We start from the raw sequence: 490,104 nt of genomic DNA on the forward strand, positions 1-490,104 counted from the left end.
CAGTTTCTTTCTGCCAATTAAATTAAAAGCTAAATTTTTGTGCAGGTTTTACTTGCTGGCTACAGTGAGGCACTTATTAGCAGGTTTTGAAAGCTGGTTGAATCCTGTGGCTAAAAATACTCTAATCACAGCTGCAGCTACTTAAAATCAATTCATTGCTATTTCCTAGCTAGCTCCCATGGGTGCCTTCCTCTAGGCTTTATCTTGTTTTTAAGCTGATTCTGTATCTGACTGGCACCAGCCAAGAAAATGATTTTTCAGTTGGAGCCCTCTGCCAGCTGGATGGCTCCAGTCTGCTCCCATCTGCCTGTCCAGTCACTCACAAGGGCTCAAAATACCGCTTAGTTGTAGAACTGAGGAAATGATGTTTCTTCCCATCTTCCACAAGAATTAGGTTCCAAATAGGCACCTGAAACACTGTGGAGAGGGGCTTCTGGGGGGCCGAGTGGGCTAGTGCCACCATGCAGCAGAGTGCTTAGCCCAGTGTGGAAGAGGCAAGCCCTGATCCCCAGCTGTCACAGTATGTGAGCCGAGGACAAGCTCTTCCCAGCCAGCCCCTAGCAAGTGACTGCACACAGCTGGGGTACACCCCTTCCCTCCTTTAACACACCTTTTGCATGCCTAACTCCATCTCGGTGTCCGCTTCTCCAAGGACTCAGACTAGCAGCTGACCAGCCTAGAGGACGTGTCCTAGACTCTAGTCACTTTCTTACACACACATCATCTGCCTGCTCCGTCTATACCAACGCAGCTTAACCCAACTGGGGAAGGAAAAAACCTTGAGTTGTACTAACTGGTTTCATGTATAATCCCTTAACTTTTTTTAAACTTTATTTTAAACTAATTTTTAACTTACAGAAAAGTTGGAAAAATAAGCTTCCATATATCCCTCACCTAGCTGTCCCTAATATTAACATTTACATAACCATAGTACCACTGTCGGAACCAAGACATTAACACTGGTACAGTACTGTTAACTACATAACTTACTTGAATTGCACCGTTTTTTCCACTAATGTCTGTGTGTGTTCTAGGATCCAATCCAGGACCCCACATTGCATTTAGTGCTATTTCTCTATAACAGTCCCTCAGTCTTAATTCTTGTCTTTGAAAAGACACTTTTGGAGAATACTGGTAAGTTATTTTGAATAGTATCCCTGGATGAGGATTTGTCTGATGTTTTCTCATGACTGGAATGAGTTTTTGCATTTTGGCAAGAATACCACAGAAATGATGTGTCACTGCATCCTGAAGCTCATGATGTCAGTATGTCTTATAGGTGATGTGGACCTTGATCACTTGGTCAAGTGGTTTGCACTGGGTTTCTCCACTGTAAAGGTACTATCTTTCCCTTTGTAATTGATAAGTATCTTGGAGAGATACTTTGAGACTATACAGGGTTTTCCTCAAACTTTCACCCATTAATTTTAGCATCTTGTTTGCAACAATTGTTACTATGGTATTTGCTTACTTTCTTCTACATTTATTAATTGGACTTCTGTAAGGAAGAGCTGTCCCTTCTCCCCACTTGTTTATTTGATTATATCATTATAGACTCATGGATGTTCATTTTCTTCTATGGGTTATAATCTAGTACTATCATTATTTTGTTCTAGATATTGTAGCTTTGGCCTCTGAGAGCTCACTTCTTCGGGTAGACTCCTGTGTTCTTTGGAAAAGCCCCTCCCCACTTTTTTTAGCATTTCCTTATTTCTGGCAAGATGTTCCACACTCATATTTTCCTGTCCCAGTATTGAATCAACCACGTCTCCAAGGATTCCTAGATTCATTTGTTGGAGAATGACGTTTAAAAATCAAAATCTGGGCACTATGTGTGCTCACTGCTACTAGAGTGTCACTGCTTTTAGGCCCTCTCAGTAAACAACTAGGAGATAAACGGAGGTACTCACTCACATAGACACATCCATATTCCGTAGCTAGCCATCCCAACATACGTATGTGGAAAACCATGAGTCTATATAATACTTCAGTTCAACATCACAGGGTTCGTTTCCACCTTTCCTTATTTGTAACTTCTTTCTCCTAAGGTAAGAACCTGGCTCTCATCATCTGCAATCCTTTTACTTATTTGTTCAGTTCTAGTCTACACATAAAGTAGTTTCAGAATTGCCACTCCATACCTGTGTGAGAAAAACATTTATTGACCATATTAGAACATTTATGTAGTTCTTTTCTGCCTTTGGCTTTATGCTTTCCAGTGAAGATAGTGTTTTCCACAGTTGCTTGTAGTTCCCAACCCCCTTCAGTGTGGTTATGTTTTTCATTGTAATATAGTTGGGGCCACCTGTTAGGGTTTTTATTCCATTTCAGTTACCACCCCCATACTAGTTGGCTTTAATTTATTTGGGGGGCGATATGTGAATGGTCTCTGAAGCTTTACTAGGTTTCTAAGAGAGCTATGCAAAAAGATACTCAAAGAAAAGTCACTCTCTTCTCACCCCTGGTACCCTATTCCCATCCCCTACTTCTCCCACCAGCCGCCTACACATAGCAAATCTCTTTTTATGGTGTAATCCTGCCTATATTTCTTTTGTACAAATTAGCATCTTTGCTTTTTTCACTTAACGGTATATTTGGTATAAACAAGACATGAACAACACGCTCCTGAACAACCAAAGGGTCAAAGAAGAAATCAAAAGGGAAATCAAGAAATATCTTGAAACAAATGAAAATGAAAACACACCACCTATGGGATGCTGCAAAAGCAGTTCTTAGAGGAAAGTTTATAGTGGTAAGTGCATATATAAAGAAAAAAGAAAGATTTCAAAAAATAACCTAACTTTACACCTCAAAGAACTAGAAAAAGAAGAACAAACTAAGCCCAAGGTTATCAGAAGGAAGAAAATAACAGGTTAGAGGGGAAATGAAAGAGAGAGAGACCAGAAAAACAATCGAAAAGATCCACAAAACTAAAAGCTGGGGTTTTTTTGTTTTTTTTTTTTTTGTTTTTTTTGGTGAGGATGATTGGCCCTGAGCTAACATCTGTTGCCAATCTTCCTCTTTTTGCTGAGGAAGATTGTCTCTGAGCTAACCTCTGTGCCAATCCTCCTCTATTTTGTATGTTGGATGCCACCATAGCATGGCTTGATAAGCGGTGTGTAGGTCCACACCTGAGATCTGAACCTGCAAACCCTGGGCCACCCAAGAACTTAACCACTACACCACCAGGCCGGCCCCTAAAAGCTGTATTTTTAAAAAGATAAACAAAATTTAGCTAGACTAATTAAGAAAAAGAGAAAAAATCAGAAATGAAAGAGGAGACATTACAACTGATATCACAGAAATAATATACAGGATCATAAGACACTACTATGAACAGTTAGCAACAAATTGGATAGCCTAGATTAAATTAATAAATTTCCAGAAACATACAACCTACCAAACCTGAATCATGAAGAAATAGAAAATCTGACCAAAGTAATAATGAGTAAGGAGATTTAATCAGTAACGAAAAACCTCTCAACGAAGAAAAGCCTGGGACCAGCTGGTTTGACTGGTGAACTCGACCAAACATTTAAAGAAGAATTAACATCAGTCCTTCTCAAACTATTCCAAAAAGTGGAAGAGGGGGGAACACTCCAAAACTCATCTTACAAGGCCAGCATTACCCTGGCACCAAAGCCAGACAAGGAGAATACAGGAAAATTACAGGTCAATATCTCTGATGAATATATATGCAAAAATTCTGAACAAAATTTAGCAAACCAAACTCAACAGCACATTCAAAGGATCATACACCTTGATCAAGTGGGACTTATTCCTAGGATACAAGGATGGCTCAACATATGCAAATCAATCAATGTGATCCATCATGTTAATGGAATGAAAGATAAAAATCATATGATCTTCTAAATAGATGCAGAAAAAGCATTTGACAAAATCCAACATCCTTTCATGATAAAAATGCTCAACAAATTGGGTATAGAAGGAACATACCTTAACACAATAAAAGCCATAAATGACAAACCCACAGCTAACATATTCAACAGTTAAAGTTTGAACGCTTTTCCTCTAAGATCAAGAACAAGACAAGGGTGTCCACTCTCACTGCCTTTAGTCAACATATTTCTGGAAGTCCTACTCAGTGCAATCAGACGAGAAAAAGAAATAGGAGAGTTCTGGGAAAAATGGCAACATAGAAGATCCCAGCTTCCCCATCTCCCCACAAAGATCAATGATTAGACAGCTATCCACAAACAAACACACCTCCAGAATCCACTTAGGAAGTTTTAGCAATGCCGTGGAACAACAACAACAAAAAAAAGGATAATGGCACAAGAAGAAAGACAACTTCATTTTGCCTGTATCATCCCATCCCCCAAGCCAGCACTGCTCAGCGCCAAGCAGGAACTTCCCAACTACTAAGAGTTCCTCTTGCCGGGAAAGGAAGAGCAGGAGAGCTACTCAGCAGACAAGCTCAGCAGCTTCTGCCACTGATGAAGCCACAGGCCAGCTGCACAGATTTTGCCAGCCACCCAACAGGTATTATGTTCACTAATGCCAGCTATACTTCAGTTCCTCCCCGCATCCTCTCCACCCCCTAGCCCCTCCTAGAGCCTGGACCCACACGGGTAGCCATCCATGGTCTCTGCAGCTGTGAAAGTGTAAGACATCAGATACCTGAGTCCCTCTCCACCCGCCCCAGAGCCCAGGAGCTACACTTACAAGCCAGCTGAGGCTTCTACAGCTACCTGAATGCAAGACGGCAGCCTTGGTGCCCTCAGTTGACTCCCACCACTGGCTCTGCACTCAGGACTAGCCCTTCCAACTGTGCACCTGCATGCCACCAGCCTGATGCCCATCGTTGGCCTCCACTGCAACACATATGCATGGAATGGAGAGTGTGCAGCGACAGGTGAATGCACTGACAGCCAGGGCCCCCTGCAGCTGCTTTTGGGCATGGACCAGGCCTTACCTTCTGTCGCTGGCTAGTAACACCACACCCACCTATAGATAGCCCCTCCAGCTTTTCTCTGGCATGCCAACAGCCCAGCCTCCATCATCAGCCTTCACTACAGTGTGCACACCCAGTGGAGAGTGTGTGTGGCCACAGGAGAGCACGCTGACATCCAGGGACCCAGCAGCTACTTGCAGGCCTGGATAAGGCCCTGCTTTCTGTCACTGGCCAGCACCACCACACTCACCTATAACTAGTCCCTCCAGCTGTGCACCTACATGCTCCTAGCCCAACCCCCACCACTGGCCTTCACTGCAGTGTGCACCCCCATGGAGGGAGAGTACAGCCACAGAAGAGTACACCAATATCCAGGGCCCCAGCAGCTGCTTGTGGGTCCAGAGCAGGCCCTGCCTTCTGTTACTGGCTAGCACCACCATGCCCACCTGTAGCTAGTTCCTCCAGCTGAGGACCTGCATGCCTCCCAGGCTGACCCCCATCACTGGCCTCCACTGCATTATGCATACCTGGAAGCAGAGTGTAAAGCCATGGAAGAGCACCCTGACACCCAGGTCCTCTGCAGATGCCAGTGAGCCCATACTGGACCCCGGCCCTTGCTACCTACCCTGACCCCCATCACTATGAATGTGTCTGCAAGTGACCTCTGCCACTACATAGGCACCTGCAGCTGGCCCTTGCAGCTGAGTGTGTACACACCATGGTACACACCAGCCACCCACCACTGCTGCGTGTCCTCATCTCTAGCTACCAGTTCTAGAGGCACAGCTTAGGAGCCCAATAGCCCTTGCAGTCCCTGCAGGTCCCCTGCAGTGCTCACCGAGGAATACACAGTGTCAACACTGTGGACCACAGTGGCTTGAACCAAAGAGACACCACACCTCTATGGGACCCGGTGCTGCCATACACCCCTGTACTTGGTGCCCTGCACCACTAGACCTGGGGTCACAACATGATCCAGTGTACCCTTATCTGCAGGTGAAAGGGTTCCCTTACAAAATCAGTCCATAAAGTCTAAAAGAGGTGACTACTTCAAATGTGCAGACACCTATCCAAGGCTACAGGGATCACAAAGAATCAGGGAAACATGTCTCTATCAAAGGAATATAGCAAACCTTCAGTGACTGGACCCAAAGAAATGGAGATCCAGGAAGTGCCCAACAAAAAATTCAAAATAATTGTTCTACAGATGCTCAAAGAGCTACAAGAGAACAGAAATAAGCTATTTAACAGTATGAGGAAAACAATACAGGAACAAGATGAGAAGCTCAACAAAGAAATAGAACACATAAAAAACAAACAAACAGAAATTTTGGAGCTGAAAAACACAATGACTGAACTGAAGAATGCAATAGAGAGCTTCTGAAGAAAGAATCAGTGAGCTAGAAGACAGATTGATTGAAATTATACAATTGGAAGACAAAAGGAAAAAATAATGAAAAGGAACAAAGAAAGCCTCTGGGAGTTATGGGACACAATCAAAAGAAATAATGGAGGTATTATTGGAGTCCCAGAAGGAGAAGAGAAGGGGAAAGAATAGAAAGCTTAAAGAAAGAATGGCTGAAAATTTCCCAAACATGGAAAGAGAATTGAACATCCAAGTTCATGATGCTAATAGGTCACCACAAAATTTCAATCCAAAACATTCTTCTCCAAGACACATAAATAATAAAATTGTCTAAATCCAAAGACAGACAATTTTAAAAGCAGCAAGAGAAAAAAATTCTTTCGTACGGGGAACTCCCATAAGGCTATAAGATGTTTTATGCTCATGGGAATCCCAAAGCAAAATCTACAATAGATACACAAAAGGAAAAGAGAAGAGAATCAATGTATACCACTACAGAAAATCAATTTACAAAGGAAGGCAACAAGAAAGGAAGAAAAGAGAAATGGAACTATAAACAACCAGAAAACTATAAGATGGCATTAATAAGTCCTTATCTATCAAAAACTACTCTAAATGTTAATGGACTGAATTCTCCAATCAAAAGGGATAGGCTGGCTGAATGGATAAAAACCGAAGACCCAAATATATGCCACAAGAGACTCACCTCAGCTCTAAGGGCACACACAGATTCAAAGTGAAAGGATGCAAAAGATATTCCATGCAAGTGTAAACCAAAAAGGCATGGGTGGCTATACTAATATCAGACAAAATTGACTTTAAGCCAAAACAGTAACAAGAGACTAAGATGGTCATTACATAATGATAAGGGGGTCAATTCTTCAAGAAGCTATAACAATCATAAATATATATGCACCCAACATTGGGGCACCTAAATATAATAAACAAATACCAACAGATCTGAAGGGAGGAAAAACAAAAATATAATAATAGAAGAGGACTTCAACACTCCACCTTCAACAATGGATAGATCATCCAAACAGAAAATCAACAAGGAAGTGTTGGGCTTGAACTATACTCTAGACCAAATGGACCTAACAGACATACACAAACATTCCATCCAACAGCAGCAGAATACACATTCATCTCAAGTGCACACGGAACATTCTCCAGGATATATCACCTGATAGGTCACAAAAAAGGTCTTAGCATACCAAGTATCTTTTCTAACCATAATGGCATGAAACCATAAATCAATAACAGTAGGAAAGTTGGAAAACCACAAATATATGGAGTCTAAACAACATGCTCCTGAACAACCAATGGCTTAAAGAAGAAGTCAAAAGGGAAATCGAGCAATATCTTGAAACAAATGAAAATGAGAGCACAACATATCAAAACCTATGGACTGCTGCAAAAGCAGTTCTGAGAAGGACATTTATAGTGATAAATGCCTACATCAAGAAACAAGAAAGAGCTCAAATAACCTCACTTTACACCTCAAGGCACTAGAAATAGAAGAACGAAATAAGCCCAAATTTAGTAAAGGAAAGGAAATAAAAAGATCAGAGCAGAAACAAATGAAATAGAGACCAGAAAAACAGTAGAAAAGATCAATGAAACTAAGAGCTGATTCTTTTGAAAAGATAAACAAGATCGACAAACCTTTAGCTAGAATGACTAAGAAAAACAGAGAGAGGACCCAAATAAAATCAGAAATGAAAGAGGAGACATTACAACTGATACCACAGAAATACAAAGCATCATGAAAGACTACTATGAATAATTATACGCCAACAAACTGTATAACCTACAAAACAGTGGATAAATTCCTAGAAACACACAACCTATCAAGACTGAATCATGAAGAAGTAGAAAATCTGAGCAGACCAATATTGAGTAAGGAGATCAACCAGTAATCAAAAACCTTCCAACGTAGAAAAACCCAGGACCAGATGGTTTCACTGGTGAATTCTACCAAACATTTAAAGAAGAATTAACAACAATCCTTCTCAAACTGCTTAAAAAGACTGAAGAAGGAACACTCCCAAAATCATTTTGGGAGGCCAGCATTTCCCTGATATCAAAGCCAGATAAAGATACTACAAGAAAATTACAAATATCCCTGATGAATATAGATGAATAGAGCCATCCATCACAATATTACTGAATCCTACTCACCGTTCAGGTGTCAACTAAGGAAATGCCACCTCTTCTAGAAGACCTTTCTTGTTTTATCAACCCCATGTCATCTTATCCATTTCGCTCTCATGGAGACCAGCATGATCTACCATATCACCACTCTTATATAGGTTTTCTTTCCCACTAGATTATAAGTACCTTGAGGGCAGGGGCCATGACTTGTTAGCACACAGTCTCTTGGCATATAATTGGTGTTATGAAAGGTTTGTGAATGAATGAATGCATGGTAGTCCATGTTCCTTATTCAGGGTAGTGAATGGAATTTAAAATAACAGTGTTTTCTGAGCATCTGGGAAAGTCTCCCCTGGGGTGTCTCCCCTCATAGCACTGCTGTAGCCATCCCTCAGGGCCCCTTGCACAGTTTTGAGCAGAGATGGGAGACAGCACAGGTCATAGTTTGGAACTGCACACTGCCACCATGCTGGTCCTTCCCAGGGCCGTGGAGCCCAATCGGCTGTGCAGAAGGGCAGGGAGGCTGGCCCCACCTCTCTTCAGCAGCTCCACTGTACCCAGTTGCCTCCTGGAGAACAGGCAAAAATGGATGGTATCTGTGTTCTCCCACCCCAGTGCCCCTCTTCAGCCTGGTGAAGCCAGGTGTCGCTCCTCTCTGGAAATAAGCTTGGAGGAACCCTGTCCCAAGGCGTTAAGTACTGGCAAGGAAATTGCTACCGGAGCTACTTTACTGACACAAATGAGGTTTATTTCTCTCAAGGAGCCTGGCTTGCTGGCTCAGGGGCACCACTAAGAAAATAGGCAGGTAAGTGCTGATTCTACAGTTCTCCTTAGGGTTCAGGCAGTGGACCTGACTTTTCTTATCACTGCACAGCCAGTGCCCCATGTGGACCAGTAGAAATTTCCTTAATTCTTCTCCCTCTGCTGCCCTCTCCTGAAACCCTGCCTTGGGAAGCCACAAGCTCAGTGCAGTCATGCCTGAGCAGCCACCATGTTCTGTGAGCCTGGGTCATGCCATCGGTGCCCTTTCCCAGGCCCGCAGTGGACAGTCATAGAGGTAGCAGAGAAGCAAGGCCACAAGCAAAGGGATTAAGAGCACGGGCTCCTGAGCCAGCCAGTCAGGGCTGGACTCCCAGCACTCCCATTTACCAGCTGTGTGGTCTTCGACAGCTTAGTTTTTCCATCTGTAAAACAGGAACAGTAAGTGCCAACCTCACAAGGATATTATGAGGAAGAAATGATTTATTGTGTAAAGCTCTTAGAGCATTATGTGGCTTCTAATGAATGCCATGGATTAGACAATGACTGCTTTTACTCTTAGGGCTGCATCCCAGTCTTTTCTCAAAGAGAAATCTTCGCATCTCTTTGGGCCCTTCCTGTAGCTGAGCTCAGCCTCCTGCCTCTGCCAGCCCAAGTGGCTCTTCTCTCAATTCAATGACTTTAGTCATGTCTCCTCTCTCTTGTCCTCGCCACACTCCATCCACTGCAGCCCAGGTCCTGCACGGAGCCTTGACTATTTCCCAGGTAACATGTTCCAGGCCACACCTTCCTCATCTCTGAAGGCCACCCCAGCCAGCACCTGGCACAGAGCAAGTGCTCTGTTTATGTCACTTGAATAAATAGATAAATTAGTCCATTGGGAGGTCATTCGACTGCCTTCTCTGACACTCTCTAGGGTATCAGTTATAGGAGAGCGGTGGACCTGCCAACACAGGGACAGATACAGATACCCTGATGCTCCTGCTAGGGAGAACACACATTTTTAAACTCTATCATCTTACATACAAATGGTTGTAACTCTTGAAGCCAAATATTTCTACAATCAAGGAGCTCCTGGCTTGTGTCAGGAGGAAGTTTCCAGGAAATGGTGGAAAACAGTCCAGAGGGAAGTGATGGTTTCTCACTGCTCTTCATTAAAAAACTGATGTCAAAGCAAAGATTGTACCTGGAGAAAAAAACCCCAGGGACCAGACTGGCATTGCCCCTGAATGGTAGCTACAAGCAAGGAGCAAACCTGTCTGAGAAAAGCTTCATTTTGACAGAGCTTCATGTGGACTGCTACAGCATTTCAACACCAGCCAACTGACTGGGAAACCAAAAGGCCAACACATCACCTTATACAGAAATCTGCCCTGTTGTCTGCTCCCTTCAAAACCACTGCCAATGCTGACTGTTCTCTGGACCAGATGATGCCCAGGCCTCCAAATCCCCTCAGACCAGGCTTGCACAAGGAGCCTGTGCCTGAAGTCTGGATGAAGCCCCTCTGTGCCGAGCAATGTTTTAGACAATAACTCTGAGATTTCTCTTCCTTTTTTCTATTTCCTGAGGTAATAATGGACAATGTGATCTGATGGCTTTCCCCTCATTTTGTGTCTTCTTATTTCCTGGATATATAGCTTTTGTCTATTAAAAACTGAAAGTCAGTCTTTCTCCTAAAGGCTTCAGAGTGCAATTGAAAGTGAATAAGCACTATTTGGTAGGATCTTTCAGGATTCTGTATGTGGATAAAGCTCAAATAACATCTTGGAAATCCAAAGTACACTCCCCCTCTGGCCCCCAGACAGGTATGCTTTACCACTTTCCCCAGTGGCATCTTCATAGCACTTGTCACATCTGCAATGATCATGTTTGTTTATTGTCTATTGTTTATGGTCTATTGGGAAAGTAAACTCTACCAGGGCAGGGCCACTGTCCTACCCACAGCTGTATCCCCTGCAGGGATGGGCATGTAGTTAGCATAGGGTCTAATGAATGCATGAATGAATGAGTGAATTTAGGAAAATGGAAGACAAGAAAAAAGGTAACAACTGTTGCCAATTGTAAATTTTTTCTCACCAAAAACAATAATCAAATGTAATATTTATGGCTCTCTGATCAAAGGCAGAAAAAACATTGCAAATCTACTTAAACGGATCCCTTTAAAACTATGTTAGTGGAAGCAACCCAAGTGTCCATCAGTGGATGAATGGATAAACAAAATGTGGTGTATACATACAGTGGAATACTACTCCACCTTAAGAAAGAACGGAATTCTGACACATGCTACAATGTGGGTGAATCTTGAAAACAATATGCTAAGTGAAATAAGCCAGAAACAAGACAAATATTGTATGATTCTACTTACATAGAATTGACTACTAGAGTAGTCAAATCCAGAAATACAAGGTCTACCAGGGGCTGGGAGAAGAGGGCAAAGGGAGTTGTTCTTTAATGGATACAGAGTTTCTGTTTGGGAAGATGAAAGTTCTGGAAATGGATGGTGGTAAGTTGTACAACACTGTAAATGTACTTAATAGCACAGAATTGTACGCTTAAAAATGGTTACAATGGTCAATTATATTTTATGCGTATTTTATCACAATAAAACAAAACTATGTTGGACGATCCAAAAATGAACTAGACGATGAAAAATGTTAAGAATAGTGATGTCACCAAGACGGCAACATAAGTCAATCCCGACTTCACTCTCCCTCAAAAGAACTAACAACTATTCATGAATGAGACATCACTCAGAAAATCCTAGAACAGGGGATGATGCTGAAGCACAACAGATACCAAGACAGACCACATTAGAAGGGTAAGAGGAGTGGCTATACACTGACTGCTTTGCCCCTCTCCCAGGCCAGTGCAGCACCACACCAAGAGGTCTCCCCTGAGCTGACTGTTTCTCCAGAGGGAAAGAGAGCCCAGGGTGGACATCCAGCTCCCCTAGCCTTGTGGATTGTTCCTTGGAAGACCCCACTCTGGTCACACCCCACAGGGATTTTAGGAGAATCTGCAGGGCTTGACCACTGGGAATCTGCTTGTTACAGAGAAAGGGGCCTGCAACAACCAGCATTTGGATCTTGGCAGACCAAACTGTTATGTGCAGTGCCCAAATAGTAGTCCTAATCAGCAGCCTTGCTCATCTGCAGAGCCAAGACAGTGGTGCAGGCTGACCAGGGAACTCAGTGGAGTGAAGGTCTGCTTGACTCTGGTCTCACATGAGGAACGTTGTCAGCCCTGGAGCCTGGGCTGCCCCTGCCTAGGCAGGGAGCTGAGTCATAGCCTGGTCCACAGTTGAGTGTAGCTCCCAGCTCTGCCTAACCAGAAAGGCTCAGCAGAACACCTGGAAGCTACACAGCCCAGCAATTCTCGAGCAGAGAGTACAGCAGGCAGAGCCAATCATCCACAGAGCAAAGTCAGTGGCGCTGTTCAGCCAGGGAACTTGTAGAACAAGTCAGCTTGAGTCAAGACCACAAAGAGCATTTTCAGCCTTGGAGGGTTCCCCTGCTCCACCCAGACAGGGGAACTAATTCATAGCCCCATCTACTGCTGAATGTAGCTCTCAGTCCTGGCTGTCCTGTAAGCCTGACCAGAGCACCCAGGAAACTGTGGAGCCCATCCTACAGCCTCACTTGGTTAGGGAACCAAGCTAACATTCCTATCGAACTGTTCTCAGCCAGCAGCAACCCCTGCCCCCCAACCTCAGAGCTCAGGCAGTGGCCTCACCCAAAAATAGGCCCTGATAGCAAGCCCCACCTGCCTTGGACATTACCAGCAAATACCCAAATACATTACCAGCAGAAACCCAAACTGAGCTGCCTGATGAAGAATTATTTCTGCCAAAGTGAACCTGTAAAGTCTTGGAAAGGAGACTACTTATACAAATGTACAGATACCAATGTAAGTAATCAAGGACCACAAAAAAAAATCAGGTAAATATGACACTACTGAAGGAAACTAATAAAGTTCCAAAAACTGACCCTAAAAAAATGGATATCTATGAACTGTCAGAGAAAGAATTCAGCATAGTCCTCTTGAAGAAGTTTACTGAACTACAAGAACACTAGAAAACTAAATGAAATTAGGAAAACAATGCATGAACAAAATAAGAAATTCAAGAAAGAAATATAAATCATAAAATAATACAAATAGAAATCCCATAAGTGAAACATATAATGACTGAACTGAAGAATTCAACAGAGAATTTCAAAAACAGACTTGATCATGCAGAAGAAAGAATCAATGATCTACAAGACAAGACATTTGAAATTACCCAGTCAGAGGAGAAAAAGAAAGAACAAGGAAGAAATTGAAGAAAGCCTATGGGACTTATGGGACATAATCAAAAGAAACAGTATCAGCATTAGGGAATTCCAGAAGGGGAAGAGAAAGAGAAAGGGACAGAAAGTATATTTAAAGCCATAATGGCTGAAAACTTCCTAAACCTGGGGAGAGAAATGGACATGCAGACCCAAGAGGCCTAAAGGATCTCAAATAGGTTGAATCCAAGTAAGGCTACACCAAGACACATTATAATTGAATTGTCAAAAGTCAAAGATAAAGAAAGAATTTTGAAAGCAGCAAGAGAAAAGAGAGAAGCTACATACAAGGGAACCCTCAGAAGACTATTGGTGGATTTCTCCACAGAAACTGTTCAGTCCAGGGATGATATATTCAAAATATTGAAATAAAAAAAAAACTGTCAGCCAAGAATTCTACACCCAGAAAAACTGTCCTTCAGAAATGAAGGCGAGATAAAGACTTTCCAAAACAAACAAAAGCTGAGGGAGTTCATCACCACTAGACCTGTCTTACAAGAAATGCTAAAGGGAATTCTTAGAGTGGAAGTAAAAGGATGTTAATTAACATCATAAAAATAGAAGAGGGCAGCATAAAAACACTAGTAAAGGTAAATATATACTCAAAGTTAGATTCTTTCATATGGTAATAGTGGTGTGGAATTCGCTTATAACTCTAGTTTAAAAGTGAAAAAACAAACATAGTAAAAATAACTATAATGACAGTAATCTGTTATTGGTTACACAATAAAAAAAGATGTAAACTTTAACATCAATAACCTAAAATGTGAGGGGAAGGAGAGGTAAAAGTGTAAAGTTTAGGAATGCTATAGAAGTTAAGTTGTTATCAGTTTAAAATAGGGTGTGACAACTTTAAGATATTTTATGTAAGCCTCATGGTACCCACCAGGGGAAAACCTGTAATAATCACATAAAAGAACATGATAAAGAAGTCAAGCATACTGATACAAAAAGACACCAAAACAGAAAAAAAGACCAGAATAAGAAGCAAGGAACAATGGATCTACAAAACAGCCAGAAAACAATTAATGAAATGGCAATAGTAAGTCTTTACCTATCAATAATTACTTTAATCATAAATGGATTAAATTCTCCAATCAAAAGACACAGAATGGTTGAATGGATCAAAAAAAAAAAAAAATCCAACCATATGCAGCCTATAAGAGACTCACTTTAGCCTTAACAACACACGTGGAATGAGAGTGAAGGGATGGAAAAAGATATTTCAAGTAAATGGTAACCAAAAACAAAATAAAACAAAAGCAAAGGTAGCCATACTTATATCAGACAAAATAGACTTTAAACTAAAAATGGTAAAAAGAGATAAAGATGGTCATTATATAATGATAAAGGAGTCAAGCCATCAAGAAGATATAAAATTGTAAATATTTATGCACCCAACATTGGAGCATCTAAATATACAAAGCAAAAACTAACAGAGCTAAAAGAGGAAATAAATAGCAATACAGTAATAGTTAGGACTTGAATACCCAACTGTCAACCATGACTAGATCATCTACACAGAGAATCAATATGGAAACAGCAGATTTGAATGACACTCATAGGTAAATGAACCTAATGGTCACATACAGAACATTATACCCAACAACAGTGGAATACACATTCTTCTCAAGTGCCCATGGAACATTTTCTAAGATACCATATGTTAGGCCACAAAACAAGTCATAGCAAATTCAAGAAGACTGAAATCATATCATGGTATGAAACTAGAAATCAATAACAGGAATAACACTGGAAAATTCATGAATACATGGAAAATTAAATAACACTCCCCTAAACAATCAATGGATCAAAGAAGAAATTAAAGGGGAAATAAAAAAGTACCTTGAGACAAACTAAAATGGAAACACAACATACCAAAACTTATGGGATGCAGCAAAAGCAGTTCTAAGAGGAAAGTTCATAACAATAAACACCTACATTGAGAAACAAGAAAGATCTCAAATAAACAACCTAAGTCTATGAGGTAAGGAACTAGAAAAATAAACTAAGCCCAAATTTAGCACAAGAAAAGAAATAACAGAGCAGATAAATGAAATAGAGAACAAGAAAACAATTTAAAAAATTAACAAAACTAAGCACTAGTTCTTTGAAAAGATAAACAAAATTGACAAACCTTTAGCTAGACTAATCAAGGAAAAAGGAGAGAAGACCCAAATCAATAAAATTATAAATGAAAAAGGTGACATTACAACTAAAACCACAGATACACAAAAGATCATAAGAGGCTACTATGAACAACTATATGCCAACAAACTGGACAACTCAGAAGAAATGGAAACATTCAAACTACCAACACTGAATCAGGAAGAAACAGAAAATCTGAACAGACCAATTACTGGTAAGGAGATTGAATCAGTAATCAAAAATCTCCCAACAAAGAAAAGTCCACGACTAGATGGTTCCACTGGTGAATTTTACCAAATACTTAAAGAAGAATTAATGCCAATCCTTCTCAAACTGTTCTAAAAAATCAAAAAGGAGGAAACACTCCCAAACTCATTTTACAAGGCTAGCACTACCCTGACATAAAACCCAGAAAAGGACACTTGAAGAACAGAAAACTACAGGCCAATATCCCTGATGCATCCAGATGCAAAAATTCTCAATAAAATACTAGCAAACTGAATTCAGCGGCACTTTAAAAGGATCATTCACCATGATCAAATGGGATTTACTCCAGGGATGAAAGGAGGATTCAACATCTGCAAATCAATCAATGTGATACACCTCATAAACAAAATGAAAGATAAAAATCATACAATCATCTAAATAGATGCAGAAAAACATTTGACAAAATTCAACATCAATTCATGATAAAAACTCTTTTAACAAATTAGGTAGAGAAGGAATGTACCTCAACATAATAAAGGCCAAATATGATAAGCCCACAGCTAATATCATGCTCAATGGTGGAAGTTTGAAAGCTTTTCCTCTAAGACCAAGAACAAGACAAGGGTGCCTACTCTCACCACTCCTATTCAACATAGCTAGAGCAATCAGGCAAGAAAAAGAAGTAAAAAGCATCAGAACTGGTAAAGAAGAACTAAAATTATCTCTATTTGTGGATAACATGATTTTATATATATAAAACTCTAAAGACTTAACCAAAAAAACTGTTAAATATAATTAATGAATTCAGTAAAGTTTCAGAATATGAAATTAACATACATCAGTAGTGTTCCTATACATTAATATGAATTATCTGAAAAAGAAATAAAATAATCCCACTGACAATAGCATCAAAAAAATAGAATACTTAAAAATAAGTTTAACCAAGGAAGTGAAAGATTATCTACACTGAAAACTACAAGATATTGATGAAAGAAATTGAAGATACAAATAAATGGAAAGGTATCCCATGTTCATGGATTGGAAGATTATTATAATATTGTTAAAATTTCCATATTACTCAAAGCCATCTATAGATTCAATGCTATCTCTATCAAGATTCCAATGGCATTTTTCACAGAAGTAGCAAAAACAATCCCACCATTTATATGGAAGCACAAGACTCTGAATAGCCAAAGCAATCCTTAGAAAGAAGTACAAAGTGGGGGGCACCGCACTTCCCGATTTCAAACCATATTATAAAGCTATAGTAATCAAAACAGTATGGTAATGGAATTAAAACAGACACAGACTAATGGCACAGAATCAAGAACCCAGAAATAAACCCATGCATATATCGTCAAGTAATATTTGACAAAGGAGCTGAGAATACTCAATGAGGAAAAGACAGTCTCTTCAATAAATGGTGCTGGGGAAACTGGATATTCATGCGTAAAAGAATAAAAGATCCCTACCTTACACCACTCACAAAAATTACCTCAAAATGAATTAAAAACTTGAATCTAAGACTGGAAACCATAAAACTTCTAGAAGAAAACATTGACATTAGTCTTGGTGATAATTTTGGATATGACACCTAAACCACAAAAACAAAATAAAAAATAAGCAAGAGGGACTACATCAAACTAAAAATCTTCAGCACAGCAAAAGAAACAATCAACAAAATGAAAAGACAAGCTATGGAATGGGAAAAAATATTTGCAAACTATATATCTGATAAGGGATTAACATCCAAAATATATAAAGAACTCATACAACTCAATAGCAAAAAGACAAGTGATCCAATTATGAAATGGCCAAAGGATTTGAACAGACATTTTTCCAAAGAAGTCATACAAATGGGCAACAGGTGCATGAAAACGTGCTCAATGTCACTAATCATTAGGGAAATACAAATCAAAACCACAGTGAGCTATCACCTCACACTTGTTAGAATGGCAATCATCAAAAAGACAAGTGATAACAAATGCTGGTGAGGATGTGGAGAAAAGTGTGCCCTTGTGTACTGTTGGTGGATCGTACAGGCATAGCTCACTATATTGCACTTTGCTTCATGGTGCTTCAGATGTTACATTTTATACAACGTGAAGGTTTGTGGCAACCCTGGTCAAGCAAGTCTATCGGCACCATTTTTCCAACAGCATTTGCTCACTTTGTGTCTCTGTGTCACATTTTGGCAATTCTCACAAAATTTCAAACTTTTGCATTGTTATTATATTTGTTATGGTGTTCTGTGATCAGTGATCTTTGATGTTACTATTTTAATTGATTCCAACCCTCATGGATGACTTTGAGGAGTTCAAGACGTCAGGGGAGGAAGTAACTGCAGATGTGGTGGAAAAAACAAGAAAACTACAATTAGAAGTGGAGCCTGAAGCTGTGACTAAATTGGTGCCATCTCATGGTAAAACTTTAACAACACATGAGGAGTTGCTTGTTATGGATGAGCAAAGAAAGTGGTCTCTTGAGATGGAATCTACTCCTGGTGAAGATTGTTGAAATGGCAGCAAAGGATTTAGAATATCCCATAAACTTAGTGGATAAAGCAGCAGCAGGGTTTAAGAGGATTGACTCCAATTTTGAAAGAAGTTCTACTGTGGATAAAATGCTATCAAACAGCATCACAAGCTACAGAGAAATTGTTCCTGAAAAGTAGACAACTGACGCGGCAAACTCCATTGTCTTATTTTAAGAGATTGCCACCCCAACGTTCAGCAGCCACCACTGTGATCAATCAGCAGCCATCAACATCGAGGCAAGACCCTCCACCAGCAAAAAGATTAAGACTTGCTGAAAGCTCAGATGCTGGTTAGCCTTTTTTAGCAATAAAGTATTTTTTAATTAAAGTATGTACATTGTTTTAGACATGCTATTGTACACTTAATAGACTATAGTACAGTATAAAAATAACTTTTATATGCACTGGGAAACCAAAAAGTTCATGTGATTTGCTTTATTGCGATAGTCACTTTCCTGCAGCAGTCTGGAACCAAACCTGCAATGTCTCCAAGGTATGCCTGTATATTGGTACAACCACTATGGAAAACAGTACGGAGTTCCCCCAAAAAATTAAAAATAGGGGCCGGTCCAGTGGCATAGTGGTTAAGTTCACATGCTCAGCTTTAGCAGCCTCGGGTTCACGGGTTCAGATCCTGGGTGCAGACCTACACACTGCTCATCTACACACTGCAGCAGCCTACATATGAAAGAGGAAGATGGGCACAGATGTTAGCTCAGTGACAATCTTCCTCAAGCAAAAAGAGGATTGGCAATGGATGTTAACTCAGGGCCAATCCTTCTCACAAAAATTAATTAATTAATTAATTTAAAAAATTAAATAATTAAAAAAATTAAAAATAGAACTACCATACGATCCAGCAATTCTACTTCTGAGAATATATCCAAGGGAAATAAAAACACCGTGTTGGAGATACCTGCACCCTCCTGTTCACAACAGCATTCTTTACAATAGCTCACACATGGAAATAACCTAAATGTCCATCAACAGATGAATGGATAAAGAAGTTGTGATATATAAATATACACACACACACACAATGGAATCTTATTCAGCCAAAAAAAAGAAGGAAATTCTATCATTTGGGAAAACATGGATGGACTTTGAGGGCATTATGCTAAGTAAAATAAGTCAGAGAAAGACAAATACTGTATGATCTCACTTGTGGAATCTAACAAAAAGGAAAAACCAAATTCATAGAAAAAGAGATCAAATTTATGGTTACCAGAGGAAAGGAGTGGGGGGAGGGAGAAGTGGAAGAAGGCAGTCAAAAGGTACAAACTTCTAGTTACAAGATTAATAAGTACTAGGGATTGAATGTACAACATAATGACTATGGTTAACGCTGCTGTATGATTTCACTAAAGGTAAGACAGTAAACCTAAGAGTTCTCATCACAAGGAAAAAACTTTTTTTTTTTTTTGTATCTATATGGAATGACGGATGTTAACTAAACTTACTGTGGTAATCATTTTCACAACATATATAAGTCAAATCATTATGCTGTACAATTTAAACTTACACAGTGCTGTATGTCAATTATACCTCAATAAAACTGGGGGAAAAAAGAGAAAAATGTTAAAATCCCCCCTATAAGCCATCACTTCAGGGCCCACGTGATTTTCTTTCAACCCTGGGCAGTCTTCACAATTAACACAGAGGCAGTGTGAAGAACCACCTTCCCAAGGAGGGGCTGTGTCAGGACTGCCTCAGCTGGGCAGTCCTGCTCTGGGTGACCCTGGGGCCCCTGCTTAGTCCCTGTAGCCTGGTCTCCCCAGAATAAAACAGGAGCATCATTTGCCTGACAAGGGAGCTTCTCTAGGCTTCCACAACATTAAGCACTGTAATTCCACCAAAAGGACTGAAGACTATCTAGCAAATCTAATTATTTCTTTATAACATTAACTCCCAAAAGACACTAAAACTGTAGTCAAATATGTAGAAAATGAGCTTCATGGTATGTCTTATGTATCCCTACTAAAACAATTTTAAAGCCTGTCATACAGGCCAATCAGCACGACTACGCTGGTTACCGCTTTCTGCTCACCTTGGGGTAACCTCGTGCACGAGGCCTGGGCAGGCAGGTCACCTCCATCTTCTCCAACATTGTCCCACATCTTTTAATTCTCAATTGCCAACCCCCAAATTAAAAAGGAAGAATCAATTTTCCTTCACAGAAGAAATTACTTTATTCCATTTGAAAAAAGTATACAGATATTCATTCTTTGCCTGGCAAAAGTTATTTTTCCATGGGACTCCGAGCCCCGCCTAGTCAAGTTAATGGTGACAAACATTAGAGAAACCTGTGGCCTTCAGGGGCACAGTAAGCACAAACGTTTGACTGGAAAAGCATTCACATGATCAAAACATTTCCTGGAGCAAAGGTTCACAAGTTCATTTTATCCTGAGGACCATTTTGGTTTTGAAGAAAACATTTAACTTTGAAAATAATTTAAATTTGCAAATTGAACCCAGGGCAAATAGTTTTTCACACAACTAAGAAACTGGAGAAAAAAACTGGAGATTCATCTCAAGTACTCTCCTGCCACACTCCTATCCTTTTATATGATGAGATCTTTTCAATTTATCTCTAGGCCTCACCTATCAAATGCCATAAACCATGCCTAAAACTTAGCGCTTGTAGAGTGTGTTTTCCTCCCTGGAGACAGACTTCACAAGGGCTGAATCACCAGCCAGCTCAGCCTATTTCCACGGCTCCATGGGACCGAGATGGGCTCCCGCCAAAGCAGGCTCCCACTCTCACCCCATCCACCCCTGCTCCACCCACAGGGCCTCAGAGGCCAAACGTGATCCCCTGGAGCCTCTGCACTTAGCACCACTGTTGCCTTGTCACAGGAGGAGACAGGCAAACCTCAAGCAGACAGGCATCAGGCCCCTTTTTATGGCCTTCAAGGCAAAGGTCACCAATGGGCCCTCCACTAAGTGTTTGGTCTTTTAACATTACGAGCTACATTATAGACAAAGTGTCATTTATGGCCACCCGGAAAAATGACGAAGCCCCATTCTTGTGCTGTGGCTCTAGAATTCCTAAGAATGGAGTCAGGGAAGCAGCAGGAAACACACCTGTTCCCCTACACCACTCTTCCGGGCACACACAGGGGCTGCTGCTCTAGGCAATGCTGGACTGGCGAATGTTTGGTCTTAAGACCTTAGAAGCGTCACATGGTGGGACCTTGGTGATAGGCACTCATTCTCTACACCTACTCACCTCCAGACACTGGCCAGCAAGAGCTCCTTCTGAGAAGGCTGACTTGGAGAATGCAGTTAGCGATTGCTATGGGGATGCACCTCAGGTGAAACTGGGCCACGGCCCCCAAAGCTTCTGGCCAGGAAGTGCACCACGCAGCAGCCCGAAACATGCCTGTGTGTCAGACTAAGTAGCTTACAAGTACAAGGAACAGAACTGCTGTTTACTCAATATCATGACAATTTCGATTTAGGGCTTTTTTGATTCTAGATGTGACACTGCCTCAAAAAGGCTCATCGCTGGGGCAAATATAAAATAGAGCTTGTTACAATTATAATCTGCCATGCTCTAAAACAGACTGACATTCCACCACTATTGCACAGCACCTCTGCCAGAGAGAGAGACCATCGGTCAGGGCCAGTCACCGCTCCACAGCAGGTGAGGGACACTGCAAACAGCCAGGCAACCAAAGCTGACCCAGGTGCTCCCACAGTGCAGGCAGACTGGACAAGGGCATTCCTCTCCCTACAAGCACGTCCAACTTGGGGGCCCACACAGTGCTACTGTGAAGACACTCACGGCCAGACCACTAAATGCCTTCAAGAAATGGCAGCCGTCACGTGTAAATGTCTCTCTTGCCACAGCTCTCTGAATGCAGGAGGCCGAGGGCGCTGGTGTTTTGGCTCCTGCAGCTTTGGATTAGGCGAGGCTATTTCACATGGTAGTATCCAGAACACAACAGTGGCTTCTGAAACGTGCCCATATGTCACGGAAAAGGAAATGCAGCACCCTAACACACGGCTAATGTCAGCTGACGCACATCAGGAGCCCAACTGCTAGAGCTGGCCTGATTTTTCAGAAACAACAGTAGCTAGTTTCCTGTCTGGGTGGTTTGAGTGAACTGGCTGTCTGAAGAGGGGATGGTTGGCACTGGAATAACTAATTTGGGGGCTTGCCCTGGAACTGCACCCAGTGCCAGGGAGCCATTGGGGACAACAGTTGTGTTCAAGCTACTAGGGATCTCACCAGTAGCCTGTATTTTAAAATAGACCAAATAAAACACTGGTAAAACAATACCAATTAGAAGCATGATAAAAACAGCATTCCACCACTGAATTCCACAGTCTGCGCCATCTGTAGGCGTCTTCAGAGGAGCTGGAAGCAGCGGCTGACTGGAGGTCTCTGCACAGTAACTTTCACTCAAATAGATTTCTGACTGCACTGCACGCTCAAGATTCTGGTCAATGTCCTTAAAGAAATCCGTCAGTGGGCTGGACGGGGCAGCGGCATCTACAGCTGCTCTGTCTGGGTCTGGCTGCTCCTCAAAGGTCACTCTGGTCTCTGAGGATGGGCTTGGGAGAGGTCTGAGTTCTTTGTGGGTCTCTGTTAGGATCCCATGGATTTTCACTGGAATCTTAATAGATTTCAAAGCATATAAGTCTTGTTCTCTGATGAAGTTGTTGACTTTCTTGATATCTGCAACCTAGGGAAGCCATGAAGACACACATCAGGAAGTATGTAAAGCTCTTAAAATCAATATCCAAAAAGTGGCTCTTAACCTTTCTGGGTGATGGGCCAAGCCCACTCTGCTTAAGAATCTGATGAACCCCGGAAAACTGCACCCACACACAAAATTAGTTTAGGCTGCATAACTTTGTTTTTTTGGCTTTAACTTAGCCTTAATGTATAGTTTAATCATCAAATTTTCCTATAGATTTACAAATTTGGACAATTTAAAATAGGTTTCGGAAAAGACTGTTTCAAGTGCGACTGCAACAAAATGCTTTCAGTTGAAACACATCATGGCACTTTTAAAGCATACTGCTGCCCTCTGGACTCTGAACTTTTGAGGCAACAGTGCCCCCAAATGGCTAACTTCTCTCCTGCATCGGAATCCGATTCAGCAGCTGCAGGAGACATTAGCACTCAGCAAACACCAAGCCTCAGCCAGCTCCACAAACACTCAGAACCCAGTTTACCTGTGACATTTTAAGAAAGAGGTGTGCCCTCATGATTCCACCAAATTTTCTTTCCCAGAAGTACTGTACGGCACAAACATTTTTTAAATAAAAGTGACCTACACTTAATTCACTTTGAGGATTTCACAACACTTCTTATGATAATTACAAATATGTAGGAAATCATGAATCGCGTTGGAAACTATAGACTGAAATCTCCTATTCCAATATTAGGACTTGAGGAGAAAGGAACACTACTGTAAGTTTTATAAAGTTCATAAACTCCTCTCATAACCAAAGCTTAAGATTTAAGAAGTAGAAGAAAATGTAAGTCAAAGATAAGCCCTCCCTCGAGCTCCTGCTTACAAATTTACTGAAAGCATCAGAAATGGACTCTAAGGTTTTAACTCAGAAGTCCACTTAAACTAGAGTGTAAACATAGTCAATAGACCTTAATCAAATAAATCATCTCCATTATTTTGATTATTTAGCAAGCGCTTTTTTCATTTAATTGAATTGGGGTGGGGGACATTTTAAATTTATTATGTTCTGAAACTAAAGCATAAAGTGCTTGAGACCTTTTCGTCTTTGCCCCTAATAAACTAACATCAAATTTATTTACTTAAAACAGGAAAAATGATCACTTATCAGATACATTATATAGTCTTTTTGGATTTCTTAAACGTCACCATTCCAAGAAGCCCACCGCATCTGTTCAGGTCTTTGTAGGGTAGAATTTCATTTTTCAGCCCATTCTCTAGAAACCATACAGTATGCCCACAGAAGCTGATTAAGAGTCAAATACTAACCTCAGTACAATTTAGAGACCACTATGTGTCCCTGGAGACCAGCCTGTTTATTTCCCTGGGAAACACACCACCACCCCACCCAACATGTTTAGCCATTTGGATCTTGTTAAATGACAGACACTTAAAAGAGGAAAAGATTTTTTTATATAAGTAGCTTATACAGCCCTAGAGAAGGCCATAGAAAGTTGTAGCATAGTGTTAGTAAAATGAAATAAATAGTTTCAATCTAGGAGAGACTGCAGCAATTCTATAAATACTTTCCTACTTACTTTGCCATTGTTAATCACTCTGAATGCTAAAAACATAATTAAAGAGAAAAACAGGGTTATATAGACACACAGCACACGAAGGCTAGATCATGCAATTCTAAAAGAGAGAAAGTAAAACTTTACCAATCAAATAAGCTACAACCGCAAGAAAGGGTCAGAAAAAGAAAAGTAGCCAAAAAAGCAAGCATACCAAAGAAATCTGGGATAAGTTCTGCCTGGCATCTCTGGCCTCACTGGGTCTTAAATAAAATGTGCTCAAAAGCAAAAAAAGGTTTCCGAATTTCAGTTTGGAGGGACAGAGAAGAGCAGAAGTGCTCTGCAGAGAGGGAACGGCCCCATCAACTGAGATTCCTAACCCTCCCTCTTCACGACCCCAGCGCTCAGAGCTGAAGGTACTTCCACCCGCCTTCCAGCTCTGGCGAGACAGCGGAGTCCTTTACTGCTACAACAGGCCTTCCCCAACCCCCACGGGGGTCAGGCAGGGGCAGCACGGGGCCGGGCGGCGGGCAGCGCCTTCACCTGCGGGGTTTCTTACTTTGCAGCCATACTGAAGAGCGAGCTTGTTGAGGCTGTCCTCTCGGGCCAGCTCCCTCTGCAGCAGGACCACGTCCCCCGCTCCTGGCTGGTGAGGCTGGTGGGCACCCTTCTTCCGGCACTCCTTGCTCCGGGGCCGCAGAGCCACACGCTGGGACTGTTCCTCAGAGGAATCCCCCGAGTCCCCACTGCCACTCTCAAACACGTAAACGTGGCTGGTCGGAGTCCTACATACAATAGCTGGGCCTTGGAAGGTCTTGGTTAACGCTTCTTTCTGCCTCATTTTCTTAACTGAAAACCAAACCCCAGGGTTAATTCCACACAAGCCAAGGCACAGTCATTCCTCTGCGGCTACACTGCAGATGGGCGTCTTGCTGTTGTTCAAGATTACTCCTTTCCCTAATCATTGCACATAAATACTATCAGTACAAGGAAGAACGTGTTTATGCGAGCTGACATGGAGGGAGTGAGGGAGGCAAATAAAAACAGGTTTTTTCCCAGTTTTTTCTAACATGAATTCTTTTTGCACAGACAACAAAAGAACGCCCCTTCTCCTCTTCCTCCTCATCCATAGATCTGTCTCCCCAGACCCCACGTCTGTAGAGCAGCAACTTCTCTTCTTGATCTCAGAGTAGTAAAGAGGAGGCTGGATCACCGCGGTGACAGGCAAGGACTGCTCCCAGCTTCCTCGCGCTAAGCATCTTAAACTCAGAACTTTTGTACAAAAATTCTTGTTCAATACTTTCAGCATTCCAAAGCACCTTCACTAAAAAGGTCAAGACTAAGGATGCTCGCTTAGAAGAACCATGAGACAAAAACACTGATTTTGAAACAGCCTGAATTATACAATATGAGGGGCAAGCGGGGGGAAAATTCCTGTCAAACTGCGAGACTCACCCGTCTCTGACAGGCCCCCTGCCTTCGTGGACCCTCCCCACCCCGTCTGCTTTTCGTGTTCACTCTCAGACAAGTGCAAACGCCGCAACATGCCCTTCCCCTCGCCGAACTGTTCCCATGAGAGTCCAGAAATGAAACCTCCAACACGGGGAATGACAGCCTCAGAAAGAGCTGGCCCCGGGTCCCTCCGAAGCCACCGGGGAGTGGCCCGGGGCGACCCCGCCCCCCGCCCTCGGAGGCCGCCGCCCCGACCCGCCGCCGCACTCCAGAGCCCCCCGGGCCGGCTCTCCTCCGCGCCCGAGCCCACTGCGGCGTCCCGAGGCTGGGGCCGGGCTGCCCGTCCGAGCTCACGGCCTGCAAGGGCCCGGCGGCTCCCAGGCCTCAGTTTCCCTCAGAGCCCCGTCCGTGAAAGGAAGGGCGTCCCCAAACAGGAGCTGACAATAAAACCGGGGAGCGACCCGCCTCTACGCTTAGACGGGGCGGGGGGAAGGGACAACACTCCACAAAGGCACGACCTCCGACCCCTGACCTCCAACCCAAGCAACCGCGGGCCAACCCTCAACGGTAGCGGTCGCCGCCCCTCCAGGCGCTGGAGGGCAGCCTAGGAGACTCGGAGTGGCGGCTCGCCCCCCAGCCGATAAACGAAGTTAAGCCGCGTGGCCGCAAACAGCCCCCACGGTCCCGAGCTCGCCCCGCGGCCTCCCCCTGCGGGCCCGGGTACCTCCGCGCCCAGGATCCGCCGCGACCCGCCGCCACCGCCCTCGCCGCCGCCGCCGCGCCTGCCTATTGGCTGCGAAAGTCAGCGGGTTTGCGGGGGGCGGGGACGGCAAAGCAGCCAATGAAATCATTGGTGGGCGGGCACCCGGACGAGCCCGGCTCTGCTGAGAGGTCGGCGCACGCCCCGTAGGGAGCACTGCCCGGGGGCGGGGGCGGGGCCGCAGCCGGGAGCGTGGCAGGGGCCTGGGAAGGGAGGGGCGGGGCCTGGGAGGGGAGGGGCGGGGCCTGGGAGGGGAGGGGCGGGGCCTGGGAGGGGAGGGGCGGGGCCTGGGAGGGGAGGGGAGGGGAGGGGTGGGGAGGGGTGGGGAGGGGAGGGGCGGGGCGGGGCGGGGCGGGGCCCAGCTCTCTGACCTGACCCTCGAGCTGGTCGCTCTCCTGCGCTGCTGATACGGCCCGTCCTGTCTCCAGTTTTTACGTCAGTAAAACACTTAGCTATGAGACACTTTAACGTCTCCCTCCCAGCTTTTGCTGAGCCTTAACTTTCTCACCTGTAGCAGAGGCCTTTGGCCCTGTGTGTCAATGGCTGTCACGAGGGGGCGGGTGTCACCACTGAGGCCGCCGGCAGAGGAGGAGCCCCTCCAGCTCGGCCCGGGTGGGCGAGGGGTCTCCACATCCTGAGCCGCCGGGACCGCCGGAGGAGTTTGCTCTGTCCCGAGGATAAAAAAGAAAAGTTCACCAATGTAAAACGTTGAACCACGGGAACACGAACAAAAGAGACGTAATTTATCAAATGTCCGATGGCGGAGGACTCCCTAACCTTGAAAAGTGATGGATGAATTCTCTCACACACTAAAGCACAAACATTTAAAACTTCAACCCAAAAAAGGAAACCAAAATTTACCAAACAGTAATCTGGGGAAAATAAATTCAACAAACACCACAAAAGATTAAGATCCTTAATTGAGGAAGACCTTATCGAATGAGTAAGAAAGACGCTGAGACTCCAGTAGCTAAACGGGTGGAGAACACGAGCAGACAATTCACCACAGAAGACAAATGGTTGACAGGGAAGAAAAATTTCTCGCTAGCAATCATATCAAACAACAAAGCAAAGGATTAAAACAATAAGATCTCTGAAACACCTTTTATGGTTTTCCATGCCACTTAGAAGAGAAGTCAAAAATTTTTTTTATGAGGAAGATTGTCGCTGAGCTAACATCTGTGCCCATCTTCCTCTGTTTTATGTGGGATGCGGGCTCAGCACAGCTTGACAAGTGGTGCTGGGTCCCCGCCCAGGATCCAGGCCTACAAATCTGGCCGGAGCAGAGCACGAACTTAACCACTACACCACGGGGCCAGCCCCTCAAATTTTTTATCTTGGCAAAGTCCAGGATGGTGTGAGGGCTCCAACGCATTGTCTACCATTCTACCCATTTCTTTCAGCCACGATCTGCTTTTTCCTGACCTTTAAACACCTGGATCTCCCACCTCTGGCCCTTCATGGGAATGTCCTTCTCTCAGCTGCTGGCATGATTGAACCTTCTGATCCTCAGGCCTCAGATGAGTCACCTTCTCAGTGGGGTCCTCCCTGTCCACCCTGTGTACATAGGTGCTCCCTCTGTGCTCTGTCCGATCAGGCTGTGTCTTCATCATACTTCCCAGTTAACTTACTTGTTTTGGTGCCAGAATCCTCCTGCCCCTAATGATCATCTCTAAGTCAGCTTTACCCACCACTCCCAGTGCCCAACTCAGCGTGACACTTAGTAGGCGCACTTTAGATAGTGGTTCAATAGAAGAGACACGAAGTGACCTGACCCAGTGTACATGGGAGGGAAGTGGCAGCACCAAAACCCAAATCCTCCTGTGTCTGACTCCAAAGGCTCAGCTGTCAGCCACGGCTGTGCTTCTGGCCCAAAGTCCTGGCCAGGGCCTGGCGGATCTGGCAAGTCTGGCAGTCAGAATTTAAAAGTGTAATTGATGGGGAGAGGAATCAGAACAGAATCTACAAAGCTGAATTAATATAGAGGTTCTCTGATCAGTTATAGTTATTTCTTTCATTCAGCATGTTCAACAAAAAACAAACCCAGACTTAGGAGAGACTTTGCTCAAAAGGACTTTATTCAAGGGGAGAAAGGGGCTGTTGCAACAGGGAGAAGGCTCTGAGTATAAGGCCTGCAAGTGTGTCAGGAGTTAGGCAGGAGGAGTTTTTCTTTTATGGAGAGGAGTAAACAAGGCTAGAAAGAACCAGGTGTGGGGAAGTGGGGTGAAAGGTGGCAGGATTGGATCATAAATCCAAAATGGTTCCACCTCTTCTCAAGAGGGACTGGATGCTGGCTCGGGCCACGGGGCGCCAAAGTTCATTCAGGGGCCTGGAGGAGGGAGAGAGGCTTCTTGGAAGTTTGGTTAACAAGCATTCTGTTCCAATTGATCAGTGGGGACCAGAGGCTCTGCTAATCATTTATGAGGCAAAGAAAGGGAATTTAGAGGGTCTGCATCTGGCCTTGTTATAAGTAAACAAGGCGGGCGTCCATGAGTCTTGTCTAAGTCATTTGGGGAAGGAAAGGTGGTTCTTTGTAATGTCATTTTCTAGAACCCAAAAAGAGTGGGGGCTGGAGGGTAGTCCTTAACCTTCACTGTTTTCCAGGAGCACAGGGCTTGGGTAAAGTTCAACACTGTCAAGCTTACATCTATGGATCTCCTTCCGTGTGTCCAGCCCTGGCGAGTGAAGTGGTGAGTAAAGCTGGTGAGCCCTCATGAGCCTTGCATTTCAGGAGAGAAGATGGGCAAAAACAAAGACATGCACAGAAAGCAACATTACAGATTACAGATCTTTGAAAAATAAAAACCAGGTCATGTCCGTTAACAACGGTTATCCAGACTTCATCAAGGCAAACGGATGGCTGTGTGTCCTTTAGTGTCCTCCCGGAGCTTGGTCAGCAGGCTGCCCAAGAATTATATGATTCTCTAAGACAGCAGTTCTCCAAGTGTGGTCTGGGGACCCTGGAGATTCCTGAGACCCTTTCAGGGGCTGTAACATCAAAACTATTTTCATAGTGATGCCAACAGTATTTGCCTCTAACACTTCCCTCGTTCTTGATGGCCAGTAATTTAGCTAACATATATTGAGTCCTCACTGGGTACCAGGCAACACAGCAGCCCTCTGAGTAGGTATTATTATAATCCCCAATTTACAGATGGAAAAACTGAGTGCGAGAGAAACTTCAGTTGCCTACCCAACATCCATTCTGACTTTTTATTTAGGAACAGAACCCCAATATTTTTTAGGGCAACAATGTACCAAGCTCAGACTACGTTTCCCAGCCTCCCTTGCAATGGAGTGTACTCTTGTGAATAAGTTCCAGACAATGAGATGCGAGAGGAAAAGATTGGGTGGGACTTCTGAAAAAGCTTTTAAAAGGGAGACATCTGGAAAAACTCTGTAAAATATATATGCCCTTTTTACCCTCCCTCCTGCTACCTGGAATGAAGATGTGATGGCTACAGCACATGCAGTCATCTTGGACCATGAGGCAACATTGACCATAGAATCCATGTGCTAAGGATGGCAAAGCAGAAAAATGGAAAGTATGTGAGAAAGAGATAAATGTCTCTGTTGCTCAGGAGCTTGTGAAGATCTCTGTTAGTAACAGCTGAAGCAATTCCTCACTTACATACTTAGGCACAGAGGTTAAGTTACTCATGTAAGATGTCATAGCTGGTAAGTACAAGAGGCAGGATATAACCCCGGACAGTGGCTACAAAGCCCGTGGTTTGTAAGCTTCTGTGCAGGGCTCAGTTTTGCTTTCCCTGCTGCCCCAGCCCAGCCCAGGAGGTCTGCCAACCTGGTCAATAGCTCCCTCAGAAACATACCCAAGTTTGTTTTCTCCCCAGGCCCGTGGCTAGGCTGGCAGAGACGCAGTTCCTCAGGTTCAGGTGAGGCCAGAGGGGAGGTGTCAGAGCAACATGGCTCATCCACTGAAATGTGCCAGAGTCACATCCAAGGACAGTCCCACTGCTCTGCCCTGAGAAAGCTGCGACCAAATGTCCACAAGCAGACGTGCTTCTCAGATGCCCCTCAAAATCCTGCTAAACCTAGGCCATCCTGTCCCTATGTGAGCTTGCTATGGACTGGACTGTGTTCCCTACATTCATATGTCATAGTCTCAATGCCCAATGTGACTGTATTGGAGGTTGGGTCTATAAGGAAGTAACTGAGGTTAAATGAAGTCAGAGGGTGGGGCCCTCATCCAATAGGGTTAGTGTCTTTATAAGAAGACACGCCAGAGAGTTCATTCTCACTCTTTCTCTCTCTCTCCCTGCTCACACCTACAGGAAAGGCCACGTGAGGACGCAGTGCGAAGGTGGCCATCTGCAAGCCAGGAAGAGAGCCCTTACCAGAATCTGAACCCTGACCTGGCACTTTCAGGCTCCAGAACTGTGAGAAGTAAATTTCTGTTGTATAAGCCATCTAGTGTGTGGTATTTTGTTATGACAGCCTGACTGACTAAGACACAGACCTTCTCCCTAGGAGGGCAGAAGACGGAAGGAGCAGATGCTGAATTGCTGGCTTTCACTAGATGTTTCAAAACACCAGTGGATAGAGAGCAGAGAATTGTGTTGGCAAAGTCATTAGAAGTTCTGAAGCTACAACTTCTCATTTTGTAGAGAGGAATTTAAGACCCAGAGACACAGGGTCTTCAATTAGACACAGGGGACCTACTCAAGATTGCATAGCAGGTTAGTGGTAGCTTTGAGCCATGATGGAAGATAAATGGAATCCAAAGCCAGCTCTGCATTTACTGACTTTGCAACCTTGATCAAGTCCTGTAAGCCTTCCGGGCCTTGGTCCCCTCTTCTACTGTGTTGTCCCTTATGCCCTGTATGGCCGTACCTTCCTTCTGCCTGGAACAATTCCAGTTTATGCCTGTTGTCTCAGCACAATTATTATTAATGCTCCTTCCCTTCTCATAGTGTTTGGACACACCCTCTACCTCTGTGGCAGTTTGCATGACACATGCTCCCAACCCACCCCCTGGCAGACATTGCTGGTTCATCACAGAAGCCCAGACAGCTATCAGGCCTCTGCATGGAGTATCCAAGACAGCCATGACCAATCAACCAAGAGCATCAGGGGAGGTGAAAATGACTTGCCATCCCACCTCTGTGGAATCTGGTAGTCTTGATCTGCTTTCTCAGAATGTGGGTTATCTAGCGATGCAGGAAAATCCACTGGTCACTGGGGATCAGCCTCCTATCTACAAAATGGAAAGAACAAAACTGCCCAACTTCTTCCACGTGTTATAAAGTCATTGTTGGAAATGAAGCCGTTGGAAGAAACATGCCTATGAGTGTTAAAGCTCACAGCTCCAAAGATATTGCCAACTTAGGAGTTCATGGGAGAGTGGTAGAAAAAAAGAGTTTAAGAAATATATTGCATTTGGTACAGCAAAAAACATCATTAAAAAGTTAAAGGGCAGGAGGAGGAGAGCCAAGATGGCGCCGTGAGTAGTCCTCTTTGTCTCTCGCCCTTCGAGTCTACAATTATTTGGACACTTATCGCTTGACAAAGGATATCCAGACAGCATCTCAGGACGTCTGAGACACCCACGCGACTATACATCGGAAGGCGGACGGACTTTCCTCCGGGAGGATGTGGAAATAGGTGAAAACTCTCCGACCCCGACGGGCAGCCTAGTACCCGCAAGTGGCTTTCTTCCAACGGACGCCCCCAGAGGATCCACACACATCTAGGGCAGGAGCGAGAACACAACAGAGGAGCGACAGTGGAAACAGGTGACCAGAACCCTACCTAAACCCCCCGCAATTACTCCTAAACGCAGAGGGAAACTTTGGAGTTGCACACCTGAGCCCGCGGGGAGAGTCTCTCCCCGCCATTGGCGGGGAGACCCAGCCTGGTGCTCGGGGCGCCCGGAGGGTCCCAGAGAGAGACACGGAGGGCACGGAGGTCTCCCAGCTGCCATTGCCCGCCCCGTGGGACTAGGGATTGCCGGAGATCTCGGAGAGGAGAGGACCGGGGCTGGGGGAACTTTCAAAGGCCGGTTCTGTGACCCGGAGGGGAAGCGCCGGAGCTCCGCCCGGGCAGCAGACAAAACTCTCTGTGTGCCGTTAGCAGAGGGGCCACACTGAGCATTCACGGCTCCGGGAGTGGCCCGGAGAGAATCCCAGAGGGCGGGGCGACCCCCAGCTACCGTTGCCCACCCCGTGAGGCTAGGGATTGCCGGAGATCTCGGAGAGGACTGGGGCTGGAGAGAGTTCCAGAGACCCAGCTTAGTAGCCTAGGGGGAACCCTACAGGCTCACAGCAGCCTTAGGGAAAGCCTCTGCACAGCACCAGTAGAAGGCACCCAGCCGCCAGCCACAAGGCTGGAAGACCCCAGGGCAAAAGCAGCATAGCTAGGTGTACTAACCACAGACTGTAGAAGATGCCAATAGCTCTCCTGCGACCCATAGAGGACAAGTGAGATTCGGTGGGTGCCGACAGCAACGGAGCGACAAATATAAGTGATCCCACCCCTGGCCGCTGGAAAAGCCCATAACACTGTTGCAGACCCCAAGGAGAGAGCACATCTAGGTGGGCTGCAACAGTAGGCACCTGCAGCCTGAAGCCCCCCTGTGACGGCCCCCACGGCAGAGGAGGGAATCCAAAGGGCCACTGTGGCTACGAAGAGGGGCCCAGGCCCAGTTAGCAACTACGGACAGGGTTCCTGGTTGGTGAAGTATAAACAGCTGCTCCCCCCACCGCAGCAGCTGAAACAAGTGAAAGGAGCAACTAAACTCTATCTCCATGCGGAGGCACAAATCAACAACATCAAGCAATATGAAAAAATACATTAAATCTCCAGAACAGAAAGAAAGTAACAAATACACAGAAAACAATCCCAAAGAAAATGAGATATATAACCTAAATGATGATGACTTCAAAACAGCCATCATTAAGATTCTCAATGAGTTAAGAGAGAATTCTGACCGACAACTCAACGAGTTCAGGAGCTATGTCACAAAAGAGTTTGATACGATAAAGAAGAACCAAACAGAAATATTGGAAATGAAGAACACAATAGAGGAGATTAAGAAACATCTAGATGCTCTGAACAGTAGGGCCGATAATATGGAGGAAAGAATTAGCAATTTGGAAGATGGCAATATAGAATTGTTGCAGGCAGAGGAGGAGAGAGAAGCAAGACTTAAAAGAAATGAAGAAACTCTCCGAGAATTATCAGACACAATTAGGAGATGCAACGTAAGGATTATAGGTATACCAGAGGGAGAAGAGAAGGAGAAAGGGGCAGAAAACCTATTCAAAGAAATAATGGCTGAGAACTTCCCAAATCTGGTGAGGGAGATGGATCTTCAGGTGACAGAAGCCAATAGATCTCCAAACTTTATCAATGCAAGAAGACCAACTCCACGGCATATAGTAGTGAAGCTAGCAAAAGTCAACGACAAGGAGAAAATATTAAGGACAGCCAGGCAAAAGAAACTAACCTACAAAGGAACCCCCATCAGGCTATCAGCAGATTTCTCAGCAGAAACTTTACAGGCTAGAAGAGAGTGGAATGATATATTCAAAAATCTGAAGGACAAAAATCTACAGCCGAGAATTCTCTACCCAGCGAAAATATCCTTCAAATACGATGGAGAAATAAAAACTTTCCCAGATAAACAAAAATTAAGGGAGTTCATTGCCACAAAACCTCCTCTTCAGGAAATCCTCAGGAAAACCCTCATTCCTGAAAAATCCAAAAAAGGAAAGGGGCTACAAAACCAAGAGCAGAGGAGATAAGTAGAAGGACAACAACAGAGAGTAGCAGCTCTACATCAGAACAGATTAAACCATGGGACGAGAAACAAAGGAAACTGAAGAAAACCGGAAAACAAGACACAAAATGGTAGTGGTAGGCCCCCACGTCTCAATAATCACTCTAAATGTAAATGGATTGAACTCCCCAATCAAAAGACACAGAGTGGCAGGATGGATCAAAGAACAAGATCCAACAATATGCTGCCTCCAGGAAACACACCTCAGCCCCAAAGACAAACACAGACTCAGAGTGAAGGGATGGAGAACAATACTCCAAGCTAATAATGAACAAAAGAAAGCAGGTGTCGCTATACTAATATCAGACAAGGTAGATTTCAAAGCAAAACAGATAAAGAAAGATAAAGAGGGACAGTATATAATGATAAAAGGGACTCTCCGCCAAGAAGACATAACACTTATAAATATATACGCACCCAACACAGGAGCACCAAAATTTGTAAAGCAACTCTTAATAGAACTAAAAGAAGACATCAACAACAATACAATAATAGTAGGGGACCTCAACACACCATTAACACCAATGGACAGAACATCCAGACAGAAAATCAACAAGGAAATAATAGAATTAAATGAAAAATTAGACCAGATGGACTTAATAGATATATATAGAACACTTCATCCAAAAACAGCAGGTTACACATTCTTCTCAAGTGCACATGGAACATTCTCAAGGATTGACCATATTTTGGGAACCAAAGCAAACATCAATAAATACAAGAGAGTTGAAATAATATCAAGCATCTTTTCTGATCATAACGCTATTAAACTAGAAATCAACTACAAGAAAAAAGCAGAGAAAGGTGCAAAAATGTGGAGACTAAACAACATGCTTCTCAACAAACAATGGATCATTGAAGAAATTAAAGAAGAAATCAAATATTATCTGGAGACAAATGAAAATGAGAACACGACATACCAAATCATTTGGGATGCAGCAAAAGCAGTCCTAAGAGGGAAACTCATCGCAATACAGGCTCACCTCACTAAACAAGAAAAAGCTCACGTAAGCAGCCTCAAACGACACCTAACAGAACTAGAAAAAGAAGAACAAACAAAGCCCAGAGTCAGTAGAAGGAGGGAAATAATAAAAATAAGAGCAGAAATAAACGATATTGAAACAAAAAAGACAATAGAAAGGATCAATGAAACAAAGAGTTGGTTCTTCGAAAGAATTAACAAAATTGACAAACCCCTAGCCAGACTCACCAAGAAAAGAAGAGAGAAATCGCAAATTAATAAAATCAGGAATGACAGAGGAGAAATCACAACAGATACCAATGAAAAGTTAAAGGGCATATGACAAACTGGGGAAAAATATTTGCCATCTTTGATATGTTAATATCCTTAATATATAAAAGGCATTCAGATCTCAATAAGAAAAAAAGCAAACGCTCCAAAGAAAAATTGCCAAATGATGCCAACAATTCACTAAAGAAAAACATGGAAAAAAGGTGTTAACTGACAGATAGTCAAATCAATAGAAACCCAAATAGCTGCAAGGAGCTGGAAAAAGTCAAACCTACTGGGATTATATGCCACGTGGCACGTGGTGGCACAGGTGGGAAAGAGGCTCTCAGGCTCTGCTGGTGGGAGTGTCAGTTGGGACATTTGTTGCATTATGTAGCAATAACTTTTAAAATGCGCACATTCTTTGATTCTGTTGCCCACGTTTAGGAATTTACCAAGAAAATAATTAGAACATGTAAAAAGATTTGCTACAAAACTGTTCTTAATGGCGAGAAGTGGAAAAAAACCCAAATGTCCAATAGTAGTGAATTAGGTTGAATTCATTTAGCTCATTTATGAAATGGAATAACACATATGCATTTAAAAGAATCTTGTATAAGTATAGTTATTAACATGGAAGGATGTTTAGGAATAAAAAACACTATTTTAAAAATCTCTAGAAAACAACATGAGGGACAGATACCCCACAGCATCACCCCACAGCCATCCAAGCAGAATATTCATAGCGCTTATTCCTGGGTGACTTTCGTTGCCTTATTCATGTGCATCTGCATCTTTAAACTCGTCTCTGCTGCACACGTTTACTCTTGTTATGAGGAGGTGGTGTACCCACCGAACAGTGGTTAAAGTCACAGGTGCTGAAGTCGGACATCCAGCTCTGAATCCAGTGCCAACCCTTAGGACCTCTGGAAGAATCCTGTGACCTCTGCGAGTCTCGGTTTTCTCGTCTATAAAATGGGATCTGAGAGAGATACTGCTGTCCACCAGGTGCCTAGTATACAGTGAGCGCTCCAGGAATGTGGGCTATCCTTATTACCAAGGGGGACACCATAAAGTCATAAGTCAATTTTTCATTAAAAAATGCGTTCCCTGCCCTAACTTAGGTAGCTGGAGGTGGTTTGTGAGCCCCAGATCTGCGCTGAGATGGATGGAGATAAGTTTCGCAGGTGAGTTTTAAGCCCTTTTGTCAGCAGCTATATTTGTGTCAGATTCCATTGTCCCCAGGGCCAGGAGGTGGGGAGGTGCCTGCAAACAGGAGCCTGATGAACCAGGTGAGCTGGCCGGGGCAATATAAACAGGGCCACCGCCCTTCAGACCTGGTGAGTGCCCCCATGGGAAGCCCAGCACCTGGCCAGAGCTCCCAGGTCATGCCAAGCTGACTTCCGCCTGGCCCTTCCCTTCCAGCTTGGAGCCTGGGGCTGCTCTGTCATCTCCACCTGGTGGGGAACTCAGTCTCCAGTTTTGGTTTCCCTGAAAAGCCACACCCAGAGATCTTTGCATATACAGCAGGGTGTTTCAAGGTTTCACAGACACATCTTAACATCTCCATTTTGTCCCTCTCAGGAGCAAAACCTCAATCCTTGGCCCCTGCCTCCTCCTTTCTTTCTCCTTGCTTTCTCCCCTGCCAACCTTTAAACTCAGCGTTGGCTTCCCTGGGCATGCCTGGGAATTATGCCTAGATTCAGAAGGCCTGACTCAGCACCTCCATGGTCCCCATCTCTTCCCCAGTCCCTTGGGATTGTGCAGGGGACAGATCTCATTGATAATTTTAATGTGAATTACATGCAAAATAAAATACCATGTTTGATATTTTAGGTTACAGAAAGTATTATTAAAATCAATTTCACTTTTTCTTTTAGCTATTTTTTAATGTGACTACTGGAAAACTAAGAATTGCATCTGGTTCGCATTATATTCCTATGGGCAGCACTGCTCTAGGATCCCGCTGCCAGCGGTGCCTGAATCCACCGTTCAGAGCCTGCTTTTGTCCACACACCTCTTTGTTCTCCAAAGAGCCCTGATTAACATGCAAATATCCTAACCATTCACATCAGGTCCGGAGCATGACCAGGAGACTGACAGAGGGATGAAGGGAGGCACGAGTGGTGCTAAAGAGACCCCTTTTGCATCCTCAACCCCTGCCTGAAGTTCCCCCATGGGTGGTGGCAGGTGAGGTGGCAAGGCCGGCTGGGACAGGTGGGAAGTCTCTCATCTGAAGACCAGGGGCTACTGGCACCAGAGGAGGGTCCAGGAGGCAGCTGCACACAGTGATATTTCAGAGAGCAGAGTGTGAATGGGCCACCTGAACTGGGGGGCGGGAGCAGCAATTGAAAGCAGCGCCTGGAGCCAGGGTATGGGGGATGAGAGGCCACAGCAGGAAAGGAAGGTGAAGCAGGCGCCCTGGGCTCCTCAGCCAAGCATCCCGCAGAGAAGGCTCCTTACAGTGCCCTGTGGGGCCAGCAGGCTTTGCTGTCTGGAGGACTTTCGGTTGAATTTCTGTGTTATTGCAGGTCAGGGCAGGAACCTGTGAAACTGCAGGTACCTCTCGTAATGCCACTCCACTGGGCTCCCTGGGCTGCGGAAGCTCTGATTACACCCATGAACATGTCCAGGCCCCTCAGCTAGGCTTCTCACCCTAAAACAGACTTCAAACTGATACATCCTATATAGAGAGAGTAGATACTTAATACCAGGTTGTAAACATCTTGTTAACTCAGTGCTTAGAACCCAGAAGGGGCTCAGCTAAATGTTTATTGAATTGATCTGAGTATTACTTGACTAATGAATGAAATAAGAGCATACGGTTGCTCCTGAATCATGATGCAGCCATTGACTGAGGGTCCGCTGTGTTTCTACCCCTGTCAGCGTTATTTCCAGCCTCAAATCCTTTCGGGAACAGTGGATCTCTGTAGCAGTCAAGGTTAAACCAGAAAACCGCTCACATCTGCAGGACCTGCATGCAGGCATTGGGGTCACAGGTGATGGATAAACAAATGGGGACACTGCAACAACCCAGAGATTTGTCACCATGGTGGAGTCACCATCCCCCTAGGCTGGGGGCAGAGGGATCCCAGGCACCACAAGGAGACTGTTCAGTGAGAGTTGGAACCTGGGAAGAGACGAAAATGCCACAGCACTACCTTGTGGGGCAGGCAGGGAAGGGACACACTCAGCACTCTTCCCCACTCACGCTCTCCAAACTCTGTGCCAGCACCTCCCATTCGCGATACCAGCAGGAAGCCAGCTGGCCTGGCAGCTTGGAAACACAGCCCAGGGTCCGCACTGCTGCCATACAAAGCAAAGTGAGGGGGATGAGAAATGACTCGGGCATGCTGGCCCAGGACCAGTACCACCCTCCATTGTCCTGATACCTTTGAAAGGCTGTCATTATTGAGGAATTGAACAGCCTAACTGTTACGAGCTGAATTGTGTCCCGGACCAAATTCATATGTTGAAGTCCCAGTACCTCAGAATGTGATCATATGCGGAGATAAGGTCTGTAAAGAGACGATTAAATTAAAAAGAGGCCATTAGGGTGACCCTAATCCAATCTGACTGGTGTCCTTATAACCAGAGGAGATTAAGACACACAGAGACATCAGAGGTATGCACACAGAAGGAAGACCACGTGAGGATGTAGACAGAAAGCGGCCATCTGCGAGCCAAGGAGAGAGGCCTCAGGAGAAACTAGCCCTGCTGACAACTTGATCTCAGATTTCCAGCCTCCAGTATTGTGAGAAAATGGATTTGTTGTTCAAGCCACCCAGTCTGTGGGAATTGTCATGGCAGCCCGAGCCAACTGAGACTGCCCATGGCTGAGTTGCTGGTAGAGTCAGAATTCAGCACGAATCCATCGCCATGGTGTAGGGAGCCCACTTCGTCTCTGACAGCAGCACAAAAATGCCACCCACATGCCCAAAGGTGTCCCTCCTGCTTCCCCGAGATTCGCCCCTGCTGGCCAGGATGACAGATGTGATGGAGAGAAGGCCGTGCCTCCGTGTTCTTCACACTCTCTCACACATACACATGTTGCTCACACATGTCATGAGATGAGCCCGGAGGTCTCCAAGATGGTCTAACTCCTTCCGATTTACGAGCCTTGCCACAGTTGGCATGCCACCTATTTTCAGGAGAGTCCAGCTGGCTTCATCAGGACCTTTTAGGCATGGTGACAAGGACCTAAATCACCAATTGGTGCTCAGTTCACACTGAGTGTCACGTTGAGTGTCAGTGACAAGGCCTCTGGCGTTTCCCTGCTCAGGCATTCCTGAAGAGCAGCCCTGTAAAAACCATCATTGGGATGTTCCCCCATCACCTGGACTTGGCTCAGGGCCTTGGGTTTACATTTAGCGGCTAGGACTTTCTCTGAAATTGGAAATTATCTGCCCAGTCTATGTGTGATTCCTATAGTGTGATTCCTAAATCATTCCATTCACATTCCCTTTTTTCCCACAGCTTTATTAAGACAAATATCACATACCTTAGGATTCACCATTCACTTTTTTTTTTTCATTCACATTCACTTTTGAGTCAGCTGCATGTTTTGATAATAATAGGGGGAAGGGGGTTACCTATCCTGGCCTCATGGGCCAGGTGAATTAGTGAGAAGAAGAACTAAGGGGAGTGAGCAGTAGAGTCTCTGTAGAACCACAGGGCAACCTGTGGACTCAAATATTGTCTTACAGGAGGACGTCGATAAATGATTCTTGGCTGTCATCCCATTAAGGGAAATGTTTGGAACACTCACTGATGTTTTCTAGGTTTCATTTAGATTTGATGTGTTGAGCAGATGCAGCTTTTATTTGCTTTGTGTATTAAAGGCTCAGTGGTGTTAGGCAGTCAATTATAGGGGTTGGAAAGCCAGAGTTGCCATTTGAATCCAGAGAATTGAAAGGAAACTCCCAATATGTTTGATGCTTTAAGATTTAAAAATGTTAAATAAAGGAATTGCTTCTCAATTTCTTGAGCAATCTTAAGAACAAGTGCCCATGCTCAGTTTTTTATCATGAGGTATTGGTTACTCTCAGCCAAGATCCTTAAAGTGTTGTCCCTGGATTTCCTCTTTGCTGCCACGATCAGCCAAGCATCAGAACCTAAGCCCAAACAGATTATGTCCTAATGCATGCCCTGGAAATGATCCATATTCTGTCAGGGAGAAAACGTTAGGTCCCCAATATCTCAGATTATTAACTCTTATGAAAGCAGAGAGAGTGAGAAACTAGCCTCGGCTGGTTTTGAAAGAAAGAGAATCTATACTGAAAAGGGAAGGAAGGAGGGAGGAACATTCCAAGGGGAAAACCTGAAGATACTGACCTCTGGGATTTCCTAGTGAATGGCCTAGTCAGATCACTCTATAACAGTGGTTCTCAACCAGAGTGACATTGGGTGATGTCTGCAGATACAGACTGGTGTGTGTGTGTGCGCGCGCACATACTACTGGCATCTATGGATGCTGCTAAACATCCTACATTGCATAGGAATGCCCTTCTGCCAAAGAAAGAGTTATCCAGCATAAAATGTCAATAGTGCCAGGCAGAGAAACCTGCCCCACTGTGAAGCTCAATGTCTATAAGCCCACAGTGTGCTTAAGACATCCAGGTGGGCTTGTAGACTTTTACACTTAAACATGAACAGATAGTCATCAGTTAGCAGACATCTGAAGACAGTCTCCAACATAAATGATAGTGATCAGAACACAGAGAGTAAAAGCAACCTTGATGAAACAGATTATACAGGGAGAAGAATATTAAACAAAGAAAGAAAGGAAGGGAGGGAGGGAGAAAGAGAAAGAATGAAAGAGAGAGAGACAGACAGACAGCAGGGAAAAAGGGAAGAAAGAAAAGAAGATACCAGAGCCATGAAATAAGAACAGAATATGATTAAAAGGAGAGAGTCCAAAAACAAACAAGAACTCTTGAAAATTAAAAATATAACAGAAATAATAAATACTAAATAGTTTAGAATACAAAGTTGAGAAAATCTTCCAGAAACTAAAGCAAAAATCAGAGATGGAAGATAGGGGAAAAGTATAAGAAAATTAGGGACCAGTCCAGGTAGTCCAATATCAAAATAATAGGAGTTTCATAAAGAGGGGACAGGGAAAATGGAGGAAAAGAAATCATCAAAAATATATTTCAAGAAAATCTCACAACTAAAGAATATGAGTATTCAGTTTGAAAGGATGATGTAGACCCCCATCCAGGCACCTCAAGGAGAAATTTTCAAATACTGGTGTCTCAAGGAGGCAATGAAAAAACCAGGTCATATTCAAAGAACTAGGAAGAAGAATGACTTCAGACTTCTTGTTACCACAGTGGAAGCAAGAAGACAACTGGGATGATGTCTTCAAAATTCTGAAGAGTATTGGTTTTCAATCTAAAATTTTTAGATCCAGAAAAACTATCAATGAGATGAGAAGAGAGAATAAACTTATTTTTGGATATGTAGGATCCCCCAGAATTTATCTCCTATATACCTTTCTTAGGATGCTACTGAAGGATGTGCTCCTCTAAAACCAGGGAGTAAAACAAAAGTGATGAGAAGGCACCATCACAGAAGACAGGGTGGTGGTGAAGGGTGTGCATGAGGTGTTGGGGGCACCCAGACCAGATTGAAGCAAGTCAGATATGTCTGAATGTATTGAGAGAGATGGATGGAGGGTTTAGGGTTAGATTATTGATAAAAACATAGAAAAATTTTAAAAATCCAACAATTATGTCTCCAGGAAAAACAAAAGCTAACACAGAATCTAAAATTAAGATTGTTCTACTGTATGACTCAGTTGTGAAGAGTGTGCTGATCTAACCCAGTCATAACTCTTCCTGGGGGTGGGTGAGGAGGGTGTCTGTAGTATGGTGGGGCATGCAGGACCCCCACATCACACATCATCCTCAACTGCCATTTGTGGCAGCTGGTGGACATGTATGTCATGGGTTGAACTGTGTCCCCATGAAAAATATACTTTTTGGAGTCTTAACTCCCATTGCCTCAGAATGTAACCTTATTTGGAGGTAGGGTCTTTACAAAGTAGCCAAGTTAAAATGTCATCAGGGTGGGCCCTAATCCAATATGACTGGTGTCCTTGTAAAAAGGGGAAATTTGGACTCAGACAGATGCACACAGAAGGAAGACATGGGGAGAAAACAGCCATCTACAAGCCAAGGAGAGAGGCCTGGAACAGATCCTTCCCTCATGGCCCTCAGAAGGAACCCCACCTGCCGACACCTTGGTCTTGGAATTCCAGCCTCCAGAACTGCGAAAAAATTAATTTGCATTATTTAAGCCAGCCAGTCTGTGGTATTTTTTTACAGCAAGTGCTGCTCCTAGATGGCCTCTAGGGTACAAGAATCTGTATTTTGGGAAGAAGGACATGTTAATGCCTGGCTTCCACACAAGAAGTAGGATTCCAGTGCATGCATGGTGTCCCTGAGAAGAAAATTTGTTTACAGTTGTTGGCAACAATACAAGTGAGACCTCCATCAGATGGGACATAGCCTGGCAGAGCCTCCAATATGGTCCTCCAGTTACCAGTTCGATTTCAATAAGTGAGTCTAGCCCTTGTTTTGGGGGGACTACTGGCCTCAGGTCACTTGTCTTATGTGTCCTATTTGTCCACACCACAAGCTGGGTGGCATTTGTCCATCCCATGGAAGGAGTAAGTGTCTAGAGAAGACTTCCAGAGGGATTAAAAGGGACTTAGCGGGGGATTGTGTCAGGGGGGTCCCCAAGACCACCCTCAGTTTCAATGATTTGCTGAAAGGACTCACAGAACTCAGAAAAGAGGTTGTACTCATAGTTACAATTTTTTACAGCAAAAGGATATAGGTTTGCCCATTTTTTCCATTTGTCTATTTGCCTTTTTTCTTGTCAATACTCTATTAGGTTGAACTATGTGAAATTGCTGATATTTTACTATTTTGACCCATAAGAACAGCAATTTCCTATGTTTCAACCTAGTAGATGTGAACTCTTTGCCTTTGTCTCTCATCAGCATGGCAAACCTTTTTCCAAGTTGCTGTTTGTATATCAAATTTGTTTGTGGTTCCTTTTGCCATTCAAAAATTTGTAATTTTTATTTAGTCAGATGTATCTGTTTTCCTCTCATAGCTTCTGGGTTGCCTGTTTTGGCGGACAAATTTTCATGTAGACATAATCTCGTGGATTTTCTTCTAAGATTTGCATTGTGTTACCTTTTTTTTACATTTACGTATTTCATTGTTCTGGAATTAACTTCTGTATATGGTGTAAAATAGGGTCAAGCTAGACCGTCTTCCATCTGGATGGCCAATGTGCCAGAACCATTTATTAAGTAGCTCATCCTTCTGCTGAGTTGAAATACCATCTTTGGCGAACATTAAAGTCATGTGCACAATGGGGTCTATTTGGGGACTTTTTTTGTAATATGAACTTTTAAACTTTGAGTTACTTGAAACTAATGCGTTTCCTGCCCTCCTTCTCTGCCCCTTCAAAGAGTGGCTGGTGTGACTGGTGACACTCTGGAGAAGGCCAGCTGCAAAGCAAGTGGCTAGCTTCCCAAATCATCCATGCTTTCCTTTGTTTCCTAACCTGATTCAAGTCCTTGGCCGTGTCATAGACAGTTTGCAACAGCCCAACAGCAGTGTGGCTGATGAATGGCCCATTGATGAAAGGGCAATTCACATGTTCAAGTGAATCATGCTCTAGTTTCCTTGCAATGCACCCCAACAGCTGCCTCTGGGCTCCATTACTAAAGGGTAGATGTTGGGCCTTGCCCACCCTCCCCATACCCAGAGTAGTGTCTACACGGCAGCAATGGTAATGAGCACCAGCTTCTTCCACCCTCATGGCAGCCCCTCGAAACAGGTGCTCTTCTTGTGATCTCCATTTTAGAGATGGGGAAACTGAGACTCGGAATTAGCCAGAGGCAGAGCTGTATGTCTCACCCAGAGTCCAGGGTTAACTCACTGCTGTGTTTCCATGTTCCCTGCAGTATGAAGTCAGACAGAGAGCATGGGCGTGTCTACCCTCTGTGGCCCAAGCAGGCTCAGATCCTAGTCTGAGCTTGGGTTAGGCTGTGATGTAGCAAAAGAAGGGGCAAAGGGTAACAGGGCCCTGAAGGAAACCCTGAACTGGCTTCTTGGCTCTGCAACATGGGAGAGAAGTAGGAGAGCAAAACAAAGAAGGTGACCAGCCTGCCCCACGGCCAAGCTCAGTTCGGGCCTGCATCATGTGTGGTGGGAGACAGTGGCCCCAAATGGGCTCTGGAGTATCATACAGCCTCTTTTGTCCTCTGCTGAGAAGCTCATCTGCTGCCACTCTCCCCAGTGAGTCTATGTCCTGCTGGGAGACACTCATCAGCGGGTCTCTCGTGATGTTGCACATCTCGTGAGCAGAGGCACCAATAGCCTTTGATTCTGGACTACTTTTTCGGGAATGTTTGTAGAGTGAGCAGTCTTGGAAGACAAATATAGCATATGTCTCTGTTGAGTAAGGGCAGACTTATGTACTGTCCAGTATAACAAAGATGATATCTCCCTCTGGGGCAAAGCTTGGGCAGGATTTCTTACAGCTTTTTATAAAAGAATGAGGATTCCTAATCTCAGGGATCCTCAGCGTGCACAGAATCCACCTGTGCCTGCCTTGGCATCATCCTCGTTGGATTTGGGGGTGTGGTGGATGAATTGTGTCCCCCCAAAATATATGCTCAAGTCCTGGCCCCTGGTAGCTGTGGACGTGACCTTATTTGGAAACAGGGTCTTTGCAGCTGTGATCAAGTTAAAAAGAGGTCATCCTGGATTAGAGTAGGCCCTAATCTAATGACTTATAAGGAGAGACACAGAGGACACGCAAGGGAAGAAAGCCTTGTGAGGACCGAGGCAGAAACTGGAGTGTTGCAGCTACAAGTCACGGAATGGCAAGGATTGCCAGCAACCACCAGAAGCCAGGACAGAGGCATGGAAAAGATTATTTCTCAGAGACTCCAGAAGGACTCAACCTGCTGACACCTTGATTTCAGACTTGTAGCCTCCAGAACAGTTTTAGAAAATTAATTTCTGTTGTTTTAAGCCACAATTTTGTGGTAATTTGTTGCAGGGCAATTAATACATGGGGCCAGAGGAAATGACACCAACATGATGTTCATGATGCTGCTGTGCTGGGAGTAATAAGGTCCTTTTCCTCTGACCCAAAGTCTCATGTCTTCTGCCAGCGTCTATGTAATTGTGGCAGGCTGACTTGTTAGCTTGCAAGTAGAGTGAAATCTCAGACTGTTTCTAGTTCCCAACAGTTTTTGGTGATGAGAATGGGATGACGACAGAGATGGGGCTCTCTGAAGAGAAAAGATAAGGGTCCCTGTGGGCTGCGTGAGTGAATATGAGGAAACTCTCAGCAGTCTTGTAAACGTTCTCTCCAAGTGATGGGTGAGGGACAAGGCAGCCAGGGCCCCCAGTGTTCTACCTGTTAATAAATGTTTGGAGGCTGAGCATTGAGAGGCAGAATGGAAACGAGCTCTTGAGTGACACTTGGTTGCTGCTGGCTGTCCTCTCCGAGGGAAGGGGAAGGGATATTATCATGAAAATGGGACAGCAAACCCATCAGCCTAGCAGAAAAGCAACGTGGTTGTGGCTGCTGAGTCAAGGAGTCCCCAAAGCTGAAATAAATGGTGTCAGCAAGAGGGACTTTGCTCTGCAGTACAGAGCTTTGGGTGGACCAAAATAGAAGTTCATTTAGTGGATCCTAGGCTGCCATCGGCCACTTGAACCTGAAATTAAATGTAAAACACAGAGCACTCTCTCCCTCCACGCCCCCAGCCCCTCCCGTTCCTTCTACCCAGACCTCAGCCACTTTAAGGAAAAAACTGAGTATTCTGCAAAACTTCAGGGAGTGGAGGGACTTAAACTTTTATGTCTGCTTGGATAAAAATGCCCAGTTCACCATCATACCTGATCCTGTCGGGGAAGGAGTGCCGGTATTCAACCAATGGGGTTTGGAGTTTTCCTCTGTAAGAGAATGCCCTGCCCTGGTGTAGCTCTCCCAACGGCCTTAAATTTAGCTGACTGCTGGGCATGCCATCCCTTGTCAGACAGCTCTGGCCATGATTCAATGGCCGTTCTTAACTTTTGTCTACTGTCAACAGTAGATGATGGCATAGCTCCTGCCCTTCTGTGCAGTAAAGGGTTAACTCAGCAGGGCTGGGCTGCCCAAACTGCACATTCCAAAGGTCTTCAGAACTGGCCCTTGACCAGCTCCTAGGCGATAACATCTGAGCCTTTGAATATCCTGCCTGAAAAAAGTGTCTTTGACTACCTGGGGCCCTGGGCCACACCAGACAGTTAGTGCTAACACTGTGATTCATGGTGGGGGCCTTGGACCATGCGGTATCAGGTTGACCTCTAGGACACAGGAGACAGAATAACTGAGGTTAGTGACACGGACATTCCATGGCTACGTAACTGGCCCCCAGTAAAAACCCTGGACACCATGGTTCAAGTGAACTTCCCTGATTGGCAACACCTTGCACATGTCGTCACATGTCATTGCTGGGAGAATGAAGCACTGTCCATGTGATTCCACTGGATGAGGACAACTAGAAGCTTGCACTTGGTTTCTCTTGGACTCCATCTTATGTGCCTTTTTCTTTTGCTGATTCTAATCTGTATCCTTTTGCTGTAATCAACTGTAACCATGAGTCTAACAAATTTTCTGAGTTCTATGAGTCCTTCTAGCAAATCATCGAAACTGAGGGTGGTCTTAGAGACACCCTGACACAATGCCCCCATGAATCACCTGTTAATCGCTCTAGATCTCTTCTCCAGACACTCAGTCCTCCCGTGGGGTAGACAAATGGCACCCGGCTGGTGGTGCGGACAAAATGGATACAGCAGGCAGTCATCCCTCCAAACACAAGGGCTAGATTTAGTTATTCAAACTGAACTGGGAACTGGAGGTCCACGTTGGAGACTCTGCCAGGCTGTGCCCCGACTGATGAAGGTTTCACTTGGATGGTTGACAACAACTGTAAACAAATTTTCTTTTCAGGGACACAATGTATGCACCGTTCCTACTTCTTGTGTGGAGGCTAGGCGTTAACTTGTCCTACTTCTCAAAATGCAGACACTTGCACCCTAGGGGGGTTCATAAGAGACCTCAAATATTTAAGGAAACACCCCCAGTAGATACTGTAGCCCTCTAATGACTTCAGAGATCTCTCAAAATGAGATGGTCCTTGGCTACCCGGGGGCAGCTTCCTGGAGGGATGAGCGACTCGTTATTTAGGTACAGCCTGCAGGCAGTTTTCCCTACAAGCGGAGTCTTCCAATAGAAAGGGTGGTATAAAATTTGTCCTGACTTTGGCTGGAGTGATCAGTGACGCCACTTCAGCCCTGGACGTGTTCAGTCTCAGCATTCACATGCCCAGCATGGCTCTAAGTGACTTGGGGATCTTCTCATTGAACTTGCACTAAAGTCCTTGAGGATGGACTCCAAGATGACCTCTGAAACCCTTGCGGTCAGATCTACTTTGGAATTCCAAATTTTCTTAATTTTAGATACGATTTTAGAAGCTTTTATTATATAAAACCCCAGCAGGATCTGGAAGAGCATTTTGTCATTAAGCACATTTATATTTTTGCAGCAAAATGTATGAATAGTCCTACCAAGTGGGACTAAATGAGGGATGCGAATGACCTCAGATCAATGTTAGGTGAGTTCTTGCCCCCAATTCATTATAAGTTTTTCATTTCTTCAGACCTTTTTGGATTTTGAAATTGTGGACCTGTATTAATACCCCTGTTTTACAGATGAGGTAACTGAGACACAGAGAGGTGAAGTAACTCGCCTGAGATCACACAGCTAAAGTCCAAGTCAGCACTCAAAGCTGGCGGTCTGGCCCTGAGTCCCAGATCTGTGCTCTTTAGCAACAAGCTACCGTTGTAATGGCCCGATCAGTGACAGGTCTGCTCTCTTGCCAGGAGACGTCCTCTGAGCCCCTTCCATCTGAGAATGAGCCCTCTGGCCCTTGCTGCACATCCCAGGCTCTGCTGCAGGCTCCCATAGCTGGCTGGCTCCTGGGGAGCCCTGTCTTCCCAGGAAGAACCAGCCAGACCTGCAGGCTCAGAGCTCCCAGATGCGTATAAACAGTGCTGCGGCGGCCCCAGGCAGCCCACTCCCAGTCTCTGCTCTGCGAAATGTGCTTCCCAGACTCTGGGGGCCTCCCCTGGGGATACAGGTGGATGGTGCTCCCAGCATCAGCCAGGGTCATTAGCTTTGCTCTGAGGCCATATTACTTACTTATATCAGGCTGCTTGGGCTTTTAAGATTCCCACGTCCACAGCCCTTTTCCTTTCCAGCTCTGCTGGGGACAATGGCAGTGGAAAGGGTGAGCAGACCCTTTAATCAGTGTAGGTCAGGGCCACGCCTGTGCTCCAGCTCCTCTACCGAGAGAGAGTCCTTCCTCCTCGTCGGCCCCACCCTTCTGTACAATGGAGACACAAAGCCCAGGGGTTTCCATCCTCCCCCAGGGACACCTGCGATTGGACCATATCTACTCGCGATTGGGTTGTCCTCTGAGCTCTCTCTATTTTATTCCCCTGACGCCTGAAATCATTTTTTCCTGGAGATCTGGAAGCCAGAATCGGCAAGGGTGTTGCTTAAGCGCAACATGGCAATGATGGGGGGTTGGGAGGAATTTTTTTAAACCCCCTTCCCCCATGCCCCGGCTGGGGTCTACTTCTCCAAGGGGAGCTGTGGGAATTAAGAGGAAAAATCCTGAGGACATTGCTTTAGAAACCTAAGCTGGTGCTGTCAAGTGGAAATTATGGGACAATGTCTCGTGGAGGAGTGTGAGGGACACCCAAGCAGACCATGGGCTCCCAAGCATGTGCCTGCAGTACTGGGCAGGGTCTTCTCCACTGGCCCAATGTTTGTCAAGCTTTTATGACCATGTCCCTCACCATCTTTGCAACCTGGGACTCACGTCCACACCTATGACTGAGAAACCACTGCTCCCTCACCACATGAGATAGCGCCCTTTGTTCTTTTCTCTCCCACCCTTTTCCTTTTTGTGAGATGCTGACTGCAACCCACTCAATCCATTTTATGGCCCAGAACCAAAAGTGTCTGCAATAGCTTAGAAATCACTGCTCTGGGCTGAGAGCTCTTGAGGATGGGCCCCTGGGGCTCACCCTGGGCCTGAAACACAGTAGGCACTCACCAAAGGTCTGAGGACGCTAGTGAGCTGGCAGGAAGGAGGCTGAGGGAGGAATCCACGATGTGTTACCATAACGAGAATTATGAAACTTAAGTTCAGAGCAAAATTTAAAGTTTAACCCGGAGAGTAATTTAACTCTCATAGTTTTTTTTTTTTAAATTTTATTAACTTATGACATGTCAATTTTGTGAGGTGCCTTATGTTCTTTTGAAAGAACTGAGTGTTTATAAATAAGCACACACCCACACCAATAAGCAAGTGGGTACGTTGCCAGTTTGGACACACATTTCTGGATTTGCACTTGGACCTATTTCTCAGTCTGGCAAAGGTCAGGTTCCCAGGCCTCTTGCATAAAAGAGGATACCTACCTGAGGCCCTTAGTGCCATCTAGGTTAGAAAAAGCAGGGCTAATCTCTATTGAATTAGATCCCCCAGGGTTCAAGCTGCCGCCTCGGCTGCCACTCTGACAGTAAAATTCGGGGAACTCCCTCCAGCACAGAAGTGAGTCACTTTGCCCATTGGCAGCCCCTGAATGGCCCCAGTAGGTCCAGGGCTAGTTCACAAAACTGTTCAGGGAACTCTGAAACTGTCCAGACACCCCTCGCCTGGATGCTCCTTTCTCCCACTTCCCTAGATTAGCTCAGATGGGGTCAACCTGACGAAGTTGGCAGCAGGTCAGTGTCATGGGCCCACGAGGCTTGTATTTCAATGGGAGACAGTTGTGGACATGATCCAAAGAGGGAAATTTCAAGACCTAGTGACCAGCTAGCGGCACAACTCAACACCCTGTAAATTACCCCACGGAGGTAGCTATCTTCGCAATGGGTTTTAAGACTCATTTCCAAGGAAAGGTAAAAGAGTTTAGCTGTGTTAATGGAAATGCATGCATCCTAGTATACCAAATAAGCATATTCAGATGACGATATCTAATATTATGGGAAACTTCCATTTCTGAGAGTTGCACTTGGATGCAAACGCTGCTTTTATGGAGGGAAAGCTATTGCTGGCCAGCCCAGGAGCCTAGGGGGTCCCTCCTCGCTCCTTCTGCCTTGGCCCCGTCCAGTAGGGCACCAGGTCTCGTCAGTCCTGCCTGCGATTTCTCCTCTGCCAGGCCCTGCCTGTCTTGCTTCAGCCTCTCACAGGGATCTGCCAGCCCTTCTCAGGTCGTCTCCCATCTCCTGCTTTTGTTTGATCTGGAACGCTCTTTCCCTTTATTCTGCTGGAGGAGTTCTGATTTCCTTCTCAAGACTCAATTTAACTATGACATTCTCTCCCCAAATCCCTGAGCTTTCCAACAAGAGTAAATGCCCCTGCCCTGGGGCCCTGTTAAAGGGAGACCACAGAGCACTGGGCTTGAGGGGCTGACACAGAGAAGCCCATGGCTACGGCTGCTGGAGGAGGTTGTGGCCCTGTGCCTCAAGGGAAGACAACCCAGAACAGGGCACTCAGGTGCGGGCCGGGTGGAGCAGGACCCCAGTGCACCCCGCTGGCCCTGGCAGCTGGCCCTGTATGACCCCCATGCATTACAGACACTTAGAAGGAAGCAAAGCTTTCCACAGAGATGGCTGGACAACCCAGGACACACAGACCGTGGCCAGGGCCTCTGGTCCCACAGCTGTGGGAGGAGGCCTGGCCTGGAAAAGTATGTCCTTACTTGTCCCTTCCTTACCGTGGGAGCTGATGCTGCTGGAGGAACCCACGAACCTCCTTCCAGCTAGGAGGGAGGTAGCCCCATTTCCGAGCTGTTGTTCTTGGCATTCCCAACCCTCCCTTTGTCATCTGCAGAAAGCCCAAGTTAAAGATGTTAGACGTCCTTACCAATGGCACTTGGGATAGGCTGACAGACTCTAGTTAGTGTCTCTGTCCAGAGGACTGTGCTGTCCATCTGTCATAGCTGCAGCCATCACACAAAATCTCTATATTTATGTCAAGCACCATCCTCCGCTTCCCTTTCTACATCCCAGGACCCAGCCTGGTGCCTCAAATGTCAGCACACCAAAAGTTTGTTGACTGACAGACTGAATGAATGAATAAAAAAAAAGTTTCAAAACTTCCTGTTGTCTCCAGAAATTTCCACCAGGAAAAACAAGCTTTAACACATAATCTTCCCCTGTACGTCAGTTTCAGTTTCTATTTCATCATCTCAGTTGAATTTGGCTCTTCCTGGCTCCCCAGATGGCTGGGGTTAAGAGGCCGGCCAGGAGTCTTCATGGAGTCCTCTCTGGATCTGGATCCGTCTATAGGGATTTCTCCCCTGGGCGTTGGCTCCAGCTTCCTCCCTGGGGAGGGCCTCCAATAGCCTTCCTTTCCTTTTGCCCCATGAGGGCGCTTGTTCATTGTTTTTCCCGGAGACCTGAACATATTCCTTAACGAAAACACAAGCATTTTGATTTTACTCCTGGCTTCTGTTTTATTATCTTAGGGTAAAATGCTATTTTCTATTTTTAAGGAAGACCGTTCAATTTTGTTCAGAGGCTTGAATCGTATCCCAGCCCAATGTAGAGAGAACGATTTTATCATATCAGGAGCACAGACAGACACGCCTTTTAGCCTTAGGAAGAAACTAGCATGGCCTCATCACCCTCTGCATCTTGTTGGTAAAGAGAACTCAGTTCTTCAGTTACTCTCTAACTGACGCGTAGGCTCGGATCTGAGTTTCTGGGACATGGAACTTATACACTTCGGGGTGTGGGATCCTCTTGGTGAAAAAGAAACAGAAGAACAGAATTCGATGCGGGGCCTTGGACAGGGTCTGGCAAATGAGGGGCCCTAAAGCTTAGGGTCGTGGTAAGTCCGCCTCTGCCAACACACACTTTTTCTGCATTCCTCTGGACGCCTTCTCTACACCCTGTCATCATTTCACAATGACCAGAAGAGCAGCCAGTATTTACTGAAGTTCTGCTCTGCCCCAGGCCCTTTGCCTGCAATAGTGAGTGTGACGGCCAGGATGTCCAGTGAAGAAGGAAGTACTCTCTCCTTTTTACAGACTCTGTACATAAGCTAGATCCTTAACTTCACCATGGGGAAAAAGGAAGAGTTTATCTTTGCTGGTACTTCACAAAAAGGCCCGGAAGGGCTCTCGGTGGCCTGCCCTGGGCCATGCTGAGCTGCCTTCACCCCATGACTTGACAGTGGGGGTGCCAGCTGAGTGGTTCCCCAGGGAACATCAGGACACTGTCATCAGAAGGGGGTGGCTGCTGGGTAGCAGAAACTTTGACTGTGGTCCCTGAGGGTTCCCGGCCATGATGCGCTCCACGTGTTCTGGGGGCTTAGACCACGAGAGGGTGCAAAGGGGCTCTCTTGGGGCCTGGCTCTGGAGGGCAGGAGTGGGGACCAACACGGTAACTTCCACATAAGTCCATTTTAGGCGGGGTGGGAAGAGCATCAAATTCACCTCGACCACCTGTGTAAACTAGAACCAAGTTCTTAACCTCTCTGAGCCCCAGCTCACCCAGTGGACAAGTAGAGCTAATAACATTTGTTGGCAGGTAAGGGAGGTGAGGGACCACTTTCCCCTGCCTTCCAATGCAGGGAGCTCCAGTAAAGTCACACCTGACTTTTCTTCACTGTCCCCCCGTGCCTCCCCTACCTCCATGCAATGGCTTACATCACCCATGAGTCTGGGAGGAGAAGTTCAGGACCCCTCGCCTTTGTCAGGGGGTGGCCTACGATGCCTCTCGGGACAGTAAACCTTACGTGGCTGGAGATGTCTGTCTCAGTCTGGGGTGTGGTACTAGGACACCCTACGTGCAGATATAAGCCACATTTTGCAGTGATGGTGATATTTTTGTTTTCAGTTGGTTGACTCTCCATCTAGCTCTCAACAGGTTCTGGACTTGGGTAGGCAAGAGGGGAGCTGTTTATTGGGAGGAGGGTCCCCCCTCAACCCCAGCTCCTTGCGGGCTGTTGAAAGGAGAGAGTGTAGCACATAGTAGCTGTTCAGCGATTATTATCCCGCTGCATGTGATTCTCCCCGTGGCGAGTCCTACTGCTAACGGCATAAGCGACCCCTCTTCCCTCCCCAGAATCCCTGGACACTCAGGGATGCCTGTGATTCTGTTGGAATGGCATCTCCTGGCTGGGAAGAAGGGCCTTTGTGCAGGAAGGGGTTCGCATGCCCTTTGTCTGTGAGGGAGTCAGGAGCAGATGCTGGCAATCAGAGCTGAGGACTGGTCCCCAGGAGGCTTCTAGACAGAGGAAGTTGGAAGGTGGGGGGCAGGGATCAGGACGAGCACAGAAGCACCAGGACAGAAGCTCCAAGGATCTGAAGCCCTTCTTGGCCAAGGAGGGAGCCCTGCCTGTCCCCCTACATTGGCCCACAGGAAGCACTTGCAACATGAAGGCCCTGGGCGTGGGGTCTGCAGGGGCAGCCGGGCAGGGGGAGCTGGGGGTGTCCATGGGCCCCTCTGTAGCCTGGCGGGGTGAGCAGAGGGACGCTAAGTGACAGCTGTGTAAGGGAAGGAATGCAGGCCGAGGCAGGTGCAGGCACCTGGCCCCGTGGAGGCGGCCCCATGAGGTGAGTGCAGTGTGACAATCACCCTCGGAGCACCTGGCAAGGCAGCAGAGGGGGTGCACCGTGCTGGACCAGAACACCAAGCGCTTCCATGTGCCGGGGTGGGGCTGGGGCCACTACATGAGTTATTTCACTTTTTTTGTGAGGTCGGCATTATTCTCCCCAGTTTGCAGATGAAGAAACTGAGCCTCAGTGGCTTGTCTCAGCCCAGCCCCTCCATGACTGTGCCTCAGGCCCCACAGACTGAGGCCTTGGAGAAAGTGAGGACAGTCAGGACACTTGCGGAATACGTGGAGACTGTCCCACAGAGCGCTCTGGAAACATCCTAATTCCTTTCCGGAACTGGGCCACTTGATGTTGATCACCAGGCTTTATAGCAGCTTCTCTAACTCTGCTGTGGGCAGGGGTTACAGAACTTATGTTAAAAAAACAGCGCCTGCCCCGGATCCCGGTTCTCCCGGCGGAGGGGCCGGCCGGAGCCCTCCCTCACTGTAATGGTTGAATCATGTTCCCCAACAATTCCTGGGTTGAAGTCCTCACCCCTAGCACCTCGAAATGTGGCCCTATTTGGAAATAGGTCCGTTGCAGCTGAAATCAGTTGAGTCATACTGGAACAGAGGGGGCCCCTAATCCAATGTGACTTGTGTCCTTATAAACCAGGGAAATTTGGACCCAGAGACGGACACGCACAGGAGGAGAACACTGTGTTCACTTGTGATGCTTCCACAAGCGAAGGGATGTGGGAGGTTGCCAGCAAACCACCCGAAGGCAGGCAAGAGGCCGGAACAGTCTCCCTCACGGCCCTCAGACGGAACCAACCCTGCCGACACCGTGGTCTGGAACGTCCAGGCTCCAGAGCTGTGAGAGGATGAGTTGCTGTTGTCTAGCCTCCCAATCTGTGGGACTTTATTCCAGCAGCCCTAGAAAACGAGTAACCATCTCCCCACACACTCGGAGGCCCCAGCAGCACTCCGGCTCCATGCAGAGGGCTTCTCTGCTGCGGACTCTGGGCAGTGCCTGTGCTGCTCGGGGAGCTGCCGACAGGGCCTCACTGGGCTGCCCTTGCCCCGCCCCGTGCGCTCTGGCTGACAGCCTCCCTTTCTCTTTCCCAGCAGACTCGGTCCAGGCTTATTAACCTCTTTACAGGGAGGCTCAGCTTATAAATGCTCTCCCAGCTCTTCGTTTTACCTAAGGATCCCTGTGTCAAGTTAATTATCCTGAGGAAATTTCCAGCCTCTCCCTTTCCAAACAACTGTTCGGCAGCTTCATTGTGCAGCAAGCTCCCCCCAAGAACCCCCCCAACAACGAGGGGGCCTGAGAGGTACCCTCCTCCTTGCTAACAGGAGGAATCTTCCTGAACGCTGTACATTTCAGCCAGATGCTTTAACAAACGCCACTACCGCTGAGAGTCCTGAATTGGCAACACTGAAACCACAAGATCCCCTGGCCTTCAGGTAGATCAGAGGATCCATCCCACAGCATCATCAGAAATGACACGCACAGGCCATCGTCGGCAGCGTCCCTCAACAGGGCCAGTTTAATAAACTGCACATCCATGTGATGCAGATGCAACAACTGAGGAAGCACTTGGGAGCAGGTATGGAGAGATGGTCCGGTGTATGGTTAAGTGAAGAAACAGGGTGCAGAACAGCGGATAAAGTAGGCTACAACTCGTGTAAGAGAGAGGGAGGTTCAAGTACCGATTTGTATTTGCCTGTATCTGCATAAAGAAGTAGTGAAAGGCCACACCAAAAATTAATAAAACAGGTTGTGAAGGTTAGTTTTGTGTATTAAGTTGGCTACGCCACGTTTGGTCAAACACCAGTCTAGACATTGCTGTGAAGGCATTTTTTAGATGATACTGACATTGAAATCAGTAGACTTTGAGTAGAGCAGATTACCCTCCATAGTATGGGTGGGCCTTATCCAATCAGTTGAAGGCCTTGGGAGGAAAGACTTAAGTCTCTGGAGGAAGAGGGAATTCTGCCTCCAGACTGCCCTCAGACTTGAGCTGCCACATTAACTCTTCCTGGGTCTCCAGGCTGCCCTGCAGATTTTGGACCTGCCAACCCCCACCATCACATGAGCCAATTCCTTAAAATCACTCTCTCTCTGTCTCGATCTTTGTTGTGGTTCCTGTTTTCCTGGAGAACCCTGATTAACACAGAGGTTAACTAGGGTAAACTATTGGAGTGAGGGCAGAAAGTAAGAGTGGGATGGAGGAGGCCAGGAACAGAGCAAGATTACTCTGTGTGTTCCTTTTTATACCATTGTTTTGGAAGCACTTGCATGTATCACCTATTAAAAAATTAATTTTAAAAGAACTTAAGAATGATGGGCACATGGGCTTGTTGAGACAATGTGGTTCAGGAACACGTCAGGAGGTGGAGCAGCCTTCCTTGTTTCATGGCAATCTGGGATTTTCTCTAGAGCCAGCAGTGGTGAGACGTGGCAGATTTTGATTCTCTTTATCAGATGAGGCTCCACCCAGGCCTGGCTCAGAGGAAGATGAAGAACTCCAGGTATGTGACCTCAGCTTATTTGAGGGGGTCACACAGGCTCTCTCATTATCCATTTAGAGCAGGCCAGACACAGCCCCAAATATGTGCCTGTCTTGGGCATCTGTGGAGGTGTCAGCCAGTACCCTTCAATTTAAAAATTTCCGAACGATGGGGCGTGGCTGCCTGGTGGCCATCGTGATGCGTTCTGCTGCCAGACCCACCACTGATGGGTCAGCATGTCCTGAGAACCTGCCACGGGCCGGGCACCACACTCAGCCCAGGGACACAGTGGCAACGAGAGAGACTGCTTATCCCTGGGGAGCTCACGGCCTAAGGAAGACAGGAGATATGGTAAGATGGTGAGCTGCTCTGGGAAGACAGAAGACAGAAGACAGGTTGCTGTGACAGTAAGAGGCAGCTCTTTCATGTAAGGGAGTCTTGCCTGCCTGGACAGACAGCACCAGAGGATGAGAAAAAGCCAGTCTGGTGAGGATTCCAAGGAGGAGGGACCCTGTTGGTGGTGGTGAAGGGATGCAGAGGAGATATAGACACAGCTCACCTGTCCTCTTTCTGCTCTCCAGGTCCATCAGAGTGACCGGGAGGAAACCAAATCTCTCAGGGTGAAGCGAGCTGTTCAGTTCCCACGGCTCCCGCCACGCTGGGCATGCGCATCCAGCCGTGTTTGCTACTCAGCTCAGCAGGGGAGCTGTTCTCTGCTCACGGCCCTTTGCAGCTTCTGGAAATTCTCCAAAGCCATAGTTGTGCGCACTTGAGAGGCTGGGCGTGGGCTCTGCAGTCAGAGCTGCCCAGGTTCAAACACCGGCTCTGCCACTTCCTGGCTGTGTCTCCTTGAGTCAGTTGTGGGACTTCTCTGGGTCTATGTTTCCCCACCTGAGAAATGGAGGACCACTGAGAGGACTAAATGTGACTGCACCGTGTGTGTGCTTAGAGGGTCCTCTTTATGTGATAGCTACTATACGCTTTGTTCATGTCATTTACACAGAAAATGAGATGAAACTGGAGAGGGAGCACATGTGAGGGGAGGGCACAGGAGAGGTCGTAGCTGGAATTTTGAGAAGAGATTTCAGTTGGCCCCTCTGAACCTCTGAAATGGAGGATTAGTCCAAGGACAGTCCCCAGGACCAGCATCCCCAGCATCCCCAGGGGGTTAGAAATGCAGAACCTCAGCCCGACTGGGGACACAGAACCAGATTCTGCATCTTAACACCCACAGCTTGGTGCGCACACTAATTACAGCTGAGAAGCACTGCTCTATTGCAAGGGCTGCCACCCTCGCACGCCCTTTGGCCTTGGCTGGCCTGGGCCCTGTGCTCTCCCTCCACTGAGCCAGCGTCCCAGCTCCCCTCGGGTTCCTTCTCAGGAGCACTCCGCTGCTTCTCTTTGGCATCACCTCATGCCCACCCCAATTCATCACCCTTTGTAGACACCTCCCACCCCAAGCGATATGAGTTGGAAAGTGGGGAGAGAAGGAGGGGCCTGGGCTCAAGGGGACCATGATGAGTGTGAGGAGAGCCCATTTCCCCATCTCGTGGTGACAAGGGAATCCCCTGAATGGGCCTATGGACAAGGAGACTTGAGGTTCCTGGAGGGAGGCCCCCTAGGGGGGGTTATGTCCTCAGGGCTGAACCAATGGGGCATGGCATGTGCAGGACAGAAATGGGGGGCCAAGTCTTCAGAGGGAGCAGAAGAGCTCCTCACGAAGGAACTTTGGCAGAGGGATGGAAGCAATGGGGCCACTGGGGTGAGAGTCAAGCTGCGTGACGGGTGCCTGCCTGGAAAGCTGAGTCCTGTTCCATAACTCAGCCAGGCTGGAGGGGCACTTGGGAGGGGTGGTCCTTAGTAATGTAAGGGCTGGAATAACACTGAACTCTGCCCCCAGAAAAGCCCAACTCCACCCAAGGGAGATGCCAGCAGAGGTTGCCAGCCTTGCTGAGAAGCAGCCCCCTGTGAACCCCCTGTCTTCCCATGTCCCCATTCTGGACACCAGAGGGGTGAGCACGCAGGAAAGGGGCGAGGGTAGCTAGGATGCACCTCAGCCTCCTCCCCAGCATCACGTGGCTGGGCCCCAGGCTCTGGCCGGCAGTAGGGAGGGGAGAGGAGTTTTGAATGGAGTTTGAGAGTGGAGATTTAACAAATGAACAGGATTGAATCATAATACCTACAAGGAGTAACCAAAAAAGGCCAAGCAGTTGTAGCTTCCTAGTAACGTCTTAAGGAGCTGCTAGCCAGTGGGAAAGGGGGTTTTGCAGTTGGGGCAGATGCTGGAGGAAGTAAAACCATTTCATGTATGAACTCCAGGGAGTAGGGACTCCTCAACCACATGGTCTTGTTCACCCAGCCTGTGGTGAGTATGAAACGGTGGGTGAAGACTGAGGGCCCTGTAACTGGATCAGTAAGTAGCCCCACCCTCTCGGAGTAGTTTCCCCTCCTCTGGGCCCCTTCCATACACTATTCTTCTTGCTCAGCTCTTCTACCTGTCCACACAGTTCTTTCTTTCAGCCTGGAGAAAGGCTTTATCTTTCTACTGTCACCACTCCCTACCACCCCCTGTATGCGTCAGGGTTTTCCAGAGAAATAGAACACAGACACATACACATACATGTGCATTGTAAGGAATTGGCTTATACGATTATGGAGGCTCACATCCCAAGATCTGCAGTTAGCAAGTGGAGACCCAGGAGAGCTGATGGTGTAGTTCCAGTTCAAAGGCCATCAGACTCGAGACCAAGGAAGAGCCAATGTTTCCAGTCCAAAGGCAGGAAAAACCCCCCTGACGTCCCAGCTTGAAGGCAGTCAGGCAACAGGAATTCCCTCTTACTTGAGGGAGAGTTGGCCTTTTTGTTCTATTCCGATCTTCAACTGATTGGATGGGGCCCACCCACATTGGGGAGGGCAATCTGCCTTACTCAGTCTATTGATTTAAATGTTAATCTCATCCAAAAACATCCTCACAGACACATCCAAAAAGATGTTTGACCAAATGTCTGAGCACCCCATGGCCCAGTCAAGTCGACACATAAAATTAACTCTCACATCCCCCAAACAATCAAGCAAAAGCAAAAACCAAAACAAAAAGTCTTTCCTTAATCATGGCTTCCTGCTGGCCACTTTCCCTCTCTCCTTCTGGGCCCCATCAAACCTCTGGAAAGGTTGTTTGCATTGCTCTTCTGCTTCCACACCTCTCTCAGCTCCTCTGCCCACCCCAGTCCAGCGTCTGCCTCCTGTACTGTGCTTGAGACAGTGGCTGATGGCTCATTGCCAAATCCAGTGCACACTGGCAGCCTCATCTTATTTGACCTCTTTGGGCTCTTGGCCCCTCTGACCACGCCCTGCCTTGGGTACTTCCCTTTGGCCCCTGAGGTGCTGCCCCCCAATCCTGGTGTTCTCACGGTGCTGATTGCTCCTCTCTGGCTGTCCCCATCAACTCTTTTGCTGGCTTCTCTTCTTGTGCTCAAGCTTTAGACACTGCTGTTACCAGAGGTGTTCTAGGTCCTCTTTCACCCTTGGCCTTTTCCCTGGGGTGGGGGTGGAGGGTCACACCCCATCTGCTTACACACCAAAGGCTCTCAAATCTGCGCCATATCCTTGACTTCTTTCCATGTTCCCAACCTTTGTCTCCCACTGCCCGCTGGACATTTCCATCTGGAAACCTCAAAACTCAAAACATCTTGACACACAACCTGCCCCAAACAAACCCCTTGTCTTCCCCTTCCCTCTCCCTTCACATGACTGATGGCCCCACCACCACCACCAGCACTCAGAAAATTCAGTCAACACCACCCTGTCCTTCTCCCTCTCCTCAGGGTCAATGGTGTATCAACCCTCCCAACTGGGCCCCATAAATCCCCATTATACCCATTCCTTCTTCCCCATCCTCACAAACACTGCAAGTTGTCTACTCCTACTTCTTTCCTCCTTTCTCACCTCCTTCCCACACATCTGTTTGGATGACTTTCCTAAAATACAATTCATTTGTACACCTTCCTCATTGGTTCTGCACTGTCTACTGGACAAAATCCAGACTTTTCCTTGGCGTAGACTACGAAGTTCTTTCAAATCCACTTTTCCATCTCCATTTTCCTCATTTTTCCCTATTAAATTCTGGAAGCTATTACATCGACCAGTCCAGCATTTGCTGAAAGCGTCATGCCCTTTCACATACCGACATATCCTTAGCTCATGCCATTTCCCATCCTGGAATGCCTTTTTTTTTTCACCTTTCTCTGCCTTGTTGTAAACTGCCTGGAAATAATAAAGACTAGAGCAGAAAAAGAAAACCTTATAGAGAATAGAAGAATAACAGAGAAAATTAATGAAATCAAAAGTTGGTTCTTTGAAATGATCAAAAAAATTGACCAGCATTTAGCTGGACTGACCAAGGGAAAAAGAGAGAAGGTTCAAATTACTAATATCAAGAATGAAAGAAGTGATATGACTACCATCCTCACAGAAATAAAAAGGATTAGAAGCGAATAGCATGAAAAATTGTATACCAAGAAATTATATAACTAGATTAAATGGGTACATTCCTAGAAAGACACGAACTACTAAAACAGACTGAACAAGAAATAGAAAATTGAAAAGACCTATAACAAATAAAGAGATTGAGTTAGTAATAAAAAAAACTTCCAACAAAAACAAACCCCAAGGCCAGTTGGATTCACTGGGGGATTCTATCAAATGTTTAGAGAATAAACAATGCAAATCTTTTACAGACTCCACCAGAAAACAGAGGAGGGAACCCTTCTCAACTCATTCTATGAGGTCACTGTTACCCTAATACCAAAACCAGACAAAGACATCATAAGAAAAGAAAATTACAAATCAACAACCTTAGGAATATAGATGCAGAAATCCTCAACAAAGTATTAGCAAACTGAATCCAGCAGCTTATGAAAAGAATACAGTGGGATTTGTCCCAGGAATCAACATATAAAATGTTGGGTAAACATATGAAAAATCAATCAATGTGATATGCCATATTAATAGAATAAAAAACAAAAACCCCATAGTCATCTCAATATTCACAGAAAAAGAATTTGGCAAAACCCAAGACCCTTTCATGATAAACACATTCAACAAGCTAGGAATAGAAGAAAACGCTCTCAAACTGTGATAAATGGCATCTATGGAAGCCCCATATCTAGCATCATACTTAATGACGAAAGACTGAAAGCTTACCCCTGAAAATCAGGAACATGACGAGGAGATCTGCTCCTGCCACTTCTATTCAACATTGTAGTGAAGGTTCTAGCTAGGACAACCAGGCAAGAAAATGAAATAAGAGACATTCAGATTGGAAATAAAGAAGTCAAACTATCTCTACTTGCAAATGACGATAAAGAATTCCCTCCAAAATCCATGAAGAAACTATTAGAGCTAATAAACGAGTTAAGTAAGGTTGCATAATGTAAGATCAATATAAAAAAATCAGTTATATTTCTACATCCTAGCAATGAACATTTCAAAAATGAAATTAAGAGACAATTACACTTACAATAGCATCAAAAAGAATAAAATACTTAGAAAGAAATTTAACAAAAGAAGTGCAAGTCTTTCACCCTGAAAACTACAGAATTTAAAAGGACCAAAATAAATGGAAAGACATCTCATGTTCACGGATTTGAAGATTTAACATTTTTAAGATGGCAGTTCTCCCCAAATTGATTTATGGATTCAAGGCAATCCCTCTCAAAATTCCAACTGTATTTTCATTGCAAATATGGAAACCTGATCTTATAATTCATACAGAAATTCAAGGGACCCAGAATAGCAAAAACAATATTGAAAAACAAAGACAAGATTGGAGGCCTCACAATTCCTGATTTCAAAACTTACTACAAAGGTACAGTAATCAAAATGGGCATAAGATTAGACAGATAGATCAATGGAATAGAATTGACAGTCCAGAAAAATCCTCATATTAAAGGTAAATTGATTTTTGACAAGAGTGTTAAGGCTATTCAATGGACAAAAGAATGGTCTTTTCTGCAAATGGTGCTAGGACAACTGGAAATCCACATTTAAAAAAAATGAATTTGTGGGGCCGGCCTGGTGGCACCGCGGTTAAGTGCGCATGTTCTGCTTTGACGGCCCGGGGTTCACTGGTTCGGATCCCGGGTGCGGACAAGGCACGGCTTGGCAAGCCATGCTGTGGTAGGCGTCCCACATATAAAGTAGAGGAAGTTGGTCATGGATGTTAGCTCAGGGCCAGTCTTCCTCAGCAAAAAGAGGAGGATTGGCAGCAGATGTTAGCTCAGGGTTGATCTTCCTCAAATATATATATAAAAAAAGAATATTATATAAATAGAATCAAATAGTAAGTAACCTTTTGAGGTTTTTTTCTTATTTTTTTTTTAAAGATTTTATTTTTTCCTTCTTCTCCCCAAAGCCCCCTGGTACATAGTTGTATATTCTTCATTGTGGGTCCTTCTAATTGTGGCATGTGGGATGCTGCCTCAGCGTGGTTTGATGAGCAGTGCCATGTCCGCATCCAGGATTCGAACCAACAAAACACTGGGCCACCTGCAGCGGAGTGCATGAACTTAACCACTAGGCCACGGGCCAGCCCCCGAGGTTTTTTTCTTACTCAGCATATTTCCCTTGAGATCCATCCAAATTCTTGTAAGCCAGTATCCATATGACTTTTATAATTTATAGTATAGATGTATTTGAGGAGAATTGGCACCTCTAATATTGGGTATGCCAATCCATGATGATGATATATCCCTTAATTGATTTATATCTGTTTTTTTTTGAGGAAGATTAGCCTTGAGCTAACATCTGCCACCAATCCTCCTCTTTTTGCTGAGGAAGACTGGCCCTGAGTTAACATCCATGCTCATCTTCCTCTACTTTATATGTGGGATGCCTACAACAGCATGACTTGACAAGCGGTGCCATGTCTGCACCTGGGATCCAAACTGGTGGACCCCAGGCCACCAAAGCGGAATGTGCAAACTTAACTGCTGTGCCACCAGGCCGGCCCTGATTTATATCTTTAAATTTTTCTCTCAATGTTAATTATCATGTGATTTTTCTTCTTTTTCCTTTAGTGTAGTAAATAATGTATTTTATTCTCACTTTTTCTATGCTTTGAAAGATTTTGTAAAAGATTAGTATTATTTCTTCCTTAAACATTTGGAAGAATTCACTGGCAGGTTGTCTACCTCTGGTTTGTGGGAAGATTTTTAATTAGAATATCTTTTTTAAAGTTTCCACTGATAATGAGTTTCTCAGTGCTGTTTGTCTTTAAACCTCCTTATTTTTCCTTCACTGTTTAAATAATTTCACTGGGTATAGAATTTTAGTTTGGCAGCTATTGTAAGATGCCATTTCTTTGTTTCTTGCCTTCCATTGTTTCTGTTTCAAAGTCAGTTATCGGCCTTAATGTTACTTCTTTGAAGGCAATTTTTTTCTGAATGCTTTCATGTTTTTTTCTCTTTGCCCTTGTTTCTCATGAGTTTATTGTGCCTAGATATGGTGTTGCTTGTTTTTATTCTTTTTGGGAATTATAGTACTGCTTTAATCTGTGGCTTGATATCTTTTATCAGCTTTTCAAATTCTCTGCTTTTATCTTTCCAAATAGTACTTCTGACCCACTCTCTTGTCTCCTTTCCTTCTGGGACTCCAAATTACAAATATTCTAGGCATTTTAAACATATCTTAGATGCCTCTCTCATTTCTTTCTCTGTTTTCCAACCTTTGTCTTCCTGTGCCTCAGTGTGGATACTTTCTTCTGATCCATTTTCCAGTTCACTAATTCTTTGTTTGGTAGAGTTCAAACTCCTGTTAAACCCATTTATTGAGTTTGTAATTTTAGTTATTTTTTTTGTTTTAGAATTTCAATTTTTAATGCTTTTTATACTTTCCATTTTATGCTGAAATCCTGTTGTATTTTAATTACTTGAACCAATTAATTTCAAATCATGGATGCTCCATGGGTCTGTTTCTACTGTTTATTGATTATCTTGAGTCTTACTAATATCTTATCCTCTGTTATTCCTGGCTATTCCTGACTGAATGCTGGACATTGTAGGTAAAAAAACTCAAGAGGTAATCTGAGGCTCGGGATTATTGTATTTACATTGAAGAGGATCGCTTTTTCCATAGGCAGCCAGACTAGAGGCACTAGTGATCCCACGTTATCTTAACCTAATCAGGGATTGGCATGATTTTGAAGCTGGGCTTCAGTTCCTTTGAGGGATGGTGTCTTTTTAGTATTCCATGGTCAAAATGGCCTCAAATTCTGGGCTGACTTTTCTGAGATTCCTTTCTTCCCCACAGCTTCTCACTGGCTTGTTAGCTCTCCAGAGATGTCAAGATTTCCTCCTGCTATCAGGAGAGCAGTTGGGCTGATCCACCTGGTCTACCATTACCAGGCGCAGAACTTATTTTATGGCCATTTGTTTCTTCATACGTTTTGTGAATTTTGATTTCGAAGTCCTGGTCCCTGTAACTATCTCTGAGAATTCTTTAAGGCCTGGGCTTAAATCTGTCCTAGAAAATTTATGTTTGCTTTTGCTGGGTACCAGGAAGCACTGCCAACTTCAAAAAATTAAAATTTCCATTTGAGACTTCAGTTTTCACAGGGAGTATGAATTCTAGTTACACATCCAGTTGAATATATACAGATGGTCACGGATTTCTCAGGGAGAATGTTTTACTCCTTTCTTTCTGTATTCACTCATGGAAGGTACTGACCTTCCAGAGTCCTGGTTTTACATAGAGGACTCTGACCAGAATTCTTCCCCCAACCAACTTGCCTCTCCAACTTTTGTTTCTCGTGACCAGCACAGCTCAGAGCACTGTGGCTCCAGACTCCCGGGAATCAGCAGATGCCTTCAGCACAAAAGTCAGCTCACTTCTACGAAATATTGATTTCATTGTGATTTCTGCCCTCTGATTGTTTTCCTTATGTTTTGCTAGTTCAGCCAAACTTTAAATATGTATAGCTAACATTATTTTATTTGTCATTTTTATATGTAATGATCTGGGAGGGAATTTTGACCAGATACAGCCTGCCATTTTGCTGTGTGAATTTCACTACGTTAACTTCTCATTTAAAGTTAGTAAAATTAAATTAAAAACAAGGCTGATAATACTGATTTCCCTTACTTTTCTCTGCTTTATCCAGTAATTAGCATATGTGGGAGTTGGCACTCAGAGCACAGAATTCGGAGTCAATAGGCCTGGGTCTGCTTCCCCCTCTACCAGCAACAGTGTAATAACTCCTTGAAAGGCACTTGCAGTTTGAACGTTCGTAAAATGAAGACTAAAATCCCCTCAAAGTTAGGGAGCTTTGAAGGATAAATCAGATTACTAAATTGTGAACTCCTCGAGTCAATAAATATTAATGGAATACCTACTATGTGTAAGGCACTTTTCTAAGTGCTAGGGATACAACAGAAATGTGTGTGTGTGTGTGCACGTGTGGTAACAGAGAAAATGAGAAAAAGAAAGTAAAATATCTGATATTTTAGATGGTGATAAGTGCTATGTCAAAAAATAACGCAGCTGAAGTAGAGGGGCTACGATATGTGTACGGGAGAGATGCTCATGCTCCCTGCATCCCAAACGCAGCATATGACCTGGCACAGAGAAGAAGCTGATTCATCCGTTTGACAGATGAATTAATAGCTCACGAGACACCTATTAGCGTGTCTGGCAAATAACAGTAGCTTTCATTTTTAGAATAGATTTAATTGGAATCTCCTCTTTTTGCCCAGTCGATGGCAGGTTCAGGGCTCCTTTGAGGCTCACAAAGCTGTGTTTGGCTCAGGAGCTACCCAGAGAAAAATTGGGATAGAAATCCCTTCTTCCTTCGGTCACCACCCCTGCAACTCAGCTGAAGGGCTCCACGCAGCTTTCCTCCCCAGGGTCGTCCTTGTAGTCTACGGGGCTGACACCTTCCTGCCTGACTTCTTCCCTCTCTCCTAGTCGAGGCAGGAAGCCTTAAGTCCAGGGTGAGCGCCGCCAAGGCGGCCTTGATTGCCCTGGTGCCGGCTCAGGCGCGGGCCCAGGTGTGCGCGGGGGGCAGGAGCGCGGCGACACAGCCTGCCCGCGCGCGCGGAGTGACGGCGCTCAGCCGGCAGGGGGCACTGTGGCGTCGCCGTGGGTCCTGCCTGGGGAAACGCTTCTCCCCGCCTGCATTTGCCCGGGATCGCGCAGCTGGTGAGTGGCAGAGCTTGGACTTAAACTCGCGCCTCTTTGACACCAATGGTCGTATTTTTCGCACTCTCCGTGGCTCAATTTCCTGCCACGCAGGCTGTGGCTTCTCAGAGCTCCCCTTGACCCCAGGTTCTGGCACAGGACTTCCGTGTGACAGACGGAAAAACAGCTGACGAGAGAAGCTCCACGGGGTTTGCCAAGCTTCTATGCTCATTCCGCTGGACCTCAGCTTTAACCTTGGAACTTTGAAGAGATGTGTGGTCGTGAGCGAGCCCCTGACCTTCAGGGCCTCCGATTTCTCGGGTGTCCCCAAGGCCCATGCTGGTGAGAGGCTCACATGGCAGCGCAGCCAGGTGGTCTGTGCTTGAAGGCTCCAGGTTGGAGCTGGAACCATGGAGGGACTTAAGAGCGGCAGCTCCTAACGTCTGGCTCACAGGGTCTGAAGCCCCCTACTGTGGGTCCTGAACGTCAAAGAGGCTGCAGGAGATTCTGGTCTCAACTTAGCCACTCCACCCTGGCAAATCGCCTCACTTGGAATGGAGATTCTTCGTCTTGTCACATTCCTGTCTGTCGTACAGGCTGCTGTGAGCATCAGATGGATGACTTGGGGGAGCGGAGGGGATCCCAAGGCTTCTGCTGATGGCTCATCCAGGGCCAGAGCTCATCTCTCTCCTAGGCCTAAATTGCCAAAGCCACCATTCCTGTCCACCCGCCCTTCCCCAGGTGCTGAGTCTGTGGGAGGCAGTGCAGGGGGATGGCAAAGTTCGGAGATGAGGAGGAGAATTCTGTCCACCAGGGAGGACCCTGGGCTGGAAAAAGACGGGACGGGACAGGATGCCCGCTCAGGAAATGCTGCCTTTCAGGAGACATTCCTCAGGATGATGGCTTTTCCTTGCTACTTCCAGACTATGAGCTATACTGGCCTCTCTCTGAGCCTTGTATCATCCATAGGGATGGGAGGGTAGAGGCGCTCCGTGTGCTGCTGGTCCGCATGTAGCCTGGCACGGCCTTCTGGAGGGCAACTGCGCTCTGCTTAGTAGCATCTGATATTTGTATATCTCAAGCCCTAGAAATTTTGCTCCTGGGCGTTTATCCCAAAGATGCATGCACAAGGGGATGGAGAAGAGGTATCTATCCCAGCATTGTTTTGGGCAGTGAAGAGTTAGAGTCAAGCCAGGTGTCCATCACTGGGGAATGGAAAAGTAACATGACAGGCGACCACGTGCGTTACTGCGCAGCCACAAGCAGGATAGACACCCAGCAGTGTGGTTGTAGCCTTAAACTAGTGCCGAGTGAGAAAAGTAAGAACCAGAGCAAGATCTATAATATAATGCCATTGACATAAACTGAAAATACGTGCACAGAAACTAACTTGTCAGGTTTCTCAAGTTCCCATAGAAACAGAAGGATAAGCACTGAACACATCCTAAGGGTGGTCTGTGCAGGGATGAGAGTGGAGTATGGGGCTAAAGAGGAACAAATATATAAGCATGTTGGGGCAGGACCATGACAGTGTGCCATGAACTGAGGAACCGGGCCACTCTCTGTACCTAAAGTTAAAGGGAGCAGCTGTAATTGTAACTAAACATGTAACTGTCAGCTATAAGGAAGGGATAGGTGCTATTCACAACTAAAGCATGGGCGACAATATGATTGCAGGGCCAGCCCTCCCTGTGCCCCACCCACTGGGGAAGTCTAGGGCTGAATCCGTCTCCAATATGCCACCTGTCATGTCCATCACCATGAGGCCATGGCCAAAAACCAGGGCAGGATGCTCTCTACTTACCGACTCTGAGTTGTGCTCTCAAGGCACTTATAGTCTAGTGGAGAAACGCAAGGCTTATGTTCAGTTCCTCAAATCTGTGTTGACATCCAGTATGTGCTGGGCTCTTGCTAAGAGTTGGGGTAAAGAAATGAATAAAATGCATCCTTGTCATTACAGAGCTTATGGCCTGAGGATAACTTGCAATCCTAAGATGGATAACCTGCAATACAAGAAGTCAGTGGTGTGCCTGGAATATGCCCAGAGTGCTGAGAGTACAGGCTGTAACAGGCCTGGGGTAGACTGAATGTGCCTGAAGTCATCAAAATGACAGTCTCATTCATGATCAACCTGGGGCTCAAAACATGGAATTAATTATGGGCCAAGAAGACCAAATTCCTTTTGTACTTTTCATTTGGATGTGAAGGTATTTGGCAAAGAAGATGTCTAGAAATTTGAGCAGTAGTTGGTTTCTTTTTTCTTTTTCTTTCTTTCCTTTTCCACCCTCCTCCTCCTCTTCGTCCATGGGTGATTTGGGGCAGAGACAATGCTATGTGCTAGCCAATTCCCATTTCACGTTCCTCTCCCTGGGCACACAGGAAGACTTCCCCAGCATTATGTGCAATTAAGTTGGAGCCATAAGACTATATTCTGGCCAATGGGTGTGGGAGAAGTAAGGTATACGACTTCCAGGCCAGCCATAAACCCCCTGAGCCATGATCCATCCTCGCTCTTCCATTTCCACAGCGACCTCAATGGCCACATGTTTAATGTGGCAGTGTCACAAGATGAAAGGAGCTTGGGTGCTTAAGTCACCACTCAGAGAAGAATTGCCCAGGAGAACCAGCTAGTTAACACTGGATGTTATGTAAGTCACTGAGATGTGGCATTTATTTGTTCCCACAGCAAGGTCTATTCTTTTCTGATTAATACACTAAGTGCATTGCTTTCCAAAGTGGCCATTTTAAGGAATTACAGTTCTTTTAAAAAATTAATGTCAATTAATTTTATTTCTTGACAGTTTTATTGAGATATAATTCACATACCATATAATTCACCCATTTAAAGTGTACATTAAAATGATTTTTAGTATATTCACAGAGTTGTACAACCATCACTACAACTAATTTTATAACCTTTTAATCACCCCAAAAAGAAGCTCCATACCCATTACAGTCACTCCCTATTTATGTCCAACCCTCCATCTCACCAGTAGGAAACCACAAATTTCCTTTCTGTCTTTACAGATTTGCCAATGCTGAACATTTCATATAAACGGAATATAAAATGTGGTCTTCTGTGACTTGTTTCTTTCTCTCTTATCATAGTGTTTCAAGGTTCATCCATGTTGTTGTTTTCTGTTGTTAATGTTACAGTCACGTGCCGCATAATGACATTTCGGTCAATGACAGACCGCACATACCATGGTGTTCCCATAAGATTATAGCAGAGTTGAAATATTCCTATCATCTAGTGACGTCGTAGCTGTCATAATTTAGCACAATGCATCACTCACGTGTTTGTGGTGATGCTGGTGTAAACAAACCTACTGTGCTGCCAGTTGTATAAAAGTGTAGCACATACAATTATGTATAGCACATGATACTTGATAATGATAATGTGACTATTACTGATTTATGTATTTACTATACTATACATTTTATTATTATTTTAGAGTATACTCTTCCTACTTTTAAAAAACAAAAGTTTACTATAAAACAGTATGCTATGTTATGCTGGCAGCAGCTTCACATGTCTCACGTTTATTGCATCTCTTGATTGCATCATTTTCTCTTGTGCTTGGTTTAATCTTTTGTTGTTTTGTTCATCACAGTCCCTAGGCAAACAAAATCCACTGCTAATGTTGCCAATAAGAGCCCACATGAAATAATTGACCTGGTAAGGAAATTAAAAGTGATTAGGGACTACGAAGGTGGAAAGTCAGTGACAGGTATGGCTCACCAGTCAGGCACGTCCCATTCCACCACAGCTACTATCTTGAAGAACAAGAGTAAAGTGATGGAAGCTGTTAAAAGATCTGCTTCATTGAAGCCAACAAGACTAACAAAAATTCAAGAAGGGCCTATATCAGACATGGAGAAACTTCTAAAGACCTGAATTGAAGACCAGACACAGAAGCATATCCCTCTGAGCACCATGACGATAAGGGCCAAAGCAAAAAGTCTGTTCACGATGTTGAAAGAAAAGGCTGGACCTGACCACGATGTTGAATTTACTGCCAGCTCTGGGTGGTTTAAACGATTCAAGAATCATTGTTCATTACAAAATGTGAAAGTGAGAGGTGAGTCCGTGAGTGCTGATGTGAAGGTAACTGAAAAATTTTCCGAAACTCAGGTAAGCTGATTGTGGTGGAAAATTACTTTAAATATGGATGAAAATTCCCTATTCTGGAAATGGATGCCTGAAAGGACTTTCCTCCATAAGGAGGCCAAGTCAATGCCAGGTTTCAAGGCTTCTAAGGACAGGATAACAGTCTTGCTTGGGGGCAATGTTGCAGGCTACAAATCGAAACCTTTGTGATCTGGCACAGTGAGAACCCCAGGGCCTTCAAGCATATCAGTAAGCACACACTGCCAGTGTAGGACAGGAGCAATAAGAAGTCATGGATGACCTGGCCCTTCTTCCAAGATGCTCTCCTGAATGACTGTGTCAGTGAAATGGAAAAGTACTGTTTGGAGAATAACATACCTTTCAATATTTTGCTTATTGTTGATAAAGCTCCTAGACATCCTCCTTTTATTGGTGATCTTCATCCCAATACCAAAGCAGTGTTTCTCCCTCCAAATACTGTCTCTTTGATCCAACTGATGGATCAAGGAGTTATAGCAGCTGTTAAGGCCTACTACCTGATGAGGACCTTTGCCCAGGCTATTGCTGCAACTGAGAAGACACTGATGAAATTCTGGAAGGATCACAACATCTATGACTACATCAAGAACATTGCTTGGGCTTGCGGTGATGTCACCAAGGAGCGTATGAATGGCATCTGGAAGAAGACACCCAAGAGATTGGTCTCTGATTTCAAAGGATTTGCCAAGGATGAGGAGGTTGCAAAAACCAAAAGGCTGATGAGATGACAAACAACTTTAACCTAAGTGTGGATGAGCATGACAATGAGGAGCTCCTAGAGGTGGTTCCTGAGGAATTGACCAATGAGGAGTTGTTGGAACTAGAACAGGAACGCATACCTGAAGAAGAGGCAAGAGAAAAGGAAACTGCAGGAGAAGAAAAAGAAGAACCTTGAAGAAAATTCACAGTGAAGGGTTTAGCAGAAGCTTTTGCAGACCTCAACAAGCTCCTTAAGTTTGAAAGCATGGACGCCAACACCAAAAGGTTTTCATTAATAGAGAAGAATTTTCATGGTGCATTATTTTCTTATAAGCAAATCTATGATGAAAAACAGAAACGAACCAAGCAAACTACCACAGACGTATTTCTGAAAAGAGTGACACTTCCTTGAGAAGAGCCTCATCAGGTCCTTCAGGAGGTATTCCAGAAGAAGGCATTGTTATCATAGGAGACGACAGCTCCGTGCGTGTTGTTGCCTGAAGACCTTCCAGTGGGACAAGTGTGGAGGTGGAAGACAGTGACATTGATGGTCCTGACCCTGTGTATGCCTAGGCTAATGTGTGTATTTGTGTCTTAGTTTTTAACAGAAAAGTTTAAAGAGTAAAAAAATCCCCAAAATTTTAAAAATAGAGAAGACCTTATAGAATAAGGATATAACGAAAGAAAAATATCTTTGTACAGGTGTATAATGTGTCTGTGTTTTAAGCTAAGTGTTATTTAAAAAGTGTCAAAAGTTAAAAAAATTAAAAGTTTATAAAGTAAAAAGGTTACAGTAAGCTAATTTATTATTGAAGAAAGAAACATTTTTTTTATAAATTTAGTGTGGCCTAAGCGTAGAGTTGATAAAGTCTATAGTCATGTACAGTAAAGTTCCAGGTCTTCACCTTCGCTCACCACTCACTCACTGACTCACCCAGAGCGACTTCCAGTCCTCCAAGCTCCATTGATGGTAATTGAATGTACCTGTACAGGTGTGCCATTTTTATCTTTTTACTGTATTTTTACTGTACCTTTTCCATGTTTAGATACACAAATACTTACCATTGTGTCACAATTGCCTACAGTATTCAGTACAGTAACATGCTGTACAGGATTGTACCCTAAGAGCAATAGACTATACCACATAGTCTAGGTGCGTAGTAGGCTATACCACCTAGTCTGTGTAAGTACACTCCATGATGGTCGTACAATGACGAAATCGTCTAATGATGCTTTTCTCAGAACATATCCCTGTCGTGAAGCGACACTTGACTGTATTTCTAAATTATAGGCATCAAATGGGTGTGAAGTAGTATGTTATTACGGGTTTTATTTGTATTTCCATAATGACTAATGATGTTTAGCATATTTTTCATGTACTTACTGCCATTTGTAGATCTGCTTTGGAAAAATGTCTATTTAAATCCTTTGCCTGTTTTAAAAATGGAGTCGTCTTTTTATTGTTGAGTTGCAAGAGTTCTTCATATATTCTGAATACCAGACCATAATTGGATATATTCTTTGAAAATATTTTTCTCCCATTTTGTGAGCTGTCTTTTAACTTTCTTGATAGTGTCTTTGAAGCACAAAAATTTTAAATTTTGATAAAGTCCAATATTTTTCATTGGTTGCTTGTGTGTTTGGTGTCAGAGCCAAGAAAGCATTACTTAATCTGGGCCATGAAAATTTACCTATGTTTTCTTTTAAAAGTTTTATCATCTTAGTTCATTTATTTAGATCTTTGATCCATTTTGAAGTATTTTTTTGTATATGGTGTGAGGTAAGGATCCAATCCATTCTTGGCATGGGGATATCCAGTTGTCCCAGCACCATTTGTTGAAAAGAATATTCTTTCCCCATTTGGTGCTCTTGTCACCCTTGCAGAAAATCAGCTAACCATAGATGTGTGGGTTTATTTCTGGACTCTCAATTCTATCCCGTTCATCTATATGCCTCTCCTTTTGTCACTGTCACACTGTCTTGATTATCGTGAAGTAATTTCACAGAAAGTGGGACATGCAAGTCCTCCAACCTTGTTTTTCTTTTCCAAGATTGTTTTGGCTATTCTGGGTCACTTACATTTCCCCATGAATTTTAGGATTATCTTTTCCATTTCTGCAAAAGGAGCTAGTTGGGATTTTTTAGGAGTTAGATTGAATTTGTAGATCAATTAGGGGTGTATTGCCATCTTAACATTATTAACTCTTCCAACCTATGAATAAGGGATTTTTTTGTTTTTATTTTCTCTTTTTTAGTTTCTTTCACCAGTGTTTTGTAGTTTGTAGTGTACAAGTATTACACTTCTTTGTTAAATTTCTTCTTAGTATTTTATTCTTTTTGATGCTATTATAAATGGGATTTTTTTCCTAAATTTCACTTTCAGATTGTTCATTGCTAGTGATCAGAATACAACTGACTTTTATATATTGATCATATTTTCTGCAACTTTGCTGAACTCATTTACTAGCTCTAATCATTTTTTTGTGGATTCTTTAGGATTTTCTATATAAAAGATCGTGTCATTTGCAAATAGAGATAGTTTTACTTCTCATTTCCAATATGGATACGTTTTACTTCATTTCTTTACATAATTGCCCTGATTAGAGCCACTGCTACAATGGTTAAATAAAGTGGCAAGAGCAGACATCCTTGTCTTGGTCCTGACCTTAGCGGGAAAGCATTCAGTCTTTTACCATTAAGTATGATGCTGGCTGTGCATTTTCCATACATGCCCTTTATCAGGTTGATGAAGTTCCCTTTTATTCCTAGTTTGTTGAGTGTTTTTATCATGAAAGGGTATTAGATTTTGTCAAATGCTTATTCTGACTTTATTGAGATGATCATACTTTTTAAATTCTATTACTATTTAATTCTATCAATTATATTAATATCTATTAATATTCTATTAATATTATCCTATTAGTATATGGTATGCTAAATAATGACTCCTCAAAGATGTCCAAGTCCTAATCACCAGAAACTGTGAATATGTTACCTTACATTGTGAGAGGGAATTTGCAGATGTGATTAGATTATGAATCTTGAGATAGGGAGATTTTTCTGGATTATCTGGGTGAAACCAATGTAATCTCAAGGGTCCTTATAGAAGGAAAATAAGAGGATCAGAGTCAGAGAAGGTGGTATGATAATGGAAAGATAGATATTTGAAGATGCTAATTAACCTGTGTTTTTTTTAAGCCACTAATTGTGGTGATTTGTTACAGAAGCAATAGGAACTATACAATTACATTGACTGATTTTTCTATGTTGAATCAGCCTTGCATTCCTGGGGTAAGTCCCACTTGGTCATGGCGTATAATCCTTTCAATATACTGCTGGATTCTCTTTGCTAGTATTTTATGGAGGACTACTACATCTGTATTCATAAGAAATATTGATATTTCATATTCATAAGAAATATTGGTCTGTAGTTTTTCTTTTCTTGTGGTGTTTGGTTTTTCTGTCAAGGTAAGACTGGTCTCGTAGAATGAGTTAGGAAATGTTTCCATCCTTTTCTATTTTTTGAAAGAGTTTGTGAAAGATTGGTGTTAATTCTTCTTAAACATTTTACAGAATTCACCAGTAAAGTCATCTGGTCCTGGCCTTTTCTTTGCTGTAAGTTTTTTGATTACTGGCTCAATCTCTTTACTTGTAGATCTATTTAGCTTTTCTATTTTTTCTTGAATTAGTTTTTTTTTTAAATTGAAGTATGGTTGACATACAATATTATATTAGCTTCAGGCACACAGCATAGTGATTCAACATTTATATACATTAAGAAATGACCACCACAACAAGTCTAGTAAACATCTGTCATCAAAGTTATTACTTGAGTTAGTTTCGGTAATTTGTGTCTTCCTAAAAATTTGTCCATTTCATCTAGGTTATCTAATTTTTTGCTATTCAATGACTCATAATATTTCTTTATAACCCTTTTTATTTCTGGAAGATTGGTAGTAATGTCACCTCTTTCATTCCTGGTTTTAGTAATTTGAGTCTTCTGGTTTTTTCTTGGTCATTCCAGTTAAAAATTTGTCAATTTTGTCAGTCTTTTCAAAGCATTGATTTTCTCTTGTTTTTCTCTTCTTTATTTTGTTTATTTTCACTCATTATTTCCTTCCTTATGTTTGCTTGCAGTTTAGTTTGCTCTTTATTTCTAGTTTCTTAATGTTTAAGGTTAGGTTAATGATTTGAAATTGTTCTTTCTTTCTTTCTTTTTTGGTGAGGAAGATTGGCCCTGGCCTAACATCTGTGCCAATCTTCCTCTATTTTGTATGTAGGACGCTGCCACAGTATGGCTTGATGAGTGATGTGTAGGTCCGTGCCCGGGATCTGAACCTGTGAACCCTAGATCGCTGAAGTGGAGTGTGCAAACTTAACCACTATGCCACCAGGCCAGCCCCAAGAGTTACCATTTTTAACATATTAATTTATAACAATCTAGTTTGGAATAATACTGACTTAATTTTAATGGTATACAAAAACTTTGATCCTATGTAGCTCTATTCCCTCTTCCCTGCTTTATGCTCTTATTGTCACAAGTTTTATACCTCTATACATTGTGCACCCATCAACACAGACTTATAATTATTGTTTTACATGGTTGCCTTTCAAATCATATAGGAGAAGCAAAGAATTCAAACCAAAAAAATCTAGTTATACTGTTGTCTTAGTCAGTTTAGCCTACTGTAACAAAATACTATAGGCTAAGTGGCTTAAACAACATTTATTTCTCACAGTTGTAGTGGCTGGGAAGTCCAAGGTCAAGGTGCTGGGATGGTTGAGTTTCAATGGAGGCCCTCTTTCTGGGTTGCAGATGGCCACCTTCTTGCTGTATCCTCACTCGGTGGAGAGAGATCTCTTGTCTCTTCTTTTCTTTATAAGGGCATTAATCTCATCATGAGGGCCCCACCCTCATGATGTAATCTAACCCTAATTACCTCCAAAGCCCCATCTCCAAATACCATTCCATTGAGGATTAGGGCTTCAAACATATGAATTCTGGAGAGATGCAAACTTTCATTCCATAGCGACTGTCCTTTATATTTACCCATGCAGTTACCTTTACCAGTGTTCTTATTTCTTCACTGGGATTCACATTTCTTTGCCACCTACCTCTTATGCCTTCCTCTTCATTCCTCCTCACTGTCTAATTTATCTTCTGTCCCCAGAGCTTCAGGCATCCTTTCATTTCATCCCGTGGGCCTGTAAGAGTTTCACTTCCTATCTGTGTTACCATTGACCTCTGTTGCCTTCCAAGGTCACGGTTCACAGGCTGCCTTCTCTCCCTGCCCTCATCCAAAGTACAATGTGAAGGCATCTATTTCTCAGGCTATCAGAACATAGTCCACTTGAGGGAAAACTAATTTTCAAAACATATACTTTCCATCTTGTTTCTAGAAGGCTGAGGCAGTAACCTCTATACTGTCTGCACTACTCTGGCCAATTGCACATATTTAGCAACCATTAAATAAAGCAGTTGTCCCCTTGAGCAGATATTGGGCTCCAGTAGGGACGCTATAAAACACAGGGTAGACTCAGTAATGGGTTTCTGGTAGGAGCAGACCACCAGGGCTGGCCATTAACACCACATTATTCAGGACCATTGTTAAAGAACTAATCAATTGTGAATTAGAGCTTGAGCTATGTATAACTTATTTGTAGCATGGTGTCCCCATTAATCATGTTCTGGAGTGCTGAGAAAAGATTGAAGTGAGCTAAAAGTTGAAGGTTTAAGGTTTCTTGAAACAAAGCTCATTTAATGATATTCATGAGTGGATGACGTATTATGGTAACAGTCCTTGGTATTAGTCCAATTCCATCGGTGATCCCAAGGGCTAGATAGCTGCCCAGATGCTGAGCTTTCTGGAAAACAGTGATTAGTATTCAGCATGTGTCTGGGGAGAAACCATATACAGCACATCTTGTATTTTCAAAGCTCTAAGTGGAGACCAAACGAGAAGGAGAGGTTTAAGATTTCCACATAAAATTCAAAAGTTGTATTAGGCTGGAGAGAGGGGCTAGATTTCCTTGCAGTTGGGGACTTACTTCCTCAGAGCCCCATAGGACTGGAAACTGACCTAAACATGAGAGTCACCTTTGGAGGGGAAGACACAAAGCAAGCTTGGAGTTGCAAACTACTAAGGCGCTTTTTAATGCTATTGGTCCAGCTACTATTATTTTCATGAGCAACAATAGCACTGTCTGCCATCTCTTTGGACTTACTGTGTACCAGGCTCTGTCACAGGTGTTTTGTAGAATTAACATATAGTTTAATTTTCAGAGCAGTCTTTCATGGTGGGTTATATTATCCCCATTTTAAGATGAGAAGACCATGTACCTCATGTATCTATGGCATTGAGCACAGAAAAATCCTGGGGTGAGGGGGCTCATAAAGCATCTTGTTGCTGCCTCTTCGCTGTTCCTGTAAATCCACTCTGTGTGGCTGGTTCTTTTCCTGGCCCTAGATGAAAACTTTGGCCCACGAATTTTCTGGTCTCTCCTAGGTAATAAAAACAGTTCTCCGGTCACTCTCTCAAGTCAATTTAAGTGCAAAATATGGTCTCAATTCAGTCATAAAAATATCTAGTTCCATTTAATAATCCAAGTTCTGAACTTATATAAGTTGTGACTACCCCTCTGGCTCGGGCTAGAAACCTGCTTGGGGAAGGGGTCCATGATAAGCTTCTTCGAGCTTTCCCCACGTGGGCACTCCTCTCCTTCCATGGGCTTGGGGAGGGAAGAAAGGAGAGGGGAGCAGGAAGGTTCCTACTTGCCAGGACTGATGTGGCTATTGTGTATAAGTATTCTTTGGGCCTTTCAGGCATTTAAGGCTGGCTTTCCTCCCAGAGCACCTTCATAGGTCGTTTAGAGACACACACCCAGTGCCCATCACCTGCTAGGCCATCTCACCTGTAGGGCTGATGTGGGAGATGTGCTTTCCTCCACTTGTGGCTGATATTCCTTCTTCAGCTCCTGGGAAAGTGGCAGATCACGACTGGACCCTTGTTGTGGTCCCCTCACCTTACAGTCTTCCTGGACAGAACCCAATCCCCTCCACTGGCTCTTTCTCATATGTAGCCCACACATTCTGACCCACACTGGAAATGTAGGCTGATCCTGGTGCAGCTCTCTCTCTTTTGCTCTGCCATCAAAGCAGCTAGGCAGCCTGCTCTGAACTGTGTCCCCCCCCGCTCCTATGTTGAATCCCCAATATGACCGTATGTGGAGATAGGCCAATAAGGAGGTAATTAATGTTAAATGAAGTCATAAGATTGGGGCCCTGGCCCAACAGATTGTGTCCTTATAAGACAAGATACTAGAGTGAGTGGTCTCTCCGACCCCACCCCCACCCCCAGGTGCACTCAGAAGAAAGGCCATGCGAGGACAAAGTGGCCATCTGCAAGCCAGGAAGAGGACTCTCACCAGAAACCAAATCCTGCTGGACCTTGATCTGGGACTTCCAGCCTCCAGAACTCTGCGAAATACATTTCTGTGGTTTAAGCCACTAAATCTGTGCTATTTTGTTATGGCAGCCCCAGCTGACAAAGGCATAGCCCATCTCTCAACTTTTAGATTTCTCAGGTGTGAGCCAGGCACCAGTCTACTATGCGGCTCAAACTTCTGTGTTCATGCCTAAATCATTAAGAGGTGACCATGTAGCCGCTCTTCCTAGGCCTAAGGGGAGTGGGAGGCACCTTTCCCCTCTCCCCAGTGGCAGGGCTGGAGTGAGGCTTACAGCACACCAACAGCTCTCTCCAAAGAAACCTTTTAGCCCTCAGTGCTTTTAGATCCATAAAGTGAGGGGTTTGAGAGATGTGTAACTGGTTTTGCCACTTGGTTTGACAATTTTGGTCAGGCATTGTCTTAGGCACATGACATCTATTCTCTTGGTGTCAAGCCAAAGTTCCATTTTAATGCTATTTAATAAACAGCTGTAAGAGGTTAGACCCATGTCTTGAATCCAGGTATCTTAAGATTTGTGGTCTTTCCATGACTGTATTGCACTGACCCTCTGAAATGGAAGGATTTCAGACTCTTTGCCCATGAGGGCAGGGCTCTGCCTGTCATATTTACCACACATCTCTTGACCTCTAACATGTTTAGCACAGAGACTACACTATTGTCATGTGGCAATGGCCACATGGACGTCAGCCAGTACAGTTTCTGGCACATAACAATGGCTCAATAAATATTTGTTAAAATTGTTGAATGGAAGTGGGAGACCTTCTTTCTAGCCTCAGAATGAGGGATTGGGAGTCACAGAGAGATGATAGGGACTTCTGGAGGGGCCAAGGACGTCTGTTGAGTGAAGGGAGCCTCCATGGCACGGAGCTGGGAAATGTTACCAGCTGAACATTTCCCACTATAGGCCAGGTTCATTTCCATTCGAGTCCAGCTTCCTCCTCTCCAGGCATACATAAGCCATCTCCCCCAACTCAGGGGCTGTAGTCCCTCCTGGCCCCCAAAGGAGACAATCACTGAAGACAGAACCACAGTGCTATAATTAGGCTGCAGTCAGTCAGGGAGTGGGGGTTGGGTGGGAAGGAGCCAGTATTTCAGCTGCCCTGGAGGAGAGGAGCCTCTGCCCCAGGTCTAGACTTCAGAAAGGGCCTCAGCCCATGGTTTGGTAGATTAGCCTTGGCCCTTGGCCAAGGTAGGAGGAAAAAAAACAGAGAAAAGCACAGTTAAGACAGGGGCCGAGGGTCATTACTGTTTTCAGTTTCACCCTTAATGTGCTGGGCGGCATTGGCGAAAATCTTTACTCTCTAAACAAGCCAGGGAGCGGGAATCCGCTGGCTAATGCTTTGCATATGTATGTTGCAAGGAATAATGAGACAGGCTCCATGAAGCATATTTTGTCCTTCAGGGACAAACAGTACAAGCTATTTATTTTAGGAGCATGGATTAACCAGCTCCCCAGCTTAGCCCAGAAACACCCCCGGCTATCCTGGCATGGTCTCTCAGAAGCAACAAAGTCTAATTAGGTGTCCTTTTCTGCCTGGAGCCCAGCTAACCTACTTGGAGCAGAAGGCAAAATGCTGTTGGTCAGGGATTCAAGGTCCTGTGTATCTGACCATAGCCCCTCTGTCCTCGTTCATTCATCCAGAAATCTTTATTGAGCCCGTCATCTGCACCAGCCCAGTGCTGACCCCTAGGGGTGCAAAACTGGAAACATACTGGTCTTTGCATCTCCAGTTTCAAGTCCCATCACTCCCACAATGCTGTTCCCCATGTTCCAGCAATTTCCCGGCCATCTCTGTTCCCTTGCACAGTCTGTCCCTTCTGCCTGGAATGCCCTTTCTCTTTTCTGCCTGCCAAATCCTTGCTTCTCCCTCAAGTACCACCTCTGTGAGGCTTTCATGGACTCCTTTAAGCAGAGCAAATCACTCTCTGTTCTTGTCGCTCTGCATGAGGTAAAGACAGAGAGTGCCTCCCCGCTTCAGTCTTCCTGGTGGTAAACATGGCCACGCCCACTCTGTCTGTACAGTGATGGATGGCCCTGGATTACTCTTAATTACTCAAAGCCAAACAGGACCTCATTTTGAGGTGGTTTCACCCATAAATCTGCCTCAGAGCCTGGACCCCACAGCCGGCATTCTATCCGGCCTCTGGAGGGCAGTTTTTAGCTCGGATAAGGTAATGTGCGTTGTAGTCTTACAGAAGGCTAGTGTCCGGGTTGGGTAGACCAAAGGTCCAAAAGACCCCAGGAAGCTGGCATGATAATGAGATAAGAATAAATATTTTGGTGTTTGATTTATTAGTGTTTTCTCTTTCAAAAAATGAGCCAGGAAGAGTCAGGCTCATTTCCCAACTTGAGAAGAAAGTGCAAGCATGGGTCAGCTGAGGGTGGGCGGGCTGAGCATTGCAGGGCGGGAGTTGGCTGTTGACCACCTGCTTAGACACAACCCATTGACTCATCTGCTCCCCTCCCATGGAACCTGCCTGTCCAGGCAAACAGGCCTCAGAATGTCCACCTGTGGGTCCTGTCGGAATCCTCCCAAGAGTCAGGACCACTTCCCTCCCCACATCCTGTTGTAAAATATAGTGTATTAATAGAATATTTGAGGTAGAGCAAGGTCAACAGATAAGAGACAATTGCCAGTGAAAGGATAGTTACTCAGAGTTCCCAAGAGGATGGGGCATGCATGCCATGCAGGGACACATGGCGAAGCAGCAGGGTGGGTCAGGAGGCAGACAGAGCCGGAGGGGTCAATGTAGGCAAGAGCCTTTATCATGGTTTCCATTTGAAGGAACAGGCAAGGCAAGGTAGGCAGGCTTAGGATTGGCTAGTCTGAATATTTCAGTGGGCTCTGGGGCATAAGGGCTCTCCCTAGTTGCTTTGGTACCTGGCCCTGGGGTGATTAGGGCAGGAGGAGAGTGGCCTGGAATATGAGAGGCTCATAAAGGAGATGGTGGGCTCTGGATTGGTTGGTTTACATGTGAAAAGCATGCTCTCAGACTAGTCTAGGAATTGGCTAGCCCTGGGAGGGGCTCTGTCCAACTACTCAACTCTGTCTTTGTAGTGCACAAGCAGCCATAGATGATACCTAAATAGATGAGTGTGGCTTGTTCCAATAAAACTTTATTTATAACAATAGGCAGTGGGAAGAAATGGGCTGGTGGGCCCCAGTTTGCAGACTCCTGGCTTAGAGAGTTGGAGGTCCACAGGCAGGCAAGGGCAGGGTGCAGGAAGGGAACAGACGGACAAACCTGGAAGGGCAGCATGTTGTCTTGTGAGCGAGCCAGGGGTGGGCTTTGAGCAGGAAAGCAATAAGGGAGCCGCTATTAGATGGTGGTGTTCAAAGGGTCACTTTGGTATTGGTGTGGTGACCAGAGGTGGCAAGGCTAGCTAGGAGGCTATTGCAATGGGCCTGAACCAGAACAGTGTCCACTGGGGGTAGGGAAGAGGGACAGGCTGAAGTGAGTTTAGAAGACAGAAAGTGACAAGATGGGGGATGTCCTGTCTATGGGCTGATTCTCAGGTTTCTGGCTTTTAGAAGAATGGGCTGATGGTGAGGCCACTCAGTGCCATGAGTAGGCCTGGGGCGGGGCTGTGAACATGAGGATTGACGCCTGTCAATTGTGTGAGACTCCGGAGGAGGATGAAGTTGAGCTTCCCATGTATGTTCTATGGGATTCTAATAAGTGAACTAAAGAGAAACGGGTGTGGCGATATTACCCCATTTTCTTTAGGCATCTGCTATCAGTTAATTGTTATTCTTTTGGGGTTATCTGTCTTTTCTTTTTGGTTGCTTTTTAAAAATTTTTTTAACTTTATTATTTTTCGATTTTATTGAGGTCATACTGGTTTATAACATTATGTACATTTCAGGTATGCATCATTATATTTCGGCTTCTGTGGAGACTGCCTCATGTTCACCACCAAAAGTCTAGCTGCCATCTGTCACCCATATGTGCCCCTTCACTCCTTTTGCCCTCCCTGCACCCTCTTTTTCCTCTTCATCCTTGATTTCTGCAGTTTCACTACAATGTGTGAGGTGTGAATTTATTTTTATTTATTCTGTTCACTATTTGCAGTGCCTTGTGATATAAGGACTCATGTTTTTCTTCCATTCGTGGACATCCCCAGCCATTATCTCTTCACACACGGCACTTCTGCCATCTCCTCTCTTCTCATCTCTGGAGCTCCTGTTAGACAAAAGTTGATACCTTTCAAACTATCATCATTCTTTCTTAACTACACTTTCATTTCAAAAAATAATTCCTTTATTTCTCTTTACTGCCTTTTGAGTAAAATTCTTTAATCCTACCTTCTAACTCTTAAGTCCTCTGTTTGATTCCTTTATCTCTAGAGTTTGTTCAGTGTTTTGAGTTTTCATTTTAATGACTGCTTGTCAATTCTGAGTTTTCATGTTGGCTCTTTTTCCTATTTACTTGATATTGTTTCATGATTTCCTGTTCCTTTAAAATGTATATTATTCCTTGATTTAATCTCTTTCAATATCCTAATATAGCCGTGTAAGAGTCCAGCTTATATCTGCAACTGGCCGTGTGCTGATAGACATGCCCATTCACCAGGCTAGGTGGCTTGGTCTGGACAGAGAAAACCACACAGGACCTTTCCATGTGGTTTGACCCGTCAATACACTTGGAAAGCACTGGTGATGTCATTACAAAGTGACATTTGTGATGAATGCAATGTTAACAGGCACAGATTTCATTCGAGGGTGCTTATGAGGGAGGCACTCAAACTTTGAGAACTTGGCTTTGCTGGGTTAGACCCATCCGAAAGACAGCGGATCTGATTTCTCCTTGGGCAGAGGTTTGTTTATCCTGAATGCAGAGCCAACAGCCCTATTAGTTTTGAACTGACTTAAATATTTTTCCACATTTGGGCAGAGCCACTATTTGCCAAGAGAAGGGTACAACAACATATTGTTATGATTCTCTGAGGACAGGGAACTGTGCATCACTCATATTTCCCAGTACCCTACATCTGCCACACTGCTCAATAAAAGTTTATTGACTTACATTGTAAAATGGTTATTTAATATATGAATCATGATAGAAATAAATTTTGTAGACCGTAACTTATACATTCAGATGGGTGTTGCAGCTGCCTTGGGAGCCTCTGTCCTAAGTGAGTGATGTGGCCATTACTCTAGGGGATGCAGGGATCCTGCTGAAATTGCTCTAAGACCATTACATAAGCCACCATAGACGGTCGGAAATTAACCCTGTGGTCACACTTCGCATGCATGCATTGTATATGTGTGTGTATGTCTATTAGGTATATATAGAATAAAAACAAAATATATTATAATGTAAGATATGTGGATCTATTATATACTTATTTGGTAAAAAAATAACATTGGTAAAAACCATTAACACATCAAATCAACCCTGTTGCAACATTTGCAACATTCTTTCTTCCCCTTATTGTATCCCAACTTAATAAAACGGCATTTGGCTTCCACTAAAGTTTCAAAATCTTTCAGTATTTGATAGTCAACAATTATAATCGTATGTTGACTCTGCAATATACTATTTTAATGATGTCTTAATACATAGCAATCCTTGGGCAGAACTTCCAGAATTGCTGTTTTATAACTATCAACTGGCATATTAAAACTAACCTCAGGGGCAAGAAAGCCAATTGCTGGAGATACATCTTTAGCCAAAGGATTGTTGAACATATGATTGGCACACATAGAATTAAGCTAGAAATGGGCACCCAGAGACCTCTAAAACTTCTAAAGAACAGTTAGTTTGCAAGGATCCTGGGTGAATGGTTTGAGAGTGAATTTTTAAAGGGTCTTAGTAATCTAAAGACTCAGTGGAAACTCAGCCCCTAGAGGAGTTCGGCATTCCCTGGGGACCTATGAGTGGGCCCTCCATGGAAGTTTCTACATCCACAATAGGGCCAAAGTCAGAAATGGATAATCATCTGAAACTGGAGAGAGAGGAAAAATGCAGAAAGTGGAAAGGGAGGGAAAGGGAAGGAGAGTTGGATATGGGGAGGGAGGAAGAGAATAAATATTGACACAAGAAGAAGACAGAAAGTGAGACAGCAAGATGGAAAGCATGAAGAGAGAACTTTGGACAGAGAGAGAGAGAAAGAGAGAGAGAGAAAACAGAAGAAATAGGAAGGAGCCTGTTGGAAAGTGCAGGGACGCTCATTTTCCCTGAGTCTCATTTAAGCTGACCTCCACGTTGTGTGCATAATGTCTGTGTGTTGGACTGTACGGAACTATCAGTCACTGGGCCGATCCCCAGGCAGCCCTGGGAGTGTGCGGATCCTTATCATCGCTCTGCTGGAAAGGAGTTTTGCTTTGGCTGGCCTGGGCTCTATCTACCAAGGGATCCTTTGATTCACTGGGTCATTTACATTTTTCCTACAGTGGGATGGATTCCCCTAGACTTGAGTATCTAGTCTTTTCCAAGGGAAATCCCAGTGTTCTCCTAAGAAATTCCAGGAGGAGCGCCTTCTAATTCCTTGGCCATTTTTGAATAACATCTCCTGAAATGTTGAAACTGCTTGGTGTCTAAAACATGATGGTTTTCTGAGGAGGGCTACAAAGCCAAAGGGAGGACAAGTTCATAGTGTGTGTGGGACTAACGAGAATGCTCCCTGGCCAAGAAAATCCCACAGCGAGCACCCATGTTGCCCTGGATCCCAGCCAGGCATGCGGACTTGTCCTGACAACTCCATGAGGCATGTGGTTAGAACTTTTATTCCAGAAACACCAGATCGTGGCACCACATCAAGTTTTACAAAGATCCTCACCAAACCGTGGACATTGTTCTCTGCCTCCTGAGTCCACCACTCTCCTGCTCCAAAGATAAAATGAAAAGAAGAGAGACAGCTTCTAGATCACCATGGCAACCACCTGGAAACACCTGTCTCTGTTGGCAAGGGAGGGTTGACAAGGGGTAGAATTTGAAAAACTGCAAACATCTTGTTTTCATTGACTTACAGCTAGTTGTCCAAATATTTGTATCATTTAAGATATATGCAAAAAAATCACTGAATTTAGAGTGCACTTTTATTATCCAGTATAAACATCTTCTGGCACAAGCCTGAACTTATCTGAAAATAATCTAAACAATATAAGTTGTAACTAGGAAAGGGTAGGCGTATTCACTTAGTACATGCATATGCTGGGCACCAGGGATCTGGCGATACACACGAGGGACATGTTTTCTGCCCTGGTGGAACTGACTTTCCAGATGGGAAAACAGATAATACACGAGTAAAAACGTTAACAAAGTAATGAGAGGTTATGGGCCCATACTGAGGAGGGAAGGAAGATGGCCACCGTGCCTGGGGAGCCACTTTAGATAGGGTGTTCAGGGAACGTCTGTCTGACGAACAACATTTCAGCTGCAACATGAAAGATGTAGGTAATCAGCCATGGGAAGAACCGGGGGTGGTGGGAACAAAACCTGCGAAGGCCCAACAGCGGGGAAGAGAGTGGAGGATCATGGGACAGAAAGGAGACTGTGTGGCTGACGTATGTGTGAGAAGGACAGGGGTGGGAGATGAGGACAGCAGGGGCAGGGTCACATGGGGCCGTGAGACGAGAAAACTCCAGGGTGAGAAGCTGTTGAAGGGTTTTAAGTGGGGGAATGGCGTGATTTATGTTTTTGAAATATTACTCTGACTAGGGTGTGGAGAATGTATAGGAAGGAGCCAGAGAGGAGGGAGGGAGATGGTAGGGAAGCTTTTGCAGGGTCCCGGGGAGAGGTCTGTGAGTTGGCGCACAGTGGTGGCAGAGAGGTAGAAAGAAGCAGACAGATTAGAGACATAATTTGGAGGCAGAAACAATGTTTATTATGGCTGCATTAGACTGGGGATGGAAGGAGAAACTGAGGAAAAAAGGATGACTTTGAGGTTTTGATGTCAACATTAGTGGACAGTAGTGTCATTTACTGAGATGGGGAAGCCTCCAGAAGGAAAGAATGTATAAGAGGGAGGAAATTGGGGATTTAATGTTGCAAAATCTAAGTGTGAGGCATGCAGTGGCTGCCATGGTGTGCTCCCCCCATCCCCCTTCAAGACCAAGGCCCTCATCCCCCCAGCTGCCAGCAGCGTTGGCTGAATCACAGCTGAGTCTGTCCCCCAGGCCTCACCCTCGGCAGAAAGCAGCTGACTCTCAAGATTACACTCCTTCCCTGGGGCAGCTCGCAGCCAATGATATACAAAGGTCTGCCCCTTGCCTCAATCTGGAACGACTTTGAAGGGTTATTCCAGCTCCAAAACTCCGTATGGGATCAGCTGAGCATGTCAAGACTGCATTGAGTTCCATACCTCCCTGTACCCAACCCTGCTTCTCTCACTCTGTCACAGTGTTCCCGAGGGCACCTCCCAGTGAACCTTCTGCCCACAAATCTCCTTATCAGAGACCCAGAACTCACACTAAGGCAGTTGGTGCCAGGAGTGGTTCTAGGAAGCAGACCCTAAAATAGGATTTTAGAGCTGCATCACCTGCCAGCTAGATACAAGGGCCCCATGCCCCTGGCATCTGTACAGGACAAGGGTTGACACTTTCACTGGTAGTGCAATACCTCAGCCATTTGAGAGATATGGGGAAACAGAAATTATAAGGCAAAGAAATTCAGTGGCTGTTGCTGACTGTTGTTGATGCATTGGAGAAAGACAGTAAAAATGCTGAGGATGATTAATTTAATTATTAGTCAATTACCTGCTTCACACAGGATCCAAGTTGACATTGCTAAAGGGGACTCAGTGTGTTATCATGGTCTCCCTTTTAGAGTGAAAGGGGATGGGGTTCAGATAATAAATAGAGTCCCCATAGGTGCGGTTCATAGTGAGCCCTTGACGTCCCACTATGGGACCTCACTATGGCCCACTGGGTCCTTGAGGTCACCCAGTGATCATTTCTCCCTTTCCGGAATGTACACTTGGAATAGGTGAACTTCATCCTTGGCCAATGGGATAAAGAACTACTGTAGCAGAGAAGGCCAAGTGGAAGCCTGTGAAACAGCCTCCCTCTCCCCAGGCAAGACAACAAGTCAACAGCACTACTGTAACCCTGTGAGAATGGCATCTTTTAGTGTCCTGCTTCAAGATCTAAAGAATGCAGGACCGGTTGTCCCCATCACATTCCCATGTAACTCATCAGTTTGCCTGCTACAAAATTTAGATTGGGTCCTGTCACATGACAGTGGACTACCGCAATGTTAACCAAGAGTTAGCCCCCAAAACTGCTGTGCCAGATGTGGTATCTTTGCTAGAGCAGATTAACAAGGTTCAAATGCAAGATATATGACTATCGAGCTGGAGAATGTATCCTTTTCCACCCCTGTAAGAAAGGAAGACCAGAGCAGTTCATATTTATGTGTGACAGTCAATAGTACCCATTTACTTACAGACTTCCCCAGGGCTATGTTAACTCTCCCATTCTCTTATAATAGAACTCAGAAGGGCCTGGCCTGTGCAGACCCTTCACAGACTCCACTCTGATCCACGGTATCCATGGCATCAAGTTAATCAGATCAGGTGAGCAAGAAGAGGCAAGGAAATTGGAGGTCTTCATATGATACCTGTACTCTAGCAGGTGGGAGATAAAGCCCAGGAAGATTCAAGGACATGTCATATCAGTGAAGTTTTTAGGAGTCCAGTGGTCTGGGGTATGTCAGGACATCCTCTCCAAAGGAAAGGACACTTGATTACATCTTGCTCTCCCCTCCATTAAGAATGAATTAGAACGAGCAGCAAACCTCTTTGGGTTCTGGAGACAGCCCAGGGATGATCATTCCAGGCAGTAGGGCTGAGCCTAATGGAATCGGCCACATGTGCCAGGCTGGACTTCAGAACTGCTAAGGACAGTGACTGTGGTGTGCCTCCCCATCCCTCCTTTTTAAACAGGGAGAGTCTCCAGGGGTCTGCTATGCCCGTCACACCGTTTTCTCTCAGGGGTTGGCGGTTTGGAGGAGATAATCTCTCTTTTGAGTTCACTGGTCTGCTGATTGAAATTGCTCAAGTAGCTGTCCCCGCAGAACCACATGGGAGGACACCCGTCTGCACCTGCACCTGACTTAGATGACGCAGTCCTGGACTTTGAGCCTGAACATGATGCTGACATAGGATGACACTTTGGGGGTGGGGTGGGGTGGGAGGGGCATGTGTGTACTTTGCATATGGGGGTGTATGAATCTTCCCCCAAATGGCCACAACATTTCCCATCTCACCTGCTCTTCTAAAGCCTTGCCACTCCCTAAGCAAGAGGTGAACTCTGTCCCCTCCCCTTGAACTGCCTTTGTGACGGCCTCAACTATCAGAGGATGGTAGAAGTGATGCCGTGTAAGTTTTGATTTGTCACATGAGGTGACACAGCTCTCATGAGTGTCCTCATCTTTTTCTTAGAGTGTCTGACACTGAAACTCTGCCATCATCCTTCAGGGTTGCCAAGCAGCCCCTTGGAGAGGCCTCTTGTAGGGGTTCTGGCCGACAGTCCTAGCTGAGGTTCTTACGGCTGGCACAGGCTGCCAAATACGCAAGGGTGTGAGCCTTCTGATAATCCCAGCCTCTACTTGTCCTTCGAGCCACCCCAACTGATGCCACATGAAGCAGAGGTGAGCTGTCCCTATCGAATCTCAGATTTGGGACAACTGTGAAGAGCCATCCCAGTCCCAGAGCTTCCTGTGGGATTGACTACACACATGGAGAGGTCATATATGAATATGGAGGTCAAGAGAGAGGTCAGGGCCCAAGAGGTTAATTTGAAAGATAGCAGAATGTACGTGGTCTTAAAAGTCTTGGGTCTAGGTGACATGACCTAGGGAGGAAGTAGAGAGAGGAAAGGGGATGGAGGGCTGAGCCCTGGGGCACTCTATCACCTAGAGAGCTGGCAGAGAAAGGGGAGCTAGAAAGGAGGAGGAGGAGAAAGGAGAGCTCACTCCAGAAGCTGGAGAAGAAGATGTCCCAAAGGAGCAGGCTGCTGAGAGCTGGAGAACAGGGCAGTAAAATGTCTATGCAATTTGATACCCTGAAGGTCACTGGTTACCCGTCAAGAACAATGTTATTGTGGTATAGGGGGCAAAAGCCAGTGGAGTGGTCTGGAGAGTTGAAAGTCAGGAGGTGGAGGCAGCCTGCAGAGAACCGACGGGGGATTAACCAAACGTGTGAGGGCTGGTCTTCCACGTCATCAGAGGAGGACACAGATAGGGCTAGGTTTGCATCTAGAAGCAGAAAGGTGAGGGCTTTTGCCAAGACCGTTTGTAGAGGGAGAGCACCCATATAAAGGGTTCCAGCCCCAACCCTTCTAGCCTGTGTCTAGAAGATCAATCAACAATCCCACAACGGAAGTCCTGACCTTTCCCTTCTCAGAATTTCTGTGGCTCTCATTCTCTGTTGTCCAGGACTCCAGGCTTGTCTGCCTGGTGGGCCTGGGGGCTCCTGAGCAGGTCTTTGGTTCTTTTGTGTTCTCGGAGGTTCCAGAAAGTGCTTGGTTCCTATTAGAATCCTGCTCGACACTTGCTGATTGAGAGCTTATCAATTTCATCTGACAAACTGGAATTGCTGAGGGCCACCCGGGAATCCAAGCAGCTCATAAAGAAATTACATAACATCAGGGCTTTTACAAGTTAACCCACCAGAGAGATCAGAACTCTCAGAGAAAGGAGAAGGTCCTAACAGGTCCCTGAGGTGGGTGGCTGATTGTCCTTGAGAACTAAGACAAGCTACAGGTTTCCCGGCAACCAGGGCGCTAGGGGCAGTTCATTGTCTATTAAACAAATGAGCTGTATTTCGTGAAATTTCTGGGTGCTGCTCCAATATTAAAAGGAGGCACTCTGTCTAACGGAGTTAGGTGCTATAAGTTCTTGGGTGGGGAGCTCTTTCTCTTTGATGCCAGGAGGAGATGGAACCCTCCCCAGGAGCAGGAATTGTGACATCTCTGCTGCATGTCAGGCCCAGATGGGGTCCAAATGGCCGCAGTGGTCCCAGTTATGACAGTGTGGTGCCCTTGATGTCCCCAGGCTGGGAGGTCGGCAGGGCCAGGACTCTGGCTCACACCTCCAGGAGGAGGGAAGCTGTTTGGACCGTCAGCGGGGTTGGGGTGGGGGCTAAAAGTTGGAGAGCCCAGGTTGTAGGGAGCAGGTGCCCATTCTGGCATAAAAGGGGCCTGAGCTCTGTCTGAGGGGCCCTCTGCAGCAGGGGTCACTGTACCCCCACGGAGCATGCGTGGTTCTGCCAGCAAGGTGGCTGCTGCTTGCTTCAGACACCCAGACTCACAGCACAGCTGTTAGACCGTCATGTCCCCACCCAGGGTTTTGCAACTACACAGGGATGAGGCCCAGTACTGAATGATTTGTTAGCACTCACTTGGGGAGACACAGCCACCCGCCAGAACTGCATTTACCAGAGACCTCTGACACCGTCCACAGCTGTGGTCGGCAGGCTGCAGCTCACGGCAGCCAAGTCCAGGCAAGCTCTGTGACCAGGCAGAAGGAAAGGACACAGCCTCCTTCTGTCAGTCCTCGAGGACTGGTTTTTGTCTTTTACTTCACAGACAGCTTAAAATTGTTATGGAAAAACATTTTATTAAACATATTCAACTCGCTTCCAATGAAATGATTAATTTTTCATTTACAGTAGTGTCCAATGTTTGTCTTCTGTTCTTTTTTTGTCTTTCAAAACCAGCACCAAAAAGTAAAACAAAAATACCATGGGTACAGTACGTAATGTAAGTTTACTAATGGAAAATATATACATTTGACTCTGAAATGAAGAAAAGAGAACAAAGCAATGATGTTATTGCCATTGAGGATCTTTCCCTGTGTTCTGATTATATCAAGCCATGGTCAACTGAGAAGGTTTCATTTGCACCAATGAAAATAGCACCATAAGGTCGTAAGACTCTGTAGTTAGTAATTTGTGCAACCGAAAAGGTACAGTACTTGAGTGACAGTACAGGCTATGGTTAACAACAAAGAAGCGTCACTGTTGTAATCACAGGATTTCAATGTCTTCTGGACAAAGTGGAGCAAGACTGCCATGATGGCTTCACGGAAATCAATCATTGCTTGTGTCATAAACAGAAGGCGGGCTGGTGAGTTTCAGAGTAACAGTGCCAGCATGAGCCAAAAGAGCTCAGAAAAACACGGACTTTGTGGAACCAATGGGTGTGGAATAATAACGGAATCAATTACTTGCATTCTGAGGGTGTGAGGCCCTTGCCAGGGCGTCCAGTTGATAGTCAAGGTGGCCAAGGGGGACATTCAGAGGTACCAGGGAAAGTGCTCACCTGTGGGCACATGCCCGTGCTTGCCCAGCCAGGGTGGGCCCATGGGCCCATGAGGAACAGCAGGCAAGCCTTCCCTGGCTTCCTCAGCTGGCTGTCTCCACTCTGCTCCTCAGCCCCAGAGGCTGACAGCTTTCTGCTGATCTTCAGCGAAGTACAGCCCACTTGGGGTGAGGAGAAAACTGAGCCCTAGCTCCCCAAGAATTTGAGAGTTTTGTGCAAACAGGGCTTTGGGGAGTCTGCTGGCAGCCAAGCCTGAGCCGGGGAGGACAGCATTTTGCACAGGCCCTGGAGCAACCGTTGGGTTACACTGCAAGGTGGGCCACTCCGTCATGGCATTCTCTTGGCTCTTTCCACAGAGCACCTAAGGAAGTTTCTCAACACTTCTCACTGATTCAAGTGGAAACGAGTAAATTCCCTGCCATCCGACCACTTCTCTGCCCCTGGGGTAGTAAAAATCGAAAACCAAGACACAGCCCATAAGACAGGCTTGAGATGGCAGAGAATTTTTTTTCTTTCTGATTTAAGCTGATCCTAAAGTTGTGACATCAAAAACACAGATACATAAACACAGCACCAATAAACAAGGAGCACTCGGAGATGATCCCGTGGAGATTAGCCTAAATGAGATTCCCTCTGAAATAAGGGAGAAGGTGGGTTTCTCATGGTAAAGTCCTTGAACATAAGCACCCATCAAACGCCCACCAAGTTGGTCAGCAAAACAGACCTCCTGGCATCTAGGGTCCCCTCCTCCCAACTCCCGCGGGAGGCAGGGTCCTACTATCTTCCGTGCTCTCAAAGAGGCCACTCTTGTCATCTCCCTGGGCTCCGGAGAGGGCACAGCTCTGTTTTCAGGGTGGAGGGGACTGTAGGAGGGAAAGAGTGTCATTCCTGTCCCAGTAAGAAGACAGGTCAATTATGAGAGCATGACAGTAATGAGTAATGCAGGGTCTGGGCTATGGGAAGGCTTGGTGAGCATGCAGTGATCCTGGCCTAGGCGGCACTCCTCCACTGATCCTGGCACAGCAGGCTGCGTGGCCCCTGGAGGAAATCCACCCTGTGCCAGGGCAAAGCAGCCAGGCCTGAGCTTGAGTCCTCAGAGGTTCTAAAAAGAATCAACTTCAGATAGATGGCCAAGGTCAATGGGAAGCCATCTCCAAGGTGCAAAGCTTTATGCAGTATAGGCTAGAGTAGAGGAGGCCCCCAGAAGGCAGAATGGGAGCCCCACACGCCCCTGACAAAGCTGTCTTGAGCTTACCTTTATGCCAGGAAGCAATCCCGTAGCCCAAATTAGCATGTGTCCCATTTCACAGCACTTTGGACAAAGGCTCTTCTGTTTCCCTATGTGGTGGACAGCAGAGATCTGAAAATTAGATGCCTCCCCAAACCCAAACCCTTCCAGAATATTCTCCCCCACGTGGGTGGTGTGTAGCACTATGTGCCCCTGGTGTCCTTGTTGGCTTACACAGATTCAAACTCTCAGGGACAAGATTTCCAAGGCCAGGCCTGGGATCTAGAGAACACGTTCTCGGAGAGGCAAAGTACCGATTCTCGTGGTTCAAGAGGGGCTCTGGCCACCCGGCCCTCTCTGGAGAAACCAATAGCAGAGGCTCCCTGACATCTGTCCTTCCGTCCAGGGTGTTGCTGGCTTTCAGAATAAAGCCTGTTTTAACATGTCTCATTTTTTGGATATTCCCCCCGTGGTACATCAAGCACTCGGAATTCAAAGGTCAAAAGAAAGCCACGACAGAGGCATTCAATGACGTCTCTCTTTTGACAATTGTCTGTCAGAGGTGTTCCCTTTGAGGTACATGGAACCTTAGAAATTACAAATACTTTGTGACTCATGCCTATCTTTTCCATACTGTAGAAAGCCATCCAGTGGCTGTTAATAATATATTAAGTATAAAAGCACTAACGGCAAATGCCAAGTCCACTCTCAAGTTCTAGCGATTGGATTCTCAGAACAGCCTGTGGGTGAGCGGCGGCGTGCTGTGGGGTCCCGGCCGCAGGACTGGTGTGCTCTCGGGTGGGTGGGCTTTCAACTAGCCATGTCGTCAGGACTCAGACCTCGTGTCAGAGCATTGCGGGACCGCTGGGCCGTGTGTCATGAGCTTGGCGGTGGTGGCAGCGGCTGGCGCATCTTGTTTGCATAGAAGTCCCTGCACGTCTGGCAGCAGCGCTGGTACCACCGCATGTCCTGGCAGAGGTTCTTTTCCCGGATGACCCGGCAATATACTGTCCACTGGTCCCGTGTGCATTTGTAGGTCAGAGCAGCTAAGGGGACAGTGGAGAGAGAAAGCCCAGGGGTTATGGATGGCATGTGGGCATCATGATGCATGCACGGAAATGGCTTGTGATAAGACACATTCTGGGGCTGCCTTTACCCATGTGTACACTGGAGCCTTGCACAGATTGAGGACATTATACACCCTGCCAAGGCCACTCTGGAGGCTGCTTTCTCCTATAGCGGACACACTCATGTCCAACCTGACCACTTGGCAGAGTGTAGTAGTCTGCCTGCCTCCTCAGGGTAAGGGTGCTGCCCAACCTGCTTCTGAGCTAAGTGGCACTTACCATTATTTAATGACGGCAGACATCATCACTGCTGGCATTTATAAAACAGAACGGCATAGGGCAGTGGGCATGAAAGGGTCCACAAAAGCACAAGGTCATGGCACAAGCAAGTGGCCCAAATCTCCTTCAGGGTCTTGGTTGTGGGGACAGCAGATGCTGCCTGAGGGAGGTCTCTGGAGGATACCAAGCAGGCTCGTGCATGCAAAAGCCTGGGGTACACCTCTGCAAGCTCAAAGACCCCCAAGGAAGCAACTTAGAAACCCCTTCATTCTGGTGGCATTCTAGCATTGGGGAAAGGGGCTTTGGGTGGGAAAAGATTCCCTAGGGATTTCTATTTGGAAAAGCAGAAACTCTGATCAAAGGAATTATCCGATGAGTGTTAAACGTTCTTCTTCTTGTGCCACTGCCGGCCTAGACCATGGCCTGGTAAAGGGCCAGGTTTGGAGCGCTCACGGCTAAAGTGCTCACACGAAAGCTCTCTGCCGAAGGAAAGACTCCAGCCTATAAAAACCTCTGCCTTCTTCTCCAGCGTTAGCTTAAGAACGTCCCATGCATACAGCACCAAGCTTTCATCCTTCATTTCCAGAAGGAAGCACCTCCCTTTGCCCCCTTCATGCATGGGAGTCCTAAAACGTTTGAGGAACATTCTCCCCTGCTCCCCATTTGCAGGCAGAGGGCCTAGTGGGACGCTCAAATGTCTGAGACTCTAGTTAGCAAACGTCTTTTTCATGACAAGGAATGGAATCCCATCTCTGAAACCTCTGATCTTCTACAGAACTGACAAATGTCAGCCTCTCCAGACCTCAAATAAGGCCTGAGGAGGGGGCTTTCTGGTGTATAGGACTCCCACTGCCAGTGGGGACTCGCTGGCCGGGGGAGGCAGCATCCCCCAGAAGCTGGGGGCCAGCAGAGGCACTCACCAAGGCGAGGGGAGGTGATGGTGTTCACGTTGATCTTGTCATTGCAGACTTCTTGGTGGCACTGTCTGTAGGCTGCTGGCTTCGAGAGGGCAGGGCACTCGTTGCCATGGCGCCCAGTGACCTTGTGCATGCACTGTACCACACGAGACTGCAGGCCCTTCCCACAGGTCGATGAGCACTGCCAGAGACAGGAACAGCCTGAGCTGGGGGCCTGAGCCGGGCTGGGGACCTGTGGTGATGGCTTCACAACACAGTCAGCCCTTGGCCTGGCCCCTGCATGTCATTCTCAGGTGCTTGAAATAATTGTAGGACAAGAGGGCTGGCTGCCTACCAGCTGCCTGATGGAAGACTGTTTCAAGATATTATGAACGGCATGTTTGTGTGCCCTTGACATTTACCTGGTGAAGCCCTAACCCCCACTGGGATGGTATTCGGAGGTGGGTCCTTTGGGAGGTGATCAGGTTTAAACGAGGTCATGAGCCTGGGGCCTCCATGACAAGATTAGTGTCCTTATAAGAAGAGGAAGAGAGAACAGAGCTCTCCCTTTTCATCACGTGAGGACACAATGAGAAGGCAGCTGTCTACAAGCCAGGAAGTGGTCCTTCACCAAGAACCAATTGGCCAGCACCTTGATCTTGGACTTCTCAGCCTCCGCAGAACTGTGAGAAATAAATGTCTGTTATTGCAGCCTCCCAGTCAGCAGTATTTTGTTACAGCAGCTTGAGCTGACTGAGCCACAAGACAACTGCTGAAATACTCATTTATGCTGGTTGAATTTCACCTCCCACCCCTCTCACCCCCGTTCCAAGCAGAGAGCTGGGCTTTGTGAAATTCGTTGGTACCCAGGAGGGACTGGACCTGATGACCATGGGGCTCTCCCCAGCACTGTGTGTGGCATGAAGCTCCAGGGCCTTTGCCCAGCCCTGGGTGTGGAGAGGAGCCCAGTAACGACTGGCGTTGGATTCCCCACGAGCCTGAGGGTTGGAGATCAGAATTAAGTAACGTTAGAGAAAATGAAGAAGTTCAACCTTTCTTGCATAAGAGAGTCATGGACTAATATTGTGGCTAACAGTTTTAATTTAGACACCAAATCCCTAGTTGCTGGCATCTCTAGCACTTGCAGACCTCGGTTTGCTAAAACCAGGCCAATGTAGTTCAACAGACCATCCCAACCCAATGAGTGGACTTGGCAAGATTTTCCCATGCGATTCTGTTCTCCTGTTTCTCTTCCTGTTCCTCTTCGCACACTTTTAAAAGTGTTTCACAGGGAGCCTGCCAGGTATCCAGCTCCTCCACCCTGATCCTGCGCTCTGAGCATCTTAGCCCTTACTCACTCTCCCGGGAGCCCCTGGAATTGTCTCTCCGTTAAGTTGGTCTCTTCCCAGCCAGAGAGCTAGGTCCACATTTGTACTCTCTCCATCTAGCGTCCCCCAGCACCCACACATCCCGTGATTTACAGGGTTCTGAGAGTACTCTGCAAAACTTTAATAAAGCAAAGGCCACAGGTGCAGTAGCCCAGCTGGAGTTAATACCAGCACCTCGAGGTGGAGAGATGGGAGTGGGGTCTTCCTCTGAACGCCACACATGGCGAGGATGCCAGGTGCCATCTGGATCATATGCCTCCCCATCTCCTCCCCCTTGGGCCTATCACAAAAGAGGTGGGAAAACCACAAGTGGTCCCACTGTGGACTCTGGCACTCCCACCCCAGAATGGGCTCTTTCTCCAGTAGGCAAGCCTGGCCCCAGGGCCTCAGCTTTGTGCCTTGCTCCACATCCCATCTTCTGGAAAAACCCATCAAGAGCTGCTTGCAGCCTTGAGAATTCATTGTGCATTACAAATGCATATTTCTGGGCTCTACTCCAGGCCTCAGGAGTTGGCATGGAAGCACACAGAAGTCTGAGGGGTGCTGAAGTGGAGGGATGAGGTCACATGAGGAGGTTCCCACCAACGGGAGGCCTTGAACATGGGACAGGTGCCACAGCAACGTGATTTCTGCCTGGAGGGCATCTTGAAGGGATTTGGCTGCTGGTTGGGATCTGCTGCATGGAATTACCTGGCGAGCTTTTTAAAATCCTTCTGTCCCAGAGCAGTCAACCAGTGCCTCTGCAGGGGGCACGGGGCACCAGTGTTTTTAAAGCTCTCCAGGTGACTGCATGGGCAGCCGGAGCTGAGAACCTGACTTACCCTGAACGGCTTCCCAGGGTCCTGTGTGGAGTGTGAAGAGCTTTCTTACGATGAAGTGGGTGGGTACTTATGTGCAAATATGTGTAATTAGCAAGAACGACATCTAGCGCCCCGCTGACTGCAGAGTTTACTCACAGGTGACAGTGTGCTTGAATATAAGGGGGGGAAGGCTTTCATGCAAAATTATTCTTGGAAAAGACTGAGTTGCCTTATCTTTAAGGAATAAAAAACTTCTCACAGTTCAGGTCAGGGTAAGGGGTGCCCTCAATTATTTTGTAGCAAGATCACCCAGGGTTTAAAAACAAAGAGGCAGAGAAATTTAACTCTCTTCTCCTGGAGGCAGGACTTCAAAATCACAAACGAGCGAGGATGGTGTGAGAAATGTTTAAAGATCACTTAAAAAGTAACCTGGTAAGTGGTTATCCCAGGAGCCTGGGAGTCCACCCCAACAGCGTGAATGAAGGAAAAGCCCAGACGGCCAGGCAGGGCAAAGTCCTGTGGATGCAGAGCAGTCATTCCAATGCAGAGTCAGGCCAGCGCGGAGCAAAGGTAGGCCACGGCTCAGGAGGATGTCCAATGAGCGGCACAGAAAGAGTCAAAAAAGGTGGCATCTCAGTGAACCCAGACGGCGGAGTCCAGGCGCTCTGGCAAACGGAACAGGTGACTCAGAGAGCGGAGCGAGTGATGATGAAGACAGACATTGCAGATATTAGGTTGCGCCTCACAAAATTGCTTATATTCAACTATTTTTGACCCTCCAGAAGCAGTAGTTTCATCAAGTTCAACTTTAAAATATGCTAGAGAGAGAAAATAGCAACATTTCTAAATTAAAACATCATGGAGGGCTGGCCCTGTGGCCTAATGGTTAAGATCACGTGCTCCACTTCGGTAGCCCAAGGTTTCACTGGTTCAGATCCTGGGCGTGGACAAGGCATGACTCCTCAGGCCATGCTGAGGCCGCGTCCCACATAGCATAACTAGAAGGATCTACAGCTAGAATATACAACTATGTACTGGGGGGCTTTGTGGAGAAGAAGAAGGGGAGGAAAAAAAAAAAAAGATTGGCAACAGTTGTTAGCTCAGGTGCCAATCTTTTAAGAAAAACATAATGGATAACTTTAAATATGAATGAATAACTACATGAATAAGTTACATATTTTAAGTAGGCATCTGACTCGTCCACCTACACCATGAAAGACTTTTATATCTAAATTGGTCATAAAATTAAAAAAAAATCCCTGCTCCTTGGGAAAATGGGCTTACTGCGCACTCAGGGCCTTATTTCCATGACTGTTTGCATTAACGAGGCCCACCGGGGAAGAGACGGACCTGGTGCTGATGTACAGGCAACACCAGTAGCCTTTTCTCTTCAGATCTTGACTTGGACCCTTGGCTCTGGCACCACCTGCTACAGGAGACACGTCCAGCAGGGAGAGTGAGGTATGCTCATAGTCCTTCTTGGAGATGGGGGGCCTCCAGGGTGGGGCAGGCAGTTGTGGGGTTTCTGGGTCCCCCCAAAACTGCACAGGTTAACAGAGAAGGCACCGTGACTATGGCCGTCTTGCTCTCATGGCATCCCTTGACCGCAAGGTACCCAGGCCACGCGGGCGGGGCAGTGAGCCTGGCTGAGTCACTTCCTGGCCAGGAATGCCAGGAAGCATTCCAACGTCTTTTGCAGGTGTTGTTATTACGTATGTGAAGTCAGGGAAAGGGCTCAATCCTGGGGGGGGGGGGGGGGGGGGTCTATTAAAACCAAGTGCAAAATTGACAAGGTCTCTGCTCGGAAGTGATCAATGACCATTGTAAACCTCAGGCATTCGGGGTGACCTTGAGGACTAATCTCCCCTCTGAAAGTTCTTAGTCTTGCTTGACATGCTCTGGGGCCCAGGTGGGTGGGGGGAAAGGACAGCATTCATGACACCCCAAGCCATGTGCAGGAGGCATGTTCGCTTGTCCCGTAGGCTCACTCATGAGGTTCCACAACAGCGTGGACCATTCCCCAACAATCCTAAGAGGCGGATGTTGGCCACTGAGCTTGGGGGCAGTCAGTACCTTACCTAGGGTCACAGAGTCAGTGAGTGGCAGAGGAGGGACAGGATCCCCAGCAGCCCCCTCCCACCTACTGATCCACCTTCCCATATGAATTAGAGGTTGTACTGGAGGGAGCTTCTATGGGGGGCCAGGAATCAAAAAACCAGGTCCTCTCCCAGCTCCACCATTTCTTCCTTATCTTTCCTAGCTTGGGTCACTGGTTTTTAACTCTCCATTCTGGACAAGACCTGCTCCGTGAGATCCTCCATGAGGGTAACTCCAAACTTCTCCCACAGACTCGTGTTTGTTCTCACGACTCTCCGGCACCTCCAAGAGACAGGGCTGGGCCAGGCAAGAGGCTGGGGACTGACCCTCAGCCACCTTGGGGACACTTTGAGACCATGCAGACTCTGGCCCTCAGAGAGATCTGACTCAGTTTAGGTTTTGTTAAATTTTAGCTGGAGCCCTAGGGGCTGCTGTTCTCGCAGCTCTGGGCTATGAATGGCTTGTGCTCACTTGGAAGAACTCTGGAGAACACTGGGGTGTTTGCTTATCCATGTGGGAACTGTGTCTGAGCCAGCCCCACAGAGGCTGCCTCTCAGTGTGTTAGGTGAGAAGACCGAGCGGCATGTAGAGAAACCATCCCATTTGTGTTCAATGCCTGTGTGTGTGGACTGTATAAGAGTTCGGAAGATCAACCATTAAAACCATTTACCGTGCTATCATCTGGTGTGTGGGACTAATTTTTCTCTTTCTATAATAAAATAGAATTACCTACTTAATTAAAGATAAAAGTGGAGAATTCTGCCAATGACCCTTTGGTGTGGCTGCCACCTTCCACGCCTGCTGCATTTTCATTTGAGTTGAGGTGGTGCCTAGCATGCTCCTGGCCTAAAATCCACACATAACTGCACCCTGCTTGACCAGAGTTTCACCAGGGACCCAGCGGTGCAGGCAGGATGGGCCTATCAGCATGCTGCATGCCCCACTTACTAGCTATGTGACCTCAGGTAAGTTACTTAACCTATCTGAGCCTCAGTTTCTTTATTTGTGGCTTGGGGATAATAAAACCTTCCTTGCAGAATGATTTCCATGATTAGAGACAGCTTGGAGCAGGTGCCTAGCAGGGAGTCTGGGAAGGATTGGGCCCTCAATGAGCACTGCTATTATTATTAACAACAGCATGCCAGGGCCAGGAGCAGAGAGAGCTGACCAGGGAGTCCCTGGAGCCTGGGACGGTGCTGAGTCACCTGGCCTACGTGCTTAGCTCTCCCCGGGCCGCCATGCCCCGACGCCAGGCCTCCACAGGCAGGTGTGGACGTCCACCTTGGCCTGGCTCCCGGCAATCATCTGGCAGCTCAGCCAGACAACCTCTGGAGCACAATTAGAGGCTGATTTGGCCCTGAAGACAAACGAAATTCCAGACAGGTCTGAAGGGTGCTTTTGAACGGCATCCCCTGTAACCTGAGCTCCCACATGAAGGACAACAGGGGCACAGACAACCAATTCCATCCCTCCCCTCAGCCTCCGCTTTAAACAAACAGCCAGGAGACCACAGTGAATCCTGATAGCATCGAATTAGCCCCAAGCATCGCTGCGAAGCCATTTCTCAGGCTTTTAAAATCCAAGCAAACAGATCTATACAAAACATAACTGGTCTTGTTTGAAGCACTCTTTCACTGCTGGGTATTTTTTTCAAGTCGCTCATTACATTAAGATTTAATGTGGCTCCTGGAGCCTCGGGAAATGGAGACAAAGTGAGCAGCAATAAATCCACCAGAAAAGCTCCCTGCCAGACGAGCTTAAGTAAGGGCAGCCCCTCATGCCCCCTCCCAGCAAGTGCCTGCAGCTGAGCGTCACTAATAGGGCCTGGTGATCAGCCACCACCCCACGGGCCTTCCCACTTGGAGGGGGAGTCTAAGACACTTGGGGTGGAAGTTTCCTGGAAAAGCAATAACGAAATAAAAATTTTCAGTGCACAGAGAGCAAAACGTTCATGGCAACAAAGGAGAGAGAGAAATATTTGATTTGGGTTTACTCACAGGCTTGTGACGCAAACTGTGAAGTGACTGTGAAAAAGAGAGATCCCTCTAGGTAGACAGTTTCCTGCAAAAGTGGGGAGACCTCTGTTCCTCAGACCCAGGGGACAGCAAGACATGGGGCAAGCATTGCTGGCTTGACTTCTTTGGATTAATAACAATAAAATAATGATAACAGCAGCAGTGCCCAACTTCCGCATGCCCACCATGGCCTGGAGGCTGGGCTCGTGTCTCCTCATTAGTCCTCGTTAATCCTGATGCTAACAGCCAGGGCAGTGCTTGGAACACAGTAGGTGAGCCAAAGGCATGCATGGCGTCTGCAGGGCACAGCCACGCCTTTCAGAGAGGCAGAATGTGAGGCTCAGAGCATCCACGTAACTCTTCCCAAGTGACACAGCCCCGGCCTCTCTGCCTGGCCTGCCCGCCCTGAGGCCCACACTCCTCCATGGCCACACCATCCCCCAGCAGGGAGGAACCAGGTCTCTGTCACCACACAGAGGCCCGACCCTGATGACAGGCTCCACCACGACGAGGACTCCCTTCCCCTGCTTCTCCCAGCTGCAAAATCATGGCTATAAATAACACCAGATCCCAAAGGGATGTTTTGAGAATTAGCTAAAGGAGGTTGTAAAAATCTCAGGAAGAGGAAAACGCTGTAGGAATGTTTAATACACGCATGAGCTCTGGTTCCTCCAGACTGGGGCACAGGCAGGGGCTCCCTCCACAGGCTCTGGGAGCAGGAGACGGGGTTAGTGTGAGACGATGTGAGGATGAACCCTTTGCACACAGGGTGACCGCCCCACGTCCTCACCGAGCCATTCTCTGAGGGGTCAGCCTGCCTGGGGCAGGTCCGGATAGCAAATGAGAGAGCAGGGCAGGGGGAGAAAATACCCTGAGAGCAACTCCATTTTCTCTTTGTGTCTGAAAGGCACTTGGCTGGTGAAATGTCAAAAGCTCTTCAAAAGCATTTTTGACAGATTTCCCCCCAGACTTGGCATGAGCAATGCAAACCTCGGAAGCTGTTGAAACCTGAAATAGCAGGTTTAAACAATAATGAAAATCCCCACTGTCTTTGCTCCAGCCTTGAAATTGGAAAAGCCTTTTTAGACACACACACACACACACACACACACACAGACAGACAGACAGATAGACAGACACACACACACACCCCCCCCCCCCTTCAACTCATACTCTCTTTCAATCTGCTTTTTCCTCCTGCCTTCAGCGTTAGCTTTGGGTTTCCCCCTATCTCTCTGAATTTGCAGCCTGCTGAACTACAGATTCTGGTTGGGACATTATAGCTAGGGAAGCAGAAGGCCGAGCTGACCCCTGATGACCTGCAGGGGCTGGCTATCCCAGGAACTCTTGATTCTGGCTGGCGAGACTGGAGCCTGGAGCACAGAGGAGCCTGCTGGGGCCGCCCTCACTGCCTCTCCTCGGGCAGAAGCTGTTATCAGTTTGGTAACTCAGCTCTCCCATCAGCAACTGTTTCAAAGACCCCCCACCCTCCCAGAGCAGCATGGCCTAGGTGCCCAGCAAATGCTGCAGAAATGTCTCCTGCCCCTGAGCCATGCTGTCACCATGCATGGGTTCCAGGGCAGGGCACGCACGGGCCTGGACCATGTTCAAAGAACTGTTCTTCTAAGACATAAATCTTTTACAGACCCATTTAAGAAATGAGATTTCGCTGAGAGATCAGAGACCTATGGCTGTGATGGTTGATGACAGTGAACTGATAAGTGCACCTACTGGGCATTTCCCATGTGCCAGGCCTGGGGCTAAGTGCTTTATGTGGATGTCATTCTTGCTGCAGTCAGCCCTATGAGGCAGGTACCCTTAGACCCATCTGACAGAGGATGATGCTGGTTCAAGGTGAGACGAGGCCACAGCAGAGCAGGGACATGGACCTGTGTCGTCCTGACCACGGGCCCTGCTCTGAGGTCACTGACATGGCATGTGATGAAACAAAAGTGTTCCTTAGAGATGACGGTTTCTCTGATTCAATGGTCAGGTCCAGTGGTTAGAACCTGGAGTAGGGTGAGGGGAGGCCCGGATGCTCCAGCATCCCCACTCTCTCATCTCTCACTCCACGCAAAGGCAGCTGTTTTGATGAAGAACACGGGGCGAATGGAGGGGCAGCAGGGGAGCAGAGGGGCAAAGGCAGTGGCCTTTCGGCTGTTCAGCTCACGTCCACACAGATGCCTCTCCTGCCAATTTCCAGGGACTCCACGGCTCTACAGCAAACTCATTTCTCTAAACTGAGCAGGTACGGGTCCTGGACTTCTCTTTGTAATCCTCTGACCCAGTCACAGGCTCTCGTCACCCACACGAAGTGCTCCACACAAGGGAGTATCTGCCCCCTCTCCCTCCTGCCCCTGCCCAGAGACTGAGTTTGGATGACCCTCCTTTCACTGGCTGCTCACACTAGCAAGAGTAACATCATCAAATGGAGGATTTGCTTATAACTATCTTCATGCAGAATGCTGGCTGCCTGCATGCTATGTTTCACACATCTCAGAAAAGAGCCCTGCTGTCCCCAGTGCCTCCCATGTTTGCTCTTTGATGCTCAAGTTTCTTTTATTAAGGACTCCACTTTTTATTTCACAAATAAGGGAAGACTTAACATTCAAGATCTCCCACAGAGACAACAGATTTACACTAAAGTGTAAATGATTGATACAAAGCCCTAGGGAAGCAGGTTTTGACAGGTGATGGGGGAGAGTAGGCAGGCTGGAGAGCGAGTGGGTACACGCTTGATTTTATAACAAGCACAGGCCCATGATGGTTAGGACTGAAGGCATCTTATAGTTCAACTTCTTCCTGTTTCAAATTAGAAAACTAAGCCTCTGATGTTATGGTGCACTTGAAAGAAAAGTGGATTGGGAGCCAGAAGGCAGGGACTAGACTCCAAGCCCTGCCATTTTCTAGTTGTGTGAGCTTGGAAAAACAGCCACATCACCACTCTGAGCCTCAGTTTCCTCATCTGTAAAATGGGGATAGGTGGCTGTGAGAATCAAATGAGATAATATGAGTGAAAGTGCTTTGTAAATGCTAAAGCATTGGTGAATGCCAGGGGCCATTGTGACTGTCCCAACAGAAGTAGCATCACCTGCCGCCAGCACCCCCATCTGTGGCTTCCCAAGGCAGGGGCTGCCTGGGTCCTACAGCACTGTGTTCACACCCGACCAGTGGGACTTGGTGTGGCCTACTATGGTTGCTGCCCTGTCCATATCTAGGCTGCGTCATTGCCCACTTTTGTACCCCTAGTGCCCAGCACAGGTCTGGCACAGCACAGGAGCTCAGGAAGCGTTGGTTGAATCACACTGACTTTACCACAAGCCCACAGCAAGCGGGGGCCCCAGCTGGGCAGGCAGGCTGGCCGGCCTTGCAGGGTTGGGGGATCAGTTCCCATCAAAGAAAGTACAGGCTTGGGAAGTGGTGCTGGGTCTGAAAAGCTTTCTATAACTAACTAACCCGTCTCATGACATAAGGTCTGTTCATTGCTAAGGCCACAGAACCTGAGCCCTCATCCCCCTGCCCAGAACACAGGAAGACCTCTAACAGCCGTCTGGGGGATACCCCACTGCAGCAATGTTCGAGTGAGAGGCTCTCCCTGACGCCCTCCTAGGTCTGTGGCTCACAGGTGTTTGCATGCTTATTGCTTCATCTGATCTCCTAAGGCCTCTGGGAGGTGCTGTTGTCTCCACATTACAGAGGGAAAGAGGACAGGGGCTTGGGTGTGGAGGGGCATACCTGGGGGTGACTGACGCCTTGTAAGTCAGACCAGCTCCCTTCTGCGGGATGTCCACTGGCACCAGGGAGTCAAAGACCACTTTGATCTTTTTAGTAAAAGAGAAGGCTATGCTCTTAACACTGAGAGCCAACAGTTTTCTTTAAGAACACCATCTATTAAAATCCCTCCAGAATAATTTGTTTCTAATTAGAAACACCCCATCACTCAGTGGTGATTAATGCCTCTGGGCTTGAAACTAAAGCATCTCAACTTCTGATCAAAAGTCATGCTATTCCAGAAAGAAGTTCAATTTCTTCCTCCCCCATTTTAAATGACCTCTCCCTTCTCCCGGGCTGAATACGTGGACTCAGCATTAGTGGACAAAAACAAGGATTTGCACAAACCTGGGAACAGCTAATATCCTGGGAAGACAGGCAGCTGCAGGTCATGTTTCAAACATAGCAGAGCAGTAATAATGCCCTGGGCAGGGATGGAAATGTGAAGTTTGTCCCTCATATGGACTCTCTTAGGGTTTGGCCATTTGCTAGGGCTGGGGGAGGGAGAGGCAATTCCAAATTCCCCCCAGGCCCGCCCTGCCTCACCAAAACTTGACGCACTATTCTCAGGCACCCTCACCCAGCTACGGGAAGGGACGGGTGCCAGCCCCTTCCCGAGGGGCCACTGGTCCTTCCCGCTTCAGGGAGGGCAGGACAGCACCTGTGGCACGTCTTTGGACTGGCCCATCCATCATCTCCCTGGAGACAGGCTTATCTTTCTCAACAACACCTTGGGGCCAAGTGACGGATTGCTTGGATGGAAGATGTCAAAGCTTCCAGATTCACTGATACTTTGACGGTGTTCAGACTTCTATCCAGTTTCCTTCTGGGCAACTTGCTTGCTGCCTTCAAAGCCTGGCAAGTGGGAGGTCTGGAGACTGCTTATAGGAGATTCATGGTGACGGGTATAAAAGTGCCCTGACCCCAAGTGTGCAAGAAGGGCACCATCTGAAAGCTGGACCGCAAAGACAACACGCAAATTGTAAAGCAAATCCAGTCTGAACAGGCGGAATTGTCAGGGGAAGACCTATCGCATGGAATCCACTTACACTGGTCTGGTGACCCAAGGGAGCGAGGACAGGGACCCCCACAGGAAACTGTATTCTTTCCACCTCTCCAGAGAAGGCACAGGGCAAAGCAATGGGCAGATTTCTGTAATTGTACCGGAGTGTGCATACCAGCCCACCCCAGTGATGGCAGAGGCGGAAGGGAGTGGCGGTGAGGTGGAGTGCTGGGGTGGGGGTGGGGTCTCTCAGTTGAGTCTGTGCAGCCCACCTCCCCCACCAGCACTTGCTCCCAGTATAACCATGCACACACATGGACTTCCAGTTCAGCACCCAGTCGCTCTCTGCTTGGTAGAACAAGCCTGGCCTGGGCCCTGGCTCTGGCCAGAGCTGGTGCCAGCTAGGGAGGGGTAGCTGGCTTCCACCCACGCTGAGTGCTGTCCCCAACAGCTCAGTGCACACCAATCAGATGCCAATGGATGTTAGCCCTGGACAGAGGCCGAGATCTTCACATTCTGTTGATCTTTCTTGTTCTTACCGCCAGGGATAACCCATCAAGCTGACTGTGGCAAAAAGCAGGCACTGTGGCCTCCCAATGCCTTACTTTTCTGAAAGCTGGAAGGTGTATTCACCATGGCCTAGTTAGTGAAAAGAGGAAGACCAGCAGAAGGCCCTGTCTCATCTGGACGGCACGCCCGGTGCGCCGCGTGTATGGTTTATCAGACAGTGTCCTCAGCCCAGGAAGGCCCGTGAACAATGAAGGAGGGAAGGCTCAGGAACCAAGCTGGATCTCGGGCAGCACAGCACTGAGCTTCTCAGGTACTGTTCACATCCAGCCTTTGGTGTTTCGCTGCTCCCAGTACTGGGAAGTTCATAGGAGGTAAGAAAACAAAAATGTCCTCCTGGTCCTCAAAATCAGAGTGGTTAGACTGGAGAAAGCCAGGCCCTGCCATCAACAACCATCTGCACGGCACCCTCAGGATCCGCAGGGCACCCTGTGGCTCAGAGGCACTACCAGGGGCCTCCGGAGCCCTTCTTGGTCTGTGTCCACATGTGTACTGAGCTCTGAATTGGGGTTCAGGAGCTTGGATTCTGCCAGAGGGGTGTGGGCAAGTCCCTTAACCTCTGAGTCTCTACTCCCTCTTTTGTAACACAGGGATAATGTCCCTGGCCGGAGGGGACTGGTGGCACCAGGTGCAGGGTTACACTGCAAAGAGGAAATGACACCAGGTACCCCCCCGGACCCTGTCAGGTGCACGCAGGCCAGGCCCAAACTGTCCACTCCTCACCTCTGCTTCCTGCCCAGGGACACCAGTGACTGCGGGATCGCCCTTCAATAGTCCAGGCGACATTTAGGGTGTGACCACTAGGATCCTGTCAGTTCCTGGACTATAATGACAGCTTTATTCCAACCCACTCCTGCACATCTCGAGTCCAGACAATGTTATTCTGCCTGTCACTGTGTTAGGTAGTTTCCCCCTCCAAGACCTCGGCACTCTGTGACCTCTCAGGTACAAAGGAACCACCAAGTCTTTAGACAATTCTGACACAGAACATTCACAAATGTTTTCTTATTGATCAGAACCTAAAATGTTGAGAGCTCGCCTACATTCCCCTGGGCTTTGGGACACACTGGTAGCCTTTCTTAAGCTGTGTCTGGACCTGCTGGGGTAGAAGACAATATTTCTCGACATGGTTCTATAAAAGGGTGGGCAGCCCAACTGAGAAGAGGAAATTAGATCAGACAGAACAGGTTAATCCCGGGCACTGTGCCTTGCAACACTGTGGACACTGGGTGAGGGACCCCAGGCGGGCGTAGCTATCTAAGTGTTTAGTCACACAGACTGGTACCTTGGAAGCTCTGAGAACTAGCAGGGTCGATGTTAATAATTCCCGTTTCAGAGAGAAGGAGACCGAGGGCCAGAGAGGTTGAGACACATTAAGTGGTGAGTCAGAGGGAGTCAACCGCTTAATGTCTATCACAAGACTCCAGGTTCTAATGGCATATTTCTTCTGCAAGAGCCTTGAAGTGAAATCTCTCCTCCAATGTAAAATTCATCCTGGCAGCCCCCAAATAAGCTTTGTTACATTCACGTGTTTATTTTTTGGAGCAACTGGATTGTTGGCCTGGGTACTATTGCTTTGGTCAGATGTTTTGATCAGGGAGTAAATAGGAAGGAGGTGTTTTTGATCTTGGAAATCAGTGTTATCCAGATGCTGCATTTTAGCACAGCCAGCAAACTGGAACCTGAGAAATTTCGCTTTTATGTACTTCAAGGGTTTGGAGGAATTTGTATTCTGACTGCTGGGGTAGGGTGGGGTTGGAGGGCGGGGGATGGTTGCATTTCTGTAAGGACCAGATTCCGACAAGTTTTGCTTCCCAAAGGACAAACCTCTCCTCCTTCCATAAAGCAGAGGCAGAAACCAAATTTCCTGCCTGGGTCAGGTGGGTAGGTTAAAGTGCCAAGTGGCTGTGAGGAGCCTGGAGAGCTGGAGAACCATGGCCTGGGAAGAGGCGCCAGCCCCCTCGGCCTCAGTCACAGTGGCCATGTGAGGACGCAGGCCATGTTGCCACGTTGCCACGTTGACAGATTTCTGTAGAGAAGCCAAAATCCAAATTTTCAGGTGAAATCTTCCCGTTTCTAAACATTAGCAACTAATTCCAAAATGTCTAAGATATTGTGCGGGCCACACAAAAACTAGTGGCCCTCAGGCCACCAGTCTGCAACCTTTGAAGAGACATTAAGAGAAGCAAACAGGGGTGGTGAGGGGGCGAGTTTTCAGTTGCTATAATAGCATAAGGAACCACAAACACACTCTTGTTAGAAATTTTCATTAGAAAATTAGACAGAAAATGTCATTAGAAATTCTACACTGTTTGGGAAAAGGCTCTCTAGAAGACACTGGATGGTTTTCATGAGTGACAATGGTACTCACCTCAGGCCCCAGTAAACAGGAATCAACCAAAGATATCAGGTGAATGAATAAAACAAAGGTTAAAGGGCAAAGAACTTTTTAACATTCGATTTACATTCGAATGCCTTTTAACCCTCGCTGTCCACAGGGTCTTGAACCCTGGGCTCTGGGAGGTGGCTCTTTCCTTCTTACACTCCAAGGGCCCTGTCCTACCAGCCCCTGCATCTTCCAGATCCCGGCCCAGGGGTCCTGGAAACAAATGCAAGTGCTGTTGGCCCACAACTCCCTCCTTGTCTGCCTCGGCCAAGGCTCCACACGTTTATGAGACTCTTGTGATGGTGGGGTGGCCAAGCCCACCGCAGGATGCTGGGGTACAGCCAGCATGCTGCACGGGACCCCTGCCTTCGGCTCTGCGGTGCAATCATCTCCCTTCCAAAGGCACAGTGAATGCACTCCGCACGGGGTCACCAGCAGGTGCAGAGTTTGGAAAGAAAGTGAATTTGCCTGGTTAGATGGGGACCACCTAGTCGAAATGAAGCCCATGAGAGAGCTGAGTTCCTGCCTCTCGAGCCCCCTGCACTGCCAGGGAAATGTAGGCGTGCTGGACTCACCTTGGACCAATCCCCAGTTTTCCACTCATAGCAGCCTGAGTAGTCTTCGCACACCTCCTCAGCTTTCGGCCTCGTGGATGCATCGCATTTTCCTTGTGAGTTGGTGCATGTCACTGTCCGTTTCTGCGTCCCTTTACCACAGTTGGCAGAACACTGTGAGACACCGTTCAGAGATTTAATCCAGTCCAATTCAGTTCAAGTCCACCAACACCTATCAAGTCCCTACTATGTGCCAAGGATGAGGATGCTGTGTTTCTACCCTCAAAAAGCTCCTGGTCTTCTAGAATCTTATGCACACAGTCCCAGCTAGGACTCCAGCCAAGTAGCCAGTGATCGGGGGATAGTCATAGGCGTCAGGAGTAGGGAGAACTCGGGCTACCCAGTAGGTCAAACCAGGAGAGAGAAATTTAGTGGCCTGTTGCTAGGTCCAAAATACAGCACAGTGGGCAAGTTCACAGGGCAAATGCTGGTGGACCCTCCAGTGGAGCAGGGGCCAGGTGGAGCCAGGTGAGGAAACTGAAGCCAAGAGGTCTGAGGCCCTGGCTCCTCCCAGCCAGCCTCCAGGTCCTCTGCTCTCCTTCGGCCATCCCAGGACAGAGGCACTAGTTTGGGGTGGAAAAGGAGGAGACAGAAAGGAAAGCCACAGGTGACTTTCACATCAGGCAGCTGGCCAGCCCTTGTGGAGAGCTTCAATGATGGTTTTAATGTGGATGCTAAGAATGATAACACAGCAATGTTCCCTGTGGTATTTCACTTCCTGGGAGACATGGAGGCAAGAGACAATGTGGGGAGGGGGCCTGAGTAGGGCCTGAGGAGTGACAAATGACGTGTGAGCCTCAAGAGTTCAAGATTCCCATGCCCTCAGGCAGCAAGATCCACTGGAGGGAGAGACGAGAGACAGAGTGGTGACAGGGCACAAACATGGCGGCCCTGTGGTTGGTGTCTGGAGCCTGCTCCTGGCCTGCTCCCTTCAGTGCTTACCCACCTCAAAACACAAAGCAGAAGAAAGCCCAGGCAGAGGGACCTGTGACCCTGGGAGGACATGACACACAATGTGCACGAATTGGCCAGCAAGCAGAGGTGACATGGCCTGTGAACTGGGGAGCCAGCGGAAGCCCTGTCCCCACTGTGGATGCAAACAGGTAACTCTGCGGAGACGGTGGGCTGACGGCTGGATCCTGCCAAGCTGTACAGATACAACGAGACCCAGGCTGCCCAGGAGATTCCGAGGGAGAATCCTCCCCACGGCTGGTCCCAGAGTTATGGTAGGGGGTGCTCACGAGCCGTAGGAGCACAAAATGGAGCCCCAACAGCTCCAACTTCCGTTTTCATATTTGCTAGATTTATCAAAAGTATGGGAGGCCACAGCAGTGATTTTCCCGAGCTACAGCAGATTCAACTTTTAAAAAGTTCCACTGTATCCACTAAAAGAACATACATAAAGCACAAATGTATTCTTTATATTTGTTATTAACATTTAACCTAAAATGTTATCTAGCTTCATTTCTCCTATTAATTCAATTTAGCTCTCCCTCTGAACGTCCCAGTGGTTTTTTGTTTTTTTTTTTGTGAGGCTAACTGAGACTGCTTTGTCCTAAAAGAAATACACATGCTTCCGGACCAGTTGTAGTATCACCTGGCGGGGTTGGGAGAGCACACATATTTGGTCTTGTGTGTGGGGTTTATAGGGACCTCAGATGCAAGGGGTCAGCCATGGCAGGCTGGATGCACAGGGCCTCCTGTGTAGGATGGGTGGGCCCAGGAGGGCTGCTGCAGGGAGCCCTGGGGTACTGTGTTGCGGGGCCATCCCTCTGCTTGTCTGCGTGGCAATGCTTTCTGACCATTTCATCAACTCCATCCTCACCATTTGCCTTGTGGGCTCCTCCTGGCACCAGAACCCACACCACTGGCTTCTTCTGCAACTAGGAGCCTAGTTGCCACTTCTGCCTGAGTTCCTGCTTGGTCTTACTCTACCCTGTATTCCTTGCTCCTTCCCCTTGACTTTCGCTCAGTGTCCAGCCTGTTTCTTGACCAAACTCTAGCTCAGTCTCTTTCAACCAGCAGCCCATTGGCCGGAAGCCTTTGGCCTTGGCAAAGGGCAGTGCTGCAGGCTGGGGCTGCCTTGGAAGGGAGCTAGGAGGGCAATGTTCAGTTTCTCTCTCAGCTTCTAATCCAGGAGTGCTGACTGGAAGCGAAGAACAGGAGAGAGGCATCCTTCTCGATATTTGTTCCTCATTCTAACAAAGCTGGGAAGAAGCTGGGGAGCAGCTGGGCAGAGCCATCAACACTGCTGGCTGAATAAAGGCAACCCCGTCAATAAAAACTCTCCCATGAGAAATTTAAACCCCTTCTTTCCAGAAGAAGAAATGTTAGAGGGGCTTCAGCACGTGGTGAAGCCAGCTTTAAGAGTATCTCATGGAGGAAAGGTTTGATTCGAAATGTTTTGAAAGAAGCATTTTGCTAGAGCCTGGGCTGAGCCAGAATTAGACTGATCGGTGTGGATACTATTTCAGGATTAGGATCAGGCAAGGACATAGATATAGACATAGAGAGAGATATTTCTTTAAATCTTGCTCCATTTGTCTCACATTTTCCAATATGGTGTTCTTTAATTCCATGATAATAGCTGATAATGTCAGCCTTTGTTAGTTTGGTAAGGAGGCATTTTTTTTTTTTCCATAAGAAAGGGTCTGAATGGAAAATTTATGGTTTCAATCTGATTAAAGCATAAATCTTGTTTAGATCAAGAGCCAGTTGATGATGGCCCTAAGGCTCATGGGGGTGGGGAGGGAAGAGACCAGATACTGGTCCTACCCCTCCACCAAGTATTCTCCTCCCCAAAAAGGGTCCCTTGAACTTGAACTTACAAACTTAAGGACGTATAAAGAAAAAAAAAAATCAAACAAAATTGTAAACTCTCTGCTTTTCCTGAACTATCATAAAGGGTAGGTTAAAGACTCAGGTCTTTAAACGAGTACATGTCAAGACCTGTCTGAAAAGTAAACGCAATTTAGAGCAGCCAAGGGCAGACTTTTCGTTCATTAAAAATGGGCTGAATACTTTCTTATTCAAAATAATTCCAACTGTTTGGCAATAAAAGGGAACTTTAAAAATATTTTCCACACTGAAGAGTGTCTCGGGTTTAGCCTTTCCGACTTCCCTAGACCACGCCTGACGGAGGACCTGAGAGAAGCTGGCCCTTTATTTAGCTATGTTTTTGTTTTAGAGCCAAACAACCAAAATCATTAATGCAAACTCAGTGCAAAGCCTTGAAGGATGATACTAGCAAAGATAAAACGATCTTTCTGGATCAGTCTTCAAAGTTAAAACTGAAGGCTCGATTGACTTCTTTCCAAAATGTTTTATGGCACGAGATTTGTAACTCCGACTCACACACTCAAAGTTGTCCCTCCCAACATCCGCTTGCCTCTTGCAATCTACAAAGACTGCTGGGGAGTTAAACGGAAGCCTCTGAAACCACCCTGCCAATCTCACCACACTGCAGTTCCAACAAGCCCCAAAGAAATGAAAAGGTATATCTATCTATCTATCTACCCCCCTCCCTCCTATCTATCTACCTATCCATCCATCCATCCATCTATATTTATAGTTATGTGTTGCTCAATGACGGGGACGTGTTCTGAGAAATGCATCATTGGGCGATTGTGTCGTTGTGTGAACATCACAGAGTGTACTTACACAAACCTAGATGGTGCAGCCTACTACACACCTGGGCTAAGTGGTACTAATCTCATGGGACCACTGTCGTATACACAGCTCGCTGTTGACTGAAATGTCATTATGTGGCACATGACTGTACATGGGAATTTTCATAGGAAATGGGATCAAACGGTACTGTGGTGTATATTGTCAAAAACACATTATCCATGCTCTTTTAGCCATGTTGTTATCTCGGATGGAATTTAACAATATGTTAGCTAGAACACAGCTTTGAGCTGCTGCAGGGGCTGGCAAGAACTGATACATCGGATGTAAGACAAACACCATGGAGGGAAAGGTACCATTTTGGGGTCCCTGCGGACAAGATCCTGAGGCCTGGTGGTGGTTTCAGCACTGGCAGCAGCCTAGGCACCCACCTGTGACCACTCGGATGCCTCCCAGATGGACAAACAGTCCTGGCCTTCACAGCTCTGCACTGGTGCTGGCCGCGGGCCTGGGCAGTAGAGGGGGCGAGTGGCGACGTGTGTGCCATTCTGCAGCTGATACACGCAGGTCACTTCCCGATGCTGGATGCCCTTCTCACAGGTTGCTGAGCAGGGGCTCCATGGGCCTGCCACCCACCTACTCAGAAGGAGGAAAGACAGTGAGAGAATAATTGGGTGGAGAGGCCAGCTTCCCCGAAGGGTCTTCCAGACAGATCATGGAATCTTGAGCCTGTGGTGGGAGGGAGGGAGACAGACTCAGAGAGCTTTGCAGTTGACTTCCAGAGTATCGACGCAGAGGGAGCCATCTGAGTTGAGTGGTTCAATGGCCTACTCAGTACAGAAACCTTTCTGTACACAATCTCCTACAGCAGATGAGTTATCGTCCCCAACTGGTCACCCTCTTTGTAGTGGCATTACATATCCTACCTGTTGTCTCGTGACACACTTTCTTCAAAGGAGTGTGAGTGGACACGAAACTGGCCATGTCCTAGCAGAAGCTTGGAGTCTGACTATGTGGCTTGGCTGTGGCTCTTTCTGCTTCCTGCTCCCTGCTGTGAGAACAGCGGCTCCCAGTACAGCAGACATTCTGACAGCTGAGCTCTGTTGAATGCCTGACATGACACTGTCGTATGCCTCTGAGATGCTGGGTTTGTCACTGCAGCAAAAGCTGACAGGTACAGCCCTCCACAAAGGACGCCTCAGTCCCAGCTTGAAGACACCAGGACCAGGTACTCCCTGCTTTCCAAACAGTGGAGGCCCTCCTGCGTGGTCACCGTCACTCTTGAGGAGGCAACTTGTGGGCCGTGGGAAGGCTAAGCTGTTGAGGCCGTCAGTTTGAAAGTACTCAACTAAAACTTCGCCCATCTACTAGTAGTTCAATGATCCCAAATCTATCAGGGTCTCTGCTGGCTTCAGGCTGTTGGAAAGAGGCTGGGCAGGTTGGGAATCATGATTTCTCAGGACACAAATGGAGCTCTGAATGTCCTTTTAGAGACACTAAAGGACTCTCTCTTGCCTTGGTCCCTGGAGAAGCCTCAATACTCCTAGCTCCCAGGAGCTCCCCACTGACAAAGCAGCTCAGTCTACAGATGGCCAGCTCTGATAACCACTCGGTTCTGACATTAGTCAGAGGAGTCCTAAGTTCCACCTGAAACCAAATCCAATCAGGCCTTCCCACTGCTTAGACACATCTGAGGCATCTTTCCACCCGCCAAGTCCTTTGAGGGACTCCTCTCCTCCAGGTCCAGCTCACTTGCTCATCCATCCCCCATGCATGGCACATGCACTGAGGGCTCCCACGTGCCAGGCGCTCTTCTAGGTTCTGGTGACGAGGCAGTGAATGAAACAAAGCCCCGCCCTCTGAATCTCACCATTCTAATGGGGACAGACAGTAAACTAATGAACAATAAACAACAGAAATAACATAAAAGAGTATAGATAACATACTAAACACACACACATATACATGTATATATGCATAGAGAATATGACACTTAGCAATAAGTGCTTTAGAGAAAAGTAAAGCAGTGTAGGGCAGACGAGAGAGGAGGCAGGGGTGAGCACTACGTTACACATGGTGACAGGGATGGTCTCACTATGAGCTGATCTGAGCAGAGCCTGGAAGGACGCCGTGACTGTCTGGGGGAAGAGTTCCAGGCAGATGGCACGGCAGGTGCACAGGCCCTGGTGGAGGAGCGTGCTGGCAGGGCCGAGCAGCAGCAAGGAGTACAGAGTGGCTGGGGGAGAGGAAGGGCCATGAGAGGTAGCCAGGTGAGGTTATGCAGGGCCTGGCTGGCCGCTGTGGCTCTTGTTTGAGGGAGATACAGTTCTGGAGGTTTTGGAGAGAGGAGGCCATACTCCTCCTGGGTTTGAGAGGGCCATCCTGGCTCTGTGGCTACCGTCTACAGTGGGTAAGGGTGGCGGCATGGAGACCAGGGAGGAGGCTACTGCACCAGTCCAGGCGGGAGATAACCAGCTGGGGCCGGTGGAGATGGCTGAACTAAATGTGGAGAAGACGCAGCTACCCAGCCCGTCCCTCTGCCCCCACATAGTTTCTCCTCGTCCCTTAGGGCAAGCTCAGGCTACCTCTTCTTGAACTAATTTCCAGTCCCCTCCTCACTCTGTCCTCCGCATCCCCAGGGACTAACTCTTATCGACCCCTTGCTTGTGCTGAGGGGATGGAAGCCACAGTGCCTGCCTTGCGGTGTGAGGACAAGTGACATACTGCCTGAGAATTGCTTAGAGCAGTGCTTGGCACACACAAGCCCATGTAACTTTCAGCCATCGTTGCTATTATTCTTTCTCTCCTTGGTAGGAAATGGCGAACTCCCAGGGGGCAGAGAGCGAGTCTTGCTGCCATTTCAGCACCTGGCAGCTGTTTAAACAACACTACAAGAACCGAACCAAATTCTACCCCTTTCTCCTCTTTCTGGTCTTTGGAGTAACATGACTGCCTTCTCAGTTAAATACTGAAGACAGCTCTTTTGTTCTCCTTTCAAGTTTTCTCTTCTTTTGATCAAAATAATTTGCATGTGGCAGAGTCTCAATCCACTCTAATTCTCTACTCTGTCACCACTGTTCTTACGCTGGATTGCTTCGTGTGGACAAAACGGCCTGGAGGCGGGATGAAAGCAGCAGGAGAGAATGCCATCACTTTCTTTAAATGAAGACTCCGTTTTCATTAGTGTTGCCCAACTCTGTGCTATTGCTATTTTTAAAGCAACCAGCCTCTGTTAGCTCCTATTGCTTTTCCTTTTCTCTCAGGAACTCTCAGTCAGATCTCCTTTGTCCCAAGCTTTCGCAGTTGACTTTGTGAACACAAACGTCAGGCTCTAGTTCAAGACTGTTCAGTGCTGTTGTGCTGACCCCAACAGGGACACTAGGTTTGAATCCCGCTCCTATCTTTTGTCCTTGCTGTGCTTCCCAGGGCCGGGCCTTGGAAGTGGGACCTCTATGTCATGCTCATGGGAATGTCACCTGCCCTGGGAGTGCATGCCATTGGCCTTTGGGGGCCAGAATCTACATTCCTGGGCACACGAGCAGAGCATGTGTTCTAGGGAATGTGGGCATCGACTCTGGTCCACACAAAGGTCACATCCAGGCACCAGGGAGCCAGGGGAAATGATGGGAGAGGTTCAGAAGTCCTTCCTTGGACGTCTCCACGGCCTCCTGCCCCATCACTGACTGCCAATGTCAGATCCGTGGGGATCAGTGTAGAGCTATGAGGGACTGACGACCTTCCAGGTTGTCTTTCCCTTTGCCTCTGGTGTCTCTCGTGCACCTTTTAGGTGCTTTGCAAAAGTATGACAGAATGGAAAACAGCCCATGCATCCCTCCTCCTGTTTCCAGAAGAGTCCTTGACCCCTTATAATTTCCCTCCTCACTGTCGTCCAGTGTCATAGCCTTGAGCATGTGTAGACATGTGTGGAAACTAGCTATGGTCTGCCCTGCTCCCTAAGAGGGGGATTCTCTGCCTCCTGGAGCTGTGTAGAGGGGCGGCCCCTGCTCCCCTCCTCCAAGTGCTATGGTCATTGTCAGATGCACTGACAAACTCCCACTTCCCGGGACCTGCTGGGATTCAAAACAAACTCCATCTGAGGCCAAAGCACCCTCCTAACACCACCATGTGGGACTTTTGGTTCTCATGAATGACGTGATGGAGGTGAGAATGGAGCATGGATGCACCCCACGACTAAAAGTCACACACAGGGCAGCTCATGGTACATCCCAGCCTCACATCCCTCCCTCCCTCCTTCTCCCATTCCTACTTCCCAGCTCTGCACAGGGTTCTGGACATTCAGATGCCAATATAGCACACCACCATGGGAGACAGACAACCGGCCAGACGATCGGCGTATGAGGCTTACAGCCCAGGCAGATGTGAGCAGAAGGCTGGGGGCGCAGAGGGAGGCACCTTACTCCATCTCAGGGTCAGCAAGTCTGGCGGAGGTGACGTCCGAGCTGAGTCTTGAAGCACAAACAGGGTTAACTGGGAATAAACTTGACTGCTATATATTGTTTTACTCAGGGGCTATTTGTCATTCTAATACTTGATAGATTTAAAAACAGTGATGGGATGATATTGGTACATCCATGTACACAGCAGCATCATTCACAACAGCCAAAAGGTGGAGGCAACCCAAGCGTCCATTGGCGGATGAATGGATGAACAGAATGTGGTTTATTCATACAATGGAATATTACTGAGCCTTAAAAAGAAAGGAAATTCTGTCACCTGCTACAATGTGGATGAACCTTGAGGACTTTATGCTGAGTGAAATAGCCAGGCACAAAAAGACAAACACCATACGATGCCACTTACATGAAGCGCTTAGAGTAGTCAAAATGATTGAGACAGAAAGTAGAAAGGCGGTTGCTGGCTTAGAGGGAATGGAGTGTTAGTTTTTAATGGGTCCAGAGTTTCACCTGAGTGGGATGAAAAGAGTTCTGAAGATGTACGGTGATGATGGTTGCACAACAACGTGAATGTATGGAATGCCACTAAACTGTACACTTAAAAGTGGTTAAGGGGGTAAATCTTACATTATGCGTATTTTACCACAATTGTATTTTTTAAAAAAGTGATGGCAATGGGTGGTTAGAAAAGGGTAATAAATAGGTGAAAAAAGGGCAAAGAAGTGAAGTGTCTGTCAAATCCCAGGAAGCCAAAGGTGAGACAGAAGAAGAGGCTGGTCCTCACCTGTGCCGACACCTGGTGGCTGCCCGTGTCCACCAGGAGCGCACACATCCCTGCCTAAAACGAGTGATGAGCAGCTGCAGGAGGGCTGTGACGCCACGTGCACATACACACTGCAGTTGATCACAGCTATTTTCCAGCTAGACTTTTTTGCTCCTGATCTGGACAAATACCTCAGTGAGGTATGGGGAGAAAAAAATGACTTTCTTGAGGGCTGGCCCAGTGGCGTAGTGGTTAAGTTCATGTGCTCCACTTCAGTGGCCTGGGGTTTGGATCCTGGGCATGGACTGATGCACTGCTCATCAAGCCATGCTGTGCTGGTGTCCTACATACAAAATAGAGGAGGATTGGCACAGATGTTAGCTCAGCGACAGTCTTCCTCAAGCAAAAAGAGGAAGATTGGCAATGGATATTAGCTCAGGGCCAATCTTCTTCACCAAAAAAAAAAAAAGGGGGGGGGGAAGACTTTCTTGAAACTATTTGGGAGCTGAAAGAAACCATTTCACCTGAACAACTCCGGCTGCAGGAGGCCCATCTGCAGCAGTGGGACAACATCATGCAGATAACACTGGAGTGAAATCCCCTTAACTCTGAGTCCAGTAATTTGGGAAAGGAACTGCAGTTCCGTAAAACAATTTATGTTACAATTACTGTGTAAGACTGACTTTTTTTCACTTGTATCCCCTAAAAACCTTAACAGTGACATTTATTAGCCAAGTTTGAGTTAGCAGCTCTTCTTAAAAGCAATAAAATTGTAATTCTTAACTCTTCCCTATGTCCGACCACTCTTCTCTGTTCCTCTGGAGTCAGAATGGACTCCATCCCTTTCCTGTCCAGCACAGATCCAGCTCCTCTGCACATACTTCAAGTTCAGCCATTCTAATCAGATACTAAAGACAGCTCAGTTATTACCTGAGACCCTGCATTCTTTTTTTATTGCTGCTATAGAAAATTACCATCAACTTAGCGGCTCAAAACCACACAGCTTTTATTATCTTACATTTCTGGAGGTTGGAAATCTGACATGGGTCTTTCTGGGCTAAAATCAAGGTGTTGGCAGGGCTGGTTCCTTTTGGAGACTCTGGGAAGACTGTTTCCTTGCCTTTTCCAGCTTCTAGACGCTGCCCTGATTCCTTGGCTGGTGGCTCCCTCCTCCACGATCAAAGCCAGCGATGTGAGGCCGGGTCTTTCTCACATCGTCTCACTCGACCTTCTCTTCTGCCTCCCTCTTCCACTGTTAAGGATCCTTGTGATTACACTGGACCCACTCAGATAATCCAGGATAATTTTTCTATTTTGAGGCCAGCTAATTAGCAACCTGTATTAATTTGCTAGTGTTGCCAGAAAAAGTATCACCAACTGGGTGGTTTAAAACAACAGAAATGTATTCTCTTACATGTTTGGAGACTAGAAGTGAAAAATCCAAGTGTTGGCAGGGTTGGTTCCTCCTGAGGGCTCTGAGGAATCTGTTCCACGCCTCTCTCTTAGGTTCTGGTGACAGCGGGCAATCCTTGGCTTGTAGATGTATTACTCCCATCTCTGCCCCTGTCTTCACACGGCGTTTCCCCTGTCTCCGTGTCCTTACCTGGCCATCTTCTCGTAAGAACATAGTCAGATTGGATTAAGGTCCCACCCTACTTTAGGTGACTTCATCTTAACTAATTCCATCTGTAGTGACCCTATTTCCAAATAAGGTCACATTCTGAGACACTGAGGGTTAGGACGTTGACATCTTTTTTTTGGGGGGGGCACAAGTCAACCCATAACACAACCTTAATTCCACCTGCAACCCCAACTTCCCTTTGACCTATAACCTAACATGTTCATGAGTTCCAGGGGTTAGGAGGTAGGCATCTTTGAGGGCCATTATTGTGCCTACCACAGACCCTTTGCATTCACGGTTCTGAGAAATTTAAGCTTTTATTTAAAAGTCAGCTCCTATTCAAATCTTGATTCGGCTGAAATTTAAACCAGGTAAAGACCTTGTGAAATCTGCTGAAATGTGACTTAGTTGTCTCAAAGAAACAATGGCATCTTCAGGACCACATTCTTCTAACATAGTTATTTGATGTTGAATATAAAGTGAATCTCAAATATAGATAACCAAAATGAGAACACTGGTAGGTCATTTATTTTCAACAACTTCAAATTGTAAAAAACTGTGAGAGATGTTGTATTTCAACACAACAAGTGTTCAAGCCACCGAGTGGTCAGTCCACAGAGTTCAGTGTCAACTTTATCCATCCCCAAAATGCACCAAAAGGAAGGGTCTAGCATTGGCTGAGTACCTAACCTGTGCCTATTTCTGTGCTAGTAACGTGCCCTACATTAGCTAAATTAATCAAAGTAAGGAAACAAGATGCCTGTATGTGATTATCTAAGCATCTATTATAGAGACTGGAAAATTCCAGGCATGGCATCAAATAGGCCACATGTAAAACATCACAGTGTAAAAAGGATGGCAAACGGCCCCAGGAAGCTGCAGTGCAGGTTAAAGAGAGGACAGCTACCAGGATGGTGACTTTGTTCAACCTCAGCTTATAAGTCCTGACACGTAGGTGTCAACTTCAGGCCAAGCCCTGAACCAAGCTCAGTGTTCCCACCATCATGAAGCTCAGTCAAGCCTGTGGTCCTTAGGGGAGAGGGAAGTATATGAGCAGACAATTTCTTTCCCATCTGATAAGTGCTGTGGAGGAAATGGAGCTAGAGTTGGGTCCTGAAGGTCAAAGTGCAGTTGGCCAACCAAAGAAGCAGGGCTCAGTGCTCTGACAGAAAGAGCTTGCCCAGGAAATGTCAAGGGGAGACAGAGAGTGTGCAATTGCCAAGTCTGGGATGGCCGGTTCTTGAAGGGTGTGTAACAGTAGGCAGGAGAGAGGTTGCCTTGAGTGACTCTGGTAATAATGTGCCTTGGGGCAAGCGGATGGCTTTCATCAAGGCCACGTGGAGAGATGGGAAACAGGCACTGATAGAACACTATTAAAGGGTGTAGTTGACAGGGCTTGGGCATATGGGGTCCAGGAGAGAAAGGAAGCAAGAGTCAAGCTCAGGATTCTGACAGGCCCCGAGGATGCTGGTGGCGCCTCCAGCGCAAGGGGGAACACGGGAGAGGACCCTCCCTGGGGACAGAAGGGTGGGTACGGCTCTGAGAGGGATAGGTTGAGGTGGCTACTGGGCAGCTGAGTGGTGTTGGGAAGGGTCTGCAGGTGCAGTTCTGGAGTCCAGGGTGTAGTCTAGGCTGGAGACACAGGGTTGGGAGTCATGAGCAAGAGGGCCACGGTAGAAGCAAGGGGAAGAACAACCCACCCAGGAGCTTATCCAAGGGAGAAAGGAGGATGGAGGGGCTGGAGGAGAGTAAGCACCTGGGATTGGAACAAGGAATGGGAGGCTCTGAAGAGACAAAGAAGGGGTGACTAGCCAGGCTCAGAGGGCAGGAGGACTGTGCAAGAGACACAGAGAAAGCATTGGGTTGGATGGGCCTGAAAAGCACTCTCTGGATCTAGCAAGAAGGAGGTGTTGCTGACCTGGGGGAGGACTCAAGGAGAGGGGGTGCTCACCATGTGAGTGCAGAGCTAAATGAGGGTGATGAAGAGAGACTGTGCGATGCCTCTTGACCAAACTTGATTTGATGCCTACAAAGTGGGCTCCACAGACCTTCAATCTTAGGGTGACACCCAAGCTTTGGAAACCAGGCCTGCCCTCGTGACAGAGGTAAGGAAGATGTCTAATCGCTTGGGAGCCTCTGGTCAAGTGAAGAGAATGAGGATGCGAGGGAGACATGGGTGTGAGAAGGGAAATGCTGAGAATGGCCAAGGGGTGGAAGCAGCAGCTCACGGACAGACAGGCAGCTTCCTCTCAGGGACATGTCTGTCGAGAAGAGCCACCCCTAGCCACAGGCAGTGCCTTGTGGAAAAGTCATCCTGGGCCAAAGAGCAAGTGGAGGACCTGCCAGAGGCCTGTGTGACATCTGAGACTCAGGCGGCCTGCAGAGGAGGTGGGCCCAGGCCCGGTAAGCGGGGAGGAGGTGTGAGGGGAACGCTCGGCCTCAGCCTGGGCTTGGCTGCTGTCTCTCCTTGGGATTTGGTGACCCAGCCCGGGCCAGTTGGTTAGTGTACCTTTAAAAAGAGTCTGGCCTGAAGAGTGATCTTGTCCGTTCCTGGCCCAGAGAGACTCAGGCAGTCTGATTTGGAAAGCTAGACAGATCAAACCTCTCATTTCTCATTTATTCTCTGCCAAGAGAAAGTCTGAAAGAACAGGCTCCCACTTATCCCCGGTGGGTTAGCCCTATGACTCTGATGTGGGCATGGTCACCCCTCCTGTTTGTGTTCCATGCCTTTCCCACTGCTATCTTGCTTTCATGCCCCATAACTCTTGGAGAAGGCCAGCTCAAGGCTTCCTGGTCCTACCTTACAGATGGAGAAACCAACTTGAAGAGGCAGCAAGACTGGTCCAAGGCCAACCAGTTATAAGTAGGTGGATACTCTGTGCCCAATCCGGGGGCTTCATTTTTTTATTTACACATCCATTCTTCCAGTTAAGAGTACACTTGACCAACCGAATCATGAGGCCCTGAAAGTTCAAGACGCCCACATCTTGAAGTCAGACATTCTCAAATTCTCAGAAGCCCATGCTCAGGACCCTGGGGTCAGATAGGCTCGGACTCAAGTCCTCACTCCACCGACTCACCAGCTGTGTGACCTTGGGCAAGTGAGCACACAAGCCTCAGTTTCCTCCTCTGTAAAATGTTGGACTAGCTCTAATCTCACAGGCGTGTTGGGGGACTGGCCGAGATGATCTCTGCCACGTGGTCAGCCCAGGCCTGGCACTCTATGGGCCCAATAAGCATCAGTTATTATTATGGCTGAAACTATTATTCTCAGTCAAGGCATTCATTTTGCTCAGAGGAGCTGTTGTTCCCCACAGTCCTCTGCAAAGGGCAGTCTATCTGGACATTCTAAACCAAAACAGAGATGAACAAACTAATCTTAAATTATTTTTTCCCTAATTTTCAATAAATTCACATGATTTGGATGAGAGAAACATGAAAAACAGCATGAGACCTCTGTTTGGGTCCTGAGTCCTACGGTGTGTTATTGACCTTCTCGCGTGCGGACTGGATGATACATTTCCGTGGGTAAAGCTCCGGGAGATGCCTGGTGCAGCAGAGGCTGTGGGGACATGAGTGCTTTCCTACAGGTGACAAGGCCTTTCCCAGGGCACCTGCAGCTTCATTCCTCATGGGCGCTGCAGGCCTGGGGGTGAGGAGACCTGGCAGAGGCTGGCTGGCCAACAGCTGGACCTCCCAGGCCGTTTCCCAAAAATCCCATGGAGGGCTCTAGGCAGCCTCAGGCTCTCCTCTCTGCCCGAGTCGCTCGCCCTGCTGAGGGCAGACTGCAGCCAGCAACTCTGTTATGAGGACAATCCAAACACGACTTTAACATGTGCCATTTATAGTCCCCGAAGATACGTGGCTGCTTTTATTGAACAGATGTCTGTGAAAGAAGGAGTAGGGTGAGGACATACAACTGCGACTTCGCAAGCAGGGCTGTGATATTCTCCCAGAGGAACGAGAGTGACGCTTTACAGCTGCACGGTAAGTTTCAGCTCAGCATTTCTTCATTTAAAACTTGAGAATTATGAGTTCTTATATACATTTCCCCGAAAAGTCATATTACTCACATATTTGTTTTTTAAAGGAGGAAATGAAAACCTGAAGTGCATCATGGGGTCTGTGAGTACAAGCTTTTCTGGAAGCAGGTATTTCTGCTTGAAGGGAGGTCCAGCAACGCATAAAAAGTTCTGTTTCTGTTTTGTAGGGTTAAAAATTAGAATTACTGAAAGAAACAACTTTCAGCCTTGAATACTGATAAACACACTTATTTCTAGCTTGAGTATGTTATTAAACTAGCTCTGAAAACTGACATGGGTGATTGGCCAGGATCTGAGAACTTTCCAAATTTTCCTGAAAAGGTCCTTGGGTCATTATGGTCAGTTCTCACTTGCTGGGGAAAGGAAGAGAAAGGACGGGAGGAAGGGAAGACTTCAACACTTTGCTAGAATGTGGTTTAAAGGAAAATGTTTCTGAAATGCTTTCTCTAGCTAGGACACCAGCTAACCCTTTTTGAGAGCTCCCTATGTGCCAGGCAATGTTCTCAGCACTTGACATGATTCAACTTATTTGATCCTTGCAATGGATCCTAGGTAGAGCCATTCTGTAGGTGAGGAATTGAGGCACAGAGAGGTTAAGTGACTTGCCCAACCTCACACATTAGTAAGCAGGAGAACCATTTTAACAGTTCTATTGAGATAAAATTCACATACAAGTCATCCATGTAAACAGCACAATTCAATACATTCACAGAGTTGTGAAACCACCACCACAATCAATTTTGGAACATTGCCCCAGAACCCTTAGCTGTCATCTCCCAGTACCCTCCACCCCCACCCCATCCCTTTCAGCCCAGGCAATCACTAATCTACTTTCTGTCTTTATAGATTTGCCTCTTCTGGACTTTCAGATAAATGGAAACAAATAACGTGTGATTCTTTGTAACTGGCTTCTTTCATTCAGCAGAATTTTTTGTTTTTTGTTTTGCTTTAAAGTATTTTATTGGAATCCTTTCGATAAAACCAAGTAGTTGTTTAGGTTCATCATGTTGTGGCAGGTAGTATAGTACTTTATTCCTTTTTATTATTGGACAATGTTTGATTGTATGGATAAACCACATTTTATCTATCAGTTCTTCAGTTGGTGGCCATTGGGTTGTGTCTACATTTCGGCCATTATGAATCAGGCTACAATGAACCTCTGTGTGCAATTTTTGTGTGGATAGATATTCTCATTTCTCTTGGGTGTATACCAAGGAGTGGACTTGCTGGATCATATGTTAACTCTGTTTAACAATATAAGGAATGCCAGACTGCGTCCAAAGCAGCTGCGTCATTGTGCGCTCCTACAGCAGTGTACGAAGGTTCTAAATTCTCTACATCCTCATACATTTTTGCTATTGTCCATCATTTTGATTAGAGCTATCCTAGTGGGTGTGAAGTGGTATTTCATTGTGGTTTTGTTTTATTGTGGCAGAATACATACAATATACAATTTACTATTTTAACCACTTTTAAACGTACGGTTCAGTGGCGTTAAGTATTCAGGTTTTTGCATAACCATCATCACTATCCCCCAAACTCTTCATCTTCACTAACTGAAACTCTGGACTCACTAAACAATAACTTCCTCTTCCCCTCTCCCTCTGGCTCTTGGCAACCATCATCCCACTTTCTGTCTCTATGAATCTGACTACTCCAGGTACCATTTATAGAAATCATACAATATTTGTCCTTTTGTGACTGGCTTATTTCATTCAGCAAAATACCTTTGAGGTCCGCCCATGTTGCAGCATGTGTCAGAATTTCCTTCCTTTCTAAGGCTGAATAATATTCCATGGTGTGTATGTAATATACTTCATGTATCCATTCATCCACTGATGGACTCTTTGGGTTACTTCCAGCTTTTGGCCACTGTGAAGAATGCCGAACATGGTTGTATAAAATTCTGTTTGTATCCCTGCTTTCAATTCTTTTGGGTATATACTCAGGAGCGGAATTGCTGGATCATATGGTAATTCTGTGTTTAATTTTGTGAGGAATCACCATACTGTTTCCCACAGCAGCTACACCACTTGATGTTCCAATCAGCAATGGATCAGGCTCCAATTTTGCCACATCCTCACCAACACTTGTTATTTTCTGTTTTTTGATAATAACTATCCCAATGGGTGTACAGTGATTACCTCATTGTGGCTTTAATTTGCATTTCCTTAATGATTAGTGATGTTGAGCATCTTTTCATGTACTTATTGGCCATTTGTACATCTTCTTTGGAGAAATGAATAATAAAGTCCTTTGCCTATTTCTTAATCAGGTTGTTTTTCTGTTCTTGGGTTGTAGGAGTTCTTTATATATTCTGGACTTTATTCCTTTACCAAATATGTGATTTATAATATGTTCTCTCATTCTCTGGGTTGCCTTTCCACTTTGTTGATAGTGTCCTTTGATACACAAAATTTTTAATTTTGATGAAGTCTAACATCTGTTTTTCCTTTTGGTGCCTGTGCTTTTGGTGTCATAGCTAAGAAATCATCATCAAATCCAATGTCAAAAAGCTTTTTTTCTATGTTTTCCTCAAAGAGTTTTATAGTTTTAACTCTTATGTTTAGGTCTTTGATCCACTTTGAATTAATTTTTGTATATGGTGTAAGGTAAGGGTCCAACTTCATTCTTTTTTATGTTGATACCTAGTTTTCCAAGCATCATTTGCTGAATTTCATTGTAGTTTTGATTGGTGTTTCCCTGACAGCTGATGATGTTGAGCATCTTCTCATGTGCTTACTGCCCATTTGTATATCTTCTTTGGAGAAATGTCTATTCAGATGATGTGCCCACTTTTTCTTTCTGAGGAAGATTTGCCCTGTGCTAACATCCATTGCCAATCTTCGTCTTTTTTTGCTTGAGGAAGAATAGCCCTGAGCTAACATCTGGGCCAATCATCCTCTACTTTGTATGTGGGACACTGCCACAGCATGGCTGGTGAGTGATGTAGGTCTGTGTCCAGGAACCTGTGAACCTGGGCCACTGGTGCGTGAACTTTAACCCATCAGCCACAGGGCCGGCCCTTAATTTGCCTACTTTTAATTGCGTTATTTGTCTTTTTATTATTGAGTTGTAAGAGTTCTTTATATATTCTAGATATAATTAGCTTATCATAGGTATGATTTGTTAAATTTTTCTTCCATTCTTTGTATTATCTTTTCACTTTCTTGATGACTTTGAAGCACAGATGTTTTAAATTTTAATAATGTCTAGTTTATCTATTTTTTTTTCTTTTGTTGCTTGTGCTTTTGCTGTCATATCTAAGAAACCATTGCTTAATCTGGAGTCAGGAAGATTTATGCCTACATTTTCTTGTAAGAGTTTCATAGCTTTAGCTCTTACATGTAGGTCTTTGATCCATTTTGAGTTAATTTTTTCTATGGTCTGAGCTAGGAATCCAACTTCATTTGTTTGCATGTGTACATTCAGTGTCTCATACCATTTATAGAAAAGATTATTCTCTCCCCATTGAATTGTCTTGGCACCCTTGTCAGAAGTCAATTGACAGTAAATGTGAGGGTTTATGTTGGACTCTCAATTATATTCCTTTGTTCTATATGTCTCTCTTTATGCCAATTCCGTTCTGTCTTGATTACTCTAGCTTTGTAGTAATTTTTGGAATCGAGAGGCATGAGTCCTCTAACTTTGTTCTTATTTTTAAAGATTGTTTAGATTACTAGGGGCCCTTTACAATTCCACATAAATTTTAGGATCATCTTGTTCATTTGTGCAACAAAGATAGCTGGAGTTTTGAAGGGATTGTGTTGTATCAGTAGATCAATTTGTGGAGTACTGCCATCTCAACAATATTAAGTCTTACAATCCATGATCATGGAATGTATTTAGATATTCATTAACTTCTTTCAATAATGTATTGTCATTTTCAGTGTATAAGTCTTGCACTTCTTTTGTTAAATTTAATCCTAAGTATTATATTATTTTGATGCTACTATAAATGAAACTGTTTTCTTAATTTCCTTTTCAGATTATTCATTGCGAGGGTATACAAATATAATTTTCTTTTGTGTCTTGATCTTATATCCTGTAACTTTGCTCAACTCGCATATTAGTTCTAGGAGCTTTTTAGTGGGTTCTTTAGGATTTTCTATATACAAGATCATGTCATCTACAAATAGATATAGTTTTACTTCTTCTCTAGTGTAGATGCCTTTTATTTCACTTTCTTGCCTAATTGCCCTGGCTAGAATCACCAGTACAATGTTGAATATAAATGGTGAAAGAAGACACTTGTTCCTCTCTTAGAGGGAAAGCATTCAGTCTTTCCTCATTAAGTATGATGGTAGCTGTGGGTTTTTTTGTAGACGCCCTTTATGAGGCTGAGAAAATTCCCTTCTATTCCTAGTTTGTTGAATGTTTTGATTATGAAAGGGTATTGAATTTTGTTAAATGCTTTTTTTGTGTGTGTGTCTACTGAAATGACTAATGTGGTTTTGTCTTTTATTCTATTGATGTGGTATATTACATTAATTGATTTTCAGATGATAAACCAACCTTGCTTTCCTAGCATAAGTCCCACTAGGTCATAGTGAATAATGTCTTTTATATTGCTGGATTCGATTTACTAATATTTTGTTGAGGATTTTTGTGTCTATATTCATAGGAGACACTGGTCTGTAGTTTTCTCTTGTTATGATGTCTTTGGTTTTATTATTAGGATAACACTGGCCTCATAGAATGAGTTGCAAAGTCCTTCCCCCTCTTATCCTTTTTGGAAGGGTTTGTGAAGGATTGATATTAATTCTTCTTTAGATGTATGGTAAAATTCACCAGTGAAGCTGTCTGATTCTAGGCTTTTCTTTGTGAGAAGTTTTTGGTCCTAATTCAATCTCTTTACTTGTTATAGGTCTGTTCAGGTTATCTACTTTTTCCTGAGTCAGTTTCAGTAGTTTGTATCTCTCTAGGAATTTTTCTGTTTCATCTAATTAATCTAATTGGTTGTTAAATCAGAACCACTTTTGTTTTTTCAGAATAGTAGCACCAAATCTCCAAATGATAATGAGAGAAGTGGGGGCTATTTGATGGGTCACATGAGCGAAGGTCACTGTGTTGTTTGAGAAGAAGATAGTGCCTCTGAGTATCTTTGGACTTTACCGAAACCCTTATAGTTAAGATATGAGGGAAAAATGTTAAGAGTAACCATCAAAAGAACAAAAATACAATCTATAGCTTCCAAATCAATAGAGAAAAAAGAAGAAAATAAGAAATGTTTCACTGTTAGTTCTGAGCATTTTGTAATTTCCCATATCGTTTCTTCTTTAACCCATGAGTTATATATAAGTAAATTTTTGGTTTATAAAAATACAGAGGAAGGTAGGTCGCTATCTTTTTACTGCTTGGTTCCAATGTAATTTTCTTGTGGTCAGAAAACATGGTATGTTTTGTTATCTTGGTTATCATAGATACAACCTTATCAATCAGTGGGAAAGGAGTGAACTAGCCATTACACAATACAGATGCAACAGGTTATCATATGGAAGACAAATTCATTGTCTCAATTCACACTATACAGAGAAAGACACTCTGGATGGGTTAAAGAATACACAAGAGAACCAAATCCTTAAAAGTTGAGCAAGAACGTATAAGAAAATAAAGTTATAACAGTCAAGGTAAGGAAGGAATTGTCAAACAAGCCAAAAGAAGTGTAGCCCCTAAAGTGAAAGTTAATAAAGATTTTTCTACTCAAAGACAACATGGGTGAAAAGAGAAGCCTCAAAGTCAGAGAAGATATTTATAATGCAGGATGCGTAAAGAACTCTCATAAACTGATTAGGAAAAGACAGATAGCCCAATTGGATAATGGGCAAAGAACAGGAGAATAAATCACAGAAGAAGAAATACAAATATCCTCAAACACATGAAAACACTCAACCTCATACAGAGCAGGAGAATTAAAAAGTCAAATCATGGGGCACCATTTCCCACCCACCAGACTGGCAACACTAAAAAGCCTGACTAAACCAAATTTGGTCCAGACTGGAGCAATGGGTGCTCCTACAGAGTGCTGGTGACGTGGTAACTCTATGTGAGCCCTGCGGAGTGAAGTTCAAGGAGGGCATACCCTACGACCTTTTAATTCCACTTCTAGGGATACAACTGCTTGCACGTGTGCCCAAGGCAACTGGACAACCACATTCACTGCATAACGGTTTGCATAAACCCCAAGACGCAAACAACCCAAATGTCCATCAGTGGCAGGATGAGTAAATACATAAGATGAAATATAAAGCAAAGAAAATGGATGCACCAGAGTCACAATGGCAACATAGACAGATCCCAAAAGCAAGATGGATGTACATATGCTAAGAGTCTGTTCACAACATGCCAAACAACACCCTTTCTTGTTTGTGGATATATACGTATGTAGTAAAGTTCGAAAATTTGGGTGAGACGTATACACACCAACAGGGGAGGGAAGGAGAACAGGGCTGGGAGGAGTCAAAGAGGACGTGTTTTTTTTTTGGTGAGGAAGATTGTTGCTGAGCTACCATCTATGCCAATCTTCTATTTTGTATGTGGGATGCCGCCACATCGTGGCTTGATGAGCGGTGTGTAGGTCAGTGCCTGTGGACCTACTGGTGCTTCCTGGGGCTGTCAAAGCAGAGTGCACGAACTCAACCACTACACCACCAGGCTAGTCCCAAAGATGACTTTTAATGTGCGTATAATATGTTATATGTATATGTATATGTATATGTATAATATGTGAAGCGAATATGGCAATCGAAGATGCATTAAAATCAGGAGGTACAGACATGGGTGTCTATTAATCTCAGTACTTTTCTGCATATATGAACCTTATTATAAGAAAGATTCCTTCATAAGCCAGAGCCAGGAAGTATGTACTAACTGACCTTGACTGCAGAGAGTGGCGATAACCGGTCAACTGAGAACGCAGCGCCCACTCTCCAGGGAAGCCACTAGGCTCCGGCCCACTGTTTCCATCTGGCCATGTGGGTCAAGTGTTGCCACATCTTTCCTTTTCAAAAGTAAAGCTGAAAATCCAGAGCCTTACTGCAATCTCCTGATTTTAAAATGTTGGAAATGAACTCTAAAACCTTAAGATGCCTGTGTGGGCCAAGCCTGTCTGCTGTGGAATTCAGCCCCACGGCCTCCAGGCTAGGACTTCACACTTTAGCATTCCAATGAGGCAGCTGAGGCAGTTCTGAACCTAAACCCAAATGCCCAGACGTGTGTTTTCCTCTAACCCCCACCTGAAGAGGCCACTTTGCACCATTTGCTTGCCACACGCGTCCTGTTATTGCTCTCTTCTTTACATTGGTCCCCATGTTCCTAATTAGACACACACGCTAGTTTGTCTTTTGGTTGGCTTAATAGGTTAGTCCCAAGAATTCTGTCCTGAGAAGATTAGGAAAAAAAGACTCCCCCAGATTAATGATGTGACATGGTTTTCCCAAGACACCAGGCTGAGTGGTACCAGTCTGAAACGAACACCAAAGTCCTGCACCAAGTGGGTTGCAGAAAACACAGAGGCCTGATTAACAGCAGCAGGAGCCCCTGCCTGGCCGCCCCAGCTGCCCAGCCCCACACAATTATTCAACGGGAAAACATGCACGCAGACCTCCCCGACATTCCACCGCCGCTGCTGCCCCACTTTGGCTATGAAAACGTTCAGAATTTCACAAGACTCTCCGAAAATGTTCCTAGGGGGAGTTCTCGAGAGCCAGAGTAAGCCAGCTCTGCGTCTTCTGGAAGGGGTACAGAGAGGAAAGGCCGTTGTGCTCAGAGGGGCAGAGGCAGGGCTCCAACACGACCAGCCTGAAGAGCTGGCTGACTCGGGCTCCGAGCTCGCCCTGCGAGTGTCTGGCACACAGCTTTACGAGCAAGGGAATTTACAGCTATGCCCGCTTCCCCACCCACGACTACCTTTAATTGGAAGCCTCACATTTGCTCCCTGCGCCTCTCCAGCCAAAGGCTCTCCCTGATGCCCCCTGAGCAGACCGAAGCCAGCAAGGCCTCTCAACGACCACCTCTGACCCGAGGTGGCTCTCTGTTTGTTTATTTTGAATCCCTGGTGCCCTATAATGTGCTGCTGCATTAGAAGTGGGGGCCCTGCTGGTCACTGTCTTGAAAAGGACCGTGTCCAGGTGAACTTGAGAAGAAACTTGCCAGGGGTGACAGACATCCAGGCCCGAGCCATGAGGAGATAGCTGGGGACGGGGGACCCAAATCCTGCTCAGTGGCTGGTGTCCTGAGGTGGCTGCCTTCCTGTACTAACTAAAATGACTGATGGTCCTTGATGAGCACACCTTGTCATAACAGCCCTGAGTTCAGGTGACAGCTCTGACCCTGGAATCACTCTGTCTGAGTTCTGCCTGCTTCTTCCTTGACTTCGCAGATGCTGGGAGTCTTGTCGCTCTGCCGTCTTACTTCTCGATGGCCTCCTCTCCCCCATTCTCCAAGACGATCTTGGCCCTCTTCTTGGATCAGCTGTTGACTCTTTTGCTCCCACGGCTCACTTTCATTTTATTTTATTTTGCAGACCTTAACCTATGCCAGGGCTTCCACAGGAACTCTGATGCAGGGGACCTCTGATTCTCCACCTTGGGAGCTCCAGGCCCTGTGACTGACAGTTTCGAGGACAACAGGGAGGCCCACTACGCCTCTGGCTCTAGGGAGGCATACTCACAGACCATTCCCCTTCTCCCCACGGCGGAAGTCTGGTGGCCCCTCCTTTTCCAGAGACCAGGCACGCAGGGTCAGGATCTGGAGGTTAGCTCGGACTGCTCCCTGAGCCATGTCCAAGTAAGTGCTAAGTGCCACCAAGCCAGCCCCACAAGGGATCTCAAATCTGCCTCCCTTTCTCATTTCCAGGGCCACTTTTTTGCTTGGGGTATTGTAACAGTCTCCTAACTGATCCCTCACATGTGATCTCTTTTCCCTTCCAAGTAATCTGTGTGCCTCTGCCATCGCTTTCAGTCATGTGACCTCCTTACTCCAAAACCTTCAATGGCTCCCTAGTGCCTCTTGCCTTTCACATCCTGGGCCTGGCACTCAAGACCCAGTCTGATAATTTAGTCATTCCTTCAGCCTATGCTCATCCATCATTCTGCCAAGGACCGCAGATGTTTTCATGAATACATCCAAGCAAACAAAAATAAGACTCTACACTAAGGAAAATAAGAATTAGGACAGATCAAGGTAAGGGAACCAGCCATGCCTCCCCCTGCTTTGGTTGGCCAGACATGCTCCTCCCTCCCCAGAGTGCTTGATAGTCCCTGACCCGGAGATGCCGACAGTGTTCCCTCTGTCAGGCATACCCACCTTTCTCTCTGTCAGCTGATCTCAACTGCCTGCCCCTCCATGAACTCCTCTGTGAGTCCTAGATGTGCCCTTTTCCACCTCTGGCACTTCTAAGGCTCCCCAAATGGTTGAATGATACTGTTTCCCCCAAGAATATCCTCACCATCTATGACTGAGTGCCTCCTAGAAGGCAAGAGACTCGGTTCTAGTCTGGGCTCACTAGCTAAGTGTTTGATGACCTTGGTTACTAAACTTCCTCAAGGTTTAGTTTACTGATCTGTGAAATGGAATAAACAGCTCCTACTCATTTGTATCTCACATGGATGTGCCAGCCCTCGATCCTCTATGGTCAACCTGTTATCATCTGGTATCCCCTTCTAGATTGACTCAGGCCTTTAGCAGGCACGTCACAGAACAGTCTGGGTTCTGCACCCCCCGCCTCCCAATACACTGACTTAGCCGCATCTTTCACAGATCACCCACTTCCTCCTCTGGGGGGATCTCACTCGTGCAGCGTGTCCTAAGTACACCCTGAACCTCGGCTCTGGCATGTTGGAGAGACACCGCGTATTAACACTGCTGGCTAATAAAACAACCAGCAGTTTCCTATAAAACAGTTACAGTGGAATAAATCCACAATAAAATATTCATGCCCTTTATTTCACTTCACGGAAAGATTCAAACATCCCAACCAAATGGAGTCAGAGCAGATGCTGGGCACATGTTCTTCAGGCAAGCGAACGAGAGACAATAATTAGTCTCAATTAAGTTCTCAATAAATTATGTAACAGAGACCTTTAGCCACTCAGCTAAGGCCACTCAGAGTGGCTTGCTTGGCTAAAGTCAGTGATCCTGGTCCAAAACTATTTAGAAATTTTGGATTGCTTTGGATAATTCACGTTCTGAGTAAATTGCACAGAGTCTTGGCATGAGAGGAAATAATACCATCACTACCTTCAATTGAAAATAATAATTTGTTAATAATTTTAATAGCTAATGAGCTATAGAAACCATGTGCCAGAGTGCTCCAAGCAGAAAGGAAAGAGATTAATTTTATTTCTGGCTTTATTGAGTCTATCGCACTAAATCACGCTGCATGCTCTAGAGATTTTTATTTGGCAAGTATTGTGTCAGAATGATCTATTTTCACTAGAGCATCGCTTCTTGATTTTTAAAAACAGTTTCCGAAGTATCTGTTCAGGGAAGGTACTTCTGAATACCTCCTGAAATCTGAAGGACGTCCCACCAAGAGGGGCTCATGAGATGGGCCGCCTCCCACTCTGCCTTCAAGAACCGCAGACAAGAGACACCTGCATCAAGTCTTAACGGATTGAGTTTTGTGACATCTTTTCCCTCCTCCTAGTGTTGCATGTTGTCAAGTTTTACTTTTAGGTGAACAAAAGAAAAATTTATTTAGAAAACTGTAGAGAACATCTCAGTCTCGGGTGAAATACCTGAGGTCACTCCAGAGCCCACACTCCCCTCCCTCACCCCCAAAGGCCTGGTCACGTTTTGCTGTGGATGATCCTCGTCCAAGTACCTGCTTCCTCCCTAGCTCTGTGAAGAACAGCTTCTAGTATGGAGCCTTGTGTGTACTGAGGATCCAACAAATGTTTGTTGAGTTTAATTGAATTCTGTGGTTGTCAGTGAAGAAAACTGAGAAGTGATCTGAAGCTTCCTAAGATGATCTCTGTGCTGGTCTTCACGGGATCTCTGTCTACACTTTCACTCATTCCAGGCCTTTCTTCTATAGCCGTATTTTTTGTTTACTTAGTAGAAATTATAAATATAATTCATGCACATTGTAGAAAATCTGGCAGGTACATAAAAGTATAAAGCAAGAGAACCAAAGAACATACATGATCCTAGTCTTTTTGCCTGAACATATCTTCTTTAACGTTGCTGTTATACTATTAAGCGAACTGTTTTGTATTTTGCTTATCTCACACTTGATAGCAGAAGCCAAGCAGATCACAAAGGTCACAAAGAAAAATATTTTCTCAAGAGTGATTTTTTTAATGTTTGTGTAACACTTCATTGTATAGAAAGAGCCAAATTACTTAACTGGTGTATACTTGTTGGACACTTGGGTAGTTGCCAATTTTGTCTACATTTTGGATGATTTCCAAAGGGCAGAAATTGAAGTCCTGGATCCAAGGTGATGAATGATACATTCAGGAGACCAGCAGGGACCACTCAGATCTGTGCATGATGGGGAGCTCATTACATGACCAGTGATGTCTGCTCCACTAGCCTGCTGAAGCAGCATAGGAGGCATGCTTGTTCTCTAGATGATGATGCTTTAAGGATGTAAAGGCACTGGGGAGGAAGGTCTCTGGAATCCTTCTAGGTCTTTCTTTAGTTTTCTTTCTGCCAAGGTACACACCCCTTCAGCTGTTCTTCATGAGGCAGCAGTATTCAGGCCACTCACTCTTGACCCCCATCTCCTGCTTTGCACATACTCAGTGGTCTATGTTTTGTTAGCATGTGGCCTCAATAAATACATGTTCCAGTTATAACTTCACCAGCGTCAAGTCAATAAGCAATAAGAACAACACTAACTGGACCCTTCCATGTATCGACGTTATGTGCTCTAGCCTTCACTTGATTCCCAGTTGGATGAGGAAAGGGAGGCTCCTGTGAAGTGACCTGCTCAGGGTCACACAGCCAGTGAGAGGTAAGGGGGGCTCTCCCCTAACACTCCACCCAGCCCTGGTGTGATGGTGTGACCAGCACTGGTGTGACGCAGCATAGCCACTGCTTCCTGGTACCTTGACACGCCTCCACACAAATCCCAGGAGGGCATTTGTCCCGTGTCCCACAGGGCTGGAGCTCCCTTGCTTCCCTGTCAGTTTTTCCCACCCAAAGAACGCCCTGAAAGGCAGAGGGGAACCTCTTCATCTTAGGTTAGCCAAACGTGGGAGCTGCAGCCTCTATGTTTTCATTGCCAGGTAGGTATTGCATTAAAAAAATTTTTGTGATCGATTTCCAACTTTATTGCTTTGTGATCAGAGGGTATTGCTTTCTATCTCTACATCATGAAACCTACTGACGTTTTCTTGGTGACCAAATACATGAGCATATGTTGTGAATGTTCTATGAGCACTTGAGAAAGAGGTACATTCTCTTTTATCAGAGTGTAGTGTCTAATATTTATGACTTACCTTATTGATTAGGTTGTTTAGGTCTTTTATATCCTTCCTTATTTTTTATCTATTTGCCACTTGGTCTGTCTTCTATTGAGAGTGGTGCGTTAATGTCCCCTATACCCAGTAAGTTTCTATCTGTATCTCCTTGTATCTCCTGTGGGTTAGGTTTTACACAAGTAGTTGCTCTGTTATTTGGGGCATAAATATTCATAACTGTTATATCTTAATTGTTAAATATTCCTGTCTCCACCTTTACTTTAGTCTTAACTCTATAATTAAATACATTAAAATGTTCACCATCAGCCCTTTTACTAAAGTGTTCCCAGTCATTTCTTGGCTAGATGAAGAGCATACTATCATATAGAGGTTGGCAAACTATGGTCTGAGGGCCAAATCCCTTTGAAACTTGTTTTTGTAAATAAAGTTTTACTAGAACACAGCCCTGTTGACTTGCTTATATACTGTCTACGGCTGCTTTTGTGCTACAATTGCAGAGATGAGTAATTACGACAGAGACCATATGGCTTTCAGAGATAAAATATTTGCTATCTTCCCTTTATAGAAAAAGTTTGCTGAGTCTAGTAGATTCCTCAAGAAGGGCTCATGGGTACAGTATCCTAAGCTCTTGCATATTTAATCCTGTTTTTCTAAAGCCTTCATACATCAAGGACAGTTTTGCTAGATACAAAATCTTCAGTTCACATACTCCTTGCTGGTCTCCTGTCCTGTAATGACACGACTCACACCCTTACAACCACTGAGAACGGGGAGTCTGTGTGCCACTCACTGGACCCACAAGGAGTGGGTGGGGGATGGAAGCCAGGAAGAGCAGAGTGGGTGCCCCAGTTCTGGGAGAAGCCCTATCACTTAGCAGCCATAAGTTTCTGTGGAGCTTCTTGACCCTGTGGCAGTCCCCACGATGGAGCTCTGCCGAGAGCAGTCGCATGACAGGAGGTGGACAAACTCCAAAGGAGAGCTGCAGACAGGGGCCTCCCTGGACACGGACAGAGGATACCTGGATCTAGTGGTAGCTCTATGGTAATGGGTCATCGGCCCACCCCTGTTTTCCTGCTTCATCCACAGCAATATCACGGAGACTTGCTAACTGCTGACCTAACCCACTGCCCCAGTAACACTGTCTGACAGGCACAGAGTGTTCTCATTAAACCCTCTCCCATTGTGGGCACGCACACAGCCTTCTTTTCTAAATTGCACACAAACCATATGTTTGAATCATTCATTTGTCCTCCAGTTGTGCTAGGGGTTGACAGCAGGCAGAGGCTGTGTTCCTTGGACCCACCCATTTATCCATTTGGGAAATTGGAACCCACCCTCAGACTTCTGGCTTTTCTCTCATCGGCCACAATTTCACAGAACCAATCAACAGAGCCTTGGAGGTAATATCTGTAGAGTTCTGTAGCATCTTGGATTGGATTTCCTCCTGGAATGGGGTTTGGGACACTTCTAAAAAATCACAATGATAACAGTGATCATAAAAATGACATATTTAGCACTTACTGTGTGCCAGGAACTGTCCTAAGCAATTCATTTGTATTAACTCATACTGTTCTCATGACAGCCTTATGAGGTGGGTGCTGCCTGTGCCCTTGTTTTAAGGAGGCTGAGTGGCCTGGCCTAGGTCCTCCAGTGGCAACAGAGGAGCTGGGATGGGAACCCACAGCTGAGCCCTTGTTCTTGAACCTGGACACACTGCTTCCTGGGCTCGCGCACTACCTTCTCCGTATTGCTCTTGGCTGCCAGGCCCTGTGTGCTTTCTTCCACTTGTCCTGGTTTTAACCCCGTTCTCCTCGTTGAAAAGCAGCCCTGGGTTGGAGCAGCATTTTGGCCTTACTGTGCTTATCCTTCCCAGTTTATCTTACTTTGAAGGTTAATTTAATAAACAACAATAAGCCATCTTTGCTGAACCGTCAGTAAGCAGGGTTTAGTTGCAGGCCTCTGCCTGCCTGGCCTAAGTGCTCTGCTGATGTTCCAAACCATTTCTCTACTTGCCCCTTGCCATGTGCCCCTTTCCCCTGGAGTTATTATGCCTTTACACGTGGCTCATCTAGAGCTGCTGGGTAGCCCTTCGTCCTGTGCCTGTTTTCCCTCTTACGTTTTGTTGGGTCTGTCCATGATTATGGAGTCAGAATTGAATCTTCCAGAACTTCCTCTACCTGCTGAGTGGTACTGACCTTCATTAGCTATGGACTCAGAACTAGCTCTACTTTGACCTTTATTTATTCTGTTTCCTAAAAGTAGAGGGGTCTGCGCTTACTCTTGCTCAGAGTTCCCTTTCCTGACTGTGGTAAACTGAAAAATGATACGGTTAGTCATTGCTTCCAGGTTTTTGTCACTGTCAGACCAATGACTCCTCCTTCCTGCTTTGTAAGAATTGAAGACAGAGTAATGGACCCTTTCACTGCATTCTTTATCTTCTGAGAGAACAGCAAGTAGGGATTGCTTTGTCAATAAACTTGGGTGACCAGCTGTCTGATCTTCCATCTCCATCTCCAAGTCACTGGGGCCTCTGCTGTACAAGGCCTGGAGCCTCTGTGAGGGCCCGCCTGCATTCTCGACTTGGTTAGAGTTCTGGCCCAGTTGCCCTCTCCCCTCAATGGTCTGGGGTTTGGGCCTTCTAGAACTCTATCTCTCAGAAGATGAGATAACTAACTACCTTTCCTTCCTGGATTAGCCCTACTCTCTTTCTACTGGAAAATTTTTGCATCTGCTGTCGAATTCAAGTCACAGGACCCAATCCACTGAAGCTGGTTGTTCTCACCATACTTCTTGAGTTAAAATTTCCAGTCACCTTTGTTATCACATGCCAGTAGTTCCCAGTGTGGTGCCTGGACCAGCATGATTAGAGAACTTGTTACAAATGCAGATTCTCAGGCCCCTCCCTAGATCTAGTGAATCAGAAACTCTGGGAGTGGGTCAGCAATCTGTTGGTTAACAAGACCCCAGGGGATTCTGGCACAGTACAATCAACGCATACGCAATGAAAATAATCACCCAAAGCCCATGTCTTGTTTTTAACTAGCTCTCTGAGAACAGCTGGACCTCAGGTCACCCTTTGTCCTCCTTGACAACTCACTGGGCAGGTGCAGCTGAAACTTTTTTCTCAAGATTTAGTATAAAGCTTTCTCTAAGAGGTCAAGGAGCGTTCCCTTCCCAGGAAGTGGATTAGAAGTCATGGAAGAGAAAGCATGACAGAGCCATCTGCTTGGTGCGGGCCAGGGCACATTCATTACCTCCGCAGTGCTAATTTCTGCTCTTACTGCCATAAGGAATTCCCCTTGGAAATTATGTACTTGTATTTCACCAAGTTCCCTCCTTCAGTGGTATTTAAATTCAAGTAAAGGTTAGCAGGCAGAAGTGCTGGCAGAATCCAGCATTTTACATCCATCCACATCAAGCATAACTTCCTTACTGTTACTTCCCACCATCTCTCCAGCTGGGTTTGTAATGAGCCACCTGGGCACGATGCATCTGTGAAGCTTCCAGTCATGCACTGAGCCTGTAACCCAATCTTGGGGTTTGAATGACATTGAAACTTTTTCATAACCCCTTTTCCTCCCTAAGTCCTTACCCCATCCTGCTGATAATATTATCTGAAGATCACAAATCTAGACTTAGAAACATTCATGAGGTTAGAAATGAACAACTTGAGATTGTTCTGCTATTTCAATTTGCCCTGAAATACATATAAATTATATAAACTTATAAACTTGTTCTGACAAGAAGGGGAACATTAACACACACTAGGACCTTCCTCCATTCTTTTATTACCTGGAAAATACCAGCATGGGTGACAAATTACGTAGTTATACACTGTATTAAAAGTGTGTGTGTGTGTGTGGTGTCTTAAGAAATTATGGATAACCCATAAAATGCTAGGGACCACCAGCTGGCTGATGTTTATCATTAATATAGTTTTGTAGCTGAGCAGTGATGATGGTTTTGGCTAGCATTCATCGAGTGCTTTCTTGGTATGCAGGAATTTACAGGCATTACTTTACCTAATCTTCTCAAGACTTCTATGAGAGAGGTTCTAATTTCCCAATTTATAGATGGTGAGATCAGGTAACTTGTCCATGAATTTGCCTGTAGGTAGTGGTGGCGCTGGGTCCTGAACCCATGCTTGTCTTGACTGAGTCCGTGATCTCAATAATCCCCACACGAGGCCACCCGAGTAATATGGAGACAGCATTTTGCTCTTTTCCTGATTAACTAATGAGCCTAACAAATTGTGTGCCTTGGTGCCTCTACATAATAAGGATATAATGATCTTTTGTTCCTAACTTTAAAACATATCTATTTAAATAAAGGCCATGGTAAAGTATGACTAGGGGCAGGAAGAATGTAAGAGATTACTGCAAGCACTGATGCTGAGCAAGCAGAATGGGAAGGGCTACTGGGAGGGGTCAGGGTCAAGTCAAAGTCAGAGCCAGGTCCAGGTCAAGTCAAGGTGAGCTGTGGGCAGGACATAGCATGGATAAAGCCCACCACAGACTGCACTGAGGGAAGGTGAATGGTTTAACCAGGGGACAAACACACACCAGGGGCCCAAACCAGCCTTAGACTTCCACCCTTTTGTCAATAGAGCATCTGTCCAGGCCAGACATTTGCCCCCCAGCAGGTAACTGCTCATGGTGCTGGAATTAAACCTCATTTTCAAAGCAATGCTGCTGACCATGGAAATGAGGAATTCAGGGATGGCTGAGGTACTTTCTCTCCACCAGTACTAAATAATCCATTCATCCGTTCAAAGGGCTTACTAGCCCTCCTAGGTTCTGGGTGCTACTGGATCCTGGAGAGAGAGCCACACACCCAAGTTTCCAGTGCCCACTTGGCACACTGGTAGGTTCTCTACAAATACCTGTTGAATGAATGGGGCACTGACAAGGTCCTTGTCCTTGTGGGGAAGAGAATAAGAAAAAGAAGAGGAACAATAAAACAGTAACAGAGCAATATAGATGATTGCAATGGGAGCGACAGAGGTGTCTGCCCATACCCGGCATTTGGCCGAGGTGCTCATGGTTTGGCCACAATGGACACACTGGAGGTGTCAGAGGCTATGGGTTTGCTGCTTGATTGGGCAGGTTTAACTTCTTACCCAGATAATCTCAGACCTGGGCCACAGACAACCTCTCACCTGTCCAGTGCCTGTAACTTGTGCCACTGCTCACTTGGGTCTGAGTGAGAGAGTGCGAGGGTCCCTCCCAGCCTCTCGGAGCCTGACAACTCGTTGGGGTCAAGATTGAGTTGTTTTGGTCTTCACAGGACAGCACCCCTGCAAGCATCTCTCCCTGCCCCCTGAGACTCTGCACATCCACAGGCCTCCTAGGAAAGCACCTTCAATCTGAACCCCTCGTCTTAGATGGCTGAATTCCTGAATTGTACTTTCTTTTCCAGCATTGGTCCAGATAACACTAAGAACAAGCCAGAAAACTCAGCTGTAGCATTTAGTAAAATTGCTCTAGTGTTTAATTTCAAAACTTCACACTGCTGCTGTGAGCTTCACTTTCAGAGAGGGGACCACCACAGCTTCCTCTCACTCCCCCTCTGACATGATGTCCACTACAATGCCATCTGCTGACTTCTCTTTTCCCACTTTTGAACATCTATTTAAAGGTGTCCTGGTCATAAAGGATTCTTTTTCATGCCATGGTAGAAGCAGGTTGTATTATTTTAAAAATGAGAATAGTGTAGTAGAAAATGTCTAATTTAAAGTTGGAAAACTTTGGTTTGAGTTCTACTTGCCACCAATATGATTGTGGGTAAGTTACTTGACAACTAAGCACCTCAAAGTCTTCATCTATAAAATAGGGTAACCACCCCAACTTCCCAGCCCCTGCCTCCCTTCTCTGCTTACTGCTGGGAAGGCAGGAACGGACTGGCCCACTCCCGCCTCACTCTGGGTTTCCGCTACCTCTATAAGTTACATCTCATCAAGAAGAACACAAGTTCTCAGTTTTAAGATTCTTTGCTTTTACAATAAATTCCTTTCCAAATATTCTTTGGAGAGAAAAAAATGTTTCTCTGAGATTTATAGGAACAAACTGAATTCTCAGCAGGGAAGCAGAAGGACAAGTGAGTAGAGTTTAACCAGCAGCTGATGAGATCACTGGACCCAGAGACATTTCTTTTCAGCCCTCACACCTGATCAGGTTACATTCCAGGAGCTGGCGCTTATGTTGGTACAATTTGGGGGTTAAAATAACCAGGAGAAGCCCGGGTTCGGTAACAGGTTGTACCACACCCAGTCACTGAGAGTTTGGAAAAAAACTCTCATGCTTTGAGAATTGTACAGCTGCTGATGTTGAAAGTTCACATCCAAGAGTAACATTCTCGTTGGGCTGCCTCTATCACCAGGACACAGGAATTTTCCAGTACAGTAGCCCGCCTGCTAATAGACTGCCGGCTCTCATCCTAGCTGGACACTGTCCGTTGGATGGTCTTTCCTAGTCTCGGTTTGATCATGACATCAGCATGTCTCTACGTGTTTGGGGTGGAGGACACGTCTGCTGTTTTTGCCTGCCCAGCGTTGTCTTCCTTCCTCTGGTGAGAACGTCTCAGCTTTCGTTTGAGTGTCAATGCCACGACCCTGGAGAGCATGTGAGCAGAGCCAGGCTGATTGGACCTTCTCCAGGAACCTGGATTCTGAGCAGAGCAGCTCCTGGAGGAGAGGCAGCATACTCACAGTGCCCTATAGAGCTTGTCCACTGGAGCTGGCTTTGCGATCCCCTCCCTAAGCCCTGCTTTTCAGTGTCTCTTCAGTTTGGGGAGCTACTCCAAATCCTTTCTGCATACTCTTATCCTTTTGGTACATTTTTGGATACACTTCCTATTGCCTGGGATCAAAGAACCTTCATGTGCACATTTTCCGAGTCCAGAATTCTGCTTCACTAAGGATAAGGCCCAAAGAGCTTTGGAAGGTGGTGGTCCCAGGTCACCTCCTTTGCATTTCCATGCTGTAGCCAAGGCTTCAGACCAGCTTGGGGGCTGGTGGGGCAGGAGTTCCATTTGCAGCATGTCATTAGCTAACGGGGTGGTCTCCTGCCTCCCACCACACTTGATCGTCTCCTCAGTGGTAGGAAGAGGTTGACTGAGTGTACTTTTCCATTGGAGGCAGAGGGTCACCCTGAACAGTTCATCTTGCAGGGTGGTGGCCCCTCAAACCTCCTGCCGGGCGCACCTGTTTCTAGAAGATTTAAGAAGGTCAGCTTCCAAGATAAAACTTCTCCTGGGGAAACAGCACAATCGCAGTGTTCTCACAGTGGCACATTCAAAGTGTGTCGGCGAGGGACTGTGCAGCAATGAGCCCCATGCGGCTCTGTTTGACCCAGCACTTCCCTTTCTGACATGACCACGGAGTCCTTCCTCCCTCTAAACTTGCCATGGGCCCTGTTGTGGGAAGTGTTGTTGTGATCAATGCTACTGTGTACAAACGGCGGAAGCTTGGCCAGCTGGCTGGTGGGAGGCATATAAGACTTGCCCTTTGTGGGCTTGGCCAGCACTTGGCACTGTGATACAGGATGCACAGCCTCACCTTGAGAGCACCAGAAGCCCCTGGGGAAGGGAACACCACAGCTGGGCTTGGAATGAAGAACACGATGTCACGCACCATTGCCAGTATGCAAACTGGCATAGGTGGCCTTGGCCAAGGACAAATAGAAATGGCAAGCAACAGGATATATTGGAGTATATGAGGAAGCCATTTGGTGTAAACCTAATTCGGCCTGACTTTGTTTTTCCAAAAGGGGATGACATGGCCATTGAGCATGCATTGTATATCTGCTTTAAACATTTACTATGGCAAGAACAAATGGCCTTAAGATAAAGGTGCAACCTCCCCCCACATTGGCATTTCCTTAAGGATAAGCATCTTTCCTTGGGCTAGGAACTGATTGCTGTGCTCACCTTTGACCACCCAGCTCACCTGTGATCACCCAGCTCGAGACAACAGACCTGCTGCCCTGCTGTGTCCATCGAGACAGCAGACCTACCTGCTGTGTCCATCAATCGCTGTGCCGACAGAGCAGTCTCGAGATTATTGTAAAAGGGACATTTCGATCATATGTGAAACATCCTCTTTGGGGGTATATAACCACTCTGTGCACCCCCCTTCTTTGGTGCCCTTTCTTCCTTCGGGAAGAAAGGCCCTGGTCATGGTCCTCACATTTTAGCTCAGAATAAATTCACCCAAATTTTCATTTATAGATTGGTTATGGATTATTTTCGTTGACATTAACAAGCAGCCTGATCGATTTTACTTGCAAATCCTTAGATTTTAGGCCACTCTGTAAGAGCCTCTAAGGGAGGGTCCCAAGCAGAACTGAGGAAGGAGCCAAGTGTGGCTTCAGACTGTGCTGACTCCCTCCACCTGCTCTGCATCCTGCTCCCTCATGTGCCTGACACCTAGTTGTTCTTCTTATTCCTCTAGGATCAAAACTTCTCTCAGGAAAGGACCCCACCAACTCATTCCCACACAAGAGAGGTTAAATCTCTTTCCTCTCAGGGCAATGTCTTCGGCTCACCAAAGAAATCCTTCATTCCACCTCTCCCTTGACACAATGGTCCCTTAGCCTAAATGTGTAGGCACATAGAGGTTCCTTGGAATAGGAAAAGCTGGCATATCTCGTAGCTAATGCTCCCTGTGCCCAGGGGCACAAGAATAATAATGCTATGCACCATGGGGAAACCCCAAACAATTGAGATGTTTGTAAACAGAAGATCCTCAAGGTACTGAGGGAACTCAGTCTTCAAAAGCACAACAAGGCCGAGCCAAGGCCAGGCATGCAGGCACACAGATGGTCCAAAATAACCCAAGAGCCAAGATGCTGGCTCTCACTGGTGCCCCTCTGAAGGCTTATGGATCCAGCCTAGGTGGGGTCTTTCTAGAAAGGCTCAGGTGGTTTCTTAGGGAGGAACAGATGCAAAATGCTACCATAAGGGATGTGCTTGGTTATTTAAGCAATTTACATCACTCTGGAAAGAATGATCCTGTCTTTGTATGAAGGGGTCCTGGCCACAGCTTTTGTCAAATTCTTATTTTAATTGTCTCAACAGCATGTAAGGTTTGCTCATTCTTATCCTGACATTTCTGTTTTGAGATTTCGGGAAGAAGTGCCATGGGTGAGGAGAAAGGAGGGACAGGGCTTTTTTTGGGGTAGGATTTGACAGACTTGGGTGAGCTGTGGCTACCAGGAGGACAGGCGGGTCTGCATGGTCTAGAAGGACCCCAGAGTGGGGATCCTTGTCCTGGAGACCGGCCTCCCTTTTCAGTTTACAAAGCCCTTTCTCATCCTGTCCAGTACTAAACTCTGCGAGGTAGATAGGGTAGGGGGATGACATTAAGTAGCAATGTCAAATCCTTTGGGAACATGGTAGTATATGGTATAAATACTAAAAAGAAACAACCAAGTAAACAAATAGGTGGATTACCAAATGGTATCATTATTCTCTTCATGTTATGGATGCACAAACCACCACTCAGACATACAGGCATCAGCCCCCTTCCCCGTGTCCCCCTGCCAGTGAGAGGTGTGGAGAACACCAGTGGTGGGGGGAGGGGTGTCCCTGCCTCCTGATTGCAAACCCAGCCCGCCTACCTGGGAGGTGCCTCCAATTTGATGCTAGGGGCTGGCTTTTCTGTGAGGCTACAAGGATGATGGCTGGCATGGGGAGAAGGACTTTCAGCCTCATTTGTCAGCGTCTCTGGGAAATGGCTATTATGTTGGGCATATACCTTACTTTCTAGAAAGCCTCTCCAGAGGAAAGGCGTGGAGAACACGGGAAGGCCTGGGAGGCAGCCAAGGGGAGAGATCAACTCAAATAGGACCAATTGGATGGCAACTGTCTGCACTCATCAATTCTGTGTCCAAGAATCCCAACCAGAGGCTCAGGGAGAGAGCTGGCAATTTGTGGTAAGAGAGGACAGGTGAGATAAGCAGCCCTGGCATGAAAAGGGTGGCTGCTAAAATAAGATCCAGTGATGCTTGTTTGAGAGGGGACACTTAGGACATGGCGGCCGAGACTCTGACTGTCCCAAGCTCCCCCTGTGTCCTGGGGGAGGGGGCTGGCCTGCCAGTCGCTGTACTCATGGGAACCTGCTGCAGGCTGCTGCTTAGAGCCCCAAGAGCCTGCAATAATAAATGTGTGCCTTTTTGTGTGTTTATTTTTTAACAGCTTTATTGAGACATAGCTCACACACCACACAATTCAACCAGTTAAAGTATACACTTAATGGCTTTTACCACAATCTAGAATAGTTTTATTATGCCTAAAGAAACTCTGTATACTTTAGATATCAACCCCCAATTCCCTCCCCTGACTTCTTCCTTAGCCCCAGGCAACCACCCATCTGCTTTTGGTCTCTTTGGGTTTGCCTCTTATGAATATTTCATATAAATGGAAGTCTATGATATGTGGCCTGTAATGTCAGGTCTCTTTCACTTCGCATAACGTTTCAAGGTTCATACATGTTGTAGCACGTGTCAGTGCTTTGTTCCTTTTAAAGGCTGTATAAGATTCTATTGTATGGATATATCACATTTCTTTGTCCATTGTTTAGTAGATGAACATTTGCCATGTTTCTACCTTTTGGCTATTATAAATAATGATGCTGTCAACATGTGTGTACAAGTTCTTGCGTGGACATGTTTTCATTATTCTTTATATAGCTAGGAGTGGAATTATCGTGTCAAATGTTAACTCAATGTCTAACTTTTTGAGGAACAGCCAGACTATTTTTAAAAGTGGCTGCACCATTTAACATTCCCACCCAGTGTATGAGCGTTCTGATTTCTCCATATCTTCCTCAACAGTTGTTATTATCGGCCGTTTTAAAAACTAGCCATCCTAGTGGGTGTGAAGCGTATTTCCTTATGGTTTTGATTTGTATTTCCCTGATGACTCATCACATTGAGCATATATTTCTGTGCTTATTGGATATTTGTCTATCTTTGGAGAAATGTCTGCTCAGATCCTTTGCTTCATTTATAACCGGATTATATGTCACTTTATTATTGAGTTGGAATAGTTCTTTATATAGTCTAGAGATAGGTCTCTTATCAGTTAAATGATTTGAAAATATTTCCTTCCATTCTGTCGGTTGTCTTCTTATTTTCTTGATAATGTCTTCTGAAGCACATATAATTTTGATGAAGCCCAATTTATCTATTTTTTTCTTTTGTTGCTTGTACTTTTGCTTTTATATCTAAGAAATCATTGCCAAATCCAAGGTCATATAGCTTTTTTTCTGTTTTCTTCTAAGAATTTTATACATTTAGCTCTTAAGGTATTTGATCCATTTTGAACTACTTTTCGTATATGGTCTGAGGTATGTGTCCAACTTTATTCTTCTGCATGTGGATATTCAGTTGTCATAATACCAATTGTTGAAGACTGTTCTTTCCTCACTGAATGCTCTTGGCAACCTTATCAACAATCAGTTGCCTCAAAACATATGGGTTTATTTATGGACTCTCAGTTATATTCCATACATCTATCTTATTTCAGTATCACACTGGCTTGATTACTGTAGCTTTGTAGTAAGTTCTGAAATCAGGAATTGTGAGCCCTCCAACTTTGTTCCTCTTTTTTAAGATTGTTTTGATATTTGGGCCCTTTGCAATTCCATTTTAATTTTAGGATCAGCTTGTCCATTTGTACAATAAACACAGCTGGAATTTTGACAGAGACCGCATTGAATCTGAAGAGCAATTTGTGGAGTATTGCCATCTTAAAAGCATTAAGGATTCTGATCCATGAACATGGGATATCTTTCTACTTATTGAGATCTTTTAAAATTTGTTTTAACATGTTCTGAAGTTTACCGAGTATGAGTTTTGCACTTCTTTTGTAATTATTCCTAAATATTCTATTCTTTTTGATGCTATTGTAAATAGAATTGTTTTCTTAACTTCATGTTTGGCTAGTTCATTACTACTGTATAGAAATACAACTGATTTTTGTTTGTTGATCTTGTATCTTGCAATCTTGTATTTATTAGTTCTAATAGTTTTTTAGTGGAATCCTTAGAATTTCCTATGTACAAGATCATTCACCTGCAAATAGAGATAGTTTTACTTCTTCACTTTCAATATAGATACTTTTTATTTCATTTTCTTGTCTAAATGCCCTGGCAAGAATCTCCAATACAATAGAACCACTAGTTGAATATAAGTGGCAAGAATAGATATTGTGTCTTATTCTTGATCTTACCATGAAGTCATTCAGTCTTTCATCATTAAATATGATGTGGGCTTTTGTAGATGCCCTTTATCAAGTTGAGGAAGTTCTTTTTCAATCATAGTTTGTTGAGTCTTTTTATCATAAAAGGGTCATGGATTTTGTCAAAGTCTTTTTCTGTGTCCATTGAGATGATCATGTTGTTTTTTAAAAAGTATTTTATTGATATAGTGTATTACAGTAATTGATTTTCAGATGATAAGCCAATCTTGCATTCTTGGGATAAGTTCCACTTGGTCATTATGTATAATCCTTTTATATGTTGCTACATTCAGTTTGCTTGTATTTTGTTGAAGATTTTTGCATCAATATTCATAAGAGATATCGGTTTCTACTATTTCTTTCTTGTGATGTCTTTGTTTTGTTTTAGTATCAGGGTAATACCGACCTCATAGAATGAGTTTAGAAATAGTCCCTCTCTTTTTTGGGGAGAGTTTGTGAAGAATTGAGTTAATTTTGCTTTAAATCCTTGTTAGAGTTCACAAGTGAAGGCTCCTGGTCCTGGGCTTTTCTTTGTGGGAAGTTCTTTGATTAGTAATTCAATCTCTTTACTTGTTATAGTTCTGTTAATATTTCTATTTCCTCTTTATTCAGTTTTGGTAGTTTGCATCTTTCTAAGAATTCGTCCATTTCATGTTAGTTATCTAATTTATCGGCATACAGTTCATTGGTATACAATTGTTCACAGTATTCCTTTACAATCTTGTTTTTTTCTGCAAGGTCTGTAGTAATGTCCCCTCTTTCATTTCTGATTTTAGTAATTTGCGTCTTCTTTCATTTTTTTCTTGGTTGATCTAGCTAAGTTTGTCAATTTTTTTGTTCTCTTGATATAGTCAACTTTTGGTTTCCCTTATTTTTCTATTCCCTGTTTCATTAATTTCTGCTCTAATATTTATTATTTCCTTCTTTCTGCTTGCTTTAGTTTTAGTTGCTCTTCTTTTCCAGAGTCTTAATGTGGAAGGTTAGTAATTGATTTGAAATATTTCTTCTTTTTTAAAATAGGTGTTTACAGCTATAAATTCCCCCCTGAGGGCTGCTTTACCTGCATTCCTTAAGCTTTGGCATGTTGTGTCACTTTCATACCTCTCAAGGTATTTTCTAAATTTGCTTCTGATTTCTCTTTGACCCATTGGTTATCTAGGAAGTGTTTTGTTTAATTTTCATGTAATTGTGAAATTCCAAAATTTCTTTCTGTTGTTGATTTCTAATTTTATTCCATTGTGGTTGAAGAGTATACTTTGTATCATTTCAGTCCTTTTACATTGGCCGAGGCTCATTTAATGGCCTAGCATATAGTCAATAGGCATATGAAGAATGCTTCATGTGCAAATGAGAAGAATATATATTCTGCTGTTGTTGGGTGGAATGTTCTATAGACATCTATTAAGTCTAGTTGGGTTATAGTGTTGTTCAAGTCTTATATTTCCTTTTGGTCTTCCTAGTTTTAAAAGTCCCTTTTGAAAGTTGGGTATTAAAGTGTCTAACTTTTATTGCTGAACAGTCTATTCTATTCCTCTTTTCATTCTGTTAAATTTTTCTGTATTTTAGGGCTGTGTTGTTAGGTACACGTTTATAACTGATGAATTGTCCTTTTATCATTATAAAATGTTCCTTTTTAATCTCTAGTGACTTTTTGTTTTAAAATCTATTTCGTCTGATATTTTTATAGGCACTCCTGCTTTTTTTATGTTTTATGTCTGAATGGTATATCTTTTTCCATCTTTTTACTTTCAATGTCTTTATATATAAATATGTACCTGTAAGGAGAAAAAAATGATCCATCCCTAGGACAAATTGCTATCTATGGACTGTTCATTCCTGTAAGAGTGCCAGCCAGTGCAGAACTCTGCCAGGAGTGACCTTCATTAGCACCCAAGGGGAAGAAACTATCCTGCAAGGCTGCCACCAAGCACATCCTAAGCTCATTTCTGAAATATCCCTAGAGACATTACAAGTTAGGACTTCTTCATTGTCCACCCTCACTGAAGAGCCATTCCTTCTATGATCTGATATTTCTTCTACAACCTGGATAACATACACTTCCCTTTCATTTCTGATGGATCACTTCGTAATCTTGACTGTTTTTATTCCGCAGACTGAGTTTCACCTTTTCCATTTACTGTTCCTTTCCCATAATTGTGACATAAAAAACAAATGCAAACATCAAGTGCTCAATGCTTTTCATATTTTATTACTCAGCAAAGTCAGGAAGAGAGAAGGACCTCTTAATGGGTCCCAGGGTCTACAGGCAAAGCATTTCTCAACAGAAGAATCCTGTTAAGTGTGAAACTGGTATCTGGGAATTCTCTTGTCCTCTGTAATGATCTAAGGGAGGGATGTTCAAATGATTAAAGGGTTAAGTATGGAGGAAAAGAAAAAACCAGAATTTTCTAATTCAAGACAACATTCTGAAATGCTTTCTCTTTCTCCATCTGGAATGTTTCCTAATTTAGATAAATAAGTAAAGGCTTCAGAACTTTTACTATTTAACTTAAAAAATTTGGGTAGTGTCAGAAAAAAGTTCTGGAATTCAACTAATGTAAATGTCTCCTCATTGTTCATATACCATCAGTAAGGCATGGAGTAGACCAATGGTGCTATTCACAACTAGATTTACCTATTTTATTTTAGAGGAAAGCAGGAAAGAAAGTCCTTAAGTTTCAGACCAGCTACAAATAGATTAAACAATGGTATCTCTTCAGATCTTGGCTGTACCCTAAAGATCCACATGTTCCAGGCTTCATTCTTAAGTCATGATCACACACATACACACAAACATACAGGGAACATGCTTTTATAAAAACATGAGGGAATCCATTCAATTTTACCCAAAACAGGGCAAATTTGGTTAAGATAATTGAGTAAAGAGGATAAATTTAAAATCCAAATACACTTCCTTGCAGATGAGTATTCAATTCAATTGCCAGTAAGATGTTGAATATTCTTTTCTGAATCAGCCTAATTTGATGCACAGTACAACATGTACTGCCTGGGAAGAAGTTCAAATCATAAATACTACAGGGAAATGTCTAATAGCTTGGAATGGCCTTTTCAAGTGGTCAAAATCTCTAAAAGATTGCAAAAATATTAAATCTGGTGCAGCATGAGCTATGTGCTCCAGAATGAGCCCATCTCCCTGTCATATCCCACCTCCTTGCTCCAGGATTATCTGGGGCTGGGTCTTAAGGAGCTGGCATACAGCTCCTTAAGGCAGCTCCTGAAGGGGGTTGCTCTTTGGAAGCCAGATGATGGTGGGGCCTCTTCCCTGCAGACTGTGGTCAGCAAGGTGAAGGCTGCTGGCCACAGTCATAACAGCTGAGCTGATCTGTGATTCCTGCCTCTCCTGCCAATGTCAGGGCCAGGTTTGCCGATGTGTTTGTGTTGGTGTGCAAGATGCTGGAGAGAGGCCAACTACCCTGTGTGTCAGAGTCCAGATTCCATATGGTTATGGCAGGATTTGGAAGAGGTGTCCACACAGCTAGGAGCAGGATTAGAATAAAGAGGTGCTAATGGTGTGCAGTTGGGAAGGTAAAGGAAATTGTCTGGAACTTGATGGAAAAAGAGGGTTGAAGAAAATTAAAGGGAGATCAGGGGAAATAAAAGAAAATATAAAGGAAAAAGACAAACGTCTCTGTTGTTTTAAAGGTCAAAGAGTAACAATAATATAGAAAGGCTCTTTCACCTTGCCAGATTCAACAGTGGGTTGCATTCTGCCTTCTTTAAGAAAGTTTGCACCATAGGGTTCTTGGGCTTTTCTTCCAGGTTATAAGGTCTGTCCTCCAATCATGCCTACCCCACCTGAAGCAGGCATTTTTTCTCCAGACCTTACATACCTTCAAACCATACCTCACTTATCCAAGTTCAGTTCTTACTTATGGACTAAATCTCTTTCTGGTTCTCTAGCACTCATTTTATAAGGTCAACATCATCACTTTTCTTCACTTATTAGCCTAAGTCCATATTACTATATGTTCTTAAGAAAGACTCATGATAACTAGATCATGCTATACAATAATTCAAGTTTTAGTGTCCAAATGTGTGCGTGTGAGTGTGCATGTGTATACAGATTAGCCAGCCCTGGTGGTCCAGTGGTTAAGATTCAGTGCTATTACACTCATGGCCCAGGTTTGCTTCCTGGTCAGGAAAGACACCATCCATCTGTCAGTTGTCATACTGTGGCAGCTGTGTGTTGCTGTGATGCTGAAAGCTATGCCACCGGTATTTCAAATGCCAGCAGGGTCACCTATGGTGGACACGTTTCAGTGGAGCTTCCAGACTAAGACTAGGAAGAAGGATCTGGCCACCAACTTCCAAAAGAACTGGCCATGAAAATCCTATGAATAGCAGCAGAGCATTGTCTGCGGTAGTGCTGGAAGGTGAGAGGATGGTGCAATAAGACCGTGCAGGGTTCTGTTCTGCTGTACATGGGGTTGCTAGGAATTGGAATCGACTCCAGGGCACTAACAACAATATGTATAATATCTGAGCATAATATGTGTGTGTGTATGTATGTATGTATGTATGTATGCATGCATGTGTATATATATATACACACACATATGTATGTATGTATGTATGTATATATATATACACATATGTATGTATGTATGTATATTGTGTGTGTGTGTGTGTACAAAAACCAGGATTTGCAGGAGTTTTAAAATCTACCATCAGATCACACATTTCTTTAGCCAAATAATAAATACTGTGTGATAAGCCGTCACACTTCACTTTCATGTGTCTACTTTAAGAAACAGTACAGGGGCCGGCTCCATGGCCAAGTGGTAAGTTCGCACGCTCTGCTGTGGCGGCCCAGGGTTCAGATCCTGGGCGCGGACATGGCACCGCTCGTCAGGCCACATTGAGGTGGCGTCCCACATCCCACAACTAGAAGGACTACAACTAAGATATACAACTGTGTATGGGAGGGTTTGGGGAGATAAAGCAGGAAAAAAAAAAAAAAAAGATTGGCAACAGTTGTTAGTCCAGGTGCCAATCTTTAAAAAAAAAAAAAAAAGAAACTGTACAAAGTCACACGGTCCAAATAAACAAACCAACAAATAAAACCAGCCTAGAGCAGACATCCAGGCACTTCTTTTCTAGGCTCTGAGGTAAATTTCAAGTGCTGTGTTCTCTTTTATCAATTTTATTTTCCCCTCTGCTTTTGGAAATAACACTCATTTTTTAAGTCTGATCCACATGATTTTACAGAGTCAGGTAAGAATGGAAGGGGGTGGGACAGATGGAGAGTGGTAGGAAGAAACCTAGTATTTATCCAGTTACATGAGAGCAAAGGCCTGTCTGTCTTTCTCACCTCTAAACACCTTGGTTCCTTGAACAGGATCTAGTGAATGGTAGGTGCTCAATAAATACATGTTGAATGAATGAAATTACTGAAGCTGTGCGACATGCTCAGCGCTGTGCTGGATGCTTTTAACAAGAGTCTGGAACAAGGGCAACAAAAAGTAACTCAGTATAATAACGTGCCCTCCTTTGCAATCACATAAGAATGCATTCCCTGAGGTGGTACCTTCAGAGCTCAGGCTCATGCTGAGGTTGCAGTCCCAACATCTCAGTGGGCAAAACGAGGGTAAGTAACAATCTAAGGCAGGGCTCAGGGGCCAAGTCTGGCCTGTAGATTGTTTTTGTATAGCACAGGAGCTAAAAATGGTCTTTACATTTTTAAAAGATACAAAACAAAAGAAAAATAGACATCAGAGACTGTCTGTGGCCTGCAAAGCCAAAAATATTTACGATCTAGCCCTTTACAGAAAAGTTTGCTGACTCTTGTTCTAAGGTGATACTAAGAATGTGCTTCCGAAGTTACTTTCAGTCTAAAGTGTGTTTGTCTTGAACTTGTGTTCAAACACGGCAAGACTGCGGGACTGCGATCTGTCAGACCACAATGACTCTGTGAGCATTCTGGAGCCACACACACATACTCGATGTTCTTTATCCCAGCTTAGAGCAGCTCCATAGGACAAATTTAGAGAGTTGGCATCTTTGTTACCGCATGCTTGTTTACGTGACCTTTTTTGTGGGTGTTTTGCTACATGATCTTCTGGTGAGAGTTTTGCAGCACATTGGCATCCCCCCCTACAAGATCTGTGGGTAGCAAAATCACAAATGCGCTACGCTGGCCCACTTGGTATAATGATCAGAGGGCTTTGTCATTGGAGCTTTGAATTCACCTGGAATTCAGTTGAAATACTCAAGATGTAACCTGATTACCTCTATCTTTCACTAAATCTGGGAAATTTTTAGTCATTGTTTCTTCAATGATTATTTTCTTCTCCATTCTCCGTCTCCTCTCCTTCTGTGACTCCAATTACACTTATGTTAGAATTCTTGATATTATTCCACAGGTCACTGAGTCTCTGTCATTGTCAACAATCTTTTCTTTCCATTTTCCAGATCGGATAATTTCTATTCTTCTATCTTCAAGTTCACTGATCTTTCTTTTGTCATCTCCAATCTGCTGTTAGACTCACTGAATGAATTTTAAAAATTTAAGATATTGCATTTTTCAGTCATAAAATTTGTTTCTTTTTTAGTGTCTCTTTTTTTCTGCTGAGATTTCTTATGTGTTGATTATGACCATAGTTTTCCTTATGTCTTTGGGCATAATTATAATAGCTGCTTTGAAATTCTTGTGCGCTAATCCCAACATATGTATCATCTTGGATTCAGTTTCTATTAATTGCCTTCTCTTGTGAGTATGGGCTACTTTTTTCTGTTTCTTTGTATGTCTAATAATTTTAGATTGTATCCTGAACATTGTGAACATTGTCTTAATCTATAGCAGTGCTATTCGATAGAAACAAAATGTGAGCCACCTAAGTAATTTTAATTTTCTGGTATCCACATTAAAGTAAAAAGAAACAGGTGAATTTAACTGTAATAATGTATTTTCTTTGACCCAATGTATCCAAAATATAAGTATTTCAATGTATAATCAATAACAAAATTTATTAAGATATTTTATAATCTCTTTCCATACTAAATCTTTGCAATCTGGTATGTGTTTTACAGTACATCTCAGTTTGGACTAGCTAGTGGTTACCATATTGATCAGTACAGCTCTAGAGTATGATTCTGGAAGAATATTGAGGGTTGGTCCAAAACAAGCCACTCCATCATTACAGGAAGCAGAATCACTGACTGATGGTCTTTATACTTTATTCCTTGGAATTCTGCAGGGATGTCGTGGGCCTACTATGAGATGAGGGGAGGCAGAGTGCATTGGGCTACTCTTCGCTGTCGTATATGTGTCTCAATTCAATCAGAGCAGCTCTGATTTCATGTTTCATATATTTTGTTTCTGCACATAATTTAAAACATATTTTGATACTAAAACAGTTTGAAACCATAATGGTTTCATAATATGATTCTTGAATAGATCCCCTTAAGATATTTCTTGCTCAATCATGCCCTTGAGCCCAGCCGACCTCTCCTCCTCTCGATACACTTACCCTACCTTCTAATCACGTTACAAGAGCCAGGCTGTCTCCGCTTTAAGGAGAAGAGATTGTGGCCTGTACAGTATTTGAGTCTCCACAGTGGCAAGTCCTTCCTTCTTTGGTCCCATGTGTATGTAACTGATTGATTGATTGATCAGTTGATGGGATTGTGGGATGGCTGCTCATACCCAAGATGCTCAAGAAGAATTCCCGAAGTGAGCTCTTCCTCATGGCCTTCAACGCTGGGGTAAATTTCATTCTTAATTTGCCAAGGACCACATACAATCAATGAAACAAGGCTCAGCATCTTGCTTCCCCTCCTGTCTTTTCTAACTCACACACATTTACCAGTTCAACAAAGCAAAGGGGGTTGGGTTCAAAACCCAAATGCTTTGTGAAACTTTTGCACCAGGCACGTGGCATAAGTTGAGCTTAAGGAACCCCAAAAACTGCCATGTCAAAAGTCCAGTCTAGTTAAAAAAGTTAAACACACCTTAACCTGATGCACAGACCCACAAAACAAAAACCAGGCACCTCAAGCCAGAGTAGATTGGGAGACCAGGGGTGATATCACATAATGTAACAGAGTCCTAGTACCATGCAAACTCCTATTAAAATGACTGGAAATAAGAATGCTTAGCTGATGAACACGTTTCACACACTTCATCTAGGCTGACGGCCAAGAGAATTCACTTCAGAGCGCGTGAGTAACATGACCGTGAAAGTTGGGGTTGGGAACAGAAGCTCTGATGGATTCCAAACAATAAACACCAAGACCTGTACTCACTGGCGTTAATTTCAGCCACAGAAACAGGCCAGCCCCAAACACTAACCTCCGTGCACTTACTCACGGGCATCCACACTCTGATAGTGATTTTCTTTTCCTCCAAGACAAAGTAACTTGGGGGAGTTGACACGTACCAGTTGAAAGTGTGTGACAACAGCCATTTTTTAGTCCATGAGACGTTCTTAATGATCTATGAGACACCTTCCAGCTAAGATTGTACATTTCCATCAGACTTCTAGCTTAGTAGCCAGAAATTCGGTATTTCAAGTAATCAGAAATCACTCAGCAATAACAACAGAACGTGGCACAGAGCAGTACTGTGGTATTAACTGTGTGTCCCGCTCACTTCCCCCGTTCAAAGGCCTTCTGCCCCTACTCTGGCAGGTCCAAGCTTAAGAAACCAGCTCCTTACCGTGACTGACATGGGTGTGAATTGCACCTTCGGACTTGGGGCTCTGGACGGCTTGCTTGAGGGCAATCACTGTCATTCACCAGAGTCGTGGTCTTGTTAACAATCTGCGTGCAGGACACGATGGTTCTGCGTTCCCCTGGAAACCAAACCACAGGGCACTGAGAGGCTGTGGCTGCACACACCTGGAAAGAGCATTTGTTTACACTTATGGAGGCGCATTCAGGTACATCTTTTGATCAGTTTGTCACTTAAAGTGACTGTTGTAATGCCTTTTTGGTTGTCAGGAAGGGAGAACTGTAATCTTAGTGATGAGAGTGTGTAAGACATGGTCAGGGCAGTGTAGGGCAGGAGAAAAATTCCAGAATAGGATCAGAAAGAAGCAACACCTCAGATCAGCTGTGTCCTTGGACAGATTGAGATTCATCCAGGCCAAAGTTGTGATTCAGGTCTTTAATTTCCACAAAAGATTGCCAATTTCTCTCTTTATTTTTTATTGAGGTCACATTGGTTTATAAAATTATATAAATTTCAGGTGTACATCATATTTCAAATTGTGTAGACTGTGTCATGTTCACCACTGAAGTCTAGGTGCCATTGCCAATCTCTTTATCTGTTTATTTGATGTTTACGTCTATGGAGATCTGGTCTCGATTAAATATCTGTACCTCAGCTTTCACCAGAGATCATGGCTTCTTATTACAGAATTCCTACTTGCTAGGGAGAAGCAAGGAACAGGGAGGCCAGTCTGAAGGACACACAGACCCGCATCCTCCAGGGAGGCATTCTAGAGCCAATCTGAGAACTTGTCTATCCAGCCAATTGCTACTTATGCCCAAGCATCACCTGCTCTTGGGAATCTTCAGTAACCGGTTACTCCAACTGGATGCAGCCATTCTCTTGTGTTCCCAAAGCACCCTACACTACTTGGCCATGACTTTGTCAGAGTGGCGAATAACTGGGATCTAGGAGGGCAGCCTCTGGATCCAGGCTGTCTGGGTTCAAACTTCGCTTGGCAACCACTATCACAGTGATCATAAGGTTGATCGATAGTAAGCCACCATGCTTCTGAGCCTCAGTTTCATCAAGCGGGCTGGTTCACTTAACCTCCCTGTTCCTTAGGGTGCTTTGGGGATGGTTAAAAGAAATTGATACAAATGAAGTGCTCAGAACAGAGCCTGGCAGGGGTTAACACTTAGAGCTAGCTATATTCCTGTTGTTATTATTATTTGGGAAGTCCGGCAAAAAAAGATTAATAGGATGTCAAGCACAACTGTTTGGATCCCAGACTCCTTGATGGGTCTGTCTCTTGGGGAATTTGTCATGTAGGGATGACTCCAAATTATGGAATCTTTTTTCTGATTCCTTGAGGAAGATTCACCCTGAGCTAACATCTGTTGCCAATTTTCATTTTTGTTGAGGAAGATTAGCCCTGAGCTAACAAAAAATTATGGAATCTTGAACTATACTGTCAGCTCCTACTGCCCGTAACTACAGCCTTGTGTGACTACAGAAAGCATGGAGCCGCCTCAGGCCAGATTTCAGTTTTGGCTGCAAGTCTGACAAAGGGAGCTGGGAGTCACTGGTGTCATAAAAGATGCTAGCATGACAGCAGCAGAACAGCCCCCACCCCCAGGAGGGGAGCCTGCTAACTGTGCCATTTGGGCCATGCTTAGTTTGCAGCAAGTTGCCCAAGAGGATAAGTCTGGTGCAATCAGGGATATGGGCGTGGGCTGGATCTGGAGGCTGGAGGGCCATCAGCACGGAGGGACAGCTGCGGGAGAAGGGGACTCGCAGGGATAGGCGCAGAGCAGGAGGACGACAGGGCAGACGGTGGAATCCTGAGGATACGCCAACTGCCACAGGGCTGCCTCAGGAAGAGGCTGAGAACAAAAAGTGAGGGCGGTTAGCCAAGATGTGCAGGAGAGGGAAGGAATGCACAGTTGACCCTGGCAGTGTCTGATGGACTCAATCATGCCATGGCTTTAATTCCTATTCACTGGAAACGAGACAGGTCCCTTAAACAGCAAACAACTCCCTGCATATTGGATATCTGACAATGTCAGCTTAGCGGTCAGGACTGGCTATGGGTGGGGCCATGCCCAGGTTCCACCCTGCGATCCCACCCTCTGGGTTGGCATTCCAACGGCCAGGTCAATCTTCTCTCCTAACTCTGCCCATCAAAATCTACTCATCCTGTGCCCCACCTCCCATGTCCCTGCTGTGCACCCTGTCAGAGTGACAAATTCCGCTGAACTAGGGGCTTCTGGCTAAGAGGTCAGAATGGCTTCCTATTGTTTCTCCCAAACAGCACAGTAATAAATATGATGCCTTTTGTTCACTTGATTTTTGCAGTATGACAGGCTCCTCCCTGCTGTGGGGATGAGGGCTGCTCACCCTATTTTAGAGGTGAGGAAATTCAGGTATATAGAGGGTAAGTCATTTGCTAAAATACGAAAGCGAATTGCCAAGCCAGGAATCATGCTCTGAATGTTTCACCGGACCTGCAGGATTTTTTCTTTCCATTGTATCCTCTAGTGGGGTTACTGCGGCAAAGAGAAAAGGGTATTTGGGAGCCAGAGGCATCTTTTCCTGCCCCTCCACCAAGCAGCAACAGATGGAGGTCTATTCTGTTCATTCCCAGGGTCACCAGTCACGCCTGTGACGTAGCTGTGCGTAGGCCAGGCCTCCACTCACAGGTCAGAGTCGGGGCCCCAGGCCACAGGCAGAGCAGCTGTGTGGGCACAGCTCCAATGTGCAGGAGTTTGGAACACTGCCCAAGTGCTCTGCAGAGAGATTTGCAGCGGGACGTGGTTAAGTCCCCGTGGCAATACAGGTTACGTAGCCAGCCCTTCCATGTCCTGCGCACTGGCCGCAAAGTGCCCTGAATTCACTCCTTCCTTCAACAAAACCCACACCCAACGAGTCCGCGATCCCAGCTCCTCACCTCCTCCACACTGCACGCTGCACCCTTCCCAGCCGCTGTGGGTCCAGATGAACAGAGAGTCCTGGGGTTTTTCTGGTTCACTTTGATTTTCAGCAGTGTAGTTTACAGGAACAGTGTATTCGTAATGAATTCCATAATTTTGATCATGAAATAACAACACCTGGATCAGCAGCAAAATAAAAGGCCACTTTGAAATGGAGGGAAAGCCCACAAGGTCGCTGAATTTGCAAGCCAAGCCACACTGTGGCTGTCGCCCTTACCAGAGGTAACCAGTTTTTTTCTGAGCTTCAAAATAGGTTCTACCTAGGGGAGCTCCTTTATTTCAGTCTTGGGTGCCTCAGATATTCAACTTGGGGGCAGAAGCTACATGAACCATCAGAGGGAGCTCTGCTCTCTCCCACTGGAGAGAGGACTGGTTTAGATGAGGAATTCTGGGATAAGCACTTCTGTGGGCTCTCATTGCACCTACTTGGAGAGCTGCTCTATGCAGAGAAAAGTACTTGTGTCCGCATACTCACCCATGAAGCTGCCCTTGCAGGCAAGAAAGACACAAACATACTGCTTATACCTAAAAATATACTACATACTACCTTTTACTCTGAACAAGTAGAGTTACCCTACTTTGAAAATGAACTTCACTTTCCACTCCCCTAGCACTAATCATTGCTATGTGTAAGGCAGGCTCAAGGGCAAACCCAGCCCACACAAGCGGAGCCTTGGGAATGCCTGTTTGGGAGTCCAAGGATGCATGAGCCTTCTCGCTGCCATGGGAGCTAGGATGATGATGATGCCCATGGGGTGGCAGAGGCCTGGCTCAGGCCTTAAAGCTGGGAGTGAGGGGTGGGCAGCCATCCTGCAGCTTGGGGACCCTTGTGTCTGCAATCTTGGTGAGTGAGCAGATGGATGGGTCTGCTCTTTGGTAAGGCATGTGACAAGCCCTGTAAGGACGGTGCTCTACCAGCTTCATTTCTCTACACATAAGCTGTAAAACAAACCCTCTTGTCGGAGCTTAATGTGGCCTGACTGTGGGTGATGTGTCCTCAGGCCAGGCTTCCAACCAGTGGGCACGCTGGGTCTAGGCAGCTAGCACCTTCACTTCCAGGCTGGGGGGGTCTTCAAGAGTGGGCCAGCGGGAGCTAATGGTGGAATGTGCAGGACCCACCTGACTTAACTTAGGGAAGGCCAGGTGGAAAGCAGGTCAGATGACGGGAAGGATCTTCCCTCCCAAGCCTCTCCCAGCCCTCCAAGGGCTTGAGTTATAGGGTGAGGGTGGGGGTGGGGTGCTAAGAGCAGTTCGAACTGCATAAACATCCACCTCTCCAAGAAACAGACTTGCAGTAATGCGTTTGGAAAAATGCCTCCAGTTAAAAAAAAACCAAAAAACCCTTTAAAAGATCTTTATTATCTCAGTATGGGAATAAGACCGGTGAATCGAGAATCCATATGAAACCAATTTCATGCAATTTTGCAGCCACATATAATTTGTGTGCGTGTGCATAATTGGTTTCAAATGCAGGTCCCTGTGGCTCTATGGGTGCTCCTGACCCTGCAAGCAATGTGCCCACCCCGGTCTGGGGACAATGGACTTATATTTAGAGGCAGAAGGGCAACTTTCATTTCTAGGTTTAAAAACTTGAAGTAACAATCGTATTTTAAGAGACAAAAGCGATTAATATTAAAAAGAGCTGGAACTTCAGCTGTGGCAGTTTTGCTGGGTTTATTTATTGTGGTCTGAATGAATCCAGGCTGTGCATCTGCTTTAATGGGCTGACCATTCATCCAGTTTATGAAAACTTTCAGGAAAGAAAGGGAATGTTCCCACCTTGGTGTTTGCTAGAGAAAGCAACTTCACATGCTAACAGGTGATGTTGCTTTACGAGTTTTAGCTTGTCTTTCCTCTCTCTTTCAGCCCCTCTGAGTAACTGCTTTTAAATCAGGACTGGACTTGGACTAGGAAACAATCTAATGACTTAGATAGGAAACAATCTAATCACAAAGAAATGGCTTAGGTACAGGTTCTTGGGTCCCAGAAACCAACTGGGACCAATATATTGGCAGTGGACCTAGTGGGCTGAGTGTTCCATTGATGTATGTCTGGACAGTTTAAGTCATGCATGGAAACCGGTTCACTTTGCTCTCGTCAGAAACCGTAACGGGGTTGGGCCACCACGGGCGATACCCGTACTGGTGCCATGCTCACAGGCAGAGCTGGTCTCCTCAGGAGATTCCTCAGGGGGTGGCCAGGGAATCTTTAGGGTGTCACCTAACCTTAAAGAGCTGCAGGTTGCTAGAGACCACAAATTCACGGGGAGAAAGAACTTCCTCTAGCAGAGACTTTGGCAAGCACTGAAGACAAAACGTGCTTTGATTACGGACGCACACGCTGCCCCAGATCCCATTCTTTGGAAGGAGACATGGAATCAATAATCACGAGCTATCAGAAGTTAGCCATGCAAACTCCTGGACCCTGAGAAGGAAACAGCGGCACTCCTTTCTCCGGAGATCTTTAATATTCTTAAAAGGATGCAAAGCTGGCTGTTTAAGTGGTTTGCATGGGGTCTTCCCTGAAACAACAGGTAAGATAAGGGTGCCTGATCTGGCCTGACTGCAGAGGGTTCTTGATTCCCCCTGGGGAGTAAATATTCCTGTAGAACCTGGTTCTCCCTTCTGATTCCTGAACGTTTGTTGCAAGCCGAGACTGGAAAATCTGAGTGAAGTTGGCTTGGAAATAGAGTCAACAGTTCACTTCCAAAAGGTAGTTTCCAATGTGGATATACAAACTGCGGGGCGGATCTATGCCATCTGATATAAAAGCACAGACGCCGAGCGGCGCTGCCCGCTTAACGAGGCCAAGTCTCACCGGCTGCCATGTGGCTAAGCACTTCCTCCTGGAGGCGGTCCCTGTTAAAAAGATGGGCGCTGTGCCAGGGCGGGGCCACGGTGAACTTCGGAGAGGGGAGGATTCTGAAGCATGTGGTGAAAGGGATTAGACAAGAAAAGACCGAGAGACAGGCTTGAGCAGCAGGTGGCCAGGTAAACCACCAGGAACCAGGTGCATCTCTTCCCCACAAGGTCCTGGGGAAGAAGTAAACCCGAAAACCCCTTTGAGCCTCAGTCTCAAGGCAAATGCAAAAGCACAGCAAGTTACCATCAGGTACAGGGGTGTTTTGGTGGGTCCCTTGGCAGAAATTTTCTCCCACAGGCCCCTTCTAACGTAGCGGACGGTCGTGCCTGCGATCTGGAACTCTCCGGGGAGTTCTATCTTCCAGTCACTGTTGATGGATCTCTTATTGGAGTCTTTGAGGGCTGGAAAGAGAATGGAACACCATGAAATAAGGGGGAGTCACTCTATCTTTAAAGGGAATCTGAGTGTCCTGAGGGGTGGGTCAGAGGTCTCAGCTTCCACCTCCACCAGGAAAGGAGGGAGGCCTGAAGGGAGAGAAGGCAGGCTTCCTGTGTCCTGAGAACAGCAGCCTGGCTCACAGGGAGTCAAGAGCTCAGGAGCCACAGGACCCTCCGCAAGAGCTGCCCTGACAGGCACCCTCCAGCCTGGGCTGCCTATCTCAGAATCCACAGCCACGAGTGAGGGTGCAGGGAGGACGGGGACAGCCACAGCCAATCACATCTCCCTAAACTGACAGAGGAGAGGGTTTTCTGCCATGAATGAACACTATTTTAATATGTCCACAGCTACAAAATGGGTTTTGCTGCTTTAGGAACACTCCTCAATGCATTTTACTGCTACTTACCCAGGGCTTTTTAGAGAGGGCAGCCTAATCCTCACATCTCTTAAAGATTTGACAGCGCCGAGTGAGTAAAGTCGATGCTTCTTCATGAAATGATCATTTTTCTATTGAATATTAGAGTCTGTAAGCCTGAGCTGCCCACAGATGTGGTGGGGGCCCTCCCACACCGGTCTGTGCACTTTAGGTTCATGCTTTGTTCGCTCACACCTCCACTCGGTACAAAATGTGTTGGAAGAGAAAAGGAATCAACGGTTTGCTGACTGGCCATAGCAAAAGTTTGGTTTTCCATGCAGGCCATGTATTTATTATCTGTGTGCTCACCAGTGACTTTGTCTCTTCACTTAGGTTTGGAGTCATGTTGTTCTCACGAGGAGAGCACGCTGCAGAGAAATTCTGTTTTTTTTTGTTTTGCTATCTAGGAAAGAAAAAAACTAACTAGAACCTTCTCTGGCATTTAAGAGAAGGTGGCAAACAACAATAGGTGAGAAGTCTTTGTGCCACTCACAAAGTGAAACTCCCAGCACGCCCTGAGCCCATGCCATGCTCTCTGCAAGTGCCGCTGGAGTCCCTGACGCCCCAAATGCTCTGTCACTTTGGGACCCTGCTCAGTCCACCATCACCGAAATCAGGTTCTGCCCCGTTCCCTACTCTCTGCTTACTGAGGCCAGAAACAAAACGCCCTCATTTAACATCTATTTTGGATAATGAGAGTTGAAATGAAAAAGGGGCTTTGGTCAGCCCTAAATTCATGAGCCCCAGGCTGGGTTAGGACTTGGTAGGGCCAGTCCTGGCCAGGCCACAAGCAGCTGCAGTTCACTGGGCCTCCACCCCCTCGTCTCTAGGACCTGAGGGTCCCAGTGCTCGCTCCTCCCCAGCCAGGCTTGTCTGGCACACGCAGACAGACGCGTGCTCAGGACTCCTTGCTAATAGGAACTGCCAAGAGAAACCGAGAGAGAAGTGGGACGGGCCGTGTTCCAGCAGAGCGGCTTCCAGGTGGGCTTCACATCCAGGGTGGCTGTGCACAGTGAGCGGCTGAGGATTACAGGACTCCGGGGAAGGCCGAGAGAGAGAAAGCTCTGCCACTTGGAACCAAATGTTCTCCTTCAAGAAACGCTACCCGCTATTGAAATTTCCTGGCTACTAAAAGGGAGTGAGACGGTTGGGATACTCACAATTTCTGCTCCTTTTTCTCTTCCTAAGCCACCACCTGTAAGCCACCATTTAAGGGGCACATTTTCTGGTTTTACCCATTTAATCTTCCCAACAACTCTCTAAGGAAAAGGCTTATTTTCCTCTTTTCACAGATGAGGAAATGGGGGCACAGGGAGGTTAGGGAACCTGCCTAAAGTTACACAGCTATTAAGTTGTAGAGTGGAGACCTGAATCGAAGCATACCAAGCTCAGCACTCTTATTCTGGCAATTTTAACCACATTCTTTAGGTTAGAGTATCACTTTAGAGTTTTATGACAAACACTTTTGAAATGTGCAAATGTCATACTTGTTTTCAGAGAACAAATTCTAGGCTCATATGGCTGCAGGGGCTCATGTTTTCTATACCCTTAAAAAAATAACTAACCTTACAGATTTCCAAAGCTTCCAGCGAACCTATAACCTAAAACACAGTTGTATGTTAATTACTGGGGAATCTGGGTGAAGGCTATACGGATATTCACTGTCCTTTCAACTTCTCAGTAGGTTTGGAAGATTGTCTCTTGCACATGCATATGTAAATTTGATTTCAGGAATCCGTGCAGGCTGGTAGGAAGTAGCAGAGAGACAAAATGAGGGGCCACAGTCCTCTAAGACACGCGTCAGGAAGAACAAGTCAGGGAGGCGCAGGGAGCGCCACTGCCCCTGCCCAGTCCCTCACCTTTTCCTGAGGGCCTTCTAGCCGGGTGCTGAAGACACAGCTCCTGCCTCAGGAGCCCAGCGTGTGGGAGACAGGTGAGGAAACAGATGGACACAACACAATTTCATCAGCTCTGCGACAGAGGCGAGTCTAGGCCCCGCGTCTGTGTGGACAGGGCCTGGGGCAGATCGGGAAGGCCTTCTGAAAGAGGCCCCTCTGAGCCGAGACTGCAAGAAAAGTAGGGAGAGGAAATGGGCGGGAGCACGTGGGCAGGCTTGGACTGTTGCTCCTGACCCTCAGAGGCCATGACTGCTCTTGCCAAGGTGAGTTTCCGGGGGTGGGGGTGGTGAGGGTAGGGGAGGCACTCTGCCCTGTGTGGAGAAACAAGTGGGAGGCGAAGGAATACTCTTTTCAGGAGTTTGACTGGGAAAAGGAGGTGAGAGACGGAGAGTGACTACGAAGGGAGGAGGACAGAGATGGCTGTTACTGTTGCTGGGACAGGGGATACTGGAGCATGTTGAGACCCCTCATAACTTGGAGTCAGAGAGTTGAGCAGAGAGTTTCTTTAAAGCTGTATGCTGCCCACCATCATGCTTGCGCCGACCCCACAGAACCCATTTCCCACACAAAGACCAGAGGCACGCTGGGGCGGCTGCTCTCCCCCTTGTCTCGGCCTATCCATGTGCATGAGCTGACTCCCACATTCAGCGCCCTGGGCCAGGGCCTTGGTTTAGAAGTCGGGGCCCTGACCTTGCTCCTGTTTTATGGCTGCTGTGAACATCCAGCGTGTGGCTGCCTTGCATCTATTTCTCCTTCAAGTAACAACACTCAGAGTTTCCTCTGGGGATATGTTCTTCCTCCAGTCTTGTGAGGCTGACCCCAAACTCCACCCCAGCCCATGGGCCCATCACCCAACCCTGGACAGTAAGAGTCAATTCCAAGACTTTCACCTTGGGAAGAAGCAGCTTTCTTTCCAGGGGGTTGCCCAGAGACTCGATGAAAGTCTGGATCTGCCAGTACATGGGAAGATGCCCCCAGATTCAAGTCCATGGAGAGAAGACAGCAGTGCCAAGATGGAGACAGATGTTTCCCATGACATCATTTTAAGCCTCTGGATCCAGCAGTGCTTGAAGCCAATGCTCAGCAACTGAGAACTGGGTTTGGCTTTCCTATGTGCCTTTTGAAGGCTGGTTTTTTAAAAATATTAACCATGATAGAGGCAGGGCAGGGCAGGAAAGAAAATTACTAGTATGGATTCCTAGAAGTCACCCCAGGATCCTGACTTACGTGAGCTTAGCGTCCCCTGAGCCTGGAGGGCCCAGCATACTCTGTCCAGGCCTTGCTGTCTCCAGGCCTCTGCTCCTGTCCAGCACTAACGTTCAGGAGGGGTGGCTCTTTCTCACCTGGCCTTGCTCGTGCATTTCTCGGGCCTTCTTTCTAAGGTGCTTTAAAGTGATTTATTTAATTATAAACTGAAAACTACTCCACCTTTGTGCCAAAAGTCAAACATCTGGGAGGTCAAGAGTGGGCAGGACTGGAAGAGTGCAGGAGGGCACATCTGGGGATGATTATAAAACTCTCCACAGAAACACCACAGAAGAGTGGGGGTCGGCCTGGGAGCCCCTATTCTGTCGGCAGAGGCACCTGCTGTGGGTATGATAGAGAGGAGGGATGTAGAGCCAGTGGGGGCTTGGGGCATGCCAGCCTCTGATCCCCAGAGCAGGGTCTTGCTTCAGTAGGGGGTGTGCTGGGAGAGGTGGGTGGAGGAGACATTTCAGGAGGTGGTCTGCAGTGTGGGTCAGGGGAGGCCGCAGATATGGTCAAGGAAGAAGAGGAAGGGAAATGAGAGAGGCAGGCTGTGGCTAACCACCTATTCTAGAACAAGGCCAGCAGCTGGATGGGGAGGAACAAGGCAGATAGTGCAGCGCTGGTGACAAGCCCTCTGGGGAAGGAAGCCTAGATTTACAGTGCTTGTTGCTACCCAAGGTGTAAATGCCACGAGGGTGGCAGATACAAGTCATCCACGTGACCTCAGCGAATGCAGAGCCAAGAAGAGCTCCAAACTACCAGCTCTCCCAAGCCACGCACAGCTGCTGGGGCACCCCCAAGGGTTCCAAAGGCACCTATCTTTGCCTTGGAGGGTCTGGTCTGCAGCTGCTGAGTTGGTGAAATCTCACACTATCACACCTTTGAGGTGTTGGGGGGGGGGGGTGCTCTCACGGCCTCAGAAAGAATAAGCTTTGCATGCCCGAGCTCTGCCTGTGGCCAGCTGCACAGCAAGTGCATGCTTCCAGGCCCTGCACACAGCTTTCCAACTGCTCCTTGGCTTCCCAGCTGAAAGCAGCACCCCTTCCTTGGGACAGTTTGATCATGACCACGATCCTTCACGCATCTTGCAGTGGGAGGAAGACAAGCACAGTTAAAAGTAGGTCAGCAGTTCCAAAAAGCACAGGGATCACTTTGAACCCACTGATGTTGGTATAATTTAGTCAGCAAGAATCAAAATTTGCAGGTTGCTGTGATCCATGCTGAGACGTGGGAACTTCCTGCTAAAATCGGAATTTAGGACCTGACATTCCTTCAAAAGGGTGAGACAACAGCCTCAGAGATTCTGATGGAATATCAAGATCGTTATTAGCAGTGAATAAATAGGTTCAGTGTGGAGTCCAATGAGAAAGCCACTTGGTGGGGTCACGTCAGCTCCAGAGAGCCAGAATGCTGATCGCCCCCTGGCCCACCTGCAGCAGCCTCCACCCCGAGCAGCTTCACAGAGCAGGTTTGTGAGAGCCTGTGAGGCCGCAGCTGCAGGGCCCTCACAAGCACAAGTCCTTTCCAAGGCCCCGTACAAAAGGTTGTATTCTTTTTCTTAAAGAAGGCCCCCAAATTAAACAAGTTTTGGGCCCCACAAGTTCCTGTCTCTTTCAATCCTTGGGCATCAATGGTTTACGCAGGCCCCCTTTGCCTGTAAGTATTTTGAGATTAATTTGTATTTGAAATGGGGACTTTTCACACCTAGAAACTCAACAGGGGCTGTTAAGATGATTACAAATGCTTTGATTTGATAGGCAAATAATAGAATTAAGAACAAATGGAATTCTGAGTGATTTGATTCCATCTGTGATGTCTTAAGTTCTGATTTGCTGGGGAGGACATTTTCACGTGCCGGTTCTGCCTGGGTCAGAGCTTGGATGTTTTAAACCACTGTCCAAAATACAACAGTGCTCACTTTTCAGTGTTTTGCTTAGAAGCCTCTCAACAGCTAGAGAGACTTTTGCAGGGACAAGGATGGGTACATGCTCCTCCCTTGCCAGATAGCAGAACAAAACCTCCTCAAGGGCCTAGGAGGTGAGGTCACGTGCTGAATGTCCATTTTCATCCTGGGGCCTTCATTCTCCCTGTGGACATTTATACATCGTCCCTGGACTTCCCGGCATTGTGGGAGAAGATCATGAGTCATTCCAGGGAGCAGGGAGGGGGCATTCCTGATGCGAGGGCACAACTCCTCTTTAGAGCTGGCTGGAGGCAGGTGTAACAAGTCTGCCCCTGTTCACGTGCCCTCCTCTTGCATGGCGCAGTGAGAAGCTGGGCTTCTTTTTGTCTCTCCCTCTTGGATTCCACTGGAAGACTTGACCCACAGTCAACCTACTTCTAATCCTGGCATTGAGTCAGCTCCTTTTATTTCCACTAGGAGTTCTGCCAGCTCTGTTCTTAGCTATGGATGCAAACTGCAGAGGCATTTCCTGTTCCAGGTGGTTTTGAGCAGAAAGCCAGGCAGCGTGGGCTGAATGGTAGGTGGGGTGAAATTCTTCAGGAACTGCTCCCAGCAAATGTGAGAGTAATTCAAAGTTACACTGGGTTGACTTCCAAAGCACCCAGCCCTGAGTGGAAACAAGGCTTGTTTGAACTAACTTTAGAAACATAATGAGCAGGGACCACCTTCAGATTTGCCCTTGTGCACACACCAGGCCCTGGAATGTTGGGATTATGAACTGTGGATAAGATAAGGGGACAAAGGCTGCCTCTAACCTCCCATGGAGTTCCAGTGAGCTGATAAGCTGCCCTGAGACATTGAGCCAATCTCCTCGAGATGGACGTTTGCTTCTCTGAAGTCCACACAATGAGGCAGTAGCAATGGGCAGCTTTAACATGTGTTCGCCAGTGAAAAATTGTCCCCATCCGTTGATCTCTGGCCACGACTGTAAACCTCAGAGCAATTCTGGGAGGCTCCAAGAACTGCAGAAGGCCCAGATGAAGTGATGAGCTTGGACAAGCTACTGAACCCCTGGAGCCTCAGTTTCCTCTTCGGTGAAACAGGCATGGCGATGCTTTGCAGTACCTTTGGGGCATTAGCGGTCAGGTCTGCAAAGCAGAGCAGGGCTCAATGACTGGGAGCCACTAATGTTGATGTTAGTGTTATTATTTGCATGTGTGGCCCTCAGGCTTCAGGAGCTAAGAGGGACCACCATGAGAGCTAGCTCCCCTGGGCAGCATCCATTAGTTGTTACTTGTTGGCCCTAAAATGGGTTCCAGTGAAAAGTTCATTTTTACTATAGGAATTAGAAGTTGAGTGATCTAAAGGATTCTGACATCCTTCTGTCATTCTTATATTGCCACAGAAAAGTAGAGATAATGCTTTTATTTTTGCCAGATACCTGGGGCTGGGGTCAGGTGGATGAATGGTGCTGGGAAGTCTCAGAAGCCAGGACTGGAAGCCAAGGGACTTACTCACAAGGGCACCTGCTGGTGCTCTATGGAAGAACCAATAAGTTAACCTTGGAATTGCACCAGCTCCTGGAACACTGGGATTATGATTTTTGGATAAGAGAAGGGTCAAAGGTGATGTTAGCCTCCCAAATAGGCCTGGTGCCCCTGTGGAGCAAAAATGTCCTTTCCAGGTAGGGGAGGGCCAATGTACCAGTTGGAAAGGGTAACTTTTGGGGGTGATACTAGGTGATGGGCCTTCTGAAGCAAACAGTGGTGAAGTTGACCCAATTTCCTTAAGTGAACAGAAAGACGGTGGTGGGGGGGTGGGGCGGGTTCTTTGAGAATTTAGTAAAAAGGCTGTCACTCTGAAGAAGCTGCCAAAAGCAGCACAAGGCTCTGTTTTAGAAAGCATTTATAAGCACTGTTCTATTTGTAGAGTCACAGCTGGCACAGTGCGGAGAAGAGTGCCAGGCTAGACTGGGACAATGTCCACACTGTAGAGGTGGGAAAAACCACAGCACTGATGAAGACCAACATGGATATCAACCTGAGGGACAGCAAAGTCCTACCTTGGCAGCAGGAGCAGCAGTGGCTGTTACGGTCTCAAGGAGGCAGGGCGGAGGGCAGATGAGAAAGCTGCGGAGGAGGTGACAGGGCTGCCGCACACAGTACGGAGCCCCAGAGGGCTGCTTATTGGTGAGCCCCGGTGTGGGCACTTAGAAACAAGAACTCCTGTCCGCAGTCCTGTCGTTCCCCAAGGTAGGTGTGGGGGGATCATCCTAGTGTCTGTAAGTGGTTCCTAACTCTTAAATAATAGGATGGTGCTCTTCATTCTAAGCTTGCCTATTAGAGGTTTGTTTTCCGTCTGTCTCATTAGACTTTGAATTCTAAAATAGAGAGCATTTCAAAGACAGACTTAGATACGTTTTTATCTACAAAGTCAGCAACATGGATAAAGATGTAATTTTTTTTTATGACTGATAAAAGTTGAAATAAAAGCGTTTCATGAGTAACTTCTTTTTAGCCAAAACAACTTAATTCTTAAGTTTGGAGCCAGAGAGAGATCATGTCTCACATGTTTTTTTTAAATCTCAAACAGCACCTTGCAACAAAGACTGAGAGATTATGAGGAAGCCCAGGAGAGGGGGGACCTGGGTAGGAGAGCAGCCACCTCCAGCGTGAAATCCAACCCGAGACAAGAACATGGGAGTAGGGCTGGCGGGAGGACGTGGTCGCAGCAAGTCCCATCCCAGTGAACTCAGAGCAGAGGCAGCTCCTGGGCACCCTGCTGGCTGCTGCCATGGCAACATAAAGAACACTTAGGCATGTCAACTCAGCACTCTACCCTGTGGCTCCAGTGCCAGGTTGACCTTTGCAGGGGCTGACGGGGAAGCTGGGAGTTAAGCTTAGGATACACTCAGAGGGTTTTCTATGGCTAAGAAGGGGTTCAACTGAACAATTATTCTTAGGCTCTAAGCATGGTTCTGTAGAAGGTAAGGAAAACCAGTCTGGAATGGAACCCAATCCTTCCACAGAAAGACACAGGCGTCTGTGCCTGAAGTCCATGGAATTGGCCACCAGGAATTTGGAGCACACAGTACTTAGTGAAAATCAGCGTTCTTTTGGGTTTCCATGAGATTTAGGGCTGTTACTCTTTTTCCAGCAAAAGAATCATCCCCAGAGCCACTGACAGCCTGCCGGGGGTTTCTGCAAGTTAGGCAACTGCCCAGACTAAGACTGCTCTGAGCTCTCCTGGTGTTATCTTGGGGGACTTACGCTACCCCAGTTCCTCACGTATTCCTTCACTCTTCTGTCACCTTCCTGTCTGTCCAAAGCTGGTGGTTCCTACTGATCACCTGCCACCCTCCACCTTGGAGGTGGCTGCACTTTAGCCAAATATGACAGCACTGTTTGGTCCACTCTGATTACTTATATCATTACACCTAAAATACGAGTATAAAACCAATGGCCTGGGAGAATGATGCTGAACTGAATGACCAGCCTGATTGTCGAAATCAATTCTCAGAACATAAATTGTGAATCAAATCCTTTTTGTTTTACCCAGAAAACTGTGGGCAGGTTTATCTTCCACCACGCGAATCCTCCGAGCTCCAGCTGGAATGATGGCGGCTTCAATATAACCTGTGGTAACAAATAATATAGAGGTGAACCACACTGCCACCCCTGATCAGGGTCCCACGCAGCATCCCCTACCAAAGTCGACCTTACCATACCCCCCATGGTAATGTCAGACACTGTGGGCTGGTACAGCTCTGAGAAATCAAAATAGTCAATTAACAAGGAGTGAGTGTTCTTTCATGGCCAGAATCTCCTGGCTCCCAGAGAGCGCCATTTGCATGTGTTAAAAGTTGAATTGTGTCATCTCTCCTGGCAACCAAACCCCCTAGTGCCTCAGAATGTGCCCTTATTTGGAAATTGGGCCATTGCAGATGTAATTAGCTAAGATGAGGTCACACTGGAGCAGGGTGGGCCCCTAATCCAATATGATTGGTGTTCTTATAAAAAGGGAAAATTTGGACACAGACATGCACACAGGGAAAACTTCATGTAAACATGAAGCAGAGATCAAGATGATGCATTTACAAGCCAAGGAATGCCAAGGATTGCCAGCCAACCACCAGAAGCTAGGAGAGAGGCCTGGAACAAATTCTCCCTCATGGCTCTCAGAAGGAACCAACCCTGTAGACAATTTGATCTCAGACGTCCAGCCTCCAGAACTGGGAGACAATAAATGTCTGTTGTTTATGCCACCCCGTGTGTGGTACTGGGTTATAGCAGCCGTAGCTGACTGAGACAGCCTGGAATTCTGTGTGAACAGTACCTCCCTGGAGGATGGGTGTGGAGTGCCCCACCCACTTCATTTATTGGAGGTTCCTTTGCTCTTTGCTGGACTTTATACTTTCCCTGAATCCATGGATGACGGCAGAAGCTAAGCGACCTGCCCTATGACAAAGCCACTGCCTTAACACACTGCCCACTGTTTCCTGCGTCCACTGTCCTTTGGGCATTTCAGCAGCTATCACAGCGCAGACTTTTTTCCACTTCCTTTTCTAAGTATAGTGGGAGGCCCTCAGAGACCAGGGCCTTCCTCTGGCCATGCCCTGACCCCGCCCGGGCCCAGAACAGCAGGTGGTTAGTGAAGATTTGGGGAGGACACGACTGAGGCTGCCAGGGAGGAGGTCAGCGAGTGGCTGATGCCTGGTTAACTGGGCAATTGTGTCAATAAATGGGCCAATGTTATGGTGAGACTCTGAAATGCAGGCTGGTAATCATTTTGTTTTGATTTTCATTTGGGTTTTAGACAAGGGTAATAGGCATTTGCCTCAGCAATTTAGATGATGATCCCAAATTAGATTCTGAATGTGAGGCCTGTGGTTCCCAAATGTGATCATCAGAACCAGCAGGGGAGCTTAAAAAATGAGAGATTTCTGGGCCCCAACTACATAGGGATTATGGAAATATCTATTTTAAGGGGTTTAGTTCCTCATTTTCTCACAGTAAAAATGGCTTTTTTACTATAAAAATAGTACACAATAATTCAAACTACAAAAGGGGGAAAAACAAAATCAACCCATACCACATGGCACTAAGTAAATAACCCTTAACTAATATTTTGGTGACCAGCCTTTTCAGCATTTCTTAATGCATATGAACATACACACATCACTTTACATAACTAGGATATTGTACACGGTTTTTGAAAGATCAAGGACAACTTTAAAATAGAGTTTTGCTCAAGGTACAAAATTGAAAAGTTATAAAAGGACAGGTAGACAGTATATCGTATATCTTATATATCGTACAATATATCTTGTACACTATATCCTGTAGCTAGCTGCTTTCCAACACTCTTATTCTTTATAATAACATGTGTATTTTGGCTAGGTTTCTATGTAGCTAACTGAAACATCTGTCCATATGATAGCTTTGTTTCTTTCCAATCTGTATGCCTTTAATTTCTTCTCCTTTCACCATTCTTGTTGGGACTTACAAAACCACGTTGTATGCAACACGAGATTGTGGCATCCTTGTCTCATTCACAAAGTTCACAGGAATGCCTCCAAGGTTTTCCCACCGAAAATGATGTCTGCTCTGAGAATGTGAAGGGTTTCATTTATCCGGTTAAGGAAGGCCCCTTCTATCCTGGTTTGTTAAGAGCTTTTGTTATGAAGAAGTCTTGAAGTTAATCCAGTGCCTTTCTGCATCTACAGAGATCATCATATTGTTTTCCTTCCAAACAGCACAAGGAGCCTCAGAGCAGAGCAACTGTAATCACACTGGTCATGGCAACACGGCGTGTGTGTGAGTCAGTATCTTACCTCTGTCTTTCTTTCACAGATACGTTTAGTTAATTGTTATTTCCTTTTCATTCTGATGTTTTCCTGTAAACTTTTAATTATATTTACACTTCTATTATGTGACATCAGTTGTAAGTGCAGTATTTTAATCCCTTGATACTAAAACATGGAAAATCAGCATGATTACTCCACACTCCACTTTCTTACATCCCATTTCCACTCTTATTGTATCATTATTCCTATGTTGTATTAGTTTATAACATTTATCTTTTGCTAAGATAATTCCTGTAGTTGTTTTAGTCTTAGACCTAAAAAACAATGTTCATTTTATGTCCTTTTGCTACAGTTTCTCCAAAAAATTCTTGCTTGCCCCAAGTTTGTTCTCTTAGAGATGGGCTTGTGGGAATTATATTTTCTGAAATATAATAAAGTAAAAGATTATGGTTCACTGTCCTTATAGTTGCATGTCAGTTTGGCTGGTATAAAATTCTTGGGTCACACTGTCTTTCTCTGAGGCTGTTATATAAGTTGCGCCATTGAATGCTAGTGTGGAGAAGTCTAAGGTCAATCTGGTGTTTTCCATTTATTAGGTTACCTAAAATTTGGATGAGACACTCAAAGGATTCTTACCTTTAAAATCTAATAGGCTAGTCATAGTTTAGTGTAAATGTTTCCTGGGACACAAGGCTATACTATTATTATACTTAAATATATTTTTCTGGTCTCTTTGTTTTTTTTCCAGGGATATCAAATTATTTATGTTTGATCTCCTTTTTCTTCCATAGCATGTACTTAATTTCTTATCCTTTGATTCTTCGTTCATTTCCATATTGCTTTGCTCATTTTTCTCAACTCTGTCCTTCACGCTTCATATTGTGTTCTCAGCAGTGTTACTTTCCTTTGCTTCCATGTGGACTTGGTTCTGCGATGGATTTACTTTATTCCTGTATATCTTTCTTCAGCTCTGCTAAGGCATGTTTCATCTCCCTCTGTTGCTTCGTTGTATCTTCCTTGAGGTCCCGTATCTTAGCTATAAGTTCTTATTTTATTGAGGCTATTGTTTAACCAGTTTTTGGAATTTATGGCAGTAACATTTGGTCACAATTTGCATCTTCTCCTTGGTAACATTTTGCTGGTAATTTTTTTTTTATCAGTCATTTGTTCTCCTTGTCTCTTTACCTCTTTCCTGTTGCAGTATACTTGTATAAATCCTGTGCTGATTCTCTTTCTAAATTTATTACTAATCTTTAAGTGACACAAGTTCTGACTATACCAACTGCTCACAGTAGGTTTGTGTGGTAGGGAGGGACAAGATAGTGTTGAGAACTAACAGGACTTTTCCTTGGTTTATTGTAAAATTTGTTAGGACACAGGTTTATGTGTATCAGCAAGTCTATTTTTATTTTTGTAAAAAATTTACACAAATACACTTGTATTTTCTCATTGCAAGAATTTTAGCTGCTGGCTCAGTAGCGTAAGGGTTAAGTTCATGTGCTCTGCTTCAGTGGCCCAGGAAGCGCAGGTTTGGATCCTGGGTGCAGACCTACACACTGCTCATCAAGCCATGCTGCAGCAGCATCCCACATTGAAGAACTAGAAGGACATACAACTAGGATATACACTATGTACCGGGGTTTTGGGGAGGAAAAAAAAATGAGGAAGATTGGCAACAGATGTTAGCTCAGGGTTAACCTTCCTCACCGAAAAAAAAAAAAAAAAATTAAAAAAATTTTAAAAAGTAGTAATACTGGTAATTCTCAAGTTCCCTAATCCCACTCCTTTCCCCTGCGAGAACTGTCATTATCAGTTTGGTGTACATTCATTCAGATATTCTACTATTTATACATATATCTACACAATAAAAAATATATTGTGTAGTATTTTCATATTTATATTTCTCTATATTTTACATAAGTGTTAAGAATAACTTATGACTAAATATTGTACTATACTACACTTTTTTAAAAAAACATGATATGTCTTAGAGATCTATCCATGTGAGTTTGTATAGCTTTACTTTATCTTTCATTTCAACTGCTATGTAGTTCATGTAACTATTCTCCTAATGATTGACATTTATGTTATTTGAAAATTTTCTATTAGAAACAATGCTGTATCATGTATGAACACACACACAAAATCTCTCAAAAAAATATTGCAATCTAATCCAGCAACATATGAAAAGGATTATACACCATGAGCAAATATGATTTACCCCAGGAATTCAAGGTTGGTTTAATATATAAAAACTAATCAATGTAATTACTATATAAAGGACAAAAACAACATGGGCCATTTTAATAGATGGAGAGAAAGCATTTGACAAAATTCAACACCACCCTTTCATGATAAAAACACTCAACAAACTAGGAATAAAAGAGAACTTCCTCAACCCGATAAAGAGCACTTACAAAAACCCCACAGCTAATACCAGACAACGGTGAAATCCTTAATGCTTTCTCCACTAAGATCAAGAAGAAGCCAAGGATGTCCACTCTTCCTACTTCTGTTCACCATTGTACTGGAAGTTCTATGTCAATTAGTCAAGAAAAAAGATTTTTAAAAGGCATCCAGATTGGAAAGGAAGAAGTAAAATTCTCTCTCTTTGCAGATGTCAAGATCTTATGTATAGAAACATCTTATGGAATTCACTAAAATCTATTAGAACAGGTTCAGCAAGGTTGCAGGATATGAGATCAATATACAAAAATCAACTGCATTCCTATATATTAGGGATGAACAGTTCAAAATGAAATTAAAGAAACAATTTGACTTAAATAGCATCAAAAAGAATAAAATACTTAGGAATACATTTAACAAAAGATGTGCAAAATTTCTACCCCAAAGACTAAAAAACATTTTATCTAAGAAGATCTAAATAAATGAAAAGACACTCCATGTTCATGGATAAGACAATATTGTTAAGATGGGAATATTTTGCAAATTGATTTACAGATTCAATACAATTCCTATCAAAATTCCAGCTGGTTCTTTTTTTTTTCTTGCAAAAAATAACAAGCTGATCCTCAAATTCATAGAGAAATGCAAGGAACCCAGAATAGCCAAAACAATAATCAAAAAGAACAAAGTTGGTGAACTGATACTTTGTGATTTCAAAGTTTTCCAGCCATCTACAATAACCAAGACAACCGGTACTGGCATAAGGACAAACATTTCTTCAATGGAATATAATTCAAAGTTTGAAAATAAATCATTTATTGATGTTTCAAAAACAAAGGTGCTAAGGATATTTAATGGGGGAAAGAATAGTGCTTCCAACAGTGTTGGGATAACTGGATATCCACATACAAAGGAATGAAAGTAGATGCCTACCTCAGATCATACAGAAAAGACCCACTAGGATGCCTGTAACAAAAACAACAGACAATAAGAAGTGCTGGAGAGAATGTGGAGAAATCAGAACCCTCATTCATTGCTAGTAGGAATGTAAAATGTGGGGGATTGGAATTGGCCACTCCAAGCCATGTCTCTTTGGCGTGAGGATTATTTTGGGCTTGTTACTTTTAAAAACTGCAGACATGAGAGAAACCCTGAAAAACAGAAGTTACCCTTTGTAAGAGACACTTAGATTTGTAAAGGAAATCTCCATCCATAAGGGTGTTTCCCTCTCTGTACCAGAAAGAAGGGGGGATGACCCTATCTCTAGAAACTCTTACCAATGCAGAAGGTAAGGACATAAATCTACCTAATAACCTTACTCTTGTTTACTGTGCTTGTCTGGTAATCTCCCATAACTGGCTCCTCCGACCCCAAACATCCTCCTTTGTCTTTAGCTGAGGCTGGTATTTAAGGTGAGACCTCTGCCATTTTGGTGAGTTACTCAGTTTGCCTCAGTCCCTCCCATGTATAAATGTTATAAAGCTTTGTTTAATTTTCTCCTGCTATTCTGTCTTATGTGAATTTAATTTGTTGTCTGGCCAGAAGGACCCAGAGTGGGTAGAGGAAATGTCTTCCTCCCCTACAAAAATGTTGCAGGCACTTTTGAGAAGGGTTTGGTAGTTCCTCAAAAAATTAAACAGAATTACCATATGACCTACCAATTCCACTCCTAGGTACATATTCAAGAAGAATGAAAACATATGTTCATGCAAAACCTTGTACACAAATGTTCATATTAGCATTATCAGCCAAAAAACATGGAAACAACTCCAATATCCATCAGCTGATGAACGTATTTAAAAAATGTGATATAACCATACAATGGATTATTATTCAGCAATAAAAAGGATGAAGCACTGATACATGTTACAACATGGATGAACCTTGAAAATATTATGTCAAGTTAAAGAAGCAAGTCACAAAGGACCACATATTGTATGATACTACTTATATGAAATGTTTACCATAGACAGAAAGTAGTTGCCTATGGTTGGGGTAGGAGGGAAATGCGGAATGACTGCTAATCGGTGTGAGGTTTCTTTTTGGGATGATTGTAGTGATAGTTGCAAAACTCTGTGCATGTACTAAAACCCACTGAATTGTATATTTTAAATGGGTGAATTTTATGGTGCTTGAATTATATCTCTACAAAGATGCTAAAAAAAAAAAAAAGAAAGAAACAATACTGCAATTAACAGCTTTGCACGTCTTCTTGTGCATATATACAAAGTCTTACCAGGCCAGCTGTGAGAATTGCTGGGTCAAATACACATGCAGTTTAAATATTAAATGCACAGCTAAATTGCCCTCCATAATGGTTTAACTAAAATCTAAGTCAACTAATATTATAGGAGAATACGTGTTTATTCACAGACTTCTAAATACTCGAAATTATCAATCCTCTTATTTGCTAATCTAATAGGTGAAAAAAATGTTATGCTGTAGATTTAATTTGCATTTCCTTCATTACCAGTGTGGCTTGGCATCTTATCACATACCTACTGGCCATTTGCATTTCCCCTTCAGTTAACAGCCTCATTTCTAAGTGTTGTCCATTTTTCTACTTACTTTTTGTTTTTATTTTTTAAAATATATTTTAATGTCTATTAATATATATTTAATATATTTTAGACTTAAAATTTTTTGTTTACTAGACTTGTAAACATTTTTTTCTGTCAATTTTTGTTTGTTTATGGTGCCTTTTATCACATGGTTTTAATATGATAGTCATAGTTTCAATATTTGAGATCTTGTTCTCTGTATCTTCTTACAGCATTCTGTACTTGTTTCATGGACAAAAGAGCATCTCAAATCTTTCTAAGAATAGTTACTAGAGATTTTGAGCTTCTATTATTTGAGTTATCTTGGTCTTCGCATAGGTCATCTTTTCAGGTTATCTCAGTCTTTCCCACTTGCGTTGCAGATGATTTTGAGAAGGATGCCACAGACGGGTTGTCTCCGTATTTGGGTGTGGTTTGCTGACAGTCAGGACTGGCTCCTAGCTGAGGGGCAGGGAGCCATTGCTATGTGCTGACAACCGAAATACTGGACTGCAGAGAAGTTTGCTATAGGTGCTGTGCTGTGGTGCTGGCCACGAAATATTTCCATGTCTCTCTCTGGAATCATGGTAGGCATACATTTCCCGGCCCTCTTTAAATTGTGTGACCATGTGACTGACTTTCACCCTTAAAACGTGAGTGAAAGTGACGTGGGTGTAAGACCTTTAGGAGCACTAGGGCCTGACTTGATGAGTTCCCTTTTTCCTGCCAAGGTGACAGTCGCAGCGTGTGAACAATAAAATCTCTGTCAGCCTAGGTCCACAGGTGGCCGCAATATGGAGAGCCTCCTGCCAGCTCATGTTGGACATGCAGCATGAGCAAGAAAGAAACTTTTGTGTTAAGCCACTGAGATGTGGGGGATTTCTGCACTGTGTTTTGTTTGTTTGCTTGTTTACTGCAGCAAAACCAAGTCTATTTAGTGTGATGCACACAGGTAGGAACATCCACCTGAGGTGTCCTTGTTCTCCTGGACTTTTAATAAGTTCCTTCTCATTCACTTTAAGGTGATCTTGGGAAGACAAGGAGATAAGCCCTTGTGTTTAACCAGCCATCTTGAACGGAAAGTTCAGCAGTGTTCTTCAGTCTTGATCGCAAATGCTTAGACAATATTACTATAGATCCAGCCTCAGATATTTATGAATAAATGTTCTACATGACGCTTGGGGAGACTCCAGAGAGGTAAACAGAGTCCAGTTGACAGCAGCAGTTGTCTGCTTCTCGTGCCCTGATCCGTCCTGATTCCCAGGCAGGACGACTTTAACCAACTGGGGAGTGATCCTCCCTCCAGTACGATCCCTTCCAACCACTGTGACTTGGGGACAGCAACACTGACTTGCCCGAGCAGCCTGCACACAGCCCCTGCACTGTCCAGTCCTTATAGGGTAAGGCAAGATTTTTTTATTAAAAATAGTTTTTGCTTTAGAAATGCTTCCCTACGTAAGAAGTTTGGCCACAAAACCTGCCCTCCTCTCCCCACCAAAACAAACTAACAAAATCCATCTTCTAGGATTACAGCACTGGATTTTGTACCACAAATTTCTCTTAGTGAAATCCATTCCTTCTAGGGGAGTTTGAAGAATTATTGGATTCCAGGCATATAAAATAGTAAAGTGTCAAAAACAGAGACAAAGTTGTTTAGGGTCAATGTGATTAAAACCTTTTTTGGAGGCATCGTCATTTAAGCCACAAATCAGACATAGGAATAGGATCTGCTTGAAGAATCAAACTGTTCTCTGAAAGAAGCTGCTGTTATGTGGAATCTTCCTGTTTCGTGACTAACGAACCCTGGTGTTAGCATCACCAGGCTGCAGAATCTGAGGCAACAGACACATCTGCCATGGTCCAGATTAGTTAATTTTCCACATTCCACAGCAAGATACATTTTCCACCAATGCATAGTCACCATGTCTACTTTTAAGCTTAACTTTGGCACAAGCAGCAAAATGAAAGGTACCTGTTTCCTCTCTTCTCTTGTACCTGCGGGAGCAAAGGCTGATGAGCAGTGAAAAGTTCAGGGCAGACATGCAACTCAGGTGAGGCTCATCCTCAGGTGACCTCTGAGTAACAGGGCCGGGGGGTCATTGTGCACAGGCTCTGCTAACCTTTCTTTCTAAGACGAGCTTCTCTACTCACGATACGGAGGGAACCAGGAAGGAGAAACACCTGAAATGAAAGGCAGGTCCTCTGTCCACGGACCAAGGAAACCACCTCTAACTCATTGTCCTCTTTCCAATAGCTCCTACTCTCTCTCACCCAGAGCTCAAAGCCTACTCCGAGGCTGGTTTGAAGAGTGACCAGCTGGGGAACGACTCCCATCACCAAGTCCCAAAGCACCTTGTCATCCCCCAGACACCAGCAGACCCCCGTGCAGACACCAGACACCACCATGTTGACTGGGCATGAACTATGATTAGGACCCACTCTAAGAAGTCACAGGATAGAGTCACATTTTAGGTAAGGTAGCAAGACTTTATCCTTGGAATGATTTTCCATTCTAGTCTCTGCCATCAAGCAGGAGACACCCAGTTAGAGGGACATGATTTGGTTTCATGAGGAAGCCAGGGATAAAATTCAATGTCTTTGCTGCTGTTTCAGGAGATGCCATTTTTGCCTTAAGGACAACTTCAAAGTGATGCTGACTGTAAAACTGTCTCAAATCTTCTGAATAGTTAATATTACGAGAAAATGAGCACATTTCCCTGTGAAATAATTTTTGTCTGAATTTCCCAAGTACATTGCTTTCACATGATTTGGGGGTCACATTTTTTTCCCTTGTTCTTCCAGTAGCATTAACTTTGGAAGAAAACCATCGAGCTGGTAAGGTACCACGGTGGAATACAGGGAAAGACCTGGCTGTGTGGACCGGGACTCTTTCACAAGGTTGTAGCAAACATATTAAAAAAAAAAAAAAAGGGGGGGGGGGGCTGGCCCGGTGGCGCAGCTGTTAAGTTTGCACGTTGCGCTTCTCGGCGGCCCGGGGTTCGCTGGTTCGGATCCCAGGTGCGGATATGGCACCGCTTGGCACGCCATGCTGTGGTAGGCGTCCCACATATAAAGTAGAGGAAGATGGGCACAATGTTGGCTCAGGGCCAGGCTTCCTCAGCAAAAAAGAGGAGGACTGGCAGTAGTTAGCTCAGGGCTAATCTTCCTCAAAAAAAAAGAAAAATCAAAGTTTTTTTTTTTGTAGTTATCTTATAAAATGCTTGGGGAGATTGTTGTCTAAGTTTATAGTTTTCCCTTTCTACGAAAGTCGTTTATGAGAATATTACTATCTTTATGTTTAGCCCTCAAAGTTGTGCTGGGTCTAACTGAAAAGCACTCATTGTTTGGGAAGCCCATGAAGCTAGACCAATGCTCCTGTTCAGCTCTCAGAATGTGAGGTCAGCGCAGGTGGGCCAAAGCAAGGCCATGACCTTCATCTCCAGCATGAAGAGCAGGAGGGTGTTACCAAGTGCCCTCTGCCCTTTGGGTAATCCAATCCTGTAATATGGAAATTTTCCTATGGAGGAAAGTGCCATCTGAGGCTAAATTTTCTGGCATGTCTTAGTATTTTCTGCCAAAGTGCCACGTGTGGCTGAGGAGAACGAAGATGTACCCCTGGCATATTAGGGCATGCCTCCAATCTCATGACTTTTTATCTTTTATAGGTTTAAAATTGGTTTTATTCTATAGTTTTTCTTTTTGGCAACTCAAATGTCAATTATATATAAGTGATAAATGATAAACGGCGGTAACGTTATCCATGGCTTCATGCATGACTCACTCCCATTGACTCCACTCAGAAAAGCTTCAGGCATATAAGCAAGGCAAGGACCCCACACCAGGCATGTCACCACTAGGACTGTGCATATTATTCAAACATCTTACATGAGAAGCACTTGGGAACGGCCTTTGCCATCACACATGTGGACACCTTCGTACACAGATTATTCTTGACTGAGGAAAAGAAATACATTGCAATTGGTTTACGTGTATATTTCAGGAACTGATACTACAGTTCCTAATCACAGTGGAAAGAAGAGTCATTATGTGTCGTCATCAAGTAACAGTAACGAAACCTCCACACCCCGCACCTAGAGACTGCAGCATAGAAGTTGGCACGTGGCAGAGGTTCTAAAGGTAATTATGGAATAAATGTGACACATGGATCTATCCACATTTAAAAGGGATAGATCACGTTCACCCTCCCTTTTAAGAACTGATTGAAGATGTTCTCTTTGAGAAGAAAGTGCAGAGGGCTTCGGAGCCCATGGGGCACTGTGGTTGGTTCTTGGTGGGGACTTCAGTTCAGGTGTGTCCTGGATGTCCATGGCCACTAGTTACCTTTCTAGTGTCGAAGAACAGCATGGAATAAAGATAATAATGTTAAAATGACAATTTAATGAATGAAGTGAAAGCATCACACCAAGAACTTTCAAATTACTAAATTATGAAAACTCAACTGTTCCAACTCAACCAAAGGCTTGAGCATTTTGAAGCCCATCCACCAGAAAAGTAATGTGATAGCCAACTGGAGTTGATTCCTCCTATTGTTGAGTTGCTGAGGACCTCACTTGTTCAAAGTTGGGAGGCAACAGGCCAGAAGGTCAGAAACAACCTACACTCAGGATGCCATATCCCTACTCACTGCATTGGGACCTCTCAAGGACATGACAGGGGGACCTCCTGGGGGGCGTGGACACTATCCCTGGGTGGGTCTGCTCTGGAGTCTCAGCTCAAGCACTTACATAAAAGGACCCAGGAGAGTTCAGGCAAAGGTCAGGACTTTGTATAGCTGGGCAAAAATCCTGCATTTGATTCCTTTTTATCTTCCTGGTATGGTATTTCTCTTTGATATTCACCCTCAAGGATGATAAGACATTCCTTTTTTCCCCCCACGTCTTTCAAGTTGGGTAGAGATGAAAGTTACCTGCCTATCTAAACTGCCGGTATTAGCGAATCCATCCATTCTCACTTGGAGTCGCCTAGAGGTTACATGACCTGGGGCTGTTATACCATTTCTAAGTTGGGTTTTTCCTTCAGCCTGAATGTCCTTCCCCCGCCTCCACTTTCAGTTAATTTCTGCTTGTCCTTTAGGGCTGGGCATCACCCTCATCTGCCCGCAGGCCTCGGCGAGGTGCCCCACAAGAATTTGGGGCCCAAGAGCACCCCCCGCTGAGTGGCCTCTGTCTCACACATGGACTCAAGCTGTTTGCCTGGGGATCCCCTCCCTCGACTATGACCAACTTGGTGACAGTTAACTTTTATTTCTGTATACCTTGTGTTTAAAATGTAGTAGCGAGGAATAAATGTTTATTGGGTGAATGGACTCATGGGTGACCATTTGCCAGTATCTTTATATGTGCATTCTAGAATGGCAGATCATGATTGCAGGTTTGTATTTGATGAAACTATAGTAGATAGTGATTCACTCATGTGTGAGTGAGCATTCCATGCACATCTTCAATAAACAGAATCCACATTGATATGAGCTTAGGCCCACAGATCCCAACCATGAGGATTTGGAAAAAAACAGCTTGAGACTTTAAACAGAATGTGAGACATCTGGCAACCGCTCAGAAAGACAGAACCTTTACAGGTGGGTGAAGCTAACTTGTGCTTGTCTTTCTATGAAGGTTTGCTAAAGCTTTTGAGCCCGAGAAGCTGGAAGGAAGCACACTAAGTCCCAAGCCAGGGTGAGGACAGCTACCCTAGAAGGCTTCCACTGGCTGTCTGCCCTTACATGGGAGACTGACCTCCCTAGGAGGGGGGCTGCACGTCACAGCCACTTCCTTCCTGTGCGTGGGCTGGGTGAGGCATGGAGAGAGGGGAGAGCAGAAGTAAAGGACGCTACTGCAATTGGAGCAATGGATCTGCTTGTGCCAAGATCAAAGGCCAACAAATGACTAGACCCTGGGAAGAAAAAGAGAATGCTTCTGCTCCAAGCTGGGTTCTCTCGGAATTGAGCTGCTGTGGGGCAGACAGTGGAGGTTTTTAAAGGTGTGTTGTGGAACCTTCCTCAGTGTTCTACAGAATCGCCCAGGGGAAAGGAGTAGGCATGGTTGTGCTCGACCTGTCTTCCCTAGAATGGAGAAATTGTTGTCGGTTTCTTGGAGCTCAGCACAACATTCTGTTTAAATAAAAGGTTCTAATTCTTCCTTTTTTTTTTTAATCAACAGTAAACACTTGCCACCTGCAGAGGTTTTGTTCCTAACTGCCCTTGCTGGCCCAGCTGCAGTAGGCAAGGCCCAAGTCCCATGGCAAACTGGAGCTGGGGTCCAAATAGGGAAAGCGGCACCAGAAATGTCAAAACAAACAGAAGAAACTACCAAAGTGCCAGAGGAGTGTCATCTGAGAGAACGTTCTGCAATGGATGGAAATGTGCTTTCTCTGTGCTCTCCAACACAGGAGCCACTGGCCACATGCGGCAACAGAGAACTTGAAATGGCACTAGTGGGACTGAGGGCTGAATTTTTAAGTACGTTTAATTTTAATTAATTACAATTAAAATTTGAAGAGACTCAGGCGGTTGGTGGTTACTGTACTGGACAGCGGAGCTTCGGAGGGCATTTTCCCCCTAATTGACTTGCTCCAGCAGCATCGTCTTCAGTTTACCTCAAGAGCCATGCAGCAAGCACAGACTCTCACACAAGCTTCCTGTTTCACAGACTGGGCACCTGACTTTAAATCCTGAAACCAGACCTTACTGGGCCTGAAACATAATTTTTAAATTCAATTTTGCACTCGCACTTGCCTCTGGTTTTGCTAAAACAAGATCCTGCAAAATGTTTGTGCAGTAGGTTGCCCTTTCCACAAGATATCCAGAAGGAACGTTTCCTCCAGACCAGGTCTTCTCTCCACACAGAGAAAAGGAGAAGCAAGAACAGACTCCTGCTGTCTTAGCCCAGAGGTCTGCTCTGTGGGCCGGGGAGGAATAACTGTGACTCTGTTCTCTTATTGGCTGGGACTGAACTGAAAAGCTTCTATACAAAGCAACTGTGGAAATTAGCATATAAACTTTTCAGCTCAGTCCACCCAATAAGTTATCTTGGTGACGTTGCTCTTGGTGACACTGGGTGAGGGGACACTCACTAAGGCTTCGAGAAGAGCTCACCCTCCGCTTGACTTGCCTGCCTCATGCTCCCCTCGTTAAGTACCAACCTAGATAACTTCCCTGGACATCAAAGGCTGACGTCCTCCAGGACAGGAGATCAGAAACCATCTCCTGCCTCTGGGTAAAGCAGCCTACATCTGTGAAGAGGGTTCAGGCAGAAAGATTAAGAAGGCCATCAACTGAATTTTGATGAACCTCTCTAAGCATGGTGTTGCAGGGTGGGGGTGGGGGGCTTACCTTTGGGAAATAGGATACTTAGTCACTCTGCAGTCACAGTTGGCAGAGGCATCTCAGACTTCCTGGAACAGATGGCTTCATGTGCATTTTAGGGATGCGTGTAAATGCTATGTTACTTTTACTGACAGAAAACTCAGAAAGCGAGCAGCTCTTCCATCTACAGGTAAAAATGACGTAGCAAAGCGTCTTTGCTGCCTTCTGTGTGCACCTCAGAAGATGGGCTGACATGAAGTTCCAATGGGAGCTGGCAGGCAGGGTAGCTACTGCGAGATTCAAGGACCTGGGGGCTGTGCCACTGAGCGCCACAGGCAAACGATTCTCTTCTAGGAACCTAAAGACATTCTGGCTAAAATGTCTTTCTTTGCCTTTCAGAAATCATAAAACTGAAGTGCCAGGTCATCTATCTATTATCAACAAGCCCTTAAATATGTAATGCAGGGAAGGCATGCAATCATTGGCTTTTGGTCAAAGGAAATAAAATATACAACACGCACAGGTTGTCCTGTAGCTGCAGCAACTCCTTGGGCCTCACACTCATCTGTTCCCCAGGAGTGGTGACGGCCCCCCTTCCTCGGGGCCTTGTACTCACCTGTCCCCCGGGAGTGGCTGAAGTCGCCCTTCACCACGCGGCAGGTCTTGCCGTCGCCGCTGCAGACCCCGCACCGATCTTCTTTAGCTGCAGACCCGATGATGCCATCGCAGCCGATTTTCTAAACAACCAGAGGGCTGGGTTATTCTGTGTGTGAGACGCAGAGGGATCTTCGAAGAGGATACCCTGCAGGGCCGACTTCTCCATTCGGCCCAGCGGGCATGGTGCCTGGGGCCCACGACACTTTCAGAGGCCCAAGAAAATATTTTAATTAATTTTAAAATCAGAAGAGAAAAACTGAACAGAATCCAGATTGCATGATATTTGTCTTTAAACCTACACAGTCATCAAATATAGTTTTTAGTATTTATTATGGAAGAGGGGACCCACGAAGGCAAAAGTGCCCACAGAAGTCACACTGAGGCCTGAGGTCTGGCCCCTTCTAGAGCTGCCTGAGGCAGAGGCCACAGGTGGGTAGTGAGGCCAGCTTCTGCACACCTCCTGGTGTGGCCACAATATCACACGATTCATGTTCCCCTCAGAGCTGCGCGGGTCACCTGTATCTTGGTTGGAACAGCCAACAATCTCAGAAGACACAGCAGAAACCACACTGACCTCCCTGCCGAGGTCAAGAAGCCCAGAGCCCATCCAGGCGTGGCTGGGAACAGGCCCCCGTTCCTTAGTTAGGGAGATCCAGCCCAAGAAGAGCCCCTGTCTCTCAAACCCTTTCCACAAGGCATGTCTGAGGGCAGCGGACAGAAGTCCTGACCCTGGGTGGCTCTGGGCAGCATAGCCCAAGTCAGTGCATGAAAAGTGGGAAATGGTAGTGACCTCTTGTTTTTCCTTTCAAAAATGCACAAAATCTTACATTTTGTAAAATAACATATCTAAGTTCACGGTATAGTAAACACTAGGTATTTAATTATTTACTAGTTAAATTGTTGAAAAGGCCTTCCACTTTTTTCCCCCTACACTGAATACTTCCAGGACAAGAACTGGGTTTTCCTCACTGCTCTATACCTTTGGGTGTAAAGGATTCTACAACCAGATAACCCAGGCCAAGCTGAGTTTGCTCTTTCTTCTGATGCCTGGATGGGTGCTAGCAAGGTGCTTCCCTCCTTACAGCCCCCTCCGACAGGGGCAGGGCATGGAGCAGAGCTGGCTGAACAGCAGACTTCCTAGAGGTGAATGCTCGGGCCCATGGCTCACCAACTGAGTCAGAATCCTCTGCTTCCAAACCGCAGTGGTTCTTCAACACGCACGTGCACCTGCCTCACCAGGAGGCCTGTCAAGGCACAGACTGCTGGATCCTCTCCCCAGAGTTTCTGATCCAGCAGGTCTGGGTGGGCCTGAGAATTCGCATATCTAACAAGTTCCCAGGTGACACTGATGCTGTTGGGCAGGACCACACTCTGGACTTGCACTATGGTATGCTATACAAAAAGTAAATGAGGGTTCTTCATACTCAACAGTCCTGAAGCCTCACCTGTGTATCCTTTTATTTCTTTGGGAAAGAATTAATGGGAAATTACTATTGGGTGTCCAAAAATGACAGCATAACTGAATATATTTCAATAAAGACTTGAAGATATGCTAAGTGCTGAGCAAATTCAGTCCTAAAACAAACATTACGAAAACTGAAAAGGGCAGCATTTTGCGAAAAGCTCAAACGTGTTCAAAGTCAGCATAAAAACAGGTAAAGGGCAAGACTGGGGGCTTCAGCAGCCAGAGGCCACGTGAGGAGCAAATGGAGGCGAGTGGACTTATAGGAGCTGGAAGCTCAGGCAACACATAGAAACCCAGACAGTCTGGCATCACTGCAACCTCTTGCCAGGGCAGACCAGCCGAGAATGACATGGAGGTAGACCGCCTGCCGCAGCGTCCCTTGCACCTGGAGCATGCTGAGGAGCTGCTGCCTAGATTCACGGTCTGCACAGCTGGCTGACTGCTGTAAAGTTGCTCGATGCAAAATTATAGGAGCGAAGAATTGTGGAAGGAAAGATCCAAAATTTTGCTCAACCAGCATGCTCAGCAAATGCCCTGGGACCAACTCTGCGGGTCTGTGGGGCCACATGTGTGCTGCCAATCTTCATCTGCTCCTTTGCATTCCAGAGCTCCAGTGTGACGGTCTCCAGTCTGTTTCTGGTACAGTCACAGGGCCAACACCTGTAGAGCTGGCCCCGCACCCTGGCCTCTTTCATATCACCCTGAGCTATCCCCCTGTGGGTTCCCATCTCTCAGGTACTCTCAGCTCTAGACTCTCCCTACATTGGCTTCCTATTATTTTTTAACCACGCTCCCATTCAGCAATAATCTCTGGCTTGACCACCTGTTCTCTGTCTGGTACCTCAGTTAGAGTCTCTTGATTAAACAGTTTCTAAACGCTCTAAGTTAACATCCCACTTGGTCCAGACAGCTTCCTCCAGCTCCAGTGACAGCACCTGACAAATCTGAGGCCACATAGTGTCTGGCAGAGCTGGGAGCAGCCCCTCACCTTCTGCCTCGCAGACCCGGGCTGGCTGACTATCTCCCCTGATTGGCTTCAGCCAGGACTGGGGTCACTGGGAGGCCTCCTGGAGAGGGTAAGGCCTCTTTCAAAAGCATGCTAGGTTTGCAAGAATGTGGCGACATTCAGAATAGAGAAGCTAAAGAACACGAGAAATGCTGTCTTTGAGGAAAAGAGATGTCAAGGGAGAATTCACGCTAGAATTTCAAAAGGTCACCTGTTGTGTGGCTAGGAGATCAGGGCTAGGAGGTAAAGCTTGTGTTTGAAATCTGCCAGACCAGGAATTCACCTAGAAGCAGGAAAGACAGGTGTGGAAGGTGCTTCAGGAAGGGGCAGGCCAAGGGACTCACTGGGAGGGAGGGCACACACATTCCTAGATGAGCAAATTTCTTCTCCTTCCAACAGTCTCCTGAAAGAACGATCTTGGTACGAAAGAAAAAAGTGAGAACAAGGCAAGACGGTGGCTTAAGTGAGCCCCTGCACAGCCAGACCAGCACCAGGTGTCCTCAGGGTTGCTCAGTACCCAGCAGGAGATGCTCTTGCCCTGGACAAGCATAGGCAGGTCGGGGGGCAGTTTTCTACTCCTCACGGTGATTCTTGCCATCGCTCCTAAAACATAACATAAAGAAAATGTACATGCTTTCTCAGTAGCAAGGCCCCAACCAGCACTGGTTTAGACTTCACACGTCCAAAGTTTAAGTAGATGCAACATTTGAAGTTGATTTCCTTTTTTTCAGGGACGAAGTCAAAGTCAGTTGGGAGTCCAGCAAGGTGTACGGGACTGCCGGAGCGTGCTGCTGGTCGACGACACTTGAGCATGCTTGGCCTGCAAGGAGTTAGCCCTTGCCTTCTTTCCAAGAAAATCCTGGCTATTTACAGGCAAGTCTGGGGGGCCCATCCTTGTCAGCATCTGTGTCTCTCGGGAGGCTCAATATAGCTTCTGGAGAGCATGGGCTTAGATCTGGATTTGAGGTGCTGGGTAATCCTTTCCAAAATGTGAGCCACCTGCTTATTTTTTGGCTGGGGTGACTGGTTGCAAGGGCTGAAATCAATCTACCAAGATGGTATAGCCTTTCAGACAATTCTTGCTCTGCGTGCTCTGCACACTCTAAAGGGAACAATTCCCCGGGTTTGACCAGTGGCAGTCAATCTCCAGGGCACATAGAAAATCTCCCAGGCCCAGGGGCACAAGACACCTGTGGCAGCAGTTCTCAAACTCCAGTGTGCCAGAATCGCCAGGAGGGCTGGGGGTGATCACCCATTGCTGGGGTGGGGCCCAAGGATTTGCATTTCCAATGAGTACCCAGGTGATGCTGTGAGCCCAGGGCATACTGGGAGACCACTGGGCTAGGTTTGGAGCTCAGAAAAAGACCCTCATGGAGATGGCCACTCCTGTCAGATCCTGAGCCCTCTATGTCCCGAGGGTGTGGTGCCTGCCTGAGGACCCCCAAGAAACGCCCCATGCATGAAGCTCCCACTGGGGAGGTGATTCCTGCTGCCTCCATCCTCTGTCATCCCTGAGCAGAAGCAGTTTCTGGGCTGAGATATCCTGGAGGGGTGTGGGGGAGCCCAGCAGAGCTCTAAGGACAACAGTGGCTGGCTCCCCTATACTCTCAGGAAGCAAAGCCCCCTTACAATGGTGCTTAGGTTGAGTAAACAATCTATAGGAAGCTCCATCACGACAGAATGTGTAGTTACAAGACCCCAAATGCCTTAAACCGAGAGCCTCAAGATCACACTTTTACACCTCTCCACCCGGGAAACAGGGCTCCAGATCTGGATCCTTCGACAGCCTTGCTTGTAGGGTTCACATGATCTTATGTGTTAAACTGTCAAAGGCTGGATGCAGGGGGAAACTGCTCTGCTCTTTCCCTACCCAGCATTTTGTTTTAATTGTAAAAACTAGTTTCTTTTGCTAAAATTTCACCTCTAAGAACAAAAGTATCCTTCAGACATGACTTCAAATTGTAGCTAAGTGGCTGCTAGATTAGGGCTAAGTTACCCCAGCAGGTGGGCAGTCAGCTTCTCTTTCATAATTGTTATGTTCAAGTTGTGGTCACTATGCATGTCCTGAGGATTATTACAGATTTGGATATGAGCCTCAGTTTCCCCATTCTAAAAATGACAATATTAACCGCTACATCAGAGGGTTGCTGTAAAAATTACCTCTCTGGTTCGGGAAACCCAGGTTCACTGCTCGGGCCCTGATGAGGGGTGGGTGTTGTCAGGACAGATGGAGACTGCGTACAGGCCGGGCCTTCCTCCTGCTAAGGGGTTGGGGGACAACCACCACATGGTTTGAGCAGACAGGTAATTGTCCTCTATCCCTTTTTCTTTCACAGAATCCCTGCCCCCTCCAAAAAAGGAAGAGAGGAAAGGAGAAAGTAGACAGGACCACATCCTTCCCTCTATCCCTCTGGATGTGAGATGCACAGAGAGCCAGCATTCAGAGGCTCATCCACAGCGGGCTCTCCCATAATATCAAGAAGCCCCACACGCAGCAGGTCACTGTCTGTCCCAGTGGGCTCCTCAGGTCAGTTGCAAAAAGGGACATATGTAGGATCACTCTCTAAGTTAATTCTTCAGGATCCCCAGGGGCTGGGACAGGTTTGTGTACTCTGACCCCTCTGCTTGGTACTATTTCAGGTGCCAAGTGTGTCAAATAACACCAAGTGGCTGTATACAGAATTCTATAACTATCTCAATTTTCTGCCAGGGTCAGTTTTTCTGTTTTTCTGGGTCTTTCAAGTGCATGGTCAGTCATGTTGGATGAGCCTTTGACTTTCCTCATTATTTTCCAGCCAACTCCTCACTCCCACCCTCCATCTCCAAGTCCTAGACTCGGTCAAGCATTCTGCTTTCGGTTGAGACTCTCCATTTGTTCCAGTTCTGGCTTCTGATGCTTTGTTCATTGATACTTCCATCCACTTCCATCCTCCAGAAAGAGGTGGCATCTCTCTTCTGTCAGACGGTGGCCTCTGCCTTTCTTTGCTGTGATGGTTTGTGCTATACTGCCTTTCCCATCCGTTTACTGGAGTCCTGGGATGGAAGAGGAGCGGAATGCGGTTCAGTCTGCTGGCTTACTCCAGAAGTTGCTATAGGAGGTTAATCAGATAACAGGGATGCAGGGAATGACTTCAGAGTTTCAGGCACTGCTATCGACAAGCGTTCAGCACCAACAGTCACACACTTCAGAGATGTCAGCTGCAGGGTCAGGATGTGCAGAAAAGCAGCAACCAGGAGGGCGTTGTTGAAATACAGGCCCAAGCAGAAGTGCCCGGTACATTTTCCTGAATGCTTGTTACCCCTTCTTTACACAGTGGGACTCTTATAATTCTCTTAAATTCCACCAGCAATTCTACTTGCCTAACAGACCTTTGTATACAAAATAGGAGGTCAGTAAATTCTGGACAATGAAAATGGTCTGTTGAAATGGGCTCCAGATTCCAGAATCACTGAAGTCCTAGGAGCAGGTGACCCATCCACCCTTTCATCCACTCATTGTTTTTCTCTTTTCAATATGCAATCAAAGGCTCTCCTCCGGGCCAGCTCCTGGGGCACACAGATAATCAGACACAATCTCTCCACTGAAGAAGCCTATAGGCCCTGACGGTGTTTCATTTTGATGTTCATCAAGCCCAGGAGACATACACAAGTTAGGGTCCCAAGACAGCGTGACTCCAATTGGAGTACGTTGGCTACAAGTGTGCATAAGCTGATAAAGCCTTAAAGAAAAGCCAAGCCTATCTGGTCTCAGGTGTATTCGGATCTGTCCACCAGTTTGACTCACCCACTCAAGGTCAGTAGCTCCGAGGCAAGTTGCACATTAGAGGCGTATTAACTTGATTTCTTTGCTTCTGGAGGCCAACAGTAGGAATCATTAATGATGGGACTCTTGATTTATAGGGACTTGCTGAAAAATAGACAATGTTTGTGTTTCTTCCCCCAACTCGCTCCCACTTTTATAAGCACTAAGTTTCATTTCAGCATATTGAGTAATTTGTGACTCAGTGAAATGAAGCTTAACTCGGGCCCCATAAAAACAGAATAAAATGGTATTTCCATGTTGTATGGTACGGTTTGAACCAGTCTGCTCTTTAGAGCTTAGTGGAATCTACTCAAAATGTCATTTTGGAGCCTCTCGTCCCCTCTGCACTAGTCACTATGTTTCTCAAAATTTCCCAGAACTCTTTCTGCTACCTGAAAATAGCAAAATTTATAGCTGAAGGGAACAGAGGAAAAAGCTAGCAGAACCATGGCAATATTTCTACAAGAGCTGTCTTACATAAAATGTGGATGATTTCTACCTTTTATCCATTATAATAAGATAATTATATCAATGAATAAGTACAGATCCTCTGCTCACTAAACCCTTGAGATTTTTTAAGTACTGTTACTCTTTTTCTGTTTCACTAATTTTCCTTGCCTTATTCAGAAGCACCACAGGAATCCAGAACATTCCATTTGAGCCATTCCTGTACTAGGCATAAATATTATATTTGTATTTGACTTTCTTAACCTTATTTCAGTATGCTCAATTTTTATTATAGAACTTCATTGACTATGACTTCACTAATCTGGTTCTGTGAAAACTGACTTAAAAACAAGCTCACGTTAACCTTTATAGTTTCTTTCTGAAGAAAGAGCACCATTAGAATAACTGCAGATGGTACTTTTAACCTCTTTCAGAAGTGAGCTGTTTCTCAGGATTTTAATCCTGTGAGGTGCTTCCACTTGGGTGCTGCCACCACCTACCAGGACGGTGGGCCTTCTGCTAGGACTGGTGGGCTGCTTGGAGGCAGCGGCGTCACTGGGATGCATCCACTCAGAGGATATGGTGAATCCATGAACCAGCAGGTGGGGGTCTCCCCCCTGGCAGGGTGAGGCTCCTGAGGAGGAGGAGCCCACCCGCTCACCATAGAGCATTGTGAAAGGTGCCCTTGTCTGCACCTCTGTGCTCTAGTGCCCCTGCCTTGAGTGGTTGTGCTTGGTTAGTGTCAGGCTCAGTGGAGAGACGAGTAAATGCAATGATGATGACAGTGACAGAGGCATTTGAGATAGATCCACAGAACTGCGAGGTTCCATGGGGATGGGACGGCATCTGGGAATGGGAAGGCATGTGTCCCATGTCATTCCTATCGCACCCAAGTGCAGGTCAGGCTCCAATTCAAAGGTGCTCTGATGACCACAGACTTAACGCTATTAAAATATCTTGAGTGGCATCTCATCGTTGCTGTACTAATTAAAGCACTGAAAGTTTTCCTGTCATGGTACAGGGAAGATTCCCTAATTGAAAAGGTTGCAGTTAGAACCAAGGTCACTGAAGGGGACCATGGCACTGATCACTCAGAGCTGAAATCATGTCTGGCCACTTAACATGGACCCCACTGGCCAGAACATTTCAAGATTCTTAGAAATGCCTCCACGTTGGCAAGAACACTGCAGAAAATGCTGGCAAGAGGCTGGAGGTGGCTCAGCCAGTGCTACTCTAAAGAGTACAAGTGCTTGTAGGTGGGAAATTGTTACTAAAGGAACGTACCTCATTGGGCTGCAGGATGGCCTGTGCAAGTGTCTAATTTAGGAAGAAAACAAATCTTGCGCTTGGCTTTCTAGCGGGTTTACAGAGAACCGTCAGCAATTCCTCATTTCAGTAATAATGATAAGAACTTTGTTCACAGTGGGGCCTCGTACATTCTCTGCTACAAGTGACAGCCCTGCAGGCCCTGTTCAGCCAGCCATCACTGCCTCCTTCCTTGGGAGGATGCCTTGCCAAGACTCTCGGGCACCAAGCGCCCATCACCCACACATACCCATATGTGATAACAAAGCCAGGCAGTGCCAAAGGAGTCTGGATATTGTCAAGCTTTTCCCTGAAAGATCCCAGTTTGAGACTAGTTTGGAGTCCGCAGGGAAAAAAATCCACTAGGGTTGAAATAGTTGGCCACGGGAATCATCCCAGAAGTTGTCTTTGTGTCTGTGTCTTCCTGCCTTTCTCCTTTTTCTCCGCCTTTCCTTTACTCTCCAAGACCCTGCCGCCTATGCCCTTGGCCAGGCATTGGGAAGCAGAGAGAACAAAGACGTGCCGCCCTCCTGGGGCGAGTGGGCTCCAGGCTTGGAGGCAGATTTCTGGTACAACTGAGGAAGGGACAACAGTTTCTCTCCCCGTGACCCCTGAATTTACAATTTTTCAAGTGTTTTAATATTTCCCTGAAACTGAACATTAGAGATGGGCATCAACTTCAAAAGGTGTAGGGGCCCTGAAGCATCAAGAGCCACACGGCTCCTAGAAAGCACTTCCTCTTTCCCTAGTAAAATTAGAAGGCCGCTCAGTGGAACTTGGTGAATGGACTCTTTGCTTAGTCCCACACAGGTGCTGGTCAATGGAGGCCAGACAAGGAAAAGCAAAAATCACAGGAAAGACCTGGTTTTCCTTTCCATGCCAAATGCATGGTAATCCTGATATCCATCTGCTTGCTCAGGGCTCTGGGAGCCTCCTCCAGCTCTTAGTGGGCTCGCCTGCTGGGAGCACAGCTGAGGGAGCTTGGCTGCAATGATGAGGAGAGCACGCACCCGTGGCTGAGGCAGAGGGCTTCCTGGGGCTCTTTCAGAACACGCTCAGACCGATCTCGGTCATCAGGAAATACGGCACATGTGGCATAACTGAGGGTGGTGTGGTCAGAGCCACGCCCCTCTAGGAACTGGAAATATGCAGCCTCTTAACCCCCAACCCAATCCTGGCTTCTGCGCCACATCAGGAGGATGCCCATTCTGAGGGCAAACAGGGGCCAAGTCATGTCTGCTATGCCAGGCCAGGGAGAGCTGCCTTGGGAGGGCCCCCTGCTCTTCCCTTTGTCATCATGTCTAAAGTTATTTTAAGACTTTTGAGATTATTATGTTACCACTCTTTTTTCAGCCACCTCAACTCCAGTTGACCTGCAGGTGGGCTTCAGGCTCCGTCACTGCTGAAGGAGGGAGGGGTGCGAGGCTGTAGAAGCAGCACCATCAGGTGCCTTCTTGAGAAAATCTACTCCCCCAGGCCTCCCAAAGCCTCCGCCCCACCCCAATACCCTCTGGGGAGAAGAAGGCTCCCCTCCAAAGCCCCACCAAAGACACAAGGAAAACACGTCACCTGGCACCTGCCATGCACGCAGAGGTCAGTCTCATAGGGCCCGCAGGGTGTGCCATCCAGGACCCTGTCGGCCACCAGCAGCGGGGACTCCTTCCCAAGGGGCGAGCAGTAGAGCTCACATGGCTTATCTGAGGAGGGAAGGAGAGGTGGATGTTGACATGGGAAGGGGTGTGTGAGCCATGCAGGGCACAGGTACACATGGCTGACAGGCTAGCCCAAGGGACAAGAGGTCAGCATGCAATAAAGGGCATAGGAAGCTGGCACATGTTCCTCAGAGACATTTACCCGCCCTTTGGAACACTCGACACAACAAATGGAGGAAGACCCTCAGACTCAGGTGACTGACACACGCTGAGAGCTCTATGGGCTTTTCTTCACCGTGTTCTCTTTATCCTTTGCAAAGACACAGTGGTTCCTTTTCCTTAAGACATTAAAAATACAAGGCTGAACGAACATCTTGTTGTGTGCTAACCTCTAAGTAAGCTGAATATGTTATCAAGGGTGAGCTGCTCCTGTCCTGGGGGTGGAAGAGGGGAGAAAGTGAACAAGAATGCTTCTGGGGGAGGGAGCAGGCCCCATGGGTGTCTCCATAGCAGAGGCTTTTGCTAAAAGCTTTAGTGCTCCGCCAGCTGCTGGATAAAAGCTGCAGGGCTGTGCTATGTGGCAAGAAGGTCCCAGAAGAAACTGAGCAGGAGTAAGGTACAGAACAAAGGGGCCTCTAGGACAACCTGTAAGAGCCATGTCACCAGGCAGGATAGAAATGCTGGTTTCTGCTGCTTCTGGAACCAAGTGAGCTCCCAGAACAGGAGAACTCTCATGCCAACTCTCATGCCTTTGTCTAGGCTGTCCCTTCTGCCTGGAAATCCCTTCTTGCACTTAGCTTTCTGGAAGATTCCTATCACTCTAGCAGCTTTCAATCCAGAACGCTGTCTGCTCATGCCATCTCTGACTTGGAATCTCCATCTGCACTTTGCACACACCTTCATTAAAGCCCTCAGCCATTATCCTACTGTCCTATAATTGTTTGAACAAGTCCCATATACAAGATTTCTCATAAAGTGGGTCCCACTTCTAAAGAAGTTTAAAAGGGATGGATTTTAATTACATTTAGGTTGAAGAAATGATGGGACTGGGAGCCCTTGGAGGACAACAGACTGAGCTTCCGTCTCTTGTCCCCAGGCCAGGCCCAGGAACCTGACTCACAGAAAGACTGGGTAAATATTTCCATCTTTCCATATAAGCTTTAGAATCACTTTGTCAATATCCCCAAAATACCTTGCTGAGATTTTGAATGGACTGCAGTGACTCTATAGACCAAGTTGGGAAGAAGTGACACCTTGACAATATTAATTCTTCCTAACCATGAACATGGAATAGCTCCCCATTAATTTATTTCATTCATCAGAGTTTTATCGTTTTCCTCATATAGATCTTGCACATATTTTGTTAGATTTATACCTAACTATTTCATTTCTTGAGGTGCTAATGTAAATGGTATATTTTTAATTCAAAACTCCATTTTCTCCTTGCTGGTATATAGGAAAGAGACTGACTTTTGTAAATTTATGTTATATCCTGCAACCTTGCTAAAATTGCTTACGAGTTCCAGGAGGGGGTTTTAGCGATTCTTTCAGATTTTCTACATAGACGATCATGTCCTCTGCAAAAAAAGATAGTTTTATTTCTTCCTTCTCAATCTTTTATTTCTTTTTCTTGTTTTATTGCATAAGTTAGGACTTCCAGTATGATGTTGAAAAGGAGTGATAAAGGGGACTTACTTGCCTTATTCCTGATCTTAGTGGAAAAGCTTCAAGCTTATTTTGAATGAATGGATTTTGTTTCTCTGTACGTAACTGAAAAAGAGGAATGCACCCTTTTCTGTCTCTCAGTCACCTAATTCTAATGACATTTATGTGATTATTTTTTAAAAAGAACCTCCAGAAACAGAAACACTAACAGCTTTCTGCTGCCTCTGCCAGGCCATTTGTCTCCACCACAACCCGTCTCTAGTGGGTCCTTCTGGTGGTCTCAGGTGAGTAATGGCAGGGGTAGAGGAAGCCTTCTGGGGCTGAGTCGGCCTCAGAAGAGCTTAACATCCCAGCTAGAGAGTTTCAGTCAAAGTAGATGTACAGTATCACCCAGGCTCCAGGCTTTTCATGATCGGATGACATTCACTAAACCGTCACTGTGTTCAGCATTCCACAGCTCCTCTTCCATGGAGCTCTGCTGATCAACATGCCCAGTGGGAAGTCTTGTCTTAGAACACTAGAAAGCAGCCACAGGGTATAGCAGAAATGTTCTACTTGGTTGTTCCAGTTAGTTGTGGGAGAAGAACATCTGCTATGAAGAGTAGCTTCCTAGGTAAGCAAAGTAACAATGCTTCAACATTTATTCAACATACATGGAGTGAGCCCCTCCCTCACACAAGGCACTCTTTGGGCACTCCTGGGGAAAGAAAGATAGGTAAGACCCTGGTGGTCTCATGGACAAGTACACAGCAAACTCCAGATGAGGCAGACTGTGAAAAGCCCCATGAGATGGGTCTGATCTGAGCTGTCAGAGGACAGGGCATAACCTGGAAGGAGTGACCCATTTCCTCAGCTGGCAGGCTGAGGGCAGTGGTCCCTCCATTTAGATGGAATGACACGAGGTGGCGGCCAGTGGAAGGAGAACTATAGGAAACTGAAATGTAAACTGAGATCAGGTCCTGGGGGGCTCATTTGACAAGACTTTTGAGGTGCTCTTTGGGACCTTGAGCATCTTGGGGAGCCACTGGGACAGACGCAGCACCACAGCCCGCAGTCTGAATGGATGGGTGTATCTTCTCCACAAACTGGGCTTCCTCTCATGTTTCACTGGAAGAAAGGGTCCCTTGGCAGTTTGAAAACTATGGATTTTAATTACCTTTAAACTGAAGTGCTGCCTCAACTTGGAGTAACTGAGCTTTGAGGTGATTTGTTCAATAGCAGTAATGATGATGATGATGGTGGTGATGACGATAAAATCACAAATAACACTTATTATCTACTACGTGCCAGGCAGCATGCTGAAGTGTCTATGCATTTCAGGTGGGTGCTGTCATCATTCCATCTTACAGATGAACACACGAGGCTCAGAGAATGTGCATGGCTGCCCAGAGTCCCCTGCCTGGCAGGGCCAGACCCTAGCCTCTTCACTCCATCCTGGTTTTCTTCCCATTATCACTGTTTTCTTTCCGAATAGAGAACTCTGCGGGCCAAAAATACCAAGAGGCAAAATGGTGTTGCTGAAAACAAACAACCAGTTTCATGGACATTTCTGGCTTCTGAGTGTATACTCTGATTTGAGCAGAAATGGAAATGGAATTTGGGTGGAAAAGTAGAGGCTCTTTTGAGATAAGTTAGAAAGATGAGACCTGGAAGGGATGAAGATTGCTTATCTGAGCTCTTTGGTGTGAACATGAGGGAAGTGGAGACTCTCTCAAGAGGGGGGCCCAAGCTCAGATGGAGGGCTTTTGGCCATGACCTCAGGCAAGAAGGTACACTTGACTCCTCCACCTGCAGACACTGTCCTTTATGGCTTGGGACAGTCTGGGGACACCTAGGCTCCAGAAGAGAGTCCAGAGGTAACAATTCCTTCCTCTGCTCAGCTGGAACTCCTTCCTTTTGTCCATCTCCTTTCCTGGGGACTCTGCTCAGAATTCAGGGCACCCCACACCTCTGGGAAAGTGTAGCACTATCTCTCGAAGGGACTCAGGATAACTTTTACAAAACTTGAGGAGGCTCAGAGTCCCTCACAATTCTCTGAATATTCCCCTTCAGGCTGCCTCAGGTGGGCAACTAATCTCCCAATAAATAACATGAGGTGCTGGGATTCAGCTTTGGGCACAGTGTCAACACTGTTACATCCTTAGTAGTATAGAAGGAGACTAAATCTTCTTAAAAGGTACACAACCACACAATCCAAAGAAAGAAGCCTGGAGCATCCCTCTTGAACAGCTGATGTCTGTGGAGATGAAATTCTGATTGAGGCTGGACTGGCTGGGGTGGGTCCCAGCTTCTCAGTGGCTCATCTGCTGTCAGGACTTACACTTGGATGGGAAAGCCACAGATAGGGCAGGGGTTTGAGAGCCACACAATCACATCTGCTTGGTGGAGGCTTGGAAGATTCCCCCTGGCACTCTATGGTGAAGACACTTGTGGCTCTCAGTGCTCTTGCTGTTTTCTCTCTGCCAGTGGTTACAAGGTCTTACTAAGGTGGCGACACCATTAATTTTGAGGCCATCACAAGTGCTCACCTAGCCCTGCCTGGCCCTCTTTGGGGAACACACTGAGGAGGCTGCTCAGGCCCCTGTCCTCAAAGCAACCCACCATGACCTCATAGCCAGGCTTCAGTTGATTGGACCAGCAGTGGCCACCTGACTATAGCTGGACCAACCTGTCTCTCCCCTGGGAAATTAGCACTGAAATTCAGATTCAGAGAGGTGGTGTCTGCTCATGGTTGGTGAATCCCAAAGAAGCCTACACTCCCTTATCCATAATTCAGAAATCCAGAAAGCTCTGACAGCTCCAAGCATTTTCTTACACTTGTGGCAAACACATTTGGTAGAAAAACCAGCCTTGATTGACATAAGGCTGTTGGTAGTTTTCAGTATCCCACTTAGAGACTGCTCATGGGTTACCTGGTAGAGCTGTCCATGTGTCTGACTGTGGGGTGCTCCCCTGGATCCCACTGAGTAATATATGGTTGATGCACTGTTGTTACCTCTCAAACACCTAAAATGCTTCTAACTCTGAACCACATCTGGCCCCAAAGGATTTGGATATGGGATGAGGATTTACATGAAGGTGCTGAGGGCCGCCCATCAGCCTGCATGTGGACAAGCTGTGAGAAAGCCAGTCTGCAGTGGGGGCAGGAGGGAATGATCCACAAACAAGCTGTGGAGGACACGGAGGGCAGGTCCTGACATCTTCAGAAGCCCTGGCCTCACACTTTGATCCTGGCCCTGGGGACCTGTGAGACACCCTACATCTTTGCAACAACTTCTCTCTTTTTCATTAAGCAACCCCAGCTGGCTTGGCCAAGCTGGAGTCAGAGAACTATAACCATCATACCCTCCGTCCCCCGGGAGGCTCAGACTCGGACTGGGTTCTGCCATGCCGAGGAGAAGGAGCTGGGAATGCACTTCCATGTCCAGACACGGCCTTCGCCAAGCCCTCTGACACTTCTGTGGGCATGTGGCCTGCTGGCCTAGGCAGGGAGGACTGAACTCTTGACGGTTTCTACTTAAATGAGATTCCACGGGGAAAGCAGAAATGGGGTGGGTTTGGCAACGGGCCATCTCAATGGGTTTCTGTCTAAAGGCTTTTCCACTTAGAAATATTTCTAAGGAGAGTCTTTGTCTTCTTTTGGAGGTGGTATAGATTTGTGGTCCTGAGTCCTCCCTTGGAAAATCTACCTCTGCAAGAATTTCTTTTTTTTCAATAGGAGAAAAAAGAAAAAATATAGCTTCCCCTTTCTTGAACTGTGCGTCACTCGCCAAAGAATTCCGCAGCGATAGCAATGCTATGAATAGGGCAGTCATAATGGGCTGCAGAAGAGCCCGGAGCCCAACCACAGGAATCGTTCCTATCACGGCTGAGCTAGAATTGTGCCTTTTATAAACCAAGTTCTGAGAGGAACACTTAAAATCTGTATTCTCCCCCTGCCCTCTGAATTGGCCATTTATTACTTTGTTTTTATCCCTGTGAAATGCTCCTTTAAAAAATGCTGGCTTCTGTTTATATTTGAGAGGGAAATGAAACCAAATACTCAAGAAGTCACGACAATTTCACCCCAGAGGGGGATGTGTCAAGCTACCCTTGAAAGCCCTGAACTTGGGGTCTCTCCTTCAAAGGCAAAAAGCTCTCTGCCTGTTAACTGTCCTTATCAAATAGGGTTGTACTTTTGAGATCAAAGGCGGTGGCACTCTGGCTATAATTATTTGTTGCTTTGGTGGAAAGAAACAAAACGCGACTGGGTGGAAACACATTCTGAACCCAATGAGCTTCCCCAAATAGCTGCAGTGTGAGGCTTCTTGGAGGGGGGTTCTGGGCAGACAACAGTCTCAGCCACTGTGATGATAAGGGAACCGACGAGCTCAGCCATCCAAAAGTGGTTAGAAGTAAAACAGAAGTTTAATCTGGACTTGGAGAAATCTGTGGAAAAATAGACATTTAAGTGGGGTTTCTGCATTGCATAAATGAGGCAGGAGAACTGAAAACTGAAGCAGGAGACCGAGGAAAGAATAACAACTCCATGCACATAGTTGCGTGGTAATGAGAAGGGGAGAGTCTGTCCTAGACCTGACCTCTTCTTGCTCCCGAGAAGCAGGAGAGGACATGACAGGCAGACGACCTAAAGCATCTTTATCTAGCAGACCGGGAGGTGGCTGACGGTTTGGATATGAGGCTGCTTCTCATTTGAACCAGTCGCTGTGATGGAAATACGGCAGCTCCCGCTGGTGCTATCTTCCTCCCGATTAGGGGTCTGAGTGTGCCCGAGACATCTGGAAACCTCCTGTGTCTTCCCGCATCAGATGAATGGCCAGGCAGACAGTGGCGAGGGTCGTGTGCGAGCCCTGCCTCCAGGTGTGTGTGTTCCTTTTGGGAGGGCGGGGCTCCCGTCTACTTTGTCTCCAGGTAAAGCCAAGGGTATGACGGCTGCACTTGTGTTGAAGTCTGCTGGTTAGGTGACAGTGCTGCTATAATCACACAGCTCCCAAAGCTGGTGTTCTTTTTAAAAAAGGAAAATGTCTGGGGAACGCCCCAATGCTTTAAAATGAGCCCACGGCTGGGTGGGTTGGTACCATCTGCTATAATTTAGAACATCCCACATCACTTTACAAGTCATTTCAAAGTGGATGGGTCAGGTTGTTGGGTTAAAAGCTGTGGGTCTGAGGCCACTATTCCCTGTAATGCCTGGGCCTACCCCAGCACAGCTATGCACATTTGAGCTTGTAATCGCAGACTGCGGAATGGAGATTTCAGAGGTTCTGCAGATCACAGGGAAGAAACCTAAGACCTGGCACAGGAACCTCCTTCTCCTGCAAAAGACTTTAGAGGCGGCATAAAAATCAGGCCCAGCGCTTTAGTTCTTATTAAAGCTGCCTCACTCAGCACTCAAGAAATCATGCTTTCTGTCTTGAGTATTGGAAGCCAGATGATAGCTGGTTATTTTCTGAGTCAGCTCCTCTGGAACTGGGGTCAGACCCCTTCCTGCTTCTCATCAGCGGCAGGAGCTTAGACGTGTCATGTAACCCGTAACCTCTCATCTTCTGCATGGCTTGTTTTGCATATTAAATGAGATGATGTATGCAGAGCTAACTTGTGCCTGGCACACGGTACGATGGATAAATGGGACCATATTGTCATCATTATAACACAGTCTTGTTTCCTGAAGATGAGCAGAATTTTAAGTGTAAAAACCCCTGAACCAGGCCCTGGGGCTTCCTTATCAATGATAAACAGACATCACAAATGCTACAGACATGATACACAACCTAGAATTTTATCAGCCACTGGAAATGCTTGCAATGGCCCAGTGGGCAGAGTTTCCTGATTTGGGAGAATACTCTTGGAAAGAAAATATGATCTATGCTTATTATAATTTTCACCAAGCTGTAAACTGTCCTTAAAACTTCTTCCCAAACACTCTAGTTGAGGAGTAAGAGTCAACCCAAAATGAACCAAGAAAAGAAATGCAAGAAAGCATCAACACTGGAAAGTGAAACAGAAGACACACAAACCCACTGTCCTGCTCCTGCAGAGCCTTGCTCTTCTCCAAGTTGGCCCTGGGCCCCTAAGCACATGGCACTAGATGGCAGGCTGCCAGCATACCCGCCCTGCTGCAAACAAGGGTGCAGGAGGAATCTGGTCCACTGCCTGCCTCACAGCTGCATTTGGGAAATCTCACAGCACTGGGTCACCCAAGTTCAACTCCACTGCTCAAGAAGTGGGTCCTCGGCTGACTTGGGCAGGAGGACTGGAGCATCCTGTTGGGTGGAGCGCAGGCATAGGGGGTGGGTTTTCCTAGGAGGTGTTTACGTTCTTGGGGAGGAGGGAGGGAGGTCACTATGAAAGGATGCACCATATGCCTTTACCATCAACCACCACTGCTGTCAGCAGGCCCTTCTTCTTGCTGCTCAGCCGGTCGTGTGTTTGGCACTGCTGATCCCGGAAGCTGGGCAGGCCCTTGGGGCAGGGCAGGTTTTCACAGACCGCGTGCTCCACGCTGGCACCCAGGCAGTGCGTGCCTCCAGGCCCAGGGCTAGAAGGAAGAGAATGGTCTGCATTAACCAGATGGTGCTGCTGAAATAGCAGGGGTGCTCAGTTTTTGCCTCTCTTGCCAGGAAGAGGAGGGGCCGGGCAAGGTTTCCAAAGCAACCCGCCCTGCTCTTACACACCATATCTCAGCAATCCCAGCCCCACGCTGACGGCATGTTTAAGTGAGCCGTCAGAAACATGTATCCAAGAACTGTAAATCAAGGTCATCTGGAAACAGAATACAGAGAGTATCAGTTCAGCAAGATCCACAAACTGTGTCTTCCATCTGAACTTAAAACTTGGCCATCTGTAACACTGAAAGCCCCGAGGGGAATTTTTGGTGTGTGTGGTTTTTTTCTTCTGGTCTTCTATAAAATGAAGACCTTTAAACGGCTCTTAGGTGCACTATTGAGGTGGCTAAGTTCCAAGATGAGTGCATCAAGAGCTCTCACTTACTTTATAGCGAAAGGCATCGGAGCGATTAATTCACTTGTTCATGAGCTTTGGATAAAGACCAGTTCAGAACCAGCTCTGCAAGCTTTATCTGGGCAAGTGTGAGACCACGCATGGTCAACGACATGGTCTTGGGTTCTAGACGCTCTGCGCTTAGGCTTAGGTTTTAAGCAGTTCTGGAGACCCAGCTGTGTTCTCTGGCCAAGTCCACATGTGTGAGGGGCAATGAGGGGGAGCAGCAGGACACTGGCCAGGCTGGCTGAAGGATGGCTCTGCCTAGCTCTTCCATGAGGCCCCGGGGTACTCTCCTAGGACTCTGACCTGGGCAACCTCAACGGTTCCTTTGTCTTCATGATGCCAAGATTATCAAGATGGAGTAAGATTGTTTTCCCCTGTGCTTTTTATTGAAATTCAGCATACAAGAGTAACAGCACAAATCACAACTATTCTGCTCAATAACTTTTCACAAACTGCACACACCTGTTGCCAGGATGACATTTTTGACACATCAACCATTACATTTATGGTATTTCTTTTTCTCCCTTTGCCATTTCTCCTGTTCAGACAGTGAAGCCACCCTGCAATCATCACCTTAGGGGAGAGATGTGACAGCAAAAGGTGGTAAAGTCTTTAGGCTTTTGTGTTACAAAAGTCTACACCAGGGGTCCACAAACATTTTCTGCAGAGGGCCAGATAGTGAATATTTTTGGCTTTGTTGGCTATGCAGTCTCTGTTGCAACTACTCAACTCTGCCAATTAGCACAAGAGCAGCTAGAGACAATATATAAACAAAAGGGCATGGCTGCCTGCCAATAAAATTTTATTTACAAAACCAAGTGCTGGGGCAGATTTGGTCCACAGGCCATAGTTTGCCAGCTCCTGGTCTACATTAATGTGTTAGAGAAAACATCTGGAGTAAGAGGAAAGGTTCCCCTCATACCTCTGTGTCCACAACATTCACTCTAGACATCTTCACCTGGAGTGGAGTCTGCCTTGAGAGATGATATACACTCGTGGCCCCAGAGAGTTTGATCTCCAAGTCAGGAAACAGGAAAACCTCTCTAAGGTTTATGGAATCTGAGAACAGAGGCACCTTTTGTTCTTTTTCCTGCCCAGAGCACCAGGGAGGCAGCTGAACCTCAGAGAAATGATGGCATGGCATATTTAGGTAGATCAAGCCTCAGACAGTCTCCCTGAGAGTCCTGGGCCTAAGGGCCAAGTGTAAACAGATGAGTGGATTCCTGTTTCACAAAGCACGGTGTGGAAGGAACAGAGAGAGGTTGGTCCTGAAGAGCCACATGGACCAGCAGGAGGGACATCTTCTCTGCAGCAGGCAAGTTGCCATGGCTGGGACCAGAGAAGGGGTGGGTAAGGCAGCAGATGCTGGATGGTGAGAAGTTACGTGTTGAACTGTGTCCTTTCTCAAATTCCCACGCTGGAGTCCTAACCTCCAGGGCCTCAGAATGTGACCTTATTTGGCAATAGGACCCCTGCAGATGTAATTCGCGACGATGAAGTCACACTGGAGCAGGGTGAGCTCCTAATCCAAAATGACCAGTGGTGTTATAAAAAGAGGAAATCTGGAGACAGATACACACAGGGAGAACGCCATGGGAAGAGGAGGGCAGAGATTAGAGTGATGCTTCTACACTCTACGAAACGCCCAAGATTGCCAGCCAACCACCAGAAGTTAGAGGAGAGGCATGGAAGAGATTCTCCCTCACAGCCCCCAGAAGGAACCAACCCTTCCAACACCTTGATCTTGGGCTTCTAGCCTCCAGAACTGGGAGAGAATAAGTTTCTATTGTTTGTGCCACTACCCAGTTGGAGGTAGTTTGTTACAGCAGCTCTAGGAGACGAATACACCACAATGTCACAAGGACCAGGTGCATCCTCACTGAACATCTTTAGATGCAAACTCAGGACAAATGGGGCAAAACCTCCCAAAGTGATTAGGAATCCAACATGGACTAGAATGGAGTTCAAAACACAAATTAGGTTGGTTTCTAGAAAAATAAAGGAAGCTATGTTTCCTACATACATTAGGGTGTGGACTGAGATTAGCGCAAGTCATGTAATTAACCTCCTGAGTTGTCATCAAGCTTTATTTTAGCTTCTGTTGCATCCATCGTTATCTACTGACTCTTATATGCCAACTACCTTTATGTCTCACAGCAGGTGGGTGGAGAGGAGATTAGATATGACAGAAGAGGGGCCGGCCTGGTGGTGCAGCAGTTAAGTTCACATGTTCTGCTTCTCAGCAGCCCTGGGGTTTGCCGGTTTGGATCCCGGGTGCGGACATGGCACTGCTTGGCAAAAAGCCATGCTGTGGTAGGCATCCCATGTATAAAGTAGAGGAAGATGGGCATGGATGTTAGCTCAGGGCCAGTCTTCCTCAGCAAAAAGAGGAGGATTGGCAGTAGTTAGCTCAGGGTTAATCTTCCTCAAAAAAAAAAAAAAAAAAAAAGATATGACAGAAGAGAACTCCTAGATCTAGCAGAAAGTGGGCCTGGAAGGGGGCAGCCCATGGGATACCACATGTGCCTCAGGATGCTTCCCCCTGAACTTTGGTTATTCTGTTTCTTCTCCCTGTCCACTTCTCCCACAGCAAGTCCCCTTTCATTGCCCCCATCTTCCTAGCTGCCCCATCTTCCCCATCTCCCACACTAACTCTCTGCCCATTCTTAAGGCCCCCTCCACTCTGCACCTATTTTCCTTTCCTACTTGGAGCCTCTACTGACCCTGCTTGGTCTTTGCTATGCTGCTTATCACCAACCTGGTGAAATGGTGAGCTGGGTTCCTGTCTGCCTCCTATTCTTCTGCAGCCTCCGGCAGAGAAATTTGCACAGGTTGATCTCCAATAAACAGACGTTAGCCTGAATTGAACTATTTTATCAGAATTTATCTTAAAATGACCAAAAGAGAAAGTGATGTCAGAGAAGATGGTGGAGCAAGGAAGCACCAGGAATCCCTTTCATCTAGACAACAAGCATGTTGGCAAAGACTCTTTGAAGTAACTATTTTGAAACTCTGGAGTTGATTTGAAAGCTTGCAGCCTCCAGGAGAAAGCCTGGCTGATAAGCTGTGGTTACTTTTGGTCAGCTTCAAGCTCTCGTGTAGTAGTGGCCATCTGTCTTCCACATCCCAGCCTCACAGAGGGCAGCTGCGCTCGCATTCCCAGTGTGGCTTGCTGGAGCCAGGGCAGAAAATAAGGATGCTATCCTTCAAACATCTGGGTTCTGGGTTTTAACTGCTCAGTGCTGCTTTTGATTTCTGAGATGCAGATACAGGGACTGGCCATCATTGTTGCAACCCCTACCAGCTTAAGTTGCTTCCTGGGAATTTCAAAGAGTAATACATTTTTTCCCTCTTTTTTCCCCTTTTGGGAGCCAGATATTTATGGATTAAGTCATTCAATAGCAACTGCACACATGGGAAAATTTAGAAAGCCACCTGGGATGCCCAAGGAAAGATGAAGGTTCAGAAAAGGCCTGAGAAGACCTTATGCTTTCACTTCAGGTTGATCCCCAGCACAAAGAAACCTTTCAACAACAAATAAACAGCAAATCCTGGGAAGAGGAGATGCTGATTTCCAGAGTTATAAGATTCAAACGTCCAACAAAAACATCACAAGGCATACAAAGAAACAGGAAAGTATGGCTCATTCAAAGGAACAAAATACATTGGCAGAAACTGTGTCCAAGTAAGCCCAAATGTTGGGCTTACTAGACAAAGACTTTAGAACAACTGTCTTAAAGATGCCCAAAGTGCTAAAGGAAGACACAGACAAAGACAGGAAAATGATGTATGAAATAAATGAGAATATCAATAAAGAGGGAGAAATTATAAAAAGGAAACAAAAATAAATTCTGGAGTTGAAAAGTACAGTAACTGAAACAAAAAATTCACAAGGTGGGTTCAAAAGCAGATTTGAGCAGGCAGCGGAATCAGCAAATCTGAATACAGGACAACTGAAATGATTGAGTCTGGGGAAGAAAAGAAAAAAGGAAGAAAAGTGAACAGAGGGGATCTATGGGAAACCACTAACAGAACCAACAGATGCATTAAAAGTCTCAAAAGGAGAAGAGAGATTATTTGAAGAAATAATGGCTGAAAATTTCCCAAATTTGAAGAACAACATGAATCTACAAACCCAAGTAGCTCAACAAAGTCCAAGTAGGGTAAATTCTACTTGACACATTGAGACACATTATACTTAAACCGTCAAAGGCAAAGAGAGAATCTGGAAAGCAGCAAGAGAGAAGCAACACATCACATATAAGAGATCCTCAATAAATTATGATCCTATTTCCCATCAGAACCCTTAGAGGCCAGAAGGTAGTGGGTTCATACACTCAAAGTTCTCAAAGAAGAAAAAAATCTTTCAACTCAGAATCCCATACCCAGCAAAACTGTTCAAAAATGAGGGAGAAATTAGGACATTCCCAGATAAGCAAAAGCTGGAGAAGTTTTTTACCACCAAACCTGCCCTAAAGGGAGTCCTTCAAGTTCAAATGAAAGGATACTAGACGAAGACTTGAAGTCACATGAAAAATTAAAGGTCTCCAGTCAAACAGGCATGATGCTAAGTTTTGTCAGTACAAGGTACTAGAGAGACAGTAGACGAGGAACAGGCTTTTCTCTCTGGTTCCGGTATGTGATTTCTCTCAGGAGACTCTTGTGGTGGCCTGTGATGCATGCCACCACCTTGTAGGCAGCATCCATCCCAGAGGGCAGCTTCCAAGCACACCAACGCTTTGGGAAAATTCCCAGCCTGGTCTCAGATGCAGTTTCTCCCCACAGATAGCTTTCCCTGACACCCCTAAGTGTGACTTTTCAGAGAGTTCCACCAGCACAGCACTTCTGCCAACTTCTCCCTTATCCAGTGGGCCTTGGCTGCACCTTCTCCGACAAACCCCAAGGAATTTGAGCCCTGGGTGCATGTGTGAGGAGGGCACCCTTGTCCATATTTATTCCTTCTTTGGGTGTCTGCCTCAGACCTGAAGATAGAGACAGATTCCTATATCTGTTCTTTCTGTCTTCTTTAGAGTTCTCTTTACCTCTTAGCAGATAATTCCCCATTACTCCAGTCACCTGTTATAGCTAATGCTTTTTTACATTAAAATTTCCCTGTTCAAAAAAGAATGAGCAAAAGAGTTGTTTGTTTTTTTTTTCAGTTTTATTTTGGTCACTATCTTGAACAATGTGGGAAAAGAGGGAAAGCAATTCACGAGCAGCGTGATTTGCTCCCTAAATCATTGCAGTGTCATAAGTCAGCCTGTGGCAGGAGCTGCACTCAGCTCACTCACGAATCACGACTGTGTCTATAATACAGCTCATCTGAGAGTTACTGTGACACCACAAAGGGCCTCCTGGGTACACACTGGTGCTGAGACAACAGAAACGGGCTCTCTACATATGCTATAAAGCAGAGGAGAATCTTTGTGGCAGAAGGTGTGTCTAATGAGGAGGTCCACAAATGGCTCACTGACAGAAGTTCTGTGGAAGAATCTGGAGAGGATCAACTTTACTAAGGAACCCACACCAAGCTTGAGTTGTATAGACACAAGGGCCTTGTGGAGATGCTGCGCTGGGCTAGCAAACACAGTCAGGAGAGATCACCCTCCCAAAGTCTGAGGAGCAGAGGGCTGGGGTTCTCACTGTGGGAAGTTCCTCTGAGCCAAACACTGTAGATAAAATAAAAAGATGTTGAGGGGGCTGGCCCTGTGGCCAAGTAGTTAAGTTCGTGTGCTCCGCTGGAGGCGGCCCAGTATTTCGTCAGTTTGAATCCTGGGCGCAGACACGGCACTGCTCATCAAATCAGGCTGAGGCAGCGTCCCACATGCCACAACTAGAAGGACCCACAACTAAGAACATACAACTATGTACCCGGAGGGGTTTGGGGGGAAAAAGGAAAAAAAATAGAATATTTAAAAAAAAAAAAGATGTTGAGGAAGATTAAACAACAGAACACAAGCTTGCCATGGCTAAATCGGAGGGTGGTAGAATAGAGCTGTCCATTTTTGAGAGCTAGAAGTAGGTCTGTGTCCTTCACTCAGCCCTTCTCACAAGGGCTGGAAGGCAAAGACAGGCCTGCCGGGCTCCACTGCACAGGCTCCAAGGCCCCACGAGGACTCACAGACATGCAAGGGGAGGTGTCAGCAAGGTGAAATCTCACCCGTCCCAAAATGAGGTATGGTCACCGGAGGACACGGGTGAGAAGCTGTAAGGATAGAGGCACTTTCACATAAACAATGGTCACAGGCTAATATGCCCAGAGGGCTCACACTCTGCCTGCTCGTTAGAACCAGAACCTCATTAAGTTTGCACAAAGAATCAGAAGGGGTTCCTGACTGCATCCTTCAGATGAGGAAACCGAAGCTCCAACAAGTTAAATAACTGCTCAATGGGTTAGTCAGAGGTGGAAATAAGTGTGACCCACAAGAGCTCCTGGATGCAGCAGGAGCAGGTTGGGAAGGGGGTGCCCACCAGCTGGGGAGGCCAGCCAGACCCAACGACACATTTGGGTGTGACGGATTTTTCAAGATGCTTGCCCAATATCAATCCTCACTTTTTATTTGTACTCTATTAGGACTTTCTAAACATGAATAAAGTAGAAGTTTAGATACAAAACCAAATGCCTTGAACAGGCACTTCACAAGAAAGGATGGCAAATACAGACACAAACAGAGGCTCAGCCTCATTCCTTATGAAGGAGCTGCAAATAAAACTGTCAGCGAGATATCGCTACCCACCCACCAGAACAGCCCACATGGAAAAGACTGACAACAGCGAGCGTTGGTGAGGCTGGGGAGGCAAGTGGAAGCTTACCGCGCTCAGGGCAGCGGAGATGGCACAGCCGTTCTGCCAGATCGGGGCCTCATTTGGTCACACACATGCACACTAGAAGCCAATGACTCCCTCCCGCTGTGCCAACATGCTCCTGCATGCGTGCTTAAACGTGCTCTATCGTGATGAGCAGTGCTGTGCTGGGGCCACAGCACAGGATAGGTGCACTTTTCTGTATGTTATTCCTTAACAAAGATGTTTAAAAATAAGGCAAAGAATAAAGTAGAAAGGCTTTGGTGAGAAACTGGAAGTGTTGAGAAAAAGTTAAGCTCCTCTGCATCTCCTGCAGGGCAGGAGAACCTCTGGCCAGGGAAGGGTCCAAAGAGCCCTGGGCAGACCCCAGGGCTGAGCAGGGAGGCAGCAAAGGTTTGCTGAGATGAACAGGATCGCACAGCAGCAGATATGCCCTTCCTTGGAAGCGACGGACACGTAGAATCGAGGTGGGAGGAAGAGAAAGATGCTAGCTGAGTGGGACTTTTTATTTTTTGGCTCTGCTGTATTCAGTGAAGACATATGGAAGATAAAGTCACACAGTGGTTCACCATCCAGAGACACAGTGAGTCAGTGGAGAGCCGACAGTTCCATCGCTAGCACCATGAGCTCCAATGAGCCAGCTGGGCACGGGTACCCGATTTCAGAAGTGGTGCAGGGCTGCTAACGTCCCTGCAGGATAGAAGATGCTTTAGTTTTCTGGCCTCTTCTGAAAGGTATCCAAACTTAGGCTCAAGTGTAGAAGACTAGATTTTTAAAAACTACCCATGTGAACACCAGGTCACTGGCATATTGAAAGCACACATATGGGGGTTTCGCTGTAGAAAAAGCCATTACAGGCCTATAACTTCACTCCCCTCATCCTTCCACAGGGTCTTAGGAAGCTATCTGCTTTCCTTTCCGACGCTCACGGGGCAACTGTGTGTGGTGAGCCAGATGCTATCCTGGTTCTATGCTCCCCTTGCCTTCCCATCCTTCTCATGCTCTGACAGAGCTGGCTCATTACACAAGAACATCTGAGCCTTTTCTCCCCACCCTACTCCCAGTCCTCTCCCAGACACAAGCCTCCTGATGGGGTACCACAATTTGAATTAGAGGTCAACTTTCTGCCTTGTAGTATTTTGGTGGAAACTCCCACTGACAGTGACACAAATGCTGGCAGGAAAGGATGAGCCTGGGAAACTGGATTAAAAATACAGATGGTCGGGGGCTGGCCCTGTGGCCTAATGGTTAAGTTCAAAGCACTCTGCTTCAGCACTTTCACAGGTTCGGATCCTGGGTGCAGACCTACACCACTCATCAGCCAGGCTGTGGTGGTGACCCACATACAAAATAGAGGAAGACTGGCACAGATGTTAGCTCAGGGCTAATCTTCTTCAAGCAAAAAAAGAGGAAGATTGGCAACAAATGTTAGCTCAGGGCTAATCTTCCTCAGCAGAAAACCACAAAAAAACCCCCAAAAACCAAACATGGATGGTCCCTAAGGCCTCAATGTCAGCTGGCAAGAAATAAAAATTCCAATAGCTGTAAAGAACCAAGACTAGAAAAAAAAAAGGGAGGTGACTCTCTTGCCAGTATTTTTGGACAGTGAATAAACCAGCTGCAGAAGACGGGAAAGGGGCCAGGAATATAAAATGAAGGGGGTGGGGAGAGGGCGGTGGGAGCTTTCCAAGTCCAAGAATGTACATAGCAGTGAGATTTGGACATCCTCAGGAAATCTCAAGGCAGCGAGCCTTGTGATTTAAGGAGTGAGCCGGGGAGAAGACATTGTTTTGGTCAGAGCTTGGCTCTGGGGTCTCGATCAGCTGTGCTTTGTAAGAATCACCACATCAGGCCATTCTGCAAAAGCAGGCTGACAGCCACTGCCTGGACTTCATAAAACACTGTCTGCATCCTGCATCTCCCCGGGAAGCTCCCGGGACGCCGCTAAACCACCCACCCAAGGCCAGCCCTTCTCTTCCCATTCACGTGGGGTGGCTCCAGGAAGGTGGGGAACCTTGTAGAAAACTACAGGGGAAAAAGAGTCTGTCGCTTCTGTTCAGAACAGGAAATAGAGCTCCACTCTTATTGCGAAAGCTTGGGCAGACTATCAAGGCGTAAATATTATAGGAGCAAAAACATATTGTTTCTCTCACTTGGGATAAACAAGGCCGGGGTATGTTTTAGAGCTTGTTCTTGAGAGGGTGCCGAGCACCTCTAGCTGTGAGCTACAGCCTCTCTGGGGCAAGGTGGGCACAGGGGAAGAAGGCCCTTACGTGCAGGGGACCTGGAGCCCATCCTCTGACCGTTCACAGCATTTGGGCCTCAGGGAGGTGAGATGGTACAGAGGAAAGGGCCTACCTGGTGATCAACCTTCTTGGCATAATAATTTACAATAACCTTTGTGTTTCAGGGGAAAAAACAATATTACATGTGAGTTTGGGGGCATTGGAAGAGCACAAAAATGCTTTTTCTCAGCAAGCATGCATCCAGGCAGTAAGGCAGGCAGCACGTGTTATGGAGGGCTGCTCTGCTGCAGGCATGGAAGGGAGAATGCTGCCCAAACCTCCAAGGCCAGTGAGGAGGACAAAGTAAAAACAAGTGAGCAAATACGTAATTACAAATCGTTAGAATATGTGCAACATTAACAAAGGGTGCTGAGAGAGAGTGTAAAGCAGGCACTCACCTCATGCAAGCTGGTCAGGGCAGGAGGCCTGTCTGAGGAGAAGACATTTACCTTGAGACCCTAAGAGGGGAAAAGACAAGTTGGGGAGAGAAAGGAGCCCTGCGGAAGGCTTGGAGGTTGGAGCACTGTGTCTAGGAAGACAAAGGAGGCTTCAAGGCTGTAGTGGGTTGAAGGGTGGTCCTTCCCTACGCTCCCAGAGATAAGCCCACCCAGAACCTACGAATGTGATCTTAATTGGAAAAAATGTCTTGCTAGATATAATAAAGGATCTCTTAATTATGAGATGAGACCATCCTGAATTAGGGTGGTCTTTAAATTCAATAATAAGTGTCCTTAGAAGAGAAGAGAGAGTGAGAAGACACATAGAGAAGAGGACCATGTGAAGATGGAGGCAGAGGTTGGAGTGGTAAGTATACAAGGCAAAGAATGCCAAAGCCACCAGAAGCCAGGGCAGAGGCATGGAACGGATTCTCCTCCAGAGTTTTGTGAAGGAATCAATCCTGCCAACACCTTGATTTCAGACTCTGGTTTCAAGAGCTGTGAGAAGATAAACTTCTGTGGCTTTAAGACACCAAGTTGTGGTAGTTTATTATGGCAGTCACAGAAAACTAATACAGAGGCCACGGTCAGGAGTATGGATTTTATTCTAAGTGCAGCAGGAAATGACCAAAAGGGCCAAAGCAGGAAGAAATATAATTGGATTTATGCTTAAGTGGATCTCTCTGGCTTTGCGTGGAGAATGAATTTGGTGGGGTAGGGTGGGGGGTAGCAAGTGGGAGACCCATAAACCCCTCAGCTGCCTACGTGTGGGAGGCCTACAAATTCCCTCATTCCTCAATGATAAGACTTAGGAAGAGGGGCAAGGAGAGATAAAGTTCATGACCAACACTGGGCGGGGGGGGGGGGGGGGGGGGGGGAGGGGGGCTGGGGGGGCACCTGATAAAGTAGAGGAAGGAAAGAAGATTTTTATAACAACTTTGGGATTTCTAGAACAGCCTTTCCCTGGGGCCACTGGGTCTGGGGGGATGGGGTGAGGATCCCACATATGAAATCTCACAGCAGACCAGGGAAGTTATGCTAACATGGCTCTCTGAACTACGGGGTCTTCAGAAGCCCCCCATCACAAAACACCCCTGCGGTATCCCAGAGCAACCACAAGTAGGCAGGGCAGAAAGCAGCTGGGGTGGAGACGGTGAGTACAGCAGAGTCATGGGGGGCAGCCAGTTGCATCCAATGGGAGAAACTGAGACCCAGAGAAGAGAAGGGTCTTCCTTGAGGTCACATGACCAATAACCAATGAAATGAGTACCAGATTCCAAACCCAGAGCTCTCACCTCAGGGCCAGAGGTGGAACTATTTTAACTTCATCAGAGAGCAATGTAAAAGCTGAGACCACTCTTTACTAATTTCTCATCATTTAGCTAAATAGGTTTTCTAACCTAGCCATCTGTGATGGTGAATTTTATGTGTCAACTTGACTGGCCACAGGATGCCCAGATTAAACATTTCTGGGTGTGTCTGTGAGTGTGTTTCTGGATGAGAACAGCATTTGAATCAGCAGACTCAGTAGAATGCCCTCCCCATGGAGGTGGGCATCATTCAATCCATCGAGGATCTGAATAGAACAAAAGGCAGAAGGAGGAGGAATTTTCTACCTGCCCACGCCCCCAATCCCAGCTTCTATTTGTGCTGGGACATATCCTCTCATCTTTTCCTGTCCTCTGACTGGGGTTTACACCATCAGCTCCCCTGGTTCTCAGGCCCTCAGACTTGGACTGACTTACAACACCAGCTTTCCTGGGCCTCCAGCTAGTGGACAGCAGACCGTGTGACTCTACATACATGTCCTATTGGTTCTTTTTCTCTGGAGAATCCTAATACAGCACCTATGCTTTTAATTAAGACGTCATTCCTAAAAGATTAAATACCTACCTACTATGTGTCAGGCACTCTGCTGGGTGTTAGTGGGAAAAGTTTTCATAAGACAAAATATACGGTACCCATTCTGATAGCACTCCTGGGAAACAACGGTGTTCTGCCATGGACTAAACTGGGAGCTCAAGTTTTCCTTTAATCCAGAGGTTCTCAACCTTGGCTGGCTATTGGAATCACTCGGGGAGATCTGAAACCTCTGTTCCTGGGTCCCACCCCCAGAGTGTGGGCTGTAGCCTGGGCATCAGGATTTTTAAGCACAAGAGGGATTTGCTAATTATTCACTAACAAGACTTAATTGTGGATATAAAGCTTTTTTTTAAAAATGAGTGACTGGTCTTTTTTTTTCCCCTCCCCAAAGCCCCAGGACACAGGTGTATGTTCTAGTTGTAAGTCCTTCTAGTTCTTCTATGTGAGCCACAGCCACAGCATGGCTACTGACAGACGAGTGGCCTGGGTCTGTGCTTGGGAACCGAACCCGCGCTGCTGAAGTGGAGCGCGCTGAACTTTAACCGCCAGGCCATCAGGGCTGGCTCTAAAGCATTGCTTTTCAGTCATGATTTCTAACTTGCTCATTTTCAAAATTAATGTGATGCAGCTGATGGCGTACAAGACCTAAAACAGACCATTTAAAGAAATATTAAAAATGGGAAATTTCAAGAGAAGAAGAGAAACAATCTGTGGTGAAGGAATTATAATTGAGCACAAAACCTAGCCCTAAATTTTTCAGAGCAAATGAGCAAAGGTGAACAGGAAGGGTCATGGTGCCATGACAGCTGATAAAAGGAAGCCTATGAGGATAAACACCCCCAAAACTACTTTCTGTCAAATAGTTCTAAGAGGACAGGTGAGAAATATTTGGATGAGTAAGGCAGCTAAACCCACAGACGCCTTGTGACTAATCAATGGCCGAGGTGCTCCGAAGTCAGCTAACCGCCAATTTGAAGGAGGACCTCTCTTTCCTGAAGGTCTCTGGGCTTCCCTGGAATGACCCTCAAAAAAGGAAGCTGGGAAGCAGGCCAGAAGGGACTGTTATCCAGCTGTCTCGGGCAACCTTTCTACCAAAGCCCACGCAAGGAACAAGAAGCCAGTTCACCACAGGACTTAACCGTGTCCATGTTCACAGAATGCTCTGTTTAAGCGGAGAGCCATCTGATAGACACAGTGTGCCTGCACCCTGGACCTTTGGTTCAAGTTCATTTTCCTTAAGCTCAGATTCTCAGCAGGCGACAGACTCTGCTTTGGGTAAGGCAGTGAGAGCTGCAGTTCAGAAACCCCGATCAAGGCACCCTAGAGGATGCCTGGTCAAGGGGGACTTACGGGGGGTTGTCACATTTCCTCTGCCGGAAGCGGGCTCCTGTCCCACACGTCCGGCTGCACATGCTCCAGGCACCCCATGGACTCCAGTCTCCGTCCACGTGCTCCGGGATGGGCGTCTTGCTCACGCACTCCCCGGCGCGGCACCACTGAAACACAGGAGGGTGGGCCGTGGGCCCAGGGGCACTCAGCTCGAGTGAGGCAGACCCGCTCACTCACCACAGAACTGCAATTCCTTGCATGTGAACAAACACCGTCCCACCAAAAATCGATGCTTGTAATTTACATAAAAGTGGGCTACTTCAGAGTGTGCATGTTCGCTAACTCCAGCAACATTCCTTACTTACTCTATCTGACACCTACATCCTTCTGGGGTTTGGATTTTGCTCTGAACTTTCACATGGGATGTGCTCCATCGGGTTTCTCAACTCCCAGAAAAAGGATTAATTCACATGGCTCACGAAGAGGCCTGAGCTTGTGCAAACTTTGCTTTATATGAGTGTCTCTCTCTGGAAGGCAGCATTTCCTGGCTTGGTGGTTTTGAACTTCAGAGTTGGGTCTGGTGCTTGGAGACAACACAGTTGGCTCTATGTGGGTGAGCTTGGGCTCTTTCTGAGGATAAGAGAAAGCCAATCCTCTAAAACAGAATTTCCCAAGGTGTGCGGCACATACCCTGGGGCAGGAGAGGTGATGAGGTGGCTCCCATCACAGCATCTCAATTCCTGCAATAAGACTAAGGAGAAGGTCTCAGTCTGTGGCTGCCGGCCCTGAACACTCTCTTCTCTAACACTCACCCTTCTCTCCTGTTCATGAAGATCAGGTCACAGGTTCACTCTCTTAACCTCTAGCTAGAATCGGATAATGTTGTTCTCATTGAATCCATTTCACAATAGCCTTTGCGTATGGCAGGTGCTCCTGTTTTTCCATTTATAGTCTACTGATATAAAAGTTTTCCTTTTAAGTAAATTCACTTATGTGACAAAAGGAGTTAATTTAACAAAAATATTAAGTTAATGATTCTTGTAAGAGAAAAATGGAGAGAGGTGATGTAGGTGGCCCTCTGTACCCAGAGTGGGCTCTGTGGGCACTTCTGGGGTGGCCCAGGGCATGTTCAGGGGCTCCTGAGTATCGTGCAGACCACCTTTCAGGATAGGTGCCCAATGCCCTGGAGACGTGGGGCTGCCCACTAGGGGCAGTGAGAGGTGGGGGTTACCTTGTCTGCCCCACACTCCGTGCCGTCCAGGGGAGGGTCCAGCTTGGTCTTGCAAGATGTATCTCCTTCCACCAGGCACCAAAGTCCAGCGCACATCAGATGCTGCTGACAAGGGAAGGAACATAACTACCGAGAACACCGCACGCAGGTCACAGCTGGGGTCAGAAGGTGGGGCCAAGTGACCATTTTGGATTTGGAATTTGAAATGTGACGGGGAGAGGGAAGGTCATGAATCTGAATGTCAAAAAAATAGGTGCATCATTTCAACTGGTTCATTTAGCTCAACAAAATTCCGTACATTTCCTCCTAGGAGGGCTTGTCTCGTGGGGATTCAGTTCAGCAGTTCCAGCACCGGCTACTGAAGGCCTAGGAGGTGTCTGGAGCAGGGCGCAGGCTGGGAGCCATTAACATACAGGCACCTTCCATTTATGTGGGAAGGTATAAGGCAGATACCCATGGGTCACACAGAGCACACAGCAAAAGAATCTCATCAAGTGAGCCTTATCATGGAGGGTAGCCGTTACACAGGCCCAAAGCGAGAGCCTGGAGGGTAATAAAGGGCTCAGGGTCCCCATGGGGTTAAAGAGGCAACCGCAATGCTCCCTGTGGTCACCTGTTTTCTAGCTCAACTGAGCTGTAATTTCTTATAGTATTTCACCTAGAGAATTTCTTAACATACACAAGTATACAATTAAAATAATTCTACTAAAACAGGAATAGGCATTTAAAAACACGGAGTCCCATTGTGTTAGTAGGAAACTTGGACATGGGCAAAGTGCTCAGAATGAGCACTTTATCAATTTACCAAAATAACTAAAGCAGACACGGCCAGTGTCCTCCTTGTCTGCCTCGGTCTTCCCTGCAGGACTCAGGGAGACAGTGTCCTCACATACGGCCTTCTGTTTCCTGAGCCTGCCTGCTGGAGGCCGTTCTCTGGTCACAGAGCAACCCTTGACCACAAGGATGGGGGCTGGATACTCCCGTCCCCCTGGGTGGGATGGCTCTGAGGCAAGTTCCACACGCCTCCTGGAGGGTCCCAGTGGGTGGCCCCGTTGCCCACATCATTGCCTGCCCACCAGTGCACCTTTCCTGACTCTCCTCCCCCTGCTCTCACTTCTCTGCGCCCTCACAGTGCTTCCTGGGATCACTTCCCAGATAAACTACTTGCACCCAAATCCTCGCCTCGTGGTCTGAAAATTGAGAACAGATGTACCTAAGGCTCTTTTAAAGACACAGTACTTCCAGGATGCCAAACCCAATCACGGCAAAAAGGCTCAGCTGGAGCGGGGAGATATCACCCTCCAGGCCGTGGCTGGGGGACCTGCGGGTGCATGTCAGGCAGGGTGAGCATCAGGGGTTCCCTTGCACAGCTCCAGGCAGTCACAGCAGACTCACAAAGGGTGTGCCCTGCTCAGTTCAGAGTCTAATGTTCCAAGTAATCTCAAACATCTGCATAGGATAGATGTGCAACTGTGCTGTCTAAAGGAAAAAGTGTTTAGAAGTTGAAGGGACAAAAATAAAAGAGAAAAAGGGAAGGAAAGCAGAGCTGGAGAGGCTTTGACAAAGCGCTAAGCCCACAGCTCTTACTCATTTTTCAAGTATCTCGGAGCTGCTCTGGCCCTTAAAGAAGTTGATGACTGAAGTAGAATACTGTGCATCTGGGTTCAGGAAAGCCCCCACGTTCCCATTATTGTTCATCTCTCAATGGAATGATAAAATGATGAGAGCCTGAGTGCAGCACCAGCTGGTCCCAGAAAGACTGACGGCACTTCATTAAATGTTTGATTTCATGCACTTTGACCCAAGAGCTCTTTGAGAGTGTGGTGTCAGTGAGTGGACACGTGTTCACGAGACAAGGCTGACCCGGGAAGTGAATTTATGGGGCAGGCGTGTTTGGGATTAGGAGACATAAGTGCCCCATCAGGAGACAGGGAAAGAAAGTGGTGTAAACTGTTTACTATGCACTTTATAGACAGCACTTTCTCATAAAACTTTTCGAATCATCAAAGAAAAGGAGAATGAGGTCAGGCAGAGATTTTTGAACAGAACACAAAAAGTACTAACCATAAAGGGAAAAATTAATGAATTACACTATATTAAAATGAAGATCTTCTGTTTACCAAAGGACAACTGTAAGGAAGTGAGAGAAGATATGTGCAATACATGGGAGAGATATCTGCAACGTACAGAACAAACAAAGGATTTGCATCCAGAATATAACTTAAAAAAAACTCCTGCAGATCAATTAGGAAAATGATCCAGTAGAAAAACAGGCAAAAGACTTGAATAGACTCTTCACAAAAGAGAATATCCAAACAAATAGGATGGCCAATAAACACATGAATAGGGGCTCAAGTTTCATTCGTCACTGGGGACAGGCAATCAAACCCAGAACTAGACACCTCTACAAACCACCAGAATGGCTAGAATGAAAGCGATGGAGAACACCAAGTGTCAGCAAGGATGTGGTGTGATAAGAACCCTCTCAAACTAATGACGAGATTGCTTGGCTCAACAATTTTGGAAAACTCTTTGGCAGTGTTTACTAAAGCTGAAGACATGCACATCCTAATACTCAGCAGTTCTACTCCTAGTATGTGTCAAACAGAAATGTGTGTATATGTTCACCAAAAGCAGTGTCAAGAATGCTCATAGCAACAGTATTTGTATTAGTCCCAAAGTTGGAAACAACCCAAATGCCCATCAACAACAAAACAGATAAATTACAGTCTGGTAGAAAAATGGAATATGATATATTCCATTTATATGAAGTTCAAAACAAGTAAGAGACGGGGCCAGCCCAGTGGCACAGCGGTTAACTGCACATGTTCCACCTCAGCAACCCGGGGTTCACTGGTTCGGATGCCAGATGTGGACATGGCACCACGTGGCAAGCCATGCTGTGGCAGGCATCCCACATGTAAAGTAGAGGAAGATGGGCATGGATGTTAGCTCAGGGCCAGTCTTCCTCAGCAAAAAGAGGAGGATTGGCAGCAGATGTTAGTTCAGGGCTAATCTTCCTCAAAAAAAACCAAAAAACAAGTAAGAGAAAACTATAGTGTTGAGAGTCAGGATAGTGGTTCCCTTTTGTTCAGCTTAAAAACAAAGGCAAGGGGGATGAGCAGGAAAGGTGACTTTAGAATGGCAGCTTCTGACCCCGCATGGCTATCGGCATTGTTGTGTGCTCAGGCCAAGCACTTGCCCTTCCGTGATTAATTTTCACTACTGGAAAAATGGGGTGGACCACACTAACGTTATGTCATGTGATGCCTTCGAGATGGAAGGTGGCATTTGTGTCATGCTTTACAAATGACAAGGCACTCTAACATCTGTTATCTTGGGGCTTGTAACAACCACAGGAGGCAGGTAGGATGGGGCTTTCTCTATTTTCTCCCACTTTTCCAATGAGGAGGCAGATGTTGGTGGAGGTCAAGGGCCCTGAGCTGGGTCAGAAGCATAGGACTTGGAGTTCACTTATCAAGATTCATATCCTGGTTCTTGACCCATGCATTGGTTCCACAGGTGTGTTCACTTTATAAAAACTAATCAAGGTGCAAACTTAGGATTTGTGTACGTTTTGTATGCATACTCTTCTTCGATAAAACTATTATTTATTCAGGAAAAAAGAAAGAAACGCATGCTCAGACGTGATAAAAGATTTCCTGGATACAACGTGTCACAAGGTAGAAGGAGGTAAATCAGCACTTCACAAGGAAATTATAAGGATAAACCATACGGGTAGGAAGTCAGACTTCAGAGCAGGAGAAAGACTCCATGTGGTAAGCAGTCTTGTAACTGCTGTTATCTGTAGGCTGGGATACACACAAGTGTGTGCATGTACACACACATACACACACTCCTCTCATAAGGAGAATTCCTGCTAGCCTGGAGAGAGCCCTGGATCTCTCCAACAAGACCATCCTATGAATAGCTGATCCAGCAAGAACTCAGAAGTGAATAATAGTAGAAAAGGATCAGCACAGGATCTATACTAAGACAGCACAAATGAAAAAGGGAGAAGGAACAGGAGAGAGACAGCAGGTAAAGAATACTCACCCCATAATATGGTCAGAGAATGGCTAAAAATAATGTCCAAGCGTGTGGCCATTAATTTTTTTAAAATACAGTAATTGTACCTTTTATTTTTTCATTTGCAAAAAGCAAATACACAAGAACTCAGGGAAAAGATGGTCAAGTCAAAGGAGATAAAATATTAACTATCAGACTTTGTCAAGAAATGTAAGAGAAAATAAAACCAGACGACCAACACTGAAAGCAGCATGAAGGTGAAGAGAGAGACCACTGAACACAGAGGGAAGTACTTTGAGTTGATGACCGAGAAAAAATAAAGAAAATGGAAATGAACAAATAACTCAAAAAAGATTAAGAGGAAATGACATATGGAAGATACGTAAAGGAGATCTGACATAAGCATAGGTGGGAGGCAGGTAGGATGGGGTTTTCTCTATTTTTTCCGCTTTCCCAAGGAAGAGGCAGATGTTTGCAGAGATCAAGAGCCAGGAGCACAGGACTCCTAAAGAAGAGAACTAAAGTAATGGAACAAAAAAAGTATTGGATATAAATTCAAGATCCTATCCTGAAATGAAAGAAGATCTCAGTCTCAGACTGAAAAGCAAAGCCCTGTTCCAGGACAAATGGCAAAGAATGATGAACACAGGCACGTCCTGATCAAGTTACTGGATTTCAGAGATAAAGCAAAAAATATTTTAGGCAGCCAGGCAAAAAAATCAGGTTACATGCACATTTCTTCACAGCAGCATTGACTGTCAGACGTCAGATGGTAGCAGAACAATGGGTAGAAAGACACAAGGGAAGAAAATGCTACTTGGGAGGTTATATCAACTAAACTGTTGCTCAAGTATTTAGGTAACAGAAAAACATTTTTATTTCTTAAAGATTGGCACCTGAGCTAACAACTGTTGCCAATCTTCTTTTTTTCTCCTGCTTTTTCTCCCCCAATCCCCTCCCCCAGTACATAGTTGCATATTTTTTAGTTGTGGGTCCTTCTAGTTGTGGCATGTGGGATGCTGCCTCAGCATGGCCTGATGAGAGGTGCTATATCTGAGCCCAGGATCTGAACCGGCGAAACCGTGGGCCGCCAAAGCGGAGCACGTGAACTTAACCACTCGGCCACAGGGCCGGCCCCAGAAAAACATTTTTGAACTTATAAACATTCGAATCCTTCTTTGGAGAAAATACTTCAACTAAGAAATGAATGGAAAGTCCACAGAAAAAGGACTAGAAGTGAGCACTGATCAAAGCATTGATTGAAAGCAAGGCGGGGATTGAAGTTAGAGAACAGAATGCATATGCTATAAACTCAGATGAGGCAGAAATGATACAGAAAAGAACAGGCTGGACAAGCAGGTGGGGTAGGATGGGAGCAGTGGGAGACTGTCTATATATATCAATTGCTGGAGGAGAAGCAAAACATAAACGATACATATAATAACTGAGATAGAACTTTTAAAGGTAAAATCTTAACTACTAAGAAAATAATAAAATTCGGTGATGGAGGAAATGGAAAGGAGGGGTTTGGAGGTGGAAATGCATTTATTTCATCATGCTCATGGAGGTGGGACATAGAAACTCTAAAGAGAAATGTGCTTGAGGCACCTTTTGCTTCCAGCAAATGGCAGACAAGATACTCTGTGAGAGGCAGGGCTGATCTTCCATTATGACAGCTAAACATTATTCTTATTGCTGAGCTCATCAGAAGTAAAGGAAATATTCAAGGAAGCAAATACAAAATACATATATAGCTATATTTATGCATACATATAAACATATTCCAATGTGTGGTGAGCACACACAAGGAGTGATCCCTTAGGGCTGGCACTGATCTTGGCACTGCAGCTGGGAGAATAAGTCTTAAGACGGCAGCAAAGTCATAAGTTTCACCTGAGACACTTGGTGACAGAGGAAGGGTGCTTACCAGTTCTAGAAGGACATCCCCTGGCTTTGGTTTAATCCAAATATAAATTCTCCCTGAAGGAGAGCAACCACCATTCAGGCTTTCAGAATTCCATGGTTCAATAAAATGTAAATTCACAGTCAAACATGGAAACGTGAGTGACAGTTGGCAGAAACAACAAACAAAAGACTTAAACTCCCAAGGTGTTTAGATCATAGAATCATCAGAAACAAAATATACCATAACTATCTATAAAATGTTTAGAGAAACAGACGATGAGATCACAGAGAAAAGCAAGCAAGATACTATTGAATATGATCAGGCAAATTTGAAACAGAAACTAGAAAGAGCTTTTAAAAATTAAATACATAATTATTGAAAAAAATCAGTGGATTTTGACACCACTGAAAGAGAGAACTGGTGACTGGAAAATAGTTCTGAAGAAATTACACAGAACTCATTATGGAGAGAAAAGGAGCAGGGAAACACAAAAAAGATGGGTTAATAGATATGAAGAGAGAGTGAGAGATACTGATGTATGTGTCTAATCATAGTCTGAGGAGAGAATAGAAAGACTGGGACCGAGGCAATATTTGAGAAGAAAATAGCTGTTACAGGACACACACCATGCAGAATAAAGAGATTCCCCACTAAGTAGTAGGAGGCAGTCTTCTAATATGGCCTCAATGATCCTTGTCTCCTGCTATTCATGCCCTTGTGTAACACCCTCCCCTTGAACATGGGATGAAACTACTGACTTGCTTTTAATCCATGGAATGTAGAAAAATGATAGGATGTCATACATATGATTATGTTATAAACAACTGTGATTTCTGTCTTCCTAGTAGACTCTATTGTATTCTTGGCTTGCCTGCTTTGATGAAACAAGTTGCCATGTTGAAAAGGACCATGTGGCAAGGAACAGAGTGCAGCCTCTGACTAACTTGCCAGCAAGAAACTTGAGGCTCTCAGTCTCACAACCTGCCAGGAACTGGGTGCTGCCAACAGCCACTAGCTGAGCTTGGAAGCAAATTTTTCCCTAGTTGGGCCTTCAGATGAGACTGCAGACCCTGGGCCTACACCTTGCTGCAGGCTGTGAGAGACTGCGACGCAGAGGACCAGCTAAGCCATGCCCAGATGTCTGACTCCATGGAACCTGAGAGATAATAAATGTGGGTTGTTTTAAGCCACTATGTTTTACGATAATTTGTTGGGCATCAATAAATAATTAATGCAGGTACGTTCTTTATACACTCCAAAATACCAGAGATAAGAGGAGCTCTTTAAAGTAGCTAGAGAATAAAAACAAGGAAGATTAAATGTATAAAGATATAGTTAGAGAGTTATCACTGGAACAAGAATACAAGTCTTCTAAAAAAAGAAACATAAGATACAAAAAAAGGAGGAAAACCCAGAAAACACAGTGAGAAGAAAAAAAGAAGCAATAAAAACAGAAAGCATAACTTAAAATACAATGACAGATAGAATCAGATATATCTGACATTCATGTAAATGATCAAAACTTGCCTATTAAAACAAAGAAGCTTTCAGATTAGATCACAAACCAAAACTCAATAATACGCTATATAACAAGAAATACTTCATGTGATTCAGAAAGTAAAAAATAAAGGCAAATGAGAATCAAAATTCTAACGTCAGCCAAAACAAAATACAGAATCCAAAGCATGAAATAAAGACAAAGAGGGACTCCTTATACTGTAAAATACACAGTGCACAATGGTGACTTACAGCTATGGATATCTATGCACCAAATAGCGCAGCATCAAACTTTATGAAGCAAAACTTACTTGAGATAGAAGGGAAAAAACAAAAAATAAATTAGAAGAGTTTAATTCACCTCTTTCATTCCATGGCAAATAAAATGGAGAAAAACATGTAAGGGTAAAGAAAATCTAAATAACATAAGATGGATATAATTGACAGACCTCTATACTCTGAAAACAGATACATCTTCAACGATAATGTAATAGTCGTAAAAATTAACCTCAATAAAATCTGGATAGTAGCATGTAGCATGATGAAATAAAACTAGGAATTAAATTTTTTAAAAAGCTAGAGAATAAATAACCTAAGCGCCTGGAAATTTAAAAACTTTGTTTTAAGCAACTCTTGGATCAAACAGAAAGTCACAACCAAAGTTGCAGATTGTTAAGAAAATAATGAAGATAAAAACACTACATATCATGACAATGGAGCACCTGAAGGAATATTCAACCTCAAATACTCATATTAATAAACAAGGAAGAAAATAAACATAGAAGACCCAGAGAAGCTTGTCAACGAGCTATCCTTCCTGAAAGCCTCTGGCTCAGATGGTTTCTTTGGGGTAGCTTTCACAGGGGGATTCTATTTAACCTTTAAAGGAACAGATAATGCCACTGTAGTTAAACCATTTAGGAGCATGAAAGAAAGGGGCAGTTTTATATGTTCTTTATATGAATTAATATAACATTGATACCAAACCAAAAAAGATAAACACAGGTTTAAAAGAAAAAATACATGCCAAACTCACTTATGAATATTGTTGCAAAAATCCGAAATAAAATTTACTAGTATATTCTCACTAATCCATCATGACCAAGTAAGCTTTACTCCAAGAATTCAAAGATAGTTCAATATTAGAAAATCTGCTAATATAATTCACTAAATTAAAAACTCAAAAGAGAACTCATCTAGTCCTCATCATGGATGCTGAAAGATGTTCAATAAAATTCAGTCATGATCCTCATTAAAACTTTTAACAAAATAAGAGATAAATAAATGGACACTTCCTTAACTTGATAAAATCTCTATCTCATGGGGAAATATCAGAAGTATTCTTATCATAGTCAGGAAGAAGAAAAAGATGTCCATTATCACAACTGTTGTTATCATTTTAGCAGAGAAAGAATTAGGGGGTAACATGGAATTATATAATTAGAAAACCCAAATGACACAACTAAAAATCAGTAAGATAGCTGGGTATAAAATTAACATACAGTAATCAAAGCTCTTTATAAATACAAACTACAACCAACTTCAAAGATATAATAAAAGACCCCATTAAAATAGGAACAAAAATATTCCATAGTAGTAAATGTAATAAGAAACTTGTAAGATCTACATAAAGCTTTAAAATTCCCCTGAGCAGCAGAGGGAAGACATCTTGAATGGGTGTAAAGGAACACTGGGTAAGAAGACTCAAAAGCATCAAAATATACACTTTTCCCTAAATTAACCTATAAAATAACGTAACTGAGTTGCAAACACCAACACAATTTAGAACTAAACAAGCAGATTCCAAAGACTATAAGGAAAAATGAGTAAGAAATAATAGCCAGTAAAATGGTGAAAAAGCATGTTTAGTGTAATGAAATATTTAACAAAGCTACAGCTATGTAAATATTAAGAGGTACATGATTAGATTCGTGGAACAGACTGGAAAATCCAGAAAGGCACTTTAAAAATAATACATATAGAAATTTAGTATATTATAAAGATGGCATTTCAAATTTATGGAGGAAAATGAATTATTCAATAAATGATATGGGGCCACTGAAAGCCATCTGGAAACACCTTATACTAAATAAATGACTTCTGTATTAAGGCTTTAAACATAAAAATGAAATCATAAAAGTACTAGAAGACACCATGGGAATTAAATTTATTTACAGTTTCGAAGTGGGATATGGCACAAAAGCCAGAAGTCTTAAAAAGAGATTGATATCTTTCACTTTAAACACACACACACACACACACACACACACACACACACCCCTGCTTGACATAAAATATCATAAATGAAGTAAAAAACAAATGAACTGGGCAAAAAAGAACATTTATAACTCATATTTCAGCTACAGGGCCAATTTCCTTAACACATAAAATTTCCAATAAATCACTAAAAGAAAGATCAATAATCCAAGACAAAAAAGATTTAAGAAGACAGTTCACAAAAAAGAACACAATTGGCTTTTAATATATGAAAAAATGCTCAAACTCGTTAATAAGAGAAATGCAATTCAGCCTGCAACAGGCTCACCCTTAAATGCTCAGACTGGCGGAGATCAGAGAGACCGCGTGAAGGGCTGGAGAACCGGCACTTTCATACGTTGTTTATGGGAGTGCAAAAGAGAAGCCTCTCTGGGCATCAATCTGGCAGTATTCATCAACAACTGAGCGTGCATGTGATTGCACGTAAAGATCCAAGACAGGCAAAACTAATCTGTGGGGTCAGGACGTAAGACAGTGATTGCACTGCGAGTGAGTGAATGCAAGGGGGCTTCAGGAGAGCTTCTGGAATTCCAGAAATGCTCTATTTCTTGACGTGCTGGTTAGGCTCATGTGTCCAGTTTGTGAACACTTATAATCTGTGCACTTTCCTACGCGTTTCAAGTTGTGTTATAAGTGAATAAAACTATAAAAACTACATTATGTGCAAAAAAGACCTTTTATTCACTTCTAGGTATTTATCCTATAGATTAGTGGCTCTTGATTAGGGGCAATTTTGCCCTCCAAATGACATTTGGCAAATGTCTGAAGACATTTATTGGTCGTCACAATGAGGAGGATGCTCCTGACTTACAATGATTCTGTGAAACATCCCACAGTGCACAGGACAGCCCCACAACAAAGAACGGTCCAGCCCCGATGCCAATAGTGCCAAAGCTGGGAAACCTCTATAGATAAACTCAATTATAATGACAAAAGGAAAGATGAGTTACAGTGGAGAATCCTGCAAGATCCAGCTTAGCCAGGTGACCAAGGTTAACATCACCAGTAATAAGATGTATTAGCCTTCTCACCTCTGTGGTCTCCTTTCCAATAATGCAGAACCTCAATCTACTCACGAGAAAACATCAGACAAACCCAAACTGCAAATGAATGGACTGGTACTCTTCAAGTGTCAAGGTCATGAAAGACAAACTGAGGAACTAACACAGACTGGAGGAGACGAAGGCAGGCTAGGAAGTAAAAGCAAAATAGGATCCTAGTACAGAAAAAGGACATTAGTGGGAAAACCAAAATCTGGGAAATTATAGCGGGAAAGTGAAATTTGAATGTACTTTAGTTAATAGTACTGTACCAAGCTTAGTTTCCTGGTTTTGATAATGATTCTACGATTACATAAGAGGTTAATATAGGGGGACTCTGGGTGAAAGGTGTATACTTTCTGTACTATTTTTGTGACTCTAAGTCTAAAATTACATCACAATAAAAATAAAAAACAACACAATCTGTAGCCAAAAAAAAAAAGGATAGGGCAACTCTATTTACACCAGTATTGAACAACTCTAAAACATATTAAGAGAAAAAAAGCAAGATGCACAACAGTATGGTAGTATGCTAATATTTATATGAAAAAGAAAGTCTGTACATGGTTATATTTTGGATTTTATATCTTGTGCTCATATTGCTTACTCAGAAAACAAAATAATTCTGAAAAATCACACCAATAACCAAGCATCTGCAGTAGAGACGGTCTTTGCCATAATTATTTAGTGCCCATGACGCATGTTTACGAAGTATTAATTAGACAAATTTAAAAGTGACAATGTGGCTTTTCCAGAGTGAATTCTTTCCCATCATCCTTATGCCACCACCTCGCTAAGTCCTCTTTCTCATCTGGACAACTACAATCAGTTCTTGTAGGTCTTCTTGACTGCAATCATTTTCATGCTCGACACATCTGCAAAATCTTTTGAAAACACACATCTTGACTTAAACTGTTTGCCACTCCCTTCAGGACCCAGTTAAAACCCCTGTGACACAGCCTCACTCTTTATTTAGCTCCTGCCGCTCTCCTCTCCATGCCACCTGCACGCACCCCTATCCTAACCACACCTGACTACCCACATCCCACAGCTCCTCTGTGCCCTGCAGAGGCTGCTTCTGCCTCAGTGGCCCTCCCTGCCCCTTCTCTAGGCCCACCTCCCTGCAGGCTGCACCATGCGGTACTGGAGATATGGACAGTGAGCCTGCCCTCAGAGAGCTCAGTCCAGGAAAAGAACCAGAACTGAAATAATTTTTTTAATGGAAGTGTTTATTCTAAGTGCTTCTTTTCTTCTTCTTCTTCTTTTTTTTTTTTTGGTGAGGAAGAGTGGCCCTGAGCTATCATCTGTTGCCAATCTTCCTCTTTCCTCTTTTTACCTCCCCAAAGCCCCTCAGTACATAGTTGTATATTCTAGTTGTAGGTTCTTCTACTTTTTCTATGTGGGATACCACCTCAGCAAGTCTTGATGAACAGTGCTAGGTCTGTGCCCTGGATCCAACCCAGCGAATCCCAGGCCGGCGAAGCAGAGCACACGAATTTAACCACTTGGCCACAGGGCCAGCCCCTGAAATAAATAATCTTAATAGAGAGCCATGAAATCATCTTCTGTATTCTTTTTTTTCTTTCCTTTCTTCTTCTCCCTAAAGCCCCCCAGTACATGGTTGTACATTCTGGCTGTGAGCACCTCCAGCTGTGCCATGCGGGACACCACCTCAGCATGGCCTCATGAGTGATGCCAGGCCTGTGCCCACGATCCAAACCAGGGAAACCCAGGGCTGCCAAAGTGGAGCGCATGAACTCAACCACTCTGCCGCGGGGCCGGCCCCGTCTTCCATATTCTTCAAGGCCAAATCCAAGAGCCCCATCCCTGCAAATTCTTTTTTCCTTTTCTCCATTCCCACCGGGAAGAATCTATCAGGGTTCCAAGAGCGCTCCAACCTACGTGGTCCTGCTGGGTGACAGTCCCATGTATGTCACCTCCTGCTCCCTTGCTCCCTCGATCCTGAGCTCTGAGGGGCAGCGCTGTGTCTCACTGCTCATCTCATCAGCTGGCACACATCTGGCAGCAATAGGACACACCCAGACAAACTTGCTGAATGAACAAATGAGTGAGTGAATGAACGCATCCACAAGTGAGGCAATGCACGGCTTCAACAGAGTGAAAGAAAAGCTGCCACACTCTAAGCATTTACTGAGCCGAGGCATCAGGCTAAGTGCTTTCAGAATTCTCTCATTACTACTCACACCAATCGTGCGAGACAGAAACTATCACTATTCACACTTCTTAGATGAGGAAATGGAATTAAGGGACCTGCCCAAGCCGCAGAGCTGGAACCTGTCCTGACCCCACAACACACACTCTTATCCACTTGTTGTACTGCCTCTCAACTGGTCCTCAATTTCCTCTTCCCACTTCCTCCCCTTCCATCTCACACCCTCTGTGTCAGGCAGGCATGAGAGCTCATCACTGTCTCCTATTTGCAGTGGAATGGAGTGCTCTTTGCCCTCTGCCTGCAATGTTCTATTTACAGCATAATCTTTGGCTTAAATGAAATGTACATTGAAACAATGTGGAGACAGATGAAGGTGCAGCCAGTCAAGCCCAATCAGGGGTGGGAATGCCCAGACTCCCCCAACTCCCGCCCCAGCAGCAGCCCTTGACTAGTAGGGGAAAGCCACTGGTCCAGCACAAAGAGCAAGGAACAGGAAACAGCTCGCTGCTCCTAGCACCTGTTGCCTCACGGGCTACATTTAAGGTTTGGCAGAAGTCAGATTGATTACAGCTTGCCGCAGTGTTCCTCAAGGGGCTGCTGACAAACAAGCCGGTGCCAAGCTTCATTCCCTGGAGTGCTGTGGGAACGCAGGGACGGTTAGGGTTCCTCAGAAGAAAAACAGCCTTGTTCATGCATTCAAGGCTTTACTGTTTTTCTTCAACTGGTGGTGCCCCTTTTAAGCACTCTGAAGGTTATTTTGATGATCTTCCTCGCTGGGCGCCCACTGAGTACTTGGAGAGCAGCTCTGACTCCAAACAACCCTGAAGGGAAGGGTTACGTAAAAACCCTCAGAAATGTGTTGCTGATAACACAGGCAAAAATGGAGATAAAATGTTAAAGAGCTGGATGAAAAAGCTACTAATCCACATTTTCCACACATACTACTGTTTTTGAAGCCTTCCCCTAGGCTGGCAAGCCAGCCCCACTTCTGGAAGGTTCCCTGAGCTCTGGGTTTGGTCACTCCTTCCATGCTCCTGAAGGCTATGGAGACCATCACCTGACTGGGGCCACCTGGGGTGGGTGCTGCTGGTGAGGGCAAAGCCGGGGCCCCCCGGGCACTCAGCTGGCAATGCGGGGGACAAGAAAGGAAGGATAATACACAACTTGCAAAGTCTGGAGGGCTCTCTGAGGCGGCAGTCTACTGTAAATGTTCAAACACTTCTGGAAAATTGGGGCTATCTGCTGCCAAAGTGCAACAGTTTTGAGAGAGGCTGCAGATGCTGGGCAGGAAGCTGAGACGGAGGCAGGCAAGGCGGCTTTCAACCCGGAGTCCAACCCAACATCCACTGCACAGCCCCATCTGTCTGAGGGGGCAGGCGGGGGCTCCGGCTCGGCTAGCCGCCCACTCCGGCCAGGTACGCTGGCATTAAAGGGCCAGGTTCCATTTAGATCAGCAGTTCCCAAATCAGGCTGAGTCTGAGAATCCCCAGGGAAGCTGTATAAAAAGAAATACCTGAAACCCATCCCCGAGAGATTCTAATGCAGAAGATCTGGAGTGAGGCACAAAAATGTCTAACATGCTTTGGAGGAGATTCTAATGACCCGCTAGGTTTAGAAACAACCAACGTCAGAGAAAAGAATATTGCTGTTCCAAGGTGGAATTCTGACACCCTGAGCGTCCTGGACATTACAGGGATCTCTAGCCATTAAGATGCCCATGATAATCTCTGTGGGACTTGGGAAATGACACAAAGAGGCTTTCCAGCCTGGGGACTGGGGCTGTGCCAAGAGAGAGATATTGGATGTTGGAGAGCAATTCCTGAGGGTTACAGGCTCCCAAAGTGCCAGGAGGAATGGCAAGGACAGCACAGGGAAAGATGCAGAAAAGGACCAGCCAACGAGACTGTCAGCTAAATACCGTCTCCTCTACCACTGGCTCCAGGAAAGGAGTGGATGGTAAAAAATGATACTAGCTCACATTTATGGAGTGCCTACTACATGCTAAGTGCTCTACTTCAAGTGGTACTTAACCCTCATAGCAATCCTATGCTGTATAAGTAGATTTTTCCCATTTTGCAGATTAAAAACTGAGGCATAAAGAAACTATGTAACATGCTCAAGAGGCAGAGGCAGGACAGGAGCCTGGGCAGCATGACTGGAAAGCCAATCTTCCTAACCACTGTGTGACATGGACAGCACCTCCACGCTGTACTAAAGGCCAAGAAAATTAAATAGGAAAGAGCAAAGGAGAAAACACTAGGTAGAAAAGAACGCATAAGACCCTCTAACACCTACTATCATTCTAGACACTGTTGCCTTCCTGAAACAAGTGGCTTACAGCTTATGTGCTCAATACTAAAAAAAAATAGTATAATATGCACATCTCAGTCCACTAGGAATGCCATGGCATGAAAGCACACTCTTGCTCAAGGTAACAAACCAGCCTGGTGTGCATCACGTCCCAGCACCACCCTCCTTTCCACGTGGGGCAGTCACGCACGGGCTATGGAGCAATGATGGCGGAATGAGTTGTGGAGAAGCAGGTAGGGTAAAGGGATGGGTGGTCATTACACAGCACCTTTCAAGTGAGAATCTCTAGGAATCAGGGTGATGAGGCGGGACAGATAAACATCTCTTTCATGTTGGAAAAGGGTGGGGGCTTTGTGAGGCCTGACTGCTGTCAGAATGTTGCCCTAACTCCCCACTTCATGCTCCTGTCTCCAGTCACAATGCCATACTCCTCCTTCAGCTGACAACACCTACTCTCGGCCTTCTCACCCTGTTTCACCTGGCAGCATATCAGAGCTTAAGCAGCTTTAAAGTCTTGTTAAACAGTGACCTTGCTTCGCAGTAACTTTGCTGACGGAGACAGGAGGAACTTGTAATCATAAAAATGATGGATTGGGCTAATTGCATAAAGTTCATTTCCCCTTTCTAATAAATATTTACCATCCAATGTTTATAACTTTTATGTTTGGACTTTCTTAAAATGCTTTATTGAATTGAAAACATCACATTACCATTGGCTAAAAGAGGAGACAGCTTTATTTGCCAATAATTTCTGCAACAAATGCCAGCTATTGATGCCAATTTTTTTTTTTGGTAGTTCATATTTCCATAGACAGCTTTGAGCCTTACAATACCAGCATTCTGTAGACAGACATGAAAGATGCAATGGTGATGGTGTGGGGATCTCTAGATCCCTTGAAATGAAAATGGACTGTATTTTAATTTTTCTTGGTTCTCTGGTATGCAAATGTTTAAGAAAGCAGAAACCTGGTTAATATTGTGTTAGGCTGCTCCCAAAGCAACTGTAGCAATATTTTTCCAAAGTTATTTACCCTATATCTTTGAGTGGGGAAATACTTCTTAATTTTGATTGGTCTTAAAATGGCTATGGGAGCCAGCCTGGTGGCATAGTGGTTAAGTTCATGTGCTCTGCTTCGGCAGCCTGGGGTTCGCAGGTTTGGATTCCAGGCACAGACCTACATACCACTCATCAAGCCACGCTGTGGCGGCATCCCACATACAAAATACAGGAAGATTGGCACAGGTGTTAGCTGAGGGCCAATCTTCCTCACCAAAAAAAAAAAAAAGGCTATGAATTGTAAGCGCTAAAAGAAGAACATACACGGAAGTCCAGTTAGAAGGAGCTTCTGTATTTGAAATTCCATCTAAAGAAGGATAGGACATGGCAAGCCAGCACTTCCTGCCGGGAGCAGATGCTGGCCTGCCACTGCCTAGCACTGAGCACGTGGTGGAGCCTATGAACCCCCTTCTCAGAGTAATATCTGTCAATGCATAATTATAAACTACATAAGGCTACAAAAGAAACAATTTAAACACAATTCAAAATACAAAAATAAATACGAATTTGTAATACAGTAAATATGTGTTTCTTTGTCAACACATTACATCACAAGATCTGGCCCTGGGTCTAGTAACCTCTGCAATTCTGAAGTAGTGGTGAGTATAGATGATATTGTGAGATATCAGCTACAATAGTCATGCAGTATGAGAACGTCTCTGATTCCCAATCACGTGACAGTCGTGGGTACTGCTAAGACTGCTGTGGCTTATTGCCGACATCCATAATTGAAGGAAATGCTTATTTCAGTTACAGGTTGGAGAGAAATAAAGATGTAATCTCTGTCCCATCCCTGTTCACAAATCCTCTGAACTCTCTCCACGGACCCTAGTTAAGGCCCCCAGCTTTTGTACAGTAACAAAGATGTGTCCATGAGAAACTTGATCCCCTGAGACCAGGGGCCTCTGCCTCCTCCCAGGGGTGAGCTTTTGTTCCTCTGAAGAGGCAGCAACAAAATGAAAACTCTGCCCACCAGTAGTCACGGTAGTTAGTATTTTTCTCAAAATAGAATCTAGCCAGTTTCTTTCCTTCTTATTTGTATGGCCTGTATTCCAGAAAAAGAAAATGTTCAAGTCCTCAGCACCAATGTGTTTTGTGGTTTTATTCCCTTGGCTGTGTCTAACCTCTGTTACATTTCATTATTATTTTCCTTTCTGTAATAAGCTTAAAGTTCTAGAAACTTTTAAGACAGAAAGATTCACATGCACATGCACATGCACACACACACACACACCACTTGCCTCATTAATGTTTAGATGCTTTTCCGAGCTGCCCCTGAAGGCTCTGCACAGGGACAGCAGCTGACGGGCGGCCAGGGGAGTTCTCAGCATCAGCACACTCACTGGGGGTGGTCCAGGACTTGGGGACACGGACGGTGCTCCCAATTTCCATGCATGAATGTGGTTTTTAAGAGAAGAGATTCCTCCCGATTTTTGGAGTTTTAATGCCTTCATGATATTCATTCCCCTAAAACTCCTGGCTAGGAGCGTTTTTCTTTCTTTTTTTATGGTATCTAGTAAGTAGTTGGGTTTTTTTTTTTTTTTCTGTTAAAAGGGGCCAAATGTGATTTGGAAAATTTTGTTGAAAATTCGGCATCACAGTTCTCTCTGAAATAGCTGGAGACACCTTGAGATGTCATGACATCATTGGTGTGATTACTGCTGTGAAGAACTGGACAACTGGTGCTGTCCATTTGGGGATACGGGGTAGGTATGGGGGCTTCAAGAAGACCCACATTTAAATGGAACATGTCACAGACTCTAATGAAATGTAAACTGCACCAGTTTCTTAGCAGAATGGAGTATAAATGACTAATATACATTTACAATCCATCCTTAAATAATCTATTTCTAACATGCTTAAGGGATCACAGGGGTAAGCAATGTATGATCCCATTTTATTTCCATTGTTGGCTTATTAGCCATAACTCTGTAGTGCTATTTATTGGTTGACTTACAGTTGATATTATACATCTTTAACTTATGACAGTCTGTCTTTATGTAAAATTATTCCACCTCATATGTAGTATAAAAACCTTATAATAGCACACTCCCACTTCTCCTTTTCCGGCCTTTGTGTGAATATCATACACTTTACTTTTACATGTGTTATAAACTCTGCATTACTGTATTAGTTTCCTATGGCAAACCTTAAGAGTTTCTTATTGCTGCTGTAACAAATTATCACGGCCTTAGTGGCTTAAAATAACACAAACTGATTCTCTTACACAGTTCTGGAAGTGAGAAGTCCAAAACCATTCCCACTAGGCTGAAGTCAGGGTGTCAGCAGGGCCGGTTCCTCCTGGAGGCTCTCAGGGGAGACTCTGTTTCCCTGGCCTTTCCAGCTTCTACAGGCTGCCTGCATTCCTCGGCTCACGGCCCCTTCCTTGCATCACTCCAACTTCTTGCTTCTATTGTCACATCTCCTATAGCCATTCTGATCTCCCGCCTCCCTCTTAGTAAGGACCCCTTTGACTGCATAAGGCTCATGCAGATGCTCGAGGAAATAACTCCATTTCAAAATCCTTAACTTAGTCACACCTGTAAAGACCCTTTTGCTGTATAAAGTAAAGCTCACAGGTTCAGGGAATTAAGACATTACCATCTATCACAACTATATTCTTATTTTTTTTTAAATAGTTGGTTAAATGGTCAATGATCTTTTGAAGACATTTGAGTATATCTAAATATATCATATATTTACCCATGTAGTTACTACTTCCAGGGCTCTTCATTCAGTTGTGCAGATCCATATTTCCATCTATTATCATCTTTCTGCGTGAAAGACTTACTTTAATATTTCTTATAGCATGGGTCTGCTGGGGATGAATTTTTTCAGCCTTTGTGTAACAGAAAAACTCCATGCCACCTTCAGCTTTGAAAGAGATTTTTGCTGGGTGTAGGATTCTAGCTTTTTTTCTTTCAGTACTTTATGCATTTTCTTTTTTTTTTTTTGAGGAAGATTAGCCCTGAGCTAACATCTGCGGCCAATCCTCCTCTTTTTGCTGAGGAAGACTGGCCCTGAGCTAACATCCGTGCCCATCTTTGTCTACTTTATATGTGGGACGCCTGCCACAGCCTGGCATGCCAAGAGGTGCCATGTCCACACCCAGGATCCGAACTGGCAAACCCTGGGCCACGGAAGCAGAACGTGCAAACTTAACCGCTGCGCCACTGGCCAGCTCCCTCTTTCAGCACTTTAAAGATGCTACCCCACTGTCTTGTCACTTGCGTTGTTTCCAATGAGAAATATGCTGTCATTTTTACCTTTGTTTATCTGTACATAACTTGTCTTTTTTCCTTTGGCTCTTTCACGATTTTCTCTTTATCACTACTTTTAAGCAATTTAACTATAATGGGTGTTGATCTAGATTTCTTCATGTTTCTTGTCCTTGGGGTTCACTGAGATTCTTGGATCTGTGAGCTTATAGTTTTCATCAAATTTAGAAAATCTTCAGCCATTATTTCTTCCAATCTTATTTCTGTCCCCCCTCTCTCTCATGTCCTTCACAGGCATCAATTAAATATATATTAAGCCACTTGAAGTCCCACAGCTCACTGATACTGTGTTCTCTTTGGTTTTAGTCTTTTTTGTGTGTTTCATTTTGGATAGTTTCAATTGTTTTGCCTTCAATTTTACCAATCGTCTCTTCTGCAATCTCTAATTTGCCAGCAATCTCATGCAGGGTATCCTTCATTTCAGGCATTGTAGTTTTCACTTCTAGAAGCTCTATTAGTATCTTTTTTTCTTCTACTTTCTTGAACCTGGAATATTGTTATAATTAATGCCCTTGTCTACTGATTCTATCATCTTTGCCATTTCTAGGTCAATTCTGATTGATTGATTTTTTCCCTCTTTATGGGTGTATTTTCCTGCTCCTCTAAAGGCCTGGTAATTATTTATTTATTTATTTATTTTTGGTGAGGACGATTGGCCCTGAGCTAACATCTGTACCAATCTTCCTCTGTTTTGTATGTGGGATGCTGCCATAGCATAGCTTGATGAACAGTGTGTAGGTTCACACCCGAGTTCTGAACCTGTGAACGCTGGGCTGCTGAAGTGGAGTGTGTGAACTTAACTGCTATGCCACCAGGTCGGCCCCAAAGGCCTCGTAATTTTTGATTTGATGCCAGACATTGTGAACTTCATTTTATTAGCTACTGAATAATTTTCTATTTCTATAAATATTTCTGAGCTTTGTTCTAGGACTTGGTTAAGTTACTTGGAAACTGCTTGACCCTCGTAGATTTTGCTTTTACACTTTATTAGGTGGGACCAGATCAGCATTTAGTGTAGGGCTGATTTTGCCACACTACTGATGCAACACCCTTCTGTGAACTCTACCTGATGCCCAGGTGAGCTCCAGAGATTGTTCCCTCTAGCACTTCCAGATGGTTCTTTTCCTGGCCTTGGGTAATTTTCTTATACACATGCATCGCTCAGTACTAAGCTGAATATCCATGGGGGACCCTGTGCAGATTTGGGAGGTTCTCTCTTTGTAAAGCTCCTTCCTCTATACTCTGCTCTGTGGATTCTAGCTGCCTCAGCCTCCCTATGCTCCCAGATGTTTCCTCAGCTCAGGAGGACTGCTTCTTCACAGTTCTCCCTCCCTGTGCCACAGCCTGGAGACTGTCCAGGCAGTCAGCCAGGACAGTCAGAGGGCTCACCTCATTTGTTACACATCTCTCAAGGATCACAGTTCCTCACTGCTTGGTGTCCAATGTCTTGAAAATCATTGTTTCATATATATTATTTGGTTTCTTAGTTGCTTCAGGTGGGAAGGTAAATCTGCTCCCAGTTACTCCATCTTGACCAAAGGCAGAAGTCAGGAATTTAAAGTAAGAAATTTAAAGGCAACATTGGGACCATCCATGATCATTTCATTACACGATATCCATTTCAATCCTCAAGGGCATTAAAGGATAATAATGGTTATAAAGGCCAATTTGGCATTGGATTAAAAGACCTCTGTGATTGGTTCTGGATATCTCCAGTTGCCTAAAGAGTACAGGTTTTTCATAATGCTTAATTTTTCACAGCCCCAAGGAGTTCAATAAAGAGAAATGCTGACTCTGGAGATACACACAGATAGATTAGTTCTGTACTCCCACAGATGGGAATCATTGTTATCCAGAAAGGTAATACAGTAAACATGTATCAGCTCACATGATTGGGTGCTGACTCTGTGACACATCCAGTTCTCAGTAGCTGTGTATTAACTCACCAGGAGCCTCAGATTTTACCTGTGAGGACACTAATGCACAGAGAAAGAGACATGGCCACCAGGAAGCAGCCTGCATTCACTGACTACTAGATTCACTGTGCGGCCCTGAATGGTTTCTTGTCCTGGGAGGAAGCCATGGAAAGGTTTGTATGGACCCCTGAAAGGCATCTGACAGAGTCTTACACGTACATTGGTGAACCAGATCGAGAAATGTGAACTCAGGCTTAGACAGTCAATACATTATGTGGGGAGGTCTCTATGGGTCTCTTCCCTGACTCTGAGCTCGTCCACAGCTTCATCAGCAGTTAGGTGAAACCACATAAGAGCCTAACAAACTTGCTGTTGGACTCACGACTGAATCCCAGAACAAGACTGACTTACTGAGCACCTACTACGTGCCAGGCACCAGCCAAGGCAGCTGGAAAACACTAGTGAGCAAAAGCAAGAATTCCTGCCCTTGAAGGGTTTATAATCGAGACAAAGGAGATTATCAAAACAATGGTCATAATAAAGAAATGAATTAGGTCACTTGTTAAAAGATGGTAAGTTTATGAAAGCAGGGCTTTCCCTGGGTGTTACAAGAGTGGGCGGAGGAGGGTTACCAGATTGAAATTTTAAATAGAGCGGTCCAGGTAGGCCTCCTTGAGAAGGCGACGTCTGAAAAAACAAAAACAAAAACAAAAAACTCAAAACAGATGAGGGACTTAGTCACGTGAATAACTGAGAGCAGAGCGTCCAGGCAGAGGAAGCAGCCAGCATTAAGCCGGATGCGTCCCTGCCAGGAGTAGGCCTGATGGGCCAGTATACCTGGAACAGAGTAGGTGAAGGGGAGCACAGAAGGGGATGAGGACCAGGGCGAGGAGGGAGGGCACTCATAGCAGCACCAGTGAGTCCGTGTTACAGGAAAGAAGAAAGAACTTCTAACTATAACTTCTAACTGTAACTTCTAACTATATACTCCTGCTATACTGCACATCAACTGAAACAGAGGCTTACAAAGGCACATAATGAGCAAAATGATGACAAAGTGAGCCCTAGAATTCCGCAGTGTGGCACCACCTTAGTTGGGGTTAGCTTCGGATGACATGTCCCAGGCCTAGGGCAGCACTCTCCAAGTCCTTGCTTCTCAAGGGACAGCTGGCATTCTGCCTTTCGTCATCTCCAGCACGGCCTCTTTTGCAGTAGTATGACATTCTCCAGTGTGAAAAGTTACTGCCATCTGTTAGATTTGTGCTGAAGGACGCCAACACCAGCCTGGCAAGCAGGACGATTACCAGCAACTAGTTGAGGCTGGTGGTCATCTAGTCAGGCTTGCAAACAGGGACTCCCTCCCTCCTCACTAAGAAATCACTCCTGCTATGCATTGGGAAGGAAAATGCCAATTTTATTTTATTACTGGTGAAATTCTCAAGAAAAAGGCAAGCAGAAAAATACATTTTGTGGTTCCTAGTGAGCTGCAGGAATAAATGTTGAGTTTCATTGTAACCTACACAATGGGAAGATCTTACTTTAGATTTGTATTTTGAGCTTCTAGGGAGAAAGGAGTGACATAGCTGAACTGATCATTACTTCTTGACCTCTCATTGTTCTCTTCAGACAAAAAGATGCTAACGAAGGAAAATAAAATACCAGGTCACACTCTCCCCTTTCATTTCACTGAAAGACCACAGCCTTTTCTCCCTCAGAAGCAGACACACCTGGGCTTGGCCTCTAGCCCACCCCTTTCTGGCTGAGTGACCCTGGCCCATTATCTAACCTCTCTTAGCCTCTCTTTTCTCATCTGTTAAATGGGGTTCAAAGCCCCTGATCTGAGTGTTGCAGACAGGGTTTCGTGTGACAGCATGGAGAGAGCCCAGCCTGGGAGATCGTGAGTCCCCAGTATATACACCTCCCTCCTTCTCTCTCTCCTCACCCAACTGGTGTGCAATCGCCTGGCTCCTAGAAGGCAAAAATGGCTGTGGCTCTCAGGGAGCAGGGAGTCTCTGCCAAGCTCCCACCCTACTCAATCCTGCCCCTGGTAGGGCCAGCTCAGCCCGGCCTACAACATCCCACCAGCCCTGGATGAGACTCCACAGTGGATAGAGTGGCCACTCCATGTCCACTGATTTAGCTGGGTGCTTCCCTCTTCTCTATCCTGGGTGCTCTGGACACTTCTGCTCTTCCTGAGTGTCCTCCTCTAGGGTTCCATCCACTTGGATCTTGTGCTGTCATCACACCATCAAAGGACCCTCTGAAATCCGCCCTCTCCTATGGCTCTGTGCCATCATGCACTTTAAGAGACTAAAGGCTGGGACAGGTAAACAGGACGCCTTTGGCTAGTAAACGGTACATATATGAATGAGAGCCTGAATGGTCAAGGCTTATGGTGAGCACCAGGCACCAAGGCAGGTTGCTGGGGATGGTCGAGTCCTGGGACCCATCATATCACCCCACGGAGGTGTCCTTCAACCCCACTGCTGCTGGGAAGAAGGCACAAGGCTTCCAGGGTGTGAAGCAGGAAAGACCTTCCCATTCCAAGGCCTGGAAGGGACCCTTGCTGGCACACTCCCCAGGGTAATGGGAGAGGAGGGTTCAGGACAACGTAGTGGCTAAACATCCTTTGGGGAAACAGCAGGAGGTGCTAGCCTGGTTTTGGGGTGCTTCCCTTTTCCACACCCTAAACAATAGCAGGCAGCGCCCCACCTGCAGGTTCCACCCTGATTTCCCCAATCAACTCACACATAGGCAGGAAGCACTCAAGAGGCAGCATCTCGCCGCCGGGAGTGCAGGCTGACCTGTTCTGCTGGCTGGGAGCCCGGGGTTTCATTCTGGAGAGACAGTCCCTGGTGTACTTGTCTGCCTCAGAGTTGCTCCCAGCCTGAGTTCTTGCTCTGGGAACGCGCCCAGCCCTCCAGGCCACTCCCTGGGGCTAGATGCTGTCATGAGCTCCAGCACTCGGACAGCCTCCCTCAGGCTGACGGCCGCCGGGTGGCTCCTGAGTCCCACGTAACCCAGCTGGTTCTCCTGCTCTGTCGTGTCCCAGGATGGTGCAGGCTTTGCTCCTCTACCTGAGCCAACTGCCAACGGCTGGCTGGACTACAGGCTGCTCTGGTCTTCCGCTGAGGCCACGGCATAGAGACTCCCCTGCCCCAGGTCCTGGTATGTCCCTGTTGGCACCTCCACCCACACAAGTGGCCAAGCCATGGGCTTACTGTCTGCAGCATGGTGAGAAAGTGTGCTCTCTGGAGTGAACTTGATCAAATCCTTGCTCTGCTGTCTACTAACCAAGCCACCTGAATGACTGCTTAACTTCTGAGGCTTGGAGTTACCATCCAGGCCCCAGGGAGAGTAGCCAAGGGAGTCTGTGGTGAGGGTTAATTGGGATCACGCATGTTAGAAGCTTTAGGATCAAACACAGGCTGAGTAAATGGTAACATTTTAATGGTGCTGTTAACACTATTATCATATAATCAAGCTACTACTTATTAAATGTCCTCAATCTGATACCCTCCAGAGTTCAGCTGTTTTTAGCTCTCTCATATATGTGAAGGGTTTGATATCAGGTGACATTACATCACTTTCAAGAAGGACGGGTTGATTTTCTTTTCCCTAGTGTGCTAAATTTTTCATGTTAAAATATTAGGCTACTAAAAAAAGAAAGAAAGAAATACCTTTCGATTAAAAAACAAAACATTAGACTACTGGTGTCAGTAGCAACTCTGAAGAAAACCACCTATGTGTGTATATGTATGCATGTGTGTACATGTGTGGCTCTCTATGAGTGCACCTGTGCAAATGCCCATGAGGATGTATGTATATGCATGGCTGTGTATGTGAATGTGTGTGTGTATATATGTGTGTGGATGTAATGTGAATACTTGTGTCCTCCAACAGAAGCCAGATGCTCCTTCCTGAGCCAGCCCTCCCGTGGCTGCTTACCTCCATGTTTCTGCAGAAGGTGGCATTGGTGCCAAACAGGATCTGGCACTGCTCGTTGGCGCTATAGTGCATGCCTGGCAGCTTGTGAGGGAGGCGCACTGCGTGCTGGCTCCTGGGGTCTGTGACCAGCAAACAGGTGCTGACTTTCGACCTGAAACAGCCAAGAGACAAGTAGACTTGCAAATGTACTTCCCAGGGTTTTGTTTTGACTTGCCAGTCACTGAGAAGGATGCACCTCTGAATTATTTATGGGAAGATGACCCAGGCACCGGACACTGGACTGTGCTCTTTCTTTCTTTTTGCTCTTTTTCCACATGGCCAAGTGTAGAAGGCAACGAGAGCTTGGCAACTAGGAAAAGGCCTGGGACTAACACTCATGAGGCTCATTTACTTTTCTCGGGGAGTCTGTGAACTTTCTTGGATGAAAATACTTTTGAAATGGATTCCTATTATATTTTCCTAGAATATGGCTTTGAGGAAAAGTTACTAAGAATAAAGAACAAACATGAGTTAGTGTTTTTTTGTTTTGTTTTAAATAAAAACCAAGTGCTTATTTCTAACTCTGAAGATTCTCTTGGAGGGCCTGTGAGGTCGTGGAAGCTGGTGGGTCTGGGGGTCTCACCTGACTATACCCTCTGCCATCCTTGAAAGCCAGCCAGTGGCACACTCTGTAAAGAACTGTAGGATTTCAACCAGGATGGGGATGTTCAGAGATGCTGAGAACATCTCTGGAAAACTGCACTGGGGGCTGTGAAGCTGTGCTTCCATGAGGAGGTTAAAGACTTGAATGCTTTTATTTTTAATTCCTAAAACAAGGCAGATGGTAATAAAAAAGAAAACCCAGCCTCTTGCCAAGATTCTTGAAGAAAAGAACTACACACATGGAAGTACATACAGTCTGACACTGGTCCACCTCTCTTGGGCTCAGACACACACCTTAACAAAGGCAGTGGGATCAGCACTGTGTCTATGAGCAAATGAAAACACCCTGCCTCGTTTCACTGACCATTCTGTGTAAAATGAAACAGTGTCGAGTGGCTTACCATATTTCATTAAGATTCTGTGAGAACAAGTATTCAGTAGGACATAGGCTATATTAAAACTAACGAGCCCATTTTTAAGCCTCATGTACCATTTAAACAATGTCCCCATCCACAGGAAACATCATGAAGAAGACCAGGGATGAGGACAGAAGTCAGAGCGATGCCTTTGTTGCTCCACCCTGAATTCACTGGGCACTTGAATGTGTTATTGGACTGTGAAGCTCCATGTGCAGGTGAGACACTGACTCCCTTCCATCTCTGTGAAGCACAGCTTCACAGCCCCCACTAAGGAGTGAAGCAATCAGGGTCTGCCAGGCAAATCTGTAAGTCTACCCCTGAGGTCATGACACTAAGGGAACTACATTGCACATGAGCACAGACTCTGACAAAGGTCTGAAATCAGGTGGCCAATTCTTCCACAGAAATTTGAGAATGGAATGATGCAGACTCATTCTAGAAAGAAAGTGGCAGTGAGATAAACCCATCCCATCCCCACACATGGGGGAGGTGAGCAAGCCCTCCTCCCCAGAAAATGTACTCCTTATCAAGGGAAGCAGCCTGAGCACTGAGAGAGTGCCCTGTCCTATAGCAGCCAAGGAGTGCTCCTAAGGTGGTGTCCACGCACAGTTAAAATACTGCAGAGAACGAAATGGGATTCTTTTTAAGACCTGATTACTGTGTTGATATTTCAGTCAATCAATCATTTATGATCAGCAGTGGGGTGCCGAGCATCATACCATACGCACACCTGGGAGGAAGCTTTGACGAGCTGAGAATTCTAAAAGAGATTCATTTCTCCTTCCCACACTTGCTGAAACTCCAATTTTTGTGTCTTTTGGAAGTACTTTGTATTATACTGATTGTATAGAATAACTGAAGGACTTACTTGAGGAAGTTTTCAAGGTCATCTCGACTGCAGGAGGACCAAGAGAGGTCGCTGGGGTTCCGGCCTTTCACCCACTCTCCTGACATGATGTGGGACCTGCCGGCGCAGGATGAGTGGTCATCATCGTGGTTCATCCCCAAGCTGCCCGAGGGAAAAGAAAAGGAGAGAGGGACAGTTATGCTACAAGGCTTCTCATCCCCAGTTCCAGGTTCCAGCATACTATGCTAACTTAAATCAAGTCTTAAATACAAAAGGTGACAGATGTCCTCTGCTACTCTCACAGAGCAGACCAACAGTCACGAGCTTAGAGAAATAGGGAGGGTGATGATTTGCTTACTTAATGAATGAAGATTGATAGTGCAAACAGATGCTAAGCTTTTGCTAAATAAATGAATAATAAATGAATGAACAAATTATATTAAGTGTGATATTATAGTTCTTAAATTATAAGTTTCTGATTAGACTTGCTTTTCAACACTAAAATATCCCAATGCTAATGATGTAAGTGTTTTGCTGCCTTAAAGAGAAGTCACTATGCAAAGGGGTAGTGAGAACCATCCAAGACTTTGACTTATAGAATATTATAGGTGCAAATCCTCAAATTAATGAAAAGTTTGGCTTGTCTGTCTTTCACATCATTACACCTGGGTCCACCACAATCATACCTGTCACCTTCCCTGCCCAATAGTACCTAACAGACACCAGGATGCCTGTCTAGACAGGGGTGACTGAATACACCTTACAAGCTGAACAACAGTCTTAGCTTACACACGCGCTGTCACTGGGGTAACCCGATACACAAAACACACAAGATCCGATGGCACACAGTCTGCTGACCTGTGATTTCCAGGGGAGATACTTGCTGTGCTTCAGAATGACCATTCTTTGTTAACAAGCCCAGTGGAAAAAGACATGCTCTTCTGTTAATTAAAAATACTTATTAGAGGTTTCCCAAGTGCCAGGTAATGGACTAGAAAGAGAAGATATAATGGTGCATAATACGCCATCCCTGACCTCAAATCACTGCCAGCCTGGAAGAGGAGACAACACAAACGGAGATCATCATAAAAAGAGGTGCCAAATACTTCCCTGGAGCCACATTTTTCTGATTTTCCTCATAGTCCTCATGGTCTCTAACTTCCATCATTCCCCTACTCACTGCTTAATCCTGGTGTCTCCCCGAGAGAGGCGCCCGCTGTGTCCTTGCTCCGCACACCCTCCAGGCCACTCCACGCTCCTGCCTACAGAGACACTCCCTCACCACCTCAGGGGGAGTCAGATCAGCCAAAGCTACCCCTGTCCTTTGTAAGATACACTGCCTGGCACTCCTGGCACTCGTGCTCTTGAATCTTTGGGCCGGCAAGGCCCTCTCCCATCACCCACACGTCTGTGCTCCTATGAGCTGAGGGTACGCTTAACAAGGGTTAATTGTAGTTATTCTCAAATTTACTTATGTCAGTAATACCTGTTATTTCAATTAATATGTGTGGTTACATGTTGTGTTAACCAATGAAATATGAGAACAAAAGTAAACTTTTTTTCATGAAAACTAACTTAGCCAGTAGCTAAAACAGACTGCAGCCAACTTGGGTGTGGGCAAGACAACTGTAAAAGATGAGGGAAAAAATCATAAAAATGTGCCCCAGACTGCCTCACAAAGGTCTTCTATGTTCTACCCAATCTAAAAAAAAAAAAGAACCTGGACCGCAAACTCATTGCATGATAGTTGCGGTTTGTGTGCAGAAGGTAATGTGGAAGTCCACTTGGCAGACACGCACCCTCAAAGAAAAGGTTTTCATCCCCTACCACAAAACTGGTGAAAAAATTAACATTTTCACAGCTTAAGTTAAAACAAAATGTTTAAGGCTCTTAAGTATAATTTCTTCATGTTTCTCCACTTGAACCAATTTTTTGATTAACTGGTCAATTGACCAACTACTATCCTCTCAGAAAAGAGCACTTCTGCAGTGCCCCCTACATGTTGATGGCCACATGTTCCCTCAGTCCAGACCTCTACTAAACTTTCCCCTAAAAAATACTCTCCCTCTGGATTTCCCCTGGGCTCCTACAACTCACCAGGTTCCCTCAGGGCAGCTTTCTATCCCAGCTTCTCTACTAGAGACTGGCACAGAGCAAGCACTCTGTAAATATTTATCAAATGGATTATCTATTTAATACTGGGAAAGCACCAAAAAATTGAAGAATCCATACCCATAAATATGTGTCCTAATTCTAGCGCAGCGGCAACTTGCTCAACAGAACAATGAAAACCACTTCTGGTTAGATTCAGTCTTGTTCTCCTGCCAAGATATTGGGTATCCATCCAATTAGAGTTAAATGAAGAACCAAGAAATTATCAGATCAATCTGACCAATGAGAATAATTTAGATATATTTCCAATGGTTACTTCCTTAAATAAAATGAGTCCCATTTCTAGTGCCATTACTCAACTTATTACTTTTTTCCTCCTTGTTTTATCTATCTATATCTATAGCTATCCATAGTTATCTACCCATCCACCTTTCTCTCTTGCTCACTTTCTCTGTTTTGTGTTGACTTTTAAAATAACTAACTGGTTGGGGCTGGCCCCGTGGCCGAGTGGTTAAGTTCGCGCGCTCCGCTGCAGGCGGCCCAGTGTTTCGTTGGTTCGAATCCTGGGCGCGGACATGGCACTGCTCATCAAACCACGCTGAGGCAGCGTCCCACATGCCACAACTAGAAAGACCCACAACAAAGAATATACAACTATGTACCGGGGGGCTTTGGGGAGAAAAAGGGGGAAAAAAAAAAAAAAAAGAACTAACTGGTTTTTCGAGTGCATTTGGCAAAAGATGTTAAAATTTACCCTAAATTTGATTTAGGGTTTGATATCTTTAAACAAAACTGGTAACAGAGTTTTCAAATGGGTAGATCTTCTGAAAATTCTGATGGATTTCAGTGAACTCTGCTAAACGTGTAGTGGTTGCAGAAATAAAACGTCTCATTAAACAAGTGGCCCCATTCCATCTCTAATGACAAGGTGTAAGCAGAGCACGTGGACTAGTTCAACCTGCTTTGTCGTCGACCTTGGGGAACGCAGTCCTACGGAGAATCAACACATGAACCCATTTTCGTCTAGCTTTGTGCTTTTACAAGCCGCCTGCCATCATCCCAGGCTGGAATCTCCTGAGCAGCCACCAGATGGGTTTTTCAAAACAAGGATGTTGTCTGGAAAAGCACAATCAGAGGAGATCCAAACCCTGGCAGAATGGCCTCGCCACGTATGGAGGAATGTTTCAGTTGTGACTGCTTCCAAGTTTTCTCCGGTGGTCAAGTTGGTTGTAAAATGAAAGAGCCTCCTTCGCCCACACTGCCAGACTCTGCTGGCCAGAGAACTTGGTCTCTCAGGAGACAAAACTATGTTTAAAACAGTGCTCAGAAAAGCTGCCTGCACTGTCGACAACTGCGTGCCCACACGGCATGTTATGTTTCACTCTGCGGGCCCCAGAGAAGGACTTCCCTAAGGAATGTTCCAGTCAGCAAGATCAGCCAAGAGAGGGATTCTTGGGTTTCTGGAGCTTGTCTCTAATACAGATCATGCTTGATCTGGTTTAAAATGTTCAAATGCTAACTAAGTGCCTCATAAATTTACAGTTTGATGAACTAGTACTGGGCTAGGAGTCTTGCTTGATATTTGAGGTCTACATAAACTACTGCTTAGGCTATTTTTACTTTAAAATTAAAGATTACTTGACTGAAAAATTGATGTTATTTTAGTTTTATGTCCCAGGGCATCTATTACTTCTGGCAACATCATATTTAACAAAAACGAGTAGCGTTAAGCGTACACAGTAATTTTAACTTAAAGTGACTGCAGGATTAAGAACACAGACGGGCCTCATGTCACATGTGGCACAGATTTATCAGACACAATAACACAATGGCCATGAGTTGATTTTATCTTAAAACAAACAGCACGTTGCTTCTGTATTTGCTTTAGGAAATCCAATACACACCACGCAGGAAGTTCTGAGAGAATTCCCACAATGTTCAAACCCTCCCAGCTACACCCCAAATCCTGAAAACTGTGGGAGATAGCTAAGTATTCTAGACTTGGTGCATCTGCCATTTTGAAAGCTTCAGTTGTACCTGGCTGAGGCGACCTCTCTATTTCTCAGAAGCTGTGGGACTTCGACGCCAGGTATATGAATCAGGTCCCATCTCCCCTCAAAGCAGTCTTGGCTGGGTTTATGAAAAGAAGGCTTGGGGTGGGATGAAGAACCCAGGAAATGGCTCCCGTGAGTGTTGCCTCTCCTCTGGAGGGGTCGGGGCTGGCCCAAGTCCTCTTTCAGTAGCCATGTGGCCATTATGCCAGGCAGGCCCTTTTCAGTAAATGTTTACTGATGCTGCAGTCACAGGGATGGCCCACGCAGATTAACACCATGGTAATTCACACACCAGATTTACACTAGAAGGGAAATTCTCTACTGTCACTACCTCTTTGCTAAGGACCAGACCGTGCCCTCAATCTTCAGCTATTCAGAAACTTGACCTACAAAGGTTGAAAGGCACTCTGGGTAACAGGCTGCCCTCATTTACACACGCTGAAGAATAGAGTTAACTGTCAGGGTCATCAGTAACTCCAGTTATAGGGAACAAAACAAACAGCCAACAATAACATCACACATCTCTCTTCCCAGGGAAGTTTTTGCTTTTGTTTGTACAGGAAAATGCACATAGCAGCTCTCAGGTATTCAGTAATAATGCAACCACCAGAGACCTGGGTTCTCCACAGACTCAGCTCCACCTCCTACACATACAGGATCATCACAGTAGGAATAATTGTAAAACACCCCAAATTCTGAATCACCAACAGCAAATAATGACCAATATAGCGTTGGTGTCAAGTGGGTTTTGCTATAATGGATAACATCACAGTAAGTGAAATGGGTAAGACACATACAATATAGACTGCCTTACTTAACCGAGTACTTAAGTGACAAAAATACTTCAGATCTTGAATTTATATATAAGGGATTTTGATGTCAGGTATATGAGTCATGTCTGGCCTCCTCTCAGTCTTGCCTGGGATTGTGTGTTTGTGTGTATGTATGTATGTATGAATAAATACACACACACACACAGAAGAGTCACATCAATGGACTTTTCACTTTTAACAAAAATTCAACTAATTGTGTTGAAAGAAAGCGAAAGAACGAAACGTGGGTGATTCTGTCCCATACTCTGGTCAATGGGTGTGTGAGTTTGTGTGTGCACCCCCTAAGAGGGAGTGGCAGAGCTGTGTATCTGCCATTCTCTCAGCGGTCTCAGGGCCTCTCGCTGTGAGCACAGCCTCATGCTGAGGGAGATTCTGGTGACATTTTTCACACAATAAGGGCACAAGATACGGAGTCTTGACAGGTGAAGTTTAAATTTTATCTGATGCTAGAAGTAGCTGCCGCTTCTAACAGTGGGAGGAAGACTGGGTATGAGGGACTTAGAGAGACAGTGTCGGCTGGCTGATTTGGCACCTTTGAAAAGTGATTTTCGAAGGTAATTTTGATACTATTTTCATCTTTTATCCTTATTTTAGACCTTAACTCTGTACAAGATGCAGTGCCATTGGGCTGTTATCATTTTGCCTAAGCATTTTCACTTATATTAACACCTGTGTCCTTCTAGTCTCCAAATGAAACAAGGAAAGCAGCAGCCGTCACTTCCCTCTGTCTTGATGAGCACCTCTGGGGGCTGTAAAACTGAGGTGATGTGCTTAAGGTCACCTACGAGGTTAGTCTCTTTTCTCCCAGCTGGTGTCTATCTTGGAAACCATCTCCCCAGGCCACGTCGACCACAGCAGGCACATCTTTCGCCCTTCCAGCACATTTCCCCAGACCCCCTCTACTGCGACATGTGTACACAGCAGCTGGTTCCAAGTCCTGGCCAGTCACCAATTTTCTAATAGTTTTGATGAAAATAGGTAAACTGTCAAAGAGGGTGACATGCAATCCCCCTCCTCATGGAGAAGCAGAGTGCTACATTTGAAAGAGCCTGGCTTTGGAGTCAGACCAACCTGGATGACAGTTCCAGCTCTGCCTCTTGAAAGAGCCAAGTTACTCCTCTGAGCCTCTGTTTCCTCGTCTATGACTAAATAGGCAAAATAACACTTAAGTCCTTCATCCATTCATCCCACAGATATTTGTCAAATGCCTCCTACGACCAGACACTGTTCCAGGTGCTGGCACAGGCCAGGCCCCTGCTTTCATGGGGTTTATAATCTAAAGGAACGGAGGTGAGGGTTAAATGGGAAAACATGCCAAGGCACCTGGGGAATAGTGGGATATGGAGGAGAGGACGGCCTCACTTCTTCTAAGTACATGCCCCAGAGAAGAAACGCTGCAGCCTGAGCTGCACACTCAGGTGCCCTCAGAGAGCTGCAGAGTTAATGAGGGAACAGGGGAGATGTCACACCATAGGGAAGGCAGGCTCATGGTGGACTGAGAAGTTCCCAACCCCCATAAATGCCTTTAAATTCCATCTTTCTTCTGCAATGAGCTAACTGAACAGAACATGCCTGTTCTGGCAGATGTGGTCCAGGGACTGCAAGGGTGAGACCCCTGAACAGAGGCTTCATGGAAGCCTTAGAAGCCCATCTGCTCTTGGCAGACAGTCAGGATGGCAGACACCCTCAGGACGCCTGAGGAGGATGATCGCTGATGACCACTGGTCTATCCCATGTACTGCCCTTCACAGGAAGAAGATGAAGACAGTGGCCCGTGACATAGCCTCCTGTTTCTTTTTATCTCCCAGCAGCAGATCTAGGTTTGAATGCGACAAGTCACACTCCTGCCTGGTTCCCTGTGCATTCAGTATCCTGGGATTAGTAAAGGTTCGAGGGACGTGGGCTGATTTGGCTGAAGCTATGGCCATCTCAATGAAAAGCTGCTTCCTGGCCCTAATAGCTCCTCCTGGCTCACCAGCCCCTGCATCTCTGGTCCTGCTCCTGTATGACAAAGACGGTCCTTACACAGGGAGATGGTCTCACCCTTCTCTGCCCCACCAGCTGTCAGAGCAGGGCTGGGCATACAGCAGGGCTCAACAAATAGCTATAAAACAAAAGCAGCACATAAACATCTACGTCCATATGACAGCCCACTAGCACGCAGAATATAGGCTACCTTTGGTGTTCTTCTTCCCATAGCCTCATTAGAATGAGGAGACTCAATTTTGGGATGGACCCCAACATGAACACATGAACAAATGAATGGCTCACAGCCTTCTTCCCACAGTGTTTGCATTACTTAGAGCATTTGAAGTGAACATCTAGAGCCAACCTACGCACACAAGTGGTCATCACTTCGACAGACTTGGAGCCAAATGATGTTTGAAAATTTTACAAAAAAACCCATAAAGCTATATTGATTTCTGACTGGGAAAACATTCTATAGAAGGGAGGAGGAGCATTGGAGCTGATTCCAGGTGTAAATTCCAAACAAGTTTAGTGAGGATACACTCTCCCAAGGTGGCCATTTTAGAGGGGACAATACTGATTCAGATGAAAAGGCTACGGAGTGTCAAGGAAAAAAATCTGCCTTTGACAAGGCAATTAGAGTGATAGGAAGGAATGGGCCAATTCTTCCTTCCTGCCTTTGGTCTTTTCTTTTCTTCCAGAATTATCTCAGGTATTTGAGAACTTTACTCTTCCATATGATTTTGGTTTGTGAGGTTCCATAAAAAGTCCTTTGAGTTTGGGATTGCACTGAATAAGCTGATTAATTTGGGTAAGATTGGAATCACTGAAGTTTTGAGTCTTGCCTGGGACATGGGGCACCTCTTCATTTTTTCAGGCTTTCTTGAACAACCTCTGGCAAAGGTTTTTAGTTTGCATAATAAAGGTCTTACACTTCTTATTAGCATCATTCCTGGGTATTCCACGTCTTTGGCAGATGTTGTGAATAAGGCCTGCTTTTTATTCTTCTGTGACTGATTATTGCTTGTGTACAGGAAAACCATGGATTATTTTATGTTGGTCTTGGGATTCGCACCATGAACACTTATTAGTTCCAATAGTTTGTCAGATGATTCTCTTATAATATGCAGATAACAAGGGCTTTGACTCTTCCCTTCCAACGTTTATATATCATTTCTTGCCTTATGAAATTTGATGGACTTTCAAAACGACATAAAATATTAGTTACAACACGGGCACCTTTACCTTGTCTCCAAATCTAACGGAAATGCTACTAATATATGCACACTAAAGACAATCTATATGCTCTAGATTGCTAGTAGGTAGGTAAACTTGATCAGCTTAAGGAAACTTTCTTCTCAACGATCATTTGAGGAGGGCTTCCGCACTGCCATCTCAAAGTAAGACAGTCTGATTGAAAAACAGTCTGACATAGTGGACAGAGTGATGGTCCAAAGAGAAAGAGGCCATAGTTGGTGTTAAAGAAATGCCCTAATTAGTTTGGGGACCTGAGGCAAGGCTCCTATCCTCCCAGGCCTGTTTTCCTATGTGGAAAGTGAAGGGCTTGAACCAGATGACTATCAAAAGGCTTTCCTGTTCAAAATGGAAGCATTTTTGATTCCTGATGTAGAAGACTGAGCACAATTTAAAGTAGAGTTGCTACTTATCCTCTCAATAAGAGCTGATTGAGCACTATCTTGTGCCAGGCATTTTCAGGGCACCTGCTACACAGCAGTGAGTGGCACACACAGCCCTGCCTGCAGGAAGCCCACAGTCTGGGAGGGATCACAGACAAGTCAACAGTCCATTGTAACACAGTCTAGGCCAGTACTGTTCAATGAAACTTTCTGTGATGACAGACAAGTCTCTATGTATGTTGTCCAATATGGCAGCCGCTGGTAATGTGGCTACAGATGCTTGAAATGTGTTACTGTGACTGAGGAAGTGAAGTTCTGATTTTATTAAATTTTAATTAAGATAAATTTAAAGATCCACACATGGCTAACTGCTGCCGTATTAGTCCACACAGGTGTAGGCAATAATTTGATTCAACTAACTTGAGCACCACCATGTGCTAGGAGCTATGGGTGTCATCACATTGGCACAAGAGTATAACCATGCCCACAAATTACTTGCAGACTTACAGATAGTTGGAGAAATAAGACAACTGGAGAAGAATTCATAGTCAGGTGTAGACATCAGAAGGTGAAAGCCATGAGCATTTAGAGCAGGAAGACTTTCACATGTTATCTCATACCGACTCTTTGTATGATCTTAGGCCTGGTTTTTCCTCCAGAATGGTTGTGCTGATCTGTGGCATCCATGAAAAGCCCTCCAAATCCTGGGGCTGTGGTCTGATGTATTAAAAGTGAAGAATGTGGAGGCTTTACATAGCATCCAAGAAAATGAAAGAACATCAGCCTAAATTGCTTTAGACAATGATAAGATATCTGAAGACCAAATCAATTCCCAATAGAAAGAGGGGTTCTCGAAGTGCCTTCCCATGGATGCCACCTAGTCCAATTAAATCTGGGATATTCTCAGTTTCAAACGAATTTAGTCAAAGAATGGCATAAGATAATGTGCCTTCACTAACTGAAAACTGAATAACGAGATGTAACAAGGCAGAACAAAGGAGATAATTCTAATGCTACAAAGTTCTGTAAGGCTCTCCTTAGCTTTTTAAAGGAAGATAATTATTTCAAAAGAAGACTTCACGAAAGCACTGAGGTCTTCTAAAATTAACCGTGTACATGATGAATGTCATCCCAGTCCCAGAGCCATCATCTCCTGTATGGCCTGGTCTGGGCCTAGAATGCAGAAGTGCTGCCAGCAAAGGGCCTGATGTGACCTGCTGAAGTCCAGAACACTGTGAAGGTCATGGAGACACCATCAGCTCCAGACACCAGAAGCAGCAGCAAGGCTGAGTCATACCCTCTGGTTTGCCCCCACCCTCCCAATTTGCATGATAATTCACTAGGACTCCTATTTCCCTTCATGTATGCAGTGGGCCTTCCTTAAGGCCTGGCTGTATTTGATGGAGGTATGCACGGGACATGGGGAAGGTTCCAAGGATGCAGGGTGATGTGACATAAGTGGATCTGAGCTTGTGGCTCCACTTTCCCCTCCCAGTCTGCCAAAGACACTCTGTGATGATGGGGGAACCAGCCCTGAATTTTGGTTCCAGGATGGCTCCGCAAGAAGACCACACGCCCAGCTTATCAAGCAAGAACACAGCAGAGGAGTTGAATAGTACAAAGTGTTTCTCTTTCAAGAAATGTGCTCTCAAGGTTCTGCCAAGGAAAGAACTGCCGGAATGGAGCAATGTCAGTATCATGGCACTTTGTTGAAGGAAACTGGGAGAGTGGGAGAGAGTGAGAAGAACATGTTTTCTTCTTCTTAGCCTAAAGAGTAATTTGTCTAACGGTGCTGCAGGCACAGGACTGGAATAGGGCAGGAAATGGAAAGAGCAAAAGTTTTCAAAGATCTAAATCCAGGTTAATATATCCTACCTCCTAGATGTCAAGAAGGTAGCTGCTGTTAACAACAGATGGCAAAAATGATGTGTGCGTAAATGGAGAGCAACTTCTCAGTTTCGGGGAAATCTACAGCCACTCCGAGTCCTACATACCTGTCCCCCTGTGGAGTGCTACAGAGGCAAGCAAATCAATGGCCAAGGTCAACTCTCCTGGTTCAATGCTACCACTGGGGCCAGCAAAGCCGAGCTCTGTGGTGAGGCAGAGGAGGAGAGGAATATGATTCTTCCCCTTCCCACCGCCAGCATCCATCCCCACCGTGTTCTGTGCCCAGGGTTACCTGTCTGCTCCTGCTCTGCTCATGATGTCCTTGATTCACAGGAACTTTCCCCTTGCTCCCAAAGCACTTTGCATTTTAACACTTGGCCTCAGCACATCCATCCAGAGGAGTGACTGTAACGGCAGATGTGTCCAGAACTGTGGTGGCAGATGGGGCGAAGAAGAACAAAAATGCCACTGGTATGACCACCCCAGGCTACGTTCCCCACATTTCTCAGAGGCTGGGATTCATACGCTCCTGCGTTTGCTGAAGACTGCTGATCATCTGGGTCTGAGCTGGGGAAATCTGGGGGATTTGGAGGGCCTGAGCAGATACCCTAATCCCTTCTAATCAGGCCCTCATTCATCCACCAACATCAACTCCACCGGCTGACATGTGCCAGGCACAGCACTAAGCTCTCGTGTGCCTACGGGCATTGCATCAAAGGTGCAGTCAGAGGTGGGTCCCTCCTTCCAACACAGATGGTGAATGGGACACTAAGAGAAATATTAAGAGAGTAGGGAAAGGAAATGCTATACAATGAGGTTTCCTGCCCAAGAAATGGGGGAGCATCTAGGAAAGCAGAGAAACAGTGTTTGCAATGTGCCAGGCACTACGTGATGTGATATACTAATTCACTCACTGTTATTACCCCCATTTCACAGATGAGGGAACTGAGGCAAAGAGGTTAGAAAGCTTGCCCGAGCTCAAATAGCCAGTAAATGGTCAAGCACAATTTGAGGCTGGGCAGTCTGTACTTCAAACCTCCATGCACGGCCCAGCCCTTTGAGGATGAAATCTGCCCTCACACCCAAAGGAGAGCAAAGGATGGGGACCTGCTAACCTGTGCAGAAGTGGCCATCCTGGAGGCTGGGGTGTAGATGGGGGCCGGTAGGGAGCCCTCAGGATACTGTGGACTGCATAGAAAATCCCTCTTGGGGTTAGCAGTGGAGAGCCAAGAAGCATTGGAGGGGCTCAAGGTCTGCTCTCGGGGCACTGGGACTCACCAGCAAGACAGTGCGGAGAGAGGGGAGGGACCCATAGAGGGTGGACATGGCTTCGGGGGGAACAGGTGCTGGGAAGCAGCCAAGAGCCTTCTTTGGCCAGGTTGAAGAAATCACACTTCTGTTCTCTGGGGGCACTCAGGGCCCTTGAGACATTCAGGAGGGGCGTTCAGACTTGGTCTCCTTCTTGGATGCCTCCCAGTTCTCTTAACTGAAGCACATGTCTAAGACATACCAGCATCAGCCCTACCTTTCAACCTTCCCACACACACCCGAGGCTTGGAAGGCAGGGCAGGAGAGGGAGACAGACGTCTCCAGGTCCGTGAGATGCTGGGTGGGTACAAGGTAGCCTGAGAAAGAGGCAGGGAGTGTGGGTCAGGGTGGAGAACCTTGGAGCTCCTTGTGATATTTACCCCCCGCCTCCTTTTTGGTCCCCTTAAACTTGTGCAGATTAAAACACACTGCCAGGAAATTGCTGCTCAGGATATTAACTCCTTTTCTAGTTGAGACTTAGGCTCTAAAGAACCACGGGATATGAGATGTCAAAGGCTCCCTTCATCTGACCCTGTGTGGAAACTGGAGACCAGAGAAAGGTGACCACCCCAATGCCTTACGGAGACCAGGGGTCTCCTGAGTTCCAATATGAAATCAGATTTCTGGTCTACCTCACAGGTTCTTCTTCATGTGACCCAGCCACACTGTGAATGGGGACAGGGCGATGTCTAGAAGCTGGAGAAGGGACATCAAATTGGGAATGATTCAGGATGAAATCATTCAGGACTTCAGGATGAAATTTCATTTGGTTTTGGTAAACTTCACAGTCAGCCCTCAAAACAACCATCTTTTAGAAGTACTTACTTAGAAGAAGTGTTCTAAGTTCATTGATTTTATATCAGCCTTTTTTTCCCCCAAAGAAATAAGAAGACATTATTTTTTTCCTTTTAAAACATGGACATCCCTTAACTAGATAAGATTATTTTCAATTCCACCTCAATTTAGCAACTTTGACTGCTTAGAAGCTTAGATTTAATCAGCTTTCCACTGACAAGAGTCACTGCCGGATTTCTCAGGGAGGGTTTTTCTCAGCTAATAGGAGAAGGCCTGGATTGGGCTACCTGTTCATTTATCGAGTAGCTAAAATAAGCGTATGGTAGAAACTCAAAAGATACAAAGGGGTATAAGATGAACACTGAGTCGTCCCCCCAACGTCCCCCGTCCACTACACACGCAGTGTTTTTCTAGGTCCCTGCTGCCCCACTCAGAGGCAGTCTCACCAATTCTTCCAAGGCTCCTGTTTCAATGGGCATTGGAAACCAGCCCCCAGCCCCTTCAAAGGCAGTGCCAGGAAGGGATTAGCTGACCGGCAGGAGGGAGCTGCTGCTCAGAGAACCTACCACTGCTCAAAGTTCAAAGACCCCTGAGGAATATCAAAGGGCACAGGATGCTCCAGGCAGCAGAAACCCTAAGGATAGGCTGCTTCCTGTTCCTAATGACTGTCATCCCCTTCCTTGCCTCAAAAACCACACACCAGGAGGTGCTTTATGGCCTAATTATTTGGACCTGCCTCTTCCACCTTGCCCAGAGGGCTGTGGGTGGGTGGGTTGGGGAAGTGGGGGTAGGCGTGTGCACTCCATCCCACCTCACAGCACTATGAAGTGCATGTCACAGGTCAGCAGGCCTGAGAGGAGTGTTGCCCCAAGTGACCCCAGCTCTGGCCCTACAGCAGGCACTTGCACAACAACTCTCACAAGCCCCCACCACCCCAGGGCCTTTGCTTGTGCCCTTCCCACTCTCTCTATTGGCTAAAATCCTTCCCTCCCTGTAAGGCCCAGATTGCAGGCCACTTCCTCAGTGCAGCAACACATGACCTTCTCTAGCTGAGAGGGATCCCTCCCACCTCAGCTCCCAATGGTCTCTTCTCTCAGGCCTTCCTGCAGGCAGGACTTGTCGTTCTTCCTTACATCTCAACAGCCCAGAACCTCCCCACAGCCTGGTCCAGTGCTAACCACTCAGAAAGCGCTCATCAGCGTTTGTAAATTGATAGAATAGACTGAACAAAATAAAACTAGTTTGTATCTAAGAATTTCTTTTAAAAGGTTTTACCCTCATGGACCTGTGGTCTCTTTGCCTATTATCTAGGTAGTAGAGTGAGTCTGACAGCACCATCTCAGCATAGAATTCCTGAGTACCCTTGCTCCTGAGTATCTAATCAGAAGCAAGCAGTCACGCCTTCCATCAGGAACAACAGGGACTGGGTCAGCCCGTCCCGCCTCGAAGCAGGCTATGTCCCGCCTAATGAAACCTGACACTAGGGAGATAGGACAGAATTTCAAAGGCAAATTCTAGAATTCTAAGACCAAGACCTAGCTCAACTTCTCTAACATGACCACACAGTGGGATCTCCTGGAAAGTTCTAGAAAACACTCATGTCTGGCTCTCACCACCCGAGGTTCTGATTTCATTGGTATGAGGTATGACCTGAGCATCTGGATTTTTTAAATCTCCCAGGTGATTCTAAAGTCCATTAATGTTTGAGAACTGCTGCCACAGCGCAGACCCGTAGTTCTCAGACGTCAGTGCACACTAGAATCCCCTGGTGGGCCCATGAAAACTCAGACTGCTGGGTCCCACCCCAGTTTCTGATTCAGTAGGGTCCAAGGGAAGAGGGTCAGGAGTGGGATAAGAATTCGCATTTCTGTTAAGTTCCCAAGCAATGCTGAAGCTGCTGGTCCAGGGAGCACACCTGAGAACCACTCCTGATGGTTTTACCAGTAAGCGTCCCACCTTGGCTGCAGGTGAGAATCACCTGGGAAACCGAACATACCAATACCTGGGGCCCACCTCGGATCAAGGAAATCAGGATTTCTGCGGGACGGGCTGGGCATCTGTATTTTACAGGGGCTCCGGGGTGAGCCTAGGGTACTTCCAGGGCTAAGCACATCACCTCCAGAAACAGGCCATCCGTCAATGCCTCAGCAGGGACCACATGCAGCTCTTTCCTGTTCTGAGCTGAGACAGCCTTCGTGCAGCTTCCATGCCCAGACCCCAGGCCTGCCTGCTTAGGGAGCACTGATCATGCCCCCTCTCTCCATGATGGGACAGAGTTCAGATATCTGAGATCACTCTCCTGTCCTACAAATTGCAGGGAGAAGTCTAAGTTGATAACAAATGGCAGGAATTCTCAACGAGCTTTTAGCCAAGCAACAAAAGATTTAGGACAGTCACTTCTTGGTTAAAGTCAAAATTCCGACTAGTCTTTCTTTCTGCCCAGATTCCCAATTTTGGGGTGAGACCAGGGAGGGTATTATTGGTGGCAGATTCTGGACGCACACAAAGTACAAGGCCTGAATGTTTCATGTACCATATTGTTCCCTAATGGTGAATATTCTAAGGAACAGATAATGTATTGTTTCTCTAAGACCAAGGGTTTGTTTTTGAGATTTCCATACAATTGAGACTTTCAGGGCTTTGCTACTATTTATTTTTCCCTTATTTTCAGGTTCTTCTTAAGCAATACTTTTTATCCCTAAAAGAAATCTTCACTTCCCCTAGTATAAATTATAGCTTCTTGCAGTAATCACTACTGCTTAACTGGCATTCAATTTACAGGATAAAAATATATTCTTTTGGCCGTCTTAATGACTGTGTATACAACTTGTCCTCAAACCCTCTCTGAATTTTGGCTCAGAGCAACTATCGTGTTAAGAGGATGGAATGTGGTTTCAAGCAATGCCAGAAGTATTGCATAAGCGATAATTGATATTTTTTACTAGCGGCAACTTTGTAGTTGATAATGGGTTATTAAAGCAGGAAGAGAGGCCCTCCTCATGGAATCCCATCTGAGATGGAAAAGGAAAAGGTGTTCCAGACAAAAAGCCTCTCAGTGTCAATAAACGGTGGTTCTAGCAGGTCCCATATCTTCCAGAATGCGCCGCCCCAGGCAGAAAGCAGCACAGAAGAGAAGCGCCCTTGTTTCAGCATCTCCAGGGCCGAAGCCAGGGCAGCAGCTGCCCACTCACCCTCCCCTTCCAGCCACATGCAACCCAGCTCCAGCAGGACTCTGTTGCACTTTTGGAGTCAAAGAGAAGCCAGAAATAGCAAGGGTACCAAGTGCCCTGCTGTCCCTATTCCTTTTTCAAAAATAATTCTGATATTGGCCTTTATTTAATGGTCTGCTTTCAATGTGTGTTTACAGAAGAGATTAGTGTCAAACTTGACAACTCTGACAGAGCAGAGACTAATTGGTATGAAATATGAGCTGTCAAAGGCACAGCCATCTGTCCTCATCTCTGGCTACTCCCATGACTACAGGCTTTTCCACCAGGTAGGATGTCAGGGAGATTTCACCAAATTGAAGGCAGCAGAGTTCATGCATTACAAACACAATAGGATCTCTCTGCCCTCCATTTTGGGATCTTCAAGAGAACTCCAATTCTTTAGGAAAAAGAACCAACACTCCAATCCTTAATGCATAAAACGAGACTGAGGCACAGAGCAGCGGCTGACCTGACCTGCAGGGGATGGTAAGGGAATGTGTGCCAGGGCAGAATGGAAGATCTAGACCTTGGGGGTCACCTCATCAGAGAGACATGGTCACCTCCCCTCTTTGGTCACCTTTTGTCACTTCTCAGTTTCACGAAACCACTCTAGCTCCAGGGGCGACACCCTTGTCTATATGAATGGTGCCCCCAGAGGTGTGCTATGTGGTGGCCCTGCTTGCTGCTTTGCAAGATTTCGTACATTGTCTTTCCCTTTCTCACTCTCCAATCACAACACAGATTCATTCTTGTCAATGTCACAGGCGTATAAATATTTATTTTTCATGGCCAAGGCTTTTCTTTTTAGGACACTAGAAGACCGCTGAGGGGCAGGGGAGAGGAAGAGAGCGCCGAAGGTAGTGGAAACAGTGATAGACTGACCTGTCATCATAAGCATTCCCTAGAACAAGGCCATAATGTCCTCCAAAAAGATAACAGGACCACCCCCAACAACGGCCTGCCCTGTAATTTGCCTTCTAGGCCTTGCTGCCTGGGCCATGAGGCCGAACAAAGTCAAACTGACCCACACAGGTATGGACTTTCTCTGCTTCCACATTGCAATTTCTTTCTGAGTCAACCTAAGCGTCCATGCCACAAGCACCAGCATTTCCTGCAAGCTCTATCTCAGCTGGTCAAGTCCTGGGGGTCTAGAGCCCAGGTTCTTGCTCCCCATCTCCCTATTCCATTTGTACTGGTCCAGATGGCACCATAACCCACCAACATTGACATGTGTCTAAACCATAATGGACCATCTCCAGGAAGGAGGAAGAGAAATGTGAAACCTCAAACACTACAATGAGTGAAGGCTTTCCAAAGCCAACTCATCCTAACCCCCTTCCGAGAAAGTAGAGAGCTCTTCAGAAGCACCAAATGCACCCAATGGAAATGCCCTCCCCTCCAATCTTTAATGCCTTTTCTCTTTCATTATAGGGAAAAGTCAAGGAGATGGCACCAAACCAGAACCCGTGAAAACTCACGTTCCTTTTCAAAATGAGGTGAATACCGCTGCATAAAGATGGGGGAGCTCTGCATTTTCTAAGCTTCCAGAGCCATCAGACTGTAACCAGTCCACACTGGGGAAGAAGACCTAATGACGGCAGTGGATAAAGAATAGCAGTTATTACTGACAGTGAAATGAGATGATGGATGCCAAGTGCTTCAAAGACTGGATGGCACAGAGGAAAGCTCTATTCCTGCAGCTATAATGATGTACAGGAGGATGATGACAATGCTGACAACTGCTCACGTTAATGAGTACAGGCCCTCAAACTTGGCTGGGTGTTGGAATCACCTAAGGAAGTTTAGAAAAATATGGATGCCTGAATCCCACGTGCAGAAACTATGATTTAACTGGTATGAGGTGTAGCCTAGACATATGCATTTTTAAAAGACCCTCAAGGCATTATCTCTCTCTCTTAATTTAAACTTTTAATTCTGAAATAATTATAGATGCACCGGAAGCTGAAAAGAAAAATACAGGAAGGTTCTGTGCATCTTTCCTCCAGCCTCCCCCTATGGTCAAATCTTACATAATAACTACAGTGCAATAGCAAAACCAGGAAATTAACATTGGTACAAGCCACGGTGCTTATTCAGATCTCACCAGTCACATTCTTTGTGTGTGTGTAATTCTATGAAATTTTATTACACTGCAATTTCCTGTAATAACCACCAGAATCAAGAAATCATAGCATCACCACAAGACTAGCCCTTTATGGCCACATCCACCATCTCCTCCATCCCTTAAATCCTAACCACCACTAATCTGTTCCCCATCTCTATAATTATGTTATTTCACAAACGTTATATAAATGGAATCATGCAGTATGTATCCTTTTGGGACTGGCTTTTTTTCACTTCATATAACTTCTTGAAGTTCATCCAAGTGGCTGTGTGTATCCATAACCCATTCATTTTTTATTGTTAAGTAGTATTCCCTGATATGCACATACCACAGTTTGTTTAACCATTCACCCACGGAAAGATATTTGGGTACTTTCAAGTTTTTGGCTATTATGACTGAAAGCTGCTATAAACATTTATGTACAAGTTTCTGGGTAAGAATAAGTTTTTATTTTTCTGGGATAAATGCTCCAGAGTGCAATCACTGTGTCTTATGGCAAGCTTTAGTTTTAAAAGGAACTGCTAGGGGCCAGTCTGGTGGAGTACTGATTAAGTTCGTGCACTCTGCTTTGGCGGCCCGGGGTTCAGATCCCAGGTGCAGACCTACACACCACTCATCAAGCCATGATGTGATGGCGTCCCACATACAAAATAGAGGGAGAGTGGCACAGATGTTAGCTCAGCAACAATCTTCCTCAAGCAAAAAGGGGAATATTGACAACAGGATATTAGCTCAGGATTAATGTGTTCCCAGAGTAGCCATACCATTTTACATTCCACCTAGCAATGTATGAGTGACCCAGTTTCTCTGCATCCTGGCTAGCATCTAGTGTTGTTGCTATTCTTTATTTCAGCCATTCTGATAGATTTGTAGTGATATCTTACTGTGGTTTTGATTTGCCTTCCCCAACAGCTAATGATGCTGAACATCTTTTCATGTGCTTATCTGCCATCTGTATAACCTCTTCAGTGAAATGTCTCTTCATGCCTTTTGCCTATTTTCTAAGGATTATTTTAGCTTTACTGCTGAATTTTGAGAGTTCTTTACATATCTTAGATAAAAGTCCTTTGTCAGACATGTGAATTGCAAATACTTTCTCCCAATCTATAATTTGTCTTTTTGAATCATTAACATGGCCTTTCACAGAGTGAAAGTTTTTAATTTTCTGAGGGTCTAATTTATCAATTTTTCTTTTTCTGGATCTTGGTTTTAGTGTTGAGTCTAAGAACTCTTTGCCTAGTCCTAGGTCCTGAAAATTTTCTCCTATGCTTTTTTCAGGAAGTTATAGTATAGTTTTAAATTTTACATTTAAGTTCATAATCCATTTTGAGTTAATTTTTGGATAATGTGTGAGGTTTAGTCAAGGTTGATCTCTTTTTTGCCAATGGATGTCCAATTCCTCCAGCAATATTTATTGAAAAGGCTGTCCTCCCAACAAACGACTTTTGCACCTTTGTCAAAAAGTAATGGGCTTATCTGTGTGGGTCTATTTCTGGGTTTTCTATTCTGTTGCACTGATCTGTGTCTATCCCTCCACTAGTACCACACAATCTTGATTACTGTAACTTTATAATAAGCCATAATATCAGAAACATGATTGTTCCCACTCTATTCTTTTTCAAAATTACTGTGGCAATTCTAGGGCATTTCCCTTTCCCTAAATATTTATGAATAAGCTTACCTATGTCTTCAAAAAACCTTGCTGAGATTTTGATAGGAAGTGCATTAAACCTACAGATCCATTTAGGTAGAACTGACATCTTTACAATGTTGAGTTTTTTAATTCATAAATATGATATGTCTCTCCAAGTATTTAGGTCTTGATTTATTTCATCAGCCTTTTGTGTTTTTCATCATACAGATCCTGGACATATTTTGTTAGATTTATACCTAAGTATGTCATTTTCTTTGTAGTTATTATAAGTGGTGTTTCATTTTCTATTTTGGGTTCCACTTGCTCATTGTCAGTACATAGATGTGCAATGGACTTTTGTGTGCTGATCTTGTATCCTGCAACCTTACTGAGCTCACTTATTAGTGCTAGGAATTCTTTTGTAGATTTCCTGTGATCTTTTTTTGTGTAAACAATCACATCACTTGCAAATAAGACACTTTTATTTCTACTTTTCCAATCTCCATGTCTTTTCTTTCTCTTACTTACTGCAGTGGCTAGGACTTTCAATACTATGTTGATAAGAGTGTTGAGAGCAGATATTCTTGCCTTATTCCAAACAGAGAGAGAACATACTAAGTCTATCACCAGTTAGAATGATATTAGTTGTACTTGTTTTGTAAATATTCTTTATGAGGATGAGGCCCTTGACCTATATTCCTAGTGGAATGACAGTTTTCATCATGAATAAGTGTCAAATGTATTGACAAATGCTTTTTCAGCATCAATTAATACGATTCTATTTTCTTCTTTAGCTTGAGATGGTAGATCACATTAATTGATTTTAGAATATTGAACAAGTCTCAAATACCCGGAATAAATCCCACTTGGTCGTGGCTGAGTATTCTTATTTTGTGTGTGTGCTGAGGAAGGTTTGCCCTGAGTTAACATCTGTTGCCAGTCTTCCTCTATTTTGTTTGTAGGACGCCACCACAACATGGCCACTGATGAGTGGTGTAGGTTCGGCCTGGAACCAAACCCAGGCCATGGAAGTAAAGTGCACTGAACTTAACCACTAGGCCATGGGACTGGCCCCAAGCATTCTTATTATACATTATGGGATTTGATTTGTCAAAATTTTGTAGAGGAATTTTCATGAGAAATGGTTTCTGCTTTTCTTTTTTGTGGGAAGCTTGTTTTGTCTAGTTTTAATACCAGAGTAATACTGGTCTGATAAGATGAATTGGGAAATGTTCTTTCCTTTTCTTTTTTCTGGAAGAGATTCTGTAAAATTGGATGCTTGGTAAAATTATCCAGTGAAACCATCTTGGCCTGGAGATATATTTTTGGGGAGCCTTTAAACCACAAGTTCAATTTCTTTAACAGATACAGGTCTACTCAGGTTATCTATTTCATCTTGGCTGAGTTTTGCCAGTTTGTGGTTTTCAATGAATTAGTCCATTTCTTCTGAGTTGTCTAATTTATGAGTATGAATTTGCTGTCTCTTATTATCCTTTTAATGGCACATAGGATCTTTGTGATATCCTGTTTCATTCCTGATATTGGTGATTTGTGTCCTCTCTCCTTATCTTTGTCAATCTTGCTGGAGGTTTATCAATTTTACTGTTTTTTTTGAACTTTTTATTTCCTTAATTTTACTTTTCCTGTTTTCAATTTCACTGATTTCTGCTGTTTCATTTTCTTTCTTCTCCTTGCTTTGGGTTTATTTTGCTCTTTTTTCTACTTTCTTGAGGTAAGAAGTTAGATTATTGCTTCAAGATCTTTTCTCTTTTCTAATGTAAGCACTTAGTACTATAAATTTCCCTCTCAGCACTTCTTTGGCTACATCCCACAAGTTCTGATATATTGTCTTTTCATTCTCACTCAGTTCTATGTATTCTTATTGCCTTTAAGATTTCTTCTTTGACCCATGAATTATTTAGAAACGAGTTTAATTTCCACATTTGGAGATATTTCTGTTATTGATTTCTAGTCTGATTCCATTATGGGTCAGAGAACATACTCCGTATTATCTGAATTCTCTTAAATTTATTAAGGTTTGTTTTATGACCCACAGTATGATCTATCTTGGTGAATGTTCTAGGGGCACTTGAAAAGAATGTGCTCTGCTGTTGTTGGATGGTCTGTTCTGTGTCAATTAGATTCTATTGCTTGGTATTGTTCAGTTCTTTTATATTAATTTGTAATTAATTGTTGAAACATTTTTATGCTTTAAAATTGTTGTTGGATAATTCCAACATCTGTCACTGGTGTCACTTGATTGACTTTTCTCATTCAAGTTGGGGTCTTCCTCAACCGTATCCTACACATCTTGCTGATAATGTTAGGAGAATCTTGAATCTTCCAATTTAGGAGGCAGTCACCCTGCTTAGGTTTATCATGCAGGTCTTGGCCAACTTCTGAGGGCTTTAGTTCCAACAATCTTTAGTGTTCATAGGCCTGCAATGTTAGTCTGGTCTGCTTTGTTTTCCTGGTTCTCCTGGGCTTCTGTTCAGTCCCTCCTGGGGATGTTCACTGAGGCGGAAGGCACTTCCCTGGGTTGCTTGGTGTTGCTCAGCCACTTTTGAGGAGAAGGGGGTGCAGGAGGGAGAAACTGCTGGACCTGGGGCTGCTTATACCATTGGAAGGCAGGGAGACACAGGGCTTTGCTGCTACTGCCACTGCCACCACATTGGCTGCCCACCCGTGTCCTGGTTTGGGGCAGGAGTTGTGTTGGCTGGGCTTCACTGCTGCAGCTGCAGATAGATTGGCCAGCCCACTGCATCCTGTTATAGAGCAGTGTGCGGATCCCCACAAGGTCTCTGTTGGGCTTTGCCTTTCCAACTTCATTGGTCAGAGAGAGCAGGCTGACCTTGGGTTTTGTGCCTACATCTGTTGACAGTTCTCTTAGGTTGCTGGCCTCTAAATGCCCAGTCCAGGATATGGGAGAGGTAAAAAGAAAACCCGGGGGACTCACCATGTTGTTGCTCCTCAAGGCCTAAGGTCCCCAGCCAATCTGCCTTCTTCTTTCCAGCTTTCAGTCCTTTTGCTGTTGTCTGTTGAATAATTTCCAAGGTATTTGGTTGTATTTAAAGGAGAGGAGCAGGGAAATGTGAGTCTCAATATATCATTCCAGTACTGCAAGTCAGCATTGTCTCCTTTAATCCTCCTAATAAGGCTATGAGGGAGAAAAAGATCAGTATGCCCATTATACAGATGGGGAAACTGGGGCACATGGAGGTTTGTGACTTGCTTAATCTGCAGCAAAGCTGTCTTCAGGATTTACTCCTTGAGGGCCTGAATTAAAGCTGCTGAATTAAACTGGGCTACATATTTGGGTGGAACCTCTGAGGCCCACGCCCTAGCGGCTAGCACAGGCCCTGCCTCTCCCTTGTGCCCCTTGACAGTCTCTGGCTACACAGATGCTGGGGTGGATATTCTTGGGCAGAGATCCTACCTCTGGTCTATCACCATATTCCTTCTGCCCATCATGCTACTGCTACTGCCACCAGATTAGACCTCCCAAAGCCCCTGTCACAGTCACTTCCTGCTAAGGCCCTGCCCAGGGCCCCAGGGCCATATCCAGCAGGTATGAGGGGGTCTTGTCTCACTGCGTCCCTGGCTCACCTATCCCCTCCTCCTGGTCCACTGTTCTCCTTATTCTTCCCTCCTCCTCTGTCTCATGTTGACGCCTGCTCCTCCAAAAGCAGACACCCTCCTCAATGCCCATTCCTGCCCCCCTAAGTCAGCCCACTTGCCTTCTCTCTGAGGACTCTTAACATGGCCCTTTTATGGGGCTGACTGCTCTGCACTTAATAGTCCATACTCCACAACAAATAGCCTATTACATACTATCCCACTTCCAAATGCACATAACATTATACTATGATAACTTTCTCAAGTGAAACAGTGCATGTGAAAGCACTCTGAAAGCCCTAAAGCCCTGTGTGAGAGGCCATGGACCCAGCAGTTAGTACTGTGGGCTCCACGGTCTGAATACCCAGTTCAAATCTCAGTTTCCCTACCTATAAGCTCCAGGGCTGTGGTGAGTTGCTTACCTCTCTGTGCCTCAGTTTCTTTACCTGTAGAATGGGGAGAAGGACAGTATTCACCCCGTGGGATAGTTGAATACCCATGGAGATGAATGAATAGAGGTAAAACACTGAAAACACGCTTGTATAATAACATGTGAGATTTACCACTGGTCAGTGGGGGTATATATGTGCCATAAGCTTTGCCTTGGCGTCTGTGCACTACCCAGTCCTGGTCTCTTTTGTCCCCCAGGTTGTCCATGGGTCACAGAATCGACAATGGGAGAGTCTGAAGGGAGATCAGAGATCAGTTCAATCCTCCTCATACTCCAAGAATCTCTACTTCAATCCCAGGCTGGACGGGCCAGCTCTGTGCAAACACCCCAGCGTGAGGAAATCGACACTGCCTCTGGCGTTTCTAGAGAGCTCTAACTTTAAGAACTTTCCTCTTCCCACTAAGTTGAAACCTCTTTCCCTGTATCTCAAGCACATTGGTTTGGCTCTGCCATCCGAGGCCATCCAGAGACCCCTTGCACCCCGGCAGCCTCTAACGTGCCCCCAAGTGCTGGTGCCCCCCCGCACATCTCTGCAACGTAAAGACACTCAGCTCTTCCCACTGTTTCATTCCTCATCCCCTTCCTTTGCACATGGACATGGTCCTGGCTCCTAAGTCCTTCTTAAAACAGACCTCTCGAAACTAAATACAAAACTCCTGGTGCTACTTAACATCTAAAAGGCAAAGTGGAGCTATGACTGCCACTTTCATTTCTGAAGACGAAACTTGTGTTAATGTGGACTAAGAATGTCCTGGTTTTGTGAGCATGCAGCTAACTCTAACCCCTTACATACAAGAAATCAGTTTCATCTCTTGTGCTAATCTTAATCCAGTGGCAGGGGCCGCCTGCAGAGTTAGGAAGGATTATGAGCTGGGACTCAGTGGAAAAGGTTCTGGGATCAATTAGTAACGTCTGTCAATGAAGTACAAGACGGAAGTAGAGACAGACGTGTTTGCTGGCAGTGACTGGAATTTTTTTAAACATGCTGCCATTAAGCCATGTTTCCACCATCCTGTGCATTACATCTGGTTCATCTGGGACTTAACTCATATTAAATGCCATCTGGAAAGCTGTAAGGCATATGCTTACCATACAGACTTCAACATGACAAAGGGCTTAAAGCCCGACTCTGCCACTTACCAGTGGAGCATCTCTGGGTCTCATTTTTCTCTCTATAAAATGCAAATAATACTATCTGAGGATTGGGGTGATAATGAAATGCATTATGCATTGCCACATTTGGCCACTTTTCCAGGTGGTCAAGAACTTCGTGTACTCTGAATTTTTGTATACCATTCTGCCTCCCATCTTTGTGCCATCTTAGTGTCTGATGAGTGTACTACCCCTCTCCACACGCAGGTCATGACTGAAATGTTAAATCAGGGAGCCCCACGGCAGGCAGAAGCCTCTCTCCCAGATAGACACCCATCTTCCAATAATCATCCCTTGAGTAAGGTTGCCCAATAGTTGCAAGTTCATTTAACTGCAGTGGTATCCAGTCCACAGTTCCCATACTTCCCTTTAGGAGTGTTAAGAGTTTTGCAGAAACTGTGGTGAAATTGACATTCCCTGCCTCTGCACAATCTGATGGGTAGGACTTTTATCAGTAGATTCTTAGATGAATTCTTAGATTCTAGGACTACCTATTTTAACTCTGAATGCTCACAAATTATGTTTGATGAGCCATTCTGGAATCTTTCCTGCAAACAGCATTAATATCCTAAGTCTAAAAGGTGTGCCATTTGCTTCATTTGCCTTTAGCAAGATGGCATTTGCCTATTTTCAGCCGTTAGCACTCCTTGCTTTTCCTTCATCACTCCTCCACAATTACCAAAGTGGGCTGGCACTCTCATGTGCAAACAAGTTCTCTCAATCTGGGCCAAGAGAGCCTGAATCATGTGAAGCAGCTGGTTGATCTCTTATCACCTCCTCCATCATCTGGGTCTTCAGTTCCTACCAGTACAAGGTGCAGTATACAAGTTCTGGCTGTATGAAAACCAGGCAGGACTTGCTGGGCAAGGTCAGGATGGTCATGCCTAGTGATAAAGGCAGTTCAGTTAGAAAAGGCAGCATCCCTAGGGGTCTGGCTCTTCAAAGCACAATATGCCCTTGGTCTTCAAAAGCAGTATCTTTCATGGACAAAGAGAACAGGCTGGTGGTTACCAGAGGGGAAAGGGGTTGGGGGGTGGACATAAGGGGTAAAGGGGCACATATACATGGTGAGTGACAAGTAATAATGTACAACTGAAATTTCACAATGTTATAAACTATGATGACATCAATTAAAAAAAAGAAGAAAAACGGTACCTTTACAACCCTTTGCAAGTCCACAAGTTTGGAAATATGATCTCTTTGGGGGGCTCTTTCACTTTCTTTCTGGTCTGGTAAGCAGCTCTCTCTGCTTTCTTTCCTGAGTCATCTTTCACAAGGAAATGAGTTTGACACTCACTTTGTAGCAGTTGCTGTATGCACAACAAGGGCCAGATAACAAGCAGTACTGAAGACCGGTGCTGGGCGTCGCCAGGCTCAAGCCCTGGGGTGGACCAGGGGGTTCTCAGGACACGTGATTCAGTTCAAACTGCAGCCAGGAGTACCCAGGGTCCTGGACTTTAGCGCGCACTCTAAACCCTTAGCTTCCAGCAGTTTCCACACAGCACTGGAGGCTGCACTGGTCTTCCAGACCCTAGGTAATATGCCAAGTGTGGAAAGAGAAAACAATGCCTTTCAAATCAGATGCAAAAGACAATCAAGGGGCTGACTTGCCAACTCCATAACTCCACCGAGGGGCAGCCACAGCGTGGACTCTTCACGTATGGGTCACTGGCAGCGAGGGTGGGAAGAAGCTACCCTCAGAAAAAGCACAGTCACTCATGCATTGGCGTCTGCCTCCAAACTGAAAATGAAACTGAACGGGAGAATGGAGAGGAGCTAGAGAGAAGGCCAGCGTCTCAAAGCCTTAGGCCTAAAAGCCTCACTCTGCCCTCTGAGCGAGTCAAAGACCACTACTTTGGGGGCTCTTAGGGAGGGCTGGATATTTTTGTTCAGTGTTTCAGCCCGCCACTTCCTTCCATATTCTACGTGGAAAACCCCCATTTCACAAGCAAACCAAACCCTGCTTGACCAGCATGTTCCTGAACAGCTTTGTCAACATCCAAGAGTTTGACATTCCAGAGTTTAGCCAAAAATTTGCCAGATTTTATGATGCATCAAGTTAAATGTTTAGACTAGACTGGGGTCTCTTTTAACAGGTAGGATGGGTGGGGGCTCATGTCTACAAAGAAACCTGGTCCCCAAGCTATAGAGGAAGCTGAATGGAAGCCTAGCATCAAACTCTGGAAGCCAGTTGAAGACCCCTCGGAGCCTGCGGCACTGGACCTGGATTCATAAAGTGTGAATGAAATAGGGGAGCACAGAAGAGATTCCATAAACCAGGGCAAAGAAGCTATTCTAAACACTGCCCCAATAAAAAATCCCCAAAATGAAAAGAAGCGATAGTCCCTTCAACCCCACCAAAAGATACACACACACACACACACACACACACACACACACACATTCTGCATTTACAGCATACAGCGAGGAGTGAGCACTGCACTGAGATGAGGTCGGTAGAAAGGGCAACCACTGATGTGCTCTAACCATTCTTCTCAAATTACCATGTGCTCAGGAATCACCTAGCCGGGCTTGGACCCTGCATTTCTAACAGGCTCCCAGGTGACATGATGCTGCTAGTCCTCAGACCTCACTCTGAAGAGCAAGGCGCTAGAGGCAGTCTTACTGTTTGTCTAGTCCGTCCCTGGTGCAGCACCTCATGTGGGCCGCCTCACTCTCCTCTGCAGAATTCTGAACTGGGCACGGGATAGGGGAGTTTTAGGCGCTGCCAAGTCAGCAAGGGCAGTTCAAGTTGGGTGGGTGGGCAGCAAAAGAGAGGGGTTTCTGCGAGTTTGCTCCGCCGAGTAAGCCAAGCTCTATGTAGCCCCGGAAGCAAGCTGGCCGTGGTTTTCTTCATAGCAGCTCCCTTCTGCTGCCGGAGTGCAGTTTCTGCCACTCCTCGGTGATCACAGAGCATATATCACAAAGATTAACAGGCCCTTAATTAATCCAGGTGCTCCCCCCACCAAAGAGCCACCGACGTAGCCAACTGTAGGTTCATTAGGTGTCATTTACCCAACAAGCACGTGATCCTGCCTGAAAGGCTCCCCTGACCAGAAACCAACCTGTGTATGCCTCCCTGTCATCAGCAGGGGTCCTATTGTTTGGTTTGCAGTGTGTCTGAAGCTGCCCTGTTGTGGGGATCCTACTGGACCTGCCATATCCTTGGTGTGGGAGGACACTGTTATCGAGTTTGACTTGTAACGAGCGCCACTGTTTCTCCGACCCTCCTTCCCTTTAACAATCTACCTGGCTGTGGCGGTGGCCCTGGCTCCGGTGCAGGTTCAGCGCCAGCGTAACACATCCCAGTGTCACAGGGCCCAGCCTCTCCCAGTGGCCCACAGCCCCGCCCCACAGCATCAGCCTCTCCAGCAACTTTGACGACCCCAAGATTTTTCCTGGCTCAGTTCAGAACTGTCCAACTTGCCTTCCCATTCTCTCTTTGCTCCTGATAATAATCATAAGTGAGCATCAGCAAATCACTGGGCTTACTTGACACCTGCCCCTTCTCAACGACACTGAAGTGCGGTTATGATCAACAAGATGTCTTTATAATGCTTCCAATGACTTGCTAAGAAAATTATAACCTCCCTTATTTTATATACATCTGCTTATTTATGTTTTTTCCAAGAGAGGTCATTTCCAGATCCTCAGGCGGGCCCCTGGCAACTATGGTACTCTGTTCTGATGTCAGGAACAAAGCAAATTGTTTCATGCGTCCCCTAGACCCCTCAAGCCCTTCTGCTAGTCCTGTCTGCCACTGCCATCAGGCAAAACTACCACCTCCATGCAAGATAAGAGCATACCCTCTGTGCCCAAGAATGGACAAGGATGAGGAAGGCTCTTTCCCAGAACGTGCCATTGACCAGGCTGGTGGCAAAGTTCCCAGGATCTCAGAAAACATGCAGCTTCCTCGGGTCTTTTGGAATCTTCCATCAGCAGTAGACTGTAGATGAACAAGGCATAAAACCAAACACCTTGGGAGAATGGGGACACGTCTTGGCCAGCTCAGACTGCTATAACAAAATACCATAAATTGGGTGGCTTATCAACATCAGAAGTTCATTTCTCACAGTTCTAGAGTCTGGAAGTCCAAGATCAGGATGCCAGCATGGTCAGGTTCTGGTGAGGGCCTGTTCCTAGGGTGCAGATGACTGCCTTCTCGTTGTATCCTCACATGGCCAAAAGAGAGTGCGCTAGCTCTCTGGCCTCTTATAAGGCCACTAATCCCATTCATGAGGGTTCCACCCTCATGAGCAAATTACACACCAAAGGCCCCATCTCCAAATACCATCACAATGAGGGTTGGAGTTCAATATATGAATTTGGGGGGACACAAGTATTCAGTCCATAACAGAGCACTTCGTCTGTAGACAAATTTGCATCAGATCACACCCCTGCCACCTCCCACAGTACTTATAAACCCTAGCCGTATCAGCAGAAGGTGTCTTTCTGAATAAAGGTAAATCAACCCAGTTACTAGGAGAGCCACATGATGAGGGCTTGGCCTCAGCATGAGTTCAGTCCCCTTGTGTACAGGGCACCGCACCGTGGCCTGCAGCTTGGGTCCGAGTCTTCCCCTCGGCCACTTAGAGCTGTGGGAAGGAAGCAACTCGCCATGTGCAAAATGAGGCTAAAATGACTTCAGATATCCCTTCCAGGTCTGAGAACCATGAAAGAAGCCATTTAGGTGAAGCTGCCAGAAGCTTTGGCAATTTAATGAGAAAATTGGATCTCATCTAATTCCTGGAATAGTCTGTAATACAAGGAAGTTCTGAGGGGATTTCAGAATTTGGTTCTTCAGCCAAACTCAACCCTCCTGCTGTCTCTTCAAACATCATCTCGGACGACATCGTTTCAGGGAAGGCAGTCCACTCGATAATTAAATGCAAACAAGTCCCGGGGTGAAGACAAACACCCGCTCAGCTTTTGCAACCTGCCCTATTACAGTAATGAAGCCCTGGGGGCAGCAGACGCCTCACATCCAGCTGGATTTTCTATCACGGCGACAATGTCCAGCCAATAGCTGCTGGGACTGGCTGCTCAGAATGCAGGTGGGACCGAATCTGCGTGCTTGCTGAAGAGCTTTTAATGGTTTCCCCTTTGTTTGTATTCCCCTCCCTGGCCTGGCCTGGACAGATCTGGAAGGCTGTGGACGAGGTCCTCTTAAGGACAGCGGCTCTGGGCTTTCCAGGCAACTGAAAGAAGTATTCTTGCCTCACATTCGACTGTGCCTCAGGAGTAAGACTCTAGAGGAAATCAGGCTAATTTCTCTGCAACTCCTGTGATTGCTGGGCAGTGAGAAATCCCGCTTAGGGCAGAAAAGTCATTTAAAGAGGGCCATCAGAAATGGAAATATAAAAAGGCACACCTGAAACTTACATAACATTATAAGCCAGTATGACCTCAATAAAATAATTTTTTAAAATAAAAATAAACAGGGCCGTCAGTTACAATGCTCCTTGCTGCTCTGGACACCTCACCTCGCATTCAGAATCACCTGTTTCGGAGGGACCAGAAGGAAATTCTTCTTTTACTTGTGTGGGAGCGGGGAGGAGGAGAGGAGAAAGGCAGAGCTGTTATGAAGGATGCGCTCAGGGCAACGCCGAGTGGGGCTGAGAAGCCGCGCAGGGTGCAGCCCGACTGACGGCCACCTTGCAAATCCTCCAGCACCGCTTCATCTGAAGTCACAAGCCATTCTGGCTCAGTGAAGACGTGAGGAAGGTGGCTTCTAAACTACCGTGAAAGTGCTTGCAATTTTGAGCAGCAAATTTAACAAATAATAAAATAAAAGGAAATGAGGCCTGAATATTTTGTATAACTCTGGAATTTGGATAAGGCAGCCGCACCGGGCGGATGCTCACACATCGACTTTGATCCAGGGGCCAAACGCTGAGGAAATGGGACTCAGGAATCACTCCAAACACCTCGCGTGAAACCTGAGAGCCCTGCACACCGCTAGCACCACCGATTACCCTTCAGTCTGGAAGGGAGGCTGTGGGAGGCCGTGGGAGCTGAGTGGGAAGGGAGGATAAGACCCAGTGAGCCAGGGAGGAACTCGTCTGAAAACCCAGCGCAGGACTTGCCTGCTCTAGAACCAGACGGGAGATACCCAGGCCTCCCTGCAGACATCCTGGGGGGAGGCACCCCCTCTTCCTGTTCTGTGAGAAAGGCTGACTCCTGTATTTGAACCCAACTGCCCTAATCCCAACTAGAACAAAAGCACACTCCCCTCTCCCCGTGGGATTTCTAAACAGTTATGACATTTCCAGAAATCCTCTCTCTGCTGTACCCTCCTTATACAGCTGGCCCACGTGATGCCTGTGCTGTGCCTACTGGGTTGAACGCCCAGGCAAAGGATGCGGGCAAGAGCGCAGCTGCCAGCGCTGTCCGCTGGCAGGCTACCTGCCTGCTCACGTCTGGCCTGCGTTCACGCTGCGTCTCCCCGCACTGAACCAGGCAGCCCATTCTTCATACAGATCACAGACAAAGATTTCCCCTCTTCACACATCTGGATAATGGCTTTCCTTACTTCCTGTTCTGGGATTGAGAGAATTCTTTTCAGTTTGAATTGTGTCGACTCCAGTTATGAGAACATTTCCCCCAGAACAACTCTCCCCTCCCTCGCCCTCCTCTCCCCAGCCCTCCCAGACTCGTCCACCCTCTGCCCATCAGCTGTGATTCTCAGGGATCAGATTTGGTCCATGTTCCACGCTGGACACCAAGTGAACATATCTCCAGGCACACGTCAATGGGACATCCTTCTGACGTCCACTGCCCTGAACTCACATTTGCAGTGTCATGTTCTAGTGGAAACATCCAGAGTCCCTGGATCTGGCTTTTGACAGGTGTCTTCACCAGAGGATACCAAGCTTCACATGTGACCTGCCTGGGGCCATGGATCCCACCTGTTACTTCAGGGCACACGGCGGCATCCCGCCTGCCCTCTGTCCGCGTAGGATGGAGCATGGAATAAAGTCCCTGCTTTGCTCATGCTTCAACACTCCTCGGAGCCACATCAGCCAGGTAGTGCTTCCAAACGGTGGCATGGTTCCTGGGGGCCATGGGCGTCTGTGTGGGCCTGAGAACCCAGCTGTGCACCACACATTGTTGTGACCGAGTCCATTTATAACTAGCTGCATGTCTGCATGCACACGTGACTGCTATATCACCAAACATAGCTCCTTATCAGGACGTTCATATCTCTAAACCTCAGCCCTGCATTTCTCTTCATTTCTGAGTCCTCACGTACTCAGTACCTCGGCCCTCTATGGGGTACAACACTCCTGTGGGCCCCACCTGTTCCTCTACCCCTGCACCTCCCCTTCCACTTCCAGGCTTCCACTGGTCACATTTTTCCTATCACAGGTCACTTTATGCTCTGTTCTGAGCCCTCGTTGATGTCTCCCGGAAGGTAACAGATGAGGGACGATCGGACTAAGCCTACCCACAATGGCGACTCGCAGGGAGGCTGGGCTTTTCTTCACCTGCCTCGCCAGCCGTGAGTGGTACTGGCTAGTGCGGTGTCAGGGAAGCGGCAAAGGGCATGGAATTCAGGGTGATGGAGAGAGAGGTGAGCAAGAGCCAGGAGAGCAGGCCGATAGCCAGCACTGCTGTGGCTCAACCCTGAGGATGGCCCAGAGGGGCGGATGAGGGTGGGGACAAGAGATGGAAGCAAGAAGGCAGATGAGGCCAGAAAGCAACAATGAAACCCCTAAGATGTCACATGTGCAGTGGGAAACTCCTGGAGAGCCCTCCTAAGCTCTCTCTTACACAGGGCATGGTCTAACTGATCTAGGGTGAGGCTTGACCGCTCGCACTTTGAAATGCGTCAAGTGCTCCTCTTGTGCATCACTGCCAAGATGTCACCTACACCAGGTTCCCTGAAGACAGCATTTTTCAGAGGCCACAAGCTGAGCCAGCCCACCAGAAGAGAGGTGCATTCCAGAATGGAAAGAACCAAGAAAGAGCATATGGAAGTCGGGAAAAACCTCAGGAAGAGCAGGTGGGAGAAGGTGCCCCCCAAGTAGAGGCAGCGGGACCCCAGATACAGAATACGAGGCAGAGCTTTTGGGCCTGTCTGGAGCACCTTTGCTAGATTACTTGGGGTAGAGAGGTCACATAGTTTGGAATGACTCTCAAGGTAGGCATCGATCTGGCTCAGGCTTATCCAACAGAGTCTCCTAAATCCAACAAAGGCAGAGATTCATTTTCTGTAAGGGAAAGCTGGTTATTTCTACATATAAAGATATGTCCTTTTTTTTCCTGAGTGGGTGGCTGAGCATGCACCGAGCAGATTCCCTCCCCTCTCTCATCACCCCACCTAGAAGGGCGTCTGTTTAGACATTTCTCAGCAGCTCTCTGTCTTAGCTGATTGAGAAGCATGCTGTGTATATGGCGTTGTGGGTTTCCCTGGGCCCTGAACGTTCAGTTGAGAGTTGGTTCTGCCCTCCCGGCCTCCAACTGCATGAGGGACGGCTCACGCCAATCAACTGCCTCCCCTGGGCCTAATCGCAGCATATTAGACCCATTTTCCCCCAAAGAAAAGGCATTCTAAGCAGCTGTCACAGAACCATTTGCTTTCTCTCTTTTATACTAAAACTTCCAAATCATAGCAAACAATGTATTCCAAAATTCCAATAGATGGATTATACCTAGTCATTTTAATATTATACTTAAGTCACAACCGATCCTCTCCTTCAGTGATAAGGGTGTCACTTGACTTTTTTCTTTTGCTTTGTCTCATGGGCAGTTAGCATGAATCTGAGCTCCTAACCTCATCAGGGGAGAGTCCTTCCCATGACTAATCATGGTTGAGCCTCAAAAGCAGGAGCTTGTCTGAGAGAAACAAATGCTTGCTTCTAGCTGTCCCTCTTTCTCTTTTAACCAAATATTGATAAACATCTTGGACACTGAGGTCCACCACAAGGCACCGTGTCCTGCTTTCCTGAGGAAGAAAACCTGGGCAGTGATGGCCCAGCTGGGCTGTTTCTCTCAAGGAAGGCCCCCTTCTTCATTGATTCAGTCAAAACCAGTAACAGTTGGCAACTATGGCCCTCTAGAGTAAAAGAGGTCCATCAGAGCCATCTTCTCACACTCAGGATTATCTCTTTCTCATGGTCACTGCAGGATGAAGACAGGCACAAAAGGACACAGGCTAAAAAGTCTCGTTTTCAGTTGGCTTTCTCAAGCTCCCACGACAAGACAGGGAGGGAGCTGCCTTCCTATGCTCACACTACCACATTTCCATTCACTAGGTGAACCAAAAGTACCATGCAGCTGCCTACCAGGCAGTCTTTCATCGGCAAGAAGGCAACGAAGGTCATGGATGCTCATTAGAAAACCTCAAAGCCATTGTCAGCACAGCTGCTGTGTGAACCCAACTCACCCTCTTGGCAGGAACAAGAGAACAGCCCTTCTCAGGTTCTCACCCATGGCTCCCACCAGGAATTGCAAATCCTTCAGTCCTTATCTAAAGCCAGGGCTGGAGCATTTTCTACCTTTTGTTTTTTGGGTTTTTTTTTTTTTGGTAAGGAGGAAGATTGGCCCTGAGCTAATATCTGTTGCCAGTACTCCTCTTCTTGCTTGAAGAAGATTGTCCCTGAGCTAACATCTATGCTAGTCTTCCTCTATTTTGTATGTGGGACGCCACCACAGCATGGCTTCATGAGCCATGAAAATAGGTCTGTGCCTGGGATCCAAACGTGTGAATCCAGGGCCACCGAAGCAGAGCATGCAAACTTAACAGCTACACCACCAGGTCAGCCCCAACAGCCTGACTTCTTTATCAGGATCTTCATCAGAAAGCTGTCAATCTCCTCTACAAGACTTGAATTTCCTAGGGAAATCACCCTTGATGACACATTTCTTTCTTCTGCCAGCTAGCAGCAGCTGTACTATGCCATTTATCGTCCTTTCCGCCTTGGCTGGCAACAAACTGAAGGTACCTTGGTTTTTCTGGATGTATAACAAGCTCTCTTCTTTATTATTTATTTCTTATAACTTCAGTCCTTATTTTAATGGCCCTGTTTCATGGGTATATTATCATATAAGTGATCCCAAATCATTTTAGGTAGAGACTAGAAAATTTTTAAAAAGTAATACTAGTTTCCTAATCTATAAAGTAAATCCTAATTAATACCTCCCTCACAGGACTGATTCAATAGCATAATGAATGCACAGCATCTAACAAAATAGATGCTCAATAAATGAGAGATCTGATTCGACTTTAAACATCATTCATACATTATTCATTCATGTTCTAAGCAGCATTTACATTACTATGGAAAGAATGTTTTGTTTAATTTATAATTTAGAACCCATTTGATTGCAAATTGGATTGGAGTTAGTTTATAGTACCAAATAAATTATTTTTGAACCATAAATATTTAAAATAAAACCATGCATACAAAGAGACACTAGAAAAAGGGAGAAAAACACAATTCCAGGACTCAGATGAGTTGATTGCTGGAAATGAGCTTTAAATTTAGCTTTGTGTTTTCTGAGAGCCAAAAGAGAAAGAAAATCATGTTAACTTACACAACTCTTACCGTCTGATAAATGGAATGTGTAGCTCACATTAGAAAGTGAATTTTTCTCCTGACATTCGGATCTAAGAGTACCTGCTCACGTTGACCCTTATATGAGGTATAAAAAGGGCCGCACCTACCCATGTGCCACGTGCAAAGCACAGCTGCACCCATCCTTCAGAAGAGATGTTTCACTTTATCAGTATTACATGGTTTGGGACCAGAAGGGTGAGCGCCCTGGGGACTTTCCATGGGTACACAGAAGGGTACGCTTTCCTTCTTGGAGAGCACGGGCAAGTCATTAGGTCCACTGAGAATACCATCCCATCCTACCTTAGTTCACACGTGCTTTAAGGAACGTGGAGTTAACTTGTTCCACTCTATTCCAAAATATGGAACCGCTTCCAGGTTTCGCATCTGTGAAGCAGCCTGGCCAAGGGCCTCACTGAGAGTGCGGGTTGGTCTCAGCCTTTTCAAGGCCCCACACATGCTCCACACTCCCATGCTGCCCTGAGCCTGGGTGACCAGAGGGGTCCACACTTGGAAAGAATGTGGCTTCATCCTTGGGGAATCTGCTTCCCAAGCTTCGTGAATAATCAGAGACAACAGGCTTTCCTGGGAAAACTGTAACCACTCAGGTGGGGTAGGGACAAATGCTACAGGATTTATTGGCTTTGATTAACAACAAAGCGTTTGTTTTTGTAGGTAATTAGAGTTCAACAGCAAGCTATAGAGAGTCCTCCAAGAAGTTCTAAACAGCCTGTAGCTAAAGGCTACTGAAGTATGACCGAACCCAACCACTCATTTCCGCAGACCTCCCATCCTAAGACACCAATGCTGGATCCAGCACAACTGCACAGATCATCAGGGAGAAAATGGCCCTCTGTGTTCTTAAGGTCCAAGATGAAAAAGCCTCTATGCAGCATGTGTGTGCTCACACGCGGGTGCAAAGAGCACTCTGGTATGCGCCCTGGCACTAAATGCTACCATGGGATATTGCAGTTCATAGAAATATTTCTATTCAAAGATCCACAACAGCCTGCACATTGGGAAATGCTTTGACAACTCTGCATTCCCACAACCATTAGATGGTTGATTCCGAGGTACTATGGCTGTCTGGGCGGGTCATGTGATACTGAGAAGATGTTTGCAAAAGTTGTGTTGATTTACGATGGACATTTTCTTTCAGCAACCACTCTTGGGTATAGTTTTTGGTGTTTTTTTTTTTTTAACAAATAAGAGATATGAATACAAATTGGATTACAATTAATTTTTGAAATTTTCTAGTAGTGAAGGAAAAATAGTATAGGCAAAGTATTGTCATCAACATTCTAAAAATACTGCCAAGATGAAGTAACTGTACTTAGAGACAACTGCTCCTCTTACTTCCCTTGGCCTATAACATGTTATTCCCTCCTTAATCCCAGGAAATACACATAAGGTTATTTTCACTCACTGTACACATATCATGATATCCAACAGGTACAGATGAATCTACGACCAAACCCTCCTACAGGAGTGAAAAAATTAAAATGGGACCAAATAAACAAAACACAATAAAAAAATAAAGCCACAGATATGGCTAATACTAGAGGAAAACAATTGCTTTCGTAGTCTGTATACATTATACATCCTTTACTCTTGCAGAAACTTGAGTTCACATTTCGAGTTCCAGGCATCTTACTATGTAGGTCATTAGAAAACTTAAAAACTACATTTTTTCCCCCAAGTACTAGACTTCCATTAATTTTGTTCTGCACAATCCAATATAAAATTTCCCATTGTTTTGCCTGCTCTGGCCTCCTCAATTTATTTATTTATTTTTTAAGTTCTTTTCTCCTTCACAGAAATACAAAATAGACATCTACTCCAAGAGAAAGAGTAAACCGTCAGGCTGCAGGTTTAGAGTCAGCTGGCTTTCTGCCGCCTGAGACTTCCTGCAGGTGATCTCAACCTTGGGCCAGCCACTCAACCCCTGTGACCTTGTGTTTCCTCATCTGAAAAACCAGGAGGTTGCCTGAGATTCTCTCGTTCTGCAGTTATTTCCTCCTCAACATAAGAACTTCCATGTGCAAAGGCAGTAGCTATTAATTCTTTAAAACTAAGACACTGACATTCTACCCTTAGAAATTTGAACTTTGTTTGAAAGTGGCTGAAAAGAAAATAGGAAGTTAACAGTATGCAGACAGATCCCATCATTTGAACCACATATTCAGAGTGAATCAAATAGAGTGGATCATCCTGATCCAGGAAAGGAAATGCAATTAAAGAAGACAGTCTGAGAAAAACCTCTTCCTTTTACAGGGTGTGATTTAAGAATAGACACGAACATCAAATTAACATTGCAACTCTCAGAGCCAGTCTATTCAGTGATCTCTCGGGTTCCCTGAAGGGCTGGGACCCTGGTTTGCTGGCCTAGGTCTGTATTGTGGAAGTAAAGGCACAGAACAGCAATGTTTTAGAACTTAGAGAGTTCAAGCGCAAAAAGATCCAGAAAGGAATTTAAAGAGGGAGACTGATACTTACTTGTGGCCCAGCTCATGAGCGATGGTAAAGGCCAAATTGAGACCATTGTCTTCGGCAAGCACACATTTCCTCTTAGCACTGCACACACCTCCTAAGTAAGCAATTCCTGCAGCAGAGACACAAAACACATCCTCTTCAGAACACGGGAGGCCCTGACCTCTCTGGAAAGGTCCACATGGTCAACATCACGCACTATCAAGAGAGGGGAAACTGGGATGATGATGATCAGGGGCTGAATCCATCATTCCAGAGCTCATATGGGGGACTGGCTCGCATATGATGCTTTTGTATTTGCCTAATAATAATAGTACCCACCACAAACATCTGTCAAGGATTTACTATGCATCAGGCAACATGCTGAACAATTTACACATATTATCTAATTTAGTGCTCATCACCCAGGACGGCAGTAACAGAGAAACTGAGGCTCAGAGAGGAAAGGTAACTTTCCCAAAGTCACCTAGATTGGCACCTGGTGCTGGAATACTGTCCAACTTCTCAGCATTCGGGGCTGGGACAAGGTAAGGCGAGCAAGGCAAGACCCAATGTGCAGTTTAAGGACAGTGTCTCTCTCAGGAGCTGACTTTGCACTTGCATGCCGCAGAAAAGGAGGGAGTGCCTCCTTAAATTCTGCACCCTGGGCACCTCCTTCCCCTCACCCCAGTCCCAGCCCTGTCAGGGTCAATGCTCTCATGGTGTGAGCATGGCTTAGGGCTGGGGCTCACGCAGGGCAAGCCAGAGAAGGCTGTGCAGAACGTTCAGGAGAATGTTTCAGGAGCCCTGAAGAGAGCATGAGACAGACCCAGAGGGAGTCAGAGAATGTTGGAATAGGGAGGGCCAGGGAGTCATCAGTGAGGATGAGCCCCACAGACCAACTCATTCACCTCCGCATACACTTGATTAGGCCTCAGGACCTTCTCCAAGACTGGAAAACAGAACCAGTGCAGCAGGAAGAACGCAGATGCAGAGGAATGGTGTGGGTAAGGGGCTGAGTACAGAGGACGGAAAGCCGCCAGCCTCTGGAGATCGCAAGGAAGTTTCTCAGGGGAGAAACGCTATTCCAGTGGAGGGATGTGTGTAAACAACTCAGGGGCCTTAGATGAACCAGGCACGTCTGAGGAATGCTGGGCAGTCAGCCCTGCCCTGGCCACATCTCCAGGCTGACACTGCCCACGACAGCTCTATATGCTTCCTCTCAGCTTCTGCTATCTCTGCACCCAGGATGGACATGCTCGATGACACAGGCACCCCCAGGGCTTATCTCAACGAAAGTGGGAGTCCATGGACCCCCACCCCCACCCTCAGGGCTTGGAAGAGTACTCAAGTGAGGACTGGAAACAGCTGCACTCCCGTAGCCAGTGGCCTCTGACTCTTCCAATATGCCCTGTGAAATGAATGAGTGGGTGGTGGCACCGGGTGGCTGGCAGGTCACAAGGCAGAGAAGGCTCAGTATTCCCCTCACTGTGATGTCAAAAGGGGTGTGGGGCAGGCAGTGGCTCTGCTAGCCCGATGGCCAGGCAGGCACTGCCCAGCACTGCCTGGTGACAGGGCGAATGGAAGCTCTTTCAGCTGGACTCTGTCCACCAGCCCCGTGCCCTGGGAGGGGCTCCATGCACGGCACCTGTTCCACCATCAAGCTGCACGCAGCCTTGTTTGGAGGACCCTTTTCACTAACTGCACAAGGTGTCTAGGAGCTGACAGTGGCCTGGCAGGCACAAGAGTTGCAGAGGGAAGGAGATGGCAGAAGGTGGAGGAGAACAGGATGGGGGAACTAATTAATTAAAAAAGAACCACCCTGCCTGCTCCCAGAGAGCTAAACCACCATCCTCTTTATTGGCATCAAATTCAAACTGGGGCGGACCTCAGCCACACACAGGGAGCTCCCTCCTTCCCGAACCCCTCCTCAGGGTGCAGAGGAAGCCCATAAGGAGCCAGGTCTGCGGGGAGACGCAGCTCCAGTGCTCGGCTCACATTCGGCACACCAAGCCAGGCATCGCACCACCTGTCTCTTTTTATTTGGAAACACGCAACATTCTTGGCCAAGGTTGAAGAATTATAAAAGAAAGAAAAAAAATGAAATCTTATTTGGCCTCAAGATGCTTTTTGTTTTTTTGCACGTGGACATCATCAGCCAGCCAGGCAGACTATTGGAAGTAAAAAAACAACAACCAGAAAGGACAGGATCCGGCTTCTCAGTGCCTTCAAGGTCATTATTCTGGTTTTGTTTAAAAACGCTTTGTGGGTTGCTACAAGCAGTCGAGCAGTGAGTGAGTAGGTGGAATGCCTTTACACGGCGCTGACGGTATACGCACGTAGCACACACACACGTACAAACGCACACTCAGCAGTGCCCTCCCAGTCCAGGCCGCAGCCTCCCGGGTGGACAAATCAATTCTAAAACAATCAGCTGTGCACACTCCAGGGAAGCCGTCTGGAGGAGGGGAAGGGAGACGTCTCAGGCCAGCTGCGCTGAGCCTGCTGTCCTGAGAGCTCCTGCTGAACCAGCAGACTTTAAATGCCGCACAAACACATCGCTGGCCTCAGCATCACACAGCACCCGGAGCGGGCAGTCCTGAGCTTCCAGTCTAATTAGGTAACACCAAGGCTAGGGAAACAGTGAAGCAAAGAGCCTTCCAACAATCGCATTTTAATTTTTCCAAGGCACAGATAATTTTTTTTTTAACTAGAAAACAAAGGATCAGTTTATTTATAAGAAATGCTCTCACACAAAGGTGGATTAAGGTCTAGTGCTTTTAAGGATTTATTCCAATCGTGAACAACCTGGTCATAAAACCAAGCAAGGCAAAATGCGTAAAAGAAAATGGCCTGTGATAACAGAGCACAGGAGCCGCCGTGTGTTTATGAGCAACGGTGTGGAAATGCTTAGAACTCACAAAACAAAGTCTAGAGAAAATCCCAGGTTGTTGTAAAAGTAAGAGCTGCAGGGAATAAATGGTACTTAAGCATGAGCTTCAGCAGGAAACAAATCTCACAACTATCTGATGTTTCCTGGAAAGAAAGAGCAGTCTATGGAGGAGGGTATGTGGAGACACGGAGACGCTCCCAGCACCTCAGGCTGCAAAGGAACCAACACAGAAAACCCCACCCGGCCCCCGGCCCCACATCGGTGCTTGTCAAGAAATAAGCAAAAACCAATTTTCTCTATGTTGATTTCTTTTATTAAAAAGTGAAGTCTGTAAACAAAATTCTCCTAACATCAGTGCTGAAGCTGTGGATGCAGAGGGACTTGCCTGCGTAACTGGAATTTCCTACACAGACAGCAAGGATTTCTCAGGCCCTAGAGTGGTACTTTCACTGGTTTCAGCCTTCCATGATTTAAAATTCTCCACAAAAGAAATCACAGAACTTCCTTTTGGAATTTTACAAACATTAATTCCACATGTTTGTTCCCTGGAACAAAAGGGAAGCAGAACGGCAACTGGCATTTATTAGGCTCCTCTCTCTGAGCAAGCGCCACTCTGCATGCATGACCCTCCCTTACCTGGCAGGTATTACTGGTCCCATTTTACAGACAGGGAAATGGAGGCTCGGTAGCCAGTTATGTGGCTGATGAGGGCCCAGACTCGGATACAAGTGCAAAGCTCTCTTCCTCCAACACCTGTGCTCCTCCAGGCAAACCCTGGGCCTACCTCACCAAAGCTTTGGTAACAAAAAGAGTGAACAATCTTTGAGGATTTAGAAGATTTTCATAAATCTTTAAAGTGCACTTATGCAGAAATGCGGGTGGGATAAAGATTTCATGTGTTTAAGTCTAAATGTTTTTAATCCTACAGATAAAAGGACTTGAGGGCTATACACAATGCTATTGACAGTAGTTGTCTCTAGGACACGGTGAACTCCTTACAGATCTTTTTAATTTTCTTCTTTTTTTTTTTGGCCTTAAACCTAATACAATGAATATGTACTTGCTATGAAAATTAAAGTTACTGGTTATATTTATCCAAGGTGACATAGAGCAGAGGCAGAGACGAGAGACAAAAATAACCTCTCCGCATTTTGACTCTGAGTGTACCAGCCCTGCAGGCAGCAGATATGAAGGAAGTTCAAAGTCAACACATAATCGACTCGCTCCATCTCTACTGCACCCCTGGCACAGATTAGGGAAGCAAAACACACTTTTAAAAACCTGAAATGCTGAGGGTAGAAAGGAAGGGCTGTAAAGAGCTTTTCTGACACCTGGAGAAGTTTATCTAATTCATCCAAAAAAGAAGACTGCATTGCCCAGAGCCTCCTGACCCCTCTTCCCAGCCTTATCAGCTCAGTGTGGACACTGACTCCTCTCCTTTCTTTTCTTTTCCTTGCTAGGAGCACAATTTTGGAGAGGAAATGGGTGAGGAGGTTTAATTATTTTCTTTTTCAGTAGAAAACTGCATGGCATAAGCACGTAATTCTTAAACTCGGAGTTGACCGGATGATCCTTTCTAGATTTAAGGAGTAAACAACACACAACTGTATAAACTCTGGTTTATCCAGCAAATTGTCACGTGTAAACAGTTTGCAGCTGTTGGCCCTGCTGCCCATTACTCAGACCTTCTCAAACTCTGCCTCAGAGAGAAACGGTCAAGATTTCTCCCACAAACTGCTCAACGTACCAACACCATCATGGTTATCTCTGGGACACCACACTGCCAATCAGGAGAAGGCGATTTACGGCTATTCACTCGGCAGCCATGTGGGTGAGACTGAGGTGCAGTTAAGGCCCAGGGGCAAGTCCCTGTGCTTTGTAAACTTCACTGAGCGGTTGGAGGTACGATTTGAATTTGTAAATAACATTTAGGAGCAAATGTCTTAGCGTCTAGGATGGGACAAATGAAAAATAACTACAGTAGATTCCTGTTATTTTTGGTTGTTAAGATTCTAAAAAATTGCTGTGAACACTGAATTCTCAAATATAGAAACTTTGCTCCCAGGAGATACAAGGTTTGGTTCCTGTGAGCCTCTGGCCACACTTTTGTCAACCAATACATAACTTAGTTTTATGTGTGTTTCTGTTTAAAAACACCTTATTCAAGGGGCTGGCCCGGTGGTGCAGCAGTTGGGTTTGCACGCTCTGCTTCAGCAGCCTGAGGTTTGTGGGTTCGGATTCCGGGCACGGACCTATGCAACCTATGCACCACTTATCAAGCCATGTTGTGGCAGGCGTCCCACATATAAAGTAGAGGAAGATGGGCACAATATTAGCTCAGGGCCAGTCTTCCTCAGCAGTGAGAAGAGGATTGGCGGTAGGTGTTAGCTCAGGGCTAATCTTCCTCAAAAGAAAAAAGAACCCTCCTTATTTAATATATATTGTTGATTCTTTAACATTGAACTCACGGTCAACAGCACTACAACTCATGCTTGAAGGAGGTTCACCTAGTATCTTCTCCGTAAGGCACACTACAGCCTTCCTATGCTTCAGAACACTAGACAGTACTTCGGCACTATCCTTGGAGGCCATTCCAAACAGCAGAATCACCAACAAAAAGCATAAAAATTCGAAAAATGTGCCACCAGATAGACCTTGAAAAGGACACTGTTGACAGTACAAGAGCTGGAACAAGAAGGAAAGCGTTCCCTTGTTTGACCTCGCTAGGGAATGTGCCTGTTGAGTGACTCAAGTATTTTGCAGCTCTCCATGTGTCTGCAAATGACCAAAAGAGCTCTGCCAGCATTGACTCTGGAGTTACAAATCAGTTTCAGTGAGTAGGCGAATTCACAAATGAAGAATCCATGAATGAGGAAAATCAACTGCATTCTAAGAAAATCACATCCTATTATCAGGCACAATGAAGTCTTTACCTATTGCAATAAGGAAATTCAGTTTCATTTAAGTGCTACTTACTTCCTAACTCTGTACTAGCTAAATTATTTAACTACCTCAGGTCCATTCTCCTCTGCGATTTTGCTTCCGCATTCTCTCGGAGGTCAGCAGTCCACAGGGCCACTGTCAAGTCACTGGTGCCCTGAAAGGTTCCACACAGAGTGGACGGAGCCCCATATATGCTGAAGCACAGATGCAGCTTCCAACAAACTGGGAAAGAATGTCAACAGCAAGGCTCTGGAACACTGGCAGGAGAGGTGGCCTGAGTGGCGTGGTCCCACTGCCTGGGACTGAGAAGCACTGCCTTCCAGATCTGGCCCTGCCTGTGGCTTTCTGCCCCAGCTCAGTGCCCCTATCTTCCAACAGCACAGCTGGATAACCCCTCCCAGCCCTAGCCTTGTCTGAGCTATCCCACCACCAGTAGGTACCCCTTCTCCCTGCTTCTCTTCTTCTGAGTCCCTTGGGGTCAGTCATGGTGGCAGGAAGACGAGTTAGCCAAGGTCTTTATTCCTACACCATGGACCGAGGGTAAGGGCAATGCCTCAAAGAGGGCCATCAGCTCCTTCCTTAAACATGAGCATTGCAGAAGCTGCCACTGCAATTCAAAAACACCTGTGCCTAACATCTACTTACGTGGAAGAACACTGATGAACTGAAAAACTCAGCAACTTGCTCAAGGTTAGATGAAGCAGTAAATGGACAAAGTGAACATAACAGCTCCCAAGTCTGATCACTGAAGGGCTCACATTCTCGACTTTGAAACTTAAAGTAATCAAAACAGTGTGGTGTTTGCATAATGATAGACATTTAGATCAATGGAACAGAACTGAGACTCTAGAAATAAACCTTCACATTTACAGTCAATTGATTTTCAACGAGGGGGCCAAGAGCATCCAATAGAGGGAAAGAAGAGTGTTTTCAACAAATGGTGCTGGGACAAGTGGATAGCCACATGCAAAAGAATGACATCAGATTCCCTTCTCTACATCATTACACAAAAATTAACTCCAAGTATATCATAGACCTAAACGTAAGAGCTAAAACTATAAAGGTCTTAGAAGAAAAAACAGAAGTAAATCTCTCTGACCAACACAGACTCCCCCATTGCTGAACAGAGAATGGCTGGTGAGGTGGGAAAGTGGGGAGTCACCAAGCCAAGCAATGAACGTGCTGACACCTTCCCCAAAGAAGCTCCCCAGCTGTCTCCCCTGCATTATGGTTTTCTGGTAACTGGGAGCCCCCCAGTAGCCTCTGTGTCACAGGCTAACTCAGCCAGTTCAAATTCCTGTGAGCTATGACTTTGTGGTAGGGGGTTCTTGCTTATGGTTAGAGTCAGAAAAGACCACGTGTGCTAGGCCATGCTCAATGCTTAGAACAAACATGCCCTCACGCTGGGTTTCCCAGGCATCTCCAGGACCCAGAACTTTAGGAAGTGATGCCACTCCTGGTGATGGAATCACACAGCAAGTCCCTGAAGAGAACTTGAGGGTCCCTGGGCTGGAGCCATGGCTCCTACAAGACCACATTTTGATGAGTTAAATGAGTAAAGTGTAAACAGAGGAGTCAATTTCCCCTAGGATTTACAAGTTGGAAGCAAAACAGTTTATGCCAATAGTTTGCTACACTCTGCAGAAACCAAAACATTCTTGGAGAGGGGGAGGGAAGAAAAATAAATAACTGTTGATATTCAACAGACCTCAACCAACCTGAGCCAAGCGCACGGAGATGTCGCACAGATTCCCCACCCTTTGGGCAGGATAGTACTTGTGTCAGGGACCCTTCACGTGGGAGGGGATCTCCATGGGGCAGACTTAATGTTCCTCCAATGACCAAGGTCCTCTCCTTGGAGTAACCCACAGAGGCTCAGGGGCTTCTGGAACAGGCCCTGACATCCACCAAAAAGGGCCCCCAGCAGGTTCACCTCGGGACACCGGAGAAGGAAGATCTGTCCAGGTCCTTGACAATAAGATCTTTTTATTTTTCATTTTTTTTAGGAAGATTAGCCCTGAGCTAACATCTACCACCACTCCTCCTCTTTTTGCTGAGGAAGACTGGCCCCAAGCTAACATCTGTGCCCATCTTCCTCTACTTTCTATGTGGGACGCCTACCATAGCATGGCTTGAGGAGCAGTGCGTAGGTCCATACCTGGAATCCAAACCGGCAAACCCTGGGCCGCCGAAGCGGAGCACACGAACTTAACTGCTGTGTCATTGGGCCGACCCCCAAAACCTCTTATTTTGAAAAATACTTCATCAGGTGTTTCCTGACTGCCTGTACATTACAGCAATGTGCAGGTGCCAGATCCTAAATTGAACAAGAGCAGGGCAGGCCTAGGAAAATAGCCTCGAGAACACCAGCCCAGCAATAAGACAGGAAGGCAGGTGGAACAGTGAGTAGAATTGTTCTAAACCAAGCTCAGGGCCCGAAAGGTGGGTGCTAGGGGTTTCTAAAAGACAATCGCCCCAGTGACCCGAGTCCAAATCTAGCCTCTGTGGAGAGCAGACAATGGAGACATGAGATGGAGCTTGCACAGAGTCCCCCACTGGCCCCCCCCCACACACCCTCGGGTCTCCCCTCTGGGTCACCTGTCAAAGCAGAGGGCCCCCTCACACAGCCATACCCTCATTCTCACTTCTGTTCACTCAGCAAACATTTCTGGGCACCCCAGACCACGGTTAGCTCCTCGTGTGTGTGGGAGCACTTGCAGGCAGCACCCGTGAGTGCGGCAGGTGACGCAAGCCTTTGAGTTCTGTTTCAAAAGACCTCTGAACCCTTGCGTGTGCTCCCTGAGCATCACAGATGGGCAGAGACCCATCTTCTAGCATTTGCCATTCCGGAAGCGTGACCCCCTAAAAAGCCTGCTCAATGTCTGCACCTCGGCAACACTGCAGCCTCTCCTGTGTGTGTGCATGCACTCCTGTGCACACATGAGTGCGCGTGTGTGGATGTGGTCCTGGGAAGACAACACAGGATGATCTTGCAGTAAGCTGGCGGTATGAGGTTGATGCCTGCACTCCTATAGCAATGGACCCAAGCGCATTTTGAAAGCTTTAAACACACTCACATTTTCTCATCAAATGTGTTGCTTAGCATTTATTTTTGTCAATAACTTTGCTAGTCCTACTTCAACAGCTTTAAGACTCCTCTGTCTTCTCTCACCGTGTTTTTCCTGCGTTGGGGGGTTAGAATGCCTTCCCTCTTCCCAGGGAAAATCAGGGTTTTAGGTGGGGGGGAGGTTGGGAGGAGGCATGATGTGTTTTCCCTAAAAATATCTCCTCCGTATGGGGAATGAGACTACTAAGGCTTCCCCAGGGCCAGATATCTGCAAAGGTGATCTGAGAGTGGCTTTCCGTGCTTCCTGCAGAGGTCAAGTGCTACCTGAAAAGAGGAGCATGTTCCTGACCAGCCTCCTCAAGGCCAGTGTGTGCCTTGAGTCAAAACCTCCCTCAACAGCCCTGCTGAATTAAATTTACTAGAGCAGCCACAGGGAGGGCCATGAGAGAAGACTGCTAAATCATGACGACAGCCAGAGCCAGGAAGAACGGACTGCATGTGTCCCCCGCAAACCCTTATGATGAAGCCCTAACTCCAGTGTGACTGTATCTGGAGACAGGGCCTTTAAAGAAGTAATTAAGGTTAAATGAGGTCGTGAGGGTGGAGCTCAAACCCAATCAGACTGGTGTCCTTATAAGAAGAGGAGGAGACACCAGACACCTCTCTCAGCCTATGCACGCACAGATAACACACGTGAGGACACAAGGAGAAGGCAGCCATCTACAGTCAGGAAGAGAGACCTCACCACAAACCAATTCTGATCGCACCTTGATCTTGGTCTCCCAGTCTCCAGAACTGTGAGAAAATAAACGTTTGTTGTTTAAGCCACCCACTACAGAGTATTTTGTTATGGCAGCCTGAGCTGACTAATACACCCAGAGTGTAACCTGGATACAAATGGAAGTGCCCTGTGTCTCACCTGGGTGATAAGGACAGAGGCCACTAGAACTTGCCATCCTCATGTGCTCCATGACACCGCAGTCTCCCAACATGCCATGGGAGCAGGCTTGCTGTTCAGACCATAGTTTAATAACAATGTCTGATCTGGAAAGTTGTATGAGCGCCTGGTTCCAATAGCTACCAAAACGTTTGGTAGAGAAGTCCCAGAGTGGAACTCCAGCAAAGAAGTGCTGATGGCTCTGTACTTAAAATCATAAGACGCCTCAACCAGCTGCATTTGCAGGCACAGAGGGGACATTCTCAGTCATTTGGCAACGAGGTGCCCTGCGAGTTAGAGCTAGTGATGCCTGTAGGGGGAGACTAAGGCAGCTAGGAGAAAAGTGAGAAGAGCATGTTGTGCCAAATGTAGACCCACATCATTCACAGCATCAGCATCTCTATCTTCAGTGGTCTCCTCGGAAATTCCTAGTGGCTATGAAATGTTTTAAAAAGGCACATAAACACAGCCTTTGAGGAACGAGCCAGTTTCAAAACACTCATAAAAGCAACATATTGCTAGGTCTGAAAAATCAGAGGCTAGAATCTACTCTTCAAATTCTCAGAGAATTCCAAAGAATGTCAAGTAAAAGCAGCAGGGTCCTCCTGAGAGAAGGCTCAAGGAGCAGAGAGCTTAGGAATCAACCTTCTGGGTTTGTGCGGGAACCTGTGCACCTGGAGAGGTGCACAGTAGGCCCACAAATTTCTGTCAAACGTGAAAAGGAGCATTGCTGCTGGTTTTGCTTAGTGAATCTCAACAAAAGAAGAACCAGCAGCTATGGGTATTGCAGGTGTGCAGGGCTAAACTTAGCAAGTCAGGAAACACAAATGCTGTCATTCTTTTCATGGTGACTCATTTGAAAATCACAAGGGCACAAAGCTGGGAGATACGAGGGAGTTGTCACTGCATATGTCCAGGAAATATTTATTTGTGGGAGGAGAGGGGAGGGACTGTGACTGAGATGGGGCCAGGGAGGGGCATCTGCATGGCTGATGAACTCTAGTGCTTGACCAGGGTCACAAGCTTTGATGGTCACAAAGATGTTCACCTTATAATAATTCACTAAGTGATTAAGAATTAACCTCAGGTCATGGTTACCCTGAAGGAAACAGACACTAAAGGGGCATGAGAGAGTCTTCCCAGAAGTTGGTACTACCTTATTTCTTGATTTGGGTTCTGGATACACAAGGTACCTGGTTTGTGAATATTCATTGAGCAGTACACCTAGTTATACTTGTCTATATGTATATTATACTTCAATTAACATTTAAAAAATAAAAGTGAGATACATACATAAAAGTGAAATAGGAGAGTATGGACCTCATTTAATAATCTGGGAATAGTCAAGATTATTGGCCAATTTAGATGACAAGAGTTTTTATTTGAGGATTGAACATATAACATGGTGACTATAGTTGATAACACTGTATCACATAATTGCAATTTTACTGAGAGAGTAGAATTTTAACGTTATCACCAAAAAAAAGGTAAATATGTAAGATGATGGATGTGTTACAAAGTATCCGTATATAAAATTATCATAATGGCGGAATCTAGTCACAATGTGTGTATATATATTAAACTATCACACTGTATACTTCAAACAGCTTACAATTTTATTTGTCAATTATGCCTCAATAAAGGTGGGAAAAAAAGAGTTTGTCTTGAGGCCAGCCTGGTGGCATAGCAGTTAAGTTCACATGCTCCGCTTCAGTGGCCCAGGGTTCGCCAGTTCAGATCCCGGGCATGGACCTACGCGCTGCTTATCAAACTATGCTGTGACAGGCGTCCCACATATAAAATAGAGGAAGATGGGCATGGATGTTTAGCTCAGGGCCGGTCTTCCTCAGCAAAAAGAGGACAATTGGTCGCAGATGTTAGCTCAGGGCTAATCTTCCTCAAAAAAATAAAAATAAAAAAGAGTGTCTTAGGAGCATTCAAGGGTCCTAACTTGATGAAATCATAGTGGCATTAATTAGTTAATTAGTCAAAGTGTTATTAATTGGTCATAGTGGTATTAATTAGTGAAAGTCTGATTTTATCTGTATCACTAGACTTTACCTGTATTTCTTGGACAATATGAGCTGCTTCTATAATTCACTTTACTGTCTTCTAAGGACCCTTGCAATGGAATGTTCTTGAAACTTGCATAAGACAATCCTGACAAACAGCTTCACTTCCTCTCATACTAATAGGTGTATTTCCAGAGGAAGAATAAAAGACAAGGCCGTGTGGAAAGATATTTGCCAAGTTAGCAAAGAAAAAGAAAAGCTTTCTCCAAAGAATTAAGAATCCACATTTCTTACTAAATGCTTAGCCCAGCAAAGTCATTCTCTTGGGGGTGAAATGCGGAATCTAAGTGAGAGCCCGGGATGAGGGCCAACAGCAGCAGCAAGGGCAGTTCCAATCTATGCTTTGTTCGGGGCCTCTCTAGCGTAGGCCTGGCCCTCAGGCTGAGCATGGGCGTGAGGGGAGGTCAGGCCAGGGTCCAGGGCAAGGCCGGGTGCCAGCCCGAGTGCAAGTCCACAAATCCCCTGCTGGCAGGACACTAAAGCCCCTCAACTAACGAAGGGACCCTAACATGGAAAGCCAGCTGTCATTGGGACGTTGACTCAGCATTCATGAGCTAAAGCAACCCACCCCAACAAGCCCTCCCGTCTGATGGCCTGGAGAGGCCTGGGTAGGGCTCCATCTCTGCTGACAGGAGGCAAAAATGACAACATTCCATTTTATTTAAAAACAAAACAAAAGCTAGCCTCTTAGAAAGGACAGTTGATGAGAGCAGCACCATCAAGTCCGGTGGGCACCAAGCACACTAAGAAGAAACAGGCAGATCTGTGGCAGGACAGACAGTAGAAGAGGAAGATGCCCAGCATCTGATAATTGTCACGCGGCGTGGCAGAAAGTGGATGCATGCCTTTGGGTTGAAGGATTTCGCTGCTCTCTGCTTAATGCTTATGGATATGGCTCATTACAAACCAGCTACTTAGTCCGTTCAAGTTGCTATAACCAAACACCACAGGCTGGTGGCTTATCAACAACGGAAATGCATTACTCACAGTCCTGGAGGCTGGAAGTCTGAGAGTCCTGTGCCAGCATGGTTGGGCGAGGGCTCTCTTTGGGGTCACAATCTTTTTGCTGTATCCTCACATGGCAGAAGGGTCTAGGGAGCTCTCTGAGGCTTCTTTTATGAGGGCACTAATCTTCATCATGAGCGCTCCACCCTCGTGACCCAATCACCTCCCAAAGGCCCCCCTCCTAACACCAACACCCTGGGGATTAGGATTTCAACACAGGAATTCTGAGGGGACACAAACATTCAGATCATGGTAGCTGCCTTGGATCTTAAGATTACCCCGGACTACAGAAATAGTCACTGTCTGTCTTTAAAATGTCAAAGACAGAGAATAAACAAAAGTTCATCCTTTAAGCAATTTCTTATATTTCCATGTCACCTCTGTGCTGATCACGTCCCTATGCTATGGCCCCAGGAGCAGGCTGTCATTTGAGCTGGGCTGCGGCGTTCCACTGAGGCTGGCCAGCCTGGCTGTCCTCCGCTTGCCCCAACCCGCACCAAGGAGGATTCACCACTGCAAACTGAGCCTTCTCAAGTCTTCCTCCCGTAGAAGTTCAAAAGCTCACAGACTTGGTCAACTTCTCTTGCTCCTTCTCCCACTCCTTCTCAGTAACCATCAAGTCCCACCATTTTCTGGGGCTCAGAGACTCTGGGATTTGTTCCTTTCTCTCTAGCCCAAGCCCAGAACTCTGTCAACACTTTAAGCCTGAAATATTGTGATATGTCCTCAGGGGTCAACTCCCTATTTCTCCTCACTCCAATTAGTTCTTAAAAGCCCAGACTCAAGGGTCCCCTCCTCCACCGATTCCTCTCTGACCCTACCAGAACACAATCCCTCCCCTCCCCTAGGTGCCCAGAGCTCATCACGATACCTGTACTGAAGCATGGGCCCCATCTCCATCCAAGTCCAGGCACCTGAACCAATCTTATATCCGTAGAGATGCTAAGCATCTGTGAGTCAGCACCTATATCAATTTAACCGACATGGCACAGTGTAGGTTAAACATGTCCTCAATAAGTTCCATGAATAAATGAATGCACACCAGCCCTGCCAACTTAATCTTCATGAAACACTACCCTCTGCTGCTTCAGAAGTCCCCTGGAATAGAGAGGAATAAATGACGCAGAGGATGCTGACAAACATGAACATTTATCAAACACTGTGTGGGTATCAGGCCCTGTGCTAAAGACTTCCATGCATTATCCCATTTGATACTTAAAATCACCTGGTGAGGTCAATACTATTACTATCCCCATGGCACTGATGAGCAAATTAAGAGTCTAAGAAGTCAACAACTTGCCCAAGGTCAGACAGGGAGCAATGGAGCTGGAATTGGATCTCAGCCCTTTTGGAGCAGAGGCCTTGCCCTAAACTTACACCGGAGGCTGCAAGCTGGTAGCCACAGAAGGATCTGGACCACAGAAATGTTCTGTTTCGATCACTTAGTATGTAAATAAAAACTTTAATCAGCCACCAACAACTAAAAATCAGGAGGGGGCCAGCCGGCTCACGCAGCGGTTAAGTTTGCACGTTCCGCTTCAGCAGCCCAGGGTTCGCCAGTTCGGATCCCGGGTATGGACAAGGCACCGCTTGGCAAGCCATGCTGTGGTAGGTGTCCCACATATAAAGTAGAGGAAAATGGGCACCGATGTTAGCTCAGGGCCAGTCATCCCCTGCGAAAAGAGGAGGATTGGCAGCAGATGTTAGCTCAGGGCTAATCTTCCTCAAAAAAAAAAAAAAAAAAAAAAATTAGGAGAGGGGCCAGCCCTGTAACCGAGTGGTTAAGTTCGCATGCCTCGCTTTGGAGGCCCAGGGTTTCACCGGTTCGGATCTTGGCTGTGGAGATGGCACTGCTCATCAGGCCATGCTGAGGCAGCATCCCACATAGCACAACCACAGGCAGTCACAACTAGTATATACAACTATGTACTGAGGGGCTTTCGGGAAAAGAAAAAAAAAGCTTAGCAGCAGATGTTAGCTCAGGTGCCAATCTTTAGGAAAAAAATTAGGAGAGTTTACATAAAATCCAGACTTCCTACGCTTCTTAAAATATCAGATAACCAGAAAATGATAGACTAGTCAATAAATGGTGCTGAGACAATAGGTGATCCACAAGGAAACAAATGGGTTAAATTCCCCACCTCAAACCATACACACAAAAATAAACTCTAAATAGATTAACTATACAAGTGTGAAAACAGAACTGAATCTGTCAGAAGAAAACACAGGGGAATGTCATTATAATCTTAAAATTGTAAAAAAAAATTTAAAACAAGACCTAAAAAGCAGAAATCATAATGGAAAAGACTGAGGTGTCTAGCTAAATACACCCTGACAATGTCTACGTGACAAAAGGCATCATAAACAAAGATAAAGACAAAGGACAGACATGACAAAGTTATTTTCAACTCATATGACCAAACACAGATGTAAAGACACCCCATCTCACCAGTAGTCAGAGAAGTGCAAAATAAAATCAACAGAAAACAGCAATTCACACTCAGCGTGTTGATAGAGACCTCATAAAGACTATCAGGATGAAAGACTCAGAGGCTGTTAAGGAGAGTATAAACTGGTAGAAAGGCCATTTTAGGGAGCAATTTGGCTTGTCTAGAAAAGCTGAAAGATGTGCAGGCATTGAGAAGTGGTTATATCCTGGGAAGAGCCAGGCTGCATTTCCACACTGGTATGCTCCACCCACCTGGCTCTGTTGACAGGAATGTCTGCAGCTCCTGACACGTGTACACACACACGTGCACGAACATGTGTACACTGTATACACGTGTCCCCACACCTATACGGATGCACACATGCATGTGCACACACACAAAACTACTACCCTATGAAGAGATGCCACTATCATCCTCATTTACACGTGAGAACACTGAGACACCAAGGGGGTAAGTCATTTACCCAGCTTCATGCTGCAACCAAGGAGAACCTTTTGAACCAGGCAGACTGGCTGAAGATCTTCCTTTAACCACCACGGAGTGAGGGAGGTTTGCCTCAGGGAGCGGAAGGCAGGCACGGGACAGACACAGCCAGGTCTGTGCATAATGCATTCCAGGGACTACACGAGAAGTCTGCCAACCACTGTTCAAAGCCCAGGGAGTTTTCTACTAAATCATAAACTAAAAAGACTCTAACACAGATGTCTTTAACCCTTGAAACTGTGCAAAATTTGGTATGTATGAACTTGCAAGAAGGTTTATAGCTTTCATCAAATTTCCAAAGGGGTCCATAACCTCAAAAAAGTTAAAAACACTAAACACAGGAATCCCAGAATATAATCAAGGACATTCTCTAGGAAAAAATCCTCTCTGGATAGCCAAGTCAGACCAAAAGATCCTGGGAAAACTATCCTTCAGCCCTCAGGGACTACCCAAGCATTCCTCAGAAGGTGATAACCAACAACATTTTGTAGAATGAGCTTTTCCTTGCCAGATCTCAACTGACTGACTCATGGAATAAATGAGTAAGGGTCTAACTGCCGTTATTCACCGACAATGTTACTTTTTAAAGAGCAGCTAAGGTAATGCAAAGGGTGAAAGGTGGATTTCATCAATTAGGTGCATGCACTTTATTGAGAAAGCATTTTGAATTAAGTATTGAATCAAGTATTAAATTGGACACTGTTGTGGTAAAGAACGTAAAAGTGAAAGAAAAAAGCAGCAGAGGGATATGCATATACACATATTTATACATATATATGATTTACAAATATATAATCCTGAATGTTTAAACATATATATGAACTTCAAAAAGAAATCATTCTGTTATGACAAGGCCCCACCTCTCCCCTGGGGCTGCATTTAACTGTGGGACCTTTATTGTATATCGGAATTTTTTATTAGGATCTGCAAACTGAATGTACTTGGAAGTGGACTTCACACTGCACAGTACACTCTGACAGTTGTAACAAATTGTCTTTGTTTTTTGTAAATGAGTATTTCTAAAAAATGGCTTTGTTTCAGGTTAATAAGAGTAAAAACACAACATAGAAGCCATTTGTTGATTTTGTTCTGCATTTGAAGGTTATTGACAAATTGCCGTTATTGTTTAGAAAACTGATGTCAACATCCATTCTGTTGGCTTCAGGTCTAAGGTCAAAGAAGCATTTCCTGCTTATCCCCATCCACAGCACACACCCCCTGAGAAAACCCCACGTCAGTGCCCAACAGCAAGGGAACAGAGGAGAGCTTTGTTTTTGCATAAATCATTCTCAACCTTGGTCTAACATAAAACACTGAACAAAACTTGGAGACAAAGCAAGGAGAATCCTTCTAAAAAGAGATCCATCCTTCAAGATTATCTTCTGAGCAAGTATGCAATTGCTCACACATTTTTTTCAGCCATTTCTTAACCACAGTGCTGGCCTGGCCGCTGGCCACTCTTCCCAGTACTGGAAACCACAGAATGTTCTAGGTTCATCGGCCCAGCCCACCACCCACATAGCATGTTGAAACTGTTTCTTAATGACACCTGTATTACCTCCCTTAACTAGTCACCCCAATTCAAATATGCTGTGGACTTCCTCAGAGATGGGCCTATATTACCACTACTGGAGCAATGACATCATGGAGAAGAGGAGGTCCACTGTGACACTGTCCCACGACAAGTTCATTATCTTAGGGGGATAGAACTACCCCCATTCCATTCTATTGTCCCACTAATCTTCTGCACCTCAGTTTGGTATAATGAAATAAATATTAATTCCAGCCTTCTCAAAATAAGATCTTCCACTCAAAAACATAATAGCCCAAGAACGTGGAGTGCTATTTCTTGACTCCTGCACTGTGCTGGGCAGGCTCTGGCTATAGCCAAAGACAACCCGCATGACAGTGTTTGGAATGCGGAGGCAATAATAAATCAGAGGGACTGGGAAATGCAGGAATCGAATCAGAAGGTGGCGGGGCAAATTTCCCCAAACAAAGGAAGAATTTGATGCAGAGGATCAGCTGCTCATGAGATGAGGTGATGATTTTCCTGGACTCTTTTTTGGATTTCATGTCTGGAACATCTACCAAATGGATTCAGGCCCAAATATCTGGCATTCCTTTTATAACTCAAGTCCCATGACTGTCCCACTGTCACGGCAGTGAGAACCTCACTTCTAGCCTTGATTTCAGGTTATGACTGACTTTCCTCCCTCTTCATCTGAGCTCCTCCAGAATGGATAACTTCACATAGAGTCCTTACACGGCTATCAGAGAACTGAAAGGCTTCTAGGAGACCCACACTGGTCATCACTGCCCTTGGTTGACCAGTTGTCCCTCCTGCTGACAGACAGAGAAGTCTTTGGCTGATGCTGTGAGTAATCAAGGCAGCAGAGGTCCCTTCCCAGATGGAAAAGATGGTCCACAACGCCCCACGACTGCTCTACAGCTGAAGGCAAATGGACCTCCCTGAAAGGAGCCTCCAGTGCATTTCCGTTCTCTTGCTCAAAGACACAGACGTCAAAGACACAGGTGCCACTAGCAGGACCACCAGGAAATCCCAGAGACACCCATTCTTCTGAGCACTGGTCTTAAACTCCAGAGTTATTAATTCATGAGTAAGGGTATTGCCTGGCTCTCTCCCAGAGAACCAGGATTGTGCTTATTCAAACAGAGCTGACTCAGAAGCCACTGTTTGCAATGTATACTTGGCTCCCTTGGCCATTTCGGGGGACGTAAACCCGGGGAGATTTCTCTTTGGGCCAGCAGATTCTCAGGGGGTGAGGAACACAGGCTCTGGACTTGGTTCTGTGTCTGAATCTCACTCTGCCTCTTACCACCTGGGTGATTATGGCAATTATTTAATCTCCCCAAGCCTTCTCCCCCATTTGTAAGATGAGACTAATACCTACCTCATGGGGTTGAGGATTAAATGAATAATGTGAGTAAAGCACTTTTCACATAGTAAACACTAAACAAATATTATCTATCACTGCAATTATTTTGACCAAGTCCAAATTAAAAAAAAAAAAAGGTTAACAGAAAGCATTTATCAAGCAAAAACTCTGTGCCAAGAAGCATATAACAATTTCATAATTATCAGCAGCTTTAGTTGCCAGTGTAAAGACATGCTGAGTCTCTAAATGCTTTTATCAACATGACATTTGGAAAGCTGAAGACTGAAGAAGAGCCAACTGGGGCTTGGAAAGCACCTTCTTTGGTGGTCTCACGGGCCACTCTTTATATGCACTCGGGGCAAGCATGCGGCTGGGCAGCAAGAGCCATCATATACCCTTAAAATGTTTGGAACCACGTTGTATCTCCTCACTCTTGCTCTGGTCTCCTTCACCTGACCCAATTTCAACCTGAATGTTGGACTGACTCCCTTCAAAGACAGGCTCAAAGAACCCCCTTTTCAGATGCTGTTACCTGCCTGGACACCGCCTGCGTTGCCAAGCTACCTGGATGCTTCATCCAGACGCCTCCAGAGGTCAGCTCTGCCGGGTCCTGGGGCTCCAGGCATGCCTGATAACTCCCTATGCATCAAGGGGAAAGAGAACCCTTCACAAAACGTTCTCAGATTTAGAAATAGGTGAATTCATAAAAACTAAATAAATATATTTAGTAAGATTCAATCTATAACACACATTGAATGCCCTCTTTGGAAACATCATGTTCTCCTGTTTGCTTTCTGAGGTCATGTTGTGTTCTTGTTCTGGGCCTCCTATGTATGTGATAAAACACAATTCTAATAATTAATCAAATTAGTTTCCTGAGGCAGAAAATGCTATTTGAGAGGACAGCTGATGTTAAATTTATAACCAGACAACAGAGACTTGCCTTGGGAGTGGATGTTATATTTCAGAAACATTTTTCTGAAAGGGAAAAAGAAAAAGGATGCCTGCTATTCCACTTGAGAAAATATCTATCTGAGTTTTGCCATCAAATTGTAATCTAGGCCAAGACAATGCAATGGGGGAAAGAACAGTCTTCTCAATGAATGGTGCTGGGCCAACTGGATGTCCACAAGTAAGAAAATGAATTTAGACCCCTACCTCATATCATACATAAAAATTAAGTTGAAGTGGATCACAGACCTAAATATAAGAGCATAAATGATACTCTTTGTGACCTTGGGTTAGGCAATGATTTCTTAGGTATGGCATCAAAAGTACAAGTCATGAGAAGACATAAGCTGAATTCCATCAAAATTAAAGACTTTTTCTTGAGGAAGACTAGCCCTGAGCTAACTACTGCCAATCTTCCTCTTTTTGCTGAGGAAGACTGGCCCTGAGCTAACATCCATGCCCATCTTCCTCTACTTTATACGTGGGACGCCTACCACAGAATAGCTTTTGCCAAGCAGTGCCATGTCCATACCCGGGATCCGAACCGGCAAACCCCAGATCGCCGAGAAGCTGAACGTGCACACTTAACTGCTGCACCACCGGGCCGGCCCCTAATGACTTTTAATGTATACCATGAGTAAAGTGAAGAGACAACCCCTACACTGGGAGAAAACATTTGCCAATTATGTATCTAATAAGGGACTTGTATCTAGAATATACAAAGAATTCTTACAACTCAATAATAAAATAAAATAACCCAATTCAAAAATGGGCAAAGGATCTGAAAAGACATTTATTTTTCAAAGAAGATAGACAAATGGCCAAAAAGCATATAAAAAGATGTTCAACATCATTAGTTATCAGGGAAATGTAAATCAAAACCACAATAAAATACTACTTCACACCCACCAGAATGATTATAATTAAAAAAAGACAGGTGTTTTCAAGGATGCAGAGAAATTAAAACATTCAGACATGGCAGGCAGGAATTTAAAATGGTGCAGGCACTTAGGAAAATAGTTTGACATTTCCCCAAAATGTTAACCATAGAGTTACCATACGACTCAGCAATTCCCCTCGTAGCTATACATCCAAGAGAACTGAAAACTTGTCCACACAAAAACTTGTACACAAATGTTCACAGAAGCATTATTCATAAGAGCTAAAAAGTAGAAATAACCCAAATATCCATCAACTGAAGGATGGATAAACAGAAAGCGGTAGATCCATGCAACGGAATATTATTCAGCAATAAAAAGGAATGAAACACTGATACATGCTAAAACATGGATGAACTTTGAAGACTTTATGCTAAATGAAAGGAGCCAGACACAAAAGGCCACATATTCTATGACTTCATTTAGATAAAATGTCCAGAATAGAGAAATCCATGGAGACAAAAAGTAAATTAGTGGCTGCCTAGGGCTCAGCGGGGTGGGGCTGGAGAGGGAGTGTGGAGTGACTTCTAATGGTCCAGGGTTTCTTTCTAAGGTGATGGAAATGTTCCAAAATTAAATTATAGTTTTGGTTGTATAACTCTATAAATACACTAAAACACACCGAGGTATATACACTTTAAACAGGTAAATTTTATGGTATGCAAATTAGATTTCAATAAAGCTGTTTAAAAAATATCACCCTGTACTCAAAGTCAAAATTTTCTTCAAAACAACTTTTCTCCTAATTAAAAAAGTATAGGGGCCAGCCTGGTGCCGTAGTGGTTGTTTGCAGGCTCTGCTTCAGCAGCCCGGGATTCACAGGTTCAGATCCCAGGTGCAGACCTACACACCACTCATCAAGCCATGCTGTGGTGGCGTCCCACATACAAAATAGAGAAAGATTGGCACAGATGTTATCTCAGCAACAATCTTCCTTAAGCAAAAAGAGGATGACTGGCAACAGATGTTAGCTCAGAGCCAATCTTTCTCACCAAAAAAAAAAGTATACAACATCCTCTAAAACACGAAAAACTTAAAATAGGAAAGTGAAAACCACTCATAATCCTGCCCCTATATAATGAGATAACTTCACGGTCCTTAGTGAGGGCCTTTTCTACTTCAGACCCTGTGTCTGGATCCCCGATAGAGGCAAACTAGCTCCCAGCAAAGTCCTCATGTGGGTTGAGGGAGGCAGGTGAGGAGAGGAGCCAGGGAGAATTTACGGCAGCTTCATGCTCAGGAGATGACCAAGGAAAGAATAATTCTGACTACTCTGGGTAGAAGTAAAAGACCCCTTCACCTAACCTGGGGCACTAGAGATCCAGGGGATTCTGAAGTTACAAGTGCTTTTTTCACGCAACGTATAAGCCATTCAGTTAATTCCTCTAGTTTCCCTTCTTCCTCCAACCCTTTCTTTTCCATTAGTACACAGTACATCTAGTACATAATACATATCTATCAGTACATTGGTATGTTATCTATCGATTAGTACATGACAACTTTTTAAATAAAATGTGCCAGCAATTGTGATAAGCGCTTCACACATGTTGCTTCATAACAATTTTATGAGGCACGTACAATTATTATTCCCATTTTGAGAGGAAGAAACCGAGACCTACATGCATGTCCTTATGTCCTAGGTTCATAGTTCCTAATGCACTGCCATGATAATTTCTGAAGCATAAAGTCTTACCACCAATCCATCCCCTCATTCATTTATTTAACCAGGAGTACTAACCTGATGAACTGAAAGTCTGGCCTTGAACACTCTTCATAATGGACAACAGACATGTGTCAACGTGAGGCCTCTCTACCAGGAAACTCCTCAACCAGTGTCAGACTATCCTCAAAGAAAATGGGAAACATACAGTAGCCTCAGGGTCAACCAGTTCCTCCTATGTCTTTTTTTTTTTTAATGCAAATAAATCCGTCCCAAATATGGGTGCCTCAGTGGCTGCAGCCGACACACACACTTTTCTTTTCCCCCCAAACCATTCACTGTGAATATCTCCAAACAGAAAAGTTGAAAGAACAGTGATATAATTGGTCCTATTCCTTCCACTAGAATCAATAACTGATAACATTTTCTATTTGCTTTATCTAGCACTTTATTTATTGAGATATAATTCACAGACCATAAAGTTCATCCTTTAAAGTGTACAATTCAGTGGTTTTTGGCTTATTCACAAGGTTGTGCAACCATCACCATGAGCTAATTTTAGAACATTTTCATCACCCTAAAAAGAAACTCCATACTCATCAGACGTCACTCCTCACCCTTTCTTCCCCCAACTACTAATCTACTTACTGTCTGATTTCTCTGTTCTCGACATTTCATCTCAATGGAATCATACAAAATGTGACCTTTCACACCTGGCTTCTTTCACTTTGTGTGATATTTTCAAGATCTGCCCACGTTGTAGCCTGTATTAGTACTTCTTATCACTAAATAATATTCCACTGCATAGATATACCTCAAATTGTGTAACGTTTGGGTAGTTTCCACTCTTAGGCCATTTATGAACAGTGCTGCGATGATCACTCACGTACAAGTTCTTGCCAGGACGCACGTTTTCAGTTCTCTTGGGTATACCTAGGAGTGGAACTGCTGGGTCACATAACAACCTCTATATTTAATTTTTTGAGGAACTGAGCATAAGTGTCTTGATTTCCAATTTACCAACACCAATCTGACGGGCAAATGTTTGAGTTTTTCTTAAAACAGGGGCCTACAAGATGTTTATAAATCTTCGCAATTAAATAACACAAATGCCTTCTTGATATACGCAAAAATATGCTGGAAATGGTTTTTGCCCAATTAAACCAATAAACTCTAGGCTGGTTTTTTTTTTTTCCTTTTACAACAGTGACACAAGTTTGTCTCACTGCCTGAAGACTTCTGAACCCTGAATTGTGTGTGTATATGTGTGTGTGTTTTAAAGAAGAGAAAATACTTGGCTGTAGCAATCAATAGGACATACAATTAGTCACATAAGGTGATAATCTATGATTATTTGTATAAACTATGTGTGAATAAAGTCATTCTGAACAGTTGGCCATTGTAAAATTTTATTCTACATTGCTTATTGTCCTTTTGGGGTAACAGAAGCATTGCCCTGAGATAAGAGACATCCCAATGTACTTGCATCTCCTCCTTTAAATATAACATATTAATTCTCACCTGTTCTAAAACCAGTCGTACACTGGCTCAGTCATGACTGTCTGCTGAAGACCCTGGACATGTTCAAATCTCCACGTCCTTCTCAGGGGATTGCACGTCCTTCTGGAAGGTTGTTTCTATGAGGTGGAAAAAGAGTGCCTCTGTGTAGGTTTGTGGGATGGTCTGAGAGCTGGTGTGAAATTGTCCAGAATTCCATCTACTTGCAAGGACTTCAGCTTCTATTAGCAGGGCCTGAAATAAGGCCCCATTGTTTACTTCTGTCTCTGCTCAGGGCTGGCCTGGCCTAGAGACTTCTTCCCTCAAGCTGGCATCTTAGCATCGGTGGCTCGGGGACTCTGAGAAGTACCATCTAGGAGCCATCTGAGGGTCTTGGAGATGCTCTTGGCCCCACCACACAGCGGCCCAGTCGAGACCCTCACACAGTCTGTGACCTAGTGGGCCAAGTGGGTTTGTATGCTCCCCAAACCACCTTATTAAACTAAATTGCAAGTGGCAGTTTGGCATCACCATTGCAATTGACCCAACAATTTGTGCTGCAACCATTTCATTGTAGTTACTGCAGACTCGTCCACACAGAACAACACGGACTGTGGTATAAACACCAAACTAGATCCTGAGAAGGAAGTGGAGGGCCAGGTAACCACTGGGCAGGTCGCATTTTGCACAGACAGTTCTCTGCCTTAAGTCTGGGCATCTGCTTGGCTTCAGATCACTCTTAATACAGCGCTGGCGACAAGCCAGATGCTCCCGCCAGCTCACCCGGATCAAAGGGATCGTGGCCCGTTTGAACAGAAAGCTGTGATAAGAACAAGCATGGCTTTGTTCTCCCGATCTTCTGGAAAGCTGGGCAGCCCTGCTGCACCTGACAGGCCTCAGCGCTGAGCCAGGAGAGTGCAGGGCTTGGGCAACTCGCACACCTGGGCTGCTTCCGAGCCTTCCTCGCACCAGGCGCTTGGGTTCCGGTACATCTGCTCTCGCCCATGGCTATCCAGGGCATAGTCATCTACGTTCTGCCCTTTCCAGGGAGCAAGCCCCAGAGGGCAGTGTTTCTCCAGCCGGTGAGGCAAACATTTGGAAATAGTGGGTTATAACAACGGAGGGTCACTCCTGGGCAGGAGCCAGGGAGGCCAAATGCTCTGAAGTGCACCAGACAGTTCTGCACAAAGAGAAATCATTTTGCCCACAATGCCAACAGGCTGCCATTGAGAAATGGCCCTTTTAGGACAAGAGTCACAAACTCAAATGGCCATAAGACCAGGCAGGTATCCTAAGGGTGACACCGGCTCCCTTATAATGGTCTTTTTAATTGTGTTCCTCTGACACAGAAACGCTCTGTTGGCATTTGAATCACAAAGGGATATTTTCTGTGATTTAATTCTACAAAGAAATACACTCACATTTTTTTCCTTCAAACACTCAGCCTTCTTACCCTATTTTTCATTTTCTTACTTTTTATAAAGATGTGGGTAAAGGAACATTTCAGTTTCCTCTTAACTGTACCACAAGGAAAGCAGCAGAACAAATTTTAGGATGAACAACACTTACCATGAGAGAGGAGAGACAAGAGGGAATGGTGGGGACTGTGGCAAACTGGAAATTGTCTAAAGGGGGCAGCCACCACTTAGCTCCAACAGATTGAGGTCATGCAGGGATGTGGGCCTGGAGTTGCCAGATCTATCCAGAAAAGCCTGAGAGTCAGGAAAGGGAAAAGCATAGTGTTTTTTTTTTCTTTTTTTGATAAATATTAGAAAACTAATAAGAAAACTAAGCAAAACATGTTTGAGGCCAGATTCAGGCCCCAGGTAACTAGTTTGCTACTTCTGCATGGAGTACATGACCACATTTCAAAGTGCTGTCCACTCGCACTGGCCCTGAGTTGCTCTCGTGGGGCCAACATCTAGACCCTGGCTTCCCAAGAGGTCAGGAACAGGGCAAACGAGGCAGGCAACCAACCCAGAAAGAGGAGACCCACAAGAATTGCAGTGACTTCTGTCCCAGTGACCCGTGTGTGTGGATGTCTACACTGACCACAGCCTTTGGGTCATACACAGCATTTACACAGCACAGACATGTCAACTGTACGTGTCCAAGTTGGGTGAGCACAGTGCACCTGAGAGGGGCTGCCACAGATGGGAGGTTTTCATGGTTGCCAATTTCTTCCTCTACAGCCAGTTGTGACTTTTGCAGCAGATACTGAGATGGGTAAAAGAACTGGCTGAGATACAGATCTGGTTACTATGTCATACATTACTCAGTCATCACAAATTCCAAGGAGGGGACTCAAAAGGGATTTGATCTGAGAGAGAAAACACTTGCCATTCTGAAGAGGCAAAACATTCTCCTTTCTTACAAGGTCCCCAGTCTTCACCCCAAGTGCAAAAGCTAGGAAAGGGCATTGTTTTCCCTGTATCCCCTCTGATCTGCCTTAACATTTCCAAAGCAGCGGTAGAAGGACACAGACAGCTCTTTGTCCGGCGCTGGCTGCCCGGGGCTTGACATTCCAGGGAGAGGGCCTCCCTTCAGTTCTATGGAGAGCCCCAGGCTGCAACCCCAGGGCTCTCAACAGTTCGGCTCTTTGTCAGGGACAGGGCCACCCACAGGTTTTTGGGGTAGAAGCAGCAAAGGAAGCTGTGAAACTGGGCAGGCAACTTCAAGAATCCCACAAACTTAACCACCAAAGCTCCATGTGGACCCAGGAGCACCCAGAATTACCACGTCCCCACGTGGGCTGCTAGTCTACAAGGCTGCCGTGTTGGAACCAAGTGATCCCTCTTACTTCCTTGCAGGGAAAATCTACCACCAGCTTCATGGCCATGGGGAACATGTTCTTTGCAGCCTGAATTCCACAAGAAATAAATTTTCTTCCATGTGCAGAAAAATATGCAGCCACTGTTGCTCCATTGTTGGAAATACCACCTTACCACCTTAGCAAAGCCTTTTGAGGGACAGAGCAAAGATTTTACACAGGGGCCCCCAAAATTCTTTTTTTTAATGGTTGGGGAGGAATATAAAGAATTATTTCTCTATCATGGCACAAAACACATATAGTCTCATTAAAACAGTGAAGTGCCAGGGTACGACCTACACTAGGGCCCCAAAGGGAACAGAAGGGCCCTGGAGGAGCTTCCCAGCGGGTTCAGAAACAAACTAGATAGCCACTGCACCCAGGGCACCACTGAGGCTAGGGAGCAGTGTCAGCCCAGGAGGGAGGTTCAAGGACACAGGAGGATGGAGGCCTTGGAGCTACATCTCCAAAGACAAGCGGAATCAGCCAGAGAAAGAAGGCGGCAGGGCCTTCTGAGCCTGAACCCCAGAAACTCGAGACATGGAAACAGGTGTAGTCTGAGGGACCTTGATATTATTGAAATACAAACTTGCACCATTCACATCATCAAGTAAAGAGAAAACTTTCAATGCAACTGAACTCGTGGTGTGCAGACACGCACAGGACACATGAGATGCCCTGGGGAAATGGGCTTCTGAAGAAATCCTGTAACCCCTTCCTGCATTTGCAAAGCTGGGGCATGAGTGGGCTGGAGAGGAAGTGCAGGAGGCTTTCAGCAAACTTGCAGCCTGGAGAAGCGGGTGACAGTGGGCAATAAAAGGCTTTAGAGGATAATTAAGTCGGGATTTCATCCTCTAGGCATGGAGGAAACCAGGGGTGAGTTTCATGCAGAGGAGGGACATGAGTAAATTTAAACAGAAAATAAGCCGTACTGATACATTGGTTGGTTGAACCTGACACAGTGTCTGTTTCAGAGTTGGTACCAAGAAATACTACGTTGAACCATCTGAAATTGCTGATAGTCAATGGTTTTGAACTATAAAAATTTCATGTTATTCAACCTAATATTTGTGATTTGATGCAATTAAGTGACAAATGTGTGATGCCTACCATTTCAAAAGACACCAGAATGAAGATACCAGGTGGACTGAGCAGAAAAGAAGGAGCTGTCTGCATCTGGCTGTCTCCTCACCCTCTGGCTCTCCCAGGTGACCTCATCGCTTCAGCCCCATGTGAGCACTGATGACCCTCAACTGCGTCTCAGCCAGACCTCTCTTGAAATCCAGATCCATGTGCCATGCGTCCTTGACACATCCATCTGGATTTCTCATGGTCTAAAACTAAACCTCAGTCTCAGTCACAGCTCCAAATCAAAGCTGTTTCTCCTCCACTAAAATAATTACTTATCAAGCTGGGAAGTGTGCTAGGTGCTGGCTGGTGAACAAAATAGATATCCTTCAGTCTCCTACCTGCCACCTACCCTTCTCCTCATGCCAGAAATTCTTACTAGCCTTCTCCATCCTTCCCCATTCACCTCCAATAGATTACTAAGCTAAATCAATTTGGATATCTCAGATCCACCTGCTTTCCTTCATCTTCCCTGGCATATAAATTAGGATACATTTGGCTGCAAGTAATAGAAAACCTGGCTAACTGAAGTTTAAGCACAGAGGTAAGAGCTACTGCACAAAACAGAGGTCTGGAGGTGGGCAATTCCAATTGATTAGGGACTCAGTGATGGCCCAGCTCTGGAGGGGCAAGTCTGAGACTGTTGGCCTTTCCCTCATGGTCCCAAGATGGCTGTTGCAGCTCCAAGCACTATCCTCACACAGCAGCTTCCCAGAAAGGAAAATCTTTCTCTTAAGCTCCCAGAAGGCTTCCCTTTAGGCTTTACCAGCCAAACGTGGTCACATAACCACTGTTGCAAGGAAGGCTGGACAAGTGACTATCTGGCAACGGGAAATGGACTGCCATATCTGTCTTCATCACCTGAGGGTGGGCACTCAGGCAAGCCAGGTACTAAAGGGGAGTGCAGCTGTTAGGCAGACCTAGCACCTTCCACACCTACCATCATCTTAGAACAACTGTTTCCATTCTTGATCATCACCCCCTTTAAAAGTAAATCAAGTCATGTCCTCCTGTCTGAGGCTCTCTGACGATGAAGAATTGCACCAGATAAAATCCAAAACCACAAGGGAGCCTATAAGGCCTCGTGTGCTAAGGTTCTGCTCCTTCTCACCCTTATTTCTCACCCTTTGGCTCCTTCTGACCCTTGAACGCAGGAAGCTTTCTCTTGCCTCAGGGCCTTCAGAAGCGGCCATCTCCTCACCTAGAACATTCTTTCCCAAAACCTTCCCATGGCTGACTCCTCACACTTCAGGTCTCAGCGATCATGTGACTTTCTCAGAAAGTCCCTGTTGGCACACTCTCTAGTACCCTGACCTTTGCCCTCACAGACCTTAGCACAGTCTGCTGCCCAAATCTATTGGTACAACCACTTCTTTTATGTCTGTCTCCTGGGTCAGACAGTCAGCACTGTGAAGTTGGGCATCTCATCTGGCTAGCACACCACTAGAGCCACAGCACTGCGCTCAAAGCCTGACGTGCAGCAGGTGCAAATAAACACTACTGAATTCATGACTGATTAACTAGTGAATAAACAAATTGGCCCAAGGGGAAGAGGAAGGCTCAGGGGTGACAGTGGATAGAGTACTTTCTGCAGGAAGGCAAGGTCCAGGACACTGGCTCAGCTGAAGTGGAGGCCTTGATGTGAGAGACAAGAAACTACTGAACAGATAAGGCAGATGAAAATGTGGAACTCTGAGAGCCATGCTCTCAAGAGTGTTGTAGCCATGTGTTGTTGTAGAATCCTTATTGTCCACCCCTCATGTTTCCATGTGGATAAACCTCAGCTACAGTAAGGCTCCGCCTAGTAAGTGGGGTGACTGGTCTGCCTGGGGGAAGGAGGTGGCATGCTCACTAGCTCCTCTGGCTCCCCTTCCTGCCTGCCTGCAGGACGATGGGAGCCCTGAGGTGCTTGTCATCCACAGCACTGCCTGCCCCTGCAAGGGGGCCCTCCCCCTCCAGCCCTGTCTGTGATGGCTGCAGGGGAGAAGCTGGATACTTCTTGGGTGAAATCTCAGGGAGCGAAATGGATAATTCTTAGGTGAAACATTCAGGGCTCCTTCCCCCATCAGCTTCATCAGCAGGAGCTGTGACTGCCATTGGTTCCAAGCTTGGGAGGGGAAGATGGCTACCGTCTATCAGTCCTGAACATCCACATCAACCATTCACCATTTATTCAGCAGGCAATGAGGAGCCAACACAGTTTTAAGTCCTGTGCAATCCAACAGCTTGAGAAGAAGACCTGAAAGACTGTTTCAGGCTATCAAAATACTTGCCCTCCTAAGTACCTCTCCCCATCCATTCCCAATGTTGACCGAAGATGTGGATGTGGGCCAAGTTTCCCAGGCCCGCTGTTTTATATTCTGCTCTGCTCTTCTGCCCTGAATGAGTCTTGCTGATGCTCTCCCTTTCAAACCCTGCCTTATGAATCTCCTCTGATGTCTTGGTGTGTACCACAATCATCTCATCTCTGTGGCTTTTGCTCTATGAAGTGCGCAGCCCAGCCCATTTACCAGGACACTGACTTCATGTGTGCAAGGATGCTCCCTGTATCAAGAACTACAGCGAGTCTGGCACCACTAAACTGAACAGGCCCCAGTCTGCTGGCCTAAAATCCAAATAGTCCACTCCATGTTGACCACACAGAACCACACAATGTCCCAGGGGCAGCCACGCAAAGGCCACGGCTGCCGTTGAAGCTGCTGACCCTGCACCACACCAGCAGAGCCTTGGAGAAGCAAGTACAAAGCCCCCTCCACCTGAGTAAATGCGAAGTCCCTCCGTTGAAGAGCAGTAAGGAAAACTGTCTTAAGGTGGTGGTGTACCGAGCTCCACTGTGCAAGTGCACGCACAGCTAAGACAAAAGGCTCATGGTGGCCACCTGACCAGTGGGGGGAAAACATGACTGTCGGCCTCCCTCACCACATGAAGGCACACAGGCTGGCAGGCACATCAATCAGCTTCAAGGGCTTCAACTCATTCTGTTCCTACCTCCAGCCACCCAGCCCATGTTGAAATTCTAGAAGCTTCCTAGTCAAGAAGGCTGCATGAGCATAACAAAAGTTACGTGTTTAAGAAGGATAACCAGAGCATTAACTGAGAAAAACCCTCAGTATCATTTGAAGAGGAGCAGAAACATATCAACAGTGACATCCATGGCGGGCCGAGGCTGCCCACCCTCACTGCCACTGCCTTCTGATGCCCTCACAGTGATCTCTATGTTCTATAGAGCCCGTCGGACAAGTGCCCAGGGCTGAGGGTAGGCCAAACAGTAGCAGATTCTAGTGTGTAACTCTTCCCAGGTATCAGTACAGAGTTGGAGGAGTAGTAGTCTACGCCAGGGACGCAAGTAAGTGAATTCCAAACCCCTCAGCGGGAGGGTCCTGAGGCCAGCAACGGCTTGAGAGGAGCCTGAGGGGTGGAAGAAATGGGTTTGCGTTGCAAAGGTCTAAAAATAGCAACAGAGCATGTTGGCCAAAATGCTCCTGAAAGATGGAAGGTCTGACTGTCTAGAAGCCTCTTCCTAATGTCTATCTCAGGCCTGGCCACTAGATTAGCACAGAAGAGTCTGATATTTAACACTTCTGTCAGGTTTAGCCACTCAGCCAAAGCTTAGGAAGTACTGGATTTTTAACAGAAGGTTTTATTGTTTAAATGAAGGTACCTCATGGGTAACAATAACACTTGGAAGAAAGATAATTACAAACATAGATTTAAAAATACATGCACACACACAGAGAAACATATCTTAGCAGGAGAAGCAAAGTCCATTGTTGATATTGGACACCTCCAGACACAGGTTTTTTGACTTTGACCTGTGACCTCACTCTGTCTCCCAGCAGCTAGAGGACAAGAACCAAGAATGGTCTGTGGGGAGGAGGAGGGATTCATCAAGGCAAGGTGAGTCTTGGAAGGCAGCCACCCTTTCCTCCCGGCACCGAGAACTCTGTTGGCACCAAAAGGAATTTGAAGTTGGAAAGCCTTCCCATCAGAGCGCAGATGGAGAGCCCACACATCCTCGAGGGGGACATAATCCAAAGCAGTCTTGAAGATAAATCCTTCCATCGGGGTAACTGAAGGGTTTTGTATCTAGTGATGGCGTGTCTCATTATTTCCAGCACTGTGTTACGCGTTATGGCCTATGTTGCTTTAAATTCTGAACTCATGCCATTTATCAAAGACAATAAAATCCCAAAGGCACAACTACTTATCATCAGATAATCCAATGGAAAGTTTAATTGAGGCTTCAGTCTAATGCCTCTTGGCAATGACCCCTACATCTAAGTCTCTAGCTAATTCTCATTTCATTAAAGACATTTCCCAGGGTGCCTAAGCTTCTTACTTCACAAAGTAGCCACTGGAACTGCTCAGACGATAATTGCCTCCTTACAGGAATGCCCAGCACCTCTCATCTGCTGGCCTGGCAGGGATGGGAGAAGACGACCTGGCCAATTATTGACAGGAGTCCTTGCTCCCTTCTCCGTGGACCATCTGTAATCACACCATACTTTTCCAAGTGTTTCACCAGCTGATCTTTTAGTTGGGATTAAAAGGCCTTCTTCCAGAGCTGATGTCACACAATGAGTAATTTCCTGGTGTGCCCAAGGCTTGCTCAGGGCAGGAAGTGTTTTGAATCACTTGCTTGGCTGGTCAGATGCTGGCTTTTCCCAAACTCACTAAATTTTGTCCAAAAGGGTCTTCTATTGTCTGCTGCTTTCTTCTGAGCTTTGAGTGGACATTTTCTGGCCTTAGATTCATCCATGATTATATTATGTAATCTTACAGTAATCCCTTGGAGACGTGAATGATGTGTAGTAATTCCTCATCATTTTTCCTCCTTTGAGCCCAAATTTGGGCTGATCACAGAATATTCTTTGGCATTGTTCTCCGTTTTTTGTCTCCATGTCTAATTCCTGAACCTTTGTTTTACGTATAAATTATACTTACTCTAGAAATTAATAGATTGACAAAAATGAGTCAAGGTGACTTTAGCCCCAGTCAGATTGTCTCAAGAGTCAAGACTTGTTTTCCCTCAGCTGAAGTCATGAAGAACTTTATGCTCAGAATGAGATAGGCAGAAAAATCAGGTTGGGCTGGCAACGTCTGGCCAGAGGTAGTTCTACATTTCATTACAAATCTCAGAAGGTAAACTTTCCTCAACAGAACCAATGCAACCCTGTAACCGGAGGCTGGCACTGGAAGCCAATATGTCCAATGAGACCCCTTCCTGCAGCGCAGAGACAGCATGGGAGACCCCACTTCTCCCCTGCAGCTACCTCCCCACTGGCCAAACCACATCATCCTCCCCAAGCAGAGGTGATGTTCAAGTCCTGGGTGTGGACCCATCCACGGGCTGTGGAAGCCTGGGGGAGATGAAAATGGCGCCAGATATGGAACACACACTCCAGTATTCCTAGACCAACACCAAGTCACACAGAGAGGTTATACACTCTCTCAATAAGCCCACTTTGTTCTTAATCAAAATCATGCTGGTGGGACACGGATGCTACCTTGCTTGTACCCCTCCCTACTTGTTTTGGGAAACCTTGTGCAGCCACGGAGGGCCATGTCGGAAAGTGTCAGACTAGGTCACAAGTGGGTCCCTCCTCTTGCTGCATACATCAACTGACACCCCCCCCCCCGCCCCCAGCTCCCTGACCAGCTGCTGCCATGAAGCAGGAGGAGCAGCACAGGCTCACGCAGATGGAACATTCAGTACAGGCTGGACAGCGTGCCCAGGAGAGTGCTTCATCTCAGTTCATCCTCAACAGTTCTATGCACAGATACCATTTTATTTGCATTTTAAGATCTACATTTGAGGCAACGTATATCCATTCAATTGCCTGAGGTCTCACGAGTAGAAGGGGCACCTCAGGTGCCACCCCACTGAAGAAATGCCATTCTTAATCACCAAGGCCCACTGTCAATTTTGTTTCTTAAAAGTGGAGTGTCTAAATAGTCAATAAATATCAGTTGAATCTGAAGCTCCTTTAACCACTGCACAGATAAAATGATGCTAAAAAGTACAGAAGATTAACATACTGGAAAGTTATAGTCGTCATCCTTCTTTAAGATGGTAAACTGGACTCACAGGTGGGACTGAAAACTCGCCAGCAGTGGACCTGAGCTCTGAATCTCTCCAAACACCACCACAAATTTACTTGTTCAACAAATTTGTTTTCTTTCATTCATTCAGTTGTACAATAAACTTTTATCAAGCATCTATCACGTGCTAGTGCTAGGGGGATAAGAAGGGGGGACACGAAGACAAAGAAGTACCTTCACAGGGTTTGTGTTCCTGTTGCAGAGGCCGACAGTGGCCACAGATAAACATGTAATCTTGAGGAGTGGTCACTGAGAAGGAAATGGAGAGGCCCTTCTGACTCTCTGAGGAGACGCTATTCGAACACAGACCTGAAGGAAGGGAGAGAGTGCACCATCAAGATGTCAGGGGGACAGTATGTTAGGCCTAGAGACAGCAAGTACAAGGCCCTGAGATGGAGGAGAGCTTGGCAAGGGAGGAATGAGGAGGAGGCCGGCGTGGCTGGCACAGGTGAGTGACAGCCTGAGCACCAGGAGGTGTGGTCAGTAAGTGAGCCGTGGGCCACATGTTCTGGGGGCCTGCAGGTCTGTGGATTTTATTCCAAGCCATTGGATGATTTTAGCAAGGAACTCACATGATCTAATTCATATGTTGAAAGTAACCCTCTGGCTGTCATGTAAGAATGAGCTGTCTAGGGGGCCACTATGGAGGACCAGAGACCTGGCAGGAGAGGGTGATGGAGGTGAGGGGACAGGGGGGACATGGCAGGTGTGGTTAAGAGAGATCTGATTAAGAATATATTTAGAAGGCAGGGCCAGGGAGAATTGCTGGTGGATTAGAAGTATCAGGGATCTTCCAAAACAAAGACCATACATTGACCGGTCGACTTCTAAATATAGCTAATAAAAATCACAGCCACCATTTTCCAAGAGGCAGGCAAGCACTGTGCCACATGCTTTACACTTGTTTGCACACTTAATCCTGACAGCACCACCAGGTGTACAGCATCCCCTCGCGATTCCACCAGTGAGGAAGGTAACAAACCCAAGGTCACACACTGGTAGGAGCAGAGCCAGGTGCTTCGAGAGCTCCTTCTTCTGCTCCGTGACCTGCCTCCTCAGTGCTACCAGAATCCCTGCATTCCCAACTCCCTCCAACTTTCACACATGGCTGTGCAAAGCTGGGTGTGGAGGTAAAGGACTTCTTGGCCCAACACAGTGACTGCCTTATTGGTTTTGTTTCCTGAGACAAAAACCTCTCGGGGTTTCCACTTTATCTCAAAACTATGTTTATCTTGGCCATCGGAGCTCTGTGGCAAAGGAAATGCTGCAACCAGCCTGCAAGGCCAGCAGGGGCTGCCGCCCGTCGCTCGGCCTGCCTCTCTGGGAACCCTTCCATTGAACCAGCAGCTCAGCCAAGGTGGAGAGGAGCGGGCTCCCAACTGCTCCTGAGGCAGCCCCTCCACAGCCCATGCACAGCTGTTTGGTCCTGTTGGTTTTGTAACCATGGGGTACAGGAGACAATAGAAAATATTTGGAATATTATGAAACCAAACAAGAGAAAAGCAGTGGGAACTTAAGGGAGGAAGCATTAAGCTGAATTAGCTTTTCCAAAAAAAAGAAAGAAAACACTAATCATTTTTATGGAATAAAACCCTCAAATGTCATGGAAAAAGGGAAAACAGCCCCAGGCTGTACAAGCAACACCTTCTGGTCATACCTCCTGCCACTGGCAATCTGAGAAGAGGAAGGCCCAAACAGCCACACAGTGAGACAGGATGCCAGAACATTCTCAGGGGGAGAAATGGTATTCAGGGATAGTCTCTTCTGTCAGCAGTGATATGACCCAGATTCCATTTGCCAGAACAGCCACACCTAGAGCCTGCTCTGGGAAGGAAGTTGGCGGGGCAGGGGGTCCACAGTGCTGCCTCCTTGCTCACGTAACACAACTGCTGGGCATCTAGCTCTTCTAAGCATGCAAGCAAAGGTCGCCTTGGCCCCTCCCACACTCCACACTCCACGCTCCACACACACACACACACACACGCACGCACGCACGCGTGCGCACGCAGCCAGTAGAATTTAGTTCTCCTGTTTCTCTGGTACTGCCAAGGCTTAGAAGAGTGGTTCTCAAACTTGAGTGCACATCAGAATCCCCCAAGAGCTTGTGGAACCCCAGACTTTAAAGGTTCTGATGCAGAAAGGCTTGGACAGGGCTGAGAATGCGCATTTCTAGCACCTTCCCAGATGGTACTGTGCTCTGAGATTACCCTTTGAGAACCACTGGCTTTGAGCATCTCTTTTCCAAAATGGCGCCACGGAGGACTTCCAGAGTCTTCTTCTGACACCTGTTGGGCAGGGGGCACGGAAACAAGACAACACAGGCGGCGCTGGAGGAGCACATATTTTGAGTTCCAGGTCCTTTAGCTCCAGTGCCTCATTTCCTTTCCGCAACTACCACACGAGTAGGAATTGCTATTATTCTCCTTTTACAGCTTAGGAAACTGAAACAAGAGGAGAAGCGAACTGCCCAGGGCTCCACTGTTAGTAGCAGAGCTGGGATTTGAACCAGGCAGGGGCAAACGAGAAGCTGTGCTAGAGACCTCCACTCACCCCACCCCTCTTACCAACCAACCCTGAGTTCATGGAAAATCTGATGAGGCGGCAGCACATTTGGGGCAAGTCTGATTCCTTGGATGACAGTCAATATCCTAATTATCACAAATGTCCACAGTCCCCAGTGCCTGGCTCTATTACCATCCCTAACACAGGTCAGCGAGCACAGGAAGGAACTAGGAAACCCACCTTGCCGTGGCTTTTTGTACAAAAGCAAATGTTTAAGACACTTATGCAAGTAATAATGAAACGACAGTAAACATTGGGAGGTACTCTATACTCATGTCACTGTGCTTTTCTTTTTAATTAAAAAGTCATAACAAGAAAAGCAAAAGCCCTAGCCACACTCCCATAAGGCAGTGGTTCTCCAAGCGGGATCCCCAGACCAGGCATCAGCGTCATCCAGCCCTCCCCAGTCCCACTGAATCCAAACCTCTGGGGTTCAAACGTGTTCTAAGCAGTCTCTAGGTGAGGGTGATGCGTGCTAATGTAAGCCTATCTACTGAGCTCTGTACAGTTAATGTGGACCCTCTTTCGAACTGTATTATATAAAATATACCAACTGCCCATTCCATGCTCCCCACCTCCCCAAGAATGGAGCCAAGCCTGGGTCTGTCACAGGAGAGAACTTTGTGGTTGGGTCTCTGGTGCCCAGCTTCAGTTGCTCCTATTACCACCAAACTCAAATGTGTACTGTGAGCCTGGCTCCCCAGGCCCCCCACCTCCAAGACCCCACCCCAGAGTCATCTTACTCCTTTGTCACAGGTCTAAGTTAGGTGTCACATTGGCCCACATCTGCTCACTGTGCAACTCTCGGTGAGTAACTCAGCCTTGTTTCTTCGTCTATATATTGGAGCCTGTACCTTCTGCATGAAGTTCCAATAAGCACCTGGCCGGTGGCAGGTCCTTAATAAACGTCAGGCCCCTGAGCCCCCACCCTTTGCCCAAACTGTCCTTGCTTACATGTTGACTCCTGCCTGAAGAGCCTTCACCTCAACTTCTGCTGAAGCCTACCTCAGGGCCCTTCCCAAAAGACCCACACAGTGATAGGATGGGTCTGGGCATGACGTCCCACAGCCAGCTGTAAGGAAGCAAAGACAAGGTTTACAGAGCAGTCACCCTGCACAGGCATTCTCGCAAGTGACTCTCAGAACAGGCCTCAAGGAGGATGTTCACATCTCATTATACAAGTAGAGAAACTGAGGATTGCTGAGTTTAATAAGCGACATGCCCAAGGTCAAGTAAATGGCAGCCTGAGGACGCAGACCCAGGTCTGACTGTGGCTGAGAAACAAATCTAGGAGTCCTGCGAAGGACAGCAAAGGTAGAGTGGGCCCAGGGGACACCCACTTGTTCCCGCTGTGGGACAGCTGCCCACCCTGGAGACCCTTCCTTTGCTCTTAGAGATTAATAATGGTTAACAATAACAGTTAACCTCAGCACTTCTAGAAGCCTTGGCTTGCCAAAGGCATTACAGGTGGAGTCTGATTTCCAAACGCACCCTCTCAGCTAACTCTCTGGCCACTTCAGCTAAAATTTGAAGTCCCATCCTATCAGTTTCCTATCCCACTTCTCTACGTCATTTTTCTTCTTTACCACTTACCTCTGTCCCTACTCTGGATTTCATTTATTTATCGCACATGTCCCTCCCCTTCACTAAAATGTCACCTCCACAAAGACAAGGACCTTTGTATACTGAGGGTCCCCAGTGCTGGAGCAGTGCCCGGCACACAGTAGGTACTCAATGAATATTCACTGAATGCGAACGCTGGAAAAGCAAAAGGTATGCAAGGACAAAGATCTATTCTGAAAATAGCACCTGTGACAAAGACATGAAAAAGAAAAAATATACAGGGTGAAAACGATGGGCAATTAAATACTTGCAGAAAGAGAAAAACGAATGGGCACAGATCTGACAGGATGAGACAGGAGCTAAACCCTCAGGCTTTGCAGCGAGTTAGTTCAGTGCCAGCTGTCATTCACTAATGGTATAATTTCAGATAAGAAATGTATCCTTTTGGAGCCTCAGTTTCCCCATATGCTAACAGAATAACAAGACCTCACTTAAAAGGTCATTAAAAGGCAAGATGGTACGGTTAAAAGACTGGGACCAAACTGTCTGGGGTCAAATCTTGGCTCTACCTTTTACAAGCTATATGGCTTTGGGCAAATTATTTGCCTCTCTGTTCCTCAGTTTCCCCACATGTAAAATGGAAATTATAGTAGCACTTCCTCATAGAATTGTGAGGATTAAAGGAATTAAAAACATGAAGTGTCCGACCACAAAGTTCTCAATAAGTGGTAGCTGCTGTCAGTTTCACCTCCATCACCACCCCGGATGACAGGACAAGGTGCAGCACTGACTGTGATCTTTCACCATCTGTCAAATAGTGACTGGTGTAGGGATATAGCAGAAGGCTCTGTTCTTCAAATTTGGAAAGTTCTTCAACTTTCCAAGGCTAAGTTCAAAGAAGGCTTGGATCTTGGCACCCCTCCCAGGCTTGTGAGATGCTAAACTATTGATGCCTGATATGGACTGCATGTTTGTGTCCCCCTAAAGATTCCTATGTTGAAGCCCTAACCTCCAAAGAGATGGTAACAGGAGGTGGGGCCTTGGGGAGGTAATCAGATTTAGATGAGGTCATGAGAGTAGAGACCCCACGATGGGACTAGTGTCCTTACAAGAAAAGAAGAGAGACCAGAGCTCACTCTCTCTACCATGTGAGGACACAGGAGGCATCTGCAAGCCAGGAAGCTGGCCTCACCACCAGACATCTAATTGGCCAGCACCTCGATCTGGGACTTCCCAGTCTCCAGAACTGTGAGAAAAAAATGTCTGCTGTGTAAGCCTCCCAGTCAATGGTATTTTGTTACAGTAGCCCCAGCTGACGAAGAGAATGCCCTTAACCAAAAGGAGATATAAGATGGCAGGGGGAGCAAGAAGCGGCTACACTTTGTGTAAGTGAGTGGAGAAGGAGGCCTCTCTCCAGCGCTGAAGGAGGGAGCCCCATAAAAGTGCTCTAGAATCATGGAGGCTGACATCTTGTCCACACATGGGTGTCTACCGAGCCCTCAGGTTCCCTGACCTGCCTAGTGTTACTGGAGCAGGGGCCAGGGCACTGCAGAGAAGAGGGTGGTACAGCCAGGAGAAGAGCGGACAAGGACACATCACCCTTATGCAGTCGACTTTACAAAGAAATCACACCTGAATCTTATCAGGGCCTTACTATCCTTGGAGCAGGGAGACATTTTCCCTAGCAGAAAATATGCCCCAATCTCAGGAGCATCCCCCATCCTTGGCCAATGAAGGAAGAGGTGGTCTCTAGGTTGAAGCTATCATTGAATGTCCTGTAGTCAGATGTCTCTCTTCCCTTCAATCTCAGCAGAGGCAGAGCATGTCCGACCCCTGAGTTCTAGAATATCCAGAATCATCAGTGAACCTGCTCGACTCATTTTGGGGTCAGGAAATGCTGGAGTGGGTGGTCCAGTTGTTACAGAACTCCTCCCTGTGCCCATCTGTTGCCTGGGAGATGCATGAGGGACCTGGGCTCCACCTTGAGCCCAGGACGGCCTTGGACCCTTGATTGAGGCTGGGAAGCTTCTAATCCACATCTAGACCACCTCAAGAGACCGGAGCTGTGCAGCACCTGTTGGCTGCCCAGTCCTCAGTACTGTTCTCGAGGAGCAGCAATCCTTGTGCCTCTTTCTCCTCCTCAGCCCTAAATATCTTTAACAATGGAAGGAATCTCCCCCAAGATCACAGTGAAGTCTGAAGGGTCGCAGAATATGCCACCCCAAGATGTGCCACTTTGGCATAAGAATTACTTTGAAGTAAAGGCAACTGAGAAGAAGCAGATGTAAGAAAAGATCTCTGCCTGCTCCTGCACTTGGCTACAAGCAGGACATAAATTTGTAAAGGTGTTCCCCGCCACACAGAGAAGTTAATCAGCAGAGGGAACCCTAGACCCTTAGCCCAGAGATGGCACCATAGGAATCTATATAACCACCTTGCTAAGACTAGCCCTTATCAACCTGTAGGTCCCACATATATTTCTTCCCACCATCTGCCCCTCTAGAAACTCAAAGTCCTTCTCCTTTGTCCTGTCACTTCTCTAAAAGTTATTATTTTTTAAGATGGTACATAAGCCCAAGTTCTAACCATTCCTTTGAGTTACTCATCAGAGTGTTCCCATGAGTATGTGCAAAGCATGTATAAACAAACTTCTGTTTGCTTTTCTCTTGTTAATTTGTCCTCTGTCAGTCTAATTTACAGGGCCCAGTCAATGAACCTAAGATGGGTAGAAGAAAAAAAAAAGCTTCCCTTCCAAGAGTGCTTTTTAATTCTTTACTAAAACTTGCTCAAGATTCTGGATTCTGCCCCTTACCCCACAATGCCCTGTGAGTCACCTGCCAAAGCTCTTCTTTCAGCCAGAACAGGGAGACGGTGCCACTGTCCTCTCAGTCCCTGTGGACAGGGAAGCCTTCCCTGCTTGGAGACCTCAGTGTATCTCAAGGGCAGGATCTCACACATATTCACCGGGACTTTGGCATTTCTGATCATGGAGGTAAGCGCTGTAGCAAAAAACCTAAATCTCAGTGTCTCGACCTGCTTTGCTTCTCACTCACATAAAATCCAATGTTCCAGGGCCCACAGCTGTTGGCTCCCGGGTGGGCCTCAGCCAGTCAGCCAGCTAAGAAAAAGCCTTGAGCACAGTTCACAGGAGGTTTGTAGGGGGCAGGCCTGAAATGGGACACATCACTTCCACCCCCATTCCACAGGACTAGGCAGTCACTTGGTCACCTACTGCCAGGAAGGCAGTGAAATTTAATCATCAAAGGAGAAAAAAATAGGTGTGGATATCAGCTAGCAGTCTTTCCCATAACACTCTGGACTGTGTCAGTGGTATATCCTAACCATGACTCAGCCCTTTCCTAACCATGACTTAGCCTCTTTCTAACTGTGACCCAGTCCCTTCCTAACCATGACTCAACCTGTTCCTAACCATAACTAAGCCCTTCCTGTGATCCAGCCCCTTCATAACCAGGACTCCGCTTTTTCCTGTGCATCAATCAAACCCCCTCTGCCCACAACATCACTTGTCAGGAATTTCTGATCCAAGTAATCTATGCCAGTAATTCCAGAGGCTGCTTGAACCCAAGCCCTAAATAACAGCCAGGCCCAGATCTGGTCTCTGCGAAATGGAACAGATCAATAGGCCAGCCTGTCATAACCTCCTGTCCCCTTCCTGAAGCATCCTAATGTCTTAAGCTGCATATCTGCAGAAACTGAGGTTAAAAACCCAGAGCTAACTTTCATCTTCAAGATGAAGAGTTGGGGATTCTTCAATTTAATGAGCTCACAAAGACCACAGAAGCCTGGTGAACTGCCAGAAATATGCAGGCAACAAACAAACCTTCTCCCCCAAATTTCAATTCTTTCTCCAAAGGGTCACACACACCCTGCCCCTGTGGTTAATTCTGAGTACCACATGGCTTGAGTGTAACCACCCCCAACTCTGTAGGCCGTGAGTCCAACAGTTGAGCAGTCATTGGGAAAATGAACTCCTGGCTCGACTCTAAAGTGATGATTTTAATGCCAGACACAGATGAGGATGGTCCATGGTCCAAAAACACCAGCGGTAACTTCACTACGTCTTAGCACCTGCATGGTTCAGTCTGGCCCTGGAATCCAAGCCAAAGCAGCACAGACTAGCAACCAAAAAGAAACTTGCAAAGGCATCCTAATCCCTATTTGCATCCTTCTAGAAACTTTAAAAAAGACTGTCTAATTCAAACTCCCAGCAATGCTTATTAAAATGCCCTCGTCTCCTTTCACTCTCCCCCTCCAGCCAGAGCCCAGCCCTCGCCTGGCCTGCTCAGGCTCCTCTCCTTCCTCCTCCCTGCTCTGCCCGGCACACCTCCCCAGGGCCCTACAGCCTCCGGTATCTCAGCACCCGGCCTCCCAGGCAGGGAACCACGAGGATTCCCTTCTCTGGGAGTGGTACTTCTTCTCCCTTCCTGACCATTTTTCCTGGAAGAAATCTTCGAGAAGTGCCAGTGAATAAAATTCCTAACTTTGCTCCCTTGGTCATTTCACTTTTTTAAAAAAAATTGTGTTAAAGTATATATAACGTAAAATTTGCCATTTTAACCATTTTTAAGTATACAGTTCAGTGGCAAAAATACATTCATATTGTTGTACAACCAGCACTGCCATCCATCTTCAGAGCTTTATCATCTTCCCAAACTGAAACTCTGCACCCATTAAACACTAACTCCCCATTCCCCACTCCTTTCTTCTCCTGGCCATTCTACTTTCTATCTCTATGAATTTGACTGCTCAGGGAGCCTCATATAAGTGGAATTATACAGGACTTGTCTTTTTGTGACTGATTTATTTCACTTAGTATAATGTCTTCAAGCTTTATCCATGTTAGAGCATATCTCAAAATTCCCTTCCTTTTTAAGGCTGAATAATACTCCATTGAATGTACATACCATATTTTGTTTATCCATTCATCCAAAGGACACTTGGGTTGCTTCCACCTTTTGGCTAGTATGAATAATGCTGCTATGAACATGGATGTACAAATATCTGTTTCAAGTCCCATTTCTTTTGGATGTATACCTAGAAATGGAATTCCTGGTTCATATTTTTATTTTTTGAGGAACAACCATACTCTTTTCCATAGCAGATACACCATTTTACATTCTCAGCAGCAGTACACAAGGGTTCTCAGTTCTCCATATTCTTGCCAACACTTATTTTCTGGGTTTTTTCTATTTTTTGCCCATCGTCATCCTAATGGGTATGATCAGTCATCTCATTTAACCTTCACAATAACACTGGCTATTATTATCCCCATTTTACAGATGAGAAAACAGAGTCAGAGATATCAGGTGACTCACACAAGGACAGTGCTGGAAGTGGGATTTGAACCCAGGTCTAACAGCAGGGCCAATGCTCAGACCACTGCACTAAGTCAAGTGGAGGCCCCTGAGGATGGGGTCAGAGGTCACTGTGGAGATGACTGGGCCCTGCAGGTGGTGAAAGGGATCACAAGGGCCACTGTGACGGCAGCTGTGATGGGAGCGCTTCTCTGACTCTTGGCTCACGTCAGCCAGGGCACAAGCCTTTGCTCTCACTGAACCCATCACAGAGGGAACCCTGGCCCCCTCACCTCTCCTGCCCACTCCTCAGGCTCTCAATGAGCAGACTGCAAGCAGGCTCCAAGAGCATTCAAGGACTCACAATTACAAAAGACGCATCTCATAACATAGTTATGAGTCCATACTACCCAAAGAAACCTACAGATTCAATGCAATCCCTATCAGAATCTCAATGACATTCTTCACGGAAATAGAGCAAAGAATACTAAAATTCATATGGGGCAATCAAAGACCCTGAATTGCTAAGGCAATTCTGGGAAAAAAAACAAAGCTGGAGGTATGACAATCCCTTACTTCAAAATGTACTACAAGCCATAGTGACCAAAACGGCATGGTACTGGTACAAAAACAGGCACACAGATCAACGGAACAGAACTGAAAGCCCAGAAATAAAGCCACACATCTACGGATGGCTAATCTTCGACAAAGGTGCCAAGAACATACAATGGAGAAACGAAAGCCTCTTCAATAAATGCTGTTGGGAAAACTGGACAGCCACAGGCAAAAGAATGAAGGTGGACCACTATCTTACACCATACACACAAATAAACTCAAAATGGATCAAAGGCTTGAAGATACGTCCTGAAACTATAAAACACCTGGAAGATAATATTGGTAGTACACTCTTTGACATCGAACTAAAAAGGATCTTTTCAAATACCATGTCCTCTCAGACAAGGGAAACAAAAGAAAAAATAAACAAGTAGGACTCCATCAGACTAAAGAGCTTCTGCAAGGCAAAAGAAACTAGGATCAAAACAAAGAGAAAACCCACCAACTGGGAGAAAATATTTGTAAATCATATATCTGACAAGGGGTTAATATCCATAATATATAAGGAACTCACACAGCTGAATAATAAGAAAGCAAAAAACATGATCAAAAAGTGGGCAGAGGAGATGAACAGATATTTTTCCAAAGAAGATATACAGATGGCCAAAACACATGAAAAGATGTTCAACATCACTAATCATCAGGGAAACGCAATTATGCCTGTTAAAATGGCTATAATCACTAAGACTAAAAATAACAAATGTTGGAGAGGGTGTGGAGAGAAGGGAACCCTCACATGCTGCTGGTGGGAATGCAAACTTGTGCAACCACTATGGAAGACAGTATGGAGATTCCTCAAAAAACTAAAAATAGAACTACCGTATGACCCAGCTATCCCACTACTGGGTATCTACCCCAACAACTTGAAATCAACAATCCAAAGTGACATATGCACTCCTATGTTCACTGCAGCACTATTCACAATAGCCAAGACATGGAAGCAACCCAAGTGCCCACTGACCGATGAATGGATAAAGAAGATATGGTGTGTGTATATATATATATATATATATATATACACACACACACAATGGAATACTACTCAGCCAGAAAAAAAGACAAATTCATCCCATTTGCAATTAGCATGGAAGGATCTAGAGGGAATTATGCTAAGCGGAATAAGCCAGTCTGAGACAGACAAACACCAGATGATTTCACTCACATGTGGAATATAAACAAGTACTGGGACAAAGAAAACGGTTCAGTGGTTACCAGGGGATGGGGGGTGGAGGGGGTACAGGGGGTAGAGGGGAGCACTTATGTAGTGACAGTCAAGAAATAATGTACAACTGAAATCTCACATTGATGTAAACTATTACAAACTGAATAAAAAAAAAAAAAAAACGCATCTCATAAAGGCCAAGTTTCCCATTTATGATTCTACTTGCCCCACTTCCTCCATACCAGGAGGGGTTTTTTAAGTTTCTACCAAACCTAATAAAGAGTCCAGACTGACTCAGAACTGCATGACTGGAGTCAGAGCCATGCCATACAAGATGAAGCAACTTACTTCATTCCAAACAAATCATAAAGTGCTCCTTTGGCCGTGAGGAACGGAAACACTGCTGGAACAACGGAGACTCCCTCTGCCAAAGTCACGCCAAGACCCACGCTGAATGAGACGGCGGCGGACTGTGGCCTGACACCGATGTCACCAACATCTCGCGCAGATTAAGGGCCACCCAGCTGGAACGGCATCTGTTTCAGAGTCCCCTTGCTGGCCACCTGAGCACAGAACCTGGGAAGGTGCTAACCAGTGGCTTTGTGAAAGGACGCTCTCTCAGAGGGCACCCACTTTCTGAGCTGAATATAGAAGGAAGCTTGAAAGTCTGTGTTTGAAGGGCCCCGCTGGAAACCCTGCAAGGGCCAGGTTCCTTCTCATTCAGCGCTCTTGCTTTCCAACCCAAAAGGCAATCAAGCACAGCCATGTGCTTTGCTGGTCTCTGTCTAGTTCCAAAATAAATGTGATTCCAATCTCCCAAGGGCTGGGAGAAGGCCACCCCATACAAAAACATATTCATGTATTTTCACCAATTTAAAATGTACTTCAGCCATTATGTAACTTTAAACACGACCCTGGCAGGAGGAAGAAGAAAAGTTGAACTTGGTCCCCTGAGGCAACTGGTTTCAGTGTGGACTTCCTGCCAGGTCCCAAACACAAATCTCCTGCCTGGGTTCTTGCTGTCTTGTCGCCAGGGCAGATGGGCCTTCCCAGGAAGACTTCCATCTGGGGAACTTACAGAACTTTCTGGCTGCAAAGGAAGCCCCTCCAGACTTTAAGGTACAGGATGGATACACGCTACGTGCTTGCACGTGCACACATGCACCTTGGCATGTGCGTATATCAATTCACATTTTTATTCACCCAGTCACTATCTTCAAGTCACACCACAGGAGAGCCATACAGAGGTAAATGGCAGGAAACTCCCCAGGTTGTTTTTGTCCCTGTTCTTGTCCCCTTCTGTTTTCCTTAGGCATGGCAGCTCCTACCAAGAGTCTTTTAGAAGACCAATTCCAACAACCAGACACAACTTATTGGGAATATTTGAGAAAATACTTTCTAACTATGTTTAAAGCTGAACAGGTGAAAGAAGCTGGTTTACTGAAGTATATACTTTTTAGCTTTCCCAGCAACTTGATTAGCTGAGAAATCCAAACTGAATTTGTGGGAAGCAAAGCCCTAACATTGATAGAATGCAACTTTCCCAACTTGCCTAAGGGGATGGCCTATTTTTTTTTTAATCACATGATGACAAAAGCAGCGCTTGCCCAACAGCCTAAACCCCTGATTGCTAGACACATGCATATTTGAATCCGCAAATTGAAACCTTTCATAAAACCTCTCAAGTCACAGAACATGGTCAAGAGCATAATTATAAATTCCCATATAACTTCTGACAAACAGATGAATTTATTGAAGCTCTCAGGTTGTCTGATTTGGGATGACCAATGTGTCCTCGACTGTTAAGTCTTCTCCTCTGCAAGCTTCTCAGAGTAGACACAAAAGACACAGCGTGGACAAGCCTGAAAGGTAAGCAGCAGGCACTATGCCCAACACGAAGTAGGGTTGCAAGGTAAGGAGACTGAGACATCAGAACTTGTTCACTCAGCGGGGTAATTTCCTCTCAGAGGCAATCATCTGAAACTACTTCTAACCAACAATTTTGGAGGAAAATTGAAACTTGACTTCTGTAAGGTCACAGAGGATAACAAAATAAAGCAAAACGAATAAACAGGAAAGCCTTCAGAAACTAAGAAACCCAAAGCTTAGTCTTACTAGTAAAACTTTTGTATTCTGACCTCAAACAGTACTTTCCAGCCTCATTCAGCAGATAGAACCTTTGACACCTCTGCAATTCAAAACTAATCTCACAAAATGAAGACCAACACCACAAAATACAAAATGAATGCCCCCTCTGAAGGCAGTTCCACTGGGGTCTACACACTTTTTCAGCAGTGGCACCAGGACTGGATAAGCAAATGGTCCTCCAGGATGACTGACAGGAGGGGATAAAGTATAAATTTTGGTATGTTTGTCTTTATACATAAAAAGTGGCATGAGTTTCTTGCCAGAGTTCTAAATTATGACATCACATAGTTCACAATTTCTCTTCTTCCTTGACACATTCAATTAATAAAAACCCAACAGGTGCAGCATTACAACACATAGCTCCACTCTCCCTCACCGCTTGCTGGGTCCCTAGCACATTTTCCTTCCATGGACTCACGATGGGCCTGAAACAGGAACCCCTAGGCGGCATCTCCCTGGCCTTGTGTGTAAAACAGTTCACAGGGCCGCAGAACATTTCCATTTCCTTTGTGCAGGATTATCACATCCCTCTAGTGGGGGAGGAAAAGCAAGGATTTTTCATTAATTAAAAAACATTATTAGACCAAGTGAAGAGAAAAAATAAATCCCAACATTAAAACTAACTTCATAAAGCTTGAATTAGGCTGCCAAAAAAAGAATCATCACAGCTCAGCTTACAGTCAAGGGTAGGAGCAGGACAAACGCCCCACGTCACTCACATATCTGATGTGTATAAGACATGTCTGGTCAGCCAGGCTGTGGGGAGAAGTGCCTGCTCAGGCCACCACCCAGTGAGAGGCCCAGAGGTGTGTGTGTGGGCAAGAGGGATGCAAAGGGCCAGCAAAGGCTTCCAAGGGTCTCACCTCTTTCACCTGCTCCTCGCCTATGACAGCTTCTCCATCAGCACAGTGGCAGGAGAGCAAATCACACAGGATGAAGCAATTCAACAGAGACAAAGCCTACACCTCACAAAGGCAGGGTGTGAAATGTGCAAAGTGGGGACCACTCGGTGAGGGGGCAGACGCTTCTGTGAGGGATGAAGCCTATTTTGCCAGATTCTTCTGCCTTAAGAGTCGCCTTTTCTCCTGTGTCCTCCTCCAAGGTGGGGATCAGCAGAACCCCTGTGGTGCCATCCTTTCTCCTTCCATAGTGGCCCAGCAGAGGCTCAAGGGAGGGTCCCTCAGGTGTGATTTTTTAAAAAGTGAGTTCATTACCTGTGCCATCAAGCCCCACCCAGTGTGGAGGAGCTTGGTGAGGCTGCTCCCCCTCAGGGTTCAGGACCACCTTAGAATGAAGGCCAGGGAAGCTCCCCCTTGCCTATGTCAGCAGGACCCCTTATAATGTGAAGACATGGTAAACCTGAGAACATGTTGGCTTCTTGTGCCTCAATCTTTACTGAAAGGTCAAGGGTGTAGTGGACATTGGTCATTCAGGACTGTCCAGCATCCCTCCTCCCTGGCTAAAGCACACCAACCCCTTTGGAGACCCCCCACAGACGTTCCTGTGGGAAGTACTGTTGCCTCCCCTATGGAAGCCCACAGGACCAGAGCCTCCCTCACCCCCTTGCAGTGGGGGTAGGTGGGCAGGCCACATGACTGAGGGCAGGACTCAGAACCAGGAGCTGGTGACAGGTAGCTGGCTGAGAGGGAAGAGGTCTTGTCACTGACCTCTGCGTGGTGTATGTAGCCTCACCATCTGGAGCCACCTGGGGTGCTGCCTGTGTTCCAACCAGGTCCTCCAACCTCGTGGCAGCCCTGCATCTGAAAAATGCCCTTTTTGCTTGTTCCTCACAATCAGGCATCCATCTGACGAGATGGGCTAAGGCAGACCGGGCAGGGTACAGGAAAAGTATTTTTCACAGAAGCCCGAACTCCACCCAGTACCTCAGAGGTTCTTCAAATAAGTTGTTCAAATTTAACCCTGCAATCTATTTTAAACTATTTTTAAAATAGTAATTAAAACATTTACAACAGTGGGTTACCTTTGGTGATGTATTGACAGGGAGGCGGCACGAAGGAACCTTAGAGAGGGCTGAAAACATTCCATATCTTAATCTGAGTAGCGGTTCCACTACTACGATTGCACAACAACATGGGAGTACTTAACGTCACTGAGCTGTTCACTTAAAAATGGTTAAGATGGGGGGCCAGCCCCGTGATGTACTGGTTAAGTTCGGTATGTTCTGCTCACGCACAGGTTCATGGATTTGGATCCCAGGTGCAGACCTGCACCACTGGTCAGCCATGCAGTGGTGGCGACCCACATATAAAATGGAGGAAGACTGGCACAGATGTTAGCTCAGGGCTAATCTTCCTCAAGCAAAAAGAGAGCAAGATTGGCAACAGATGTTAGCTTGGGGTTAATCTTCCTCAGCCAAATAAATAAATAAATAAATAAAAATTAAAAACTGGTTAAGACAGTAACTTCTATGTTAAAAAACCACACTCTTTACTCTGTGGAAGTTATGCCCTAATTAAAACAAGAAAACAAATAAAAAACACTATTATATACTAAATTCTGAAACACTGGCAGCCCCCAAGCTTTCCTAGTTATTTCAAGGTACCAGATTATCTCATTTTCTGCAGAACTCAGGACACGGCCCCTCTTGCTAGAGCTGGATCCTGAGATTTGAAGGCAGCTGTTCAAAATCTCTTAGCATTGACAACCACATATCTGTTTGATTCAGATTATTTTTCCATTCTATGGAATCAAAACAAAGTACAAAAATAAACTGGATGCTAGAATGACAAAACTATAGAGACGGAATACAGATAAGTGGTTGCAAGGGGCCCGGGAAAGGGAGTGAGGGGGAGACTCTACAAGGGCAGCCAGAGGGAGTGGCCTGAAGGTGAGGGACCAGTTTTGCTCTTGACTGTCATGGTGGTTGGATGAATCTATGCACGTGATAAAATGTCACTGAACTATAGGTGAAAACACACAAAAATGAGTTCATGCAAAAACCAGTGAAACCTGAGTAAGATCTGTAGTCTAGTTCATTGCATTCTGCCAATCAATTTCCCAGTATTCGAAATACACTATAGTTACATAAGATGGTACCATTGGAGGAAGCTGGGTGATAGGTACAAGAGACTTCTCTGTACTATTTTGGCAACTTTCAGAGATTCTATAATAATTTCAAAATAAAAAGTAAGAAAAATACGGAAGTAAACTGGATGTTGAGACTGCTATAAGACTGCTATACCCCCAACTTTCGAAATTTTATGTTCATCAAATCATCCATTGTTCTTAGGGACTGACTTGATAATATGTACAAGTAAATTATGACATATTAAAACAAATGTGTACTAATAAAACACCACATAGGTTTTCTGCCTTTTGTTTTTGTTGTTTTTAAGGAGGGGATTCAGTTTCTTTGTAAATGCTGAAAATCACAGAGGTATTGGAAAGAGCATGCAATAGGGAAGCAGGAGCCGGGGCTAATTCAGCCCTGAGCGAACCACTATGACAAAAAGAATCAGTACACCTGGTCCATGGCATCTAAAGACTTTCAAGTTTAGAAAATGAGACATATCCACCCAGGAGGCCACACGAGGACATAAGATGTCCCCAAGAATATGTGGCTAAGTGTCAAATGAGTAATGTTATGTATTGAATTGTGCACCCCCCCCACCCCAGCCCAACCCCGATTCATAAGGTGAAGCCCTAGCCCCTCGTGTGAGTGTATTTGGAGACAGGGCCTTTAAAAAGCTAATTAAGGGTAACTGAGGTCATAAGAGTGCAGCCTAATCCAATATGACCAATGTACTTATAAGAAGAGATTAACACAGAGGGAAGACCACGTGAAGACACAGGGAGAAGACAGACATCTGCAAGCCAAAAGAGAGGGGCCTAGGGAGAAATCAATCCTACCGACATCTTGATCTTGGAATTCCAGCCTCCTGAACGGTGAGGAAATAAATGTCTATTGTCTAAGCCATCAGTCTGTGGTATTGTTATGGTAGCCCTAGCAGACTAATATAAGTTAAGATGTGGTTCAGAGAGGGAAAGAAGATAGAACTAGCTGCCTGCTCTTGAACAGAGGGCTTGAAATACAGTACATAATCACAACTAATGGAAGATATGAAAGTTATTTATTCAAAAGAAAAAAGTCAGCTTTAAATCATATGAAAAAAACCTCATGTGGTGAGATGCATATTGTTCAGAAACTCTAGAGTTCCTTCACCTGCATTCATTCTTCATTCCTTCATTCAACCAACCAACAGTGGTGACTGAGCCTCTCAAGCCCTGGGCCAGGTGCTGAAGGCTAGGATACACAGGTTAAAGCCAGAGCTGTCCTCTGTGTAGTGCAGTCTTTCAGGAAAGACATGAAGGCAAGGGCAATGTGACAGGTCAGTGCCTCCCCAGCGGCAAGCGGAGGGCACAGGAGGAGCATAGAGCAGAGGCTCCTCCCAAGAAAAAGTACGGTGGCCATCAAAGCCAACTTTGTGAACACTGCAAAAGAGCAGTGAGCCTTTGGGATAGCACATGCCTTGGCAGCTCTGTCAATAGACAGAGACCAATACGTACTAGTCCTCTCCAGCCCCAACCAGGCTGAGATGTGTGTCAGCTATCCCTCCATGGAAGCCTATTTCACACTGCATTTGTCCAGTTATTCCATTGTGGAGACAGCCCCCAAATAATGAAGCACAGATTGGTTGACGGGTTGGTTGGTTTTTGATATCTAGCTCTCAGATTTGTTTATAGGATTGATGAAATATAATAAATAAAAAATCACTTTGTAAACTCTAAAATGTGACAGAAATGCTAGCTATCATTATACTAGATTTTGAAGTGCCTTATAATTCTCCTAGTTCAAAATGACCATTTTATGGATTATGAAGATTTACCCAAGGTTGCCCAACTAGTAAGGGGAGGAGCCAGAGCAAAGGCTCAGGATTACCCACTGCTAGGACTCCATGGAAGCACAGGATTTTAACATTTGAATTCCACAATATACGTATTTTTCAATCCTATACTATTTTGCTTCAATTTACCTATAATTCTAAGCACATTTAATTTAGAATTTTGCTCTTGGCAACGCAATATTTCAACCTTCTGGTGAATAAAGGTTTGTTCTATAGCAAACAAAACTGGAAACCCTCTTGGTGTTTCCTCTGTTAACCAAGCACCCTATTCCTACACTCAAAGAGGGGTTCCAATTTGAAACATATGAGAAGTCAAGAGCAAGCCAGATATAAGTGAGGATAGGAGAGAGAGGAAAATGGCAAGTGAAGGGCAAGGTGGGGAGAAGGAGAAGGTACAGGAGCGGGGTAAGGAGAGGAAGGAAAATGTGTTTTCCAGCACTGCATGTTGGCATCACCACTGTCTGGAGGACCAGAAAGCGACGAACCTGGTGCCAAGGCTGGTGGAAGAGATAGTCTTACACACAATCATACTTCACTTCTCAGGACACTTGGTAAAGATCATCCACATGCACAAAAATAAACCAGTGAGCTTCTGTCTCACGACAATCGTGTAACTCAGAATGCTCCGCCTCCTCCATTGGTGACCAAGAGGCTCAGAGCCACATGTGCCCCCAACCATAGTAACTTTGGGGCAGCCTGGTGGCTCCTCCACTGGTTTAACTTTTCATATCTTCCTTATTAACCCATTGTCAGATATGTCTTCTTACATTAAAAAGTTGAAAATTTTTCAGGGAAAAAGAAGTAAAATAAACTCAAAGACTCAATTTACAAAAAAAAGAGGCAACAGAAAATACAGAGCTTGTAGAGCTGGACAGCTCCTTCAGACTGGAAGTGTTATCAAGAAGTCTCCAGATTATCAGAAGATATATCAGTCCCTTAGATTATTATTCTAACTCTAAGCTTACCAACGGTATCGCAGGGTTCATCTTTGTGTACGCAGAAATCTGTCCTAAAAAAAAAAAAAGACATAATCAGGGATATGCAGTACCCCCAAGAATAGGAGAAGGAAACACTGTCAATTAATCTTGATTAGTCGTCCTGCCCACAGCAATGTTACTGCTGTAATGGTCATAGGTCATAGTGAAAAATAACCACTAGCAGCGTGTGCCAACAGTAACCCATCCACCACATTTCCAATGGGTAGGCCGAGTTGCTCCATACAAGACCCTCCTTTCACAGATAAACTATTCCATACATAACACTCAGTTGCTGGAAGGATTCCTTCCAACAGCGGGAAAAGTTTTGGAAAACGTTTGCCAAGTCATTTATCAAAAACAATTACTAGTCAAAATCATCAAACCATACTGACTTCCCCAAGCATCTCGGGCAGCAACTGGTTTTAGATACTAGAACAACTATGTATCACTTATACAAGAAGACAAAGAAAAGTTATCTCTACAAGTTAGACTCTTTAAAGCTCCCCAGGACCCCCAGGTGTGTGGCTATGGATAAACGAGACAGCAGAGATGCTTAATACCCGGTCCAGTCCCAGTTCTGTGGGTACACAGGTCTCCCTCTGGCCTCTTACGTGTAAAACAAGGAGTCTGGACCCTTATTTTCCAAAGCCAGAGCATTCCTATGCCTCCTTCCATAAGTTCCTACAGTCAGGAGATGACCAGAGTGCCAGCTGGGGCAGTGCCCTTCCTGGCACAGGGTAAGGAGAGTAGTGGCCTGGCCCAGATGAGGCAGCTCCTCCGAGGGCCCCAAGCTCATCGTCTCATAGAACCCTCAGGGGGCCGGCAGAAAGCACCCACTCACCTGCAGCTCTCTGAACACATTCAAGTGCAGCTTCAGGTTGAAAAGGCATATTCTGAAGCTACCTCCTCTAATTTAAAAAAAAAATCTTCCAGGACAGATGAGGCCAGTTAGATGAGGTTGGCACTAAGCAAAGTTGTGAAACTATGTGGCAGGTGCTACATGGGCCACACCTCCCTCCCCTTCCCTCTGTCAAAATCTGTTCTCAGGGAAGGGTCTGACCTGCCTCTCACACTAGGGACAATGATGAGAAGCTGAAAAAGGAAGCCTCAGGAATTGATTTTTCTGTCAAAGATGACCTTTTCGAAGACTAATTAACAGGAAGGAAGCAGCACTGACAGAGACGAAACCAAACAAAGAAAATCAGGGACATAAATATGCTCACTAGTCTGCTATGTATCTAATCCCAGTCCAACATTCTTGATCTGACACTCTTCCCATTTGAATGTTTTGGGTGAGACACACACACACACACATTGACACAAAGAGAGGGCTGGCCCATGACCTTGGTCCAGGGTTTTCCAGTGTGAGCATCTGAATATATTGAAAGCTTCATCCCTTTGCCTCGCCTGGGCAAAGGCAGAAAGCACGCACGGCCAGAAGCCCCACAGAAGAGAAGATGGTGCCACTCAGCAGGCGGAAGTGGCCGCCATCCCGGAGAAAGCCAGCACAGCCCTGTTGGCTGATGGGCGCTGTGCGTTCCCCCATCCATGGCCTCTCTGAAGGGACACAGGTGGGCTCAAATGATGGACCCTGTGGTGCCACATGTTGCTTCTCCTGAGGAAAAAGGAGGAGGTATGGTCAGCTCACGGAGGGCCAAGTTCAATGGGAGGCCCAGCTTAAAAAGGTCAGCCAAAATTTAAGTCTTCTCTCTTCTTCCTGTTCAAGGTCCTTTCTCAGAAAAGGAAAAGTAAGCTATCTGCCTGCAGGAGCAGCTTCATCTCCAGGTAATACAGCTCCCACTGCAAACTCACGCCAAACCCATACGTAGGGGCTGCAGGGCTGGTTTAGAGAATGAAACAAACAAACAAGCAAAAAACAAAAACAGGGTCCAGAGGTAGCTCCCCAGTCTCTAAGTACATTCAGGTTCCACTGTTCGTTCCTCAAGAGAAGGAAGACTATGCAGATCTCTGTAACAGGGTGGCCTTCGTGGGTGTTTGACCCGCGCAGTCGCACATGCTCCTCACTTAGGAGCCCCCCACCACCCAACCTGGCTTAATGCTGTGCTATCACTGTCTTAAAATTCTTAAGTTTTTGAACATGGGAGTCCCACATTTTCACTCTCCACTGGGCCCCACAAGCTAACTTTGCTAGTACTGTGCATGACCTACAGCTGGGGTATAATAAATTCTGGCTCCTTTATTAAACGACTGACATATATTTCCAGACCACTTTCAATGTGCCCTGCAAGCTTACTGGTGGTTGTGACTCTCCCCAGTGTTTGTAGATCTGGAAAAACGAACTTTATGGTCCTCAGATACTCACTGAGCTCTCACTATGAGCAAGGCCTGCAAGAGGCCCCCTTGGTCAGAAGGTCCAAGGGAAAGCAGTTCCTAGGGAGCTGGATGGAGTTACATGGGAGGGGAAGGTTGAGGGACAGCTGGAGGCATCCCCATAGTCAAGCTCCTGGCCAGTCCTGCATGTTTGTTCCGGTGTTTCCTGGGAGCGCAGACCTGGGTGTGGGGGGGCATCCCCCTTTCCTGGCTTTTGGGGGAGATGCAGAGCCAATAAAGCTTTGCCAGGTGTTGACAATGCCTGGAGACCAGTCCTCTGTATGGGCCCTATGTGGCCCCCAGACTCAGTCTACTCAAAGGTCCTTTTTAGCCCCAGACACAGCTACAGCTGCTGGAAATCCAGCTTCTGCCGCTTCTGGCTCAGCAGCCTCTGCTGGACCATGATGTCATGCTCACGTCTCCACAGCTGGCCATCTGTAGGGTTGGTGGGTGTCCAGGAGAATACACTTTCAGGCTCAGCCGCAGCCCACAAAGGAAAAAAAAAAGAAAAGAGAACAGACCCTTGCAGCAGCCAGTCCCAGTCCCAGGACCCAGGGACACAGGCCCCTAAACACTGCCTGGTCTGTGCAGCCTCCGATTAGACCCTCAGCTCAGATTACTCTGGGAGGAAAGGACTGCTTCTCGAGAGCAGCAGCTGTCTCACACCCAATTTCCGTGCAAAAACATCAGCCCATTATTAACCCAACCTAGGGAATTGCAGCTCTCCACCTCTAATTATTAAACAATGCTTCTTGGCCAACTCAGCTTCCAGTCCTGACTCCAACGCTGCCTCCCTGTCCTTGTGGGAGGTTTTCAATTTAACATCTGTGAGAACCCAGAGGATGGGATGGCCACCGATTTGTTCAGCACAGCAGCTCCACAGCAGCAGGTGAGAGGAATCATGATTGCTCAGGTAGCTCATGAGCTGTCAACATGAAATGGAGAAAGAAAACACAGGCTCCTGGGCTGGCCGCAGGTACAGTCCAATCCAGGAGGCCTTTGCATCAGCTCTGGCTGCAGCTGAAGAAATCTTGCTTTTCCAGGCCGCCAGACATCCCCTCCCCAGCACCTGCACTCAGAACCACCCTCCTGCAATCAGGCACCACCCCCCATGTGCTTAGTTAAAAAAGAACACTTAAAATTTTTTATTGTGGTAAAATACACATAAAATCTACCATCTTAACCATTTTTCAGTGTACGGTTCAGCAGTGTTGAGTACATTCACGTTGCTGTACACCCAATCTCCAGAACTCTTCTCATTGTGCAAAACTGAAACTCCATATCCATTAAACAACAGCCCACTCCCTTCCCCCCTCAGCTCCTGGCAACCACCATTCTACTTTCTATGAATTTGAACACTCTAGGTACCTCATATGAGTAGAATCATACAGGATTTGTCGTTTTGTGACTGGCTTATTTCATTCAGCATAATGTCCCCAAGGTTCATCCATGTTTTAGTGTGTCAGAATTTCCTTCCTTTTTAAGGCTGAACAATATTCCACTGTATCTAGACACCACATTTTGTTTATCCATTCTTCCATCGATGGACACTTGAGTTTCCTCCACCTTCTAGCTATCATGAGTAATGCTTCTATGAAGATAGGTGTACAAAATATCTTTTCAAAACTCTGTTGTCACTTCTTTTGGGTATAGATCCAGAAGTGGATTAATTGGATCATACGGTAGTTTTATTTTTAATTTTTTGAGGAACTGCCATACTGTTTTCCACAGCAGATGCACCATTTTACATTCCCACCAACAGTGAACAAGGGTTCCAATGTCTCCACATCCTCGCCAACACTTGTTATTTTCTGCTTTTTGTTTTTATAGTAGCCATCCTAATAGGTGTGAGATGTAAAAAAGAATATTTTTATGCATTTTATGCAGTGTAGTAAATAAGCTGTTAGGAGGCAGGAAAAGGAAAAAGAAAAGAAACCCTAATGGGCAGCATTCTCAGGCTGAGGGTCACTCATGTCTGCCGAAGGCATTTTGTAAAAGGGCTAATCCAGAAGTTTTGTCAACATGAATTTCAGTAACATTTATTGCCTCTGGAAAAAAAGGCTATTCGTTCCCTTACCAAAACCACTTTAAAAAGTGCTTTCTCCACCCAGACAAGGAAGGAAATAACTTATTATTTTTAACAAAACACCAGAATTTATATATTTTATATAGTATTTATACAAAGCACTTTCAAAGTAGTGACCTTAGAAGTTTAGCTGCATATTCCAAAGATGATATTATTTAGAGCTCCTCTCTAGTAAAAGTCTTTAGACTTTATCTAATTATCATTTGGAAAACGAGTCACATTAATTTATAGTCACACATAGACACGGTTCCCAAGGACTCCTGCCTGCTCCCCAAATCAAATCTACCACAGTCCTCAGGGTGTTTTACAGAAAGACCCAGAGGTTCCAAAAGCCATTTCAAAGCGACTTGAGCCATGGCGGCCTCTGGCCAGGGAGTGTGGGGGCCAAAGCTGCTGGGGGAGGTGGTACCTGGAGGTTCCCAGCACTCACTGAGATGGGCAAACCCAGATCCAAAGCAAGAACCAGGTCATGCTCGTCTCTTGTCCTTGGTGCCTGGTGGTGCACCAGCTGTATTGTAGGCAATCAGAATTACTGAATAGACCTCTTCTCAAAAGTCCCATTATACATATCACATCCTGTAGAAGCAGTAGATGTTCTCATCAGGGATCAGTGCGCTACAGAGCACACTTTAACCCTTTGGGGATGGCAACTGATGAATCATCGACAGGAGTGATGAGGCATCTGTTTGGTATTTGGCGGTGGCAATGTGCGTGTTCTGGGTTTTTCAAGAGGGGCAGGCTAGGGAGTTGCATTGCCTGATGCCTGAGGCTGAGGTCACAGAACTTCGCAAGCTACCTTTGGGATGTCAGTGGGCCAGGAGCTTGTAGTATGCAGCCCAAGAGATGCAATCAAGGAGGCTTTCTGGGCTCAAAACCAGTCTTAACTCTTCTTAGAAGGGCAGGCTGTCTCCAAGCTAACGACAAGGTAAACTGTCCCCTTTCACGACTTCACCTCTGAACTCGGAGAAAAAGAAAGCATGTAACTTGGCAAGTAGTTTCCCTAAATTAAAAAAAAAAAATTCCTTAAAATTCCAAGTTGATATATTCACAGCCACTCTAATAAAATTTTGGTATTTTAATCTAATGGATTCAATTATCATGAAACATTTCTGCATGTTTTCTAATGGGGGATTTTCGTATGAACACATAACACATTCTATTTATATTACTGAAGCAAAGCAACCAAAGAAAATCAGCATTTCTCAGAGAGGTGTGGGACACAGGGAAAAAATGAAATTGTCACATCTATATGTGTTGTGGATTGAATTGTGTCCCCCCCAAAAAAAGTCCAAGTCCTAAGCCCTGTACCTGTGAATGTGATCTTATTTAGGAAGAGGGTCACTGCAGATGCAATCAAGTTAAGATGAGGTCACACTGGATTAAGCTGGGCCCCAATTTGGACACAGGGAGAATAATATGTGACAATGGAGGAGAGATCAGAGCGATGCATCTACAAGACAAGGGATGCGGAGAATTTTCAGGGAACCACCAGAAGTTAGGGAGGAGGAAGGAAGCACCCTCCCCTCAAGCTTTCAGAGAGAGCATAGCCCTGCCCACACCTTGATTTCAGACTTTCGGCCTCCAAACCTGTGAGAGAACAAATTTCTGTCGTTTTAAGCCACTTAGTTCGTGGTAATTTGTTACTGCAGCCCTAGAAGACTAAAATAACATTGCTGCTGCCTGATGGAAGACTGCCTTTGGTTTCTATTGTCCAGGGCTGGGCCCCTGGTTCCCCTCTCAAGCTGGAAGAGGAAATCCAGCTGTAGTCTAGAAAGAAGCTTAGCTCCGTGCTTCAAATAGAGCCTCCATGTGAATTCCACGGGCATCTCTGCCCAGTGCTGTCGTCCCAGAGTGCCCTAGGGATGGGGCTGTGCACGTCACACACGACGTGCCTTGTGTAGACTTCCTCTCATAGAAAACCTGGGATATCTACTCTCCCTCAGGAGTGTGCTTTTGCCAGTCTGGAAGCAGCCTCAAACACAGGCTAGCTCTTTCCCAGTGAGCATTCTATTTGCAGGGGAGAAGTAGTACATGAATTTTCCTGGAAGTTTGAAGACTCTTGGGTAACCAGGATTGCAGTACTTTTATATTAACAATAACAACAATAATGGCTAATACTTATTGTGTCCTTTGGGCCAGGCACTATGAAAAGTGCTTCTCATGCTCATTTAATCCTCACACCTCGGAGGTAGGTACTATCATTTATCCCCATTTTACTGATGAGGAAACCAAGGCTCAGACAGGCGACCCAAGGTCTGACTTCCAAGCCTGAATTCCTAGCAAATTGCCCTCTCTCTTCTCCAATGGGAAATGTCTTTTCCCTCTCACGTTTTCAGCTACAGGCCAAACCCTGCTTTACCTGGTCACAAATACAGCGGCATCCACCGGGGGCGTATCGTCCTTCCCTCCTGGAACCTGATTGTTGCCGAGGTACCGGGCACCTCCATATTCCTCATTCTGCCAGTGACAGAAGCTCTCCAGGGACCGCTCGCCATGATGCCCAATGGACAACTTGGCCTAAAAGAAATCAGGGCGCAGTTAAAGAAGCAAACACCCAGGGAAGCCAGAGCTTATGTTCAGACTACAATGTGGACCCTAAGGTGGAGACAGCTGCTCAAAGGGATATCATTCACTGATGTGCTTCCCCGCAACACAAACTTAGTGCTGGTAGATGGATGCAGAGACTCAGAGAAAGGCCATCAGGGACCTTATTTGTAAGTTCAAATGAAGACTACGTTATTAAAGAAAAGCATTCTTCTTTCTGGCAACTGAACAGTGTACCCAACCAAGCATCGGTCCCTCATTCTCACATTCACTGCTTGACTCTGCAGGTAACATTGTCTTGTGGGAATGCACTCAATCAAAAGACCAGAAAATGATGCTACAGTGAATCCAAATCTGGCCTGAAGCTCAGGTATAGCTCCAGAAGGGTAGCCATGGGTCCGAAGATCTTACCATCAAGTCTTTGCACATACGTGAGACATGCCAGTACTGAAGGAGGGATACACATGGGCCCATTGCTCAGGGTTCCCTTGAGATTCTGAGCAGATTATATGCACACCAAACTTTCAGTAATGGTACCTTCCTTCCTCTCCCCCAACATCTGGCACCTGGCCCAGGGCACACTGTTGCCATCTGCAAAGCCAGGGAGCACAGATAAGACAGACAACCACCTGGACACCTCCTCAGCACTCAACAGCAACTAGGAAGCTAAGACCAGATACGTCCTCTATGTGCTCTGAAGGGTGCCGATGAGGACTTACAGGACGTTGTCGTAGCAGGACCAGCTTGGTAACTTGAATGTTAACTTTAATTCCAAGACTTTGGTGCTGAAACATATTGTATACCTATCAAGAAAGAAAAAAGAAATAGATAAAGACGTAAATATAAAAATTTTTAAAAGTACATTGGTATCCTGGATGGGATCCTAGAGCAAAGAAAAGATATTAGGTAAAAACTAAGGACATCTGAATAAACTATGGACTTTAGTTATTTGATATTGGTCCATTAGTTATAACAAGCATACCATACTAAGGTAAGATGTCAGTAATGGAAGAAACTGCATCTGTGAATTCTCTGTACTACCTGTTCTAAAATAAAATATAAATGAATACAAATTTATAAGTAAATCATAAATATAAATTCTATTCATTAAAAATATTAATTAAAAATTAATATTAAAAAACAGCTTATGCTCTTCCAGTACCCAAAAAAATCTAAAGGAGGAATAATTATGTGAAATTCAAATTACAGTGTTCATAGATAAAGTCTTATTGGAACAAACAATCACACATATGTGAGAAATATAACCCAGATTTTATTTAAAAGGCCTTTTCAGACCAAAAAACTCCCATAAATATGAATTCCCCAAAAGAAATATGTATAAGATAGAAAACTCTCAAATCACACACACATGTATGCATACATACATATACATACACACAAAGCTAAGCTGGAATCAGCTGTTTAAAAAAAAGTTTTAAGACAGGAGGTTCTGAAAAAAAGGAACGGATGGTAAATGATTCTGGCAGAAACCTCAAACCTTTCATTCTGGGCTTTTACGCAGGAGACTGAAGGGGATTTTTCTGAAGGGGAGGGAGGGGGTCAGTGCCTGTGGCCATCTGCCACAGTCCGTATCATGTGCGTCAGTCTGTATCATCTCTAACAGTCATCATAATCTGTTAAGGTTGGTATCTCCACTGCCCTGGGCTCATCGAAATAAAGCCACCTGGCTCAAGACCCACGGCCAGTAATAATGATGACCCCATTTCAAATCTAGCCTTGCCCAGTCAAAAAGACCATTTTCTTTCTTTAGTCCCTTAAGTCCTCATTCTAACCAAAGTTTGTCATTGAGATAAAAAGTTAAAGGAACAGAAAAGGCTATGTCTCTCTCAGTTTTGCACCTCTCGTTGGAGGAACTTAATTATAAGGATCTCAATATCAAGAAACCAAAGGAAAGCGTTTTGAGGGGAAGAAAGAGAAAACCTCAAATAAGGCAGAGGAATCAAAGTTGATGCAGATGGAAAAAAAGCCCACTGGATTTGAGGACCCTCAAGTCATTATCACCCGCCCGATCTCCTTTTCCATAATATGGAGAAAGCAGGAGGCAGGGAGGTACGTTGGGGAAGCTGATGAAGGTGGTAGAGTAAGATATAGAGCAACAAGGATGAGAACCTTTTGAATATTCTTTTATTTTTATTGAGGCAATACTTTTATACGTTTCATTATGTCCCGGTTTTTTGTTTGTTTTTTCCAGTTTTATTGAGATATAACTGACATATAACATTGTGTTAGTTTGAGGTGTACAACATGATGTTTTGAGACAGATAGATCCCAAAATGTTTACCACAATAGGTCTAGTTCACATCCTCACATAGTTGCAGTTCTTTTTCTTGTGATAAGAACTTTTCAGATCTACTCTCTTAACTTTCAAATATATGATACAGTATTGCTAACTATAGTCATCATGCTATACATTACATCTCCAGGACTTATCTTATAACTGGAAGTTTATACCTTTTGACCGACCCCCACTTTCACTCATTTCCCTACTTCCCGCCTCTGGTAACCACCAGTCTGTTCTCTGTATCCATGAGTTCTGTTTTTTAGATGCCACACATAAATGAGATGATACAGTATCTATTTTTCTCTGTCTGACTTATTTCACTTGGTTTTGAATATTCTACTTGTTTTTTTCTGATAGATATAATCTAGAGGGAGGATTTTCCAGTGGGAACATTAAAACTTTTCCCAGTTGGTGCTGTGTTCACCCGTACACCAGCAGCAACATAAAGCAACAACCACAGCAGAGGGCACAGCCACGGTTAATTCAGGCCACGTGAAGCTGGACACCGTGTCTGGCACACAAGCGTCAGAAGCCAGGCACGCACAGTGTGTAAGCACCTGTGCGACAAAGGAATTAACTGTGTCATTGCTTGCATTTCACTCTTTAAAAACCATTATTAAAGCAAAACAAAATCTTTATGTAATGGAATATTCTTTCCCACGAGGAAAACCGGAACACATTCAGTTGTTCTGTTCTCACTTTTTCTTCCCCCAATTTTTTCCCTCAAGAACAAAACAGCAGTCTTGTTTTTTGTTTTTTTAACACTAGACCATCCATAGGCCAATTCTGAAGTCATGTCTTAATTATCTATCCCCAAACCTGGGTGAAAAAGGGGAAAGCACATAATTTTTTCCTTGTTTTGATATTTTGAGAACCACCCAATGGCTATAATTCAAATTTTTCCAGAAATATTCAGCATTAGGATTGGGCCCAAACTGGAAAACCTCAATTCAAAACATGAGAATTAGGAAGAACGAAAACTTGAAGTTGGGAGGGAGAAAATTCAAGTCGCACAGGGTTTCATGGTGCAACCTACACATTGCCTGTAATGTTGACACCAGCCAAAGACATTAAAAAATATTGTAGCTTTAAAGAAGTAACATAGTTAAGCAATTCTCAGTGGCATTCTGACATGCCACATCAAAGAAGCATAAAGAAGCTGCATGGAATGATGCAAGTTTCAGGATGAACAAAAGTACAGGAAAAAACTCCCCTGCCAGAATCTCCCATTTTCTCCTCACTGGGCTGATGACACTTTCACGCATTTCATACACCACTACCCCAAAGGCTCAGTCATTTCCCTTGGAGCAAATGCACAAAAAAAGACGTGAGATGGAGGGGGAGCAGAAGCTTCATGCTCCAGGGGCTAGGAAGGAGGGGAAGATGGGGAGTTGTTTAATGTGTATAGTTTTAGTTTTGCAAGATGACAAAGTTCTAAAGATTGATGGCACAACAACGTGAATATACTTAACGATACTGAAACATACACTTATAAATGACTAAGATGGTAAATTTTGTTTTGCGTATGTTACCAAAATAAAAATTTTAAAATTAACACACAAAAAAAGCTTCATGCTCTCAACAACGTTCTCTGGTAAGCTTGTAGGAAGGCATGGACCCTGATGTGTAACTGGGAAAGCAGGTATGGCAGCCTGACCATGGCTACAGTGCCTTGTCACCTGATGTGAGCTGTACCATGCTCCCAGAAAGCTCCACAGGGAGCAAGGCAGGGCAGACATACAGGACCTCCCTCAAGGCCCAGCGCCAAGCCAGGCCAGCCAGATGAAAATCCGACGACAGCCATAAAACACAAAGCCGCAGGCCTCAAAGACATGTAGCAAAGTCTCCCCACCTTTTTTTCCCATGGAAATTCACACTCAGGAGAAGTCTCGAGGTGGCAGCCATCTGATGCTTAGGGAGACACCTGGCTGGGCAGGGGACAGCACAGCCAACTGTCTGGAAATTCTGTCTCCGGCATCCAGCTCTGGCTGTGTCCTGGCAAATGTTCAGATCCCTAGCTACTTTGTCACATTTCCTTGGCAGCCTAGGGGTCAAGCTGAGTGGACGCTCTATCAGCAGCACACTGTGGCTGTCCTGGCTGGGTGACCTGGGGACACGGTCAGAGAGGGGTAGAGAGGAACCAGAGAAGGAGCAGGGATGGGGGCACATGGGGAGGAGCTGTTCACAACACCAAGCAGGGTTTTCACAGAAGCACCACCTACCTACGTGACTCAAGGCCTCCCCAGGACAGACCAGGACTGCAGATGACACTCGCGCAGCACATACAGTGCCATTCAGACCCCCACACAGCAGGGGGCGATGTTCTCTAGCACAGTGCCACTCAGAGGGGTCCCTGAAGCAGCAGCACCAATATCGCTTGGGCACTTGTTGGAAATGGACATTCTGGAGCCCAGCTCAGACCCACTGAATCAGAGACCCTGCAGGTGGACCCGGCCATCTGCATTTAACAAGCCCCCAGCAGTTTCCCGCTGACGGCTGCCCGGTATGAGAACCAAGGAGTGCTCTAACACCTTGCCAGTGTCTCTGGTCACCAGAGAGAGGCTTGCTGTCTGTTTCGAATGATAATTGAGTAAAATTAATGTCACATTTCCTCCAAGCAGAACTTGCCTGGAACGTCCCAGGTTTTCATTCCACTCCATGGTTGTTAAGGAAGCTAAAAACAACCAAAGCTCTGTCAAGTGGCCCCATTTTCCAATTTGGCTGCTCAAACCCAGGGTTTCTAGTGTCAGCACCACCTGTTTCCGTCTGCAATTTGTTCTTTAAAAGATTCCTGCTCTTGTGTCACCACCACCCCCAAACAAAGGAAAATCAAGTTATGTAGGTAAAAAGGCACGACAGCACATTTTGAAAAACAAGAGCCGAATCCAGAGCACCCCCTGCGGCTCGCCTCCTGCTGGAAGACCTGGCCTGGCGGAGGCTTTTCTGTCCGCGTGTATGTGTGCAGGTGAGCAGTGTGCCAGGGACACAGAGCCCGGAGCTGGATTCCATTTCCCTGGACAAGAGCCAGGCAGAAGGATCTTATATAGCACAAATCAGTACAGGCCACTCTTCTGCTTAAACCTTGCAGCAGCTTCCTGTTGCACATGCAGCTAAGCCCACCCTCCATGCTCTGGCATACCAGCCCGCAGGGCCCACCCTCCGTGCCTAGCGTACCAGCCCACAGGGCCCACCCTCCGTGCCTAGCGTACCAGCCCGCAGGGCCCACCCTCCGTGCCTAGCGTACCAGCCCGCAGGGCCCACCCTCCGTGCCTAGCGTACCAGCCCGCAGGGTCCACCCTCCGTGCCTAGCGTACCAGCCCGCAGGGCCCACCCTCCGTGCCTAGCGTACCAGCCTGCAGGGCCCACCCTCCATGCCTAGTGTACCAGCCTGCGAGGCTGGCTGGCTGGTGCACCTCTCATCACACCCCCACCCTCCCCATCACCCACCAGGATCAGCCTCTTTCTGTGCCTCTCCCAAACACCAGACTGACCCCCAGTGGCTGGCTTCTTAATGCCTTCCCTTCTAAGTGGAAGGTCACTCCTCACAGAGGTGTCCCGGGACGCCTCAGTCATTTGCTATCACCTGGATTTTTGCATAGCAGTTTATAAAATCTGCACACAAATCTTACTGATTTGTGTGTTGAGCACTGTCAGTCAGTCCCACTGCATGAGCTCCACGAGGATGAGACCTGTCACGGTGGTCCCTACTCTATCCGCAGGCCCTAGAAGAGTCCCTGGCACACGTCAGGGGCCCAGTCAATACAGCTGACTGGAATCAGTGAGTGAACCACTTTCTAATTTTTATTTTTAATTGCAGTAAAATACAAATAACAAAATTTACCATCTTAACCATTTTTAAGTATGCAGTTCAGTAGTGTTAAATACCTTCACATTATTGTGCTCACATCCATGGAACCCTTTTCATCTTGCAAAACTGTACGTGTAGTCATTACACAACTTATTCTCTCCTCCCTGCAGAGCCTGGCAGCCACCACTCTCCTTTCTGTCTCTCTGAACTCGACTACTCTAGGCACCTCTTATAAGTGGAATCATAAGTACTTGTCTTTTTGTGACTGGTTTATTCCACTTAGCAGAATGTTCTCAAGGTAATCCATGTTGGAACATGTGTCAGAATTTCTCTCCTTTTTAAAGCTGAATAATATTCCATTGTGTGTGTGTACACATATACATACCCCATTTTGTGTATCTGTTCATCTTTCAATGGACACTTGAGTTGCCTCCTCCTCTGGCTGTTGTGAATAATGCTGTCATGAACACGGATGTACACATATCTCTTAGAGACCCTGCTTTCAATTCATTTGTGTCTACACCCAGGAGTGGAATTATAGGATCACACGTCATGTGAGCGAACCACTTATACTCTAGCCTGTACAGTGGCTAGACACTTTGCTGGGATTCTTTTTCTTTCTTAGCTAAACAGCATCTATTGCTGTTTTCACTGGGGAAAATTCCCCCACAGGGTGAGCTCTGAAAAAAAGCAGGGACCCTCTTCCCACTATAGAAATCAAAGGAGGTACCGGCCTCATTCTGGCCTGCCACAGCAGCCCTGGAGCAGGCCAGTTCCTAGGCACCCACCTAGGGCCCTGATGCCTGAAGGAGGGGCAGGGTAGTGGGGAGATGTTCCCAGGATACAGAAGCAGCAGGAGGTCCAGCAGTGCAAGATGAGCCCACACTCCTGGCCATACCTTGGACTTGCTCTCTTCTGCTGCCTGGCCTCCCAAAGGCCTCTGCCCCAAACACTCCCCCAAATTCTGAGCCTGGTAACCCAGCCTTCCTTTTAATTCCACATACACCTCCAAAAATATGATTCCTTTTCTACTTCAGTTAGCCCAGATTCAGTCTCTAATCAAAAGCCCTGACTGATGCAAGAACCAAGCTCACTGCTCCATGGTTTACAAAACTCCTTTCGTCCCTGTTTGAAAATAGGACCACTCGGCATGATGCTAGAGTTTTTTGGTACCTCTTCCTTGCTTAGCAAGTCCTCAAAAACGACCAAAATGTTTCTGCTCTCACAGCAGCCATTTCTTCACCAACTCTGAAGTCTAATGGAACAGGGCTCAGAGGTGAAGCCGATCACAGCAGCCAGCTGTTCTCTCAGTACAGTTCTTTCTCATCATGCTTGTTTTATCTTCTGCATCTTGATACATCCTCCTTGAAGGACAAGATGTGAGCTGAGAGGGGCTGAAGGAGACCACCCATAGCACAGGGGGCTGTGTGGGAGGTGTAAATATGTAATTACATTTATGTAGAAACACTTTCTACCAGAGTTTAGGACACCACATCTGTGTGAGATGCTTGGAATACAAAAGGCTTTTCAGAAGTAAGTTAATCAAGGAATTCAAAAAGGAAAGCCAGTGTTTACACGACTTCAGCACTAAATCCATTGCAAAAGATGTTGGTAGATGGCATTAGTTACTCATTTACGAGTTCACAGATTCCACGAATATTTTTCGATCATCTCCTGCACATGTAACAGGCACTGGGTAAATAATGGTGAAGGTGTACACATAGTCCTACCTTGATGAATTTACGGATGGTGAAAAGACAGCTAATAAGTGGGGTGGGTTTTTTTAAATTGTGTTAAATATGCATAATACGAAATTTATCATTTTTCACATTTTTAATTGTACACTTTAGAGGCATTACATTGTTGTGCAGCCATCACCACCACCCAGCTTTAGAACTTTTTCATCTTCCCTAATTGAAACTCTGCACCCATTAAACACTAACTGTCCATTCCCTCCTCCCTCCAGCCTCTGCAAACCACCATTCCACTTTCCATCTCTGTCAATCTGACTACTCCATGCAACTCATACAAATAGCATCACACAGTATTCATATAGTATTTGTACTTTCGTGACAAATGTCCTCAAGGTTCATCTGTCTTATAGCATGTGTCAGAATTTCCTTCCTTTTTAAGGCTGAATAATATTCTCCTGTATGGAAAGAGCATATTCTGCATACCCGTTCATCTTTCGATAGGCACTTCGGTTGTTTCCTCCTTTTGGCTATTATGGATGACGCTCCTATGAACATGTGTGTACAAATATCTGTTCACAACACTGCTTTCACTTCTTTGGGATATATAGCTGGAATTACTGTGGAATTACCGGATCATATGATAATCCTATTTTCACTTTTTGAAGAACCACCACACTGTTTTCCATAGGAACTGCACCATTTTACAGTCCCAACAACAGTGCACAAAGGTTCCCATTTCTCCCCATCCTCACCAACACTTGTTATTTTACTTTTTTTAAAAAAAAAAATAGCATCCTAATGAGAGTGAAGCGGTAGCTCATTTTGGTTTGGATTTGCATTTCCCTAATGATTAGTGATGCTGAACATCTTTTCTTGTGCTTATTGGCCACTGGCATATCTTCTTTGGAGAAATGTGTATTCAAGTCCTTTGTCCATTTTTGTTTTTTCTTGTTGAATTTTAGAAGTTCTATATATATTTTGGATATTATCGGATATGTAATTTGCAAATATTTTCTCCCATTCTGTGAGTTGCCTTTTCACTCTGTTGATAGCGTCCTTTGATGCACAAAAGTTTTTACATTTAATCAAGTCAACTTTGTCTATTTTTTCTTTTGCTACCTATGCCTTTGGTACAACTTATACCCAAGAAACCATTGCCAAATCCAATGACGCTTTTCCCATATGTTTTCTTATAAAAATTTTATAGTTTCAGCTCTTATGTTCAGGTCTTTGATCCATTTTGAGTTAGTTTTTTTAATATACTGTTAGGAAAGGGTAAAACTTCATTCTTTCGCATGTGGATATCCAGTTTCCCCAGCACCATTTGTTGAAAAGACTGTCACTTCTCCATTGAATCGTCTTGGCACCTTTGTTGAAAATCATTTGACCATACGTGTCAGGGTTTATTTATGGGGTCTCTGTTCTATTCCATTGGTCTGTATGTTTGTCTTTATGATGGTACGACAGTATTTTGATTACTATAGCTTTGCAGTATATTTTTAAATCAGGAAGTGTGAGCCCTCCAACTTTGCTTTTCTTTTTCAAGATTCTTTTGGCTATTCAGGGTCTTTTGAGATTCCATACCAATTTTAGGATGGATTTCTCTATTTCTGCAAGGAAAAATGTTAGGATATTGCTAGAGGTTGCACTGAATTTATAGATTGCTTTGGGTAGTACTAACATCTTAATAATAAGTCTTATAATCCATGAACATGAGTGTCTTTCCATTTATTTAGAGCTTCTTTAATTTCTTTCACCAATGTTTTATAGTTTTTAGTGTACAAGTCTTTGACCTCCTTGATTAAGTTAATCCCTAATTATTTTATTCCTTTGGATGCTATTGTACATGGATTGGTCTTCTTAATTTCCTGTTTGGATTGCTCATTGTTAGGTACAGTAGTCCCCCCTTAACTACCAGGGATATGTTCCAAGACCCCCAGTGGATGCCAGAAACTGCAGATAGTACTGAACCGTTATATATGCTATGTTTTTCTCCACACACACATACCTATGATAAAGTCTGATTTATAAATTAGGCACAGTAAGAGATTAACAATAATAAAACAGAAAAATTATAATATAATGGAATAAAAAATACACGAATGTGGTCTCTCTCTCAAAATATCTTACTGTACTGGTACTGTATTTTCAGACTGGTTGACTGTGAGCACCTGATACCACAGAAAGCAAAACTGTGGATAAGGGGGGACTACTGTACAGAAACACAGCTGATTTGTGTGCTGGTTTATATTCTACTACTCTGCTGAATTATGTTATTTGTTCTAAGATTTTCTTTATGGAATTTTAAGGTTTTCTACATATAAGCTCATGTCGTCTGTGAACAGATAATTTACTTCTTCCTTTCCTATTTGGATGCCTTTTCTTTTTCTTGCCTAATTGCTCTAGCTAGGACTTCCACTACTATGCTCAATAGAAGTAGTGAAAGCAGGCATCCTTGCCTTGTGCCTGATGGTAGAGGAGAAGCGTTCAGTCTTTCACCATTGAGTATTATGTTTGCTAGGGGTTTTTCATATATAGCTTTCAGGATATCAAGGTAGTTTCCTTCTATTCCTAGTTTGAGTGTTTTTTATCATGAAAATCTGTTGAATTTTATCAAATGTTTTTTCTGCATCAATTGAGATGATCATGTGGTTTTTTTCTTCATCTGGTTAATATGGTGTATTACATTGAGTTTTATATGTTGACCCATCCTTGCATTTCAGGAATAAATCCCTTTTTTTTTTTTTTTGAGGAACATTAGCCCTGAGATAACTGCTGCCAATCCTCCTCTTTTTGCTGAGAAGGACTGGCCCTGAGCTAACATCCATGCCCATCTTCCTCTACTTTACATGTAGGACACCTACCACAGCATGCCTTGCCAAGCAGTGCCATGTCCACACCCAGGATCCAAACCAGAGAAACCCGGGCTGCTGAAGTGGAACGTGTGCACTTAACCGCTGCACTACCAGGCCAGCCCTAAATCTCATTTTATCATGATGTATAATCTGATTTTTGTTTGCTAGCATTTTGTTGAGGATTTTTGCAATAATATTCATAAGGGAGACTGTTTTCTTATTCATAAGGAACTGTAGTTTTCTTTTCTTGTAGTGTCTTTATCTGGCTTTGGTATAAGGGAAATGCTGGCCTCATAGAAAGAGTTAGGAAGTGTTCTCTCCTCTTCAGTTTCCTGGAAGAGTTTGAGGAGGATTGGTTAGTTAGAGTTCCTTTAAATGTTTGATAATATTCACCAGTGAAGCTGTCAGGTCCAGGGCTTTTCTTTGTCAGGAGACTTTTGCTTACTGACTCAATCTCCTTACTAGTTATGAGTCTGTTCAGATTTTCTACATCTTTGTGATTAAGTCTTGGTAAGTTTTGTGTTTTTAGGAATTCTTCCAGTTTATCTAGGTTATCCCATCTGTTGGTGTACAATAGTTCACAGTATTCTCTTACAATCCTTCTTACTTCTGTAGGATTGGTGGTCATGCCCCCACTTTTGTTTCCGATTTTAGTAATTTGAGGGTTTTTTTTTATTAGTCAGTCTAGCTAAAGATTTGTCAATTTTATTAAGTTTTCTGAAGAGTTAACCCTTGGTTTTGTTGATTTTCTCTATCGTCTTTCTATTCTTTATCTACCTCATTCTAATCTTTATTATTTCCTTATTTCTGCTAGCTTTGAGTTTAGTTTGTTCTTCTTCTTCTAGCTCCTTAAGGCATAAAGTTAGGTTGTTGATTTGAGATCTTTCTTTTTTAATGTAAGCATTTATAGCTATATATTTCCCTCACTGTTCCAAAAGTTTTGGTATGTTGTATTTTCATTTTTATTCATCTCTATGTATTTTCTCATTTCCTCTGTGGTTTCTCCCTTGATCCACTGGCTGTTATGTCATATAACTCCCACATATCTGTGAATTCTCCAGTTTTCCATTGTGCTTGGAGAAGACATTTTGTATGATATCTTTCAAATCTGTTGAGACTTAATTTGTGACCTAATATATGGTATATCCTGGAGAATATGTCACGTGCACTTGAAAAAAAGGAATACTCTTGTTGGGTAGCATATTCTGTATGTCAGTTAGATCTAGTTGGTTTATTGTGCTGTTCAAGTCCTCCAGTTCCTTGCTTATCTTCTTGTCTAGTCTAGTTGTCTTACCCACTATTGAGAGTGGAGGGTTGAAGTCTCAAACTACTATTACAACTGTGTATTTCTACCTTCAATTCTACCAATTTTTGCTTCATATATTTTGATGGTCTATGATTAGGTGCATAAATACTTATGATTCCTATATCTTTTGCTATATTGAATCTTTTATTAATATATGGTATCTTTGTCTCTTGTAAGCTTCTTTTGACTAAAGTCTACTTTGTGTGATATCAGTAGAGCCACTCCTGCTCTCTATGGTTACTATTTGCAATGGAATATCTTTTTCCATCCTTTTGTTTTCTATTTATTTGTGTTCTTCGATCTAAGGCAGTATATAGTGGGATCATGTTGTGTTTTTTTCTTAATCTATTCTGCCAGTCTGTCTTTGACTGAAGAATTTAATCCATTTACATTTAGGGTAATTTCTGATAAGGAGGGACTTATTTCTGCATTTTGCTATTTGTTTTCTATATGCCTTCTAGCTTTTTTGTCCCTTGTCTCCTGCATTAACGACTTTTTTATGATGAAACTTTTAAACTCCTCTCTCATTTCCTTTTGTGTATATTCTATAGCTATCTTCTTTGTGATTACCATGGAGATTACATTGAACATCCTAAAGTTATAACACTCTAATTTGCATTTATACCAACTTAAATTCAATAGCAAATGAAAACTCTGCAACAAGCTGGTTTTTTAAAAGCAGATAAATATGGAATTATAAATCCAGATAAGGACCAGCAAGTAAAAAGCAGCCTGTTATGATAAAGAAAACAGGTTGGCCTTTTTCAGAAGGGTCAGCAAGGATGGCCCCTCTGACAGGACATTTATGTGGAGGCTTAAAAGACTAGAGGAGCTAGCTCTATAAGGCAGAGAGAAAAGAGAATACTTGACAGAGACCATGAATCTGACAGGAGTTTGGGGAGCCTGAGGAATGGTGGCCCACATGGCAGGTGTCAGTGCTGAGGTAGAGAAGGGAATGAAGTCCAGGAGAAGTAGGTGGGTCCCAGGTGACATGGCCTTGGAGAACCACGCAAAAGAGGGAGGACTCCACATCAACCCCCATGGGAAGCCACAGAGGGGCTTAGTGCTGCTAAGTGACAAAGTCCTAATTCTGTTGGATGAAGATCTTGCTGGGCATTCTGCAGTAATGATTCAAGGGGGAAGAAAATGGAAGTGAGCCACCCAGCAAGGCAGCTCTGGTAGTTGTCAAGACCACAAATAATGGCAGTCAGTCCAGGGTGGAGATGGAGAGAAACAACAGACTCCAGACATGCTTGTCATCTTAACAAGATGGCGTGGGGGTCCCTCAGCCCTGGGTTTGAGTCTTCATCCTGCCGTGTACTCACTGGCTCTGCACCCTGCTGTGTCACTCCCCTCGAGCCTCCATTTCCTTTTCTGTAAAATGGGAATGATGAAATCCACAAAGAATGAGGAGGAAGAGACATGAAATCACCCAGTTTGCCATCTGGACTGGTAGGTGTATCAAAACATCCATTTCTTTCCTTCCTTTCAAACGTGGGCCATCAGGTCACCAACCAATGCTGATCTAACACATCACAACTAGGAGATGCTATGAAAACTGGGAGTAAACACTCGTCACCAAGTTCTCCCAGCTTTGGATATATTGTCACACACCCAGGCCCTACGGGCCCCCCCGGCCTGCCTTGGGGACAGGGCCTGTCTGGGTTTAGCCTTGGGGGTCAGAGCAGTATGCCTGAGTGAGCTGGGCCTCTGCCCACAGACAGCCAAGTGGGAGGGCAGGGAGGAGGTGGACGCCTGGACATTAGCACCCGATGATGTTACTTCCCACAGAGAGAAATACGTTGGAAAGAAGGTGGCAACCACTCTAGCAGATTTCCTTCCAAATCCAGGGGAGCTAAGGAGATGGAGCCACTTCAATCCTGGAGACCCAAAGAAAATAGTCTCTGATGGGAGAGAGATGGGCTGGCTGGCCTTGCCCTCCTGCTCGCTGCCCCTGGGGGCCTTGTCTAATGACAGGGCTCCTAACCCAGCCACAATCCTTTCCCACCCTCCTGGCTTAAAGATGATCTCTCTTACTAACAGAAATCCCTTTTCCAAAACAGCCACAGTCAGGATAGAATTCTTTGGATTTTCAAAACTAGAGTTTGAGGGATTTTGGTGGTGGAGGGTGGTCTTGTTTAAAACAAGGTGTAATGTTTGAATGTAACTCGTTTTTAAATCTGAACAGTGACCCACAACTAGAGCAACAGAAACAGGGTCCCAGTGGTAGAGTCTGTGTGAAGGGCTCAGGAGACTCTGCTTTCATTCACTTTCTGGTCTTGTCAGACCGGCCAAGAAACCCCAAGGACAGGTGACTGAAAGGCTAAGTGTTAGTATACACATGCCATATGCCCTCCACTACAGTGGCACTGCTCTTATTAGGTCGGCCTCATCAGGAAAATTTAAATCCAATTCAATGTGGTTAGCCCCAGGTTTGCCCTCAGCAAGAGGATCTGGAGCCTCCAGTGTCTTAGCATGAGCAGCTGAAGAGGAAAGAAGAGTGTCAAACTAAAGCCAAGCATCACAACCACTCAGTCTCTGACTTTCCGTCCTTACAGCCCATGGAGGGTGGAAGGGCAATTTCCCACGTACAATGCCCATGCCCACCTGTGATAAAACCGCTGCCCCTGCCCAGATGATAAATTATGAAAGACATATCAAAGTAGGAGCTTCCATTTATTATTACTTTAGTTGTTGTAAGGAATGTTTACTCCTTGCACTTGCGCCCGAGACAATTAAAAAAAAAATAAATGAGATGAAATTATCTGCAGATGAAAGACTCTGGTGTGGAGCCAGGCCCACCAGCCCTCCTCCAGGGTTTCCTCTTGGCAGACTGAAGCACTGCAACCCATCATTAACCAGCCACCAGGAGGATCTGGGTTTACGCAAAGGAAGAACACAGAAATATTTCTCAGAAACCAGGGCCACACACCATTAAAAGTTAACAAAAGCAATTCCACTTCTGGGTATATACCCAAAAGAAGTGAAAGCAGGGACTCAGATATCTATACACCCATGTTCACAGCAGCATTAATCACAAAAGCCAAAAGGTGGAAGCAACCCAAGAGCCTATTGATGGACAAATGGATAAACAAAAGGTACACACAACGGAATATTATTCAGCCTTAAAAAGAAAGGAAATTCTGACACATGCTACAACATGGACGAACCATGAAAACACTATGCTCATTATGCTAAGTGAAATAAGCCACTCACAAAAGGATAAATACTGTACAACACTATTTATATAAGGTATCTAGAATCGTCAAGTTGATAGAGACACAAAGTAGAATGCTGGTTACCAGGGGCCAGGGATGGGGTGGGTGGGTATGGGGAGTCAGTGTCAATGGGTAGAGTTTCAGTTTGGGAAGATGAAGAAAGTTCTGGAGATGGATGGTGGTGATGGCTGCATGACAATGTAAATGCATTAAATGCCACTGAACTGTACACTTAAAAATGGTTAAAATGGTAAATTTTATGTGTTTTTTACCACAATTTAAAAAAAAAGAATAAATTTTAAAAAAGAGAAGGAAGGATAGAAGGGAGGAAGGGAGGGAGGGAAAAAACGTTAATGCAACTCCTAGAGTTTATGACTCTGAAAGGGAGGGCAACTCGGTGCCCTCATGTCGTACCCACAGAGGCCACGTCTTGAAAACAGATCACTAGTCAAGGGTCTCCCGGGGATGCACACTGTGGGCTTGCTTTGCAGAAGAGCCTATCCTGTGAGTAAGTCTGTGGGTCCCAAGAGTCACTTATCATGAAGACACTACTCTCGAAGGGCTACCAAAGGAGCCTCAGCCTTAGAGCACAGCATGTCTGAGGGGGGCGTAGACAAGACAGCGGGAATTTCCCATGGACAGGTATGCATCTGGAAAGCCTGCCTGACAAAACAGAGCAGGGGCCCCAGAGTCTTATCTTTACAGCAAGTAGGATTTCCGCAGGGCTCACCCATCCACTAGCCCAGGGTGGGGTTCATGAGCATCTATTTTCCTGTGGCCAGTTAGGGAGACGTTTGGCCTGATAGCCATGGCCCCACCAGTGACTTCCTAGGTGACCTTGGTGATGTCCCCGCCTCCTTGCTCTTGGGCCTCCTTCAGCCATCCCCCACCCCCACAGCACAGCCCTTGCCCTGCCTACTCACTCCCTTTCTGTAGCCATCTGACCCTTTGCTGCCAGGCACAGGCACTCTTTGTGGCAAAACCCCTGCCTGCCTGACGAGAATAGGCTCAGAGCGGTCAGACACCACCTTCCAGGTCTGCGGTCAGTGGCAAAGCAGGGGTCCTGGTCCAGGCCTGTCTCAGCCTAAGCCCCACACTCATAACACCCGCTCCCCTTTCCCTCAACAAAGTCCTCCTTGACCCTGATTCCCTCTAGCGAAGCTCTTTTCTCTCCTCTCCCTTAGCCAAATTCGTCTGCAGCTGCAGCTTCTACTTCTTCACTTCCCATTCCCATTTCGGTTCGCCCCTGTCCAGCTTCCACCCCCAACAACCCCTAAAGCTATTCCTACAGGCACCTGGCCACAGCATCTGTCATTGCTAACTAGTCCCTTCTTGCACCTCTCACCTCTTTCCTTAGGGTTGACCTCCTCCCAGTCTGTGTCCACCCTCTGCCAACTCCTCATCCTCTGCTCTGCTCCCCAGGACTGGTGCTCCACTGGGCTGTGTGTGGCCAGCTTCTCTACCCACCCGATGTGCTCCACCTGGACAATGCAGCAGTTCCAAGCTCTATGCTGAAAAGCCCCAGACCCTATTGTCCAGCCAGGACCTCTGTCCTGATCTCCATAGGGAACTCAAATGCAGCTTGTCCAGAATGGAACTCTTCGTCATGTCCCCACTCTGCCTCTCTTCTCACCAGCCAGTGGCTCCACCATCCACCCAGGCTTGTAGCCCAGGTGCACCCTGGATTTCTCTCACCTTTACCTCCTGCCTCACCAAGTCCCACACCCTGCCAGTCACCAGTTCCTGCGGGTCCTTTGTCCCAGCACATCCTCCCCTCTGTATGACTGCCTCCTCCATCCTCACTCCTACCCTTTAGTTCGCATACTCCATTCTCGATGCTCCTTCTTGCCTTTTCCCACTGCAATCCACCCTGTGCACAGCTTCTGAGGTTGTCCTCCCAAACATGGCTCTGGACCTGTTCCTCCCCACCCCTTCAGCAGCCCCACCCCTCAAGCTCTCTTACCTGCCCTCCCCAACCCAACCCTGTCCACGTGTCCACCGACACTCCTAAGGCTCCTCCACTCCCTGCTGCTGCAGCTGCATCACACCACCGGGCCTGCCCTACATGCAGCTCCTGCTGCCCCCTCTGCGTCACCTGCCACTCCTCCCCCAATGTGGCAAACACTTACTCTCGCTCAGCTCAAGGATCAGCACTTTATGAAGCCTCCAGGCTGCAGGGCAATCACTCACCAGCCCTCCCCCTGGACCCCAGTGGGCCCCACAGGTACTTTTACTGTAACACGGATGCTTTATTCGTCTGTTGATACCACTGCCTTCCGAGAGAGGGACAAGGTCTGTTTTGCACTTGTATCCTGAGCACTAACACAATGCCAGGAGGTCTTCAAGAATGCTTGTTAGGAAAGCAGATAGATGGCTGGAGTTTGGGATGTGTTCAAAGATCCTTCTAAGTCTAAAATTTGAGGAGTGTAGCCCCTCTCCCACTCCCCCATCTTGTGAAGGACCTCTTATCACCACCCATCAAATTGGATGTAGACGCAGGCTCCTTCCTTGATCCCGTCCACGAGACAACCTCTCTCCCAACCTCTCACCAGGTCCTCACTGCACATAGCAAGCTCCGTTTTACAGGAAAGTTTGGTCTTGATTCCTCCTCCTAGACTGCTGACTCCTTAGAGCAGGGACTGGGCTCACTCACTTTGAACACCCCTTGGAGAGGGTCTTGCACACAGCAAGGGTCTCGGAAGGCCTCTGGTAAGGAGTGGCAGGCAGGGCTCAATCACTGAGCAGACCTAGGCACTGAAACACTGCACCAAGGAGGGCTCGGCGGGCAGGCCCTCTCCCATGGGGACGCTCATCAGCCCCCTGCCCTCCACGTGGCCCAGGGGTCACAAGGCTGTGTGTGCCTCCATCCCCCAACCCAGCTTTTTCCTTAACTGAGGAGAAAATGAGGGCATAGCACCCATGTCCTAAGCACTCATCCAGAAGGAAACAGAGCCCATGAGGGTCAGAACCCCGACTCCAGACTCACCATGTTCATGACAGTGAGGATGAACCTCTGGGCAGCCTCTGCCCCATGGTACTGCACCATGTCAGCGTCGGCCACCACCAGTGTCTCCACCGTATGCTCGTTGGTGAGCTGGATGGCATTCCTCCGCTCTCGCCAGTCCCGCGATGGCCTGCCTCTCCTTGGCTTCTTTTCTAGAAGACAACGGAGACATTTGTGCAGTCCTTAGTCTTCTGATTTCCAAAACCATATAGCAAATAGGCCTTCCATTGGACCTCCCCAAGAGAATGGTCAGTCTCAGCTGGCCAGTAGATGGACCTCCACCAGCACAGGGCGAGTCTGAGTTTGCTCACTAGAGGAAGAGCTGACAAGCAAAAGCAAGAGAGCTTGGCAGGCCAGACATCGAAAGGAATCACACCCATCCACCATCACTGCGGAGGAGGCAAACAGGACTGAACATCCCAGAAGAGAAGACCTGTCCCTCAGAGGAACTTGGAGAACTACACAAAGTCTGTGGGAAAAAAGGAAGACTAGGCCAGTGGGGAGGGATCAGAAAGTGCCTGGGGTCAATGACAGAACTAGCCAAGACTTTCTGAAAGAGCTACACCCACTGCTGATAACTGAGACCAAAGAAGCAGGGAGCCAGGGGACAGGACAGGACAGGACATTCCCCTGGAAGCTGGCATTCCAGAGACTCTTCTGAGAGTCATGAAAAAGGAGCCATAAGCATGAGCAGACACAAAAAGTACTATTTAAAAAAAAAAAAATCAGGACAAAATGAGGAAAAAAAAAATCGCAAGACACATACAACCAGCCCAAGATGCAAGTTTGTCTCTTCCTCACCATTGGGAAGGGTTATTGGTAAAAGTGTGAGTAATCCTCCGCTGACTCTTTAAATAAACGGATTCCCTATAAGACCTTACTTTGCTAAACACCTATTGTTATTAATCTGAGCCCACATGGGAACGTCTGACCACCCAAAGCCGCGGTGTGAGGACTCACCTAGTCTTTGTTGGTGGAAACACCTCTGACCAACACCAAAGGTTGACATGAATAACACGCTCTTCCAGAATCCAAATGTGAACAGAGAAGTAGTTCTTTAATTTGATAGCTGTGATTTCCATTTTAGCACTAGCCCATAAAAAAGCCATCTCTGCTACAATTTCCACACAGTAAGCCCAGCCTACATATGCATAAACCGGCTTCATAAAGCGACCTAATCAGTCCAGAGTCAAAAATGCACACTATGAAATAACCAGAGATATGGGTCATAAAACAAATAAGAATCCTCTGTACCATGAAATTTACAAGTGTGAAAAATTGGAAAACAATGTAAATATCCAACCACAGAGAAAGCCCCCAATAGTAAAACAGTACAGAGCCATGAGAAGCACATTTGTGAAGATTATTTAGTGCTGTAGAAAGCAGCAGATGTAAATCTGTATATATAGTGAAATGCCAATTTTACAAAGATTTTTTACACACAAGTATCTTCAGGCTCCAAACACAGGTAGATAAGTAAATAAGTAAATAAATAACTAATCAACCAACCAACCAAGAAAAATCTTAACTAAAATGTGAATGGTGTGTGATGTGTGATCTTCATTTTCCCTTTCTTTCCTCTGTATTTTCCAAATTTATACAACCAACAAGTATTACTTTATTTAAAGTAAATATCACTGAGTCTGAGAAAAACACAGAAGTCACTTTTAAACTTTAAATAACAAAACAGAAGGTATGGGGGAGCAAAGTATGTCATCTGACTTATCAGAGATGCAAATGAAAGGCGTAAATGTCTTGTCAGCTCCACAGGATGATTCCCTCCTTGCCCGGTGCCATGCCCCCCTCCCATCAAGACTACGGGGCCTCAATAGGGGAACAAGGGCAGGAAGGGTTTGTTCCAAGACAAAAGGCAAGATCTTAAATGGTACTGCCTTTGCACATGAGCAGAATGAAAGAGGTCCCTTGTTGAGGATCTCTCTATGAACCTGCACCCACATTCACCAACCAGTCATCTCCGAACGTGAGGGAAAGAGGAAGACCTTGGGTGATCTCCCAATTCCGGGCTCAGTCTGCTTGCCAGGTGCTCACTGCCTGGATCAGGCCAATCTGTCCAACCTGGAATTTGGGATGAGCCACCTCACTCCCATTTATTTACTTACGTATGTGTGTATATATGTAAAGGTATGCTTTTTGGTGAGGAAGATTAGCCCTGAGCTATTGCCAATCTTCCTCTTCTTTTTTTTCCTCCCCAAAGCCCCAGTACATAGTTGTGTATCCTAGTTGTAAGTCCTTCTAGTTCTCCTATGTGGGATGCTGCCACAGCATGGCTTGATAAACAGCGCCATGTCCACACCCAGGATCCAAACCTGTGAACCCCAGGTCGCTGAAGTTGAAAGTGTAAACTCAATCACTGTGCAGGCCCCCTCACTCCCATTTTAAAGTAGCAGAAGTGAAGGGTCACCCAAGTGTAACCAGCACGCCCACAACCTCCCAGGCAACCAGGCCCGAGTCAAACGGTGCCTTAGCTCTTCTCAAAGTCAGTATTGATAACCCATCTCTTGGAATCACCAACTCATTGTTCTCACCTGCAGATGTTCCTCACATTGGCTGCTCGGTACGTATTTTCACACCTTGTCATATATTTTCAGGTTCTCATATGGAAACATCTGCATTTTCAGCATGACCTGAAGGATGCATTAGTACTATCTCTCTGGGAGATGGTGAGCTTGAACATACAACAGCTGAGAGTCTTCTGAGAAAAGTAGCCCATTACTCCTGGACCAGAGGAGCAGGTGGCTCCTGGACATTTAACATATCAAAATCCTGCACTGGGCATCAGTCTTTCAAGTCTATAAAGTAGAACTAATATGACTAATGAGACCCAGATGAACCTTGAAGAGCTGATAAACACGGTGTCATAAAGGGTGAAATGCTGTGGGTTAACATAAGCCCAGAGTACTAAGTGACAGGTAAAACACAACAGCAAGGTATTCTGTGGGTTTTAAAGGCTTTTCCCCATGACTATCTCATTTGTTCCTTTCATTGCCCCCAGCCCGGGCACAGAACTAGCTGAGAAATAAATATTCACTGAATGAATGTATGCATGAATGAGTGAGTGGAATCTCTATTTCCCAGATAACAAAGCTGAAGTCAAGCATTAGGCAGTGGGGAATCTGGTCCCAGAAGCATGGCCACCCCCCTCACCTCTAACTCCCCCCAGCTACACTGCCTGTGTGTGTGAACATGTACCTCAGGGCCATCTGAGCTTACAATGTGAGGGTGAGAAGAGCTGGAGAAAACTCAGCAGGGAAAGAGTCTGTGCTGAGCATAATGAATTTGACTTTGCTGCCACGGGCAGCAGGACTTGACCAGAACACAGTGCGTGGTTCTCACAGCACGCGGCTCTTCTGCGCAGAATTCAGTGACTGGTGCTCCTTCTGTTTAGATGGTCTCCAGCTTATTCCAGGCCCTTCGGCAACTGCAGCATAATTATCCCACATGGCTCCCTCCCACCCCCACCCCCAGCACACCGTGCTCCTGCCTGCACTCCCCTCACTGAACACTGCTAATTGGGGCTGTCATGCCAGAGCCACACTAGGCTGACTGGTGACTCCAAAACACATCCAGTGCTCTGCCCTGTCCCCGCACTCAAGAGCTTGAGAGGCCACTAGCCTTGATTCATAACCCCAGCACACAGTTGGGTTTCAGGAACTCGGAAGTCATCAGATTTCGCAAGGCAATATGGCGCGTGTGGCTGCATACTGAATACCACTTTCAATGAGGTCTAGGCCAGCACGTCAAGATCAAAGGCACGACTACATCAGCAGTGAAATCAACAAATGGACGCTTGATAGCCTCACATCAATACAAGTCAGGCTTTGCCACAAAATGAGCAGCAAAAATCCTGGATTTTGGAATTGCAGCTAAGAGGCCAAGGACCTGTATTCCCTTTCCATGCAGGGGTGGTGGCAGAGGCTAACAAGGGGGTGGAAGGGGTGGGAGGCTGGAGGGAGGTCCACCCTCCTCCTCTTTCCCTGCTCCCATCAACCACTTCACCAGCAGAGCTCAGGCTGCAGCCATCTATTTTGATGATTATTCCTTTCCTACAGGGACAACAGAACCATAAGACATTTTTATCTTTAATTCCCTGAACTGTATAAACAAACCCTAATAGACAAAGTTTCATCAACACCAATATTCACAGATTATAAGCATCTTAGAAAGTAAGAAGAACACCAGTTTCAGAATAACATGGGTACTGGATTCAGACCTCACCAGAGAGGTCACAGCTCAGGCTGGGCAGGCATGCAGCCGTCTGGAGGGCCCTCCAAGCTCAGTAATCAGCCGCCTCCAGCCACTGTGGGAACAAGAGAGGCAGTCCTCACCCTGCTGATGAGGACAGACCACATCACTGTGAGGCCCCAGGCCCTCTCCTATTGTCACAGGCTCCAGGGATCACTCCCAAGTCCAGCCCAGCAGTTTCTTTTGCCAGCACATTGCTGGAGTTGGTGCTGACTTGGTAGATTTTCAATCTCTGGCTTCACATTATTTTTCTTACATTTATTTTCCCTTTGTCCCAATTATCCATTAAAAAAGAAAATCGCATGTATTTATGCAGGATACCCCAAATCTGTTGGGAACAGATGAAGAAGAGCAAACGACAAGAAAGAAACAAAGGACATTTGAATGTTGTACTTTCAGAATACTTAAATTATAATTTATTCTAAGAGTTTGGGACTGTTGAAAATGCTGAGTAAATACATAAATTGTCATTGTAGCTACTAGTTTTGCTCTTGGCAAACTAAAACCTCTCAGTTATGAATTATCAAGCTTTATATAGAATAGATCTTCCTTTAGTTTAACAACAGTAGAGTATTTAGGTATTTACTAGGGAAAAACAACAATAGATCACAAAATATCTTGTGTGACAGTTGAGTAGCCAGAAGCCACCCCGGAATTACTCCACTTCCTGCTGCACAGGAAGGATCCTTGCATCTGCAATTCTACCAATGTCATTTCCAGGGAAGACCTCAGGTTACTCTCTGTGCCAAGGGAGAGGAAAAACAAGTCTCTGCCAGCTGTAGAAGCCGAGAGAGAAAACAGATGTGGTGGAGGAAGTGGAGGCAGCTGCCCAAGGGCACTCGGCACTTGAGATGAAGGGCAGAGGGCGCTTCAGGGCGAGAAGACAAAGACAGATGCCACTGCCAGGAACTAGGTACCAGCTGTCCAACGTGCTTACAGAGTTAACGGGAAGACGCAGACTTAACTGAAACTTGTCATTCAAACGAGAAACATGAACTTTTCCCACACACAGCACTCAAGGTCCAGAAACAAGAATGTCCTCATCCCAGGCACGTGGACACCAGAACCATCGGCACTGGGGAAGACTCCAGAACCAGACATTCTCTTAGGCACATGGACCACGGGTTTTCTCCAGCTATCTTGTGAGCAGGCAAGGGCAATCCCATCAGAAGCCCTTGGCGCCACTGTGATGTGTTGCAAAGAATTCACCTGCGGTCACAGGATTGCCACCTGTCCTTCACTCTCACCCTGTGGCGCAGACTCTGTGATTTACACCCAACCCCCTGTGGTCTTTACAAGTCCTAGGGTGAGAAGTCCCTTCCAGCGCTGGGAGAGGGGTTCCACACTGGCAAGACTGTGGCTGGCCATGGCAGTGCAGGCCATGGTGCCCAGACTGATCATGGGGACAGGGAACCCCTCACCCTAAGGGCCAAAGAGGCCTCCAGATGAGCGGCAGCAGATGACAAGAGTTCAGAATAGGGCTGTGGTTGGGGGCAGACCAGAGAGTGTGTCCAGCTCAACCATGACTAGCCAGCTGTGGGATGCTGAGCAAGCCACAGAACGTCTCCAAGCCTCATGTGACCATCTTTAAAATCAGAACGATCATACCCACCACACAGGTTTGCATAGTAAATACGTGAGCTATTTATTGAGCTCTTAGGACACTCTCTGGAATGTTGTGATTGTTCAATAAATGGCCCCTTTATTACAATGATGATGATGGTAGTGGCGGTCAGGTGGACTAGTGGTCAAGGACACAGTTTTGGAGACAGAATGCCTGGATTCAAATCCTGGCTCCCTGACAGCTTGGTCTGACCTGGACTAATCATTTGCCCTCTTTAACCTTAGATGACTCATCAGTGAAGCAGAGGCAGTAACAGTTTCTCCCTTACAGGGCCATGTCAAGTTTAAAGGAGATCTCGCATGTAAGACCTTAGCAGGGTGCTGGGATCACACTTAAGTGCTTAGTAAAGCTTAGCTCAACAGATCATCACTATCTTTGTTCTTCTTGGAGACTGATGAAGAGGGGCTCTGGAGCCTGCAGCTGGGGTACCCCAGCTGGGTGACCCGGGCAGGTCATCTAAATCCCTTCTCAATGCTGATGAGCAGCAAACCAGTCAGCCTTGGGAAGTGCTCAGAAGAGCATCTGGCAGGAGCAGGCGCACAGCTGATGCTGTGAAGGAACCTTCTGCGGCAGTGAAACAGTCCTCCCCAAGCCATAATTTGAGTGGAGAGGATTTCGGGTTTTAGATAAGATTGCCCCCAGGGAATCCCTTTAGTTAGAACATCCATTTTCCCACTTTACTCCTACGGAAACAAACAGCCCCTCAGCTGTCTGATGACACACACTGGAAAGCGGTTTCTAGGGAGCAGTTATTCCTTCTGAAGGCTTTGTGGATGAGATGCACCAGCCGCATGTGAATGCTGGGGACGGGTGGTCACACCGGAGCACTAAAAACAGGTAAAGTCACACCTGCCATGCCTGTGCTCTAAGGAACACAGTCTCTGTGGGAAGGTGCCCATGTGCTCCCCAAGGCTGCAGCCATGGTCCCACCACAGCCTTCAGGAGCCAGGCTATCACTTCCCACTAGGGGCCAGTATGTGCGGGACAGCGTGTCCACTGCCAGGGGCGTTTGGGGTCTTCTGGCGAAGCCACCACTCCACGAGGTGACATCCTCTGAGGCGGGACAGTGACCGAACTGGATATCCCGGCTCAGTGCAAAATGTATCACTTGCATGATCCTTTGAGGGCTGGCAGGTGAGTTTTCTGAGCTGCAAATCTGCTCATGTAAAACAGGCCAAAGGTGAAATCTATAAAAACGGCCATTCCTTCAACTCCCAGTAAAATAAGATCCTGCTCCAGCAGATGGCACACTGTGTGAGGGACAAAAGGTCATAGAGCAAGAACAGACGCTAAGCACCCTCATGGTTTACTTGTTAGCATAAATGATTGTTAGACGACTTACCACCAAAATACACAGATTAAAATAAAGTTAGGAAGAGAAACTAAAAACCAAAGAAAAGAAAATACAAATATAACAACAGAGAAGGTCAACACAGTAGCTCTGGTGACAAAAATCACCTTGAACTGTAACCCAAGGTACACAGAGCATGTATGGTGTGCTGTGCCCTCACTGCTCATTTGCCCTCCTATCGCAGAGGAGTCACAGACTGTTACCATCCATGCCTACTGATCAGCAAACTGAGGCAGAAGAAATCTATTAAATGTTCTGCTCGAGGGCACTAACCCAGCTGCCTGGGATTCCAGCCCCAGCAGTCTGACCACTATCCATTCTGCCTTAGAATTTGGTTCTGAGTTTCCTGAAATCAGGGAAAAAAATTTTAAAAGGTAAACATACTACATTCTCAGTTTTATCACTCCTCTAACAGGAGAAAGGATACCATTCCTCAGGAAAAGACAATGTTTTCCTAACACCAACTTCTAAAATAAAAATACCAAGTAAGACTTCACAAGGGGCCTCCCGGTGATGCACCAGGCAGTGTTTTCACTAACGTTTTATGGCCAATGTGATCATGAATTCTGTTTATGTATATCTTACAGGAAGCTTCTATGACCCTGAAAGGCCTGAAATTAAGACATTGGTCAAAGGGAATTCTGGAAAAATTCCACCATGTGTTCCATGTCAGCAGCCTCGGGTGGTCCCTCAGTCCTGGGAGGGCAGTGAAGTGACAAGAAGAGGGGCTGAGGGCCCAGCAGCCAACATGACTTGGGGAGGACAAAGGTGGGATGACAGAAGCAAGAAAGGAAGATGACAGGTGGCCTGAATTAGAAAGAAGATGTGAGATCACAGACGGTGACACTGGCTTCTGGAATAAGAGGGGTGCTGCTCAGCAGGCAGGGCCCACTCGTTCACTTGGTGGCACAGCCTAAGGGGGCCAGGGGACCCGCTAGGCAGCCCACTCAAGGTACCAAGGGTCTGCAGCTGCCATGACCTGGGCTGGCTGGGCTGCCATGCAGGACAAGTGGATGGGATATGGTTTTTGGGTTTTTTTTCCATACCTACCACATAAAAAATTAATTGAAACCTGAAAAACAGCAGTAACCATGGGAATGGCAAAACCTCTCAGACCAGACTAGGCAGGAGTCTGGAGCTCTGGAGTCCACCCAGCTTGACTGAAAGCCCCCAGGCCGCCCACTGCTGGTGGGGAATCTGGACAGGCAACCTTGGAGTGCCCCCCAAATCCCCTGCTCCCCAGCTCTCCTCCAAACTCTGCAGATACAACCATCTACTTCATAGTCTAATGTGGTCTGTGCTTGCCTTCTGGGCTAGACCGTGAGCTATCATCCTGTGGACCCACCTCAGCACCTAGCACTACCTGGTGCAGAGCAGGAATTCAAGAACTATACTTAGTTGAATGAATTTTTTAAAGTCTTCGAAATTCCTAATTAATAAGATTAATTTTTAGGGAACTTAAATGTCCTGAAATTCAACTCTCACAAGGTGCTTCCTCCCCCTAAGGAGGTGGTGGAAAACCTCAGCATGAGGAGCCCAGCTTCCATGTCCCATGGAGCTGGTGAGAACCTGCCCATGGGCTTCCAGGGTGAATGGGCGAGTTTCCTCATCTATGAAACAAGGCGATAATTATTCCACCCTCTCAGGGCGGACGTGAGGAACAAGTAAGAGACGCATGCTCGGCCTCTGACACAGGGTCAGATATATAACAACACGCTCAAATCATGCTGCTCGTCTTATTTCTACTCTTATTATTACATTACTGTTATCGCTATTAACTATTAGGGTCTAAACACTAACTTTTAAATTTTGTATGACTCCAGAACCAAAAAGTGAACCTGGATGCTTTTACATACTCTATAGGGCCTGATTTATCATATTATCCATCTACCCAGAGCCTTTAGTCTAGACACTCACCAAACTGTTGCCTTTGATATTTCTTACTGGGTGGGGGGTATGAAACAATTTCTCTAAGGCTATCCTCAATCACGTAACAATAAATTAAAGCCCCGTGGCATAGTGGTTAAGTTCACCACACTCCACTGCGGCAGCCCGGGTTCATGGGTTTGGATCCAAGGTGTACACCCACACCACTCGTCAGCCATGCTGTGGCAGGTGACCCACATATAAAGTGGAGGAGGATTGGTAGAGATGACAAATTTTAGCTCAGGGTTAATCTTCCTCAAGCAAAAAAAATAAAAATAAAAAGAGGAAGATTGGCAGCAGATGTTAGCTCAGGGCTAATCTTCCTCAGCAAAAAAACAAATAAGAGGAGGAAGACTGGCAACAGACGTTAGCTCAGGGCTAGTCTTTCTCAGCAAAAATAAAATAAAATCACAGTTCCAAGAGGAGTGGGGGAGTGGACTGTAACTCTTACTCAACACCCCCATGTAACCTCCCAACATTCCAGAGGAGGAAATATTTTAATCATCAGAAACATGATGGAACTTAAAACATGACTGTACATGAAATCAGCTATTTAAGCCATGAAACATTAATGGCGTTTCACATAGGAGGGAAGAATGAAAATCAAATGTTTTTCATTAAAATGGAAAACAGTGTGAGTCCATCCCCTTGGAGGAGAAAGACCAATCTGCCACAAGCAGGCTTTCTCTATACAGACCTCCACTGCCACCCCATCCCTTTCCAAAGCCACCACTTGCCACAGCATGAAAAAAGAGCAAGATGCGTGGTTTCAACTACATGTCCAATAGCTCCACTGTCTTCTGTCATTAACTTTCCTAAAATAAGCAGCCATGGGATGTAATGAAAATACCTTTAGGCTGGGAATTGGGAACTCTGGATATTTCCTGGGCCTGATCTTGATGCCCCTGAAGGTGTCACTTAACAGAAAGGTCTCCATTTCTCATGCACCGGCTGTCTCCTGTCTCCCAGCACTCTCTTCTGCACTCTGCCCTGGGGCTGGAAGCCTGCATAGCAGATTTCCCAGACTCCCTTGCCAGCTGGCTTCCTGTTCAGCTCTGCCAACAGGTGGCGCCAGAGGGAAATCAGAAGGCAGGAGATGGGGAGAAGGGGCTCCTTGTGTCTTCAGCTCAGGGTGGCACTGTTCCAGCAGAAATGAACAACTATGGCTCCAGCTTCCAGTTCTTGGGGCACTCCCAGCCCAGCCTCCCCATTCCCCAGAGGTACTTCTGTAGAGATATCAGCTTAGCTATACCTTCGTGATGGTCTGATGCCCTCTCAGAGGTCTAGGCCCCAGCCCCACAGACCCCTGCCCCAAGCTCTGTGGTCCTGAAAATGCACCTTTTCCCTTTTCTTTCCCCAGCCCTCAGGTGAAAGCTATTTTCTGGGTTACCTCAGCCTCCCCTCTTGCTCTTTCAGATTCTGACATTGATGTAATCAATTCCCTGTGTTAAATTCCCCTGTTACAAATATCTAGCAGGGTTTCTGTTTTCCTGACTAGACACAAACTGATACAGCCTAAAATGAGAGGGTCAGTCTTAAACTACTTTCTCTATTTCATTCAAGCTTCAAGGATTCTTCCCAGTTCTGGAAGCAAGGATTTATTTCTTCACCATGGAAGTATTAAGATATTGGATGTGCACTTCCACACTGTAGAACACTGCCACAGACAGAAATGCCCTACATTCTGAGTCACCATTTAACAAAAAACAATCAATAGGGTGCCTCGTGAAGGAAATGCAAGCATCAATGCATGTCACAGATTTCTCAACAAGCTATCACTGCCACATCTAAGGACCCAAGGACAGTGTTTTAGAGATTTTGAGTCAACTTGGGGAACGCACTGGAGGAGGAAATATAAATACCCAGTGAGCCAGCAGCGGGTTTTCAAGTGTTTTAAAGTTTGCAAACACACAGACTTACAAACACTTTGCTTTCCAATAAAATTGTCAGGTCTAAAAAAATTTTCTGGTCACTTTTTTTCTTTTACTAAAGCACAGTGTCTGTTTATAGAAAAACTACCTTTTCAACTGGAAATGATGGTTCCACGTGTGCAGAAGAGCTCCTAGCCAGGTAAACTTTTCGGCAGCTGCATAAATCCAACATCCTTGAAAAATAACGGTCTTCTCTTTTTTTCTCAAAAAGGAAAAAAAATAGTTTTGCTCTCCAAGTATGAATTCTTTAAATAACTTTCCTCAAGGCCAAGTCATTTTTATAAAAGGCATCTTTTTCATGTAAATTCCTTACAAAGAAAGGTGGAAAATAAAGGGATTTTTTTTGTAGTTAAGATCCCAAATGAAGAACTGATCAACCCTGGAGTCCAAACTCAGTCCCCACGCTAGGCAAGAGGTGTAATCCACACCGCCACCCTAGGATGCAGCACAGCCACAGCTAGGAAAGCTGGGCTGGCCCCTCTGGATCTTTCTATCCATGGTCAGAGCCATGTAGGTACCAAGAAGCCAAACACCACTGCCTGTAGGTGAAGTGGAAAGATATTTATCCAGTCAACAAGTAATAGTTGAGAACCTACTCTGTGCTAGGCACAGCCACAATGTAGATGACCATCTAGAAGAAATAGACATTAACCAAATGAACAGATGAATATATGAAAAATTATAAATGTAACAAATGCTTGCGAGAAAGAATAGATAATGCTATATGAGAATATAAAGGAGAGGGTTCCAATTTAGATTGGGTTCCACGACGAAGTGACGCACGGGCCAAGAATGGAAGGATAAGAAAGGTTAACCATTCAGGGAGGGGAGAGAGGAACTGGGCAGAACAGACTCCAGGAGCCAGCATGGAAGCAGGGACACTGGTTGGATAACTACTACAGGAGCTCAGGTCAACGGGGACCACACCTGGACAAGGGAGGCACGTGTAGGTGAAAAGCAGCAAAGAGGTTCAAGAGGTACTTAGCAGGGTAAACCAAGAGTACTGGGGATATTTGGGTGAGAAAAGAGGAAGTGCCATCAAGGATAACTCCTGGTTTGTATGGTTGTGCTAATCACTGAATGAGGCACCAGTGAAACAGGGCCAGGTATGGAGAAAAAAAAGCACTGTGGGTTTTGGCCTAGATAAGTTTCAGGTGGTTTTGAAGAACCCAAGTTGGCTATCAGATATGCAGACTTGGAGGTCAGAAGCAAAGGTGAGATCAGACAAGCATTTAGGAATCAACGGTCCCAGATCAATCCTTCAGGGACCTCGAAACCGCATGGCTGGATAGAAAAGATGGAACCTACACAGTGGGAGGGGGATGCAGGGAGAGCACAGCACGGAGTCACAGGAGCCAGGGAAAATAAAGTCTCAGGAGGGAGGGCTGCTCAGCACCTCTAACGCAGCAGAGGACTAGGTCAAGAGGGAACTGGACTGAACAAAAGAGGGTTCACCAGTGGTCAGTGAGAGCTCTACTAAGGGAGGACAGGGGAGGGGGCTGAAACCCACCAGGGTGGGGCGAAGTCATGAGAGGTGAGGAAATGGTGCAGAAAAGTCTGGTGAGGAGAGAAACAGGGATGCTGTTGGCAGTTACTAGAACAGAGGGCCCATTTCCTTGAGATGGGAAAAGCTTGCACATCCAACGAAGAAACCCAGGTCCACGGAGGACTGCCATAGTCACTTGGTGTCTACTGCTCCCCTCAGCCCATCACGTTTACGAACAGAAGTCCACAGACCCAGCCAGAAAGAACAAGGCTTCTGATCGACCCATTCCACACCAACTGAGACAAGGACAGTCATTCAACAAGCACTAGTCAAGCCCCATCTCTGTGGCTGGCCCTGCACTGGGTGCTCCCCTCAAGGGAGGGAGAAAAGCACGTAAAAACTTAACAGTCTTATAAAGACCCCACAGATGCAAGAACTGTCAAGGAAACAGCACAGAACTGCGAGGGACAGCTGGCTTCTGATTGGAAGGTCAGGGGAGGAAGAGCACATTCATTGTATCGGGAAAGGACAGAGCTGTATGACCACGAAAAAAGCAGCAGGGAAAATGCAAAATGCAAGTTAGCAGCACCCGGGAAGAGATGCTGGGTCTATTGCAACAAGATTGCTTCAGACTGGCTGTCACAGAGTCCCCTGAGGGCAAGGCAGAATGGCACGTTTTCTGCTTAATTTCATGTCAGTCTAAAATCTTGTCTCAACCTCTATTAAATATTAAATGTACTTGTAAAAGATACTGTATTAGTCTGCTAGGGCTACCATGACAAAGTACCACAGACTGGGGGGCTTAAACAACAGACATTTATTTCCTCCCAATTTTGGAGGCTGTAAGTCCAAGAGGAAGGTGTTGGCAGGGTTGGTTTCTTCTGAGGCCTCTTTTCTTGACTTGCAAATGGCTGACTTCTCCCTGTTTTTTCACGTCTTCCCTCTGTACCCTCTACGTCCAAATTTCCTCTTCTTATAAGGACACCAGTCATACTGGATTAGGGCCCATCCTAATGACCTCATTTTAACTATCATTTCTTTAAAGACTCTATTTTATTCTGAGGTGCTGGGGCTAGGACTTCAACATATGCATGGTAGGGGGACGCAGTTCAGCCCACAACAGATACCCATCTTCTTTCCTGCCTTAAGAAGTGCGGACTGGGCAGGTCACTTTTGCATGCGTTGGAGTGTGTATAACCACATGGTCAGGACAGGGTGGTGATTCCTGGAAAGGACAATCATCTCAGGGGTCCATGGAGATACATTTGGCAAACTCAAAGAAAACAAACACAAATGTTTGGAATTATCATGTGCTTTTACCACCACTTTTCAGTTAAGTCTACTGCCGAAAGATTACACTAGCCTACTGGAGCTTGACAGTTTTATCTTCTAAATTAATGGAAGAGAAAAAAAGAACATTCCCCAAACACACAGTTTGGGGGAAGAAATTAATTAATGTGCTCATGTTTGAAGCAGAGCAAGACAGCGCAAACAAAAGCCTGAAAAGAAATCGACTTGTCTCTGCACCTGGAATCCCCTGTCCAGGTCCTGGGTATTGTTTCTTTTGACAGATGGTCTTTCATCTTTGACAAGGAAGTACGAGAAACTTCAGACAGCTCAGAAATCCCTCCACCTTTGCAAGGAGGGCAGGCCATTCTAGGGACTAGAAAATCAAACTCTTCCTCTTCAGTGCTTGAACACAAAACTAAAAGCTTTGTCCTCCCCCCACCTCCCCGATACCTCAAAGAGCACTCAGCGCACCCTAGAGTGGTCAGCTGGACTTCTCCCCAAGCTTCTGGGCTCTGAGGGTGGGGACTGCCCTTCTCACCTCTGTATCTCCCACTCTGAGGGGGAACCTGGTACATAGTCGGTATTCATTGTTTTGAATGTAGGAGAGAATGAAGTGAATGAACAATGAACAGGAGGATCAAGCAATCCTTTCACCCTCCTTTTAGAAGGTTAGGAAAAAACAAAAAACATCTCATTGGTCTTGTAGGGCTCTTGGATGTCAGAGGTTCTTCCAAATGCATTAAATGCCCACATATTTCCAGAGTAGTTTACAGACGTCCTTCACTCTTCCAAAGGTCTTTTGACTTTCACAGAAGTCCCAGATGTCCCCTAATACATATAGAGAGAACTCAAATACCTGACTGACAAGCCTAGAGGTGGGAAAATAATTCCAAGTGCCTCATTTTTGGCCTAGACCCAATCTCCAGACTTTGATTCTTCCCCAAAGAACCCCCTTCCTGAATGCCAAGGACACTCAAGGGCAAAAGGACCTGCCCAGAAAGGCACATCCACCTGAGCATGGTAACAGTTCCTGTCACTATGGCGACCCTTATCTAATGGGGCCCCTACTCCCAACTTTTCAATGCCCCCACTGGGTCACCAAGAGGTGAATGGTTCCTTTATGGCCAGGTCAGCCATTTCTTAGACCTCTATATGCAAAGTAGCCTTGGGCTCCACCAGGATGAGCAAACCAGCTAAGCAGTGAAGGGAATGGAAACCCTTGTTAGGCCAACTTGCGAATTCAGTAAGATGCCCCCACTCCCAATTTCCTGTAGACTACCATTGTTGTCCTGTGGCTTCCTCTAAAATCCAAGTAGGAGGCCACTGCATAATCACACTGGCCTTCAGGAATTCAAGCACCTCATCTCTTTCCCGCACCTTGGCCTCAGAACATGTGATAGCTCCATCTGGAAAATTCTTTTCCTCTACAGTCACCTAACTTGTACTCACAACTCAAATGCTACTTCCTCAAAGTGGGCTTTTCTTGGACCCCTCCATCTAAGTCACCATAGCACACTTTTCTTTTCCTTGGAGCACTTACCACAATTTATTATTATTTAAAATTTAAAAATTATTTAATTTTTCTGTGTTTAATATCAGTCTCTTCCACCATACAAAAAGAAGCTCAATGAGAACAGGAACCATTTATTCACCACTCTATATTTAGTGCCTGGCACATAGTAGGTGTTTAACAAATAGTTTTAAAATAAGTGAATGAAAGAGCAAATGAAAGAATATTAGACTTTTGTGGTACTACGGTAAATATATTCTCAATTTTATCACCTTTTAACTGTGTTTGCTGTTTAAATCTACCCATGCTTTTACAGTAACTTTTCGTCATTTCTGAGTCTTTGCATTGACTAGAAGATTTTAATGCATTTACATTGATCACAAAAATTGATAATGTTTGATCTTCTGTCATGTTTTTAGTTCCTTTTCTCTCTGTATTTTCCTATACAAGCTATATTTCATTAAGTTTATCACCTCCAGTCCTGGGGAGGCAATTCTACTAGTATATTATGTTTACAATCTTAACAAACATTCTTTATGTAGCTTTCTGGTTATCAATGTCAAGAACATAGTAGAATTGTGGCTTTCCCTTATGTAGAAGAATTTAGCTTTTTTTTCCTCCCAGATCCCTTTCCACTTCTCTGATTTGTAAATATTTCTTAAACTTGAGGTACATATTATTATTAAAGTATTATACATTATATTTTATATCTTTAATTTTTATAACAGCTTTATTGAGATATGTTCACATAGTGTACAATCCACTCATTTTAAGTATACAATTCAGTGGCTTTTAGCATATTCTCAAAGCTATACAACCATCACCAGAATAACATAACGTTGTCATCACCCAAAATGAAACACCATACCCATTAGCAACAACTTTCCATTTCCCTCTGCCCTCCCCCACCCCCAGCCCTAGGAAATCACTAATTACTTTCTGTCTCCATAGGCTTGCCTATTCTAAGTATTTCATATAAATACAATCATATAATATGCGGTCTTTTGTGTCTAGCTTCTTTCACTATGAAAATGTTTTCAAGGTTCATCCATTTCCAGCATGGATCAGTACTTCACTCCTTTTTACCACCAAATAAGGACAGATATACTATTTTGTTTATCCATTCATCAGTTGATGGACACTTGGATTGTTTCTACATTTTAGCTGTTATAAATAATGCTGCTACGAACATTCATGTATAAGTTTTTGTGTGAACAAATGTTTTCATTTCCCTTGGGTATATAACAAGGTGTGAAATTGCTAGGTCACATGATAACTCTACGCCTAAACTTCTGAGGAACTGCCAGGCTGTTTTTCAAAGTGGCCGTACCATGTTACACTCCTAGCAGCAGTGTATGAAGGTTCCAGTTTCTCCTCATTCTCACCAACACTCATTATTGTCCATCTTTTTTATTATAACCATCTAAGTAGGTGTGAGGTGGTATCTCATTGCGGTTTTGATTTTCATTTCCCTGATTGCTATTAATGATGAGCATCTTTCCATGTGCTATTTGGCCATCTATATATATTCTCTGAATAACTGTCTATTCAAGTCCTTTGCCCATCTTCTGAGTTGTCCTTTTATAAGTGAGTTATAGGATAGATTCCAGATATAAGCTCATTATCAGACACATGATTTGCAGAAATTTTCTTCTATCGTGAGTTGTCTTTTCACTTTCTTTTTGTGTCCTTTGAAGCACAAAGTTTTTTAATTTTGATGAAGTCCAAATTATCTATATTTTTTTTGCTTGTGTTTTTGGTCTCACACCTAAGAAATCATTGCCTAATCTAAGGTCACAAATATTTATACCTATATTATCTTCTAAGAGCATGACTGTTTTAGCTCTTACATTTAGTTCCTTGACTTTCCCTTAATTTTTCAATTACTGATTCCATTTGTAACTATATTTGCACCCATTAGTTAGGCTTAACTCTGTTAAACCAGTTTCAATCATCAACACCAACTCTCTATATCATGACTTCCCTATTTCTAATCCCTTAATTTTGCTTCAGCTCAGAAGCAACTGCAATTACATCTTAAAGAAATCCTTCCTAGAAGAAGGACAAGTAGCGTGTACAGTCTCTAAATAAGAGCACTTTTCAGCTGCCCTCATGCTTGAACAACAACTTGTCTGAGTGTCAGATTCATCGAGCACAACCATTTCTTGTCCCAATCCTGCAGTCCTGGATCCACTGCCCTCTGGGACTTAGTATGGACAACTCCGAGACCTGCCAGATTTTTGTTTCTTTTGAGCAACCTGTTTTGTCCGCTTGAATACCAGTATTAACTTTTATCGTTAGTCTTGTAATTCACAAATTTTGCCAGAATAAATAACTGTGGGTCTATGTGTATTAATTTTGACCAGAACACAGTAAGCCTTTTATCCTGTAAACTGAGATTGTTTTAAACTTTCCGGAAAGTCTTCGTTCATTATAAATCTTTGATCAATGCCCCTATTCTAACTTAGGGGGAGGAGTTCCTTCTCTGGAGATTCCTAAGTTGGATTTCCATCTTCGTAACTCATTTCTACCACTTTCTTTCTCACCACTCTCTTCTTTCTTTCCTTTGCCCCCTGGAAAGCAGATATGATTCCAGTGAGAAAGCGCCTCACACTTATTCTCTACATCACAAATTCAAATGTATAATGTCATTTCTACTCTGTACTCCCTCCTTTATGGATTTTAATCCTGCTATAGCAAACTAGCTTTATAAGCTTTTGTTACCTCACCGGCTCACATTTATTTTAAGCTTATCGTTTTTTCATCTCATTCTGTAGTCTTATGGCTTTTGCTACTTTAAAACCCTATCTTCTTGTATCCTATGTAGAATACGAGTTTCCTAAAATTTATTTGGATCACTGAAATAAATCCTTTCCAAAGATATGTTTTCTCTGCATATCCGTTCCCTTAGGCTCTAGGATTTGTACTCAGGTCCTTAGGTTGGGTTTCTCTATTTATTCAATTTCTAATGAGGAGAGGTCTTCCTAAAGCCAGCACCAAGACTTGGGGTGAATGGGTCTCCCTTGATCGCACTAGTCAGCATCCCATTTCAGATCTGCTGCTGGAAGGCAGGCAGACATGCATCACGTCCAGTAGGCATCTGTCTAGTCAGTCCTGCCGGGCTGTGGTGGGATCTTATATCTCCCCAGGCACTGGTGCTGTACATTCCAAACAGATGGGACACTTAAATCTGGATCTCCAGGCCTCCTTCTGTCCACAGAAAAATGCTAGATACAAAGTGCCAGCAACACATTTCCTGCCAGAGGGCTGCCCTGGAGTTGGCTGTAGAATGGCTATAAAACAATGGCTAACGCCAAACCAAGAGGGACGGCTGACCAGTTTCCTAAGTATCATAAATCCTCTGAATCTCAGAGATAAGGACAAGCAAGTAGAGGTGGGAAAGTATTTCTTCTTGCTCTCTTTCAGACAGGCAGAGTTTGACCCCTCTGAAAAGGCTACTGAGTGCCCTTATCAATCCAGGCCCACTGTCCTTTATAGTTAGTGGAAAGTCCTCACCGATTTTGACAATAGATTGCCCATTTCCTTCATTTTTCTAAATATGTTTTGTCTTTCTCTCTCTCCACACAGGTTTTAGTGGGAAGGACTGCTTGCTAGTTGCAGCATGAAACGTGAGGCCATGATGCAAGCAGGCTTTGTAATGCCCTCAATGCCCTTGTCATCCAGAGATTAGTGAGAGAGCATTTCTATGGCCTCCTAATCTGAATGTGTCATCACATCTCGGGTGATTTATTTTAATCTGCTGCCACTGCGTGGACTCTTATAACAAATTCATTCGGACTGCCCTAAGCTCTGTGGCACTGCCTTTCCAAGAGGCTCAAAGAGTCGTAAGCCCAATAGCCTTAGCATTCAATTCCTGGGAGACAACATTCCTGCATGGCAATTCCAGACACTGATGACACGTTGGGAGCTGAGAGGCCACAGTACCTCTTTAGGATATTCAGGAGTCACATGTGCCCTCTTTCAATGGTACTGCTCTGCCTTATCTTCTAGAGACAAGGTAGCCCTTCAGGTCCTCTCTCCCCTGCCTCCATGTCCTTTTCACTCATATTTATTGCATGCCCCTTCAGAGCCACTCATGTCACTTCTGTTGTGATCCTGGCACACCTGAGGCAACCATTCACTGCACGAGACTGGCTCACACCAAGTGGCCCTTGGGCCATCCTGTTGCAAGAGGATATCTCTCTCTCTGAAGCACAGGATCAGTTTCTTTGTCTGATGTGATTCCGGTTACCTGCATCCCTGGAAACTAGACCCACCACACTGATTTTTTAGCTCCAGAAGCCTATAAGAGCAGAGCAACATAACACCAGCCCAGCAAGCAATCTTCCAGGGCAAATTCAGCCACCATAGAATCCTAACCACTTCCCACATGATCTCGAACTGTGGTGACCACAGTGTCACCAATCAGCACATTGGTCTGAGACCAGCTCTGGATATGCCTTAATTTGTAATCATGCCTGCCTACATGTCCCCAGCAGGAGCACTGGCACAAGCAGCTACATAGGCTAACCACTTGTGGCCCTGATCCCACTGCAGGTCAACCCACTTCCTGCCCAGGCACTGCCTGAGACAGGATGAAAGTCCAGCCAGGGAAATCCAGAGGTCAGCTGCTATCGCCATGACCACCCTGCTTCCCAGTTCTGGGAATGTCACAGACGAGTTTCCTTTCAGGGCTGGAGAGTAATCCTGATCATCAGTAGAAAAAGCCCACGCTTCCTGTTACACCAATAGTGAGCCTCTGTTACTCTGAGAAATCTTCAAGTAATCTTAGATCACAGCTTATACTTCCAAAAGCTCCACTTCAGTGCTACCTAAATTGAGTCATCACCTTCACGTCTACACTGCCATGGGCAAGCTAACCTCAGATTTCTGACATTTAGAGTTCCTGCCACAGCCTGGAAGAGGCAATTTTATGACAACTGTGGTTCCCAACCAAATCACTTTCCTCTTTCATTCCATAAGCTACTAGAAACAGCTACTGGTGTTCCACTTCCAGAACAAGTGTGAAGAGCTCATTAGTGAAAACTATTAAAAGAACAACCGTTGAAAGTCTCTGGAAATTTTCCTAAGGGCATACAGGAAATGGAAAAAACATTTATTCAAGAAAATCTACTAAAACACAGTAAGAAGAACTAGAGTCTGTGACATTTGAGCCACCACTCCCTCCCTCCCTCCCATCCCAGCTCAACTTGATGAAAGCTCCATTCCAGATGAGTGTGATCAAGAAGATGGAACTCCCTCAGCTGTGAATCCAGGAATACGGCACTTCAACAGGAGAGGCAACCAGCATTTCTCATCCCCTCTAAATCCAAACTGAAGAGTCTAATTTCCTGACGAGCGCAACCAAACGGTTGACGTTCCCTTCCTTCACCCACCCATAAGAAGGAGGTTCTAACCCAGGAAAATACGGGGAGCACCAATCATCCTCACATCAGCTGGCTCATAGGGCAGATATTCCATGCCAGGAGAGGCAAGCTGAGAAGAGCAGAGACTACCAACACTATCTATTGTCCAAACTAGTGGCTCAGAGATTCTCCCCAGGGACAGAGGCAGTCCATAAGAAGAGCTCCTATGCTCTCCCCATAAGAATCGGCATTATTTGAAACAGCGTGGGAAAGTTCAAGCCTAAAGGTGCTTTGAAAAACAATGGAGATTTTAGTGGTAAGCAAATATGAGGCTGGCAGCTCCTCTTAATTAAGAGCAATAAGCAAAATGATAGGCCAGATAGTTAATCAGAGAGAACTAGGACAAAAGACAGCTAAGGAGAGTCTTCCTGAGTTTAGAACAAACTCCAAAGACTTGCCCCTGAAACAACCCTTAACTGAATTTAGTTGGATCAAACTGTGGAGCAACATATGTTTCAGGGAACTGTTAAAACAATAAAACCATCAGCCAGCAATTAATGAAGCCTACCAGCTGAGTGTGATACCAAATGAAGCAGACAGTTTATAGGAAGGTCAGGGAAAGAGACAAAGGGAGCCCTGATAAAACGACTGTCATCCAGGGTGACTGTACACATGCCCAAGGCTGCTGCTTCGAAGGAGTGGCACTAAAGGCATCACTCTGCATGAGAAAAAAGACATCACCAAAATAGTCTGAGTCACTAAACAAATACACAAGCAAACAACAACAAAAGCAAGTCCTGAAGAAGAGATGGGGAACCAGCAACCAGGTTCCTACAATTATTACCTAAAATGTCCAAATTTCAACAAAAATTATGAGACAAAAAAAACCCAGGAAAGTGTGACCCATACATAGGAAAAAAAGGCAGGTAACAGAAACTGTCCACAAGAGGACCCAGATGACAGATTTAACAGGCAAAGACTTCAAAGCAGCCATAATAAAAAAATGTTCAAAGAAATAAAGGACACCATCCTTAAAGAAGTAAAGAAAGCCACGATAACAATGTCTCATCAAGTAGAAAAAAAAATCAATAAAAAGAAATTATTTTTTTAAAAAAGAATCATGTTGGGGGCTGGCCTGTGGCCAAGCGGTTAAGTTCACATGCTCTGCTTTGGCAGCCCAGGGTTTCACTGGTTCAGATCCTGGGTGCAGACATGGCACCGCTCATCAGGCCATGCTGAGGCAGTGTCCCACATGCCACAACTAGAAGGACCCACAACTAAAATACACAACTAGGTAGTGGGGAGATTTGGGGAGAAAAAGCAGGGGAAAAAAAAGGAGATCGGCAACAGTTGTTAGCTCAGGTGCCACTCTTTAAGGAAAAAAAAGAAACCATATTGAAATTCCGGATTTGAAAAGTACAATAACCAAAATGAAAATGTCACTCAGGGGATAAAAAATAGGTTAAACTAGAAGAAAGAAGAATCAGCAAATTTAAGGAGATAATGGTAGAGATTACGCAATCTGAAGAAAGAGGTAAAAATAAATAAAGCCTCAGAGAAATGTGGGACACCGTTAAGCACCCCAACATACATACATACATTCATACATACAAACATATATGTAATGGGCATACAGAAGGATAGGAGGGCGAGAAAGGAATAGAAAAAGTATTTGAAAAAATAACAGCTGAAAACTTCCTAAGTACGGTGAAAAACATGAATCTACACACCCAAGATACTCAACAAACTCCAAGAGAATAAACACAAAGAGATCCACGCCCAGACATTTCATAGTAAAAATGCTGAAAGAAAAAGAGAAAATCTTGAAAGCAACAAGAGAAAAATGACTCACCATATATAAGGGAGTCCCAATAAGATTAACGGTTGACTTCTCAACAGAAACAATAAAGGCCAGAGACAGTGGAATGACATATTCAAAGTACTGAAAGAAAAAACTTCCAACCAACAATCTTATATTCAGCAAAACTATCCTTCAAAAATGAAGGTGAAATAAAGACATTTCCAGATAATGTTCCTAGCAGACCTGCCTTACTAGAAATAGTAAAGACAATTCTTTAGATTGAAAGTAAGTGACCCCAGATAATTCAAATCCACACACACACAAAAGAGTAAAGGTGAATATGTAATTATATGAGACAGTATAACTGCACATTTATTCCCTTCCTCTCTTAACCAATTTAAAAAGAAATTGTATGGAACATTATTTATTATAGTTGGATTGCCAGGCTTTTCACATATAGAAACATTATACATTTGGCAATAACAGCACAAAAGAGACGGGCGAGAGCAAAGTTGTCTTGGGGTAAGGAAATGATACCAGATGATAACTCAGATCCAAGGGAACCAATGAAGAGAACCAGAAACGGTGACAAAGGTTGATACAACAAACTCTACATAGACTTGCTCAATTTTCTTTTGTCAGCTTTTTTAACACACATAAAATCATGTAAAGTAAGAAATAAATTATATTAAGTAAGAACAATGTATTGTTGGGTTTATGACACATATATAATGTATAAATATATAATATATATACAGCAGTCCCCTCTTATCCATGGGGGATATGTTCCAAGACCCCCCAGTGGATGCCAGAAACTGCACATAGCACCAAACTCCATGTCTTTCCTATACATACATACCTACAATAAAGTTAAATTTATAAATTAGACACAGTAAGAGATTAACAATACTAATAATAAATTAGAGCAATTATAACAATATACGGTAATAAAAGTTACCATACATCTTAGCAACCTCAGCATATGATTTTTTTTCTTTCCTTTTTAAGTCAAGAACTTTCACCTTTTCACTTAAAGGAAGCACTTTATAGCTTCCCTTTGGCATATCCAAATTGTCAGCATCACTACTTTTGTAACTTCAGGCCATTTTAAAATAAAATAAGGGTTACTTGAGCACAAGCACTGCGATACAGCAACAGTCAATCTGATAACCAAGATGGCTACAAGTAACTAATGGGCAGGTAGTGGATACAGCATGAATACACTGGACAAAGGGATGATTCACGTCCCAAGTGGGATAGAGTGGGATGGTGCAAGGTTTTATCACACTGTTGAGAACAGGGAAAAATTTAAAATTTATGAATTATTTCCAGAATTTTCCATTTAATATTTTCAGACAGTTGACCACGGATAAGGGGGTACTACTGTATTGTGATATTCATATATAGATATAAAACAATAGCACAAAAAGGGGGAAAGAGAACAGAGCTATATACAAGTAATGTTTCCATATCTCACTAGAACTAAGTAAATCTGAAGTGGATTCTGATAAGTTAAGATGTATATGGTAATTTCTATAGCAACTATTAGGAAAATAATTTTAAAAATATATAGGGAAATAATAATTAAAGGAATTAAAATGTTACACTAGAAAATATTCACTTAAAAAAATAAAGCGGCAAAGGAGGAACAGAGGAATAAAAAAGATGACATATAGACAACAAAAATTTAAATGGCAGACATAAATCCAATATATTAACAATAACGTTAGATGTGAGTGAATCAGTCCAATCAGAAGGCAGAGATTGGCAGAACGGACTTTAAAAACTCAATATGCTGTAGACAACAGACACACTTTACATTCAATGATACAAACAGATTAAAAGTAAATGAATGAAAAAATATATCATGCAAACAGCAACCATAAGAAAGGTGGAGTGGCTATGTTAATATCAGACAAATTAGACATTAAAACATAAACTGTTACTACAGATAAAGAGGAACATTATATAATGAGAAAAGTGTCAATTCATCAGTGAGGCAAAATTATTATAAACATATGTAAAACTAACAGAGTCCCATAATATATGAAGTAAAAACAAAAAGAATTGAAGGGAGAAATAGACAATTCAACAAAAATACTTGGAGACTTCAAATCATCAACTTAACCTTTTACTTAAGACACTGCAAAAAAAGCAAACAAAATCCAAAGGAAGTATAAGGAGGGAAACAAAAGTTAGAGAAAAAAATTAATGAAATAATAGAAAAACAAAAGAGAAAATCAACTAAATCAAAAGTTGGTACTAGAAAAGATCAACAGAATTAACAACATTTAGCTACATTAGCCAAGGGGGGAAAAAACAAAAGACCCAAAACATTAAATAAGGTATGAAAGAAGAGACATTACTACTTATCTTACAGAAATACAAAAGATTATAAAGGAATACTATGAACAAATATATGTCAACAAATTAGATAACATAGATGAAATGGACAAATTTCTAGAAAGACACAAACTACAAAAACTGACTCAAAACTATCAATGAAACGAAAAGACAACCTACCAATTGAAAGACGGTATTTGCAAATCATTGATCTGATAAGGAGTAATATCCAAAATATATAAAGAACACATACAACTCTACAATTAAAAAAACATACAACCAGATTAAAAAATGGGCTGAGGTTCTAAACAGACATTTTTCCAAAGAAGACATACAGATGGCCAACAGGCACATGAAAAGATGTTCAACATCACTAATTAGCGGGGGAAAAGCAAATCAAAACCACAACGACGCATCACCTCAAGTCCATTAGAATGTCTATTATTAAAAAGACAAGAAATAATAAGTGTGGGAGAGGATGTGGAGAAAAGGGAACTCTTGTACACTGCTGGTGGGAATGTAAATTGGTGCAGCCACTACGGAAAACAGTATGGAGAGTCCTAAAAAAATTAAAAACAGAACTACCACATGATCCAGCTATTCCACTTCTAGGAATTTATCCAAAGAAGATAAAAACACTAATTCGAAAAGACATACACACTCCTATGTTCACTGCAGAATTATTTATAACAGCCAAGACTTGGAAACAACCTAAGTGCCCATCAACAGATAAATGGACAACAAAGATATGATTTACACACATACACGCACGCAAGCGTGCACACACGCGCACACACACACACACACACTGGAATACTACACAGCCATAAAAAATGAAATCTTACCATTTGTGACATTTGGATGGACCTTGAGGGTATTATGCCAAGCGAAATAAGTCAGACAGAGAAAGACAATTACCATATGACTTCACTTATATGCAGAAGATAAACAAATAAATCCATAGATATGGAGAACAGTTTGGTGGTTACCAGAGAGGAAGGAGTCAAGGGGAGAGCAAATAGGGTAAAGGGGGACATACGTATGGTGACGAATGGAAACTAGACTTTTGGTGGTGAACACAATGCAGTCTACACAGAAGTTGAAATATAATGTTGTATACACGAAATTTATACAATGTAATAAACCAACATTAATTCAATTTACAAATACTGACTCAAAAAGAAATACACAATCTGAATGGATCTATTATAAGTAAAAGGATTGAGTCAGTAATTTTAAAACTACCCACAAAGAAAAACCAAGCAAAGATGACTTACTGGTGAATTCTGCCAAACATTTAAACAGAAATTCATATCAATTCTTCACAAACTCTACCAAAAAATATAGTTAACACTTCCCAACTCATTCTATGAGGCCAGTATTATCCTAATACCAAAATCAGAGAAAGACATCTCAAGAGAAGAACACTACAGACTAATATCTCTTATGCACATAAATGCAAATATCCCCAAGAAAATACTAGCAAACTGAATCTAGCAATATATAAAAAGGAATATACACTATGACAAATTGGAATTTTTCCCAGGAATGCAACATCCAAAAATCAAAAAATGTAATACCAAATAATATCAATAGAGTAACAGACAAAAACCACATGATCATCTCAACTGATGCAGAAAAAACATTTGACAAAACTGAAGACCCCTTCACGATTAAATATATATATATATATATATATATATATATACATATATATATATACACACCACTCAGCAAACTAGGAATAAAGGAAAGGTCCTCAACCTGAAAAGGACTATCTACAAAAAACACCCAACTAACATCATCTTCAATGGTGAAAGACTGAACCGTTTCCCCCTAAGATCAGGAACAAGAAAAGGATGTTTTTCCTTGCCATTTCTATTCAACATTGTGTTGAAGATTCTATCCAGAGCAATCAGGCAAGAAAAAGAAATAAAAGGCATCCAGATTGAAAAAGAAGTAAAACTATCTATATTCACAGAGGGTATGAGCTAGTATATCGAAATCTCTAAGGACTCCACTCCAACTATTCGAATTAGTTAATGAGTTCAGCAAGATTGAAGGATGCAAGACCAATAAACAAAACTCAGTTGTCTTTCTATAGAGTAGCACTGAACACATCAGAAATGAAATTAAGAAACAACTCCACTTACAATAGCATCGAAAAGAATAAAATGCTTAGGAATAAATTTAACAAAAGAAGTGAAAATGTTATACTCTCAAAACTACAAAATATTGTTGAAAGAAATTAAGAAAGATCTAAATAAATGGAAAAGGATTCATGTTTATGGATCAGAAGACTTAATATTATTAAGATGGCAACACTTCCCAAACTAATCTACAGATTTAATGAAATCTCTATCAAAAAGCCACCTGGCTTCTTTACAGAAATTGAAAAGCTGATCCTAAAATTCATATGGAAATTCAAGGGACCCAGAATAGCAGAAACAAAAAGAAGTTGGAAGACTCATACTTCTCAATTTCAAATCTTACTGTATACCTAAAGTAATCAAGACCATGTGACATAAGGACAGACATATAGATCAAGGGAAGAGATTGGGAGTCCAGAAATAAACCTACATATTGGTTTTTGACAAAAGTGCCATGACCAATCAATAGGGAAAGAATAGTCTTGTCAATAACTAGTGCTTGGACACCTGGACATCAACATGCAAAAGGATGAAGTTGGGCTCCTTCCTCACACCACATATAAAAATTAACTCAGAAGATCTAAATGTAAAAGCTAAACTATCAAATATAAGTGTAAATCTTTATAACGTTAGATTAGGTAATAGTTACTTAGATATGATACCAAAAGTACAACCAACTAGAAGAAAACTAGATAAATTAGACTTCATCAAAATTAAAACTTTTGGGCTTCAAAGGATACCATCAAGAATGTGAAAAGAAAACTACAAAGTAGAAAATTTTTATAAATCACAATTTTCATTATTCATGTATTCTGTATTTGCAAATTCACCTATTTGCTAAAATCTATAAGTAACCCCGAAATCAATATAAGAACTTCCACAGTCATTCACTGACATGTGCAGAGTAGCAAAAAAATTTGAGTCAGCCAACATGCACATTCCTAGCTGAGGTCAAACAAAACGATGCTCTGCCTTATTTCAGCTCTCATACTGTAAACAAGCGTCCTTGGTGCCAGGTGTTTTTTTTTTTTTGCGTTTTTGTGCTTTTTGTTGGTGATTTCACTGTTTAAAACAGCCCCTAAGGGTATAGTTGAAGAGCTATCTAGTGTCCCTAAGCACAAGAAGGCTGTGATATGCCTTACGGATCAGCTTCATTCAGACATGAGTTATAGTGCTGCTGTCCATGAGTTCATTAATGAATGAGCAACACAGATTAAATAAGGTATCTTTAAACAGAAATACACATAAAACGAGGTTACGTATGAATTGGTTGATGAAAACATTGTGACCAGAAGCTCACTGGAACCTAAGCCTGTATTTCCCCCAGGAGCAATGGTTCAGTGTCTGGTAATTCAATGTTCACAGCAACTTTATAGAACATAACTACCATGAATAATGATAATCAACCATATCTGATAAAGAACTTGTATCTGGAATATATAAAGAACTCCTACAGTTCGATAACAATAAGACAACCCAATTTTAAAATGTTGCAAAGGATCTGAATAGACAGTTCTTCAAAGAAGATATGCAAATAGCCCCTAAGCACACGAAAAAGTGCTCAGTATCATTAGACAGCAGGAAAACGCAAGTCAAAACATAACGAGATACCACTTCATACCCACTAGGTTGACTACATTCAAAAAGATGGACCATATCAAGCGTCAGTGAGGATGTGGAAAAATTAGAATCCTTATGTATTGCAGTGGGAATGTAAAATGGTGCGGTCACTTCGGAAAACAGTCTGGCAGTTCCTCAAAAGTTCAAATGTAGAGTTACCATACGACCCAGTAATTCCACTCCTAGGTATATACCCCAAAGAAATAAAAACATACGCCCACACAAAAACTTGTACGTGCATGTTCACAGCAGTATTATCTATAATAGCCTGAAAGCTAAACCAATTCACATGTTCACCAAGTGGTGAATGGCTAAATAAAATGTGGTATATACATACAACGAAATATTATTCAGCAATATAAAGGAATAAAGTACTGATATATATTACAAAATGGATGAACTCTGAAAACATTATCATAAGTAAGAGAAGCCCATCTCAAAGGACCACATACTGTATGATTCCATTTATATGAAATATTCAGAACAGGCAAATCCATAAAGACAGAAAGTAGACCGATGGTTTCCTAAGGCTGAGGGGTTTGGAAGAAACCAGGAGAGACATATAATGGATAATTTCTTTTTAGAACAATAAAACATTCTAAAATTAGTTATAATCATAGTTGCACAACTCTGTGTATATATTGAAAGCCACTGAATAGTATGCTTTAAAGGGGTGAACTATATGGTATATAAGTTATATTTCAAAGGCTTAATAAAAAAGAAAGTTATCTACCAAAATAAAAGCAAAAAAACCTGTTTGAACTCAGAAAAATATTTGCAAAACGTATATCTGATAAATGACTTGTATGCAGAATATCCAAAGAACTCTTAACAAATAAGCAAAATATTTAAGCAGATACATTGCCAAAAAGGAAATACAGTCATGTATCACTTAATGACAGGGATACATTCTGAGAAATGCACCCTTAGGCAATTTCGTCGCTGTGCAAACATCACAGAGTGTATTTACACAACCCTAGATGGTACAGCCTACTACAGACCTAGGCTACATGGTACTAATCTTATGAGACCACCATCACATACGTGGTCTGTTGTTGACCGAAACGTTGTCATGGGGCCAGTGACTATGTTAAAATCACATGATGCCACTACAAACCTATTAGAATGGCTGAAACAAAAAGACCGACTAATCTCAAGTGTTGAAAAGATGCGGAGGAACTGGAATTCTCATGCAGCAGTGGTGGGAATAGAACATGGGACAACTACTTTGGAATACGGTTTTGCAGTTACTTAAAAAGGTAACTACACACCTATTTATGATCCAGCCATTCCTCAACTACATATTTAACCAAAAATTTTTTTAACATCCAGAAAAAGTCTCGTACTTAAATATTCATAACAGCTTTGTTACAGCCAAAACCTGGACATAACCCAAATGCTGATCAATAGCAAGCTGTGGATTATCCATATGGAATACTAACTTTACAGCAATAAGAAGGAATGAACTCCTGATGTATGCAAGAACATGGATGGATCTCAAAATAATTATGAGTGAAAAAAACCAGAAGAATGAGTATATACTATACAGTTTCATATATATGAAACAAGGAAACTTTGGGAGATGATGGAAATGTTCATTATCTTGATTGCAGTGGTGGTTTCATTGGTATATTCACATATCAAAACTTATCAAATTGTCCATTTCAAATATGTCCAGTTCAGCGTATGTTAATTTCACCTCCGTAAAGCTATAACTGGTTAACTGAGTGAGTGTACGCAGTGTGACTATACTGCACTTGTGATACAAACAGCTGCTCCAGGACTACTACCAACAGGTGATGGATCCCCCTTAAAGAAGTCAGGGCTGAAGACTGGAACACCAAAAATGTTCTCTTCTCCCTTCAGAAGAGAGGAGGAGGTAAGCTTCTCCTCATGTTGTCTCTGACGCCTCGCACAATGGAACAGGACCCTCGTCATTAGCAGCATCAGCCACGCACAGGTTCGTAGTGGTTTTGAAGAAGGCCTCTAAATTATTTGACCTTGAGAGAGGGGTCTATCTCCCCTCCCCTTGACTCTGGGTGGGCTTGTGATTGCTTCAACCAATAGTGTTTAGCGTAAGCGTTGCTATGTGATTTCGGAGGCTGAGCCTAAAAGGGAGGGCAGCTTCTACCAGGTTTGCTGGAACTCTTGCACTTGGAGTCCTGATTTGCCACGTAAGAAGTATGACTATCACTGCAACGCGAGGTGGCTGAGCCACAGAGGCCACGCATAGATGATGGTCCAGTTGTAGGTTCTATCTTCAAGTCATTCACCCCCTGTGCCAGACATGGGAGTGAAGGACTTTCCAGATCACTCCAGCCCCCAGACTCCACGTCCTCCCAGGTGAGGTTTGGACACTACAGACCAGAGACAAGCTTCTCTCTTCTATGACCTATCTGAATTCCTGACCCACAGAATCTGTGAGCATATTAAAATGGCAGTTTCAAGCCACTAAGCTTTGGGGTAATTTGTTACACAGCAATAATAACTGATATGGGGGAAATGCAGTAATTTGTAGGTTTTCTCTCATGTTCAGGTAGAAACTCGTATGCCCTGCTGTGCTTCCAAAGCTCAAAGCACATACCTGTATTACCTGAGCCAACCTGGACTTACACACCTGGGCATCCTACAAGAACACAGGCCCAAAGCACTGCTCTTAGGTCGGCCTCTCACCTAAGCAGAGCCCCAGTTTGAACCCGACTTTTTTCCTCCACTGCTCTCAGAATGGAGAAGATGGCTAAGAGAGGACAGTGTCAGAGACTGAGTAGCACTTTGCAGACACCTCTGGGAAAGGCCACCTCTGGGCAAAGGCCGTCCCAGGAATCTGGCCCAGATGAAAAAGGCAGAGATTGACAAAATGATCTATCCCACCTTAGGGGGCATCTGTAGCTTTGTCCCATCCTGACAATAGAATGTCTCTTTGCCGTTTCGGACCACACAAAACCAAAGAAACTTCTAACACCAGCCCCACTCTACTGCTGAAAGCTGACCATGTTATATGGACGGAATAGAGAAGTCTTCAGACAGAACAACTGGTCCAGGGATGGACATGTGACCACGCAGGACCACGCAAGTCATTTTATGAAGTCTGATGAGACTGAGCTCCCAGTCACTAAGGATCACCTAAGTTATACCTGCCAGGGGCCACCTTTGCTACCGTCCAGAAAGACCTGCCTGAGAATTAAGCCAACATAGAGGGAAACAGGAATGAGACGACAGGAGAAAGGAATGAAGGCCTAGCCCTGTTACTAAGAAATCCTGGATCTAGCCATGACTGAAGCTCATATTACCTGATAGACTTTTCACGTGAGCCAATAAATTCTGGGGGTTTTTCTTCTTTTTTTTGCTTAGTTTGAGATAGAGAGAGGCCTGACCAATGCAGGTCCCCCTCCTGTCTGTGGTCCCTAAGTGCTCCTTCATGTTTATTCAGCTGTAACAGGAATCATGTAGCTTTTTGGTGACAAAAACAGCTGAACACTTAAGGAAGGACAGAATGAGATAAGAGATGTAATGTACCAGGCGCAGTGCCAGGCATGTGGCTGATGTCCTCTGTGTCCCATGTCCTCCATGTCCCATGAAACAGCACACCAGTGTGAGCTCCCATGGACCCTCTGCACAAGGGGCTGCCTCCCAGGCTATGGGTAAAACTTGGCACCTAGCCATGCACCTCTATGGCCACACCTGGGAAATGGTCTTGCCCACACATAACGGTGCCCCACCAAGAGAGCCCAATGATCACAGATCTGATCGAGACAAACGATTAAGCATTTTTATGAAAAATACAGAAGCAACCAACAAGTACATTCTGAGAAATTGATACATATCCTGCCAAAAACTTCTCCACTTAGAAGGATTCACTCCAGAGTTCCTTAAAATGGTCAGTTCATGTACTTAATTTAAAATTTGGTTCACTTTGCAAAAATCTCACTTTTTAAACAACTTTGAAGAGACATCTATTACCAAAAACATTACACTCCTGGAGGAGAACAATCTCGACTTTTGTCTGCACATACACAGACAATTCACACACTCCCCCCACAAAACATTTTACAGCAGAGCCTTGTCAAAAAATTATTATACAACATTTTATTTTATCTGGAAGCCAGAAATGATGTTCAGTTGTGTGGAACATAGGCTGCTAGAGGCTGCTTGTCACAGACAAGTGGAAGGGAAAAAGCAGAAGATGACCCTAGTAAATTTCAGAATCACCAAAGACAAAGCAAGTGGCCAAATGCCATCGTTCACAGGCTGCTGGAAGTTCCAGGCCTCCTGAAGAAAATGCCCACGTCACTCACAGTGGCAGTAGGGAAATCAGTTATATTCTCACTGCAATTTGAACAGTTTCCTTCTTTTTGTGCTATTGCTAAAAGCTTTCCTTTTTTAGGTAGTTACTGGTGTATCAGAAATCCACGGAACTACTTTTAATACAGTTGAAACTGGAATATCTTCAACAAGTCTGTACTGTCAGTGCTAGATTCATGGAAAAAAAAAAAAGTCACGGGAAAGGAAAACAGAATCCCTGCCTTAGCTACCTAACTGTGCTCTGACTTCCCCTCCCAGCTTGCTTTCCCCACGGGACAATCCAATGTGGAATCCCCACAGGAACCTGACGGGGCAGCACGAAAGGCCACCCTTGGGACACAGGAACAAGTCTCATCTACCTGGACACACACCTTAGGCGCTCAACACTCTGGCCAGAGGAGGCAAGGAATCCACACTGGATTCAGGGCCATCAGTCCCTGGGCCTTGTTTCTTCTCAAGTCACTGTGTCCCCAAATCTAGCAATTATCCAGCCACTCCTACAAGCAGGGAATTTGCTGGGGAACACTGTGATTTTTCACAGCACAGATGTACCAAAGAAAGCTGTTTTCAATCAGATGATCCCTATTTTCTACCATGGCTGGAAGTTGCATGAGAAAACCTCCTTTCTGCCACTGCTGCCCCACAACCCTCTGCCAGTGACCATGCCAGTGGTCAGCCCAGGACAGAGCCTCCACAATGGTCTCAGGAGGAGACGAAGGTCTGGAGGAAACGCACCTGCTCAAGGTCACGTAGGACACACGCATTTTGAGCCAGGCCTCAAGCTCAGACCTGCCTGACTGCAGGCTCTGTAATCACTGTCACAGCTACCATGGAGCCTCTGCACACTCCCAAACCCATTCCCGCAGGCTGCACGAGATTCCCAGGCCCTGGAAGGCGCCAGGCACGACGGCATACAAACGGACAGACAACACGAGCTGTCCCCCATCTCTGGAATGATCTGCCCTGCAAATCCACTGAAGTCCAGCAGTGCTCAAGTCCCAGCTCAAACCTCATTCTCCAGTGAGTATTCCCAAACTCTCTTCCCCCTCCTCTCAGAGCCCTTGGCCCGCCCAGCCCGCCCTGGGTCAGAGTGCTGGGGTCTGTGTGGCTCAGCTGTTTCTTGGAGCTCTGTCTCCACACTCCCCTGGCACCCACCACAGTAACCTGCAAGGGCCTGGTACTCATGACGTGAACACAGAAGGAGAGGAAATGCACCTGGGGCATCTTCAGACGGGCTCTCAAATGGATTTCCTCAGTGCTTCATGAGGTAGGGTGTCACTGGAAACGCGAGAAAAGAATAACTGTGCTATTCCTCGGAGTCTTCAGATGATCAAGTAAAGAACCTCCATCTTCATATGGGAGGTGCAGGGACCTGAAGACACTTCCAGGGGCAGGTTTGGGGCAGAGTGTCAGGGAGAGGAGACAAGGGGGGTTGGGGGCAGGAAACCTGCTGGCAAGGGACAACATTTCCCTTTTGGGTTTGATACATAGATGCTTATGTCAATGGAACAGCCAAGCCGTCCCACGGCGGCAGGAAATGCGTATTTATACTGAAGAAGGCAGTTTTTCAAATGCAGAGACAAGCCAACAAGGCCTCTGACAGGAATTAATTGAGGGCCTCGGCCTCAAGGCCGCTCTGAATACTCCACACCAACAAAATGATTTACTGCTGCACAGAAAGGGAACTCACGGTCCAAATGTGACTCAGACGACACCCTCCGGGACACTGCAGGCCTGACACTTGAACGCTCAGCTTTTCACACTGTCGACTGTCAGCCGCACACAGGGAAAAGGCACCTCCGTGTGCATCAAGGGTCAGGAGGTTAGAGACGGTCGAGGGAAATCAAAATGCCCCCAAAAGCAGAGTCAGAAAACCAGCAGCCGCCCTTGGCAGTGATAGGTAACAGTTGACTCTCTGGGAGAAAGTTGTACTTCCTTAAATGTTGACAGAAAGAATGCTCCTCCATTTGCGAGGGCCCTAGAAGGCAAAGCATGGACTCCCTAAGGCATCCATGGGACCCTGGCCTATAAGCTCTGTCTCTAAATAAAGGGTGTCTCCTTGGAGAGAAGAAAAGCCCCACCTCCCCCTGAGCACAGGGTGTGGCGTCAACACTCATGGCAGACGTGGGCAAGGCCTCTCCGGGGGCCTTTGGCCCTTCGCAGCTGGTCCAGGCTGCATCCACACCACCATCAGTCGACCACCAATGACGCCTGATATTTTCTGCTCAACTGGGCGGGAACACTCTCAGCTTTATTGGGCTTTTCCCCTACGGTTCACTGTCCAGCTCTGTCCAAACCCAGTGACAGGGAGTTTGATGTATGACTTGCTAATGGATTGAGAAAGGTACAAGCTCCTTCTGCCTGAAGGCAGTTTATGCAACCCCATACCAGTTCCAGCGAGCGAATTCCCTGTCTGGTCGTGCACAAGAAATTGCCCGTTGCTTTGAAAGAAGGCTGTGCAAAATGAACCCACTGCATTTGTGGCTGGAAAACACCCAAGAAAACTGGGCAGCAGATGTCTTGATGAAACTTTTTTGCTGGGCTTTTCCATGAGAAATTAGTGTGTCGAAAAGGCTAGACCTTTCTGCAGAGGGGGGCGGAATGCAACCCTAAAGTCGTTTCTTAAAAAGACCAAACAGTCACTCCCAACAGATTGTCTGTTCCCCTTCCCTTTCTGTGTCGGACTTCCTGGCCTGAGTCCTCCTGCTGGGAGGGAAGGCGGGCGTGCTCCTTAGCTCAGTCACACATTCTCTCCAGCTCTTTCCCTTGGAGGGAACATGAACGCTGCTGATTCAAAAATCAGACACTTCTGCGGGAGTTGGCAGGGGCGGTGCTCTCCACCCCCACCGCCCCTGGAACACCAAGTCAGCACCTCCGGCAGTGAGCTCCCTCAGCCGCCTGGCCTGCACCTTCTGGGAGCCACAGTCCCTCCTCCAGCCTGCCTCAGGCTTGGACCGGCTGCCAGGAGCTTCCTTGAGCCACCTGGACAGCCCCAGCCAGCATGCACTTTAAATAATAAACTATGCATTCTTGATCCGTCTGCAGCTCGAGGCACATTTTCCTATTTAAGCTGGAGGCCTTCTCTGCTTTGAGTTACTGAAGCGGGGCGGGTGTGTGTTGCATAAGAGCACAGGAGAGAACTGGGGAAAGACAACACTTCTCTTCCAATTCCTCCGCTTGGTGGAACCGCATGTGGGAAAAAGCATTCAGACACACACACAAAATATCACGGTAGCCTTCTCTTTTTTGTCTCAATGCTTGAGTTTTAGATTTTCTTTCTCAATCAAGTATGGGGAATACTCAAGAAGAGGTCTAATATGCTTGCCCTGTAGTGATTTTTCTGTGTTCTCACAGAGGACATGTCCAAAAGATAAGTGAAAAAGGAAAAAGAATTATTAAAAGTGACTGTGATTTCAATGCTTAGACTTATGGGAGAAACATATTTATGAAATGCTTCATAGGCAATCCATTTGTGAAGGTGGTAGGCTGAGTGATGGCCCCTCAAACATGTCCCTTCCTAACCCCCGAACGTGTGACTATGTTAACCTCACGCAGTGGAAGCGGCTTTGCAGTGTGATTAAGCTAAAGATCGTGAGATGGGGAGCTTTTTCCGCATTATCCAGGTGGGCCTAACGCAATCACACATCTTATGTGACGGAGGCAGAGATCTGACTCCAGAAGAGACCTGTCAGACCAATGCAGCGTGAGAAAGGCTCCATCGCCCACTGCGGGCTCTGAAGAGGGAGGAAGGGGTGGAGAGCCAAGGAATATAGGGGGCCTCTAGAAGCTGGAAAAGGCAAGGAAATGGATTCTTCCCTAGAGCTCCAGAAGGAATGAGGGCCTGCTGACATCTTGACTTTAGCCTAGTGAAACTGATTCAGACTCTGACTTTCAGAACTGTAGGATAACACATCTCTGTTGTTTTAAGCCGCTCAGTTTGTGGTAATTGTTACAAAGGCAATAGGACAGCAACACATGACTCTTGCCTTCCAGCTGGAGTGCCTTAGATACAAGCAAGACAACAAACAGCAAATAGAGGTAAGTGGGATATTCAGAATGTAGACAAAGCACCTCAGGATTCCAGACAACTAAGTGAGGCTATCAGGGTGGACTTCCTGGAACAGGTGACATCTAAGTTGGGTTTCCAAAAACAAGATGGATTTTCAAGAGCAGTGAAAAGACAGACACCAAAATGTCATTCCATACAGTTCCATGCCAAAGCATATCTTTAATATACCAAAGGCTCTGTGACCTAGGAATGTGCTCTCTAGTTTGAACCATATTAAATAATAATTATTTAATACATCAAGTAAGGGAGACCTCAATGCACTTAAATTTGAAAAGCTAGATGAAATTTGCTAGGAAAATACAATTTACCAAAACCGATCCCATTGGCAACACAAAACTTAAAGACATCAATTTTTATAAAGAAACAGAGAAAGTTAAGAAGGAACAACAGCCACAAAAAGCACCAGCTGAGATGGTTCCCCAGGGGACTCTACAGACTTCAATGATTCATAAATTGTTCCAGAGCACTGAAAACAAAGGAAAGCTTCCATCTTTAAAAACTAGTATAAGTTTGATACCTAAAGTGAGAGTGATAGCATACACAAAAAGAAAATTACAGAGCAACATCACATATCAATATGGATGCAAAAAACATTAGCAAATAGAATGCAATATCTCTTTAAGGAAACAATACACCACAAAAGAGATTTAAACCAGGCATTCAAGGTTGGTATAATATTAGGAAATCTATTTATATACTATGCCATTTTAATACATCTAAGGAGAACAATCATACATATGTCTCCACAATGCTGCAAAAGCCTGTAGAAAATCCAATACTCATGTCTGGTTTTAAAAATTACACTCACGATGGCCAAATACGAGACCATTTGAGCATCAAAAGAAATAAGTAAATAAATGAATATCCATGGAGTAAAGTAAGAATCTACATGTCCACACAGATATAAATAAATAAACAGGGGAGAAAGGGAAGCCAAGGGAAGGCACCAACTAAAAATGTGGAGGAAATAACCGAGTTACAAAAGCACCATTTTGAAACTATCACAATAATAAGTGAGCCTGCTGAGAACTAAGAGATGCTAAAACTAGTGAGTGAAAGTTTGATGAAGAACAGGATATTTACATAGTCTCAGAATATCCCACAAATTACTTGCTAATTATACATGGAAAGATAATAACTTTATAGCAGATTAACCTAGAAACATAAACTGAACCAAGCAATAAAAGTTGACATTCCCAACAATGGGACAAAGTGACAGTGCATGCCTTCTGATAAGATGCACTGAGAAGAACCCAACATCACTTCTGTGGTTTTCCCGCTGAAAATGCATAACCTTAGTCCAATCATGAAGAAACATCAGAAAAAAACAAATTTAGAGACCTCCTATAAAATAACTAGACGGTATTTGTATTTTGGAAGAAACGTGAAGATAAGGAAAGATAAATACTACGTAACTGGCCCAGAGTGGAGGAGACTAAGGAGACACGGCAACTACATGCAACGTTTGATTCCAGATTGGATTCTGGACCAAGAAAACAAAACTATAAAAGACATCATAGGGACTACTGGCACAATTTAAATATGAATGGTATATGAGATAATAGCATTGTGTCAATGTTTCATATTCTAAGTTTGATAAGTTTTTAGGAAATATAAACTCAAGAATTTATAGATACAAGGATATGATGTCCACAAATCACTCTCAGGTGGTTCAGAAAAAAAATATGTATGGGGGAGAGGGTTGGGGAGGTTGGAAGGAAGTTGGGGAGGAACAGAGGGAGGAGAGGAAAAGGAACTCAAGGAAGAGAGTAGGGGAGAAGGTAAGAGAGACAAAAAACAAACTACAAAGTAATTAGGGAAAAATGTTAACAACTGGTGAATTTGGGTAATAGGTAAACCGAAGCTCGCTGCAACTATATCAAAATAAGAAACTAACAAGAAGTATAGGGGAAGACAAGTAAAGAGGACAAAGATAAGGGAGCAAATAGCTAATTTTGAGTCTGGGTGACTGGAAAAAACTGGGTCCGAACTTTGGGTATTAGGCCAGAGGAGACAGGCATCATCAGACAATGAGCTGGTTCAGAAACACCAAGTTATGGGGAGCAGGCAGTGCCTCCCGTCGGCCACTGGAGACATGCAGCCAGATCACAGGAAGATGAGGGGCTCGAGACCAGAGACTGGAGAGGCAGCGACGGGGGCTGTTCCAGGGTAGAACCACATGAGGATCTCAAGGCAGCGAGAAAAAGAAAGAGCAGCAGCGACCACAAGTGCACCTTGGAGAGCACTGGCATTTGGAGGCAGGGAGGAAGGGAAGCTGGCCCATGCCAAGACAGCGTACAAGGAGCGAGGAGTCCCTGCTGGCAATGCCTCTATGAGTGCTGGAAAAGTGCTCTGATGGCACGAACCAGGGTTGGGTTCTGAGGAGGACACGTCAGTCCCACTGTGTCCATTTGGTCCCAGAGGAAAAGGGAATGCAGAGAACTGTACAAGGATGCTAGGAAGGACGGCACACAGTGTGGGAAGCAAGACTCCCACCTGTGCCCCAGGTTCCAACTTCAGGAGCAGTGTGCCATTCAGAACACCCCCGTCCCATGACTGGATGCTCCTGCTTCACATTGCAAAGTCAAAGCTGTCAATATAGGGGCTTGGTTTTCACTTTCTTTCTTTTCTCGCCCCATGTTGTCCAGCAAACGCCACTGTGAATCAGCAAGTCCTCCCACCCCAGACTCCCACTAAGTTGGCACAGCAAGAAGGAATCATTAGAGGACTGGGGACACTCTCCCTAGAGCAATCCAGAACAAGACAGTAATCAGCTTTCAGTCTAAGCGTCAGCAACCGCCCACTGCAACGTCGGCTCTGTGAGGGCAGGGACTTCTGTCTCTTGCTCACTGCAGGATGCCCAGTGCCCGAGACTGCACCTGGCACACAGTCAGCATCAAATAAACACTGGCCCAGTGAAGAAATTACTGCCTTCGATAAAAGGGCATATTACAAGTTTAAATATAGAGACCTAAAAATAAAATATGCTCAAGGCAATTTAGAGAAAATACACAAAGTTACTAAAAGCTTAAAAGCATACAGAATTAATTAATATTTACATAAAGATTCATTCAAACACTGCTCCCAGGCCTGGCTTATCCATTTTCCCTGATTCTCCAGGGATCAGCCCAGAAAACAGAGCCCCCACCACAAGAGCACAGGTGGGTCCCCCCCCCAGCAAGAGGGAGTTCCTTTCCACACGGCCCTTACCAAGCCACTAGGATGTGCATCTGCAATGCTCTGTCCACTCCTCTGGCAATCTCAGAGCTACTTTTGCTGTAGGACTAAATTTTTTAAAGGAAGGAAGGATGGAAGAAGGAAGGGATGAACATAGCATAGATCAACTGATTGTTCAAGTGGAATTTTTTTAATCTACAGGAATTTTTAGAAAGTAACAAGCTTTCTTAAATTGTTAACATTTTCAGATGGTCAGGGGCAGGCCCCCACCACTGCGTGAGACCTCCCAGCTAGGACACCTGCGGGGCCCTCTTCACCTCCCTGCCGTACCCCACGTCACCCCAACTTCTAACACTATGGTGGGCAGCTCATGCCAACAGGGCCCCTCCTCAGGCATATGACCCCGGCCTTTCCTTTTTTTGCAGGTTCTTACACCTAAAAGCCCACTCAGCCTACACAAGAGCAGCCCAGAAATTTGGGAGATGAGAGCTACTGGATAACACTCCAGCATCCCACCATCTGCATCCGTGCGAAAGCTCTGGAAGTTTCCATGCACTTCTCAGAGTTCCTGTTATAGGAACCAAGCCCCTGTTGCCCAGAGTAACAACCCTGGCACACAATCACCTTCCACTGGATTTTCCTTTGGATTCCACTGGATTTTCCTGTTCCCTGTCTCCCTCCCCTCCTTCCTGAGATCCCTCCCTCCCCTAAACTAACCAAATGAACCCAAGTCCTCTTCTCAGGCTTAGCTTATGGGAAACCCACTCTATGAACCTATGCTTTAATAATACTTTCTACTTAATGAAAACCCATTTGTATTAGCTCACTCAACTCCCAGCAACCTGGTGAAGTAAAAATATAAAGAAAAGTATTAGCTGTCTTTTATGGATGAGGAAACATAGGAATAAGAGAAACTGGCTGACTTTAAGCCCCTCTGCATGCTGGACAGCAGTGTCAGACCCTGCCCAGCGCCACCAAGGCCCCATCCCAATGAACAGACAACAGGGACGTGTTCACACCCATGCCACAAAGGCAAGCAGCAAGCAGTGTCCATTTTAAAGCATCTTACAGGCTCCAAATCCACAGCATCCTGCCTCAGGGAATAATGATGGCAATAATAACAATGGCAATAATAATAACAATGATTTTATAGGGTGATATTATTGAGTTTTAATTTTATTCTTCCCAAAGGGTGATTAATAAGCATCCTCTGCCTATCCAAACAACACGCCAAAAGAAAATTCAAAAGACTTCCTCAGTTGCTTGTCTTAAAATGAAATAAAAAAGAGATCAAAAGGACTTGGATAAACACATTGTTTATATAAAGCAAGTGGCAGGATTGGAGACTCCCCTCAAAACTTGTGAAAATTAAGCCTGGAGGACAACAGCAAATGCAGAAATGATTACTGATAACTGACAATGCAAAAGGTGCCCCATGGGTTTTTCTAGGAAGACTCTGAGGTCCAAGAAATACTTACATGGTGATCTCAGAAGTGCTCCCCCTGAGCATGAGGCAGCCACAAGATGTGCACGAGTACCTACCCTCACAGGGGCAGGGAGTCTGTCGGAGCCTCTAGTCCTTCGGGACAGATCCTCGCTCAGCTGAAAGGGGACATCCACGCTAGACCCCTCCAGGTGAGGTGGTGGGCACACACCAGAAATGCCACAGAGCACCCGAGAAACACTTAGCCAGGAGCATGACAGCTGCCCCCCATGGCCCACAGGAACCAATTCAAGTCCCACAGAATGTTTCCATCATTGAGTATTTTCTTCAGATGACACTAACAGAGATGATGCTTGTACTCGAGTTCAGCAAAAGCAGCAGTGACTTCGGCATGTTGATTTACTGAGGTATTAACGTGGTTTTTCTTATGTTACTGTGATAAGGTAGCCGTTGTGTTGCTCTGCAGTGGGCACTTTGCAGGGTCCAAAGAAGTTGCAGGGGCACAGCCATCATTCCTGGCTGTAGTTTCTGAAAGCTGAGCTCTCTAAAAGAACATTAGGGGAAGGCGTGCCCTTGAGATGAGGGCAGGCACTGAAGCAGCAAGAGCTGAGCGGGAGACTTCTCCAGTTGCGGGAGGCCGTGGTTCGCTTCTCCGAGCCACAGGGAGGCACCTCACGCTTGCAGTGCCGGGGGGTGAGCAGGACCACTGAGCTGGGCCCCAGGAAACACAGCCCCTCTGGAAAGTTCCTGTCATCAAGGATGGCACAGACACAGTGATAAATTTCACACCTGAAACTGTTATTGAGTAATATGAGGCCTTAACAATCAAGTAGATATTAGATCCAAATATTGGTGTAATGAGTGAAGGGTCAGTGTTACACTGCCACATGGAGATAAGAGACCTGGCCAGGACCCTGGAGTGGCTGGGCAACCCCATCCCCAGGCACAGGGAAGTTTGTCTCTGTTCAGAGCTCTGAAGGCCAGTGGAATGGTGGGCAGTCTCCAGTGCAAATCCCCCAGCCTGTGTTACACACAAAAATATGTGTCACTGTCGTGGTATAGATTTCCTAAAGAAAAACATAAAGTAGAACTCACGTTTGGACTTGTGAAAAAGTCCTGGGACTTCTAACAGAAGCACATGTGAAATTACTCAGGAAAGACTTTCCCATAACCCAGAACACAGAGCAATTCCACAGAGGATGGGGCAGTGGGGTGGTGGGAGGGGGACACATCAGCCTACGTTGATCTCGTAGTACAAAATGACAATCTGTACATGAAAATGGCCCAGTAGAGGGGAGAGAGAGCAGACAGGACAAACAGGAAGATGAGCACCCCAAGAAACTCAGAAGGTGAAATAACTCAAAAAAGACTTCAAATAATTATGTGAAAAGCCAAGTGATAAAGGAAAGGTAAAGTCATAATGAAAGAACAGGACACTATAAAAAGTACAGAACTGGAAAAGAATCAAATATAACTTCTAAAAGTATACATTATAATCACTAAAATTAAAAACTCCATAGATAGAGACAATGGAGATTAGGCCCAATATAAGAGAAATGTGGTGAACTGAGAGACAATGAGAAGAAATTATCCAGCATACAGAATATAGAGAAAAAGAGCCCAAACACATAAAAAGACATTACAAAACATGGAGGAAAGAACAGATGGGCCGGCCCAGTGGTGCGGTGGTTAAGTTTACACGTTCCGCTTCGGCGGCCCGGGGTTTGCCAGTTTGGATCCCGGGTGTGGACATGGCACTGCTTGGCACACCATGCTGGGGTAGGCATCCCACGTATAAAGTAGAGGAAAATGGCCATGGATGTTAGCTCAGGGCCAGTCTTCCTCAGCAAAAAGAGGAGGATTGATGGCAGATGTTACCTCAGGGCTAATCTTCCTCAAAAAACATAATAAAAATTAAAATTAAAAAAAAGAAGGAAAAATAGGAAGGTCCAAACCTATCAACCAGGAGTTCCAGGAGAGGAACAAGCAGATAACGGGAAAGAGAACTCCGCAGGGAGATGGAGGCTGGGCCTTTTCCAGAATTGACAGAAGCCGTGAATACTCACATCCAAAAATCATAACAAGCCCCACCTGAGATAAATATGGGAAATCTGCCATCCATATACCACAAAACACAAAGATGATAACATTTTTTAAACCTGAACAGAGGAAAGATAGATTATTTACACAGAATCTAAAATCGAATGGATAGAAGATCTTTCGTAGCAAAAACAGAAGTCAGAGGACAGTGAAATAATATCTTCAAAGTACTGAGAAGAGACTCAACCTAGAATTCTACATTCAGCTAACTTATCATTAAGAGTACTGGTGAAATAAAGACAGTTTTGGGAAAGCAAAGATAATAATTTAACCACTCACAAACTCTGATTAAAAATGTTCTTTAAGAAGGACATTAGGGGCCAGCCCCGTGGCCGAGTGGTTAAGTTCCTGCGCTCTGCTGCGGCGGCCCAGGGTTTCACTGGTTCGGATCCTGGATGCGGACATGGCACCGCTCGTCAGGCCACGTTGAGGCGGTGTCCCACATGCCACAACTACAAGGACCCACAACTAAAATATACAACTATGTGCTGGGGGAATTGGGGAGAAGAAGCAGAAAGAAAAAACAAAACAAAACAAAAAGGACATTAAACATAGAGAAGTAGGTTGCAAGAAATAATACTGAGCAAATAACTTGGTAAATATATAAATAAATCTAAATCATTCTAACTATAAAAATATATAATGATGGCGCCAGCTCGGTGGCACAGTAGTTAAGTTCATGCACTCCACTTTGGTGGCCTGGGGTTTGTGGGTTTGGATTCCGGGTGCAGACCTATGCACCACTTGTGAAGCCATGCTGTGGCAGGTGTCCCACATATAAAAGAGAGGAAGATGGAAGATGGGCACAGATGTTAGCTCTGAGCCAGTCTTCCTCAGCAAAAAGAGGATGATTGGCAACAGATGTTAGCTCAGGGCCAATCTTCCTCACACACACACAAAAATGATATCTATATAATGATTATTATATGGGAGGGGACAAAAACGAAATACAATTAAATTAATAGACAAAAATAACATGGAAATGGAAGTTAAAGACTTTGAAGACCCTTGCATTATGAATGAAAGATACTTGATATCTTTAGATGTCCTTAAGACAAATATATTTTTTTAAAGGTAACAACAACAAAATTGAATAGATTATAAAACTGCCACAACAGTGGAAGAGGAGGGAGTAAAGAAAAACTGGTAAGAGTGACAGAAAGAAAGAAAAACAACAACAAAAAGAAACAGAAGCAAAGAAAAAGCATGGTACCATAAATAGAAAACAAAATATAAAATGGTAGAAATAAATGTAACTATATTACATTCTTTCAATTTACACATAGAACATTTATTAAAACAAAAATGCCTATGTTCTAAACCACAATGCAAATTTGAACCATCACCAAAGAATCAATATCATATGGAATGCAGCATGGCCAAGAAGTTTCTAATAGACCCAAACCTCCTGTAAACAGCAATCATTGACATGAACAAAACACAAAAATCCAGTGGCCTGAAGGACTTGAAAGTGAGGCAATGCAGAAAGATTTGGGGGGGTAGGGGGAGTTAATTTATGAAGGGAGCTTGCAGGAAAAGAACAGCACAAGAGACTGAAGGCAGGCCTAGTCAGTGCTGTACAGGGTGGCATACAGAAACAGAAATATAACAACAGAGACAGAAATAGAAAGCCTGCAATCCTCAGGCCTGAAGAACAAAAGGACAAAGTTCAGGGGAACAAAGTGACTGGAAACTAAGTGGGGACACGCTGGAAAGGAGAGATCCAGAAAAGGGGAGCCCAAAATTCTGTATATGAGTTCTACCCAAATCTCTAGGTGACCCTTACGTGGAAGAGACTAGCTAAGGATAAAAGAAGAGAGCTGAAATTTGAGATGCTGCCCAAGAGAAAAACTTTGCAGTTTGAGCCCAACAAAATTAATTGCCAGCTAAAATACTCCAGAGGAATAGAATACACAGTCTTCAAAATATTATATTTACAATATCCAGAACACAATCCAAAATTACTTGACAACTGAATAACTAAGAAAATGTGACCCATTTTCAAGAGAAAAGACAATAAATGGAGACTAAATCCCAGGATGACCCAGATGTTAGAAGAGCAAATGAGAATTTTAAAGTAACTATTATTACTGCGTCTGAAGACTTAAGAGGAAAATATACTCTTGATGAGTGAAAAAAATAGGAAATCTCAGCCGAGACACTGAAACTATAAAAAGAACCAAATGGAAACATCATATAGTCCACATTCTCTGATAACTATACATAGAATTATAACTCATTTTTAAAAGATGGCAAAAAACTCATATGAAAAATTATAAAAATTCAAATAATTTATAGGTATAACAATTGATAACAATATAGAATACTTTGTGTCATACATTGTTGTAAGTTCTTTACATATATTAACTTATCTAATCATCTTAAGAACTCTATAAATACAATTACCACTATTTTCAAAAATAAAAAAATTGAGGCACAAAATGGTTAAATGAATTACCCAAGGTCACTCAAGCCAGTAGGTGGTCAAAGCCAGGAATTCAAACCCAGTAGGTTTACCTGTAAATTCTTAACAATTATATTGTACTGCCTCTCCAGAAAAAAAATTATAGAAATTGGAGAATATTTAGAACTGGATGCTGGAAATAGTACCTATCAAAATTTGTATGCAGTTAAAGGTGTGCTTATAGGGAAATGTATAACCTTAAGTATATACATTAGAAATTAAGAAAGAGTAAAGTTTAATAAGCTAACTATTCTACTCAAGAAGTTAGGAAAAAAGCAATAGGACTAAATATAGAGAAAGCAAAAAAAGGAATAATAAAGATACAAATAAAAATTAAAGAAAGAGAAAACAAAAACCAGTAGGGAAGAAAAATAAAACCAAAGCTAGTGCTTTGAATAGATTAATAAAATAGACAAATCTCTACAATTAAAATGAATGAACTAGATTTGTATTTATTAACATGGATAAACCTGGAAAACATTATTGTGAGTGATAAATGCAAGGTGCACAGTAAGAAGCCATTTATGTAAATTGAAAGCATACAAAACAACACAGTTTATATATATACAGCTATATATACAATATATAGCACAGATCTCATAATAATTTAAAAAACACAGACAGGAAGAATTCGCACCGACCTCAGGATAGTGGTTTCTTCTGGGAAGTAAGCTAGAGGGATGACAAGGGGTAGGGTGAAGAGATGCTCAGTCATATCCATAACATGTTAATTTCTCTCAAAAAAGAAAAAAGTTATGAAGCAGCTACGGCCAGATGTATATATGGGTTAAGTCTGAATGCTGGGTATGTGGGATTTTCGGTTTTGTTTTGCACTTTTTTCTGCCTGTTTTACATAAACTAAAAATAATTTATACCTGCTATATTTCTTTACTTTCTTTTTTTTTTTGAGGAAGATTAGCCCTCAGCTAACTACTGCCAGTCCTCCTCTTTTTGCTGAGGAAGCCTGGCCCTGAGCTAACATCCGTGCCCATCTTCCTCTACTTTATATGTGGAATGCCTACCACAGCATGGCGTGCCAAGCGGTGCCACGTCCGCACCCGGGATCGGAACCAGCCAACCCCGGGCTGCCGAGAAGCAGAACGTGCGAACTTAACCGCTGCGCCACCGGGCCGGCCCCTACTTCTTTACTTTCTAACTTCCCCACCAAACCATGAGCTTCCTGGAGATGGGACCATGCTGTGTCATGCTCACCACAGTGTGTTCCACGTCTCGAGGGTTAATGAATACTTGATGACTGAATAAACGAAAACAGGGGGGAAAACTCAAGCATATGAATTCTAAGGGTAACTTCTGGTCTAGAAATACTAAGATTCCCTGACTGCATTACAGATTTTCTCAAGAGGCAAGAAGGACAGATTCAAGAATAATAATGAGAACCTTTTGCTCCCAGCTCAGTGTTCTACAGGGTTTCTCTTTCTCTCCCACTTAATACAGAACAAGGGCACTGAAGTGATCCCCCAATAATGAAGAATAGGGGTACGAATAATAATAATTATAACCACCGAAGCGGCAACAATAGCTAATATTTGTTAGCTGCTAAGTGACAAGTATGCATTAATCCATTTAAAACTCATAAAACCCCCAAGAGGTAGATGATATTACTCAGTGCAGATGATGAAACTGAAGCTCAGAGTGGCTCAGTCCTTTCTAACCTGCCTGAGGTTACACAGATCCTTTAATGTTTATTTATCAAGAAAAAACTGTAGGGGCCGGCCCCATGGCCGAGTGGTTAAGTGTGTGCTCCGCTGGGGTGGCCCAGGGTTTCGCCAGTTCAGATCCTGGGAGCAGACATGGTACCGCTCATTAAGCCATGCTGAGGCAGCGTCCCACATGCCACAACTGGAAGGACCCACAACTAAAATATACAACTGTGTACTGGGGGGATTTGGGGAGAAAAAGGAAAAAAATAAAATCTTTAAAAAATATAAAGAAAAAAAACTGTAGACGACCAGCCAACTATGACTATCTGTTCTTACAGAAAGAGTCCCTTTATGCAGCCCATTTCTAATTTCGTCTAAATTTGTTTTTCACCTTTTAGGGATTTGTGAGTGTTCTCATGAAAATGCCCCCCAGTGTGGCTAAAAGTGGTGTAACAACCCCCATATCCCTGCACGTTCCTCAGCAATAACCCTGACACGTAGACAAGACCAGCACCATCATCTCAATGTTACCTATGAGAAAACAGGGGCTGTTATGGGCTGAACTGTGTCCTCTAACCCTTTGTACCTTAGAAACTGACTGTGTTTAAAGACAGAGTATTTAAAGAGGTAATTAAGAGAAAAAGAGTTCATTAGGGTAGGCTTCTAATCCAATATAAGTAGTGTCTTTACAAGAAGAGGAGATTAAGACACAGACACACACAGAGGGATGACCATGAGAAGAGACAAGGAGAAGACGGCCTCAGGAGACAAGCCAAGGAGAGAGGTCTCAGGAGAAACCAACCCTGCCGACACCTCGATCTCGGACTTCTAGCCTGTAGAACTGTGAGAAAACAAATGCCTGTTGTTTAAGGAGCCTGGTCTGTAGTACTTTGTCCCAGCAGCCCCTAGCAAACAAATACAGAGGCACAGACACGTCAAGGGACGCTTCTGAGGTCACACTCAAGGGTGACAGTCAGGCCTCTAGCGTCATTCTTCTTTCTCTTTCTGCTGGAATAATTCTTAAAACACTGGTGTCTACTTTTAGAGTTAGTATTTTTATACATAAATAAAATACTTAAAATATTAACATGGAGAAATTCAAAGTAGCAACGTAATTCTATTACTTTTGGGTTTTTCTTCCAGTTAAGATGCAGAAGAACATGGAAGACCATCACTACCAATGAAATAACGAAAAACTATGAAATCCTATTTTGTTTTACCCATTGGAGAGCTAAGGTCTCAAAGAAGTTTAAAGGAACCAAATTTCAGACGTATTGAGCCTTTCTAAGTGAGCAAAGACCAGTAGCCACATTTATCCCAGTGGCACAGGTGTATGGGGAGCCAGCATCTGAGGGAGGATCTTGTGGAGGTTAGAAGGAACCGGCCAAACTCTTATCGACCACACAGGCGGGAACGATGGATTAGATCTGGATAAGGTGTGTCCTAAATCTACTCCACCAGGCTTTTACCAGGTGTGTGGTGGCTTGCAGGAAGTCAGGACAAGGATGGATAGCAGAGGGATAGCTCTACAGTCATGTGGGGACTGAGACCTAAGCTCTTCTGCTCCTGCCTCAAGACACTTGAAACCAGTGGTGAACTGAAAGTAAGTCAAGTTGCGATCCAAGTCAACCCACCTCAACCCAGGACTAAACAGAAGAGTTAATCTCCTCAGCTTAGCTGACCCTTCATCACCACGAGAGAAGCCAGCTGAGGACAAAGCAGTCAGATAGAGGAAGAACTGCCGAGAAGCCCACCTGGCCAAGCCTTACCTGAGGTCCAACCCCCCACTCTACTCCTCAATTCCATGAGCCCACGGCAGTGGTGTCATTAGTGTTGAAGGCAGTTTGATTTCTGTCACTTCCAACCAAATGAATCTTAACTGATACAAATCATAAGTCCCAACCAATTTATTACAGAGTATATACACATATTATTACATATGCAAACTTTGGCATAAACTGGCAATACACGATAGGTATGGTATCCTCTAAATACTAAAATTAACTTTATAATGCTTTAAATGAACCAAACAATACAATAAAATAATTTTAATAATTTTTTTAAAACAATCATAACAGAACTTAAACTGTAAAGAGACATCACTGCCTTCGTAGGCACCATTCTTGGGCAGCATTTGTCTTCTAACACGCTCACCACCAACTCAAAATGTTGTGGGGTTCCTATTTTGACACTGTGTCATGCCACGTTAGTTTTATTATTTCACAATCCATCCACATGTTACATCTACCACGATAGAGGAGGAGACAGAGATTCAAATTGTTACTAATGGGCATGAAAATCCTAGTGGGAAGATTCTAAACTGAATCTGAATGAGGAAATTAAAACAAGCGTAGAAAAAAGTGTTGAAATCAAAATAACTACTTAAAAATCGGAAAACATTTCAAAATACCCAAAGTATCATTTTAGTTGTTGAGAATAGCCAAAAATCTTCAAAAACTCATGCTCTCACCAAAACAATTTTTTAAAAGGCTCGCAGACTTCATGTTTTCATGCCAAGTTCCAACCTGGAGTGATATTTCATGAATCAGTTACAAGGTCCTAAAACTAAGGAGCTATAAAGGAAACAAGCTCAGCCTGTCCCCTCTCTGGGAGCCCTGAAGACTACTAGGAATGCAACTTCAGGAGGACCCAAGAGAAGGCAGTGGGTCCTTCCAGGGGCCTTTACTGTCTTAGTCCCTCTGTCCCACTAGAGATCATGGCGGCTTACTTAAGCTCAATTTTCAGGTAAATTGAGGGTTTCATGGATGAGGAAGAATTATCGGGTTCCTCCTCACCTGCATGGGCCACCTGCCTACTCCCAGACCACGTCCAAGGTTGGGGTAACACAAGATCAACAAGGCACAATGACACCAATAGCCACCATGTTCAGCTATATAGAATGTGTTCCCATGGAAAATCTTGGGTTAATCTGATTAATCTTTCTAAGAAACTTCAAGAATGTATTTTGCTGGTGTCCCAGTAAATTAATTTTGGTAATTTCTAAACTCCCAATATTTGGAAGTTAATCCAAACTAGGTATGTCCTAATTGACTGCTTATTAGCTAAGCCTATTAAAAGGCTCACTGTCTTTCTCAACACAGCAATACAGTTTTCCTGAGCGTTTCATGCAAAGCCGGAAGGACGAGAAGCTAGCTATGCACCACTCTCCCGTGTCTGTGTTCCTACCCAGGACAGAGCCTGAGCTGGCACCAGCGTAAACACACACGTTGCTCCCACACAGCAGAGCATGTTGATGTGAGGTTTGGGGACAAGGAAGGGGAGATTATTTTTTAAGAAAATTCAGAAATTTCTCTCTACAGCCTTGTATGGCTGCTTTTAACTTAGTTTCCATCGCATCCTCCCCACCCTGGTTTTGTTAGTATTATTTCCTTCATTATAGGCTAAACAGTCTATCAAAATGGTGCCTCGAAACTAGTCTCAGGGACAAAAATGCAAACACAAGCACAATTTATCATTTTGTCAGCAATCCTTGGCATCACGTCTCTAAAGAGGACGGCAGCTGGTAATCAGACAAACATTCCATGATATCATTCACAAGCACCCTCGGTTTCTGGTCCCTGACGAGCAGTTCATGAGCGCCAGCTTGAACGAAGGGAAAAGTGAGAATAAAACATATTTGCCCTTGGATTTCATTGTGTGGCCCTGCTTGGTGGTTCTCCCCTAAGAAAACCCACTTCCGATGGCCCACAGGTGCTATTAGTCATGTTTAATACTCCTTAGCACAGTGGTTTTCAGTGCCAGCTGAACACTGGAGCCACCTGGAGAGGTTTTAAATCGCCAGACGCCCAGGCTGGCCTGAGACCAATTAGAGCGGCTCTCTGGGGCCCGGACCCGGTAAGTGAGTAGTTGTTAAAGCTCCAGGTGTTGCAATGATCACCCAGTGCTGAGAACCACTCCCTTAAAGTAATGCCCCTATCTCTGGATCAACATGTTCGGATCAGCTGCAGAAAAGGCACAAAGATTTAGAATGACCAACAGTCATTTACTCTGAAAGTAGATAAAGAAAAGATGACCCACCAAGACTGACCTAGATAGGCCAGGTGGCTAACATTTAAATAACACACTGACATCAAGCCCAAACACACACAGCCAACTGTCGGACTTACCAAAACTCCTGCTTCCTATTAAAGGGCATTTTTCACTTACTAATAATTTTATGCCAAACTATCTTCCCCACTTTTGTAGGGGTGCAGGAGGAACAGAGAAAAACTCCAATGTATGGTGGCATTCTCTCCCCACTTACCACACAGAGCTCTCCTGGGGTTTCAGAGATGGCCTCAATCCAGCAAAATCACCTCTGATACTCCCTCCCGAATGCAGACTCGGCTGAGGAGGGTGCCTCCGTAGAAAGGATCAGGACTACACACAACAGCTGAGCCGAGCTGCAAGGCTCACTTCTAAACAACAAAGTTGTTCTAAAGGAGAGTCATATAATTGATTTATTTCTAAGGTCACTGGAATACTAAACTGAGACACACTATATTTTCATACAAAGATAAGTCTTTAAACTATAAAAATGCAACTCTCAAAGGTCAGCCATGGGGTCCCAGGCTCTCCGGGGAGGAAATGCCACCTGTGAGCAGCAGGTTATCAGTCTTATCAGGGGACAGTGGAAGACTGCTAGTGACACAGCACCATGAAATGCTCTTAAACATCTAACAGATAATGCACCAGTTGCTCAAATACAATAGTCCCCCTTATCCTCGGTTTCACTTTCTGCGGTTTCAGTTACCTGTGGTCAACTGCAATTCGAAAATATTAAATGGAAATTCCAGAAATAGACAATTCATAAGTTTGAAATTGCGTGCCATTCTGAGCAGTATGATGAAATCTCAAGCCCTCCCACTCCGTCCGTCCCCCCCGGGAGGAATCATCCCTTCGTCCGGCGTGTCCACGCTGTATATGCCACCCTCCCGTTAGTCACTTAATAGCCATCTCCCTTATAAGATCGACTGTCATGGGATCACAGTGCTTATGTTCAAGTAACCCTTATTATACTTAATAATGGCCCCAAAACACAAGAGTAGTGATGCTAGCAGTTCGGATATGCCAAAGAGAAGCCATAAAGTGCTTCCTTTAAATGAAAAGGTGAATGTTCTCAACTTGATAAGGAAAGAAAAAAAATCATATGCTGAGGTTGCTAAGATCTATGGTAACTTTTATCACAGTATATTGTTATAATTGTTCTATTATTAGTTATTGTTGTTGATCTTACTGTGCCTAACTTATGAGTTAAACTTTATCATAGGTATGTGTGTATAGGAAAAAACATGGTATATACGGTTCAGTACTATCTGGGTTTTAGGCATCCACTGGGAGTCCTGGAACGTATCCCCCAAGGATAAGGGGGGCTACGGTAGAGGTATAGAATATAAGAAGCCTTGGTTCTTATCTCAAGCTGCTTATTAGAATCACCTTCAAAAACACTGAAAGCGGGGTCAGCTCTGTGCCCGAGTAGTTAAGTTCACGTGCTCTGTTTTGGAGGCCCAGGGTTTTGTCAGTTTGCATCCTGGACATGGCACCACTCATCAGGCCATGCTGAGGCGGCATCCCACATAGCACAACCAGAAGGACCATAACTACAATATACAACTATGAACTGGAGGGCCTTGGGGAGGAGGAGCAAAAAAAAGATTGGCAACAGAGGTTAGCTCAAGTGCCAATCTTTAAAAAAGAAAAACACTGAAACCCAAGTCACAGCCCAGACCAATGACATCACGATACTGTAGGACAGGCCAGTGCACGGCATTTGTTGAAGTAGTGGTTTTCACACTTTAGCTGCACTGGAATCACCTGGCCGGCCTATGCAGCTACTGATCACTGGAGCCACCCCCACAGCTTCCGATTGTGGAGGTCTAGGGCTGCCAAGAACACTCAGTTCTAACAGGTTCCCAGGTGATGCTGATGCTGCTGGCCAGGGGCCACACTCTAAGAACCACTGCTTCATAGGTGCCCCCAGGTAAGTCTAATTAGTGCAGCCTGGACTGAGGACCACTATATTAGAAGAGCAAGCTCTGGCCAGGGTGCCAGGGGAAGGAATTCCCATCCTAGCTGTGCCACCAGCCTGGGGTTTGATAACAAATAAGCCATTGAGGTTTTTTGGAACTCAGCTTGCTCCTGATCCATAAAACTGAGGCATTGCATTAATGAGATCCTGGGTTCCTTCCAGAAATGCCTTTTTCAAAGAGCTGCTACCCATGAAATGCTGACACTAATACATGTAGAAAAGAAAAGGAAGAGGCCTTAGGGTCAATAAAAAAACAGCTTCCAAAATACAGGGAAAGGTTAAGTTCTTGCTCACATGACTTCAGGGCATTTGTGGACACACCAGTGAAGGTGGCCCAGGGACAAGCACGGTGCAGACCAGGTACGTGCTGTGAGTCAGTCATGCTGTTTTCCAGACTCACCTGTCAGAACTTTGCAGAGCCGCCCAGGAACCTGGGTGTCGGTGGAGGGACTGGGTGTCAAGGACCATTTGCGCCTGATCAGATGTTCTTGTCCACTGAGCGAGCTCTGGGAATTATTGACGGGCTGGATTAGCACCTGCTCCTGCCCAAGCTGGATGAGGCCAACCTGCCCAGAAAAAGGAAAATGGGACGTCGGTCAACCTCATTCACACACATCCACGACCCCAACAGCCCAGGGGCAGCAAGGCCAGCTGGCTATGGCCTGGTTCCCACGTCTGGGCTTTTTCTCTGCAGGTTGCCCCAATTTATCAAGCCCATGATTGAGCTTTTGTGTGACTTGAAACACCCCACCCAGCAGCTGTGTTGGGGAGGGGGGCACAAGGTGGGGGTGCAGAGATACTTGCAACAGCACTCATTTTCCAGATGTGCTTTCAAAGATGTATTACTTTATTATTAATAAAAAGAAACTTTATTTTAAAAATTATTTTTAAAACCATCCCCCAAAAGTCCACCGGAGGAGGCAACCCCAAAGGTTTGGGGAATAAATGACAATTATAGTTTTAATGAGAAAAATGTATCTTATCCCTGGGGATATTTAAGAATTAGAGAGAGAGGACGGAGTCACTGACACCTGCACTATCAATAATTTTGTGAGAAGGGATTTTTTCAGAACTTGCAGTGTTTAAGAGAACTTAGCAAAGTATCCAATGGATTAGACTTGTGATTCTAATTTAAAACGCATCATTTGATTTAGACTTGTGATTTTAAAATCTTAAGTTCATAAGCAGTATTAGAATGTATAAGAGAACTTAAGACTTCCCGTGTTTATAAGGCTAACTTATTAGGTTTATAAGAATCACTTAAGTACTCGCAAAGAGTTTATTTTTTAATCAGACAACCAAAGACCTTGAAAATGAACTTAGATGTTAAATTTCTAAATGCCATTTTAAAGGTTTAAGTTATTAACCACCAAATTTGTAAATGGGGCCAAATATTAACCACAGCCCTCTTAAAAGGGATTGCAAAACTTTGATAGATTATAAGTAGATTTGTAAATTGAATGAAAAATTTAAGAAATAGGATTTTTGTCACTTTGAGAGTGAATATTAATTACATATATAATTAAAACTACATTAAATTATAAATTATATTATAAATTATAATTATATAATTATAATAATTATGTAATTATTAATTATAGTAAAACAATTTGCCCTCCTTCCCCGGGATACCTGCTGCTAGTTTCTCTTCTGATGAGTCAACAAAACAAGGTAACCTCCCAGAAAGAACCCGACTGGGCTAGGGCTGGGGGAGCACTCATGCTTGCACACTGGGCCAGGCCGTCCAGTCCTTCCTCCAGGTGGATGCCGGGGACCGCCTCTGCTAGCACAGATTCAGTAGACTGGGTGGATCGGTCTTAGGCTGTCACAAACAGCCTTTCTTCTCTCTCTCCCACCATTTTCTAAAAACCATGACTACTAAACCAATGGTTCTCAAACCCCAGCGCACATCAAAATCACCTGGAGGTCTTGGGTAGGACCTGAGAATGTGCCTTTCTAACAAGTCCCTACCTGATACTGATGCTGTCGGTTTGGGGACCACACTGTCAGCAGCACTGCTCTCCCCACCACAGGACAGCAATTCCTCCAGTCTCAGTGACAAAGCTCACTCAAGCCAAATGCTACAGACCCCTGCACCTTCTGAAAGGATGCGTTGATACCAAGCCTCTTTGAAAATGAATCAGATCAACTACTAAGATCGCCCACAACCTTCAATCCCCAAAACACAGGGTGAGACCATACTTACTGCTCTAAGCAGATTTCAAGGTTTCCATTTCATTAGAACTTCTGCCAAGAATAACTCAGAGATTTTACTGCCCAAATAAACCTGTCTTAAAGCGGTACTGCATGACCTGCAGGAAAGCACGGCTTTCTTCCTTCTCCTTTGAAGTTAAAACTTGAGTTTGTTCACTACGATACTTTTGGGAGACTGAAGAAGTGGAGGCAGAGGGTGCCATGGGGGGATATGCAGCGCTCCCCTAGAGCTGTGTGTGAAGAAAGCCTCAATGCCGACACCTCAGTAACCATCGGTGGAAGATTCCATGGGCAAAATAAAGTTAGAAGGTAAAGCACAGTGCATGGGATGAGCTCCACATCTGGAGGATGCACTCAACACTGATGAGAGGCCTGACTCTCCCTGAAATGCCCCTGCTGTGGGAGGTCTAAGGCCCCCTCGGTCTAGCACTTGCAAAGCCAGTTATCAGTCATGCATTCTAGGGTTTGCATTCACAAGCTGCAGTGTAAAAGGCCAGTCAGCAGTAGTTCTAAGTGACACACTCTAGGGAGAACCTCACCTTGGTGAGAAAGCCTACTCACATACAAATACACACACAAGTGAAATCGAGCCCCTTGGGGGAGGTTTTGCTTTAGAAGGTCTTGTTCGGAGGGACCTACATGCTGGTTTCCCTCCACTGAGGGTGGATGGAATAATGGACTGGTGAGAGATGGATAAATGGACTAATGGCCTGTACTCTACCTGGCAGCCACTTGCCTTGTTGGGACCCAATTTTTAAGCAAGATGTGGCCAGGACTAGCGCCTAGGAAGAAGAGGGCTGGGCATGGCCCTCACCCCTGGAGCCAGCACAAGGAAGGACCTTGCCCCACCTCCTCCCTCAGTCTCACAGGCCCCCGTCACTCAGCTCTCTGAAGCCTAACACTCACCCTGTCATCACAGTGACAAAACATACCAGTGTAAAATGCTTTGTTGAAAAGTGCCACTTGTGTCCCCTCCCCGACAACACACGCAATCTCAGCACGAGGTAAAGTCTTGTCAGCCCTCCTTACCTGCCCATCTCTTCCCTCTCTCCTCTCCACCACCCCACCCCTGGGAAAACTCCCCCTTCCCTGGCACTCTGTGTTCCAGCCCACTACCCCCTGTGTCATGGGGCATTTGTTACAGCCTAATAAATAGTTTGTCCCTCTGAGGCAACACAAGAATTACTCCTTATTTTTCCAATGTCTGCCACATAATAGTCACTCAAGAAAATGTGAGTGGAAAGGACTGGAATTGAACAAACTGGAATGGAACAGATTCAACTGGAATAAAATGCATTCAAATGGACTTCCTGCAGGCGCCCCTGCTCAGCGGTTCTCATCCCTGTCTGCACGCTGGAGTCACTGGAGACTCCTGATGCCCAGGCCCTGCTCCAGGCCAAGTGAATCAGAACCTCCGGGAGGGGAACTCAGGCAGTGATATTTTCTAAAAGCTCACCAGGAGATTTCAGTGTGCAGCCAGGGTCAAGAACCACTGTCCTAGCTTTTAACTTGGTGCCAGAAAGGCCGGCCACCTACTGCCTTGATTTCAATGTCTGATGGCGCCCTGGATTTGGAGTGCCTGCATGACTGAGCCTTTCTCTGACCGTGGGGCTCTGCCCACTGCCTGGCTTTGTCACCGCCCTGGCTTCACTGCTGCCCCATGACCCCAAAAGCTGAGCAGGGCTGCTCGGATTTGCATTAATCCTTTAGTCACCATCTATGCAGGGACGTGAGACACAGGGAGATGCTCTTCCGAGGCCTCCCTTTTCCACTGATGGCAACAAGAAAACACCAGTAACTAGCCTGGGGTTTCATGAAATGCAAGAGGCCTGCAAACATCATCTGAAAGGACAGAGCTGGGAAGGAGTAAATGCCTGTGGAAGACAGAACTAGAAGCCCTGAGGCCACTTGGTTCTAAAGGATACGATAATCCTCCAGGAAATGGTGCTCTTAAAAGAGAAATCTAAGTTTTCTAAGATTTGATATGCTACTAAAGAAGTTTGTGTGAAATAAAACATATCAGGTACAACCTGATACTGTAACAGTTCTGAGTGGTTCCTTGTCAATTCTCTTTGTTCTGGGTACTTGCATTGAAGGGTTTCTATACTGCTTTGAGAGAGCGTTATAAATTAGGGGTTGTTAAACCCACCCAACCCCCCCCTCCCCCCCCCCCCCCCCCCCCGAAGCAGCACAGCTCTCCTTGCAGCTTGGAAAACGCTTGAAGGACATAAAGGTTTTTACCACCTTATAACACCAGCACAACTTCTCAGCATAACGTAGCAAACGCTTTTAAGGCAATGTAAAGAAAAGCTGTTGTACGGATGCTCTGGAATTGAGGAGCAGGATACCACCACATGACTGCTGACTTTGCTGACCTACAAAGACCACACTGCAATTTCAGTGCCTGGGGGGCCCTCCGAGCCCCTCCTTCAGGAGGCTGTGGCTCCTTGGTTCACTGGAGCGGCTCTTAGGTCTCCTTGTCTCCATGGATGGGTTAGCAGAGGTGGTTTGAGAGGATGGGGGAAATGGGGTTGTGAGTTTGCTTCTTGCTTCCAAGAAGGAAAAACAATCCTGTCACTGCAGGCCCTCCTGGACCTGCCTCCAACTTTCTGGGGGGCCTCAGCGGAGTCTGGGTGGCTCACACACCTTCCATGGAAGGAGCAACCCCGACCTGGCACAGGTGTAAAGGGCTTCCCAACCTCCACAGCGACTCCCACTGCCCCCGGGCCTAGAACACCATCCAGAGTCCCCCTTTCAAAGTTGTGCTGCAGCCTCTGCAAATGTCACATGCCTAAACACAGATTCTTCGTCTTCTTTTCAAAGCCAGCATCCCTTCTTGGAACGTGAGGCCAGTCACTGCAGGCTTCTCCCCCTTTCTGATCACTCGAGTCAGTCACAAAGGTTGTCAATTCTTCCTTCAGAATCTCTCTCGTGTAGTCTTCCTTCCTTTCCATTTCCACAATCCAAGGCTTGAGGCTCATCACCATGTGACTCTAAATGCTCTCCTCCTCTGGTCCTCCCCACCCTGCTATCACCAGGGACAACAGCCAGAAATGTACCCCATTGCCTCCAGGCCAGTGATCCTCAAAATGTGGTCCCAGACCAGCAGCAGCACCTGAGAACCTGTTAGAAATTCCTGTTCTTGGGCCCACCCCAGACCAACTGGATTAGAAACTCTGGAAGTGGGGCCTAGCAATCAGTGTAACAAATCCTCCAGGGAACTCTGATACCAGCTCAGGGTTGAGAGTCACTGCTGTAAGATAAATTCTAAATGCCTTAGGTGGGCATCCAGGGCCCCAGTTCATCTTACCCACACACCTGTCTGTTCAGTTCATCTCCTAAAATAATTACCTCCCATCCCCATCCCACAGCCAACTCATGGACCCCTTATCTCGGGAAAGACCTGGCCTTGGTGGCTTTGCCATCACTCCTCCCTCTTAGAACCTGAGGCCCACCCTCTTCAGCCCCAATCCTCCTTCTCCCTGAAGGCCCCATCCCACCCACCCTACCACCACCCCCGACTGTCCCCTCAGCCACCCTGTAGGCTCCAGTGGACCTTCTGTGCCATGCAAATCCAGACTGCCTTCCAAGATAGGGCCCACATTGTATTTCTCTTTGCGGCTTGTTGGGTGCCTACCAGATTGTCCTCTGCATGGCAGGTGTATGATAATGATCTGTTCATTTAGTCAACAGTGTTGACTGACTGGTTGATTTATAACTGGAAAAGTCTGGGAACGGCCTATGGGACAAGAGAAGAAACGTGTTTTCAATGCCTTAATGTGCCAGGCTCTCACTAAACGACTTCACAGACTTTATCTTATTTCATTCTATCAACAGCCATGCAAGGCCGCTGTTATTTATTCCCTGTACGGCTGCAGATGGTGGGATTCAAAGGAGGTAAGTGATTCACTCAAGATCCCAGCCCTGAATGGCCGTGCAGTCTCATTTCTTAAAGAACGTGAGCGTGACCATGCATCTGTGTGCCTGTGTGCCAAAGCATGCACGGAGAAAGGTTAACTGGTGACTCTGTGTGGTTCCCTCCGACGTACTGGCTGCAAAAACATCTCCCGTTGCACACACCCAAGGCCAGGCAGCTGCAGCATCTCAGAGTTCAGGAAATAAGCTCCAAGAATGCAATCAGTCTAGGAAGATGTCTTCTGTTCATCATCCCATCTTGCACTTTATCTGTTTTTAAATGTTGCCAACTAAATAAAAGTTCAGATGGGGAAATCTAGTTGTGTATCCTAGGAGACGGTCACAGGCAGCCTGATGCCCGTGAGTGGTGGGTGTAGAAAGTCACCATGAGGCTGCGTGAACGTCCTTCCAGGAGGAGGTTAGAGGCTTAGAATTCTCTGATCCAAGGCCTTCCCTCTAATTTCTCCGCACCTCCAAACTTCACAACTGTCTTTTCCTTTCTTCTTACTTTCCTTAACATCTGCTCAATTGTTTCTTTATACAAAGCTTTAAAAACGTGTTTTGCATTTTCCAAATATATTTATGATAAATTCTTTGTAATATTAATGAATTACTTAGAACTATGTGGCTTTCCCACACCTGTATCAATGTAATGATGTATGATAGTAGTTTGGTCTATTTGCTCCTTTCCAAATGGTCTCCACACCATATATTTTTACCAAGACTAATTCCTCCTTAGCTATATGCGATCAAGTGATGCTGCATTAAAAAGCTGGGCAATCTCATAATGTCAATCAAAAGAAAGTTTGATAACTCTAAGGGGAGAGGCAGCAACCTCCGAAACCTGCCCCTTCGTCACAGGAGTCACGTAAATGCAATTCTCTCTTGAGAACGGAGCCCCCAACTCTTCCAAGCCGCCTGCTCGCTGACAAGCTGACCTCACCCCCCCACTCCTATCTGGACTACACTTCTTCCCCTATGGAACAGAGGTGAGCCTTCTCACAAAAGCCCCCAAACAGACTGCGAGAAGAGCTATGAGAACTATGAATGGAGGAAGCACCACGAACGATGTGCTACCAGAATGGCCCCTGCTCTGCAATCAGGCTGACCAGCCAGAGCCAGGGGGGGCTGGGCCACCACGTTGATCCCAATGACCAAACTGGATGAGAGAGACTCCAAGCAAGGGCCCCACAGGGCGTGGCTGTGACCCCAGAGGAGGCATGCTAGGAGCATCCCTGACCTTCTCTCTGGCCCTCTGGGGTGGCCTGGAAACTGGGCACAGCTTCTTACCATCCCACAGCCCAGAGCCTCTGGGTGTCCTGTCTGGTCCCAACATCTCACCTACAGTGGGCCCCTGGCAGACTACAGCTTCAGCCAAGAAGTGTGGACAGATTCTGGTGGGTGGATTCCCCTGAACTTAGCACTAAGGAAAAAGGGTCACTGTTGGTCACATGACCAAACCCACTGGCAGGGGTCTCCTCTCCTCTCTGTCCGCTCCTCCTCATGTGTGGGGATGGGAAACGCCCCTTCATCCACTCATTTCAGAAAAGCAGCACAGAGTGAGACTGACACTCATTCTAGCCCTTGACATCCCATCACCACTGCCCACTCTACCTGGTGAAGTTTAACCTGGCTCCAATTCTGCTGGCCTTCCACGATCTGGCCCCATTCACAGGAAGCAGCTGATCCAAACTTACATAAATTCTTTGGGAACAGAAATACCTTCCTCACATACCCAAAGCCCTTTGCTTTGAAGTTATACAAGAGTTTCTGTAACTCTTCCAAAAACCTATGTTATGTCTAAGGACTCTTTGAAATATAAATAAAATGAAGCAGCATAAACAGAAAACAATTAATACTTGAGCCTGTGGTCTTTGAAGATCCAAAAAGTGCAGTTTGCACAGCTTTTCAAGATAAGACTGAGAGAGGGAAGCCACAGACCCACACCCTGGGCCACTGTCAAAAGTAGGGGGAGCCAAAGAGACCACAAGACTTCTCTCCATGCTCCAGAAACAGTTAAGTAATGATCGATTCTAATCATACATCTCCTTTAAACAGATACCAAACATCTCTGGAGAGAGCATGAATTCCATGCAATAGGAAACAGAGCCTGCATTCCCCCTGCCCCTGCACTCAACACTCTCTGATAAACCATTCTGGAGATTTTATATGTGGCAGGATTTAACTGATGCTCAATATTAGAATAAAGTTTTATTGAACACATCCATCTGTTTACCATTTATGGCTGCTTTTGCACTAAAAGGGCACTGTGGAGTAGCTGCAACAGAGACCAAATGGCTCACAAAGCCTAAAATATTTACTATTTGATCCTTTATAGAAAAAGCTCGCCAACCCCTGCTGTACATGACTCTTTAGCTATAAAGAGGCTTTGGAACGCCCCCACTGTGGACACCAGAAATTATCTAGTTGACAGCACTTCTCCTCCATACCTCACAGCAGAGCCGGAACTGACAAAGAGAAACACACACACGCCACATCTCCACCTCACAGTGCCTCCCCCGGTCAAGAGTGACTCACAACATTACCACCCACCGGAACCACCTCAAGCACAGCTGAGAACCAAAATCAAAGTAATGGAGGGCAATGCAGACTTGGTTAGCCTAAGTTCCTGTTTCTTTTCTGTATGCGTTCCACGACCACCTTGCAACCAAGAGGTCCACTCCAAGTCACCACGCTGTCTCTTCCGTCCCACCTTCAGCCCTTCCTCTATACAGTGCACTCAGGAAGAAGCCTCCAACGTCCAGCTCACACGAATGGGACAAACAAGGCAGAGTAAACAACAGAAGTGTCTACTCAAGCAGGAATTTCACATCTCAAGTTGTAGAGGTCCACCCACAGCTGGCACACAATGAATGCAGCCTCCTGGCGGGGTTCCTTTATCTAAAGCACAGCGCCCTCACATGGTGCTAAAGGGAAGGACAGTCTTCCTGGAAGAACCGCAGGGCTGAAGTGAACCCTCTCTGTTCAGATGCCGTCTGCAAGAGGGCCCAGCACTCAGGGAGGGTTTTAAGTCAGTGTCATCCAGATTTCCACCCTCGGCTCCTTCAGAGAGCTCCTCGCTGGAAACTGTACACCAAGAAGTATAAACTCTGACCTCTACAGAAACTCACTAAACCGCAGCAAATGGGATTCAGATGTTTCCATGTACAGTACAGTGATGTGACCTAGACTTTAAACGCTTTGGCAAAAACAGGAAAAATGATGTGGGCCTTCCAGTCCCTCCCAGAACATGATACGGCCTTGACCCGAGTCCTACGGTGATCTGAGCTATTCTCACTCCTTCTTAAGCTTCCTTACCCAGAGCCCACATTCTCCACCCCAGCTCCCACTGGCTCCTACCAGGCCCCCAACCAAAGACGCTAATTCCTCTGAGCAAAAGTAGATCCCATTCTGATTAGGACTCAGAAGTCCCGAAAGGGGAACTGGCGAAGGGCAATCCTAGGAAATCACCACCAGACTTCTCTACACTGCTGGGAAGAAAGCACAAGTCCCCCACAAACACCTAGACCCCCTGGCTCTCTGGCTTTGCTGCACACTATGTGGGTAAAGGCCAGAGAATTCTAGATGGTACAGCAAAATAAGACAGAGGTGAGAGAAGCAGTTTCTTGTGCCTAAGAAGGACAGACAAAAAGAACACTAGAAAATGCTTCCCCAGAGGTTAGCCACGACAGAAGCTAGAAAAACCACCTGTGTGTTTCATGCTCCTAGCCAACACCAGGCTTTGCTTGGGGCAGCTCATACGCCAGCCCTGCGAGCTCCTCAGGGGCACGATAGAGAAGCTGGGAAGTGTTTGGCTGGGCACCAGCATAGTAGAGGGATCAAGTGTGAGCAGAGGCAAGGCAGCGGTGCACAAGGACTTCCCCTGCCTCTCCGAACACCTGTCACAGGTGCCTCAAATGCAGCAGGGCAATGTCCTTGGGGGTGGGGAGGAGCTAGCAAGGGAGCTTCTGGGGACAAGGAGAGGGTCTTATCACCAATGTAAGCACCCCTCAGGCCTGACTGAGAGTGGGTGCCAGACAAATGCCTGCTTATGTTATAAGAGAATAAGGATATGAACACCCTCCCTTCTCCCGGTTCTCACGTTTCAAATAAGAGTAGGTTAGTGGCCTGTCAGGGGACCCATCCAAACTTCCTTTTCCAGGTACAGAATGACGCAAAAGGACAGAAAGGAGGTGAATGTCCACCACCCCATCCTCACATCCAAGAATAGATGAGATACACACATGTAGGTGTTCCCCATGATAAGCACACATACACACCTGTGCAGATGCAAACAGTGTTCTCTCCACACCTGGGCAAAGTGCGCCTCTCAGTCTAGGCGTCCGACAAACTTGACCCTCGCTAGGCCTGTGCTCCCCTGGGCGGGCTGCGGCGGGTCCCCCTAGGCAACCCCAGACCGGCGCAGGCCCGGTGCACCGCAGAAACTCAACACAGTTGGTGGAAGAGAGTGGACAATCGGACCCTTCCCCTCCCACCTCCTTTGCTCATAGACCCTCAGGAAGATGTAAAGGGGCGGGGGCGGGAAGGGGCAGCAGGAGGTTCCCTCTGGCCGCCAGCAGAACACAGCTGGAGGCTGACCTTCCCTCCGAGGCGCCCCCACCCCCATCCCAGCCCTCTCCAGGGGCCACCCCTGCGCCGCGACAGACCGACAGGCAGACCCGGAGGGGGCGCGGGCAGTACCAGGCCGCCGGCGGCGCCACAGGCGCTGAGCGAGACGAGGGAGCCGGGGTGGCCCAGCACGCGGCCTGAGTAGAAGCACAGCTCGGCGGGGCGTCCGCGGCGCTCGGCTACGCCCGCCTCCTCCACCTCGAAGCCGCGGGACAGGAAGCGCAGGTCGCGGCGCAGCTGCAGGTACAGGTCGCGCCCAAAGGCCGGCAGGTGCAGCAGCAGCGCGCGCTCGCCGGGCCGGGCGCGCGGGGCGGTGGGGGGCGCGCGGGGGCGCCGGCGCCTTCGGGGCGCGGGGGCGCCGGGCAGCGGCGGCAGGTGCACGTCGTCCGGGCGCACCCGCCGCGGGAGCACCACCTCCACGTCGGCCGCCGCGTCGCCGACAGCTGCGGGGAGAGAGCAGACGCGTCAGCGCGGCGGGGCCCACCCGGCCGCCCGCCCTCCCGCCGGCCGCGCGCCGGGGCCAGCGCTGGGCATGCCGCGCCAGCGCAGGGACAACGCGGCCCGGAGCGGGCGCTGTCTGCCCTTCCCTCGCCCCGGCACCTCCACGCCGGCCAACGCCTCCGCCCGGGCCCCGCGCCACCCGGGGAAGGTCTCCGGCGCGTCCGCCCGAGCACCTCCGGGAACGGCGCCGCAGCTTCGGCGTCCAGAGAACCCGCAGTGGCGCGGCCGGCGGGAGCCCCGTCCTCCGGCCGCGGCCCGCGCCTCCCGGCCCCAGGCGCTGTCAGCGGTCTGCCGGCGGAGCCGGGCCGTGCGGGCAGGCAGGGGCCGCCAGGATGCCGCGGAGGGCAGAAGGAAGGTGGCGGCGAGAGGCGCTGGCGAAGAAGGGGCGGTGGGAGAGGGAGCGCTACCTGTGCCCGGGTCCAGTCCCCAAAACAGCAGCAGCAGCAAGGGCAGGACAAGAGGAGGCAGCAGGGCGCCGTCACACATGGTCCTGGGGAGGAGCAGCCCCCCGGACGGTCGCGGCGGAGCAGGAGCGCGCGAGCGGCGGCGCCAGCCGGAGTGAAGCCCTTCAGCCTTTGGAAAAAGTAATTAGCGCTGCGGACAAACCCAACGTGGTAAATCCCAAGCCCCGCCTTCCCCTCGGAAAGCAGGAGTTGATTGGACGCTCGCTTCCCCCTGCCCCGCCTCCCCCTTTCCTATTGGCTAGGACGAGTCTAAACCATGGTGCGTAGTTAGGTTGTAAGCATTTTCTTACACGTGGTTTCTGGGCAGTGGCGGGAACCGGACACCAGGTGGCGCGAGGGAGCCGCCTGGATTCTCATGATCCCGAAGGACCCGGGAGGACGCTCCAATGGTCTTCAGAGTTTGTCCTCATTTTCGAAATCCCATCTGGCCCTGCCGTCCAGCTTCCCAAGAAAGGCCAGAAATCGTCCTGGCCAACAGGTTTCATCCATAAAAGCATATTCTCTCTGTATCTAAAGTAAAACCAGCTTTGGTTGTTTGTGGCTGGGCACTTTCTTGCACACCTGAATTTGCATCCAATGTAGCGGTATTTATCCAAACGCTTCCCACGTCCTGTCGTCTTTATCCTCACCAAGCCAGTGGATCAGGCATGATCACACCCTCTGACACACTGAGAAACAGGGAGAGAGAGTTTAAGGAGCTTGCTAAGTTACCCAGGAGTTTCTGTCAGCACAAGAGCGAGAATTTGTGGTCCTGACTTCGGGCCCAGTGCTGCTCCCTGTGAACAGCAAGTGCCCTCCAAGGCAGGCAGGAAGGAATATTAACCCAGTTTTACTGGTTAGGAAACTGGGGCACAAAATGGCAAAGCCGGGACTTGAACCCAAGTCTTCCAGCAACAGAATGAGTTCATTCTTTTCCCACCAGAATATACTGAAGCTGGCAGGAAAGGTGATTCCTTATCTTCCTGGGGAGCATGTTGTAGAAAACAAAACAAAGCAGAATCAACCAAAGTGTACCCGTTCTCAGTTCTCTCCTCTTCCTCCCCTGTTCTGCCTGTTTCTATTCTCTCAAACCAGAGAGTTTACAGCACTCCTACTGGGCTCTGCTTAGGGCTTCTCAGAATCTAAAATTTGTCACAGGATTACATGTCATCAGAAGAAATCCAGAGGTGAGCAGTGCCCAGCTTCCATGATGTTTAATTAACCATCGGAGTGGACTGTGTCACTGATTCTCAAGGAAGCCCGCTGCTCTCACTGCTGTAAACTTGCTGCTCTTGTGTCCCCCGGGGTTTAGCTGGTGGAATCCTCTTCTGCTCTGTCACTCCTGCTCACCGCTGGGCTGGCCACTGCTAGGCACCTAGCAGTTCGTCCACTGTTCCAGAGGCTGCCACTCACTGCTGGGTACCTGCAGTTCTAGAAGCCTTGGCACTCGTCCTGCTTTATGCCCAGGCTTTGGGCTTTTTCCCTCCCCCTTGATCAGCCTCAGCCAATCGAAGGCTCAGCAGCATCTTCTGGTGGCATAAGAAATCTTGATGAGCTTTCTTGTGCAACTTTGTTGGCAAAAGAGCCATCTCAAAGGCCTGCCACTGAAAGCCAGGAGTAGCAGCCACACTGCCTCGCAAGAACAATTCTTCTCCAGTTGGAGTCAGCCTGAAGTAGTCATCGTCAACCTATCAGATGGTGCTCAAAGGCATTAGTCCGTAGAGGCATGCAAACTAAAAAACAGCAAGATACCATTTAATTCCCCAGATTGTCCAAAACTAAAGAGCTTGGAAACATGAAGAATTGAAGAGGACGCTCTCCTGCCCATGGGTGGGAGTGTAAATTGGCACAGCTGCTTTGAAGAACAATTGGGCAAACTATAGTAAAATTAAAAATGTACACACCCTATAGCTCTGCAGTTCCACTTCTGATTAACTATTGCACAGAAACACTGGCACATGTACAAGAATGGTCACCATGGCACATTAGTAAGAGCAAAAAATTGCAAAAACCTGAATGTCCATTATTAGATAAATGGCTTATAGAACACCAGGCACCAATAAAAAGAAATGCAAGAATCTCATATTTATAGCAACATGTAGAGACCTCCAAGACCAATTCAGCTGTCAAATTTTTAAAAATCAAGAGGTAAAATAATGCATATAAAATGATAATACTTGTGTAAACACACACAATATTAATTCGTTTGTATGGTAAAATCATAGAGAAAAACCTGGAAGGATACAGACCAAACATTTTCAACACACTAAAGTGTTCTTTTTATATTAAATTGCATGAAAGGCTGCTACATCAGTGTCCAGTCAGGATGACTGATAGCATCCTGGGTATTTCAAGCAGAGGGAATTTGACACAGATGACTGATTACAAAAGTTGGGAGGGACTGAAAGATTAAGTTCAGTGATCATATGCTGCCATTGCCCCTGGGGTCCATTGCAGCCCCAGGGGCGTGTGCCCGCTGCTGCACTATTGAAGACACTGTCACAGTTGGTTCTGGGTCTCCCAGAGATGCAAACTTGACCAGGGGCCCATGCCTATTGCCACTGCAGCAACGTCCAATACCTGCTACACTGGACCCTTATCTCTGTCCCTTGACACCTGATCTCCTGCAAGGGCTTCTTTTTGGCAGAACATAACAGGAAACCAAAGAAAACGTAAGGGAGTCAGAACATGTGGGTTACAGACTTTCAGCCTCCACAATAAAAAGCAGATCATGGAAGACAGCACATGAGGCTGGGAGACAGACCCTCTAAAAGTCTTAATCTGGCCTAGATGAGTGTGAATTCCCTTTGCCCCTCATCATTGTGTTCTTCAGTCACCATTAAAAGTTTAAGCCTCCCCCCGGAACAATCTACTGATTCGATGCACTCTCTATCAATATTCCATTGGGATTTTTCACAGAAGTAGAAAAAACCTAAAATTCTTATGGAACCAAAAAAGACCCTGAATAACCAAAACAATCTTGAGAAAGAAGAACAAAAATGGAGGCACCACACTTCCTGATTTCAAACTACATTACAAAGCTATAGTAATCAGAACAGTATGGTACTGTCATAAAAACAGACACATAGACCATGGAACAGAATCAAGAGCCCAGAAATAAACCCAAGTATAAACAGTCAACTAATATTCAACAAGGGAGCCAAGAATACTCCAGGGGAAAGGACAGTCTCTTCAATAATTAGATTTGGGGAAACTGGATAATCACATGCAAAAGAACGAAATGGGACCCCTATCTTACACCACTCACAAAAATCAACCCGAAACAGATTAAAGACTTCAATGTAAAACTTGAAGCCATAAAACTTGTAGAAGAACACATAGGGAAAAAGCTTCCTTAACATTGGTCTTGGCAATGATTTTTTGGATGATACCAAAAGCGCAAGCAACACAGCAAAAATCAACAAGTGGGACATCAAATCAAAAGCTTCTGCACAGCAAAAGAAAGAATCAATAAAATAAAAAGGCAACCTATGGAATGGGAGAAAATATTTGCAAATCACATATCTGGTAAGGAGTTAATATCCAAAATATATAGGGAACTCATACAACTCAAGCGAAAAAAATAATCCAATTTAAAAATAGGCAAAGGAGCTAAATAGATATTTTTCCAAAGAAGGTATACAAATAGCCCACAGGTACATAAAAAGGTGCTCAACATCATCAATCATCAGAGAAATGCAAATCAAAACCACAATGAGATATCATCACACACCTGTTAGGATGGGTATTATCAGAATGACAAGAAATAAGAAGTGTTGGGCTGGCCCCGTGGCCCAGCGGTTAAGTTTGTGAGCTCCACTTTGGCAGCCCAGGGTTTCGCCAGTTTTGATTCTGGGCACAGACATGGCACCGCTCATCAGGCCATGTTGAGGCGGTGTCCAACATAGCACAACCAGAGGCACTTACAACCAAAATAAACAACTATGTACCGAGGGGGCTTTGGGAAGAAGAACAAAAAAAGAAGATTGGCAACAGATGTTAGCTCAGGTGCCAAAAAAAAAAAAAAAAAGAAGGGTTGGTGAGGAGTGGAGAAAAAGGAACATTTGTGCACTATTGGTGGGAATGTACATTGGTGCAGCCACCATGGAAAACAGTATAGACATTCCTTGAGAAATTTAAAATAGAACTATGTTATGATCCAGCAGTTCCTCTTCTGGTTATTTATCTGAAGGAAGACATTATACTAAGTGAAATAAGCCAGTCACAAAAAGACAAATGCTGTATGATTCCACCTACATGAGGTAGCTAGAGTAGGCAAATTCATAGCGGCAGAAGGTAGAATGGTGCTTACCGGGGGCTGGGGGAGGGGGAATGAGGAGTTAGTGTTTAATAGGCACAAAGTTTCAGTATGGGACGACGAAAAAGCTCTGGAGATGGATGGTAGTGATGGCTGCACAGCAATGGAAGGAACTTAATGCCAATGAACTGTACACTTACAATGGAAAATGATCAATTTTATGTATGTTTTCCCACAATAAAAATGTGCTTAAAAAAAGAATCATTACTATTTGCTATGATCTCATTTCATCTTAAAACACACAAATTGGCTTGCCTTAATTTTGTAGAAGGGTAGGGCTTAAACCCATTTCACAGATGGAGGAGCCGGGGCTCAAGGGGAGATTAAAAACAAGACAAACAAGCAGAGGAAAGCCCTACAGGTAGCAGCAGAGGTCTGGAGCTCCCCTTCCTTGTCCCGGTCAGAACAATTCCTTGCACTCAACTTTTTAGCTTGTCCACCTGCCTTTTGTGAGCAGCTCTATTCTGATGGCCAGTGATCTTTTCCGATCTTGTTGTCTGGAACTGACCCCAAGCATGTCAGTTATATTGCCTCTCTTGGCCTGCCTCAGATGCTTCAGGCCCGATAGCCATGTTTGGATGCTGGTAGCCATCATCATGACCATTACTATTGTTAGTGAACTAGTGAAAGCAGATAGCCCCTAAAGCAGCGCAGATTCTGCCCAAAACCACCAAGTTCAAGGCCCACACTTAGAAATAGAGGGTCAAAGACACAGACTGGGCAGTGTGAAGAGGACTGCAGGCACTTAAGCTTGACCCTCTTTAATCACTCCAACTCAGGGCTTTCTTGAGCTGGTGATTGGTACACCCAGGTGCCACAAGCCATGTGTAAACTTGATCCTTTTCTAGGTGGAAGAAGGCTCTGTGTCCTAAAGATCACTAGGCATTGGTGGAGGGTGGCGGGGGGGGGGGGGGGAGCGGTGAGGAGAAAAAGTGAGGGGAATCCACATGACAACCTTCTTTTTGAGACTAAATTCACTTCGTTCTTGAGGCAACCAATCCTCCTGCCAGGCAGGCAGTGAGATGTCACATCCCCTCCAGCAGGGGGCGTCCAGCATCAGTCCTGTCTTCCTAAACTACAACTGGTGTGAAATGCAGGCCCCAACTCTCTCCCTGCTCCAAAAGCCTGGGTTTTCCTGATTTGTATTTCCCCCTTTCCCTGTCGAGCCTGGATCCCACCCTGAAATGCAGCTACTTGGCCGGCATCCAAATCCCCTGAGTGAATCTTGACAACCTGTTCCTGTGGGGTTTGCTTGCACCTCCCTCCTTCCAGGGTGCTGGCAGCATCTGCTTCACCATGAATGGGTGTCCTGGCCACATGAGGTCATTTCTGCCTGACTCCGGGAATGGTCACTGTCTGGACATTCCAGCTGCTCACCCAGTCAGGCCCTCATGGTGACAAATTGCAGAACAAGTCCAAATTTCTACTCCTTAAAACACTGATTTTTTTTAGTCTAGCTATTACTTGTTCAATCAGTGTTGCTTCTGAGGTACCCCTAGCCCTACACTTTCTCAACATCTTGTCAGCCCCTGCCCCCAGGCTGTTCCCCTGAGGTCTCAGCCTGCCTTGGAGCTGAATGTCTGTGACCTTCAAATGTCCCCATTGTTGAAAAGACAACTCAATCTTCACGTCCTTCTGAAGGGGGCCAGAGGCACCAGCTGACAAGGAAGCAGACTGCAGCCCCAGCATGTCTGAATTAGCATGGTCTTTAGAGTTAGGCATGAGCACAGAGCTTCGTCCCAACCAACCCCTCTCCCCTGAGGACGATTGACAAAAGCAAGATGTTTTTTGTCGTTCTGCAATAGCCTTTCCCTTCTTTGATGTCTTTCTCCTCTTTCAGCATTGCCCCTCAGGGTTCCAGAGTCCTCTTTCTCTCCCAATTCTTCCTTTGCTCAAGGAAATCAGCTTGTCTGATATACAAGACTAAAATTTAATGCAAGCACAGGCTGAAAAACAGAATGGACCCGAATTTATATTTGATTTTAGTAAATGCAAGTGGTGATGGCTCAGATTGTTGTGGTAATGATAGAGTATTCAATATGTGGTATTAGACAGCTGTCTATACACTTGGACAAACCCTAAGTTAGATTATGTGATGGTTTTAAAATATATCTGCTAATTATGACTCTCTTCCTTTCAACAGGTAGAACCTAATACCCCTACCTAGAAAGTATACTAGATTCACTGACTTGCTTCTATCAAATGGGTGTATTGGGAATGATGCTTTGTGATTTCTGGGGTTAGGACATTATAAAAATACAGTTTCTGCCTGCCTCTCTCTCTCGGATCACTTCCTTTGGTGGAAACCAGTGGCCACGTCACAAGGACACTCAAGCAGCCCTGTGGAGAAGTCTATGTGTGAGAGTCCCTCATGATAAGGAAACCAACTTGCCAGAACCAACTAACTAGCCAGGAGGAGGAGGGCGCCACTTTGGAAGCACATCCTCCAGCCACAATCCAGCCTTCAGATGATTTCAGCCCCCAGCCTTAGCGTCTGCCCCAGACAAGCCATCCCCACTGTGCCCTGGCCGAATCCATGACCCACAAAAAACAAGAGAAAATAAATTAAAATCTATTTTTTAAGCCACTAAGTTTCGGGATAATTTGTTATTCAGCAATAGCTAATTAATACAGATTCATAACACATACCAAAATTAATTCCAAGACAGATTAAAGATTTATATCAAAACATCCATTTGATGGTGGCATGTAGCGGGTGACCACTAGGAGCTCAGTGCATGCAGAAGCAGCCTGCAGGGTAAGCAGGTTGACTACATCCACAAGAGCAGCCAGACAGCTGGTTGGTCCCTGTGCATGGCCCCTCTGGCCAGCCTTGGCCCAGGCGCAGGCATGAGACAAACTGGCTTGCCTGGGAAGCAAAGAGGATGGATGCTTGGACCTATGCCTACATGTGTATGGCACCATCAGAGAAAAACTGGGAGTCCCAGTACCCAGAAGGTAAGCAGAAACACTAAAAAATACCCAAAATGTCACATAAGAAAGAATCATAATATGTGTTTATTATCGTTCTCTGCAGAGGACAATGTTTACCTAGTCATCACAGTGTGAAGAGTGTGAGATGATTTTCAACTGCTCAAATAAACCAGAAAGAAATGCCAGAATAAACCATTCTGGCTGCAGAACCAACTGTCATATGACCACCCTTATTAGTATAAAAATAAAAGAATAGCTAACAAAGGAGGAGAGATGGAAGGTAAAAAAAGATGAAGAAAAGTAGAGAGGGCAATATCCTCATCTTTCAGAGTGGAGAATCAAGAGGTATTGCCTATTGATAAAATGAGAAATAAAGGTATAATATTGTTTGACTTTACAAAGGTACCCAGTAAAAGAAGTAAAAATCACTTATATTGGGATGGGAATATGATAAAAGTGAGGTAAATCCTTATCAATCACAGCAGTAAATCACTCGATATATCTAATCTTGATAAGAAACATTAGTATAAGGATCATTTTTTTAACGATATGAAGGAATCCATCAGAAGAACTAAAACCAGAAATAGTTAAAAGGGAATGAGTCTGAGGTTAGAGAGGGTTGGGACCAGGTGTCGTCGTTTCGCACTTCAAGCACTTCTTTATCGTTTGTTTTCTTTAACTACTGAATGCAGTACGTTGAAAAAATTAAGAAATTCTAATGTGGTTCTACCTTTAATTCACCTATACATACTGCTTTTGTTTTTATGACTAGATTTCATTTGTATAACATAGTATACACAAATAAACTACTTTGTGAGTAGTTTAAAAATAATAATAAAAAAAGAGTTATAAATCCTTACAATAATCCTCTGAGGGAGAAATTCCCTCTCGTTACCAGATGGGGATAGTGAGCTGAGAAATGCTCATGACTTGCCCAAGATGATTTAATAAGTTATTTCCTTAAGAGTTATAAATTCTTAAAACATTGACGCTTTCTCACAAGTGTCCCACAAAGTAAAGAGTCACACTTTATAGATAAAAATGTAACATCAGCAAAGATAAGTAATTGTCTCCCGGATCCCAAGGATGCAGTAGATGAACATGGTTCCCACTTCCTTCCTGCTTTGTCAGTTTTTCTGTGGGAAATGGTGACTATCAATGCATATATCTGAAAGCTGGAAAGAAGAGGAAGCAGGCAAGGAGGAAAGGCCTTGCCATAACCCTTTGACGTGGGAATTATTATTAACCACATTCTACAGATGCGGCAACAGTGCTCCGGAGAAATAAGCATTGTGCTCATCAAGGTCGCACAGCTGGTCAACGGTGGAGCTGGGATTTGCCTGACAACACTGGGCACCAGAGTCATGCCCTCTATCATTAAGGCGGTAAAATAGGAAGAAAAAAATGAAGTTCAACTGCCTGTGAATGGATTATGTGACCATGTAGTGAATCTGTCTCCGTCTGTACAGTCTAACGTAATGTTTTTCTCTTCTCAGATCCTCAGTTTTCTCATCGTAAAAGGAGAAGTTGAGCTAGGTTATCTCCCTTTTGAACTTGAACTTGATTTTACCCTAGTAATTTAGACAATCTTTAGAAATGGAAACAAGAGCCTAGGAGTGTCCTGGTATATTATGGGCACTGAGTTATGTTTGTTTATTGAATAAATGAATAAATAAGGAAAACAGTTGGACAAAATCAGAGATTTCTGAAGACTCTAAGACTTGGTAAGTAGTCAGAGATAATGAAGCATCAAAACCATCTAACTCTCTGGATTCATTTATTGTCCTTCTTCCATGGAGTAATTTTAAGTTACCAGATTCATGTAGGTTTGATTTTAAAAAAACGAAAGGCCTAGATGTCAAAAGTTTCCCTTGCTAGCTCCAAAGCAAAGGCATAAGGAAGACCTCCATTATTGAGTAACACTGGGATTTCTTCACAACAGTCCCTCGCTGGTGGTCATGTCTCAGGAACATGTATTTCAGCACCCAACACCTGCGGCACTTCTTGACACATAGCAGGAATTCAATGAATATTTACCAAATCACCAATAGTTTAAGAGTTGCATCCCTTTTTCATATATATCACCCAGAACTTTGCTCCAAAATTAATTAAACTTTGAAATGCAAAGCTAGGCAGAAAAACTATAATCAGATCTCAATAACCAGATTATACTTGTCAAAAACGTTTGGTTGCTAGTATCAGAAATCTACTGAGATCAAGTGAGATTTGAGTGTTTGTTACAAGGTATTTGTTTAATATTGTAAAATCAGTCATTGTAACTCACAATATTCACAAACTGAAAACGGAACATCATATGATCATCTCAGTAAATGTAGAAAAAGCCTTTGACAAACTCCAACATCCGCTCCTGATTTTTTTTTTTTTAATCTCTCAACAAACTAGCAACCTGATAAAGGACAGATAACCTACGGAAAACATCATACCTAATAGTGAAAGACTGAAATGCTTTTCCCCAAAGATCAGAAAAAAGTCAAGGATGTCTGGTTTCATGATTTCTTTTCAAAGTTGTACTAGATGTTCAAGCTGATGCGATCAGGCAACAAAAATAAATAAAAAGAATCCAGATTAGGAAAGAAGAAGTAAAATTGCCTTTATTCACAGATAATATGATCATCTTTGTAGAAAATCCTATGTAATCTATTAAAAAGTTATTAGGACTAATAAGCTCAGTGAGGTTGCAGGATACAAGACCAATACAAAAATTTCAATTGTATTCCTATGTATTAGCAATGAACAATCATAAATTAAAATTAAAAAGCAATATCATTTACAATAGCATAACAACTATGAAATACTTAGGGATAAGTCTGACAAAGGTGTGAAAGATGTACACTGAAAACTAAATAACATCTCAAAGCAAAATTTAAAAAAACCTAAAAAAGTGAGGAGATTTACAATATTCATTAGACTTAATATTGTTAAAATGTCAATTGTCTCCAAGTTGACATAGAACTTCAATGCATTCCCAAACAAAATCCCGGCAGATTTTTGGAGAAATTGATAAGCCCAGTATAAAATCTATATGGAAATGCAACATTCTAGAAAACAACTATAAAAAGAACAATTTGGTGGGCTATCTGATTTTGAGATTTATTGTAAATCTACAATAATCAGGTCAGCATGATATTTACAGGAAATTAGACAAAATAGATCAATGGGACAGAATCATAGAGTCCAGTTACATATCCACACATATGTGGACAACTGATTTTTTGAAAAGGTTCAAAGGTAATCCAATGGAGAAAACACAATCGTTTCAACAAATAGGGTTAGAAAAATCGGATGTCCATAGGAAAAAAATGAACATGTATACCTTGCATCATATATAAAATTAACTCAAAATGGATCATAGACCTAAACGTAAAACCTAAAACTATAAAACTTCCAGAAGAAAACATAGGAGAAAATCTTCATGACTTTGGTTTAGGCAAAGACTTCTTAGCTACAACGCCAAAAGAATGATCTATAAACGAACATGTTGATAGACTGGACTTCATTGAAATTAAAAGCTTTTGCTCCATGGAAAACACTGTTAAGGAATGAAAAGACAAGGCACAGACCAGAAGAACGTATTTGCAGAGTATATATCTGGTAGAGTGCTTGTATCCAAGATACAAAAAGAACTCCAAAACTCAGTAATAACCTGATTCAAAAATAGGCAAAATACTTGAATAGACATTTCTCCAAAGAAGATACACAAATGGCCAATAAGCACATGAAAAGATACTCAACATCACTAAATCATTAGGGAAATGCAAATAAAAACCTCAATGAAACATCTCCTACCCCATTAAATAGCTACTACCCAAAACAATGAAAAATAACAATTGTTGGTGAGGATGTGGAAAAACTGGAATCCTTGTACACTTATGGTGGGAATGTAAAATGGTGAAGCCTCTGTGGAAAAATGTGGTGATTCCTCAAATTGTTAAACATAGAATTGCCTTATGACTCAGCATATAGAATAGAGTTTATGGGGCTGGGGAGTTACTGCTTAATGGGAATAGAGTGTCTGTGTAGGATGGATGATGAAAAAATTTCAGAAACAGATAGTGGTCATGGTTGCACAACATTGTGAATATACTTAAGGATACTATATTGTACACTTAAAAATGGCTAAAATTTTACTTATGTTTCCTTATACACAAGGAAACACAAATTATTATATTGAGGAATAATAAGGAAATAATAATAATAAGGAAACACACACCAAATTTTTGAAAATAGACAAAAAGATTTGAACACACATATTACCAAAGAAGATACACAAATAGAAAATAAGATTTGAAAAGATGCTTAATATCATTAGTCTTTAGGGAAATGCAAAGTAAAAGCCAAAATGAAATAACCACTATATGGCTATTAGAATGGCTTTTTTAAAAAAAAAACCTGGCCATGCCAAGTGTTGGTGAGAATGTAGAGGAACTAGACGTTCATACACTTCTAGTAGGAATGTAAAACGGTACAATCACTTTGGAAAACATTTTGGCATTTTTCTATTATTGGGTTGCTGTCTATTTCTCCCTTCAGCTCTCTTAATGTTTGCTTTATATTTTTAGGTTCTCCTATGTTGAGTGCATGAATATTTAAAATGTTATATCCTCTTGTTTGATTGATCCCTTTACCGTTATATAATGACCTTCTATGTCTCTTATTACAGTCTTTGTCTTAAAGTCTGCTTTGTCTGATATAAGTATAGCTACCCCGGCTTTCTTTGGCTTTCCATCTGCATGGAATATCTTTTACCATCTCTTCACTTTCAGTCTATGTGTGTCCTGAAAGCTGAAGTGAGTGTCTCAGAGGCAGCACATAGTTGGGTTTTGGTTTGTTATCCATCCAGTCACTCTATGTCTTTTAGTTGGAGAAATTGGTCCATTTACATTTAAAATGGTTATTGATAGGTATGGACTTATTACTGCCATTTTGTTAATTGTTTTCTTGCTTTTTGGTAATGTTTTTGTTCCTTTCTTCCTCTTGTGCTCTCTTGTTTTGTGATTTAATACTTTTTTGTAGTGGTGTGCTTAGATTCCTTTTGATTTATCTTCTGTCTATCTACTATAGGTTTTTGCTTTGTGGGTACCAAGAGGCTTACAGAAAACATTGTATATTTGTAACAGTCTACTTTAAGCTGATAACAACTTTGAATGCATACTAAAGCTCTACATTTTTATTCTCCCCATTTTGTGTTTTTGATGTCACAATTTACATCTGTTTACCTTGTGTAGCCACTAACAATTATTGTAGTTATAATTATTTTTAATAGTTTCATCTTTTAAATTTCAAACTAGATTTTTAATTGGTTTACTCATCACCATTACAATATTAGAATATTCTGAATTTAACTATATATTTACCTTTACCAGTGAGATTTATGCTTTCATTTGTTTTCCTGATACTAATTAGTGTCCTTTCATTTCAGCTTGAAGACATCCCTTTAACACTTCTTGTAAGGCCAGTCTGGTGATCATGAATTCCTTAAGCTTTTGCTTGTCTGGAACACTCTTTATCTCTCCTTCCATTCTAAGGGACAATTTTGACGGATAGAATATTCTTGGTTGGCAGTTATTTTTTTTTTTCTTTCAGCACTTTGAATATATCATGCCACTCCCTCTGGTCCATGAAGTTTCTGCTGAAAAGTCTACTTATAGTCTTATGGAGTTCCCCTTTTTGTAACGAGATTTTTTTTTATCATAATACTTTTCAGATTTCCTCCTTGTCTTTAACATTTGACTGTTTAATTATAATTTGTCTCAGTGTGGTATTCATCTTATTTGGAAGCCTCTGGGCTTCCTGGATCTGGATGCCAAGTTAGGGAAGATTTCAGCCATTATTTCTTTGAGTAAGCCTTCTGCCCCCTACCCCCACCCCGTCTCTTCTCCTTCTGGGACCTCTATAATACATATATTGAACTGCTTATTGGTGTCCCATATGTCCTTAAGCTGTCTTCACTCTTTTTCATTCTTTTTTCTTTTCTGATTGAATGAATTCCACTGGCCTGTTTTCAAGTTCACTGATCCTTTTTTTTTCTTGATCTAGTCTGCTGTTGAACACTTCTACTGAATTTTCCACTTCAGTTGTTGTATTCTTCAGCTCTGTGATTTCTGTTTGGTGTTTTCTTATATTTTCTAACTCTTTGTTGAAATTTTCTCTTTGTACATGAATTATTCTCCTGACTTCAGTGAGCATCTTTATGAACATTATTTTTAACTCTCTATCAAGTAAATCACTCATCTCTCTTTCCTTAAGGTCTATTTCTAGACTTTTATCTTGTCCTTTTGTTTGGGTATATTCCTCCATTTCTTCATTTTTCTTGACTCTATGTGTTGGTTTCTGTGCATTAGATAAAACAGTCATCTTTTCTAGTGCTAATGGAGTGGTCTCGTGTAGGAGAAGAAACTTATCATTCAGCCCAACTTGAGCTCTTGTCTTGGTTGTCTCTCAAATCTTTGTGATTGTCCAAGCAGCCCACTTCATTTTTAGTGGCTCCTAGTAGCTGAGGGTGTGTGAATACCTGTCAGTGTCCCAAAGGGAGGATTTCAGTCAGCACTTAGATGCAGGCTGTTTGGAAGCTGGACTCTCAGGCAGCAGCTTTTAAGGTATGCAAAAGACATCTTTCAGGGAAAGACTGAGAGATGGGCATTTCTGTCTGCTCCCGTTCTGCTAAGCCCTGAGAGGATAGCTGGTTAAGAACTGTTTCTTTGTTTGCTACAGTCATGTGGGACCTCTGAAGGCAAGTCCTGCTGGCCACTAGAGCCAGGTGAGCAAGGGATGCATCCCCTAGGTGATAGCCACAAAAACAGGGTCCCAGACATGTGCACAAGCTCCTTGCACAGAAACACATTTGCTGCCTGGAGTGGGCCAGAGAAAGAATGCAGAAACACACCCAAGAGCCTCCTCAGTCTCCATGACAGGCCCTTGATGTGCACTAAATTAGAAGCCTGACCCTCAGACAGGAGCTTTTGAAGTATGCAAATAGGCCTCTTTCAGGGAAAGACTGGGAGGTGGGCATTTCTGTCTGCTCCCTCTTTGCTGAGCCCTGGGGGGTAGTTGTGGTGAGCCTATTAAGAGCTGGTTCTTTGTTTGCTTTAGTCTTGTGGGTCTTGAGGACACAAGCCCCAGTGACTTTCAGAGTTAGGTGTTTTGAGGGACTATACCTCAGGTGGAAGTCCTTAAAGTTGGGGTGCTAGATGTTGGGTCCAAACCCTTTGCTCTTCAGGAGAAGCTGGGAGTTATGAGTTCCCTCCCAATTGCATGTTGCTGTGCCAGAGGTGGAGTTTGTGGCAAGAGTGTGTCTCAGCCTTTCCCACCCATCTAGATGTGGGTATTTTCATATTTGCACAATGTGTAAGAGTCACTCAGCTACTTTTTGGATTTCTTTCAGAGGGAATTGTTCTGTGTATAGCTGTAGATTTGCCGTATCAATGGGAGGAGGTGAGTTTAAGAGCCCCCTATGTCACCATCTTGGACTGAAACTGTTACTGCACCAGGTTTACTTTTGCCCACTGTCTGGAAAGCCAGACACCGAGATGACAAGATTGCAGCAAAGAGAGGGTTTTAATCACAAGGCAGCCATGTGAGGAAGCAAGAACATGATTCTCAAATCCGCTTCCTCAAAAATGGGGAGTCAGGGATATGTGTGGGACAAGTGGGCAAGGTGGTCTGATATGTGGAGATAGATGATTGGAGGTGAAGAGATGAGGTAATTGATGATCTGCACAAGTGTAGTCAGACTCCATGCCCCTTCATAGGACGCATGTTCACAAAATGGTGGCATTAGCATGATCTAAGGGTGGAGTTTTTAGCCTCTTGACATCAAAAGGTCACTTATCAGACATCTGGGCAGGTCCAGTTGATGAGCTGGTGGTCTCAACTGGCCTAGAGTGGACAAAGGAGTTCTCATTCTTGAAAAACAGCTCACATACCCATTACCATGGTGACCCAGGCTCCAGGGAGATGTTATCTATAAGAAGTTAGTGGGAGTCAGATGGCATATTGCCTAAACATCACAGTTAACATATAACCAGTAATTGCAAAAAGGAAAAAAAACTTTAGTTCCTAGCTACTTCATCATTGATGGCTAACCGCTGGTTTCAAAACTCCTTGTCAATTTCTTTAAAAGTTAAACATACACCTACCTAGCCATTCCACTCTTAGGCATGAAACTTTGTGTCCATACAAAGATTTGTAAATGAATGATCATGACGGTTTTATACGTAACAGCCAAGAACTAGAAATAACCCAAATACCCATCAACAGATGAATGGATAAACAAATTATAGAATATACAACACACCATGGTATACACAATATACCATGAAATACTACTTAACAATAAAGAATAATGTACTATTTATTACATGTGACAGTATGAACGAATCTCAAAATAACTTTTTAGTGGAGGAAGCCACACACACACACAAAAGAACATAGTGTAGGATTCCATTTATAGAAAATACTAGAAAATGCAAACTAATCTGTGTTGATGGATCAGTTGTTGCCCAGATGGATCAGTTGTTGCCTGGAGAAGGGGTAAGTGCAGGGAGGTACATGGGGAAGGAATTACAAAGGCACAGGAGGAAGCTTCTGGAGGTGATGAATATGTTCACTATATTGATTGCAGTGAACATTTTATGAGTATATACATATGTCAAAACTTGTCAAATGGTACACTTTAAATATGTGCAGTTTGTTGTAGGTGAACTATATCTCAATAAAGTCATTTCAAAAGCAACGTTGAATTTAAAATACAAATGATGGGATTAAATGTTGACAATACTTTTAAGTAATTAAAGCTGAAAACAACACTATTTTGAAGACAGAAATTGGACTAGAAAGACATACATTAAATATGTAGATTGGATTCCTCATTGGGGAGTGGAAGATGAAGGATTAAAAGGAAAATAATAGAAGAGAACAAAAGAGGGGCTTTGGGGACCCTATAATGATACTGTTGATACTGGCTCAACACAAGCTTAACATAAGGGAAGCCATAGTAAAGAAACCACGTTATAACTTTGAATGACCTCTGATTAACTAACCCAGACATGCTTTGTAGATTTTATGGCCCCTCCAGCTGCTATAAGTTGATGACTTTGTTCTTCTGAGGTCCTTAAGAAATGTGATGACCCCTAGGCAGAGAGTCTATGCTGATAGCCATCATCAATGACAACTGAAAGATCAGGGTATAGAGCATTGCTCCAGTCTCTGATGCATATCCAGTGGAACAAAAGACTATCAGGAACTAAGACCAGATGTCTGCCCCACCTGAAGATCAGATGGAGGCCCCACTGCAACTTGGTCTATTTTTCAGGGACTGTCTGTTAAATCTGGGTTATCTCTACTTCTTATCCTTCTGGTCCAATACTTGATTATAAAATGTGCCTTTAGATGTCATTCCAAAACTGTTGAGCAAGGTACAAAATTCTAATAATGCAAAATGTCAACCTGAGGCTGGGAACAAGAGAATATTTCCAAATGAGTGCTGAACAGTTTTTTTCCTCTAACCCAGATCTATGCCCCAATTCAGCAGGAAGTAGTAAGTTGGTCATCACCCCAAATCCCTCAAGAATAAGGAATGACCAGGGAATAGGGGGATTAAAACCAGCAAACAGGGGCTGTCCCCATGGCCAAGTGGTTAAGTTCGTGCACTCTGCTTCAGTGGTCCAGGGTTTCACCGGCTTGGATCCTGGGCGTGGACATGGCACCGCTGGTCAGGCCATGTTGAGTTGGCATCCCACATGCCACAATTAGAAGGACCCACAACTAAAATATACAACTATGTACTGGGGGGATTTAGGGAGAAAAAGCAAAAATAAAAACAACCAGCAAACAGTTAGCCATCGATGATTAAGTGATGATTAAGTAGCTGGGAACTAAAGTTTTTTCTCCTTTTTGCAATTACTGATTATAGCTTTTGGCTGTTTAACCCACCCCTTGTTAACTGTGATGTTTAGGCAATATGCTATCTGACTCCCACTAGGTTCCTACAGCTAACATCTCCCTGGAGCCTGGATCACCATGGTAATTGGTATGTGAGCTGTTTTTCAGGAATGAGAACCCCTTGTCCACTCCAGGCAAGTTGAGATCACCAACTCATCAACTGGGCCCTCACAGATGTCCCATAGGTGACCTTTTGACGTCAGGAGGCTAAAAACTCCACCCTTAGATCATGCTAATGCCACCATTTAGTGAACATGCGTCCTATGAAGAGGCATGGAGCCTGACTACACTTGCACAGATCATCAATTACCTCACCTCTCCTCACCTCCAATCACCTAACTCCACATTTCAGACCACCTTGCCCCCTATCCCACAAATATCCCTGAGTCCCTATTTTCTGGGAAGCTGATTTAAGACATTCTCTCGCTTCCTCACATGGCTGCCTTGTGATTAAACCCTCTCTCTGCTGCATTCTGACCGACTCTGTGTTTGGCTTTGGGCAGTGGGCAAAAACAAACCTAGTGCGGTAATGCTGTGCAGAGTATGATTAAATTGAAACTCTCCAACTAAGATACTGGAGATGGACGGTGGGGTGGTACAAGAGCAAGCTAGAGGGACAGAGAAAGAGAAAGAGAGAACTGAAGGGGAGGGAGGAACAAAAGTAAAGGGGGAAAGAAAGAGGGGGGAGGGAGGGATAGGCGGACAGACACACCAAGTTGAAAGAGAAATGGACTTTGTAGAAATGACTCGCAGTTCAGCTTTGCAAACACGCACTTGGCTAAGGGCCAGCGCCTGGGCTATCTAAGGGTGAAGTTACATGGTTATCGAATTCCCCTTCCCTGGAGCCTCTGGAAGTTGTTGCCAAGAACAGAAGGGGGGAATCCATCCCTTTGTCTCTCCTTTTTTCCCTGGGACCTGATTTCGTGGCTTCCTGGCCTGTTTCTCCCCGGGGACCCTCCAGCCCCTGCCGCAGACGGGTGAGCCCTGGGAGCTGCGCCCAACGTGGGATGAAGGCAGGCACTATGAACTGAGGCTTCCCAGAGCCGCAAATGAACCTTCAAGACGGGGACGAAACCGAAGCCCCTACTGAAAGCCACTTCCACAGACGTCAGGGCCAGGAGCCCAGTGTCCCTCGCCCTTTCCCCCGGCGCCGCGGGAAGAGGCCCGGGGTTCCCTGTGCCCTCCGCCCGGGCCCCAGGACCAGAAACGCCCTGCGCTCCAGCGCGCGGCACCGGTGGGGGCCCGGCCCCTCCTCGCGTTCAAGGGCGCGCGCGCGGCGCCTCCACGGGCCGTGGCTCTGCGCGCCGCCGTCCCTCCGCGCCGCCCGGTTAGCCTCGGCGGATCTCGAAAGCTGGGGCCTCACAGCCTCAGGGCCTCGTGGGAGCGCGCGGCGGGCAGCCTCGCCGGGGGCCGTTTTTACAGCCCTCCTCCGCCGGGCCGAGGGCGCGGCCGGTGGGTCGCCCGGCGCGGGTGGAGGGGAGCGGGCAGGGGTGTGTGGGACAAGCGGGTAGGCCTTGAACTTGGCTGATCCTGGTGCTTGCTCTCCTGGAGGCATGAGCACGTCCCATCCTTTTCAGGCTGGAAATATTTTATGATGATGAAACACAAGCTCCAAAGCAAAGGTCAAATGGGCGGCCGAAGGCACGCGGGCCTCTTCTGGTGGACAGACGAACAGAGCCACCGGTGCACCGAGCCGTGGTCAAATTACGTCACTAGGAGAAGGGGTGGTAGGGGACAGCGGGGTAGTCAGGGACAGGGGTTGGGGGTGGAGCTGGAAGGGAATAGAGGAGGGGTGGGGGGCTGGGAGCCAGGCTGGAGGGGACAGAGGCCGGCGAGGAGGGAAGAGAGAGAAGGTCCGGGGTTGGGGTGGAGGGGGCTGAAGGAAGGGGCAGTTAGGAAAGCCAGGAGAGGGGAAAGGGGACCTTCTGCACGCTCACTCAGAGACCTGCTCTCTCTCACGGGCTCTCCTTCTGCTCGCTCCTGCTCCCCGACTCCGTGCCACCTCTTTCTCGCCCTCTGGCTCCTGCTTCCCCTCCTCTCTCTCCCCGCTGCACTTTCTCTCTCTCTCTCTCTTTCTCTCTCTCTCTCTCTCTTTCAGTCTCTCGAGCGCTCACCTTTCCTCCCTCTCTCTCTCATTCTCCTTCTTGGTTTGCTCTGCTGTTCCCTCTCCCTCTAGGTTGCTTGTGCGTGCTTGCACTCCCTATCTGTGTCATACACTCGCTGTGAACCCCCAGGCCTGTGCTGGGTGAGCAGCACACGTGAGGTGCCCCTCATGGGTGCCTGGGGAGGCTGAGCTGGCCCCTGCAGGAGACCACAGACTTTTTCCCAGCGGTGGACCCTGGCCAGGCTTTTCCCCTGAGAGCTCTAAAACGAGTGACCGCACTGACCACTGTGTCCTTGGATACCCCTACTGGACCCAAGCCCATAATTTGACTGGTTTATTAAATTGTTCCAGGTTTTTTCCTTTTAGAGATAGGTATGATGAGATGATTTTCATGGCCCATTTAATAGAATCAGGGATCAAAGACAGCCACCATTCTTCCTATTTTGTCACCCTAAGCTGAGTTCCATTGCTGGGAAGGGAAAGGAACTGACCTTCTCTGTCGTTATTTCCCCTGCCAGAATCCTGAACTCTTTCTTAGACTTGACAGCTATGCTGCATTTACAGTTATTCCCAATTTATCGCAAAAAAGCTGAGCTCCAGTGGGTTAAGAGCAACTCCGCAAGGCCTCAGAAAGTGGAGAGCAGAGCTTGGATCTTCCGACTCCAAGCCTCTATGCACTCATTCTTGCCTACTTTATTTTTAAGCTGTAAAATATATGACATGTACACATGAGTACACAAAAGGTATGTGTGCATTTAACAAATAATAATAAAATGAATACTCATGAACCTATCACCCAGGGCTAAGGAATAGAACCTTACTGGTACCTTAGAAGCCCCCGCCCCCACTCCCCCTAGATGCATGCACCTCCTTCCCCATCAAGAGGCAACCACTGTCTGGACTTCGGCATTCGTCTCCTATTTCTTTCACCTAAATACATATCCTCAGTTAATATATTGTTGAATTTGGGGAAACCAAATAGCAGTCTGGCCCTTCTAGGGACAGGCTCTCAGGAGAAGAGAAGCTGAACAGAATCCTTGGGTCATAGTTTGGTTTCAGCTTGCCTGAGAGTTTCCCAAGAGCCCTTTCTGGGAAAGTGTGAGGGCCACATCACCAGCAAGCTCTGGAAACACATTAAAATCGATGAACCTACGCTGACCCTTCATTATCACCCAAAGTTCGTAGTTAACATTAGGGTTTACTCTTGGAATGGTATATTCTGTGGTTTTTGACAAATATATAATGACATGTATCTAGCATTGTAGTATCATACAGGATAGTTTCACTGCCCTGAAAAGTCACATATTAACCCCTCCCTCCCCACTAACCCTGGCAACCATAGTTACTGTCTCCATAGTTTTGCCTTTTCCAGAATGTTGTATAATTCAATAATATAGCATATAGCCTTTTCAGATTGGCTTCTTCCACTTAATAATATGCATTTACAATTTTTCCATGTCTTTTCATGGCTTGATAATTCTTTTTTTTTTTCAGTGCTGAATTATAGTCCATTGTCTGGATGTAACACAGTTTATTTACCCATTCACCTGCAGAAGGACATCTTGCTTGCTTCCAAGTTTTGGCAATTGTGAATAAAGCTGCTATAAACAGCCATGTGCAGGTTTTTGTGTACACGTAAATTTTCGACTCCTTTGGGTAAATACCAAGGAGTATGATTGCCATATCATATACAAAGAGTATGTTTAGTTTTGTAAGAAACTGCCAAACTGTCTTCCAAAGTAGCTGTACCATTTTGCATTCCCACCAGCAAGGGACGACAGTGCCTATTGTTCCACATCCTTGTCAGCATTTGGTGTTGTCATTGTTTTGAATTTTGGCCATTCTAATAGGTATATATTGTTATTTCACTGTTTTAACTTGCATTTCGCCTAATGACATCATCCTAATGGATGATATGGAACATCTTTTCATATGCTTATTTGACATCTCAGTATCTTCTTTGGTGAGATGTCTGTTAAGATCTTTGGCCCATTTTTTAATTTGGTTGGTTGTTTTCTTATTGTTGACTTTTAAGAGTATATTTTGGATAACAGTCTTTTATTACATGTGTCTTCTTCAGGTATTTTCTCCCAGTATGTGGCTTGGCTTCTCATTCTCTTTACAGTGTCTTTCACAGAGAAGAAGTTTTTATTTTCAGTGAAACCCAGCTTATCAGTTATTTCTTTCATGGATCGGGCTTTTGGTGTTGTATCTAAAAAGTCATCACCAAACACAAGGTCATCTAGATTTTCTCCTATGTTATCTTCTGGGAGTTTTATAGTTTTTTGCTTTACATTGAGGCCTATGATCCATTTTGAGTTAATTTTTATAAAGGATGTAAGGTCTGTGTCTAGATTCATTCTTTGCATGTGTATATCTGGTTGTTCCAGTACCATTTGTTGAAAAGACTGCCTTTTCTCCATTTTATTGCCTTTGCTCCTTTGTAAAAGATCAATTGAGTATATTTGTGTGGGTCTATTTCTGGGCTGTCCTTTCTGTTCCACTGATCTATTTGTTTATTCTTTCACTAATACGACACTGTCTTGAGTACTGTAACATTACAGTAATTCTTGAGGTCGTGTAGGGTAAGTCCTCCAACTTTGTTTATATTGTGTCAGCTATTCGAAGTCTCTTGCCTCTCCATAAGAACTTGAGAATCAATCTGTCAATATCCACAAAATAACTTGCTGGCGTTTTGATTGGGATTGTGTCGAATCTATATATCAAGTTGAGAAGAACTGACATTTTGACAATATTGAATCTTCCTATCCATCAACGTGGAATATCTCTTCATTCGTTTAGTTCTATGATTTATTTCATCAGAGTTTTATAGTTTTCCCCGTAAATATCTAAGTATTTCATCTTGGAGGTGCTAATGCAAATGGTATTGAGTTTCTAACTTCAAATTCCATTTGTTCATTGCTGATATGTAGGAAAATGATTGACTTTTGTATATTAACCAGTATCCTTCAATCTTGTTATACTCACTTATTAGTTATAGGAGTTTTTTGTTGGTTCTTTTGGATTTTCTACATAGATAATCATGTCGTCTGAGAACAAAGACAGTTTTATTTCTTCCTTCTCAATCTGTATGACTTTTATTTCCTTTTCTTGTGTTATTGCGTTGGCTACATCTTCCAGTATTGTGTTGAAAAGGAATAGTGAGAGGGGACTTCCTTGCCCTGTTCTTGATCTTAGTGGGAAAGCTAGTTTCTCACCATTAAGTATAATTTTAGCTGTAGCTTTTTATAGATATTTTTTATCAAGAGGAAGAAGTTCTCCTATATTCCCAGTTTGCTGAGAGTTCAGTACAATTTGATTGATATATAATTACAAACAATAAAATGAATAAATAATAAGTGTTCATTTTGAAAATTTGAGAATAGTATACATCTGTGTAACCACCACTCCAAACATGGTATAGATAATTTCTATCATCCTAGAAAGTTCCATCATTCCCCTTTCCAGTCAATTCCTTCTGCCCCAGAGGCAACCACTTTCTGATGTCTATGATCTTAGATTACTTTTGCCTATTTTTGAACATCATATAAGTGGTCTTATGCAGTATTTATTTTTTTGTCTGACTTCTTTTACCCAACATAATGTTTTTGAGATTCACCCATGTTATATAGCATAACACTGGTTTATTCGTTTATAGTGCAGAGTAGATTCCATCATATGCATATTTATATGCTTTAATGTATGTATCAGTTCTCTTGTTGATGAACATTTGGAGATATTTCCAGTGTTTGGCTATTTTAATGATGTCTTCTAATGAGCAGATATTTTTAGTTTAATATTTTACTTCATGGTTAGGGCTTCTTGTGTCCAATCTAAAAATGTTTGTCTACACCAAAGTTGCAAACATATTTTCCTGTTCTATTGTAGTTTTATTGTTTTAGCTTTTACGTTTAGATCTATGATCCATTTCAAATAAATTTTTGTCCCTGGCATGAATAGGTTCATTTTTTCCCCATGTCATTATCCAGTTCTTTCAGCATCATTTATTTAAAAAAAAAAAGAGGCAAGAGAAACTTTCCTTTCCCCGTTGAATTGACTTTTCACCTTGTTTTTTTTAAGTAATTAAACATATATGTAATTAACCATAACGTATGGATGTTATATTTATCTATGGAAGATTCTTCCTCCTCCCACCACTCTACCCAAGGTGAAATCAACTGTGGATATCTTCTCTCCTAGGAAGGGCTCATGATTTTTCTGGAATTTGATTCATTTAGGTTTCTTTGCATACACAGCTCTTTGATAAGATTTCAAAACCATGATTTTGTATTTATCTTCCTTGTCCTCATTGTTAGGGTGGGAGTGATGGTCTTTTGAAGCATTTTACAATTTAATCACAAGGGAAGTCCTGCAGTTCATCAGTTCTTTCCTTGGTGATGTTCTGTCTTCGTTTTCTCTGCACACTCTTTGTGGAAATCCTACTATTTGGATATTGGACTTCCTGAATTGGTCTTAACATTTTCTTAGATTTTTCATCTTGTTTTCCCTCTCTGTTTTTCTGATCTACTTTCTAGAAGATTTCCTCAACATCTTCTGTTGAGGATGGAATGTCTTCCAATCCTTCTAGTGACTTTTTCATTTCAGCTATCGTGTTTTTAACGTTCAAGAACACTTTGGCATTCTTTGAATATTTTTTTTGTGATATCTTGTTCTTGTTTAATGGATGTGATATCTTCTCTTATGTCTCTAAGATTAATAGCATAGTTTTTGAAGTTTTCTTGTTCCTACATAGTGTTTCCTTCAGTTGCATTTTTCTTGTGGTTTGTTTTAGTCTTTATCATCTTATTATGGGCTGAATGACATTTCCCTTGAATTCATATGTTAAAGTCCTAACTCCCAGCACTTCAGAATGTGACTGTATTTGGAGATAGGGTCTTTAAAGAGGTAATTAGTTAAAAAGAGGTCACTAGGATGACCCTAATCCAATATGGCTGGTGTCCTTATAAGAGATTAGAATACAGACTGCCACAGAGGGAAGATCCTGTGAAGACACAGGCAGAAGATGGCCATCTCCAATCAAGGAGAAAGCCCTCAGAGGACACCAACCCTACTGACACTTTGATCTTGGACTTCTAGCCATGGAAATTGTGAGAAAATAAATTTCTGTTGTTTAAGCCACCCAGTGTTATGGCAGCCCTAGAAAACTAATACACATTTGTCTGAGGTATTCTCAGATGGCTGATAATGCTCCCCCACCTGCTTCTGATTGAGTGCAAGACTCAAATGATCACTGAAGCTCTAGGCCTGTTGGTGGGGCTTGTTGACTTTGAGCTTTGCTGTTCAGTGGTGTAAGAGAGATACTTTGGGTCAAGATACTGAAGTCGGTATCTTGAAGTCTTTCCTCTTGGCCTGGTTAGATTCTCCAAAGAAGAGTTCTCCAATGCCTGTCTGGAAGGTAAGATTTTGGCTTCAGCATTCTGGGAGACAGACAAAGTTTGCCTCTACATTCATCATTCGATATGCATATGCTAGCTTAATCCCTGTGTTTAATACAGTGCCGCCAACATTGTGCCTGGTGGTGCCCTTTCAAAATCTTCTGTTTTATCCACTTCAGAGAATAAACTTTCAGGCTTCTACAGGGTTGGGGAGCAGAGTGGCCCAGCAGCATGAAATCGGAAGAGGAATCTGGAGTTGAAACTGTTCTCACCAGCATTTATCCAAGTTATCCTTATTTTAGGGTAAGACCCTCCTCACTTTCAACTCCAGAAGTATCTGATAGTGCAATTTCTTGTTCATTTTAAAGATTCTGCAGTGTAATTCAACTTAGCTGTTAGCTTTCCCCACTGTTGGCCCAGGGTTCAGCACTCTTGTGCCTGCTAAATCAGTTTTGATTTTTTCATCTGCTTCTCAGCTTCCAAAATTACTATACACTCCTATCTCGCTCTCCCCATCCTGTTTAAAAGTTCTGTTATTGTAGTGTTAGTGGATTTTTGAGAAGGAATAAAATTAGATGCTTGTATTCAATCCATCATTAATACAGAAGTCAAGTCCACCCTATTTCTCTTGTGTAAAAGGACATTACTTGATACAAAAGTAAAATTGATTGTAACTGCTACTTATCCTGTTATAATTGATTCAAATATTGTGCCCAGTGACCAAGCCAATCTCATAGTGGTGTGTGACTTATTTTTAGAAGAATAACGAGAGATAATTGATAGAGAAAAAAAGGGTCAGGAGAACAAAGGTGTACATAGGTTGAGGCACTGGCTCATTTCTGGAATGTTTGCATGTAGACCAAATTCTTGCTAACTGATTTGTGCTTTAAGTGCAGCGAAATAGAGCCCTTTAAGGGAAAGCTGCAGGGGAAGATTTTAGAAAGTGACATTTGGAGATTGTCCGGATTTTCCCTTCAGCTGAGTTTCCTATAGAAGGATTTTCTTCAAATAGAACTCACCTATGCTGAGAAAATAAATAAATTTAAAAATTTTATTTTCAAATAAAAATTTATGGTGATGGGGTGATTTTGGTGCTACAAACTTTGCAAGATAAACAAGGAATGGTCCTGGGCTAAGTACTGCCTGGTTTCTAAGCCCAGCTCTGCCATACTGAGCTGGGTCACTTTTCACCAATGACTCTATTTCTAGGTTTCAGCTTCTTCTTTAAAAACAAGAGAGTTAGGTAGTCAAGGTAATGACAGCTGCATATATTCAAATCTCCCAACACCTGCTCCAAAAAATAATACAGAACATGAAGAAGAAATACTTCACAAAACTGATGTATTCTGAAAATCTAGAAGTCAGATAATGCCTAATGCAGTTTCTAGTTTCATCAAAAAGAAGTAATAATTTATTCCTAGGTATTTTATTCTTGTTGTTGCAGTTGTAAATGGGATTTTATTCTTGAGTTCTCTTTCTGTTAGTTCATTATTAGAGTGTAGTATTGCAACTGATTTTTTTTTTTTTTTGAGGAAGATTAGCCCCGAGCTAATATCCACTGGCAATTCTCCTCTTTTTGCTGAGGAAGATTGGCCCTGAACTAGCATCCTTGTGCATGTTCCTCTACTTTATATGTGGGATGCCTGCCACAGCATGGCCTGATGTGTGGTGAGTAGGTCTGTGCCTGAGATCCAGGCCTGTGAACCCCGGGCCACTAAAGCAGAATGTGCAGTGTTAACCACTATGCCACCAGGCTGGCCCTGGAATGCAACTGATTTTTGTAAGTTGATTTTGTACCCTGCAATTTTGCTGTAGTTGATTATTTCTAATAGTTTTCCAATGGATTTTTTAGGGTTTTCTATATATAAAACCATATCACCTGCAAACAGTGAGAGTTTCGTTTCCTCCTTGCCAATTTGGATACCTTTTATTTCTTTTTCTTGCCTAATTGCTCTGGCCAAAACCTCCAGTACAATGTTAGATAAGAGTGATGAGAGTGGGCACCTTTGTCTTGTTCCTGCTCTCAGTGGGATGGCTTTCAGTTTTTCCCCATTGAGTATGATGTTGGCTATGGGTTTATCATATATGGCCTTTATTATGTTGAAGTACTTTCCTTCTATACCCATTTTATTGAGAGTTTTTATCATAAATGTATGTTGAATCTTGTCAAATGCTTTCTCAGCATCTATTGAGATGATCATCTGGTTTTTATTCCTCATGTTGTTAGTGTGTCACATTGATTGACTTGCAGATATTGAACCATCCCTGTGTCCCTGGTATAAATCCCACTTGATGGTGTATAATCCTTTTGATGTATTGCTGCATTTGTGTTGCGAACATCTTGTTGAGGACTTTTGCATTTATATTCATCAGCAATATTGACCTGCAATTTTCTTTCTTTGTGTTGTACTTGTCTGACTTTGGGATCAGGGTGATGTTGGCCTTGTAAAATGTGTTAGGAAGTGTCCCGTCTTCTTCAGTTTTGGAATAGTTTGATGAGGGTAGGTACTAAGTCTTCTTTGAATGTTTGGTAGAATTCTCCAGAAAAGCCATCTCATCCTGGAATTTTGGTTTGGGGGAAGTTTTTGATTACTGTTTCAATCTCTTTACTTGTCTTTGGTCTATTCAGATTCTCTATTTCTTCTTGGTTCAGTTTTGGGAGATCATATGAGTCTAAGAATTTGTCCATTTCTTCTAGATTGTACAATTTGTTGGCATATAGTTTTTCATAGTATTCTCTTATAATCCTTTGTATTTCTGTGATATCCATTGTAATTTCTCCTGTTTCATTCCTAATTTTGTTTAGTTGAGCCTTCTCTCTTTTTTTCTTAGTGGATCTGGCTAAGGATTTGTCAATTTTGTTTATCTTCTCAAAGAACCAGCTCTTAGTGTCATTGATCCTTTCTACTGTTTTTTTTTTTTTTTTTTTTTGGTGGGAGGAGGGTTCAATTTAATTTATTTCTGCTCTAATTTTTATTATTTCTCTCCTTCTGCTGATTTTGGGATTCATTTTTTCTTCTTTTTCCAGTTCAGTTAGGTGTAGTTTAAGATTGCTTATTTGAGATTTTTCTTGTTTGTTAAGGTGGCCCTATATTGCTATGAATTTTCTTCTTAGGATTGCTTTTGCTGCATCCCAAATGAGTTGGCATGGTGTATTTTCATTTTAATTTGTCTCCAGATAGTCTTTGATTTCTCCTTTAATTTCTTCAATGTTCCATTAGTTGTTCAGTAGCATGTTTTTTAGTCTCCACATCTTTGTGCCTTTCTCAGCTTTTTTCTCATAGTTAGTTTCTAGTTTCAGAGCATTGCGGTCAGACAAGATGCTTATTATTATTTCAATCTTCTTAAATTTATTGAGGCTTGCCTTGTTTCCCAACATATGATCCATCCTTGAGAAAATTCCATATGAACTTGAAAAGAATGTGTCTTCTGCTGTTTTTGGATGGAGTATTCTGTATATATCTATTAAGTCCATCTGGTCTAGTTTTTCATTTAGTTCTACTATTTCCTTGTTGACTTTCTGTCTAGTTCATTTATCCATTGATGACAATGGGATGTTAAAGTCCCCTACTATTAGAATGTGGCTATTAATGTCTACTTTTAGGTGAATTAATAGTTGCTTTATGAATTTTATTGCTTCCTGTGTTAGGTGCATAGATATTTATAAGCATTACGTATTCTTGATGGAGTGTCCCTTTGATCATTATATACTGCCCCTTTTTGTCTTTCATTGTCTTTTTTATCTTGAAGTCTTCTTTGTCTGATATAAGTATGGCAACACCTGCTTTCTTTTGTTTGCTGTTAGCTTGGAGTATTGTGCTCCCTTCCTTCACTCCAAGCCTGTGTTTGTCTTTAGAGCTGAGATGTGTTTCCTGGAGGCAGCAAATTGAGGGGTCCTGTTTTTTAATCCATCCCACCACTCTGTTTCTTTTGATTGAGGAATTCAATCCATTTATATTTAGAGTGATTATTGATATATGAGGGCTTAATGCTGCCATTTTATCACTTATTTTCCAGTTGTTTTGTATTTCCCTTGTTTCTCATCCTATGTATTTCAGATTGCCAATTCAGTTTGGTGGCTCTCTATGATGGTTTTCTCAGTTTTCCCTTTATTTATCATTTGTTTCCCTGTTCTGATTTTTTGTTTAGTGGTTACCATGAGGTTTGCATAAAAGATCTCATAGATGAGATAGTTCATTCTCTGATAGGCTCTTACTCCGTTAGTCTAAGCAGGTTTCATCCCTCTCCTCTTCCCCTTCTAAGTTGTTGTTGTCACAACTTATTCTGTTATGCGTTGTGAATTTGTGGTTAAAATAAAGTGATTATGTTTATTTTTGATGTTTTCCTTCCCTTTGTCTTTAGAGTTATTAAGTGTTTGCTAATCATTTCTGATAGAGAGTTGCCATTTTCTGATTTTGTCTGCCTATTTATCTCCTTATTCAGGGCTTTGTAACCCCTTTCTTCTTTTTTTTTTTTCGGGTATGAGGGCCTTCTTGAGGATTTATTGTAGGGGTGGTCTTGTGGTGATGAACTCCCTCTGCTTTTGTTCATCTGGGAACATTTTTATTTCTCCATCATATCTGAAGGATATTTTCACTGTATAGAGTATTCTCGGCTGAAAGTTTTTGTCTTTCAGAATTTTGAATGTGTCATTCCACTCTCTCCTAGCATGTAAGGTTTCTGCTGAGAAATCCACTGAAAGCCTGATAGGGGTTCCTTTGTAGGTTATTTTCTTCTGCCTTGCTGCCCTTAATATTTTTTCTTTGTCATTGACTTTTCCAGCTTTACTAACATATGCCTTGGGGAAGGTCTTTTTACATTGATGTAATTAGGAGTTCTAATGGCTTCTTTTACATGTAATTCCAGACCTCTCTCCAGGTTTGGGAAGTTCTCAGTTATTATTTCTTTGAACAAGCTCTCTGCTGCTTTCTCCCCCTCTTCTCCCTGTTGTATACCTATAATCCTTATGTTTCATTTCCTAATTGAGTCATATATTTCTTAGAGAATTTGTTCATTTCTTTTTAGTCTTGGTTCTCTCTCCTCCTCCATCCTAGCTTTCTGTATTCCTTTCCTCTAGATTGCTAATTCTACCCTCCACAATATCAGCTCTATTATTTAAGATTCCAGATTTTTCTTTATCTTGTCCATTGTGTTTTTCATCTCCAACATTTCTGATCGGTTTTCTTTATAGTTTCGATCTCTTTTGTGAAGAATTCCCTCTGTTCATTAATTTTGTTCCTGGTGTCATTGAACTGTCTTTCTGAATTCTCTTGTGACTCATTGAGTTTTTTATGTTCACTGCTTTGAATTTTCTGTCATTTAGCTTGTGGATTTCTTTGCACTCAGGAATTATTTCTGGGTGTTTGTATTTTTCCTTCTGGTCTGGAATATTAATGTATTTCTTAGTACCACGGGGGTTAAGAGGGACAAGGGCTGTGTAATCTGAGCCCATGGTGATCCCTGTCAGCTGTGCCTGTCCGAGCCTGGCCACTCCTTGGGATAGCAGCAGTCCTGTTGGGCATCCCTCAGAGTGGGAAAGCAATCACACGGGGGCTCAGGGCTGCTACTGCCTGCTGCCATAGTCCTGCCAAGATGCACTCCCATCTTTGGTGCTGCAGCAGTACTATGGGTGTTCATGGCAGCTGGGAGTTAGTTTGGGCTCAGGGCTGCCATCACCTGTTTCCACAGTCATGCCGAGGCGTGCTCCCTTCCTCAGGGCCAGAACAGTGCTATGAGTGCTCCAGCCAGGAGAGCAGTTGCCCCCATGTGCTGGGCTGCCTGGGAACCAGGGAGTGCTCACCTATTTCCACCGCCTCTCCAGAAGGTAGTCCCTCCACCTTCAGATGTATAGTTGCATGGGTCTCTCAGGCATCCTGATGTGCTGTGTCAATATCATCTGCTGATAAATGAATGTCTGTTTAGTTGTAGATCAAAGGAAGAGAGACAAAGGGAATAGCTGACTCTGCTGTGTTGCTGATGTCACCTCCTCTTTCCACTTTCTTGATGGTGTCTTTTGAAGAACAGATGTTTTAAATCTTAATATAGTCCAATTTACCAATTTTTGCCTTTATTGTTAGTGCTTTATATATCTTACCTAGGAAATATTTGGCTATGTTTTCTTCTAAAAATCTAGAAAACATTCTAAAAACTAGAAAATCTAAAATCTATGTTTTCTTCTACAGTTATTTTATCCTTAACATTTGGATTAATTATCTATAGAATTAATTTTGCATATGATGCAGGAATGGGGGAAAGATTTTTCCATGTGTGTTTCCAATTGAACCAGTACTATATATTGAAAATAATTGTGCTAAGTATCAATTCATTGCCTCTCAGCTCCAGTGTCACCTTTCAGTGACTTCTCTGTGATAGTGGATGGAGCTCCTTAAGCAGTTCTCCATTACAGTGAGCACCACGATAACCCTTCTCAGTAGAGAGCACTGGAGGAACACTGCAAGGAGAAGGGGCTCTCCTTCTGCTTCTAGTGGCTGCACTCTCAACAGCATGAGTGTGAGGACATCCAGTGGTACTTGCCTAAGCCACATGCCCAGTGTGTGCAGTGCCTCAGCAAATTGGCAATGCCAACCCAGCCTGGTGCCCACCTTCCCATGGCTCCCTTGGACACGGACACTGTGAACTTGTGACCTCTCACCTATGCCAGTGCCCCTACGTCCTCTGCACACTTATATGCTTGCCTTCCAGCTGTGGCTCACCTGCTCCCTGAGGGTTTCTTCCTTTTTTCACAAGAACTGTGGTCCAGCTCTGGTCTGGGCAAACCAGAGAACTTCTCTGCCATCCATGAGGCTGCAACCATGGCCTCTCTGAAGAGATCTGAACCCCAGCCTGGGTTTGGAACCCCCCTTCCAAGTTTGTTCCTCTTTGGGCACTGTCCCTCATGCCTAGATTCCCTTATATCTTATACTTTCTCTGTTATCACAGCTTATAATTCTTTATCTTAAGCTTCTCCTGTTTAAATAATTTTGAGGTTTCTGTCTCCTGATTGGACACAAACTGATACATAACCACCATTTTCCCATTTCAGTGTGGCATAGGTTCCTAGATGTGTGTTGGTCTGCTGGTGGACTCTATTCTGCTTCATTTGTCTTTGTCCTTGAGCCAGTACCACAATAAAGTTATGAGGTTTTCGGTACTGAGGTCTCAGAAATTTTGTGTTATGTTTATTCTTAGGTATTTTATTTTTTGGTGCCATAGTAAATGGTTTAAATTTTTATTTTCTTTTTGTTGCTGCCATATAAAAATACAATTGATTTTTTGTATGTTGACTTTATGTTCAGAAACCTTAGTAAGTTCACTTACTAATTCTAATAATTTGTAAGTAGACCCTTTTGAATTTTCTACGTATATAATCATGACATTTGAAAATAATAATTATTTTATTTCTTTATTTCCATTTATTTTGCATTATCTTATCTTTTATTTTATCTTATTCACTAGCTAGGACCTCCAGTACAATGTTAAATCAAAATAGTGATGGAGGGCATCGTTGTCTCATTCTGGATCTCAGGGAGAAAGTTTTCAGTATTTCCCCAATAAGTATGCTGTTTGGTGATGTTTTTTATAGATGTACTTTCTCAGATTAAGGAAATCTAATTCTCAATTTTCTAAGAGGACTTTTTTTAAAATCATGAATTGATGTTAAATTTCATCAAATGCTTTCTCTACATCTAATAAGACAGTCTTTCTCAAGCCATTTATTCATTATCTACATCCTCTCGCCCCATACCCAGGAGTCTTTTAAACATTTTTTCCTAATTTTTGCCCCTTTGTGAAATTTAAATAATATATCTGTTTGTGTACTGTTTGTATCTGTGCTTTGGACTTAGAATAGGACTTTTTCACTCCCCACAAACCAATTTTTATTCCCTTGAGAGTAATATCATCTTTATTGAGAATGCATATAATAAGATGATCATATGATTTTTTCTCATTTTTTGCCTATTAATGTGATAAATAGAATTAATTCAATTTTGAATGTTAAATCATGAGTGCCTTCCTAGAATAAACCCCACTTAGTCATGATTTATATATTATTGCATTGGATTTGCTAATATTTTATTAAGGATTTTGCATCTATATTAATCAAAGAGATGGTCTAGAGGTTAGTTTTCCCATAATATCCATGTCAGCTTTTGGAATCAAGATTATGCTAGTCTCATAAAAGTGTTAGAATATTTCCTTTTTTTATTATCTGGAAGAATTTATGTGAGATTGGTGTTATTCCTTAAATGTTTAGGAAAAGTAATCATGAAAGCTGTCTGAGCTTGGAATTTACTTTGTAGGAAGAAGGTTTATAATAACAGATTCCTTTCCTTTAAGAGATGTATGACTGTCTTGATTTCCTATTTCTTCTTCTGTTGGCTTAAGGGATTTTTTTGTCCATTTTATGAAAATTGTCAAATTTATTTACATAAAGTTATTAATAATATCCTCATTATCTTTTTAATGTCTGTATAATCTGTAGATACTTTCCATTCGTATTATTAGTAGTCTATGTTTTCCTTCTTTTTTTCTTGATTAGTTTTGTTAGGAGGTTATCAATTTTATTATTCTTTGAAAAGGACCAACCTATGGCTTTGTTGATTTTGCTAATGCACATTTATTTACTACATCATGAATTTCTGGCTTGTCTTTATTATTTCATTCCTTGTACTTTCCTAAGTTTGATTTCTTTCTTTATAGCTCTTTTGATGGCATCTAATATCACTAATTTTTAACCTTTCTGCATTTCCTATATATGCACATAAAGCCAAAATTTCCTCCAGGCATTGCTCAAGCTACTGCCCACAGGTTAGAAGACATTATCTCTTCTTTAGCATTCATTTAAGAAAATTTTCAAGTTTTGCTTTTAACTTTTGACATATAGGTTATTTATAAATATAGTATTTAATTTCCAGGCAGTTGGGAATTTTCTAGTGATCCCATATTATTGTTTTCTGGTTTAATACACTGCAGACAGGAACATACTCTGTCCTGTAAAAAAGAAACTTATTGAGGTTTTCTTCCTGGCCCAGCATGTAGTCAATTTTGATATGTGTTCCATGTGTACTTGACAAGAACGTGAATTCCGTTGTGGTTTGGTAAAGTGTTCTCTATGTGTTTATTAGGTCACATTTGTTAATTACCTCATTCAGATCTTCTCTATCTCTATATATCCTTTTTTCTCTTTTTTTGTGGTCTGCTTCTTCTGTCAGTTATCAAGAGAGGTGTGATAGTGAATTTGCCTATTTGTCATTTTAGTTCTGTCAGTATTTGCTTTATCACTTTTGGATAGTATTTTTAAGGTAAATTATTCCCCTCACTTTTAGTTCAACCTTTCTATGTCCTTGTATTTAAAGTGTATCCCCGGTCAGCAGCATATAGCTGGTAAGACTCAGTCTGCATCTGGCTCACCCAGTTCCTAGAATGGAGACCTACCCCTGCGCTGAGTCAGCAAGTGCCCCAGGGCCGAAGAAGTTCTCAGCTCCCTTCTGGAAGGGCCTCTCTTCGCCGAGCTTTCACTCTCTAGTCCTCTTTGTTTCTGCAGCTCTCCAGTGCTTTTATATATGGGACTTTTAAATTTATTCACCTTTTCTAGTTGGTTCTCAGCAGGTAGCCTGCTGAGGCCTACTCCATCCTACCTAGAGGTGGAGGTAGGACTATATTGATTTTATTTTGCTTACAATGTTCATAAACTTTTAAAAATTTTATTGAGGAATGGAGCCGGCCCCGTGGCCAAGTGATTAAGTTCACACACTCCACTGCGGCGGCCCAGGGTTTCGCTGGTTTGGATCCTGGGCGCGGACACGGCACCGCTCGTCAGGCCATGTTGAGGCGGCGTCCCACATGCCACAACTAGAAGGACCTGTAACTAAGATATACAACTATGTACCAGGGGAGATTTGGGGAGATAAAGCAGAAAAAAATTTTATTGAGGTAAAATTGACATATAATAAACTTCACATATTAAAGTGTGTACAATTTTATAAATATATATATGTATATATATATATAGTTGGTCCTCTGTAATCACCTATGTGAAATCCTTGGATCTGGAGGGCCGACTGTAGTCACTGTGTTGTGCCATTTTTGATAAGAGATTTGAGCATCCACAGATTTTGGTATCCATGGGGGTTCCTGGAATAAATCCCCTGTGGATATGTATGGATGACTGTACATATCGGAAAACAAGTAATCAAGATAATGAATCATCCATCACCCACAAAACTTTCCTCTGGCCCCTTTGTAATCGCTCTCTCCCACCTCTCCTCTTCCCCTCCCCAGCCTCAGGCAACCGTTGATTTGCTTTCTGTTGCTATGGATTAGTTTGCATTTTCTGGAGTTTTATATAAATGGAATATCATACAATATGTACTCTTTTTGGCTGGCTCTTTTCACTCAGCATTCATTCTTCCATGTTGCTGTGTGTATCTGGGGTTCGTTCCTTTTCCTTGCATAGTAGTATCTCATCACGTATGGATAATCCAAGTTTATTTATCCATTTACCTGTTGGTTGACATTTGGGTTGTTTCCAGTTTTTCACATTACAAATAAAGCCTTTATCAACATTCTTATAAAAGTCTTTATATGGGCATATGCTTTTATGTCTCTTGGGTAAGTACCTAGGGGTGGAATGGCTGAGTCACATGTTAGATGTGTGCTTAACCTTTTAAGAAATGCTGAATTATTTTCCAAAGTGGTTGCACCATTTTACATTCCTACCAGCAGTGTATGAGATTTCCACTTACTTCACATCCTTGCCAACACTTAGAATGGTCGGTCTTTTTAATTTGAGACCTTCCAATACATGTGTAGCAGTGTGGTTTTTATTTGTATTTCCTTAACGACTGATGACACTGGGCATTTTTTTTATGTGCTTATTTGCCATTCATCTATTTTATTTGATTAAGGATCTGCTCAAATCTTTTGCCCATTTTAAAATTTGGGTCATTTGTTTACTTATTTTTTAGGCTTGAGAGTTCTTTATGTATTCTGGATACAAGTCCTTTATTAGATATGTGATTCAAAAATATTTTTCTCCCACTTTGTAGCTTATCTTTTCATTTTCTCAACAATGTCTTTTGAAGAGTAACATTTTTAATTGTGATGAGATCCAGTTTGTCATTTTTTCTTTTGTGGATCCTGCTTTCAGTGGTCTACCTGAAAAATATTTGCCTAATCCAAGGTCACAAAGATTTTCTCCTAGAAATTTCATAGATTTAGATTTTACATTTAGGTTTATGGTCCATTTTGAGTTAATTTTTGTGTATGGTGTGAGAGAGGGATTCAAGTTCTTTTTGTTTCTTTTTTGCATGTGGATATCCAATTGTTCAACTACCATTTGTTGAACATTAATTTTTTTAAGTTAAACCAGCCTTGCTTTTCTAGAATAAACTTAACTTAGTATGATGTATTTTTAAATATATTTTGGACTCTGCTCATAATTTGTTCAGAATTTTAATATCCATGTTCATAAACAAGATTGGTCTGTAATTTTTCTTTCTCACGATGTTGTTGTGAGATAATCAAGATTATTATGGTCTCATAAGGTAAGTTGGGAAGTGATTCCTCTTTTTCTATTTTCTCTGAGAGCATATATTGACTGGCATTATTTATTTTTTGGTAGAATTCACCAATGAAACCATTGGATCTGCAGTGTTCTTTGTGGGATGGTTTTAATTAATAATTTCATTGTTATATAGTTATAGGATTATTTAATTCAGACCCCAATCTTGACTCTAACTAATACAGAGTAGGATTTCTGATCACAGTGCAATTCAGCTAGAAATTGACAACAAAAGTATTACTAGAAAATTTAAAGAGGTTTAGAAATTAAGAGATACACCTTTGAATAACCTATGGGTCAAATTGAAATCATAATGGAAATTTTAAATTAAATGACAATGAGAATACTATGTATTAAAATTTCTCTGATGTAACTAAAGCCCTGATTAAAGGGAGAATTTATAGCCTTTATATTAGAACAGAAGAAAGGCTGAACAAAATCTATAAACACCCATATCAAAATGTTAGAAAAAGAATAAAAGCTTAGAACCCAAACAGCTATAAGAAGGAATTATAAAGATAATAGCAGAAATTAATGAAATAGAAACATATATAGATTATAGACAATCAATAAAGCTAAAAGTCGATTCTTTGAAAAGACTAGAAACATTGATAAACCCCTGGAAGATTCATCAAGAAAAAAAGGACATAAATAACTATTATCAAGTTGAAAAAGAGCTATCACTACAGTCCTATGGACTTAAAAAGGATCCTAGGAGGATACTGTGAACTTCTTTAGGCCAATAATCTGAAAATTTAAATGAAATGGACAAATTACTAGTAAAATACAACTCTGACACACTAATACGTTAACATTTGGGGAGTTTGATAATTATTAAAGAAATTGAATCCATTATTTAAAACCCTTCTAGGAGAATAAGCCAAGTCTAGGGAGCTTTACAGAAGCACCCCAAGAGACATCCTGAGAGAGGTCCAATGCCGATCTCCCACACATTCTTCCAGAGAATACAGAAAGAGATAAACACCCCAAGTTAAGAAATTGTAAATTATAAATAATAGTTCCATGGCCAGACACTGTAATAAGGATTATAGGACTGTGTTTACGTCTTCCTCGCTTGCTGTGTGTGTGTGTGTTTATACTAATTTTTATTTCTTCTTCTCTGATTGCATCTTGTGAGGCAGAAGCATGATGTTGCTATTGTTGTACAGAATTTTAAATATGTGTAAAGGGTATGTGTGGGTGCTAAGTTGTCGAAGGGATAGACTGCTAATTATTTACCTATTATCTCTCAGCTCCAAATCCCCCTCTAAGCTCGTGGTGCCTCATGGTGCTGGGGCTGGGTCTCCAGACCCCCTCACCAGTTGGCTTTCCATTAAGTTTGCCGATGTGAACAGTTAGTGAGGCACGGGAACGCAGAAGGAAGTGAGAAGGGAGTTTCTTCCTGCTTTCCAGCTTCTATTGGCAGCAGCTGACAGCCGTGGCCCTCACTCCCAGCACCGAATTCACCTGAGCCCCTCGGAGATGCCAACAACAACCAGGTGGTGCCCCTTTCAGAAACAGAGTGCCAGCCCTCTGCCTCTTTCACCTGCCAGCCTGGGCTTACTCTTCACAGGTCCCAGCACCCACTCGTCTGTGTCCCCTTCTCAGAGATCCAAGCACCAGCCGCAGAGCCCTCCTCTCCTCAGTGGGAGCAGCAGCTACCAGGCCCTGTCAACTACATAGAGTTTGGGGGCCAGATGTGCAAAGCCAATTCCCCAGGAAGCCATGCCTTAGTCCCATGGGGCCTCTCCTCCAAGCACCTACATTCTGGAAAAGCCTTCACCTCTGCTTCCTGCGGTTATCTCTGCATAACTCAGTGCTCCCTTTCGGCTTTTCTCAGCCCTTCTACACTTATTTAGCCAATTCCCTGCTTTAAATTCCCTCTGTCTGAAATATCTAGTATGACTTCTGTTTTCCTGACTGAGCTTGACTGATACACATTTCTGTGTCCCTTGCCCACCAGACTCAGCAGGAGCAGAGATGGGGTGTGTCTTGTTTTACATTTTAACCCCTTGGACTGGCACACACTGGGCCTCAATAAGTATGTTTTAATCACATCAATGCAAAGAGCATGTTTATTGGAGATCAGCCAAAAGTGCAGATTTAAGTGTAAGCTCTGCCATTTACAAGTTGGAAGACTTTGGCCTGTATTTTGGAAATGAAGATGGTATTTGCTGAGTACTCTATCTGTGTCAGGTGCTTCAAAATAGATATTTAATCTTCACAACATCCCGCAGAGGAAGACATTATTCTTGCAAATAAGGAAGTAGAGGCTCAGATGGATGAAGAAGCTACCCCAGGTTGCATATCTCATAAGTGGCGTGCTGTGACTCCAACATCGGGCTGCCTGGCTCCAGACACCATCCTCTCTGCATTTCACCTAGCTCCTCACCAGCGCATCTCCTTGTCCGAAGACTGATGAAATGGAATTCATCATTTGGATGAAATTATACAAAATATCATAGGTGATATTATATAAATAATTTTGAATCCACTCTTTCTTTAAATAAAGTTACCTACAGCTTCAGTACTTTAACCTTCGTAACAAATTCCAAGCAACACTCCTGCTCATGGGCCTGGCCTTCCCACACTCTGCCTATTTGACCACCATACACAGTCTATTGAGTTTCCCTGGACGACTTGCCATCTGACTTGTTGCCCTCTGATCCCTGACCTGACCCCATTGTGGCTGTCTCTGGATGCCCAAGGGGACGGATTCTTCTGCTTCTGCAAAGAATGACTCAGCTGGGTCTGGGCTAAGGGCTCCTGATCATGAGCATGTAGGATACAAAGTCTGGAAGTATCTGGACCCTTAAGTGGTATTGGCAGCCTAGGATAAGAAGCACTGAGCTCTGTCTTCCAAGATCAAGTTCATATTCTTGGACCCCAATATAAATGTTACCAAGGCCTTCCCCTTCTCCTCCCTCAGAACAGCAACACCAGAAAGCCTAAGATAAGAAGAGACGTTAAGCCCCAACCCAGCAACCTCTGCGGACGGGGAGGATGCATGCACGCTCCATGTCTGCTCCACAATGGCTCTACCACATCTGTTTCAATCCGATGGGGCTGCTACAGAAGAAGCCCAGGGATGTGGCCCAGGAGGTCCTGCTTATCACTCGGTTCGTTCACTGACATCACAGTTATAAAGAGATTGTGTGCCCATGAAAGACCAACTACAGGCCCTGGGTACCTGTCAGTTGTCCCAAATGGCAAGGCAGGCCTGGTAGCAGTGAGTTCCAGGGGACCTTTCCACCACCCACAGAGACCAGTGGGAAGAGGACATGCAAGGTGATGCCCAACTGGGAAGAACAGCTGGCCAAGGATCTCAAGCCCTTTTGTCCCAAATCCCAGACTAATTGCTGGGTACCCAAGGCAGCTGCCCAGGGATAGATGTCTGCCCAGAGCAGTCCTGGTCAAGGCTCTTTCATTTACTTCTCTCTTTGTTGCCTACTTCTCTTTCTCTCTTTAAATACTTGTGGATTTTGTCTTTTTCCCCCCCTCTTCTCCTTAACAGGAACTTGAGGGTCACCTTGGGGAAGGTTTCATTCATAAGGACAAAGGAGAATTTGGCAACTTGGCAAAGGGCTTATTTAAAGCAATACGTTGTGTGTGGGGAAGCAGCTGAGACAACAGCCCAGGAGTCGGGGATCTCTACTTCAGTGGGACCAGAACAAATTTACTCATCCGCTGCCTAACATTCTCTGGACCAGAAGCCTTTGTTCCCTGCATGAGAGAGGCTGAGTCACTTACTTGCTCATAGGTTCTGGGGCTGAGCCGTGGCTGGTCACAGGGACTGAGGGATGCCAGCAGATGAGGGTCTGGGGGGATATGGCTGTCACTGGGGATGGGGTAGGGCAGAGAGCCAAGAAAACTGCCAAAGGAAGAAGACTGCTTACAGTGTGGGGATTCAGAGCCAAGTTCTAGAGGGGGAGGTGTGGGGGTTGCCTTTCAAATTTTAAGTGGGAAAACTTCAACCACTTTGCATAGACCCCACCAATCCTGTGTTCTGGCCAGGCCCCTGCTGCTATAGCAAGGGGCTGAGTCCTTTACCAAAAGATAAAGGAGGGTGCCTAGAAGGGACCAAGGGTGACAGGAGTACTAAGCAAGTCCCTTCTCCTAGCTGGGCTTTGGTTTTCTCATTTAAAAATCCGCTCCTCCAGTGATTCTCAGCAATGACCTGATGTTTTCCTACTGCCAGATACAGAAAGCAAAGCTCAACAAAACCGTCTTGTTGGAGGGGATAGTGGAAAAAGAAAAGACCAAGTGTTGACTTCCCCAGAGTCAGTGGGAAGTGCGGGGAACCAGCTCCCCACAGAGTCAGTGGGAATCCCCAGGCTTTGGTTTCCCCTCTGCAACTGCAGAACAACATATGGGGTTTCCAATAGAAAATCAAACCTAGTTGCTCAGAAGTATTCCTGATAGTTGAAGATTGAGCAAAATATAAGAAAAATAGCCAATTTATACTATTTAAAAAATATATCATGTCAGCCGACTCCAATTATGCCCTTTTTTTCCAAAGGAGCACCTCCCCAGTTAGGTAGAAACCAAGGATTCCATATTAGGAACTTGAACCGATTCTCCTTCTCTTTCTCAGCCACTCTGTATATGAAGACACTTCACATGGAAAAAGGAAGGACCAATCTTCTTCAGGGAGCCAAATGTTACCCTGCAGCCTGTGGTCTGGGCCGTCCTGAGCAGGCAGGCTCCCTCCAGCTCCCTGGTGTGAGCCAGAACTCTAACAAGACTGAAAACGAGGAGACTCTTGTCAATACCTGAAAAGATCACCTCCCATATAATATGTATAAAGATAACCCTTAGGAAATCTAACACAACTGTAAAGCTTCCAAATTAGCAGAAGGAAAACACATGCCCACATGCAGCACAAAATAATCCCGATAGAAAAATTAAAAACTGAAAATAAGATGAGAGAATTTAGAGCAAATATAAGTATTATATCAATAAATATAAATGGAATAAACTTATTAATATAAAAGACTTCTGGACAAGATAGAGTAAATGCTATACTTCTTATTCTTCCCACTTAGTACAGTTTAAAACCCTGGATAATATACATCAAACAAGCATAAGAAGACACTGAGATATGGAGAAAAGAAGACAGGCTGCCTAGGGACCTCAGGACCCAAAGAACAACACAGGGGTGAGCTCCTTGGGTTTTCTTTCTCTGTCATATATCCAAGACTGGGTGCTAGAGAGGCTGGCAAACCAGAAATACCGATGGGCACAGACAGCCCTCCAGAAAGATGGCTCTCTTTGTCCAAAAGACTAGGAAGGGGAGCTTAGCAAGACAGAAAATTTTGACAATAATTTCTCTATTCCAAACACCATGGAAAAAACTACAGACTCACCCCCACTTCTGTCAGCAAAAAATAAGTGGAGGAGTCTAGATTTTCACCAGCACATTGCTCCCTCCCCACGCTGGGCTTGTGTCAGAGGAAACCCAGGGCGGGAGCTGAGACTTTCAGCTTCTGATGATAACGAGTCCTCATCTCACTCTGCAGTGTCTGTGGAAGCCAAGTGGGGAAGCAATGAGGTGCCCCTACAGTCCAGGGTGGTGTCAGTGTATCAGCATACATCTAGTGGGGAGCCTGAGCTCCCACCTCCACCCAGCAGTAACAAGGCACCCTTCTGCCCCTGGGCATCAATGGAGTCAAAGTGGGGAAACTGGACTTCCACCTCCACTGGGCAGTAAGGAGGCACTGGCAAAACAGAAGATCTAAATAAGATCCAGAGTCTCAGAACACAATACCCAAAGTGTTCGGGATATAATAAAAAATCGCTTGTCAGGAAAATCTCAACTTGAATGAGGAAAGACAAGCAACAATGCTAATACTGAGATGACACAGAGGTTGAAATTATTTGATAAGGAAATTTATAAACAAAGTTTTAATTTTGAAATAATTATAGATTCACAGGAAGTTAGAAAAAAATATACAGTAGGTCATGAGCACCCTGTACCCCTAAAGATAGGATTTTGCATAACTATAGTACAATATCAAAACCATGCAATTGACCTTAGTACAACCCACAGAGTTTATTCAGATTTCATCAGCTGTATATGCGCTCATTTGTGTGCGTGTTCTGTGCAATTTTGTTACATGTGTAGCTTTGTGCAACTATCATCACAGTCAAGATCTAAAACTGTTGCTTCACCATAAGTCTCCCCTGGGCTACCATTTTATGGCCACCTCTCCCCAGAAACCCTAACTCCTAGAAATCATGAATTTGTTTCCCATGCCTATAATTACATTAATTTAATATTATATGAAAGAATTTAATACACAGCTTTTGGAGTTTTTTTTTCACTCAGCATAATTCCTTCAAGATCTATCCTAGTTGTTGCATATATCAATAGTTCAGTCCTTTTTATTGTTGAATAGAATTCTATGGTATGGATGTACTAGTTTGTTTAACCACTCACCCATTGAAGGACCACTGAATTGTTTACAGTTTGGAGTTATGATGAATAAATCTGCTGTGAATGTTCGTGTATAGATTTTTGTGTGAACATAAGTTTCCATTTCTCAGGGAAGACTGCAATTGATGGTTCATATGGTGGTTACATTTTTAGTTTTTAAAAAAATTGCCAAGGGGCTGGCCTGGTGGCATAGTGGTTGGGTTCATGGGCTCCGCTTCAGCAGCCCAGGGTTCACAAGTTGGGATCCCAGGCCTGGACCTAGCACTGCTCATCAAGCCATGCTGTGGCAGCATGCCCCATAAAGTAGAGGAGGATTGGCACAGATGTTAGCTCAATGACAGCCTTCCTCAAGTAAAAAGAGGAAGATTGGCAACAGGTGTTGGGTCAGGGCCAATCTTCCTCACTTAAAAAAAAAAAAAAATTCCCAAACTGTGTTCCAGAGTGGATTACCATTTTACATTCTTACGAGCAACAAATGAGTGATCTAGTTTCTCCACATCTTCACTAGCATTTAATGTTACTACCATTTTTTAGTTAACCATCCTGGTAGGTATGAAGTGATAGCTCATTGTGATTTGAATTTGCATTTCTTTGATGGCTATTGATGTTGAGCATCTTTTCATGTGCTTATTTGCCATTTGTATATCCTCTTTGGTGAAAAATCTTTTCATGTCTTTTGCCTATGTTCTAATTCAATTGTTTGTTTGTTTGCTTGCTTTGCTGAGGGAGATTTGCCCTAAGCTAATACCGGTGCCAATCTTCCTCTATTTTTTAGTATGTGGGCTGCCAGCACAGCATGGACACTAACAGAGTCATGTGGGTCCACTGCTAGGAGCAGAATCTGGGCCACCAAAGTAGAATGCACTGAACTTAACCACAAGAGTTCTTTGTATATTCTGCATACAAGTACATTGCCAAATATGTGATTTGCAAAAATTTTCTCTCAGTCTGTAGCTTGTATTTTCATCCTTTTAATCAGGTCTTTTACAAAGCAAACCTTTTAATTTTGATGAAGTCTAATTTCTCTTTTTTTGGTTTTATAGATCACACTTTTGGTGTCAAGTCTAAGAATTTTTTCCCTACCCCAAGAACCTGAAGATTTTCTCCCATTTTTTTCTCTAAAAGTTTACATTTTTACATTTTAAATTTTAGTCTGTGATTCATTGTGAGTTAATTTTCACATAGGTGTGATATTTGGGTTGAAGATCATTTCACTGTCTGCTTGTTCCAGCACCATTTGTTGAAAAGACATTCTTTCCTCCATTGAATTGCTTTTTTAACCTCTGTCAAAATAAGTGGGACACATTTGTTTGGATGTATTTCTGGGTTCTCTATTTGGTTCCACTGATCTATGTGTCTGTCCCTTTGCCAATACTGCACTGTCTTGACTACTGGAGCTCTTTGGTGAGCCTTAATATTGGGTAAAGTTATTCTTCCCACTTTATTCTTTTTCAAGGTTGTTTTAGCTATTCTAGGACCATACCTTTCCATAAAAATTTTCGAACAAGCTTATTGATGTCCACAAAAACAAAATTTGGAGGGGGTTTGATGGGAATTTTATTAAATCTAGAAATCAATTTGGAAAGAAACAACATCTTTACTAAGTTGGATCTTCCAATTCACAAACATGGGATTTACCTCCAGGTTTTAAGTCTTCTTTGATTTCATTCCTCAGCATTTTGTAAATTTCACCATACAGATACTGTCTGTGTTTTCTTAAGTTTATAGTTCTTAAGTTTTTCATTTTATTGGCAGTGATTATAAATGATATTGTGTTTTAAATTTGTTTCCCTATGTTCATTTTTAATGAATAGAAATCCAATTAATTCTTTGTGTTTTGATTTTTTTATCCTGTAAACTGCTGAATTCATATGTTAGTTTTAGGAATTTTGTGGGGATTTCATAGATTCTTTAGTATTTTCTACATAGACAATAATGTCATCTGCAAATAAGTTTTATTTCTTCCTTTTCAATCTGTAAGCATTTTATTTCTTTTTCTTGCCTTGTTACAGTGGTTAGAACTTCCAATGCCATGTTGTAGATAGTCAGAACAAGAGTGTTCAGAGAGGACATCCTTGCCATGATCAAAATCTTAAGGGGAAAGCACTCTGTCTTTCCATTAACTGTGATGTTAGCTGTAGGCTTCTTTGTGGGTGCTCTTCATTAAGTTGAAGAAATTCCCCTCTATTACTAATTTGGAAACAGTTTTTATAATGAATGTTTGTTGGGTTTTGTCAAATGCTTTTTGGGCATTGACTGATATATCATATGATTTTTTTCTTAACCTGTTGATGTGGTAGATTACAGTAATTGATTTTCAAGTATTGATCTAGTCTCACATACCTGGAATAATCCCACTTGGTCATGATATATTATTTTTAAAAATACATTCCTTGATTTGATTTGCTAATATTCTGTTGAGGAATTTTGCACCTATGGTCATGGAAGATTTTGATATATGGTTGTATTTTCTTGTACTCTCTTTAAGGTAATACTTGAGGTAATTTGAAGTAATTAATTGAGGTAATACTGGCCTCATATAATGAGTTCAGATGTGTTCTCTCCTTTCTATTTGCTGGAAGAGATTGTGTAAAATTGGTGTTAATCTTTTAAAATGTTTGGTAAAATTTCCCAGTTGAGGGGCTGGCCCCGTGGCCGAGTGGTTAAGTTTGCGTGCTCCGCTGCAGGCAGCCCAGTGTTTCGTCGGTTTGAATCCTGGCGCGGACATGGCACTGCTCGTCAGACCACGCTGAGGCAGCGTCCCACATGCCACAACTAGAGGAACCCACAACGAAGAATACACAACTATGTACCGGGGGGCTTTGGGGAGAAAAAGGAAAAAATAAAAATCTTTAAAAAAAAAAAATTTCCCAGTTGAACTATCTGAGATAGTATATTTCTTTTCTGGGAGTTTTTTAGTTATAAATGTGGTGTATTCTACCAAACACTCAAAGAAGATTTAATACCTATCCTTCTTAAACCCTTCCAAAAAATTGAAGAGGAAAGGATGCTTCCTAACTCATTTTATTAAGCCAAAATTGCCCTGATACCTAAACCAGACAAAGACAACACAAAAAGGGAGCATTACAAGCAAATATCACTGATGAACATAGATGCAAAATTCCTCAACAAAATATAGCAAACTGATTACAACGGTAACTTAACAGGATCATACACCATGACCAAGGGGATTTATTTCAGGGATGCAAGGCTGGCTCAACATTCACAAATCAGTCAATGTCATACACCACATTAACAAAATGAAGAATAAAATTTGTATGATCATCTTAGGATTTGACAAGATTTGGCATCCATTTTTAATAAAACTCTCAATGAAATGGGTATAGAAGGAAATACCTCAACATAATAAAGGCCATATGTGACAAACTCACAGCTAACAACGTACTCAATGGTGAAAAACTGAAAGCTATCCCTCTAAGAACAGGAATAAGATAAGGATGCCCACTCTCACCACTCTTATTCAACATAGTATTAGAAGTCATAGCCAGAGCAATTAGGCAATAAAAATAAATAAAAATTTTCCAGATTGGAAAGTAAGAAGTAAAACTGTAACTATTTGCAGATGACATGATTTTATATGTAGAAAATCCTAAGGAATCTACCAAAAAACTATTAGAAATAATAAACAAATACCGTAAAGTTGTAGGGGATGAATCAACATACAAACATCGCTTGATTTTCTATACACAACAAAATAGCAGAAAGAGAAATCAAGAATACAGTCCAAATTTACAATCACAACAAAAAGAATAAAATACAGAGTGACGTCAGCATCATGGCAGAGTGAGCTCTCCCAGTAAACTCTCCCCCCAAAGATACAATGAAAAGCACATACATATACCAACAGAGGAAACCCACACAACACAAAAGATGTCTGAGAGACCAACACAACCACACGTTGCAAGTTGCAGGTGCTGGAGCCCCTCCAAGGTACTGGATTGAGGCAAGAGAGAGCTTCTCTTCCTTACAGAAGGACAGTGACCTAGGGATTACATGAAGCCACAGGGAGGAAAGTGCAGAGGGAGTGGTAGCCCTCCAAGGGAACACCATAGATCCCTGAAGTCCCTCACAGCCCAGAGGAAAGCCTCTCACAGAGGGGACTAACTATCATGGGAGTGTCTTCACCAAGCCAACACCTCAGGAGACCAGATAGAAAGGGCAGGAGAAGCCTCCCAGATCGTGCAGGAGAGGAAAGCGCCCCTCACCCCAACCTACTGCCCTAGAGCCACAGCGCAGCAACTTGGAGCTGTCCCAAGGTTCATAGTGGGCTCAGAATATACTCTCTTGACCCCCACCTAGTGGCAAAAGGTGGAAGTAGCAATCAAATACTATCACAATGCAGAAGCACAAATCCACACCATATAGTAGTATGAAAAAATATATTAAATCTTCAGACCAGAAGGAAAATGACAAGTACTCATAAATCAATCCTGAAGACACACAAATATATAACCTATATATAATTCAAAATAGCTATCATTAAAAAACTCATGGAGTTAAAAGAGAATACAGATAGCCAATACAAGTTCAGGGGTTACTTCACAAAAGAGATGGAAACTATAAAGAAGAACCAAGCAGAAATATTGGAGATGAAAGACACAATGGTTGAGATAAAGCAGAATATAGAGTCCATGAACAGTAGAGCAGATATCATCAAGGAACAAACCAGCATGATTGAGGATAGACATTTTGGAAATGCTTCAGATGGAGGAGGAGAAAGAACTACGACTAAAAAGAAATGGAGAAAGTCTCCAAGAACTATTCAACTCAATTAGGAAATGCAACATTAGGATTATAGGTATTCAAGAGGGAGAAGACAAGGAGAATGGAGTATAAAGCTTGTTCAAAGAAATAATAGCAGAGAACTTCCCAAACCTGGGGATACAGATGGAAATTCACATGAAGGACACCACAAGGTCTCCTAACTTTGTCAAGGCATACATACCGACAGCAAGACATATAGTAGTGAAGCTGGCAAAAGACCATGACAAAGAAAAAATACTAAGGGTGGCAAGGCAAAAGAAAGTAATTTACGAAGGAACCCCTATCAGGTTTTCAGTGGATTTCTCAGCAGAAACCTTACAGGCTGGAGAGAGTGGAATGACGTATTCAAATCTTTGAAAGACAAAAACTTTCAGCCAAGAATACTCTATCCAGTGAAAATATCCTTCAGATATGATGGAGAAATAAAAATGTTCCCAGATGAACAAAAACTAAGGGAGTTCATTGCCAGAAGACCACCCCTACAAGAAATCCTCAAGAAGGCCATCATACCCGAAAAAAAAAGAAGAAGAAAGGGGTTACAAAGCCCTGAATAAGGAGATAAATTGCTAGACAAAATCAGAAAATTGGAGCTATCCAGCAGAACAGGTTAGCAAATAATCATGTAAACCATTAGAGATAAAGGGAAGGAAAACACCAAAAACAAAGACACCCTTGTCATTTTAACCACAAACTCACTACACAAGATGGAAAAAGTTGTGACAAAACAACTTAGGAGGGGAAGGGGAAAGGGACTGAATCAGCTTAGTCTAAGGAAATAAGAGGTCATCAGAAAAGGGACTATCTCATCTACAAGATTTTGCATACAAACTTTGCAGTAACCACTAAACAAAAAAGCAGATCAGAGTCACAAATAATAAATAAGGATAAAAGTAAGAAATCCAGCATAAAAAACTACCTAACCAAATTGATAGTCCAAAATACACGAGATGAGAAATAAAGGAAATGCAGGAGAACCAGAAAAGAATGATAAAATGGCAGTCCTAAGTCCTCATATATCAATAATCACTCTTAATGTAAATGGCTTGAACTCTTAAATAAAAAGACACAAAGTGGCAAGATGGATTAAAGAACAAGACCCAAGAATATGCTGCCTCCAGGAAACATAGCTCCAATGACAAACACAGGCTCAGAGTGACGAGACAGAAGATGATACTCCAAGCTATTGGCAAACAAAAGAAAGCAGACTTATATCAGACAAAGAAGACTTCAAGATAAAAAAGACAATGAAAGACAAAGAGGGGCAGTATATAATGATCAAAGGGACACTCCATCAAGAAGACGTAACACTTCTAAATATCTATGCACTCAACACAGGAGCACCAAAGTACAGATACCAACTATTAACAAACCTAAAGGGAAACAATAACAACAACATGATAATAGTAGGGGAATTCAACACTCCACTCACATGAATGGATAGATCATCCAGACAAAAAGTCAACAAGCAAACAGTGGAACCTAATGAAAAGCTGGACCAGATGGACTTAATAGATATGTATAGAACACTCTATCCAAAAACAGCAGAATACACATTCTTCTCAAGTGCACATGGGATGTTCTCAAGGATGGACCATATGTTGGGAAACAAGGCAAGCCTCAATAAATTTAAGAAGATTGAAATAATAAGAAGCACCTTTTCTGAGCACAATGCTATGAAACTAGAAATTAACTACAGGAAAAAAGCTGAGAAAGAGACAAAGACGTCAAGACTAAACAACATACTACTGAACAACCAATGGATCACTGAAGAAATTAAAGGAGAAATCAAAAAATATCTGGAGACAAATGAAAATGAAAACATCCCATACCAACTCATGTGGGATGAAGCAATGTGGTTCTAAGAGGGAAATTCATCGCAGTACAGGCTCACCTTAACAAACAAGAACAGTCCCAAATAAGCAATCTCAAACTATACCTAACTGAACTAGAAAAATTCGTTAGAATTAGAATTAGAAAAAGAAGAACAAACAAAGCCCAAAGTCAGCAGAAGGAGGGAAATAAGATAAATCACAGCTGAAAGATATGCAATGAAACAAAAAAAAAGACAGTAGAAAGGATCAATGAAACAGCTGGTTCTTTGAGAAGATAAACAAAATTGACAATGCCTAGCCGGACTTACAAGGAAGAAAAGAGAGAAAGTTCAGATAAATAAAATTAGAAATGAAAGAGGAGAAATTACAATGGATACCACAGAAATACAAATGATGATAAGAGAATACTATGAAAAGCTATATGCCAGCAAATTGGACAATCTAGAAAAATGAATAGATTCTTAGACTCTTACAACCTCCCAAAGCTGAATCAAGAAGAAATAGATAATCTGAATAGATCAATCACAACCAAAGAGGTTGAAATAGTAATCAAAAACACCCTCCCCACCACCACCAAAAAAAGTCTCACAAGTAAAGATATTGAAACACTAATCAAAAATATCCTAAAAATCAAAAGTCCAGGACCAAATGGCTTCCCTGGTGAATTCTACCAAACATGCAAAGAGGACTTAATAAGTTGCATTTCTATACTCCAGTAATGAACTAACAGAAAGAGAACTCAAGAATACAAACCTATCCATAATTGTAAAGAATGAATAAAATATCTAGGAATAAAATTAACCAAGGTAGTGGAAGACTTATACAATGAAAACTGTAAGATATTCTTGAGAGAAATCAATGATGACATAAATAAATGCAAAGATATTCCATGCACATGGATCAGAAGAATAAACATAGTTAAAAAGTCCATACTACTCAAAGCAATCTACAGCATCAATACAATCCCAATCAGAATCCCAATGACTTTCTTCACAGAAATAGAACAATGAATCCAAAAATTCATATGGGGCTCAAAAGACCCCGAATAGCTAAAGCAATCCTGAGAAAAAAGAACAAAGCTGGAGGCATCACAATCTCTGACTTCAAAATGTACTACAAAGCTATAGTAATCAAAACAGCATAGTTCTGGTACAGAAATAGGCACATAGATCAATGGAACAGAATTGAAATCCCAGAAACAAAACCACACATCTAAGCACAGCTAATCTTTGACAAAGGGGCTAAGAACATACAATGGAAAAAAGATAGTCTCTTCAATAAATGGTGTTGGGAGAAGTGGGCAGCCACATGCAAAAGAATGAAAACAGGCCACTATCTGATGCCATACACAAAAATTAACTCCAAATGGATCAAAGACTTGAAGGTAAGAACTGAAACCATAAAACTTCTGGGAGAAAATATAGGTAGTACATTCTTTGACATAGATCTTAAAAGGATCTTTTCAAATACCACATCTTCTCGGACAAGGGAAACAAGAGGATAAATAAACAAGTGGGACTTCATCAGACTAAGGAGCATCTGAAAGGCAAAGGAAACCAGGATCAAAACAAAAAGACAACCCACAAACTAGGTGAAAATAATTGCAAATCGTATATCCGACAAGGGGTTAATCTCCATTATATATAAAGAACTCACACAACTGAACAACAAAAAAGCAAATAACCCAATCAAAAAGTGGGCAGAGGATATGCACAGACATTTCTCCAAAGAAGACATACAGATGGAAAATAGGCACATGCAAAGATGTTCAACATCACTGACTATGAGGGAAATGCAAATCAAAACTACCCTAAGATACCACCTTACATCTGTTAAAATGGCTATAATCACTAAGACAAAAAATGACAAATGTTGGGGAGGATGTAGAGAAGAGGGAACTCTCATAGACTGCTGGTGGGAATGCGAACAGGTGCAGCAGCTATGGAAAACAGCACGGAGATTTTGCAAAAAACTGAAAATAGAAATACCATAGGACCCAGCTATTGCACTACTGGATAGCTATCCAAAGACCATGAAGTCAACAATTCAAAGTGACTTATGCACCCCTATGTACATTGCAGCATTATTCACAACAGCCAAGACACAGAAGCAACCCAAGTGCCCGTCAACCAATGACTTGGTAAAGAAGATGTGCTATATATATACAGTGGAATCCTACTCAGCTATAGAAAAGACAACATCCTCCCATCTGCAACAAGTTTGATGGATTTGGAGGTTATTATGTTGAGTGAAATAAGCGAGACAGAGAAAAATAAACACTGTAACCACCAAAGTGGGTCTTCCACTCACCACAAGACAAACCAACAGTCAGGGAGCAAGGTGGTAAGAGAGAAAGGGTCTTTTTATTACAGCTTACCAGCAAGGGGGAAGATGGTGGACCTGTGTCCTAAAGAACCATTTTAAAACTACAGAATTTTGAAGCAGGTTTAAACAGTTAACGGGCTTAAAAAGGGGGGTCTTGGGATGTTGACCATCCGGAGTTGTAGTCCTTGAGACTATAGAGTAGCCCTTTCTCTCTTCACTGGCAACAGATATCAGAAGAGGTTTTTTCCCAAAGGTCATTACATCCCTGGATAAGCTGAAAGAACAAAGTTATTGCTTTGTTGGCATAGGGAGGTCTGCGTATAAACCAAGGCTACAAAAATAGCAGAGCAAGCAAGATGTGTACTTCTCTAAGCTATGTGCAAACTAGAGCATTGCTAATAAGGAAAATGGGGTGTCTTGTTATTGTCCCAACATAGTTCCCCTCTATAAGATGGCTTCCTTTATGCTAACCTATGTCAACCATTGGCTGTATTTATCTTAGCAGTTTAGGGAGCACTAACAATACCAGATGATTTCACTCATGTGGAAGATAAACAAACACACGGACAAAGAGAACAGTTCAGTGGTTACCAGAGGAAGGGAGCTGGAAGGAGGGCATAGCGGGTGATGGGGAGCATCTATATGGTGAGGGACTAGTAGGAACACACAACTGAAATTTCACAATGTTGTAAACTATTATGAACTCAACTAAAAAAAAGAATAAAATACCTAGGAATAAAGTTAACCAAGGAAGTGAAAGACTTGTGCACTGCAAACTATAAGACATTGTTGAAAGAAATTGAAGAAGACACAAAGAAAGGGAAAGATATTCTGTGCTCATGGATTGGAATAATTAACATAGTTAAAAAGTCCATATGTCCTAAAGCAATCTACAAATTCAATGACATCTTTACCAAAATCCCAATGACATTTTTCACAGAAATAGAACAAAGAATCCTAAAATTTATATAGAAAAATAAAAGACCCTGAATAGTCAAAGTGATCCTGAGGAAAAAGAAGAAACCTAGAGGGTTCACACTCCCTGATTTCAAAATATACTGCAAAGCTATAGTAATCAAAACAGCATGGTACTTGAGCAAAAACAGACACACAGATCAATGGAAAAAAATTGAGAACTCAGAAAAAACTGACACATTTATGGACAGCTAATTTTCGACAAAGGAGCCAAGAACATACAAAGGAGAAAGGAAAGTCTCTTCAATAAATGGGGCTGGGAAAATAGACAGACACATGCAAAAGAATGGAAGTGGAGCACTATCTTACACCACACACAAAAATCAACTCAAAATGGATTAAAGACTTGAATGTAGGACCTGAAGCCATAACACTCCTAGAAGAAAACATAGGCAGTATGTTCTATGACATTGGTCTTAGCAGTATCTTCTTGAATATGTCTCCTCAAGGAAAGGAAACAAAAGAAAAAGTAAACAAATGGGACTACATCAAACTTAAAAGCTTCTGCACAGCAAAGGAGACCATCAACAAAAAGAAAAGGCAATCTACCAACTGGAGAAGATGATTGCAAATCGTATATTCAATAAGGGGTTAATATCCAAAATCTATAAATAACTCATACAACTCAACAACAACAAAAGAAACAGCTCAATCAAAAAGTGGGCAGATAATCTGAACAGACATTTTTTTTTCCAAAAAAGGTATACAGATTGCCAACAGGCACATGAGAAGATGTTCAACATGACTAATTACTAGGGAAATGCCAATCAAAACTACAATGACATATAACCTCATGCTTTCAGAATGGGTATTATTAAAAAGACAAGAAATAACAAGCATTGGAGAGGATGTGGAGCAAAGAGAACCCTCATACACTGCTGGAGGGAATGCAAACTGGTGCAGCCACTATGGAAAACACTGGATATTCCTCAAAAAATTAAAAATAGAACTACTATATGATCCAGCTATTTAATTTCTGGGTATTTATCCAAAGAACACAAAAACACTAATTCAAAAAGATATATGCACTCCTATGTTCATCACAGCATTATTCACAATAGTCAAGTCTTGAAAGCAGCCTACGTGCCCATCAACTGATGAATGGATAAAGATGTGGTATATATAAATACAATGGAAGACTATTCAGCCACTAAAAAAAGATGAAATCTTACCATCTGTGACAACACAGATGGACCTTGAGGGTATTGTGCTAAGTGAAATAAGTCAGACAGAGAGAGACAAATATATGCTCTCACTTATATGTAGAAGATAAACACACATTACGGTGAACAGATTGGTGGTTACCAGAGAGGAAGGGGGGTGGGGGAAGGCAAAATGGGTAAAGGGGCACATGTGTACAGTGACGGATGGCAACTAGACTTGGTGGTGAACGTGATGCAGTCTATACAGAAGTCGAAACATAATGATGTACATCTGAAATTTACATAATAATATAAACCAATGTGACCTTAATAAACTCGAGACATAATTCAAGAGAAATAAAAACATGCATGCACTCAAAGACTTGTATGTGAGTGTTCATAGCAGCTTTATTCATAATAGCCAAGACTTGAAACAACCTAAATGTTTACCAGTGGGTGAATAGATAAATAAATTGTGGAATATTCAAATAATGCAATACTAATCAGCAATGAAAGGAACTGAACTACTGACACATGCAACAACATTGATGCATCTCAAAATCATCATGCAGAACTAAAGAGTCCATACTGAACATTCCATTTCTATGAAGATCCAAAAAGATAAATTTAACCTATAGTGACAAAGCAGTTCAGTGATTCGTGGTGGGATTGCCTGGGAAGGGGCTCAAAGGAACTTTTTGGGGTGATGAAAATGTTCTGTATCTTGACTGTGGCAATGATTCTACAGATGTACACATTTGTCAAAACTCAACTAACCATACACTCAAAATGAGTGCATTTTACAATATAAAATTATATCTCAATAAACTTGAAATTTAAGCAAAAGGAAAAAACTTAAGTGCATTTGTTATTAGATGTGCTGATAGATCTTGTTACTTAATGTGTTAATAAAGAAGCACATGGGGCCAGCCCAGTGGCACAGCAGTTAAGTGCGCATGTTCTGCTTTGGCGGCTCAGGGTTCACCAGTTCGGATCCCACGTGCGGACATGGCACCGCTTGGCAAGCCATGCTGTGGCAGGCATCCCACATATAAAGTAGAGGAAGATGGGCATGGATGTTCGCTCAGGGCCAGTCTTCCTCAGCAAAAAGAGGAGGATTGGCAGCAGATGTTAGCTCAGGGCTAATCCTCCTCAAAAGGAAAAAAGAAGCAGCAGCAGCACATGTATTATTATATCACAAGTTTATTTTTTGGAATATTTTGATAGCTGTATTTCAGTATAACTGATTGCCTTTGTAACCCTATGTCTTTTATTTTATACATAAAAAAGAAGGAATCTTAGAATACCAGAGGAAGGAAGAGAAAATAATGTAAAGAATAACAGTATGGGTGATACAATAGATTCTTTCTCTGTTCAGCTTTTCTAAATCATGTTTGATAACTGAAGCAAAAATTCTAACATCTGATATGATTCTCAAAGTATATAGAGGAAATATTTAAGACAACAATATTGTAAATGAGAGATGGTAAAAAAACATAGAAGGAAGTAAGATTCTCGCACTTAACTTGTAAAATGTCAACATTAGTCATAAATTATGTATGTATAAAGTAATACCCAAAATAAACAATAAAATAAACAATAAACAAAACAGGAACAAGAAAGAATTGTCCAAATTTCTCTTTATAAACTCAGCACAATACTTATACAAAAAGCATTAAGAACACAAAATAGAAGACTGTAGAAAAATACTTTTATGAAAATCCATGCTAAAATCTTAAACAAAATATTAGCAAAAAAAAAATCTCTCAGTAAATTAAAAAACAACACACTCTGACCAAGAGGAGTTGGCCCTCTGAATGCCAGGTTAGTCCAAGAGGAAGAAACTGGTATTATCAGATTAACAGAGCAAAGAGCAACAACTAGATCAGCACCCCAAGAAATGCAATTCAGCACCCATTCCTGATTTTTTTTAATTAAAAAAAAGTCTTACAAAGAGCTGAAAATCTGTTAAAAACATGAGTGGAATGTCAGATTCCACAACTAACGTACAAAAATCAGTAGCTTTTCTAAATATTAAACAATAAAAGAAAATATAAAGGCAGTAAAAATCTTATTTACAATAATAAGAAGATACCTCACCTCAGTATAAAGGAAATGTTCAGGGTCTATATGAACAAAATCTCCCAATTGTACTGAGAGACATAAAAGAGGATTTAACTAAACAGGAACACACAGCTTAGTCTTGGATAGGAAGATTCAAAATGGTAGTTTGTAAACTCCCCTAAATTAATCATAAATTCAAAGCAATCTCAAAATAGCATACCATCAGGATTTGCAAGGGGAATCTGACAAAAGAAATGTGGAATCCATCCAGTTTCTAGTTTGTAATAAAATTAATATTGAGAATAAAACAAACAAAAATAAAAATGTGAGATGGGCCAATGAAATTTGGAAATAACAATAAAGATGGGTCACTGACCAAACCATCTTAAAATCTATTATAAAGTTATACAAATTAAAACAATTGGGTATAGGACAAGTACTTTGGTGGAACAGAATGGAAGTTCCGATAGGGACGAGAGACACAAAATACATATGGGAATTTAAGGGTGCCATTTCAAACACAAGAAAAAAGAGATAGCATTCAGCAAATGCCTTGAGACAATCAGCAATCTATTAAAAAAGAAAAAAGAAAAAAGAATCTCTCCCTACCTTGCCTCTTACATCAAAATAAATACCAGACAGAGCAAAGAATCAAGGAATCCATATAAGTTGTGAAAAGAAACGTGAATGGTGTTGATACCAGTCTTGATATCAGTCCCGCTACATCAAACCCAGCATATATGGGGTTAAAACCAAAAGCACTCCTTCCCTTTGCCTGCTTACTCTTTGGCTTCCTGGCACCGGAATCCTCTCTCCACCACAAGGCAGACAACCAAGGCTATCTACCTATGGATTCCCTTATCTCGCCATTCCCCTGCCTACAAGAAGCCTCACAAGGCCAAACGCAGGCTGGTGGGGAAGCGCCGATCAGCAAGGCCATAGGCCCCTGTAGGGGAGGAAGACATTTCCCCTTCCCAAATGTGGGTTCGTCTGGCTGGAGAACAAATTAAATTCACATGAGACAGAATAGCAAGAGAAAATTAAACAAAGCTTTATGAGGAACCATGGCCCGGGGCCTTTCTTCCCGAAGGAAGAAAGGGCACCAAAGAAGTGGGGTGCATATAGTGGTTATATACTCCCAAACAGGGTGTTTCACATGTGATTGAAAAGTCCCTCCCACAATAGTCACAAGATTGCCCTGTCGGCACAGTGCTTGATGGACACAGCAGGTAGTGGGTCTGCCCTTGGTGGGCATAGCAGGAGGCCAGTCTACCATCTGGAGCTGGGTGGTCACAGGTGAGCACAGCAATCAGTTCCTTCCCTAAGGAAAGATGCTTAATCCTTAAAGAAATGCCAAAGTTGGGAGGGGGAGGGAAGTCAGTTACAGGAGGTTGCCAGACTAGCACAATAAAATGCAGATTTAAGTCCTTGCCTTTGGTATTGATTAAGAGTTTTTGGAGAGAAGGTCATCTCCTTTCTTCTTCCTGGTACAGAGAGGGAGGCACCTTTACAGATAGAGATTTACCTTACAAATGTAAATGTGTCCTAACAAAGGGCAAGTTCCATTCCTCAGAGCTAAAAGCTAGAAACAATTCAAGAATGCAACAATGCGAGACTTGTTAAATACTTGCTAAATTTCTAAGGATTACTGGGCAGCTCTTACAGAAATGAAGTAGATTTCTATATGCCGATATGGAAAGATCTCTACAAAGCGTTGATGAGAAAAAAGCAAGGAACAAAACAACATGTGGACTCAGAGTGCCGATTTTTGCATTTAAAAAGCATAATGTAGGGGCCGGCCCATCGTGGAGTGGTTAAGTTCCCACTTCTGCTTCAGCGGCCCGGGTTCGCAGGTTTGGATCCTGGTGTGGACCTACGCACTGCTCATCAAGCCATGCTGAGCCAGCATCCCACATACAAAATAGAGGAAGATTGGCAACAGATGTTAGCTCAGGGCCAATCTTTCTCACCAGAAAAAAAAAATATATTGTATAGTGTATAGCCTATATGGATGGAACCTTAGTGCAAATTAGCCTCTGGGTGGTCACAGTTCTAAGGCACACACAGCAGGCGCTTCTATGATGCTTCTATGTTCATTATCCCCTCATCCGGGCACGTTAGAGCAGAGGTAACCCAGGTATATACTGAGAACCCAAACCACCTACCCTAACAGCTCACTGTTCCCATTAACATGACTACTCCATTGTCTTCAGTAGCATAACTTTATTATTCCAGAAGATAACTGTACTTATCATTTCAGAACCTTCTCACAAGACTCATCAGCTCTTCAATGAAAATCTTCAACAGATAGTTTACTGCATAAGAAACTCTTTGAACCTCTCACCTTAAAATCTTTGTGGGGCTGTCTTCACTGGTGCTAAACTGTTACATCATGATCCTTAGCTGATCCTAATCGAGTCTTGGCACTGAAGCACCGATAAGCCAAACTTCAGATTCTCAGGACAATTCAACCTTGCCTTTTCCCCGCTGGACGATGCCAAGTCTCTCTGGGTGCTCTGTCTTACTGCCATGAGCAATTCGCTCAGGTCTGTCTTAGCAACAGGCTGTGTTGGGGATGTCTGGGGAGCCAGCATTCCACAACAGATTCAGGCTAAAATAGGCACAAGAATGTTTCTGGATGGAATCACAATGAACGTTAGACGTGTTTCCCTTTGGGAGAAAGACTGTACAGAGAGCTTTTCAGTTTTCATTTGATACATTTTTACATTATTTTTGCATTATTGGAATGTTGTAACTATGCACAGGTATTACTTTTATTATCATTATTTTAAATGCTGATACGGATTAGGTGGTAGTGAGATTATGAGCTTTTACGTATATTTTAAAGAGATTTTGGGTATTGAAAGCTTTGATAAAAAAGAGGCTGTGGTCAATAACATCAGCTGTCTCAGGAAGGTAAGGACTTCAAACTAGCTAGCTTTTTCTTTTTCATTCTAACAACTTAAAAATATTATAATATACATACAGAAAAGCATACAAATCATAAGTTCAATGATTTATCACAAACAGAACACACTCATGCAACCATCACCCGGATCAAGAAGCAGAATGCCCCTAGTACCCCGAAGCCACCTCGGGCCCCATGCAGCCACAGGCCCTCCCTTCTCGAAAGGTAACCACTACCCTGACTTTTACTATCATAAATTGGTTTTGTCTGTTTTTGAACTTTATAAACAATGGAAACATAAAGTATGCATTCATTTTCCATTAGATTCTTCTACAAAACATCAAGATTGTAAGACAAAGCCACATTGTTGCAAATACCAGTTTGTTCATTTTCGTTACTACATAGTATCCCATAGTGTAAATATGCCACAAATTACTTACCCATCCTACTGTTGATGGATATTTGGGAAGTGTCCTGTTTGGGCTATCAGGAACATTGCTGATATGAACATTCACGTGCACTATTTTGGCATTTGTGTAAATGCTTTCAGATACGTACCTGGGAGTGAAACTGCTACAGTATAATATGTGCATATATTCAATTTTAGGAAATGATGACACAGCATGGCTATAACTATTTTCACTCCTCCCACAGTGTGTGAGTTCCAATTGTTCCATGTGATTGCCATTTGGAACTATCAGTCTTTCTAATGGTTAATGAAATTGAGCATCTTTTCATATGTTTTTTTGACACTTAGATATGGCGTTTTGTAAAGTGTCTGGTTAAGTGCCTTGCTCATTTTTTTATTGGGTTGTCAGTTTGGGAGGTTTATTTTTGGTAGGAGTTCTGTATATATTCTGGATAT

General features: G+C 44.6%; 2 protein-coding genes and 4 long non-coding RNA genes across 17 annotated transcripts; 4 read left to right on the plus strand and 2 right to left on the minus strand.

Annotated features, from left to right (window-relative positions):
- Nucleotides 1-20,574: 20,574 nt before the first annotated feature.
- LYSMD4 (LysM domain containing 4) lies at nt 20,575-27,010 on the minus strand. The gene is made up of 3 exons (XM_005602837.4): nt 26,807-27,010; nt 25,190-25,479; nt 20,575-23,101 (listed from the first exon to the last, which is right to left on the minus strand). The coding sequence occupies exons 1-3, from the start codon at nt 26,931-26,933 to the stop codon at nt 22,490-22,492; spliced, it is 1,029 nt and encodes a 342-aa protein (XP_005602894.2). The 5' UTR covers nt 26,934-27,010; the 3' UTR covers nt 20,575-22,489.
- Nucleotides 27,011-67,237: 40,227 nt separating this feature from the next.
- On the plus strand, nt 67,238-73,557 carry LOC138924269 (uncharacterized). The gene is made up of 2 exons (XR_011439134.1): nt 67,238-68,005; nt 69,225-73,557. It is a non-coding gene; the product is annotated as an uncharacterized lncRNA (long non-coding RNA).
- Nucleotides 73,558-92,124: 18,567 nt separating this feature from the next.
- On the minus strand, nt 92,125-430,618 carry ADAMTS17 (ADAM metallopeptidase with thrombospondin type 1 motif 17). Of its 11 annotated transcripts, XM_070268235.1 has the most exons (25): nt 430,462-430,618; nt 429,626-429,996; nt 419,196-419,361; nt 364,872-365,041; nt 347,422-347,505; nt 346,518-346,675; nt 339,730-339,773; nt 286,727-286,832; nt 248,914-249,054; nt 246,985-247,135; nt 221,554-221,658; nt 220,344-220,489; nt 206,971-207,137; nt 198,852-198,979; nt 189,217-189,337; nt 185,165-185,233; nt 174,082-174,162; nt 164,869-165,026; nt 161,721-161,880; nt 158,777-158,912; nt 115,018-115,222; nt 110,921-111,073; nt 96,343-96,520; nt 94,916-95,122; nt 94,104-94,186 (listed from the first exon to the last, which is right to left on the minus strand). In XM_070268235.1, exons 1-24 carry the CDS (start codon nt 430,538-430,540, stop codon nt 94,953-94,955), a joined length of 3,447 nt encoding a protein of 1,148 aa, XP_070124336.1. In that variant the 5' UTR covers nt 430,541-430,618; the 3' UTR covers nt 94,104-94,186; nt 94,916-94,952. The 11 variants fall into 11 exon arrangements, with proteins under 11 accessions (XP_023507128.1, XP_023507122.1, XP_023507133.1 ...); XM_023651360.2 differs by having other exon boundaries at nt 92,125-95,122; nt 221,554-221,655; XM_023651354.2 differs by having other exon boundaries at nt 92,125-95,122.
- Nucleotides 125,145-195,798, plus strand: LOC138924287 (uncharacterized). 2 transcript variants are annotated; one of them, XR_011439209.1, is made up of 5 exons: nt 125,145-125,372; nt 187,456-189,686; nt 192,460-192,601; nt 194,065-194,255; nt 194,524-195,798. It is a non-coding gene; the product is annotated as an uncharacterized lncRNA (long non-coding RNA). The 2 variants fall into 2 exon arrangements; XR_011439208.1 differs by lacking the exons at nt 125,145-125,372; nt 192,460-192,601; nt 194,065-194,255; nt 194,524-195,798 and adding an exon at nt 172,461-172,779 and having other exon boundaries at nt 187,456-189,120.
- On the plus strand, nt 263,021-267,023 carry LOC138924288 (uncharacterized). The gene is made up of 2 exons (XR_011439213.1): nt 263,021-263,129; nt 266,127-267,023. It is a non-coding gene; the product is annotated as an uncharacterized lncRNA (long non-coding RNA).
- Nucleotides 430,619-448,987: 18,369 nt separating the features above from the next.
- LOC138924270 (uncharacterized) lies at nt 448,988-473,286 on the plus strand. The gene is made up of 3 exons (XR_011439135.1): nt 448,988-449,161; nt 468,026-469,891; nt 471,367-473,286. It is a non-coding gene; the product is annotated as an uncharacterized lncRNA (long non-coding RNA).
- Nucleotides 473,287-490,104: the final 16,818 nt, after the last annotated feature.

Source organism: Equus caballus, chromosome 1 (assembly GCF_041296265.1).
Source record: "Equus caballus isolate H_3958 breed thoroughbred chromosome 1, TB-T2T, whole genome shotgun sequence".
Lineage (NCBI taxonomy): Eukaryota > Metazoa > Chordata > Mammalia > Perissodactyla > Equidae > Equus > Equus caballus.

Excerpts from the sequence above, each read along its gene's own strand:
- ADAMTS17 (XM_023651354.2), bottom strand. The coding sequence starts at position 430,540 with ATGTGTGACGGCGCCCTGCTGCCTCCTCTTGTCCTGCCCTTGCTGCTG. Across the intron at positions 286,833-339,729 it reads TGAACCCTGCGATACCGTTG|GAATTGCTTACTTAGGAGGT; the intron begins GTAAGCTTAGAG and ends TCTCTGCTGCAG. Across the intron at positions 161,881-164,868 it reads AAACACCCCTGTACCTGATG|GTGTTGTTATTTCATGATCA; the intron begins GTAACTTGCTGT and ends CTGCTGATCCAG.
- LYSMD4 (XM_005602837.4), bottom strand. The coding sequence starts at position 26,933 with ATGATTTCATTGGCTGCTTTGCCGTCCCCGCCCCCCGCAAACCCGCTG. Across the intron at positions 25,480-26,806 it reads GGCGGATCCTGGGCGCGGAG|TTAAGAAAATGAGGCAGAAA; the intron begins GTACCCGGGCCC and ends TTTGGTTTTCAG. Across the intron at positions 23,102-25,189 it reads CTCTTCAGTATGGCTGCAAA|GTTGCAGATATCAAGAAAGT; the intron begins GTAAGAAACCCC and ends TGGCTTCCCTAG.